The sequence below is a fragment of the Castor canadensis genome, chromosome 4 (assembly GCF_047511655.1).
Source record: "Castor canadensis chromosome 4, mCasCan1.hap1v2, whole genome shotgun sequence".
NCBI lineage: Eukaryota > Metazoa > Chordata > Mammalia > Rodentia > Castoridae > Castor > Castor canadensis.
The window spans coordinates 176,209,179-176,686,595 of record NC_133389.1 but is presented as its reverse complement, the minus strand read 5'-3'; the positions used below and the strand labels follow the sequence as shown (position 1 = coordinate 176,686,595).

The 477,417-nt window shown below is 41.8% G+C and overlaps 5 protein-coding genes, 2 non-coding genes and 2 pseudogenes across 54 annotated transcripts; 6 read left to right on the top strand and 3 right to left on the bottom strand.

Annotated features, from left to right (window-relative positions):
• Positions 1–29,021: 29,021 nt before the first annotated feature.
• On the bottom strand, positions 29,022–115,040 carry Sp140 (SP140 nuclear body protein). Of its 12 annotated transcripts, none has more exons than XM_074071947.1 (30): positions 114,853–115,040; positions 100,743–100,905; positions 99,648–99,816; positions 96,923–97,006; positions 96,093–96,164; positions 94,207–94,278; positions 91,438–91,521; positions 90,990–91,070; positions 88,852–88,935; positions 88,416–88,496; positions 77,152–77,235; positions 76,688–76,768; positions 75,670–75,753; positions 75,205–75,285; positions 73,328–73,411; positions 72,902–72,982; positions 66,253–66,330; positions 65,485–65,589; positions 64,504–64,557; positions 62,588–62,653; positions 61,036–61,116; positions 57,507–57,569; positions 54,330–54,472; positions 53,166–53,213; positions 49,199–49,243; positions 32,108–32,223; positions 31,214–31,319; positions 30,832–30,909; positions 30,486–30,629; positions 29,022–29,738 (listed from the first exon to the last, which is right to left on the bottom strand). In XM_074071947.1, the coding sequence occupies exons 1-30, from the start codon at positions 114,882–114,884 to the stop codon at positions 29,640–29,642; spliced, it is 2,643 nt and encodes an 880-aa protein (XP_073928048.1). In that variant the 5' UTR covers positions 114,885–115,040; the 3' UTR covers positions 29,022–29,639. The 12 variants fall into 12 exon arrangements, with proteins under 12 accessions (XP_073928048.1, XP_073928046.1, XP_073928047.1 ...); XM_074071945.1 differs by having other exon boundaries at positions 57,507–57,611; positions 114,853–115,038; XM_074071946.1 differs by having other exon boundaries at positions 57,507–57,611; positions 65,485–65,586; positions 114,853–115,038.
• On the top strand, positions 46,095–46,848 carry LOC109691536 (non-histone chromosomal protein HMG-17 pseudogene; annotated as a pseudogene).
• A 9-nt stretch (positions 115,041–115,049) lies between the features above and the next one.
• Positions 115,050–143,895, top strand: LOC109682200 (sp110 nuclear body protein-like). Of its 15 annotated transcripts, none has more exons than XM_074071960.1 (15): positions 115,134–115,198; positions 116,669–116,740; positions 119,906–119,987; positions 121,787–121,870; positions 122,288–122,435; positions 124,469–124,637; positions 125,857–126,102; positions 126,293–126,376; positions 128,677–128,754; positions 131,273–131,341; positions 132,852–132,935; positions 136,465–136,590; positions 141,966–142,064; positions 142,421–142,581; positions 143,624–143,895. In XM_074071960.1, exons 5-15 carry the CDS (start codon positions 122,289–122,291, stop codon positions 143,681–143,683), a joined length of 1,323 nt encoding a protein of 440 aa, XP_073928061.1. In that variant the 5' UTR covers positions 115,134–115,198; positions 116,669–116,740; positions 119,906–119,987; positions 121,787–121,870; position 122,288; the 3' UTR covers positions 143,684–143,895. The 15 variants fall into 15 exon arrangements, with proteins under 15 accessions (XP_073928059.1, XP_073928066.1, XP_073928065.1 ...); XM_074071961.1 differs by lacking the exon at positions 115,134–115,198 and adding an exon at positions 115,268–115,443; XM_074071963.1 differs by lacking the exon at positions 121,787–121,870.
• Positions 143,896–160,959: 17,064 nt separating this feature from the next.
• On the bottom strand, positions 160,960–161,871 carry LOC109691540 (uncharacterized; annotated as a pseudogene).
• A 2,456-nt stretch (positions 161,872–164,327) lies between these two features.
• Slc16a14 (solute carrier family 16 member 14) lies at positions 164,328–238,555 on the top strand. 3 transcript variants are annotated; one of them, XM_074071937.1, is made up of 7 exons: positions 164,329–164,503; positions 181,093–181,187; positions 181,997–182,054; positions 213,532–213,803; positions 220,494–220,637; positions 225,922–226,878; positions 236,101–238,555. In XM_074071937.1, the coding sequence occupies exons 3-7, from the start codon at positions 182,011–182,013 to the stop codon at positions 236,250–236,252; spliced, it is 1,569 nt and encodes a 522-aa protein (XP_073928038.1). In that variant the 5' UTR covers positions 164,329–164,503; positions 181,093–181,187; positions 181,997–182,010; the 3' UTR covers positions 236,253–238,555. The 3 variants fall into 3 exon arrangements, with proteins under 3 accessions (XP_073928039.1, XP_073928038.1, XP_020027197.2); XM_074071938.1 differs by lacking the exon at positions 220,494–220,637 and having other exon boundaries at positions 164,328–164,503; XM_020171608.2 differs by lacking the exons at positions 164,329–164,503; positions 181,093–181,187 and adding an exon at positions 181,752–181,770.
• On the top strand, positions 170,549–170,620 carry Trnaa-agc (transfer RNA alanine (anticodon AGC)). Its single transcript has one exon. It is a non-coding gene; the product is annotated as a tRNA-Ala (tRNA).
• Fbxo36 (F-box protein 36) lies at positions 213,797–327,853 on the bottom strand. 5 transcript variants are annotated; one of them, XM_074071940.1, is made up of 4 exons: positions 327,717–327,853; positions 285,225–285,465; positions 283,121–283,195; positions 276,567–280,225 (listed from the first exon to the last, which is right to left on the bottom strand). In XM_074071940.1, the coding sequence occupies exons 1-3, from the start codon at positions 327,810–327,812 to the stop codon at positions 283,143–283,145; spliced, it is 390 nt and encodes a 129-aa protein (XP_073928041.1). In that variant the 5' UTR covers positions 327,813–327,853; the 3' UTR covers positions 276,567–280,225; positions 283,121–283,142. The 5 variants fall into 5 exon arrangements, with proteins under 5 accessions (XP_073928043.1, XP_073928045.1, XP_073928044.1 ...); XM_074071942.1 differs by lacking the exons at positions 276,567–280,225; positions 283,121–283,195 and adding an exon at positions 213,797–215,301; XM_074071944.1 differs by lacking the exons at positions 276,567–280,225; positions 283,121–283,195 and adding an exon at positions 213,797–215,301 and having other exon boundaries at positions 285,312–285,465.
• LOC141422791 (U6 spliceosomal RNA) lies at positions 280,635–280,741 on the top strand. The gene has a single exon (XR_012447515.1). It is a non-coding gene; the product is annotated as a U6 spliceosomal RNA (small nuclear RNA).
• On the top strand, positions 327,430–471,481 carry Trip12 (thyroid hormone receptor interactor 12). 17 transcript variants are annotated; one of them, XM_074071931.1, is made up of 43 exons: positions 328,296–328,452; positions 365,170–365,316; positions 382,200–382,325; positions 383,117–383,772; positions 383,860–383,919; positions 403,777–403,882; positions 406,686–406,822; positions 413,175–413,258; positions 414,473–414,568; positions 425,459–425,607; positions 428,839–428,874; positions 428,959–429,054; positions 430,183–430,275; positions 430,470–430,631; positions 431,463–431,531; positions 431,618–431,783; positions 433,415–433,532; positions 433,655–433,811; positions 435,783–435,936; positions 437,484–437,712; positions 438,035–438,153; positions 439,645–439,852; positions 442,153–442,253; positions 442,425–442,599; positions 443,739–443,880; positions 444,732–444,923; positions 446,117–446,268; positions 447,984–448,141; positions 448,476–448,549; positions 449,277–449,476; positions 450,120–450,247; positions 451,376–451,527; positions 452,188–452,330; positions 453,537–453,693; positions 455,014–455,112; positions 461,868–461,982; positions 462,251–462,405; positions 463,364–463,528; positions 465,906–466,070; positions 467,407–467,520; positions 469,509–469,603; positions 470,067–470,170; positions 470,942–471,481. In XM_074071931.1, exons 2-43 carry the CDS (start codon positions 365,219–365,221, stop codon positions 471,136–471,138), a joined length of 6,102 nt encoding a protein of 2,033 aa, XP_073928032.1. In that variant the 5' UTR covers positions 328,296–328,452; positions 365,170–365,218; the 3' UTR covers positions 471,139–471,481. The 17 variants fall into 17 exon arrangements, with proteins under 17 accessions (XP_073928023.1, XP_073928024.1, XP_073928032.1 ...); XM_074071930.1 differs by having other exon boundaries at positions 433,655–433,814; positions 447,969–448,141; XM_074071922.1 differs by lacking the exon at positions 328,296–328,452 and adding an exon at positions 327,430–327,564 and having other exon boundaries at positions 383,117–383,919; positions 433,655–433,814; positions 447,969–448,141.
• The last annotated feature ends 5,936 nt before the right edge of the window (positions 471,482–477,417 follow it).

Sequence of the window (477,417 nt, the reverse complement as noted above, 5' to 3'; positions counted from 1 at the left end):
GGTCACAAAGGCAGAAGTGATAGTTGAAAGGGAAGATGTTCTCCTTGGAAAGGGGTTTAGAGATATCCCCACCTGTTCGGATTGGCTCTATCTCAGGACCTAGTGGAATGAGCCTACCCATAAACAGTTCTGCTTCAATATGTAGGTGACCTCCTTCTTTGTGGACCTTTGGAGGACACCACCTTTCAGGCCACTGAGCCCCTTTTGAACTTCCTGGCAGATCGAGGATACAAAGGTTCAATTCTGCCAGACCTAAGTTACTTACTTGGGACTAGTTTTAACAGAAGGGATAAGGGCCTTGGGGAACGATAGGATACAGCCAATTTTAGCCTTCTCTCTTCGTACAACCCTAAAACAGTTGAGATCCTTTTTGAGGTAACAGGTTATTGCAGGATTTGTATTCTGGGTATGCAGACCTGGCCCAGCTCCTATACCAGGTCCTCCAGGAGGCTCAGAAATACTCCCAGTCATTCATTGAATGGGATTGCACTGCCACTAATGCTTTCCATCAATTGAAGAAGGCTCTTATGAGGGCTTCTGCCCTGAGCCTCCCCACACAGGACATATTCCAACTATATGTCCTCTAGGAGAAAGGACTGGCCTGAGATTAAGCCCCCCCAGCCAATAGGATATCTAAGTAAAGAATTAAATCAAGTAGCTAAGGAATGACCAGAATGCTTGAGGGTGGTGGCCACTGTGAGCCTTTTGATCCTGGAGGCCCTGAAGATGATCTTGGGCAGTCCGCTGACAGTTTACAGTCCACATGATGTAGGGGGATTTTAAACTCCAAGGGAGGCTTACGCTATCTGTCAGCTGCCTCTTAAATACAAAGTTCTTCTACTGGAGGGATCTGAGATCACCTTAAAAGTCTACCAAAACCTCAACACTGTTTCCTTTCTGCCTGATGGTGAAGGGAAACCTGAACACTCATGAGAGGAAAGTCATGCTGCTAGATCTGATCTAACTGACCACCCCCTGGACAATCTTGACTGGTACTATATACAGATGGGAGTTCATTTGTCAGAGATGGGATCAGACATACAGAATTTGTGATGGTATCAGATTTGGGCATGATTCAGTCAGGTCCCCTACCCCCAAACACTAGTGCTGAACTGGTAGCTCTTACAAAGTCCTTGGAATTATCAAAAGGGAAAAGGGTCATGGTATATGGTTGATGGACATCATAAACCTCTATGAAACAGAACTAAGAGGCCTGTTGCAATTGCTTTAAGTGGCCTGGGGAGGGGATGGGGGGGAGAGAAAATGGGGGCAATGTAACTAATGTACAATTTAAGTCTAACCAGAATTGTCACTATGAATTCACCCCTGTATAATGAATATATCCTAATAAAAATTTTATTTTAAAAAGCCCAATAACTATACTGACTCCCAATATGTCCCATGCAGCTATTTGGAGGGAATGGAGAGCACTAACCACTGCAGGGTTCCCTGTTAAGTATTCACAGGAGATTCTTGCTTTTCCTGTTTTACTGCCCAAAAAAATGTCAGTGATTCCTTGCCCTGGCCATCAAAAGGGAGATGATACTATAGCCAGGAAAAACCAAGCCACTGATAAGGCTGCAAAAAAGTCAACCATGAGGGAATTCTTGGCCAGTCCTCTTCTATATGAGGAACCCTGATTCTCCTGGGGAGGCCCCATTACCAGCTGGAGGAAGCCCAACAGGCCTCAATCCAAGGTGACCACATGGATCATAGAAGATGGTAAATCTCCCCCAAGGTAGTCTATGACTTCCTAGAGCCCCTCAGTGGAAGGTTTTAAAATCACTTCATTGACTACCATCTAGGATTTGAAAATACCCTAATCTTAACAAGGAAAATGTTCAAGGGAATAGGGCTCAAAGACACGGTTCAGCAGGTCATGCAAGGATGTGAAATGTGCCAGAGAACAAATCCCAATAACAGGTGCCTCTAGGCTTTGGGGACACAGAGGCAAGGGACTTATCTTAGTGAGGACTGGCAGTTGGACTTCACTCATATGCCAGGAAGGCCTAATTCAAAATTTTTGCTAGTGTTAGTAGACACACTTACAGGATGACAGATAGAAGCCTTCCTTGCAAAGCTGAAAAGGCTAGAGATATAATTAGAATTCTAATAACTGAAATCATTCCCCAATTTGGCCTCCCTAAAAGTCTCCAGATTGATCATGGTCAAAAGTTGAAGTGACCCAGGGTCTCTCATGAGCCTTGGGGATAGACTATCATTTCCACTGTGCTTGGTGGTCACAGTCCTCTGGTAAGGTAGAAAAGGTCAGTGAGCCCTTCAAGAGACAGCTGACCAAACTCATTCAGGAAACCCAGTCCCCATGAACAAAATTTCTGCCCATTGTACTCTTCAGACTTATAAATACCCTTAAGAAGCAGTGTCTGACTCCCTTTGAGACTCTATATGGCAGACTATTTCTTACTAATGACCTCCTTCTTAATTAAGAGACAGCTCAATTGGTGTCTCATGTCACCCACCTTGCAAAGTTTCATCAAATTTTGTCTGAGATCTGACAGGGAATTCCCAGGGAACAAATCAGAGGACCACCTCTCTTTTGCCTGGGGAACACAGTCTTGATTTTTTAAATCTTCAGATCCCAGTCAAAATGTAAACACCTCCCCTTGAGAAGGCCCATTGCCAGCTATCTTATTCACTCCAACAGCAGTGCAGGTGTCAGGACTAGACTCCTGTATTCACCATTCAAGGACCAGCTGACACCAGACCTAAGAGCTCCAGATCACACTTTCTCCAGTGAACCTACCAAGGGACTCAAGGTACTCTGTAAGAAGCAGACTCCTACCTCTCCAAATAAGTGATGCCTGGACTTTTTCGGGCCTTTGTTGTCTTTGGAACAGTTGTAATAACTATTTTCAGTATGGGACTATATTCTCTAGTCCACTCCTACTGGACTACCCCAGAGAAACTCCTCCTTTCCTTCTCTTTCTACTCTATATCCGCTCTATTTTGGGGTCTCCTCTGAGTATGAAACTTCAACAAGCTCCTCTTCAAAAAAGCTGTGCCCAATTCAGCTAAGTAACTATGTTCCTTACATTCCTTCCTCTGTTCTCACTCCTTCCCACCATGGTGGGGATATCTGGGAGGAGAATTCCTTTCTCTCTCTCGAGCCTTGGCTGGAAAGAACTCCACTCTTAATAACTATTTGGGAAGATGGCAACTAGAAGGAGGAAGCAGAAAGCATGCTTCCTAAAGTAAAATCTTGGAGAGACACCGGAGATACACCTGGCAGGAAAAACCACTAAGAAGAGGCAAAACTCCGACACTTCCACACCCCCAGCCCGCGCATAGCATCCCCACTCCACCTTAAACGGAGAAACCAGGATGCTCCCGCAACGTCAGATGCCAGCACCTAACCTGCTTGGGAGATGCAGACCACCAGGTGAGCAAATAAGTGGCACGTGGTACTCCCACAGACAACCCTGGGACAAATCAGCATAGCCCCCTGGACAGACTGACTCCCACCCAGGGAAAAAAGAAAAAAACAAACTGAATAATAAACAAGCAGCTGGAAAAAAAAAGACATGTAGCAAAGAGGGTGGGGTGCCCTGAGCTCCAGAAAGTGGGGAAGGGGCATTCCCTCACGCAAACTAAATAAACAAGAGAAGGCAGGAGTGGTGCCACCTCCCCGAGTGTGCTTGGAGAGGGGAATGCTGTAACAGCAGCTGAAGTGTGGCACGCTCCACTGGAGAGCCATGCGAATTGTAAATAAAAAAGGACTGCAATTGCAACAGGCGGGTAGGGCTGTATACTGAAGAAAACAAAAAGGGCAAGCATCCAGAACTCTAAATAAACAAAGCCTGCGGGGCTTGGTAAGTGTAAAGCTCATTCCTGAGATCTGCAATGAATAAAGCCTGCAGCAGAAAATGGCTGAGCAGTAGGTGGCAGGTGAGCTGCAGCCTCAGATAGACATTCACAAAGGTCTCTCCAGACTCTTTTTTTTTTTCCTTTGATGAGACAATGACAGAACTACTACTCAAAAACCAACACCAAGACTGGATGATGAAGGACTAACACCAAAACTATTAAGACTGAAACTGTATTGCATTTGAACTTGAGGATTTTATTAATCCTTTCTCTATCTCTCTAATGCCTATTAACTCACTGTTGATTGGTACACTATCTCTCCCTGTTTATTTCTTTAGCTCTGGTTTTTTTGTTTGTTTTGTTTTTTTCCCTTTTTCTTTACCTTCTTTGCTTTCCCTCTCCTCTCACCCTTCCATTCTAGATATCATCATCATTACTATTATAAGCTAGACAATACTGAATTACACACAGTACAGGGACAGTAACAGTAGCAAGAGCAATGATGGGAAGACAGAAAAAAGCAAGGAAACTATTTTCCCCCAATAATAAATTAGTACAGGAACCAGAAGGGAATGAAGAAAACAGATGCTCAGATCCAGACTTCAACAAAACGAAGGTAAACTATGCCAAAGAACCCAATGAAGCCCAGAAGAACATCCTGAAAGAAGAAATCCTGCATGTAATCAAAGAAAATTTTATAGAGATTATACTGGATATGGTCAATCCAAATGTACAGGAGACACTCAGGAAGTTCCAAGACAACAAAAATAGAGAATTTGAGAAAGCACAAGAAGAAATAAAAGAAACTATAAAATCACTATATAAACACCAAAGTGAAACAAAGAACACGATAAATAAAGAGATAAATGAACTCAGGATGAAAATAGACAATATTAAAGAGGAAGAAACTCAGGATGAGGAAAACCTCAGAAAAAAGAACAAACAGAAATGCAAACCAAAACAGAAGGCCAATCTAGCAGACTAGAACAAGCAGAAGACAGAATCTCAAAACTCAAAGATGAAATGGTAATTAAAGGAAAAACTGAATAACTATTAGTTAAACAACTCAAGACCTATGAAAAGAAAATGCAAGAACTCACTGACTCCATCAAAAGACCAAACCTGAGAATCATGGGCATCGAAGAAGGAGAAGAGGTGCAAGCAAAAGGAATGCGTAATTTATTCAACAAAATAATAACAGAAAATTTCCTAAATCTAGAGAAAACTATGTCCATACAGGTACAGGAAGCCTACAGAACACCAAACAACCCTGACCAAAATACAACTACCCCACGACATATTATCATTAAAACAACAAGTACAGAGACTAGAAAAAGACTACTGAAGGCTGTAAGAGAGAAAAAACAAATATCATACAAAGGTAAACCCATCAAAATCACAGCAGACTTCTCAACAGAAACATTAAAAGCAAGAAGAGCGTGGGGTGAGGTCTTCCGGGCACTGAATGAAAATAACTTCAACCCCAGGATACTCTACCCAGCAAAACTATCATTCAAAATAGATGGAGCAATAAAAGTCTTCCATGATAAGCAGAAACTAAAACAATATGTGACCACAAAGCCACCACTACAAAGGATTCTTCAAGGGATTCTGCACACAGAAAATGAAACCCAACATAACCATGAAAAGACAGGCAGCACCAAACCACAGAAAAAGAAAAAGCAAGAAAGTAGAGAGTAACCTCAACTTAGATACACACAATGAAACCTTCAGACAACTAAGACAACTAAATGACAGGAATCACCACATACCTATCAGTACTAACGCTTAATGTTAGCGGACTTAATTTCCCCCTCAAAAGGTACCATTTGACAAAAAGATTAAAAAGGAAGATCCAACAATTTGTTGCTTACAGGAGACCCATCTCATTGATAGAAATAAGCATAGGCTTAGGATGAAAGCCTGGAAGATTTACCAAGCTAATGGCCCCTGAAAACAGGCAAGAGTAGCAATACTTAGCTTGGACAAAGTAGACTTCAAACCTACATTGATCAATTGAGATAAAGAAGGACATTCCATACAAATAAAAGGGGAAATAGACCAAAAGGAAATAACAATTATCAACTTATATGTACCCAATGTCAATGCACCCAATTTCATCAAACATACCCTAAAGGACCTAAAAGCACATATTAACTCCAACACAGTGGTATTGGGAGAATTTAACACCCCACTATCATCAATAGATAGGTCATCCAAACAAAAAATCAATAAAGAAATCCTAGATCTAAAACATACCATAGATCAAATGGATCTAGTTAATGTCTACAGAACATTTCATCCAACTTCTACACAATATACATTTTTCTCAGAAACCCACGGAACCTTCTCCAAAATAAATCATATCCTAGGGCACAAAGCAAGCCTCAGCAAATATAAGAAAATAGAAATTATACCATGCATACTATCTGATCACAATGCAGTAAAAGTAGAACTCAACAAAAAAAATAAAGACAAAAAACATGCAAACAGCTGGAAATTGAACAACTCATTGCTTAATGAACAATGGGTCATTGATGAAATAAAAGAGGAAATTAAAAGGTTCCTGGAAGTCAATGAAAATGAAAATGTAACATACCAGAGCCTATGGGACAAAGCAAAGACAGTCCTGAGAGGAAAGTTTATAGCTATAAATGCATATATTAAAAAGACTGAAAGATCTCAAATCAATGACCTAATGATACATGTCAAACTCCTAGATAAACAAGAACAAGCAAATCCCAAAACAAATAGAAGGAGAGAAATAATAAAAATAAGAGCTGAAATCAATGAAATAGAAACCAAAAAAGCCATATAAAGAATTAATGAAACAAAAAGTTGGTTCTTTGAAAATATAAACAAGATTAATAGACCTCTGGCAAACCTGACTAAAATGAGGAGAGAAAAAACCCAAACCAGTAAAATCAAGAATTCAAAAGGGGAGATAACAACAAACACCATGGAAGTCCAGGAAATCATCAGAGACTACTTCGAGAACCTATATTCAAATAAATTTGAAAATCTTGAAGAAATGGACAGATTTCTAGATACTTATGATCATCCAAAACTGAACCAAGAGGACATTAATCACCTAAATAGATCTATAACACAAAATGAAATTAAAGCAGCAATCAAGAGTCACCCAAAAAAGAAAAGTCCAGGACCTGATGGATTCTCTGCTGAATTCTATCAGACCTTTAAAGAAGAACTAATACCAACCCTCCTTAAACTGTTCCATGAAATAGAAAGGGAAGGAAAACTGCCTAACACATTTTCTGAAGCCAGTATTACACTTATCCCAAACCAGGCAAAGACACCTCCAAAAAGGAGAACTATAGGCCAATCTCCTTAATGAACATTGATACAAAAATCCTCAATAAAATAATGGTAAACCTAATTCAACAACACATCAAAAAGATCATTCACCATGACCAGGTAGGCTACATCCCAAGAATTCAGGGGTGGTTCAACATATGAAAATCAATAAACATAATAAACCACATTAATAGAAGCAAAGACAAAAACCACTTGATCATCTCAATAGATGCAGAAAAAGCCTTTGATAAGATCCAACATCATTTCATGATAAAAGCTCTAAGAAAACTAGGAATAGAAGGAAAGTACCTCATCGTTATAAAAGCTATATATGACAAACTTACAGCCAGCATTATACTTAACGGAGAAAAATTAAAACCATTCCCTCTAAAATCAGGAACTAGACAAGGATGCCCACTATCTCCACTCCTATTCAACATAGTACTGGAATTCCTAGCCAGAGCAATTAGGCAAGAAGTAGGAATAAAAGGAATACAAATAGGTAAAGAAACTGTCAAAATATCCCTATTTGCAGATGACATGATCCTATACCTTAAAGACCCAAAAAACTCTACTCAAAAGCTCCTAGACACCATCAATAGCTATAGCAAGGTAGCAGGATATAAAATCAACATAGAAAAATCATTAGCATTTCTGTACACTAAAAATGAACAAACTGAGAAAGAATATATGAAAACAATTCCATTTAATAGCCTCAAAAAAAATCAAATACCTAGGTGTAAACCTAATAAAGGATATGAAAGACCTCTACAAGGAAAACTATAAACTTTTGAAGAAAGAGATTGAGGAAGACTATAGAAACTGGAGAGATCTCCCATGCTCATGGATTGGTAGAATCAACATAGTAAAAATGTCTATACTCCCTAAAGTAATCTACATGTTTAATGCAATTCCCATCAAAATCCCAATGACATTCATCAAAGAGATTGAAAAATCTACCATTAAATTTATTTGGAAACTCAAGAGACCACAAATAGCCAAGGCAATACTCAGCAAAAAGAACAACACTGGAGGTATCACAATACCTGACTTCAAACTACATTACAAAGCAATAGCAATAAAAACAGCATGGTACTGGCACAAAAACAGACATGAAGACCAATGGAACAGAATAGAGGACCCAGATATGAAGCCACACAACTATAACCAACTTGTCTTTGACAAAGGCGCTAAAAATATACAATGGAGAAGTAGCAGCCTCTTCAACAAAAACTGCTGGGAAAACTGGTTAGCAGTCTGCAGAAAATTGAAACTAGATCCATATTTATCACCCTATACCAATATTAACTCAAAATGGCTCAAGGACCTTAATATCAGACCCCAAACTCTAAAGTTGGTACAGGAAAGAGTAGGAAATACTTTAGAGCTAATAGGTATAGGCAAGGACTTTCTCAATGGAACCCCAGCAGCACAGCAACTAAGAGATAGCATAGATAAATGGGACTCATAAAACTAAAAAGCTTCTGCTCAACAAAAGAAATGGTCTCTAAATTGAAGAGACCACCCACAGAGTGGGAGAAAATATTTGCCAACTATACATCAGACAAAGAACTGATAACCAGAATATATAGGGAACTTAAAAAACTAAATTCTCCCAAAATTAATGAACCAATAAAGAAATGGGCAAGTGAACTAAACAGAACTTTCTCAAAAGAAGCAATTCAAATGACCAAAAAACACATGAAAAAATGCTCACCATCTCTAGCCATAAAGGAAATGCAAATCAAAACCACACAAAGATTCCACCTCACCCCTGTTAGAATAGCCATCATCAAAAACACCACCAACAGCAGGTGTTGGCGAGGATGCAGGGAAAAAGGAACCCTCTTACACTGTTGGTTAGAATGTAAACTAGTACAACCACTCTGGAAAAAAATTTGGTGGCTTCTTAAAAATCTAAACATTGATCTACCATATGATCCAGCAATACCACTCTTAGGGATATACTCAAAGGAATGCAACACAGGTTACTCCAAAGGCACTTGGACGCCCATGTTTATTGCAGCACTATTCATAATAGCCAAGTTATGGAAATAATCAAGATGCTCCACTACTGATGAATGGATCAAGAAAATATGGTATTTATACACAATGAAATACTACTCAGCCATAATGAAGAATGAAATCTTATCATTTGCAGGTAAATGGATGGAACTGGAGAACATCACCCTGAGCAAGGTTAGCCAGGCCCAGAAGACCAAAAATCGTATGTTCTCCCTCATATGTGGACTTTAGATCAAGGACAAACACAACAAGGGGATTGGACTTTGATCACATGATGAGGTAAGAGTACACAAGGGAGGTATGAGGATAGGCAAGAAACCAAAAAAAAAAAAAAAAAAAACAAGATAGCATTTGATGTCCTTAATGCACAGGAACTAATGCAGAAACTTTAAAGCAACAAAGGCCAATAGGAGAATGGGACCAGGAACTAGAGAAAAGGTTAGTTCCAGAAGAATTAATTTAGAAGGTAACACACATGCACAGGAAATCAATGTGAGTCAACTCCCTGTATAGCTCTCCTTATCTCAACTAGCAAAAACCCTTGGTCCTTCCTATTATTGCTTATACTCTCTCTTCAACAAAATTAGAGATAAGGGCAAAATAGTTTCTGCCTGGTAGTGAGGGGGTGGGAGGAAGAGGGAGGGGGCAGGGGAAAATGGAGATGGCAGGGGGGAAGGGGGGAGAAATGACCCAAACATTGTATGCACATATGAATAAAATTAAAAAAAACCTATTGTGTTTGCTATGAATGGCCCAATGCTAGCAAAATTCCTGAGTGACTTATCATCAGTTTCACTGATCCTTGCACAGCTCGTTCACTCCCCCTAATGGGGAGGCCTTTAAATTTTACTACACCTCTGATTTCCTTAGCAGGGATCACTCCTTTCCCTACTAGTTTCCCTTTGGTTGGTAGATGTATCCGAGTACTTGTGGAGCACCAACATGGATTCTACCTTCTCTGTGTCTAGGGACCCCAATTGCTTGCACCCTAAAATAATGTATAGTCCAAATGGTGATAATGTGACAGGTGTTCCTTGTGACTACCCTGGTGACACTGTCACCTGTGAACATTGTAATGGTACAAATGAAACATATATCTGTACCAAACACTGTGACTTAAGGCTATCAATTATACCATATATGAGTGATATGTCTCCAGATCCAGCTGTACAGTTGTGTGAAGCCAGATCTGTAATTGCACTCAGACCAAAGAGGCTAGGGCCCTGTTTGATGGATATACATAAAAAACCTCACCTACTGGGTGCTGATGACTCATGCCTGTAATCCTAGCTACTCAGGAGGCAGAGATCAGAAGGATCATGGTTCGAAGCCAGCCAAGGCAAATAGTTTGCGAGACCCTATCTCAAAAATACCCGTCACAAAAAACCCCACCTGCAAGCCCTGCCTTAGGAATCTTTATAGGACAAGCGCTCAGGGCATCCTCAGAAATCTTTCAGCTGACCCTAATCTAAATCCCTCCAATTTCACCTCAACAAATCTACTCTGCCTCCTCCCGGGTTATCTATTCATTGGAATAATTTCAATGCCACCAAATTAGGAGCCTTTGGACTCCAGTGGTTACTTACACCCTTATAGGACTAAGGGCAGATGGACCATTGGACAATTGGTTCCTAATGACAAACAGGTTACCTTCTGGAATAACTCCATCCTTCAAACTATGGAGTTCTCCCAGTGAAGTGGGACTTCGATTCACAGGAATAATTGGGAACCTGTAACCTTAATGGTCTTAGGTAGCCAGCATGGCAGGACTGACCTAGGAGGTAGTGGCCAATGCCATGACTGCCACCAATTTAACTCATATGGGGCACATGTGGCAATGGAAACAGGGCTTAAGTATATGTAAAAATCTCTTAATTCCTTAGCCAAGATGGTCTTGGACCACTGTCTGACTCTGGACTTCCTATTAGCTGAGCAAGGCGGAGACTGTGCCCTAGCCAATACTTCTTGCAGCACTTACATAAATCTCTCAGGAGTAGTGGAAGAATGTGCCAAACAAATTTCAGGACAAGCAAGTGACTCTCAGGTGACTAGCCAAGTATGGGCCTAGATCCAGCCTTGGTTACCCTCTGTTACTTGATTTCTTCCTTTTTTGGGTTCCATCATCACCACATTGTTATTACTCATCTTTACGTCATGTCTCTTTAACCTACTTGTAACGTTTGTTTCTTCTTGTTCAGAATCCATCACAAACTCCAAATGATTGTACACGCACAGCCACAATTCCACTAAAGCCATCTGGATTGGCCTAAATTCCTCTCAGAGGAACCCTGGCTGGCTGACTAACTGCACCCCATCAGCAGGAAGTGGCCAGAGTCACCATTGCCCCTGATCTCTAAGAGCAGTTAGGATGCCATCTGAGAGGAGGAAATGAGGGGCAGATGGTAGGGTATAGGCAGTCAGGGAAAGATGGCAGATTCCATGTGGTGCCAGTTAACACAGGGGCTTCTTCATCCCAACATGCCCCAGGACTGGGAGGACCCCTGCACTTCTGTACTTGTGCAGCACTGGTGCACACAGATGAGGGAACCAAACACAAGGACGCTCCCCACTCCCTTCCATACACACAGGCAGGGGATCCAATCAGAGACAGGGAAAGACCATATGGACAGAGCGATGGAAGCCCAGGCAAACCAAAATGGAGAATATCTCATGCCACCTAGGAGAGGGGACAGAGCGGATCTTAAAGGGGGAAATCCCAGAGGCCATCAGTACTACCATTTTCTGGGTCCCATTCTCATTGGAGTAGGTCTTGCTTTGCTTTTACTTTCTATTTCCACAATAAATCTTTGCTGAACTCTCACAATTATCCTGCCTCTTAATTCTTTATTTGGCAGAGAAAAAGAGCCATACCCCTAGACAGTAACAGAAAGAGTGGGTGAGAATGGAACCATTACACACAACCAGGACCAGAACTGTGAGGCAGAGCAGGGAGGCAGCTGGGAGCCAGGGCACATAGATTCCAGGGTCAAAGATGAGGAGAGCAGCAGATATAAGGTGAGGAATTAGGGGCCAGAAGTGACCAGAGATCTAGAGCAGTGGTTCCTAAATCAGGTTCCACTGACTCCAACATCTTCTGGTTGTCAATTACATTTGACACTTGGGGGAAGGTGGTTTCTATCCTAGCTCCATTTCTGCTTTCTTTCCTTCATGGAATGAATACCAATCTGGTTGGGGCAGATCCCACTGAGGAGGACATCTGCAGTGGGCTGGGTCACTATGCCTACAGGTGTTGCCCACACATGGGGACCATGCTCACTTTCTCTTTTTCTGACCCTGGGGAGTAGAGGGGCTGGTGCACTGAGCCTTTGTTGGACACATCTGTCCTATGGGCCCAGCCTCCATGGGGCACAGGCCAGACAAGGCCTGGTACAGACCAGCCTCCTCTGTTGTCCTCTCTTTCTCTTCTCTGTCCCAGTAGATCCAGGCCACTGCTGAGCTGGGCACTGACATAAATGTGCCAAGCTTTCCCTGGGTCTGCCAAGATTGGCCCCGGGAATAAGAAACCAATGAGCCACAGGTTGGGTGGGGAAAAACACCCCAAAAGAAGCCTACAGCCCTTGGGCAGCAGGAGGAGGGCAGAGGTTGGCCCAAGGCCATGTCCTCGGTCCCCACCTCCAGTCTGCTTCACCACCCATAACCCTTTAGTTCAGTCTCTATTGTGGACAAGAATGATTGTCCCCTCTCCTTGTTACTGATGGGCAGCACCAGAGACCCTGTGACTCATTCTTACCACTCATGCCTCTTTCCATGGTCCCCAGACAGTGAGACTGGCTATAGACTCACTGTGTGCACATAGCAAGGAAGGAGCCCTTGACTTCCTTCTCACTTTAGTAGTTGAACGTCCTTTTCCCCATGGGCCCAGTACCCATTTTCCTCCATACTAGGCTCCAGCCAATTCTATACTACCCTCTAGTGACCATTCATGGATTATAATCTCCCTGCCCCTGAGTTCTGATGTCCATTGGAGACAAAACTGTTAAGTCTTTCTCTTTTCAAAGGCTACCAAAACACCTTGAAATCTGTTATTTCCTTCTAGGTAAAGGCAAATAAATTTAAGGATTGGGTTATAATAAATTTTAATATTTGACAGTTATGAGCATAAATGGGCTTGTGGCTTAGAGACAACTTAGTTGAAATTCTAAGGGAGATGCTGACTCTGGCCAGTTCATCCCTTCAGGAGCCCCTGTCTTTTCAGATTGCTGCATTCTGCCTGTGAGTGCCAGGGCAGCCCTGCTTTCACCTCCCTAGAGGCTGAAGCCCTACAACCTGCCCGCCTCCCTCAACGAGGCTCTGCAGGGTAATCTGGAGGCCACTTCTAGACACATAGATTTTAACTGATGGTAATTTAAAGCATCTGAAATATTTTAATATTTCAAGCTGCAATAGAGGCATAGAATGAATCTTTAAGAGAAGATATGAGTCTTCAAGGAGTGTTTCATGCTGAGAACTTCAGAAAATGACCTCAACTACTCCCACCTTGTGCACCCCAGCATTCCTCCCACCTCATGGGATGGCCTTCACCTTCCTCTACTATTCAGGGTTCTCTGCCTCCAGAAGGATTTGGAACCATACTTCTTAGCTTCACTCAACTGTTACTAGAGCCCTGCCTCCTTGACTGAAAAAAGAATGGCCTGCTACAGAAATCATTGTTTTTAACATTCTGGGGATTTCCGGTGGTATCTTGTAGTGCTAATGAGTGAGTCCCTGTTACTACTTTCTACTCTTGTGTGGAGATCCAGAGCCAGGCAGCTCCACCGTAGACATACCCCACAAGGATGGGACTAAGGTTGTAAGCATGAGACCTCCCGTCCACCTGGAGGGGTCTCCCGGCAGCCTCAGAGTGTCTATTGAACTGGGCTGGGCAACACATGGAGCAGAGAAAATTGCATGACGGGGACATACCAGAGAAGGCGGCAGCTAGAGGCTGCAATGACTTGGATGAAGTCTTTTACAGAGTGGCCATGCCTAATATCTATGCAAATAGCTTCATGTGTCCATTGCTAATTATGGTGAACTAGAATGGAGAATGGACTGTCCTGGATCTTACGGTGTGTAATGAGAGAAGATGAGCGCCTGGCATCCCATTGGATGGCCTCCACCCAGCACGTAGGAGAAGCCAACTGGGCAGTGGTCTTCCATTTCTTTTGGCTTGTAAGTGGGTGCTTCTGTCAAGTGGAGGGTCTATGGCAGGGACATCAATGATGATGAAAAGAATAAAGAAATGGAGGGGGGAAGGAAAAGGTAGCTTCTTTTTTTTATTGTTTTATTATTCATATGTGCATACAAGGCTTGGGTCATTTCTCCCCCCCTGCCCCCACCCCCTCCCTTACCACCCACTCCACCCCCTCCTTCTCCCCCACCCCCTCGATACCCAGCAGAAACTATCTTGCCCTTATCTCTAATTTTGTTGTAGAGAGAGTATAAGCAATAATAGGAAGGAACAAGGGTTTTTGCTGGTTGAGATAAGGATAGCTATACAGGGAGTTGACTCTCATTAATTACCTGTGCGTGGGTGTTACCTTCTAGGTTAATTCTTCTTGATCTCACCTTTTCTCTAGTTCCTGGTCCCCTTTTCCTATTGGCCTCAGTTGCTTTTAAGGTATCTGCTTTAGTTTCTCTGCGCTAAGGGCAACAAATGCTAGCTAATTTTTTAGGTGTCTTACCTATCCTCACCCCTCCCTTGTGTGCTCTCGCTTTTATCATGTGCTCATAGTCCAATCCCCTTGTTGTGTTTGCCCTTGATCTAATGTCCACATATGAGGGACAACATACGATTTTTGGTCTTTTGGGCCAGGCTAACCTCACTCAGAATGATGTTCTCCAATTCCATCCATTTACCAGCGAATGATAACATTTCGTTCTTCATGGCTGCATAAAATTTCATTGTGTATAGATACCACATTTTCTTAATCCATTCGTCAGTGGTGGGGCATCTTGGCTGTTTCCATAACTTGGCTATTGTGAATAGTGCTGCAATAAACATGGGTGTGCAGGTGCCTCTGGAGTAACCTATGTCACAGTTTTTTGGGTCTATCCCCAAGAGTGGTATTGCTGGATCAAATGGTAGATCAATGTTTAGCTTTTTAAGTAGCCTCCAAATTTTTTTCCAGAGTGGTTGTACTAGTCTACATTCCCACCAGCAGTGTAAGAGGGTTCCTTTTTCCCTGCATCCTTGCCAACACCTGTTGTTAGTGGTGTTGCTGATGATGGCTATTCTAACAGGGGTGAGGAGGAATCTTAGTGTGGTTTTAATTTGCATTTCCTTAATGGCTAGAGATGGTGAGCATTTTTTCATGTGTTTTTTGGTCATTTGAATTGCTTCTTTTGAGAAAGTTCTGTTTAGTTCACTTGCCCATTTCTTTATTGGTTCATTAGTTTTGGAAGAATTTAGTTTTTTGAGTTCCCTATATATTCTGGTTATCAGTCCTTTGTCTGATGTGTAGCTGGCAAATATTTTCTCCCACTCTGTGGGTGTTCTCTTCAGTTTAGAGACCATTTCTTTTGATGAACAGAAGCTTTTTAGTTTTATGAGTCCCATTTATTTATGCTATCTCTTAGTTGCTGTGCTGCTGGGGTTTCATTGAGAAAGTTCTTACCTATACCTACTAATTCCAGAGTATTTCCTACTCTTTCCTGTATCAACTTTCGAGTTTGGGGGCTGATATTAAGATCCTTGATCCATTTTGAGTTAATGTTGGTATAGGGTGATATACATGGATCTAGTTTCAGTTTTTTTTGCAGACTGCTAACCAGTTTTCCCAGCAGTTTTTGTTGAAGAGGCTGCTATTTCTCCATTGTATATTTTTAGCTCCTTTGTCAAAGACAAGTAGGTTATAGTTGTGTGGCTTCATATCTGGGTCCTCATTTCTTTCCACTGGTCTTCATGTCTGTTTTTATGCCAGTACCATGCTGTTTTTATTGTTATTGCTTTGTAATATAGTTTGAAGTCAGGTATTGTGATACCTCCTGCATTGTTCTTTTGACTGAGTATTGCCTTGGCTATTCGTGGCCTCTTGTGTTTCCATATAAATTTAATGGTAGATTTTTCAATCTCTTTAATGAATGTCATTGGAATTTTGATGGGAATTGCATTAAACATGTAGATTACTTTAGGGAGTATCGACATTTTTACTATGTTGATTCTACCAATCCATGAGCATGGGAGATCTCTCCACTTTCTATAGTCTTCCTCAATCTCTTTCTTAGAAGTGTGTAGTTTTCCTTGTAGAGGTCTTTCACATCTTTTGTTAGGTTTACACCTAGGTATTTGATTTTTTTTGAGGCTATTGTAAATGGAATTGTTTTCATTCATTCTTTCTCAGTTTGCTCATTGTTAGTGTATAGAAATGCTAATGATTTTTCTATGTTGATTTTATATCCTGCTACCTTGCTATAGCTATTGATGATTTCTAGAAGCTTCTGAGTAGAGTTTTTTGGGTCTTTAAGGTATAGGATCATGTCATCTGCAAATAGTGATATTTTGACAGTTTTTTACCTATTTGTATTCCTTTTATTCCTTCTTCTTGCCTAATTGCTCTGGCTAGGAATTCCAGTACTGTGTTGAATAGGAGTGGAGATAGTGAGCATCCTTGTCTGGTTCCTTATTTTAGAGGGAATGGTTTCAGTTTTTCTCCATTAAGTATAATGCTGGCTGTAGGTTTGTCATATATAGCTTTTATAATGTTTTCCTTCTATTCCTAGTTTTCTTAGAGCTTTTATCATGAAATGGTGTTGGATCTTATCAATGGTTTTTTCTGCATCTATTGAGATGATCAAGTGGTTTTTGTCTTTGCTTCTGTTAATGTGGTTTATTACGTTTATTGATTTTCGTATGTTGAATCACCCCTGCATTCCTGGGATGAAGCCTACTTGGTCGTGGTGAATAATCTTCTTGATGTGTTGTTGAATTTGGTTTACCATTATTTTGTTGAGGATTTTTGCATCAATGTTCATTAAGGAGATTGGCCTATAGTTCTCCTTTTGGAGGTGTCTTTGCCTGATTTTGGGATAAGTGTAATACTGGCTTCATAAAATGTGTTTGGCAGTTTTCCTTCCCTTTCTATTTCATGGAACAGTTTAAGGAGGGTTGGTATTAGTTCTTCTTTAAAGGTCTGATAGAATTCAGCAGAGAATCCATCAGGTCCTGGACTTTTCTTTTTGGGGAGACTTGATTGCTGCTTCAATTTCATTTTGTGTTATAGACCTATTCAGGTGATTAACTTCCTCTTGGTCAGTTTTGGATGCTCATATGTGTCTAGAAATCTGTCCATTTCTTCAAGATTTTCAAATTTATTTGAATATAGGTTCTCGAAGTAGTCTCTGATGATTTCCTGGACTTCCATGGTGTTTGTTGTTATCTCCCCTTTTGCATTCCTGATTCTACTAATTTGGGCCTTTTCTCTCCTCATTTTAGTCAGGTTTGCCAGGGGTCTATCGATCTTGTTTATTTTTTCAAAGAACCAACTTTTCGTTTCATTGATTCTTTGTATGGTTTTTTTGGCTTCTATTTTGTTGATTTCAGCTCTTATTTTTATTATTTCTCTTCTTCTATTTGTTTTGGGGTTTGCTTGTTCTTGTTTATCTAGGAGTTTGAGATGTATCACTAGGTCATTGATTTGGGATCTTTCAGTCTTTTTAATATATGCACTCATGGCTATAAACTTTCCTCTCATGACTGCGTTTGCTGTGTCCCATAGGTTCTGGTAGGTTGTGTTTTCATTTTCATTGACTTCCAGGAACTTTTAAATTTCCTCTTTTATTTCATCAATGACCCATTGTTCATTAAGTAATGAGTTATTTAGTTTCCAGCTGTTTTCATGTTTTTTGTCTTTACTTTTGTTGTTGAGTTCTACTTTTACTGCATTGTGATCAGATAGTATGCATGGTATAATTTCTATTTTCTTATATTTGCTGAGGCTTGCTTTGTGCCCTAGGATATGATCTATTTTGGAGAAGGTTCCATGGGCTGCTGAGAAGAATGTATATAGTGTAGAAGTTGGATGAAATGTTCTGTAGACATCAAGTAGGTCCATTTGTTCTATTCCATATTTTAGATTTTGGATTTCTTTATTGATTTTTTTGTTTGGATGACCTATCTATTGATGATAATGGGGCGTTAAAGTTTCCCACAACCACTGTGTTGGCGTTAATATATGCTTTTAGGTCTTTCAGGGTATGTTTGATGAAATTGGGTGCAGTGACATTGGGTGCATACAGGTTGATGATTATTATTTCCTTTTGGTCTATTTCCCCTTTTATTAGTATGGAATGTCCTTCTTTATCTCATTTGATCAATGGGGCCATTGGCTTGGTAAATCTTCTTCCAGCCTTTCATCCTAAGCCTATGCTTATTTCTGTCAGTGAGATGGGTCTCCTGTAAGCAACAAATTGTTGGATCTTCCTTTTTCATCCATTTCGTCAAACGGTTCCTTTTGATGGGTGAATTAAGTCCATTAACATTAAGCGTTAGTACTGATAGGTATGTGGTGATTCCTGTCATTTAGTTGTCTTAGTTGTTTGAAGGTTTGATTGTGTGTACCTAACTTGAGGTTACTCTCTACTGTCTTGCTTTTTCTTTTCCTGTAGTTTGGTGCTGCCTGTCTTTTCATGGTTAAGTTGGGTGTCACTTTCTGTGTGCAGAATCCCTTGAAGAATCTTTTGTAGTGGTGGCTTGGTGGTCACATATTGTTTTAGTTTCTGCTTATCATGGAAGACTTTTATTGCTCCATCTATTTTGAATGATAGTTTTGCTGGGTAGAGTATCCTGGGGTTGAAGTTATTTTCATTCAGTGCCCGGAAGACCTCACCCCACGCTCTTCTTGCTTTTAATGTTTCTGTTGAGAAGTCTGCTGTGATTTTGATGGGTTTACCTTTGTATGTTATTTGTTTTTTTTCTCTCTTACAGCCTTCAATATTCTTTCCCTAGTTTCTGAACTTGTTGTTTTAATGATGATATGTCATGGGGTATTTCTATTTTGATCTGGTCTGTTTGGTGTCCTGGAGACCTCTTGCATCTGTATGGGAATATCTTTCTCTAGATTTGGGAAATTTTCCGTTATTATTTTGTTGAATATATTATGTATTCCCTTCGCTTGCACCTCTTCTCCTTCTTTGATGCCCATGATTCTCAAGTTTGGTCTTTTGATGGAATCGGTGAGTTCTTGCATTTTCTTTTCACAGGTCTTGAGTTGTTTAATAGTTCTTCAGTTTTTCCTTTAATTACCATTTCATCTTCAAGTTCTGAGATTCTGTCTTCTGTTTGTTCTATTCTGCTGGATTGGCCTTCCGTTTTGTTTTGCAGTTTGTTTTGTTCTTTTTTCTGAGGTCTTCCATATCCTGGGTGGTTTCCTCTTTAATGTTGTCTATTTTTGTCCTGAGTTCATTTATCTGTTTATTAATTGTGTTCTCTGTTTCAGTTTGGTGTTTATACAGTGCTTCTATGGTTTCCTTTATTTCTCCTTTTGCTTTCTCAAATTCTCTATTTTTGTTGTCTTGGAATTTCTTGAGTGTCTCCTGTACATTTTGGTTGACCCTATCCAGTATCATCTCTATAAAATTCTCATTGAGTACCTGTAGTATGTCTTCTTTTAAATTATTCTTGTGGGCTTCATTGGGTTCTTTGGCATAGTTTATCTTTATTTTGTTGGAGTCTGGATCTGAGTATCTGTTTTCTTCATTCCCCTCTGGTTCTTGTACTAATTTTTTGCTGTGGGGAAACTGGTCTCCCTGTTTTTTCTGTCTTCCTGTCATTGTCCTTGGTATTGTTACTGTCCCTGTACTGTGTGCAATTAAGTATTTTCTAGCTTGTAATAATAGCAATGGTAATATTTAGAATAGAAGGGTGAGAGGAGATGGAAAGCAAGAAGTTAAAGAAAAGGGAAAAACAAACAGACAAGTAGGAGAAAATGAAACAAGGAATCAAACAAGAAAGTTTCAAAGGTATAAACAGGGAGTATTAGTGTACTAATCGACAGTAAGCTGAGCAGGCCTTAGAGAGACAGAGAGAGGATTGAAAATAAAAAATAAAAAGAATAAAGATAAGAATAAAAATAAAAAATAAGTAAATGAAAGTAATATATATATAAAAATAAAATAAAACAAAATGAAAAATAGATAATAAAAAAATAAATTAAAAAACCCTCCAAGTTCAAATGCAATGAAGTTTCAGTCTTAATAATTTTGGTGTCTGTCTCAGTCTCCAATCCTGGAGATGGTGCCTCAGATGTTGTTCTGTAGTTGTCTCATCAAAGGGGACGCATAAAGTAGAAAAAACTGCACAAAATAAATAAATAAATAAATAAAAACCCACAAAGTGTCCCAAGTTCAAATGCAATACAATTTCAGTAAGTTTTTTAGCATGCAGGTGTAATTCGGTTGTTTTCTCATCAGAGGTAGGGAGAGAGAGAGAAAAAAAAAGAGTCTGGAGACCGTTCTGTGAATGGCTATCTGCGGCTGTGGCTTGCCTGCCCGCTGCTGTCAGCCTGCTGTTGCTGGAGGCTTTATTTATGCAGATCTCAGGGGTGAGCTTAACACTCACCTGGCCCTGCAGGCTTTGTTTACTCAGAGTTCTCCTGTGCACGAGCCTCTGCTACAAGCTTTCCCCTTTCCAAGCACACTGGGGGAGGTGACACTGCACCCGGTTTCTCAGGCGTGCGTGTTTGTTTACAGCTCACGTGGGAAGTGGGTCTCCCCCCCTCTCCTGTGGAGTTTTCCTCCCTCTGCCACTCTCACAAGCTTTCCTGCTCCTGGTTGCTGGGCACGTGCCCTTCTCCCGCCGGAGCCTTTCCGGCCTGCCCGGCTTGTTTATTTACAGTTCCGGGAAGGATTCCCTTCCCCCAATCTTTGGCACTCAGTGCACCCCACCCTCTTTCCCACATGTCTTTATTGTTCTTATTACTTATTACTCAGTTTCTCTTTTTTCCCTGGGTGGAGGTTGGTCTGTCCAGGGGACTATGCTGCTCTGGCCCAGGGTTGTCTGTGGGAGTACCATGGTACCGCTAAGCTCACCTTGTCTGCGTCTTCCCAAGCTGTCTGGGCATGGGCGACTGGAGGCCTGGGGACCCTCCTGTTTTCTCCATTTAATGTGAATTGGAGATGCTCTGCGCCGGCTGGAGGTGTGGAAGGGTCAAAATTTTGCCTCTTCTTGGTGGTTTTGCCTGCAAGGTGTGTCTCCAGCATCTCTCCAAGATTTCACTATAGGAGGCTCGCTTTCTTCTTCCTCCCTCTAGCCACCATCTTGGAATCCCGTCTCAAAAGGTAGCTTCTTGAAGACAGTGGTTATGGGACAGGAAATAGGTTGTCTTGAAATAGCCACCATGGGAAGAGGCTTAGTCTAATGGTCCCTGCTCAGAGGATGTGGTATCCCAAAGTACATTTGTCCTAAGGGCCAATGTACACCTGCTGACCACCATTTGAAGACGTCAGAGAAAGAATGGCACTTATATTGGATTTGCGTCACTGTGACAAAATGCCTGAGAGAAAGCAACTAAAAGACAGAAAGGTTTATTTTGGCTCACAGTTTCAGGAGCTTCAGTTCATAGTTGACTGACTCCACTGCTTTAGGGCCCAAGGTGAGGCAGGAGATCATGGCACTGAAGCACGTGCAGCAGAGGAAGCCGCTCACCTCATAGCACCCAAGGAGCAAAGAGAAAGGGAATGGAAGGGAGTAGTGACAAAATATCATCCCCAAGGTTACATTCCCAAGGATCCACACTCCCTTCAACTGGGTCTCAAATCCAAAGTTTCCACCTCATCCCAATAATGCCATTAAATTATTAATCTATCAATGAAGTATTCCACTGATGAGGTCAGAGTCTTCATGATCCAATGACTTCCCCCAGACCTATCAGCTGGCACTGACATGGTCTTTGGGGGACATTTCAAATCCAAACCATAGCAAAGCCCTTGCTGGAAAGTGTGGTAGGTGGGAGATGACTGAAACAGAACACCTTGGGCTCTCCCAGGAGAATGAGTTGGGCCTTCTTAGACCATCAATCATAGCTGCTCTGGTTTAGGGGAAACTCCAAAGTCTAAGTTGCTCCCTCCACCCTATCTCCCCAAGGCCATGTGGATCTCTGAAAGTGGTGTGACAGCCCTGTGTAGTTCCTATCTGGTACATGTGTTTCTCACCGGCACAAGCACTGTGTCTGTAAAGCAGGTGGGCATCCTAATAGGCCCCAGAACACTAGAACAGGGAACCACCTGGATCTGGCATGGTCATGAAGTGACCCTGGGAACATGTGGCTTACCCCAGGGCTCCACCATGGCTTCCTGTGTCTCACCTTGCAATGAAGCTTTTCAGGTACAGGTGGCTCCAAAATTGCCAGGTCTGGGAGTTTTTCAGAAACAAGTGGCCCTTAGGGTCTCTTGTAACAATGGTTTTGGGGACAAGACACTTGGCCAGGCTATGCTGGTTCTCAAAACAATGATATCCTCTGAGATCAGATGTCATTTCTACAGCAACTAACCAGTTGAGGATAGTTAGTACACTCAGTCTAATAGTTGACACTCTCCCCTCCAGAGAGAACAGAGACCCCTCTGCTCTCTCCACATATTGTCTGTGGCATATGGTGACGCCATGAATGACTCTAGGGAGTGTTCATTCCATTGAATACAGAGCCATGGTGAATCAGGGGTCAATTTGTATCCAAGGGCTTGGATTCCAAGCCGAGCTATAGTGATGACCATGGTATCAACATGGCCCATGAGAGCCAAGTATTGGATTAAAAATTGGAACCTTAGCCACTGAGATGCTTGGGTAGATGGAGCCTAAATTTACCATTTGTCCCAGAGATAATGGCACAGTACAGGATCCCAGGGGCTATTGTTTGTATTTCCTGAATCAACATGAAGCAAAAACAACCATCCAGTTCCTAAAGACCTTCAGCCCACACAAAACTTTGCAAAACACTTTTAAGAGAAAACATACCCATGACACCAATCCCATTTTCAAAGACTCGGAAAAGTGGCCCAGACCTGGGGAGAGCCAGAAGCTGCAACCACACAAGATTGTGTGGCTGAGTATTCTTAAGGCTGGGCTCCTGTCGTCTTTCCACCCAGATTCAGGCAATGGTTGATGGGACCTATGTGGAGGGGTGAGGTGGTCAGAAGACTGAACATTGGCCCTACCTCCTGGACAGCTCTGGAAGGATACAATTAAGGGTGTGAGACAAGAATCTCTGCACAGGAGTCACCCTTTCCCTGGTGACATTGGCAGGGTTATCACTACAGCCATCTAGAACACACTGAACTTGTCTGAACCAGTGTAGACTCTTCCAGTCCCACACATCATGGGAGCTCTGGGGGAAACTTGGATGAAACTTTGGGGAGAAAAAAAAAATCTCCAGTTTCCAGGCAGTATAGGAACAGGTGGCTGGCTTCATGTCAGATGAGAAATTGCAGACCAGGGGATCTTAACAGAAGCCCTACTAACAGGTCTGGCCACAACCTGATTGATTATATTGCTCTGCAGAATCTGGGGTCCCATCCCTGTCCAGAATGGTTGGACTTGCAGATGACTGCCAACTCCCACCTGAGTCAGAACAGGAAGGCTTTGTTTTAGCAGGTGGCTTGTGAGGTTATCTGTATCTTGTCTCTGCCCTAAGTTCAGACAGATTTCAGTTTGCCCCAGGCATCAGCCAGAGACTCAAGATGGGTTTGTACACAGAATTTGGACTCATTTCTATGCCTTTCTCTTTTCTGGCATTTTTCTCTCACTCTCCAGAAAGCCTGGTTGCTCTAGACTTTTCCCCTGGCTCTACCAACCAGAATACCTTCTATTGAAGTTTTAGACCATCCTCAACAAGACTGTGACTGCTCTTGAGACCAAGCAAAAGGACACAGGAAGTTGATCCAGTACTGGCTGTTTCATCTGAGTTTTGACACCTTCCTGAAGTCTACCTGCTTTTGTTTACTTTTCAGAGGTCTCAGGCCGTTGTTTTTTGAATAGTGTGCAATGTTTCTGGCTATTACTGCAAGAAGGCCAGCTGGTTAGGAGCCTCCTGAATACTGAAGCAGGTCACCCTGGTCCTCACTGCTCAGCAGCAGACCATCCCTGGCCACTCCCACATCCAGAATGGTCCTGCAAACACTAGTAGGTCAGACAGAGTCCCCTGAACCTCGTACCACCCAAGGAACTGACTGAGGCCTGCACAGCAGCATCTGACAGAAAGCACACCTTTGTGAGAAGACACAACTCAGAGCCACACACCTTTGTGCTTTTGTGCTCACAGGAGTGGCTCTGTTTCAGTAAAGCAAATAACAATGTGACTAAACATGCCCAGGAAAAAGATGGATTATTGTAGAATTTGAGCTGGAGTTAACACACACCATCTAGATAGATAAGGCAAAAGATGCTGCTAGTGAATTGCTTTCTTTGCTAAAGGAGGAGATGAGTGGTGGTATAAGATCTGGTTCTTGGATGGGGGACTTATTTGTTTTCAGGAGATTTGTGCCATAGCCTCCCCTCTGCATGCTTTCTACCTTGCCAACCTTGGGCATCTTTTTTTTTTTCTAAGGAAATAATTCATCTGAATTTATTCTCTTTACTTTGTACAACCAGCCATCATTGCCCCAAATCTACAAATAACTTGATTTTCAACAGAAGATGAGGATAAGTGGGAGGTTATAATATCCACTTGAGGTAACTTCCCAGCATGAATTGAAATGAGAAATTATCTTGAATCTTGAATCCCTTACGGAGATGTTTTATAAGGATGAAATCAGGGAGTCTTTAACCAAGCTGTTTCATTCTTCTTCCAATGATTGTTGGAAAGGATCTAATCTTTGTCTGTTGCCTGAGTGTAATGGCCACAGACTTTTGTACATTTCTGAGTGTTGAAGTCATAGTACTGGATTTCATTGTACCAGGATGAGATGGCTGAAAACTTTTGCAATCTGAGCTAGCACTGGGTCCCAAGTCATGTGTAGCATATTTCTGGCTGCTGGATTCACCTCTGACCGTAACTTGTTATGAACTTGAACACATTCTTTGATGAAATCTTCATTCTTGATATCAGTTTCCAGGTCCTGCTTCTCAATTCTCTCAAAGAAGCCTTTGCTTTCGTTTTGCAATAAACTTTGTTGTCTCTCCAACCTTGGGCATCTAATCAGGAAAGAAACAGCACCCAGCTGAGCAGACGAGAGTTTGGCCTGATAGGAAACACAGTCAAGGTAAGTTCAGTTCCTGGGCTCGAGGCTGCTGTGGCGTCAAACAGGGCACCTCCCAGTTCTGTGACCCAGGGACAACTGGAAGGTTCTCATCTCCTCTCCCAGTAGAAAGCGGGCATCCCCAGCACAGCAGAGCAGTGGCAATGGGAAATTCAGGCAGAGGGGTCATTACCTGACCTTGCAGGTCAGGATGAGAGTGTCAGGTCCTCTAGCAGCTCCTAGGGACACCACAACACACACACACACACACACACACACACACACAGAGTATGAGTCGATGTAAATGTGACTGGCAGGTTTAGTTTCCTTCCTTGTACTTGGTTGTCCAGTAGGGTGGGGTGGACACCTTCCCTTCTAGAACAATGATCAACGAAGCCTGTGCTTCTGCAGCACAGGGCAGACAAACACAATTTACACTGCCACAGCAGACTCAAGGAACTTGGCCCCCAGCTCTGCACCCCTCTGACTGGCCTGGAGTTGTCCTATCACTCTACTGGACAGCAGTGGTCCACCCCTGCTAGTGCCACCAGGTCACTTCCACCAGTCAGCTGTGTTTTCCTTGGCTGCCAGCCTCCATTATCCTCCTTTTCTAACAGTACTCAGTTCCTTCAGGTGAACAACATCTCCACTTTGGGAGGGGAGGAGGACACATTTAAATAATCCCGGCCAGCCAGACTGTCTTGGGGGAGTTGGACTCTGAAGTGAATAGTTGTGAAAAGTTCAAATAAACAACACAACAAGTTTGCAACCATTCACTACCATGTTCAACACGGCTCAGTTGATCCTGGTGTCATGTCCTAGAGCCACTCTGATTCCTGTGCTGGGTTCTGGGCTGTTTGCAGCTCAGCACTCCAGCCTTCCAGCCTTTTCTGTGAGCAGCTGTGAGTTCCATTAGTAAAGACCCCTAGATAAATTGGGTCTCTCCTGATGGCAAAGAGCCCTGACTGACACAGGATGCTTGGGTTAGTTTTACAAGTCAGTTGTCTTGTTTATTATTTCTATATTGCATACAAAATCACACTCTTCCTACATGCATAATAAATACTAACTCATTAACCACACAATTATTGAGCCACATCCGAACCAGAAACTCTGTTATGTAGGCAAAGCCAGTGCAGGGAAGAATAGATAACTTGTTCAAGGTCACACAGCCAGCAGGTGGTTTCTAGCACAAGGGCTAACTTTATTTATTTATTTGTGCATACAAGGCTTGGTTCATTTCTCCCCCCTGCCCCCACCCCCTCCCTTACCACCCACTCCGCCCCCTCCCTCTCCCCCCACCCCCTCAATACCCAGCAGAAACTATTTTGCCCTTATTTCTATAACTTTAGAGCCTTTGCCTGTCCTGCTTCTCAGAACAAAGTCCTATTGTTTCTGACACCACAAAATAACTAAAAGATTCAAGTGTAAATGAGGTTTAATGAAAAGCAAAAGCTGGAACACTTTGACATAGCACTTTATTTACTGACATGTGACAATATCTATTATATATTATTAGATGGATACCCTCTGCTACCCCACCCCCATATAGGGTTTACAAAGCCTATGTCCTCACGTGGAGCACTGGGCTTTCTAGTAGTGAAAGGTGCAAACTGTGAAGAGCTTGGAGCTTTGGAGGGGAGATCCGAGCATGCGCCCAACCACTGGAACCCCACCACCACCACTTGCCTATATGCGGGTCTCTGAATCTTTCTAAGGTTTAACGATTACCACCTGGAATGCCCCTGACTTAACAAGTCATTCAGAATGCTCAGCACTTCTTGTGCATCAGATCCAATGAACACACTGTCATCAATACAGTGAGCAATATGAAGTACTGCAGAATCCAGACGGGCTGTCACAGAAAGCAGAATTCACTTGGCCCTAGGGCAAGACTGCACATGTACACTGTTGTCTCATCCCGCTTCCTGGTGAATATTTGAAAAGTACATTTTCCACATTAATGGTTGCACATCACTTCCCAGAGGCTGTGCCAACATGCTCTAATAAAGATAGCACATCTGGCACAGCAGCTGCAATTAGGGCTCATCCTTGGTAAGTTTCTAGCATCACCTAGTGGTCACCTGCAGAGGGCAGACCAATGGATTAAATGGAGGTATAATATGGATAACAGCCCAAGCCTCCTTCAAGTCTTTGTAGGTGGCACTAATCTTTCCCATTTCCCAGAAATGTAGGAAACACCTCTGAGGATCCAATGGACCCACTGGAGATTGGCAGTACCTGATGCCCCTCCCCCCCACCTCCCCCCCCCCCCCACCACAGCCGCTTCCACAGTCTACTCTAACAGGGGCCATGGTGACAGTGCCTTCCTTGCTGTCCCTTCCAGCTGCAGGTGTGAGGGTCTTTTCCCTTTTGTCTGGTGACTAATAGATCTAAGTCTGTCATTTACTTTTTTGATGTTGTTTAGGTATGTTTATATTTTTATAAACTTTTTTTGGGATATATTCGTTATACAGAGGGGATTCATAGTGACAATGCTGTTTAGACTTATATTGTACATCATTGCCCCCATCATCTCTCCCCGCCACTTAAAGCCTTTGGAAGTGGCTTCTTAGTTCTGTTTCATAAAGGTGTATGAAATCCATCTACCCTATACCATCATCGTAATCTTCTTCCTTTACCCCTCCCCTCTACTACCCCCCCACTGCACCTATTTTAAGGTCCTGTGTTTCATTATTAATATTTAAGTTGATGTTCCAGGGGTGTCTCAATGTATGCCCATTGTGGGTCTGTTCAGTCCCTTCCATGACTCTCCCTTACCCCTTTACCTCCCACCCCCCCATTTTTTGATAGCTTTCAATATACATTCTTGTATCCTCCACCTTCTCATCTGATGCTCTTTCATTCCCTTTTCCTTTCCTTCTTTCCCCAAATTCTATAGAGTGGTTCCATTATTATAAACACGTTCTACATCTGAGCTCGTATATGACCATGCTTGGTTTTGTGTATATGTTTATCTTTGGATCTATCTTCCATGTATGAGAGAAAACATGCTGCTTTTGTGTTTCTGATCCTGGCTGACTTCACTTAACATGATGTCCTCCAACTGCATCCATTTACCTTCAGACCACATGTCATTATTCCTTATAGCTGAGTAATACTCCATTGTGAATATATACCACAATTTCTTGATCCATTCATCAGTTTCAAGGCACCTGGATTGTTTCCAAAGCTTGGCTATTGTGAATAGTGCTGCGGTGAACATCAGTGTACAGGTGTCTGTACAGTATCCTGTCTTACGTTCCTTTGGGTAGATGCCCAGGAGTGGTGCCACTGGATCACACGGCAGTTCTACCTTTAGTTTCTGAGGAATCTCCACACTGCTTTCCAGAATGTTTGCACTAATTTCTGTCACTTACTTTTATCAGTACATTAGTAGCAGTTAGCAATGGCCACCAAACCCCACAGTTCTTACGCTTACTTTTCCTCCCTCTTTAAATGCCAGACAATTCCACTAGCTCATGTATTTGTTCCCCTATAGCTTGTCTTGGCTTTCTTACAGGTGAAAGTTTGGGCAACTGCACTCTAAGAGCTCCCCAAGGACTATTGCTATTCCATTTATCACCAATTGGCTGCACAGTGACCCAATGCCAGAATCCCATCCTTTGTCCCCTTAGGATCATTATCTTAGGGTGGGGTCCCCTAGAAGCAGAGTCTGGGAGGAAGTCTCATGAGTCCATTGTTTATTATGCACTGCTCTCAGGAGAAGGGAGACAAAGGAAGAAACAGGTAATGGTAGAAGCTGAGCCAGCTGGAGGTTAGCTCCAGCCTGGCCCCATGCGAACGGCATCCTACCATGCTATTGCTCCAATTTGAGGCAAGGGAATCAGCCCTCAGGCCAGGAAGTAGTTTTCGTTGTTGTTGTTGTGGTTCTGGGGTTTGAACTCAGAGCTTCACACTTGTTATACAGAGGCTCTACCTCTTAAGCCAAGTCCCTAGCCCCCAGGCCAGGAGGTAGAACCTCTAGCTGAAGCTGGCACCATGTGGTCCATACCAATCTTCTGGGAATGATTGAGTTGGCAGACAGCATTCACTGAGGTTGAAGGTGGGAAGATCTGCTCAGAAGAATGTGCAAGGACACTGATAACACCTGCTCCATTGCTCCGTCAATGATTTTCTTTTCTTTTTTTTTTTTGTGGACTTGAACTCAGGGCCTACACTCCCTACTTTTGGTGATTTTTTTTTCTCACAAACTATTTGCCTGGGCTGGCTTCGAACCAAAATCCTCCTGCTCTCTGCCTCCTGAGTAGCTAGGATTACAAGCGTGAGCCACTGGCACCTGACCTTCAATGATTTTCATTTGTCTCCTGAATAGCAAACACTTCTTTGAAATTTATTTCAAATTCAGCCTCCAGTCTAAGTCCCATTTGGCCAAACTCTTGGTACTGAAAAAAAAAAAATGAAGACAAAAATGAAGATGCTTGTTATCAATGTCATTAGACACCTTGCAATTGAGAATGAGCAGGACTATTGTCCTAAATTACACTAACCAGATTAAACCAAAAAGTCATGCAGCTAAGAGAAACATCTATATCCTACAAGCATGCTTATTGCTTATTAACTAGAAGGAATATGAAATCATTACCACACTAGGGATTATTACTTATTTGGCTTTGGTTGTTTATTTCAGTGAGAGTCAGAAAAGTAATCTCTGTTCTTTGTAACAATTAAAATAGAAGAAGTATATGAGATGACATTAATGTCCTCTTCCTTCTTTTCTCTTCTATCCTTCTCTGATAATCCCTGTGAACTACTTGGTCCATTCACTTGTAAAGGAACCCGGGAGTTTGGGATTTCTGAGAAGTGTGGTTGAGGGAAGATAAGAAACACAAAAATGGCTTTAAGACTAAATTCTCTTCTTTGTATGTGGGGGAGCAGGAAGGCTTGCATGTTCTGTGTGCCAGGAGGAGGGGAGAGGAATGAACTTTGGAGGTGTTGGGACCCTTCTGTTTGCTGAGTCTCCTTATGAGTCACTGTTACATAAATCTTAAACTGGAAACAAAAAGCCACTCGCTTCTAGAACACCTGCTTGTGCAACCTTGTTACAGGAAGATGCAAGAAACTGAACTTTCCAGGTACCGGAAAAGCAACCCAAGGGAAGGAAAAGGAAATGCAAGTAGAAAGCCGCTTACTTTGTATGAGGCCTTGTGGTTGTGAAAGATAAGACGCATGTCCTTCACAAACCCTTTCACTTGGTGGTAACTCTGCGTAGTCAGCTTTTTCTTGATTTTGTCCAACCACATGGGTTCCTTCAGATCTTTAGAAGTCTCCTCAAACTGATGACAAAAAAACCAATGGCAAAACTGCTCAGTATTTATCTTCTTTGGATTCCCGCAAAACCCAATAGAAACAACAAGGTGAAGACCACAGAGCTTGTACTTTGACTCCCAGGGGATTAAATATCACAAGCTTCACAGAGCCCATTTCAGAGTCATGCAACATGGCATTCTGTGATCATGGTTCACTGCTGGTACTTACATAATAATAATATGGAATCTTGGAAAAAAAGGAGCTCTCAGAACAGCAATAGACCTTCAAGAGGAGGAACTCACATTTCTGCAAGAGAGGGAGGCTGTCAATGAAAAGCAGTGAAAAAAGGAGCCCATATGCATGCCCAGGCAGAAGGCACAGCTCATGCCCATTTTCCAGAAGTTTCCCCAAATTATGTGGCTGTTGGAAACAGATGGGCAATAGCTGAACTGTTTTTTCTGAACCCAAGTTTTAGTTTGATATCAGCATGGTGGAAGTGTGGCTTCAAACAATAGGCTCTACCTAGGTATCATTCCCCTGACCCCAGGCCTGTTTGTGCTTCTCAGAACAAGTGAGGAAAGTAGAATACTTGGGGTGTTCAGTGGCTCACCAGCTGTTCCTCAGGCTGCATCAACCTCTCCAGGATCTCAGATTCTGAATGGCTCTGTTGGTTTCCTAAGGACTCTATCCTGCAGAAGATGCAGCTCCACGGGGTCCTGAGAAGTCAGACATATGGTAATCAGAGGGCAAGGCACCTGGAAACAGCCACCATCCCTATGGCTACTGTTGTCCTCTCTTCAGGACTGGACAATAGGCTCAGCTGTGCATAAGGGGAACAAATTCCCAGAGTGCCCAAGACCTTCACATGAGATCTCGGGCTGTTACCTCCCTGATCACCAATGGCAGCAGTGGGGGTCAATCCTTGGAAAGAAGTCTCATGGTGAGTAGTAGGCTCTCTTTTTCCCAGAATTACTGGGAACACAAGGACCCTACCCTGGTGGAAGGAGCTGGGTTTCAACCCCTGCAGACATTGAGCCTCCATCAGCCCAATGAGACCTGGTTAAATGTGGGAACCTGTAATGTTTCCTTCTTTCCTGAATAAGCACAGAACAAAAAAACTGGTGATTCCCATCCCCAAGTCCATGGATTGAGGTAACTGCTTCAAAACTTTGAGAAAAAGACAGTCATAGCAGTTAGGCAAAGGACTCTGGTCACTGGCCTTCACATCCCAGAAGGGATGCTTTTCCTACCATGTTATGTTGCTTCTTTGTCACTCTCCTCTGATTACACTCCATAGTAAACCACGGGATTATGAGACCTCATCTCAGACCATTCTTCTAGGTAATGGTTCTAGAAAACTAACTCTAAGGAAGTCACAAAGAACATGAATCACCGGTTCACAGCATCTTTAAACAGCTGTCTGAATCATACAGCTGGATCTCAGTGTGCATGGCAGAGGGAACTGTCCGTAGGAGAAGAGAGATGGGTACTGTATCTCACTCACATCTCAACTTCCACCGTCTGGATGTGACAGTTCTTGTGGAAGGCTCTGGAGCAAGTATCACAGCAGAACAGAGTTCCTCCATTCCGACACACCTCACATGTGTTTGAGTTCCTCAGCTAGAAAATAAAACAACATCTACATCACTGGGATCAGTGAGACCCACAAGACCACCACTATGGCAATCCAGAACACATGATCTTTGCATGAACCTGCATGGACACATGTGTTTCTTCCTAGGATATCAAGGAACAGCATGGAGTGCATATTTCAGAATAAGATATGCTGGTCTGCAGTAAAGTTCCTGAGAAAGGGGCCATGTATCAGACCAGAAAAGTTTTCCTTATAAAACCAGAGATTCTGACTCAGAGAGACTAGTAATGAAACAAGATGATGATTTTATGGGAGTCTGAATAATTTTATCTTGCAGATAAAACAAGTTCCTGAAATAAAGTGTTAAATCCATTTGCCTGAACAACAATGATGAAATTGTTGTATTTACAACAATTGATGAATTGTTATAAAACACCCATCAGGGGTGCTTTACTGAGAATTTAATTTGATGGACTATTCCATAGTCTTGGCCATAAGCTCCCTATGATTTGAAATAAGATCTTGGGGAGGAGTTCTTGGACTATGGGTCCTGTGCCTAGAGGCCCTGGGCCTGTAGCAATGCCTTTGGTATGGAGGGACCATGGGTACAGATGACCAGGCGGATACCAGGAAGTACAGAACTCAGAGTCTGCTGTGACTCAGCAAAATTGGCATCTGAGGGGAGGAGGTTCCATCTCTAAGCCCAAAGAATGGTCATGGCGAGACCCTTGCCTTATTTTCTGGGGCCATAAAAGAGTTGTAGTTTTGTTGTATAAAAAGAATGGATAAGTGCCCCTCCCCACAATCAAAAGATCATAGATTTTTCACCAGTCTGAATCCATGGGGTCTTCAGCCAAATTTAATTTTCATTTGGAGTAAATTTGACAGTATTTGCATCCCAGTATTATAGAGTATCCCCTATTCATTAAAAACCAACAGAATTTATAGAGAAAATATAGAGATCAATGAATACATATTCACTGCATGATATACAATACACGTGCATTTAAGATGAAGAACTAACTGAGCCCTCTGCTGTGAGAGAGAAAAGTGGTATAAATAGAGTAAGCCTGACATATTCATGGGTTTATCACACCTGGTTTTGACCAAGCATGGTCAAGTAAATAAATTCAAAAGAAATTTCAATAACAAAAATTTAAAATTCCCATGGATGTATCACACAGCTCAGGTGACATGAAGCTCTCTATCAGTCCTGTGTTAGCGTCAGTTGTGTTTAAATCATTGTGTGATTTGCTGAGTCTTCCCTGCCCTTCATTTTGTGAAACTATGCCTTTCAGAAAACAAATTGTGCCCCAAAAGCAAGGTGAAAGTGACTGTGCTTAACCGCAGTGATGAAGTGAGGTTTAGAGCTGTTGGAAGGCAGCTGTCTTTGGTGGAAGTTGGGTGGCGGTGTGGGAAAACGAACCACGCATGGACAGTGCATGCTGAACTCTCCATGAACCTTGAGCAGGTGTGGTTTTTTGTCAACAGCAGTGTTCTAGGAACCACATACCTGTGGACTGTAACTGGTGGTTAAAAGCTGCTTTTGTTGAGGCACACTGATTCCTTACTTGGACCCACAAATTAACTAGTGGCAGGAAATAGTTAAATGATTATGACACCTCTTTTCCATAGAAATGGAAGGAATAAATTGACAGTGGGGAAAATGTAACTGGGAAAAACTTCTGGCGTAGCAAACTTGCATGCTGGCCAGTGTACTCTGCTTATTAATCAAACTGCCATTTCCCTTCCTTTTGTCTACTTGCTTAAGAGCCCAAGATTAACACCCTTTATTCTTCAATTAAACCAGGCAGTCTTCTACCCCTTATCTCTCTCTGACTATCAAAGAAGTAAACCTGTCAGCCAAGACCTACAGCTTTGGAGAAGTGGCACCAGGGCTCCTTGAGAGCCAAGGCCAGCACCTATTCTGGGACGTGTGTTTGGTCATGTACTCCAACTGAGCTCCTGAACTCCCCTTTAAAAGGTGGATATTTCCACTCTTGGGGATATACCCAAAAGACTGTTACTCCAGAGGCACCTGCACATCCATGTTTATTGCGGCACTATTCACAATAGCCAAGTTATGGAAACAGCCAAGATGCCCCAGCACTGACGAATGGATTAAGAAAATGTGGTATCTATACACAATGGAATTTTATGCAGCCATGAAGAAGAACGAAATGTTATCATTCGCTGGTAAATGGATGGAATTGGAGAACATCATTCTGAGTGAGGTTAGCCTGGCCCAAAAGACCAAAAATCGTATGTTCTCCCTCATATGTGGACATTAGATCAAGGGCAAACACAACAAGGGGATTGGACTTTGAGCACATGATAAAAGCAAGAGCACACAAGGAGGGGGTGAGGATAGGTAAGACACCTAAAAAACTAGCTAGCATTTGTTGCCCTTAACGCAGAGAAACTAAAGCAGATACCTTAAAGCAACTGAAGCCAATAGGAAAAGGGGAACAGGTACTAGAGAAAAGGTTAGATCAAAAAGAATTAACCTAGAAGGTAACACCCACGCACAGGAAATCAATGTGAGTCAATGCCCTGTATAGCTATCCTTATCTCAACCAGCAAAACCCCTTGTTCCTTCCTATTATTGCTTATACTCTCTCTACAACAAAATTAGAGATAAGGGCAAAATAGTTTCTGCTGGGTATTGGGGGGGGGAGAGGGAGGGGGCGGAGTGGGTGGTAAGGGAGGGGGCGGGGGCAGGGGGGAGAAATGAACCAAGCCTTGTATGCACATATGAATAATAAAAGAAAAAAAAATAAAAAATAAAAAATAAAAGGTGGATATTTTCTCTCAGAAGGGGGAAGACAGTGCTTTAAGAAGTGCTATCCTCTTCTTCATCTGATGAATAATAAATCTTATTTCCTTTTCCTCAAAACCCTGCTTCTCATTATTTGTGAATTAGCATTGAGGCCAGAGGACTGGTTTCTAGTAACAAGCCTGGGCATTTGGCCAGCCCTGCTGTTTGAAACCTGGACTGCATCTATTTGTCTTGGTTGAGTAAACATTATTGTATATATGAGATAGATTTGTACATTTAAAAAGTGGGGCTATTTGGAGTCACTGGTACTGCCCCCTAACTTGTGGGAAACCTAGGGACTTGATTTTTGTCAGTATTGTACACCTGTTATCTTATCTGTCAAATGATTTAAGGTCTTACTCTGAGAGTAAAAACTAAGTTAATATATGTGTATGATATATGCAAAACTGTGATGTTAACTGTTGCTGGCTCCCTTGTATGTTAAATGTGTTTGTGGTCTCCAAGTATTTAAGTCTTCTAAAATGTAACATTTTAAAAGTGCTGTACAAACTGGTATCCTCCAGATGAAAACTGTTATTGATGGTAGTCTTTTACAGGTTTGTGTGCATGTATTCTTAATGGTAACAAGGAGAGCTTAATAGTGCTGATATAATGCTGTCAATCATGATTTTTATCCTAAAATGCTATATGCAATGAAAATAACTAAGTTATTGTCAATTGCCAAACATTTAAAAATTCTAAGAATGACTATTGTAAGTGCTTTTGTCATCTGCAGTTTGAATCTTTCTCTAAGACATTTATGATCAAACTCATGGAAAATATCTCTTGTAAGTACTTATTTTTCAAGTATGTATTCCTAAAAATATATTTTTTCATCAGTTATTTTTATATTTTCCCTGTAAAACTTTGTACCTTTGTCTTTTCTTCAAAAGTATAACTTTATCTAATAAACTAAGAGCATTTTTAAGACCTACAAAATAGACAAAATTAAACTTAATAGACTTCAGGTAAGCCTAGCCTAGGAACCACTCCTTCTATCCTCTTTGTTGCTTAAATTTGACCAAAAGGGTCTTAATGACACTGATTCTCACCTGACCTGCCTCTCCCTCCCCTCCAGTGTGGAACCAAATCAGACCAACTGGGATCTCTTATCCCAGCCAGGAGGAAAGACCTACTGCAACAGGGTTTATCCCAGAGACGAGGGGTCATTCAAAAACCGACAGTTGTGCAGAAAACAGCCTTTTCTATCAAAGTGTGTCTCCATCTTAGCTGCTCACAATTCTAGGTTCTTGTTCACTGAGCTGTTTTTGTGCCAAAATTACTATCTACCCCACCCGCAAATTCCAAGTGTCACATTAGCCAATTGCAAGCAGATTGTGCACCCAAACTTGATCAATCCGAGTAAGGGGGGTGGAACCCCACCATGTCAGGGATAAAAATGCAGACCTATGGTCTACTCCATGTGCTTGCTGTGGCTATGTGCCTGTGAACCCTTCTGCAGAAGTAAGTTTTGCCTCGCCAAGACAAGACAATTCTCTGTTTCTGTGTCTTCAATTGTGACTCTGGTGGTCTTCGGGGGTCTTATTTCTAACAATTTGGGTGCTCATCCTGGATAATTCCATCCAGGTGAGGGGCTCATTGGCAACACAGGGAGAAAAAGCTTTAGCAGGCACCGCAGCGACCAAGAAATTCTGTGCACAGATGAGGAAGGTAAGAAACGCCATTGACTGGCAAAGTGCTCCTTGGTGGTTGGGGAGGATCGCAGAGGTTGTGTGAGAGAGAATGAAACATGTCTGAGACACAGAGTGAGTGTGGAGTCACAATCCGCAGTTCTGTAGATATCCAGGCCACTACATACAGCTTAATGGCAGTCCACAGGGACCTAGTCAGGGGCTTATACTGACCTGCTTATTGTCAAGTAGCACCACCAACTGGATATTGTCCCACAAGGGAATCGGTCAGAGAGGGGTGAAGTGTGTGGGGTAGTGAGTGAGACACCTCCAGAAAGTTAGGGAGGTTGAGGCATTCTCACCAACTAGGTAGTTTGGGATGGGGAAACATCGCAAGCGAAAAGAGCTCTAAGGAAGGTGAAACTAATCTAAATGGCACATGGCTGAGGTTTGGAGCCACTCCTCTCCTGGATTGTTTCCCACTAATTCTAAGTCTCTAAATCTGTCTAATCTTTCTACCAATGGCTAACTCTTTTAAGTCTTGCTTTCAAGATGGGATACTTGTCCCCGTCACAGACATGTCAAGACCAAGAGAGGGAACGGATCATGCCCAGGTCACTGCAGGTGGCAACCATGGGCTGGCCCATTCATTCTCACAGCCAAGACATCACATGGTTGGGATTATGGACCCATGCCCTTGGCCTCATGTGGAGGGACCAGAGAGGGAATTTCAATTTCCTGTGTTTAAAATTGGGACATTAGTATTCCAGGTTGTTACATTAGCTAAAAGGCAACAAGACAGCCCCCTTCTTGGGTTCTGTTATAGACTCAATAAGGCATTTGAGGTTTTTTGTTGTTGTTTTTTTTTTATGATTATAAGGGACTCCTTCCCTGAAATTAATTCTTGTTAGGCTAATTCATTCTACCTTTTCCGTGTGAACTGAGATAGCCAGACAGCACCACTTTCATTGGAGGTGTAATCCCTTTTCCTTGCCTGACATGCAGATTCTGATTTAAAAAAAAACAAAAACAAAAAAACACCAACAACTAATTTTTGGTGTAAATTAAGAGGCTGGACAAGTGCATCCTGTATCGTTTTTCCAGAGGATATAGAATGCCAGCTTTCCACCCAAACCTAAGCTCCCTAAATTTCCTATAAAAGTTTGACTAATAACAAAGTTGCTTCAGCACAAAGTAAACTATTATTACAGGTTATTTTAAAACTCCCTCTAGGGGTAAATCTGAAGTCTTAAAAGAGGCCATTTTAAGTTAATACCCCACTCTGATCCTAGTCGTGTGTCTCAATGTGCCCAGTAGGGGACCCCTAGAGGATGGGAAAGTCCAGGGACTGAGCAATAGGACTGGGGAGGTGTAGTGATTAAAAAGGGATGCTGCCATAAAAATCATTGCAGGTGTAATTAATCATGCTCATTAAGGTGTAAGGAGCTGTTCATCCTTAAAAGTATAGATTAATTGTTCCGAATAAAGGGAACAGATGCAGATATGCATGGCTCCATTTCTATCTTTTCTTCCTTCTGTCATTCTTCTCCAGGCACAAATTGAGATGGCATAGGAGAAAACGCAGTCCTGATGATTCTCCCTTAGGGTTTCATTAGTGTTGCTTACTATACTAAGGGTACTACTAAATGGGTAAAAATTTTAAAAGGAAGGATTAAAAAATAATAATATATGGCCAAACCGAACATTAAGACACCTCAGAATTGGGCCTTAAAAGACACCAATGGCAACTTTGGTATTTTGAGCTCTTTGTGTTACTTTTAAACTGATTTTGAGTTTCTGTAGTTTGTCTAACAGCGAAATTCAGATTCTGTTTTGGTCTTTAGCAGGGAAGGGATGGTACATATTAAAACAGGAGGTTTAAAGAGATCTATTGTGATTTGCATAAAAATTAAAGGCCCTGAGCTTATCTGTTGCTACCTAAGGAAAATTCTAATTTACACATGGTCTAAAAGGTTTCTCTGTGAGTACACTCTAGTTGTTTTTATGTGTCTTTGTGTGCATGTCTATTAGTCTTGCATTTATGATTGTTCTGGAATTCCAGGTCATCTATTTGTGTTTAAATTGACATTTATGGCATAGCTAATTTAAAACTTTTTTTTGCAGATGTATGTGTTTAAACAACTTTAAAATGATTCTTATTATAGAGTTAATATTAAAGAAATTGCTGATTCTGTTCTCTTCTCTCCTCACCTCTTCTGCTACTACTCTTTAGAAAAACCAGGTTTTCACAGTTTTATTTCAACCAGGGCTAATTAAAATACAGGCATTATTTTATGGGGAATAACCTTGATCTGTTTCTTCCTGTCTTACACTCAACTCTCATAATTGGATGTGCCTTTAAGATACTTGTATAGACAAACAGTTTAAAATTGCCTTTCTTCATGGCTCTATATAGTAAAAATAAGGCTAATTGAAAAGACAATTTTATTTAAATTTGAAATTTTAGCCTGGCCCAAAAGACCAAAAATCGTATGTTCTCCCTCATATGTGGACATTAGATCAAGGGCAAACACAACAAGGGGATTGGACTTTGAGCACATGATAAAAGCGAGAGCACACAAGGGAGATAAGAGGATAGGTAAGACACCTAAAAAATTAGCTAGCATTTGTTGCCCTTAATGCAGAGAAACTAAAGCAGATACCTTAAAAGCAACTGAGGCCAATAGGAAAAGGGGACCAGGAACTAGAGAAAAGGTGAGAGCAAAAAGAATTAACCTAGAAGGTAACACCCACGCACAGGAAATCAATGTGAGTCAATGCCCTGTATAGCTATCCTTATCTCAACCAGCAAAACCCCTTGTTCCTTCCTATTATTGCTTATACTCTCTCTACAACAAAATTAGAAATAAGAGCAAAATAGTTTCTGCTGGGTATTGAGGGGGTGGGGGGGAGAAGGAGGGGGCGGAGTGGGTGGTAAGGGAGGGGGTGGGGGCAGGGGGGAGAAATGACCCAAGCCTTGTATGCACATATGAATAATAAAACAATAAAAAAAGAAAAGAAAGTTATTTTAAAATACAAGTTACAAAGTCAACAAGTAGAAAGAATATCAAAAGGTATTGAGTATGTGTTTGGAAAAAAAGTTAAAGGGAGAAAGAGTGCTTTTCAATGAGAAAGAATTTTTTAAAGAAAGGTTTGTCCTAAAGATTGTTCCAAATAAAGAGGGATAAGGACAAACCATCAGAAGGTTCAGAATGTCGTGTAAAGGTCTTGAATAAATCTTAAAAGTGTATAATAGATGGAGTTTACAAAAGTTTAATTAATTAACTAGTGTGTAATTAAGTTGACTGTAATTTAAGAGTTATCTACAGGATTTCCTAAAGTCAAAATATTGCTTGTGAAACTCATCAGGGTTTTGACTCTTTAGGAAACTGAGTCCTAACTAAGTGTCTTTTCAGTGATTTTAGTACATTTATCATGCTAAAAATGCATGGGCTGTGTGTCTAAATTTCATTTAAATGCTGTACAAAGGTTTATGGAGTTAAAGTCGTAAAAGTTTAAAGTGACCAACACTTGGTCAATTAAAAAAAAAAAGAAACCTAATTCTATCTGGGGGCACTGACACTGTCTCCTTAAGCTTGTAAGGGGTCTACAAGCTTTGCTAAATCTTACTCTAAAGGCAAAAATGCAAATTAACAGCCCCAATAAGAAAAAAAAATAATGCAGTGTATTGCTTCCTGTGGGGAAGCAAAGGTAACTAATTTCAGGGTAAAAGGCATTCAAGACTGTGCAGGCGTTCCTCTTCCTCCAAAGGCCTATTAAGTTTATCCCAGCTGTGAGAAAAAGTATTTAAAAGAGCCATAGTTCAAGAAACATCATTTGCTTATGATAAAGGTAAAAGTTTCAATATATTTGATCGTGAGGCTAGTACTGTAACTTTTTGAAATATAACCTTTGCTATGGATCAGTTTCTCTGAAATTATGAGCTCAGTCTCTCTTCAGTTCTATCATCCCTTAGGCAACAGGGACTGCTAGCCCAGATTCCACCAGATTACATCCTGATCTGAACTTGGAGTGGAGAGAAACTTGAGCCATCCTGGGAGGGACCTCCGCAGGTGTTACTCACTACCAAGATTGCAGTACATACCACTAAGAAGGGCTGGACCCACTACACCCGAATAAAATGAGCTATAAGGAGAAACAATGGACTATGCCTCCAGAGCCTGGCAATACCAAAGTAACTTTAAAAAGACTGTAGTGCAGCTATTTTTCCTTTTTCACTTAGGAAACTGTATTTACCATTGATGTCACCCAAACTTCTCCTTTGACTGCTAAGTTTGATGCATGCCTTATACTCCCCTGTGGTGATCCCCAGCGACAATGTCAACTCCAGGCTAAGACTATATATATGTTCTCATACCTGGCCCCAGAGAGGACTATCGTGATGATTTTGGTAAAAACTTAGATTGGGGGGAGAAATGACCCAAGCTTTGTATGCACATATGAATAATAAAACAATAATAAAAAAAAAAAAACTTAGACGGGCCATGTGGGGAGCTGGTCAGATGTGGGGTGGATTACACAGTGTAAGGGTTGGACCTCATCAATCTATGGGAAGGAAAAGTGGAAACAATGGCAAAGTAAGGTCCAAATTAGCAAAGCTCTCTCTTCCCAATCGCCAACTCTACCAATGCAGCCTCCTTTTGCTGGCCATAGACGAGTCACATACCAGGACCATAGAGCCTTCTAACTTGAGGCAGTATGGATTGGGAGCCAGTTTCTTCAGAAGAGACCTCATAGGTAAGTACATTCCTTTTGAGATTAATTTAAAATACTACAATTACATCATCTCCTGATGATAGGCCCCTATCTCTGACTCCACCCCTCAAACCTAATAGTAACCAAGCCAAGGTAACTGTAGTGGAGGTTAAAGATGTAAAAACAGATTGTTGCTATTAAAACTGGTTATGGAGAAACTGATGCCTCGTTGACTCCCATGTCTACATGGATGCCATTGGGGTCCTACGAGGAGTCCCTAATGAATTCAAAGCAAGGAACCAGATAGCAACAGGATTCAAATCAGCACTATTCTGGTGGTCCACTATATGTGGACTGGATTAACTATATTTATTATAACCAGCAGAGATTTGTCATCTATACTAGGGATTTAGGGAGGGCAACTACTGAACAACTAGGCCCCACCAGTAAGATGGTATGGAAAAACCAAATGACTCTAGACCTGATTCTGGCAGAAGAAGGCAGCAGGCAGAGGGGTATTTATGTGTCCTGATTGGGGATGAATGCTGTACATTCATCCTCAACAATACAGCTCCAGATGGGACCATAACCATGGCTCTCCAAGCCCTGACAGCCCTGTCCAGTGAACTGGCTAAGAACTCAGGGATAAATGACCCCCTTACTAACTGGCTAGAGCAATGGTTTGGGAAATGGAAGCGGGTGGCGACCTCAATCTTAACATCCCTCCTTGTTGTATTTGGGGTGATGACTCTATTGGGTGGTGTGCTATACATTGTATATGGGGACTAATTCTTAGACTCATAGAAACTGCCCTAACTAAACAAACTCACATATCATAACAATTATTGTTGAGTACAGCTGAAATAGAGTCAGATAATATTAAGTGAGTTTGAAGAAAAGAATGGAAAATAAGAAGGGGATGGATCTGAGAGGAAAACATTCTTTTCTATCAAAGCGTGTCACCATCTTAGCTGCTTGCAGTTCTGAGTTCTTGTTCACTGAGCTCTGTTTTCACACTGAAATTACTGCCTACCCCACCTCCAGATTCCAAGTGTAAGTTAGACAATCGAGAGCAGATTGTGCACCCAAACTTGATCAATGCGAGTAAAGGGGGAGGTCCCCACCATGTCAGGGATAAAAATGCAGACCTATGGTCTACTTCATGTGCTTGCAGTGCCCATGTGCCGGGACACCCTTGTGCAGAGGTAAATTTTGCCTTGCCAAGACAATTCTCTGTTTCTGTGTCTTCAACTGTGACCCTGGTGGTCTTCGGGGGTCTTATTTCTGACACAATTTAAAAAACTGTTTAGACAAGAGAGGAAATTGTCAAATTCCAAGTGGAGTCACTCAGGCCTTACCCATCCAAAAGCAATTAAACCTGAGATGTTAACAAAAAATAGCTCATACGCACACTCATGCCTGTCTACCTTCCAACCGGACGGAAGCCAGCACCCTTGCCTTTCTCTCCCCACTGTTTCTATAGCTGTAGGAGAAATACAGATGCTTTTTATAAGCCTTATATTAGTGTTTTAACCAAGTTTGTTTCCTCTTGTCTGCAGGCTACGAAATTACAAATGATACAACTGAAGGGCTAATTCTCCTAAACTCTGACCCTGGCTCCTTCTCCTTAAACACAACTACTGCTGGTTATAATCTTCAAAGGATGTACTCCTTCTTCAGGGCTCCCCTGGATTATCTCTGACTTGGAATTCCCCTTAACCCCATCAACAGACAGCAAGGACAAGAGACTCCTATCCTCATACCAGCAGGAAGTAACCAAAGACTGACTATGACTTCTCATTCCCTAAAAGATTTTAGGGTCCCTGGTTTGTGAGTGGGGAAGGTCAGGTAGCAGTTAGCCATAAGTTGTGAGTAAGGCAGGATAAATAGATGTTGAGACAAGGAAATAATATTATTTTAATAAATATTAAAAGGGCCAAACTCAGATATTAAAATAAGGAAGTAAAAACTAAAAAGCCAGAGCAGCTAGTTCCCCTCCTCTCTCCTTTTAGATGGTAATTTATAAGAACAGAGAGACATAAAGTGGTTCTCTGCATCTGCCTTCCTTTTTGAGATGTTAACAAGCTGCAAGGCTCCTTGGATGGGTAGAGGGACAAAAGGAATAAAAGGCATGTGTAGCAAAGGGAAGTCCTAAAGCACATCTATTGCCCTTTCGTTTTAGGTAAGACTAGATGACATCTCCCTGTGTCACACCCATCTTAGCCACCCAGATCCATTCTCTTAATGATTACAGGTTGCTATGCACCCCCAGCTCAGAAAGTATAAGACTAGAGATGAAGACCAACATTTTGAATCTTTATTCCCATTCCTTACATGGGGAGCAGGAAATATCTCTCCGTTTATCCCCCTTTTCCCCACTTTTATCCATTTACACTAAATTCCTTTCTGAATAAGCTTTGCTATCATTTTCATATCTTGCCTGAATTCTTTTCTTGCCAGATGCTAGGACCAAAGTATATACCAGTGCTAAACTGTCCCATAACAGACACCAAGGGTTTATTGTATAACAGGTACTTAGAAACTGTTTTTGCAAACAAACAAGAAAGACTGAAAAAAAACACTGATTCCTTACTTGGACCTACAAATGTCCAAAGGGTAACTAAAAACAGGATAAAAACTTGCCATTTCTTGTTTCCATTTTGTTGTATCTGCCTTTGCTCTGATCATTCCCTCTGCAATCATCTTGAAATCCAGGAAGGATAGGTTCGATAGATAAATATCCTGGAATTGAACTCAGGGCCTCACGCTTGCTAGGCAGGTACTCTACCACTTGAGCCACTCTGCCAGCCCTGTTGGGTATTTTTCCAGATAGGGTCTCAAGAACTATTTGCCCAAACTGGCTTCGAACTGCAATCGTCCTGATCTCTGCCCCAAGTAGCTAGGATGACAGATGTGAGCCATTGGTGCCTGGCTCTTTCTCTGCCCTTTACCACTACTCATTTCTTTATTTGGTACATCAGGGTGAGCAGTCATCCCTGGAGCTGGGCCTCTGGCCTAGAATGCCAGTGACATAAAGACTAAAATTGGGGCTCAATATTATTTTGCTGCCTGGATAGCTGGTAACATTGGGAGGGCCAAAGTGGCAGTGGTGATACATGCATATAATCCCAGCACTGGGAAGGATGAGGCAGGAGTTCAAGGTCAGCCTAGGCTACAAAGTAAGTCACTGTCTCAGAATTTTAAAAAAATGGGAGACCCTAGAATGACCCGCCTGCTTTGCTCCTGTGGGTAAGGTCCCCTAGCTAAAAACAGTTCTCAAGGGGACCATGTGCAACTTCTGGTTATCCTTGAATAGCTGGTTTCAGTTCCCTGCCAGCCACAGGATTATTCAAACCAGTGAGTCACAACCTCCCTTGGGAGCCAGGGGGTGGGCGGTTGGTGTTTTTCCCCTCGATATTCAGCATTAACGTGTGAGTTAGGGAGTATCTGAGTGAGTGATGTGTGTACAGGAACACATGCTTTTCTAGTTCCATTTTCTGTGACAGAATGGAGATGGCCTGAGTACACAGAGAAATGCTGTCCACTCCATGAGTTGTTGTAAAAATTCCTACCTTCTTGTGTCCATCAGAGAAGACAAATAAGAGATTGGCCTGAGGATTGGCCTGATGAGTGGTGGGTAGCTGGGAACTGGGTAGGTGGAGGCAAGGGTTACAAAAATCAACCACTCTCTACTGTGGACCGTTTCCACCTCTTCAAAAGATGCCTGACCTATGGCATCGTTCCTTTGGGTTCACTCTATCGGCCTCACTGCCACACCCCTTTCCTTTCTCGATCCTCCTCCTCCTCTGAACTTTAAGGGATAAAATTCCCTGGGCTTCCATTCTTGGCCATGGGTCTGCTCCAGATGATCAAAGTCCTCTTAAGCTGCAGTTGCCCCTTTATGTCCTCAGCTCCTAGCTGTCTCTCCTGAACTCACACACATTACTATTCTCACTAACATCTTTCTTCTGGGCTTCCTAAGCACACCTCAAACTCATCCTGTCAAACTTCCTCTAATATTCCTGTCCCAACACTTAGCCCCAACGTGCTCTTCCTCTGGTGCTTCCATTTTATAAAACATCCACCAACCAACACAAGCCCAAGAATCCATCCTGCTTCTATCTTCTCTCTCACCTCCCTAATCCAGCTCATTCCCCCATTCTATGGACACTAATTTTTTAAGCTTCTTTTGAAATTTCCTTTGTCCGTAGACATCCACTAGACACAGGAATGAAGAGAGGACACGAGTGGATGACGCTACCTTAATTGATAAAGAAAAGTGGTCTGCTTATGAGGTCCAAACTATATTGAGGTTAACGACACACAAAGATCAGAAATGGTTTTCCTGAAGTCAATGCACTAAAATAATTTCTCTAAGAATGGAAAGTAATCAAAGATGAAAAGATACAATTAATAATCATTTTGAAATTTGGGGGCTTTTGAGCAAAAACATTTGTTAGGTAAATTGGATTTTGGACATTGTTTTGTCATTTCTAAGAATGGCCAGGGCTGGGGATGTAGCTCAGAGGTAAAGTGCTTGTCTAGCATGTGCAAGGTTCTGGGTTCAATCCCCAGCACTGGCAAAAATGATAAATAAATAAAAATGGCCAGATACAAGTACTGGGTCCCAAGGAACTTCTCACCAAGGGCTCCCATTTGTGCCAATGAGGAATTTCCCATTAGAGACCAAGACTGCTCTGGCATGGAGCCTTCAAACCCACCTATCTGTCTATCTATCTATCTATGTATCACCCTTCCTTCCTTCCTTCCTTCCTGTGGTACTGGGGCTTGAACTCAGGGCCTCATGCTTTCTAGGCAGGCTCCCTATCACTTGAGCCACACCCCCAGTCTTTACACTCATTTTTCTTCTCATCAATGCAGAGATTTGTGGATAATCATCATCACTATCCAGAAAGTGATGACCCCTCTTCCCAGAAGAACAAGCAAATAGCAAAGGAAACAAATGGTTAGGAGTCTTGCCTAATCTTTCGAACAAGAGATTTGTTTTTGGAGCAGTGGAGAGAAGGGAAGAATGACCCAAACCACACGCCATGCATTTCTGCATTCAGTGCCTGTCCCACCACGACCACCATGCCCACGAGAAAGGCTGGAGGCAATGCCAGAGGAGATAAAGCCAAGGTAAAAGACAAGCCACAGAGAAGATCTGCAAGGTAGTCTCCTAAACCTGCTCCTCCATGCTGGACCCAAGCCTGAAAAGGGCCCCAAAGAAGGGAAGGAAGGTCTCCAATGGGAAAAGGGGAAAGCTGATGCTGGCAGGGATGAGAAAAAAAATGCAGAAAATGGAGATAACAAAACAGACCAGGCACAGACAGCCGAAGGTGCTGGAGATGCCAAGGGAATGTGTGCAGTTTTTGATAACTTCGTAATTCTAATGACTGTACAGTTTGAAATACTATTTTTATCGTTTTTTTAAAATGCAGAATTTTGTTTTACTTTTTTTAAGCTATTTGTCAGCACACGGAACATTTCATTGTTTTGGAGGGAAGGAGTATGTGTCACTAACAGAATGTCTCAAAGTTGGATCAGTGTGGGGGAAAACCTCTTTCCCAGCTAGTTTTCAGAGACTTTCTCTTGGTTCCCAGAACACACCCAGCCACCTTGGCACACCCAGTCACCTTGGCACAAAAGCCTTGTGGTGTGGGAAAACCCAAATTCATTTTTATGTCCTCTTCCTCTCCATCATCAACTTGGACTTAACTCCCTTATACCAGAGCCCTACTGAGCCCTGAACTCCCAAAATTGTCGTGTGTGTGTGTGTGTGTGTGTGTGTGTGTGTGTGTGTGTGTGTGTTACTGGGGTTTGAACTCAGGGCTTCATGATTGCTGGGCAATCATTCTACCACCTGACCCCAAAAATGGTTTTTCCAGTATGTTAGGCAATGCAGATGTTTCAACAACATCATTGAGATGGAGTTCCTCAAATGAGCAATGCTTCCTTTTCTACACTGTGGACCGTCACACTGATACCTCTGCCATTTTCATTTCATTTCCTGAAAGGCAGGGTTGGCCTGTGAAAAGTTGCCAAGTGACATGTTTAATGTGAGATGTCAACCCTCACTCTCAAGTTCCCCTGGTCAGAGCTTCAGATGAAGACGTCACTGGGTCTTATAGCGGCTTTCTCATTTTGACAGTCCATCTAAAAAGAGAATTTGAAAGTTGTTGCATATTATTGAAAGACTGTCCTGCCTGAAACACCATGAATGTTTATGGAAAGTATCTTTTAATAAAGCTAGATACAGTTTGGTGTGTGTGTGTGTGTGTGTGTGTGTGTGAGAGAGAGAGAGAGAGAGAGAGAGAGAGAGATTTGATTCTTTGGCTTTGTGGTCCTTAGTCTGGGTGCCTGTTAGAATTATTGGTGGAGAGTACATAAATTAGTAATGTCCTGTTTCCGTCACCTTAGATTATGAGTTGGTTGGTCTGGATGGGGCACTGGTGTTCTTCAAGTACCGAATGAGTCATTCTGCGTATCAGAATCATCATTTTTTTAGTCATAAGGTAAAAATCTAGACTGATTAGGTCGGAATTTCCTCTAGGGTGGGATCCAAGCAACAGCATTTTTCAGAACTCTGCAGGTGATTCAAGTGGGCAGTCTGAGCTGAAGTTTAGCCTGAGCAAAGTCTAAGTGTTAAGTCATAGAGTTATTAGATGTCATTGCTGTTCTGGCACAAAGATTATTAACAGGGGACTGCATATCTTTGCTGGACAGCTTCCTGTTTGTGGATTCTTGGGTATGGGCAGAGGCCCAGTCCTCTGTGTCTAAGTCATCCTCCACTAATCATGCAGACGCTGGGCCCTGGGGCTACGCTGACTGTTAAAGACTCCCTCAGTAGGACAAGGGTGTAAACGGGTGTGGGTAAGACCTAAACTGTGTTCGCGATTGCTTTGGAGGTGTGTGCAAAACTACTCAACTGTCCTTCCTCTGTTGGGGATCATGTATCAGTATTACTGTGATTATTCTATGTGACTGCCACCTCACAGTTGTGTAAAAAGCTGACCCTGTCTAAAATATCCATCTCACTGCCATGAAAGGAACCAAGGTATGATTCAGCTTAGAAAAGTGAGTCATCCATGATTTTGGCAGACCCCAAAGCAGGCAGCCATGCGGAAAGCAGAGAATGGACCAGGCATGAAGGATCGGAATGGTTTGTACATAAGCCACCAGCCAAGCAGTTTGAGAAAAAAATGTCCTCTGATTTCTAAGTGATGATGGTTTCAGTCCTCACCTAAGTGATGATGGTTTGGCCCCCACAATGGCTCCCTGAGAATGGTCACAGGGGCTCCATGAAGGATCCCTTTGCTCTGCATGCATTTCTCTGCAGCACACAGGACAGAGCTTAAGGTGTAGCCCTGCCTGTTCTTCTGGCTGATGCTCAAGACTGCCTTGAGCTCTGGCCACACCTGGGAGCTGGTGTTGGGGAGGTTCCTTTCCATCCCTTTGCCTTCCTTAAAAGGTTGTTTCTCTCTCAAGTTTGCTCCATACCTCTCTTCTCCAGGCCAGTCCTGCCCATTCCCACTTCAAACTCCATATCCAGAGGCCCCAGTGGTCTAGAGCTCTGCCTCCCACACCTGCCTTTGAGGGGAGGACAGGGGAAGGCTTCCACTGAAACACGTGGAAAGGATGCTCCCAACAGAGATTGCCCAACCCCAGATCCATCCACCTGCCTCAGGGACAGCAGCTTGTCTTTGTTCATCATGCTCAGCAAATCTCCCCAACTGGGAATGAGCCCACCTCAGGGAGAAGCAGCCTTGACCCAGGCAATGCACCTGGGGGAAAGGCCCAGGCTATTCTGGGGTCGTAGCTGGAAGCAGTACTCACGTGCCAGTCATCTGAGGTTTGGTTTTCAGGCTCCTGTGTTTTCCGCTGAAAGAGAGAAAGGTTGAACTGACGAATGGATTAAGAAAATGTGGTATCTATACACAATGGAATTTTATGCAGCCATGAAGAAGAATGAAATGTTATCATTCGCTGGTAAATGGATGGAATTGTAGAACATCATTCTGAGTGAGGTCAGCCTGGCCCAAAAGACCAAAAATCGTATGTTCTCCCTCATATGCGGACATTAGATCAAGGGCAAACACAACCAGGGGATTGGACTTTGAGCACATGATAAAAGCAAGAGCACACAAGGGAGGGGTGAGGATAGGTAAGACACCTAAAAAATTAGCCAGCATTTGTTGCCCTTAATGCAGAGAAACTAAAGCAGATACCTTAAAGCAACTGAGGCCAATAGGAAAAGGGGACCAGGAACTAGAGAAAAGGTGAGATCAAGAAGAATTAACCTAGAAGGTAACACCCACGCACAGGAAATCAATGTGAGTCAACTCCCTGCATAGCTATCCTTATCTCAACCAGCAAAAACCCTTGTTACTTGCTGTTTTACCTCAACAAAATTAGAGGTAAGGGCAAAATAGTTTCTGCTGGGTATTGAGGGGGTGTGGGGGAGAGGGAGGGGGCGGAGTAGGTGGTAAGGGAGGGGGTGGGGGCAGGGGGGAGAAATGACCCAAGCCTTGTATGCACATATGAATAATAAAACAATAAAAAAAAAGAGAAAGGTTGAGTGACAATATTGAATGTGATGTTTGAATGTATCACTTATTTAAACAGTTATCTTTTGAGAGTTTCAAGTAAAATGTTTTTAATTATTGGAGGCCATTGGGCTGGGGTACTCCAGTGCTTTGAATTTCCACATAAGCAAACTGGAATCCGATGTAAGCAGTAAAATGAAACTAGAGACTTTAGCCATAAAAAAGACATTAACTAATTTCTAACTAGGGTCTTTCCATTTTAACCAATCCAGTGTACTTTCTTGGTCTCACTTCTTACTTCTACTTGAGCCCATGAAAGTGTAGGGCTCATGTAGCTGCAGTAGTTCTCACTGGAACTCTTCCTCTCTGACTTCTGCCCCATCGACAGATCCTTTGCTCAACCATCTGCTAACTGTATTTTGTGTGAAGTGTTTCTCTTAAGTCAATTTACGTTTTTTTTAATACCTATTTTTATGGATCTATGTATCTACCGTGAAAATAAGCAGTGCCAAAGCGTGTCAGGCACCAGTGGCTCACACCTGTAATCCTAGCTGCTAGAGAGACTGAGATTGGGAGGATCACAGTACAAAACCAGCCCAGGTAATAGGTTACGAGGCCCCATCTCCAAAATAACCACACTGGAGATGTGGCTCAAGCACTAGAGTGCCTGCTTTGCAAGCATGAGGCCCCAAAGGAACCACTGCTTAGCCCAAAGGAAATTCTCCTCCCTGGTTTTTAGACTGAAGGAGGGACTTTGTGGAGCCATGCAGACTAGGAGGCTGGGACTGGTTTCCACAGGCTGAACTGGAGAAATTCTACTTATCTTCTTACTTCAAGGGCCCTCAGACATTTTCCTCAACTTTGCTACCTGCCTCCTGGGATGTGTCAGTCCACTCAGAGGAGATGCAGTGACAACCAGGTTGAGGACACATCATTCACAGTGATGAGTACGGGCCCAGACTCCTGGAGTCCGAGTGACCCCAGAAAGGAACTTCACCACCCTCTGCAGCTCTCCTAGAGTTGTGGTCCTGAAGAGCAAATGAATTCAAGATCCCCAGGGTTGCACCTACTCTGCCTGGCAGTCTCCCTCTTCTCCCCTCTATCTAAATCCCAAGAAGAGGTGAGAATGGCTGACTTTCCAGAAGTAACACTAGAGTTGTTCACATTACTTTTGGACATCCAGGAGAATGACTTGACATCCTTCCCTTGAGATACAAGCAGCCCTACTTTGTATGTTTGAGAGAGGCAACAGACAAGCATGATCCAAGAAACAGTCACTTGAGAGTGGCCATGGAACTGCCCAGCTATGAGTGGCCTATAATTTCCATCCCCCACCCTCCCAATTTGTTATTCTTCCATGTTTGCAATGAAATTGAAACAATCCTTAAGTCAGGGTACTGTTTCCATCTTCCCTCACCACCTTTGAATGTTTAGTATACGTTTTATATAATTGTGTGTTAAACAAATGAATATTATTGCACTAAGGAAGAGAGATGAATGGAGTCTCTTAGGTAAATATTAGCATACAAAAATTATTATTCTGATAAATATATCAGATTACAATACCTCAGTTGTCACAGATCGGTTAAGTGGCCCTTTTATGAGCTGTCATGTGGTGCTGACAATGGCATTGAAGTTTCCAGAAAACAAGTAGCTCTGGAAGTAAGACAGGCTCTCAAAGGCACCAAAGACCAGATTCTGTTCTTGCCAATAGGGGACCTTGTTGTACAAAGCATTGTACCACGAATAAGGGTAGATTCTGTTGGGATTTGAACTCAGGGCCTCACACTTGCCAGGCAGGCACTCTACTGCTTGAGCCATTTCCCCAGCCCTGGGTAGATGCTATCGTTTGGACATCTCAAGCTCACTTGGATAATCTATACTGAGTTACCCTTGACACCTGGGGAATGGTAGAAGCATGGGTCTTTAAAGTATTCACTGAATAAGTCAAATAATAGTTTCCAGTAGATGAAATGTCCCAGTGACTGAGAGTTAAAAACAGTTAGATAATAATGTAAATTGCCAATTACTAAGGACTGACTCTTAAATTTTCAATGGAATATGAAGCCAAGTGACCAATGATACGTGACCTGTCTTAGAAGACTGTGACTGTCTTGGGTGGATATGTCTACCTGTAGTATATAAAAATGACACTGCCCCACTCCTCATCCTCTTCTTCAGGTTACCATTCATACTCAATCTTGGAAACACTGTCACCTTGTCCTGATTCTCCACTGTACTTAACCTATTTTTTGCTTTCTTCTACAGAGGGAGAAACCACTTTCACAGATAAAACAGAAGACACAAGCTCATCCAGTAGAGCCAAATTCTCAAAGTAGAAATTTTTCCTGGTCAGTTCCTACTATAAGCTTCTTCTCCAACAGCTCTGCCCTCAATGAAGGGCAAATAGTTTTCCCTTGACAAATAATTCTATGTGTCTGTATGACCATTATATTGAAAGTAGGAGGGGCTGGTGGAGTGTCTTAAGTGACAAGAGTGCCTGCCTAGCAAGTGCAAGGCCCTGAGTTCAAACCCCAGAAAGAGAGGATGAAAGGACCAGAAAAAGAATACAACTTGAGTTGCCTATCTCATAAAGTGATATGTGGTTTTATATAGTCCAGAATCTCCTGAATGATTGTGAACATCTGTTTAATACATCAGATTCCATTAAAGTTAGCAAATAGTAAAATCAATGAGAAAAAATCTGGCTTTGAATTGAACATGATCCTATCACCTTACTATGGGATGTTTGTATGTATCTCATAATCATGTTTGCTTTCCCAACTTTGCTACCTTAAAACAACTGCATCCATTGCTAGAACACATCAGTGAGATCTATTTTGATAGCTGTTTATCATCTCTAGTTCAAATGGGTCAACATTCAAAGACCTATCTTAATACACAATAGCACAACTCTGACAATACATGCCAAAAGAAAGGATGAGAGAGAGAGAGAGAGAGAGAGAGAGAGAGAGAGAGAGAGAGAGAGAGAGAAAGGAAGGAAGGAAGGAAGGAAGGAAGGAAGGAAGGAAGGAAGGAAGGAAGGAAGGAAGGAAGGAAGGGAAAGAAAGAAAGAGGAGGGGAGGGAGTGAGAATGAGGGAGTGAGTGAAAAGGAGTGAGTGAGGGGAAAAAAGGAAGTGGGCGGAGGAAGTGGAAAATTAGTCATGATTACCCAATTCAGAGGCCATAAAATGAATGTTGTACATGTACAATCGATTATATGACCAGCATTTGTAGAAAACAATAGGATAATCACCTTTTCCTTCCTATGACGTGTTTTTGGAGGATGAGCTAGAAATCCTTTCTGAAAGATGAGAAGATTCAAGTATATGGTTAATCTGTGTTTCTGTTGTGTAAATTCAGCATTTCCCAACCTTCTCCCAAATACTTCTGCCTGGATATTCCATTGCAGTTCAAATCCAAGGTGTCTAAATGAGACTCCATCTCCCCCTCCTCATGTACCTCCTCCAGACTTTAGCCAATAGTATCTGGAAAGGCGTCTTTAGAACCCTTTCCCTTTCTATGGTGCTTCTTTCTAAGTCTTGAAAGGTTTTCCTTCACAATCTCTTAAACAACTGTTACTGCTTCTCCATTCCTACCAGTGCCGCTCAAACTTGAGTTTCTACACCAAGACTATCCAATAGACATACACTATAACATGCCTACTAGGTGTCAGATACTCTGACAATTTGGGGCACACAAAGGCAACAAACCCTAGAGAAGGCTAGAGAAGAAAACTCATGGACTCTGACAATCAGAGAGGGGTAGCATATCTGAGCTAAGTTTTGGAGGTTGAGTATAGGTTTACTAAGCAGACCCATGGCTCTCTAAAACAGTGTTTCGGGGGCTAGCATGTAGCTCAGAGGTAGAGCACATGCATAGAATGCATGAGGCTCCAAGTTCAATTCCCTCAGCCCTGCCAACAACAAAAAAATACTGTTTTAAATGTCATTTCCAACCTCAGAAGATTTCACTGATTCCTTGTTGTCTAGATTTTGAATTTGAATTGATTAGGCTGACATTAAAGCCCTCCATAAAGAACCCCAACTGGTGAATGATGCTTTATCGCACACAACACATCTACCTAAATCCACAGCTACTTTTGCCATGGTTCTGGTTTTCACGCCTTCTCTCCCCTGGAGGGTCTTCTTCCATTTGTTTGACTGTGCACTCTTCTTTTGTTTCAGTCCCTAACGTTCTCCACACACACACTCCTCCTTCAAGGACCTGCATCTATGCTTTTACAAGGCCAGTGTTCTGCACTGACCATGGTAATGACTGTAGGGCCTCTCTCTCTGAGAGGAACTCATTGGCACCAGGGTTTTCGCCGTAACTCCACAGATATTTGATGAATAAAGTGACCTTACTATTAGGGTGCAACAAACAGGCGTACCTCTCCTGCCCCCAGTCGCTAAAATACCTGCATCAGCCACAAGAGGGGCCTCCTGCCACAGCGCACACTCATCTTCCAGTGCTTTGACTTGGCATAGCCTCCTTTGACTTCAAATTCAGTGGGGGTGAGCCAATTTCCATCCTCATCCTGTATAGACTTCACTGAGCCTCCTGGAAGACAGAGTAAGTGGAGTCTTGAGCTCTCTTTGTCCACAGAACTCTAACTCATGATCAACCACTACAATGGATCTAGACCCACCCAAACTGGCTTCAAGGTCAATAGAAGATCAGACTTCCCCTCTCAGACTTCAGAGGCCTCCAACTCAACCTGACAGTCCTCTGAAAGGAAATTTCCCGAGAGATGCCATATTTCTTTGATTCTCATGTATGAAAAAAGTGACAATTACCATCAAAAGCAACCTTTTAAAAATATTTCAGAATCTTCCTTTTGGAAGAGCAATTTATTCCCAAGGATGAGAGGTTTCAATTTGCACATGGCCCTGGGGCAATGTGGGCAGAGTCCTCAAATTAAGGCTGAGCTCTCAGAAGGTGCTCTGCCACTCAGAAGGTCACCAGAAATATCTGCTCCCTCCATTACAACATTTTCATCTAGTTTAGTGGCATCATTGAGCAGAAGTTTTCTCATCCCTGCAATCATAGATAGCTAACATTTAAAAAATAACTGTGAAATGACATCTGGTGAAAAATACAAGGTATGTACAAATAATAATCATATGCTCAATATCTTTTCTTTTTGGTGGTACTGGGGTTTGAACTCGGAGCCTTGTGCATGCTAGGCAAGCACTCTACACTTGAGCCATGACCTCAGTCCTTCTGGATTTGGTTATTTTAAAGATAGGTTCTTGAATTTACAGCCAGGCCAGCTTGGGTTAAGATCTTCCTATTTCTACTTCCCATGTAGCTGGATGACAGGCATGAAACACTACACCCAGCTTTTTGTTGGTTGAGATGGGGTCTTGAGAATATTTTCTGGGGCTGGCCTTGAACCATGATCCTCCTGAGCTCTGTCTACTAGAATTATAGGCATGAACCACTGTGCTGGGCTCAACCTCTTAGTTATTAGGGAAATGCAAAGCCAAACCACAATGAGAAACCACTTCACAGTCACCAGGATGACTGTATTTTAAAAAGGCAAGAAATAACAGCTATTGATGTAGAGAAATTAGAGCCCTGAGGTGCTGGTGAGAACATGAAAGTATGGCCACTGTGGGAAACATTCTGGCGATTCCTTAACAAATTAAACATAGATTTACCATGTAATCCAGCAATTCCGCCCCTGGGTATGTAAGCCAAACAATCAAAAACATATCAAAGCAGCCCCATGCAGGTGTACATGCCTGTAATCCCAAATACCAGGAGGTGGAGATTCAAAGAAGCCCAGCTTGTGGCTAGCCAGGGCAAACAGTTAGCAAGACCTCATCTCAACCAACAAGGTGTTGTGTTGGTACCTATCTGTAATCCTAGCTACTTAGGGGACTAGGTAGGAAGGGAGTGATCTGGGGCTGACCCTGGGCAAAAAATACAACTCTATCCTGATAAGTAACTGAAGTTAAAAGGGGCCAGGAGTGTGGCTAAAGTGGTAGAGTGTTCTCCTAGGAAATGTGAGGCCCTAAATGTAATACCCCTAGTGCTGTAAAACAAAACAACAACAACAAAGAGTTATTTATAATAATCAAAAAGTAGAAACAATCCAAATTGATGAATGCAGAAACAAAATGTGACTTATGGTTCAGGTAGTAGCGTGCCTGTTTTGCAAGTGCAAAGCCCAGAGTTCAAACCCCAGTCCCACTGAAAGAAAGAAAGGAAGAAAGGAAGAAAGAAAAGAAAAGAAAATGTGATATGCCTACTGCAAGGATGAGCCATGAAAACATCATGCTAAGTAAAAGAAGCCAATTGCGAGTGTCACATGTTATAGGAAAAGTCTAGAAAAAGCAAATTTATAGAGAGAAATTAGGTCAGTGGTTGCTCAGGGCTGGGTGCTGGGATTAGTTGAAAATGAGCCTTCACTGCCATATTGGACACGGGGTTTTCTTTAGTGGGAACAAAATATCCTAACATGAAATTTTTGTGATGGTTGTGCAATCTTGTGGCCCCACTGATTTGTATTCTGTAAGTTACAAATTGTGTGTGTGAATTAGCTCAGCAAAGCTGTTTAAGAAACAGTCACAATGCAAACACTTATATTAACGGACATCCGAAGGCTCGTAAAGGCTTGTGTTAATAGAGTTCCAAGATGAGGTCTACCATAGTAGATTTTTTTGGCAAAGCTTTAGAATCTATGATCACAAAATATATTATATTATGTAAATTAATTCTCACAGATATACCGTGAGTAAGTTTAAATGATTGTCCCCTTTTCTGGATGAGAAATTTCAGGCTCAGAAAGACCCCCTTCTTTGTTGAGAATGAACAGTCACTCTTGGCAGAGTGGAGCTGGAACTCAGGTGTCCTGATTCTAAACCCTGTGATCTTGTCTCACTATGTCAAGTGCCTGCCCTGGTGACAGGGACCAGAGGGACAGAGTATGTAAAGGTAGAGGCTGAGGACCTCTTTCTCTTTATTCTGGCTCAAAGTAAAAATATGCAATATTTCCCATCTGTGGATTGAACTTCCTGTTCACCTCTTTGATTCTTTGGGTACTCACATGGGCCATGTGGGAGTGAGCATCTAATATGGAGGCTCGCCTCTCTAATATGGATTTCTCTCCTCTCTCTCTCTCTCTCTCTCTCTCTCTCTCTCTCTCTCTCTCTCTCTCTCTATCTCTGGGTTTTGAAGTCAGGGTCTTGTGCTGCTAATCAGGCACTCTACCACTTGAGTCACACCTCCAGCCCTTTTTGCTTTAGTTATCTCTTGAATAGGGTCCAGGATCCTTCTATTTATGCTTTCCACCTAACTGGGATGACAGGTGTGCACCACTATGCCCAGTTTTTTTATTGGTTGAGATGGGGTCTCATGAACTTTTTCCCCGGGCTGGCCTCTGGATTTCCACTTCCCAAATAACCAGGATTACAGGTATGGGCTACCACACTTGCTTGTACAATTTCTTAGTGTGAAAACAGCATCTTGGGGACCCCTTCTTCCTCTCATGCCAAACTGGTGCCCCAGTTCTTTAAATGATGAGTAATTTCGTCACTTTTTGTTATTCCTTCAGACAGGAGTTGCATATTAAAGACCTGAAACCCACCTTGCTTCAGTTTCTTCTTATGTAAAATTCCTTTCAGCTCACCACATGTCACAGGAAGTAAATCTGCATGAAAATCCAAAGTTTCGTATCTGTGCTTTCTTGAACCTGAAAGAGAAGATTTCTCCACAGTCTCACTTGGCAATTGCACCTGTCTCCCTTTTCCCCTGCTGAGGTAATTCCTGTAAAGTCAGAAGGGCACCAAGGAAACTGATCCACAAATCTCTAGAGTCATTCTCACAGGCGGCATTTTGGATAATAATGACAGAAAGTCTACCTGAACTTCATCTGTCACATTTCACACAAACCAGAATGCCTTTGGAGAGAAAGTAGGCTTCAATAAAACTCTTACCTCCCCCTCTAGTAAACCGCACTGATTCTTACTTGACCATGAAACACACAGCCACCGTTCTTATAGGAGCTTTCCAGCAGTGCTAGTTTGCTGCAGTCAGGAGCCAGAGACAAGGCCAGGAATGGTACTTGTACCTCTGTGTTAGAACTCTGACTGCTCAAGCAGGGAGAGGATACTGATGGAACCTAATGGAGATGGCGTCTGTCTCCTGCTGTCTGCTCGGCTTCATTTCCCCCTAGCATCAGCTGTCTCTGTAGCTGAAAGAGCTCGGGGAGCCCTAGAATAAGCTGAAAATTATGGAGGGAGTGGGGACTGGAGACCTGACTCCACAGAAGAAGCAATGGAAGGTGTCCCAGCAAACTCCTGGACGATGAGTAGTTAAGTTTGCCCTTCCAACCAACCAACATTGCAGAGGCTCTGATGGGGAGGAAGGGAGCTGTCCTTGATACTAAGACTAAGTTGGTGAGGGGTAAAACAATTAGAACTGGAGTGGACTGGATGGTTGGCTAATTATCTTACTTTACAGATGAGGACACTGAGGCAAAAGAGGTCAAGTGATGGGTTCAAACTCACAAAGTGAAAGGAAGAGAAAGCCCTAGGACACAGCTACCACCACTTTGGGCCACCTTGATGTGCAATCTGTCTAATGCATAAAGAAAAAATATTATCTCTGGATTTGAAGCTAGCAGACATGTTCAGCTCTATACTTTAAATTACCAAGAATTACATGGTCAATTTTAGTCTCATTTTATAGCTCACTTTCACATTCCCACATTAATAAAAAAACTAATTGAGGTCAGCATTTCACTTATATTTCAACATCAGTGTATTAAGTCTTAGCATAAGCCAAACACTTGTCATCTGTGAATTTATGTGATATTAGCAACGAATAAGTAAAATCAAGGTGATCATTACCGCATTCCAGAAACTAAAATATACAGAGAAAATTAAGACAAAAGTATAAAAGTACAAGATTAGGTGAAGGCATTGTAGACTTCTGTCAGCGGAGAGGTAGAAACAAATGGCAGTTCTGTGAGTTAAGTGAAGTCGTAAGTGTTCCAGTTAAGATACTTGCACTGTATCACCTCAAATGGGGATATTTGTACATTTGTGATCAAAGTGACAGTAAATGTGACCAAGGATTTTGTCCACTTGGGTTTGGACAGAGATATTAGGACCAAAGAAACTAACCAGAAGAAGGCTAGCTAAGAGAATTAAGTCTTCCAAACTTTTGTTTCAAAAAGATCATTGAGTGGGGGCAGGGAGGAGAAATGACCCAAGCCTTGTATGCACATATGAATGATAAAAGAAAAAAAAAAAAAGAAATTGAACCAAAAAAATAAGTAAGTAAATAAATAAATAAAGATCATTGAGGACTGGCTTGACAGATGTTGCAAACGAGTGTTCTCCCACTTGCAAGTTAATCCACTGTTTACTGTGATTCAAATGTGTTGATTTTCTAAAGTAACAATATAAAATTTTTCTTCTTCTTATATTCAATGCCCACCACTCAGTGGCCGCTGTCTGGTGATGCTAGCTGGAGCCAGGTAGACCCCATGGGGAAGAATTTTCCAGGCTACTCAGTCCTAAGTGCTGTGAACTCTACACATGTCAGGCCAGCAACAAAAACAGGATCATTATTCTAATCAACCCCAAAGTGGACCTGTATTCCTAGCCAGGCTTGGCACTAAAGCTCCCACCACAGCCTTGGGTAACCCAGAAAATACAGAGTTCTTTCTTGCTTTCTCTCTGTCTCTGTGTGGTTATCTTTTCTGGGACTGGTAGGTATGTGGGATTTGCCTTTCATAGCACCTGTGCAGGCCTAACATTTTTAGGCAAAAAAGGAAATGTTGAAGTCCACTTTAGTCTATGGAGCCTTGCAAAGAGAGAGATTTGTAGTTACAAATCCAGCTAATCCACAATATGGCACTGCTGTGTTTTCCTTCCAAAATAGAGTGGTGGAGCAAAGCAAGACTTAACTACTGCTGTGTCCCTGTGCTGTAATACCCATTCAAGCACTGAACCCCCATCACAACTGATAAATACTACAGTGGTTGGAATATAGAATTATTCTAAAATAAGTGTCATGATCAGTATTAACTAAACTTTAGAAGTATGACAAGGCTATCAACTTTCTACTGTCCTCTCAACATTTTTAAGGGAATCCCAACAGTTGGAAATAATTCAAAAAGTAGCCAGCTGGTCTGCTCAAGACTAAGAAGGTACCCAGGACACAGGAGTTTCAGTGGAAATGTCTCAGGCAACCAGATTGAGTTGCTCACTCAACTTCTAAGCACCGACTTCCTAAAGCAAAGCCCCAGACCTCCTAGGAGCCAAACAAAGTACTGGTGGGACTGTTTATGCCAACGTTAGTCCTTCCCTCACATCCGGGTGCAGAAGAAAGGCTTCGCTTCTTTTGAAGGAAGTCAAGCTGTGGTTCCTGACGCTTCTTATTCCCCCACAGTAGAAGTGATGGTAGAAATTCATGGAAGAAAGAGCCTCCTCACTTCCAATGTCATCTCTACCCTCTCGCCCACCTCCCCAGTCCTGGATGGGTCCAAACTAGCAGCTGTTGACTAGAGGGGAGCCCAGAGAGAGTAGAGAAAACAGACCAGGCCACCCCCACTTCACATATCCCAGACCAGGGTGAGCCCTGGTAAAGGAGGAAAATGCTTTAAGTTGGAGCAAATGTTGGAGTTTTTGTTGTTGTTTGTCCTTTTTTTTGTTGTTTTTTAAGACAGAGACTCACTATGTATCATGTGCCATACCCAGATTGAAGTTTTAATCCTAGGTCAGAAGGTATTCTCAGCTTCTGAAATGAAATGCTTATTACTGTAAAAAAGGGAACTGAAAAGCTACCAGGTCTACCCAAGATAGAATAAACTCGCTTTCTGCTTAGAGTTCACTATTTTAGTCTGGCTATTTTAATCGACCAATATAAAAGGTAAAGGAATTTCCACAAAAAGCAGATGCACCCCACAGGGGAGAAATAGGTCCTGGGCAGATAAGATCTATGATCTACACATAGTTTACCTCCTTGGCTGCAAAGGGGCTCGCTTTTAAATTTCACTACTCTCAAACTAACTAAGCTTGACTAGTAAAAAAACGGATGCTCTAGATTCCCCAGAGCCATCTGTATTGACCAGTAGGTAAGGGAAAATGCAACAGACTTGGTCTTACCTTTAGTCTTGGCAGGGCCTTGCAGATTTGCCTTTACTCTCCTTTTACTGGAGGCCCCCTGGTCATCAGCTGTGTTGTTACCTAGGGATAGACACAGGCAAAGGTAGAATTGGCCAAAACAACAGCTGACCATGGGAACAAAAGCAAAGGAGAGAATTCTGGGTTTGCTTCTGGATCCCTCCCTCCAGACAGGAAAAGGAATGGCAAGGAGTCACAAGCAGGCATCTGGCATTTCTACTGATAGGAGGGTCAACTTTTCTATTACTTGCAGGATTTAGTTGTACTGTGGAAAGAAGTCTCTTGGAATGTGTCAACATCCATACAGACTTAAGTGAAAATGTTCTGATTCAGTCCAAATAATGTTATTTTGAAAATATGCATTCATAAAATAGATGCAATCACTTTTTTCTTTCCAAATAAAAATGTATACATACCCACCAACAAGGGAGTCATGCAATTGTCAAGAACATATGATATACAGTTTGGTGAATATTAATAATTTTAATAGAACTCTAAAATCTTTCTGTAAAGATCTGCAGATTCAAAACTGACAATCATTTGGAAAATGAGCTTTGGCCTTCATTGTTTAGGAGAAAGGAATTCCTTAGGCCACTACTAAAATAAGATTTTAGGGGTCTGATTGTAAGATACATATATATGTATTCAGAAATTGAGAAAATAAAATTATATGAAATATCACCATCTAGAGATAGCCACAATTAACTTGTTATTGCTTTTTTTTTTTTTTTGGCAATACTGGGGTTTGCGTTCAGGGCCTCTAGCTTGCACAGCCCATGCGGTACACTTAAGCCACGCTCCTATCTCTTTTTGCTTTAGTTTACTTTTCAGATAGGGGTCTTGCATTTTTGCCTGGGGCCAGCTTTGGACCACAATCCTACCTATGTCTCCCAAGTAGCTGGGATTACAGACATGTACCAACATACCTGACCATACATTGCTTTCTAAATAAGACTGTTTTCATTACAAAAGTTGAACATGGTCAAAATATTTAATATACACATACATTTAAAAACCACAAATAAAAGTATAAACATCACCTCTATTCCGATAACCAAATGTAACTAATTCATGCATTTCAATGGCTGAACTGCCATCAATTTTTCTAGATCACCATAGCTAGTCTCTGTGTAATACATGTGCACAGTCTACATTTACAGATACAAATACATACTTGCACAAATACAAGTTTACACATATCTACCTTTTTACAACACACACACACACAGTTGGAACATCTTTCCAAATTAATAAAAATTATCTTTAACTAGGCAAGAAAGGCACATTTTAAGGATGACAACAACTCCCTACTAACCCTATTAACTTATCTCTGGACTATTACATGTATGAGAAAAAACCATTATTGTTTCTCATTGTATTTTCAGGCCTCTTTGTTACAGCATCATAGCCTCTGTCCTAACAGATACAGCAGCTATGGAACCATCATGGCCCATAGGAGACTGTAGGCCTCCAAGCACACAATGGATATACCATAATAAACTGCAAGGTGCCACTACTTCACTTGCCTCCTTACCTTTTTCATATATTTTTTGCTGTTTTTTCCTTCTTGAGAATGACCAGTTATGCCCTTTCTTTTTTTCTTCAAAGCAAAGAGAACAGAGTTAGTCATTCGCAGCCTTTGTAGCAGTGTGGGGGTTGATTATAGAGGTAAGTTTTAACTCTGCTGGTGCCTTAGGTTATGGGCTTCGGAAACTACAGGAAAGGATTTTCCTTTGAAATTTTTTAAAGAAAGAAAAATGACCTGTATCCTTGGACTGAATGACAATTGTTCTAGTTATCTAGAATGTCCCCCCTTCAAGTGTTTGTTACGAAAACTCAAATGTGTAATGAGAAGGCACATCCTTGAGGTTAGCTTGCACATGGCATTGAAAGTTGAGTGACATTCTCAACTTCCATATGGGAGTTTTTATTAAATAATTTCTGAGCTCTTGAAGTTATTAACACAACTCCTCTCACATGTTTAAACTAGCCCCTGCAGGACCCAGACAATCTGAACCACAGTGGGATTTTTATGTTGCTGTGTTTTTGTTCTCTTTTGAATTATACCAAAACATGTGGCTATGTGAAGACAACTGGCACTGGGTGAATGGAGAATGTGTCTGATTATTATTGACTGTGGTACTAGCCAACTACTAAAGTTCTACTGCTAAAAGTCAAGTTCTAACCCATGGAAGGAGGCCTTGTGACTCTCCCACCTGAGGTGCCCATTTGGGGGTGGGTCAACTCAGCCCCCAGGACTGGTGAGAAATGAAAGAAGGAAGGAAGGAAGGAAAGAAGGAAGGAAGGAAGGAAAGAAGGAAGGAAGGAAGGAAGGAAGGAAGGAAGGAAGGAAGGAAGGAAGGAAGGAAGGAAGGACCCCAAATGCCATGCTCTTTACGTAAAGATGGTAATCCAAGAACACAGAGACTCTACCCAGTGGTACTTCCACTTTCTTGTCTACTTCCAGTCTGAAGCAACCCTCTATCTAACTTGTTGAGATCCTCACCTCATCAAGATTCTCCTAGGCCTGGACCTGGTTCACTGAGCTCAGCTAAGCTGATGCCCTCATCCACTGGGCTGCATATCTGCTCATCCTCAGGGCTCACCAGGCAGAGCTTAGAGTGGGAGGCAGAACTCAAACATTTTTAGGAAAGTGTGATAGCTGCACCTTATTTCCCAGGATAGTCATGCATTGCTGAATGATGGGGATATACTCTGGAAAATGCATTGTTAGGTGATTTTCATCATTGTGCAAATATCAGCATGGACTTTCATAAACAAAGACAGCAATGTAATCACATTACATTTGGCAATGTAATTTTATGGGACCACCAGCATGGATGTAGTCTGTCACTGACATGAACAGCATTGTGAAGCATCTGTCTACACTAAAATCTGTATTTCTCTTAATTTTCCCAGAACAAATGAGCAAAACTTTAGTGCTTAACACAACATAAATGTATTGTCTCAGTTATGTCTGTTAGAAGTCTGATACTTGTCTCACTGGGCTAAAATCAAGGTGTTAATAGGCCTTCATCTCTTTCTGGAGATTATATGGGAGAATCAATTTCCTTCCCTTCTCCAGCTTCTTGAGGTCATCCACATCCCTTAGTCCCTTCTTCCATCCTCTGACCATTATTTCTCCATAGTTACCTCTCCCTCTCTCCATAGCCAGAAAAGCTTTTCCACACACAATTAGATTGGGCCCATCCAGATAATCCAAAATAATTTCTCTATTCCAAAGTCCCTAGCTTAATTTATCTGTAAAATCCCTTCCACCATGTGAAATGATAGCTTGCAGGGCTGAAGGATTAGGATGTAGACATTTTAGGAGACTATCACTGTTTATCACAGTATTATAAATAATAATAATAACAATAATAATAACTTCAAGATTTAAATAAAATTTTCAGTGACATCAAAAGCAAGTCAATTTTCATTTCTTCTTACTTCTTTTCCTCTTGGGTTTTCCTGAATTAGTATTGTTTCCATTATCCACAGTATCTGGAAAATAGCAAATGGTGGTAAAGAAACAAATTAATAAAAGTTACAAATCTCAAGACCATCTATACTGAAGAAAGCTTGAGTTTATAATGATGTTTGGATTTTCATTCCTTTCTTCTTTGTAGAAGAACCCCTAAGCCTACCAAACTAAGAACTAGGAGTCTGGGTTGGGCCCTGGTTCTTCCTTTTTCTCTCAATGGATTTTGAAAATCATGTTTCAAAGACTTGAAAGTGAAGGGGCATTGCATGGGGGGAAGGAGGAAAGGAAAGGGAAACAAGGGAGGGTGGTAGACATGAATATGATTGAGGTACATTGTTATGTGTATGAAAACATCATAATGAAACCCATTATTTTATGAAATTTTAATAAAGAAAGACATTTTTAATGTCTATGTACTTCTGTTTCTTCGGTCATAGAAACAGTTCTCTTACCCTGTTTTGGTGCAAAATTTTATGGAAAATACTTGCTTAATTCAGTGACATGCTGAAAGGCTTCAGATAAAAATGTTTACTGCATTAAGAATGATTGATCTGAACTCTTTCCTCCTGACAATTAAGGAGTAGGACCTGTGGTCTGTTGACAGACACCTTTCTAAGGTTGTGACAAAGTGATACTAGTATCTACCAGCAGAAGCCCAGTAACCTTTCTTGAGTTCCAGGAAAGATTAGGCATGTCTTAATACATCAATACAGTAAACAAGATAACTGCTTATTAAAGACTGCATTTCAACTACATCATCCATAAATAATCACCAGAGTCCATTCTATTAAACATGACTTTATAAAGATTTCTTACCACCCTACGTTCTCAAACGTTAATGTAAAGAGCAGGATTCTGGGATGGACTGGACCACCTGCCACTACTCTTTGTGGAGTCCGTGCTACCCACTGAGTCATTCCCAAATCAGAACTGTTGGGCAGCCTTACCCACTGTACCACATGCTTGGCCTCTCTCCATCCTGGCTTCTGGCACATATTTTGAGAAACACATAACGCAGGAACACTTCTCATTTTCATGTGCTGGTTGCTCTGCTTTTGGGCCAAAATTGTAATTTATGAAGACTTTTCATTTTCCCCAGTGACTACACCCCTGGTCCCCCTTTCTCTATTCCTTCCTCCAAAATCTCCTTTCATTGCTCCTGTTATATCAGACCCTTCCTCTCAATTTCACTATTTTTCTTTTCTTCCCATATTTTTCTCTATATCAGAACTGTATCCATATTTATTTATTCATTCATTTATCCATTTATTTGTTTATTCATTTATTTATTTGGTGGGGCTGGGATATGAACTCAGGGCTTCATGCCTGCAAAGCAAGTGCTCTACCACTTGAGTTACACCTCCAGTCTTTTTGCTCTGGTTATTTTGGAGATAGGGTCTTATAACATGGCTATCAGGTTTGGCCAATTCATGGGCTGTATTCTCCATGATTTATTTATTTATGTATGTATGTATTTATTTATTTTTGGTGGGACTGGGGTCTGAACTCAAGGCTTCATGCTTGCAAAGCAGGTGCTCTACCATTTGAACCACACCTCCAGTCCATTTTTCTGTAGTTATTTTGGAGATGAGGTCTTGCAAACTATTTGCCCAACTGTGATCCTCCCTATCTCAGTCTCCCAAGAAGCTAGGATTATGGGTGTGAGCCACCAGCACCGAGCTTGTTTTTTTTTTTTTTTTTTAAGTCATCATTACCTTGTTCATCATAGCCGGAAGCAAGCTCTTCTAATTCTTTTTCTTTATTTGTTTGATGGTCTTCTAGCTCCTTGGATACTGATGAGAAATAAGAAAATTACTATCCAAGGATCCTGAGACAGGGGTCACAGAAGAGTCCCCAGAGCCACCAGGCTGTACACCGTTATTCTGAACTAATATGAACTGCTCTTAGGGAAAAAAATACCTGCCCTAATAATCACAACCAAAGTCCAACAGAGCCATGCTCTTTCTATTTTGTATACCATTCTCCTTTTATTTTTCTACTTGTAGCTCTAAGAATTTTAAAAAAGAGTTCTTATCTTTCAGTAAAAAGCCTAAATATCTATTAAAAATTGTAAAAAATAAATACAAGAACCAGTCTTTAACTCATCCTAACTGGCCACTGACTGCTTACATCACTAACCACATTTCTCAAAACCAGCCAAACAGAGGCATCCCTACAAGCCTGAAATCCAGCTGATCAGCAATGGTCACCCTCCAAAAAGCCTGAATGATGGTTATGTGCCAACCCAGGAGCATTTGTGACTTCTGAAAGTCTGCAGTCCGTGAACTGCAAGCTTCCTAAAACTCATGTAAAAGAAATGTACTTTTTGTAGACAAAGGGCTATAAGCTCAGTGCTTTCTACCACCAGGTGTTTGGCTTAAGCAAGCTTTTAGCTTCAGATATTCAGTGGTGGCCTCTCCCTTCAAAATTTGGAGTTCCCATCAAGATCATCTCCAGACTTGCTTAGGAGTGTCCTGCGGGGCCTTTGGGCCAGAAGGTGTGAATTCCAGACTTCTTGTGCCCAACTCAGACAGTCTTCTTGATCCACCACCAAGTGAATCCATCTCAACAGCAATTTGAGTTGACTTGTTTCATTGGGCTCCTATTAATGAATTTATTCTATTTAAAGATGGATGTGTGATTGGATATAAAGTAAGTATTTTGGTTTGGAAGTACAGCATTTAGCAAATATTCTATATGCCTATTCTTCTATCATGTCATTTATTCTCACTTTTGCCTATTTTTCAAAAGTCTTCTTTCATGCATTTGTTCCTGATTTCCTGGTGCTTTCTGAATATTAGAAAATAGGGACCTAAAGCAAATAGGTGGAAAGAAAAGTATAATAATTACACCAATCCAAGCCAGACTCCAAAGCTGATGAATGTGGGTTCATTAGTAAGTAGCCAAACCGTGCAAAGCTGTTTGGTCATACTTTGTCTTGGATCTGAAACCCTCATGAGGGCACTTGGTACCTGTCAATTTGTAAAGGAAAATCATCTTGCTTCCTGGGTAATCTGGAGTCAACTACTAACATGTAGAGTTGGTCACATATCCCTTTTTCAGTCTCTGCTTGGTTGGTGAATCCAGTATTCCATGCATGGGCAACACCATCTACACTTACAAGTAGATGAAGCAGCCTGCTTGCTGATTGTCATGAGATTATCTTTGTCAAAGCCACAGTTCCCTGACAGAACTTGCACTTCCTCTGTATACTTTCACTATGATTCTAACTTTTGCTCTCATTTTAATAAATGGCATAACTTCACTAAAGATGACTCTGATTTATAATGAGGGACTTTTGACATGTCAAAACTGACACATTTGATAAGTAGCTATACAAAAGAAGGGGGGAAATCTCCAACTGTTTCCATGTCCCAATCAGTAACTGTTATTTTCAGATCATTACTGAGAAACATTCCTTTCTTCAACACTCCTTTAAATGTACTAGGTAGAGATATATCCTGCAAATGGAATTACTAGATTAAATGTCCAAAGGACTAATTTAGAAGTCCTGGAAAATTCTCCTATACATGATCTATTTCTAATTGATCTGAAATTAGTATACCTATACTCTTCATGATTTAAGATCTGTAAGCTATAAACAAAATAGGTCTACTTCCCTGCAACACCTAATCCAATTGCCATAACCTATTCAGTCTCACCTAAAAACAATTTCTTTACTTTATTGGTGTATATTAATTATACAAAGGGGTTACACTGTGGTGTTTCACACATGCATGTATTGCACATCAATCAGATTAACTCTCTCTATTGTTTTCTCTTTGCTCCATTCCCCATCCCTCCTGTTTTTTTTTAACAGCTTTCAATGGATTGACTTGTGCTTCCTTTGTACACAGTCACGATGAATTTTGGCATTGTTGCCCCCTCCCCGTCATTCTCTTCAGCCAGCTCTTTGTCATTGGATTCTGTTATTGAGTTGTTGTGAGGCTTTGCAGTTATGACATTGGCTTGTTTATTCCTTTTTGTGATTCTACACTACCATTTGTACATCTATTGGGGTGAGTTTCTCTTTTACATCCCTCAGATGAGAGACAAGTGACAAGATCAATAACTGAAGAATAAACCAAATATTTAAATGAGTTAAGAAGTGATTGGAAATCTCTGCTACCTCTCTGATAAGGTTGTAGAGGAACAGAACTAGGGTAGTTAGGGAATAAACTGGAAGCTTAATAATGGTTAAGGGTATCGGTACTAAAAATGAAGTAATATAAAGAGTCAGAGTGAGGAAAGGAAAAAAGTAGGAAGATAGGGAGGGAGGAAGGGCAGAAGGTATAGGAAATAGTAGTTTGGGGGAGCACTGTATGTTACACAGAATGGTTTAGAGATAGAGGACAGACAAGAGGAAAAATCCAAAAACCTCATGATAAAACAAACAGTCTAAAACAAACAAAACAAAACAAAGCAGTCTGAGATTCTTGGTGAGAAGTGTGGATGTAGGCTAGGTCCAAATGTCCAGCATTCTCTTCTTGTCTTTGGCCCTCAGAGCTCCATCTGTGTCTGTCTCAGGAACTTAGATACATACAGTGGCCTTCTGAATAGCCACCTCCAGCAGCTGCACTCTGGGTACAGCCTGGGACTCACAAATTCTTGTCTTTGATACCTTCATGTTTCACTTTGTTTGATGTCCCACTTGATATTAGTTGCTTGAGAAAGTCAATGACTCATCAACACAATGATTTTCTATAGGTTGTATTAAGCCCTGTTGTGATAGGCACATTTTAAAAATGGCTCCCAAGGATTTTCTCCCCTAATCCAAAGAACTATGAATACAAAGATATTATATAATTAGGTTAGTTAATATAGCATAACTGACCTTTAAAAATGAAGATTATCATCTTGGGCCTTGCCTAATTACATGAGCCCTTTAAAAGCAGAGCGTTTGTTCCAGTTGGCAGCAGAAGAAGACATCAGACAATCAGTGTGAAGAGGGACTCACATGTTATGGAAGCTTAAAGACCAGAGGGCCACATGTCAAGGAATGTGAGTAGCACCTGGGATCTGAGAGAGATCCCTGGACAACAGTCAACAATAAATCTGTGACCTCAGACCTACATCCACAAGAAACAAGATTTATCAACAACCTGTATAAGTTTGGTGGCAGGATTTTCCCCAGAACCTTGAGACACATGCTCAGCCTGGCTGACAAGGGATCTTCAGTCATGTTAAGACGGAGAAGAGGGCTGGAGGTGTGGCTCAAGTGGTGTAGTACCTACCTAACAAGCAAAAGGCTCTGAGTTCAAAACCTAGTACCACCACCACCACCAACAACAAAAATACCTGCATTTGTCCAGAATATCAGCCAGGCCAAACTAGGCTAGACAGATAACATACATATTCAAGACTGAACAGAGAAGTAAATTAAGCCTTAAAATTATGAACTGTGGAACTATGAATAGTAAATGGGTGTTGAATTAAACATTATAATTGTGGTAATTCGTTAATCAGCAATGAAAAACAAAGACAATCATCCTCTCCTAAGCCTTACTTAAGTCATAAGGGATATAAAACTCACTTGTTATCCTCTCTGACCCATACATAGGTCAACTCCTTCAGCTCTATATCTAGACTTAATCTAATTATTGAGCTGGCCAAAAAAAAAAAATGACACAAAATATGTAAGGAAAAATTCTAAGAGGACCAGGAACTAGAGAAAAGGTTAGATCAAAAAGAATTAACCTAGAAGGTAACACTCACGCACAGGAAATCAATGTGAGTCAATGCCCTGTATAGCTATCCTTATCTCAACCAGCAAAACCCCTTGTTCCTTCCTATTATTGCTTATACTCTCTCTACAACAAAATTAGAGATAAGGGCAAAATAGTTTCTGCTGGGTATTGAGGGGGTGGGGGGGAGAGGGAGGGGGCTGGAGTGGGTGGTAAGGGAGGGGGTGGGGGCAGGGGGGAGAAATGAACCAAGCCTTGTATGCACATATGAATAATAAAAGAAAAAAAAATTCTAATTTAACTTTTGAAAAAGGAAGTGGGGGTAGTACATTATATAAAGAAAAGTTAGGTAGTATCCAGAATTATCCAATGCAATGACCGTAAGACAAATAAGTGGATTTCTAGGATTGACTTGGACTTGAAGCCAACGGAGGTCAAACCTTCCTAAAATATCAGGGCCTCGCTGCATTTGACTACATTGATTATATCTGGAATTCTTTCTCCTGGGGTATAGAAAGTGAGAAGACTTTCAGGATTTTAAAAATCACCCTCAAGAACCACATACACTGAATCTCCCATATTATCATAACCTATATCTTTTGTGTGACCATAAAAACTAGGCCATGCTCTACAGATATTGGGTCAAATTATGACAAAAAAATTAAAGGCCTATTGCTAATGGCCACAGCTTAGCTAGTTGTCTCAAAGCAATAGCAGATGATTTTATCAGTCAAGGATTCTTGAGATTTTGTACTACAGTCACCTTTAAATATGATGAGACTGCAGACAGTACAATTCCTTTACAAAATCTACACTTTCAAGAGTGTTCTGCCATTCAAATAATTAATAATTAAGTATTATTGTTTCTCCTGGGTCTATCACCATCCACAGGCATAACATACTCAACATAGCACCTCTGTAACTTTTCCTCAATGAAGGGAAATCCTAAGATTCTGAATGCAGTGTCCTATTTCAGACAAGACACTTTGTATATGGATAACACTTCATGTTTCTTGCTGCTTTGGGTGAGGGGCATCTAAAGGGGTAACTGGGAATCAGAACTTCCTACACTGCTAGGAAAACAATTTTTTTCCTTGGCCATAGGAACCAGTATCAACCCAAATCCTCACAATTATTATGTGACAGCAGCAGTCCAGTGCACAGGCCCTGGAAGCACACCAGGCAAACGTTCACATTCCCATCTTCTGTCAGTCCGCTGAGCAATACCAGCCACATTCCCATAATACTTTGTTTTCTGCTAAAGGTCAACCAGTCCCCAAACAAGACCACTTCTGAAAGACCACTAATCCCTGAGACCCACACTTCCACAGACACTCTACAATATGAGTGTTTGTCAGAGAAAACATGATTCTTCTTTGATTTTAAGAGTGTGCTCCAGCTGGTGTGGAGGTACATGCCAGTAATGCCAACAGGAAGGAGGCTGAGACAGGAAGATCTTGAGTGTGAGGCTAGCCTAGGTTACACAGTGAGTTTTAGGCCAGCTAGGGCTATCTAGTGGGACCCTGACTCAAAACAGAAAAAACTGAGCCCACATTTTGTGTGATATTCAGTGGTAGTTGCTTCTCTTGATGGAGTTGCATCTGCATCACCACACACTAAAGGTCTGTGCTTCTCTGTGACTCTCTAGACTTCCTCCCCCTGACATTTCTTTTCTTGCTGATGGCATGTCTTTCCCCTGAGTGATGTACTGTATTTTTCACTTTGCTTCTGTGTTCATTTTTTCTACCTCTGTTCTTCTGGATATCATCTATCTCAAACAGTAGGTGATACTCATACATTTCTAATCCCTATGATTGTTCCTCTTCTCTCCCTTTAGCTTTCTTTATTTGCTAAGTGAAATCCTTTCCATTGACCCCTAACAGGTTTGTCTGTGTATCCAAAGGTCCTTTGGACTTGTACTTTGGACTCAGACCATGGGACCCCCTCCCCAACCAATGCTAGTCTCAAAATCAGAGCCCAAGTGGAGCCATCCAGAATTTTGATCTCTACCGTTTTGTCCCTAGTGGGTCTTATAACACACCTGTATCTTATCCAGTATTATGTTTCTAGTATCTCAAAAAAGTAAAATTTTCTGTGAATAAGGGTTTGGGGGATAAAAAGATAACACACTTACGAAAGTACTCTGAAAAAAATACTGTATGATCCAATGACATATGGACAGAATTGGTTTTAAAAAATCATTTGTTTTCATAAATACTTCATCTGAATTCTGTCAATTTAATAGTACTATACTCTTGTTGAATCTTTTGTCAAGTTTGTGAAAATAAAAATGACTAAAATGATCAACTAGCTCGGGAATGACAAGTTTTAATTTCCATAGAAAATAAGGACTGAATGAGAACAGGAATTGTTACATCAATTCAATAATAGTATAAGTAGGTGTGAAAAGACAAGGTAAAAAAACATACTCTCAACCGAACACATTTCTAATACCACGAATATAGGAACACCAAACATCAAACAAGACCCCTGATCACAGCGTTTCTCAAGACTCCTTGCCTTCCTGAATTTCCCATGTCCATGAATAAATGTAAAGAACAGAATCCATGGAGTAACTGGATCTCCTCCTTGTGAAGTGAACTAAGCCAGAATTCATTAGGAAACACCAGCCAGATTCCAGCCTCCCAATAACCTGCAGACCACACAGTCCTTCCCTTACCTTGCACGCTTCTTGGTGTTGAGCTCAAGGCATCCAGGGACTCATCTCCTTTAAATGATTGCAAACAAGTACTGTTGCCTTCTGCAAAAAGGAGTGAAATCCCTTAGAGGAGTCTGCGTATGGCCAAGGGAAACCATAGCAGGAAGCCCACCATGACAGAACCAGGAAGACCTATGGGGAATGTCCCTGTCTTCAGACCCTGACCACAAGGCTAACACAGTTCCTGTCATTATCACTGAATGCAGAGCAAGCCACCCCCCTCACTCCCTCCCTGAACAACTCATTATCTCCTATATCTGACCCTCTTCCCTAGCTCTGCCCATTCCTTCTGCCTGTGAGTGTGAAAGGAACACTATAGAATGGCTGAAGCACAGACTTTGTTTCCTACAGAAAGAAAGGCAAATTGGGAATTGAAAGCACAATTACCTCCTTCATTACAGAGTGTTTGGCTAAGCTCCTCCTCTGCTTCATCTTCAGTGACCATTTGTGAATCTTCACCACTACAGTACACTGAAAAGCACAAGACACACCAGACCATGAAGAAAGACCCAGAAACCTGCCTCAAAGTGCTCAGGAAAAGTAGGGGTACACAGGCATCAAGATCATAATATTGAATCTTTTGTTTAAATAGGCTGGAGATATGAAAAGGAAAAAAGAGTCTTTCCTTGGTTCTTACTACTTCAACATGAATAAGGAACACACATCTCCTACCAATAAGGGTCACATTGTTCCAAACGGGACTCACAGGAATTCCTCGTGTTCCACAAAAGGCCAAGGCAAATAGGAAAGCTCATATCTGAGGGTTAGTGGAGTGTGTTGGCAGTGACCAAAGTAGAAGCCTTCTGTATGCTCCTCACTGCACCCTGCCACCCAGGCAGGAACTGGAAATGCTCAGTTCCTTACCTGGCCCACATCTGGGTGGGGAGCACAAGGTGGCCTGGGGCTTTTCTCCCCCACACATTTCCAAAGATACCACAGGTCCACCAGTCTACACACAAGGCCACTTCTGAATATCCACCAATCCCTGTGACACACACTTCCCCAGACACCCTACAACATGAGTGCTTGTCAGAGGAAATGTGATTCACAAGCAAAAGAGTTCCTTGATTTTAAAACTATGAGTTCCAGCTGGGTTGGTAGTTCATGTCTCAAATGCTAGCACTCAGGAGACCAAGATAGAGGATCTTAAGTGTGAGGCTAGCCTGAGTTACATAGTAAGTTCTAGGCCAGCTAGGACTATCTAGTACCTGAGTCAAAACAGAAAAAACTGGAGTCCCACCTTTTGTGTAATATTAAGTGGTAGCTGCTTCTCTTAATAGTACACACGTCTCCATCACCACACACTGAAGCTTTGTGCTTCTCTGTGACTCTCTGGACTTCCTCCCCCTGACATTTTTTCTCTTGCAGATTGCCTGCCTTTCCTCCTAGTTATATACTATATTTTTCACTTTGCTTCTGTGTTCATTTTTTCTACCTCTGATCTTCTGGATATCTTCTAGCTCATACAGTAGATGATATTCACATATTTTCTGACCTGTGTGATGTTTTCCTCTCCTCTCCCTAAGCATTCTTTATTTGCTAAATGAAATCCCTTTCTATTGACCCCTGGAAGATTCATCTGGTCAATCAAAGGCCCTTTGGACTTCCACTTTGGACTCACACCATGGGACTCTCTCACCAACCCATGCTAGCTTCACAGAATCGAAGCCCAAGTGAAGCTATCCAGAAACTTGATTTCTGCTCTTTTTGTCCTTATTGAGTTTCATAACACAGCTGTATCTAATTCACTCTGTTTCTAGTATCTTGGAAAAAAATAACAATTTCCCTGCCTATGAATTTGTCAGTTTAACAGTACTATAGTGTTTCTTTGAAGCTTCTGTCAAGTTTGTAAAAAGATTAAAATTATCAACTAGCTCAGGAATGACAAGTTTTGATTTCCAAAGAAAATAAAGACTGAATGAGAACAGGAATTGTTACATCAATTCAATAATAGTATTAGTAGATGTGAAAAGACAAGGTAAAAGAACATACTCTCATCCCAACACATTTCTAATACCATGAATCTATGAACACCAAACATCAAACAAGACCCCTGATCACAGCGTTTCTCAAGACTCCTTGCCTTCCTGAATTTCCCCATGTCTGTGAGTAAATGGAAAGAACAAAATCCAAGGAGTAACTGGATCAAGTAACAAGGAGTAAGTCCTTGTGAAGTGAGCTAAGCCAGAATTCATCAGGAAACACCAGCCCAGATTCCAGCCTCCCAATAACCTGCAGACCACACAGTCCTTCCCTCCCCTTACCTTCCCTACTTCTTGGTGGTGTGCACAAGGTATCCAGGGACTCATCTGCATTAAATGATTGCAAACAAGTACTGTTGCCTTCTGCAGAAAAGAATGAAATCCCTTAGAGGAGTCTGTGTATGGCCAAGGGAAACCATAGCAGGAAGCCCACCATGACAGAACCAGGAAGACCAAGGTGGCTCAAATGTCTTCGATGAGGAATGTCCCTGTCTTCAGATCCTAACACAAAGGCTAACATAGCTCCTGTCATTATCACTAACTGCAGAGGACAGGCCACCCACCTCACTCCCTCCCTGAACAACTCCTTGTCTCTTATATCTGACCCTCTTCCTTAGCTCTACCCATTTCTTCTGCCTGGGTATGTGAAAAGAGCAGGAAAGAATTGCTGAAGAAAGAGGAGACTTTCCTTCCTACAGAAAGAAAAGCAAAGACTCATAAGCTGATTGGGAATTGAAGCATGATTACCTCCTCCGTTATGGAGTGCTTGGCTGGTCACCTCCTCTGCTTCATCTTCAGTAGTCATTTGTGAATCTTCATGATTATAGGACACTGAAAAGCACAAGACACAACAGACCATGAAGAGGGACCTAGAATCATGACTCAGGTGCTCAGGTGGAATCAGATTTTTTCCCCTCTCTCTCTAAGCATTACCTATTTGCTAAATGAAATCACTTTCCATTACCCGTGGTAGGTTCCTCTGGGTACACAAAGGCCCTTTGGACTTGCACTTTGGACTCACACCATGGGACCCCTTTTTAAACTCATGCCAGCTTCACAGAATCAGAGCCCAAGTGGAGCCATCCAGAAACTTGATTTCTACTTTTTTTTGTCTTTCTTGGGTCTCATAACTCAGTTGTTTCTTATCCAGTTCTATGTTTCTAATATCTTGGAAAAATAACAATTTCCCTGCCTATGGTTTTGGGAAATAAAAAGATAACATACTTATAAGAGCACTCTGAGAAAACACTTTATGATCCAATGACAAATGGAAAGAATTGATTAAAAAACAGCATTTGGTTTTATAAATATCATCTGAATTCTGTCAAGTTAATATACTGTTTCATTGAAGTTTTTGTCAATTTTGTGAAGAAGTGATAAAAATTATCAAGTAGCACAGGAATGACAAGCTTTTTGATTTCCATAGAAAATAAAGACTGAGTGAGAACAGAAATTGTTATATCAATTCAAATATTAGTGTCCTAGGTTTGAAAGACAAGACAAAAGAGCACTCTCTCATCCTAACTCACTTCTAAGACAGCTAAATATATGGAACCCAACATGAAGTAAGAGCCCTTAGTCATGGAGTTTCTCAAAATTTCTTGTTTCCCTGAATCTCCCAAGTCCATGGGTAAATATGAAGAGTGGTATTCAAGGAATAACTGGATCTCTTTCTTGTAAAGTGTGCTTATCATAAATCTACCAAGAAACACAACTCAGAGTCCATTCTCCCAACACCTTGCAGACCACACAGTCCCTCCCTTACCTTCCCTATTTCTCGGTGGTGTGCACAAGGCATCCTGGGACTCATCTGCATTAAATGATTGCAAACAAGTACTGTCGCCTTCTGCAGAGAAGAACAAAATCCATTAAAGGATACTGTTTATAGCCAAGGGAACCATAGCAGGAAGCCCACCATGAGAGAATTAGGAAGACCGAGATGGCTCAGGTATCTCTGATGGGGAGCATACCTGTCTTCAGATCCTGGCATCAAGGTTAACACAGCTTCCGTCATTATCACTGAGTGCAGAGGACAAGCCACCCCCCTCACTCCCTCCCTGAACAGCCAATTGTCTCTTATATCTGACCCTCTTCCCTAGCTCTACCCATTTCTTCTGCTTGGGTATGTGAAAAGAGCAGGATAATATGGCTGGAGAAAGAGGAGGCTTTCCTTTCTACAGAAATAAAGGCAAAGACTCATGAGTTGATTGGGAATTGAAGCATGATTACCTGCTCCATTACAGCGTGCTTGGCTGGCCACCTCCTCTGCTCCATCTTCAGTGATCATCTGTGAATCTTCACGATTACAGGACACTGTAAAATACAAGGATACAACAGATCATGAAGAGGGACCCAGAAACATAACTCAGGTGTGCAGGTGGAACCAGGAAGTTCAGAAAAAACAGGGTTCACAGGCATTGAGTTTACAATATTGAACTTTAGCTTAAATAGGCAGGAGTCATGCAAGGGAAAAAAGAGTCTTTCTTTGGTTCTTACTACTTCAACATGAATAAGGAACACACATCTCCTACCAATAAGGATCACTCTGTTCTAAACAGGACTCACAGGAATTCCAACTTGTGTTCCACAAAAGGCCAACGCAAATGGGAAGGCTCCTATCTGAGTATTAGTGGAGTGTGTTAGCCGGGACCCCAATAGCAGCCATCTGCATGCTTCCGATGCACCTGCCGCTCAAGGATGGAAATGCTCAGTTCTTCACCTGGCCCACATCTGGGTGGGAAGCACAAGGTGGCCTGGGGCTTTTCTCCTCTACACATTTCCAAAGAGGCATTGCTCTGTTCTGCAGAAATGAAATGAAATGCCTCAGGAGACAGCCAAGGTCTGAGTGTATAACCAAGGTTGAAATCATGATCAGAAAAGCAGAGTGAAGGTGTGGGAATCTCCTGTGGGTCCTGCCTGGGACCATCCCTGTCCAGACCCTGATGGTCTGTGCTTTAAATTCACTTGAATTCTTGTCACTTTCACCAAGGCTGAGGGCCATCCTCCAGCTCACTTCCTCCTGATACCTGATTCTCTCCTCCCTCCCCTTCCCCTTTCCTCTCACATATTCGATCTCTGTCCCATTTCTGGCTGCCAGGGTCTTTAGAAGGTTCTCTTTGTGTGTGTGTGTGTGTTTTGTTGGTACTGGGTTTGAACACAGGGCCTCACATAGAAGCTGCTCTTTGCATGTGTTTCTGTCTCCTTTGCTCCTTCTTCATCTCTTGCGCCCTGGTCTTTGCCCTCTTCCCCATCTCATTGGCTTCTGTCTCCCCATTTCTCTTCCTGAGCACGACACTGAGTAGGGTGATAGAACTGATCAGAAAAGGGGACAAGGGGGAGAGGAAGGTCCAAGGCAACAATTATTCAACACAGAGAAAAGTGTGTTCAAAACCCACGTATAAAGGAAAGATCTGATTGTTAGAACCTCTGGAGTCATTAACGCTCATGTTAGAGGTGAGGGAGAAGTATAGATGAGGGTCCCATGGCAGAGGGAAGCCACAGAAACGCACAGGAAGGGAAATTGTTTAATCATAGGACAATAAAGACCCCAGGCATAAAGGGGAAATAATGGGGTGTGACTTATACCTGCAAATAAGAATCATGAGAACATTTGAGTTAAAATACTATTATACGTACAAATACCACAATGAAACTCTTTGTATAACTGTCTTAAACAAATAAAAATACCTTTTTTCAAAAATGGAGAACCAAAAGGTAAAACAGTTCCCATCTGGGGCTGGCACCAGTGGAAGGGAAGAGGGCATAAGGAAAGGGTGTAGGAGGGTGAAAGTAGTGGAAATATAGGCACTCATGTATACAGATGGAGAAATGAGACCTGATGAAACTATTTCAGGAATGAGGGAGGGGAGGATAAAGGAGAGTGATGGAGGGGGTGAATTCAACTACAACATAATGTAAAACTTTTGTAAGTGTCACAATGTACCTCCAGTACAACAATTATGTGATAATAAAAAAAATAATTCTTACTCTTACAAGAAAAGAATCATGAGAACATGAGGACAGGTGCACAAGAACACAGGACATTTCTGTCTTTACAGAAAGAGGAAGCCTGGATAAGCAGAAGTTTCAAGTATTAGAAGGAAGCCAATGCTGTCCCTTGGGGAGTGTTCAGCTCCTAAGAAGCATCCCATGGAGAAGGTTCTGAAAAAAGTATCTTCAGACACATGGAAGGATGGCTTGCAGGACAGACCTGCCTGACAGACATGAGCTTGAAAACCATTCTGTTATCTGAGAGCGGGTGAAATTGCTTGATACTTCTTAGAGTTCCCTCTCCTTCAGGAGACCTTACTCTGAAAACTTACTGTGAAAGTAGGCACCTTTTCTGGAAGTTTCGCTCTTCAGTGACTATTATCTAGTTCTCTTATTTAATTCTGATTCCAGGGCTACAGGCTGCCACTTCTTTCCTCCTTTCTGTAGACAGCTTTCACTCTGTACCAAGTTTTTACCTAACTTACCTTTTCTCTACTTAGTTTCCTCTTCACTTCCTTCCCACATTACTAGTAGTAAAAATCCACTACTACTCTATACACTCTATTTTTTGTTTATGTACCTTATTTCTTTTTTCTCAAAGCATTTTTATTAGCATAAATTAGTTGCACAGGGGGATTCATTGTGACATTTCTGAATAGTCTTACATTGAACTTTGGTTAGGTCTGCCCTACCATCTCTCATCCTTTCCCCCTCCCCCCTCCTGAAAATTGCAAAAGGTTTCATTGTACTATTTCATATATGTATATAAGGTACATCAACCATACCCACCATCCTTTATCCCCTTCATTTACCCTCCCCCCTCCCACAAGTACCTACCCCTCACAGAACCTACCTTACAGTCCTGCCCTTCATTTTTAATTCCAAGGTCAGTGTTCAATGGGCTTTTCAATTTATCTCAGTTGTGAATATACTGTACTTTGGTTAGTTCAACCCCTGTACTTCTCTATTCCTCTCCCTTACTCTTTTACTCCTATCCCCTATTATTCCACAGCTTTCAGTGCATGTCATTGTCATTTACTGCAAAGATGCAATGTATTTTGCTATTGTTGACTCACTATGATGCTCCTTTCCTTTCCCTCCTCCCTTGAGTTCCATAGAATAGATCCAGTATTATAAACATGTTCTATATATAAATGTATAAACGATCTTGTTTGTTTTTGTGTACATATTTATTTTCTGGATCTATCTGCCACATATGAGAGAAAAAATGTGGCCTTTGTCTTTCTGAACCTGGCTTACTTCACTTAACATGATGTCCTCCAATTCCACCCATTTACTGGCAAACATAGTTTCATTCTTCTTTATGGCTGAGTAGTACTCCATATATATATCACATTTTCTTAATCCATTCATCAATTGTAGAGCAGCTGGGATGTTTTCATAGTTTGGCTATTGTGAATAGTGCTACAATAAACTAGGATGTGCAAGTGTGCCTATTGTATCTGGACTTACACTCCTTTGGGTATATGCTGAGGAGTGGTATCACTGAATTATATGGCAGTTCTATCTCTAGTTTTTTGAAGAATCTCCATACTGCTTCCCATAGTGGTTGTACTAATTTGCATTCTCACCAGCAGTGTATAAGGGCTCCTATTTCACAGCATCCTCGCCAGCATTTGTTGTTGTTTGTGTTCTTGAATATGGCCATTCTAACTGAAATCTTAGTGTAGCTTTGATTTGCATTTCTTTTATGGCCAGGAAAGCTGAGTACTTCTTCATGTATTTATTGGAAGTTTATACCCATTCCTTTGAAAATTGCCTGTTCAATTTATGTAGCCATTTCGTCATTGGGTTGTTGATTCTTTGGAGTCTAGTTTTTGAGCTTCCTATAGAGTCTAGCTAATAGTCCCTTATCAGATGAGTAACTGGCAAAGATTCTCTCCCATTCTGTGGGCTCTCTCTTAAGTCTAGTGACTATTTGATTTGCTATGAAGAAGGTTTTTGAGTTGGTACAGTCCCATTTGTCCATCTTTTCTCTTAATTGCTGACCCACTGGAGTTCTATTTAAGAAGTTATGGCTATGCCTGCATGTCCCATTGTATCCCCTAATCTTTCCTGTAGTAGTTTTAAAGTTTCAGGCCTCATACATTTGATCCACTTTGAGTTGATATTAGTACAGGGTAAATGACAGAGATCCAGTGTCAGTCTTCTGCCTTTGGGTATCTTGTTTTCCCAGGACCATTTGTTGAAGAGGCTGTCTTTTCTCCACCATATGTTTTGGGCTCCTCTGTCAAAAATCAGTTGGCTGTAGCTACATGGATGTATGTCTAGGTCTTCTATTTGTTTCATTGGTTCTCATGTCTGTTTTTGTGCCAATACCATGTTGCTTTTATTGCTATGGCTCTAAAGTTTGAGATCAGGTAATGTGATACCTCCAGCATTGCTCTTTTTGCTCAGAAATGCTTTGGCTATTTGAAGTCTTTCGTGCTTCCATATGAACTTTAGGGTTGATTTTTCTATCTCTGTAAAGAATGGCACTTAGCTGGTCACCGGTGGCTCATGCCTGTAATCCTAGCTACTCAGGAGGCAGAAATCAGAAAGATCACAGTTCAAAGCCAGCCCAGGAAAGCAGTTTGCAAGACCCTATCTCAAAAAAAAAAAAAAAAAAAAAAACCATCACAAAAATAAAAGGCTGGTGAAGTGACTCAAGGTGTAGACCCTGAGTTCAAGCCCCAGTATTGCAAAAAAAAAAAGTCACTGAAATTTTGATAGAGATTTATTTTATTAAACATGTAAATTGCTTTTGGTAATATAGCCATCTTCAAAATATTGATTCTGCCAATCCATGAGCACAGGAGATATTTCCATCTTCTGATGTCTTCTTTAGTTTCTATCTTCAGTGACTTATAGTTTTCATTGGTGAGGTCCTTTACTTGCTTCATTAAATTTATTCCTAAGTGTTTTACTTTTTTTTGAGACTATTATAAACGGGACTGTTTCCCTTATTTCTTTCTTAATCTGTTCATTGTTAGTATATACAAAAGCTACTGGTTTTGTGTATTGGTTTTGTATCCTGCTACTTTGCCAAAAGTGTTTATAATGATGTCTAGGAGTTTTTTGGTGGAGTTTTCAGGGTCTTTTAGGTATAAGATAATTTCACCTGCAAATAAGGATAGCTTGACTTCTTCTTTCCCTATTTGAATCCCTTTTATTTCTTGTTCCTGTCCTATTGCTCTGGCAAGGAATTCCAAACCTATATGGAATACAAGTGGGGAAAGTAGACACCCTGTCTCATTCCTGGATTTGGCAGAAATTGTTTCAGTTTCTTCTTTATTTAGTATAATGTTAGCTATAGGTTTGTTATACACAGGCTTTATTATGTTGAGGAGCATTCCTTCTATCCTAGTTTTTCAGAGCTTTTGCATGACAGGATGTTGAATTTTACCAAAGGATTTTCTGCATCTACTGAGTGGATCATGTGATTTTTGTTCTTGTTTCTGTTTATATATTCTTCTTTAAAGGTCTGGTAAAATTCAGCCAGATGCAGCAGGTCCTGTGCTCTTCTTTGTTGGGAGACTCTTTATTACTGCTTCAATCCCATTGCTTGTAATAGATCCATTAATGTGCTTTATAACCTGTTGGTCCAATTTTGGTTGTTTAAATGCATCTAGAAATTTATTCATGTCTTTTAGATTTTTCCAGTTGATTTGATATAGGTTTTCAAAGTATTCCATAATTATCCTCTGGATTTCATTGATATTTGTGGTGATGGCCCCTTTTTCATCTTTAATTTTATTAATTCGTCTTTTCTCTCCTCCATCCAGTCAGATTGGCTAAGGGCTTATCCATTTTATTAATCTTTTCAAAGAACCAACCTTTTATTTCATTGATTCTTTGAATAGTTTTTTGTCTCAATTTCATTGATCTTGGCCCTGATCTTTAGTATTTCTCTCTGCTAGCTTTGTGTTAAGCTTGTTCTTGTTTTTCTAAAAGCTTAATGTACATCATTAAGCTATTTACTTGAGATCTTCCTTTTTTGTTTGTTTGTTTGTTTGTTTGTTTATGTAGACACTCATTAAACTTTCCCCTTAGCACAGCCTTTTCTTTGTCTCACAGATTCTGGCAGGTTGTGTTTTCACTTTCATTAGATTCTGGGAACTTTTCATCTTCTCCCTTATTTCTTCAATGATACACCTGCCATTCAACAATGTGTTGTTCAGTCTCCATATATTTGAATATGTTTGTAGTTTCTTTTGTTGTCAAGTTCTAGTTATATTCCTTTGTGGTCAAATATGATATGGAGGTTATTTCAATTTTCTTAAACTTGTTAGGAGTTGCTTTGTGTTCTATAATATGATCTGTTTTGGAGAAAGTTCCATGAGCTGCTGAGAAGAATGTGTAGTTGGTGGTATTTGGATGAAATACTCTGTAGATGTCTATAAAGTCTATTTGGCCTATTTTGTCTATTAATTCTGATGTTTCTTTGTTGAGTTTTTTTGTCTGAATGAACTATCTATTTGTGACAGTGGGGATTGAAGTCTCCCACCATCACTGTGTTGGATTCTATCTGTGCTTTTATGTCTAGGTGTGTTTTTATCAATGTAGTTAGGTGCACCAATGTTATTTGGCACATATATGTTAAAAATCATTACTTCCTATTGATGAATTATTCCTTTTGTTAATATGAGGTGACCTTCTGACTTTATTGTCTGAAGTCTACTTTGTCAGATATGAGTATAGCTACTCTTGCCTGTTTTTTGGGGGGGTCCTTTGTTGGAAGATCTTTTACCACCCTTTCACTCAAAGTCAATGTTTGTTTTTGTCAGTGAAATGTGTTTCTTGTAAGCAACAAATGGTTGGCTCTTGCTTTTTAATACAACTTGCTATATTATGGCTTTTGATTGGGGCATCAAGGCCATTAACAATCAGTGTTAAAATTGAGAGGTATGTAGTATTTCCAGTGATTTTGTTGTTTTGTTTTCTGATGTTTCCTTTTTCCCTATTTCTTGCTTACAAGTTTATTTGGTAGTGGGGTTTATTCTTTCTTGCATTTTCCTGGCTGTGTCTAATTCCTTCTTCTGTTTGTAGGGTTCCTTTAAGCATTTTCTGTAGTGTTGGTTTGGTGAATATAAATTTCTTTAATTTTTGTTTGCTGTGGAAATTTTCACTTCTCCTTCAATTAAGAAGAATAGTTTTGTTGGATAGACTAGTCTAGGTTGACATTTGTTTTCTTTTAGGGTCTGAAACATATCTTTCCACAACCTTCTTGCATTTAGAGTTTGCACTGAGAAATCTGATGTTATTCTAATGGGTTTGCCTTTATATGTGACCTGTTGTTTCTCTTTTGCAGCTTTCAATATTCTTTGTTCTGTATATTGAGTCTTTGATTGTTGTATGTCTGGTCTTTCTGGTTTGATGTTCTGAAAGCCTCCTGTATCTGGATGCCCTTCTTTTTCTCCTGACTGGGGAAGTTTTCAGCTATTATGTCATTGAATAAGTTATCTCCAACTTTAGTTTGTATCTCTTGTCCTTTTTATATCCATGATTCATGAATTTGTCTTTTGATGGTGTCTCATTCATATTCTCTTCACATTTTTTAATGGTCTTGACTGACCATTTCTCTATTTTGTCTTCCATTCCAGATACTCTATTTTCAACTTGCTCCACTCTGTTAGCCAAACTTTCAACTGAGTTTTTTTGGGGGGGATATTGAACTATTCATTTCAAATTGATTATTTTTCAGGATTTCCATATCTTTATCAATTTACTCTTTATTATCTTGCATTGTCTTCCTTATTTCATTCATTTGTTTGAATTCTCTTTGGGCTCAGTTAGTTGTTTATTCATATCCTTTTTGAGTTAAATCACTAGCTTATGTGTGTCCTCTTTGAGCTCATTGATCAGTCTTACTATTTTTTTAACTCAATTTTTGATATTTCCTCCTCTTTGCTATTGCTTAAGCCCTTAGTGGTACAGTTGGCTTTTGAGGGAGAGCTGTTGCCTTGTTGCCTCATGTTTCATGTTGAGATTTATGCATTTGGACTACATTGATTATCTGGGAGTCTTTCTCCTGGAGTACAGAAATTGAAAAGACTTTGAGGATTTAAAAATACTCCATCAATGACCATGTACACTGAATCCCCTATAATATCATAATTTCCTTATTTTGTTTGTATGTAAAACAATAAACCATGTTCTATGGGTAGTGGGTCAAAATATGACAGACATTAAAGGCCCAATGATAATGGACACAGTTTAGCTAGCTGTCTCAAAGCAATAGCAGATGACTACATTAGTCAAACTTGTGGAGATTTTGTGCTGGAATCACCTTTAATATGATGATACTGTATGCAGTGTATTTCTATTACTAACTATACACATTCAAGGGTGTTCTGCCATTCAAATAATTAACTATTAAATATTTTTGCTTCTCTTTGATCTATCACTTTCCCCATGCATAACACTCTCAACCCAAAAACTCCATCACTCTTCATCAATGAAGGGAAATCCAAGTATTTTGAATCCAGTGTTCTATTTCAGAGAAGATATTTTGAGTATGGACACTATTTGAGGGTTCTACTTGCTTCCTTTAATGAGGGACACCTTTAATGAGGGGAAGCTGAGCATTAAATGTTCCTACACTGCTAGGAAAACACATGTTTCTTTGGCCACATGAACCAGTATCATCCAGAATCATTCCAATTATTCTATGGTAGTGTCAGTCCAGTACATGGGCTCTGTAAGGAATCCAAGCAAACACTCATATACTCATGCTTCTGTTAGTTAGCTGAATGGTACCAGTCATGCTCTGGTCATCTGCGTTCACTGCTAAAGGTCAACAATATGAGTGTTTGTCAGAGAAAACATGATTCACAAGCAAAACTCTTTCTTGATTTTAAAACAATGAGCTCCAGCTGGGTGTGGGAGTACATGCCTATAATGCCAGCAATAAGGAGGCTGAGACAGGAGGATCTTGAGTGCAAGGCCAGCCGGGGTTATATAGTGAGTTCTAGACTAGCCTTGGCTATGTAGTGAGACTGAGACTGTATCTCAAAATAGAACAAAAACTGAGTGCTAGCTTTTGTTTGATATTAAGAGGTAGCTGCTTCTTCTAATAGGACACACATTTGACCTATAAGTTAAGTGTACACATATAAATACATATATGTGCTTTTATATTCATGTATATAGTGAAAGAGAAAGAGAGAGAACAAGATTGTATTGGTGGGTTTGTCTACAGAAATGGGGGGAAAAGAATAAGAATGCTAGACAATAAAAAATATTGAAACTTTCCATATATATATATATACATATATATATATATATGAAGATAACATACATAATGTAATGTATTTTAAGCTGTGGAATAACAGGGGAGCAGGGTGATAGAGAAAGAGTAAGCAATGAGGAGGTTAATTTGATTAAAGTATAATTACATGTCTGAAATGCCAAGGCAAAACCCCCTTGGACTACCAATTTATACTTCAAAAAATGAAGTAAAGGGGGGTTAAATGGATCTTTTCAGGGGGTGCATAAGGAAAGGAGGAGTGAGGGTGAGTATGGTGGATATATTTTTGTATTCATATATGAAAATAGAATACTGAAACCTGTTGAAATGGTTCTAAGAAAGGGGATGAGGAGATGAGGGAAAATGATAGAAGGGGTAAATCTAACTAAGATATATGGCAAGCATATATGTAAATGTCACAATGTACCCTCCCCCTGTACAACTATTACATGCTAATAAAAAATTTAAAAAAATAGTACCCACATCTCCATCACCACACTCTGGAGGTCTGTGCTTCTCTCTAACCCTCTGGACTTCCTCCCCTTGAAATTATCTGTCTCCCTGATTGTCTGTCTTTTCCCCTGAATGATATACCATATTTTTCACACTGCTTCTATGTTCTACTTCTATTCTTCTGGATATCCTCTATCTCATATAGCACATTACACTCACATGTTTTCTAATTTTATGATTATTCCCTCTTCTTTCCTTTACCATTCTTTATTGCTAAATAAAATCCCTTTCCATTGACCCCTGATAGGTCCATCTGGGTACCCAAAGGCCCTGTGGACATGGATTTTGGACTCAGACCATGGAACCCCTTTCCCCAACCCATTCCAGCTTCAAGAATCAGAGCCGAAGTAGAGCCATCCAGAAACTTGATCTCTACTCTTTTTGTCTTTATTGGGTCTCATAACACTCTGTATTTTTTAAAATTAGGATATATTCCTTGTACAGTGGGGATTCATTGTGACAACTCCAAATAGGTTTATATTGTACATTGGTTAAATGGCCCCCACCATTTCTTCCCCTAGACCTCCTCTCGGCCCCATTTAAAGCAATTGCAGGAGGTTTCATTGCTCTATTTTGTATAAATATATGACGTCCATCAACCATATTCCCTCACCTTCATCTCCTTCATTCACTTTCCCTCCCCCCACACACACTATACCTATTTTACATTCCTGACTTTCCTTATTAACTGCTAAGTCAATGTTCAAAGGGGTTTCTTGAAATGTCCCCTTTGTGAGTGTTCTTTACATGGGTCCATTCAACCCCTTCCATTACTCTCCCTGACTCCTTTGCTCCCATGCCCCCATTTTTCAACAGCTTCCAATACATATCATTATATCCTCTACCTTTACAGATGTTATGTATTATGATATTGTTGCCCGTCTACCATTGTCTTTTCCTTTCCCTCCTCCCAGAGATTCATAGAGTAGTTCCACTGTTACAAGCATGTTCTACATATAAGTTTTTATGTGATCATGTTTGTTTTTGTGTATGTGTTTATCCTTTGGATCTATCTTCCACATATGATAGAAAACATGTGGCCTTTGTCTTTCTGAACCTTGCTTATTTCACTTAACATGATGCCCTCCACCTTCAAACCACATGAATACAGCTGTATCTTGAAAAAATAATTGTTTCACTGCCTAAGAATTTAGGGGATAAAAAGATAGCACATTTATGAAAGTACTCTGAAAAAACACCATATGATCTAATGACATATGGAGAAAATTGGTTTTAAAAAAAAATTTGGTTATTTTATTTCATAAATAGATGATCTGAATAATTCTGTCAATTTGATAATATTAGACTGTTTCTTTAAAGATTTTGTCGAGTTTGTGAAAAAAATGATAAAAATTATCAACTAGCAGAGGAATGCTAAGCCCCTTGATTTCCATAGAAAATAAAGACTAAATGAGAACAGGAATTGTTACATTGATTGAAATAATAGTATACTAGGTGTGAAAATGCAAGGCAAAAGAGCACTCTTTCTTGTCCTAACCCATTTCTAAGACAACTGAATATATGAACACCTAACAGCAAACAAGAGCCCTTAATCATACAGTTTCTTAAGACTTCTTATCTACCTGAACCTCCCCACCATCCATGGGTAAATATGAAGAACAGTGTCCAAAGAGCAATTGCACATCCTCCTTGTGAAGTGTGCTAAGAATAACTTCACCAGGAAACACCAGCCAGATTCCAGCCTCCCAATAACCTGCAGACCACACAGTCCTTCCCTTACCTTGCACACTTTTTGGTGTTGAGTTCAAGGCATCCAGGGACTCATTTCCATTAAATGATTGCAAACAAGTACTGTTGCCTTCTGCAAAAAGGATTGAAATCCCTTAGAGGAGTCTGTGTATGGCCAAGGGAAACCATAGCAGGAAGCCCACCATGACAGAACCAGGAAGACCTATGGGGAATGTCCCTGTCTTCAGACCCTGACACCAAGGCTAACACAGTTCCTGTCATTATCACTGAATGCAGAGCAAGCCACCCCCTTCACTCCCTCCCTGAACAACTCATTATCTCCTATATCTGACCCTCTTCCCTAGCTCTGCCAATTTCTTCTGCCAGGGTACAAGCAGGATAGAATGACTGGAGAAAGAGGAGACTTTCCTTCCTGCAGAAATAAAGGCAAAGACTCATGAGTTGATTGGGAATTGAAGCATGATTACCTCCTCCATTACAGCGTGCTTGGCTGGCCATCTCCTCTGCTCCATCTTCAGTGATCATTTGTGAATCTTCACGATTACAGGACACTGTAAAATACAGTGTGTGTGCCGGCGGAACCAGGAAGTTCAGAAAAAACATGGGTTCAAGGCATTGAGTTCACAATATTGAACCTTTAGCTTAAATAGGCAGGAGCCATGATAAGGAGAAAAGTCTTTCCTTAGTTCTTACTACTTCAACATGAATAGGGAACACATATCTCCTGCCAATAAGGGTCACACTGTTCCTAACAGGACTCACAGGAATTCCTCCTTGTGTTGGACAAAAAGGCCAACACAAATGGGAAGGCTCCTATCTGAGGATTAGCTGAAATGTGTTGGCTGTGACTCCAATAGTAGCCACCTGCATGCTCCCCATGCATCCTGACATTCAGAGCTGGAAATGCTCAGTTTCTTACCCAGCCCACATCTCGGTGGGGAGCACAAAGAGGCCTGGAGCTCTTCTCCCTCACACATTTCCAAAGATGCTAAAGGTCAACCAGTCCCCACACTAGGCCACTTCTGAATATCCACCAATCCCTGAGACACACATTTCCCCAGACACTCTATACTATGAGTGCTTGTCAGAGGAAATGTGATTCACAAGCAAAAGAGTTTCTTGATTTTAAAACAATGAGTTCCAGCTGGGTTGGTGGCCCATGTCTGTAATGCCAGCACTCAGGAGGCTAAGATAGGGGGATGCTGAGTTTGAGGCCAGCCTGGGTTACATAGTGAGGTCTAGTGGACTATGTAGTTTGACACTTCCTCAAAAAAGAAAAAAAATGAGCTCCACCTTTTGCATGATATTAGGTACTAGCTGCTTCTTTTAATAGTGCACATGTCTCCATCACCACACACTGAAGCTTTGTGGTTCTCTGTGACTCTCTGGATTTCCTCTCCCTGACATTTCTTCTCTCCCTGATTTTTGTCTTTCCTCCTGAGTGATGTAATGAATTATTCACAATGCTCTGTGCTCATCTTTTCTACCTCTATTTTTCTGGGTATCTTTTCTCTCATAAGTAGATGACATTCACATACTTTCTGATCTTTACGATTTTTTCTTCTTCTCTCCCTAAGCATTGCTTATTTGCTAAATGAAATCCCTTTCCATTACTCCTGGTAGGTTCTTTTGGGTAAACAAAGGACCTTTGGACTTGCACTTTGGACTCAAATCATGTGATCTCTCCCAAACTCATGCCACCTGCACAGAATCCAAGCCCAAGTGGAGAATTTGTTGTCTGCTGTTTTTGTCCCTATTGGGTTTATGATACAGCTGTATCTTATCCAATTTTATGTTTTTAGTATCTTAAAAAAGTAAAAATGTCCCTATCTAAGGGTTTAGGGGATAAAAAAAATAACACACTTCTGAAAGTACTCTGAGAAAACACTATATGATCAAATGACATATGAACAGAATTAATTTAAAAAATAGCATTTGATTTTGTAAACAGTTCATCTGAATGCTGTCATTTTGATAGTTATACTGTTTCTTTGAAAGTTTTGTCAAGTTTGTGTAAAAAATGATAAAAATTATCAACTAGCACAGGACTGCCAAGCTTTTTGGTTTCCATTAAAAAATAAACACTGTAACAGAAATTGTTACAAAATTCAAGAAACAATGTGGTAGGTGTGAAAAGACAAGGCAAAAAGAGCATGCTCTTATCATAACTCATTTCTAAGACAAATGGACAGATGAACACCTAAAATCAAACAGGATCCTTTGATCATGGAGTTCCTTGGATGAATATGGTAGAAATACTATGTACTCATGTACGAAAGTGGAAAAATGAGATCTATTGAAACTATTCCAGGAATGAGGGGAGAGAGAGTAACAGAGAATGATAGAGGGGTGAATGCAACTTCAACATATCGTATGAACTTTTGTAAATGTGACAATGAACCACCAGTAAGACAATAAAAACAACATGGAGTTTCTCAAGATTTCTTGTCTCCTGAATCTCCCCTCCATCCATGGGTGAATATGAAGAATAGTATTCAAGGAATAACTGAAACTTTTTCTTGTAAAGTGTGCTTATCATAAATCTACCAAGAAACACAACTCAGAGTCCATTCTCCCAACACCTTGCAGTAAGTTCTTCCCTTACCTCCTCCGATTCTTGGTGGTGTGCACAAGGTATCCCGGGACTCATCTCCATTAAATGATTGCAAACAAGTACTGTCACCTTCTGCCGAGAGGAACAAAATCCCTTCTAGCAAAGGGAACCAAAACAGGAAGCCCACCAAGAGAGAACCAGGAAGACCAATGTGGCTCATGTGACCCAATAGGGAACATCCCTGTCTTCAGACCCTGGCACCATGGTTAACACAGCTTCTGCCATTATCACTGAGTGCAGAGGACAGGCCACCCACCTGACTCCTTCCCTGAACAACCTGTTTTCTCTTATATCTGACCCTCTTCCCTAGCTCTGCCAATTTCTTCTGCCCGGTTACATGAAAGGAGTGGGATAGAATGGGTGGGAAATGGGAGACTTTTGTTCCTACAGAAATAAAGGCAAAGACTCATGAGTTGATTGGGAATTGAAGCATGATTACCTCCTCCATTACAGAGTGTTTGGTTGGCCACCTCCTCTGCTCCATCTTCAGTGATCATCTGTGAATCTTTATGATTACAGGACACTGTAAAACACATGGACACAACAGATTATGAAGAGGTCCCCAGAAATATAACTCAAGTGTGCAGGTGGAACCAGGAAGTTCAGAGAAAAGAGAGGTGCACAGGCATGGATATCATAATATTGAACCTTTAGCTTAGACAAGAGCCATGAAAATGAGAAAACAGTCTTTCCTTGGTTCTTACTACTTCAACATGTGAACACACATCTCCTACCAGTAAGGATCACACTGTTCCAAACAGGACTCACAGGAATTCCTCCTTGTATTACAAAAGGCTGATGCAAATGGGAAGGCTCATATCTGAGTATTAGTGGAGCGTGTTTGCCGGGACCCCAATAGCAGCCATCTGCATGCTTCCGATGCACCTGCTGCCCAGGGATGGAAATGCTCAGTTCCTCACCTGACCCACATCTGGGTGGGAAGCACAAGGTGGCCTAGGGCTTTTCTCCCTCACACATTTCCAAAGAGACATTGCTCTGTTCTGCAGAAATGAAATGAAATGAAATGCCTCAGGAGGCAGCCAAGGTCTGAGTGTATAACTAAGGGGAAATCATGATCAGAAAAGCAGAGTGAAGGTGTGGTTGTCTCCAGTGGGTCCTGCCTGGGACCATCCCTGTCCAGACCTTGATGGTCTGTGCTTTGAATTCACACTTTGGGCACACTCTTGTTACTATCACCAAGGATGAAGGCCATCCTCCAGCTCACTTTCTCCTGATCTTCTCCTCTCTCTCCTTCCCCTTTTCTCTCATGTATTCTCTCTGCCCTGTTTCTGACTGCCGAGGTCTTTAGAATCAGTTCTTTATTTTTTCTTGTTGCTTTTGTTTGCTTTGTTTTGGCGGTACTGGGGTTTGAACTCAGGCCTCACATAGAAGCTGCTCTTGAAATGTGTTTCTGTCTCTTCTCTTTGTCTCTTGCACCCTGTTCCTCTTCCCCATCTCATTTGTTTCTGTCTCCCCATTTCTCTTCCTAAGCATAATACTGGGATAAGATAACAGAATCAGATCAGAGAAGGGGACAAGGGGCAAAGGAGGGGGGCATCCAAGTCAACACCACCCAACACATATCAAGGCCACATATCAAGGAAAGATCTGAATGTTGTAACCCCTGTGTTAAGAGTGAGTTAGGAATGTAGGTGAGGCGTTCCTCCCCATGGCAAATGGAAGCTACAGAAACCCATAAGAAGGGAAACTGTTTAACCTAGGACAAAAAAGATCAGCAGGCATAAGGGAGGATGATAGGATGTGATTTACCCCTGCAAACAACAATGGTGAGAACATAAGGACAGGTGTAAGAGCAACAGGACGTGCTGAAAGAGAGAAGCCTGGGTAAACAGGAGTTTCTAGTGCTAGCAGGAAAATGATAGTGTCCCTGGGGGAGTGGTCAGTTCCTGAGAGGTATGCTATTGGAGAAAATTCTAGAAAAAATGTCCTCAGACACACAGAAGGATGTGCTTTACAAGACAGGTCTACCCTATCTTGAAAACTATTCTGTTATCTGAAAGGAGGTAAAATAGCTTGATAAGTCTGAAAGCCTCCTTTTTCCTTTGGAGACCTTATCTGAAAACATAGTGATGTCTTTTCTGGAAGGTTCTCTATCTAGTGCTACAGTCTGCACGTCTTCCCTCCTTGCCCTGGACAGCTTTCACTCTGTGCCAATTGTCTACTTAGCTTCCTCTTGACTTCCTTCCCCCATTACTAGTAGTAGTGGTTCAGTATTACTTTCTACAGTTTTCTCTAGATTTTGTCTCTGCATCTTCTGACATTATCCTTGTCTTGTTTTGTCTCCCACTTTCTCCTTTGTTTTATTTATTTACATATTTACTGGCAGTGCTATGGATTGAACTCAGGACTTTGCACTTGCTAGGCAAGCACTTGACCACTTGAGCTGCACCTCCATACTTTTTGCGGTAGCTGTTTTTCAGATAGCATCCTCACTTTTGCCTGGGTCAGTCTTGGACCATGAATCTCCTACCTATACCTCCTGTGCAGCTGGTGTTACAGCTTGAGTTACCATGCCTGGGTTGTTTATTTAGATCGGATCTCAGTAACTTTTTTGCCTGTGCTGGCCTCAAACCGCGTTCCTCCTATCTGCTTCCCAACCCTTTCTCCTTTTCTATTTCTGTTTCTTGAGGTTTTATTTTGGCCCCCTGGATGTCTGGAAATTTTCCATGATTTCTACATTTTCCTCATTCTTGAAGATCTGTTCTCCCAGGTTCACAAAGGTGTTTCCATTTTCACAGAGACCATGGAACCAGAGACCCTTCTCTGTCAGATATATCCTAACCATCTCTCAGATGACTTCCCTAAATTGTGAGATTTCAATCACTTGCAAACGTTAGGTCACATTCCTGGTGCTTCCAGAAGCAGCTGAAATAATCTTCCACCTCACCTGGCACAGCCTGCTGACATACGGGTCCACCACCACAGGCAAGCCTAACTTTGTCATTTCTTTCCCTATGTTCTGCACACAGGACACACTCTCCAGTCAGGAACTTACTCATCTTTTTTACTCTTCTCTGTCTCATGGTTTTGAAATAAAAAAACAGAAAATGAACCTAACTCCATCTGCGTGTATGCAAAAATGAAGAACAGAAAGGTGGGATAGGAGACAGGGATTTTTATACTGACTAGAAAACAGACATTTATTGAGGCAGTTGGGAATTTAACTCATCACTGCCCTCTTCCTTACCTGGTAACAGCCTGAGCACCTCCTTGGGTGCTCTTTCAGTAGTCAACTGGAGAGTCTGGGGATGACAGGTCTCTGTGGAGAACAAGACAATGATGAACTGTGGAGGAGACCTAGGGCAGATGTCAGCATGCTGGGCCTCCCTCGGTGGGAAGAACATGCATTCATTCCACACACTGAGAGCCACACAGTTGCTCTTTTAGCCTCTTTTTTCATCTTTTTGCTTCTCCGTCTCCTTCTCTCCACTTCTCACTGTTCTCCCTATGGTCCAGCCTCCATGCGTTTCTTCTTCCTAGTTGTGTGTCTCTTCAATGGTGCAGCCATCTCAGCTGCTGGTCTCTCCCTCCTCTTGCCTTTCTCTCTTTTCCTAGGGTCAGTTTAGCTCTCTTATTCTAGGTCTCTCTTATCCCAGGGGTAGGCTCCATTCCTATACTTTTTGGCTCTTTGTCATTTCCCTTTCCTCACTCCAACATTGTTTTCTTTTTTCATCACCATCTTTTATAACTTGTTTTTAATTGATACATAACAACTGCACTTGTCAATGGGGCTCCATGTAATGCCTGACACGTATATATATATATATATATATTGTATGATGTCTAAATCAAGTTAAACATCTCTCTCTCCTTGAACATTTATCGTTTCTTTATAATGAAAACTTTCAAAGTCCTTTTGAAATGTATGACATATTCTAGTTGTCTCTAGTCACTGTACTGTGCAAAGTACAGAGAGATTCTGTCACTCCGAATTAAAGTTTTGTGTTGGGTCCTGACCCACTCTTCCAGGAACCTAATTTCCTCTTCCTATTTTGACCCATGACTGGCACAATGGTCGTTTAGTGACAGCCCAGGCCGCTGGTGCCCACTCTTCCTTTTCTGCTCTTCTCTGCTTCTTTTGTTTCTACCTGTGGGTCTGGCCATTGGACTCTTGGTACTTCTCTTTGTCTTGCCTTGCCTCATTTTCCATGTCTGTCTCCCACTCCCTTTCTTTCCTTTGCCTCCTTGAAGCTGGGCTTTACATCTTACCCATTTCTCATCCTGTTACCTTCTAGAATTAAGCATCAGAAAAGGTATCTCTGGGATGGAATGTGATTTCACCAGGTTAGTGAGCAGGATGGAGAGTGGAGGAGGCTCAAAAAGGCCATTCTGTCACAAGGCTAAGCATGGGCAAAGGATCAGAGAAGGTGGAAGAATCAGAAAATTAAAGTTACTATAAAAGTTTTGCATAAGCTTTGAAGGAAGAGCAGGAGAGGCATGAAGCTGCAGCCTTGAAAAGGAAAATGGACTTAATCCTTATAACAAGAAGTTGTTTATTTAAAATAGGAAAGTAAGGCACGTTAACCTGCATCTTTCTGAGTCATCTCACCATGTTGGAGAGAATGGACGTGATGGAGCATGACTTGGGGAAAAGTGTGAGACTAAAGGCCATCTCCATAGTCTCCAGGGTAAAAGGAAGATCTGATTAGGGTGTTTGTGTTGGCAGTGGAGAGGAAAGGATGTGGGGGAGATATATGGAAGACAGAATTGACCAAACTAGATGACTAGGAGGGAGGGGACCGGTCATTAATAACTTCTAGGTTTCTGATTAAGAATGGAGAAGCAGTGTTCCATACTGACATAGAAAACACCGGGAGAGGGAAGGAAGCTCCATTTGCTCTCTAATCTACATTGTTAATACTTTGTACCCTTAAGCTCTTCACCCAGTTGCTGTTCCATTAAGGGGCTTACCTTTCCCTTGCCTCCCACACACCTGGGGACAGCAACCACAGGGTAAATGAAAATATGTGTTTGTGTTGGGAGTGGTAAGGAGAGAAGGAAGAGAAGTGGCCCTTGCAAACAGAGGAGGCAAATAATTTCAGTGAGGTAACTGGTCATTTAAAACATAGTTACCTGGTGGTAGCTTGAACACCTCTTCAGCATTTCCTTCATTCATTCTCTGGAAAGCCAAGCAATTACTGGGAACTGAAGAGAAACATAGGAGGGGTAGAGAACTTCAGGCATTCCTGCTGAATTCTTGCATATAGCACACAGCTGAGCTTCTCCTTGGGAAAAGATTCAGTTGCTCCAAGGATCTCACCTGAGACTGGCCCCCCGCCCAGCCTTGCTCTGCCTCCTTTCTGCTCCTTCCTGTGTCTTCTTTCTCCTTCTCAACTTTCCATTTGCTATTGCTTCTGCACTGCAGAGTGTTGTGCACCTCTCAGTTCTTTTTCTCCTTCATTGCTCCTCAGTGCTCCTTATCACACACCCTACCTATATCTCAGCTTTTCTTTCTGATTTTACTCCTCAAGAGCTCTGTATCCCATGTGGCAGGCTCTAATCCTACCATCTGTCTTTGCTATCCCTTGCTCTTGCTACTGAAATATTTTTGTTGAATGAGTCCTTTTGCACCAGGCTCTGATCCACTCCCCTGGGAACCAACAAGGCCCTTCGGGTCTCTCATGAGAACTCTATTGATCCTAGTCACCCTAACTCTCTGTACCCTCATACAACCACCATCACACTGAGTCATCAAGAGGCTGCTCCCTGTTCTTGCTTTACAACTCTGGCATGGTTAGCGACCTTATATACTTCTATGCTTCTACTTCATTTGTACAATGGGAATAAGCAACAGTTTTCCCCCCAAAATTTATAAGTTTGTGGAGATAAAATGACATTATTTGTCAAAATTTTTGAACAATCACTACATAAGGAGATAAAAGGTTTTAGCAAATCACAACTACCTTGTTCACAGTTTGATTGGATGCTGAATGTTGATTGTGTCTCTGCTTCCTTGTGTAATGAATAATGGAAATTGCCATGAATCACTGAGAAAAGGAAGGAAGAGATGTGAAGCAGTGACCAGGACTGCATCTCACAATTACACACCCAGGTGCATGCTTGACTCCAGTGCCTCTGTGGAAACTTCCAGACCCCCGAACACCCTGGGCTGCAGTAGGTCCCATATGGCCTATGCCTTGGTTTTGCTCCTGGAATCCTACAGGTGTTCACCATAGAGAAGCATCTCTCAAAATTAAAAAAAAAAAAAAGACTGAAAAAGTTGAGTGGCTAATGTCTCTTCAAAACAATCAAAGAAGAGTGAAGCCAATTTCAAATAAATAAATGTGAAAAATGTTTTTGAAACTACATATAACTATGAGTAGGAAGAGCAAAGGGATTTCTTAAGGAGAAGGGTGTGTGTGAGAGAGAGAGAGAGAGAGAGAGAGAGAGACAGAGAGAGAGAGAGATTTAATAGCTTTTAAGGATGGAGAAAGAAGAAAGGAAGGAACGAAAAAAGAGGTGAGAGAGGGAATAAAGGAGAGAGAGAGGGGAAGAGGTAGATAAAAAGAAATAGAAAGGATCTTTGTTTTAATTTAGTCAGAGAAGAAAATCTAGTTAAAAAGGAATATAGCAGCAAAGCCTAGTGCGGTGGTTCATGCCTGTAATCCTAGCTACTTAAGAGGCAGAGAACAGAAGAACTGAAGGTCAAGGTCAGCCCAGGCAAAAAAGAAAGTTTGGGAGACCCCATCTGAACAGAAAAAGCTGGGCATGGTGGATTGCACCTGTCATCCCAGCTATGGAGGAAGCATAAAATAGAAGGATCATGGTCCAGAACTGAGGGAAAAAGTGACACTAGCTTAAAAATAATCAGAAAAAAGGGGCTGGAGGTGTGACTCAAGCAGTAGAGCAACTGCCTAGCAAGCATGAGCCAAGAAACAAATGAAAATCTGCTGTCTGAAAGGCACAAACAGGAAGTACTATAACCACATCAGTACCAGTGACCCAAGGAGCTGCCAAAACCACTGCAGGCTCCAGAGCTGCATATCAAGGCGATCTAGCAAACATAGATGGAGAAGCAAGACCCACAAGACACGAGAGAAAAAACACTCAAGAAACATGGAAAGATACTTCCCAAGATGTTCTGATAATGGTGTGCACCCTCTGGGGGCAACCGCCCCCCAGGTGGGGGAAGCAGAGGGGGTGAAGGTGCAGAGGACCAATGGGTCAGCATCCCAGGGTGTGCTGACTTCATGTCCAGGAGAGTGCGGGGAAAGCCGTGTGGCCAAGAGGGCCATCGAACGCATGGAGAACCCTGTGCGCAGGTGCTTCTGTGAGAGATGCAGGTGCTTCTGTGAGAGATGCAGGTGCTTCTGTGAGAGGTGCAGGTGCTGGGGTCCAGGACGGAGGTCCCTGCAGTCCATGGGGAGTGTTATGATTTGGATCTTATCTATCCCCAAAGACCACCTGAGGAAGTATGGTTGCCAGGCTGTGGCGTTTTTGGGTGGTGGTAAAACTTGAGGAGGTGGAAAGAAGTCAGGTCACTGGGAATGTACCTGTGAGGTTAAGTTGGGACCCAAACCCTTGCTTTCTCTGTTTCTCAGCCACCCAAATAAACATTTCCTTGTTCATTTGTTTATCTCAGGCATTTTGTCAGAGCTATGGAAAGCTGACTAGCAGAGAGGAGCAGAGCCCCTGAGATGTGGGCGATGAAGGAAATGCATGCCCTCACACTGGTATCTAGGGACAGCATGGCCACACATAGGATATTGACTGCAAATTTGTGCCAAGGTATTTGATTTCCTTCATTCCTTTCTCTGATCTGTACATCATAGTATGGAACTAAGATAGCTCTTACGCTCTTACTCTAGTTAAGTCATAGTGACTTCTCTGCTTACAAATCCTTTATTGCCTATTTCCTAGATAACAAACTTCAAATTCCTTAGCACCAGGTGTCAGGTCCTCAATATCAGCTTCTAAAACTCCCTCCTGTCCTCTGCAATGCAGCCTGGGGTTCTGACAGCCCATGCTCAGAGCACTTCACAACTGACACACACTGCCCATCCGGGGTCTGGGCGCATGCTGGGCTTCTCTGTGACTTTTCCACGCTTCCTTTGAGAGGTAAGTTGACACAGGACTGCACTGAAATAGATTTTCTAATACAAAGAAAGTCTTTTATCATTGGACATGTCTGTCAGCATCAGAGGGGCACTTCCTCCTTTCTAAGAAAGTGCACCATTCATACCTTCCTCCAAAGAAGAGTACAGACATGGGCTGGGGGTCTGATTCAAGTGGTAGAGCACCTGAGTGCAAGGCCCTGGGTTCAAATTCAAGAACCACAAAAAAACACCAAATAAACAAAGAATAGAGATATAAACTCTATGTTTTGCAGCATCAAAATCAGGTTCCAGCTGAACAATCATTTCTGGGGTTACCTGGCACACATAAACTCCATGAGGACACAAGCCATGTCTATTTTCAGCCTGGTGCTTGCTAGGCAAGTGCTCTACCACTTAAGCCACACTCCCAACCCCCTGTATGTTTTCTTTAACACTGTATTCCCTCTGTGCTTGGCATGTCAAGGTCCCTCAGTAAGATATATAAATAAATATAATGGCATCATTAATAAATATTAATGACAAATGAAAGTAATAGACTTGAACCCCAAAAGCGGTTGAAAGCCATAGTTACCACCTGGGAAACTTCTGAGAATCTCCTTTAAGTCAGGGTAGGCTATTAGGTTGGTTCTGCTGAACAGCACTTTCAGAAGCGACAGGTCGAACTTCTTCTCCAGCTCACTGAGGACATCATACATTACTCTTGCCACTGGAATCAGGTTTCTACAACTTTCTTGAAAATACTTAAAAATATTGAATGGAGAATGGTGTCACTATGGATTTATGGGTTACAAAAGATTCCTAGGTTAGTACAAAGACCATCTGTTGTTCTCTTGTGAGATGTTAGCAATTTGCATACATTGTGATAACTTCTTAAATGTTCTCTGCCATAAGATAGACTTATTCTTGTGAACCTCACTCTCTGACATTGATATACAGTTGAAAAGAGAAAGTATTTTTGAGCAATAATTGTCCAAAGTTAAATGGCTTTAGAAGCCAGGCCAGAATAAGTGGCCCTAACAGACCATGAGAAGCTATTCAGGTAAGCACTGCCCTCCTTCCAGGATAGGCTTGGTCTAAAGGGCTCCAAGAAGCCACTCCCTACTTCTGTGATCCTGGACAAAGGGCAAAGAAGATTCATAAAGACAGAGAAGGCTTGTCCTCAATATCCCCAGAGGAACCCACTGCTAACCTGTACTACATCCTTGGCCTCCAGAAATGTCTAAACAGCAACAACAAAAAAAACATTTGGAGAAAGGGTAGCAAGCATCTGCTTCCAAATTTACCCTTACATGGCACAACCACCCTGTGAATTTCAAAACTCTCAGGCTCAAGTGTTTCAAATAAGTGGGTTTTGTAACAAAGCAATGCTTGGCCTTGTCTCCTCTCATTTTAGTTTACGTTGGGATGCTGTAAGATGAACCTAAGATGCTCTGCACCTTTGAGCCCTTCTGCTCCCATCCAGCCCTGCTCCATGCTCATGTGCCTCCACCAACAGTTACTGCAGAAAAAAAATGGTTTCTGTGATGACTGCTTCTCTTGTCACCTCTGAACTTCTCAAGGAGGTGAGGTCTCCACTCAAAGGAGGCCCTCCAGCCTGTCGACCACACCCTGAGGTTTGGCATAATACAGGCTGGTCTCCTGCTATGAAGGAATTCGCTCCACTTACTTCATACTTCTGCTCAGAGATAAAGGCGTGGTCTCGGAGGCTCATCAGGAAAGGAAATGGCATTTTTATGGCACATGCAATCTCCACTTTATTTTGTTTGAAGTGCCTGAAAATGAGCTCATGGGAAACCGGCTCCCCTAAGTTCTGGTCCACTGTAGCCACCCTAAGAAGCAAAGACACAATGTTGAAATAGATGCTGACTTGCCAAGAGGTTCCTCGTGTCCAGATAACTACAGACATGAAGGACGGTCAATGCAGAGCCAACATGTATAAAACAGGTGTTCTTGACAAGAATACATAGGATTCTCTATTTAGGGGTAAAAAGGTGCAAGAAAGAGACCAGGAATCTGGACTACACAGCAAGACCCTGTTTATAAAAAAGCAAAAGTTAAAAGTTTTATAAGCATTGGTATCCTACTGTGATGTTTAATTTTAGGTGTTAATTTGGAGAGTGTTTTGGATAAGATTAACATTTAAATCAGTGAATTTGGAATAAGGCAGATTGCCTTCCACAATGTGAGTTAAACTCATTCAATCGGCCAAAGACCCAAATAGAAAAAAAAAAGTCAGCCTCCCCAAGTAAGAGAGAATTCCCAGCATTCCGCCTTCAGACTGGAGCACGGGCTCTCTTGGGTCTGCAGCCTTGGGTTCCACTCTGCCAGCCTACATCACTGTGTGAGCCCTGAATTTGTTCTGCTTCTCTGGAGGACTGTGACTAATACAGACGGTGAAAAGAAAGTTACAGACTGTATATATATGTGTGTGTATATATATATATATATATATATATATATATATATATATATATACATTTTTTTTGGTGGAATGGGGGTTGAACTCAAGGCCTCACACTGGCTAGGCAGGAGCTCTACCACTTGAACCACACCCCCAGTCTTTCTTGCTTTAGCTGTTTTGGGGATAGGGTCTCTAGTTTTTGCCCTGGCTTGCCTGGACCTCAATCCTCCTACTAACACCTTCTGTGTAGCTGTAATGACAGGCACATGTCACCACGCCCAGATGTTGGTTAAGATGGGATCTCTCTAACTTCCTTGCCTGGACTGGCCTCTACTCATGGGCCTCTAGATCTCTGCATCCCAAGTAGCTGTGATTATAGGTGTGAGCCATTGTGCCCAGCTACTTCTCTGTATAGGCTTGTAGAATTTTTTTTTATCCCACCATAAAGGGTCATTGAGACTTCCTACTCCCCAAACATACATCAGGATACAATAAAATACCATTTCTCCATTGAATTCCTTCAAAAAGAATAAGAATTATGGTTAAAGATGATTGATTAAAGATAACTGGTTTTCTCCTGTTTTATGATAGTAGCCCCTAAAATGATAGTAAAAGAATTAAAGTCACAATGACAAAGGCAGGAAATTAGATGAGAAATTAAATGAAACTCTGAAGAAAAAAAGTGGTCAGAGAAGCTCTAACTGCCAGGCAGGTATAGAATACTCTCCTCTGGTCAGAAAAGGGTCCAGAGTGTCCTCAGAGCCCTGGAGAGGGGCTGGGATGTGGAAAGGAGACAGTGGTGTAAAAGCTGGGTTATTTGAAAGGCAAAATGCAAAACTCACTGTTCTCCAACAGGACACTTATGCCCAGACAGCAGAATGGCAGTTTCATCTTAAGAAAATGTAAATGACTCAGAAAAAGAGACCTTTGCCTCAGGCACTTGGGATTCCCCCAGCAAAGCCCACGAGTTTGCAAGCCTATCTCACTGAATGTCATCTTAAATTAGCTTTTCAGCACCTCACCCTGAAGTACGAAGAACAGTAGGCTACAGGCATCTGTAGAAACCTACAACACCAGGAAGAAGAAAAAAGATGGAGCAAACCTGCCCCAGAGAAATAGAGATGTTACATGGCATGGAACAGAGGAGAGTTTCTAAGTAAGTAAGTAAATAAATACTGTCCTACAGATACAAGAAAATATCGTGTCCAAGATACCATGTGGGAAAGAGACAATCAGAAAATAAGACCCAGAACAACAAACAAACAAAAGAAAAAAAACAAAACAACAATAAAAAAAGAGACCTGGAAATTTAAAATGACAGCTGATATTTTTTTAAGTTTGTGAGAATGGTTGCAAATAAAAAGGAGAGAATTTCCCAGAACAAAGGAATTTTAAAAAAATAAAACCTAACAGGAAAAAATAAAAAGTAAATTTGAAACCTTAAAGGTATAAAATTGCCATGCAAATCTATAAATCTGGAGGTAAAAGGAAATGGCCAAAAAATATACACCCTGTACAGCTATTTATGTATGGAGCCAAGATCGATATTTGGTGGTGCCAGGGCTGCAAAACCATTCTAGCTATGCCCTCTTTGTATTGCCCACCCAATTTTCTTTTCTTTCTTGATTTGTTTTTCTTTTTGAGATATAGCCCTTCTGTGTAGACCAGGTTGGCTTTGAATTTAAGATCCTCCTACCTCAGCCTTGCAAGTGCTAGGATTACGGGTGTGCACCACCACTCCCAGCTCATCCATTTTTCAATGTGCTTTCCTTCTAGGCAAAGGTAAGATTGAACTCATCACCTCCTTGCAGTGATGGTGTCTCTCTGGCCAGAGAGTTCAGGGTCAGCACTTGTTAAGCATGTTCTGTGGTCCTCTGCCACAGTGGCTGCCATTTCAGATGGCCATGGCTCATTAGTCAATGACAGTCCAGGGGAAGATTTTCTGGAGCAGAGAACCAGTGACCTACTGACATTAGAGAGTTGATTGCTCCTGTCATCTGCTCCATTCTTAGTGACAAATTATTTGATATGTACTGCAATAACAGAATCAAGAAGTCAATGCCACCAAACTGTTGTAAAAGAAGTGGAAGGATTACTAAAAGCAGTTAAACTACTAATGTCTAAGCATGTAAGTTTTTTTAGGATATTGATTCTCAAAGTGTGGTCTTGGGACTCCTGGGGATTGTACAAGACATTTTCAAGTGTTATCAAGGTCAAAACCATTTTCAGAATAATACTAAGATACCATTTGCTGTTCATCGCTCTCATTCTCTCACAAACATTGAGGCTGGCATAGTTGAAAGGCTAGGACGGATCCCTTCTTTTGAACCAGGAGGAGAAGGGAAAATCATCTGTCTAGTTACAGAAAATAAGAATACTTCAATGACTAACAAATCCAGGCAGCCAAAGTTTTATAATTGCACCTGTAAAAAAAAAAAAAAGTCTCAAAAGTCTGAGGTTTCTCCACTGCAAACCAGAACACACTGGATTTCCTACTGTGTGCCAGGGTGGAATATGCAGCCATTGGTAAAAAATCTGTCTGTACTCAGATGAAAGAGCTTTCAAAAATATAACTGAGATCAATTGACCAAATAAAGGCTGATGAAGAAAAATAAAAAGGCAGCTATAACGGGTTTGAAGACCTAGGATTCTGGGAGAGGATCAGTTCAATTGCTATGAGCTACTTGTTATGGTTTCCATCTTTATAATAGCTACCAGTCTACTGTGATGTTTTTGTGGATGTCAACTGTTTTTAATGCATAGAAATCCATAAACTTTACATTCTTTTAATGTCTTTAATTATTTTTCTTAAAAATTTTGGTAGCCTTATCAATACATAGAGAACACTACTTGTATCACTTCTGAGGCCAGGCATTGTGACTTGTTCCTATAATTCCAACTACTTGGGAGGTAGAGATCAGGAGGATTATGGTTTCAGGCCACCATGAATGAAAAAAAAGTAAACAAGGAAACCCCCCATCTCAATCAATAAGTTGGGTGTGGTGGCATGCACCTGTGGTCCCAACTATGCAAGCGGCTGTAGGTGGGAGGACTGTAGTCTGAAGCCAACCAGGACAAAATGCAAAACCCTATCTGAAAAACAACTAATGCAAAAAAGGGATGGGATGCTGCTCAAGTGGTAGAGCACCTGCCTAGCAAACACAAGTCCCCAAGTTCCCAGTACCACCAAATTATGATTATCACTGATTTTCCCTTGTGACGCTTTTTAAAGAATCACCAGGTACTATTGATGTCTTTTGGTCTTGATCCTGGCAGCTGCCAACTGAATTTCCTGTGTTACCTACTGACTAAGATAAAGACTTTTGATTCCTCACTAGGCAGGGTCAATACCCATTCTCAGCAGAGAGCAACAATAAGAAGACAGACTTTTGACCCTCAACAATCCCCTAAGAAGATGAGACCAAAGTCTTTCAGGGATAGAATGAGGCAAGATAGATAGGACAAGGTGACAGGGAAAATAGAAAACACTAGAAAATAAGCCAGAATCAGGAACTAAGGCTAAAATAAATCACTAGAGCAACAAGTGAAACTAGTCTTTTTTGATAGGTATATGCATGCATTCTTTCCATTATACTTCCTTCTATTAGGTGTTAAGTGAGTTACACTGTCCAAATAGAGATGTACCTGGTGAATTATGTCTTTGGTCAGAAAGGAATGTGCACAAAGGTTATACCCATGTAAGCCAGGTGCCAGTGGCTCATACCTATAATCCTAGTTACTTGGGAGGCTGAGATCAGGAGAATTTCAGGTTGAGGCCAACCCCACAAATGGTTCAAGAGTCCATCTCCAAAATAACCACTGCAAAATGGACTGGAGGTATGACTCAAGCAGTAGAGCACTTGTTTTGCAAGCACAAAACCCCAGTCCCACCAAAAAGAAAAAAAGGGAAAGGTTACATCCATATCACAAAACCCTTTGATTGTTAACCTGCCCATTATCTTCATGCTTGGGTGATAACATCAAAACAGGAACTTAACAAAATGATTGAAAGTTACCAGGTAGCATAACCAGTTGTCTCAGGAAAGTTTAAACTGGATTCCCCAGCTTATCTAGAGGTATAAATACACCTGTGATGAGTGAGTACTGGACTATATAGTAGGACCCTGTCTCAAGAAAAACAAAAAGGAAAAAAGAAAAAGGAGAGAAAGTAGAATTATAAGACACTTCATTAAAACCAAAAAAGGAACGTGTGATGTAGTTCAGTGGTACAGCACTTTTCTATCATGTGCAAGGCCCTGGATTTGATCCACTGAACAGAAAGAAAAGAAAAAAGAGAAGAGAAAAGGAAAGAAGGGAAGGAAGGAAGGAAGGAAGGAAGAAAAGAGAGATAAATCAGAAAAGGTACAAAAAGAAAGGAAGAAAATTAGAAACAGTAAGTACAATGAAAACATACAAACATGATAGGTATTAATCTAACTATATTAATAATCAGTTTCATGAATGGTCTAAACATACCAATTAAAAGACATAACATATTTTTTAAAAACCCAAATGTATATAAGAAAGTTATTTTATGTTATACTTTTTTTTATTTTTATTTTTTTGGTGGGACTGGGGTTTGAACTCAGGGTTCCATACTTGCAAAGCAGGTGCTCTACCACTTGAGCCACACCTCCAATCCAAGAAAGTCACTTTAGATATAAAAATATAGACAGGTTAGACATAAAGGGATGGAGAAAAATATACCATGCCACATTAGCTAAAGAAAAGCTATCATGGCTATAACAATTTTAGACAGACTCCAGAAAAGAAAACAGTTCCAGAACAAGAAAAATTGTCAGGGATCAAAGGAGCATTATATATTATAAAAGGAGCCAGTTCTCTAAGAAGACACACAGTCTTTAAAGTGCATGTAACTGACAAACTGCAGTGTTAAAATATCTGAGGAAGGGCTAGGGTATATAGAGGTAATAGCATAGCACTTACTAACATATGCAAGGCACATGTTAAGTTGTTATATAAGGCCTAAGTAAGTTGTTATATGGTTTTGGTTCCAGCACAAGCAAAAAGAGGAAAACAATGGTAGGACTACAATGAGAAATAGACAAATCCACTAGCAGTGTTAGAGACTTCAACATTGCTCTTTAGGAGTTGATAGACCCAACAGGCAGAAAATCAGTGAGGGTATAGTTGCCCGGAACTGCAATTGAAATCGACTTCATCTAACTGGCATTTATATAATACTCCTTTCAGCAACAAAAAATACACATTCTCCTCAGGTTCACATGGAGTATTTACTAAGGTATACCACTTTTTTGAACTATAAAACACACCTTAACAAGGAATCATTAAAATGTGCTCTCACAGCCAGGTCCTGGTGGCTCACACCTGTAATCCTAGCTACTCAGGATGTAGAGATCAGGGGGATCAGGGTTCAAAGCCAGCCCAGGCAAATAGATCATGAGATCCTATCTCAAAAATACCCACGCAAAAACAGTGGAGTGGCTCAAGTGATAGAGTGCCTGCCCAGCAAGTGTGAGGCCCTGAGTTCAAACCCTAGTACCAAAAAAAAAAAAAAAAGTGTGCTGTCATATCACAATGGAATTAAACTAGAGATCAAGTAACAGAAAGATAGTTGGAAAATCTCAAAACGTTTAGAAATTAAAAAGCCAGTTCTAGGACCAAATAAGTCTCAAAGGAAATTTAAAATATTTTGAAGTAAATGAAAATGAAAGCACAACTTCTTAAAATCTACGAGATGCAGGAAAGGTAGTGCTTACGGGGAAATGTATACCATTAAACATATATTTTAAAAAGAGAAAAGCTCTAACTCAATAATCTGTGCTTCTATCTGAGGAAATCAGGGAAAAAAGGATCAATTCAGGCCCAATCCAAACAGAAGAAAAGAAGTAATAAAAATTAAAGTAGAACCAGGTGCAATGGCTTACAGCTAATCCCAGCTACTCTGCAGGCAGAGATGGTGGTTTGAGGCCAGGTCAGGCCAAAAGTTAGCAAGCTCCATCTCAACCAATAACTGGGAATGGTGACATGCACCTGTCATCCCAACTGTATGGGAAGCATAAATAGGAGGATTGTGGTCCAGGCTCACCCAGGCATAAACACAAGATCCTACTAAAAAATAACTAAAGCAAAAAGAGTTGGCTGTGCTTCAAGTGGTAGAGTACAGACCTAGCAAACACAAGGCCCTGAGTTCTAAATGGCAGCACCACCAAAAAAAAAAAGAAAAAATTAAAGTAGCAATTAATGAAATGAAAATAGGAAAACATTAGAGGAATTCAATGAAAGCAAACGTTGACTTTTTTAAAAAGGTCAATAAATTACCAAACCTCTATCCAGGCTAACAAAGAAAACACAGAAAGAGAAGGCACAAATCACTAACACCAGATATGAAAGAAGGGGAGTTACCAAGATGGTGGGTTGCTGATGGACTCCAGAACACTGAACTCTCACAAGCCTGAAAGAAAACTTCAGGTTCATGACAGCAAGGATAGGGGAATGTGGCTACTCTGTCAAGGAAGGAATCACCAATATATAGGCAGACCAAATGTACAATGACCAACATTTAAATTAGTTTTTTATAAAAGCGCAAAACAGCCCCAGATGTCTAAGTGCTGCAGCTGCCACACTGCTGTGCTGCTGGGAGAGTGGGTTGTGGTTTCTTTTTCTGGTTTTTTTTTTTCCCCATCATTTTTTCTTTTTTCCTCCATCTCTCAGAAGAGCAAAAAATCAACACAGAAGACTGCAGACTGAGACCTGAAAGCACCCAGCTTGTCCTGGACCCTGCAGAAAAGGACCAAGAACCACAGACACAGAACCTCTGACTGCCACCTGCTACCTTAGCCCACTGACCTCTGATACAACCTTGAGTGGCCCACAACCCAATCAGGTGAGCATGCAGCATCTTCATCCCGGAGGAAACCTCATAGTCCAGCACAGCTTGCAGGAATTGATTGCTCCCCTCCTGGACAAATCTGTTAACCTAATAAATGGAGAGAAATTTTCCACCCTGTCTGATGGGGAGGGGTGACTATACAAAGTGCTGGGGCTGATGGAACCTGGGGGTGGGGGGAGGGATGGCTCAGCAAAGCCACCTAGGGAAAATAACAGTGAACACCTCAGAGAAGCTAGTAGCAAGCTGAAATTTCCTGCTTTCCCAAGCAGTTCAAATTACAGCTCCCAGGCTTGCCAGTGGGCAGGAGGGATTGACCACTGCTCATACATCAGCTCCTCCTGGGACCACTTCAGAGAACCCACCTACCCAAGCAATCTGGACCTTACTACCTCTCCAAGAGAAACCTCTGCTTCAACGTTCTGAGTGGATACCCTCCAAACTTGTCCAGTAGAGAGGAGCACCACCAATTGCCACCCAGTCCAGCATATCTATCTAAGGAGAGGCAGGGACCCAGAGAAACCCCCTATCTAAAAGGACAGCACTAAGAATGAGAGCAGCAATCTAAAACTTGAGGATTAGAAATTGAAGGGGAATACCCAGTGTACTCATTGAACTCAGAGGAAACCCACTACTATTCACAAAGAAGAAATTTGGACAAAATTTTCTAAATGCCACATTGTACCCCAAATGCAACTATAATTTTAAAAAAATTTAAAGCTACAACAGTTAAAAAAATAAATTTGGACAATAAATATATATATATCTTTATATCTATCTATATATTTATATAGATATGTATTATGTAATTTTTTTACCTTTCTCTTTTTTCCATTCTGTTGAAATTTTAATTTGCCTAGCCCTCTTTTGTTCCATTTTTTTCTCTCTCCCTTCTTTTTCTTTTTTCTTCCTTCCCTCTTCTCATTTTCCTCTCCTTCTCTCCCTTCCTTTCTCCCCACTGTCCCTATATCCTCTGCACAGTACTCGTACAATAGTCTATTTTACCAACTTTATGCATTATTCTCATCTTTTCTATTCCTCTGCAATTCCTGACAATAGCATCCTCCTCCATAATAACTGAACTACACCTTTACACATGTTAGGGCTGGCCTTGTTACCCTGTAGCTCCCACATCTCATACCTCTTCTCTCCCTCTCCCCATCCCTCTCCTTTTCATCACCCCTTCTATGCCCATAATTTTTTATTACTTAAGTTTTAATCTCTATGCAAACAACTTTTATTTCCCCAATACCCCTTTCTGCCATTTATAGATAATACTGTCAAGGGTTTTATATACCACATAAATAACTGGGCTGGCACTGAATCTGTGAATTTATTATTGCTAAATTATACCTCCAGATCAGTGAACAGAAATGATACAGCAACCTAGCTAAAAACCAAGCTAGCCATACCATAGAAATTAAATCGAAGGAAAGAAAAGAGGTGATTAAAACACTCAACAAACTCATCAACAACACATGAGCAAATCTTAAAATAGAGCATGGGGGGTAGAAGAACACAGGAGAATATGACTTCTGAAAATGTTAACATTCACAAGTAGAGGATCTGGTGGACAGTGAAGGGACTGAATCCTCAGCTTAAGGAGCTTAAAGAGGACATAAAAAAAATTCAATGAATCCTAAGAGAAAACAGATTTTTAAAAATTTGAGAAAATACAGAAAAAAACCTAAATGAACTCAGAGGATTTAAACATCAGAACAAAACCAAGGAAATCATAAAAAGAAATAAATGAAATAAAGAAGGCAATGCAAGATGTGAAAGAGGAACTTAAAAAAGATAAAGAAGTCTCAAAAAAAAACAGAATCAAGCAGAAACCTTGGGAGCACAATTTCCTTAAATCAAATAAAAAAATACAATTGAAAGCCACTCCAGCAGACTGGAGCAAATGGAAGATAGAATTTCAGGGTTTGAAGACAAAATAGATATTAAAGACAAACCAGATGAATACATAGAGAAAAGACTGAAGAGTTGTGAAAGGAATATGCAAGAACACTGTGACTCAATCAAAAGACAAAACCTACAAATCTGGGCATTGAAGGAGAAGAGGTGCAAGCCAAAGGAGACATAATAGCATAAAATATTTTCTACAAAATAATAGCAGAAAACTTCCCAAATCTTGAGAAAGAGACACCCATCTATGTACAAGAGGCCTCTAGGACACCAAACAGACATGACCAAGATAGAACCTCTCCACAGCATATTATAGTTAAAACAATTAGCACAGAGAAAGAATATTGAAGGAAAGAATATTGAAGATTCCAAGAGAGAAAAAAATCAAAGAACATATAAAGGCAAGCCCATAAAAATAACAGCAGATTTTTCAACAGAAACCTTAAAAGCAAGAAGGCCATGGAGTGAGGTATTTCAAGTATTGAAAAACAATTTCAAACCTAGCAACACTATCATTCATAACTGAAGGAGAAATAAAACCTTCCATGATAAACAGAAACTAAAACAATACAGGGCCACTAAACTGGCACTCCAGAAGATACTCAAGGGAATCCTAAACACAGAGGATGAAAATAAACATAGCCATGAAAAGAAAAGAATTATTAAATCTCAAAAGCAGATAAATAATTATAGAGTAGGATAGACTCAACTATACACACACAAACCCTTACACACCGAAAACAACTAAATGGCAGGAATCACCACATAACTCTCAATATTAACACTAAATGTTAATGGACTCAACTCCCCAATCAAAAGACATTGATTGGCAAGCTAGATTAAAAAAGGAAGACCTGAAAATTAGTTGTTTACAAGAAATCCACTTTACAGAAAGAAACAAACATTGGCTTAGGGTAAAAGGGTAGAAAAAGACTTAACAACTTAATAGCCCCCAAAACAGGCAAAGGTCGCTATGCTTACATCAGATAAAGTAGACTTCAAACCAAATTAGTCGGAAGAGACAAAGGAGGTCACTTTATACTAATAAAAGGAGCAACACATCAAGAAGAAATAACAATTGTTAACCTATATGTGCCCAATGTTGGTGCATCCAATTTCATTATACATACTTTGCTGAACTTAAAAACACACACAGACCCCAAAACAGTAATGGTGGGATACTTCAATACTCCACTATCACCAATAGATAACTCATCCATACAAAAAGATCAACAAAGAACTTTAGAATTCAATGACACCATAGATCAAATGGACCTGACAGACACCTACAGAGTATTTCATCCAGCAACAGCACAATACACATTCTTTACAGAAGCCCATGGAACTTTCTCCAAAATAGATATTTTAGGACACAAAACAAGTCTTAATAAATATAAGAAAATTGAAATAACCTCCTGCATACTGTCTGACCACAATGGAATAAAACTAGAACTCAACAACAAAAGAAACAGCAGGAAATACTACACTGGGAGACTGAATAACATGTTGCTCTATGACCAGTACAGAAAAAGTCTTCATTAAAATTCAAAATCCTTTCATGATAAAAGCTCTGATGAAAGTAGGAATAGAAGGAGTTGACCGTAACAAGACTATAGCCAATATCATATTAAGTGGGGAAAAACTAAAACCATTTCCTCTAAAGTCAGGAACAAGACAAGGGTGTCCACTCTCTTCATTCTTATTCAACATAGTCTTGGAATTCCTAATTGGAGCAATAAGACAGGAAGAAGAAATAAAAGAATTCAAATAGGAAACAAAGAAATCAGACTAATCTTATTTGCAGATGATATGATCTTATACCTAAAAAACCCAAAAAACTCCTAGATATCATAAACACTTTTAGTAAGGTAGCAGATACATAATCAACTTACAGAAATCAGTAGTTTTTCTATATACCAACAATGAACAGATTGAGAAATATAGGAAAGCAATCCCATTTACAATAGCCTTAAAAAAAATAAAATACCTAGGAATAACTTAACAAAGGAAGTCAGAGACCTCTACAATGAAAACTATAAACCACTGAAGAAAGAAATCAAAGACTTAAGAAGATGGAATGATCTCCCATGCTCATGTATTAGCAGAATCAATATTGTGAAAATGGCTGTATTACCAAAAGCAATCTAGATGTCCAAAGCATTTACCATCAAAATTCCAATGAAATTCATTACAGAGATTGAAAAAACCCTGAAGTTCATATGGAAGCACAAAAGACCACAAATAGTCAAGGTAATACTGAGTAAAAAGAGCAACGCTGGAGGTGTCACAATACCTGACTTCAAATTATGCTACATAGTTTAAAACTATGCTACATAGCAATAAAAACAGCATGATACTCGCACAAAACATACATGAAGACCAATAGAACAGAAAAGATGACCCAGATATGAATCCACACAGTTATGCCCACCTGATTTTTGACAAAGTCACCCCAAACATACGATGGAGAAAAGACAGCCTCTTCAATAAATGTTGCTGGAAAAATTAGATACCTACAAGCAGAAAACTGAAACTAGATCCATGTCTTTCACCCTGTACTAGTATCAACTCAAAGTGAATTAAGGACCTTAATATAAGACCTGAAACTTTGAAACTAGTGTGGGAAAGAGTAAGGAATACACTGGCAATAACTTTCTAAATGGTGTCCCAATAGCTCAGCAACTAAGAGAAAGGATTGACAGATGGGGCTACATGAAACCAAAAATCTTCTGCACAACAAAAGAAATGGTCAACAGATTGAAGAGGCCACCCACAGAATGGGAGAAAATCTTTGTCAGTTATATATCTGACAAGAGATTAGTAACCAGAATATACAAGGAGCTCAAAAAACTAAACTCCCAAAAAAAGCAATGACCCAATGAAGAAACTGGCAAATGAATTGAACAGAGCTTTTTCAAAGGACAAGTCCTAATGGCCAAAAAACACATGAAGAAATGCTCAACAACCCTGGCCACACAGGAAACTCAAATCAACCATGTTAAGTTTCCATCTCACTCCTCTTAGAATGGCTACTATCAGGCACACCACCAACAACAAATGTGGGCAAGGATGTGGGGAAAATGGACCCATCATACACTGTTAGTGGGGATGTTAATTAGCATAATCACTATGGAAAATAGTATGGAAGGTACTCAAAAACTAAAACTAGAACTGCCATATGATCCAGCAATACTCCTCCTAGGATATACCCAAAAGAATGTAAGTCAGGTTACAATGAAGACACCTGCACACCTATGTTTATTGCAGCATTATTCACAATAGTCAAGTTATATAGACAAAATGCCCCACAACTGATGGATACATTAAGAAATTGTGGTATTTATATACTCGTGTATGAAAATGAAACAAAGACCTGTTGAAACTATTCTAAGAATAAGGGAAGGGAAAAAGGAGAGTGGTGGAGGAGGTGAATCTAACTAAGATATATTGTAAACACTTTTGTAAATGTCACAATGTACCCCAAACACAACAATAATATGCTAGTAAAAAAGAAAAAAAGAAGAAATGGAAGAAAGTTCATCACTACGAATGCCACAGTCACCGAAGGATAAGGAGTGCCGTGGACAGCCCTTTACCTATAGGCTCGATACAGAGGAAATGGATGAGTTTCTTTTTTGACATTTTTATTAGCGTATGATAGTACAGGGAGTTTCTTTGTGACATTTCCATATATGCGTACAATATACCCCAGTTTGTTTCATCCCCTCCACAGATGAGTTTCTTAAACACAAGCAACCAAAAATCACACAAGGAGAGACAGATCACCTAAACGGGCCTCCACCCATTAAAGAGATTGAATTAGTAACTGAAAGCCCTCCAGAAGAGCAAGCACCAGGCCCAGACGGCATCACAGGTAGAAATGATGTCGCCTTGGGCCTATGGCAGCACCAGAGGTAACCTTGGCGTGGTCCCAGTTAGAGGAGTCTCCATACACTTTTACATCTTGTCTTATATTTTTAAAAGATAATTCTCATCCTTTCTAAAAAGTTATGTAACACATCACAGAACTTGAGAAAAATAAAGAGCAACACCCACTCCCACCTACTTGCACTTGTTGGGTCTCATCCACTTTCACTGCCCTAGTCAAGTATCAGAGATCCTGAATTGATTCAAGGGCTCAGATGGGCTCAGAGAAGAACTGACCTCAACTACACAGACTAGAAAATGGGTGACAGCAGACAGGCATCTGATTTGGATTTTAATTTTTCTATAAAGATTTTTTGGGGATAGAGTTGCCTTGGAGTGGAGATAAGGGAGGTCTGGGGGAGATGAGAGGGTTCAGAGAAATCACCCAGTCCTGCAGCAAACCCTCAAGGGGCCATGAAGTTCAAACAGCACCAACTCAGCTGTGCGACAGTTGTGAGGAAATAAAGTGAGGTGATCCGGGTTGGCCTTAAGTTTCCCCCCACAGCTAAACCTAGTGAAGTAAAAAATCAAGTTTTCCTCATTTCTTATTTTTTGTCATGTTGTTCTCTCAAATACCTATGGAATGAGGTTGGATAGACGTAAGTAACAGATGTAAACATTGACCTTACCAAAGACCAAGGACAAGAAAAGGAGATAACCACTTACCTGATGCTGATATCACTGCCCCCACCTGCCATCCTCTACCGTGGACCCCACAGTGGGTGAACTTGGCTTAGGATCACAGCCTACTAGATTCTCACTGCCTCTCTGCCTTCCCAGAGCTCAGAGCTCTGCCAATTGAGTGAACCCTCTAACCGTCAGGGCTTTCCTCAAAAAGAAAGTGAAACTGCCACAATCTGTGACGTGGCTGCACCAACACACTGTTCTCCCTCCTCCCAGACTGTCCCTCAGAGGAGGAATGGGACCAGAGAAAACAGTGGATCACTTGTTCATGCCAAGGGAAGAGGACAGAAAAGCCTGTTCAACTAACATGCATCAAAATTGTTTTGAGGTGAGGCGGCACGGCTTTTATGGGGAGGAAGTAAACTCCATATTTGCCCTTTGAACTTTCAAAGGCAGCTGGGGGGAAGGACGAGGAAGAGCTGGCATTTGGAAACTTCTCTCAGGTGTGTGGCCATCCAGATACCTTAGTGAACTAGGACTGGAGGAGTTAGACCTAGTACTCAGAAACTGGCCTCGAAGGAGCCAAAATGTGTGGCATCATAAAGTTCTTAGCATTTCTGGAAAGAGCCAAAGGTAAGACAGACCTCTTCCCACTCCTCCAACTACAGGCAAGTACAGAGAATTGGGGCAGAGAAGGCTGAAGTGCAATTCTGTTTTCTTGCATATGTGGGCACTTTACAACTGCAGCCAAAGTGATCCCAAAAAAAAAAAGCCCTGATTTCAGCTACCTCACTGAAATCTTAAAGAGCAACAGGCTTCTGGATGAACAGAGATTATCTAGACCTTCAAAGACAATGCAATTCAGGAGATGGGTGCGTTACGTTTATACCTGAACTTATTTTGTAAAGGATTTGAAACAACTTAGGAGAATAGCTAAATCAATATAAAGTTGAAAGATAAAGAAATAGGAGCAAAAGGCAAATAAAATAAGTAAATAAATCCAAGTGGGACAATGGATCAGAGACGGGATGAATGGGAACCAGTGTGGAGAGCAAGGCTGATACACAGCCGGCCAGGGCAGGTGAAGACAGGGAAGCAGAAGCAAGGTGGTATTTTTCTGGACCATGTGCCACCAAATCCTACTTCTGACCTATTACACATGTGCTGGGGGGTTTGCACACCTAAGTTTGCAAAAATATAGGAAGCAAAAGATTTTTATCATTTTGGGCCCTTTTGACTTTTCTCTCCCCAAGGAGCAGACCCCAGTCTGACTGGAGCCACCTCTGTTGGCACAGCTGTCCTCTGCTCATGGCCTCTATCAGGTGCAGTGACCCACCAAGCCTGGCACAGACTCCACCAGCCTGTTCTAGTGTCCCTTCTCTTTCCTGTCTCCGCTGCTGGACATCAGGCAGGTCCTGGCCACTACTGAGCTGAGCGTCTTTGTAAATGTACCAGCCTCATTTACGCAGGCCTTTGGTGTTCGTCAGCTGACTGGTAATAAGACTGGGACTTCCTGGGATGGTCCTACCAAGTTTGCAAACAAAGCCTGCTTTGGCTGTGCACTGGTGGCTCATGCCTATAATCCTAGCTACTTATTAGACAGAGATCAGGAGGATGATGGTTCAAAGCCAGCTGGGCAAATAGTTCACAAGACCCTCTCTTGGAAAAAAAACCATCACAAAAAAAGGGATGGAAGAGTGGCTCAAGGTGCAGGCCCTGAGTTCAAATCCCAGTACCACAAAAACCAAACAAAAGCCAACAACAAAGCTTGCTTTGCTACACTACTGATTATCACATCAGGAATTTCACTATGCCCTATATGTTATCCTATATCCTGCTGTCCTGTTTTTTCCTACAGAATCTCTCCTGAAGAAAGGACACCTGGGCCAAGACCATCCATGACTGTCTGCTCATCTCTGGCTCCCAACACGTGGGTAGAGCTGTTTTCTTTACTTTCATGTGACCAGAGGGTCTGGGAACCTCCAGTTTCCTCCTTGCTCTGTTCTCTTACCCAGATGCAGGCCAGTGGGTGATTAACCATAAAGGTGACCAACCTGAAAGACTCCTCTCCTCTTGGCAAGTGCACTAGAATCCACTTGGAATTGGGGGTGAATTATTCACCTCCACCACAATCTAGTGCAACCCTTTAATTTGCCAATGTACCCCAACTTGGCAAAAGTCTACCAAATCCTGGGCTGGTGGAGTGGCTCACGTGGTACAGCACCTGCCTAGCAAGCATGAATTCAAACACCAGTCCCACCAAGAAAAAAGTCTACCAAGTCCTATCTGTGAACACTAATGGAATCCTTGCTACCTTTATACGCAATTATGTCAGATCACCAACCCTCCAGACATTTCACATATCCTGGAGGACATGTTGTTTACATTCATTAGGATTCTTTTTAGCACAAATAACCCAAACTGACTCTGGCTAACGCAGGCAAAAAGTAAAAAAAAAAATCTTTTGAGACAAGATGTCACTGTTAGCCCAGCATGGCTTTGAACTCATGATCCTCCTGCCTTCACCTCCTGAATGCTGGGATTACAGGCCTTCACCACCAAACTCAGCCAGAAAAATCCATTTCTTAGAACTATACTGAGTAGAATTTATGAGGCTGCTAAAGAAGCAGGCTCAAAACATGGACATCTCAGCAGTGTGCTCCTTTCATGGGCCTAGGTACACAGAATGGGGCCCTGACTTGCCAAATGTGTTCTTCCCCTTCTCATAAAAAGAGAATCAGAAACAGTTTGCATTCACATACCACACGTAAGAATATTAATTTTTGCTGGGCACTGGTGCCTCACGCCTGTAATCCTAGATACTTGGGAGGCTGAAATTGGGAGGATATCAGTTTGAGGCCAGCCTGAGAAAATAGTTCTTGAGCAGTCACCTCCAAAACAGCTAGAGCAAAATGGACTGGAGGTGTGGCTCAAGCAGTCGAGTGCCTGCTTTGCAAGTATGAAGCCCTGAGTTCAAACCCCAGTCTCACAAAAAACAAAAAAACAAGGGAATATTAGTTTTAAGTATGTTAACTCTCCTGCCCTTTGTCATAATATAGTTAGTGCTAAGAGACCTGGATTACCTGACATCCTGTAGAACATCACGGTGGCAATTATATGGGTGACATCATACTGACCAGAGAGGATGAGCTAGAGGAGTGAATCAGAGAGCTGCAACAACAGAAGTGGATCTCAGAAGTATTATGACTAGCAAAAAAAAAAAAAAAAAAAAAAAACAGCCATACACCAAAAAGTACATGTCATTTTTCATTTGAATAAAAATTTTATTTTTATTAGCATAAGTTAATTCCAAAACAGGGTTTCATTGTGATATTTCCATACATGCATGGAATGACTTTGACCAAATTCACCCCCTTTTACCCAGCTTAATCTCCTTCCCTCCTCCCCCAGCTTTTTACACGATTTTAGTGGTTTTTGTTATGCTATTTTCACACATATATGTAATATACTTTGACCATATTCATTCCCGCCTTCAGACATAAAAGTTTAACATAGCCAAACTCACTCATAGTAAGAGAATGCAGATCTGGGCGTGTCTGGTGCTTAGGCCCAGGAAGGGATTTTCTGTGAAGAACACAGGAGAACTTTCTGGGGTGTTGGAAAGGGTCTATATCTTCATTGTGGTAGTGGTTGCATGTGCTAACACTCATCATGATGTTCTTTTATGATGAATTATACATCCATAAAATTGAGCTTAAAAGCAATAAACAAGTGTACATCATTTTAATAGGTTCTTACACTATAGATCACTTGCAGGTGATTAACAGTGAGGTTTTCCCATTATTCCTGCTCTCTCGAGCATGTGTTGCTTAGAACAAACATCTTTTATCCTCATTCATGTCTGATCTGGCATCATTTTCCTGCTTTTTCTTTTTCTTTTATTTATTTTCCTGGCATAGCTCTGAAGAGGTCTAAAGGAAAACTTGCTGCAGCTTTCTCGGATGCCCTTAGATGATTTTTTAGCTTCTTAGGTGACCATGGAGGGGCTTCAGGAAACACAGTGTGACATTTGCATAAAACACTCCTGACCCCTCTCACCACGGGTGTCCTCTGCATCTTACAGTGTGTGTCACTGAGCTGAGGCACCAACACGCCCCTCCTCAACACTTGGGCTCACATTTTTTGCTGAATTTTCATGGACTTCTAGTGGGGAGCTCTGTTGCTCCCCAACCCTCACGGTTGTGTCCTACTGGACGGGCCTGTTGCTCTGTACATGCTGGACTGGGCGATGCCAGCCAGGAGAGCATAAAGGGCTCTCCCCTGTGCAAGTTGGTTGGTTCCAAGTCTTCCAAGACTCTGTTTCCCATCTTTCTTTCTGAGGGCTTTGCGGATATCCATGAGTTAAAGAGATTTCTGAATTTTTAACACTTCTCATAGCCCTGCACGCTCATGTACGTTAGCAGTCTTTAAGGTGTGTGCAGAAGAGGGTGCTTGCTGCTTCCTTCAACTTGCTGTTCTAGAGTCTTCTACTTAGACCTGGCCCCACACTCCTGGCTCCCAGCACCTGCCCTGCTCCCACCACCATCACTTCTGCCTGGAGGTCTACCTCCTCTGCTTCCCCCCAACCCCACCCCCCACACACTGGGGTTTGAACTCAGGACCTACATCTTGAGCCACTCCGCCAGTCCTTTTGTGCGTTGTTTTGTGTTTCTTTTCAAGATAGGATCACAAACTATTTGTCCCAGCTGGCTTCGGAACCGCGATCCTCCTGATCTCTGCCTCCCAAAGTAGCTAGGATTACAGGAGTGACAATTTCTAGTAAATTTATTCAGGTGGGTAACCATCACCACAATCCAGTTTGAGAACGTTTTCATCACCCCAAAAAGTTTAGAATGAGGACAAGTGCTAAGGATATAGAGGTGGGGAGGGGACAGCCCCGCCTGCAGCCCGTCCCCCTCTCCCGGTGGATCCGATTGCCCCTCTTCACCCCGGTGCGGCTCCCTCGCTCCCTCCCGGGCGGGCGGGCGACAGTTGGCCTCGGCTTCCTGCTGCTTCTGCGCTTTCACTTTCCATTCCCCGTTGCTACAGCCTGAGCTGCTGGCGACTTCCTGATCCCGCTGTCCCCTCCCCGCAGGCTCCCGGCTCTCCTTAGCAATCCCGGGCTCAGCCCCGGGCACCTAGACCTGGGCCAGAGCAGGTGAAGGCACAGCATCCAGGTGAGTTGACCTCTGACAACTGATTCCCGGTGGCACTAGTGGCCCGGGGGGACTTCAAAGCTGAGGCTCTCTCTTTGTTAAACAGTGTTCTCCAGAGAGGCAGGGGACTTAAGAGCAGACTATGAAAAAGTGGGGAGGGGACACACAGCAGAAACTGACACACACCTCAACTCTTTCTTCCTGTCAGTTCTCATCCTGCACCTGCACTCAGCCCGCAGCTCTTTCTATCCACGGGGCAGGCGACTCCTTGGAACACGGGGCGAAACATAGAAAGGATGAGTCCATTTAATTTCTAGTGTCATGAACCTTTTTGTATGTTTTTTTAAAGCAAATTCATGATTATTTCCTTGAAATAAATCCCCCAAAGTGGAAATTCAAAGGCATACATATTTTAGAGTATTTGGCACTGGCTGGTAAGTTAGCCGGAGAACATCTGAACCTGTTTACATTTCTACCCAGGTCTGGGAGTTTTGCTAGAATTTTAGGTCTTGGTCAGTTTGACAGGCAAGTATGTTGTCCAATTGTTTTTGTTTACACTTTTCTGACTACTAGCATGTTTCTGTTTACACTTTTCTGACTACTAGAAAAGTAACATGTTTTTGTTTATACTTTTCTGACTACTAGCAAGGTAACATGTTTTCCCATACAGGTTGCACATGTGGCTTATTCTTGCATTGATTGGTCATGTCTTTTTTTGGCATCACTGGAGTTTGAACTCAGGACTTTGGACTTGCTAAGCAAGCACTCCACCACTTGAGCCATCCCCCAGCCCTTGTCTGCTTTTCCCCCTAAATTTTACCTTTTGCTTATTCTTTTGGAAGTTTCCCTGAGATAATAAAAATCAGAACAGGGTCATCTATGAAATGCAGCATCTTGCATGGGAGGGTCATACAAACTCTGCTTTGCCACTGGGCACCTTTAGCTGGTTACTTAACCTCTCTGTACCTCGCTTCATTTTTGAGAGTGATGGCAGGTGAAGAATGAGGACATGAGGACACTGGTGATGTCTGTCCTGAATGCTGTTGTCTAGGGAGTCATCCAAAACGGAACCCCAAGGCCCTTCCTCTCCCCTCCTGCACCTTGTGAATACAAGCTTTCTCTCTGCTCTCTGTTCTCCGGTTTCCAGGATTCCTTCATGATCAAAGACTGCTAGTGGCATCTCTTCTTGTTTTCAAACAGTTATGAATTCTTTACAATATTTTTCCTGCCAAATTTAAAGGATGTGGGAATGTAGAAAAAAAGACAAAAGTGCTCAATCCACCACTGGGGTTAAGTCCCTGGAAATCATCAGGAATTACAGTTTAATATTCTTTCTAACACAAAGTGAGTTGTAAAAAAAAGGTTCTTTTAAAAAAAATCTCAGGGGGGAGCTGGAGATGTGGCTCAGAGGTAGAGGGCTTACCTGGCCTGCACAAGACCCTGGGTTCAATATCCAGCACTGAGAATAAAAAAAGAAAAAGACTCCAGGTGGTTGAACTGTTTGGTAGTGCTTCCATTTTCATGACAATTTGTAGAGAATGTCATCTGTAAAGTTCCTGCCTCTTATTGGTCATTTTCTTATGGTCCATAAATGGTCCATTTTTATAAATGTCACAGAGGCATGAGAAAGACACATGACGATTCTGAGATATAAGTGGATAGGTATATCAGTGAGTCATCTTTACTAATTATACTTTGTACATTCTTCATGATTGTATTTATTTATTCCCTACTTGTGTCAAAATGTCATATGTGGATTCCTGAAGTCTGTAAATATGACCAGGTTTCCATCTGCCCATTTTTTATCTGCCCATTTTTAGGTGGTCCCTTTTCCATGACCATCACTACCGATGACTTGAGCTGCAGCCCAGGTCATCTGGTTTCACCCAGCTGCGTGATCTAAGGTGAGAATTAATAACCTCTGTATGTGTCAGGATCTTTAGCAATTAAACGGATATAATGACAATAAACATCCTATGGTTTTGTGAAGATCAAATAAATCACTTCATACGCATAGAACAAAGTCAGCTACACAGGAAATACTCAAAAAAAATTTAGCTTGTTTTTGCCTTATGTTCACTTGTAGCCCCCTTTGGGATTTCAGCCTCATGTCATTGGTCACTTTTGGCCTCCATGGTTGCTGACATCATCTTTGGTTCCTATATCTGTGAGTCTTTCAGGCAGACGTTGCTTTGCAGACTACTAAGAGATGCTTGGGGACCAAAATGTCTATCTTTGGGTGTCCATTTAATGTAGGGAGCAGTTCCCCCATGCTCTTTGGCATCTTGGCCTCTATTTTCTCAACCTCCGTCTTTCCACAGGATGTTCACCGTGACCAAGGCCTTGGAAAAGGCTCTTCATCAGCACTTCATATACCAGAAGCTAGAGATCGCTTATGCTATACACAAGCCCTTTCCCTTCTTTGAAGCCCTCCGAGACAACTCCTTCATCACCGAGAGAATGTACAGTGTGAGTCAGTGGACCCCTTTCCTTGGCACTCAGCCCTCACCAAGTTTACTCAAACCACAACCCACCAAATGTTCTGGAGCACAGAGAGCCCAGTTCAGACACGTTCATTATCGCAGAAGGAGGGGGTGATTGGGAGACAGGATGTCATAGGGGCCAGATTGATTTTAGGGTATCTAAAGGCTTCTGTGGCAAGTGACTGACTACAAAACAGATGACTTAAGACAACAGAAATTCATTGGCTCACAGTTCTGGAGCCCAGAAGGCCAAAATAAAGGTGTTGGCAAGGTTGATTCCTTTTAGAAGCTCTGAGGAGAATCCATTTCTCTCCTGTATTTAGCTTCTGGTGGCTGCTGGTGATCCTTGGTGATCCTCTTGTAGACACATCATTCCAGACTCTGTTTCCATCTCTACGTTGCCTTCTGTCTTTTGTGTCTTCTCCCCCTTTCTCCTCTTACAAGAACACTTGCATTTAGGGCCTACCCTAATCCAGGATAATTTCATCTCAAAGACCCCTTTTCCAAATAACTTCATATTCACAGGCTCTGAGTGGACACACCACTGTTTGGGGGGCAAGGGTGCCATTCAACCCATGTCAGGCATCATCCCAATTTATAAGAGCTTATTGCTCACAGTCCATTCTGATGTAAGACAGGCAGGCACTGGGAGATGTGGCTATGTAGACAAAGGTGACACTCATTATATAATCTTGGTTTTGTTTTTAAGTATTTTTAGTCCCACGTCCAGGAAAGTGGCAGAGTGGCACAGCACACATCCCCCAGTCTGGGCCTGGTTAGCTCCAGCTGTCTCTTCAGATCACAGTCAAGAAGACTCTCTTCAGAAGGGTCTCCTGGGCCCACCCATCTTATTAAGACCCCTTGTTATTCTCTCTCAAAGCAATCTCTGCTTTCCTTTCATGACACTACTCTCAGTTGTAATTGGATAGTTATTTAATTTGTTTTTATCACTGATACCCATCTTCTCCACCTGACTGTGCCCTCCAGTATGGCAGCACCATGCTGATCTTATGCACTGCTATGCACCAAGGACTAGCTCACCGAGTCTGCTAAGAGCTTAGTCAGTGTTCTACAAGCAACTCTCTTGCTGTGTCTCTCTTTTTGTCCATCTCCTCAACAGGAGAAAGTCCTTGGAACCCATTCAGGTGATTCAAGTCAGAGAAAGAGAGAGAAATAGAGATAGGGACAGGATAGGGAATGAGAGAGAGGAAGAAGTAGAGAAGGGACAGAGAGAGGGAGGGAGAGCACAGAGCTAGCAAGCAATTCACAGTGACCACCTGTTAAGTTCATTGCTGAGGCGTCCTGCCCCAAGCCTCAAAGAGTAAATGACGCAGTAACATCCGTTGACTCTACTTTTCTTCCTTAAAATTTCTCTCTTCCAGCTGAGCATGGTAATGCACACCTGTAATCACAGCACTAGGGAGGCTGAGGTAGGAAGATTGTGAGTTTGAGGCCAGCCTGACCTAAGCTACATACCAAGACCCTGTCTCAAAAATAAAATAAAAAGAGAATGACTAGAGGCATAGCTCAAGTGGTAAAGCTCTTGGTTAACGTGCCTGAGGACTTAGGTTCAATTCCCATTACAGCAAAAATAGAAAATAAAAATAAATTTAAAAAGAAAGAAAATCTCTGTCCTCCCTCAAATGTTCCTAAAAGCAAGGTCCACAAAGTAGACTTATTTTCAAGAAAACAGAATTATTTGCTCTTAAGACTAGGTACCCAAACATATGTGGGGTAAACATGTGAACTGTGACCACTGGAATTTAGATAATTTGACTCTACATTTTATGTTAAACTGCCTCTTAAAAGAGAAAGTTAGCAGGGAATGGTGGCTCACACCTATAACCCAGCATTTAGGAGACAGAGACAGAAGAATCACAAGGTGGAGCTTGCCTGGGCTATATAGGGACATAATGAGACCCCATCTAAAAAAAAACAAAACCTTAAGGAAACCACAAATTTATAACTCTTCACTCAATTCTACAATCATTCCTACTAACCCTCACTCCATTTTTAAAGGAATCTCTGGAAGCCTGTGGAAATTTGGTTCCCATATCCAGAGTGGTGTACAATATCCTTACAAAACTGGAGAAGACTTTTGACCTATCGCTCCTGGTGACACTATTCAGCCAAATTAACCTGCACGAATATCCCAGTCTGATGGCAATTTTAAGAAGCTTCAAAAGTGGTAATGTGCTTTTCATGTGAGAGGTTGCTATGCTACAGGTTGGATTTGTTCCAGCATGGGGTGTGCATGTCAATCCCTGCTTTCCTTCTGGGAAGGAATGGTCAATACTCTGATAGGCATGGCTGGAGGGACAGCCCTCCCTCACCACCTCTGACCCCAGCGCACTAAGGCGAATCTTCAAAGGACACAGATGTTTTTGCTTTACCTGTTCTGTGAATTTAGGGAAAAGTATAATATTTAGTGTAATAGAAAATGTCTAGAGAATGTGTCAGGTGACAGAAATGCCAAGCTACAGAGACCAGATCTGGCAGAAAGACAGGGAGAGCCAGAGACGCAGAGAAAGGGTAGGGAGAGGCAATAAGCATCTTTTTGTGAGTGTGTTATCCCACACACCTTATATGATTTTCTCATGTGACCTTTAAAACAACTCTGTGAAGCCATTGTTAGTAGCACCTGACAGTCAAGGAAGTTAAAGCTCAGCAGTAACTTTCCTAAGTTACTTGCCTATGTAGAAGTAGAACCAGGAGTCCTATTTGGGTCTCCCAATACCAGAGCCGAAGATGGGAACCACTGTTCTAAACAAGCCCAACAGGAAGGCAACTTGTAAAGCTGGAGGAGGGGAGAAAGATAGCTGAGGAGGAAGGAGGGAATCTTGGACCTAGACACAGAAAGAGAGGTATGAAAAAGAATGGGGCATGAAGTACACTGAGAAAGAGGAAGAGCTGGTGTTAGTTAGCTTCCATCACTGTAACAAAATACCTGAGAAAATTAACTTATAAAGAGAAGAGGTTCATTTTGTCTCACAGTTCTGTAGGTTCGAGCCCAGGATTAGTTGGCCCTGTTGCTTTGGGTCTGTGGTAAGGCAGCACATGCTGGCAGGAATTCGTGGTGAAGAAAAACTGCTCATTAGAGGGCCAGGAAGTGAAGAAAGGAGGAGAGACCAGGACCCCACACTCCCATTCAAGGAAACACCCCTAATGACCTAAACTGACAATAGATCGGGGACTAAATGTACTTGTAGCTGTGAATACCCAAATCAAATACGTAAAATAGAAAGGGACCACAAAGGACAATTACAGTGACGAATCAGTCCTGTGCACCTGAGGGAGAATGAGTAACACTGTGTCCCATCCTCCTGGAAGGCATGTAGTAAGGAATCCCCTTCCCTGGACAATTCTGAGTCTCCAGGATGCTGATGTGTGCTCCTTCACCAATCCAGTTGGTGCTTCTTATGAAGAATGGAACAAGCCCACATCAATCATGTTCAAAGCTCCAGATGACCCAGCAGAAGGGAGCTCCCACCAGACCCATCTACCTCTACCAAGTCCTCATTCGTGTTTGTCCATAGTCAGTGGGCCCAAAGCATCCTCACAGCAAATCGATGAGATCCCGGAGGAACAATCCAGCCATTCTGATCCTGCTGTGCCTCTCCTGGGAATCATCAGGGAAGGAGGAAGCACTCCAGGTGAGAAATAGACCCTGCCCAACACGTATCACCAACCTAGGGTGCCAGGATGAGGCCTACAGTTCAGAACATCTGCTTCCCACTTGAGGACATCCTAACTCTCTGCTGTGTGCCCTGGCATTTTGATTGTTCATCCTCCTTCCTGACAGCCAGTTCCTGTGACCTGTAATGATGTTTTTTCTTCCTTCAGTGACTGATGACAGCTTAATGTCCAAAACAAATGAGGAAGAAGAATCACGAGAGATGCCCATCTCTCCCTCTGACACTGTGCAAGGTAACATTGATTGGAACTGACTTAGCTCAATTCAAGGTAACAGCGAAGGGAGAATCCACACTTGCCAACTGAGAGGCTGTGACAGGAACCTTGAGGAAAAGAACTGGGCGTGACAAAAGGGATGATGCACAAATTCGCAATGCAAAGTAAACCAACCATCAAAACACTCTTCTGGGCCTGTAATCCCAGCTACTTGGGAGGCAGAGGGAGGAGGATCACAGTCTGAGGCAGATCCAGGCAAAAGCATGAGACCCTGAGTTTTATCCCCAATCCGGGGAAGGACAGGGACTCTGTCCTGGGACTGGGGATGTAGCTCAGCAGTAGAGCACTTGCCTGGCACATGTGAGGGCCCGGATCCCATCCCCAGCACCACACACACACACACACACACACACACACTCACACACACACTCTCTCACACTCACACACACACTCTCTCACACTCACACACACACTCTCTCACACACTCACATTCACTCACACACACACTCACACACTCACTCACACTCACACACACTCTCACACACTCACATTCACTCACACACACACTCACTCACACTCACACACACACTCTCACACACTCACACACTCTCTCACACACTCACACACTCACACACACTCTCTCACACTCTCTCACACACTCTCACACACTCTCTCTCACACACACTCACACACTCACACACACTCACACACTCTCTCACACACTCTCATACTCACACTCACACACACACTCACACACTCACACTCACACACACTCACACACACACACACACACACACACACACACACACACACAAGCACTGCTCTGAGTTGACAAGTAAGGGTACAAGACCAGCACTGGTGATACTTCCCTTTGAGATTTGGCTTTCCTCATTCTTTGGCATGAATGGCTCAAACGCAGGGCCTTTCCCATGTTAGGCAAACATTCTACCACTGACCTACATCCTCAGCCCCTTTATTTATTCTTGTGTTGATTGGATTCTAAGAACAAAGCTTGGAAAGGCAGAAGACCCGAGTTCTGAATGGAGGCAGAGCCCCTGGAAGGTAAGTCTGAAAAAGGTAGAGTTGGAGGAGACCACCAATTATGAAGGTCAGAAGCCCCTCTAGTTTCTGCTAGACTTGGACTCCAAATGCCATAAGGTATTGGCAAAGCAAAAATGTTCACCTGCCCCAAGGGATTATGGTGGGAACTCCAGGAGAGAGCTGAATGATCTGTTTGACTCAGTCACTCTGCTGAGGCCACTGGAGTAAGGTAATGCTCTAAATTGCACAACTGAAATGCAAAACAAACAAAAACCCGTGTGGCATGAACAGTGAATGGGCAGCAGACATGGAAGGTCTTCCTTACTACCCTCCACTTGGATTTCTTGAAGTAGATATTATTAAAATAATGTGAAAAGTAATAAATGATTTCAAAACCCCAGTTACTGCTTGCCACTTGCCTCAGTTACCTATTCCTAAGCAAGCCAGAATTTGAGAGAAGTCTCATAGCACAGAAATCTCATAGGCGGTGACCTCCTGAGATGGACCTTTGTCTGTCACGGCGACAAATCACTCTTTCTTATTGCAGCAAAAACTAGCACAGTTTCATATATGTTTGCTATTAGCAGGTGCTAACAAGTAAGGCTAGCTCCTTTTATTTTTTGCCAGTCCTATACATATAACTATACACTTAGCACTTGGTCCCCTTCTGTTTCTCAAGGTGAACTAGTCACAGAGTAGCTAGTAAGTATCTATGCAGGCACCTAAACAATAACACGTTTTTCAGTATAGCCAAGACATCCCCCTTCCCTGTGGCCAACACAATTCAGTAACCCTGCTCTCAGAGCATTCCCTGAGCATGGACTGCTGAGAGCCTTTGTTACTTTTTCTCCCTCCCTTCCTTCCTCCCTCCCTCCCTCCTTCCTTCCTTCCTCCCTCCTTCCTCCCTCCTTCCTTCCTTCCTCCCTCCCTTCCTTCCTCCCTCCCTCCCTCCTTCCTTCCTTCCTCCCTTCCTTCCTTCCTCCCTCCTTCCCTTCCTTTCTTCCTCCCTCCCTCCCTTCCTTCCTTCCTTCCAGTAAAGGACTCTGCTTAGTCAATCCTACTAAGCCTCATGGTGGGGCAACCATCCCCTGATTCTTTGTGATGCTCACACAGGTAACAATAAAACTAGTTAGTAAAATCAAGCAGACCGCTTCAGCCGCCAGAGTCCAGACGTGCACTCTCTACCGTCCTAGCTGTCCTGTGAACTTCCCTTGGCACTTTCTCTTCAGCCCATTCTGAGATCTGAGCTCTGAGATGAGTTATATTTCTTTTGCCAGAGATAAGAGAGGCGTCTCCAATACCATGTGACCCAAAAGAGCCCCCGGAAGTAACCAGCACACCTGTAAACAAGAAAGGTAAGGGTTTCTCTCCCCCTAAAGAGGTCACTGGCATGAACTTGGTTCTGCTTTCTGTTGTCCCAGTCATACCCTGTTACTAGCAGTCACTATGTGGCTGTAGTCATGATGCCCAGCCTGGTTTGTGTCTGTAATTCCTATTCATTGCGCCTTCTTCAAAGGCCTGTATGAAAAGTGTAGGAGCCAGGCGTGGTGGTGCACACCTGTCATCCCAGCACTTGGGAGGCTGAGGCAGGAGGATTTCGAATTTGAGACCAGCCTGGGCTACATAGCAAGACCCTGTCTCAAAATCCCGTAAAATTACAGGAAACAAGAAGGCATTTGGACACCTTGAAATAAGCATCTCTTGGAATCATCTGTTCTGAAATTATCAGACTCGTATATCCTCAGCTGCTAGCGTGTCAGTTACCCCGACCTCTTTAACCAAAAGGGGGACTCCTGAGAGGATGGCCAGGTCTCCTCTGCCATCCATCACTCACGTCTCAGGGTGGCAGGCAGAATGGAAGTCCACCACTTGCTATTTACTGTTCCACCCATGCTCCTGATCCCCCACCCTCTCTTTTGAGGCTGTCATTCATCAGCTTCCCCATCACTTCTGACAGACACACAGACCTCAGGGACTGTTTTTCTCCCACCTGAGGTCCTGCCATCATCCCAGATGCTGTCAAGGTCCATGTGGACAAGACAACATTTCTAGTATGCTGGCCTCTCAGTCCTTCATCTGCTCATCTCCATTTCTTGGCCTTCAATGCCCAAAGGCACTTGGTAGACTTTACCATCATTCAAACCTAGCTCACTTTCCCAGTAATTCATTTAAGAATCCCCTTTTTTGACACTTGTCCTTGAAGTTTGCTTCTTCTACAGCTACCTTTGATCTCTCCTTCTCACCCCAATCCTAAAATAAGAAAAATAATAATTTAAAAATATCCAGCAAGACACAGTGGCTCACACCTGTAATCCCAGCTACTTGGGAAGGTCATAGTTCAAGACCAGCAATGGCAAAAAGTTAACACGATGCCATCTCAACAAACAAGCCAGGAAGAGTGGCACCTACGGAGGCATAGGTAGAAGCTCATGATTGAAGGCTGGCCCTAGGCAAAAAAAAAAGTGAGACCCTATCTGAAAAATAACCTAAAGCAAAAAGGGCTTGGGGAGTGACTCATCTGGTAGAGCACTTGCCTAACAAGTGTGAGGCCCTGGGTTCAAACCCCGATACCTCCCCCAAAATACCCTCCTCTGTTTTCTTCCTTATAATTTTTTTTCTCTGCAGCTGTCCTTCTACTCGTTTGACTCTATCCACTGGCCTTTCCCTCCCCCAATCCTTCTTCTGCCTTTTTTCACACCCCTGTTTACCAGCCTGGAATCTATGTTATCATGTTGGTAACCTGTTGCCCTCCTCTTCACCTGCCTTCCCTCTCTTCTTTTCGTGAGCTGTCTGGATCTTGGAGGAATCCGCTCATCTGCTTTCTTCACAGTGCATGTGAAAGCAGGTTCTGCTAAAAATCACACAGCTGGCCACAGGGCACCTTCTGCATTTTCATAATGCCTGTGTAAAGGATCCCTTCACACTGCATGACCATTCTACTTCCTGTGATGATCCTGTCAAACCTTGAGTGCTCTCTTCCCCCTCTTCCCCTGCCATAGCTTCACAGTTTTTCTTCTTCCCCTATTGCTCCATGAAACAGGATCACCTAGGGTCACCAGTGACCTCCTGGCCACTGTGGTTTGAAGAGTGGAAGTAAAAGCTGAATATCTATGCACATGTGAATAATAAAAGAAAAATGAAAATAAATAAATAAATAAATTTTTTATTATTCATTTATTCACATGTGCATACATTGTTTGGGTCGTTTCTCCCCTCTCTCCCTGCCTCGCTTCCAGGCAGAACCTGTTCTGCCCTTATCTCTAGTTTTGTTGAAGAGAAGACATAGGCATAATATGGAAAGCAGGGCGTTTTTGCTGGTTGAGTTAGGGTTCAAATCTTATTTAAGCCAAATGGAATAAGCCTTCCTATTTGATAGAAAACACATGGAAGTACCCAGCAAGCAGTAATTAGGAAAATAAAATGCTAAGCAACACACGGAGTCACAAAGCTGGAAGAGACCCTATGAGAATATTTAGTTCTGCCCCCAACTTTCAATGGGGAAAGGGTAAACGCATCTTCTATGGGTGTTCCATTTTCGGTAGGATTTATAACTGTATATCTTTCATCTTTTGTGTCCATTCACATGATATTTCAGCTAATGGTGGAATGTCTGGAATCACAAGACACCTGTCCCTAACAAAACATGGAGCACTTAGGATATTCCATGGAACGTTCCAGAAGGAACATATACATGAAGAAGTGAACAATATGAGTTGAATAGAAAATTTATGATAGGATTTTTTTACTGGTATGATTAATAAAATGGAAACAAATTATACCCCCAAAAAAAAAAAAAAAGCTGAATATCTTTGACGCTAAGGTTGGCAGATCTATGTTTGCAACTGTAAAAGATTCCTTATCCTTTCTTCTTAGGAAAGAAAAGAAAAAGAAATATCTGGTCAACTCCAAAAAAGAGACATCAGAAAAAACGCTGTCCAAGAGGTAAGATGAGGGAACAAGAGAAGGGTGGTGGCCGGTGCAAGCTCACGCAGGCCGTATAGGCCAAGTTCATGGAGGGTGGGGTGGGGAGTGGATTTTATTGTAAATGCAGTTCCAAGTAACTGAAGAGATCTAAGCAGTAAAGCGACTTGAGCTGATTTTAAATTTAACCAGACCAACTTGGCTGCTATGTAAGAATGAACAGGAGAGGGGCAAGAATCTTTCTGTTCAAATGGCAAATCACATTTCATAGGCAAGAGACGAAGAGTGATGGATTTCCTGTTTATATACACAAGAAGAACAGACATCTCTCTTTCCTACTAAAGGGAGAATTAAAAAAAAACAAAAACAACTTTGCTACTTTAAGATAAAAATGCAAAGACCTCACCCTAACCTTTTGGTTTTCCCAAGGCTAGGGAAACTGCAGTTGTCTGGTGTTTGAAACTAAGGATGTCTCAATTGGGTGTGCTTATGTGTAGCTTCACGAAAGACAGCTAGATTTGTTATGGTTGCTTCTGCATTCAATCAGTTGTGACATGTCATGTTGCTTGGTTTGAAGAACAGGAAGAAAATCCAGCATCACACAGATGTGTGGAAAAGGGAGGAGTATTTAACAACCTTTGGGAGATGTGTGGGTGTTCATCTTTAATTCGACAGGTGGGAATTTCTTAATGGGTAGATGTAATGTAGAGTCTGAAACCACATCAGTGAAATTGTCATACTCCGTTACAATCAACATCTTGCATTTTGAATGGATTGTTTACTCGTGCAAGATTTTATGATATCATGGACATTTGGAAAATACTGCTTCACTGAGTTTTATGGTGAGCTTGCAACTCAAGTCACACACCTATTTTTCTTAAGACATGTATGGTACTTTAAGATGTAACAGTACTCACGAATTTTTCACATGGGATATTAAAAACTTGTACTAATGGGTAGAAATTTAATAAAGTTAATCACTTTTACTGATTTGTCAAGAACATTCTGACATGAACCTGGATTTCTTATGGGAATTGAAGGATAGGATGACCCCTGCTGAAGTTTGAGACACTGCTCTGATTTGCACTAAGGCACCAGCAATTTTACTTGCTGCTGCTTTTGTTATGTCTTTGCAAAGGCTGAAATAGTGAAAAGGACAAATAACATCTTAGTGTGAAGACAGTTTTGACCTCTCAGATCTCCTGGAAGGGTTTTAGGGACCATCCCTGAGGCTCACAGATCCTACTTGAGAGCCTCTGGCCCAGGGGCTCAGATGACTTCATCCCACTGGACACCATAGCTATCTCTATGAGTAGGGTAACCCCTATGACCAGACTTGCTCTGCTCCTCCCCCCAGAGACAGTTGTGGTGATGGGAGATGCACCAAGACTCATGGAGACTTGCCCTCTCAAAAGAGCAAGTCCTAGATCCTCCAGCCCTAGGTTCTGAAGTGTGCAGGGACCTCCCAGAGTCTCTGGGAGATTTCCCATGGGACTTCCCACCTGAAAGGAGCATTGGCTCTTTTTTTCAGAAATCAGCCATGAAACTTCAGAAATGAAGGAAGGAAAGAGGCCCCAGAAGACGCCCAGCACACCAAGGACCACGCATGGTAAAGGTTAGATGCTGCAGGTCCCAAGGTGCAGTCACCAGAAACCCAAAGTCAGAGCTGTTGTACTCTAAGCCAGTGTTTCCCAACCTTTTATTGTCATTGTCACTGCCCTAAGGAGCCCTTTTAGGATTTATTTCCTAGTCACGACCCCCCCCACCCGACACACACAGTAGTTCAATATCACTAATGCATTATATAACCATTTATGGACTCTGTGTGTATGTCTGTGTGTGGTGTGTGTGTGTGTGGTTGTATGACATTTTATAAGATTTTTTTCACACCTCCCCAACAACCAACTTTCACACGCCTGTGGGCAGTAGCGCTATTCCTGAGAATCTGCTCTGAGTGAGTATATCCCTCGTACTAAACATGCCCAGCCATGGATCAAGCATTTTCCCAGGATTCCGGTCTCCCTATCTGTCCTGTGACCTTTCTGGGAAGACTGGAAGAGAAACACTCATTATAAACACAACTGTAGGGCTATGACTGAGCACGGGTAACAACGTTGTGGTCACATTCCTACAGAGTGTGTGTGTGTGTGTGTGTGTTAATTTACCCTCACGTTCGCTAATTGTTCCCACTACTAGAGGAGATGGTCTAGTACCACCATCCTAAGAAGGACAAACAAAAGCCCAGTGTTCTTCTCTTTGCTGGTGATGCTGTTATTATGTTACAAATGCACAGGTCTGTAGAATAATAACCATGATTCCCAATAGAATAGTATTGCTGGGAAGAATGGGTTAGATTTTACCACTTTTGGGCTGGTGGAGTGGCTCAAGTGGAAGAATGCTTGCCTAGCAAGAGTGAGTTCAACCCCCATTACCACCAAAAAAAAAGAGAAAGAAAGAAAAGAAATTACCATCTTAAAAAGCTTAATCACCATTTTTAACAGTTTCTTCTACATTGTACTGGTTTATGTAATAACATTTCAACCTATCTTATAGGCAGTTTCATTTTTTTCTCATAACAACCCTTGGAGAAGGTTGAAGGACTTCTTCCAGTTTTACAGATCAGGAAATTGAGACATTGAAAGGACTGATGGGTTCTTCCAAGAACCTGAGGTCCATGAGTGGCAGGCACGGTACCAGCGTCCTACCACTGTCGTTCTCCATGGGAAGAAAGAAATAGAAATACTATCACCAAACCTTTGTCAATTTACCAAGACTTACATTTTTTAAACAGTGAAAATTTTCAACATAGAAAATTTTCTATACTAGAAAAGCATTATGCCATAATCATTTGCAGTAGGTCGCTCTAATGAGTGACAGCAAACCCCACCCCACTCAAAACAAAAAACAGTGCTGAAATGAGAGCCTGTGCCTCCGTCCTGTATGGAGGTAGGTGGTCAAGGGTTGGTGTTGACCTAGGCTTCTTCTTACTTGTTGCTCCACCATCCTCTGCATGTGGCGTTCCTACCACTGGGGTACAGCCAGCAATTCTGTTTTCCATCCAAAGAGAAAGAGGCAAGGACAAAGAAGGACCTGCCCTCTCCATTCAAGGATGCTGTCCAAGTTGCATTTAGTGATTCTGCTACCATTTCATTGCCAGGACCATTTGCATGGCTATACTTGACTTTGGAAAAGGCTGGAAAATGTAGTCTAGAAGAACAAGTGTCCAGTTCAGAATCAGGGGCATTGTTAGAAAGGAGAAGAGGGGACAAGAGAGGGGGAACAACTAGTAGCACTTGCTCAGCACAGTCTGTGCTGGGCACTGTGACTTCTCTCTACTTCCTGGTCCTCCTCCCCTTCTGGGACACTTGGAAACTTCCAGTGCCATTTCCCTGTGGGAGGCAGCTCCGTGATAGTGGCTCTGGTCAGTGAGCTGGAGTGATGGGTGTCACTTAGGGTCAGAGTACTTGAGAGCTATGGCTCTCCCTTACTAGGGAAGAGCATGGAATGGGGAGGCACCAAAAGGCCAAAGCGCATGGGTCACTACCAGAGAACAGCAGTCCTGGCTCTTTAGGGCACCAAAAGCATGTTATTTGCATTATAGAAAACGAACATTCACAGCACTCTGCATTTTTCTGACTATGCTCTGCATTCACTCCCTCTTCCCTTTCCCCCTTTCTTTCTTTATTCTTTTGCTTAAAACTATTTTTACCAAGGGCCCAAGTTGTGCCAGTCAATGAGGCATCTCTTGCATTGCATATGGGGCATGGGGCACTCTGGGAAGGACTTTCCCAAACGGCAGTCAGGGCCTGAACCTCCTGCTTTGGAAATTCCAGCTTCTTTGCTTGTCCCCAGCCTCCCTCCACCCCCTCCCCCACCTCCCACCCCCCCCACTCTCTGCCACACACACACACACACACACACACACACACACGTGTAAGGGTTTGGTGTGGGAGGAGACTTTCCTGCCCAGTCCACCACTCCATTACCTCCCTGGCTTGGACAAAACTTGCCTTCTGTCATTTGTTGAGTTTTCTCAAGGGAAACTTGACAATAAGACCACCAAGCATTTTTTTTTTTTTTTTAGTATGTAAGGTAATTTTTGGAATTTAGAAATCCCCTTTTGCTCTCAGCAAATACTGTTTTTCAAGATTTTGTCTAAGGATTAAAGGAGAAAAATAGAGGGGATGAATCAGTTCAGGTTATAATACATACAGACATGGAACTGTCACAATGAAACTCCTTGTATCGCTATCTTAAACAAAAATGTCTTTTTTAAAAAAACAGAGAATAGGGAGGCAAAACAGGTCCTGTCTGGGAGCTGGCACCAGTGGCAGGGTGGAGGACATAAGGAAAGGGTGTAGGAGGGTGAATATGGTGGAATAGTATGTACTCAGGTATGAAAATGAGACCTGTTTAAACTATTCCAGGAACGGGGTTTTGGTAGGGAAGAATAATGGAGGGGTGAATTCAACTATGATATATTGTAAGAACTTTGGTAAATGTCACAATGCACACAATACACAGTACAGCAATAATATGCCAAAAGAAAAAATGAATGAAGTGGAGGAAGAACGCAGAGCACTATCAAAAAAAAGATTTTATCTAAAGACTCCCAAAAGGTCTTAGCTGAGCAGTGACTTCTCAGTCCTAGGCAACATCTGCTTTACCTGGAACCCTGCTAACAGTTTCCCAGGGATCCCTGGGGCATTGTGATTTACAGGGAAGGAAAATCCATGCTCCTGACATTTTCAAAAATGCCTTACATTCAGTCATTCATCAAAGATGCATTAAGCTTAAGGTGTGTGCTGCACATGGACCAAAACAGACACAAATTCCTGCCCCTGGGTGGGGGCGGGGGGCTTGCATTCTAAATCGTGCCATGTGGTGGACAGACTGGCAAAAGGAGTTGAAGAGGAAAAGACAAAGGAAGATTGTGAGTTAGGAGACAAAAACTTGTTTTTAAAAGAAACCCAAAAAATGAAAGAAAAAAACAACCACAAAAGAAGCTATGAGTCTGGAGGAGGGTTAAAGGTGCACACAGAGCAGAGGGAAATGGGGCTGCGGGCAGGGGGTGTCGTTAATTAGGGAGGGAGGCCCCCTGAAAACTCTGACTTAAACTATTCACAAATCACTGTTTGGCTCAGAGGCAGCCTTACCTGGGCGTGGAATCCAAAAGAAGCTCCAGGTGGTGAGTCAGGGGACTCAAAGGAATGTGGTGAAAAGGGCCCGGAATATAAAGGCTGCATGTGCCAAGACATCCATGCCAAAAGGTAAGGCCAACCATGGAATCTGACATTTGGATGGCTCAGTGTGGGAGGGTGTGTCCTGGAGCAGGTATAGAGGTAGGTAGACATGTAAACTCAGTAGCAGAAGGAGGGAAAAGAACAGATGAGGGGAGCAAGGACCTGTCAGTGTGTGATGGCTGGTGGAAGAAGCAGGTGTGTTTTTTTGTCAGGGCGCAGGTGACCTGGGGTTGGCCTTGTGGGGTCACAAGACTGTTTTCTTTTTCTATTTTTATTAGTATATAATAGTTGTGCAGGGAGATATGTTGTAATATTTACATATATGTTTATAATATATCTTAGTTAGATTTACCCCCTGTCATCCCCCCTCCTTTCCCCTCCCCCTCCTCTGAGAACAATTTCAACAGGTTTCATTCTTCTGTTTTCATATATGAATACCCTCGCTCACCTTTCACTTTCCCTACCCCTGACCCACTGGTGCCCACCTCTAGAAAAGACCCGTCTCACCCTCCCGTTCTTCATTTTCTTTAAGGTGTGTATTGCTAGGCCAGGGGGCTTCAGGCCTGTATATGTCCTGCTTTAATCAGATTAACGCATTCCTTACTCTTTCTCTATCACCCTGCCCCGTTAGTCAACACTTACCGTGCATTGTTACACCATACTCATATGTAGATGATGTTTCTGTATTTTCATTCTCTAACATTCTTTCCCTCTTCCACCTTCCATAGTCCCTTCAGACAGACCCACTAAATCAGTCTTGCTCTCTCTCACTCTATACAAATGGTCATATATATATATATATATATATATATATATATATATTTAACTTATAGGTCCAGCTTTCACATATGAGGGAAAACATGCGACCTTTGACGTTTTGAGCCTGGCTTACATGATATTCTTTGGTTCCCTCCATTTACCTGCAAACAACATAATTTCATTTTTCTTTATGGCTGAATAAAACTCCATTGTGTCTGTACACCACATTTTCTTAACAGCCCTACTGTTTTCATTTGGACCAGGAGAGTCACCACTTCTCCCCAGAGTATGGGAGATTCCTTTTTGCTTCCTGTCAGCCCACTATTGCAAATGGCACCAGTCCTCTAAGTGGGCATTTTCTGGATTCTTCCTTAACGGTTCATTTCTACAGGTGAAATTGTTTGGTCAAAAAGTCTGCAGGTTTTAAACTAATACAAGTCAACATTCGAATTGCCCAAATTGTGTACATGTCTACACTAACCTGTGAACCCCTAGAACCACAGATGGTATGATAAACCACTATAAATAGTGAGGATTGAGAACTAGCACACCATTAGCTAGTCTATCTTTCGTAATTTATCTGTTTCTTACTAAATTGATCATTAGAATTTGTTTCTTTTGAGGATCATCTGTTTATACCCATTTTTATATAGAAACATTCTTTTTTGTCATTGAATCAGTTAGGAATATAACCTTAGGTTATATTATTGTAATAGTTCTTTGCTTTTGTCTTTGAACTTTTTGAGAAGCTTATGGTTGTGGAGACCTTCTCTATTGTTAAGATAGATGCTCATTGATCTCCAGCAGTATGACGTCTACAGAGTTTCTCAGCTAGCATCATTGATGTCCGGATAACATAACAGCGACCGTTCCGTATGTCCTCAGTATTTAGTGGAATCTCTGGTCTCTACCCACTAGATATCAGTACTGCCTGCCTCCCGCACCTGACAATCAAGACTTCCAACCTTTGTCACATGTCCCCTGTGGAGAACACTGTCCAGCATGCTTTATGCCACGTACTTCTTCCTTTAAAAGCCCTTTGTAGCCAGATGTGGTGTAGCATGACTGTAGTCCCAGCACAGGGGAGACTGAGGCAGGAAGACAGCAAGTTCAAGGCCAACCTAAGCTACATATTGAGACCCTATCTCAAAAAATAAAATTAGGGCTGAGGATATAGCTCAGCAATAGAGTGCTTTCCTGACATGCAGAAGGCCCTGGGTTTGATTCCCAGTACCACAAGTAATCAAAAAATGAAATAAAAGCCCTCTCTATGTAGTATTCATGTATCATACACACGCTTATTTACTTCTAGGGTTTTAACATATGTATGTGAAAATGTGGCTTCTGTAATGTTTTTACCCTTCCTATCAACACTTGCTTGTTGGTTTTTCTTAGATGATGCTGTAATTTTCCTTTCATAAGGACTTTCCAGGTTTTTCACAGTATAGGTCATTTGGTCACCAAATGCTTTCCCCTGCTTCCTCTCAGGTCTCTTCACCTGTGTCACCACACTCACACTCCTCCAAAACAAATCCCTCATCCTCCTCCCTCTCTGCCCCACATCCTCAGAACTCACCTTAAAAGGTCATGAGCACAGGGAAGCACTCTGTCCCAGCAGGCCAGGTGGGCCTCCCTGCCACACCCTCATGGAGCCCTGTAGTTTTTCTTCGTGGCACTTTTCAAAGCTGTACCTAGTTACCTGCGTGCCTCCTGTTTACTGTGTGAATGTCACATGAGGTCAGAAAATGGGTCAATCTTGCTCCTGGCTCTATGTCCAGCTCCTCTGGGCCTCACACAGTTTATGCTTAAGTAACTCGCATGTCAAAATGCTCTTCATCAACTATGAAGGCCAACGTTAGGCATCACAAAGCAGGTGTGTGAGCTCTCCCACACACCGCCTGCATCTGTCTGCTGCTCCTTGAACCAAGCCCGTTGCTGCCCTCTGCGGGAAGGCCGTTGTTCTAAGCAAGCTTACTTTCTGAATCAGAGCACCCCCTTAAGGGAGGAATCCCACAGAGGACATGTTACCATGCAGAGGCCCTGATAACAAGATAAGTAGGTACACGGGCAAAGCACTGTGTTTTACATCTTGTCATTTAATCCGCATTATCTTTACATTTTACAGATTCAATTAAAGGGTAAAAGACTTGCATAAGCTAAAATCAACCGTGGTGGTTCCTCTTCCGAGCCCTTTGTTCTTTACACTAAACAAGTAAACAAGCCTAGATGCTTCATAATTTTTTTTTCTTGAAATACCCAAGGAAGCCAGTCACTCATGTGCTGTTATCTATCATGACATGGAGTCCCAGTGAGGCATTTCTGACGGCACAGGAAGAGCTAGACTAGGAGCAGGGTATGTCTGCATTCAGTGCCAGCTCCACTTCATGTATCGTGGTGACGGCCATTAATTCCTCCAATCTGAGCCTCAGTCCCATCTATAAAAGGAGGGTGATGGTTGCCCTCTCTTCCTTACACGTGATTGTGAGGGAGAATGATACAATGTGTACCGCTGTTGCTCTTTCCTTCTCCAGCTTCTCCAGCCACCCCATCTCACCCTCACCCCATCAGACCCCTCAGTCTAGGTCACACAGCTCCCACACCATCCCTGGGCCTCTCCTCTTCCTGCACACAATTTTCACCTTGTACGTTTTCCCTGTGCTCTGTAAGATTTCTGGGAATTAGACTTCGACTTGGTAATTGTTTTTTGTTTTTGTTTTTGTTTTTTTCCATTCTGCTTCACTTTGTCTCCATCATGCTTTCTCTTAATTTCCTCCTCTGTGCTTTCACTCATGAACTCTCTTTGTTCTTTAATTGCTTACCTACAGGTTCCTGGTTGTTTACTCCCACTCACTAATGTGATCTAAGTCAATTGCTTCTGTTAATCCCCCTTAGAAAATGTTCTGGCTGGTGCTGTTGACCCCAAACTGGCGTTCCTGGGCCGCAGGGTTCCATCCTTGAAGACCTGTCTGCTGAGATGTGTAGTTGAGGCCAGGCCAAACTCATCATGGTTGGGAACAGACAAGAAAGCTGTGTTTTGGGGGCAGATTGGGCGGCTTTGGAAGTCTTTAGGCCTAAAGGCACCCACTTGGTGACCTGGCTGAGCAGATGAAGGAAGGAGTGATGCTTATGCCTCAAGTCTGCATGTTGGCTGTCACCAGAGCCACTTGCTGCTCTTTCATCTACTTGTGAGCACATCCAGGACATCTGTGCCCATTAGCATTACACTTACCATAGGAAGTTAGGGAAGATATTTCATGGAGACAGAGAACTGGAGGGTCCCCAGGGTTGTGCTAATCACCCTCAGGGCTTATAAGGTGGTCACAGGTTACTCATAGTTCTGCCTTTCATCAGAGTTAGGAACTGGCAGCAGCAAATCTCCCACATGAACTGGATGACAGTACTGCACACTGGTAATCCTTCTAGGAAGGATCCTGAAAAGCCAAGATTACAAACCCTCAGCTCTGGCTCTCAGGGCCAGGCTCTCAGCTGCTGCACTGTAAGAATTTAAGTAGATCCTAGGGACAGGTTGGGGAGCTGGATCCTCCATTGAGGGCACTGGCTCACTGTTAGAACAAAGTTCTTCCCACCCTCCACCGCATGCCTGTCCTTACTGCCAGCACCTGCTTCTCCATGGGTGGGCACCCTTTGGAGCTGTGTTGGAGAAACCATGCCCCTCTTCTCAGAGGCCCCTCCCTCATATCTTTCCAGAGTAATTAATGGCTTCTTTACCATTGACACTATTTTATTTTTACAACAACACTCTTGATTTTTGATACATTTCCCTTTGCCTTTTTTAATTAGTGTTTGAGGCAAGAGAAAAGAGTCGAACCAGATATTCTTCTTGACTCACTGTAGGTGTAACAGTCTCTCTAACTCAACATAAGACACAGACAGCCCTTTCCTCTTCTCTCTCTCCCCCAAAACAGGACACCTGCAATAATTTCACCCACAGTGAGATTGGAGGGGAAGGAAAGAGGAATTGCTGGTGTCTATTCTAAATCCTTTTGCAACTGCTTCTCCTGAGTCTAAACCCGAGATCCCTACTCTGAGGTCTGAGCACCCATATCTCTCCATTCATAATTTGCAGATTAATCTAGAACTTGCCAGAATTTTCTTTTATTACTAGAGGAAGAAATAAAGAAACAATAAAATGAAAAGTGCTAGCAATAATGAAGACTGACACCATCCCTCACTGCTTGACCTTCTCACTTCCCCGAGTCTTACTTTGAATCAGGAAATAAAATGATGACAGTGACTTTTTCTCTGGCTATAAGAACATAAATATTTGGTGTAGGCAACTTGCATCAGCATGGAAGACAAGCAGGCTGGCGTCTACTGCCAGAGAACACTAGGGGATGACCAATCAGCTTGCACATTAAATCATTCCATTGAAGCCTTGTGTGTTCCACTAGAAAGTTCTGTCTAATGTCGGGATGGAGATGGCTTGTTCACTGGACCTCTCTGCTCACATAGCTAATCTGACACTCAGAATGGAAGACTTCCTGTGGATTAACCAGAGGATCTGCTCCAGTACCACTTACGTTATATGTGTTCTGATTATTATTGGAATTCCTGGGAAGCAAGCAATTGAGAGGAAGAGCAAGTGAAGATTAAGTAACCACACTGTTTTCTTCTACTTTCAGGGAAGCCCAACAACGACACTGTGGATTTTCTCAGTCCTATACTTCCTGTGACCTGTGGTGAGGCAAAGGGGATTTTATATAAGGAGAAAATGAAACAAGGTGAGTTCCTTGGTCTTCTGCTCTGTGAATCCCTGCATAGAGGAAGGGCTAGAAGAGAAAAGAGTACCCATCTGTGTAACTGACCAGGAAATGGACCCTACTAGGCAGGCTGCAGAGAAAGAAATGCAACCCTTTCCATGTCATGGTGTGCCTGGAAACCAGGCCTCTACAGTCCCACATGAAGTCATCTGTTGATAAGTCCAGGCTGTAGAGTATCCTTCAGGCTAGGAGAAGAAGAACCCAACTCCCCTGCTGCCCCCCAGGCATCTTCCTGAGCTAGGAAGATGGAGTGCCACAATTCAGAGCTTAGAGGTGTGGGATAAATTCACAGAGAGTCAAGATGAATCTTGGAGTAGAATGTCTTTTCCTTTTAGGATTCTCAGAGAAGTGCATTCAGAATGAGGAGGGAGTTTGGCTCACAATAAATGAGTTTACCGTTGAAGGGAAGAGGGCAAGCTCAAAATGCTGGAAGCGGAGTGTACGCTGTGGAGGACAGACCTTAAGACAACTGATAGAGGTATTCTAATGACCAGGGGCACAGTGGTGACAGTTTAAATCCTGGACAGGTGAGTGGAAGGTCAGAAGTGTGTGCCCATTGTGATTCAACAGGATAATTTAGAAAGAGCTAAATGTTCAGAGAAAAAAGTTTTGGGTGATGAGTTAAGAACATAGATTGAAGACCTGAAATACAAATAAAGTAGGTGAGAATTTTAAATTCATTTTGGGGTCAGGAGATATCTAAGAAGCTTAGCTTGAGTCAGGCACCAGTGGCAACATCTATAATCCTAGTTATTTAGGAGACTGACATCTGGAGGATCGAAGTTTGAGGTCAGCCTAGACAAATAGTTCGTGAGACCCCCATCTCCAAAATAATAAGAGCAAAATGAACCGGAGATGTGGCTCGAGTGTAGAGAGCCTGCTTTGCAAGTAAGAAGCCTTGAGTTCAAACCCCAGTCTCACCAAAAAGAAAAAAAAGAAGCTTAGCCTGGTGGTTTGGGGTAGCATGGCTGGGAGGCTTGGAAAAAGGAAGGCACAGAACCTGCAACAGCTTCCCTGTGTCCTCTACCCAATAAATACCTCTTGAGGCCCAGCTCATCTGGACTCTCTGTGATGTGTTTCCAGTCCACCCTGTCTGCGGTCAGTCTCTCCTCCGTACTTCTCTGGCAGTCTGTTCCTGTCTTGTGACAACTTGGAGGGCACTAGTCCTTGTGATCCCAGGAGCCTAGCACAAAGCCTTTCAGTAATACTCAACTCTGATCACAGGGGTGAAACACTAAGAGGAGGAGATGGGAGGGAAGGAAGGCATGGGGGAAGGACTGGGAAAGCAGAGCTTGGTCTTACATTTAAGTAATGGAGACAGAAAACATTTTATCACCAAGAGAAATCCAAAAGAAGAACTGATGAGGGAAGGAGCTAGATTTTTTGTTTGTTTGTTTTGTTTTGTTTTAACACACTGGATTTGAGATCCAGTATGCTGTCCAGGAAGGGGGAACTTTGATAGTTATGTAAAAAAAAAAAAGCCAGAATAACCTCCTCTGTCAACTCCTTCTCTCTTTCAGGAGGGACTTTTGCTCTGTCCTCCAAAAATAAATCTCAAGACAAAGGTAACTAGCAGGTGAACTCCTACCATGCCCAAGGGCTTCCTGGCAGACTTTCTGGTTCTGAAGGCCTCCAGCCTCTGAGCGTCCAGCTCCAAGGTTCTTCCCTGTGGACAGAGCAACTTCTTCACAGCTGCATTCGCACATGGCTAGGTGCACACACCGCCATTGTTTTCACAGGTCATTCAAGATGGGAAAGTAAATAAGTATTTAAAATAAAAATTAGAATAAAAGCTGTTGATGGCCATGTGTTTTAGAAAAAGATCTGGATATGGGGATGAGTGCAAAGCACAGGTGTCAGAAACAGAATGCTCTAGTTTGAAAAGCAAATACAAGATTGAAAGGGACAAGAAAAGTCTGAAAGGACAGGAGGACCACCCTTGATTGAACACCAAGTACCGCTCAGTGCTGCACACTTCCGTCACTAGCAGTGCAATGGAAATGAATTTGGTCTCTGTAGAGCCTTCCTCCAGTGTGAGCATCCATTGACTTCACTTCTCTTTCTCAAGCTGCTTTATGCCTTGGACAAGCTCTCAGGCTGGGTACCACTCATGATCTGCCCATTGGGTGTGAACTTCCAGCATAGGTGTGTCTCCTACATTGCCAGGGAGAGCCACCTGACCCTCAGCTGCATGCATTCAAAGTTTAAAGCAATGGTCTCCCCCACCCCACGCCGTTTATTTCATAAACAATCTTTTCTATGCTTATATAAAATACCTTGAAATTAGGGATTCTCAGTATCGCATTATAATCACGTTCTATCTACAAAATAAAATAAGCAGATATATTAACAGAGCAACTTTTTAAAAAATACATGGATTCTTACAGACTGCTATGGTTTGAATATTCCCACCAAAAGTGATGTCCACATTTAATCTCCTGTGTGATTTAGTAAGAGAGTGGAAACTTAATCCAACTATGGCATTTGGAGGTGGGGCTTTTAGGAGGTAACTAAGGTTAAATGAGCCACAGAGGTGGGGTCCTCATCCAGGGTGACTGTGGCTCTGTGAGACGGTCTTGCCCTGTGATGCCCTCATCTGCCTTGGAACTCAGCAGATGAGGCCACCGAAAGCTGAGTTTTCAAGCCTTTAGTGCTGTGAACAGAATAAACCTTTGTTCCTTACAGGTTTCTCAGTCTATGATGTTTAAGTTGTAGCAAAGCAGATGTACTAAGACAGGCATGGCTCTTCAGTCAATGGAAAGCCACCAAAAAAAGGCTTTAGGTCAGGAGAACTTCAGGAAGCTCACATGGCAGTGATGTGTGTGGAAGGAGCTCAGCTCAGTTTACGTGACTATATAGGCCTATGACTGAAAAAATATCTAAAAGAATCAACAGTGGTTATTCTGGGATAGGATTACTTCTGTACTTAGGCGTAGTCAGAATTTTTATAATTATTACTTTTGTAGCCAGAATAAAATAAAGGTCTTTAAAATCCAGAACATTAGTTAATAGGATCAATGTCACAATATCTTCTAACCCTTACAATGCCACATGACAGTACAGGAGGACCACTTGATCCGGCCTCCTCGTCCCACCTGCTGGGGACCCCAACAGGATCAGGAGAATGAAGGCTGGTTCTGACCAGCAGTGGACTAAGGCAGGCCTTTCCCCCAGCCTTGCTGGCCAGCACATGGTGCTGTCCTGCAGTGCACCCTGTGTCAGTGGGGTCAGCTCTGAGTATGTGAATAGCAAGGAGGCCTGACCCTGCATTTCTGTGACTGTATTGTGAGGTGCTGCTCTCATGAACCAAGGAATGATGGGCACCCGGGGCCTGGGAGCCTCCATCTCCAGAAGAACCTGCGTGTGGCAGGTGCTGCTCCCAGTGGCCCATGGTGTGGAGCTGAGAACATTTGGGAGTGGGGGGAAAGGGAGAAGTACCAGAATCCATGACCAATGCAGTAGTCCAGAGACCCAGAGGGCATGACAGGAGGCTGCTACAGAGAATGAGTCCCTGGGGGCCCTGATGGAGCAGTCTGACTCAGATTCATGCTTTGTCCCTACGTGAGCCATCACCTAATGGGCCCACATATTACATGGGTTACCAGTCTTTCCCTGAGTGCTCCATACAAGAGAGACCAACCAATGGCCACAGATTAGCATTCACACCTTTGAGCCTAGGGTCACTCATGGATTATGCTATAATCCAGACACACAACTAATAATTGAGACTTGCAAATAAATCTGTACTGACACATGGCTACTATAAAGAAAGGCCCAACCCCATGCTCCTGTGCCTAAAGGAAAGTGACAACATCTGATTTGATCATTTCAGTCTACTAACAGAGGGCTAGTGGAGTGGCTCAAGTGGTAGAGCACCTGCCTAGCAAGCATGAGGCCCTGAGTTCAAATCCCAGTACCACCAAAAAATCCCAGTGAATACAAAGTATCTTATTTGGATGTGAAGGTGATCTGGGTGCAACATTTGTCACCCCATTGATCACCAGTGTTGATTCGGCTGATCTGGCTGGCTAGGTGGGTGTCTCCTTCCTCCCTCATCACTCCATGTGCGTCCCTCCTGAAGCTGCGTGCTCAGTCGAAAAGGATGACCTTCCCCGATAGAGGAGGATGGTTCTTCAGTCTTCAGTCAAGGATATACGAATAGCTGCGCTCCCCTGCTAGAACCTCCAAACAAGCTCTCAATCTACTAACAGAGGCGTGCTACAATCCAGTAAAGCAGCACAGCCAGCTAGCAAGCCAGGGCCAGGTGGGGAGGTCACTGCCTACGGTCCCTGCTTGGGCACACACTGTCTGCTGGTGGCTCACCTGGAAGGTTAGGACCAACCTCTACCGTAACCAAAAATTGAGTTCAGATATCCAAACTGAGGTTGCAACACACACACCAAAAAAAGTGTGCTAAGATATTTTACTTGGTAAAGTTTTCTGGGGAAAGTAGGACAGGCACCCAGCAAGTCAGAAAATGGCTTCAGGGTTTTATTGTGGTCAGGTTGGGGGCAAGGTAAGGCTTCCCTGGTTGGGGTTACAGCTGGCCTGGTTTGTTCTTAGCAAGGGGCCAAGGACAGACATAAGCATGCTTATTGAACTTGCCCAGATGCAGGGGAGCAGGGGAAGAGGCAAGGATGAGCCTTAAAGCTGTTGGCACTCAAACATAAAAACGCAGGCACAGTTTCTGTACAGAACAGGGTTGGGTGTCCTTTCTCTATCACGTCACTGTGTTGGAAACTGTCCCACTCCAGAGCATGGTGGGACCCAGGGCTCTGCACCTAAGCAGGGTTTCAATAGCAGGGTGTGGGTAGGTCTGGGAAAGCTGGGAAGCTGCACATGCCTCTGGGCCAGGGCAGGTGTCCAGTCAGAGGACGATGAGACACAGGGGTCAAACCCAAGGGAAAAGGGAGGCAGATTGGTGAGTCAGAAAGATCTCCATCTTTGGGGTCTGGGGAGCCCCCTTTATGAAGTCCTAGGGCCCAGTAGGAGCAGGCAGCAGTTTGGGAATTTCCCCCAGCTAAGACAGAGAAAAGCCCCATCTGGGGGGAATGTTACTGGTCTCAGTGGTTAGTTTGGGAAACAGGCAAATGCTTCCACCCTCAGGCTCTTGCCCAGGTCCTGCTGCTTATATGGTAGGCAGCTGAGGACAGTGACACTTCTCTCCTTAGGTGGAGCTGTCTCCCATCCCCTCTAATCGCTTCTGCAACTCCACAGCCTACTTCCTGCCTTTTCCCCCTGTGGAGGGCAACAGCACCACAGACACAGGAAGAGGGAATCCCTTCCTGACTGTCTTCAATGTAGGGATGCATTGCTTTGTGTGAGGGGAGCCCCCCACCATCTTGGGGAAACAAGAAAGAGCCACCTGTGGGACCGTATCTGATAGCAAAGACTTTGATTCTCATAAATATTACATGTAGAATTTACTGGATCACATTTTAAGGCCACAAGAAAAAAGCACGTGGTTTCTCAGGCCCACAAAATGGTCCTATTATACAGCAGCTTCCTGTCTTTCTGCTGTCATTACCAGGGACAATTCTGGGCATTAGGCACTGGCTAATGGGTACCCAGGCATGTGGCTCAGACACTAAGTCACTTTGACTCTGCAGAAAAAAAATAAATCATTTCATCTCTTCAGACCTATAAAAGGAGGGACTTGCTTAAAGCTGCGTTTTCTCAAATTTATGTTCTTAGAAACCAGCTAGATCCTGTGAAAAATGCAGGACCCTCACACCCCTTCAGCAGCTGCAATTTCTCAGCAGCTCCCAGTGCCTTCTGGCTGTGCAGTCTGGGTTCCGAGGGTCCATGATGACTCTTTTTTTTTTTTTTATTCATATGTGCATACAATGTTTGGGTCATTTCTCCCCCCTTCCCCAACCCCCTCCATTACCACCTCCCCGTGCCCCCTCCCGCTCCCCCCACCCCCTTGATACCTGGCAGAAACTATTTTGCCCTTATTTCTAATTTTGTTGAAGAGAGAGTATAAGCAGTAATAGGAAGGAACAAGGGTTTTTGCTGGTTGAGATAAGGATAACTATACAGGGAGTTGACTCCCATTAATTTCCTGTGCGTATATGTTACCTTCTAGGTTAATTCTTCTTAATCTCACCTTTTCTATAGTTCCTGGTCCCCTTCTCCTATTGGCCTTAGTTGCTTTTAAGGTATCTGCTTTAGTTTCTCTGTGTTAAGGGCAACAAATGCTATCTACTTTTTTAGGTGTCTTACCTATCCTCATATCTCCCTTCTGTGTTCTCATTTTTATCATGTGATCAAAGTCCAGTCCCCTTGTTGTGTTTGCCCTTGATCTAATGTACAAATATGAGGGAGAACATACAATTTTTGGTCTGCTGGGCCAGGCTAACCTAACTCACAATGATGTTCTCCAATTCCATCCATTTACCAGCGAATGATAAAATTTAGTTCTTCTTCATGGCTGCATAAAATTCCATTGTGTATAGATACCACATTTTCTTAATCTATTCATCAGTGGTGGGGCATCTTGGCTGTTTCCATAACTTGGCTATTGTGAATAGTGCCACAATAAACATGGGTGTGCAGGTGCCTCTGGAGTAACCTGTGTCCCAGTCTTTTCGGTATATCCCCAAGAGTGCTATTGCTGGATCAAATGGTAGATCAATGTCCAAATTTTTAAGTAGCCTCCAAATTTTTTTCCAGAGTGGTTGTACTAGTCTACATTCCCACCAACAGTGTAAGAGGGTTCCTTTTTCCCCGCATCCTCGCCAACACCTGTTGTTGGTGGTGTTGCTGATGATGGCTATTCTAACAGGGGTGAGGCGGAATCTTAGCGTGGTTTTAATTTGCATTTCCTTTATTGCTAGAGATGGTGAGCATTTTTTCATGTGTTTTCTGGCCATTTGAATTTCTTCTTTTGAGAAAGTTCTGTTTCGTTCACGTGCCCATTTCTTTATTGGTTCATTAGTTTTGGGAGAATTTAGTTTTTTAAGTTCCCTGTATAATCTTGGTATCAGTCCTTTGTCTGATGTATAGTTGGCAAATATTTTCTCCCACTCTGTGGGTGTTCTCTTCAGTTTAGAGACCATTTCTTTTGATGAACAGAAGCTTTTTAGTTTTATGAGGTCCCATTTATCTATGCTATCTCTTAGTTGCTGTGCTGCTGGGGTTTCATTGAGAAAGTTCTTACCTATACCTACTAACTCCAGAGTATTTCCTACTCTTTCCTGTATCAGCTTTAGAGTTTGGGGTCTGATATTAAGGTCCTTGAGCCATTTTGAGTTAATATTGGTATAGGGTGATATCCATGGATCTAGTTTCAGTTTTTTGCAGACTGCTAACCAGTTTTCCCAGCAGTTTTTGTTGAAAAGGCTGCTATTTCTCCATCGTATATTTTTAGCTCCTTTGTCAAAGATAAGTTGCTTATAGTTGTGTGGCTTCATATCTGGATCCTCTATTCTGTTCCACTGGTCTTTATGTCTGTTTTTGTGCCAGTACCATGCTGTTTTTATTGTTATTGCTTTGTAATACAGTTTGAAGTCAGGTATTGTGATACCTCCAGCATTGTTCTTTTGACTGAGTATTGCCTTGGCTATTTGTGGCCTCTTGTGTTTCCATATAAATTTCACGGTAGATTTTTCAATCTCTTTGATGAATGTCATTGGAATTTTGATGGGAATTGCATTAAACATGTAGATTACTTTAGGGAGTATCGACATTTTTACTATGTTGATTCTACCAATCCATGAGCATGGGAGATCTCTCCACTTTCTATAGTCTTCCTCAATCTCTTTCTTCAGAAGTGTATAGTTTTCCTTGTAGAGGTCGTTCACATCTTTTGTTAGGTTTACACCTAGGTATATGTTTTTGAGGCTATTGTAAATGGAATTGTTTTCATACATTCTTTCTCAGTTTGTTCATTATTAGTGTATAGAAATGCTAATGATTTTTCTATGTTGATTTTATGTCCTGCTACCTTGCTATAGCTATTGATGGTGTTTAGGAGCTTTTGAGTAGAGTTTTTTGGGTCTTTAAGGTATAGGATCATGTCATCTGCAAATAGGGATATTTTGACAGTTTCTTTACCTATTTGTATTCCTTTTATTCCTTCTTCTTGCCTAATTGCTCTGGCTAGGAATTCCAGCACTATGTTGAATAGGAGTGGAGATAGTGGGCATCCTTGTCTCGTTCCTGATTTTAGAGGGAATGGTTTCAGTTTTTCTCCATTAAGTATAATGCTGGCTGTAGGTTTGTCATATATAGCTTTTATAATGTTAAGGTACTTTCCTTCTATTCCTAGTTTTCTTAGAGCTTTTATCATAGAATGATGTTGGATCTTATCAAAGGCTTTTTCTGCACCTATTTAGATGATCAAGTGTTTTTTGTCTTTGCTTCTGTTAATGTGGTTTATTATGTTTATTGATTTTCGTATGTTGAACCACCCCTGCATTCCTGGGATGAAGCCTACTTGGTCATGGTGAATAATCTTTTTGATGTGTTGTTGAATTCGGTTTGCCATTATTTTATTGAGGATTTTGCATCAATGTTCATTAAGGAGATTGGCCTATAGTTCTCCTTTTTGGAGGTGTCTTTGCCTGGTTTTGGGATAAGTGTAATACTGGCTTCATAAAATGTGTTTGGCAGTTTTCCTTCCCTTTCTATCTCATGGAACAGTTTAAGGAGGGTTGGTATCAGTTCTTCTTTAAAGGTCTGATAGAATTCAGCAGAGAATCCATCAGGTCCTGGACTTTTCTTTTTGGGGAGACTCTTGATTGCTGCTTCAATTTCATTTTGTGATATAGATCTATTCAGGTGATTAATTTCCTCTTGGTTCAGTTTTGGATGATCATATGTATCTAGAAATCTGTCCATTTCTTTTAGATTATAGAATTTATTTGAATATAGGTTCTCGAAGTAGTCTCTGATGATTTCCTGGACTTCCATGGTGTTTGTTGTTATCTCCCCTTTTGCATTACTGATTCTACTAATTTGGGTTTTTTCTCTCCTCATTTTAGTTAGGTTTGCCAGGGTTCTGTCGATCTTGTTTGTTTTTTCAAAGAACCAACTTTTTGTTTCATTGATTCTTTGTGTGGTTTTTTTGGTTTCTATTTCATTGATTTCAGCTCTTATTTTTATTATTTCTCTCCTGTTTGTTTTGAGATTTGCTTGTTCTTGTTTTTCTAGGAGTTTGAGATGTATCATTAGGTCATTGATTTGAGATCTTTCGGTGTTTTTAATATATGCACTCATGGCTATAAACTTTCCTCTCAGGACTGCCTTTGCTGTGTCCCATAGGTTCTGGTAGGTTGTGTTTTCATTTTCATTGACTTCCAGGAACTTTTTAATTTCCTCTTTTATTTCATCAATGACTCATTGTTCATTAAGCAATGAGTTATTCAGTTTCCAGCTGTTTTCATGTTTTTTGTCTTTACTTTTGTTGTTGAGTTCTACTTTTACTGCATTGTGGTCAGATAGTATGCACGGTATTATTTCTATTTTCTTATATTTGCTGAGGCTTGCTTTGTGCCCTAGGATATGATCTATTTTGGAGAAGGTTCCATGGGCTGCTGAGAAGAATGTATATTGTGTAGAAGTTGGATGAAATGTTCTGTAGACATCAAGTAGGTCCATTTGATCTATTGCATATTTTAGATCTTGGATTTCTTTATTGATTTTCTGTTTGGATGACCTATCTATTGATGATAATGGGGTGTTAAAGTCTCCCACAACCACTGTGTTGGCATTTATATATGCTTTTAGGTCCTTCAGGGTATGTTTGATGAAGTTGGGTGTGTTGACATTGGGTGCATATAGGTTGATAATTGTTATTTCTTTTGGTCTATTTCCCCTTTTATTAGTATGGAATGTCCTTCTTTATCTCATTTGATCAATGTAAGTTTGAAGTCTACTTTGTCAGAAATACATATTGCTACTCCTGCCTGTTTTCGGGGGCCATTGGCTTGGTAAATCTTCTTCTGGCCTTTCATCCTGAGCCTATGCTTATTTCTGTCAGTGAGATGGGTCTCCTGTAAGCAACAAATTGTTGGATCTTCCTTTTTAATCCAGTTCATCAAACAGTGCCTTTTGATGGGTGAATGAATTCCGTTGACATTAAGTGTTAGTACTGATAGGTATGTGGTGATTGCTGTCATTTAGTTGTCTTAGTTGTTTGAAGGTTTGATTGTGTGTACCTCATTTGAGGTTACTTTCCACTTTCTTGCTTTTTCTTTTCCTGTAGTTTGGTGCTGCCTGCCCTTTCATGGTTATGTTGGGTTTCACTTTCTGTGTGCAGAATCCCTTGAAGAATCTTTTGTAGTGGTGGCTTTGTGGTCACATATTGTTTTAGTTTCTGCTTATCATGGAAGACTTTTATTGCTCCATCTATTTTGAATGATAGTTTTGCTGGGTAGAGTATCCTGGGTTGAAGTTATTTTCATTCAGTTCCTGGAAGATCTCATCCCAAGCTCTTCTTGCTTTTAATGTTTCTGTTGAGAAGTCTGCTGTGATTTTGATGGGTTTACCTTTGTATGTTATTTGTTTTTTCTCTCTTACAGCCTTCAATATTCTTTCCCTAGTTTCTGTACTTGTTGTTTAATGATGATATGCCATGGGGTAGTTCTATTTTGATCTGGTCTGTTTGGTGTCCTGGAGGCCTCTTGCATCTATATGGAAATAGATTTCTCTACATTTGGGAAATTTTATGTTATTATTTTGTTGAATATATTACACATTCCCTTTGCTTGTACCTCTTCTCCTTCTTCAATGCCCATGATTCTCAAGTTTGGTCTTTTGATGGAGTCGGTGAGTTCTTGCATTTTCTTTTCACAGGTCTTGAGTTGTTTAACTAATAGTTCTTTGGTTTTTCCTTTAATAACCATTTCATCTTCGAGTTCTGAGATTCTGTCTTCTGTTTGTTCTATTCAGCCGGATTGAACTTCCATTTTGTTTTGCAGTTCTGTTTTGTTCTTTTTTCTGAGGTTTTCCATATCCTGAGTCGTTTCCTCTTTAATGTTGTCTATTTTTGTCCTGATTTCATTTATCTCTTTATTAATCTTGTTCTTTGTTTCACTTTGGTGTTTATACAGTGCTTCTATGGTTTCTTTTTTTAATTCATGTGCTTTTTGAGTGTCTCCTGTACATGTTGATTGACCATATCCAGTATCATCTCTATAAAATTCTCATTGATTACCTATAGGATTTCTTCTTTTAGAGTGTTCTTGTGGGCTTCATTGGGTCCTTTCGCATAGTTTATCTTCATTTTGTTGGAGTCTGGATCTGAGTATCTGTTTTCTTCATTTCCCTCTGGTTCCTGTACTAATTTTTCACTGTGGGGAAACTGGTTTCCCTGTTTTTTCTGTCTTCCCGTCATTGCCCTTGGTGTTGTATTGTCCCTGTACTATGTAGAATTAAGTATTTTCTAGCTTGTAATAATAACAATGGTGATATTTAGAATGGAAGGATGAGAGGAGATGGAAAGCAAATAAGTTAAAGAAAAAGGAAAAAAAATAAACAAACAAGTAGAAAAAAAGAAAACAAACAAACAAAAGTTTCAAAGATATAAACAGGGAGAGATAGTGTACTAATCAACAGTAAGCTGAACAGGCATTAGAGAGACAGAAAATTTTAAATAAAAAATAAAAATAAATGAAAAAATAAATAAATATAAAAATAATAAATAAAAAATAAAAATCTCCAAGTTCAAATGCAGTAAAGTTTCAGTCTTAATAATTTTGGTGTTCATCCCTCAGCCTCCAATCCTGACGATGGTGTCTCAGAAGTAGTTCTGTCATTGTCTCATCAAAGGGGAAAGAAGTTAAACAAAAGAAAATAACACAAAATGAAAAAAACCCCACAAAGTGTCCCAAGTTGAAATGCAATACTGGTTTTCAGTAAGTTTTTCAGCATGCAGGTGTAGTTCGGTTGTCGTCTCATCAAAGGAAGAGAGAAAACAAAGAATCTGGAGACAGGTCTGAGAATGGCTATCTGAGGCTGTGGCTCACCTGCCCACTGCTGTCAGCCAGCTGTTGCTGGAGGCTTTATTTATGCAGATCTCAGGAGTGAGCTTAGCAATCACCTGGCCCTGCAGGCTTTGTTTACTTAGAGCTCTCCTGGGTCCGACCACCATTGCTACAAGCTTTCCCCTTTCCAAGCACACTGGGGGAGGTGACACTGCACCCACTTTCTCAGGACTGCGTGTTTATTTACAGTTCATGTGGGAAGTGGGTCTTCCCCTCTCTCCTGTGGAGTTTTTCTCCCACCACCACTTTTACAAGCTTACCTGCTCCTGGTTGCTGGGTGTGTGCTGCCACTCCTGTCTTTTCCAGCCGGCTTGTGAGGGATTCCCCTCCCCCCCCTTTCAGCACTCAGGGTGTCCCACCCTTTTTGCTACTTGTCTTTTTTGTTGTTATTGGTTATTATTCAGTTTTTTTTTCTTTTTTCCCTGGGTGGGGGGTCAATCTGACCAGGAGGCTATGCTGATCTGGCCCAGGGTTGTCTGTGGGAGTACCATGTACTGCTTAACTCACCTTGTGGTCTGCATCTTCCCAAGCCATCTGGGCACTGGCGTCTGGCAGCAGCACGGGAGCCCTCCTGGTTTCTCTGTTTAACATGAACTGGAGATGCTCTGCGCAGGCTGGAGGTGTGGAGGAGTTGGAGTTTTGCCTCTTCTCAGTTTTTCCTGTAAGGTGTATCTCCAGTGTCTCTCCAAGATTTTACTTTAGGAGGCATACTTTCTGCTTCCTCCCTCTAGCCGCCATCTTGGAGTCTCCCATGATGATTCTTACCACCTGCTCTTTGTAAGTGAAAGGCCAGCATTGTCCTCCATCTGTGCCTTCTCTGAAGACCATGGTCAACCACCTGCAGTCAGACACCCAGCCCTGCGGCTTCAGTGATCAGAACCAGAGCCATAGCTGTGCCCAGCTATCCAGGCCTGGAACCAGGGGGACTGACTCTGCAGGTTCCCATGATCAGGCTCAGAACTGACTCAGGGCCAATGAAAGTGTCCTGGAGGGAGGCTCAAGCCCCCATACAAGAAGTTCTGGCACCAGTGAAAGGGGCCTTTAAGCTAGTGGGTGTTTGCTGTCCTCACTAGAGCCAGAGATGCTGTAGTATGTACTAACCTCTGCACACCAAAGTATCACGCCTCCTCAGGATGCAGAGGATTGGACCAAACCAGGGTCAGCAAGTGGGGCTAGGGGAGGCAAGTCATGCCTTGGTATCCACAAGTGCCAGTTCACCTAACATTGTCCTAGATGGCACCCACAAGTCAGCTTTGGCTTTTCCATATCTGGACCATGACCCAATAATTAAGCATAAGCCAGTGCCTAATACCAAAGTCATCCCAGCTTCCAGTTTCTCAGAGTTCACCCTCAACCCTCCAGGCCTGGTCTGAGCTCTATGGAGATTTTAGGCAGAAAGGAAGCCATAGAAAAGGTTTTCCTTTTCTTCCAAGTCATCCTCCCTGATCTTCAAAAGAATTCCCCACTGCCAGAAGACAGCGTGACTGAAATGAACCAGGTATTAAAGGCCTGCAGGAAGCTGGGAACTAGGAGAAAGAACTAGTGGAGTCTTTTATAAAGAGACAAAGAAGCTGTCAATGCTCTGTCACTGAGCATCCAGAAATGGGCGAGCCAGAGGACAGCATGGAGCAGGTCCTCCCGAGATCAGGCTGGCCAAGAGCAGCAAGTGGAAGAGTCATGGTCAGGTGCATACTTGGAGGACTTCCTGACAGTGGCAAAAGCCCTTCTGCTCCCAGTTAGTGCAACAAAACAACTTTGATGTTCTCAGCTGTGGGGGCTAGAAAAAGGCCTGCACTGTACTGTTTTTCATTTAAACAAGTTGGGATCTGGTCATAGGTCCAGCCTAGAGATGGCCAACAGCTGGTGGAGGTGTACCCCAGCATGACCTCACCCTTCCCTCTTGGTGTTTCAGACAGTCAGCTTCTCCCTGTCCAGGGTTTTTAGGGGTGGGAGGGGTTGGAGTAGACACTGTTCACAAGGGATGGAGGACAAGAGGACTGTCTACAGGGGTCATGGAAGGCTTCTACTCCAGGCACCAACTTGTGTCCTAAAACATCTAAAATCAAAGTAGACCTTACCCTTAAAAAATCAGTTTCCTCAAGGATTACTAAACCTGGGCCTCTCTCTCTCTCTCTTTTTTTTTTTTTTTTTTTTTGGTTTTCAGAGCTAGGATCTTGCTGTGTAACCCTCACTGGCCTCAAACTCCTCAGCTTTTTGAGTGTTGGAGTCACAGGCAAGCACCACCATTCCTAGCTCCTGGCCTGAGTTTTATCAGACTAAAGGAATCCTTGCCTCAGCTCAGGATTATATATAGTTTTCTTTCACTGACAGGGAACAGAGAACACAACTGATCACCTGAATTTCTCAGAGAAGCAAGATATTTGATACGGCCACACAGGCACAGTGCCTGCTGTGCACGAGCCGCTCAATAAAGCTGACCTTACTGTGGCAGCAGGTAAGGGGGTAAGGCAGGGTTCCTTTCTCTCTCAACCTGCCTGGTCTGAGCTTCACAGTGGGATGCTAGATTGAGGACTCATCCTATTTGGGCTTAGCTACAGCTCAGCGCTTCTACCTTGCTTGACAAATCAAGGACCCCAGTGAAGCTCAGGTAGGGTGGTGCCCCCAAAGAAAAGCAATGCCAGCTCCAGTGTGGAGGGACTGTATCATGGCTGGTGGGAGGGGGGAGGTGGGGGGATGTAGGTAGAGGGGAACTCCTGACAGTGGATTCCTGAGGCTGGCCCTCTGTTCAGAGTGTTTTTCCCAGAGACGTTCATAGCAAGGCCCATCCTACCTCACTTCCCTTCCTTCCTAGGAGGGGAATTCTTGACTCATCCCTTGATCTAGCCCCTGGGACATTCCAGACTTGAGGCAGGAAGTCAGCCAATAGCCACAACCCACCAAGAGCTTGCACACGATTTGCTGGCCTTGTCTTTGAGAAGCTTCCTGTGGAATTGGCCACCTCCCCTGGCCTCCATCAGAACACCCACACCTGGATTTTGCAGGGGTCTCCATGGTCTCCCTGCTTCTTCTGTGTCCATCCTTCATTCCAAAGCCTCCCTGCCACCCCTGGAACGGGGACTACCTAAAAACTTTCTGTTGTAACCAGCTTGACATTTTTTTCCCCTTTCTCTCTCTCTCTCAAGCTGGGAAGCTCAAGATTAACACTCTTTCAACCCAAACAGGCAGCCCTCCCCTCCTCTGTCTCTCTCTGACTACAGAAAGAGTAAACCTCTGTCAAACAAGACACCATTTCAGAGATGTGGCGCCAGTAAGCCAGGAGATAAGAAGAGCCAAGTCCACCAGCTGGTCTTGGGGCATGCCCCTCATCACGTAGCCCGGAGCTGAGCTCATAAGCCGAACCTTAAAAGCCAGACATTTTTCTCTCAGGGGCAAGACAACAGAAAGTCCTCATTTTGCCCAGCAAAATAATAAACCTTATTTCTTTTTCCGCAAAACCCCACTCACATTATTTGTCAATTGGCATTGAGTCCAAGGATTAACTTTTGGTGACACCCCAACTCCCAACACCACAGCTCGTTCTCATCATAGCAACCAGTCCAAGCCTGTTCCAACCAGGCTGTCAGATCTACCTTCTCTGCCTGTCCTCTGCCCTCAGGTCTCACTGTTCCAGGAGCACCAGGCCACTCCTGCATCAAGGCCCTTACACCAGCTGTTCCCTATGTCCTAAAGAAACACAAGACACCCCCACGGGTCATTCTCTCATCCTTAATATCACCATCTTGGAGAGCCTCCCCTCCCTGGTCTCTGACTCCCTCTCACGTGCTTCCTGTTTTCTGACAGGGCCCGCTTACCATGTTCTGCTTCATGATGTGATCTGTATTGCTTTAGGTCTACCTCTTGTCACTGTAACGTTTGTCACTATAATGTAAGCTTCCCAAGGACAACACTTGTCTATTTTGTTTGCTGGTTTATTCCTACCATCAAGTCATAGGTGCTTCCTAAATATTTGCAGACTGAATGAATGACCACCTCTAGCTTCCCAGTTAGTCTGAGCAGGCTCAGCACTCTTGGAGCTTCCCTAGCTCCCAACCCCCATGGTTCCCATTCAGTAGTTGGAATCTCACATTGAGCACTCGGTCCCAATGCCCACTAGCTTTTGCTCTGGTCCCTGCCTGTACCCCTTTTGTCTATACCACTCCCTTCCCTGCCCAGGTCCCTGCTCTACCCTGGAGGATTCCCAAATGCAGCCAGAGCAGCTCCCCCTCTCCTCCTGCTTCTCAGGAGGTGCTGTACCACTTCTTCTGTCTGCATCAAAGCCCAACTGGAGGTTGTCCCCCATGTTAAATAAAATCAATTTTATAGGGAACTACTGCAACGGGGGAAAGAGACCTCAGCGTAGGGCGGCTCAACTCTGAACCCAGCACAACACACAGGCATTTATATCCAGGTGCAAGCTGGGGCTCGGTGCTGGAGAGCTGCTGAGAGGAGCCTCAGGGGTGAGGAAGGCTTCTGGTCAAACAACTCAACAGGACCCTTCCTGCAGACTCCTCGGGCCAGGGAGAGCAGACACCAAGGGTGGGGGTTCTTGCTGACTGACCTGGGCAATGATGCAGGCCTGATGAAAGCCCAAGGTCAAAACTGAGCTGAAAGAGGGCTTAGAGGGGCCTGACTCAAGTTTGGTCCTGCAGTCTTTGTCCTCTGAGCAGCAGAGTCTTTGCTGCATGGACAGTGTTTGCCCCAGCTTGCTCTGGCTTCCAGGGCCCAACCCTATCCTTCCGCACCATTGAGAGCATCAGGCCCAGAACAAGCTGGGGCCAGGGAATCCTGCCTCCTGAGGACCTGGCTATCCCAAGTGAACCCTGCCTGTGAACTCTGCACACGCCCTCCAGAAAGCACCATGAATAACAGGGATGGTGCAGAGCGGGACTGACCCCTAAAGAACCAGATGCCCTGCAGTTTCCTGAGGACTTGCAAAGCACCCCCTCCCAGAGAGCCCTGACAGCTCCATGTGCCCACACACAGAATCCCAAGGGCTGCCCTCAGCTCAACCCTGGCTTACAGAGCGTGGCCTGAGACTGCCCTACCCACAGATTTTGCAAGAGGAATGGAAGGCTTAAACTCAGCAAGCTTAACCACTCCCCTTTTTTACTTAAGAAAGAAATGGGTTAAGAATTCAAGACGCCCATGGGGCATGGGGGTGCATGCCTGTTTCTTTCATTTTCTTTTTTTTTTTGGTGGTACTGGGGTTTGAACTCAGAGCCTAGCACTTGCTAGGCAGGCACTCTACCACTTGAGCCCCTCCACCAGCCCTGGTGCCTGTAATCCCAGCTCTCAGTAGGCTGAGGCAGGAGGATCTCAAGTTCAAGGCCAACCTGGGCTACATAACAAAACGTTCTCTCAAAAAAAAAAACTTCAAGACTCCTCGTCTAGCTGGGCTCCAGGGGCTCACACCTATAATCTAGCTACTCTGAGGGCAGAGATCAGGAGGATCACGGTTCAAAGCCAGCCTGGGCAAATAGTTCACAAGACCATATCTTGAAAAGTATCCAACACATTAAAAAAGGTGGGGGGGGGGCGGGACTGGCAGAGTGGCTCAAGTGGTAGAGTGCCTGCCTGGCAAGCACTAATTAATTAATTTAATTAATTAATTAACTAATTGATTAAAAACCTAACTTCTTCAATAAATGGTTCAAGTACAATTCATCCAAATGCAAGAAGAAAAACAAAACTTCAACCATAATTACAGAATCTCATACCATATATAAAAATTAATTCCAAATGGATCACAGACCCAAACGTAAGAGCTAAAACTACAAACCTAGCAGAAACATGGGAGAAAATATGTGAGGTGGTGCTAGGCTGGATTTTCTAAAGACGTCCCCTCCCTAATGCCTAGAACCTGTGGATATGTTGTTACAGGACAAAAGGGAGTTTGCAGATGAAATTAAAGTTACCTCCAAATAAGGAGAGGAGCCTGGATTAGCCAGGTGAGCCCAATGAAAACAGAAAACTTTCTCCAGCTGTAGCAGACAAGAGAACGATTGTGAGTGTTTTGCTGGTGAGAGGGAGGAACCCAAGTTCAAGAATCAGAGAGGTCTTTCGGAGCCAATGCAGCCCTCAGCTGGCACCTGCAAGAACATAGGAACCTCAGTCGTGTGGCCTCAAGGAACTGGGTTCTGCCTACACCTGGGAGAGCCTGGAAGCTGTTCTTCTAGAGCCCAATAACACACATAAAACTTTCTGGGATCCTGAACAGTTAGCTCTGTATTTGCAGGCAGTACTGAAAGGCAGAGTTTGTTTGTAGCAAACATAACCCATCCATTGTCTTTCTTTACACTGAGGTTGGGAGGAAAATGGTCCTTGAAATAACTTTGCCTTCCAATATCCATTCTTCCTTCCTTTCTTAGTATTAAGAACACCAATTTTTCCAGGGATTACAGCTGATTGCTATAATCCCAGCTATTCAGGAGGCAGAGATCAGGAGGATCCTGGTTCGAAGCCAGCCAGGGCAAATAGTTCTCAAGCCCCTATCTCAAAAAAACCCATCACAAAAAAGGGCTGGCAGAGTGGCTCAAGTACTAGAGTACCTGCCTAGCAAACATGAGGCCCTGAGTTCAAATCCCAGTACCACAAAACAAAAAAAAAGGGGGGAGGAAGGGAGGAATGAATAAAGGAAAACACTAACCTGGGTTTAGAATTAAAGACACTGAAATGATTTCCCTGAGACCAGCTCAGTGTGTGCACAGTAGAAAAGTTTGGAGGCCAAACAAATAAATTTGATTCCCTCAGCGTACTTTCAAAATCCAATCCAGGCACAGTTTGGGGTGAGTAAAGGCAGGTCGTTGACCCTAGCAGGTGTGCACATTAGGACTGGAGTTACTCATTCCAAATGGCTGAGTTTTTGTTTAAACCGGCCCTCTGCTGCTCATCCTGTGACCTCTACCACGGCCGCGCATCCAGCCCTGGAATCTGTGCCGCAGCTCTCTGTTCTGGAGCCCATAGACCAATGGGTTAAAACACTGGGCAAACGCAAAAATGCTAAAAAGCACCAAATTTAGAGCAAAGAAAAACACCCCGCACATCTTTCCCAAGCCTATGATTATCAGGGTAGGCACCACATGTAAACTGATCTGCACTAAATGAATGAGGACTGTTTTCCTTGCTTTGATGTTGGAACTATTGAAGCGACCGGCATGATTCCCTTCCCAGTAGATCAGAGAGTAACTTAGCAGAATGACAGACAAAAGAAGGAAAAGGAAAAGCATCCCAATGACTCTGGCAGGAATACCGTTCAAGACCACTGGGCAAAGGGGTGTAGATTTAAACACAGCAGCCAGAGAGGGGTGAGTGCCCTCAATGAGGAACAAGCAAATGTTCTTGAGTAGGATGGTGGTCCAAGTCCCAGCCAGAATCCTATATTTAACCAAGTCTACAAAAGACAGAGACTTCAGTGGCCAGCAGATTGCCAGGTAGGTGTTGAGAGCCATCAATGCCAGAGTGAAAAGAATCCCTTCTCCAGCACTCAGCTGCACCCCAAACACCAGCCAGCACAGCAGCAGGGGGCTGTTGACCAGCAAGGCTCACATTCCTTGGAACACGACCCCCAGGCCACAGTAGAAGGAGATGCACAGGAGATGATGGCAAAGGAATATGAATCGGGCCTCTTTTCTTAGTTTCAAATTCTGGGACACTATTGTGATGACGACCACAGTGACGAATGTGGCGAAGGAGAAAATGACCACATAGACAGAGGCCTTCACTGTTGCCTCCAGCCTCAGCAGGTCTGAGATGTTGCAGTGCTCCGAAGACAAGTTCATTGCCCTTCAGGGTTGGCTTGGTTCCTGGAAGAGAAAAGGAGGAGACTGAATGAATCCTTGCTTCCTGTGTGGTTTCCAGCTCTCTGGCCTTGTGCAGTCTCGAGGAATAGACTGCATGTTCTTTGGGACAGGGAATGACAATTTTAAACAGTATTGACTGGGATCAAACAAACTAGAGACATCATCTAGGGTCTTCTCTGTATCCAGGGGAGGGCGTCTATGCAAGTGTAACAGAAGAAAGGGTGGGAAAGATGTGTTCTCTGTACTCAGCAAATCACTCAGATCCAGGTCAAGGTCTAATGCTTACACATCTTTTTCTATCCCTGGGTAGGAGAACTTTTCCCATCAAGAGCAGAAAAGCACAGCATCATAAAATCAAATGATTAACTGTGCAGCACTCGGTTAGCAGAGTGCATGCAAAGGTCTGGGAAGAAGTCAGGGCAAGAGCTTGAGGAAGGTGGGGAAGGCATTGATTCAGAGCCTTAAGTTCATCTAGGTCCAGAGGCTGAAAGGGAGTAGCAGTAATGATGGCACTCCTGGGTGACATTTACTGGATGCTTTTTATGGATAAAAACTATTCTGAGAGCATACTGCTCACTGTCCCTAGGTATGTTTTATTTCTCACCATGTCTCATCACAAATGGGAAAACCAAGACTCAGAAGGGCTAAGTGCTATAGTTTCAGTCTTGCATGTCCCCCTAAGGCCCATTTATTAAAGACTGTCCCCAGGATGGCACTATTGGAAGGTGGTAGAACCTTTAAGAGGTGAAGCCTAAGCTAGGCACTGGTGGCTCACATCTGTAATCCTAGCTACTCAGGAGGCGGGAATCAGGAAGATCACAATTTGAAGCCAGATGGGGTAAATAGCTCTCAAGACCCTATCTCAAAAAAAAAAAAAAAAAAACCATCACAAAAAGGACTGCAAGTGGTACTGCTGGAGTGGTTCCAGTGGTACCAGCTCAAGCTGGTAGGCTCAAGTAACTACCTACCAAACACAGGGCCCTGAGTTCAAACCCCAGTACTGCCCCCCTAAAAAAAAAAAGAGGTGATACCTAGTGGGAAGTTTTTAGGTCATTGGGGGCCTGCTCTTGAAAGGAATTGTGGAACCCTGGGCCACCTCCTCACTCTCTTTTGCTCCCTGGCCATGAGGCAAGTGGTTTTGCTCTGCCACACACTCTTTCCATGATATACTGCCTTGTCGCAAGCTCGAAAACAACAGGGCCAACAGTCATTGGCTAGAATCTCTAAAACTGTGAGCCAACATCAACTTTTTCTCTTGATAAGTTGGCTGGCTCAGGTATTCGTTATAGTTACAGAAAGCTGACTGACACATTAAGCCACTTCTTGCTCAAAGCTTATGATTGTTGCCTAGTGGAGCCCCATTCCAGAACCTACCCTCTCAACCATTAACAAGGAAGCCTATGTCAAATGCAAGGCCAAATGAGTGCATGCCCTCAGTCATTCCTTAACCAGTGGCATTTGAGCAGCTCACTGGACTCCACTGGCAGGAATGTGTATTGTATTGTTAAGAAGCCGGTCAGCTACAAATCTGGGAAAATTTGGGATGACAAGATCACTGCGAGAATGTGACCACCAAGATGAAAAGATGTACATGGTGGTCCCATGAGACTTCTCAAATATGCACAGACACCAGCTGTTGCCTGCCCACCTGTACCCCTGCTAAGGGACGTATCTTCTGCTGCTGTCTGCCTTGCTCATTCCCACAATCCATAGCATCACGTCCTCTCCTATCAAAGCTGATTGACATCTGCCTCATGGGAAATCATTCTGTAGACTGTGCTGGGGGTGTAGCTCAAGTGGTAGAGTGTTTGCCCAGCAGATGCAAGACCCTGGGTTCAATCCCCAGTACCACAAAAATCTGACCCAAGACACACAAAGAATGTGAGTGTGGTGTTGTGTAACTGGCCTGCCAGTAGGGTATGAGTGAGGAGAAGACAGAGACAGGGAGAGGAAGGACAGAAGCAGAGATAAAGGAGAACATGAGGTCACTGAGAGGCCAGGAAAGCTCGTGTAAGACAAAGAAAGCCAACAACCTTCACTCCTGAATTTCTGGTACCACTGAGATGCCCCCATTTTCTGCCCATTAGGAAAGGACACATCACATTGGAGGTGCCACTATTCCAACTTCCTGAGTACCTAACTGTCAGAGCTCCTTATGGAATCCCGCCATCTGGGCACAGTTCTTATTTCCTGGGTGTTGTGTTCTCACCCTTTGTGGAGAACTTTTCTTGTTCTGATGGATTTTTGGTGCCAGATCATCCTTTTGAACTCTAAGCATGTATCTTTCTCTGTTCTCCCAGTCTACAGAGATCACTGTTGTTGTCGGAATCATTAATCATTAAGCTTTCTTTTAATGACAGATTTCACAATCAAAATCTTACACAAGGAGCCTTTACTATTAAACAGAAGAATCCACATCTGCCCTTTATCAAAAGCTTTCTCTTTGGCCAGGCATAGTGGTGCACATCTGTAATCCCAGCACTCAGAGGCTGAGGCAGAACTGAGAGTTTGAGGCCAGGCTGAGGACTCTGCCTCAAAAAAAAAGCATCCTCCTAATTGCTCCCAGAGGACCCCAACAACTGTGCTTAGGGCACCACCACTGGAACTGAGGGTAAGTTATGGCAAGTACCTACCCCCGGAGTGGGGAACGCTGGGAACCAGTCCTTATGCTAGATCTTCTGCTAACTCGGACTGTGACCTTGGGTATTAAAGACACTTTGTGTCTCTGGCCTCTTCCTTACAGCACAGTGTGCAACACAGGCTCCACATTCTTTCTGTATCACAGTCACCCTCATGCTCATCCTCGAGGGCCAGCTCAGAACTTGGGTCCACCTTATTCCTGGGAACAAGACTGCCCCACCTCCACTCCAGATCCTCTTGTGTTATTTTGCTGTACCTGGGCCTTGTCTTGCTGATCTGGACAGACCCCCATCTCTCTAGGACAGAGCCAGCCTTGTCCTGCCAGACCCTCACCCAAACCTGACACACAACCTCTGAGCCCCAAACTCAGTCAGGGAGGTTGCTTCTGGTGCAGTCCACAACGGTGAAGGCCTCCCTGTCAGCTGATTCCGTGTCATCCACTGAGCAGTAAGTTGTGGTTTGTAGTGAAAGTTTTACCACCTTGTACCCTGGTTTCCAGGTTTGGTTAACTGATGAGTGACATTCTATGTTATTTATATATTTATTTTGTGTGGGCCTGGGATTTGAACTCAGGGCTTCATGCTTGTAGATCAGACAAGCACACCTTTAGTCAATTTTGCTCTGGTGTTCTTTGGTGACAGAGTCTCCACAAGCTATTTGCCTGGGGCTGGCCTTGAACAGAAATCCTTTTGATCTCAGCCTGCCAAGTAGCTAGGATTACAGGTGTGAGCCACCAGCATCCAGCTCTCTCTTCTGCTATTCTGTCTTGCTTGTTCTGTCCAGAATCCCAGTCGCTGTCTGAGGCATCCCTGCAGGACTCCTCACTCCCGCTCAGCAGGCTTCCTGCGCCCACATACATCTGCTGTGTTCCACAGATCTGCCGCCAGCCCCATCCAGACTTTTACTAGCTGTGCGCCAAGGCTCAGAATCCTACTTGCTGTGACTGTCATATGCTCCCTTTCAAATGAATTCTAAAAGCCATTTTCCCCCTGGATGACTGTAGATGAACCCCTCTGCATCTGAAACAGTTTCAGGAAACTCTTCTGAGGCCAAGCAGGTCCTAGTTTCTTTGCTTTTCTACTTCTTTAGGGGGTTGGTTTTGTTTGGTTTGGTTGGCAGTATCTGGTTTTGAACTCAGGACCTTGCATTTGCTAGGCAGGTAGCTCTACCATGCCACACCACCAAGCCCATCTCCTTATTGTTTTAATCAACATGACACCTTATTTTGGCACTGTTCTCAACCAACTTTTATCTAGCATGGAGACAAACAATGCATAACTGTACGTGAGCGGTGAGGTTATTGTCTAGTGACTTAATTAAACTATAATCACTAGGGCTGGAGGTATGTTTCAAACAGAAAGCACTTGCCTAGAAAGTGACAGGCCCTGAGTTCAAACCTCAGTACTGCCAAATAATAATAAACACTAGAAACATCATGTCTGAATGAGTGAGGAAGCCAGGTGTGCTAAGGGAGGGTTATGCAGAAGTACAAGCAATCATTGGTCAGCTGTAGTCAGAGAAGGCTTCATGGAGGAAGTGATTCTTGAAGCTGGTCTTTTAAAGAAGAAAACTAGGGCAGAGCAGGGCAGGGATGAGGTACAGAAAGAAGAAGGATGAAGATTCTAAGTAAACAAAAGCTTGTTTAGAGCATTCGGTTCCAGACTTGGAGAGCCTTCGACTATTCCAGAGTTGAAAACCATTTTGCAAGCAAGAAGGAGTCTGGCATGATGAAAATTAGGAGTAGTGCATGCACGAGATGAAGAACCAAGGAGAGATGGCGCCATCCTCCTGCCCTGTCTGCACAGCATGCAGCCTGCCAGGGGACCTGCGCCTGCCAGGCGAGGACATCACTGCCAGAGCAAGTGGCTTGGAAATGGGAAATCTCCAGGGTGGTGGTGGGAGGGGCAGGTGCGGACATGTGCAAAATCAATGAAGACTGCTTCTACTGCCTTTAATCTGTTGAAAAGACTTTGGGATGAACACCTACTCTCCCTAAATCATGCATCCAGAAAGAATCTCATCCCCAAATTCACCTTCCTTCTCAGAGGTAGATTTGCATATCAGGAGTTCCTGGCAACCAAACCCATCAAATTGCCTATCTCTACTATTTACTCCACTTATACTCAGAGCCTTGTTTGTCTTCCCAAAGTCTGAAATGAGGAACTCCTGCTTCCTTCTAGCCTAAAACACTACTCTGGCTTCAGTTTTGCAATAAGGCCCTGCAGCCAAGGGACCTCAGCAAAACCTTCCATTACAGCTACAGAGGCTCGAGAACACCAGACCCACCCTCCCACTCTGCAACAGGCCTGTGGGAGGCAGGTGAAGCCCACACGTCTCCTCCTGCAACCAGGCTCAAGGCAAACCCCTGAGAGTAACATGCTTCCCCTAGGGAAAGTCAGAAAATACACAGAGATAATAACCAGGGCATCTATAAAAGTAGAACTCTAGTAGGACATGGTGGTACACACCTGTAATCCCAGCACTCGGGAGGTGGAGGCAGAAGTTTGGAGAATTCAAAGCCAGCCTGGACTACGTAGCAAATACCCTGTGTCAAAAAAGAAGGAAAGAAATCGCTCAGGGTGTATCTTCAGCAATCTCTTTTTTATTCTCCTCAAAGGGAACAGGAGGAAGTGTTTACTAAGAACCAGGCCCTAGGCATCGAGAATAAGCACTTACTAAACGCTGGCTGTGATTGCTAACCATGAGACAGACAGAGGTGACTTGGAGGGCTGGGTGAAGTGACAAAGCCTCCTTAGGTATATCCAATAACTGCAGAAAACAAGAGTGACATCTTTCCTAATGCATGGCTTCCCAGGCAGCTAACTTTATTTTTTATGGTGGTGGTACCGGGGTTTGAACTCAAGGCCTTGTGACTACTAGGCAGGTGCTCTACCACTTGAGCCACTCCGCCAGCCCAATAGCTAACTTTTTGAGTCCTTATCTACCCCTTTTCACATAAAGGGGAATTCTACAGCTTTCTTCTCCATTTTTTTTTTCTGACCAAAATTTTGACCTACAGGCATTCTTCTAAAGTACTTGTAGCATCTATCATTCTTGAGAGTCACTACCTTGGTTTACTAGCACCTCCTTTTCTAGGATGTAATCCTAGCTACTCAGGAGGAAGAGATCAGGAGGATCACGGTTCGAAGCCAGCCTGGGCAGATAGTTCACGAGACCCTATCTTGAAAAAACCCAATACAAAAAAGGGCTGGCGGAGTGGTTCAAGATGTAGGCCCCTGAGTTCAAGCCCAAGTACCCCAAAAATATAAATAAATAAAAATAAAATAAGATAAATAAAAACAACGTGCATATGGATCTTTACTGAGTGCAATGAGATTTTGCAACACCAAGCTGACCATGGACAAGACCAGGCAGAAATAGAATAGATTCCCAAACCCAGGATATGAATAAGTATTCAGGAAGGAAGCCTCAGAAAGAAGGTAGTGATGAAGCTCTTTTTCGTTTTATAACTTAGATAATTATAAGTGTATGTAGCAGGAGGATCTGGGTTCAAGTCCAGCAGCCTGGGATAATTAACTGATTAAAAAATCAATATATGTGTTTATAAAGTCTTACAGTAACAGTGATTGCTGTATGTACAAAGAGGACACTCTGATGACATACTTCACTGTCCTTAATATGTATAAGCATATATATTAATATATACAAATAAAAATAAGGCATAGAAGTCAATCCAAGATTTTAGGAAAAGATTGTTCAAAACTAACTGTGACAGGAAATACATAGCAAAATATTTTGCATATCTTAATAGAAACTTAGAGAATAAATTTATAAGAAATGAGGGTACAGTGTCTGAAGTAAAGCAGTCATTGATTCTAGTGGGATGGAACTCTCTGCTTTACCATGGGACTAGCTAACGAGAAAACAAGATCAACAAACAGGTATTTATTCAATCCAAATTTAATTGGTGAATTCCAGCCACCTCTGTGCCCTCTCTGTGGATTTAACCACAGTGACCAAGTCTCTGACATGGTGAGAGCCACACAATCCCAAATCTGGTAAATCACCTGGAAGGCAGTAAACATGACCTTCCCTCCTTCCTCCCGTCTCTTCCATGTCAAAGGTGAATCTGATGTCAATAAACCACAAAAAGCAAACAGCTTTTTCATTGCCAGTATTATTTTCCAGAATCTGGGAGGATTCTGCCTTTGGTGTATGGTTTGTCTCTTTTGAGTTCATCCTGTAGCATTTACTTTGAAGTATATTGAAGTGATTTTAATGTTGCATTATTACGAGTATTAGTTAAAAGTTAATTTGCCTGGGTGTGGCCCTACCAGGATTAAAACTCATCACAAAGCAGGGCAGTCAGATGGTGAGTCCTGTGTTTTGCTGGTAAGCAGTCCTCGCTGCAAAGTCAGCGGTTGTCTGTTGCTACCTTTAAGAGAGTTCCCCATCCTAAAGCAAACCCTCTGTCCGGGCAGACCACACCTGGCTTTAGCCACACACCAGATGCTCTACTGGTGAAATCTTAGCAAAGCCACAATCAGGAAGATTCATGAAACTCTTCAGTTTCCCTCTCTGATTTAGCATTTGGGATTATTGTAAACTCTGGTTCCCTAAATTAACACATAATTTAATTGTAGCTATTCTTCCTTACTTTATCCTTTTTTTTTTCTTTGCAGTGATGGATTTGAATCCGGGGCCTCACTCTCTACCACTTTAGCTACGTCCTTGGCTGTTTTGTTTTGGAGACAGGACCTCCCCACTACGTTTGCCCTGGCTGGCCTCAACTCAAGATTGTCCTGCTTCTACCTCCTAAGTAACTGAGATTTCAGACCTGTGCAACAATGCCCAGCTAACCTTTTGTATGTACTGTGATTAGTTTCACAGATGAGACAGAAATTCCTTAGTTTTGAACTCTACATATAATACAAATTGCTCAGTTAAAAGCTACCATATTGCGTGGCTTTGCATGGTACGTGTTGATTGTATTTGTCGTGCAAAGTTTGCTCTTCCTCTTAAGACTACGATTTGAAAGAAATTTTGTCATTGAATCTGAAAACCCATGCATTGACTTAAGCTCTGAGAACTTTAACTTGGCACATAATTGATTATAAAATTGAACTTTTACTTACTTCCCATAGAATTGATTTCTCTGCATTGAGGAAACCTTGTACTCACAAAGTCGTTTTGGCAGGGACAGTAGCCACCTAACACAGCAAATTCCGTTGTCACATTGCGTTTTCCAGAGTAAAATCCACTCATACCAAGTTATTAAAGTTTAGGTTATTTTCATTAGCGTTTATATTTGCCTTTCAGAATTAACAGAGAATTTTGAATTATACTTATAGAGAAATGGCTCATTCAATATGTATTCTTGTGATTTTTCTTAAAATGTAAGCATCGTATTTAATCTTGTTTATTTAATAGACTTCCTAAGTAGAAAAATATATTATTGTTATTGATGCTATTTTTGCAAATATTAATTATATTTTTTTTGCTGTTTTTTATTTGTTTTTACAGTGTTGGGATTTGAACTCAGGGCCTACACCTTGAGCCACTCCACCAGCCCTTTTTTTGGATGAGTTTTTTTCAAGGTAGGGTCTCATGAGCTATTTGCTCAGTGCTGGCTTCAAACCTCGATCCTCCTGATTTCTGCTTCCTGAGTAGATAGAATTATAGGTGTGAGCTACCAGTACCCGTCTTTGAAAATATTATTTGTAACCATAGTTTTTAGCTTTCAAAAGAACTCAAGGCTCTGGGTTCAATCCCCAGCACCCCGAACAAAGCACTTATATTCTAAGAATTGATGACAGAGAATATTATGAACATTGAAATCCCAGCTATAGTATCATTAAAGTAAGCATGCACTGTGCACCTACCACGTGCACAATTTAGCTGTGCTAAATGCTGGCCCCATAGCTAGGTGTCGGTGGCTCACACCTGTAATCCTAGCTGTTTGGAAGGCAAGATCAGGAGGGTCGAAGTTCAAAGCCAGTCTGCGCAAACAGTTCTCAAGACTCTATCTCAAAAATACCTAACAAAAAAGAGGGTTGGTGGAGTGGCTCAGTGGTAGAGCACCTGCCTAGCAAGCATGAGGCCCTGAGTTCAAGTCCCAGTACTGCCAAATAAATAAATGAATTCTGTCCTCAGGAAGCTTTACTTCATTGATTTGATCTGAGGGGCAGGGGTAACACAAGGAGAGTTCCGAGGAAAGAGGCAAAAACATAGACCAATTTCACATTTCTTACTTGAAGAAAATGTATGAAAACCACAAATCTCTGGTTAGAAAAAGTGAGTTGCTTTCTCTTTTTCCCAAAAAGATCTCTTCCTTCTCTTGCATGAAAAGCTGAGGCAATGCTGAAATGGGTCCAGGTCAGTGCAGACTCTGACTAACAGAGGAAATCTGCTGAGAAAGCCAAGGCCAGGAGGCTGAGTGAGGCCACTGGAGAAAGAAGAGCAGGTGAGGAGGCCCCAGGCAAACCTACAACTGTGTGCAAAGCTGGTGCTGGGGAGAGGGGTGCCAGCAAAGGTGATGGAGGCACACTTGTAAGTGATACCTGCAGAAGGGAAATGGTCAAGAAAGTCCCTCATAATTTAAGGACACACAGTACTTGAAAGGCACAGTTAGCCATGGCCAACTTTCAGATTGGACCCAAGTGACAAAGAAGCTCAAATCCATCCAGAAGTAGGGTATGGAGAAACTACTCCATTACCAAATGAAAGATCAGTCAGTCATCACAGGGGTTCCTGGTGTGTACCATAATTGGGCAGATTTTGGTGACAACACAGGTGCAAGGTACAAGTGGACCTTAAATGAGGGAATGATGGCTGGGATACACAAATCCCAACAAATGCAGGACTATGTCATTCTGGTCTCATGAGAGCTGCTCCTGTACTTAAAAGAACCTTCCAAGCTGGGTGCCAGTGGCTCCACGGCTGTAATCCTAGCTACTCAGGGGGGCAGAGATCTGGAGGATCACAATTCAAAGCCAGCCTGGGCAAATAGTTCGTGAGACCCTATCTTAATAATACCTAACACAAAAAGGGCTGGTGGAGTGGCTCGAGGTGTAGGCCCTGAGTTCAAGCCCTAGTACCACAAAAAAAAAGAACCTTCTAGTATATTTAAAGTTCCTACCTTCTTTTTCACCACCAACTTGGCCTGTTAATCCATCCACATCTCTGGGCTCAGGCCCATATAAATTAACCTAACCTATCCTTGACTGTAGCAAACTCAGAATTAGGCTTTCATCGCTATTCTTTGCTTGTTGTTACTGATAATTTGATCTAACTTGAATATCTACCTTATTTTTCAAACTTTCAGCCTGCCTTGACTTTAAATATGTGTTTGTTGCACATTTGAATAAAAAAAAATTTTTTTAAATATGTTTGTCATTAGTCTGTGTCCTGGTTTTTGCATCGGTGGTCATAAAACACTGAATATTTTTTCTGTATGATCCAGGAGCAAAGGATGCATGAGTCATTTGGTCAGAGGGGTGCCATGCAAATCCCCACCCGGACCCCAACGAAGTATAATCTGATTAGAAGGCAAGGAACCCCATCAGAGGGAGGGCAGAGGACCATAGGCAACAAAAGAGATAGGCCAGAGTGAGTGGGGACTAGAACAGGGACTTCAGCTTGTGTGACTGTTATCCAGCTTTTCCTTGCTGTGACAAAATACCTGAAAGAAATTAACTTGAAAATTTATGGTTTAGAGGTTTCAGTCCAAGAACAACCGGCTCCATTGTTTCAACACCGAGGTGAGGCACAATATAGCGGTAGCCAGAGTGTGTGATGGAGGAGGCTGCTCTCTTCACCCGTGGCCAGAAGCACAGAACAAGAACAAGGAAGGGGTAGCGAACAAACCATACTCTTCAAAGGCACACACTCAGTGGCCTACTTCCTCCAGCTAAGGCCCACCACTGAATAGCCCATTAAGTTATGAACTCATCAATGAATCAACCCATTGGTGACATTAAAGCCTTCATGATCCAATCACTTCCCAAGGCCCCACCTCTGCACCAGAAACCAAGCCTTCAACACATGAACACTTTAGGGAGTACATTTCATATCCAGAACCATAGCAGTGACCAAAGCTGTAGGAATTCCATAACCCAAAAGTGATGTACCAATATGTTCTACCCCAAGACGTACAAATAATTTGCTATTGAGAGTAAGGTGCCTCTTTATATAAAACCAGGAGGTGACCAGTCTGATCTGAGCAATGTAATTCATTGAAATGGTTCCTGGAGAAAGGTGGAATGTCTTCCCCACCCTAATTATAGAGCAACATTCAAGCCACTGGATCTGGTGACAGTAAGCCAAGCTGGCTTTCAAAGATCTCAGGCTCTACGTGTAGAAATGACTACAGTTTCCCTAACAGAGGCAAAAGAAGGTGGTGAGAAGCTTTTGCAAGATTGGTAGCATTCTGAAAATTTATATTTCCTGTTTGCTAATGTGTCTGCTTTAAATCCGTCAAGCTGCTAATTATATTGCATGGGTTATACATAAGCTTTTCCACTCATTTATAGTCTTTGTTTCTCTCTGAGGTTGTTTACGTTACATATGTTTGTGTCCTAAAATGTAAGAGCCAGATAATCACAAAAAACAATTAAAATTTCCCATATTAACACCACTTGAAAATGACCACTGTTGTCATGTGACATAATCCTTCCAGTATTTTTTGTGTGTGTGGGACTGGGACTTGAATTCAGGGCTTTGAGCTTGCAAAGCAGTCGCTCTACCACTTGAATTACACCCTCAGTCCATTTTGCTCTGGTTATTTTGGAGATGGGGATCTCAAGATCCTGGGACTGGCTTTGAACCTCGACCCTCCTGATCTCAGCCTCCCAAGTAGCTAGGATAATAGGCGATAGGCATGAGCCACCAGTGCTCGGCCAGTATTTTTCTTTTCTTTTTTTTTTTTTTTTTTTTGAGGGGGTGGGGTTGTGAGGTGGATATTAAAGTGAGCTTCTCAGCATCTATTCCATCCTACATCACCGGGGAACTCCCAGATATTTTGTTGAAGAAATTTGCTCTGTCCCCTTCACCAGCATAGGATCTGCTCCTGAAACAGCATTGTTTCAGGGACCAGCATCTCCCAGGCCTCCACCAATCAATGCATGGTGTTAAAAGGCACATGATCAAGAAGATCCAATCAAAGGAAAGCCTGGAACCTCCTTGGTGACTGGGGAGAGACACTCCTTGGGCCTGGAGAAGGTGTACTATATGCCACCTGCCATCCCTTGCCACCACAGGAGGAACCAATTTTAGGATGAGGCATAAGTTTCAAAAGGCAAAAAGAAATATAAAAAGAAATGGGGTCCTTAAAGAACTCTCTGAGCTGCTAAATCAAGCTAACACCAAGACCTGTCACTTCTGGAGTTTCTAGTTATAGAAATAATTCATTCTTTTGCTTGTTGAAGCCAGTTTGAGTTTTCAATTTCTTGTAACTGAACACATTCTAAAAGACATATGTAAGGCCAGGCACTGGTTGCTCATGCCTGTAATTCTAGCTACTCAGGAGGCAGAACTCAGGAGGGCTGTGGTTTGAAGTCAGTCCAGGCAAATAGTTCCTCGAGACCCTATCTCAAAAAACCTTTCACAAAAATAGGGCTGGTGGAGTGGCTCAAGGTGAAGGCACTGAGTTCAAGCCCCAGTACCACAAAAAAAAAAAAAAAGCCTAAAAGACATATGTAGATATTTTTATAAAAATGCATGCCTCTGGACCTGGAGCATGGTTCAAGTGGTAGACCACCTACCTAGCAAACAGGAGGCCCTGAGTTCAAAACCCCAGTACCATCAAAAAAAAAAACTGGGTTGGGGGAATGGCTCAAGTGGTAGAGTGCCTGCCTAATAAGCATAAGGTTCTGAGTTCAAGGCCCAATACCATTAAAAAAAAATACCCAATAAAAATGCACGTCTCCAATTTACGCTCACACACGTGCACACGCACACACACACGCACACGCACACACACACAAAGATAAAGAATTACATATCGAAATGTTAACTTTAAGTAATTCAGGGATTGGAACTGTAGGGGTTTAGAGGGGGATTATGAACAACAATAAAATTTTTTAAACGTTGTGGGTAGCTCTGACTCAGTAACTCACACTTCCTCAGATGGGGCAAGGAGAAGGCACGGTTAGTCAGTCTTGGTCAGATTGTGGTCTGCCTGGTCATTATCTCAGGATTGGTGAAGCAGAGCCTTGTCGTGATAAGAAAGTCATTGCTACTTGGGGGTTAGAGTCAACTCTTGTTACAAGATGTTTATTGACTAATCCCGTTGTCCTAGAATCCAAGGTGACTGCAGGAGAGACTCAGGAGGGAAAGGTTAGAGTGAGAGAGGGACAAAATGGAGTTAGTTAGGCCAGTGGTGAATGCCTCCCTCCAAATCCCCAGTCAAGTGGTCATTCCATTTCTAGAAGTGGTTGAAGGCTAAAGGTCATTTTCTTTAGTAACTACTTCCTGCTGATGGGGGCGCTATAGGAATCTCTGAATGGAAGGCCTAGACAGAGTCAGAGAAGTTTCCTGTTCCTTCAGCCTTGAAGGGGGTGAGATAGGTCAGGTATCACCAGTTCTCAGGAGCCTGAGATAATGATCAGCCAGACCACAGTCTGACCAAGACTGATTAACCATGCCTTCTCCTTGCCCCTTCTCTTTATAATCTGCAAGCTCATGTCAGTACCGGGAGGATGGACTTGGGGTCACTGAACACACGAATCTATTCTTCCTGACACAGCCACATTGAATAAATCCTCTTTGTTCCTCACCACTACTCATCTCTTTAACTGATGTATTGGAACGGTGACCAACCTAAAGGGACTCTTGGAATCCGGGCTTTTGCCCTAAACTCCAGTAACAGTAAAACACACGATATGTATCTCAATCTAATGGTTTTGTCATGAAAATTTTCAATATACATATGATAAAATGTTCTTGTATTTAAAAAGTCCTTGAATTTCTTAAATATTTGCTCACATGACCTTACAAATGTGCAAATAAGCTGAATTTTAAAAACATACTTATGTATGTCTCTTTCATGCATAGAAAAAGATCTGAAAGGGCATACCTCAAATTGATCACAATGTTATCTTCTATCAATTGGGCTAGCTTGTTGGGTGCTGGGAGAAAACTAACTTTTTATATTCATCAGGTTTGTTTGACTTAAGTCATAGAAGACTTAAGTCATATATTGAATTTATAAATTTGAAACAACTTTAAAAAATTTTTAAAAAGAGGACTTTGAATATGGCTCAAGTGATTGAGTGCCTAGCAAGTGAAAGGGTCTGCTGAGTTCAATCCCCAGTACCTGCCACCCCCCCCCAAAAACAAAAATTAAGATAAAAATAAAATAATCACTAAAGGAAGAATGGGAAAAAATAAATCAAAAAATAATCTTAAATGAAAAATCTGTCTTGTGATTTTGCAGGGATAAGTTAGAATGGTATGATAGGGATGGATGAGTTATAAGATTATTTTTACACAGATAACAGAAATCCACAATTCAAATTGACTTAAACAGTCAGGAAAAACTGTAGGCTACTTTGGGCGCTTGGTGTGCTCATCAGGTCAAGGGTCTTTCTGCCTTTCTGCTGTGTCATCCTCTGAATGCTGACTGTTTGCTGTCATTCTGGCTCCCTCACAAGTCTCTGCAATAGTTCTTGGCACCACCTCTGGACCTCATCCAGCGAAAAAAGACAGTCTCTCTTCCTGAGACTTCTTAAGAATGAGGCAGCTGGGTGTCCTCGGAAGCTCACACCTGTAATCCTAGCTACTCAGGAGGCAGAGATCAGGAGGATAGCAGTTTGAAGCCAGCCCAGGCAAACAGTTCTCAAGGTCCTATCTTGATAAAACCCAGTCAGAAAAAAGGGCTAATGGAATGACTCAAGGTGTAGGCCCTGAGTTCAAACTCCAGTACCACACACAAAAAAAAAATTTTTTTAAAAGACTGAGGGAGCCAGGCATGGTGGCAGGTACCTGTAATCCCAGCACTCAGAGGCAGGAGGAGCATAAATCCAAGACCAGCCTGGACTACACAGGCCCTTTCTCATTGGCCCGTTTTGTCACAACCCTTTACTGAGCAATCATAGCAGGAGGAGGGAGCTGCTACCCATGACTTAACACAGAGAGAAACCGGGGGAAAACATTGAGCCTTCCTAAAAAGTGTAATTTAGGAGGGTTTTTCTTCTATGTCATCTTCATTACTGTTGTCATGTTTAAAATAATTGTCTTACTGATTGGTTTATTACTGTTATCATGTTTAAATTAATTGTCTTACTGTTTTAAAACCAGTAAATAATGGATTGTGAAAAGCACTGATAGGCACAATGTTTCCTGATAACTTTATCTTTACTATAAATGTGACTAAGAGCCTCCATCATTTTTATACCTTAAACACCGAAGTCCAAAATGAAAAAAAAAATGCCTTGGAAGCAAGTTCAAAACAACACTCAAGCAACAGCCAGTCTCTTGGGCACACAGGTCAGACGAATTTCACCTGCTGTGTCCTATTGTAATGGATCAACCTTCAAAAGACTCAATTGTGAGAGGTCTATTTTGTGTCAACTCTTTGTTTTCCTTGACTTTTACTAAAAGAACCCCAAAGAAAGAAATGGATGCCTATGTACACTTATTTATTTGTTTCAAAAATGGATACTTCCCCAATCTGAAGTTCTTGTGTAGGAATCCTGACCCCTGAGGTGAGGGGGTGGGGGTGGGAGTGTGGGCAGTGCTCCCTGCCTGGGATTAGTGCCCTTATCAACCTGTTGTCCTTTCTACCACGTGAGGTTAGAGTTTTGCAAAGGTGGCTGTCTTTGAGGAAGAGGCCTAATCTGATCTTGGACTTCCTAGCCAACAAATTTCTGCTGTTGGTAGCATCCCAGTTTATGGTATTTTGTAAAACCAGCTTGAGTGGACTAAGACAAGTTAACAGAGAGATTTGCTGTTTCCCAGCAAATCTCTTTGCCCTACTTCTCCCTAGCAGGAAAACTGATTTTTCTTCCACGAAGTATTTTGGTGACTCCACAAAGCATGGATGACTACAGGACCTCAAAGGGATGTTCCTGCTTCTCCCAGCCCCAAAGCACACCTGTCCAGTATCAATCCCTCAAACAGCTCTGCCCAATCATCCATGAGCAGAGGTGGGTTTCACACAGGTCCACTTCCCACCTCTCCACTCTCCCCATTTCTGACTCTTCTTATCTGCCCTTTCTGGCTCTGGATCCATTTTGTAATATCTCTCCAGACCTCAGAACTGCCCCTGGGGTCAGTTCATGCATTCACCTTCCTTCCCAACAATTTAGGGGTTTAGGAGAGATCCTTGGGCTTTCCATTATGTCTCAAGGGTGATTTCCTACCTGGGATAGGGGATAGGGGAATGGAAGGAATAGGAATTGGGCATTAGTCATTTAACAAACACTGAGGTATACAGCAGGCCTGACATGCCCAATGCAGTGGATTGTCAAGGTGAAGTGACCATTTAGGTTCAGGAAGGAAGTAGACGACAGCTATAATAAAACAGTGGTTTTGTTCGATACAGTAGGACAGTGCCTGAATGCACAGATGAATGCACACATTACCCTGGGGACACAGATGATGGACACTCAATTCAGGATTAGTAGGGGAGAAAATGTGGGGTCAGGGATAGGGTTATCACATTTAGTAAAAGTAGGGCATTCTGTTAAATGAACTTTCAAATAAAGAACAAATAACTGTACGACTTTGAGTCTTTACTCCCATTTCCTGTGTGGGGAGCAGGATATATTTCTCCTCTTTTTTTCCCCCACTTCTCCCTACTTTATCCTGTTAGACTAAAATAAAACCCTGGGGCTGGCAGAGTGGCTCAAGTGGTAGAGTGCCTGCCTAGCAAGTGGGGAAGCCCCAAGTTCAAGCCCCAGTACCACTAAATAAATAAATAAATCCTTGCTAAAACTTTCCAAAAAATGCATGATTGTTTTATGTAAGTTTTTCCCCATGCTATATGTGGGGGCAAACTTATCCTAAAAAAAATACTCATTGTTCATCTGAACTCCAAACCTAACAGGGCACTGTATTTATTATTTGCTTTCATCCCTACAGCTGGCTGGGAAGGATCCCCAGGAGATTGGTGCCCTGGGTCCATAAGTGCTGGAGAAGGAGCTTGGTAACCCCTCCATGGGAGCCAGTCCTCCCCTCCCTCCTCTCCCCCTGCCCCATCTCTTGGCTCCTCTAACCTCCCTTACCTGCCTCATTTCTGGGCAGTTTCTGTTCCAAAACTCATTAAATTACCCACCCAGCCTTGTCTGCAAGTTCGTTCTGGTTGTAGCTTCTGTAGAGGAGCACGGCACTCTTTTCTGAAGAGATTCTGGTGTTTAGTCACCTTCCTTATGTGGTTCAAGACCCAGCAGCATGGGAATCCCCAGCCCTGTCCATGCCCGGGGAGTCGCTCTGCCTTTGAAAGGGTCCCTTGCTATGTGTGGCACATCCAAGTCAGGAGAGCACTGAGACGTTTGTTAGGGTTATCCTCACCCCTCTTTAACTCAGAGGGTTAGAAACTTCAGCCACCTGGCTCTGGAGAAGAGAAAGCTGCGTTCTTTCACATCCCTGAAATGCCTATTTCATTGCCAGGGTGTGTCACCAGGTGCTATGAAGCCTGCTAGCAAGAGATTAAAGAGCCAAGAAAGAGAAGGGCTGCTTGATAAACTGCTTTTTTTGGCCCAGTCTCATCCCATAAAACAAGGTTTATTGGCTTTGCCCCTCAGGTCTCTCTCTCTCTCTCTGAAACAATCTGCCCAGAAAGCAGAACCTCTGAGAGGGGGGAGGATGTGGGGAGAGGGTGCAGGAGAGTAAATATGGTGGAAATACTGTGTACACATGTATGAAAATGGAAAAAGGAGACCTGTTCAAACTATTCCAGGAACGGGGGGAGGGGGATAAAGAGAATGATGGAGGGGTGAATTCAGTGTGGCAGTAGGGGTGTGTGTGGCTGGGTGTGGGGGGTGTTCAGCAGAACTGTGGCAAAGTGTGGAGAAGAACCCCTGAGCCCCTACCCCAAACTTCTAAATCTGTCTTTGGGGATGGAGCACAGAAAGCTGTGTTTTAACAACCGTCTGCAGTTTTGATGCAAGTAAAGTTTGTGTGCACCTAGCACATAAGAAAATGTCCCGAAAACTCTAGGACAGAAAAATTAGATGTTGGGCATGACAGGCTACCAAGCTGTCTCTCCCACCTGCTGCCCAGACTTCTGAACGCCAGCTAGGACTCCCATGTGACTGAGGGAAGCCATGCTTTTGGATGAAAACCAAGTAGAAGTGAAGCAACTGACACAGCAAAGACCAGCACGCAGGGGGCTCCTAGCACTGAGGGAACAGGTTATCCAAGTCACATGGCAGCTCATGGGGTGGGGGGGTGCCCATTCACACAAGTGCCCTTGCCTGATGCTGTCAGACAATACCCTGCTGCAATTTTATTTCTCTTTGGTAGCTTCTCCCTTTGATTCTGATACAGATCTGAATCATATCAAATTGCAAAATGGTTTAGTCATATACGAATGGTGAGTAAGATTCTTGTCAGTAAATAATCTACTTTTCCCCCAAACAGGGTCTTATCTGATTTTCCTAACACAGCTTGCCAAGTGCTGGAACTGCTGGTACAAGTTAGAAATATTTAAATGATTCATGGACTTGTATATTTTGCATTAATAGGTTTGTTTTTGTTTTGTTTGGGTTGGTTTTTTTTGCCAAAGCAAATACTTGAAAACTCTAACAATCAATGGAATAGCTTGAGGCCAAGGAAAAAGGGGCGAGGGGAGGAAGGGCAAGTGTGTAACACATGGCACTATAATAGGCTTTGCCAGGCAAGATTTCATGCTACCCAGAAGTCCAGAGCTGGATGGCTTTCTTAGGCTACACAGACAATTTCTTATGCAGAGTGGGGAATGGATCCTCACACACTTCTAGAAATTTTCCAAAAGACCTTCTAGAAAATGACAAATTGGCCTCTGTTGTCATCCAATCCTGACATAGACATCAGGAAAACAAAGCCATTGAGCAAAGTGCAATACAGAAAATGACTGTGCAGTTATAAATTTAGTATCAAAGTACACTGAAACCAAATTGCACTGCCAATGATGTCCAAAACTAAATTAATGTTACAGGCAGCAGCCCAGATATGCCAGATGGTCCATTCGTACATTGTTACGGGAACAGAAAGTGGTGAAAACTGCTTTGAAAGCTCCTTCCATCCCAAGCTACTTGGGGTGTGGCACAGCTCCTAAGGGGAGAAATACAATTTGCAAGACAATACCTGTGGCAGGTGGCATTTTCCAAAGGTGGTTCTAGCAATATTTCCCATCCCACCTCTGTACAATGTGACCTTGTCATTTCCGCCATTGAAAGGTGGGATCTATGTCCCCTCCCTCTTGAATCTGGATGGACTAGGAACTGCCTCAACCGGTAGGAAATGCTTCCACCATGTTCTGGAACACTTGCATTCAGAGCCTGGAGCTGCCATGTTAAGTAGTTCAGTGACCCATGCTACCATGCTAAAGAAACAACACTGGAGAGCTCCACTCAACATCCCAGCAGCTGCCAGCCATGTGATGGTGCCATCTTGCAGGTCCAGCCCAGCTGACATCTAACAGTGTCCACGGGAGAAACCCTAAACCACAACCAACCAGTTGAGCCCTTCCCAAGTTCCTGACCAACTAAACTGTGAGCAAAATCAGTTATTTTAAGCTGCTAAATTTCACCATTCCATCATCCTCTCCTTTTGCCCTCTCCCTGCTCAGGAAATGACTTCCCCACATGGTACAGCCCACCCTCTCTGTGCTTCCCACACCTTTGGTGTCCTGTCGAATTTAAACAAACCCCAGAGATTATGTAGTGATGATCTCTGACATTTCTTTTGTTTATTCATTTATTCGTATGTGTATACATTGTTTGGGCCACCTCTCCCAATCTTTGACATTTTAAATTCCCTGAGACAAACGTCAAGAGAAATGCACTTCTAATTCCCAGGGTGGAGCTCTTCCTAGACAAGTGTGGGTCTGGACTGAACCTGTGAGGAGGTGTTTTCCCACAGCAACTGTCTTGCCTTGCAGGAAGTAGAGAGGATAGGATCAGCAAACTGCACCAGGTCAACTTGGGACATTGTCCCTGGCACTCACTTTGCTGCTTGCCCCTCCCTCTGTCCTTCCCCTCCCTAGTCTTTTTGCAAGATTTCTTTCCCCTCCCTTTCGCCTAGGATACTAGATCCTAAAGAGAAGCCACACCTAAATGGTTAAGATATTAACTGGTAAATCTTTCAATTTTCTGTCCTTCCTGCTTCCCTCCCTCCCTCCCCCTCCCCTCCCTCCTCCTCTCTCCTCTTTCTTTTTTCAGTGGTACTGGGGTTTGAACTAAATTAGCTTTGTGTTTGCTAGGCAGTTGCTCTAACACTTCAGCCACACCCCAACCCTTCTTTACTTTAATTATTTTTCAGATAGGGTCTCATTTTTTGTTTGTTTTTTTTTCCCCCTCAGGGTGACTTGGGACCATGATCTTGCTCTATCTGTGCCTCCTGCATGGCTGGGATTACAGGTATGTACCTGGCTTGTTTGTCGAGATAGGGTCTCACTAACCTTTTGCCAGGGCTGGCCTCAAACCTCAATTTCCCCACCTCTTTTTATTTTCTTGAGATAGGGTCTTATTCTGTTGCCCAGGCTGGCCTAAAACTGGGTGTGTAATCTACCCAAAGGAATATAAATAGGGATACTATAGAGACACCTGCACACTGATGTTCATCACAGCACTATTCACAATAGCCAAGCTATAGAAACAACCCAGATGCCCTAAAACTGAAGAATGGATCAAGAAAATGTGGTCTATCTATCAAGAAAATGTGGTATATTTGAAATTTAACTCAGCTATAAGGAATAATGACATGTGGTCTGAAGGTAAATGGATGCAGTTGGAGGACATCATGTTAAGTGAAGTCAGCCAGGATCAGAAACACAAAAGCAGCATGTTTTCTCTCATGCATGGAAGACAGATCCAAAGATAAACATATACACAAAACCAAGCATGGTCATATACGAGCTCAGATGTAGAACGTGTTTATAATAATGGAACCACTCTAGAATTTGGGGGAAGAAGGAAAGGAAAAGGGAATGAAAGAGCATCAGATGAGAAGGTGGAGGATACAAGAATGTATATTGAAAGCTATCAAAAAATGGGGGGGGTGGGAGGTAAAGGGGTAAGGGAGAGTCATGGAAGGGACTGAACAGACCCACAATGGGCATACATTGAGACACCCCTGGAACATCAACTTAAATATTAATAATGAAAGACAAGACTATAAAAATAGATACAGCGGGTATGTGTCGGGGGGGAGGGGTACTTGTGGAAGAGTAGGGTGAATAAAGGAGATTAAGGTGAGGGTATGTAGTTGATGGACTTCAAATACTTGTGAAACAGAATATGTACTTATGAAATAGAACAAAGAAACCTCTTGCAATTGTTTTAAGTGGGGAGAGAAGGGGATTGAGGGAAAAAGGATGGGGTGATCTAGCCAATGTACAATATAAACCTACTTGGAACTGTCACTATGAATCCCCTCCCCTGTATAACGAATATATCCTAATAAAAAAAAGTAGAAGAAAAAAAAAACTGGCTATGTAGCCCAGGCTGGACTTGAACTCCTGCTCCTCCTGCCTTGGACTCCCACATGCTGGATTCACAGGCATGCACCACAATGCCACGGTTCATCTGGCAGCCTTTGTAATGCCCCTCCTTAGTCTTGAGTTCTATAAATTGCTGTGGGCTTAAGAAAAATACTAGAACTAGCCCTAGGAGGTCAAGGTCCATTGCAAAGTTCTGCCAGAGAAGAAGAAAGGAGGACGTGCCCTGAAGCCACAGACCCTGCCCAGCACAAGGCCTTCCTGCCCTGTGCCTTGCTTCCCTCCTGTGAGAGCCCTCTGCACCCCTCAGTCACCCCGTTCCCCTCAGGACGGGGCTTTGAGGGGCTAGCCCCTCCATCTTCTTCAGGGCTGCTTTTGAATAAAACTGATTGCCGTTGGGGGAGACGAGTGGCGGGGTTTGATCTCACCCAAGACAGACAAGAAGGAGTTGAGGGGCAAACACATAGAGGAGCTGTCAACAGAGCAGAATTATTTAAGCAAAAGCTGATTTTGCTGCAGTGGGAGTGAATGCAAAGCCAGAGTAGACCCTCAGAGGAAACGGGTGTGCAGCTTGACCAAGCAGTCAGGCGTACTGAGGTCTTGGGTCCTAGGCACTTTCGTGGATCAGACTGAATAACTATGCTAAGAGTATGTACACAATGTGGAGATTTCTTAGAAATGGAAGAGCAGTGGGCGCCAGTGACTCATGCCTGTAATCCTAGCTACTTAGGAGGCAGAGCTCAGAAGGATCATGGTTCAAACCCAGCCCAGGAAAATAGTTCAAGCAACCTATCTCAAAAAAACCCATCAAAAAAAAGGGTTGGTGTCATGGCTCAAGGTGTAGGCCCTGAGTAAGAACCCCAGTACCACAAAAAAAAAAAAAGAAAGAAAGAAGTGAGAGAGCATTCCCAAGAACCTAGGGAAGGGAGAACGGTTTACTAACACAGCGTCCTCAGAGCCAAGGTGGTGACTTGAGGGGAGATGTGTGCCTGAAACACAGCTCTAATGATGTGTACATGATGAGGTCTCTGGCTGACTTCTGGGGTTGGCAAAGTCCCATTGGGGTCATGGGGTCATTGCTAGGGACCAGTGGCCACTGTACCAACAAGTAGCCCCAACCATGGTCCGCCATTACTCCAGGACAACCGTGGAGCAGGAAGTTTGGCAAAATGTACCCCAATGCAGTGCTGCCTGCTCTCTGGCTCCTTCGTATTGTAATTATTCTTTTCACCTGCCTACCCCATAGCACCACCAACTCTGTCTCCCAGGTGCTGGCTTCGGAGCAGTGGGCAGCCCAGACTTATGCCAGGAATGAAACCAGAGAGGGCTGTCCCCAGCCCTACAACCATGTGAAGGTGACTCTTGCAGGCGGCCTCAGTGTTAGGCCACCTACTCTATGCCAGGGCCACCAGGGAATGCCACACCTGCCTTTGTCCCCTAGAACTCAGAACCATGAATCAGTCAAAATCTGGCCTCTCAGCTCTATTTCTCCAGTAAATAACACCCTGAGAGGTTGGGAGATGACAACTGCTTGACCAATTTTCTGATGCAATTTATCTCAACTGTGGCTAGACTATCTGGATTTTTCTAAAGCTGAAACTGAGGCAGGCTAAAATTAGGGAAAGTTCTGGACTCATACAAAAATATAGAACTCAGATTGACCATGCTCTGGCTCGGACCACCCTTACCTGGCCCAGAACTGCCATGTTGCTCCCCACCCAATGATTATTGGATGGGAATCACCTGGTTCCTCCCTTCCCCTAGGTTAGCATAAGTTTTAAAAGCACCTAGAGAAGAGAAGCATTCTCTCTCTGCCTGCAAATTCCCCTTGGGCCCATTGTCCCCGCTTTGTATTTCCCTTCCCTGACTTTTAATAAACTCCATTCACACCCACGTGTCCTGTGGTTGATTCTTTCCACAGGACACAAAGAATTTGGAAGTCTTCTGATCACAGACTACACCGGCACCGTTAACAAAACCAGGGGGTCCTAATGTGCCACCTGTACAGGCCAGCCTTAAAGCCCTGAAGGCCAAATGTCAGCTACCACATACCATCAATTACTGACTTACAATTTCTTGAAACAAAATCAGTTTTAACTTAAACGTTATTAACTTAAACTTCATAGCCAGGCACCGGTGGCTCACACCTGGAATCCTAGCTACTTAGGAGGCAGAGATTGGGAGGATCATGATTCAAAGCCAACCGGAGCAAACAATTCGTGAGAACCTATCTCAAAAATAACCAAGAGAAAAGCAGAGCTGACAAAGTGACTCAAGCTGTAGAGCACCTGCCTAGCAAGCATGAGGCCCTGAGTTCAAACCCCAGTACTACAAAAAGAAATGAAAAGAAGTTCACATCATTACTATAAACAGAAAGCAAGTCTACCACTTCGTCAAGCCCAACCTAAATGCTTACTAGGACAAAGCAAACCCTCCTTGCTCCTCCTGCCCTGCTTCCTTTTACTTTGTGACACTTATCAGCACCCGAAGTACTGCTCATTTGATTCCCCTGGGCTCCTGTTAGCCTGTCCAGGGTAGCATATACCTTCACCTGAAACTCACCTGGACACAGGTAAGTTCTCCAAAGCTAATGCTAACTATATAAATACATAAAGGAATCATCAATAAATACATGAAAGAACACGATTATTAAATTCCAACTACATAAGCCGACTTGTTGATGATGCCAAGCTGGGAGTCAGCTCTCTCCTTAGCAAATTAGAGAGGCGTGGAAGACCTTTTCCCTCCAACAGACTTTCTCCTCCATTAGTCAACAGATTGAACAAGAATTGTGCATGCACCAGTTTGTCACTGATTTGTCTGATGACTTATAGGAGTCAATAATATTTTGAATGCATGAAGGAGCCCCAGTGTTAGTCACTGCCAGTTGATGTAGGTCTAAACTCACCAATGTGCCCCATCCACTTCACCCCCTGGGAGATACTGCCTCATGTCACTCTGACACCTAGTCCTGATCACCAAGAAGCACACCCTCCTATTTCTGCAGTCAGGACAACCTCTATGAGCAAGTTGCTTCACCTTCCTCTCAAGTATATACTAATCCAGGAGGGCCAAACAATGTTTTTTCATTGGCAGACCTCTCTCCATGGAAGTTGAAAGCCACATTTGACTATGATTTTTGTGTGTGTCTTACTGGGGTTCAGGACCTCATGCTTGCTAGGCAGCTGCTATTCTATTTCAGCCACTCACCAGCCCTTTTCTGAGCTGGTTTTTTTAAAGATAGGGTCTCATAAACTATTTGTCCGGTTTGGCTTCTAACCGCAATCCTCCTGATCTCTGCCTCCTGAATAGCTGGATTACGGGCGTGAGCCACCGGCACCCAGCTCGACTGTGATTTTACTTTTTTAGCCTGAGTATCTTGAAGACCCCACTGTGGTTCAAGTGGGTGGGACCCCAGGCTAGTTATATGCCCATATAAAGGGCTGGCTTCTCTAACAATGAAGCTTGGTTACTATGTTTTATGTAGGAGCAGCCAAGCAACTGTCACAAACCTGGTGTGGCCCTTCTGCTCTATCCAGATAGAAATCCTGAGTAGTCCAGAGAAGCTCCCCCAGTTATTCCAGGCTCTTGGTGGGGGCGGGGGGTGGGGTTGCAATCCTTAGCAAGCACACCAGGCAGTAGCAGGTGGCACCCTCTCATGACAGCACCAGCCTTGGGGTGCTGGCCTCGGGGTTCGATCCAGAGTGACAAGCACCACAGCCCCACGCCTCCAGGGTCAGACCCAGATGGCTTGTCAGCACCAGCCTCAGGGTCAGGCCTGGAGCGGCTGAAGTGCCAATAGAAAGTGTTGCCACTAGAGGGTCCAAGGCCCACCGCCCCTGCTGTTGCACCTGCCATGGCGTCTTTCTTCTCTTCTTCATGTTACCAGCTCAGCTATTCTGCTAATGATGAAATCAGAAGTAAGCAAAGACGGCCACTCAAGAGAAGTCTCTGTAGGGTCTAATGTTGCAATGCCTGGGGACAGTACAGGAGGGTGAGCTGAACAGCCTGCATATATGGCAAGAAAGGGGTTGTGACAAAGATGTCAGCACTGATCGCGGCAGTCCCACCATGCAGGTGAAGGTCTGTTGGCACCAGTCATGGCGTAGTCCCTGGCACCAGTCATGGCAGTGCCTCACGCAATTAAAGGGCTGTGCTGACACCAATCATGAGTTTTCTGCGGGGCCACAAGGGGAGGCACTCCCCCTCTGACCCTGGCTGCAGGGTCATCTATAGAGCTGGCAGAGGCCTATGATGGCAAACAGTCTGGTACAAGCTGTGTGCTGAGACAGTGCCTTCAGAAGCCGGAGCTGCTGGAGTTGCACATCAGTAGCAAGCTGTGGTTGTTGTGTAACTTCCTCAAGGTGTCCATGGAGTTTAAAGCAGCTGGTGCTGCCATGGGGGGCCTTTCAGCTGACTGCTTGGCTGAAAGTCCTTCACTCAAGGCAGCCAGGGTCCCAGGGAAGGGTCTCAGGGCTGTCAATTAGAGAGTTAAATTCCCCCAGCCCCGAACATCTAAGCACATTTAAATGAAAAAATAAGGGGTGATTTCAATACAGTGCTTTGACAGTCTTTAAGAGTTGTAATAATGCTTATTCCTGCTTTAACAGCTTTTAGCAGTACTCTTACAATGCTTAACTCCTCTACCGATGCCCCAGGGAGAGGTGGGTTCCTACCATCTGGTTCATAACCAAGGTAACCATAGCTGTTCAGTCCACTCCTCCCAAGGCAAAGTCACTGAGGGGTTTCAGGATTTAGCCATCCATGGCCAACAAAGCTTTTATTTATTTATTTATTTATTTATTTATTTTGTGGTACTAAGATTTGACCTCAGGGCCTATGCCTTGAGCCACTCCATCAGCCCTTTTGTCATGGATTTTTCCAAGATAGGGTTTTGAGAACTATTTGCCTGGACTGGCTTTGATCTCTATCCTCCTGGATCTCTGCCTCCTGAGTAGCTAGGATTACAGGCGTGAGCCACAGGCCCCCAGCTTATTTTATTTTACCATTTTTATTTTTTTGACACAGTGCCTCATTGTGTAGCTCAGGCTGGCCTTGAACTTGTGGTCCTCTTGCTTCAGTCTCCCAAGTGCCGGGATTATAGGTTTATGCCACCATGACCAACTCTATGACAAGGGTTTTATTTTTGTTTGTTTGTTTGTTTTTGTTTTTGTTTTCCACAGTAGCTTCACCATTTCACACTTCAACCTACAATGCTTAACGGTTCCAATTTCTTATTCTTGCCAACACTTGTTACTTTTCATTTTAAAAAATAAGAACCAGCCTAATAGGTATGAATTGGCATATTCTCTCATCTTGCTTTTGACTTGCATTTCCCTGATATCTAGTGATGTTGAGCATCTTTGCATAAAGTTATTGGCCATTTTAATATCTTCTTTGGAGAGATGCTATTTGAGTCCTTGACCCATTTTTAAGCTGGCTTTTTTCTGTTGTTGCTAAGTTTTAGGGATTCTTTAATATTCTGGATGTTACTCCCTTTGCAAATATTTTCAACCTTTGTGGGTTGTCTTTTCACCCTGTTGATAGTGTCCTGTTGTTAGGACCCGGAATCCTATTCCCCCGAGAGACAGAGAGCCAGGCGTGAATGCAATCAACAAAGCAGAGTTTATTGGGCTGGCTAGCCAGGGTCGAGCTCCCACACGGACACGCAGGACCGGTTAGGAAAACACGACCCTGAGCCTCTTTAGGGGAAATCTTATATAGACCGCGGTGGCATGCATATTTTCGTTATCAACATTGGGCAAGCAGGCAGAGCACATCTTGCGCGTACCTCACATCTTGCACGTACTTCACATCTTGCATGTACCCCCCGCTCACATTCCCCACATTCTATATGCCCTAACTGAGCCCTGCCACATTGCTTATCTTATCTACATGGGATGTTTGGTACTGGTTTTTCCAACAAGGGGGTTGGGGCCCGCTGAGACCTCCTATTCCTTTCATTCCCCCCTTTTCTTACGGCCTAAATTGAGGAATCATTCTCAAGGGGATGAAGAGCCTGATATTGTTGGCGGAGGACCAGAAGTTGGATAGTATTAATTCGACTTTTGACAAAAGTCATAAGTCGGTTTAGAATCCAGGGTCCTATGGTAACAAGTAATAGGATGATTATTATTGGCCCTGCCAATGCAGATAAAAGGGTAGCCAACCATGGGGACTGGTTAAACCAAGACTCGAACCAGCTTTCCCCGGCCTCTCTTTCTCGTTTTCTTTGTTCCAGGCTCTTTCGAAGTTTAGACATGGAGTCACAAACAACTCCAGTATGGTCAGCGTAAAAACAACATTCTTCCCCTAGAGCAACACATAGTCCCCCCTTTTGGAGGAACAACAAGTCCAGACCTCGTCGGTTTTGAAGTACTACCTCAGACAGGGAAGTGAGGGATTTTTCTAGGTGGCTAATGGAGGTTTCTATTCTCTCTATATCTTCGTCTATGGCTGCACGCAGCGAAGACATCCCTTTCTGCTGGGTGGCCAAAGAAGCTATGCCGGTTCCTGCTCCCGCTAACCCTAGGCTGAGTAGGGTAGCAATAGTTACTGTGGAAATAGGTTCTCTCTTTTTCCTTTTTTCAACCATTTTTGTATTCCAGTATGAATATAGACTCTCTTCCGAATGATAGAGGATGCGGGGCAGCACAGTCACTATAACACAGAATTCTTTAGAGCTGTTAAACACCTTAGTTGATAGGCACGGGGTGAGTCCAGACCGCGAGCATAGCCACCACCCATTGTCCTTTGGAATTACCCATTTAATAGCATTTTCCCAGGTAGAACTGGCGTTAATAACAGTACATAAGTCCCGTCTGTTCTTTGGCACTTTTCCTAAGCAGGTTTCTTGGCCGCTTACCTGCTGTATGGTCAGACCTCTCTTACGGTCTCCCCAGGAACATTGAGTAGGGTTTTCCTCAGATGAGGTATCGTGAGTGGTGTTTAGCCCTATTGCCTCATAGAATGGGGGCCTCACATCATAACATAACCAACAGGAGTTAGTCATGTTAGGGTTGGTGTGGTTTAACGTCAGGAAGGCAGCACCCACTAGCTCCCAGAGGGGGTCTTTAGATCCGGTCATGAGACTGGGCCTCACCAGGGGAGGGCTGGTTTCTGATGGTCTTGGAGTTGTAACATTAGCCAGGGCTATGGTTGAGGGAAGGTGATGAGCTGTGGAAGGTCGGGGAGGTGGCTTTACATAGGGTGGCCTAAGTACCTTATTAGGGCCTATTGTTAGAGTAGAGACTGGTTGTTGCACATGCCGCAAAGTAAAAAGGGCTCCTGGATGATTTGTTTTGTAGAGTCTGACTCCCCAGGATTTACCCAATTCCCAATTCGTTGCCTTTTTTCCTAAATCAGTGAAATTTATCATAATGGGATTACAATTGGGGGGAGTTGGGCATCCCTTATTTATAGGTCTAGGTTGGTGGTATGTAATGCCAGATTGAGAGACTCTACTTAATTGAATAAGGTCCCCCTGTTCGGGGGGTGGCCACCATATATCCCCTGAGCTCTCACAACCCCATGACTTACAATAATAGTCTGCGATTCCTCCACATTTTTTTCTGTGGTTGGGTTGGGGAGCGGGGCAGACATAGAAGTAACTTTGGCGCAAATCCCATTGTCCCCTGCCAGTGAATAAGGCCCTTAAGTCAAAGTATAATTCTGGGAACCAGGTGCTGGGAGGGGTCACCTTGGAGGTCTGGTTAAGAATGTCTCCTGTGGATACATCTACAATCATCCAGGTCAGGTTAAAAGGTTGATGTGGATTTGTATGCCCCCAGCAAGTGGTGGACAGGGTTAGAAAAAGGAATAAAGTTACCGAGGTCCAGTATGAAGTTTGAGTTTGAAAAAATTTTCCTTGTGGTGGGACACCCTTCTTGTTGGCAGGAAGCCTTTCTTCATAGCTACCGGATCTGCCGGTCTGATGTGGGTGTAGTGGACCCAGGTGATAATCCCATTCTAGGAGGGCTGCGGAGCATCTGGAGTGTTCTCGTTTTTCGGAGCATCCCGTATCAGCCGGAGCTTGAGTGGGTTTGTTGGATGCTTCCGTGCGGACCAATTTTCCTGTTTTTTCTCCGGAGGGTGAGCCCGTCTTACATGGGAATGGTGTACCCATGCTGCAATCCCGTCGACCTTGAGGGCGGTAGGGGTAGTAAACAGTACAACATAAGGTCCTTTCCATCTAGGCTCTAGGGTTTTGGACTGATGCCTTTTAACCCATACCATGTCACCCGGGACTATGCCATGTTCCGGAGCCGGGTCCCTCTTAACAGCGTGGTATGCTTGAATTAAGGGCCAAATCCGTTGTTGCACTTTAGCTAAAGCCTGCAACATGGTCAGGTAATTTGGGGCCAGATCACCTAGTTCTGGGCTTAAGGTCCTCTGAATGATGGGGGGTGGAGCCCCATACAGGATCTCAAAGGGAGTTAGCCCATGGACATAGGGGGAGTTCCGGACTCGGAAGATGGCCAAGGAAGGAGCGTCACCCAATCACCGCCAGTCTCCAGGGCCAATTTGGCTAAAGTCTCCTTTAGTGTCCTATTCATCCTTTCTACTTGCCCTGAGCTCTGGGGGTTATATTCACAATGTAGCTTCCAATTGGCCCCCATAGTCTGGGCTAGTCCCTGCAGGACTTTACTAACAAAAGCCGGACCGTTATCTGACCCAATTGCCTCGGGCACCCCATATCTGGGTATGATTTCCTCTAGCAAAGCCTTTGCCACTACCTGACTTGTCTCCTTCTTTGTAGGAAAAGCCTCCACCCAGCCTGAAAAGGTATCTATGAATACCAGCAAATATTTGTACCCAAACTTTCCCGGTTTTACCTCAGTGAAATCCACTTCCCAACTTCTTCCCGGAGCCCTCCCCCGTTCCCGAGTACCTGTATGGTGCCCCTCCCTTCGTCCTGGTTTCATGATTGTGCAGCTGGCACAATCTTCCACAATTTGGCGGACTGCTATGGTCTGGTTCGGAAATCGGAGCTGCGCAGATGTCAACAAGTCTAGTAATTTTCTCCGCCCCAAATGGGTGGACTTATGTAAGTTAGCCAACAGGAATCGTCCGAGTATTTCAGGCAGAATTAACTTGCCTTCCAAGTCGCTTTTCCATCCGTCTTCCCCTTCTCTAAAGGGGGAGTGGGCTCTCATCCAAGTGAAATCCTCTGTGGAGTATTCTGGTCAGGGGGATAGCGGAGGGAGCTCTGGGACCGGCACGTCTATCGCCGCAACCGTGGAAGGTTGCCCTGTCTCCATGGGAGGACTCACCATTGCTACTCTCTTTGCTTCTTGATCTGCTCTGTTGTTACCGACAGCTTCCGGCGTCTTGGCAGACTGGTGGCCTGGGACATACATCACTGCCACTGCCTTCGGTTTTTCCACTGCCATTAATAGACGCTGGACTTCGGCTAGGTTCTTTAGATGTTTTCCTTCTGCTGTGCGGAATCCTCTTTCGCGATAGATGGCCCCGTGGACATGGATGGTACCGAAAGCATAGCGGCTATCGGTGTAGATATTGACTCGCTTTCCTTTTGCCCTCTCCAGGGCCTCTGCCAAGGCAATTAATTCCGCTTTTTGGGCTGATGTTCCGGGTGGGAGGGCGCTGCTCCATACCGTATTTCCTTCTTGGTCGACTACAGCTGCCCCTGCCCTTCGGGCTCCATCTTGGAAAAAACTGCTTCCATCTGTGTACCAGTTTAATTTGCAGCCGGACAGGGGGGTATCCTTTAGGTCAGCCCGTACCTGTGTAACTTCGGAGAGGAATTCTTTGTAGTTATGGACAGGTGTCTGCAGTTCCGGGTTAGGCAACAAGGTGGCAGGGTTCAGGATTACGGGATCTGTGAATGTGATCCGAGGGGAATCCAACAAGAGCCCCTGGTAGTGGGTGAGCCTGGCATTCGTCATCCATTTCCCAGGGGGTTGTTTAAGGATTCCCTCCACCGGGTGAGGGGCCGTTACCCAGAGGGCCTGTCCAAAGGTTAGTTTATCGGCTTCTCTCACCAGCACGGCAATGGCCGCTATGATGCGGAGGCAGGGGGGCCATCCTGCCGCTACTGCGTCTAATTTCTTGGAAAAGTATGCCACTGGTCTCTTCCAGGGACCTAGCTGTTGGGTCAAGACTCCTTTGGCTACCCCCTTTTTCTCATCTACAAACAGAGTGAATGGTCTTGTAGGATCTGGTAAGGCTAAGGCAGGGGCCTGCAAAAGAGCGTCTTTTAGCTGATCAAAGGCCTGTTGTTCTCTCTCTCCCCAACTCCAATCTGGAGCTTCTTTGGTGGCCTCATATAGGGGTCTGGCTATTTCCGCAAATCCTGGAATCCAGAGTCTACAGAACCCCGCGGAGCCCAGGAATTCTCTCACCCCCCTAGTGGATGTCGGGGATGGGATAGCCAGAATAGTCTGTTTCATGGCATCAGTCAGCCATCTTGCCCCATCTGCAATCCGATAACCCAAATATGTCACTGACCTTTTACAGATGTGAGTTTTCTTGGCACTTGCCCGATACCCCAGCTCACCTAATTCCGTTAGCAGGTGTTCAGTAGCCTTGATACACTCCTCTCGGGTTTCTGCTGCTAACAGTAAGTCATCAACATACTGTAATAGAGTGACTCGTGGGTGGCTCCGACGAAAAGGTTCCAGGTCCTGGCTCAGGGCCTCATTAAACAGGGTGGGAGAGTTTTTAAATCCTTGCGGCAGTCTGGTCCAAGTGAGCTGTCCGGATTGGCCCCCATCTTCTTGCCATTCGAAAGCAAATAGCGGCTGACTAATTTCTGACAATGGAATGCTGAAGAAAGCATCTTTCAAATCAAGGGTTGTATACCATACTTGCGAGGGGGGTAGGTGGCTGAGCAAGGTATAGGGATTCGGAACGGTGGGATGAATGTCCTCCGTCCGCTCGTTTACCTTTCGTAGGTCTTGCACAGGCCTATAGTCCCCGCTTCCCGGCTTTCGGACGGGGAGCAGAGGAGTATTCCAGGCAGACTGACAAGGCCGCAGTACTCCTTCCTTTATTAGCCTGTGGATATGAGGGGCTATGCCTCTTCGGGCCTCCTCAGGCATAGGATACTGTTTCACCTGAATGGGGAGAGCAGAAGCCTTCAATTGTATAACTACGGGCGGGAGGTGTTTGGCGAGGCCGGTTCCCGCAGTCTCTGCCCAGGCCGTGAGAAATCTTTTTACCCAATGAGTCATGTCCCCTCCTGGTTCCTGTTGACTCTCAAACAGATGATGCTCATCAGCCAATGATAGGGACAAGACATGAATCGGGCTCCCTTCTCGATCAGTCACAATTATTCCATCTGGTTCAAAATGGATATGGGCCCCTATTTTGGTGAGTAGGTCCCGTCCGAGCAGGGGAGCGGGGCTCTCAGGGACGACCAAGAAGGAGTGTGTGACCTGGTGTTTTCCTAAGTTCACCTTTCTTTTGGTAGTCCATGTACATAACTGCGTACCGGTGGCCCCCTGAACAACACTTGTTCGTGCCTTGTTCAAAGGTCCATGTGCCTTGTTTAAAACCGAATATTGGGCGCCGGTATCCACCATGAACCCCATCGGCTTCCCCTCCACATGCATTGTTACCCAGGACTCGGGGAGGGGGTCTGAGCCCCGTCTCCTTCAGTCCTCTTCTCCGGCTAGGAGGACTCTGGCCTGCTCTACTGCTCATTCCCTTTCCCTGTTTTCCCCCGGTCTCCTTCCAAACCCTCTTCTTCCCTTTAACTTAGGACATTCTCTCTTCCAATGCCCCGTTTCCTTACGGTAAAAACAGTGTTCCTTATCCGGGGTCCTGGCGTGGCCCCCTCCCCTGGGTTGGTCCCGGACACCCGCTAGGAAAATACGAGCCATTTCTCTCTGTTGCTTTCGGTTTTCCTTAGCCTGGAACTCCCGGTCCTCCTTTCTCAATTTCTCCTGGGCCTCCCTGTCTTCCTTTCTCTGTCTTTCCTCCCTTTCTTCTGGAGTTTCCCTAGCGGTAAAGACCTTTTCCGCTACCTGCAGCATTTCCCTTATAGTCATCTCCCCTAAGTTTTCCTGTTTATTGAGTTTTCTCCTAATGTCTGGAGCTGCCTGATTAATGAATGAGAGTACCACAGCAGACCGGTGGAGGTCCGCCTCAGGGTCAATAGGTGTGTACTGATGGTATACCTCATAGAGGCGCTCTAAGAAACCGGCTGGGCTTTCGTTTTCCCTTTGAACGACTGCTTTCACTTTTGCAAAATTGGTGGGCCTTCTGGCGGCCGCTCGGAGACCGGCCATAAGAGTCTGGCGGTAGATCCGAAGACGCTCCCTACCTTCTGCGGTCCCGAAATCCCAATCAGGGCGGCGTAGGGGAAAAGCTTCGTCTATGGCCGGTTGGAGAGTTGTGGGTCTCCCATTATCCCCCAAGACGTTCTTCCTCGCTTCGTTGAGGATGCGCTCTCATTCCTCCATCGTAAAAAGAGTATTGAGCAGCTGATGACAGTCATCCCAAGTGGGACGGTGTGTATGCATGATGGACTCCAAGAGATCTATGAGACACTTGGGGTCTTCAGAAAAGGGCGGGTTCTGCGTCCTCCAGTTATATAGATCACTGGAGGAGAAGGGCCAGTACTGAAACTGTTGCCCTCCTCCTGGTCCCCCTTGGCCCACCATCCGGACTGGAAGTGTAGGGACAGTTTCCTCCCCCTGTGTTGATGAGGGGGGCCCATCTTCCCCCTCCCTTTCCCGGATCCCTCGGAGGCGAAGTCTTCGACCCATTCCTCCTCCTGCTGCCAGTCCTGTTGAGGAGGATGAGGAAATTTCCTCCTCCGGGGCACTGGCTTGGCCAGGGGGAGTCACGTATGGAGGCGGCCGATCTTCCTCTGCCCCTGCGAGGGATGGGTAAAGGGGGGAACTCTCTGGTAAGACCGGAGATGGTGAAGGAGATGCCCTAATTTGAGGACCGGTCAAGGTGGGAAGAGGAAGTTTTTCCTCCTCCTTTATGACCAAGGCGGGCGTGACTGGGGTTTTAGCCCCGGGGGCCGAACTGGAGGGGTGGGTCAGAAAAACTGTTAACCAAGGGAGAGGGTTCCTCACCAGATCCTCCCCAACCAAAATGTAAGGAACTTGGTCTGGATGGCCTCGATTGTCTGGCTGAAAAATGACTGCTTTAACCTTAGTGATCAGGTCTACGGAGAGGGAACCTTGAATGGGCCACCCGACTCCAAAGGTGGGCCACTCTGCAGAACAAAAGGTGTCGAACTTACCTTTCTTGATGACCAGACCCGCATTTAAGGCCCTTTCTTTAACTTCTGGAAAGTGAGAAAGGATCAGAGACTTTGGGGTTGTTTGTCCCTGTCCCATTGTGGAAGGAGACTCAAACACCAAGAGAGATAGAACAAAAAGGGTAAAGGCAACAATAATTCCACACACACACTACACTCTCCAGCACTCGCTTGGACCGGTCCTTCTCTCACACTGGTGCGCACCCCATTCAACCTCCTCACCGTCCAACTGGGATATCAGGCCGAAAGGCGTCCACTTGACGGGTGGTCAGTCTACTAGCTCAATTAGTTCTTCACCTGGCGCCAGGGTTCCTAAAATGCTCGAGCCCAAATGAGAGGAAAGCCTCTCCCAATAGGACCCTGTGGTCCTCCTTGCGAGATTCCCAGAATGAATCTCCCTGGGGATTGGCCGAATCCCCGCCGCGGCCCAAATGGAACACTCAAGTTCCTCCAAATGAGGTCTGGGATCCCCTCCCAACGCCTAGGACTTGGGATCGCCCCTGCTTTCTCGCAGGCAGGTTCTGTCTCTCGAGAAAATGAAATCTCGCTGGGGCCTCCAAATGTTAGGACCCGGAATCCTATTCCCCCGAGAGACAGAGAGCCAGGCGTGAATGCAATCAACAAAGCAGAGTTTATTGGGCTGGCTAGCCAGGGTCGAGCTCCCACACGGACACGCAGGACCGGTTAGGAAAACACGACCCTGAGCCTCTTTAGGGGAAATCTTATATAGACCGTGGTGGCATGCATATTTTCGTTATCAACATTGGGCAAGCAGGCAGAGCACATCTTGCGCGTACCTCACATCTTGCACGTACTTCACATCTTGCATGTACCCCCCGCTCACATTCCCCACATTCTATATGCCCTAACTGAGCCCTGCCACATTGCTTATCTTATCTACATGGGATGTTTGGTACTGGTTTCTCCAACAAGGGGGTTGGGGCCCGCTGAGACCTCCTATTCCTTTCACTGTGACACATAAAAGTTTTAAATTTTTATGCGGTCCAAACCTATCTATTTTTTGTTGCCTGTGTTTTTGGTGTTATATGCAGGAAGATGCTGCCAAAACCACTGTATGACAAGGGTTTTTGTTTGGTTTTTTTTTTATTGTTTTATTATTCTTATGTGCATACAAGGCTTGGGTCATTTCTCCCCCCTGCCCCCACCCCCTCCCTTACCACCCACTCCGCCCCCTCCCTCTCCCCACCACCCCCTCAATACCCGGCAGAAACTATTTTGCCCTTATTTCTAATTTTGTTGTAGAGAGAGTATAAGCAATAATAGGAAGGAACAAGGATTTTTGCTGCTTGAGATAAGGATAGCTATACAGTGAGTTGACTCACATTGATTTCCTGAGTGTGTGTGTTACCTTCTAGGTTAATTCTTTTTGCTCTCACCTTTTCTCTAGTTCCTGGTCCCCTTTTCCTATTGGCCTCAGTTGCTTTTAAGGTATCTGCTTTAGGTTCTCTGCGTTAGGGGCAACAAATGCTAATTTTTTAGGTGTCTTACGTATCCTCACCCCTCCCTTGTGTGCTCTCGCTTTTATCATGTGCTCAAAGTCCAATCCCCTTGTTGTGTTTGCCCTTGATCTAATGTCCACATGTGAGGGAGAACATACGATTTTTGGTCTTTTGGGCCAGGCTAACCTCACTCAGAATGATGTTCTCCAATTCCATCCATTTACCAGCGAATGATAACATTTCGTTCTTCTTCATGGCTGCATAAAATTCCACATTTTCTTAATCCATTCACCAGTAATGGGGCATCTTGGCTGTTTCCATAACTTGGCTATTGTGAATAGTGCCACAATAAACATGGATGTGCAGGTGCCTCTGGAGTAACCTGTGTCACAGTCTTTTGGGTATATCCCCAAGAGTGCTATTGCTGGATCAAATGGTAGATCGATGTCTAGCTTTTTAAGTAGCCTCCAAAGTTTTTCCAGAGTGGTTGTACTAGTTTACATTCCCACCAACAGTGTAAGAGGGTTCCTTTTTCCCCGCATCCTTGCCAACACCTGTTGTTAGTGGTGTTGCTGATGATGGCTGTTCTAACAGGGGTGAGGTGGAATCTTAGTGTGGTTTTAATTTGCATTTCCTTTATTGCTAGAGATGGTGAGCATTTTTTCATGTGTTTTTTGGCCATTTGAATTTCTTCTTTTGAGAAAGTTCTGTTTAGTTCACTTGCCCATTTCTTTACTGGTTCATTAGTTTTGGGAGAATTTAGTTTTTTAAGTTCCCTATATATTCTGGTTATCAGTCCTTTGTCTGATGTGTAGCTGGCAAATATTTTCTCCCACTCTGTGGGTGTTCTCTTCAGTTTAGAGACCATTTCTTTTGATGAACAGAAGCTTTTTAGTTTTATGAGGTCCCATTTATCTATGCTATCTCTTAGTTGCTGTGCTGCTGGGGTTTCATTGAGAAAGTTCTTACCTATACCTACTAATTCCAGAGTATTTCCTACTCTTTCCTGTACCAACTTTAGAGTTTGTGGTCTGATATTAAGATCCTTGATCCATTTTGAGTTAATATTGGTATAGGGTGATATACATGGATCTAGTTTCAGTTTTTTGCAGACTGCTAACCAGTTTTCCCAGCAGTTTTTGTTGAAGAGGCTGCTATTTCTCCATCGTATATTTTTAGCTCCTTTGTCAAAGATAAGTTGCTTATAGTTGTGTGGCTTCATATCTGGGTCCTCTCTTCTGTTCCACTGGTCTTCATGTCTGTTTTTGTGCCAGTACCATGCTGTTTTTATTGCTATTGCTTTGTAATATAGTTTGAAGTCAGGTATTGTGATACCTCCAGCGTTGTTCTTTTGAGTGAGTACTGCCTTTGCTATTTGTGGCCTCTTGTGTTTCCATATAAATTTCACGGTAGATTTTTCAATCTCTTTAATGAATGCCATTGGAATTTTGATGGGAATTGCACTAAACATGTAGATTACTTTTGGAAGTATAGACATTTTTACTATGTTGATTCTACCAATCCATGAGCATGGGAGATCTCTCCACTTTCTATAGTCTTCCTCAATCTCTTTCTTCAGAAGTTTATAGTTTTCCTTGTAGAGGTCGTTCACATCTTTTGACAAGGGTTTTAAAAGACAAGCTCTCTTGCTCTTGTCTGGCCACCTGGGTCCCTAGGGAGCTTTTCACACAATGCCTTGGGAATCAGCCCATGGCATCGGTAGGCACATTTTTATTTAGCATCCTTCCCATATCTCACCTGCTTATCCCATCCCACAAGAAAGGACCACAGTAAACCACATGAATGGCATCTCTGGGGCTACCTCTTTCTGTACTCCAGGACAGCTCCACCAGGTCTGAGGCGTCCCAATCACTCAGTCTGCCACAGGCGGGCTCCTCTCTGTAATCTCAGCCCCTTAGAGGGGTGGAGTCCAATTCCAGACAGGACAGAGAGGGCGGAAATTCTTGTAGCTTTCCTGTGTTTTCTGGGACAACATAAAATCTAAAACCTAATGCTGGAAAACAGGAACAGAAAATCAGCCTCCAGTTTCCTGCAATACTGTTTAAAAAAAAAGAAAAAGGCCACAATAGCAATGTTTGATACTACATGGAATTCAGCTGTGCAAAAACCTCAAAAGACAAGGAGCAGTCATGTAGAGTGACTGCCAGGCATTGTTCTAAGAACTTAATGCGCTTTTTAAGTTGTCCTTTACTTCTGAGTATATCAGTGGGCATTTCCTAAAAGATAAAAAGGACATTGTCTTCCACAGCACAGATCTCTAGCTGTATGCTTTAAAAGCTCCAAAACTTAACAAAGTTATAACGCTCTTACCCAATCTCCAAACCTGAATCAGAGTTAACCAGTGGTCTCACTGTAATTGGTAAAGGCAAGTCAAGGTCACACATTGCACTTAGATGCCACATCTTTCTCACCTCTTTTCATGTGGACCCTTCCTGAATCTTACATGCCCTTCCCGCATGTAAGGCAAGCGTTCTACCACTGGAGCTACGTCTCCGGCCCATTGGGCAGCTGTTTTGGACCATGTCCCTTAATTCAGGTTTTTCTGATGCTGTTTCATTCTTAGATTTATGTTATATAATTTTTGTCAAGAGTCCTACAGAAAGAATCTGCCTCTCTCAGTGTGTTACGTCAGGAAGCGTGTGTCAACTGACTTCACAATCTGTACCTCACCACAACAGGCAGGTATCATCACTATTCTTTACTGTGGAGTAGTCTCAACATGGTAGACGATGAGATGAATAAACATGTCCTCCCCAAATTCATCCATTGTAACTCCCAAAGTGATGGGGCCTCTGGGAAGTGCTAAGTCACAAAAGCAGAGCCCTCGTCAATGGCACTAGTGCCCTCATCAAGAGGCCTCAGAGAACTACTCTGACCCTATCACAGGACACAGCTAGAAGACCTCATCTATGAACCAGAAAACAGGCCGTCACTGGACACTGAATCTGTCACCACCCTGACCTCAGACTTTCTAGGCTCCAGAACAGTGAAAAACAAATTTTTGTTATTTATCAGCCACCCAGTCTGTGGTGTCCTGTTGTAGGAACCCGAGCACACTGAGACATTCCCAGTTTACAGTAGGCGACACTGAAGGTAGAGGTGCTAAGGAACCACGTTAAGAGGTGAAGTGAGTGTGAACATTGAGATTTCAATCCAACCAATGAGGTTCCAGGGTTTTGTTTTATTTTGTTTTGTGATACTGGGGTTTGAACTGAGGGCCTCATGCTTACGAGGCAGGCGCTCTACCACTTGAGTCATTCTACCAGCCCTGTTTTATGTTGGGTATCTTTCAAATAGGGTCTCACAAACTCTTTGCCTGGAGCTGGTTTCAAACTGCGATCCTCCTGATCTCTCCCTCCTGAGTAGCTAGGAGTACAGGTGTGAGCCACCAGCACCCGGCAAAGCTCCAGGTTTTATGCTCTTAGGCACTAATTTATGCAGCCTCTCAAAAGGACACTGGTGGCCAGGGATGGTGCCACATGTCCCCAATCCCAGTTCACAAGAGACAGGCAGGAGGAAAGTGAGTTCGAGGCCAGCCTGGGCCGCATAGCTGTGAGGTGGAATGGGTTTGGCTGACACTGTTATCCCTACTTTGGAAACATAAACCTAATAATATGCCAGTCATGACATCTTATGCACATTACCATTTAACCCTTACAATAACTCCGTGACACCAGTGCTGTTATTAGACCCCCTTGAGAGCTGATGGCTCGGCCACATGGATGGACCAAGGAGGAGCTGGCCTTCCAGCTCAGGTCTGGCCAACATTGGAGCCTAACACCTAAGCACTGTGTGCTCCTGGCTGCCACCACACAGGGTCCATTGCAGAGAAGCCAGAGGAGGCCAGCGGAGAACCCAGCCTGGGCCCAGAATGTGGGCTCAGGTCTTCAGTTACGCTCTCTAATTTTCAGAGAGCAAGTGTGGCACTCCCTTTAACTCTAGTGCGTGTTTTTCAAGTTCTTTTTGATGCTTTTGTAAATGGAATTGTTAGCATATGGAAATACCACTGACTTTTGCACATTGCTCTTGGATGCTGAAACTTCATTGTTCATAGGTTAATGCTAGTGGTTTTAGTGGTTCCTTAGAATTTTCTACAGGTACTCATTCACCTGGGAACAGAGATCATGTTGCTTCTGGCTTCCCATCTAGTCCTGTATTTCCTTTCCCAAGATTTTAAACTTTTAATGTTAATTAACTTTAAATGTTGACCAGCTGCCATGTTTTCAACTTCTAGTACAGCCCCAAGTAGAAGTGGTAGAGGGGCTGTCCAGGTGAGGCTTCTGGCTCTCACCCCTAAGTGCCATGTGAGCTGCGGGTTTTCACTGATGCACTTTGGCAGTTCGCTTCTGTTGTGACTCTGTTGTTTCATGTTTGTTTGTTTGTTTGGGGTTTTGTTTTGCGGTAGTAGGGATTGAAGCCAGGGCCTTGAGCAGCTAGGTAAGCACTCTACTGCGTGAGCTGTCCCCCAGCTTCTGGTGACCCTCTGTTGAGTGGGTTTGTCAGGAAATGTAGTAGAGTTCATCAAATGCTTTCTCCATGTCTATTGAGACAATTGGACAGCTTTTGTCCTTTTTTTTTCTACCAACATAGTATATTACATCAATTGCATTCCTGGAATCAGTCCCAGTTGATCATAGAGAGTCAGTTTTGTTTTAGTTATGTTGTGTGTGTGTGTGTGCGTGCATGCGTGTGCGAGCTGGACATTGAGCCCAAACCTTTGTGCATGCTTGGAAGTGCATGCACTGAACTATATCTCCAGCCCTTGGTGTTTGAGACAGGGAATTGCTGTGTAGTCCAGGCTGGCCTCAAACTTGCAATCCTCCTGTCTCAGCCTCCAGAGTGCTGGGAGTACAGGTATGTGCCACCAAACCTGGCCTTCAGTAATTTGTAATACTGAAGTATCCATGAATCCAACACCCAGACAAAAGCCAGAAGTGTGACAACAAAGAACATCTGACACACCCACTCCATTTCCCTGCCCCTGTCACCAGATAAGCCATCATCTGACACCTGATGTTTGTCATTCTCTGGCTCCCTTTATATAGAGTTTTGTTGTATCTAGAGATATTCCTAAAAATATTTGGTTTAAGTCTCTTAAAATTCACACAAAGAGCATTTCACCTTTTTCCCACTTAGTATTTGATTGCTAAGATTCAAAAATATTATGGTGTGTTGATATGATTGATCCTTTTGACAGCTGTATACTATTTGATTGTCTTCCTATCCTGGGAGCCACGTTACAGCAAAGCATTAACGGGCCCAAATCTGAACTCCTATCTACCCCCCAACCCGCAGCTCCTGTAGTCTTCCCACTTGGTTAGGAGCAGCTCCATTCTTCCAGGCACTTTGTTCAAAACCTCAGAGTCATCCTTTACTCTTCTTTCTCTCTCAGCCCAGGCCTGAAAGTCCTTTGACTCTGCCTCCAGAATATATTACAAATCCAATCTCTCCTCACTGTTATGGCTCAAGCAGCCAGCATCTCAGCTGGATCACTGCAGTCATCTCCTCGTGGGTGTTTTGCCTCTGCCCATTCCCCTGGGCAGTTAGGGGGATCTTGGCAAATGTCGATTTGCGCATGTCACCATCTGCTCAACACTCTCCAGAGGTTTCCCGTCTCTGAATAAAAGCCAATTTTCTTTCTGTGATTTAAAAGCCTCAGGATAACCCACAGCACTTCCTGTGCCTCAGGGCCTTTGTACCTGCTACTTCCTCTGCTAGGATGACTTCCTTCTGGCATGCATATGGCCTATTCCTGTACTTCCTGCAGATGTCAGATTTTTTAAATTTTTTTTTTTCAGTACTGGAGCTTGAACTCAGGGCCTACACTTTGAGCCACTCTACCAGCCTTTTTTGTGAGGGATTTTTTCATAATAAGGTCTCTCAAACTATTTGCCTGGGCTGACTTCAGACTGCTATCCTCCTGATCTCTACTTCCTCAGTAGCTAGGATTACAGGTGTGAGCCACCAGTGCTGGGCAGACATCATATTTTTGTTGAACCTTTACCTCCCATCTAAAACTTCTCACTACACAGTTCCCCAAATCGCGTGTCCTTGCTTAGTTTTTCCTTTCTTGTCTTGCTTATTATTTTTGTCCCATTCATTGGAGCATAAGATCAATGTGGAAAAACATTTTTGTTGGTTTTGTTTATTGCTACATCCCCAGAATGTCATAAAGCCCATACTAGACCCTGAGCAAATATTTGTTTGATGAGAGAATAAACAAACAGCTGAAAACTAACCTCGAGTACATGTGGTTCATGAATAAAGCATGACGATAGGCCTTACTGAAATTTCTTTTTTTTTTTTTTTTTTTTGGTGGTACTGGGGTTTGAACTCAGGGCCTTGCCCTTGCTAGGCAGGCGCTCTACCACTTGAGCCATGTCTCCAGCTCTACTATGTTAAAATGTAAAAACTTACCCATGGGAGATCTGGAAGCCATGACCCATGTCATGCTGACACGGCAGGTGTCATGTCATGAGTCTCCAACCTGCTGAAGGCCATTCTCTCCCTGTCCCTGCAAGCCTTGCTGATGTCTGAAACTGGAGGCCCGTTAGCAGGACAAGACAGAGGATGGCTGCCAGGACGGATGAAGCCAGGGCCTCACCTGGTAAAATACCTGCTCTTAGGGAAGGAGAGGCCAGGTAGGCTTAGACTGACCTGACAAACCAAGAGATGGCAAGCGAGGGTGGCTCAAGGCTGTGTTTCTTTCTGGCCTTGTGTAAGGCAAAGCATTCCTTCCTCCTTCCGAAAGCCTCCCTGTACACCGGGGCTCCGAACATGGCTGCTTTTCAGAACAGGTGATCTGAACCACAGTCCTTGGTCCCCCTGCATTAAACACAGAGGAGTGGGAAGTGGAAAGGTGGAAGGGGGCAGGGAAGCAGCTGCCTTCTGTCTGACAGATGGACATGGGATGTCCCTGGATAACCAGGAGGTTTCAGGTCATCTGTACCTCTGGGCTGAGTACCAACTCGGGACAACCAAGGTGACACTTCAGGACATTTCTCCAAAACTTCAATGTTCTTTGCTGACTACTTCCTCAAAAGCTGATTTCAGGCCAGGGCGCCAGTGGCTCACACCTGTAATCCTAGTTATTCAGGAGGCAGAGATTAAGAGGATCGGTGTTCGAAGTCAACCCAGGGCAAATAGTTCACAAGACCCTAGCTCAGAAATGCTCAACATAAAAAGGGGCTGCAGAGTGGCTCAAGGGGTAGCACACCTTCCTAGCAAGCTTGAGGCCTGATTTCAAATCCCAGAACCGCCTAAAGCAAAAAGCTGATTTTATTCCACTGTCTGTCTAATCCATGCCGATTAAAGCCCAGATCGCATGGCTTATCCAGATTCCTGGTTCCACACCACCTCCAATGTGGAGTCATGAAGTCAGTTGAGTGCACGGCTAAAACCGAGAAGAAGGTGTTAGAGGCAGCTCCTGGATAATTTTTTGGCAGTGCTGGGATTTGAACTCAGGGTCTTGTTCTCGCTAGGCAGGTGCTGTACCACTTGAGCTACTCCCCAAGTCCTTTCTTGCTTTAGTTATTTTTCAGATAGGAACTCCAATTTTTGCCTGGCCAGTCTGGACCACAATCCTCCTACCGATGGCCTCCATTGTAACTGGAATCACAAGCAAACGCCACCATGCCCAGTTTATTGATTGAGATGGGGTTCTCAATAACTTTTTGCCTGGGCTGGCCTCGAACAGTGATCCTCACAATCTCCACCTCCTGATTACAGACATGAGCCACCATACCTGGTCCTTCATTTTACCTGTTATGGGACAAGGTTGTTACCCACCACAATTCAGTTAAGGGGAAGATTGCTATTGTGGGATAATAGGTCACCCATCTAAAATTCAAGGGCTCCTCTACTTCAGACTCATGGGCAGAGCTCAGGGCTGTCTTTTACATTGTCATTGGAAGTGACTTTCTGTCCATTTAAGCCAGACATTCTAGCCATGAATCCCAATAACGCCTTTGCTTGGGGCCGGGGAGGACACTGCTCTCAACCCACCTGTGCCAGTGAGAGGCCGCTAGGCAGGTAGAGCGCTGCTACCTGTGCAGGTAGATAATGGATGGAAACAGCCTTTGGTGGCATTCTAGAGCAGAAACAGAGCGGGTAAAGGGCTGCCTGGGGGTGTCAGGGTACAGTCAGGAATTTTTACCCTACAAAGGAAGTTTCTGAGTTACTTGATTGAGGTGATGGTTCCCTGGACTTATGCTAAAGCTCCTAAGCATAGAAATGTCCGTTTATACCACCTCAGCCTAGTGACTCACCAAAATGCCCTCATCTAGCTGTGGTTTCTTACAATGGAGCTGATGTAGCTAGGTGTGGTAGTGCGTGCCTGTAATCCCAACATTCGGGAGGCTGAAGTAGGATCCAAAGTTTGAGACCAGCCTGGGCTGTGCAGTGAGACCCTGTCTCCAAAAACAAAGGAAGAAAGGGCAAGAATTGAGGGAAGAAACAACAAAGTAAAATAGATGTGAAGTTTTTTGGGGTTTTGTTGTTGTTTGTTTGCCAAAAAGAAAGAGTGAAGGGGGGCAGGGAGAGAGGAGAGAGAGAGGAGGGAAGGAAGAAAATCGATGGTAAGCAGAAAGATGTCCACATTTTAATCCCTGGAACCTGTGATATGTTACCTTACTTGGCAAAAGGAGAATCAAGGCGACAGAGGGAATTAAGGTTGGAAATCAGCTGACTTTAAACCAGGGAGTTGGTCTGGATCATCTAAGTAGGCCCAGCATAATCCCCGAGGGTCCTTAAAAGTGGAAGACAGACACAGAAGAGAGGAGACAGAGGAAGACCGACAAGGATGATGCAACACTGCTGGCTTTGAAGATGAGTCAGTGGCCAGGAGCCAAGGAGCGTGGGAGCTCCCAGAACCTGGTGGCTGTCATCTAGAGCTGCCAGGAGAAACACAGCTCTCCGGTGCCAACACTCGAGTTTAGCCCAGTAAGACCCATTTCAGATTTCTGCCCTCCAGAACTGTAAAATCATGGATCTGTGTTGCTTTCAGCCACCAAGCTTCTAATAATTTGTAACAACAGCAGTAGAAAAACCTACAGATCTCATCGGATGAGACAGAAGCTTTCCTTTATTCACACATTTACTGAACAAAAATTGAGATCTTTCCAAGGCAAAGCATTGTGTGGTGTGGTGCCCTGGGAACAGGGCAAGATCAGAGGTGACATTTGTGCTTCGTGCCCATGCACTGCAGAAAGATAGGAAGAGGTGTACCCAGAGTAGAACAAAGATGAGGGATTTTCAGTCCTCGCCGGCTGAGTTTTGGCTCCACTCTACAAACACGCTCAGGTGAGGGTCTGGAGCCCCTCCGTATTCCCACCTGCACCTTGGGTTGGGTGTCTGGTCAGTTCCACTCGTTACAAACGTGCAGAGCATTAAATCTGAACCGAGGCGATAAACTTCAACTGGCCACAAGAGTGTGCCTGTGAGGTGCCTGCAATTTTTTTTTTTTTTTTTCTGCCAAACCAGAATTAGCCGGTATGGGAATGAACGAGCGTGGAGATCTGAAATTGCACCGATTGGAAGAAAGCCCAGGGTAGGCTCGGACACCTCCAAACGCACCCTTTTTAAAGCCACCTGGACCGAGGCATCGAGCTTGAAGCTCCACAAAACGTGCACCTGGCCGGGCAGCGAGCAGCGGGACAAACCCGGGAGACCCCGCACGGAGCGCGCGGAGCCGGGCGGAGACTCGAGCCGCAGGCAGCCGCATCTCCAGGATGCTGGGCGACATTGCAACAAATCTGTACGCCCAGCGGCACTGGGGGCTCAGAGCCGAGCAGCACGTTCGGGGTTCGGGGCCGGGAGCGGAGTGAGGCCGCAGCTTCGCGGGCTGCAGGCGGTGAGTACCCCAAGGCTGCTCTGCTGGCCGAGGGATGGGGCGGCGCGGGGACATCTCGGAGCCGGGAGTACGAGTGGCCGCAGCACCCCAGGGACCCTGGAGAGGGATCGGTGCAAGCGGCCCGGGCAGGGGGGGCAGGGCTACGCTGCGGTCAGTGGCCATGCAATACCGAAGCCATCGGAGCGTGAGGACGCGAGCCTCGCTCCCCGCCGCGGCCTTGGCCCCGGCCCCGGCCCCGCGCGCGCCACCCAGGGTGCCCCGCCCGGCTGGAGAGCGCGCACTGCTTCCAGCCCGGCCTCACTCCCGCGCCGCTCTGGGGACCCCAATTAGGGTCTCGAACTGGGCAGTGATGGGGCGGAGAGGAGAGCGGGGGCTGTGGCAATGGGGACACATGGGGGGGCGATGTCTCTTCGCGAAAGCTGCCGGGACTGCCACTGGCACCGCTTTCCCGCCGGGTGTTCGGGGTCCGAGCGCGCCAGGGACGCGGGTGCCGAGGTGGGGATGCGCGGCGGGCGCCGAGGCGGGTCCCGCGGGGTCAAGGTCAAGATCTGGGTTGCGGATGCTGTCCCGGCTTAGTGGTTCCCAGCAAGGATCCTCCAGGGAGGAAAAGAGGGACCAAAATGGGGCTCAGGACCCGGACGGCCATTTCGGGGCTCATCGCTGGCAAGGTCTGACATTGTGTTAGGCGCTCAACTCTGCTGACCTGAGGAAAAGTTGGTTCAGGTTCATTAACAGGGATGACTGAGGTATTACTAGAAATTAGGATTCCCTTCGCCTTGTCCGCCGTGTGTGTGTGTGTGTGTGTGTGTGTGTGTGTGTGTGTGTGTGTATGTGAGAGAGAGAGAGAGAGAGAGAATAGCTAGCGTTGGAATCCAAAGGTTCCACCGCCTGGTACTTTGATCTAAGCCTCGATGCCCCCTTTCAACAACTGGCAGTGTCAGATCTGGGAATGGAGACGTTGGAAGCAATCGGACACGGTGGTGGTGGAGAAGCCACCCAGCACAGTCGTGGCCCGCAGGAGGCACATACACGTTTATCTCCCGCTAATCCAGAGCGAAGCCGGCTGGGACTCCCCGGTCCCCTGCGCTGCCCACGCCAGCTCAGCCCAGCTCCCCAGCTTTGTCTGCGCCAAGCTCTCCAGCCGCTTGGCCTCAGGCGCGCCCCCTACTGGCCAAAAACAACTGTGTGCAGATACACAGCCGGTTTGGAGCGCGAAAGTACCCACCGAGAGCCAAATTAAAGGCGAGACCCTATCTGCAATAAAAAACTAGAAGGACTGCAGGCATGGATCATGGTTCAGGTGGTAGAGCGTTTGCCTGGCATGCACGAGACCCTGAATTCAATCCTCAGTATTGGGGGGTGGGGAGGTGAACCCACTACACCCTAGCATCTGATAGAGAGAAGTGCAAATGGCTCTTGCAAGACCTGAAGAGGTATCCTGAGGACACAAAAGACCCCCATCCTTCTTGAGCATTCTGCATCTGACACCGTCTTCTAGGCACCGTATGCCTAGAATAAAACTTGTCCATTAAGTGCTATTCAATGTCGTTGATTTATGAAGAAATAAACTGGAAGTGCCCAGAGTGGTTTGCTGGCAACTGTATCTCTTAACCTATAAAATAAATAATTCAGTAAGAATAGAAAGTTCTCAACATGGCCTCAGAAAAGTGCTTAATATTTCAAGCACTTGTCTGTGGGTTGAAAACTGTAACTATTATTATTATTTCAAAGACATTTTTAGTTGTAAATGGGCTTTAGGAAATGCCAAGTTCTGGGATCTTTTATTTTATTTATTAAACACAGCTGACCCTTCTCTCACCTATTGTAAAATGACATTATTGATAAGAGCCATTCAGACCTAGTGTCAAGCTGCAGGGGTTTTGTTTTTTGTTTTATTTTTCCTGGGTCCTTGGGCTTCTGCACAGGACTCAAAGGAGAGTCCTCACAGAAGAAGTCTTCTTCCAACCAGCCTTTCTAGCTTCTCTTGGGGGCCCTCTGACAGTGCACTGTGCCCCTTTCTAGCCCAGGCAGGCTCCCATCCACAAAGGCACGCACACACACACGTACCCCAGCCTGGAGCCCAAGATAGACTGGAAGACTTCCCAAGACTCTTGAATTAATCTATTTTTTCCTCTGTTTTATAATTTTTTTCTTTGGGGGGGGCAGCACTGGAATTTGAACTTAGGAACTCACTCTTGCTAAGCAGGTGCTCTTACCACTTCAGCCACTCTGCCAGCTCTTTTTTGTGTTGGTTTTTTATTTTTATTTATTTATTTTTTGAGATAGGTTCTGGAGAACTATTTTCCCAGGCTGGCTTTGAACCGTGGTCCTCTGATCTCTGCCTCCTGAGTAGATGGGATTACAAGCATGAACCACCAGTGCCTGGCTCTCTTGTATAATTTAACCACTCATTTATTTGGAGGCAGATAGTTAAAAGATGGAAAGGAACCTTTATTTTTCTACTTCCTTATAATGTAAATTTACTTAGAAATTTTTTACCAGTAAGATAAGTAAAAAGAAGAAATTCCTTTTAAAACCATCATCCAAAGAATAATCTCCATGAACATTCACTCCAGTCTTTTTCCTACAGATAACAGGGACAACAAAGGGATTAGTGCCTTTGTCCATCTTGTAACCACCTTCTTTCCATATCTTCAAAGAGCCTTGGGCACTTGTATTTTTAATGGTAGCTGTACCATGATTGGTTGTTTTAACAGGCACGGTAATCCAGTGTTGGATGTTGGAGATGTTTTCAGTTTGGTCAGTTTGGTTTTCACTATTTCAAGTTTCACTCGTATAATTGAGTTGAATACTGAAGGATAACCAAGCTTAGAAGGAGGGGAGCATGGGCTTGATCCTTGTGACAGCTTAGGGGGTGGGGAAGTGCATGGTAGGCTCAGCTGGCATCCTGCAGTCTGGATGATGGAGTGGTGGAGGTGGGAAAGGCCCCAGGCAGGGAGCAGCACTGTGCATGGGCAGTGAAGTAGAGGACTGGGCAGCCTTTAGGACATAGAATCATATAAGAGATAAAAAATTTAAAAAACCTCAGGACCTCACACTTGCTGGGCAGGCGCTCTTCCACTTGAGCCACTCTACCAGCTGTAGATTTTTTTTTTTTTTTTAAATAACTCAGCATGGGCCTGGGACAGACCCACTCAGTTACTCCTCCCCTGGCATCCTTGGTTTCCTGGCACCATTTCTTCCCAATAAGCCCACCCAATGAGTCCTCAATCAGAATGAACGCTACAGTCCAAGGCTCAACAAGCTTTTCCTGTAAAGAATCAGAGAATAAGTATTTTAGGTTTCATAGGCCATGGAGCCTTTTCAAAAGTTAACGTCATTCTTAGCTCAGGCATGTACAGACACAGGCTGTAGGCACTGTGCAATTTGATGCAATCTGCTTCTCTCTTGTCAGTCTAAACCAAAACAACAGTCAGAGTCTCCAAAACAAAATTTATTTGAGAAAAGCAGAGCATTCAGTGGGAGTATCATGCACGCTACGGTGAACCACCGTTGTATTTAGAGGTTGAGTAGATTCCATCAGATGTTTTAAAACTACAATCCTTCCTTGTAGTTTTGAGTGATAACAAGAGTGGTGTCAGGCTGTGGTTGGACAGACAGAAGTTCTTTTTGTGTAAAGTTGCAGTGGCCACTGTACAAGCTTGGCAACTGGCTGTGTATTGTGACAGCTGCTCTCAGGTGACTATGTGTTAGGAGCCCTGCTTTCGTAAGCTCCAGCTTTGTTCACTTTTTCTGGGGGCTTGACACAAGCGACTCCATTTTGAGTCTGACAACTTTCCCATTTTTTCACACCTTGCACATCAGGTCACTGCTGAGAAAAGACCCATGGTTGGAGACTTCCTAGTATATTTGATACCAGAGTGGATTGCTTTATATATCCACCTCCTTCAGGGCAGCAAAATGATTTTCAGTAGCAGTTGTGTGATTGTCAGTAAAAATCACTATTTTCTTACTTGTTATTCTGGTTTTTTTTTAATTTGTGTATTTTTTTTTTATTTTGAGGTACTATTGCTTTAACTTAGGGCCTGACGCTTACTAGGCAGGTACTCTACTACTTGAGCCACTCCACCACACCTTTTTTGTTTTTTTTTTTTGAGATAGGGTCTGGAGAACTACTTTCCTGCTCTGGTTTCAAACTGTGATTCTCCTGATCTCTGCCCCCTGAGTAGCTAGGATTACAGGTGTGAGCCAGCAGTGCCTGGCTCTGGTTTTTATTTTTGGTTTGGGGTGTGGTACCAGGCAAACCCAGTGATTCACTCATGTGTCGCTCTACCACAGAGCGACAGCCTTGGCCTTGTTCTTCTGTTTTAAAATAATTAAAAGGAATGTGGCAGAGTACCTGCCTAGAAAGTGCAAGGCCCTGAGTTCAAATCCCAGGACTGTGAAAAAGAAAAACTAAAATAAAACAATTTAAAGGAAAGTCATTTAAAAAAAATTTTTTTAATTTACTATTTATTTATTTATTTTTGCAGTACTGGGGTTTTGAACTCAGGGCTTCACACTTACTAGGCAGGTGCTCTACCACTTGAGCCACTCCACGAGCCCAGATTTTGATTTTTTTTATATTATTAAAAATTTTGATTTTTAATATTATTCGAATTGAGTGAAACATTTAATTTCACAGCATCAACTAAAAATGTCACTTTCCAAACTGGTTTCACACCTCAGAGCCTTGCATTGGGATTCACTATTTTAATCTTTAAAAAGAAGTGAAATCTCCAATGCACATAGAGAGGCAGCAGTGAAGTCACTGCTTCTTTGTCCCAACCACAGACGTGCTGTGCTGGCTCAGAGTGTCCTGTTGAGGGCAGCAAGCTGTCACACCACAGGGTCTGCAGGTGGGGATCCAGTGAGGGGGGCTCCCTCCAACACTTCTCCAAACTAGTGTGTGTAGCGAGACCACATCTGTATGGGTTCAACTGTAAAGCTAGAAGCTCTCAGAATCACTTCCATAAAGAATGCAAGTTTACCAAAAGATGCAAAATAAAAACAGCCTAATTTGAAGTGTATTCAATTGTATGCTATTAAAACCCAACATAATTGTTTGAAATGTAGACCAGCAAAACACTGTTTAGAGAAGAGTGTTTTTCAGTGTCTCTGTCTAGACTAGCTGGCACATAGTGATAATAAAATAAAGCAGACCAACTTTTAGTTGTCTGTTGTGGTTTTAAGCTCCCTGTGTACCGTGCTCCACCAATTATGGGCTGGGGGGCAGGGAGCTCCCCAGTTCTGGCCTTCAGGTTCGGCCACCCCCACATGCAGTAGGGTCTGAGGGCTCGGCTCAGCCTTTGGAACTGTCCCATCATGTCCATCACTTCTGTTATCCTGAACACCCAGGCCTCTACCTGATCTCTACCCTCCTCATTCTCAGCCAGTGAGCTAACTTCCTAGTTCACCAAAGAAGTCAACCCATCTGATGTGACTTTCCTTCCTACCGCTTACCCCCTCTTTCCTCAGAGTCAGAGAGCCACAGAGGATGGGTCTTTCCTCCTGCTCAAAATGAGCCCATTCCAGCAGCTCCAGGGGAGCTCCCCTCCCCTGCCCTCCCCTCCCCTCTCCTCCCCTCCTCTCCCATGGTTATAATACTTACATATGAGATGACTGTAAAGAAAAAACAGATTTCATAAAAGCACTTGATCCAGTGAAAAACTAATCAGTGCCCCTAAATCCATATGACAAAGGTTAAGCTGAATGTCATGTGACACTGGAGCCACTTTTATCATGATGGGACCTAGGGCTATTCAAAGAGTTAAAGGTATGTTTTTGTTTTGATCTTCAATAAAATTATTTGCTGTCTGTATTTCAGGAAATCTTGGAACATGTATACAAGTCACGAAGACATTGGGTATGACTTTGAAGATGATCCCAAGGATAAGAAGACACTTAAGTCACACCCAAACATTGATGGCGGATGGGCTTGGATGATGGTCCTGTCCTCCTTCTTTGTGCACGTCCTCATCATGGGCTCCCAGATGGCCCTGGGTGTCCTCAACGTGGAGTGGCTGGAAGAATTCCACCAGAGCCGCGGCCTCACCGCGTGGGTCAGCTCTCTGAGCATGGGTATCACCCTGATTGTGGGTATGTCACGTGCCACCCTCTGTGAATGATTATAAAGTGACAATTCCCTGCTGAAAGAAAGGCCTTATATTGTTGAGATGCTAAATGTTAGTGGTGCTACTGTTCTTTTAATTGTGCAGAAATATACAGAGCATGACATTTAACATCTTAACCATTTCTTAGGTGAACCGTTTAGTGCCATTATCTGCTTGCATTGCTGTGCGGCTGTCACCACCATCCAGCTCCTGACTTTTTGTTTTCATCGTCCCCAGTTGAAACTCCAGACTCTTCAAAACACTTACTTCCCCATTCCTACCTCCCCTGATCTCTGGCCACCACCATTCTATTTTTTGTTTATGAATTTGGCCATTCTGGGCAACTCTTGTAATTGGAGTCATAAAATATTGGTCCTTTTGTGTGATGTGGCTATTTGAATGTTCTAAATATTTGCAGTGGGCTGGTGGAGTGGCTCAAGTGGTAAAGCGCCTGCCTAGCAAGTGTGAGGCCGTGAGTTCAAACCCCAGTGCTGCCCCCTGAAACAATGTTAATAGATAGATAGATAGATATTTGGAGTATTTTAAAAAATTGATCATTTAAAAAACTCTCTTGTCTCTGACTCTGATTTATTTCTTTTTTTTGTGGTACTGGGGTTTGAACTCAGGGCCTACACCTTGAGCCACTCCATCAGCCCTTTTTTGGTTGAGTATTTTCGAGATAGGGTCTCATAAACTATTTGTCCAGGCTGGCTTTGAACCACAATCCTCCTGATCTCTGCCACCCAAGTAGCTAGGATGACAGGTGTGAGCCACCAGCGCCCGGATGAATCTGATTTCTTAAGTGTTATGATTCATTATCTATCATTTACCTCTGCTTATTTAACTTTGCTTTGTTTTGTTTTTGTTTGAGCCCAGGCTGGCCTCAAGTTCATGATCCTCCTGCCTCAGCCTCCCAAGTGCTGGGATTATAGGTTTGTGTCCCCGAGCCCTGGCTTTATTTAACATTTATGAATATTTATTAATATAATATATATTATGCTTATATACATATAAAAGTTGCAGCTATTTCAGATTTTATTACAGTTGCTTCTAAATATTACATTCTGTCCTTAGTTTTCCTTATTGGATTTTGCTTTAGCATTTATTTATTTATTTACTTGTTTGGCCATACTGGGGTTTGAACTCAGGGCCTCGTGCTTACTAGGCAGGTGCTCTACCACTTGAGCCATGCTTCCAGCCCCTTTGCTTTGGCATTTTAAAACCTTCTTCATGTATCAGATGCTTTGTGGTGAATATGAGCACCAAGTAACTTATGTCAACATCAAACCGACAGGACTCTTACGGCAGTGAGGAAGTCAGTGAAAGGTGTGTGAGCTCCAAGCACCAACACAGCAAACTCCTTCTTGAAGTGAGCCAAGGCTTCCTGTCTGACATCTTCAGGCCAAGGTCTTTTCACTTTACCATCAAGGTGAAAATAACATGAACGAAGTCTTCTTGCTTCTTCAGTCAAAACTGTGGATTTCCTGGAGTACGGTTAATAAAAACAAAAACGGGAAAGAAAATAGGTGTTTTAATAATCACTTACCCAGTCTTCCCCTTTCTCAAGACTTTAGGCAATTATAAAAATGCAGGAAGGAACTGGAAGTGTGGCTCAGTAGTCGAGTACTTGCTTTGCAAGCACAAAGCCCTTGAGTTCAAACCCCAGGCCCTCAAACACCAGTACCACCAAAAAAAACCTAAGCAAACCCCAAATCCCACCCCCCAAAAAAAATTACAGGAAAAACTAGTACATAATTAAAAATAGAAATACGAGGGCCTTCTGTACCGTAGGAGGCAATTTACCCATTTCATTTAAACCTCACCACAGCATGAGAGAATCCTACTCATTTTCTAAACAGGCTTAGAGGCATGAAATGGTTGGTGGCCAGACTCACACAGTGACGGTGACAGAGCTGAGACAGACGTAATACTCAAGTTGACACTAGCGAGCCTGTGTTATCTGTTTTGCTGCTCTGCCTCATGAATATTTTTTTTTTTTTCCTTCTGGAGTAGCTGGGATTACAGATATACAACATCACATCTGGCATATTTTTTTTTTCTTTTGGTGTTTTGTTTTTTTTTTCATTTTTCTTTTATTATTCATATGTGCATACAAGGCTTGGTTCATTTCTCCCCCCTGCCCCCACCCCCTCCCTTACCACCCACTCCACCCCTTCCCTCTCCCTCCCACCCCCTCAATACCCAGCAGAAACTATTTTGCCCTTATCTCTAATTTTGTTGTAGAGAGAGTATAAGCAATAATAGGAAGGAACAAGGGGTTTTGCTGGTTGAGATAAGGATAGCTATACAGGGCATTGACTCACATTGATTTCCTGTGCGTGGGTGTTACCTTCTAGGTTAATTCTTTTTGATCTCACCTTTTCTCTAGTACCTGTTCCCCTTTTCCTATTGGCCTCACTTGCTTTTAAGGTATCTGCTTTAGTTTTTCTTCGTTAAGGGCAACAAATGCTAGCTAGTTTTTTAGGTGTCTTACCTATCCTCACCCCTCCCTTGTGTGCTCTCGCTTTTATCATGTGCTCATAGTCTAATCCCATTGTTGTGTTTGCCCTTGATCTAATGTCCACATATGAGGGAAAAACAGTTTTTAATGAGTAGAACAAAACACTTTATACATGCACTCTGGAAAGTATGTACATGCAACAACAAAAAAAGGCTCAGCTTTGGGTGCAGTGATTGATGCCTGTAATCCCAGCTACTTAAGAGGTAGAGATGAGGAGGTTCAATCCCAGCCCAGGCAAAAATCACAATCAATGGCTGGGCGTCATGGTAGCGTGTACCTGTCATCTCAGTTATTTGGGAGCCTCAAGCATGAGACTCTTCTTCCATACCCTCCTGGAGATAAATCAAGACCCCATCAATCAATCAGTCAGTCAATCAATAAGCAAAGCAAAACAGGCTAGGGAGTGCCTCAAGCGGTAGAGCATCTTCCTAGCAAGTACGAGGCCCTGAGTTTAAATTCCAGTACAGTCAGAAAACAGCCAAAATTCAAACCATCCCATAAGGTAGTCTTAGACTTATTTTGTGTTTCACGAGTTCCACAAAAATAACCAGTGGAAACTAGTTCTGAAATGGTTGGACTTGGTCTTGGACGAGCTCCCCCAGCTCAGTGACGGTCGGCTGTAAGTTAGTTGGAGGATGAGTGTGAGGGTCCTGGAGTTCCAGCCTGCAAACTTCCAGACTGCAGCCTCATCCCCACCCCCAAAGATGCCTGCCGGGTGAACATGTTTTGCCCTGGATCTCGCTACGGAAATGAAGGACCTTTTATCTCCATGACCTTCACTCACTGTGTCCCAGCACAGGGTGGCTGCACGTGTGTTGAACAACCCAGAAACCAGCCTGGCAACTGGTGTGCTGCCCACCAGGTACGCACGACCTCATTTGATCCTACAACACCGGGGCCACACTACCGCCTTACAGAGGAAGAACTTGGGACGCTCAGAGACCTTAGGTGACTTAGCAAAGGCTGAACAGCCAGTAGAGGACAGGCTTACATCGGGGTCTGTTGGACCCCTGAATTGTGTCCACTGTTACCTTCTGCCTAACACTGCATCAAGTGAGAACTGAAAAAAATATTTGGCCAGGCTTCGGTGGCTCACACCTGTAATCCTAGCTACTCGGGAGGCAGAGATCAGGAGGATTGAGGTTGAAAGCCAGCCCAGGCAAATAGTTTGTGAGACCCTATCTCGAAAAAACCTATCACAAAAAAGGGCTGGTGGAGTGACTCAAGGTGTAGGCCCTGAGTTCAAACCCCAGTACTGAAAAAAATAAAAAAGTGTGAGTCGGGGTCAAAGGACTGTGTCATGGTTTTATTTTTCCCCTTGTCCTCAGAATGTGTGAGGAGTTCTTTTTGTTTTCTTGAAGTAGCAATTGGATTTTGGCACTGCTGGCTGACCATCAGTGAGCAAAGGTTAGAAAATGAATAGGAACTGAAAAGCTTGGGTTTGAATTCCTTTTTTTTTGTTTTTAATGTCTCTGGTTCATAACTCTGGAGGATTCACAGCATTTCTGGTCTGGCTTTGCCAATTTGTGAATCTTTAATAAATGATTGAAGCTCCGGCATGCAAGAATTAATCAGAAAGCCAGACTGATGGGCCAAGCACAGGAGCACACACCTGTAATCCCAGCTACTCCAGAGGTGAAAGGTAGGAGGATTCCAGTCTGAGGCTAGCTTGGGTAAAAGCAGACGAGAGACTATCTGAAAAACAAACAAAGCAAAATGATGGAGCATGGCTCAAGTGGCAGAGCTCTTGCTTTGGAAGCCCTGAGTTCAATCCCCAGTGCCTCAAAAAGGAAAAAAAAAGTCAGACTGTTGTCAGTTTACTGTTGTCCACTGTTACCAAGCTGATGTACTTATCAGTGAAGCAGTTAACTCTTCCTATCTGGTTAACAAACTCCTCCAGATGTAAAGAGGTGACTGACTTGAGGATTTCCTTTTTCCCCTCTCCTGTGCCCTCCCACTAGAACATTTCACAAACATACAGTTCCAGGAAGCACTTGCTTCTTGGTCTTTCTGTAATGTGAAAAATGTGACCTTCTGAATCTTGAAAGAGCTATAGACAGCAAACCGATGAGTCATGTATTTTTCTTTTTGGACACTTAGTCACCCAAGTTTGGCATGGTCAAGTAACAATGGGTTTAGAAAAATAAAAACGTGTGTAGAGAAGTGACAGCAATATCTTCACCTTCTGGACCTGAATTTCAGTTTCCCCCATGGTTCCCTCAGATGTTTATTTATTTACTTTTAGTGAGACCAGAGTTTGAACTCAGGGCTTCACCCTTAGAAAGCAGGAGCTCTACACTTGAGCCACACCTCCAGTCCATTTTGCTCTTCTTATTTTGGAGATGGGGTGTCTTGAACTATTTTCCTGGGTTGGCCTTGAACTTTGATCCTCCTGGTTTCTGTCTCCCAAATAGCTGGGATTACAGGTGTGAGCCATTGGCACCTGGCTCCAATGGGCTTTTTATATACTAAGTCTTAACAGTCATAGTGTTTAAGATTAAACACTCCCGAAAACATAGATAGGGCTGGTGTATAACTCAGTGGTAGAGCACTTGCCTAGTGTGTGTGAAGCCCTAAATTCAATCCCCAGTGCCACAAAATAAATAAATAGAATTTTAAAAACTAGACAAAATAAACTCATTGAGAATTTACCCAAATATGACATGAATATAGTTAGAACTTTGAAGGAAATTTTTATTTACGTTTGGGCTAAAAGGGAAAACTCCTGCTGGGCACCAGTGGCTCACCCCTGTAATCCCAGTTACTCAAGAGGCAGGGATCAGGAGAATCATGGTTCAAAGCTAGCCTTGGGCAAATAGTCTATGAGACCCTATCTCAAAAAATCCTACCACAAAACAGGACTGGTGGAGTGGTTCAAGTTGTGGGCCCTGAGTTCAAACCCCAGGACCTCAAAAAAAGGCAGGGGAACTCCTTAGAACTCAATTAGTTTTAACTTGAAATAGTGGAGTTTCATGGTTATATGAAGTAATAAGAATCGGGCCTTGGGCATATTGGTGCATGCCTTTAATCCCAGCTACTCTGGAGGCAGAGCTAGATTGAGGTTGGAGGCCAGCTGAAGAAAAATAGTTATTGAGATCATTATCTCAAAAACAAGCCAGGTGTGGTGGCATACATCTGTAATCCCAGTGGCTTGAGAGACAAGGTAGGAGGATCATGGCAGCTCAGGTAAAAGCACAAGACCCAATCTGAAAAAAAAAAAAAGTAAAAGGGCTCAGGACTTGCCTAGCAAGCACCAGGTCCTGAGTTCGATCCCCAGCACTGCCCTGGAAAAAAAAAAAAAAAAGGTAGTAACAATTTTTAAAAGAGCTAAAGTGAGCTATCACTCTGAAAATTGAGTACTGTCGCATTGTATTGGTAAAATCTGGGCTGCTGGAACATGGGATCATTGAAAACAGAGTGACAGAGTTCAGGAGGCCATCAGAATGTGTATGACGTCACACTGTGAGGTGTCACATCTCTGTACCTCAAAGTGTGTTCCTGAGCGTCCACTCCGTGGTCCAGTCAGAGCATGGGACAGTCAGTGGACACAGAGTGTGCCCTTTTCAGTTTGGCTTGCATTTGGGTGTCCTGGTGACAACAGGTTCCCCATGTGGAGCACAGGACTTCTGAGAACTGTTTTTCATGTTCCCTTTAGATGTGGAGTCAAAAGCTCTGTTGTGTAAAGAGGTCAATCAAATAACACAAATGTGGCCGGGAGGCGGGGAGGCCGGGAGGCCGGGAGGCCGGGAGGCCAGGCATGAGAGCCAGGGCAAGGCAGAGGCTGTGATGTGTGGAGCGGGTCCTGACTGACTTGGCTCTGGACAGGTGTGTGTGTGACTTCTCTTAAATTTTCAATGGTGGCGACTCATCCCAAACATTTTTCAAACGGTAATTGAGGTGCGTAAAATGCACCGCAGGCTGACATGGCCCAGCGACCACAAGGGCAGGACTTGGCTTTCGGGTGGAACCATGGTCCCTTTTGTCAAGTGCTGCAGGCCTGGGACCCGGGTGTTCTCGGGCGGGTCATTTGCACCTGTCTTTGCGTGCTGGAAGGTTTCTGGACTTCCGATGCTTGACTTGGCTCGGGTCTCGTTCATCGGGCATTGTTCCTGGTGTCACTGAGTCGTCAATCCCCTGTCTGGTGCTCTGTCGCAGGCCCCTTCATCGGCTTGTTCATCAGCACCTGCGGGTGTCGCAGGACCACGATCCTCGGGGGACTGCTGTACTCCCTGGGCTGGGTGCTCAGCGCCTACGCGGAGAGCGTGCGTGACCTCTTTGTCACTTTTGGAGTCACAGCTGGTAAGCATGTTGGGTTTTGAAAGTCTGACCTCAGTGTTTCGTTGGGCATTTTGGCAATGAATTCTGCTCTGTCCTCTGTGTCCTACCCCACCCCCGGCTCCAGGAAATACTTTCTTAAGTTTTTATTTTATTTTTTTTTGGTGGTACTGGGGTTTGAACTCAGGGCCTCACACTTGCTAGGCAAGTGCTTTACCACTTGAGCCACTCTGCCAGCCCCAAGGAAATACTGTCTTAATGGGAGATGTTAGATGTCTTTCTGGGAGAGTGACCCAGCAGTTGAACATGGCCTTCCTCACAGCATCCAATGAAATTTCCAGATGCCAGGCTTTCTCCCATCAGGAACAGGAAGGAGGACAAGCACCCAGAGGTGCGCAGATAAGCGTTGAGGGACTTCATAGCTCTCCCACTTAGGAACCACAGAATCGAGGCTGTCCCAGAGTAATCGCGCACTCTCTCCGCCCTGCTGAAATTAATGAGGTGACGCACAGCCCACATCAGGGGGCCTCCTCAGGAGCAAAGTGCAGTGTCCCTGCCCAGGGACAGTTCCAAATTGACCGCCCCGCAGTGTGGCTTGCATATCCGTTCTGCAAAACGGATTCCCGGCTGCAATTTCCTTTATCAACAGGTACCAAGGTCACACGGATAAATAGTCACTTCCTGTACAGTCGGTTTCAATGAACCCGACTCAGCCTGATGCTGTTTTGAGAATTCAGCCACAGTGTCCCTCTTAAGTGACACACTGAATGGGAGTTAAAAGTTAGTTTGGAATTCTGGCTTGTTTTTTTTTTAACCACTTATCCATGTGACTTTAGTCAAGTTACTTTAATTATCTCTCTCTTTTTTTTTTTTCTTTCTTCTGGTGGGACTGGGGTTTGAACTTAGGGCCTCAAGCTTGCTCGGCAGGTGCTCTACCGCTTGAGCCATGCCCACAGTCCACTTTTTAAATTTTATTTTGAGACAGGGTCTCACTAAGATGCTCAGGCTGGACTCAAAGTTAAGATTCTCCTGCCTCAGCCTCGCAAGTAGCTGAGATTACAGGCATGTGACACCACTCCTGGCCTCCACTAACTTTGAAGAAATACCAACTGTGAGTTGGGTGTGGTTCCAGAAGTATATTTGTATTTGCAGAAGCAAGTATAAGAATCTGCCTGTTTTCTATTCCCACTCACAAAGCAAGTGCTCTATGGGTTGATCCACACCTCCAGTTCATTTCTCTCTGGTTGTTTTAGAGATGGGGGGGGGGTCTCACAAACTATTTGCCCAAGCTGGCCTCAAACTGTGATCTTCCTGACTTCAGCCTCTCAAGTAACTAGGATTACAGGTGTGAGCCACCAGCATCCAGCTACAGTCAGTTTTCTTATCTGCAAAATGGAAGGATTTAAGTGTGACTGGATCAAATTACATGAGATCATTTGTGTAGAGCACTTACTATGATGCTTGGCACACACAAAGCCACTCATCAATGCTAGCTAATACACAAATATGTTTTAAATATAAAATAAATATTTTGCTATATTATAAGCTTAAGTATATGCCTTATGCTAGCAGGAGGTCAACTCAAAAACCTACCGTCTATGTAAGTTGATGGATGGCCTCTCTGTGACATACCTCTGTACACACACACACACACACACACACACACACGTAAGGTCCCTTGGCATCTTTTGAAGCACAGTTTAAGACCTTTGCTCTGAAGGACCTGGTAACAGTTCCTAAAGAACGGCTTAAGAAGGGAACAACTTTCCCCAGATAAGTTTGATTGCAATGTTTTATTGGGCATTTATGGGCAATGACCGGAGCTCTGGGTGCTGAGATTTTCATATTACAGATGAGACAAACACTCCTTTTACTGAGATGAGGGAGCCACACTGGGGTCTGAGGGGCCCCGAGCACCCGTGTGGGCTAGGTGTGTGGGTGCTTGGTAAATAGGCCATGGTGTGACCCTCAAAATGAAGACTGGAGACTTGTCCTCCCCACTGAGAGATCTCATGGCCAGACTGTGTTTAGATGGAATTTGATTTATCAGTATTCAGTGCTTACTGAGCTTCAAGTAGCATCATCTCTGTATTCGTTCATTAATTCATCCACTTAGCCACACACACACTTACCGAGCCAGGAAAGTGAGAGGAAAGGCAGGAGGCTGGTGAATGGAAATGTGTTTTTTTCTTTCTTTCTTTTGTGTAAGAAACATGTTTCTTGAGACACTTTACTGCTTGTTAAGCAGGAAAAATCCAAAGGATGCCTCAGAAAATAAACTTATTCTCCACCATATGGAAAACTCAGCCAGTTCTGTTAAGTCCTGTATGCAAATGCTGTCAGGCTGTCATTAGTGACGAATGTCGAGTCTAACTGGCCATCCATCCTATATTTACAGACAAGGAAAATGTCAGCTGCAAAAGTCACTGTGTACTTTGCAATGACAAGAGACTTTGCTGATGTCTTTTCTTCATTCCAAAAGCATTTGAAGCAGGCGTGTGTCGTGTGTGTCCGTGTGTATGTGCAAGTCCCTATGTGTGTGTTAAATACTTACACACAGTTGAAACTACATGCAACGTCCTCCTGTACAGCAGAAGCCAAAGGTCTGAGCCAAAGGTCGCCAACGGCATCTGGGCCAGTTTCTCCAGCCTTGCCAGCTCCATTCTCTTAGGCCTGGCTCTGGAGGCACCTGTTCTCCATTCACACTGACCCAGGACCGTGGGATTCTCTGTCCCCATCTGGGCCATCTCCTCCCCAAACCTGTCTTCACACCTCCTCTAACCTGGATGTGGAGGACTATTGTTCCAGGACCCTGCCCTAGGTTGGACATTACTGGGACTTGGCCTAAGTGCACACATCCCCCCAAGGCTTGCCCTACAAGCTCTTGTGACATTCATGCTGATTATAAACAGCAAAGTCACATTAGGACGGGGTGAATGCTGGTAAGGATGGCCGCACAGACTTCTTTTCTCATACATGGAAGCACTTACCTTATACTAGCTTAGAATTAGTGTCGTTCTGATGCTTACGTCTCTCAGTTCCATTGCGATTTGCCATTTTATACCACAGCTGTCTAGAAATTTGTAGCCTTATTAAATGCAGGATGATGCCAGGTGTTGTGGTACACAGCTATAATCCCAGTACTCATGAGGCTGAGGTGGGAGGATTACAAATTCGAGGTAGGCCTGGGCTACATAGCAAGATCCTGTCCCCCAAATAAAAACAAAAACAAAGCAAACAAAATGTAGGATGTTAGTTGTCAGTGACAAATCAATTTTTCTTAATCAAAACATATTTTAATGATATCAAGGAATTGTTTATTTTTATTCAAATGAGGTGATGTGACTATGCTGCTTAACTAATTCTTACATTTGGAGATTTCTTTTTTTTTTTTTTTGATCTGGCCAAGAGTTGGAGATTTCTACTAAAACAGTCACACATGAAATAATTTATTCAGGATTTGCTTCAAAATTATATAGAGGGGGTGGTTACAGAATTGGCCATGAGTTGATAACTGTCAAAGCTAAGTGGTGGGCACCTGAGGATTCATTAAATCATTCCATTTTTTCAAAGCTTACTTGGAATTTGATTTAAGCTGTTTCATTAGACTAATTGTTTAATTGACTTGCTATAACATAGGCATATTACATTTGCATATATTGTATATATGTAAATATATCCAAAATATCCATATATTGTACATTCGTAAATGACATGTGTCTCAGGACAACACAATTCAGCAGGTGGTGTCTCCGATTTAGCAGTGAGAAAGCTGAGCTCAGAGTGTTTAACTGACTTGGTCAAAGTCATGTGCTGTTTTCAGGGACAGAATAGGGCTTATAGCCACAGTCCTGAGGGTGACAGTGCTGTGCCACCATATTTATTATCAGAGGATCTGTTGATTCCCTAATAAATAGAGACAGGGTCCACACAATGACGTTTTGGTCAATGATGGACTTTACACATCACAGAGGTCCCATAAGATCATATCATCTTCTGATGTCATCGCCATTGTAGTTTTGTCAGTACACTGTATGATTTTGCACAGTGACAAAACCGCCTAGTGACGTATTTCTCAAACATGTTTCTGAGATGTATTTCTCTGTCGTTAATCAACATATGACTATAATTTGGTTTTCAGAATAACCATAGATGTGCCCATTTTACAGCCAAATTTTTTTGTGCTTCACCTTAGAAGTGCAAAATTTAGTCTTGTTTGAAAAATGTTGCTATTATTTCAAAATTTAATTGTAGTATCTTGACATAAAACTTCCTGGTATTCATCGTGCCAGGCACTGATCAGATCATGGGATCAGTGGTGGGACTGGAGTTTGAACTCAGGGCTTTGCACTTGCAAAGCCCTTTCCTGTCTGAGCCACACCTCCAGTACCAGTCGCTGTCTGAGCACTCGGAAACCACATCAGAGGACAGAAGGGAAGAACCCTGTGCTGCAGTGCTTTATAGTCTGGCAGAGGCGAGAGCTCAGGAGAGACCATAGGCAGCACCTTGTAAGTGAGCAAACCTCATGCCTGTGTGCCACAGGAAGAGGAAAAGGGAACAGGGTAGGGGAGACGAATGGAGGTGGTAGGCAGGGAAAGGAGTTATGTTCTCAAACAGAACGATCAGGGCCAGCCTGCCTGAGGAGCCAGCAATGAGCAGGGGTGGGCATGTGCCCTGGGTCTGCCCGAGGGCAAGACCTTGCAGCAGAGACAGTAGCCAGCTTAGGAAGGGACAAGAAATCTATGACATTCTCCTGTCTCAGAGGAACTTCCCTTGTCCAGTTAGGTTTTTGTATGAGTAGCACATCACTCAGTAGATATTATATAATTTCTGTATTTTCACTTCAAAATTCTATTAATTTTCTAATTTTCTCAAACAGCACGCAGATATTCCAAATCATTGAAAGCCAAGCAACCTGTCAGGATGGCCTGTATGATCGGCAGTGGAATATTTCCTTCTGTTTCTGCCCTTTCTGTTTTTTCGGTACTGGAGTTCAAACTCAGGGCCTCACACTTGCTAGGCAGGTGCTCTACCACGTGAGCCACTCTGCCAGCCCTGTTTTTTGTGTTGTGCATTTTAAAGATAGGGTTTTGCGATCTATTTTCTGGGGCTGCCTCTAACCACAATCCTCCTGATCTCTGCCTTCCACGTAGCTAGGATTACAGTGGTGAGCCACTAGTGCGGGCACCTTTCCTCTCTTGATGAGCTTGGGTATCCCAGCCTGGAGAGCAGACGGGCCAGCAGGTGATCGTTCCTTCCACGCCGTGCTCACCTGTTGTCCTTGTGCTTTCCTCTATGTCCCCTGCAGGTCTGGGCAGCGGGATGGCCTACCTCCCGGCTGTGGTCATGGTGGGGAGGTATTTCCAGAAGAGGCGAGCCCTGGCCCAGGGCCTCAGCACCACGGGGACGGGATTTGGCACCTTCCTCATGACTGCGCTGCTGAAGTACCTGTGCGCAGAGTACGGGTGGCGCTACGCCATGCTGATCCAAGGCGCGGTGTCCTTGAACCTGTGTGTCTGTGGGGCGCTCATGAGGCCCCTGTCCCCTGGGAAGGATGGAAACGCCCCTGCTCCCTCCCCTGAGTCTGTGAAGTCAGGTGGACAGCTGGCCAGGCCAGCGGAGGCGGACGACGACGGCAGGCCCGGGAAGGAGGATGCTCGCTGTGACCTTCAGGCCGCGGAGCGTCAAGGTCAGGCACGGCCCGGGGAGAACGCGTGCGCCCTTCGGGTTCTGAAGACCGTGAGCCGCCTCTCCGTGAGGGTCCGGACCGGCTTCAGGGACTGGTACTCGGGTTACTTCGGGACGGCGTCGCTTTTTAGCAATCGCATGTTCGTAGCTTTCATCTTCTGGGCTCTGTTCGCATACAGCAGCTTCGTCATCCCCTTCATCCACCTCCCAGAAATTGTCAACTTGTACAACCTGGCGGAGCAGAACGACGTCTTCCCCCTGACTTCGATCATAGCAATAGTTCATATCTTTGGGAAGGTGGTCCTGGGCGTGGTGGCCGACCTGCCCTGCATCAGCGTCTGGAACGTCTTCCTCACCGCCAACCTCACACTGGTCCTCAGCATTTTGATCCTGCCCTTGATGCAAACCTACGCCGGCCTGGCCGCCATCTGCGCCCTGATTGGCTTCTCCAGCGGGTACTTCTCCCTCATGCCGGTGGTGACCGAGGACCTGGTGGGCATCGAACACCTGGCCAACGCCTACGGCATCATCATCTGTGCTAACGGCATCTCCGCCTTACTGGGCCCTCCATTTGCAGGTAAGCGCCCCAAGTTGCTGAGAGCAACTTGGTGAGTGGGGTGGGGGGAGGAGGTGGACAGGACGTGAAGGCCCTGGTCCAAGGTCCAATAAGAAAGGAGCCCCCATTTGTGTCTGCTGTCCTTTCTCTTCCCATTCTTGCTCCCAATTTCTCTTAAGCTTCATCAGTTTGCTGAGCTTCAGTGGCTCACACCTGTAATCCTGGCTACTTGGGAGGCTGAGATCAGGAGGATCATGGTTTGAGGCCAGCCTGGGCAAATAGTTCATGAGACTCCATCTCCAAAAATAACCAGAGCAAAATGGACTGGAGGTGTGGCTCCAGCAGTGGAGTGCCTGTTTTGGAAGGATGAAACACCTTGAATTCAAAGCCCAGTCCCACCAAAAATAAAATAAAGAAAGCAGGTGCGAATGACTTCTGTAGCCAAGAAGTACTGAGAATAGGGCTGGGGTTGTAGCTTGGGGGCCGACAGCACTCAAGGCCCAAGTCCCCAGGACTACAAAAAGTACATAAATAAGCAATTTTTAAAATATAATAATACCAAGAATCTTTGTAGATCTTCTGTTGTTTTTCCCTGAAAGAGGCATCTGGACTCTTAGGTGGCATTTTGATTTCCTGAGCACCATGTGTCGTCGGTGCAGCAGAACAGCCGCAGGCTGAATCTGGCCTGATGCTGCTGCAATTGAATGTCATAGAGTGGCTTAAAATGATTCGGACCATCATCTTGCCGTTCTGGGGACCAGATGTCAAATGGGTTCCACTGGGCAAAAATCAAGGTGTCTGCAGAGCTGTGTGTCTCCTGGGAGCTCTGGTTCCTATCCCTTCCAGCTTCTACAGGCCACCTGTGCTCTTTGCCTCGTGGCCTTGCTCCCCTGGGCCCACCTGGGTCATCAGGACCATCACCCCATCTTAACTTAATCCTGTCTGCAAAGTCCCTCTTGCCATAGGAGCTTACACAGTCCCACCATCAGGAAATAACACGTGGACATCTTTGGAGTCAGGGACATTCTGCCCACCTCAGGCCTAGAGGCCACCAGTTGGCTGTACTCACTTCTGTCTGCTATGCTGGTGACCAATAGCAGAGTCATGATGGGAGCTGTGTAGGAACTGGCACGTCTCCCAACCTGTGGCCTGAGCAGGGTGTAGGCAAGTGAAGGCCAGACAGACGACTCACGCCTCAAAAAACCAGGTTCTTTGTCCAAGAATGGAGACAGGCGCCCACAGAGGTGACAGGCACTGGGGTCAAATATCAGCACAAAAGATTCAGGAGGTGGCTGGGTGAGCCTGGCTCTCCAAACATCTTCTGACCCCCACCTCTCTGCCCCCACTCACTTTGTTCTCACCCCTCTGGCAGGAATTTCTCTTCCCAGTGGGTGGAGGAACCCATGGGTACAGGACAAAACCCCTGCCCCTTCCTTGCCAGGCTGCCTTAATCTTAAAGTCATCTCCTGTCTTAGAAGGTCACTTGTGTCATCAAACCCATTTTTAAGTACCCTTTGGAATTTGAAGTTGAATAGATCATGGATTTTTACCTATATAGGTTTCAATACTGACAGCTAGCAGAATAAAGGACTTGGGGGTTTTTTGTTGTTGTTTTGGGTTTTTTGTTTTGTCTGGTGGGACTAGGATTTGAACTCAGGGCTTCACTCTTGCAAAACAGGCGCTCTGTTGCTTGAGCCACACCTCTGGTCTGGTTGCTCTTTGTGATTTTGGAAATGGGGGTCTTTCAAACTATTTGCCTAGACTGGCCTCAAACTGTGATCCTCCTGATCTCAGCCTCCCAAGTAGCTTGCATTACAACTATGAGACACTGGGTGCCAGCTTGAAATAAAGGTTTAAGGCCCAACATTCACCTGAGAGAACCACAGGGGCCTCCTCTGAGCTCAGGCCACTCCTGGTCTCTGTCCGTGCACAGAAATTCAGATGCAGCATTTTCACGTGATAGTAAATAACTATAGCAGTGCAACAAAGTATTTTGGCAGCCACTCATCTTGCTGTGCAGAATGGTTAGAGTTAGGAATATATGTGCTACCGCCTTAATAGTGATAGATTAAACAGAGATTTAATGGTGTCACAAAACCAGAAAAATACAGTCCAGGGCCTAGATGATTTTGAAATTCTCTTTGCCTTTTCCTCATGATCACATAATAATTGCTGTACCTCTAGCCACTAAATCATCACCCATAACAAGGGGGAAGAAGGAGGAAAAGGCTTGGTCCTAGCAGAATTTCACTTATATCCGATTGGCTAGAACCTTGGGGCACTGAGAATTGGAGTATTTTACTTTGCAGACTCAGCACGAGAGGCCCTGCTTCCTTCCTTGCATTTGTTGTAAGGAATGGTGAGTGACATTCGGTCTCTGCCTGCATTATGTTTAATTCACTGACTTTTCAGGCCAAGAAGCTAACACTGTTTTGAGATGTAAGCCCAGTATTTATGCACTGTAGAATCAGGGTGGCTGGCGATCTGAGTAACTAAATAGCCAAATTACATTCTTGCTGGAAATTCAGAGTGGGACAGAAATTATTACTTGGCTTGGTGTGCTGCACAGAAAACCACTGCTCATGTTGCCTTTTTTAGAAGCATTCAGAAGAACGTGTGTTTCCTGTTTTTTCAGAGCAGTTTCTACCGGCTCTTAGACGTCCAGTACAGTTTACAGCCAAGGTAGACAATCACGTATTTCCATTTAGGAAAAAAACATACAGTTCAAGATCCTGCACAAACATTTCAACCATGTCATTTAGCTATACGAAACTTCTCGATGTGGTTTATTTCATAGTCTTACTGGGCACTCACTTCTCCTTTAAAGATGTAATAATGGTAGTACTTTTCTTATGTATATATATTTTTTGACAGTACTGGGGTTTGAATTTAGGGTCTCACGCTTGCTAGGCAGGTGCTCTACCACTTGAACCACTCTACGTTTCTTTTTTTTTTTTTTTCATTTTTCTTTTATTATTCACATGTGCACACAAGGCTTGGTTCATTTCTCCCCCCTGCCCCCACCCCCCCTTACCACCCACTCCGCCCCCTCCCTCCCCCCCCAATACCCAGCAGAAACTATTTTGCCCTTATCTCTAATTTTGTTGTAGAGAGAGTATAAGCAATAATAGGAAGGAACAAGGGGTTTTGCTGGTTGAGATAAGGATAGCTATACAGGGCATTGACTCACATTGATTTCCTGTGCGTGTGTTACCTTCTAGGTTAATTCTTTTTGATCTAACCTTTTCTCTAGTTCCTGGTCTCCTTTTCCTATTGGCCTCAGTTGTTTAGATATGTTTCTAGACATTTCCAAAGTACAGTCTAGCAAAACTCAGCCACTAGATTGGGCTGAAGGAGAATCTACACCAATCGCCTTCATTTCCATAAAACCTAACACCTTATTAATTTGCAACGGGTTTCCATGAGGAGCTGGAAGCTCTTATCTGATAAGAACAAGAGCCCCCGCTTCTCGTTTACAGCTCAGATGAAGGAGGAGTGCGGTTTCTTTATTTTTGGCAGTAGTAGTTGGGTATTTCAAAACTGTAACTCAAACAGGGCTAGCAGAGTAGCTCATGTAGCAAAGCACCTGCCTAGCAAGCGTGAGACCCTGAGTTCAAATCCCAGTATTGCCAGACACCAGTGGCTAACACCTGTAATCCTAGCTACTCAGGAGGCAGAGATCAGGAGGATTGTAATTTGAAGCCAGCCTGGGCAAATAGTTCTCAAGACCTTATCTCAAAAAATCCAACACAAAATAGGGCTGGTGGAGTGGCTCAAGTGGCAGAGCATCTGCCTAGCAAGCATGAGGTCCTGAGTTCAAGCCTCAGTACCACTAAAAACCTGGGGATATAGCTCAGCATTGGTGAGGTTCTAGGTTCAATCCCCAGTACCAAAACAACAACAAAAGACATATGAGTTATTTTGAAGCTTGGGCGTGCAGTGATATTTTCACAACTGTTTATACCTTTAGGGGAAAAATACAAGATTTTTCATTTTCATTTTTATATTAAATTGTGCACAGTGGAGGGTTCCAGCAGAACACTTCCACACTTGCATGTAACATACTTTGATCATATGCACCCCCATTACTCTTTCAGATGTAAGATTTTTAAAAATTCAGTAAGGCTGTAATGCCATGTCATTTACTTAACAGACACTGTCTGTATTCTGCAGAGAAAAGACGAGGGGAGGGTGGAGAGAATGAGGTGGCAGGGCATCCTGAGAGCAGTGGTGTTCATCGCCAGGGGGAACAGGACGTGTGCACACAAAGGAGCCATGGGAAATTCTGTTGAAACTTCGTTCAGTTCAGCATGGCTTGGGAGCCAGAGGTGGGGCCGTGACAGAGCCCACCGCTTCAAGTAACATGTCAATGAGTCATCTGAACTAAATGCAAATTAATTTTCCAGTCAGGTGGGGTTTTGTCTAATTTCCGAAGCTCATGTCAAGCAGCAGTCATAGTTCAGCTGTCTCAGTCATCAGTGTGGTGACTTCAAGCTTCCACTCCCAATTACTTGATCATAGGAAGAGTGAGGATGTAACAATTAAAGTGACAAAGCCACCCTCCATTGGGGATTAGCAGAATATGAGACTCTTACCTATATTTAGTGATTTGGGTGTGTGGGGGAATTGAACCCAGGTCCTTGTGCAGGCACAGTGCACACTCCACACCAAGCTTCTCTCCAGCCTGATTATCTCTTTTTCCCCCTTTATTGTTGTGCTGGGTGGGGTACATTGTGGCATTTACGCTGCTTCTTACAATGTATCAAATATATGCTTGAGTTTACCCCCTCCACTGCTCTTCTTCATCCCCCTCCCCCATTCCTGGAGTAGTTTCAACAGCTCTCATTTTTGCATTCACATACATATGTGCTCATTCTTTCACGCTCCCCCGTTTCCTATCACCTCCCCTCTCCCCCTAGTCCCAGCCCTGCCCCCTGGGCAGGATCTGTTCTGCCCTCCTGTTCTCCGATTTTGTAGAAGAAAAAAAGAGCAAAGATAAAAAGAAAAACATGACATTTTAGCTTATTTGAGATAAAGGCAGCTACACTGGGAGTTGTGATATTTCCATGGATCTGTGTAGTATAAGCCAACTTGCTTTATCTGCTCTCATTTTCTTCATTCTACCTTAGTCCCTTTCTTATAGTGGTTTCAGCTGGTTTAAGATTTCTATATTCATTCTTGTATAGAGAGTATATTGACCATATTCAAGTTCTTACTTTCCTTCTTTTACCCTACGCCTCCCGGGTGTGACCTCCCCTCGGTGTGACTAGTGTTTCATGACATTGCTGCATTTGTGTTGGGTCTCCATTCCACATATGAGAGGAACATGCAGCATTTGGCCTTCTGAGCCTGGCTAACGTCACTTAAGCTGATGTCCTTCAGTTCCATCCATTCACCTGCAAAAGACAAAATTCCATTCTCCTTCATGGCTGCAGAAAATTCCATTGTGTGTAGATACCACATTTTCTTAATCCATTCGTCAGTGGAGGGGCATCTTGGCTGTTTCCATAACTTGGCTATTGTGAATAGTGCCGCAATAAACATGGGTGTGCAGGCACCTCCGGAGTAACCTGAGTCACAGTCTTTTAGGTATATCCCTAGGAGTGGGATTTCTGGATCATATGGCAGATCTATGTTTAGTTTGTTAAGAAGCCTCCATATTGTTTTCCAGAGTGGTTGCACCGGCTTGCTGTCCTGCCAGCAGTATATAAAGGTTCCTTTTCCCCCCTGCATCCTTGCCAGCACCTGTTGGTGGTGGTGTTTTTGATGATGGCTATTCTAACGGGGGTGAGGTGGAATCTTAGTGTGGTTTTAATTTGCATTTCCTTTATTGCTGGAGATGGTGAGCATTTTTCATGTGTTTTTTGGCCATTTCAATTTCTTCTTTTAAGAAAGTTCTGTTTAGTTCAGTTGCCCATTTCTTTATTGGTTCATTAATTTGGGGGGAGTTTAGTTTTGAGCTCCCTGTATATTCTGGCTATCAGTCCTTTGATGTATAGCTGGAAAATATTTTCTCCCACTCTGTGAGTGGTCTCTTCAATTTAGAGACCATTTCTTTTGTTGTGCAGAAGCTTTTCAGTTACATGAAGTCCCATTTGTCCATCCTCTTAGTTGCTGGGCTGCTTGAGTTCTACTGAGGAAGTCATTGTCTATGCCCATTCCTTCCAGTGTGTCCCCTGCTCTTTCCTGTACTAAGTTCAAGGTTGCAGGTCTGATATTAAGTTCCTTAATCCACTTTGAGTTGATTCTAGTACAGGGTGATAGACATGGATCTGGTTTCAGTTTTCTGCACAGCCTCATTTTCTTGATTGTAGATTACAGACAGTCCCATCATGCACTCTGCTTGCAGGTCCAGACTGCTGTATGTGACCTGCAAGTGATTTCCTCACTTTGGGGAATTCACTGAGGTCCACTGTTGGCAACTGATGAATACGTGTTGGGTACATTTTTGTTCAGCTAGCTTTCCCTGTGACTTTTGGATTCATTTCTGAAGCTGAATCATTATTTTTGGCTTCTATGTTTAATATTTTCTACCCTTCTTATCTCAGATTGTAGATTAAGAAAAGATAGAGCCAGGTACTAGTGGCTCACACATGTAATCTTAACTATTTGGGAGGCTGGGATTGGGAGGATCATAGTTCGAGGCCAGCCAGGGCAAATAGTTCATAAGACCCCATCTCCAAAAATAACCAGAGCAAAATGGACTGGAGGCATGGCTCAAGTGGTAGAGCACCTGCTTTGCAAGCATGAAGTCCTGAATTCAAATCCCACCAAAACCAAAAAAAGAGCATTTTACTAGGCTACATCTAAAGAATGTGGCATTTTCCCCCATTTTGATATCAAATAGAAAATTTTAAAACTTAGTTCACTTTCAAGGTATTCCCAGACCATAAGAAAATTAAGATCAGCTGGGCATAGTGGTTCATGCCTGTAATCCCAGCAACTTGGGAGATAAAGGCAGGAAGATCTCAAATTTAAGCCCAGCCAGGCAAAAGTTGCAGCAAGACCCTGTCTCAAAAAAAACAAACAAAAAGGGTAGAGAGCTTGCCTAGGAAGCCTGAGGCTATGGGTTTAATCCCAAGTACCACAAAGAAAAAAAAAAGCTTTTAACTTTTTATACTATTGTTTGTTATTCCTTAAGAATCCCTCACTGACACACTACATAGATAATGAAGGCACACTAGTTATTTGCTTGGTAACTACTTCAGGCAACTATGGGAAGTCAGGGCTGGTTTGCACCCACCCGTCACAGTGGCCACATGTGACTGATTGTTGGTGGGAGAAGATTATATTGCCAGTTGATACTTTTTTAAGATACTTGGGAAAAGCAGCCAAGAATACTGTGTTTACTCATTAACGAACTGTTTTTTCCCATCTTTGTTATAATTACAGAAATGGGATACAATACAGAATGAAAATGAGAAATTAATCTAAATTTATTTTACCAGTAAGTGAAATTCCTTTCTGAAAAATTTGTGGTGGCACTGGGGTTTGAACTCCGGGCTTCAGGCTTTCAAGGCTGTGCTGTACCACTTGAACCACTACCCCAGCCCCCATAAATGAAATTCTTGCATTTAGCTCAAAGCTCTCAGTTCATATAGTTGACTATGTGGGAACCGAGACATGAGGCTGACTCAAGCTGGATGCCGGTGGGTGCCGGTGGCTCACGGCTAAAATCCCAGCTACTCAGGAGGCAGAGATCAGGAGGATCATAGCTCCAAGCCAGCCCGGTCAAACAGTTTGAGAGACCCTATCTTGAAAATACCCAACACAAAAAAAGGACTGGTGAAGTGGCTCAAGTGGTAAGAGTGCCTGAAAGTGAGGTCCTAGTTCAAGCCTTTTAAAGCTTACTACAAAAAGGATAACAGAGCAGGTTTTATTATTATTATTATTATTATTATTATTAGATATTGAAGATTGAACTCAGGGTCTTTTGCACTTTACCACTTGAGCCACAGCCTCAGTCCTTTGTTACCTTTAGTTTGGTTTTCAGACAGAGTCTCGTGTTTTTGCCTGGGCTAGCTTCAAACCAAAATTCTCCTGTCTCTGCCTCCTGAGTGTCTGGGATTACAGGCATGAGCCACCACACCCAACTTAAAATTTCAAATATTAAAGACTGATAGTTGCGGAGAAGATGATGAATGGGTTCTAAATTACAGTTAGGTTGGTGCAAGAAGTCCAGGTGTGTTATCACACAAGAGAGTGACTATGGATAAGAACAATGTAGCCTGGCACTGGTGGCTCACACCTGTAATTCTAGCTACTCAGAAGGATTGCGGGAAGTCAGCCCCTACAAATAGATCACAAGGCCCCATCTCAAGAAACCCAATGCAAAACAGGGCTGGTGGAGTGGCTCAACTGGTAGAGAATCTGCCTAGCAAGTGCGAGGCCCTGAGTTCAAGCCTCCAAAATAATAAATAAATAAATAAACAAACAATGTAGTGTACATTTCAAAATGCCAGAAGAAAAAAATGTTGAAAGTTTTCCTCATAAAGAAATGATAAGTGGCCTGGCAGAGTGACCCAACTAGTACAGCAACTGCCTAGCAAGCACGGGGCCCTGAGTTCAAACCCCAGTACCACAAGAAAAATAAATGATAAGAATATGAAGGCACAGATACATTGTGATTTAAACATTACGGAATATGACATGTATCGAAATGTTACCTGCTATCCATTGGCTTATGCATTTTAAATGTTTTTACGTGTCAGATAAAATAAATTTTAAAATGTAAAGTTTATAGCTATAAATAGGAATTTTACAAGACCTAGAACTTGTGTTTCCTTGGAGAAGAGGTATTTAAGCTCAAATGCTCCAGAATGAACAAAGCTAAGTGTCTTTTGTTCAGCCTCTTTGATACACACTAGAAACTCTGGAAGAGTTTGGAAGGCTTTGGTGTTTGCCCTTGACCACTTTTCACTTTTTGTCCGGCATGCAAGTTAACCCGAGGGCATCAAGCCAGGTCACTACCTCCCTAGGGACCTTCAGAAGTGCAACAGTGTCTTGACAGATGGCCTCAATCACCAAGGGCCCTGGGAACTCCGCTGATACAGCAGGCCCTAACAGCAGTGACCTAGGGCTGGGAGCGTCTGTCTGGCCTGCACGAGGCCCTGCGTTCCATCCCCAGCACAGGAAAAAAAATAGTAATTATAAATTCTTATAAAAATATTTGTAGTAGAATGAAAGTCTGCTTTGTGTTCTTGAGTTTTGTTTACACGGAATATATTCCTTTTTGTTTTGTAGGGTGGATCTACGACATCACACAAAAATACGATTTTTCCTTCTACATATGTGGTTTGCTTTACATGGTCGGAATCTTCTTTTTACTCCTCCATCCTTGCATTCGAATTATAGAACAATCCAGAAGAAAGCACACAGACGGGGCACATGTTTAGTGTCACATCAGCGTCTTGGATTTCATTGTGGTTCTCATGTCTACCTCGTGTGGTTGCTGTGGGGAGCCTATGTGGAGAAGTGCTCTGTGCTGTGACAGCCGGTGTCACAATGTCACTGGACATTGTAAATACCAATGTCATTGCTTCGTTTGTAAGCAGCCCTGCCTCTGTGTCTAGAGCAGGCAGTGCTGGAAGGTTTAAGGCTACATGTGACCATTTACAGCCTATTAAACGATTGGTACAAATGCCCTTAAAAAGCCACTCTCTCTCATCATCCGCTGGGATTAGGTTTTCAATACAAATGACGACAGGGATAAAAGCTTTTCAACTCAACTACTTCTTTGTAAGATGAAACTCAAGTATCTGTGTGTTCCCACAAAGTGTACACGTAAATGGGTTTTAAGCACAAGAATATGACTGGGTTTCAGAAATTAATTTTTATGGCGGTACCAGGATTTGAACTCAGGGTCTCACGTTTGCTAACAGGTACGCTACCACTTGAGCCACTCTGCCAGTCCCCCAGAAATTACTTATTGCAGGGATCTACCAGGATAATGCAAAGGCAGCCTCTGATGTCAAAGGTTAAAGAAACACAGTTGCTGTTTTTACAAAAGAATACAATTTATAAGTCCTCTAAGAGATAGCATGAGCCATCCATTCAGATTCAATTCTCCAGTCATAAAAGATGAATTCAGACAGGAAGTGACTCTCAAGAGAAAAACCTTACTGAGTCAACCAGAACGGCTTGCTTAGCAGAAGCTGTGCTGGCACACGTGACCATTGAGTAGGGCTGCGATCCCAGCATTCCGTGCTAGGCTGCAAGTGTGAACCTGAACAACTTGCTCCTGCCTTTTCCTTCCCAATAAATGCAATAGGGAACTCTGAAGTCGGTGGTTAAGTCACTCGTTGCTAATCCAAAACCTAGAGGTTTGTGCACCTGATATTTGGGTAGTGGTGACAAGCAGCCCATCTCTGCTGCCTGTTATTGTATAGACTCAGTCACGCTCAGCAGTTTTCAAAACACTTCGTCACTGATCCCATACACAAGATGTCTGTAACACTGAATGACACCGTCTTTATCCGAGATGTCTGTTTTTCTAAGGCAAACATTTTTTCAGACAGCAGAATGTTCTTCCCAGAATCATTTTGAAATTTCTGGCTGCCTTACTTGTTTACACATATCTTAAAACTATTTAAATTTCTACTCAAGGGGCTGGGGTGTAGCTCAGTGGTAGAGCACCTGCCTGGCAGGTGCAAGACCCCGGGTTCGATGCCCAGTGCCACAGAACAGTAAATTTCTACTCGCAGTTTACTCATCACATAAAATAAATCCCTTGCTATCATTGGCAGGGTCTTGCGTCACATTTATCTAAAATGAGTACAGCCCATTTTCAGTCATCCCTGGCAGCTAGAGGCAGGAATGCTACCAGGAGCTGGAGTCCCAGAATGTCACCACAAGCCTGCAGTGCTATCTAGAGGGATCCCTTCCTGTTAGGTGATTAAATGACAGGTTTCCTTTCGCTTCATCTCTGTTGTGCCCTGCTCTGTCTATGGCAGGGTTGTGTAACGCTAATAACGGGCAGCTACTGGAAAGATGGCTCCTACACACACTTGACCTTACCTCCAATGGCTCGAGAATCACAAGTTATTATAGCTAAGAAACTGCACGCAATGACCTGTCTGCTATCATCACAACCTCGGCTGCTGTAAGAAGCCAGCTCTCTACTTTGACAAAGGTAATCTTAAGAGCTATGGCAATAATATATAACATATGTACACATACATGTGTACATGCATATGTATATGTAGGCAAATATGTATTTCTATGTATTCATTTACACATAGGATGATTCGACTGAAAACGTGTTGTGTTTTGAAACCGTATTGCTGCATCTTTTCTTGTCTGACATCACCTTGGCGGGGGGCAGCGTGAACTGTTTTGAGGGGGGCTAGAGCCAGTGCCACCCAGGGACCCAGCTTTTATTCTGTCTTTCTGAGACGCACCCTTGTCCACTTTGTACAGTGGCCCGCTGACTTGCTGTGTTGGTGGAAGTGGTGACTTCTACCGACTCAATGTCCCCATGGCACAAAAGCAGAGCGAGGACCTGCTCGCAGTATTCGTGTCGACGTCAGAATGCTCTGATGAAGGGGACAGCAAACATCTCCTGGTTACGTTCATGTCCACAGAGCCCTGAAGATGCTGAAAGGGTTAATTGTAGATTATGTCATGTGCATTGACGCTTTCCCCTCGTACACCGTGATTTTTATTTAACTATAACTAAATAAATTTTGGCCTCTTTAAAGGTGATCAGTGTGTTTTTGCGTAAAAAAGTCTTTTCTTTCTTACTTTCTTTTCCCTTCCTTCCGTCCTCCTTTCCTCTCTCCTCCCTCCTTTCCTTCCTTTCCTTTTCTTTCTTTTTTGGCTGTATATGGGGTTTGAACTCAAGACCTTGTTCTTGCTAGGCAGATGCTCCATCACTTGAACCACATCCCCAGCCCTTTTCTTGTTGTAGTTATTTTTCAGGTATGGTCTAGTGTTTGTGCCTGGGGCCAGCCTCAGACTGCAGTCCTCCTACCTATGGCCTCCCATATCTTCCACATAGCTGGTATCACGGATATGCACCACCATTCCTGGCTTATTGGTTGAGATGGAATCTCGCTAACTTTTTGCCCAGGCTGTCCTCAAACCTCTATCCTTCCAATCTCTGGTGGGATTACAGGTTTGAGCCACCATGTCTGGCCTGGTTTTTCCTTTATGTATGTATGTATGTATTTAATTTATTTATTTTGAGACAGTATTGGAGTGTCACTATGTAGCCCAGGTTGGCTCCTGCCTCTGCCTTGTGAGGACTGGGATTAGAGGCATGGATCACCATGCCCGGCTGGGACAGTATTTCTTTAGGCTTAGTCACACCATCTGGACAGAATCACTTAACATAATTGTTAAGTGAGTATTGAATCCGTTTAACATGAGTGTGTATGTTTAAAATTTTCATTTATTTATTTTTGCAGTACTGGGGCTTGAACTCAGGGCCTACACCTTGAACCACTCTGCCAGTCCTTTTTTTGTGAAGGGTTTTTTCAAGATAGGGTCTTGTGAACTATTTGCCTGGGATTGCCTCAAACTGCAATCCTCCTGATCTCTGCCTCCTGAGTAGCTAGGATTATAGGTGTAGGCCCCTGGCGCCTGGCTAAAACATAAATTTAATTTTAAAAAATAATAAATGGGTTGGCTAGAGGTATAAATCCAGTGGTGGAAAACTTGCCTAGCAAGCAAAAGGTCGAGTTCAAACCCCAGAAGCTCATTACCTGTTATATGAAAGACAGGTAACAATCTACACGTATAGTGTGGCATAGACACACTGTGCAGTTTTTGCAATTTTTTGAAAATAAACAAGACCAATCAATATGCAGAGTGAGGAAAGTCTTCAGGAGGTTCTTGGTAAAAGGAAAGCTCGAGATAGGTTTGATGTGACCCAGTGATGTTTTCTTTACAATCAGTTCAGCCATACACATAGGTCTATGTGTGTATAAAACATTTCTGGGAAGAAACACAAGAAAACTGGGGCTGGGGAAGGGAAATTTGGAGACGGGACAGGTCTTTTTCTAATGTCTTTATGCACATAATTGTTTTTTCATTGAAAATCTATATCCACATTATTTTAAATGCAGATGTTTAGAGATTTAGAATCTTGTAGGGGGTGGGGCTAATAAATCTAAATCTGCCTTCTACATAAGCTTATTGCAGACATACTTACACTATGCAGCCATCCTCCTGAATCAAGCCTCCCAAGTGCTGGAATTACAGGCATGCACCTCCTTGCCCGACTCCACTGATTCTTGTGCACACTAAAATTAGAGACCTACTCTCAACATATTCCAGAGCAAAACATTCTGATCGATTTCAAATATTTTCCCTGACTCCCACATTACTTCCTTTCATTCAGCATTCTGGACAATTACTACCTAGGGAGCACTCAGAATGCACAATTCTTTTATGCTTCTGAGTTATTCAATCCTTTTCCAACCAACAGATGTACACTGGGCTTCTATGGGCACAGGGCAGGCTGATGCAAAGGTCCTGGCCTTGTGTAGCCCTCCTGCAAAGGAAGACAGTGACAGTGACAACGGAGCCAAGGGAAGTTTGAATTGTAACCTCTTTAAATGAAGCGGTACTGGATAATATCAACAATGCAGAAAACCATGGAGAACTGTCACTAGGAGTGATTGTCATTAGGAATGACTACTTGTCACATGAAACACGCAGGCTTCACTTTCTAGATTTGCAGTTTTCAAGCCCTTGGGACACAAGTCTACATTCTCAAACACCAAAGGAGACTGGGCACAGGGGCGAATGCCCAGCACTTAGGAGGATTAGACAGGAGGATCCTGAGTTCAAAGCCACCCTGGGCTACATGGTGAGAACCTGTCTCAAAAACAAAAACAAAAATTGGTGGGGGCAAAGACAGGAGTGTAGCAAGTACAAGATCCTGGGTTCATTTCCTAGCAACCCCCACCCCCCAAAAAATGAGGATCCAAGCAGGTGCTGGTGGCTCACACTTATAATCCTAGCTACTCAGGAGGCAGAGATCAGGAAGATCACAGTTCAAGGCCAGGCCAGGCAAATAGTTTGCAAAACCCTGTCTCAAAAATACTCGACACAAAACAGGGCTGGTGGAGTGGCTCAAGAGGTAGAGCAACTGCCTAGCAAGTGTGAAGCCCTGAGTTCAAAGGTGAGGCCTTGAGTGCCACCAAAAACAAAAAGCAAGAAACCCCCTGGGGCTCCAGAGACGTTTTGTTTTGCAGGCTAAATTAGCAATATTTACCACACTAGAAATCAAAATAAAGTAAAAATGTTTATGTATCATTTCATTTAAAAATAATAATGAGCTTACTATTTTTAAAAGTATTTTTATGAAAAGTCTGTTTTTCAAAAATTTAGTAAGAATTGTGGCATTGTTTTACCTTTTTAAAAACATTTCATTAATGTCTGGTTTAATAGAAAATAGGTGGGTTTTCATATTTGCTTCTGCAAATACGAATATACTTCTGGAACCACACCCAACTCACAGTTGGTATTTCTTCAAAGTTAGTGGAGGCCAGGAGTGGTGTCACATGCCTGTAATCTCAGCTACTTAAGAAACTGAGACAGGAGGATTGCAAGTTTGAGGCCAGCCTGGGCATCTTAGTGAGACCCTGTCTCAAAATAAAATGAAAAGTGGACTGTGGGCGTGGCTCAAGCAGTAGAGCACCTGCCTAGTAAGTGTGAGACTCTGAGTTAAAACCCAGTACTGCCAAATAAATTAATTAAATAAAAATAATAATAAATAAAAAATAAAATAAAATAAAAAAGGATTTGGAATGTAGCCCAGTGGTAGAGTACTTGCCTAGCTGGGGGAGTCTGAAAACACATCAATGAATTTTTTATACAATGTTGTATTAAAACCCATTGGCCTAGCTTATATGTTGAATGGGTCATTGGTCCATTTGTGATTTTGTAACATAATATTTTGTCATGTCAAACCCTAGTACTGCCAAAACAAAACAAAATTATGCTTTGGTCATTTGGAAAGTATTTGAGTTTTAAAGATTTTACAAGTGTTTTGATATTTCATACAAATTTTTGTAGGGTCCTGGGGCTTGAACTCAGGGCCTTCACATTGAGCCACTCCACCAGCCCTTTTTTGTGAAGGGTTGTTTTCAGATAGGGTCTTGTGGACTATTTGCGCAGGCTGGCTTCTAACCATGACCCTCCTGATCTCTGCTTCCTGAGTAGCTGGGATTACAGGCGTGAGCCACCAGTGCCGGCACATACAAATTTCTTGAACCATGCAGTTATTATGTATGTAAAAATCAGTTATCCCACTTACATGAAATGCCCAGGGCCAACAAATCCACAGAGACAAAAGCAGGTCAGTGACTACCAGAGGCTGGGAGAACAGGAAACGGGGAGGAGTAACTGCCCATGGGGACAGGATCTATTTTGGGGTTGCTAAAAAGACTTTGCAAAGGTAGCATAACTTTGTAAATATGTAAAAACCACTGAGTTATTCTTTTTTGTGGTACTGAGGATTGAACTTAGAGCCTCCCACCTGCTAGGCAAGCACTCTACAACTTGAGCCACTCCCAGCCCTTTTTTGCTTTTAGGTTTTTTATTCAGGTAGGATCGCTCACTTTTGCCCAGGGCTGGCCTCAGCTGCAGTTCTTCTACTTCTCCCTCCAGAGTAGCTGGGGTTACAGGTGCAAGTCATACTTTCAAAGGATGAATTCTATGGCATATGAGTTATACTTCAATTTTTCAAATCACCTGTGTGACTATTACCACCAATCTCATTAGAAAACTATTCAAAGTGTTCACTTAAAAATAACTAGAGCCAGCGCTGGTGACTTACACCTGCAATCCTAGCTACTCAGGAGGATCACAGTTCGAAGCCAACCCTGGGTAAATAGTTCACAAGACCCTATCTCAAAAAAAAAAAAAACCCTTCACAAAAAAGGGCTGGTGGAGTGGCTCAAGGTGAAGGCCCTGAGTTCAAACCCCAGTACTGCAAAAAAAAAAAAAAAAGTAGAGGAAAGTGGACAAGCTCATGGAGGTTGATGCAATTCTCCAAAATTCTAACTTTCTTTTAAAAGCTCGAATATCACCATCCTGCAGCTGCTTTCCTTAAAGAGACCACCTCATTTCCAATGTGTCTGCCACATAGCATTTTTTGTGAAAAAAGCAGGTCAGCTTGGGACTTGGGAGTGGCAACTGCTCTTCCCCAAGGGTACCGTTGCGTGTTGGTTCACGAGGCAGGTTTGGGCTTACGGCCATTTTGCCCATTTTGCCACACTGAGTACTGGAAAGCTGTGTGCGAGCCGTAGCGTGAAGCCTTGTACAGCTTCATCACGGCCATCCGTCAGTGAACCTGTCATTGGACTGGCGCTGCAGGTCCGGGCAGAATGGCACAATGCAAGCACTTTGGGTGTCCCTGCTCTGATGGAGGCAGGGACAGTTTTCCAAGCATGAAAATGGCCTTTGCACCATCAGACAACCCTGAGAGTGAGGTAAGTTATTCAGCATTTGCTTCAGCCTCACTGTGTTTTTTTGCAAGGACTGGCAGAAAATAACGGCTGACTTGGAGTGAGGCCAAGTCAGCCGTATCTGTTGACCTGGCCGTCTGTAAGACAGCAGGACAGTGCTGCAGAGCAGACACTAACTCATTCTTCCTGTTTACACCTAACTCTTCCATTTGACAAGCTGCTGGATCAGAGGAACGTGGTCCTGCTGTAGTCTCACTGCCTTTGCATCCAGCAGGCCTTCGGCTGTGGCAACTGCTCACAGACATGCCTCAGACAGCAATCCTCTTACCTATGCCTCCAGTGTAGCTAGGATTACAGGTACACACCACCACACCTGGCTTATTGAGATGGGAGTCTCGATAATGTTTTGCCCTGGCTGGCCTCAAACTTCGATCCTCTTGATCTCTGCCTCCCGAAGAGTTGGATTTATGGGTGTATACCACCCAGGGAAGCCTGGAGAGGCTTCTTTCAAGAAGGAAGGGAGTGACAGCAGAACTCTCAGATGTGAATGTGGGGCCATCCTGAAACAGAAGATCTGAGACCAACGTTCTTGTACCACAAAGCCAAAGAATGAACTTCACAGACAAGAAAAGTGTAAAGTGGGAGAGTGGAGCGTACAGAGTTGGAAGGGGGTCCCACGAGAGGGTGTCCAAGAAATGACATGATCTGAAGTTTTTATCTGTTCTCTCCAGGGCTTGCTCAAGCCCTGTGTTAATCAGATGTACAGAAAGCAGCATTTTGGTTGACTGTGCCTATAATGTTTTGGTCCGTCCTGATCCTCACCCACCTGTCCTGCCTTTCCTCCTTTCCACCCTCCAAGGTCACAGGGAGGTCACAATGGAGGTTTCCAGGGGCCCTTCTGTCTCAATATTGGCTGTGTTTGACTTACCAGGACTGGAGGTCCCCACTCAAAATCTTCAGACAACAGTGAGTGGGGAGGGAACGCTGATGTCAAACTGCAAAGACTGGGAAAGGAAGCATTTGTCATCTAGGAAAGGGGACCAGAGTCGCTGGAAAGCAGGGGTCACTGGTGAGGTTCCTTACGTATCACTGTTGGGACCCCAACAATGAAAGGTGGAAGCAGTGGGCCGAGGATCTGCAGTTGGCATTGGGGACTGAGGTGAAGGCCAGCCCCACTTCCTCCTCTGTCGCCAGGTGACAGAGAGAGGTGAATTCCTGGGGAGGAGCAGGTTTCCAAGTGGCCAAGGCAGGAAGGGGAGAGGAACAGGTTTGGAAAGTGCTAGTGAACCATATTCAACCCCTTTACTCCATCCGAAAGTTCTCCGTAAGAGTGTGTGAGCTTCGTAAGCATTTACTTCTTACTATAATTTAAATGGTCTCAGGCCACTTTGTAGAAAAATAACTTCCTTCATCAAAAGCTTGGAATAGGCCAGGTGCAGTGACTCAAGCCTTTAATTCCAGCTACTCTGGAGGCAGATATTAGAAGAATTGATGTTTGAAGCCAGCCCAAGAAAAAAGTTATCCAGATGCCCATCTCAATCAATACCAGGGCATAGTGACACACGCCTGCCATCCCAGCTACACTGGAGGTTTAAATAGCAGTTTCTAGGCTTGCTTGGGCAGAGCTGCAAGACCCTATCTGAAAAATGACTAGAGCAAAAAGGGCCGGGGCTGTGCCTCTGCTGGTAGAGCGCCTGCCCTAAGTTAAACCTGCTACCGCCAGTACTTTCTTTTCTTTTCTTTTTTTTAAGTGAGGAGTAGGGACAACTTCCCCTGCTTGATAATTTATTTCAAATTATCTTCTGAATTTTGTAGTTTCTGTGCTCCGATCTCCTGTTACACTCTTCTCAGCATTATTGATGGCCTCTACATATCATCTGTGTGTGTGTGTGTGTGGTATGTGTGTGTGTGGTACTGGGGTTTGAACTCCAGGCCTTGTGCTTGCTCGGCAGTGCTCTTACCGCTGAGCCACTCTGCCAGCTCCCCAGAACTTTCAAGTTCCATTGTCAAACAAGGCGTTGGCCCTAAAAGGAGAGATGGGGTGCTTTATGCTCACTGTCTGGGAGCACTTGATCATCACGGAAGGGCAGAGGGACAATAATTTTCAAACACTCCTTCCCAGAGATGTAGCACTTCACCCTCAAAACTGTATTACTGGACTCGGGGAATAGCTCAAAGGGTAGAGTGCTCGCCTTGCAAGCCCAAAGCACTGGACTCAATCCTCAGTACCGCAAAACAGTAAACTGTTAGCCAGGCATTGTGGTGCATGCCTGCAATCCCGGCAGTTAGGAGGCTAAGACAGCCTGGGCTATATAGCTAAAGGAGCATGCAAAAAACAAAACAGAAAACTGTCCTTTTTACCCCTGTGCCACGTTAACAAAGTGCAAAGCATACTGTTTTCATTTGGCTATGCACCACTCACGTTCTTCAAACTCCCTGTTATTCAGTGGTGGTCGTAGCATTCCCTTGGGAAAGCAGCATCCCTTTAAGCAGTACTGGGAGGTGTACTCTGGGTGAGGGCTGTGAGCACAATGGCTGCACTTTTCTGGCTGGGCCCCCGTGCTGGTCACAGGCTGTCACATGAGGGGATGGTGCCTGGCATCACAGGGCCACAAGCCAGGGGCCTGAATATGAACTTAGAGGAACGAAGAGGGGAAGACAGCTGAGCTCACCCAGAGCCCTCGCCCATGGCACCTGCCCCTGCAGCTCCCTGTGTGGACACTCAGTCACCTACTCCCTGGAATACCAGGAAAAAACTCAAAGGCCCACTGAGCCTTTTGAATGCCTAGCTAAAACAGGTATCTGAGAACAAGCTGCTAACAACCCTTTATTGCTCATTTACACAGCAGAACCTCCTTTGTCTTGAAGGGGCTTGCTGAGCCGCAAACCTTTCTGTCTTGCAGCTCTTGTTCTCAGGCCACCAAGTGACCCTCTGTACCACAGGGATGGTGGCTTAAGCACAGGCTTGGGTGCCACAATCTGCTGCATCCATGTGCAAATCTCCTATGCTCCTCAAATGGCTCCTGGAACCACAAACCTGTTTGTTTTAAGAAAATGAGATTGGGGCCTGCAGAGCAGGTCTTGCTGCCAGGAAAGGTGCCTCTACAGCTGTGCCTCCCTCTGGTCTCCCAGTCTCTGCCTCCTCTTGCGGAGTTGCCACTGGAGCTAGAGTTTGTTGGTGAAGAACATCTGTCTCCAACCCAGGACCCTGGCCAGGGCCCTCATGTCAGGAGTGACGGTGTCACAGGCTGACTTAACTATCTGCTCCCACAGCCTGTTGGACGAGCACAGCTGCAGGTGGAAAGAGCCAGAGGTGGGGCAGGGCATGCACAGGTGAAGGAAGACACTCAGTTACTATCAAACTCCTGCTTTCCGTGAGATACTGTACACAGCATGTCATGTGCAGGACAGTGTGACAGACATGGGTTCTGCCTCAAGCCACTCCTCTTTAGGAAAGAGGCAAGGACACAAACATCTACAGGCAACCTGACTGAGGGAACAAACCAAGTCTTTTCTTTTTTTTAGTGTCACTGGGGTTTGAACTCAAGACCTCATGCTTGCTACACAGGTGCTCTTACCGCTTGAGCCACTCCGCCAGCCCACAAAACAAGTCTTGACCTCACTTAAGATGTGAAAGACAAAACTCTTATAATACATAGTATAACCACAACTATAGGACATCATTAATTTATTGCCCACACAACAGAAGGTGCCAATGTCATGACCAGCCTATCTTCCCCAGCACGGCACTAGCTTCTCCAGGCAAGACCACCACTGAGTCATGTCATTTGCACTAATTCGATTTTGGTTTGTTTTATTGTATTTGCGGTGCTGGGGATGGAAGCCTGGCTCCACTCTGGCTAGGCAGCACCGTGGCACTGAGCCACACCCCAGTCCTGGGGTCTCACGGAGGAGCAGCTCTCCCCCACCTGGGCTTGCGCAGTTGACAGCTCCGTCCACTGGGCAATGCTCGTGGTAAATTGCCTTCAGCTCTGGGGGTTTTCACCAGGGCCACAAGGTTAAGGACTGGTAAGGCCTGTCTGGCCTAAGGTAATTTTGTAGTGCAAGGTGATTTTGAAAGTTCAAAGCTGCCAAAATTCAGCTTTACCCAAGATATCTTCACGTTACCTTTTCAGTTGGCCAAGTACTCTTTTATTTTTTATTTTTGGTGGGACTGGAGTTTGAACTTAGGGTTTTAAACTCTCAAAGCAGGCAGTTTACCGCTTGAGCCACACCTTCAGTCCACTTCGCTCTGGCTATTTTGGAGATGGGGGTCTCACAAATTACTTGCCTGAGCTGGCCTTAAACCTTGATCCTTCTGACGTCAGCCTCCCAAGTAGCTAGGATTACAGGCATGAGCCACCACGCCTGGCAGGCAACTACTCTTTAGTATCCTTTGACTAAATACTATCAGGATGGAGACATCTGGGGCTAGGGGTGTAACTCAGTGGTAGAGTACTTGCCAGATATGTGTGAAGTCCTGGGTTCAGTCCCCACTACTACAAGAGAAAAAAACAACAGAATCTCCGACCCCCTCCCTCACCTGCTCCCAGGTCCTTCCTGAAACTAAAGCATTGCTTAATTCCCAACCTTAACGATCACCATGGACTTTGGTGAAGGCAAGCATGTGATTATCAATAGATGCTAGAACATTCAGCATCACGTCAGCAGATGTGCCTCCACACGGGCTCAGGGATGGATACCTCCTAGCTCCAGCCTCCCTGTGCCAAGGCGCCTTCAAGGAAGTTAATTGCCAGCCTTGTTCTCCTGAGTCTCTTCTAGTCAATTGTCACATGTGAAGATCCAGAAGCAGAGAGATCAAGGCACAGTTGGGGGACATTAAGAAACCCACAGTTGCTCTGCACTAGTGATTTCAGGGCATGAGGCCTCTCCCACAGGCGGAGAGGCCACACGGGAAGCAAGATTAGCTCTAGGTAGGGATCCGTGCAGGTCACCAGCCTGGGAGGAACAGAGGGAATTGACTTTACTATGGGTGTAATGAAAATTAGGTTGAACTTATTATTTTATTCACTTAAAGTTCCTTTTTAGGTACAACACTACCACCTAAATAGAAGTGGATGGCCTGGTAAAAATGTCTCAAATTCTACAACATTGAATCCATTTGTGCTCCATTCAGAGAGAGGTCAGGATTTTGGAAATCTAAGTCTCTACAGAAAAAGGAACTGAATGGCTCAAACAGTTGTCAAGAGCCAAGGCAAGAACTGGAAGTGTGGCTCAAGCAGTAGAGCACCTGCTTTGCAAGTGCCTAGGGTCCTGAGTTCAAACCCTAGTCCCACCAATGTGAGGCTGGGGGTGGCACACGCCTCTCATCCCAGCACTAGGAGGCTGAAGCAAGAAAAGAGCTTGCCTGGGCTGCAGAGAAAGAGATCCTTGCTTTTTTTTTTTTTTTAAAGAACCAATGTGAGTATTAGGATTGTGGCAAGCGAGGCAGTGAGAGACAGTTGGATTACAGATGGATTTCTGAAGGTTTTGAAGGTAGAGCTCTTAATGTACTAGAACCAGTGATATTCCAGGGAGGTCTGCAAAAGCAAAGAGGCCTCTGCCTGGCCCTTGGGTTTGGAGGTCATGATGTTGTCATAAAGGAGAATTTTAGGATGCATCAAGGTAGAGACCAAGAAAGTTTAGTAGTAAAGCAAAGCAAAGAAAGGACACTACACAGACACACGTGCAGGCACATCTTGTAGCAGGTACAGTATGCTCTAACATCAGGGCATTTATGGTGAAAAAGTAGGTTGGGGTTTTGGTTCAAATTCACCTTAGGACAAGTGCTCCCCTTTGTCCTGGACACCTGGTGCATTTAATTATTCTTGCTGTTAACACTGTTTCATCAATTGGGCCCAAAGATTTCAAGATGGGCCCTTTTATTAAATTTGGGTCACTATGACAATAGGTGTCTGAGCATCCCTTGAAACAAACGTGGGTCCTGCCAGATGCTCCTTTTAAGACAGGAGTCCATCCTCGAGATACGTGTTTTCCTTTGTAAACACTTTTTGTGCCCAGAGGAGTCATTTTCCCAGGTGGCTTTTCCCAAGATAAGTGTCTTTAAGCTATCTTTGTTCGGTTCCCAGGGTGCACTGATTGTTTGAGGGAGCAGGCAAGGTCAGAGGGAGAGAGCTGCTCTTTTCCCTTTTGACTAAATGTTGCAGCTGAGGGGGTGTAAATATGCAAGCAAAGAACACAGTACCTGTGTGCTTTGAATCGAGTTATTCATTAATACAGTGTTTATTTGAGTCCCTGGCTGCTGCTTTCCATGTCTCATTTCCCCTGATCTATCCTGCCTCAATAAGACTAGCTAACAAGTTAAGTTAAAAACAAAAATTAAGACTGGGTGCCAGCAGCTCATGCCTGTAGTCCTAGTCACTTGGGAGGCTGAGATCAGGAGGATTGCTGGTCAAGGCCAGCTGAGGCAAATAGTTGAATGACTACATATCCAAAATAACCAGAGCAAAGTGGACAGGAAGGGTGGCTTAAGTGGTGGAGCGCCTGCCTAATAAGTGCAAGACCCTGAGTACATGGGAAAAAAAACCAAAAAAGTCTACAGTACCAAATTATCTGTGTATCCTTCATCCGTCCAAGCAGACATTTCTTCAGAACCTGTATTTGCTAGGCATGGGGAATTCTGAGAATACTGAAGAGGGCAGATTCACAATTAAAGAATTATAATTTAATCTGTGCTAATAATAGAATGAAACTAAAAAGCCCAAACATAAACTGACTTCAAACAAAGCCTCATTTCACCGTAACTCTGACTCTCCTTTTAGAGAGTTCTAGAATATTCTATCCCTCCAGATCACAGGGTAGACTAAAGACAATTGGACTCACCCACTCTGTCCTAGGGCACAGAACTGCCAGTGTAGCCCATGCAAGATGTGCCACAGAGAGCCGTGGCCAGGGGAGGGAAGGAGAGAAGGATCTTTGATGTGACCTGTGGGCTTGGAGCAGTGCTGTAGCTAAGTATGGGGAAGGCCCATTGTGCCTGGGTGCCCTGTGGGAAGCCTCGCTGTCATAGGCTCTGGGACAGAAGCCTGAGCTGTCACCGTGTCAGCCCTCACACACACAAACACATACCTGTCACAGGAACTGCTCTCTTCTGTCCTGGACAGTCCTCCTCTTGTCCTGCCATCACTACCTGCCCTATGCTATAACCCCACTTGAGCACAGGGAATCAGATGTCCCCCTCTGCTGTCAGAGTATGTGCCCCATCCTGGACGTTCATCTCACAACCTTTGTGCTTGCCAACCCCAAACAGCCAAGCTCTGTCTGGCTTTGCTCCCAGGCATCCTCACTTCTTGGAAGGAAGAAATCTCTTTCCTTACACGGTGACCCTCACCTCAACAGAAAGCATCCAGCATTCTACCTTCATACCCTACTCATTCTAAAAAAAGGCAGGAGAGGCATACCATCTGAAGAGAAACCAAAGCACACTGTATTCTAAAAATACTCTACCCAAGAAGGGACAAGAATGAATTACAAATGAAAATGAGTAGTATAATTAAACATAGTTGCTTAAGATCCTTTCTGCAGAAAGATCTAGCCACAGCCTTTCCGGTCACAGAATGAAGGTCACTGTTGAAACACAGACACTGAGTCACGTATTCAGAGTTCCTGAAACATGTGGATGTTAGACCATTCATTAACTTCTCCTACCTTCAGCAGCCCTTCAAGGCTTGATTTCTCAATTCAGATTACATATGGTAAATATAGACAACAAAGGAAAACTTAAGAATTTTTTTCAGTACTGGGAATTCAATTTAGGGCCTTGAGATTACCAGGCAGGGTCTCTGTCACTTGACCCAGCCAAGTCCTTTAGGTTTGTTTGTTGTTGTGGTGGTGGTGGTGCTGCTGAGGTTTGAACTCAGGACCTACACCTTGAGCCACTCCACCAGGTCTTTTTTGTGAAGGCATTTTTCAAGATAGGGTCTCACGAACTATTTGCCCAGGCTGGCTTCAAACCTTAATCCTCCTGAGTAGGTAAGGTTACAGGCGTGAGCCACCAGCATTCACTGTCCTGTAGCTTTTAAGTTTGGTTTTCATTTTTTTTTTCTTTATAATTTTGCCCCTGCTAGTCCCAAACTGCCATTCTCCTCCTCTGCCTCCTCAGTAGCTGGGTTTACAGGTATTCACCACTACACCTGGCCCATGAAATGTCTTTTTTTTTTGTCTTATATTTTTATTGACTTTTGATTTTTGTCTTTACAATGGTGCAAAAGTGTACCCACACAACAATTCCATTTTGTACAAAACTCAATAGATATTCAACTGGGCATTATATAATAGGATTTTTTTTTTTCTGTGTGGTACTGGGGTTTGAACTCAGTGCCTCACGCTTGCTAGGCAGGTGATCTACCACTTGAGCCACTCCGCCAGCCCATGAAATGTCTTAATATTAAAAAAGCAACACAGAAGCTGGGTACCTGTAATCTTAGCTACTTGGGAGGCTGAGATTCAGAGGATCATAGTTTGAGACTAGCCCAGGCAAACAGTTCATGAGACCCTATCTGCAAAATAACCAGAGGAAAATGGACTGGCAGTGCGGGTCAGCAGTAGAGCACCTGCTTTGCACGCACAAAGCTCTGAGTTCAAATCCCAGTACTGGTTTTATTGCTTTGCTTTTTGGTAGTACAGGGGTTTGAATGCAGAGATTCTCACTTTCTAGGCAGGTGCTCTACCACATGCCCCACATCCCAGTCCCAAACCCCAGTGCTGGGGGAAGGAAAAAAATCATAGTGCTGGATGTAAAAATCTTATCAGGTCATATCGGGTCCACTGGTACCTACCTGTAGTCCAGTGGATCTCTTGAGCAGATGAGTTCAAAGTCAACCTGGGCAATATAGTGAGACCCCCCATCCCAAGAAAAACAAAACAAAATAAAAAACAAATCAGTCAGGCATTGGTGGCTCATGCCTGCAATTCCAGCCACTTAGGAGGCTGAGATCAGGAAGATGGAGGTTGGAGGCCAACTCGGACAAATAGTTTGTGAGGCCTCCATCTCCAAAATAAGCAGAGCAAAATGGATTGGAGGTGTTGCTCAGCAGTAGAGTGCCTGCTTTTGCAAGTGCAAAGTGGTGAGCTCAAACCCCAGTCCCACCAAAAACAAAACAAAAAATCGGATCATCTGAATCCCCTGTGAAAGATCTGAGCTCTGATTGGGACATGGCTCAAGCAGTAGAGCACCTGTATGAAGCCCTGAGTTCAAACCCCCAAAATACTGCCAAATATAAAGAAAGAAAGAAAGAAAGAAAGAAAGAAAGAAAGAAAGAAAGAAAGAAAGAAAGAAAGAAAGGAAAGCTCTGAACTCTAACATGAATGTGGTTTGGTATCTTATTACTAATACAACACATTTCAGCACATCAGTGTACCTTGTAGAATGGAGATCATGGGAGAAAACTGCAAGGCTGGGGGACAAAGGAAACACTTCAAAACAGCTAAAATTTCAACTAGTGTATGTTTATTTATGAGTCATCACACTTTGGATTGAAAGTATTTCATTTTATTTTGTAAATTGGTCTACAAAATACTTTCGCCCCCACCCCCAAACAAAAAGACCAAAAACCAACCAAACAAAAACCCAAAGAGACAAAATATCCCTGCCTGAAATCCCTAAGGCCTGGACCTCTTTTGCCTGGTAGTTTCCAGGGATCCATCCTGGTACACTACCCACTTTGAGCCACAGCACAGCTAATCGTGTGTTTAGTGCCCCCGTGTGGTGGTGCACGAAGTAAACATACATGAACCATCAAGGATCAAAGGAGGCCTAGGTGAAACCTCTCCTTTTACAAATGGAGAAACTAAGGCTCAAAGAGGGTGAGGGTGCTTCCCAAGGCTCTGGTGGAGAGGAGCTAGGAACACAACCCAGCTCTCTGACCTCGTGCTGGTTTAAATGCACCACACTGGCTGGGCATGGTAGCTCAGATCTATAATCACAGCTACTTGGGAGGTGGCGATCAAGAGCATTGTGGATCAGGGCCAGCCCAGGCAAGAAGTTAGTGAGACTCCATCTCAACCAGCAAGCTGGGCATGGTGGTGCACACATGACATCCTAGAATTGTGGTCCAGGATAGTACTGGTAAAAATGCAAGAACCTATCCAAAAAATAACTGAAGCCTTTTAAGGGCTGGAGAGTGGCTCAAGAGGTAGAGCACTTGCCTAGCAAGTGCAAGGCCTTGAGTTCAAACCCCGGTACTACAATAAATCAATAAATAAACAACACTGCACTGCTGTGCGCAGTGAAGACAAGAAAAACCAACTTAACAAGCCTTTCTTGAGCTAGTCAGGGGGTGGGGCCGGGAGGGAGGGCATGCTGCAGCGGAGCCCAGGACTCCACACATGCTAAGTACAAGTTCTGTCACTGAGCTACAGCCCCATCTGGCACATTAACCTGAGTATCATCTGGAGACATTCTTAGAATTGGGTTGCCATAAATAGCAACACACTAAAAGCACAGATAGTGGGTCCATCTCGGGCCTCCCAAAGCAGATGCTACCAGGATGGAGCATCTGTTTGTTCACCTGTTCCCTGGGGGCTACACCTACTTGGCTACACCTGAGAATCACCTTCTCAAGGAGTTCCTGGACACAAAGAAATCTGTCTCCATAGCCAAGGATCAGCAGTGGAGAGATTTCTTCTCAGTGGCCTCTGCTGTTTCTGAGCCACAAGCATGATGATTGCAATGATATTCTGTCTAGCTGTGACTGTCCTTTCTTGTCTGGGCCCCATCTTCTCACCTAGCTATACTGGGCTTGGCAGCAGTTTGCAAAAGAAGGCCAGCATTGAGACCTGGTGCCACCTTGGGCCAGCCAGCAGGTGCCCCCCAAGCCAGGGTCTATGTGGTCTCACACCTTGGCAAACTTGCCTCAATCCAAGGCAGGCCATGGGAACAGAGTTCACCTTTCAGGGTGTACAGGTTAACCGAGCTGTGAGGGAAAGAAGGCCTCTGTTTAAGCTGAAAACAAACTCATCAAGCCTGTGAGATCTTCAGTAGCTCATCCCTGAGGTGTCCACGGGGCTTGATTAATACGGAATCAGAGAAAGGGGAGGTGGCCTCATGATCCTGATTGCCGGTGGTATTGATTGTGCTAAGTGGACACTTCATCCTTCACCATGGTTACCACTATGGACTCTCCAGCGCCAGGACCTCTGATCCCAGAGACCACACACAGTCTGGGTCTGCATATGACCTTAGGCTTCCAAATTACTATGGAGTCAGGTCTGGTCTTGGGACCCTTTTTGTAGTCACAAATCTCATACACATTTGCTTAGTGTGCACAAAATGTCTCTAGACGGACATACTGATCAGTGGTCACGTGGCTGCCACTGGAGCTAAGACTAAGGAATGAGGGTCAGAAATGGAAGGAAGACTGGTTTTTTACTGTACACACAAGGACACGTGATTTTTGAACATCTTCAATCTTTTTTGTTTGTTTTTTATTTCTTTTATTCATATGTGCATACAATGTTTGGGTCATTTCTACCCTCTTCCCCCCCGCCCCGCCCCCTCCCTTTTCCCCACCCTCTTCCTCTCCCCACTTACCCCCTCAATACCCGGCAGAAACCATTTTGCCCTTATTTCTAATTTTGTTGTAGAGAGAGTATAAGCAATAATAGGAAGGAACAAGGATTTTTGCTAGTTGAGATAAGGATAGCTATACAGGGAGTTGCTTTCCTGTGCGTGGGTGTTACCTTCTAAATTAATTCTTCTTGAACTAACCTTTTCTCTAGTTCCTGGTCCCCTTCTCCTATTGGCCTCTGTCACTTTAAAGTTTCTGTATTATGAACATGTACAATCTTGTCATGATATTGCAACTCAATTGTTTTCAAGAATATAAACAAAATTTTGATAGCCTGTCCTTTACTGACGCCTTCAATCATCACGTATATTCTAGCAGTCCAGACGCTCTGTTAAGGTGGGCACACAAGCCTAAGTAACATTACCCTGGAGCTTGGTGGGGATCGAAGTCTAGGGAGAGGGGCAGGTTAGTGAAAATACCACATGATTTGCATAAGAGGCCAAGGTGGAGGGTTATTCCTACAAACTATGGTTCACACCTGTAATCCCAATTACCTAGGAGGTGGAAATCGGAGGGCCTCAGTTCTATGCTAACCCAGGCAAAAAGTTAGTGAGATACCCATTTCACCAATAAATTGGGCATGGTGGCAAGCACCTGTCATCCAGCTACAGAGAAGGCATAGGGAGGCAAGGCCAGCCCTGGGGCAAAGACACGTGATCTTATTGGAAAAAGAATAAGTAACGCAAAAAAGGGCTGGTGGTGTGTGGCACCTGAATTCAAAACTCAGTCCTGCCAAAAAACACCAGGGAGGCAACATAGGTGCTACAGTTTGGGTAAGAACTGAGATGGTCCCAAGGGTTCATATGTGGGAAATTTAATCCCCACTGTGAGGTATTAGGAAGGTAGAAACTTAATCCTCCCATAGTGTTTAGAGTGAAGTCTTTGGGATATGACGTGATAAATGTACCATGTATGATGTTAATGTTGGGAAAGCTGGGCGGAAATCTAAAAATCATTCATAAATAAAAAGTTTAAAATCACCACAGAACAACCAGCAGAAGAGAAAGGAGATGCAGAGGACCTTAGGGTTAGGTCCTGAAGCCAGGTGGAGCTAGGGACAGAGAGCACTCACCTTGAACGGGAAAGGACCCCCTGCCTCCCTTGGATCAGAGAAGGAGTTACCCACAGACACAAATGATCTGGCAGTCTGAAATATAAGTACTTAAATGAAAATAATTTATACAAAGAGAGACATAGCAGGTGAATGGAGTACATATAAAACTTGGCTTGATGATAGAAATTAATGGTTAAATATTACACAAAAATGAAAATAGCTGCTGCTTGTGTGCCTAAAACAGATTCTGTCAAAGTAGTCAACCAATGATTGCTGAAATAGTTGCAAATAATAAGAGTCATCCAGCACCAGTGACTCATGCCTGTAATCCCAGCTACTCAGGAGGCAGAGATTAGGAAGATCATAGTTGGAGACCAGCCTGGGCAAATAGTTTTTGAGACCCTATCTCGAAAAATACCCAATACAGAAAAGGGCTGGCAGAACGGCTCAAGTGGTACAGCACCAGCCTAGCAAGTGTGAGGCCTTGAGTTCAAACCCCAGTACTGCCAAAAATAATAAGGGTCTGTAGGTTCAGCTCAGTGATAAGGGTGCTTTCCCGGCAGAGCTCAGCAAAACAAAATAAAACCTTTGTTTTTGTTTTTGAGAACACACACAGAAGATTCTATAGACAGAAAAGACCTGATGACTGTTACCTTTGCAAATCTGTGTGATGTTTGAGAAAGCCTGACAATGTCTTCAAGATCCAGGTAAGAAATGATACCGAGGAGCATATTGTCTGAGAGCCATTCGAGGAAGTCAAATTTACCTCTGAATAAATTGAAGACATACTCAATATTCTTGCACCAAATATTAAGGCAATTTGAACTGTAAGTCAAAGAAATCAATAAATCAATATGGTTATCATTTATAGTCATGTCAAAACTGTAAGCTCACCATCCAACTTAGATCTGGTGGAGTGGCTCAAGTGGTAGAGCGCCTGTTCAACCCCTAGTACAAGTCAGGTGCTGGTGGCTCACGCCTGTAATACACCTAGCTACTCAGGAGGCAGAGATCAGGTGGTTCTAAGCCAGCTCCAGGCAAATAGTTCTGGAGACCCTATCTCAAAAAAACCCATCACAAAAAAGGGCTAGTAGGGTGGCTCAAGGTGTAGGCTCTGAGTTCAAACTCCTCTGCAAACAAAAGAGTACACCATAAAAAGAAATAAAAAACACCCCACTTTATGAAAGCAACTCCATTTTGCAGGCTGTCTCTGGTTTGTCTCAGGGGCAAATTGCCCTTTCCTGTGCTCTTCTAGATCAGAGGACAAGTTTGCTATAACTACTTGACAGAACATCACATCTTGAGTTTGCAGCCCAGATGTCCCAACCTGAGTTTGCAAATCAACCAAAACCGAAAAAAAAAACAGCCTTAAGTATGCCCTTAAAAACTACTTATAGCCAGGTGCCTGCGCTCACACCTGTAATCCTAGTTACTCAGGAGACAGAGGTCAGGAGGATCTTGGCTCAAAGCCAGCTTAGGCAAATAGTTCACAAGATCCTATCTTGAAAGGGCTGCCGGTGTAGCTCAAGTGTGCCTGCCTAGCAAGCATGAGACCCTGAGTTCAAACCCCAGAAACACCCCTTAAAAAAAGAAAAAATTGCTTTTAAGTCCTAACACCCCACCATCCACACCATCTAGGGCCATACAGCCTTTAGCAGTCGTCCCTTTCCTACCTTGGAAAGGGAATAAACCTTCGCAGCTGTTTGGACTTCTGTGAATTCTTCCACACGAAGGAATGCCTTTTACCTAACATAAATTTAACAGTCAGTGAGACGGAAGCTTGGTGACACTTCTTTCTCAGGAGTGCCACAGGCTTGTGCCCAAGTCATTCTTACTTTCATCCGGCTGCCTCTGGTATTAGGCGCACACATTTGAGACATTTGTTTCCAACTTGCTCGATCCAAATTTGGCATGGAGTCACTCCATGGCCAGTGACTCCAGAGACAAGGCTTGCAAGGCAACAGGTTTTATTAGAAAGCTGGAGGACCAAGGGACAAAAACCATCTGCTCCCACCATCCCTCAGGCAGTTTGTAAAGCCAGGTGGAGGTGGGTATCACATGCCAAGATAGATCACTCTTGCTCAGGCTTTCACATGCTTGCATGCATGTTCAGGAAATAGAATTCAGGACTGCCTCATGATGCAGACTTTGCACTAAAATGAGCAAAAGGTCACTCTGGGTCAAGAAAACAGCCGTCTAGGGGTTTGGCTGACAGCGTAGGACTCTTGAAATCTTAAAACTTAAACAAAGGTTAGTTCACATTTTGTTGCATCTTTAACAGGTACCTTGCATGCAAGGGGAAAGGCAGGGTGTGACACCACCAAGTTGTGGCTTACAACCTGTGCTAAAAGAAAAGGAACAAAGAACATTAAAAAAAATTGTTATAACCCCCCCCTCCCAGTTTCTTCCACCATGAAATCCTATGTGGTGAGAGTTCTCTCCATCATCCTGCCTTGTGTCCCAGAAGGTAACATTAGTCCTGTGCAAGTGATGCCTGCTAAGGACACTGAGCTTTTTCCAGAGACCTTCCCCCACACCATCACCTGGAGTTTAGCAATTTCCAGAGCTTGAGCTAGTCTAATTGAAGTTTTTTCCACTTCCAGGCTGATCCAACTCATTCATGAGCCAGTGGGTAACATCAGTGTGAGGTCTCTTTGCATGTGTTGTATTAACTGAACCTTCATCCAGTCACTTCTCTATAAGGGGGACACTCTCCACGGTATCCTCAAGGAGGGAAAGAATGGGGATAACCTACATGTCCTGCTAACAGCCTTTTGCAACTGTCAGCATACACTTCAGCCCAACCTTCCTTCCCTTATAATAAAAAGCCACCTTAGGTAACCCTGCCAGTATGCATCTACGGTAATGCTTTATCTTAGGCATATCCCCACCACTGTAGGCCCAGTCAGGGTTTTTTCCCACAGATGGCTACCTCTGGCACTGGGCTCCTTGCTGGATTTTCCTAATGGAAGTATTTCGATTCCTTGAGAGCCTTAAAATTCACTAATAGCTTTTCACCTGCAGTTAAGGTGAAAACCAGCACATTGGGCCAGGATGGCTGCTAGCAGACAGTCCCTCAAACAGTTGTGTTATCTGCTTGGGATCATCCTTGCATGCAGGCCAGTGATCTTTAAAATATGCTAATTCTGGGATGGAAAAGGGTTTATGAAACCAGATGTATCTAACTTGTTCTTGCTGATGTACATACACTGAATATTGTATGAGAGGGAAAATCCCCTGGATAAACTGGAAGGAGAGACCATTCCAGCAGCAGGCTCAGGTTGATACTGAGATGGTCTGGGTTTGGCAAGGGTGTGTGTGTGTGGGTTCAGTCTATTTTGATGAGGGGGGTTGGTGCCAGTTGAGACCAAGAAAGCATAACCTTGTCCTGATCAGCTTTCAGTATAGTGGGGCTACTGCAGTGGGGTAGGGAGTGGGGGATAAATGGTAACCATTCTGAGAGGACATCACCTTGTGATCAGGTTTCAATGTGGTGGGCCCCTGGTTCCCTTCGAACTCCATCAAGTTCCCTTGCTTTTTTCTTCCTCATGAAGGCACACAAATGCCAGCACATAAGGGATTTCATCTGCCTTGCCAGCCTGCTGACAATATAGTTCCACATGGTGCATGGTATCATAATTCAAATACCCATCTTTTGGTCACCTTTTCTCAGTCTCCAAAATGTATGTACAACAGCCAGTGTTCCAATAATAAACGAAGCTCTTTCTGATCACTGGTGGTGGTGGTGGGGGCTATCAGCAGGAGCTGTACTGGTGTGACCCATATTTTTAAGGAGCAAGAGAGAAGAGAGAAAAAGACTCCAGTGAGAAAATTAGGACCCACCCCAATATCTAGCAACAAATCGGCCAGACACACAACCAAGACTTTGCAACAATCGGTGCGCCTTCCAAACATGCACTTGGGTGTACAGCCCATCAACTGTTTAAACAGTCCAGCGGCACCAGTTCAAGGGTACCAAAGCCCCCATCGCCACCCGGGGGACTTTCCCCGGCCCACCGCACTTCAGCCGCAGAGAAGCCCAAATCCAGATGTGGGAGGCAATGGTGACGCGCGCTGAGGCCACAGCTTCACGCGGAGGCTGCGGCAGGAGGGCCGAGGACCGCTGGGGCTCACGCGCTCCTCACCAGCCTGGGAAAGACAGCGAGACCCCGTCTGAAAACGAAGGAAAGCAAGCGAATCCCCGTCGGCGGTGCCGATTCGATTCGAACGGGCAGGGAGGGAGTGGAGCCCCGCGATCGGCTGGCGCCGGCCTGGGAGAAAAAAGACCAAAGGTGTCCAGAAAGGGGTCCGCGCCTGATCTCCCGCTGCGGGGCCTCCAAGCCGGAACCTCAAATTTGTGGCCGGGACGCAAGTTTGGCTACTTGCTTGTCAATTGCTGGTGCCAGGTAGCAGGTTTTATTGGAAAGCCGGCGGACCTACGGACAGGACAAGCCAGATGCTTGCGCCGCCCCGCCCCGTGTGGAAATTTTAAAGTCATCATTTTGGGCGGGTTGAGGTCGCTGTCACTCTTAGAGTCGGCTCAGATTTGACGCAGGCGCAGTTCGTGCTGGCAGGAACTGCTGGTAGGACGCTTGGTCTCTGGGTTGGCCTTACCTTAGCAGTAAACCCAGCAAAGGGCTGGTGTCAGTTCTGAAAACCCAGAGGCTGGGGATGTGCTAACTGCCACACTCTAGTGAGTGCTGAAGCCCAGGGCTGTCCCCTTCTCCTTCCCCATGGCAGAAAGCAAATGGGAGCCTCACCTAGTAGAATTCTTGGAATTCCTACAACTCATACAAGGGCTAGCTTATCGCTATTTTAATAGGCACTTTATTCCCAAAGCAAACGGAAATCAAGATGTGAGTTACAACTGTGTCTACACTACAAAAGCAAGCTGTGAATTGTAACCTTGTGAAAGCACAGTTGAAAGCAGTAAATTTTGTTTTCCTGTTACACCTCCAGAGATCAGAATCTTGAGGACAGTCATGGTTTAACCACACGGCTTTTGATCTCAGCAGCACCAAAGCAGCCTATTTTACAAATTTAAGAGTCCCCAGCAAGACCCTCATCCTCACAGCCCCTCTCTTGGGCAGCTGTGAGATTTTTCTACCACCCCTCTCCAGCCCCCAAATTGGTCTCAAAGATGTTGTCTCTTACTTAAGTTGACTTTTGTTTTTATATGTTGCTTTTCCATTAAAATTCCTTTCTAGGTCTGTTGGGGTGGCTCAAGTGGTAGAGCACCTGCCTAGCAAGCACGAGGCCCTGAGTTCAAACCCCAGTACCACAAAAAAAAAATTTATTTGCCAGGCGCCAGTCTCTCATGCCTGTAATCCTAGCTACTCAGGAGGCAGAGATCAGGAAGACTGTAGTTTGAATTCAGCCCTGGCAAATAGTTTGTGAGATCCTTTCTTGACAAAACACTTCCCCCTAAAAAAATGACTGGTGGAGAGGTGTGGTTCAAGGTATAGGCCCATTCAAACCCCAACACTGAAAAAAAAAAAAAAAAAAGGTGAGACTCTGGACATTGGAAGGAGGAAGTAAAAACTGAAAAAACGGAGCAGTTAGCTCTCTTTGCATCTCCTTTCAGATGTTAAGTTATAAGAGCAGAGAGATAGAAAGTGATTATCTGTATCTGCCTTCCCTCTATGAGATGTTAACAAGCATTCTACCCTAGATTGGGTAGAAAAGGTGTGTCTGACAAGGAAAGCCCTAAAGCACATCTATTGTCCTGGTGTTTTGGGTGGGCCTAGATGACATCTCCCTGTTTTAACATCTTGATCCATTATCTTAATGATTAGAGGTTGCTAGACACTGTATTTCCCCTGCTGGAATGTGGAGAAACCCTGAAACAATGCAAACATGGCTACCTCCAATAAGAGAGCCAGAGAAAACAACACACATAGCTGCCCAACCCCAATGACCTTCCCGCTAATGTCCAGCACCTCCCCCATCCTCCTTCTCAACCACCTTACCTAATGCCCATCCCCTCCAACCTCCCTTTTCCCTCCACAGGATGTTTAAAACACCCAGCCCGTAGGAGAGGCGTGCTCGCGCCCCTCTGACAGTGTTACTCTGATGGCTGAGGGGCCCTCTCAGATCTCCTCTCCCTAATAAAGACCTGCTGCTTGTGAAGGTTGCACATTCTCTCTTGGTGTGTCTCTCTTTTCAGCTTCTTCACTTTCATTTGGTGCTGAAACCCAGAAGAAGAGTTTTGAGCAGGGACACCCTTCTTGGGTTACCACGACTCTGTGGCGATCCTTATATGGTCAGTGGTGCACCCCATGGGGTCTCTGGTCCAGACTTGATATGGATGCACTATGGCTAAGAGATGACTAAGGTCCCGTGAGGGATGCAGCCAGTGCCTCTATCCCCAAACCACCCAACCTCCCTCTGAACTTCTCTCTTTCTCTCTTCTTTCCCTACTTGCTAACCTCGATATGACTCTAAAACTACTATATTTTCTCCTGAGCCTCCCCATCTTACTGACAGTTGTTTTGGGCCTAGGACTAGGTGCAACTGCTCCAATGGACTCGAGCCCAAAAAATATTGTTGGTTGCTTTTTTCTCCCTAATAGTCACATTGCTCTAGGGCCTGACCTTTTGGTCATATATATGCCCCTAACTTCCTGTTCCTCTGTGACCTCCTGCAGGGCCCTTCACTGATTCCACTCCACACACTCAAAACCAGCTCCAGTTTCTACAGCATTATGACCTGGCTTCTTAGTCCAGCACTCTGTGTGCGGCACCTCAGTGTGTTGGTCTCTGGCCATTCTTGCATTCCTGTTTCTCCCTCTCCCTCTCACCTTCCGCCCATTTGCCCCCTCCCCCTGCCCTGCCCCGTGAGTTTGGCCCCTGGCCACATAGGTTAGAGATGTCTACCTACTGCCCCAGGTTCATTTTCCAGATTTGTAATCTTTCTCCGGGCACCCTAAAGAAAACTTCCTAACCTCAGCCATGCGTAATCCTCACTCAAAGATTCCCTCTAACTCACCCCTGGGGTGTCTTCTACACAATCTTACAAAATTAGGCCTGAAGGGCAATCTAAAACCAAAAAACCTCATTCATTTTTCTATGGAAATTTGGCCACAATACAGATTACATGACTCTTCAAAATGGCCCAAATCTGGAAATTTTGATCCCAATATTCTCCAAGATCTTGTCAACTTTATTATGACAAATGGCAAATGGCAAGAGATCTTTTATCTTCAGGCTTTCTTTTATCTCAAGTCCTGACCCTCCCTTTGTTCAAACTGTAGCCCCCTTCAAGTTCTTCTTTTCGACTCTCATCCCTCCCCTCAGCACCCTTTCTTCAACCGTTGAGCCAGATGCTGTGATCCCCCCACAAGTTCTCCCCCTTCTCTCAACCCAACTTCTCAAACTCCCCTCCTCTCTGGAAGACCCCTCCCACCCTCTCTCCCTAGAAAATCCTCCCTCAGGCCCAATCCCTTCCCTTCCTTTGTCCCGTCCTCACACCTGATCCCGAGGACATGCTCCCACACCCTTACAACTACCCACATCTACACACCCCCACCAGGTCACCGTTCTCCCTCTACAAGAGGTGGCAGAAATGGAAGGGACAGTCAGTGTCCATATCCCTTTTTCTATGATAGATATCTCCCAAGTCGAACAAAGATTGGGCTGCTTTTCCGACAGTCCAACAAGATACCATAAGGAATTCTTCTGTCTTACTTGGGCCTATGTCCTCACATGGGGTGACATTTACAATATTGACACCCCCATGGAGGATGAAAAGGAGAGAATATGGAAGGCAGCAGAACACGCTGACCAACTACTCCATGAACACCCCCCCAATAGACACCCCCCTACCCCCGCTGCTGAGGCAGTACCTAACACTGAGTCTCAGTGGAGTTATCAAGATGGGGACCCAGGATCATATAATAATCTCCTGCCTGTTAGCAGGTACGGACACAAATATCAATAAACAAGTCAACTATGACAAGATTAAGGAAATCACACAAGATCCAGATGAAAACCCCACCCTCTTTCTCAATCGCCTTATGGAGGAAATGATCAAATACACTAATTTAAACCCAGCCTCTCAAGAGGGTCGTATTTTCTTACACCTCCACTTCATCAGTCAGCTCCAGATATCCAAAAAAAAGCTGTAAAAATTTGCAAAAAGAGGGCCCCCAGATCTCCCAACAAACCTTAGTCAATAAGCCTTTAAGGTTTTTAACAATAGGGATGAGAAGGCCAAACAATTAAGGGATAAAAATACCTGCACAAAATATCAGATGCTCGACTCTATTCTCCAAAATCAAATGCTTCATACTGGCCTAAAGGACCTAGCAAACAGCCCCCCAAAGGCCTGCTTCTGATGTGGAAACCCAGGGCATTGGGCACAATCTTGCCTTTATCCACACCCACTGACAAAGCCTTGCCCACAGTGTGAACAATGGGGACATTGGAAGATTGGCTGTCCACAGGGAAAACAGTCTTTTCCTCAAGAACGGCCTCAACTTCCCAGTAGTGCCCGAGTTGAAGATCTAATACCAATGTTTCTGCTTGGGAATGACAAGACCTGGATCATTCTTGGTGAGTCTGCTGATCTATGGGTAACTGGGACGGTATTGGGAAAACATATTTCTTTCTTCCTTGATACTGGGGCATCCAGATCAAGTTTTAACTGAATATGCAGGTCCCCTTAAAAAGGCCTCCTTCCCTAATGTAGGGGTAAATGGCATATCAAACATGCCTGACATGACACACCCTCTCTACTGCATCTTTGGATCTAAATCCTTCACTCACACTTTCCTAGTTATTCTGGCTTGTCCTTTTCTAGTACTAGGATGAGACATAGTCCATATATTTGGAACCACTGTTTTTATCCTGTCTATTAATCTCAGCCAGCCCATACAATTTATCCTCCCTCTGCAGGACCTTCCACAGCCCGAAACCTCTCCCCACCTCCTACAGGAAATCATTTTCCGAGTTTAAAACACATTGCATCCCTCCACAGCTTCACATCACACTCCTGTTAGGATCACGCTAAAGGACCCCTCTGTTCCCATCATCGTCCCACAATATCCCCTGGGCAGGGAGGAACACGTGGAACTAAAATTAATTATAGATCAACTCAAAACCTCTCAACTCTTAAGCCCTGTTAACTTCACTTACAACACTCCCATTCTTCCAGTTAAAAACCCCAACAGCTCCTTTACACTAGTCTAAGACCTCAGAAAAATCAATGCTACTGTTAACTATATTCAACCTTTAGTTTCTAACCCATATACTCTTCTCTCCCAGATTCCTCCCCAAACCTCTTTCTTTTCAGTCCTGGATCTCAAGGATGCCTTCTTTATGGTCCCCTTACATTCCTCCTCCCCACCCTTATTTGCCTCCACGTGGACAGATCCCATTACCTACCGCACCAACAGTTAACTTGGACAGTCCTCTCCCAGGGATTCAGAGACTCACCCTACTTTTTGGCAAGCCCTGCAGAGCAGGATCTCAATTCTCTCAATCTTTTCCCAAGCAAGCTCATCCAGTATGTAGATGACCTCCTTCTATGTAGCCCCTCAAAATCCTTATGCAAGACCCCCACCATTATTCTCCTTAACTCATTAGCACACTGTGGTATTGGGTATCAAGGAATAAGACCCAACTTATTTCAACCTCAGTCTCTTTCATGGGACTCTTATTAACTCCGGGATATTGTCAAATACCTCAAAACAGAAAAGTCACTTAAGGCCCAACTTATTTCAACCTCAGTCTCTTTCATGGGTCGAGGGGCCCTCTCAGGTCTCCTCTCCCTAATAAAGACCTGCTGCTTGTGAAGGTTGCACATTCTTTCTCGTGATTCTTTTTGGCTTCCTTACTTTCCTTTCATCCCCAGCTCAGGAAAGTATAAGACTAGAGATGAGGATTGATTCTCTATTCCCACTTCCTGCATGGGGAGCAGGAAATGTTCTCCCTTCTCCCCACTTTCATCTTGTCATACTAAATTCCTTTCCTAATAAACTTTACTATTACTTTTACTTAAAATCCTGAGGTTCCACTCCAGGTCCAACCACCTGCCCCTAAATGCCAAATAAAGAGGCACGGTAAAAACAGAGAAAGGAGTTTATTACCTGACTCAGTACATGCCATGGGAAGAGGCAGAGTAAGCACTCAGCTCATCTTCAGCCATCTTTGGGGTACAGACATGAGCTACAGGTTTTTTGTTTTTGTTTTTTACAGTACTAGGCCTTGAACTCAGGGCCTACACCTTGAGCCACTCCACCAATCCTTTTTTGTGAAGGGTTTTTTCGAGATAGGGTCTCATGGAACTATTTGCCTGGGCTGGCTTCAAACCACGATCTTCCTGATCGCTGCCTCCTGAGTAGCTAGGATTATAGACGTGAGCCACTGGCGCCCAGTGAGCTATAGGTTTAAATAGACAAAGGAACTGGGGGCAAGGGACAAAGGTATGTATAGTTAAATAGTCCCAGTCACAGGTGTGTTCTGGTTGACCAATATCTCAGTCCAAGGGTTCCCAGAGGGGTTCCAGAGAAGATGTCATCACTGTCATCACTTGGTGGGAGCAACCTGGTTCCTATGAGATGACTACTCCTGCTCCAGGGTGCAGCCTCATCATTATAGGTAACTGTCCTCATTTGGAGGGGTGGTCTGTCCTACAAGTCTCCACTGTTCCTTATGGGAAGTTTCAGTCCCTTGTCATAAAGATGTTATCAGTTCTGTCCTTTCTGGAATCCAAGGTGATTGTAAAGTGACTGCAGAGAGAATGGCTCAGTGCAAAGACATACAAAATGGGGGCAGGGATGCCAAGCTTTTCCTGTTTTTAGTTAATGAAGCAATTTGAGCACCCTGCTTACATTATTACTACATTTTGCATCTTGCCTGAAATCTCTCAATGGATTCAGAAACAAGGTAGGTATAGACCATTGCTAAACTTGCTGGTAACACCACTATACTGAGCCTTCCCAGGAAACTGCTCTCTCCTAGACTACTGTCCACGATTTGGAGCCCCCTCCCCTCTTCAAACTTACTTTTTTTTAAATGGTGCTGGGGATTGAAAGGAATATGAGGTCTCAGCGGGCCCCAACCCCCTTGTTGGAGAAACCAGTACCAAACATCCCATGTAGATAAGATAAGCAATGAGGCAGGGCTCAGTTAGGGCATATAGAATGTGAGGAATGCAAGATGTGAGATACGAGCAAGATGTGAGATACGAGCAAGATGTGAGGTACGAGCAAGATGTGAAGTACGTGCAGGATGTGCTCTGCCTGCTTGTCTAATGTTGATAACAAAAATATGCACGCCACTGCAGTCTATATAAGATTTCCCCCTAAGAGGCTCAGGGTCTTGCTTTCCTAACCGGTCCTGCGTGTCCATGTGGGAGCTCGACCCTGGCTAGCCAGCCCAATAAACTCTGCTTTGTTGATTGCATTCACGCCTGGCTCTCTGTCTCTCGGGGGAATAGGATTCCGGGTCCTAACATTTGGAGGTCCCACCGAGATTTCATTTTCTCGAGAGACAGAACCTGCCTGCGAGAAAGCAGGGGCGATCCCAAGTCCTAGGCGTTGGGAGGGGATCCCAGACCCTCATTTGGAGGAACTTGAGTGTTCCATTTGGGCCGCGGCGGGGATTCGGCCAATCCCCAGGGAGATTCATTCTGGGAATCTCGCAAGGAGGACCACAGGGTCCTATTGGGAGAGGCTTTCCTCTCATTTGGGCTCGAGCATTTTAGGAACCCTGGTGCCAGGTGAAGAACTAATTGAGCTAGTCGACCGACCACCCGTCAAGTGGACGCCTTTCGGCCTGATATCCCAGTTGGACGGTGAGGAGGTTGAATGGGGTGCGCACCAGTGTGAGAGAAGGACCGGTCTGAGCGAGTGCTGGAGAGTGTTGTGTGTGTGTGGAATTATTGTTGCCTTTACCCTTTTTGTCCTATCTCTCTTGGTGTTTGAGTCTCCTTCCACAATGGGACAGGGACAAACAACCCCAAAGTCTCTGATCCTTTCTCACTTTCCAGAAGTTAAAGAAAGGGCCTTAAATGCGGGTCTGGTCATCAAGAAAGGTAAGTTCGACACCTTTTGTTCTGCAGAGTGGCCCACCTTTGGAGTCGGGTGGCCCATTCAAGTTTCCCTCTCCCTAGACCTGATCACTAAGGTTAAAGCAGTCATTTTTCAGCCAGACAATTGAGGCCATCCAGACCAAGTTCCTTACATTTTGGTTTGGGAGGATCTGGTGAGGAACCCTCCCCCTTGGTTAACAGTTTTTCTGACCCACCCCTCCAGTTCGGCCCCCGGGGCTAAAACCCCAGTCACGCCTGCCTTGGTCATAAAGGAGGAGGAAAAACTTCCTCTTCCCACCTTGACCGGTCCTCAAATTAGGGCATCTCCTTCACCATCTCCGGTCTTACCAGAGAGTTCCCCCCTTTACCCATCCCTTGCAGGGGCAGAGGAAGATCGGCCGCCTCCATACGTGACTCCCCCTGGCCAAGCCAGTGCCCCGGAGGAGGAAATTTCCTCATCCTCCTCAACAGGACTGGCAGCAGGAGGAGGAATGGGTCGAAGACTTCGCCCCCGAGGGATCCGGGAAAGGGAGGGGGAAGACGGGCCCCCCTCATCAACACAGGGGGAGGAAACTGTCCCTACACTTCCAGTCCGGATGGTGGGCCAAGGGGGACCGGGAGGAGGGCAACAGTTTCAGTACTGGCCCTTCTCCTCCAGTGATCTATATAACTGGAGGACGCAGAACCCGCCCTTTTCTGAAGACCCCAAGTGTCTCATAGATCTCCTGGAGTCCATCATGCATACACACCGTCCCACTTGGGATGACTGTCATCAGCTGCTCAATACTCTTTTTACGACGGAGGAACGAGAGCGCATCCTCAACGAAGCGAGGAAGAACGTCTTGGGGGATAATGGGAGACCCACAACTCTCCAACCGGCCATAGACGAGGCTTTTCCCCTACGCCGCCCTAATTGGGATTTCGGGACCGCAGAAGGTAGGGAGCGTCTTCGGATCTACCGCCAGACTCTTATGGCCGGTCTCCGAGCGGCCGCTAGAAGGCCCACCAATTTTGCAAAAGTAAAAGCAGTCATTCAAGGGGAAAACGAAAGCCCAGCCGGTTTCTTAGAGCACCTCCATGAGGCATACCGTCAGTACACCCCGATTGACCCTGAGGCGGACCTCCACCGGTCTGCTGTGGTACTCTCATTCATTAATCAGGCAGCCCCAGACATTAGGAGAAAACTCAATAAACAGGAAAACTTAGGGGAGATGACTATAAGGGAAATGCTACAGGTAGCAGAAAAGGTCTTTACCGCTAGGGAAACTCCAGAAGAAAGGGAGGAAAGACAGAGAAAGGAAGACAGGGAAGCCCAGGAGAAATTGAGAAAGGAGGACCGGGAGTTCCAGGCTAAGGAAAACCGAAAGCAACAGAGAGAAATGGCTCGTATTTTCCTAGCGGGTGTCCGGGACCAACCCAGAGGAGGGGGCCACGCCAGGACCCCGGATAAGGAACACTGTTTTTACTGTAAGGAAACGGGGCATTGGAAGAGAGAATGTCCTAAGTTAAAGGGAAGAAGAGGGTTTGGAAGGAGACCGGGGGAAAACAGGGAAAGGGAACGAGCAGTAGAGCAGGCCAGAGTCCTACTAGCCGGAGAAGAGGACTGAAGGAGACGGGGCTCAGACCCCCTCCCCGAGTCCTGGGTAACAATGCATGTGGAGGGGAAGCCGATGGGGTTCATGGTGGATACCGGCGCCCAATATTCGGTTTTAAACAAGGCACATGGACCTTTGAACAAGGCACGAACAAGTGTTGTTCAGGGGGCCACCGGTACGCAGTTATGTACATGGACTACCAAAAGAAAGGTGAACTTAGGAAAACACCAGGTCACACACTCCTTCTTGGTCGTCCCTGAGAGCCCCGCTCCCCTGCTCGGACGGGACCTACTCACCAAAATAGGGGCCCATATCCATTTTGAACCAGATGGAATAATTGTGACTGATCGAGAAGGGAGCCCGATTCATGTCTTGTCCCTATCATTGGCTGATGAGCATCGTCTGTTTGAGAGTCAACAGGAACCAGGAGGGGACATGACTCATTGGGTAAAAAGATTTCCCACGGCCTGGGCGGAGACTGCGGGAACCGGCCTCCCCAAACACCTCCCGCCCGTAGTTATACAATTGAAGGCTTCTGCTCTCCCCATTCGGGTGAAACAGTATCCTATGCCTGAGGAGGCCCGAAGAGGCATAGCCCCTCATATCCACAGGCTAATAAAGGAAGGAGTACTGCGACCTTGTCAGTCTGCCTGGAATACTCCTCTGCTCCCCGTCCGAAAGCCGGGAAGCGGGGACTATAGGCCTGTGCAAGACCTACGAAAGGTAAACGAGCGGACGGAGGACATTCATCCCACCGTTCCGAATCCCTATACCTTGCTCAGCCACCTACCCCCCTCGCAAGTATGGTATACAACCCTTGATTTGAAAGATGCTTTCTTCAGCATTCCATTGTCAGAAATTAGTCAGCCGCTATTTGCTTTCGAATGGCAAGAAGATGGGGGCCAATCCGGACAGCTCACTTGGACCAGACTGCCGCAAGGATTTAAAAACTCTCCCACCCTGTTTAATGAGGCCCTGAGCCAGGACCTGGAACCTTTTCGTCGGAGCCACCCACGAGTCACTCTATTACAGTATGTTGATGACTTACTGTTAGCGGCAGAAACCCGAGAGGAGTGCATCAAGGCTACTGAACACCTGCTAACGGAATTAGGTGAGCTGGGGTATCGGGCAAGTGCCAAGAAAACTCACATCTGTAAAAGGTCAGTGACATATTTGGGTTATCGGATTGCAGATGGGGCAAGATGGCTGACTGATGCCATGAAACAGACTATTCTGGCTATCCCATCCCCGACATCCACTAGGGGGGTGAGAGAATTCCTGGGCTCCGCGGGGTTCTGTAGACTCTGGATTCCAGGATTTGCGGAAATAGCCAGACCCCTATATGAGGCCACCAAAGAAGCTCCAGATTGGAGTTGGGGAGAGAGAGAACAACAGGCCTTTGATCAGCTAAAAGACGCTCTTTTGCAGGCCCCTGCCTTAGCCTTACCAGATCCTACAAGACCATTCACTCTGTTTGTAGATGAGAAAAAGGGGGTAGCCAAAGGAGTCTTGACCCAACAGCTAGGTCCCTGGAAGAGACCAGTGGCATACTTTTCCAAGAAATTAGACGCAGTAGCGGCAGGATGGCCCCCCTGTCTCCGTCCGCATCATAGCGGCCATTGCCGTGCTGGTGAGAGAAGCCGATAAACTAACCTTTGGACAGGCCCTCTGGGTAACGGCCCCTCACCCGGTGGAGGGAATCCTTAAACAACCCCCTGGGAAATGGATGACGAATGCCAGGCTCACCCACTACCAGGGGCTCTTGTTGGATTCCCCTCGGATCACATTCACAGATCCCGTAATCCTGAACCCTGCCACCTTGTTGCCTAACCCGGAACTGCAGACACCTGTCCATAACTGCAAAGAATTCCTCTCCGAAGTTACACAGGTACGGGCTGACCTAAAGGATACCCCCCTGTCCGGCTGCAAATTAAACTGGTACACGGATGGAAGCAGTTTTTTCCAAGATGGAGCCCGAAGGGCAGGGGCAGCTGTAGTCGACCAAGAAGGAAATACGGTATGGAGCAGCGCCCTCCCACCCGGAACATCAGCCCAAAAAGCGGAATTAATTGCCTTGGCAGAGGCCCTGGAGAGGGCAAAAGGAAAGCGAGTCAATATCTACACCGATAGCCGCTATGCTTTCGGTACCATCCATGTCCACGGGGCCATCTATCGCGAAAGAGGATTCCGCACAGCAGAAGGAAAACATCTAAAGAACCTAGCCGAAGTCCAGCGTCTATTAATGGCAGTGGAAAAACCGAAGGCAGTGGCAGTGATGTATGTCCCAGGCCACCAGTCTGCCAAGACGCCGGAAGCTGTCGGTAACAACAGAGCAGATCAAGAAGCAAAGAGAGTAGCAATGGTGAGTCCTCCCATGGAGACAGGGCAACCTTCCACGGTTGCGGCGATAGACGTGCCGGTCCCAGAGCTCCCTCCGCTACCCCCCCGACCAGAATACTCCACAGAGGATTTCACTTGGATGAGAGCCCACTCCCCCTTTAGAGAAGGGGAAGACGGATGGAAAAGCGACTTGGAAGGCAAGTTAATTCTGCCTGAAAAACTTGGACGATTCCTGTTGGCTAACTTACATAAGTCCACCCATTTGGGGCGGAGAAAATTACTAGACTTGTTGACATCTGCGCAGCTCCGATTTCCGAACCAGACCATAGCAGTCCGCCAAATTGTGGAAGATTGTGCCAGCTGCACAATCATGAAACCAGGACGAAGGGAGGGGCACCATACAGGTACTCGGGAACGGGGGAGGGCTCCGGGAAGAAGTTGGGAAGTGGATTTTACTGAGGTAAAACCGGGAAAGTTTGGGTACAAATATTTGCTGGTATTCATAGATACCTTTTCAGGCTGGGTGGAGGCTTTTCCTACAAAGAAGGAGACGAGTCAGGTAGTGGCAAAGGCTTTGCTAGAGGAAATCATACCCAGATATGGGGTGCCCGAGGCAATTGGGTCAGGTAACGGTCCGGCTTTTGTTAGTAAGGTCCTGCAGGGACTAGCCCAGACTATGGGGGCCAATTGGAAGCTACATTGTGAATATAACCCCCAGAGCTCAGGGCAAGTAGAAAGGATGAATAGGACACTAAAGGAGACTTTAGCCAAATTGGCCCTGGAGACTGGCGGTGATTGGGTGACGCTCCTTCCCTTGGCCATCTTCCGAGTCCGGAACTCCCCCTATGTCCATGGGCTAACTCCCTTTGAGATCCTGTATGGGGCTCCACCCCCCATCATTCAGAGGACCTTAAGCCCAGAACTAGGTGATCTGGCCCCAAATTACCTGACCATGTTGCAGGCTTTAGCTAAAGTGCAACAACGGATTTGGCCCTTAATTCAAGCATACCACGCTGTTAAGAGGGACCCGGCTCCGGAACATGGCATAGTCCCGGGTGACATGGTATGGGTTAAAAGGCATCAGTCCAAAACCCTAGAGCCTAGATGGAAAGGACCTTATGTTGTACTGTTTACTACCCCTACCGCCCTCAAGGTTGATGGCATCGGACCTTGGATCCACCACTCCCACGTGCGTCGAGCCAATCATCAAAAACAAGAAGGGGTCAAGGAGTGGACTGTACGGCGGCACCCAGACAACCCATTAAAGCTAAAGCTTTTGTGGCCCCGGGAACATGCAGAGCCTTCAGGAGCAGCCACGGATGGGGTGGCTGATCGCTCTGATCTTGCTCAATGCCCAGAGCGGGAGCCTCGCAGAAACCAACCCTCACCAGCCCTATAAGCAAACCTGGATACTCACCGATGGGGAGACTCATACCACCCTCAACGAGACTACTCGCACTGCCCCCATAGGAACTTGGTGGCCGGAGCTTCAGTTCTGCTTCAGAGACATCAATCCTGCCTACAAGTCTACTGCCCCGGAGTCAGCCCGATGTTATGGGTTTTATGCCTGCCCCGGCCACAAAAAGAACCAGGAATGTGGGGGGATACAATACTCCTTCTGTAGGTCATGGGCATGTGTCACATCCAATGATAGTGAATGGAAATGGGGGATATCAAAATCAGACCTAGTCAAATTTGCCTTTGTAAATGGGATATTAAGGGGGCACAGAATTCCAATACCCACCCATAAATGCCAGCCCACGGATCTAGATAGAATCAAGGTCACTTTCACTGAAACTGGCAAGAAGGACACCCCTGGGTGGATACAAGGTAAGGTATGGGGACTTGTATTTTATAAATATGGTGGACATGCTGGCTCGACCATAGTGGTCAGATTAAAAATTGAGCCCATAGGGCCACCGTCCACAGCAGTAGGCCCCAATAAGGTACTTAGGCCGCCCAATGTAAAGCCATCTCCCCAACCTTCCACAACTCACCACCTTCCCTCAACCATAGCTCGGGCTAATGTTACAACTCCAAGACCATCAGAAACCAGCCCTCCCCTGGTGAGGCCCAGTCTCATGACCGCATCTAAAGACCCCCTCTGGGAGCTAGTGGGTGCTGCCTTCCTGACGTTAAACCACACCAACCCTAACATGACTAACTCCTGTTGGTTATGTTATGATGTGAGGCCCCCATTCTATGAGGCAATAGGGCTAAACACCACTCACGATACCTCATCTGAGGAAAACCCTACTCAATGTTCCTGGGGAGACCGTAAGAGAGGTCTGACCATACAGCAGGTAAACGGCCAAGGAACCTGCTTAGGAAAAGTGCCAAAGAACAGACGGGACTTATGTACTGTTATTAACGCCAGTTCTACCTGGGGAAATGCTATTAAATGGGTAATTCCAAAGGACAATGGGTGGTGGCTATGCTCGCGGTCCGGACTCACCCCATGCCTATCAACTAAGGTGTTTAACAGCTCTAAAGAATTCTGTGTTATAGTGGTTGTGCTGCCCCGCATCCTCTATCATTCGGAGGAAAGTCTATATTCATACTGGAATATAGGAACAGGTGAGAGAAAGAAGAGAGAGCCTATTTCTACACTAACCATTGCTATCCTACTTAGCCTAGGGGTGGCTGGGGCAGGGACCGGCATAGCCTCCCTGGCTACTCAACATAAAGGGATGTCTTCGCTGCGCGCAGCCATAGACGAAGATATAGAGAGAATAGAAACCTCCATTAGCCACCTAGAAAAATCCCTCACTTCTCTGTCTGAGGTAGTACTTCAAAACCGACGAGGTCTGGACTTGTTGTTCCTCCAAAAAGGGGGACTATGCGTTGCTCTAGGGGAAGAATGTTGTTTTTACGCTGACCATACCGGAGTTGTTCGTGACTCCATGTCTAAACTCCGAAAGAGCCTGGAACAAAGAAAACGAGAAAAAGAGGCAGGGGAAAGCTGGTTCGAGTCTTGGTTTAACCAGTCCCCATGGTTGGCTACCCTTTTATCTGCACTGGCAGGGCCAATAATAATCATCCTACTGCTTGTTACCATAGGACCCTGGATTCTAAACCGACTTATGACTTTTGTCAAAAGTCGAATTAATACTATCCAACTTCTGGTCCTCCGCCAACAATATCAGGCTCTTCATCCTCTCGAGGATGATTCCTCAATTTAGGCCATAAGAAAGGGGGGAATGAAAGGAATATGAGGTCTCAGCGGGCCCCAACCCCCTTGTTGGAGAAACCAGTACCAAACATCCCATGTAGATAAGATAAGCAATGAGGCAGGGCTCAGTTAGGGCATATAGAATGTGAGGAATGCAAGATGTGAGATACGAGCAAGATGTGAGATACGAGCAAGATGTGAGGTACGAGCAAGATGTGAAGTACATGCAGGATGTGCTCTGCCTGCTTGTCTAATGTTGATAACAAAAATATGCACGCCACTGCAGTCTATATAAGATTTCCCCCTAAGAGGCTCAGGGTCTTGCTTTCCTAACCGGTCCTGCGTGTCCGTGTGGGAGCTCGACCCTGGCTAGCCAGTCCAATAAACTCTGCTTTGTTGATTGCATTCACGCCTGGCTCTCTGTCTCTCGGGGGAATAGGATTCCGGGTCCTAACAGGATGAACCTGAGGCAGGGGTGATGGCAAATCCAGGGTCTGGCACATAATAGGACGGAGCTCTGAAGCATTGTTCTGGGGTAAGCAGGTGCCAATGTAGTGTGTGTGTGTTGGGGGGAGGGGGGCAAAGAGGGGGAGCTTAAAAGCTGCTTTTGCTGAGGAGCAAGTGACTCCTTGCTTGGGCCCAGGAATTAACTAAAGGCAGGAAGCAGATGATTGCAACGCCTCTTTTCCATAGAAACGAGGAAGGAATAAATTGACAGTGGGGAAAATGTAACCAGGACTACAAAAGCGAAGGGAAGAACTTGGTGTAGCCAGCCTGCATGCTGGCAAGGTTACTCTGGTTGTTAATCAAACTGACATCTTTCCCCTCTTTGTCTACATGCTGAAGAATCCAAGGTTGACTCCTTTTGCTCTTCAATTAAACCAGGCAGTCTGCTACCCCTTAACTCTCTCTGACCACCAGATCAGTAAGCCTATCAGCCAAGATACAGCTTCTGAGAAGTGGTGCTGGACACCTGGAGAATCAAGGTGAACAGTCATGGTGGACATGTATCTTGTCGATCTTGTCAAGTTGAGCCCCTGACCTTCCCTTTATTTTTTTATTATTTTTTTTATTATTTTATTTTATTATTATTTTTTCTTTTTTCATTTTTCTTTTATTATTCATATGTGCATACAAGGCTTGGTTCATTTCTCCCCCCTGCCCCCACCCCCTCCCTTACCACCCACTCCGCCCCCTCCCTCTCCCCCCCCCCCAACACCCAGCAGAAACTATTTTGCCCTTATTTCTAATTTTGTTGTAGAGAGAGTATAAGCAATAATAGGAAGGAACAAGGGTTTTTGCTGGTTGAGATAAGGATAGCTATACAGGGCATTGACTCACATTGATTTCCTGTGCGTGGGTGTTACCTTCTAGGTTAATTCTTTTTGATCTAACCTTTTCTCTAGTACCTGGTCCCCTTTTCCTATTGGCCTCAGTTGCTTTAAGGTATCTGCTTTAGTTTCTCTGCATTAAGGGCAACAAATGCTAGCTAGTTTTTTAGGTGTCTTACCTATCCTCACCCCTCCCTTGTGTGCTCTCGCTTTTATCATGTGCTCATAGTCCAATCCCCTTGTTGTGTTTGCCCTTGATCTAATGCCTGACCTTCCCTTTAAAAGGAGGACATTTTCTCTCAGTGGGACTGAGGCAGGTTAGCAGGCAGGGATAACAACTTGCCAGGGGTGCTCTTCTCTTAAGCAAACAAAGCTAACAGGTGCCCCAGCAGGGTCTTGAGCTATCTCTACAGCAGTAAACCCCCTCTAACTTGTAAATAACCAGGTGGTCCTAAACATCACTGCAAGATAGCATTCAGAAGAGGCGCCTTTGAGTCTGCTTGTAAAAAAAAAAAAAGGCCAAGCCTCTTACTTAGGACCTCATGAATATTGGTTGCATCTCATACATGCAATTAAAGGGCAAACATTAGCATAAGCTCATGTGCAGGACACCCCTTGTTATGGGATAAGGCTGTTAAATAAACCCGCTAGCCACCCTAGCCCCACCCTAAGAATGGCCCAGATTTTTCCCACCTTTGTTTAAGCTTTTAGAAATTGAGTTTAAACAAAGAAATCAACACTTCTGTGTCACCTGGCAGGGGCCCACTGCTTCCCTTGGGGTGCCTCTTTTTCTTTCAATAACATTTTGCTAGTTAATGTCTCCTTGCCATCAGGCAAGGGCACACTGCTTTTCCGGCAGTGCTTTTCTTTTTCCTTACTATTTCTTTTTCTTCCAGTAAAGATTTGTTACCATTTTGCAATTTGTGTCTCTGTTCATCTCTCTATTCAGGTGATGCAAGAACTCAGGGTCTTCTGGATTAGTGTCTTCTTAGACTACTCAGCCAGGTGACAGGATGACAGAGCTTTGAGAGGCTGACTTTCTCAGTCCTCCTCTTCTGATGAATAATAAACCTTATTTCCTGAACACCCGGCTCACATTATTTGTAAATTGTGAACTGACGTTGAGGCCGGAGGACGGGTTTTCCAGTAATATCAAGAGTACAGCGGTCTCTCTATAAGAGGCCTAACTTTGATCACAGAGGCTGGGCACTGATACGGACATGGACAATATTGACTCACTCATGTTAAGACATAGTAACGTCACCACGTGCTGGCACACGAAGAGAGAGCTTGAGGACTCACCCATCCAAACTGGGAACACCCATACACACCCAGGGGTGTAACCAATCCATTACACTGCAGGACAGCCTACACCCAAGGGGCACATGGGGCTGTCACTATTAAAAACTGACCAGCTGGACTGACCACCTGAGGCACTTCTCTGCATCCTCTACACTCAAGCAGCCAACACCAGCACCAGGGGACCATTCCTGTGTGCCTCTCCTTGCCAGAATCCTCCCCACTCTAGCAGGTGACCTCCCTCGGTCGTTCTAGATCTCCTGGGTCACATCACTGGCCCTCCACGACCAGTACCTTCTAGATCTGGCTTCCCCACACAATTATCGTGGTCGCCTTTTCCCTGATAGCCTTACCATGGAGCCGAGTGCTCCCAGGAGGCCACCATCAGTGAGCTCTCCTCCTCGCTTTCACTAGAACCTGTTTTTGGTCGGTGACGCTGCCGGGGACCCCTTGTTCCTTTGGTGAGCCCTTACGCAGGTAACAATTCCCTCAAATGTGTGAGCTGAACGTGTGGCTCTGGGTCCTCCTTCATGAGTCTCCGGCCAAGTGTGGTTGGAGGGACCACTGTGATTGAGTGCATGCTTTCATGGGTCTGTTCACTCCAGGTGGGGGGTTGAGAATGGATGCAGGTGTGAGCTGTGAGAAGGAAAAGCCCCAGTCATGCTAGCTTGGAAGAGCCAGCCTTTGGAGTTATCTCCCAAACCTGTCAGCCAAGCTTTCTGTAGGTGTTGAGGGTTTGAGTTGCTTCTAGATTTCAAGTGCTTTCAATTCAAAGCACTTCTAGAACTGCAGGTGAAGAATACCCTGATCAAAAAGTCAGCCTTGAAGAACAGGTGTGTGGAGAAGGCCTGGTGCACCAGAAGAATCAGAAGAAAAAGGGTTTTTATTGGGAAGAAGAAAAGCCCCTGAAATAATTGGAGATAACATGTTTTGAACACTTTAAAATTCAGGAAAACACGCTCAGCTGTACTTTAGGGAGTCTCTACCATAAAGTATTATAGGAAAGTGTTAAAATTACACTTTCCCCCTGAACTCTCGGTTTTAGTCTAGGAAATAAACTGCCAGTAAACAGATACAAGAACGTATGGATTCATTATGTGCCTAATAAACACAGGAGAGTGAGGGTAAAGGGGATAAGGCTGAGCCTCCTGCAGAGTTTAACAAAGGACTAGCTGAGGCTGCGGCTTCTGGGAGAGGGGTGACCCAGGATACTGTAGGATGGTATGCAAAACAAGCAAGGGTTGCTTGCTATCTTTCTCTGCCAGATGTCAGAGGCACAGTCTCTTCCTATGGAAAGACGTTTCTGAGGCACAAAGGGGGTGGTGTTAGCTGGAAAATCCCATGTTGCTATCAGCCATTTGCTGATATAGAGATGTCTATTCTTTTACAAAAAGCTTCTTGCCAGGCGGGTGTGGAAGGCATAGATAGGATGATTGTGGTCTGAGGCCAGTCCAAGGCAAAAACTCTATCTGGAAAAAATAACTAAAGCAAAAAAGGGCTGGAGGTGTGGCTCAAGTGGTAGAGCACCTGCATAACAAGTGAAAGACCCTGAGTTCAAATTCCAGTTACCACCCCCTGCAAAAAAAAAAGTGTGCAAAAAGCTGTCTATAGAAAGCATACAAGCTGTCACCCGTGGCTCACACCTGTAATCCTAGCTACTTGGGAAGCTGAGATCCTGAGATCTTCAAGGCCAATCCAGGCAAATAGTTCACAAGACCCCATCTCCAAAATAATCAGAGCAAGAGCCAGCAGCCAGTGGCCACATCTGTAATCCTAACTACTCAGGAGACAGAGTTTACTCCAAGTGCGGGTTGAGAATGGATGCAGGTGTGAGCTGTGAGATGGAAAAGCTCCAATCATGCTAGTTCCAAGCCAGCCTGGGGCAAATAGTTTGTGAAACCTCATCTTGAAAAATACCCAACCAGAAAAGGGCTGGTAGAGTGGCTCAAGTGATAGAGCGCCAGCCTAGCAAGCATGTGGCCCTGAGTTCAAACCCTAGTACTGCCAAAATAAAATAAATAACCAAAGGAAAATGGTACTCTCACTTGGAAGAAAAAAACTGGGCATGGTGGTACTGAAAGTGGAGTTTTGGACCCAAGGCCCAAACTCCTGAGATTCCGTATGACAGGTCCAGCCACCTGCCCCTAAACGCCAAGTAAAGAGGTATGGTGGAGGCAGAGAAAGGAGTTTATTACATGGCTGGGGACATGCGTGGGACAAGGCAGAGTAAGCACTCAGCTCATCTTCAGCCATCTTTGGGTTACAGACAGGAACTATAGGTTTAAGTAGACAAAAGAGCTGCCCACAGGGGACAAAGATATGCATATTAAACAGTCCCAGACACAGGAGAGTTCTGGTTGACCATTATCCCAGTCTGAAAGTTCCCAGAGGGGATCCAGAGAAGATGTTATCGCTGTCATCACTTGGGAACAATCTGGTTCCCACGAGATGATTGTTCCTGCTCCAGGGTGCAGCCTCTTCATTGTAGGTAACTGTCCTCATTTGGAGGGGTGGTCTGTCCTGCAGGCCTCCACGTTCCTAATGGGAAGTTTCAGTCCTTTGTCATAAAGATGTTATCAGTTCTGTCCTTTCTAGAATCCAAGGTGATTGCAAAGAGAATGCCTTAGGGCAAAGACAGATATAAAATAGAGGCAGGGAAGCCAAGCTTCTCCTGTTTTTAGTTAATTTGTGGGCCCCAGTAAGGACTCAGTGCTTTTCAGCAAAAGCAATTTGAGAGTCTCTTACAATACATGTCTGTCATTCCAGCTACAACAAAATAGGAGGGTCTTGATCCATGCCAGCCTGGGCAAAAACCAGGACCCTATCTCCAAAATTAACAGAGCAAAAAGGGCTGGAGGCATGGCTCAAGATGTAGAATGTCTGCCTAGCAAGCATGAAGCTGAGTTCAAACCCCAGTGCCACCAAAAATTTTAAAAAGAAAATGCAAGTGCTCGCTTCGGCAGCACATATACTAAAATTGGAACGCTACAGAGAAGATTAGCATGGCCCCTGCGCAAGGATGACACGCAAATTCGTGAAGCATTCCATATTAAATAAATAAAGAAAAAGAAAAAGAAAATGCAAGTTCTTCCTGAGATCTGCCTTCTCTGCTCTGCAGTTCAGAGCCTGGCTCTCATGGTGCCTCCCAACATCCAAGGCCTGTCCCCTCTTCTGTCCCACCCCTGTCTGTAGGACATGGTCTGCAGAAACTACAGAGCCAGACTGAAGATTCAGAACAGTGGGTGAGAGAGTTCAGACAGGGAGGGAGGAGTGAAGTAGAAAGTAGTGTCTAGGAGGGAGAAAATGGATTATGAAGGCCTGGCCTGGGGCTGGGCCAGCTTTGGGGAAAGGGTGAGGACTATTCTTTCCCATTTTCTGATTTTTTTTTTTTGTGGGACTGGGATTTGAACTTAGGACCTGACACTTGCAAAGCAGGCACTCTACCACTTGAGCCATACCTCCAGTCTATTTTTGGAGATTATTTAATAGATTATTTATAATCTCCAGATTATTTTGGAGATGGGGTCTTGCAAACTATTTGCCTGGGCTGGCCTCAAACCTCAATCCTCCCAATCTCAGCCTCCCAATTAACTAGATTACAGGCGTGAGGCACTGGTGCGGGTGTCTGATTCTTGACATGCCAAGACCATGTGCCCTCTGTATCTGTAGGTTCTGCAGAGTCAACTAACCAGGGTGAGAAAATATTTGGGCAAAAAAAAGAAATGAAATTGTATCTGTACTGAACATGTATAGACTTTTTTTTTGGTCATTATTCCTATCAGTACAGCATAATAGGATTTACCCAGCATTTAATTCATATGTGGCATTTTAAGTAATGTAGAGATGACTTAAGGCATGTGGACACCAGTTATATGGGCAGACCTGGGTGTGCATGAGGGTCCTGGAAGCATCCCCTGCAGGATGACTGTAGTCCTAGGACCAGAAATCAGGCTGGCCAGCACTGGTGGCTCACACCTGTAATCCTAGCTACTCAGGAGCCAGAGATCAGGAGGATCAGGGTTCAAAGCCAGCCCCAGGCAAATAGTTGTAGGGACCCTATTTCAAAAGAGCCCATCCCCAAAAAAGGGCTGGTGGAGTGGCTCAAGCGATAAGAGTGCCTGCCTAGCAAGTGTGAGGCCCTGAGTTCAAACCCCAATGATGCCAAGAAAAAAAAGAAAGAAAGAAAAAGAAATTGGGCTGTATTTCAGGATGCTTAGTACTTATTAGTATTATCAATTTTCCATGATAGACCTTATTTCAAACACTCAGTCTTATTTTCCCCAAAAAAATCACCTAAATGTCCAATGAATTTTAATATTTTGACATACAAATTATATCTACTACATTTCCTTTTACATGCAATAGCAGGAACAAACAAAACCCAGGCGCTGTGGCTCACACCTGTAATCCTAGCTACTCAGGAGGCAGGGATCAGAAGGATCATGGTTTGAAGCCAGCCCCAGGCAAATGGTTCATGAGACCCTATCTTGAAAAAAAAACCCCTCACAAAAAGGGCTGGTGGAGTGGCTCAAGGTGTAGGCCCTGAGTTCAAGCCCCAATACCACAAAAAAAAAAAAAAAAAAAAGAAAAGAAAAGAAAGAAAAAAGAGCCTTCATTAATTGGTTCAGAAACAATGGGCATTGCCTAATTTGGTTTTATCATGAAGGTCTTTGTGGGTTGGCCTAAAAACCATTTTTAAGAAGCCAACTTAAAAATAGACATAGCAATTATGAGTCAGTGCTTCCTATTGGATATATGCAGGCATGTTTTTGCTTTAAAGTAAATTTAAAAAAAATATTTACAATAGCTAATTTTGAAGGGTTTTCCCCTATTTTATTTAACTTGGGGGGGCAAAAATCATACCTGTTTCCCCATTTTTTTTTGCCTGAATGTGTGTTTGCATGCTTGTATGCATGTGTGTGCTTCTGTACACGTGTGTGTACGTGTGCACTGGGGATGGAACCCAGGGCCTTGCCCAGGGCAGGCAACTGTTCTACCACTGAGCTATATCCTGAACCCTTGTCTTAGATCTTTAAAGGTATCTGACAAAAGATTCAAACTTGAAAGAACAGACAAAGGCTGCAAGCAGGAAATTATGAAACAGAAATGGCACTTAAACATAGCAGGATATCCAACTTCGAAGTTATCCAGAAAGTGCTCATTGAACACAGCACTATTTTAACCATCTGACTAGCTAATCAATGATGGCAGAGGTGTAAGAAAGAGTGATGTCCTGTTGTGTGCTGTGCAATGTGTATCGAGGTTTTTGTAGGAAAATTTGTGAGGATTGTGCAGTTTATGCTGGCATTATGTAACCTTGAGATTACTCAAAATTGAAATATTGTAACACCAAAATATTAATGAAGTCTTGCTTCAGGCACAAATCATTGAAATATGTTCCATTTTAAATTCCTTCACTGACAACATAATTACCAAGCTGGTGCTGTTGCACAGGTCAAGGTACTGCAGGTGGCATCCGTGCTGCATCCCGTGCCAGTGCCAGTGGAGCTGGTGAACAGAAAACCATCCTGTCGGGCTAGTCGAGGGGCTCAAGTGGTAGAGTACATGAGTGAATGATTCCTTTGAGATTAGGGTTAATAAGTAATAGTGGAGCGGGAGGCATGGCTTAAGTGGTAGAGTGCCTGTCTAGCATGCACAAAGCCCTGAGTTCAAGCCCCAGTGCTGGAAGGAGTCTTAAAAGTCTATCAGATCATATTGGGCATAGTGGTTCATGCCTATAGTCCCAGTTACTGGGAAGGAGGAGGCAGAGGGATCTCTTGAGCTCAGGAGTTCAAAACCAGCATGGGCAACATAGCAAAACCCCCACCTCAAAAAAAAAAAAAAATCAACCGGGCACCAGTGACTCATGCCTGTAATTCTAGCTACGTGGGAGGCTGAGATCAGGAGGATCGAGTTTTGAGGCCAGACCAGGCAAACAGTTTGTGGAGACCCCATCTCCAAAATAACCAGAGCAAAATGGGCTAGAGATGTGGCTCAAGCAGTAGAGCACCTGCTTTGCAAGTGTAAAACCCTGAGTTCAAACCCCAGACCCATCAAAAAACTAACAGTAGCAACAACAACAAATCAATCAGGTCATTTGATAAAACCACCAGGTATTCCAAATGGTTATCTGTTTTTTTCCTGCAGATCTGTGAGAATAAGGATCCTCTATTTTGGGGAGCCAGTTCCAAAGTCATTGCTTGGCTCTCCCCTTCCTTCCTGGTCACAGGGCAGACATGAGGAAGGATGACTCTCACAGAGGGCGCCAGTTACATGGACAAGGCCAGGGAGAGCACCTTCGTGCTTTGTTTGGTGCATGGAAATGTGTCATTCGCAGGACCCTTCCTGGGAATGGACCAGCAGACAGTGCGTTTGCCTGCTTTGGGTTTCGTTTCTGAAGCAAACCTCATTTCTGTGGTATGCCCTGCATCTGAGTTCTGTGTTGATGTCATGCTGCTGTCAACTACTGGACCTTTTGTCACATGTGGAAACCTGTCATGGAGGTTGGTAGTTGAGAATGCAAAACTTCCACCAATGGGAGAAACAGAACAAACCCCTTCTGCACTTAAGAGGATGACTACAAGGGGGAAAAAGGGAAATGGGTCCCACTGGGGTTAGGGCAGCTGCATTAAGAATTTGGGAAGTGGGCAGAGTTCTCAGTTCATAACAGGGAGGGAGGTATCAGGTACAACAGCAGAAATGGCATATGCACTTTGGAGCTGTGTAGTCCTGTGCCATTTAATCTCCCTTCACTTCAATTTCCCCTTCTATTCAATAGTATTTAATATTAAATAATTATAAATAGTATTTCCTTTCTATTGAATGAAGACACCAGGCAGTCTGAATCTAATTCTTTTTTTAAATAGGTAAATTTGAGTATTTTTGTCTAGTTATTTATTCATTATTGCACTAGTGGGATTCGAACTCAGGGTCTCAGGCTTGCTAGGCAGGTGCTCTACCACTTGAGCCACTCCCCCAGGTAGGAAGCCAAAAATAATTTAGTCCAGGCTGGGAACAGAACTCAGGGTTACAGCACTTGCCTAGCATGTTCAAGGACCTGGGTTCGATTTCCACCACTGCAAAATGATAGGAATAATTTAGTAATCTCCTGTGACCATCCTGTAAGATGATAAAAATGTTTCGAAGAGGTTGGGTTAGAACTGACCTGGCTGCCCATCAACAGAATGAATAAAGAAATTGCCTTGTATGTGCACTATGGAGTGAAATTCAGCCATAAGGAAGAGTGAATTATGTCATTTGCAGGAAGATGGATGGAACTGGAGATCACCATGTTAAGCAAAATAAGCCAGACCCAGAAAGGCAAATACCCCCATGTTTTCTGCCATATGCGAAATGCAGAGCTCAAGAAAAACAAAGGGCATGAACTTGAGGGCACTACTTGCAGGGCAGAACCCTTGGGAGGTGGGAGAGGGAAAAGAGAAGATATGTGTGGGGAGAATCTGGTCGAAATAGTTTGTATGCACGTATGAAGAAGTCATAACGAAATCCATTTTATAAAATTTGCCCCCAAGCTTACCCGTAGGTGTTACACGATAATGACAGTGAGTCCCAGATTGAATTCTGCGACAAGAAGGACTATCACGGAGGTACAGGAGCCCCAAACCTGTTCTTGGCGGTGCAGTGGAGACCTGCCGTCTTGGCCACCTGGGTCTCTCTCCAGGCAAGTGCTCCACATTCCAGGGACATGACAGCGCGGGTTCTGAAGACCATTCAGGAGTGCGTGCTCCAGGATCATCAGGCGGCCGCCCTTCCTCGCTCTGTGCAAAACCGGCAGAGACACTCGTAAGCATGGCGTCTTGCGTGCTGTCCACTCCACTCACACGCAAAAATGATTTCCCGCATCCTTTACACAGTCACTTAGTGCTCTGTGCAGATTTAGAAGGCTATTATCTGCAGTGTGCCTGTCAGAATGGTCTCTGGAGGGCGATCCCAGGGCATGGGTTCAAGTTAACTTGCACATGGGTAAGCTTCCTATAGGCTCCTCTGAGGTATTCACAGTAAATTACTGAGAGTGGGACCAGAGTCCTCTGCACTCCTAACTCACTGGGCTCCTTCTGAGGCACCTTCATTCTACAACCCATCACACCACCTCTATTCAGAATTCTAGCTTAATCTTGCCAAGACCCACCCAGTTATGTTCCATACACTGGTACTTATTAAAACAGAAAAATAGATATTTTCTACCACTTATTTTTGCTCAGATTGGTAAAAATATCTTTGTAAGTGCTAAAATGCTACTTTGCTGTGGACAGGGGAGAATAGAAGCCCTTAAAAATCATTGAGAAAGAGCAGGGAGTGGTGGTACAAGCCTGTAATCCCAGCACTTGGGAGGCAGAGGAGTAGGATCATGAGTTTGAGGCCAGCCTGGGCTACTGAGCAAGACCCTGTCTCAAAAAAATTCATTGAGAGGGGTGTAAATTGGTTTGCAACACACTATCAAACATCTTAAAAGAGATCCTTGGACCTAGACATTCTACTTGTAAGAATTTATCCTGGCCGAGGTGGGTACTTGGTAGCTGTCCCCTCATTTGGACTTGGTTCAGGCTGGTTTGAGTGTCCCTGGCTACTTGGGATGCGCACCTCCTTTCCTGCAGGGCCGTGGGCGTCCAGATGCGCCCTTCAACCGAGGTCGCGCAGGTTTGGGGAGCCCAGACCCCATGTGTGCTTGGGCCTCGTGACCCCCGTCTGGGAGGACTCTTGAGTTCGGCGGATGTTAGGCAGGCCTATCGTGGGAAGGCCAGCAGGACCCAGTCCCACCCGGTGCAGTGGGCTGGGTTGAGCGCTGCCCAGGTTCCAGCGCTGCAGTTGCAGCTGCTCGCTGCTCACGTTCCAAGCAAATGCGGAGGAGCCCTGCCTCCTCGCCCCGCTCACCTGGGTCTCAAAACCCGCTCTGTCTTCCATCATTGTCGTGATAGTTACATGCTTGTACGCACTGAGTAGACTTCACAGGACTATTTCCACATCTTATTAGACCTTTATGAAATTTTCTCTTCACTTACCAGAGCCTTGCTTTTGACATTTGTTTATTTGGCAGTACTGGGCTTTGAACACGGTGCTCTACCACTTGAGCCATACCTCAGCCATTACCCTCCTTTTAAAAAATAGGGATTCTCATCTTTTCTGTAGTACTAAAGTACTTGCCTGTGCATGTAGACTTCATAAATACTACCCCCCAAAAAACTGGAAGGTGGGGTAGCCATTTTATTGGTATAAAAACTTATTCACAGACTCGGACCTTTATACTACCCTAACTAGTTGAGACCAGACAGAACTACATTAGAAAAGTGTACAAAGAGATAAAGCAGGTTTTGTGCTAATGTTATCTATCTGTATAACGAGTAAATGGGTGTGATGGGTGTGTATGTGTAAATACATTATTTTCTGTGAATTACCCCAGTTTACTAGCCCTTCTGGGGTTTTTTTGGCCTTTCCATCCAAGACCTCTAAAAAAAAAAAAAAAGAATTTATCCTAAGACCAGGCACAGTGGCTCATGCCTGTAATCCCAGCTACTCAGGAGGCAGAGATCAGGAGGATCGAGGTTTGAAGCCAGTCCAGGCAAATAGTTCATGAGACCCTACCTCGAAAAAACCCATCACAAAAAAGGTTGATGGAATGGCTCAAGGTGTAGGCCCTGAGTTCAAACCCCAGTACTGCAAAAAAAAAAAGTAATTATCCTAAGGAATTTATCAGATGTGTACAACATTTTTTATTAAAGGATGGCTATCACAGGTCACCTATGATAATGAAATGTCAGAGTCTATTCAAGGTTGATGGTTGAAACTATGAACAAGCATGACACACGAGATGTTACAGGGACAACTGCAGACAATACAATAACCCGGAGAGGAAGAACAGAGCAACGTTAACGATCGTTTGGTAGAGAAAGTGCATGCTGACTGATCCAAATACAGAAAGGAAAACATTTATCTATGCAGGAGGATGGCAATCCCAGTGGCAGCAAATGCAACTGTTCACAGGACAGGTGACAGATGCAGCTTGAAGTATTTGTAAACAAAGTGGGTTTCTAGCATGGTGTTAGCTTGTCTTATTTACATATAAAATTATCTTTGTATGTATATATATATATATATATATATATATATATATATATATATATAAATACACACACTTTGTCTTGATTTTTAAATACCTTGAAATCTACAAATTCTGCTTTACAATTTTTATTTATTTATTTTGGCAGTACTGGGGTTTGAACTCAGGGCTCCATGCTTGCTAGGCAAGTGTTCTATTGCTTGAGCCACACCTCCAGCCCAAAAAAGTTTAAACCATTTACTTTTTTTTTGTGGTACTGGGGTTTGAACTCAGGGCCTCATGCTTGCTAGGCAGGCGCTCTACCACTTGAATCTTGAGCTTACTTTTGAGAGAGGTCTATCTGGGGGTGTAGTTCAGTGGTGGAGCTCTTAACTAGCATGAGCAAGACCCTGGGGTCGATCCCTAGCACCACCCTTCTCTCCCCAAAGAAAAGAGAGAGGGAGAGAGAGGTCTAAGATTTCTCATACATGCCCCAATACTGTTCAGTGCAAATTCTATTCCAGCAGGATGATGATGTACGGCATTCACCCAGGGAAGGCCCCTATCATGCAAGTCCCTTTCTCCACAAGGATAGCCACTCTTTAAGGGGGACTGGAAAAAGGTTGGGCCAGCTGGGCCTCTCAGCACATGGATACATTTGGAAAACACAGAGCCCTACCCTTACCTCCACAGCTAGGCCTGAGGCTGTGATACTCCACCATCTGTCCAGTGAAAAATTGTGTTACTGAGACGAGGAGTAGCGACTGGAGTTACACAGGTCTGGCTTTGAATGCAGTCTCTGTCATGTGTTGTGGGCAAACTGCTGCCTCTTTTCTGGCCTTAGTTTCCTCATCCCCACACTGGAAAGAAGGATGGATGATGCCTACTGCACAGGATTTTGGAGGGAAGACACGACACAGCATCCAAAGCGCTCAGCATGACACCAGACACGTACGTGCTTCTGAGGTATGTGCATCCTTCATGTCTTCCTTCCCTCCCCTTCACCTCTCGCTGGTCCTTCAGACTTACGATGACAAATTCAGTCCCCAGTACTAGGAGACAAGAACCCTAGCTTTTTCCTCATGAAGTATCTAACAAGATTCAATCATGCTTATACTTCATCAGGGTCTACTTTTCTAGTCACAGTCTTTTTTTTTGCAGTACTGGGGCTTGAACTCAGGGCCTACACCTTGAGCCACTCCACCAGCCCTTTTCTGTGATGGGTTTTTTGAGATAGGGTCTCATGAACTGTTTGTCTGGGCTGGCTTCGAACCGTGTGATCCTCCCGATCTCTGCCTTCTGAGTAGCCAGGATTATAGATGTGAGCCACTGGTGCCCAGCTCTAATCATATTCTTGAAGATAAGTATTTCAGCTTTACACTCAGAACTGGGAATTGAGTTTTCCAACCATCTGTAATTATGAAGCCTGCTCTAAATGTTTTTCAAACTGCATAATTGAGAACAGTCATCCAGTTAATAAAGAAAATTACTCACGAAGGAAGAGTGACTGGCCAGGTACTACATACGAAACGGAGCATCCTCATCTAAGCATCTGCCTAGGAAATCGCTTGTAACCTAGCACACAGTGGTGCTTTGTACCGTCTCTGCGTTCCCTCACATACTACCGATGTTCTACAGATCAGATTTCTCCCTGGAAATCACATACAAGGAGGGGATTTCACAGAGTAGAGATGAGATATGTCACAGAGATATTAAGAAATTACATCTTTTATTAGATGAAGAAGGATCTTATTATCAGGACAGGCCACTGATAATTAGAGAAGCAAAGACTGAGAGCGAACTGCGAACAGCTCACTCAAAAGCTCACACAGCACTGACGTTCCAAAAGGTAAAAAGGTATTATTTTCTTAAAATGAATTATGAACATCATTTATTTAATGGCATACTTAAACTATAAACAATTATGTTATGATTTTAGTGCAAATCTACAGTATCAAATATGATAGGCTGGGGGACTAGAGGTATGGTTAGAATGGTAAAGTGCCTGCTTTGAAAGTATGTGAGCCCTGAGTTCAAACCCCAGTCCCACCAAATAAATAAATAAATAAATAAAAGATAGGTTGGGGTAACTCAGTGACAGAGCAACTGCCTCGCATGTGCAAAGCCCTGGGCTTAGTCCTCAGCACCACAAAGACAAAACAGAAGATATATACAGTATCACCTGGGCAAGATGGTACATACCTATAATGCCCCCACTTGGGACACTGAGGCAGGATTGAGAGTTTGAGACCAGCCTGGGCTACATAAAAATTTCCAGGCTAGCTGGGGACTTGGCTCAAGTGGTAGAGTGCCTGCCTAGCAAGCACAAAGTTCTGATTCAAACCCCAGTACTGCTGAGACAGAGAGAGTGAGGGAGAGAGACAGAGAGAGAGAGAGAGAAAGAGAGAGAGAGAGGGAGAGAGAGAGAGAGGTTGGAGGGAGGAGGAAGAGGGAGAATAATGGAAACGATGAACCCAACCGGGGTACACTGTACTCACACATGGAAATGTCACGATGAACCCCCCTGTACAATTGTTATATACTAATAAAAACATTAAAAGGGGGTCACCATGGGTTTGATCCTCAGCACTGCAATGAAAAAAGACCTGAGGATTTTTTTTTTTTTTGGTGGAACTGGGGTTTGAACTTATCTGCAAAGTGGACGCTCTACTGCTTGAGCCACACCTCCAGTCCACTTTGCTCTGATTATTTTGGAGATGGGGTCCAAGGCCAGCTATTTGCCCAGGCTGGCCTTTGACCTCAATCCCCCTGATCTCCGCTGCCAAGAAGCAAGGATTACAGGTGTGAAACACTGACATCCACTCTGCACATATATTTTTGGCACTACTGGGGTTTGAACTCAGGGCCTTACATTTGCTAGACAGGTGCTCTATTGTGAGAATTTAAGTCCGTAATCCTTTCTGAAGTGGTGTGTTGTGTGTGTGTGTGTGTGTGTGTGTGTGGTGTGCTGGGGATCAAACTCAGACCGCTGAGCATACTAGGCAAGTGCTGACCACTGAGCTTACACACTGACCTCGTTTTGAGTTAATTTTTGTGTTAGGTTTATAGATATGCAATAGCTCTAACACCATTTGTCAAACAGGTTATCTTCCTTCACTTTACTGCTACTGCAGCTTTGTCGAACACAGGTTGGGAGTATTTGTGTGATTCTGTTTCTAGGTTTTCTCTCCTATTCCATTGCTGTTTTTTTTTTTTTTTTCTGACAGTACTGGAGTTTGAACTCAGGACCTCATGCTTGCTAGGCAGGTGCTCTATCTCTTGAGCCATTCCACCAGCCCTCCATTGCACTCTGTGTCTATCCCTTCACCAACCACAGTCTTTATGACTAGCCATATAATGAGTTTAGGAATTAGCTGGTACAATTCTTCCCCTTTTTGCAAAATTTTCAGAGCTGAGGTGTATTAGGCTCAGTGGTAGAGAACTTCTTGGGATGCCCAAGTCTGTGAGTTCCATCCACAGCACCACAAAAAAACAAAAAGAAAAAGAAAATTGTTTTAACAGCCTGGTGACTTCAGAGAGAGACTTTTTGACATTAGCAAGCTTTCCTTGTTTTTTGTTCCATGACATCTTCAGATGACCTGGCTTGCCATGGAGCTCACCAGCAGAGAAGCTTGGGGTGGGTACACATCCAGCCTGCGTGTCCTTGTCACTGTAAACTAGGTTGGCATCTGGTTCACACATTTCTGCATGTGTTCTGCTGAGTGCAGCCCACAGCGGAAGCGATGCTGTCAATTAAACTCACACGAAACGGGGCAGTAGTGGCACATGCTTGTAACCCAGAAGACTTAAGCAGGAGGATTTCAAGTTCCAGGTCAGCCTGGCTACATACCAAGACCATGTCTCAAAAGACCAAACAACAAGACACACACAAATACATTTCAACTGTGATAAAACATGAGTTGTGATTCAGGAGTTGTGGCTTCAGGAAGATAAACTTAATAACCTGATAGGCTTAGCTGTATCAAGAGGGGCACACGTAGATGGTAGCAGAATCACAGGGAAAAACAAGAAGGTGACGCTAGATAAAAGACCTATTGTCCTACGCCATCCTGTCTGAGCCTGAGGACCCCCGCCATCCAGTGATCCTTTCCCGTACTTGAATTTCTTCTTTTGTGGTTTACTCCCTTGTTTTGATTGCTTTTTTTTTTTTCTTGTTTTGAGATAGGGTCACACTTAGGTAGCACAAGCTGGCCTCAAACTCTGACATTCCTGCCTCAGCCTAGCAAGGGAGTACAGTCATATGCCTCTAAGTGCATGCCTGGCTTACTTCTGAATTTTGGTAGAGCAAATTCTTCGACAGTTCTGAGAAAAGGCCTACAGGAGGTAAAATTTTTGTCTGAAAATATCTACCTTCCCCTCTAGGTTCTGGCCACATGTCACTGTTGCTCAGTGTGGTTGCCCAGTGGCCAGGGCGATGAGCAATAGCTCTGCCCTGAGGCAGCTGTTTCTATAGATCAGCCCTGACCTTGCTGTCAGGTCTAAGTTTCTTGCATTTGGAGTGCTGCACATTCCTGGTTCCGAACGCACAGGACTCTGAATCTTAGCCTCGTGGGAGAAAAAGGCAAAGGACCTCAGTTATTTTAATTTTCCCCCAGTTTGCGAGTAATAGCTGTTTTTTGCTGCTGTAACTTGTGGACTCCGAGAGCCCTCTTTTACTTCTTTTAACTTTCTGTCTTCTCTTAGTTAACAGTGTTTTGTAATACATTTTCTCTGGTAAAGTAACCAGTATAGTTCCTGTCTCTCTCTCTCTTTTTTTTTTTTTTTTTGTGAGTGACCTGGAGTTTGAACTCAGGGCCTAAACCTTGAGCCACTCCACCAATCCTTTTTTGTGGCTTTTTTTTTTTTTTTGAGATATGGTCTTGCAAACTATTTGCCTTGACTGGCCTCCAACTGTGATCCTCCTGATCTCTGCCTCCTGAGTAGCTAGGATGACAGGCGTGAGCCGCCAGCATCAGGCCCTGTCTCCCGAATAGATTTTGTTTGAGGTGCTACTGTGAATCTTTCATTATGAGGGTATTTGGTGTGATAAGAATTTGGGGCTGTCCTAAATTAAGAGTCAGAGGATGGAGAAATCAGAGTAATTCGGTTCAATTTGACAGCTTCTCTGTTGAAGACAAACCACCAACCCCACCCTGTGAGCCTACTGTAGAACCTCCCAAGCAAGGAGACCATCGAGCACTTCTTTGTGAGATCTGATCCCAGGATGCCACCTGCTTTGCCTTATCCTGCCCATCCAGGTTCGAGGTAGGCAAATTATGTGTTCTTCTCCCCAAATTTTCATCATAAAATACCCTGGGTCCTTAGATCTGATGGACATTTTTCCAGCTGCTACCTGGCCATGCTGCTGGTGGCATAGGGAATCTGCCCCAGCATTGATCCCTTTATCTTCAGCTAGCTAGCATCAATAGGATGCTTTGTTTCAGAGAACTCTTGGTCTGTATGATTTTTACTCTGGGAACACCTACTTCATGTGTAGGACTTGTTTTTTGATTTTTGTATGACTGTCTTCTGGAACTCTGTTTTCTCTTTTTTATCCCCAAAGAGTAGACCTTTTGGTCTAATTCTCTATTTTTTGTTTTTAATCTTTTTACCCTTATTGTCCCTCTCTTATTTTTGGTTCTTTTTTCCTCAGGAATTTTATCAGTTTTTCCTTCAAATTCTTCTATTGAGTTTTTTTTTTTTTTATAATGGCATGGGTTTTGAACTCAGGGCCTCACATTTGCTAGGCAGGCATTCTGCCACTTGAGCCACTTCACCAGCCCTGAGTTGTTCATTTTTTTCCTATCACATTTTAATTTTCTAGAAGCTTTTTTTTTTGTCACTTTTTTATTATTTACTGTTCTTGTTTCATGGATTCAGTATCTCTTATCTTTCTAAGGACACTGCTAGTGAATATTTTATTTTGTCTGAGTGCATTATCTTTGTCTTCTTCAAGATTACATTTACTGTGTTTGCTGCTCTTTTTCTTGGCAGCACTGGGATTTGAACTCAAGGCCTTATACTTGCTAGGAGGCACTCTACCATTTGAGCCATACCCTCATCCCTTGTAGTAAGTCTTTTCTCTCTCTCTTTTTTTTTTTTGATGGACCTGGGCTTTGTTTTTTTATTTTATTTTATTTTTATTTTATTATTCATATGTGCATACAAGGCTTGGTTCACTTCTCCCCCCTGCCCCCACCCCCTCCCTTACCACCCACTTCGCCCCCTCCCTCTCCCCCACCCTCAATACCCAGCAGAAACTATTTTGCCCTTATTTCTAATTTTGTTGTAGAGAGAGTATAAGCAATAATAGGAAGGAACAAGGGTTTTTGCTGGTTGAGATAAGGATAGCTATACAGGGCATTGACTCACATTGATTTCCTGTGCGTGGGTGTTACCTTCTAGGTTAATTCTTTTTGATCTAACCTTTTCTCTAGTTCCTGTTCCCCTTTTCTTATTGGCCTCAGTTGCTTTAAGGTATCTGCTTTAGTTTCTCTGCGTTAAGGGCAACAAATGCTAGCTAGTTTTTTAGGTGTCTTACCTATCCTCACCCCTCCCTTGTGTGCTCTCGCTTTTATCATGTGCTCATAGTCCAATCCCCTTGTTGAGTTTGCCCTTGATCTAATGTCCACATATGAGGGAGAACATACGATTTTTGGTTTTTTGAGCCAGGCTAACTTCACTCAGAATGATGTTCTCCAATTCCAACCATTTACCAGCGAATGATAACATTTCGTTCTTCTTCATGGCTGCATAAAATTCCATTGTGTATAGATACCACATTTTCTTAATCCATTTGTCAGTGGTGGGGCATCTTGGCTGTTTCCATAACTTGGCTATTGTGAATAGTGCCGCAATAAACATGGATGTGCAGGTGCCTCTGGAGTAAGAGTCTTTTGGGTATATCCCCAAGAGTGGTATTGCTGGATCAAATGGTAGATCGATTGGACCTTGGCTTTGAATTCAGGACTTCTCACTTGCAAAGCAGGCACTCTACCACTTGAGCCCCCCACACAATCCATTTTGCTCTCATTCTTTTGGAAATGGGGGTCTTATGAACTATTTGCCTGGGCTGGCCTCGAACCTTGATCCTCTAGATTGCAGCCTCCCAAGTAGCTAGAATTACAGGCGTGAGCTACTGGTGCCTGGCTGTAGTAGTTATTCTTAATTTGTTTGTCTTGCCTCAAAAAAGGGCATGATTCATGCCAGGTGCTGGTGCCTCATGCCTGTAATCCTAGCTCCTCAGGAGGCAGAGATCAGGAGGATCACAGTTTGAAGCCAGCCTTGGCAAATAGGTCTCGAGATTCTTTCTCGAAAAAACCCATCACTAAAAAGGGATGGTGGAGTGGTTCAAGATGTAGGCCCTGAGTTCAAGTTCCACTACTGAAAAAAAAAAGTCCTGTTTCTTAGAAGTTCACTGTTATTCAGGTTTGGGGGACCATAATGCTAAATGGATACTCTGGTCATTTGACCATGACTTTCCCAGAGGATGACCCCACTATAGGGTGCTCTGGTAGGGCTCTTTAGTGGGAGGATCTTGATCATTAATACCTTGAGATCTCTTCTCTTGGGCTGGTCTGTTTCTTCAGAGGAGAATCTTCCAGTTTTCTGCCTGGTGGGTATGAGCTTGGGGGCCTAAAGTTTTCCGGAAGCACCTGGAAGTCAGAACGAGTCTCTGAATTCTTTAATTAGAAGCTGTACTTTGTATATTTTGAAAATGCTATCAAGCCAGGTGCTGGTGGCTCATGCCTGTAATCCTAGCTACTCAGGAGGATGGCGGTTCAAAGCCAGCCCGGGGAAAATAGTTTGTGTGACCTTATCTAAAAAAAAAACCTTCAGAAAAAAAGGCTGGTGGACTGACTCAAGGTGTAGGCAAACCCCAGGTGCTGGTAGTTCACAGCCATAAACCTGGTTACTCAGCAGGCAGAGATCAAGAAGATCACACACAGTTGGAAGCCAGCCCAGGCACACAGTTCCAGAGACCATATATATATATATATATATATAAATTTTGATTTTGTTTGATTTTCAATTATGCCTCTTTGATTCTGGACATGCTTAAGAAAGGCATATATATCAAATTCATGATTACAGATTGAAATTTGGGAAGGGGTTGCCAGACACTGAACTCAGGGCCTAGAATGAACTTAGTGTGTCATGTTTTACCACTGAGTACACCCCTGTGTGAGACAATTGAACGAAGTTTGTAAATGGAATTTAAATTTAAGGTAATTTAATTTATATTTTGTTTTTGCCATTTTGATTCCTGTACCCAGTAATAATAACTTTTGCACAACACACCAGTCCTAAAGGCAGCTATTAAATGTGTACAGTTTCTGTATTGTAAGAACCCTCTGGGTTAGTGTATGCCAAACTTCCACGAACTGTACTGAAGTATACATTTATACTATCGTTTTGTGGGGGAGCTTGATGTGCTTTCCATCGATTCTCTCAAGTTAAAGGTGAGGGAGGGCTGGCGCCTTGTCGGTGCACAGCAAATCAGGGTGGTGTGCTGATGCACGTCCATGCATTCACTGTATGAGAGGAGAGTACTTGAGGTTTCAATGTAGACAAGGTGCCAAAGGCAGAAGTTTCTTGAATCTGGTTTTCCTGTTATGTTTTATTGCATTAATAAAACTTGTATAGCTTAAAGAATAACGAAACACGATAATTTAATTTGCTGGATTTTTTAGTTTTGTGGTATTAGCTAATAATGCTTAAGAGTGATTAAACTGTGAACAGTGTTGAAATGTTGAAAGGATTTCAATCTGTCAAATGCATAAATGAATTAAATATTAATGAAAGTACACTGAAAATGAGTATTTTTAATTTTAATACAAAATTACTTTTTTTTTATTGTGGAGGTACTGGGGTTTTATTTAATTAATTAATTTATTTATTTGTGGTACTGGGGTTTGAACTAGGGTCTACACCTTGAGCCACTCCACCAGCCCTCTTACATGTTGGGTATTTTTTTGAGATAGGGTCTCGAAAACTACTTGCCTGGGCTGGCTTTGAACCATGATCCTCCTGATCTCTGCCTCCTGAGTATCTGGGATTATAGAATTATAGGTGTGAGCCACCTGCACCCAGCTGGATTGACTTTCAATTGAATTCACTAGATTTATAGGTTGTGGGTGGAAAGTTTAGAGATTAATAGGTTTTAATTTATAACTTTAACTGCATTTAGTTAAAATTTACAAATAATTATAGACATTTCAAATCAGAGGGGTTTTTATGGTTTTGTTTTTTTAGGCAGGATTTTGCCATGTAGCCCAGGCTGGCCTCAAATTCAGAATCCTCCTGTCTCAGCCTCTCCAGTGCTGGGATTACAGGTGAGTAGTACCATACCCAGCTCAGACCTTGCTTTTTAATTTTTTGCAGTGCAAGCAATTGAACCTGATTCAAGTCCTCTATGACTGAGCTCCACCCAAACCCTCAAATCTGACTAAAAATACTGATTTAGGAATAAATGAGAAAAAAAAAAGGAAAAATGATTGGGGAACTCCTGGGTGAGCATTTGGGGAAATAAACATGGATTCATGACTCACTCACACCAGGATAAACCCAAAATATAAGTACTAGAAGGAAACAAGGTAGGCTTTTTTTGTTGGTGGCAGTGAGATTTGAACTCAGGGCCTCATGCTTGCTAGGTGTGTGCTCTTACTGCTTGAGCCACTCCACCAGCCAACCAGAAGGAAAAAATGATGAATTTCTTTGTTACTTTTCCAATCTCAAAACCCACAAGCTATAAAAGAGTAGGTTGACAAATTTAACTGTATAAATATAAAAAATTCACACATCAAAATCCCCAAAGATCCATATAGAAAAATGTTCATAATAGCACTGAATCAGAAAGAACCAAGATACCCGTCACTGGTAAATGGAGGTCATCCATATAATGACATATTTTTCAACAATCCTTGCAATAGTGTGACTGAATTGCAAAAGCATTCGCTAAGTGAAAGGAGCCAGATATAAAAAGCTACGGCCTGCAGGATTCCACTGAGGACACGCTGGGAAAGACGAACAGAAATCAGGTCAATGGTCAGGGGCTGGGGAGGGGGCATGAGGGAGCTTTGTGGGTTCGTGGAAATAGTCTATATTTTCATTGTGACGATGGCTACACCTTTGTCAAATTCATGGAACCTGAAAAGGATTATTTTTTTCTTGTAGTAAAGGCATACCTCAATAAATCTGATTTTATCTTTTGATTTTTTTGTAGTACTGGGGATCAAACCCATGACCGCATGCATAGTAGGCAAGCACTCTATTACTGAGGTAGGTACATCCCCAAGCCAAACAAAATCTGATTTAAATACACACACATCCAAAGAAAGTCAAAAGAAAATGATAAACTATGGAAAACATCTAATCTCCCTAAAGAGTTTGTAGTCTTTGGTAGAGAAAAGACTACCAAACTAATAGAAAAAAATGAGCAAAACATGAAAACAGACCTTGTAGGAAAAAAATTCACCAGCCACAGAGAGATGTGAAAAAATATTTAATTTCAGTCCTAACAGTGAAAAAGCAGGGCTGGGAGCATGGTTCAAGTGGTAGAGTGTGTACCTAGCAAATGCAAGGCCCAGAGTTCCACAAACAAAAACCAAGAAGCAAGCATACTAAAATCACACCGAGGTGCTATTTCTCATCTATCCAGACTGGCAAAACTCCAAAGGAGTGAAAACCCAGTGCCAACAAGAACGTGAGGAAGAGCACTATGGTACCATCACCCCTGCGGTATAAAGCCTATGGAAGGGCAGGAATGTAGTTTGGTGGTAGAGCATGTGCCTGGCATGCATGAATCCTGGGTTTGATCCCCTTCTGGGAGGGGGCATGGAGGCCTGGGACAATAAAAAACCTTTGGAAGAACTTTAGCAGCCTGAGCTAGTGGCTCATGCCTGTAACCCTAGCTACTTGGGAGGCAGAGATCAGGAGGATCATGGTTTGAGGCCAGCCCAGGCAAACAGTTCATGAGACCTATCTCGAAAGCAGTCCGCATATAAAAGGGCTGGTGGAGTGGCTCAACTGGAAAAGTGCCTACGTGGCAAGCATGAGGCCCTGAGTTCAAACCTCAGTACGGCCAATGACTGTCACCCATAGGTTCATGCTGGTGGTGCTATTTAGGGAGGTTCTAGAAACTTCAAGAGGGATCTCCTAAATGGAGAAAGCAGGTCCCTGGGGTGTACCTTTGAAGGTTCTAGCTGGTCCCAGCCCCTTCCCCTCACTCTGCTTCCTTTAAGCCATGAGGGAACAGCCTCCTCCTCCATACGCTCTGCTGCCACAATGCTTGGGGATGGGCCACCATGGACTGAATCCTCCCAGCTGTGAGCAAAATAAATCTTCTCTCCTTTTAGGTTGTTCTCTCAGGTATTTTGGTCACACCTACGCAAAAATAACTAACACAAAAAGTCTCTGTTAGTCGGGTGCTGGTGGCTCATGCCTGTAACCCTCGCTTCTCAGGAGGCAGAGATTAGGAGGATCTCGGTTAGAAGCCAGTCAAGGCAAAGTTTGCGATATCCTATCTCAAAAAAAATCCATCACAAAAAAGGGCCAGTGGAGTGGCTCAAGGTGTTGGCCCTGAGTTTAAACCCCAATACCGAAAAAAAAAAAAAAGAAATCCCTATGTAGCCCAGGCTGGCCTCAAACTCACAGTCCTCCTGCTTTAGTCTCTCAAGTGCTGGGATTATAGTGGTGAACCACCATGCCTGGCAAAAGAGCCTTCATTTGTAAGATTTTTTTTTCTTTTTTTGGCAGTACTGGGGTTTGAACTCAGGTCTTGCTCCAGGCAGGCACTCTACCACTTAAGCCATGTCCCCAGACCTTTTTGCTTTAGGTTTTTAAAAACAGATTTTGCACTTTTGCCTACCTGTGCTTCTTGTGTACTTGGAGTGGCAGGCGTGCACCCATCATGCCCAGCCTGTTGATTTAGATGGGGGTCTCACTTTTCCCAAGCTGGTCTTGAACCTTGGTCCTCCTGACCTTCACCTCCTGAGCACCTGGAGTTACAGGAAACCACTGCGTCTGGCTGTAAGCTAAGAATTCATGTCATATTGATAATCCCAGCAGCTAGAAAACGATAGGCTAGGAAATACACAGTGGATGTCAATACCCTTGGCATCCACAGGTCCATCGTTCCAAGGAGGCCACCACTGAGGAACAACCATGCATGCTCAAGAGCTCAGTGTGCGCCGTGGGCGCTCGGTTCATTTTCCCACATTGTCACCCAACATCCACTAAAGACAGCTGCCTTCCAACAGCTCTAAACCTCACTTCATCACTGCGGTTAAGCACAGTCACTTTCACCTTGCTTTTGGGGCACAATTTGTTTTCTGAAAGGCATAGTTTCACAAAACGAAGGGCAGGGAAGACTCAGCAGATCACACAATGATTTAAACACAACTGACGCTAACACGGGACTGAGCCGCGCGATGTGCACGCAGGAAGTTCAAGTTCTTGTTTTTGACATTTGAGTTTTTATTTGTCTTTTTTTTGACTGTGCTTGGTCAAAACTGTGTGTAATAAATCTGAGAATGAGGCAGGCTTACTGTATCCAGATGCAATAGTTCAAAAGTATTAAAATTTCTTTAGTACTCTAGTTCATCTTGAATTTTTAAAAAATAATGTAAAGGTTATAAAACCTAATAAAAATAGTGGGGTGCAGGTGGCTCAGTCCTGCAATCCTAGTTCCTGAGAAGGCAGGGATCAGGAGGATCGACATTTGAAGCCAACCCGGGCAACCAGTTCACAAAACCCTATCTCAAAAAACCCCTCAGAAAAAAAAGGGGCTAGTGGAGTGGCTCAAGTGGTAGAGTGCCTGCTTAGCAAGTGTGAGGCCCTGAGTTCAAGCCTCTGTGCCACCAAAAGAAAAAAAAATAACATGTTACTTTTATAATTAACAAATAATAATATCTCCAGTTTAGGAAAGGGTACAGGAGCTAGGTATTACCACAGTCAGAAGGATTGATTAAAGCTTTAATGCTCTTTATTTTCTTTTTTTTTTTTAATGCTCTTTATTTTATTTAAGGCTATTATTTGAACTTGAGAATTCACCATAGAGATCGTGACCTCTCATAGGCCTTCACATTCCAGAAAGTTAACTATATATGTATATACATGTATAGGTGGTACTGGGGTTTGAACTCAGGGCCTCACGCCACAATCCTCCTACCTAAGCTGGGATTGCAGATGCATGCCAAGATGTCTGGCTTATCTGTTGAGGTGGGGTTTCCCTAACTTTTTGCCCAGAGTGGCCTTGAACTACGATCCTATTGTCTCTGCCTTAGTAGCTGGCATTACAGACATGCATCACCACATCTGGCCCCTTGCATGCTCTTGTCTGGAGCATCCTTGTTGTGCAGCCCAGGGTGTCTTCTAGGTAGAAACTGCCCATAAGCACAATTGAAATGGGAATTTTGGACCCAAGACTCAAAACTCCTGGGATCCCACAAGCCCCACAAGCCAGGTCTGGCCATCTACTCTAAATGTCAAATAGAGAGTCTTGTTCACCAAGGAGACTTATGTGGCTCTCAGCACCTCTTAACACAATGAAGAATGGAGTAAGACCCAGCCCTTGTTTTTGCTAACTCCATTTTGTTCCTCTGACATGTTTTGTCTGAGTAAATTTCTCCTTCCCAACTTATCTTAAATTCTAGGAACAGAAAGCCCTGCACATTTATACAAACTAACAGAACCTAAGCTGCCCGAGCCACCCCCAAGTATGAGCCATCATCTCCTGTGAAGGTCAGAATACTCCCTCAGTCCTCCCCGAGTCCCTGGCCCCAGGAGGACCTTGAGAGCCAGACCTGGGATAATGAATACCCTGGCCAGGCTGACAGGAAGGCCCGGGCCTGGGACGCCAGGAACATTCTGCCTCTGTCTATTTCATCCCTCATCACAACCTGGCCAGCTGTCTGGAAGCATGGGGTTCTGGTTACACTGCCATGCACTTGCACAAGCATTTCCAATGCCTAGGACACCCCCCAACCTTGCCTTGTAAAACTCCTGCTTCAAGACAGCTTGAGTTACTTTATCTTATCATGAGCCAGTAAAAGCTCTATTTATCTAGCACTGAGATGTCACCCTGGTTAACACATGTTCCCTATTCTTTCTCAACATTTCCAAAAGGATTTGGATCCAGTCCTCAATGCTCACATCATCCACTTACTAAGTCAACGTATTTTTCAATCAAATAAATAACTTACTGGGTTTCTACCAGTGAGCCACGCAATCGTTTGTGCATAGGAAGAAGGTGTCGTTAGAAAGTGAACAGTCCTGGGCTGAGGGTGGGGCTCCCCAGTATGAGGGTTGGCGATGTGTGTGAAAAATGAATAGGTGCATTGTTACCCAATTTTTGCCCAGCCAAATCTTGGTTCTTTAACTGTGTGTAGTAGAGCCAATAGCTACACCAGAGGTCATTTCAGCAGACAGGATTATCCAGTGGCCAAGGAAGGTCAGGAACCTACAGCCAGTCCCCAACCCCAGCAGGTAAAAGAATCAGGTTGTTTTCTTAGGAGGGGAAGGTCAAGTGTATTACTTAGTGGGTAGCAGAATAGTTATGTTTTTTTCCAGGAAGGTATTACTATTTCTCAGAAAATTCTGTTTCCCCTTTCCTCTTGATGCTATTTGGCCGGTCCCAGAGACTGTCATGGAAACTGTAAACTGTCATAGCACTGGTAGGCATGCAATTTACTACAGAGGTGATTACAAAGAGATGGTAATGAAATGGTAAGGGCCAAGTCTGTTTGAGGTGGCCTGACTCTGCTGGGTCTAACAGCCTTCGAACTCACCACCCTGACAGAAACTGGGCATTCTAAGATCCTGACCTCTGACTGAGGTGTGCTTGGCTCTGGAAAGTGAATGGAGAGAGTTGTAGGCCAGGGCAGGGTAACAGTCCTGTTCAAAAAGATCAGCTTACATTTGTGGAGCCGAAGATAAGCACAAAGTGACCAAAGCACACTGTGCTGCTCGAGTGGCACCTGTGGCTCACATCTGTAATCCTAGCCACTAGGGAGTCAGAGATCAGGAGGATCAAGGTTCAAAGCCAGCCAAGGCAATAGTTCTTGAGACCCTATCTCGAAAAGACCCTTCACAAAAAAGAGCTGGTGGAATGACTCAAGGTGTAGGCTGTGAGTTCAAACCCTAATACCACCACCAAAAAAAAAAAAAAAAATTAACTAATGTGCCCTATGGCTCCCAGAGTCCTGCAGATGGCTGTGGGGCTGGGAGGCTCAGGTGGCTCCAGTCACCTCCTCCTTCCGCACCTTGCTAAGAGCAGGAGGCACCCAAGGCCTTTCAGGTGTCTCTCCTATGCACACGGCCTTGGCGGAGGCTAAGTGTGCTCAGTTCCTGGCGTGTCAGTCCACCTCAAGAGTCTACTGGCTTGTTTAACTTCACAACCAAAGTAGCTCAGAAGGAAATGGCAGAGGGCTCCCCAAGGGGACCAGCAGAATGTAAATTCTCCTTGCCTCCTCTTGGAATCTCAGCTCTTTCCTGCCACCTCCAGCTTTGCTCTGCCCGAAGTTTGGCCTTTTGAAATTTAACATTCCTAGGCCTTTGTACATCAAAGGTTGTCTGGGGGAAATGGCTCTATGGCTATGCAAGGAAGGAGTAGATGTAAGAGAGAGAAGTGACTCAAGCCTGTAATCTCAGCTACTCAGGAGGCAGAGATCAGAGGGATGTGGGTCCAAGCCAGCCTGGGCAAATAGTTCAAGAGACCCTATCTGAAAAAAAAATCCACCTCAAAAAAAAAGGCCTGGTGGAGTGGCTCAAGTGGTAAAGTGCCTTCCTAGCAAGTGTGTTCAAACCCCAGTACTTCGGGGAGACGGGGTGGAGGGGAGGGGGAGGGGAGAGAGAGAGAGAGAGACAGAGAGAGCAAGAGAAACAGAGACAGAGACAGACAGAGCGAGCGAGAGAGACAGAGCGAGCGAGAGAGACAGAGACAGAGAGAGACACACAGAGAAAGCTATGCTGGAGGGAAAAAAGAAGATCGTGTTTTGAGGTCAGCCCAGACAACAAAAGCAGGATCCTATCTCAAAAATCCCCCCACACAAAAAAGGGCTGGCAGAGTGGCTCAAGTGGTTGAGTACCTGCCCAGCAAGGATGAGGCCCTAAGTTCAAGCCCCAGTACCACAAAAATAAATAAAATGTAGAAATGCCTAAAGATATTTATATTAAAAAATACTTGAATAAAGCATTTTATTTGAAAAGTGTTTTTTCCCTAAGTTACATCAGCGACCACAAATGCAAGATTTGGCAAGAGTTTTATGTCAATATTTACGAGGCTCCATTCTCAGGCCCGGCCAGCCAAAACATCCCATGGTCCTTTCTGCTTAGGAAATTGGTATTGAGCAAAATCAAATGTAAACATTTGACAAGTCATGCAACCTAAATCTTTCCTAGTTTCCACTTCCTGACTTCTACAGGAGTCACCTCCTCTCTACACCTCACCTCCCTTTGCCTGCACGTTCACTAGCTTCTCATTTCTGGACTGATTTTTCTGTGAGCTCCTTGTCCTTTTGCTCGTCAGCTCCCCCAAGTGGCTCCTGGAGGCACTGAAGCGTCATTTCTCCAGCGGCAAAAGGATGTAAAATTTCCTCCAGTTGGCTGCTGTCCAATGTGTGTCCCGTTATTCAGAGACAAGTGTTTCAGGGTAATCTATGAAAAGCGTTATCGGAAATTCCTCACCACAGTGCTTTTCGACCCACCACGCCTGGCTCCACACAGCTTCACGGACACTGGTACTGCTTCTGTCAACAATGATCTCTTCAATAGTTTTGTGGAGAAACAGACATTCATTCAGAAAACATTTAGGAGGTGGGCATGGTGGCCCGGCCTGCAATCCCAGCACTCGGGAGGATCTCAGTTTGAGGCCAGCCTGGACTACATAGCGACATACTGTTTCAAAAAAACAAGAACAAGCTGGGCACTGGTGGCTCACATCTATAATCCCAGCTACTTGGGAGGCTGAGATCCGGAGGATCAAGGTTCGAGACCTGCCTGGGCAAATAATTCGAGAGACCCTATGTCCAAAATAACCAGAGCAAAATGGACTGGAGGTGTGGCTCAAGCTGTAGGGTCCCCGCTTTGCAAGTGCAAAGCCCTGAGTTCCAACTACAGTCCTACCAAAAAACAAAAAACAAGAACAAAAATTGCCAAGTGTCAACAGCGTGCCACAGGCAGTTTTTGGTACAGGAATACAATGGAGCACAAAATGACTAAAAGTCACTGTGGCATTGGGCTTACACTCCAGTAGGGGGACAAAGGCCATATTTTTTGGCAGTACTGGAGCTTGAACTCAGGGTCTCACGCTTGCTAGGCAGGCAGTCTACCACTTGAGTCACTTGGCCAGCTCTACTTACATCTTTATTATCCTTGTTTGGGTGATATCCCAATCCCCATCATCCAAGGCAAAAATCTGAAAGACCTTGTAGTCAATCAGTCATGAAGATGCAATTGAGTTCCCAGATGCATGTCTAATCCCCCCTTCTCCATGTACCCACTTCTTTCTAAGAAAGGAGCAATTGCTACACACCAGGTTCCCTTGGAGAGCCCAGTCATAAAACACTTCCCAGCACAACACTGATTAAGGACCTTAAATGTCTTCCTCTTGGACAGCTATGAAGGTTTTCTGTTCTCCCCATTCCGTTTCACCCTTCTGGAAGTCTTCCTTCATGCAACTGCTGCCAGAGGACTCCTAAAACATTCACAGAGCTCGGGAGTGTAGCTCAGAGGCAGAGCGCTTGGCCCCGAGGTTCTATCCCTGGCACTGGGGGGTGTGAGTGGGGGTGTCAACATGAGCTTGTCAGTCCTGTGTCTTCAACTCAGTCCCCACCCTTTCCAAGGCATTAGCATTGCCTGTAAGATACCCCTGGAGCTGGCTCTTACCCACCAGCCCAGCCTGTGTCTTACCTTACCTGTCAGCCAGTCCACTTGACCTGTCCGCCACCTCTCTGTATCTCTGCAGAGGCTGTTCCTTCTGCTAGAATGCTTGGCTACTTCCCAGTCATCTCTCTCGGGATTAAGGCATGGCAGGTTGAGCTCCCGTTTAAGCTCAGGCTGGTTAGAAACCTTTCCTATGTGCTCTCTGAGGACTCCGTACATCAGTCTGTCATAATTCTGAAGCTTCTGCACCCAAACCACTCCCTTCTTGTCACATTCCCAGGTAACCTGCTTGGTACTGTGACCTTCACTCCTCTCCTGGTGAAGGACAAGGCTCTTGTACTTCTAGCTGTGGCTCTTCCTCATCACCCTGGTTAGACCCTTTGCAGTCTTCCAGGGTGATCTAACCCATTCCTGACCCTCCTGCCTTGGCTTCCTACTGCCTGGGTGCTGATGACACCATTTGGAGCCAACACAGGTCTCTTGGCCTAATGAACACATCTACCTGGATGTGCTACCCTAATACGTACATGCCAGATTTAATCTTCTGCAAGCCTTGTCTTCTGAGGTTTGTATGTCAGTACATGACCAGGGGCCCTCAGACTCCACCCAGGAGGCCACATATGCCCATACTTAGAGCAAAGAATGGTTTCTACAGTTTTAAAAAGGAAAAATACCAAACAAAACAAAACAAAGAAAAAAGCCTGTAATTGGGGCTGGCAGAATGGCTCAAACAATAAGAGTGCCTACCTAGCAAAGTGTGAGGCCCTGAGTTCAAGACCCAGTGCCGCTCCTCCCCCATCCATGTCCCCTGGAAAAAAAAGCCTATAATCTTAGCTATACACAAGGCAGAAATCAGGAGGATCACAGTTGGCAACCACCCTGGGCAAATACTTCGAGACACCCTATCTTGAAAATACCCAACACAGCTGGTACAGAGGTGCACACCTGTAATCCTAGCTACTCAGGACACAGAGATGAGGAGGATCGACACCAACCTGAGGCAAATAGTTCTTGAGACCCTATCTTGACCCATTACAAAAAAGTGCTGGCAGAGTGGCTCAAGTGGTAATAATGCTTTCCTAGCAAGGGTGAGGCCCTGAGTTCAAAACCCAGTACTGCAAATAAGACAAACCCAAGGAAAACTACGTAACAGAGAGTATATGTGGCCTACAAAACCTAAAATATTTCCTCTCTGGTCCATTATAGAAAAAGTCTGCAAACCTTTGGACATTACTGCTTGCTGAAAAACCTGGGAATCAGTGATTGTATGATTCAAGAGCAAACACTGAGTTGACCTCATTCACACATGGGTGCTCCACACATCTAATCTCATTTAAATCTCCTGTCAACCCTGGCAAACCTGACTAAAATGAGGAGAGAAAAAACCCAAATTAGTAGAATCAGGAATGCAAAAGGGGATATAAAAACAAACACCATCGAAGTCCAGGAAATCATCAGAGACTACTTCGAGAACCTATATTCAAATAAATTTGAAAATCTTAAAGAAATGGACAGATTTCTAGATACATATGATCATCCAAAACTGAACCAAGAGGATATTAATCACCTGAATAGATCTATAACACAAAATGAAATTGAAGCAGCAATCAAGAATCTCCCTAAAAAGAAAAGTCCAGGACCTGATGGATTCACTGCTGAATTCTATCAGACCTTTAAAGAAGAACTGATACCAACCCTCCTTAAACTGTTCCATGAAATAGAAAGGGAAGGAAAACTGCCAAACACATTTTATGAAGCCAGTATTACACTTAACCCAAAACCAGGCAAAGACACCTCCAAAAAGGAGAACTATAGGACAATCTCCTTAATGAACACTGATGCAAAATCCTCAATAAAATAATGGCAAGCCGAATTCAGCAACACATCAAAAAGATTATTCACCACGACCAAGTAGGCTTCATCCCAGGAATGCAGGGGTGGTTCAACATATGAAAATCAATAAACGTAATAAACCACATTAACAGAAGCAAAGACAAAAACCACTTGATCATCTCAATAGATGCAGAAAAAGCCTTTGATAAGATGCAACACCATTTCATGATAAAAGCTCTAAGAAAACTAGGAATAGAAGGAAAGTTCCTCAACATTATAAAAGTTATATATGACAAACCTACAGCCAGCATTATACTTAACGGAGAAAAACTGAAACCATTCCCTCTAAAATCAGGAACGAGACAAGGATGCCCACTATCTCCACTCCTATTCAACATAGTACTGGAATTCCTAGCCAGAGCAATTAGGCAAGAAGAAGGAATAAAAGGAATACAAATAGGTAAAGAAACTGTCAAAATATCTCCATTTGCAGATGATATGATCCTATACCTTAAAGACCCAAAAAACTCTACTCAAAAGCTTCTAGACATCATCAATAGCTATAGCAAGGTAGCAGGATATAAAATCAACATAGAAATATCATTAGCATTTCTATACACTAATAATGAACAAACTGAGAAAGAATGTATAAAAACAATTCCATTTACAATAGCCTCCAAACCAATCAAATACCTAGGTGTAAACCTAACAAAAGATGTGAGCAACCTCTACAAGGAAAACTATACACTTCTGAAGAAAGAGATTGAGGAAGACTATAGAAAGTGGAGAGATCTCCCATGCTCATGGATTGGTAGAATCAACATAGTAAAAATGTCGATACTCCCTAAAGTAATCTACATGTTTAATGCAATTCCCATTAAAATTCCAATGACATTCATTAAAGACATTGAAAAATCTACTGTGAAATTTATATGGAAACACAGGAAGCCACGAATAGCCAAGGTAATACTCAGTCAAAAGAACAATGCTGGAGGTATCACAATACCTGACTTCAAACTATATTACAAAGCAATAACGATAAAAACAGCATGGTACTGGCACAAAAACAGACATGAAGACCAGTGGAACAGAAGAGAGGACCCAGATATGAAGCCACACAACTATAACCAACTTGTCTTTGACAAAGGAGCTAAAAATATACAATGGAGAAATAGCAGCCTCTTCAACAAAAACTGCTGGGAAAACTGGTTAGCAGTCTGCAAAAAACTGAAACTAGATCCATGTATATCACCCTATACCAATATTAACTCAAAATGGATCAAAGATCTTAATATCAGACCCCAAACTCTAAAGTTGATACAGGAAAGAGTAGGTAATACTCTGGAGTTAGTAGGTATAGGTAAGAACTTTCTCAATGGAACCCCAGCAGCACAGCAACTAAGAGATAGCATAGATAAATGGGACCTCATAAAACTAAAAAGCTTCTGCTCAACAAAAGAAATGGTCTCTAAACTGTAGAGAATACCCACAGAGTAGGAGAAAATATTTACCAGCTACACATCAGACAAAGGACTGATAACCAGAATATATAGGGAACTGAAAATACTAAATTCTCCCAAAATTAATGAACCAATAAAGAAATGGGCAAGTGAACTAAACAGAACTTTCTCAAAAGAAGAACTTCAAATGGCCAAAAAACACATGAAAAAATGCTCACCATTTCTAGCAATAAAGGAAATGCAAATTAAAACCACACTAGAATAGCCATTATTAGCAACACCACCAACAACAGGTGTTGGCGAGGATGCGGGGAAAAAGGAACCCTCTTACACTGTTGGTGGGAATGTAAACTAGTACAACCACTCTGGAAAAAAATTTGGAGGCTACTTAAAAAGCTAGACATTGATCTACCATTTGATCCAGCAATATCACTCTTGGGGATATACCCAAAAGACTGTGACACAGGTTACTCCGGAGGCACCTGCACACCCATGTTTATTGCGGCACTATTCACAATAGCCAAGTTATGGAAACAGCCAAGATGCCCCACCACTGACGAATGGATTAAGAAAATGTGGAATTTTATGCAGCCATGAAGAAGAACGAAATGTTATCATTCGCTGGTAAATGGATGGAATTGGAGAACATCATTGTGAGTTAGGTTAGCCTGGCCCAAAAGACCAAAAATCGTATGTTCTCCCTCATATGCGGACATTAGATCAAGGGCAAACACAACAAGGGGATTGGATTTTGAGCACATGATAAAAGCGAGAGCACACAAGGGAGGGGTGAGGATAGGTAAGACACCTAAAAAACAAGCTAGCATTTGTTGCCCTTAACGCAGAGAAACTAAAGCAGATACCTTAAAGCAACTGAGGCCAATAGGAAAAGGAGACCAGGAACTAGAGAAAAGGTTAGATCAAAAAGAATTAACCTAGAAGGTAACACCCACGCACAGGAAATCAATGTGAGTCAATGCCCTGTATAGCTATCCTTATCTCAACCAGCAAAAACCCTTGGTCCTTCCTATTATGGTTTATACTCTCTCTACAACAAAATTAGAGATAAGGGCAAAATAGTTTCTGCCGGGTAGCGAGGGGTGAGGCGGGGTAAGGGAGGGTTCGGGGTGGGGGAGGGGCAAGGGAAGGGGTGGGGGGAAGGGGGAGAAATGACCCAAACATTGTATGCACATATGAATAAAATGAAAATTAAAAAAAAAATCTCCTGTCAACCTGTAGCTGTGAGTGTGCTTTTGACTACAGAGAGCCCTGACTGCTGGCTGCCATGGGGCCTGGAGCAGGGAAGGCTCAGGCACACAGGGCTGTCATGAGGGACTTGGGTTTTCCCCCTGGCTCAGACAGTAAATATGGGTTTCAAGTAAAGGAAGGCTCCTGCATGGTCACAAGCTGGCTGGCGGTGGCAATTGTGGTTGCCTGAATTCTCATTAACATGTCAGAGAAAGGAAATCTCTTCCTACCAGTGGAAGGAGCAAGGAACTCCTGCCTTATGCGAATTGACCCCCTCTGCTTTATGTGGCTACCATTTTTTGTATTAGGACTCAGTCTGGCCTTCCCTACCATGTCCCCAACTCCTGTCCCAGTTAAAAGGCAATTAATGGTCTAATAGGAAGTCAAAAAAAAAAAAAAGTCAAGGGTCAGAGGCTTGGCTCAAGCTGAAGACCACACAGCGAGCATGAAGCCCAGATTTCATAGCCCAGCACCTCCAAAGGAAAAAAATAAAAGGCAGAAGAATCAGGATCTTTTCACCAAGCTGATTCTGAGGATATATGTTGGTCCTTAAGATCCTAAAAGCAGGGCAAGTGTCTTATCCTATGCATTATGTGCAGTACCTGCCATCTAAGTTAACTATGAATGAATGAAGAAACATCAAACATTTTCATAACTGAGAAAAGTGAGAGTCAGTGAGTTTCACTAGTCAAGAGCCAACATGTAACAAGATGAGTTTTGTGTTTGATGCAGGGTCTTTCTGTATAGCTCAAGCTCAAGATTCTCCTGCCTCAGCCTCCCAAGTACCGAGACTACAGATATGCACAACCAGGCCCAGCACAAGTTTCTGATTTAGGACTAACACCAGTGCTCATGTGACTTCAATTATACTCCATCATTCTTTCCTCCTGTTTTGCCTTTTTTTTTTTTCCATTGACTCTTTCCTCTCAGCCTTTAGATATCCTCAAATGTCTCCTTTTTAACAATAACTCTATCAGTTTTTTTATTGTGTTTCCCCTACAACTTTGAGATTTCTCTTTCACAAAGAAGTTTCTTGGAAATGTATTTCTTTGCTGTTGCCTTTCCCTCAGTTTTCATTCACACTCATTGTTATGGAAATCATCTTAAGATGGTCTACAGTTCCTCTTCCACCTCCCAGTAGGGCCTTCTCAGACCGGACTCCACCTGCTCCTTGGTGCCTATGGAGTTCTACTCCGTGGCTCTGTCACCTGCCGAACTTAACTTTTTCTCTTTCTGTGACCATCGGCGGCCTCCAAAGCCATCTTTAGGTCTTAGTTTGAGGTTCCTTTTTTTCTTTTGGTGGTATTGAGGTTTGAACTCAGGGCTTCACACTTGCTACGCAGGTGCTGTACCACTTGAACCACTCCACTAGCCCTTTTTTTGTGTTGGGGATTTTCAGGATAGGGTCTCGGAAGCTATTGCTGACTTTGAGCCGCAATCCTCCTGATCTCTGCCTCCTGAATAGCTGGGATTACAGACATGAGCCACCAGTGCCCAGCTGTCTCTTCATTCTTGATCTCTAGAGTCCTACTAAACCACCTGCTATTTACTCAGCGGTGTAATTCACAGGCATCTTACACTGAACTTTAAGGAACTTATCTTGTCACCTCCCCTTATAAATCTACCAATTCCCCTTCCTGCATTCCTTATTTTGGTGGCACTAGCCAAGTCATTCTAGGCTTTTTCACTCTCTGTCATCACAAAACATGACTCCATGACCAATGCCATCAGTTTCACTTCCTTTCACATCAGTTGACGTCCCCCTCATCTCCATGGTACCCTAGAGGATGGGCACAAAATCTGCTAAGAAGGCTTTCTGCCCCATGCTCGACTGAGCCAGCCTATGCAATACCATAGCCAGTGCCTCTTCCTGAGATGCGAATGAGAACGTGAGCCTTCTTTTTCCTCCCATGACCCAATCCTCACGTGTTCTGCGAGACCCAGGCAGTGACTGCTGTCCACCACTTCTTTAGTCTCATAGTAGCCCCTGACTCTGTCCCACTTTTCGGAACATAATCTGCAGGGCTGCAACCACAGTATCACAATTAAGTGACTACTAAAACGGATCCCTCCTGCCTAGAACTGTTCCTGCTTTCCCTGGAAAATATCTAGCTTTTCCACTTTTTAAAGATTCAGATCCTATCATCACATCCTGCATAAAACCCTTCCGGACCCACTTCTTGCTTTGTGCCAATTCTTTAAAAATATTACAGCAGAGCTGGGCACTGGTGGTTCATGGGTGTAATCATAGCAAGTATGAGGCCCTTAATTCAAACCCAGTACTGCAAAAAAAAAAAAAAACAAAAAAAACCGGAAAACAAAAAAAAAAGAAAAAGAAAAAAATTATAGCAGAGAAAAAAAAATAAAACAATACTATAGCAATTCAGACTAATATTCATTAACTCAGTGAGAATTCACTTAATTCACACTGTACTCAGCACTGTACTAATAGCTAGATTCATGACGATATGTGAGCTAAGCAGAAACCTTAGTAGGCTTCTACGGCCTTTAACCTGTACAAGTATATAAAACTATATACAAGGCTAAATTCCACTCATCATCTCGTTTAATAGGAAAAAATTCTCTCTCCTATCAGTCTCAGTGAGATGCTGAGAAATTGACGTTGCCTACTGCGAGTATGTCAAGAGGTATTTTCTTGGGCCAGTGGAGTGACTCAAGTAGTAGGGTGCCTGCCTAGCAAGCATGTGGCCCTGAGTTCAAACCCCAGTGCCAACAAAAAACAAGAGGTATTTTCTTCAGGGTGTCACTTACTCAAATGTTCATTCATTTAGTTTTGCTTTTATGACCCCAGGTTGTTGGCTGCCACAATTCAGAGTCATTTGGTTGTTTAAGATGGAATTATTTTATCTGGGATAACCTTTATTTGTCCCATTAGTTCTTAAGCTTTCTCCTCAAACTCACCCCAGAAAAAGGTCAGGTTAAGGGGCTTCCTTGGGAAAGAAAAAGGCAGATCTGAGAACAGGATGAATAACAAAGCAAAAATTGGGAAAGGTTCTTCCAAGTGGAGGAGTGGCATAAGTGAAGGCTGAGCAAAGAACAGAGGTGACACTGGGTGAGTTCAAGAGATGACATTTCTATGGGGATCCTCAAGGCAGAAGGGAGATCTGGCTGTGTCCAGATATAGGTCCCAAGGCCTTGGTTATCTGCTTCCACTTCCCTTCCCCATTCTAGGGCTGCCATGCAAACAGTTTAACTGCTGTTTTACTTCACTTTCATCCTCCCATTCCCAGTTTCTTTTATTATCTCAAAGAAGAATGATCCTGAACTGAAAAATCTTAAAGATGGAGAAGATATATAGGAGGCAATCCAAGTACATTAAAATTTGCACAATATAGAAAGAAACTCAGGATTTCCAGCAGTTATAGGGCATTCCAGAACAGATCAAAAAGGTCAGGGTGTGTTATTCAGGACTGCTGCCATGGAGAGACAGAAACTCAATCCGAGTTTTAGGAAAGCAATCTTGTGGGCTTTTAGAATTTGGGAGGTCAGTGGTGTGGCTGGCTTCAGACACAACAGGAGCCAGAGGTACAAATGACAGCATCAGACCATCAGTCCTTTCTCTTTCCCTCCCCTCCGTTGTTGGACTCCTATCTCAGATTGCAGAAGTACGTTGCTCATAAATGGGAAGCCTGGCAAGAGCCAAGCCTTGAGGAATCCCAAAGAAAATTTAATTGAGGGGGTTGGAGGATGTAGCTCAGTGGTGGAGTCCTTGCTCATCTACCAGGTCCTGGGTTGCACCCCTAGCCCTATAAGATAATAGGGAAATAAATAATTAACTGGGGTCAAAAGATTCCAGGAGTGATTATATGGCTCAGTCTGAATTAACTACCCACATTTGTTTAGGAAGCAGGCATATTAATGATTGGTCAGGCCTGGGTCACATGCCATCAGTGTGGCAGCACCTCAGCAGATCCCTCAAAAGTGGGGAAGTGGAGATGGAAAGAGTGGGGAGGGGCAGGGAATGAAATGAATTCTGGGCAGAAAAAGTCAGTCTAGTTGGCTCAGACTTTGTTGCAGAGGGAAGTGGGACCAAAATACACAGGTTAAATAGCTCACAGGTAAATGGCTCACTAACTATCCTGGAAGGTCTGTGCGTGTTTCAGCTGATTCTTACTATCTTGGTATTGTGTATTAAGTCACTGCAAACACCGAATTAGCAAATTGTGAGCCACTGCCCTAGAGGAAATAAGAGGTTCAGATCCTGCAAGCCTCCAGCCACATTTTCATTAGCTTAGCAGTACGTCAGTGCTCTTGTTCACACACCTTGTTAAGTACGTATTTTTGAGTAACACCAGACCCACAGCCAGCATCCTATAGTTCATGCCCCAAGGAAGCTTTATCTAACATTATTTTTCTGCCACTACTGTCTTCATGTGCTCAGGACTGCTTTGGGGGCCTTGTTAAACAAAAAGGTACCCAACAGGCGCTGGGGGCTGGACCTGTTTTGTTTTTTTTTTGGTGGTACTGGGGCTTGAACTCAGGGCCTACACCTTGAGCCACTCCACCAGCCCTTTATTGTGATGGGTTTTTTGAGATAGAGTCTCCAGAACTATTTGCCTGGGGCTGGCTTAGAACCACCTGATCTCTGCTTCCTGAGTAGCTAGGATTACAGGTGTGAGCCACTGTCACCCAGTTAAGTCTCTTGATTTTTAAGCAAAATTTAAAAGAGACCAGCTTGAGGGAAGAGGACAAAGGCAAAATCAAGGAGGCAAGAGCCAGCTTCTTGAGCACAGGACAAGAAGGGACCAAGTATGACTTTTTTTTTTCTTTTTTTGTACTGAGGCTTGAACTCAGGGCATACACCTTGAGCCACTCCACCAACTCAATTTTTGATGATAAGGTTTTTTGAGATAGGGTCTCATAATCTCATAAAATATTTGCCCAGGCTGGCCTCAAACTGCAGTCTCCTGATCTCTGCCTCCTGAGTAGCTAGGATTATAGGCTCAGTAAGCCACTGAGGCTTGGTAGAATCTGACTTCTTAAGGGGCAAGATGAAGAATTCCAAAATGAGTCTTTGGTCATGTCCAACTATGTGTTCTTTTCAGGCTGAGTCTTTCTATTCTAGGTGTTCATTTATTAAGTTAAATAAATCTCTCCGCTTCCAAACAAAACCTCATTAGTAGTAAGAATAATAACAAACACATCAGCACTGACTACCTGCCAGGTGTTATTCCAAGTTTCTTTACAGTTAAGAGCTCACTTCTTCTCAAACAGGTCACCCACTATGAGGTATTACTGGACCATTTTTCAGATGAAGACACAGAAGAAAACAGCGCCTTGCTTGTGGTTCAACTAGTAGATGCCTGTCGAACCACCATGCCACATAGAGGCTGGTCATGACTGACTTCCAAACCCTCCTTTACCTCATATAGCTGCCTCCCTTCTTCACTCCCACTCTGTAGCCTTGCCAATATGGCTGACCGCTTTTCAACTAAAATAGAGCAACAATAAACCACATTCACCTTAATTTTTGTCTTCAGTTTTTTTCCTGAAGAGAAAAAAATCAAGGATTTTAGCTGTCTAAACCTTTTTCAGACTGTAGCTCACAAATCCCTCAATTCTTAAAGTTTCTTTTCTGAATAAATCCAGCTGAATCCTTCTTTCTTCATTTATTTATTTGACAGCACTGAGGCTTGAACTCAGGGACTCACGCTTGCTAGGCAGGCGCTCTACCACTTGAGCCATGCTGCAGGGCCCGTTGCTTACTTTTTTTGCAGTGTTGGAGAGCAGACCCAGGACCTCATAAGCTAGGCAAGCTCTGACCTATACCCCCGGGCCACTACCTTCTTCATCATTTTATACTGAGGTGCCAGTTTTGCTAGCTTCAACTGTCAGAAGATTATTTTTCTGTATTTAAAATAGTACCATGGGGCTTTTTGCCTGAGGCTACTGCTTTGGGTTCCTCAAGTTGAAAGGGGTGATTCGATCTACACGGTGGTATCTATAAAACCACTGTAAAGTCATAAATAAATAAATGCAAATATTTTAATGCAGAACGTAAACTTGCCTAGACCACATACACAAATGTCTTCTGTTTGCTAGCTTTATTTTAGATTTCTTTCACTTCAGTTCTCAAGAACAGTTTCTTTTTTTTTTTTCTTTTTCTTTTTTGGTGCTGGGATCGAACCCAGGGCCTCGTGCATGCTAGGCAAGCACTGTACCACCAAGCTACATCCCAGCCCCTTCAACAACAGTTTCTAAAATGGAGAAGACAGGAGAGGAAAGCGGGAAGAATGTCACTCAGCAAATACAATAAAGAACCCACAACAAAACAACACTGAGAATGCCGTGTGGCTTCCTGGACCTTAGGGAATGAGGTTTTGGAAAGCATAACTTCCTTGGGAAAATCAGGCCTCTGTTACCACAGAAGGCAGAGGTCGGTAGAACACCAGCTCCTACATAGGAGGCAGACAGGCGATATGTGGGCTTGACTGTGCGCAGTGACCAGGTCAGCTGTGAAAGCTCCCTCGCAGAGAGTGGTGACTGAAGGCCAACATCAGCTTCTCTCTCAGGAGGAAATGGGTCTTGAGGTCCAGAACTGAACCACTGGTAGGGGTGGCAGACATGGAAGAAGATGGAAGTGGCCTCGTCCTATGGAGGAGCAGCAAGCAGGCCTGAGATACCTCTGCTGCTGAGCAGACCTGGAACCTCCAGGACCTCCCTACCTGGCTGGTCCTGTGTCTTCTGCGAGCTACTAGGCCTACAGCTGATCTGTGAAGCTTGATCAGCTGCCAAGCCTCCTCATCATGGTGATCCCATCAATGCACCAGGAACTTTAGGGAAGACAAAGAGAAACAACGACAAAACAAAATTGAGGACTGGAGGCATGGCTCACGTGGTGGAGTGCCTGCCTGAGGTCCTGAGCTCCACAGCAGAGTTGCAGATGCTCTGGAGGGGTCCACGCTGGGCCTGGGGTCGGCAATGTGGCACTGCCTTCCACTATCCATTCCACTCCTCAGTCCCGATTCTATTTCTGAGTAACCAGAAGAGATCTACACCCACACTTCCCCACTTTTTTTTTTTTGGTGTGTCGAGGATTGAACTCAGATTCTGGCACATGGCAAGTAGGCACATTTTTTCTTCTTTTGAGACAGGATCTTGCTACATTGCCAGGCTGGTCTTGAACTTGCTATATAGCTTACTAACTCTGGATCCTCCTGCTTCCTGAGTGTTGGAATCACAGGCATGCCTTACTATACCTAGCAAAGTTAGAATTTTTTTTTTTTTTTCAGTACTGGGGCTTGAACGCAGGGCCCACACCTTGAGCCACTCCATCAGCCCTTTTTTGTGATAGTTTTTTTTTTGAGATAGGGTCTCACAAACCATTTGTCTGGGCTGGCTTTGAACCACAAAGCTCCTGATCTTTGCCTCCTGAGTAGTTAGGATTACAGGCGTGAGCCACCAGCGCCCAGTCAAAGTTAGATTTTTTTATAATAGTATCTGCTCACTATGAAGTTAAAAATAACAAGAAAATTAGCCTCATTTTAAAAAAGCTCTGAAATTAGGCAATGAAATATAGATGAAAATTGGTAATAGTGTTACTCAGCATTAGCAGTCAGTTTACACATTTTATTATAAAATAACACTCTGGCTGGGCCCCGGTGGCTCACACCTGTAATCCTAGCTACTTGGGAGGCTGAGATCATAGTTCAAGGCCACCCCAGGCATAAAAGTTCGAGAGACCCTCTTCTCCAAAATAACCACAGCAAAAAATGGACTGGTGGCATGGCTCAAGCAATAGAGCATCTGCTTTGGCAAAGCCTGAAGCCCTGACATCAAATCCTGTCTATCAAAAAAAAAAAAAAAAAATCTTTGCCCTAATAGAGCTCATCCTTTACAGGATGGAAGATGGGCAATAAACAAAACAAACAACACAACAACAAAAACTCTGATCCATATGCATAATCATGAATGTTTTCCACAATATATCAAATGTGGTCTTTTAAAAATGGTAACCTGATCACATTTTACCAACTAAAATGGTATCAGCTGTAAGTTGCATCATTGTTTTACATATAACCCAGAAAGAAAAAAAATGCCAAAGTTTAATTTCAGAGATACTAAAAAGTAAAAAAAAAAGTGTGTCTCACAATCGTTAGGTTATGATATTCAAAGCCAGCCATGGTGGCATATACCTGTAATCCCGGAACTCTAGAGGCTGAGGTAGGAGGATTGTGAGTTCTAGGCCGCTCTGTGCTGCACAGGGAGATCCTGTCCCAACACAACACACACACATACTCACTCAAGCTGGGTACAAGCGGCTCACACCTGTAATCCTAGCTACTTGGGAGGCTGACATTAGGAGGATCACTGTTGGAGGCCAGCCTGGGAAAATAGTTCTCGAGACCCTCATCTCCAAAATAACAGAGCAAAATGAACTGAAGGTGTAGCTCAAGTGTGAAGCCCAAGTTCCACTAAAACAAAATAAAAAACAAATACACAAACAAAACCCACTCCCACAAACCAAATACCTGGGGGTCTAGGTATTTGAAAACTATTACATTGAAAATTCCTTATTACATACAAATACACGCTCTAGCTCGCTATTATCACAAGGGGGTCAATTTGTTTCTGTGAACTGTGTTCCCAGATTTTGTGCTAAGCTGGTACATCTGAGACTTCCATGATTTTCAGGTTTACCCTCTGCTCCAATTATACTTGTTTTGTATAGACATGAATCCAATAGAGCTGGTCAGAACTCAGCTTTCCCAATGAGACTCTTGTAAGAAATTCTACCATACTCAACAGTGATGTCACAGGCTTTTCTCTGTGGCCTGCACCAAAACATGTTCATCTAGAACTTGGAAGAACCAGTTGAGGTGTTAAAATGTGGCATGCAACATTTCTGAGGATGTAGGTATTCCTATTGCATTGCAATATTTACTAATTTCAGTATTGGCGTTTGAACTCAGAGCTTCACACTTGCTAGGAAGGTGCTCTTGAGCCATTCTGCCTGCCCTTTTTTTGTGTTGGGTATTTCCAAGATAGGGTCTTGAGAAGACCAGCCTGGGCTGGCTTTGAATTGTGATCCTCCTCCTCTGTGCCTCCTGAGTATCTAGGATTACAAGAGTGAGCCAGCAGTGTCTGGCTGTATTATTAATTTTAAGTGAGTTAAAAATATTTCCAGGAAAAAAAAATATTTCCAGGAGGTGTAGCTCAAGAGGTAGAGTGCCTATTTTGCAAGTGTGAAGCCCTGAATTCAAACCCAGTCCCACTAAAAAAACAAAACAAAACAAAAAACCCCAAAAAGCCAGGTGATGGTGTCTCACACCTGTAATCCTAGCAACTCAGGAGGCAGAGATCAGCAGGATCAAAGTCCAAAGCCAGTCTGGACAAATAGTTTCACGAGACCCTGCCTCAAAAAAAAAAAAAAAAAACAAAAAAACAAAAAAACAAACACACATCACAAGAAAAGGGCTGGTGGAGTGGCTCAAGATGTAGACCCTGAGTTCAAGCCCCACTACCGAAAAAAAAATTTCCAAAGAGAAGGTTTGGATAAAGGCCCTGGATTCAATCCCCAGCTGCAGCAGTACAAGCAGGCAGCTCAAGTAATCTCACAAGCACATTTATTTGCAAAACTAAAGAATGATTTGTAAACTGCTCACTACTCAGTTTGTTTTGTTTCTTTTCAGATGGGGGTCTTGAGAACTACCTTCCTGGCTGGCTTCCAACAGTGATCCTCCCGATCTTAGCCTCCCAAGTAGCTAGGATTGCAGATTGGAGCCTCCAATGCCCAGCTTAGTTCTTGATTTGCCAGACACCTCTTGACCTTTGCTCTGTGGCCCCAGGCCCCACTTTACATCCTGTAATAGCACATTATCTTTCACCAGTGCCAGGACAAGAGCTGCCCCATCGTTTAGCTTGTCTTATTTCTCTGCCCAGAGTGCCACCCCTTTGTCTTCTTAGCACACATCCGGTCCTAGTGAGGTCCCTCTCTGACCACTGCTGCCAACTCACCATTCTCTCCTATGCTCTCACAGACTTGGCTTCCTCTGTTCTACTGTGTCTGTTTTCGAGCTAGACTACGAGATTCCTGAAGGAGGCAGCTGCACTTTGGACTTCTAGTACAGTCTGAGACTCAGTGTGCAGCAAGTACACCAAGAGGATCAGGGTTCTAGGTTCCAGATCAGTGAGACATAGCTAGACCCCATCCCAGCCAATAAAAAGCTGGGTGTGGTGGCACATACCTCTCATCCCACCTACTTGGGAAGCATGGTTTAGGTCAGCCAGGACATAAATTCGAGACTCTATTAAAAAAATAGCTAAAGGGCTGGGGGAGTGGCTCATGTGGTATTGAACCTCAAACGCCAATACTGCCAAAAAAAAAAAAAAAGCAAAAATACAAGACCAGCCTGGGTCTTGTCCCACAGAGTCCCTGTCTCAAACAAACAAAAGCAAAACAATATCCCACCCAAGAAAAACCCAAAACATATAGCAAACATATTTTATGATCAAATATGGAAAGCCCTAAAAATCTAACAAAAAACTTAAGATTTCTACATTGCAACTACAAGAGATCACTGAGCAAAATTAAATACTTAAAGATTTCTAAAAGAAGGGTTATGTCTGTGGCTTGGAAACAATATTAAAAGATGTAGGGATGGCAGAGTAGCTCAAGAGGTAAGAGTGCCTGCCTAGCAAGCGTGAGGCCCTGAGTTCAAACCCCAGTAAGGCCAAAATAAACAAACAAAATTACAAATGATCATTTAAAATAAAATAAAATAAACGCTGTCAATTCACCACAAAGTCACCTATACATTCATTGCAGTCCCAACCCCAATCTCATTATGTGCTTTTGTGGAAAGTAAGCTGATTGTAAAAAGTAAGTGAAAATAAAATACTTGGGAGATGACTAAAGGGTCACCAGAATCAATCATTTTCATGGGAAAGGTGATGTTTGGCTAGTTTGGTATTGGTATTTCCTTGGTATTTGCTGTTATAGGCCAGGTATCCTGTTGTTTTCCAAGGAGCATTTCAGTGTCAGTTCCTGAAGTGCCTCAGGGAACAGAGGATTCCATGTCACGTGCCTCAGGAAAAGTTCCCAGCTGCAGTCTCCTCTTGGAAATTCACGGTGCACAGTAGGACTTTATTAACATATAGTAATGTAGAAAGTACATCATCGTGACATCTTCAGACATGTATCAAACATCTTTGATCATATTTACTCCCTCTCCCCTCTCTCTTGCCACGTCAAAGTCCCCCTTTCCATAGTAGAATTTTAAAGATGAGAGATTCCTGAGAAAAGCAAAAACAATTCTGCTTCCTCCAGGAGTTTCCAATCTTACTTTCTCATGAAACTGCTCTCTGAAAAACATTGGCCTGGAGTGCTTTTTGCATACATTTGGTTCTCTGTTTGCAAAGCAGCCGGGGTGGTTCATTTTACAGATGAAGCAGGTGAAGATTCCCACCAGGTCATCTAGGTGCCAACACAGTGGCTTTGATGCAAACTCAACTATTCTAAAGAAAAACCTCCTAGTGCTTTTTCCTGTATCAAACACCACTTTCATGTGAAAGAGCATTTGGGGATCTCTTAGACTAGTAACCTTATTATTTAATGAGGCAGCTGGGGCCCAATGAAGTGCCTTGCCTCAGGGTCAAGCACTGGCACACTGGCAGGAGGAATGAAAGGCCCGTGACTCAGTGACTCCCAATTAAGTGCTCTTCTGCCCCACACAGTCATGCAGCAAACCTGTGGCAAGACCAAATGAACTGCTCATCCACCTGGAAGGAGTTCCTACCTGGGCGGGGTGAGGGGGAGTGTCTGACCAGGTGTCACCTACTTCTGAAATGAGGATTCAGGAGTCTCTTGATGACTAGTTACTCTACGGAAAAGCAGTGACTATTGTTATTTTCAAGAGTTTAATCACCTTATGTGTATCACCTCATCCCTCTTGTCCCCAGAGTGCCACATGCCACTTAAAAGGAATTTAAATTTTCTGATTAACACCGATTTCGCAACTCTAATTAGGCACATCCTGGAGTGTTACGGGGCTGGGAATCATTTTTCCAAAGCGTGTCAGACGTGAGGAATTGAAGAATAACGCAGTTTATCATACACACCTGGCCCAGCCTGTGGGTTAGGGAAGGGTGTGTTTACTGCAGTTGCTGCTGTTAGGAGCAGCAGGTGAAGATGTGGAGGACAGTAGGAGGGAAAAGCAAAACACACCTGATGTGGGCGGAGCGGAGCAGGGCAAGGTTCTCAGGTGCAGTGAAGAAGGGGGAAAAGCTGCCTTTGGAGGGCAGGCGGCGAGGAATAAGGGCCAGGGAGAGGCAGACAAAAGATAGCAGGAAGAGAAATGAACATGCCTGGCCATCGAAAGGAGTGGCAGCACGTCTCTCTGCGTGAAACATTTGGGCTGTGGCTGGTGGCAAGTGGGCAAAATGGACACCTTAGCTTAGAAGTCTGCACACTTCCTTCAGTGGGCAACGAATGCTCCCGTAGGGACAAGGAACCAACAGGCAGAAGCAAAAAAAGGACTTACACTCCTTCCTCTCCTGTCCCTCCTTTATGACCATGGCTCTTAGGGACCTGATATGTGTGTAGAGTGGAGCTCCAGGGAGGAGAAAGCATGACTAAATCCTGGGTCCTCTTGGGAAGTACCATCCTGATGTCAAGTTGACTGCACCCAAATGTACAATCAAGTGTTTATTCAGTATGACTTCATTTGCTTGAGAAACTTTTACTTGGGGGTCAAATCAAGCTATTTAGTGAGCCACCTTTGTCTTCATTTATTTTCCACATCTGTTGTATTTTTTCCTCCTCACTAGGACTATTTCACACTCAACAAGGCAAGATAGAGCAACCCTTCATTTCTTAAAGTACTGCCTGTATTTTAAAAAGTTATAGACAGGTGTGGTGGTAAACACCTGTAATCCCAGTACTTGGGAGGCAGAGGTAAGAGGATCACAAGTTTGAGGCCACCCTGGGCTACACAGACCCTGTTTTCACACTTCCCCCCGCCCCCCAGGTAAAATAAAAAGTCAAGTCAGGAGTTTCTAGACTCTAAAACGGCCTTAAACTTTTAAAGTAATCATTAACCCATTTGCACTGTCTCTAAATTTCCAGAATTAGAATTGTTTCCCTCCTACAAAATCAGCAGTTTTGGTGTCCAGCAATCAATGCTGCCCTAACATTCACACTTTGGCTAGAAAAATAAATGCCTCCCGGGGAGAATTCAGATCGCGAACATAGAAAGTAAAAGCAGTTCATTACTCTGTCCCTCTACCATTTACCTGACGATTCACGAACGCGCATTTAAAACGACTTCTGTTTTCCTTTCTTATTTGGGACCACACTATGTTTAACCCAGCATCTTGCTAAAGATTTTGCTCGGTCTATTGAGTAAACAGAAGCCCACCACATGGTTTCCGCTGTTGCATATTTTCTATGGCATGGATGAACTGCCACACGTCCACTAATGGCAAGATGTTTCTACACTTATTACTTTGGTGAGCACCCTTGCTCACATATCCTTGTGCGTATTTGAAAGCGTTTTGGACATAAAATCTCTGAAGTGGATTTTCTGGGTGTCAGGGTACAGGCATAAACATTTTTATTAGACTATTGAAATTTTAAATGTTCAAAATTGGTCTGCAGTTGAAATGGCACTAGCACAATTCTTTGTTGTCTCTCAAGCAGCCTCCACGCCAAGCCTTGTTTTCTTTAATTCCTTTTTCAGAAGTCACTGAGGTGAGCTTCATGTCACACACTGTCCTGTGACCTGAGGTGGTTTCAGTGGGTACTTCAAAAATATTTCCTTTTTTTTGTTTGTTTGTTTTGTTTTTTCTGTGGGGCTGAGCAGGATTCAGTAAAATACACAAAGCAAGACTGGTATGTAGGCCTGGCCCTTCTTCCCTTCATCCACTGGAGTGGCCACTGCGTATCCATGCTCTTGGGACAGTCACCTGTGTTATTAGCTGCAGGAGGCCATGTCTGTCTGTTCTCACCTCCTTAGCATATGGTTACGGTGCCTACCAGTATTTGTCATATTAAACCTAAGTCACCAGTTTTGGACAACTTAAGCAATACTTCCATTCGGGGAGGACAGAGAAGACAGAATTTCTTTTTTTGTAGTGCTGGGGATCGAGCCCAGCACACAAGTAAGATAGGCAAAGTGCCTCAGTTAGCTCCCCAGTCCTAGAACAAAGAACCATAACAGCAAAGTAATGACAACAGCTAAAAAGCTAAACTCACTCAAAAGCTAAAGTGAGTTTTGCTTCCTCTAGACACACAGATTTTAAAGTGTCTGTACTATCCATTAACTTTGGATTTTAAAATGCCTACATTATTCATTAACTTGGCAATTGCATATTAGTATCCTTTGGTACTCCTCTGGAGGCTGAGGCAGGAGGATGGTGAGTTCAAAGCCAGCCTGGGCTACACAGAATTCCCTGACTCAAACAAAACAAAAAAAGAAAACAAACAAAACCCCACTCATACAAAAGTTAAATCATTTAAGGGTTTACACAAATCAAATACTAACTATATTCCTTCCCCTAGATTATATACTTTATGGGAAGAAGGGCTTGGTTTGGTTCACTTATGTTTGCCCAGCTTTTAGAATAGTATCTACCATATAAAAGGTGTGCAGAATACATTTTTTTAATTCATTTAGTCACAGGTGCATACATTGTTTTGGTCATTTCTCCTCCCTGCCCCCCCCCCGCCCCGCCCCTCTCCAATCCCCTTGCTTCCAGGCAGGACCTGGTCTGCCCTTATCTCTAATTTTGTTGAAGAGAAGACATAAGCAATAATAAGAAAGACAAAGCGTTTTTGCCAGTTAAGGACAGAATAATTTTTTTGATGAATGATAAATTCTTTGAAGGCAGGAAACTTAAATTTTGTATCCCTTGTAGTAAATGCCAAGTTGTTGAATAAAATTAAGGAAAAGAGCTTCATTCACAATTCGAGATTTTTTTTTTAGAAGCCATGTGTGAAATATCCTTGGATTAAGTAATACTGAAGATTCTTTCCAGCTCTATTATACTATGAATCTACAAGTTTTCAAAAATTAGAATCGAATGTAAGAAAATACATACGTACTATTAAAGCTAGCGTGAGAATAAGTGGGTGAATGTTTGATTTAGAAAGTAGTGCACTGTTTTAAAGATCAGATTTGAAAACTGTTGTATTGGCAAATGATATGCTCAGTTACTTCTTTGAAGAAAGTAAAAAAAAAGAAAGCTTTAAAAAAAAAGTGGCATCCAGTTATTTTCAACCAATGCTTCTATTAGCATAAGAGTATATTTTTAATGTTCCTTGCATAAACAAAAAGGCAAAGGAAATATTTACAATATTTATATTCTGGACTATGTCAAGGGTGGTAGGACATGAAATACTTGCCTTCAAAATTCATGTCAAATGTGAAGTTATTTGGATTTAAAGCCAACAACAACAAAAATGCAGTGAAAAAGATAAAAATGGAACTGGGAAGAAGGCAGGACCCAGCTGAGGATGGACAGTATGCAATGTTGTTTGGAACAAGGGGGAGGGGAGAAATTTACAAGCAGCAATTTTCTGAAGTCACTCTGGAAAAATGTCCATTTTATAAAACACATTTTAATTCCAGTTCTCTAGTACGCATTTTTGCGGGCCACCTCTTACTGGATGTTTGGTTTCCTCTACTGAGACTGAAGAGAAATTATCCTGTGGTTAAAAAATAGCATAGTCTCAAGACAGTTGACTGAGAAGTATATTTTTTGGCTTGCTATTATTTTTTTTACAACAAATTTTACTTTAAAATGAGGGTGAATTGGTCAGATTTTAGATTAACTGTCACCAGTAGAACTGTAGTGGATCATAAACACCTCGAAAAAAATTTTACATATAGGTAATGCCAAAAAAAGAGTTTTTGATCTGTTAATTAAAAAAAGAAAAAGATTAAGAATATTGGGAGGATGAGGGGAAGCTTTCATAAAATTAGATTAGCAAGTGTTCGAGTTAGACTCAGGAACCAAATCTGAAGCACCCCAACAGAAGTGTTCTGGAGGTAAAGCAATCCCAGGAGCTCTCCTAAAATTAATTTAGTAAAATAAAAAGGCAAGCAGTCAGTCAATTTGTTGGGGTTTATATCAGAGTGGGTGTGTCACACTTGGGATACCAGACCCTCAGAGAAAATGCTCAAAAGAACAGTTTTAAAGACAGAGTACGAAAAAGGCTGAATAGTAAAAATGAGAACATTCTAACATTCCAATCTTAATTGCAATAGACGAAAATAGTGACAGGATTAGAGGATACCACCATGCTTTTGATCACTCATGTCAGAAAGGCAAGAGCTATTATGCTCATAGATCTTAATAGAAAAGTCAAATGATTCTTCTAAAGATGTTCAAAAAAGGGTGCACTTCAACATTTAAGAAATCTCAAAGGCCTGGGGGTGTAGCATGCCCAAGGCCCTGGGTTCTATCCCAATGTAGAAACAAAACAAACCAACCAAAAACCCAGAATTTGTAAAAATTCCTTAAAAATTAAAAAAAAAAAAAAACCCTTGCAAGGCTGATACTACGCTTGTACTATTTCTACATTTTAGAATTCAAAAGTAAAATATGCACGGTACTACTTCTATTTCGAAAGACACTTTTTTAAAGATGTAAGAAAATGTCACTGCTCTTTTGTCTGCGAGCGCCTAGGGAGACAGAGGGGCTCGTCAGTCTCCACACCCGAATCTTACACGGTTGTGAATCTCGCCTTACAGGAATTCCATCCGTGAAAAGTGCAAGGTGCACGAATGGCTTAGTGACCGGCGTCAGAAACGTGTTCCCGGCTCAACTCCATCATGTCCCGGGCACAGTAAATCACCCCAAACCCACCCTTACAACCAAAATAGTCACAAAAACAGGCCAACAGTTGCTTTACTCCTGCGATAACACGACCCGCTCTTACTGTAGTGGAGCAGATGTCATTACGGGTGGGGCTGACGCGCAGAGCAGCTGGAACGTGTTTGTGCCACCCCCCCGCCGCACACTTTCAACGGGACAGAAGGGGCTCCACCAAGGTAAGGGGCCGCGCCCTAACGACCCGCTCCTGCCAGAAATAAGGAAGTTTACAAGGGGCCGCGGGCACGCCCGCAGGCCACCGCGAGGTTTGTAAACAACTCCGACGGATTAGGTCCTACCCTGGAAAAGAGACCGTGCCTCCCCCTCCCCTGCCGGCTCCTCCTCGGGACACTTGGCTGAGCCTTTCTTTCCCTCCTTCCGACGCGGAGGCGAGGCGGCGCGCTAGCGGAGACGCCCGTTTCTCCCGACGCGCGGAGGGCACGCTGCGGGCAGGAAGCCGGGGAGGCACCAAGGCGCGGGCAGCACGGTGGCGAGGCAAGGAAGGCCCACCCGGGACGCGCCGGCCTCGGGGGGAGAACGAGCACGGGGTCCGCCGGGCCGAGGTGACGAGGGAGAGCTCTTGCTCAGATCCGGGACAACACAGGGCGCTTCCGTCCGGGCACGGTTGCTCTCGGCCTAACGCGGCTCGCCTTACGGGGCCCAGCCGGGAGGGGCAGGGAGTTAGGAAGGAGGGTAAACCGAGCCTCGCACTTGCCTGAGAGCGGGTGACCAACAACTGGTAATAGTTCTTGCTCGGCGCCTGGCCTTGTCTTACAATTTCGAAAAGAGTCTCCGGCAGCCACGACGCCATCTTGGGACGCCACAGCCGTCGCTAGGACAACCAGGAAGAGGCGGGGCTTGACGGGGTCAGGGGGCCAGAGCCTTCGTTTAAACCGAACCCCGCTTTTGAGCCGGTAGGAGGTGTTTCGAACTCGGGGTGATCGTTCCCTTTTCAGAGGTCACAAGGAACCTTGAACCGTGCAATTTCCATATCCAGGTCCCGGGTGACCCGAAGGGGAATTAGTTCCTGCTGCCACGGAGGGGAGGGGGTGACCCCGGCGGAGGGATACCGAGCGGAGTCCCACAGTCTCCTTCCTGGTCCCTCGAAGAGATCGTGAGGCGATCGGAGGCCCCTGGGAGACTTGAGCAGGGCGCTAGGGAGGGAGGGGCGAAGTGATGGGACGTGAGTAGGCAGCGGGGCCGGTCCCACGGCCCAGGCCGACAGCCGGAGCCGGGGGATAAAGTAGTTCCCACAGGGTGTTGGAGCGGGCGGGGAGGGAGGCGGCGCGGGCGGAGGCGCACGCCGGGCGCGGTGCTGCGGCTCAGCTGATAATTGAAGGGACCCGAGGAGCCGCAGCCGCCGCCGCCGCCGCTGGGGGGGGGTGGGGGGAACGAGTGGAAGTTGCTGCCGTGCCACCGAGTCCGGACCGGAGACTTTGGGGCCTAACTAGGTAATTGGGGCGCAGTTGCGAGCGGCGGGGACAGGCCTGGGGGGAGGGGGCCGTGCTGCGGGGTGGGGGGGGTGACGGTGTGTGTGAGGGGGGAGGAGCTGGAACAGAAAAGTCCCAGGAAGCCCGGTTGTGTCATCGCCGCGATTCGGCTCCCGCTTGGCCTGTCCCCAGCGGCGGTGGCGGCGGCGGCGGCTGCGGAAGGACCGGTCGGGGGGGTGACGGGCGAGGCGCTCGAGGAAGACCGCCGCCTGAGGGACCCGGGCCGGCGGGAGCAAGGGGGTCGCTGGGTCCCCCCTCTGGTCCCCCGCAATGAGGTGGGCCCTTCACGGAACCAGGGCAGGGCGTGCGGGTCTTGGGGTGCCCAGTGAGGAGCCTGGGGGGGCCGGAAGTGGGCTTTGAAGCTTTGGAGGGCGTCTAGGAAGAGAGAAAGTGGGGGGCCGGAAGTGCAGGTGGGGGGTGTGAAGACAGCCAGGGTTCCCCGGAAATGGGACGGGGGGCCCGGAAACCGGGAGAGGGAGGCTCCGGGCCGGGGACGGCCCGGAAATGGAAACTAGGGAGCCGCTGGAGTGACAACAGTTGTGGGAAGCGAGGGTCAGAGGAGCGACAGGCCGAGTGACTGGGGACCGCGGTAAAGGGTTTGCTGGCCGCGGGGACGGTTGGGGCGGCGGGCGGCGGCGCGGGGCGGCGGGCGAGCCGGGGAAGTTGAGGCTGAGGGAGGGCGGCGGCGGCGCCGCCTGTCGGGGGACGCGGAGGCCCCGAAACTTGCCCGGGAGGAGCGGCGCATCCGCTGAAGTGGACGCGAGGGGAGGCTGGTGGGCTGGGGAGGGGTGGGCCGAGTGTCACCTCAGCCGATCGCATCCAGGCGAGTCAGGCGATTAACTTGTTTGTCCTGGGTTACATAAAACCTGTTCCGGCGCGTGGCGGGCCGAGGCGGGTGGGTTTCCAGCGCGGAAACAAGTTAGAGGGTGTGAAATCCCCAGCCTGCTGCCCCGCGTCTCTCCCGCCTCTGATGGAGAGGAGGAATCCTTACTTAGCCAGAAGGGAGAAAATTCCCTGGAAATGAAAAATGATGGGGTGTGGGGCGGGGAGGAGGGCTCGCTTGGGGTGCGGGGGTCGGTTGGTTCCGCTGTCCGGGCCGCCGCCGCGAGGCCTGGGCGACGGCCTGGCTTCGGTTCCCCTCGAGAATCTCGCCAGATGATTTTGACGTTTCAATCCGCAAAGACCGGGCAAGTTGAGGCTAAGAACCTCTTCTCTGAAAACAAAACAAAAATACGTGGTAGAAAGTTGAAAGCGCTATTGAGTGGGGTAAAAAACCGACGCCGGGAACAAAGGTCCTAGTTGTGTTAGGAAAAAGCCAAGGGGCCTGTATTTGAGGCCTTGTGTGTCGCATTTACAAGGGGGGGTGGAGAGGGAAATTAGGAATGAGGAGTGGAGTTATCACAGGGTTACAGAAAATAAATTGTAGGGGGCTTTATTGAGGTTTATTTTCACATGTAGAGCCCTCGATCTCTACTAGGTTAAACAGTTACTAAATTCTCTAGAAGTACTGACCTGGTGTGGATTTCTGTCATCTTTGTGAAATTGGGAAGGTTTTATTTTAAAGAGAGCACATCAACCTGCTTAAAGTTTGTGGACTTTGTGTATGTCTGCCTTTCTATGAATGTACTGATACCCATAAGAGTTGCAGAACTGTGATTAAGATTATCATTGTTTACATCTGTTAAAGAGTTTTTCAGGAGCTTGAGTACTTTTTAAATCTTCTCAGCTGACATTTACTATTTAGTTTGGTCAGGCATTTTGGTTTAATTTTTTTCATTTACTTTCTAAAACTTTGATTTCTTGGCATTAAGAGTTCCAGGAGGTACTCTTTGTTGGTTTTTTTTTTTTTACTTTGTTTTGATGGTACTGAGGTTTGAATTCTACCACTTGAGCCACATCCCCCCCAACCCTCTTAGAAGGCATATAGTAAAACTATCAGATGGGATGCTACATAGACTAGAGTAAAATCAGTCTTTCACTCAACAATGTAAATTTGGAGTAATGTTTGCTTTGCTATTCTGACTTTTAAGATTATTGATTTTATGTTATCCAGATAAGGTTTTATGATCCTACATCATTTTAGCAAAGACAACACTTCACTGGCTTGAAAATTCACACACTTGCCAGTTAATAACTGTGTGATCTTGAGCTGGTTACTTAACCTCTCTGGCCTCCATTTACTTTATCTTTAAAATGGGGATGGGTGATCTATTTTATCACCGGGTTGTTTTGGTGAGACACAGCAAATGCATTGACAGTGGAAAAAAAACCAGAAGTGCTAAGTAAATATATTATTGTTAACTTGAGAAAATTGCAGTAGTATTTTTTAAGTCATTATAAAAAGGTACAGCTTTTCACCAGTGGGATGGTAGTCATCTTTGTTTTGTTTTTGGTGGTGCTGGGGTTTGAACTCAGGGCCTCATCCTTTCTAGGCAGATGCTGTAACACTTGAGCCACTCTACCTACCAGCCTTGTAGTCCTCATCTGTAAGGGATGGGTGTTGAAATTATGCAGCATAGCATTTTATAATTAGATATTGCTGCTTAATTGGTAATGAAACTTGGGCCCAAATTTTGTCTGGTAAGTAAATTTTTTTTTTTTTAAACTCTGCATCAGCAGGCCAGATACTTTTTTTTTTTAACATATGTCCTACTGACCAAACCCTATTTAGAAAAACTTGAGACATAGTTCTGTGTGTTTTTATTATTAACAAAATTTGTACGTATTCTGGGTTTGTGGCTCTTATCAAATTAACTTTCTAATGTCAGAAATTACAATTAAGGAAAATTGTTTCTGAATGTTGGTCTCTGTTTTTTTTACAGAATCTAGGGAGCTTTTTTCTTCCCCTTTGAAGTGGATGAGTGGGGATTTTTTTTTTTTCTTTTAGCTGATACGGTACCAGTTGCTCCTTTATCCCCTGTTTGAGAAGGTAATGTAATGGACTCTAGTCAAGATAGCAACCTACTGTTGCTTTTCATCTTCACTCAAGTCATTTCTTGCTGTTGCCAACCTGAAATGCACTTTTCCCTCATTTAAATCAAACAAGCATCTACTATGTCCAGAGTAATCTGGTAGGCAGAAACTGCAAAGAACAATTTAACCTCATCCCTTCAGCTCACTTCAAACTGCTTTCTACCCTGTGATTTTTCTCCCTTGTGTTTCTAGGTTATCTGTATGTGCTTTGTTTCTGGATTACAGTGCTGCATCTGTTGATTTGTTGCTTTTGTTTCCTCCATCTGTGATGGTTACAGGCTACCTGAAGGCAAGGATTATCTCAAATCATGGTGGTATGCTGATGGTGTCCTGGATCAGTAACATTAGCCTGGTCTTGTCAAATATGCAACCAGTCTCCTGCTTGGGTGGGTTCTTGGCCCCAACAGATTCTTCAGACGCTTTCTGTGGCCTCTTCGCATCTCCTCTTGCTAATGTGCCATAAGAGTGCTTGTCACTGTTACATTAAGCCAGTGGATTATTCTGTCCTTTTTTTGCTTTTTTTTTTGTTTTTGTTTTTTTTTTAAATGAGACAGGATCTCACTATGTATCCCTATAGCCCAGGATCACCTCAGGTTCGGAATCCTACTGCCTCAGCCTCCTGAGTGCTCAAATTACAGTCGTGAGCCACTGTGGCCCGCTCTATGCCTCTTTTTCTGTAGGCCAAGCTGCAAGTGACAGGGCCAAGCCTGAAGGGAGTCCAGGCCAGACAGTTAGTTAGCGTAAGAGTCTGGTGAATGTTACATAAGTGTAATATGTAGATTATTGTGCAGTTTGATGCTTGTAGTTAAGATGTAAGCTTTACATTCGTTTACTAGCAGTTCTTCATGTTCTCTACCTGTCTGCTAGGTTACTTTGTACATCATGGGTACTTGCTGCTGTTAGTGGTAAAAAGAGAAGTAGTATACTGATGCTGGACCAGTCTCTTGATTTTTAGGTAAAATTTAATTTGTCAATGTGTTATATTTGAAAAAAATGCAGTTCTTTAATTAAACCTATCTTACTGATAAGTTCAGATTATTAGCAAAGAAAGTTATTTCCTAGACCAAAATGTCTTTTCAGTAGTTTTTCCTCAAGCCAGATGCGGGTGGCTCACAGCTGTAATCCTAGCTACTCAGGAGGCAGAGATAAGGAGGATTGAGGTTCAGAGCCAGCCCCAGGCACATAGTTCTTGAGACACTATCTCAAAAAAGCCCATCCCAGAAAAAGGGCTGGTGGAGTGGCTCAAATGGCAGAGTGCCTGCCTAGCAAGCATGAGGCCCTGAGTTCAAACCCATATCACCAAAAAAAAAAAAAGTTTTATTTTGGTTGTTTCTGGTTTCTTTAAATTGGATTGAAAAAGGAAGTCATTTACTTTTATTTATTTATTGTTAGGCAGGTGCTCTACTGCCTTAGTCATTCCACCAGCTCTTTTTTGCTCTTAGGAATTTATTCAGGCTTACCTTCTTTGTGTTGAGTGTGCGGAAGCTGTTGGTAATAGTTTTGTGGTTGTGGTTGATTTAAAATGTCATTCTAGTGGCAGAGAGCAAAAAAGCAGCCTGCTGCTCTTGTATTTTTAAACAGCACTGTATCTGATTTGAAGGGAAAAGGCTTGGGTTCTAGTCTTGTCTATGCCATTCTTTGACTTTGGGCAAAAGTCTGTGTGTTTCAAGTGCCTTCAAAAAATGTGGTTATTACCACTGAACCTGGAGTTGATTCTCATTTGTATAGTCAACACTAGGAGAATAGACTACACAGATGCATTGAACACAAGACCCTGGACTTCTTCATTGTAGCCTTGGCCATTGCCTCTTAACACTCTTGCACCTCGATTGTCCTCTGTTACATATGTAAATACCCTACTTGAAAGTATCGGAGTGGGTAGTGGTAGTCCTTAGTTGATTATGAATTCTTTGGAGGCAGGGTTCTTGCCTTTACTCCTAGAATCTGGCATTACAGGCCCATAATGGGAATTTTAAAAATGTTTTTGAGAATAAAATCAGATATTGTTAAGTAAAGTGTTTTTATTAATGCTTTTAATGCTTTTTTTAATGCTTTGATTGATGTTCTCATCCACATTCTACATCACTGTTAATACCAAAATGATTTTAGGAGGTATTTATTTATTTATTTATTTATTTATTTGATGGTACTTGGCCTTTAACTCCAGGCCTACACCTTGAACCACTCCACCAGCCTTTGTGTGTGTGTGTGTGTATGTGTGTTGTGTGATGGGTTTTTTGAGATAGGGTCTCATGAACTATTTGCCTGGGCTGGCTTCGAACTATGATCCTCCTGATCTCTGCCTCCTAAGTAGCTAGGATTTACAGGGGTGAGAGCCACTAGTGCCTGGCAGGTTTTTTTTTTTGTTTTTTTTTTTTTATCTTTTTATTGAGACAGTCTCATTATGTCCAGGCAGGCCTTGAAGTCTCCATCCTCCTGTCTGTGCCTCCCAAGTGCTGGGATTACAGATGTGTAGCACTATGCCTGGCTGATTTTGGGAGCTTTTAATTTTTGATATATACTCTAGAGATTGTAAGTTGCTTTTAAAAATGTTTAAAAAATATCAGGGTAAGCCATTTCATATTATTATTATCCATTGTGTACATATAATGGATTTTTTTTCCATTTGTTTTTGTGACAAGGTCTCACCATGTTGTCCAGACTAGTCTCCAACTTGTGGGTTTAGGCGATCCTCTCACCTCAGCCTTCCATATAGCTGGAACTACAGACGTGTACTACCATACCTGACTTAATACTTGATTGTTTAAAAGCTACATAAGAGACCTAAATATGTTTGGGTACAATCTGAAATGATTGGTATTTCCAACCAATTTATAGTGTTTTGCATCATTTTAGTTTTTGTTTCTTTTTAGAGAAGATGCATTTATATTTATAAATATGGTGCTATTGCCCATCCATGGGTTTTGAAGGCTATTTATAACCTGAAGTGTCTGTCTACAAGCTTTCAAGACTTGAAGTTACAGCATTTCGGTTGTGTATTTTAATCAAGTTGTTGGCTATCTTAACCAACGAGTTCTACCCTGACTTTGAGACTCCTACTTATTCTACCCGTGGGCGGCACTCTGAATAGATAGATATGTCTTGTGCTGTCTTCATGAGGCCGATTAACTCTAGTTGAAGTCCTTGCGCTGGTAAACATTTGATGCTGTGGAAACCCAAAGTAAGTTTTTACTGAGAGCCCATCTGAAATTCACTATTGAGTTGTAATTTAAGCTGCTTTGTGTCCTTACAGAGCAGGTTCAGGGTGATCATATGGAAGGCCTCCCTCTCTTTTCCCTTCAAAAACCAACTCTTGTAGTTGCCTTGTAAATAGCGAATATATGAAAATGCTTTTAACTTTTATGGCCTCCATGTTTGTAATTTTGTTGTTTGCATCCTTGGCTATAGTTAGATTGAACTGCTCTTTCTCTGAACACACTCAGGAACTTCTCAGTGCTCTTGATCTTGGTTTTATTTTGTCTACCGGAATTGATACCCCACCCCCATTTTGTACTTTTTATCGCTGTGTATGCACACTTAACTTTCTGGTAGTAGCCTCTGTAAGATTTTTACTTTTCACTTTCTTCTGTCTCTATAATATTTACTTAACTTAGGACAAACAATTTAAAGGCTTATTTTATTTTATTTTTTCCCTGAGACATGGTCTCATCATGTAATCCAGGCTTGCTGCCTCAGCCACCTGAGGCCTGAATCACAGGTGAGCACCATCAAGCTCGACTAGATCTTTGGCTTTTTGAGGATGCCGATCCCATTCTTCTGTCCTTACAGTGCCTAAACAGGCTCTTAACATAATTGTACATGATGTCAGCGATAGTTTTCTTTGGTGTGATATTTATTATATTGTGAAATAATACTAGCAGTGGCCATAGTTTACTGTTAACCTTGCTTGTTTTCATTTTCAGGGGCTGGTAGCTAAGTGTAGCCCATAAGTTTTCCAGAATTAGGCTTATTAAAATCAGCTACTTTTAAGTACCAGAATATTTTGGTAACTTGGTTCACACACACATTTTTTTTTTTTTTTTTGCGGTACTGGGGTTTGAACTCGGCCTCATGCTTGCTAGGCAAGTGCTCTACCACTTGAGCTACTCTGCCAACCCTGTTTTGTGTTGGGTATTTTCCGGATGGGTCTCATGAACTATATGCTTTGAACTGCAATTCTCCTGATCTCTGCCTCAGTAGCTAGGATTACAAACGTAAGCACTGTGCCTGGTTGGAAGCATCTTCACTATACAAATATTTCAGCAGCAGCTAATGATTACATATAAGGGCTATCCTCTTGGGTTGGGGGTACAGCTCAGTGGGTGAGCACTTGCCTACTATTTGTGAAGCACTGGTTCTGCCGCCAGCACTGAAAAAAAAATTTGAGGAGAGATGAGGTTTATTACGAGATCCCTTATCTTGAAATGAACTTTAGAGGAGTTCAAAGTTATGAAAATAGAATACATTTAATATGGTGCATATTTGTTATTCAGTATGAAGTTGAATTTTGTGCAGTGGGCATTCGGAAGTTAGAGATTCAAACTGAGGTTGAAGTTATTGAAGACTTGAAGAGAGAAGAGGGACTTGTGCTGGCCCTGATAGGTGTTAGTATAGAAGAATGGGAAGCTTAATTGTGACCACAGTCCAGTGGTAAGGCTAATGGGGCCTCTGCAGTAGAGGGTTCATACTTAATAACAGAAAATGTTGGTTGTGATTATTGTAATTTTTAAGTGGGAGATTAAGAAATGAATAATTCCAGCTACTCCAGAGGTTGAGGAAGGAGGACTGTAGTTCGAGGCCAGTCTGTCTCAGAAACAAGCCGGGCATGATGGTACACGCCCATGGACCTAAGTATAACTCTCTGGTTGGTGAAAGTTGGATGATCACGGTTCCAGGCCACCCTGAGCAAAGGTGGCACTGGGATAAAGTTAGCATGAGGCCCCTATCTGAAAAACAAACTAAAAATAAAAAGGACTGGGGGCACAGCTCAAGTGATGGAGCACTTGCCTAGCAAGCTTGAAGCAGTGAAACTACAGAAACACAAAAAATTTAAGAGCTAGGTGGGGTGACACACAATCTGTAGAAGATTGCATGTTCAAGCAGCCTGCACTACGTAGTGAGACCCTGTCTCAAAAAACCAAAGAGAAAAAAATTAGACAATATGAAAAAATTAAACTTATAAATGAAAAAGTAAAATAAAGGTACTTTTAGATTTTTAAAAATATTTTGTAAAGTTGCTTCCTCTTTCTAAGATTTTATATTTTGTGGTAAGTTTTATGATAAGCAGTGAAAAATATATTGGGCCAGGTGAAACTACAGAGGGTAACGAGCCCACAAGTTCAAGATCCATCTCAAACACCCCCACACATACCCGATGTGCATGCTGCAGACACCCCCACCACTACCCAAAGACAAAACTTACTACTCTGTTTTCTTGTTTAAAATATTTTGTTGAATAAGCAGGTACTTGTTAATTTTCTAAGTGACTCCCACCGGTCCTTTGTTCAGGCATAGAAGTTTTCTGTTAGGGGAACCTTGCAACCATTTTGTCTCAGCACATTCAATTATTGCTTATTCAAGTTTTTGTTTTTGTTTTTTTAATTTAGAGTCCTGCTTGAGACCTTATGCATATGTTTTTGAGTTGCCCACTCAGTAATTTGTTAACACAGGAAAAAAGTTTAAAAGAAAGGTCAATTATAGCTTAGAATTTTACATACTTTTGAAAAGTACAAATTTTACCCAATTTAATCAAATTAAGTACTTTAATAAAATACTTGCTTAGCACTCTAGTTGATGTCCTAGCAGACTGGTACTCTTTTACTATTCCCACCCCCTCCCCCTTTTTTTCTTTTGGCAGCACTGGGGTTTGAACTCTGGGCCTCACACATGTTAGGCAGGTGCTCTTACCATTTGAGCTACTTTGCCAGCCCTCTGTGATGGGTTTTTTGAGATAGGGTTTGCCCTGGGCTGGTTTTGAACCTCAGGCCTCCTGATCTCTGCCTCTTGAGTAGCTAGGATTATAGACGTGAGCTACTGGTGCTTGGTCTTTTTTTCTCCTTCTATTCTAGGCATCGAACCCAGCTCTTTGAGTATACTAGGTAAGCATTCTACCACTGAGCCACACATCCTGCCTACCTTTGTTACTTTTATAAAAGTATGCGCAACAGGATTTTGAGACAAATGAGGTTGGATCATAACTAAGAGAAAACGTAAAAAAAAAAAAATTAGCTTTTTTTAGTAGCTTTCATTTCCTTACATGTAAATATGTATGTTTTTCTTTTTTCTCTGAGACAGAGTCTCAGTATTTATCTCTGGTACCCTTGAACTGCCTCAGCCTCCTGAGTTACAGTTTTCTTTGGTTTTTCGTGATAGGGCTTACTATGTAGCTGAGACTAGCCTCTAACTCAGAGTTCTCCTACCTCAGCCTCCTGAGTGCTGTGAGGATTACAGGCGCATCCGCTACCATGTCCAGCCCTGGTCTATTTATTTTTGAGGCTTTGCTGATTGCAGTTTGAATTAATTTGATTCTCCATGTGGAAATAGGAAAGATGCTAGCTAGTAGTGTAATTTCATGACTCAATTACACCTACTTGTGAAATTAGGAAGACTGTGTAGTCTAACATTCATAGGATTTTATGGCCTTTAGAATAAAAGCACATGTGAAGTCTATATTTTTTACTCCTACAATAGCTAATAATCTTATTTTTCAGCTTCATGTTTTCACTTACCAAGCATTTTTCTCATTTCTTGTACCTGTATAAAGTGGCGTAGTTTCAAGAAGGAATTCCACCCTGACCCTTTCTCCCTCCATCCCAGATCCAAATGCATTTGTACCTTTCAGGAAGTGGAAACAATTAAGCTGATTTTTGAGAAGGTTTAGTAGTCTAAACTTTGTGATCAAATCTGCTGGCTAATTATTTCAGTTGTTACTAGGAACACATTTTAGCTTCAGAATACTTTTTTTAGAAAATTAAAAGAGTTCTAGAGTTCATCTCCTTTTTTTACTCCATTCTTTACCCTGCCTTTTGAAAAGTTTTGCCTTCCAGTTGCTTCTGTGAGGTAAGACTTGGGGAATTTCAACCTTTGGTGTGCACTGTAAGATAATCTGCTCCTGCCTCATCTAACCTTCTAGTATTACCTTTCAGCTGCCTGTATACAAGGCTATGCAATTCTCCCTCCCCCTCCCCCAGGCATCTTCTCCCTTAGAAATTTAAGGACTGAAAGGAATTAACAAGAGATGATAGCCCATCATTTGGATCTCTGTGGCACCTGTTTCAATTGCTACTCAGTATATTTCTTGAATTGGCAAAGTAATTGGTAAATTTATGTCTGGTAGAAGAACAGAATTCTTTGTCTACTTTAGGAAGACTTGTGTTTACTTATATTGACCTATGTGATTAATGCTTTGTTTCTTGTTATTGAGAAAGAAAATTAAGATCATCCAGAATTGCACGACTAACTTTGAAGATTTTACTATATTTTGAGAAACTTAGAATTTTTTTTCATGATACCTGCTGAGTTTTAAAATTTTAATGGGACAGTAAAAGATACGGAAAGTTTTCTAAGTGTTGTGAAGTTGGGACTGGCTTAATCTAGTTATTTTAAGGAATGTAAGAGGCAGGATTTAGTAAAAGAGCATTCTTAAAAATTCAGGATTTTGTTTTTTTCTGTTTTTAAGAACTAGTATTAGAATCATGACATAAGGAAAGAAATCTTGCTTTCAGCAACTGCTGCATTTGTTTTTTAAAGATGTGGCTTGAATTGCTTTTAGTAATACTCTGAAACCTGGAAAAGTGATCATTTAAGATCTGCTCTCAGTGAAGTTAGTCTAGCAGTGGAGATAGAATTAATGTATATGATAAACCAAATGATACATATTATTATACATACACATATTGGGGGGGTCTGGCAGTGGCTCAAATGGTAGAGTGCATTGTAGCAAGCCTGAGGCCCTGAGCTCAAATGCCAGCACCCAGCCCCCTTCCCCCCCAAAAAAATTACACATGTATGTTTTATTTTTTTGGTGTGATTGGGGTTTGCACTTAGGGTTTCCTGCTTGCAAAGCAGGTGCTCTACTGCTTAAGCCACACCTCCAGTCCATATTACTCTGGTTATTTTGGAGGGGGGTATCTCATTAACTATTTGCCTGGGCTGTTCTCGAACCATGATCCTTCTAATCCCAGCCTTCCAAGTAGCTGGGTTTATAGGCATGAGTCACTGGCGCCTGGCTTTAATTATACATATTTTTGAACACTTATTTCAAGCCCTAGGTCAAGATAGAAAGATACATAAAATACTGTCTTTGGCCTTGAGCTTATCACAGGGAGCATGATAACGTTGGGGTCAAAATTAATCATAAAAACTACTAAAGTGAATTCTGAGACGTTACTTAACATGCCTCATGAAGTGACCAACTCCTTGGTATAGAGGATATGGTGAGATTGGGGGCATGGCTCAAGTGTTAAAGTGCTTTCCCAGCAAACACTGACCCTGGGTTCAATCCCCAGGACTACTAAGTAAATAAGTATATATAGCATAAAACAATACAGTAACAATACTACCAATCTGCAAGTGTACTTGCCCCCATTGAATTCCAAATGGCTTATTATCTTTCTGATGTGTTGTACTGTAAAATATGTGTAATATAATACATCTAATCATGCTCTAGGTAAATCCAGCTGGGTGGGAGATTAGTGGAATAAGAATGAGATCGTCAGCATTACACATATACACAAGTAATGAGAGGTTTCAAATAATAATCGTTAAAAACAACTGACTTTTCAGTTCTTCCCTTGGCTCCCTGTCTTGGTGCACGGTACTTTACACATAGGTTAGCTGAGACACTGGGAGGTGGGTGGATGGGGGATAACATGGTACCTAAGTGATAAGGGAGGTCTTATAAGTGGTTAAGAGCAAAGGCTGGTGGTCACTTGAAGTCTTTGCTCCAGCACTACTAGCTGCGTGAGCTTGGGTGAATCATTTTTCCTTTGGCTTCAGGTTCCTCATCTGTAAAATGGGGATAATAATAGTGCCTGTATCCTAGGATTATTATGAGGGTTAAATTAATTTATATATGCAGAGCAATTAGAACAGTGGTTAGCTATTATTGCTAATAACCATTCTTTTCTTTTTCTTTTTTCTTTTTTTTTTTTTTTGGTGAGACATGTTTGAACTTAGGGCTTTGGACTTGCAAAACAGGTGCTCTACCATTTGAACCACACCTGTAATCATAGCTACTTGTGAGGCTGAGATTTGGAGGCTTGTGATTTAAGGCCAACCTGGGCAAGTAGTTTGAAAGACCCCCATCTCCAAATTAACCAGAGCAAAATGGATTGGAGGTGTGGCTCAAGCAGTATAGCACTAAAGGCCTGAGTTTAGACCTCTGTCCCAATCTGTTAATGTTTCGTGCTTAGAAAAGTTTCTTGGTCAGTTTCTAAATTTGATCCAAGTTGATCAGATCAACTAAATCAAATACTAATTATAGTATCCTGGAGTACTTATGGTTTCAAGTAAGTTCAAGGTGAGTGTGATATGGCTGATGTTTTGTGATATCTTTATTTTGATAGACTCTCAGACCTATAAAAATGTTGCACAAATAATATAAAGAACATCCCATATTTCCCTTTACTTAGTTTCAAGATCGGAGTTTTCATTAAAAGGATAAATTCATTTTTCTCCTAAAACTTTTTTTGGGGGGGTGGGAGAGAGAAGGCTGTGTTTGAGCCATGCTCCCAGCTCGTTTTGCTTAGTTCTTTTTCATATAGGGTCTCTTGCTTTTTGCCTGGACTAGCCTTGGACTGTGATCCTCCTACCTATTCCTCTCACATAACTGAGATTACAGATATACAATACCATGGCCAGCCTGTAGATTGGGGATGTTTCATGAACTTTTTCCCTTGGCTGGTCTGGAACCAAGATTCTCCTGATTCCTTCCTTTATGGTAGCTGGGATTACAGGAGTGTGCCACCATGCCTGATAAACTTTATTTAGCAGTACTTGGGTTTGAACTTAAGGCCTTGTGTTTGCCAGTCAGGTGCTCTACCACTTGACCCATGTGCCCAGCCCTCCCAGCCTAAAACTTTTTTTTTTTCTTTTGGTGGTACTGAGGTTTGAACTCAGGACCTCACTCTTGCTAGGCAGGCACTCTACCACTTGAACCACTCTGCCAGCACTTTATTAAAATATTTTTTTTGGGGGGATGTGTTTTCGGCAATAGTCTTGAACTATTTCCTCTGGCTGGCTTCAAACTGTGATCTCCTGTTCTCTGCCTCCTGAGTAGCTAAGATTACAGGTGTGAGTGACCAGCACCTGGCTAAAACATTGCTTTTAAGCAATATAAAGTTATTTTTTAATTTTTTTGCTGCACTGGAGTTTGAGCTCAGGGCCTCACACTTGCTAGGAAGGCTTTACACTGCTTAAGCCACACCCTCAGCCTCAGGTGGCTCTTGTAACTTCAGTCTTCTTTTTTTTTTTTGTGGTATAGGGTTTGAACTCAGGGCCTACACTGTGAGCCACTCCATCAGCCAGTGAAGGGTTTTTTGGAGAGAGAATCTCCCGAACAATTTGCCCTTATCTCTGCCTCCTGAGTAGCTAAGATTACAGGTGTGAGCCACCGGTACCTGGCTAGCTTCAGTCATTTTGATTTTTCATTTATCAGAGTGGTCCTGATTTTTTGGCGATTATTACTGAATATTGGTTTATTATAGTGAACTTTAAGGCCCTCATATGCAGTTGCACTCTCTTCATGGATTTTTGCCATAGTGAATGTGCCCTCCTTTCCCTTCCTGGACTGTGGATTGGATATAGTTAGGCCCTGTGTGGCATACCTTTCTCCCTGAGGGCCTCTGACTCATGATAGTGGAGCTGACATCCCCAGCCTTTTTAAAAATTTTGCCACAGGGTCTCATTACCTAGGCTGGCCTCCAGTTTGTGATCCTTCTCCTTCAACCTCCCAAGTGGCTGTAGTAGCTGGTATCACGGATATATACCACCTTGCCTGGCTCCCCTTCACTCCCCCAGCGTTTATTTTATTTTTTTTGATGGGACTGCTTTGAACTCAGGGCTTCAGGCCTGTAAAGCAGGCACTCTACTGCTTAACCCACACCTCCAGCCTTGTGATACTCGGTTTTGAACTCAGGGCTTCATGGATGCAGGGCGGGTGCTCTACCGCTTGAACCAGGTCTTCAGTCCTTTTTTCTCTAGTTCCTTTGGAGATAGGGTCTGCTGGTTTGGACCTGGATCACAGGTGTACACCACCATGCCCAGCTTTTTTTCCACGGCTCTCTCAAACTCTTCTTTTTCCAAGGCTGGTTTGGAACTGTGATCCTTCTGATCTCAGCCTCTAGCATAACTGGAATGGGAGGCCTGCACCATCTCTCCCAGTTAGTGGTTGAGATGGGATCTCATGAACTTTTTGCGCATGCTGGCCCAGAACTGCAGTCCTCCCAAGCAGCTAGGATTATAGGTGTGAGCCACCAGTCCCCAACTCCCCCCAGCTTTTAATATATATTAAATTGCAAAATAGTTTTAAGTTCAGAGTGAAGACTTGCACCAAAGGCCTTAAGGCATAAGATAGTGGTGAGTTTAGTAGCTAAAGGCACTTTAAAGAGAATATTAGCTGGGTGTATGGCCCATGCCTGTAGTCCTAGCACTGAGAAGGCTGAGGCAGGAGGCTCTTGAGTTGGAGGCCAGCTTGGTCTACATAGTGAAACCCTGTCTCAAACACACATGCACACACATTAGTTCTCAGTGCTCTTCTTGTTGAGGCTACCAATAGTTTTTGCCTTTTTTTTTTTTTTTTGTGGTACTGGGATTTGAAGTCAGGGCTTTATGTTTGCTATGGGCACTCTACCACTTAAGCCACTCTGCCAGCTCTTTTTTGTGTTGGGGATTTTTGAGATAGGGTCTTGTGAACTTTTTGTCCTGGTGGCTTTGAACCTTGATCCTCCTGATGTCTGACTCCTGAGTAACTAGGATTACAGATGTGAGCCACTGGCACCTTGTAAGTTTTTTTTCTTTTTTTTAAGTTGCTTTAAACTTTGTTTCTGGAAATTGGGCTTTTAAAAGATTTGAGATAAAAATAACATACATGAGGGCCTTACTCTACAGAGTGGAGGCCTATTGTCTTCCGTTCATATATTATTGTATCTATCCTCTACCTTTAATTTTTTCAACATGCGTCTCTTCACTGTCCCCCTTTTTGGTGGCACTGGCGTTTGAACTAGGGAACTTATGTTTGATAGGGAGGTGCTACCTACCAGTTGAGTTATGCCCCAGCCCAACGTGTATCTTCTCCCTTCTTAAATGACTCTTTGCTCTTACTTCGTACTGACCCCTGATATACATACTTGCCCACTTGCAGAGTCTCAGGTAAGAGACTTAACATTTTTGTAATATTTTTATTTTAAAATGGTTTTAGATTTACAGTTAAGAGTTCCCTTGTTCTCAGTTTCCATTGCTAACATCTTGTACTGGTATAATATATTGACACAGCTAATGAACCAGTATTGTAAAAGTACCTGTGCTTTGACTGTCCTCAGTTTTTGCCTAATGTTTTTTCTGTTCCAGAATCCTATCCAGGTTGTCACATAACATTTAGGGAATGATTTTTAATACCTTAGTTTTTTTGGCTGCGGAGTGGCTCAAGTGGTAGAGCACCTGCCTAGCAAGCACGAGTTCCTGAGTTCAAACCCCAGAACTGCCAGGAAAAAAAAAAAGTTTTTGAGGTATTTATTTCTAGTTCTATACATCAGTAGTTCAAATTTGAATAAAGAAAGACATAAAAAAGCAAATAAAGAACCACCTGTGATTTTACCACTTGATGTAAACCACTACAGACATTTTTGTATATATTTTCTTCTGGGCTTTATTTTAATAAAAGCAGTTCCATGATGTTTGTTTTATATTTATTTGATAGAACTATAATTTATCCAGTTCTTGTCCTTTTATTAGATACAACATTTTTACTAATGCTTCAAAGAACAGGTGTGTACCCAAGTCCATGAAGCCAAGTTTTTCTATTTTTATTTTTTGGACAGAGCTATCTAGCCTAGGTTGGCCTCTAACCTGAGATCCTCCTCCCTCAGTGTCCCAAGTGGTAGGATTGCAGGTGTGTGTCACCATGTCCAGATGAAGCCAAGTTTTTTGTTTTTGGTGGCACTGGGGCTTTAACTTAGGGTCTCACACTTGCTAGACAGGTGCTGTACCACTTGAGCCATTTTACCAGCTGAAGTCAAGTTTTTGGATTTTTTTGGTGGTACTGGGGTTTGAAATCGGCCTTACGCTTACAAGGTAGGCGCTCTGCCATTTGAACCACTCCACCAGCCCCGAGGCCAAGTTTTTAAACTAAGTCTTCCTTAACTTTGGTTTTAACTTGGGAAATGTTCTCATATACATATGAAGAATATGCATGTGTGCTTGTGGTCATCTAGTGGAAAGAGCACCTGAGCCTTATAAGGTCCTACATTGTCTTGGCTCTTGCCCACTTATCTGACATATCTTTTTGTGTGTGTGGTACTGGGGTGTTGAACTAGGGATCTCATGCTTGCTGGGTAGGTGCTCTACCACTTGAACCACTCTGCCAACCCTGTTTGCGTTTTTTTGAAGATAGGGTCTTCCAAACTGTTTGCCTGGGACTGGCTTCGAACCACCATCCTCCTGATCTTTGCCTCCTGAGTAGCTAGGATTATAGGCGTGAGCCATCAACTCTGACCTTGTCTTTTGTATCTTTTTGTCTTCTACTTTCTCTTCTTTCTGCCTGGAATGTCTTCTAGGTTTCACATGTCTGCTTCCTCATGCATAAGGTTTTAGCTCAAAGAGGCCTTAGGTAGTTAACCCTATCCATACTAATTTCTTTTGTGGGGATAGGGAGTACTGGGATTTGTACTCAGGGCCTTGTGTTTGCTAAGGGCAAGCGCTTTATCACTTGAGCCATGCCCCCAGCCCTTCTTCATTTTTTAAGTAGTGTCAAATTTTTTGCGTAGGCCAGCTATGGGCCTCAGTCTTCCTTTGTAGGCCTCCTATACAGCTGAGATTACGGGTGTGTGCCATCACACTCGGATTGTTTGTTGAGAATAGGGAGTCTCATTTAGCCAAGGCTGGCCTCCAACCCTGATCCTCCTGATCTCCACCTTGAGTACCTAGTATTACAGGTGTGCACCACCACACCTAGCTCTCATAGTAATTTATTTGATAGAAATTCTTTTACCTGTAGGTAATAGAGAACTTGACTAACATGGCCTTAAACATGTCTATTTTTCCTCACACAACATGGTTCAGCTGCACAGTGATTCTAACAGAGACCAGGCTTTGTGTGTGTCTACTAAATGTTTATTGGTTATAGTCATTGTGTCTTCTGCATTTGAGACAGGAAGGGAGGGATAGATGTTTTTTAATCCAGAAAACAGAAGTGTTCTTAGAGCTGTATCTCCTCATACAGTTTATTGCTGAGTGTAAAAAAAAAAAAAGAAAAAGTATATATATATATATGTATCTATAATATATATAAAGAGTAATATATAAGAGTAAATTGTGTGTGTGTGTATGTATGTGTAGAGTTCTATCACCAGTTCTGGTTGGTTGTGTGTGTGTGTGTGTGTGTCTGTTTGTCTGTCTGTCTATTGTTGGGTGCTGGGCCTTCCTATGCTAAGGCAGTAAGCAGGTACTCCACCTACCACTGAGCTATACATCTACATCTCTGTCGCTTAAGTTCTTTTTAATGTGCAATAAGTGATAAAAAACAAATACCTGCTATGCATCATTGAGCTAGGTATGTAGCAAGTAAATTTCACAATTGATTATTAATCATTCTGCATGCTTTCTGTTTTGCATGCAATAGAAAGCTTTGGTTAGGACGTTTTAAGCCCTAACCTTTTCAGCTTTTTTTTTTTTTTTTTTTTAAATTTGGGAGTGTGGACCCTTTAGCAGTCTGTACCTCAAAATATTTTTAAACTCACAAAATGAATGCTTAAGATTTGAAAAACAAAGTAAATCAAAATATTGACATCTAGATCCCCAATTCAAGCTTGTCAGTTTCAATGCAGCGCTTTTAGTAACATGGCTAACAGCTGTTGAAAGTAATGAAGCACATAAATGTTATTTTGGGGATCTGTAAGAATTGTAACGTACTATTACAATGTCTGTGATTTCTCTTGGTGCAAAGTTGAAGGTCCTGTTAGTAATGCTGTAGTTTGTTGCGTATTCATACCAGAAGAAATGTTAAATTTCAGTTAGGGATTAGGGAAATTATTTCTTTGAATCCAAGTGCATGAGCTCCAGGTTATGAACCAGTGGTCTAAACTGATTTCAATACTAATCCTGCAGTTTGAAAAAAAAAAAATACTGGCTTATCTCAATTATTCTAGGGTTTCTGGAGTAGTGTGCTTCCTAAGAGGTGAAGGGATTTTATTTCCCCTTGTAGGGCAGGGTTATTATTTACTTAGGTATTTTAACAGAAAGCTTCCCCAAGTTACCAGGCTATGCTCAAGCAATCTTTTTGCCTTAGCCTTCCAAGTGGCTTGGACTGTAGTTTTACTGGCTTGCACCATATTCCTTCAGCAGGGGGAAATGTAAGGTAGATGGAACTTGGGTAGCAAACACTGCTCTTCCTTATTTCTGTCCTCAGACTGCTTAATTTTCCTGATGATGCTATCTGGTATTGCTTTTAGTCTTGTGCTCCTAGTTGAGTGCTCCTAGTAGTTCGCTGTAGGGGAACGTCTGTTTTGTTTATCCCTTTATCCCAGTGCCTAAAGTCTGTCAAGTAGGGTAACCAATAAATATTAGCAAATAGGGGTACAGTCAGCTGTAGAGCTTTTGAGCTGCCATGAACAAGACCCTGGCCTGGTTAAATGAGACACCAGCTAATAGACTGGGCCTTGATGTCACCCTGTGTTAGTTAGCTTTTTGTTGCTATAATAAACACTTGAGAACAATTTAAAAGGAAGAAAGATTTATTTTGGCTCATGGTTTCAGAGGTTTCAATCCAAGGTCTGCTGGATCCATTGCTTTGTGCCTGGGGCAAGGTAGAATATCCTGGTGGGAGCTTGTGGCAGAGGCTGCTCAGATCACAGCAGCCAGGAAGCAGGGCAGGAGACAAAATACATCCTTGCAGAGTACACTGCCAGTAACCTAATTCCTCCAGTTAGGCTCCACCTCTTTTTACCACCTCCTAATAATGCCATCCTGTTATGAATCTTACCAAGTTATTCATTGTTGGTTAGGTCAGAGCCTTGTGGATCCAGTCACTTCCCAAAAGCTCATTAGCTGGCAACCAAGCCTCCAAAACAAGGGCCTAAGGGGGGACATGTCATATTCAAACCATAACCTTCCCTTCCCCAAACAGACAAGTAAAACTCCTGTGAAGACTTATATGGGAAAATTTATGTGAAGTTATTGCTCCGAAGTGCTATACAAATCAGGTGCTTTTCCCTTAGTGGCTAGGTATAAGTTAGATTGTGTACAGGTGGTTCTCCCTTTCATAAGTATGAGTATACTTCAAATAGTTTATAAAACAAGACCAGAGGTTTCCCCTCCCCTAATTTATATATACGAAGAATGAAATGAAAACGTCCCTGCACATTAATCTAAATCTCTGTAGTTAACATTTTTGCTTCCTCTTCCCCTTTTAACTCCAAGGTAGTCTACTTTCCATTCACTGAACATTCTTTTTAAAGTAACTTGACTTTAAAATTGCAGCAAACTTGATTAATGAAAATGCAAAAGAATTGTTTGCTATCATTAGTTGGAATTTTGTTTCAACTTTGGTTAATCACATTTCATTTTAAAGTTTTTTTTTTTTTTTTTTTTTTTGTTTAAGACAGGGCCTCACTATACTGCTGGTCTCAAATTTAACACCCTCCTGTCTCACCTCCCATGTGTTAGGATTACAGACGTGAACTGTCATAACTGTCATGGCCCGATTTTTTTCTTTTCTTTTTTTGGTGGTACTGGGATTTGAACTCAGCCTTATACTTGCTAAGCAGGCACTCTACCACTTGACCATTCCACCAGCCTGCATTTAGTTTTCTTAAAGCAGTATTTCTGCTTATCAGAAATGAAGGTACATCAATGCCTTTTGCACAGTTGGACTACAAACATTTGTTGATTTGAACACTTTGTTTTTTTTTCAGGTTCACACTCCTCAGATTTGAGTCAAGCTTTTTAGTTTTTGTTACAAGGTAAACTAGTACTTACTTTTGGATCACAGGGTTTATGGAGTCCTAGAAGAACTTCTTTGGAAATACATAATTATAAATATTCATGGATTATTATTGTTCGTTTTGTCTTAGAAAAGCTTAAACATTACAGTGTTTTAGTGCTTCTAACGTTAGTTATTATGGAACCCAATAGTAAAATGTTTCTGTGAATGATTTTCTGTTTAGTGGCAGTGCTAAAACAAAAAGCTACTGACTTATAACTAGTGGAAGGACTGTAAAGGGAGCAAATGTGTGAAGGTTTGATACGACTCTCATGACATAAATTGACAGTGGAAACTGATAAAAGACACACAAACTTAATACACATACATACAGACAGGCACAGGAACCATACAAAATGTGAGACTCAGGTGGTTGAATTTATATAGTGCTCTAAAGTTTAGAAAGGAGTAAGTTTAGTGTTTCTGGGAGGAGATGGCTACAGATTATCTTGGAGGGTGAGGGGGAAAACCATGGCTAACAAGGGTTGTCTTAGGCAAATAAAGTTCCACAGAAGAATAGGTGATAGGCTGGGCCAGAGTCTATCTGGGCAAAGAGGTGACCTTTTAATCTCCTTTCTTACCATGTGAGTTAATTCTTGTTTGATGGAATTCCAAGAGGGAAATTCATGACAGTTTGCATTCCACTGTAAAAATTGCTTTTAATCTGATACGGGAAATTCAGAGAACTCTCTCTCCCAAACCCCTGCTTTGGAAGAGAAAGAGGGATGAGAGACTGGAAGGTGGAGTAGAGACCTTGGTGGTTCTTTTCAGAACACTTAGGTTGCCATACTTTGGGATATTATTTTCTGGGCTTTAACAAAGGCATCGTTACTTTAGTAGCAAATAGGAAGTTGTGATATAGGTAATAGGGAAATCAGATGATAAGATTTAATAATGGCATTAACAAATGTACTTTAGTATATTTAGTAGTGTTTTCATTTTTAGCAGATGATAAATTTAAAATGGTAGTTGGAAAGCTGCCTGTGATTCCAGAGTGGCTAGCATGAAACTAGCCTGGATTACATGGGGAGAGCCTGTCTTTAAAAAACATTTGAAAAAGTAAAATTGAAAATAAATGAAATGTGTGGTAGAGTGCTTGCCTAGAATGTCTAAAGCCCTGGGCTGGAACCCCAGCTCTGCAAAATAAATGTCATTTTGTTTATGGTACCTCCTAGTACTAGTTGAGGAATGCCTTGGCATATCACATAACTTGTGGGCACAATTGAAGATTTAAAACCCACAGATTTAAGATTGTCTTTTTATGTAATACTTTTTGGAGGCTGAAACATTTTCAGAGAGAGAACTGTTACTTTTTAAAACAACTTCATTGGGCTGGGATGTAGCTCGGTGGTACAGAGCTTGCCTAGCATGCCTGAGGCCCTGGGTTCGATCCCAGCACCAAAAAAAAAAAAAAAAAAAAAAAGAAAAAGATAAAACAACTTCATTAAGATAATTCATGTGCCAAACAGGTTATCCATTTGAGAGTAGTGTTTTTAATATATTCACAGTTGCATAACCGCATCACCACTAATTTCAGAACATTTTTATCATTCCAGAAAGAAACCCCTGTACTCATTAGCTTGTATTACCTTTTAGTTAAGTTGTACAGTTGACAGTTTTGTTGTGATGTATTATCTTAGTTAATACAAGATTGGTAAGATCTTAACTAAGATCTTAAAAAAAAAAAAATCTCTGGAGGCCAAGAGGCAAGAGGATGTGGAGTTTGAGGCCACTTGGGCTACATAGACCCTGTCTCAAAAAATAAAAATACTGTTAATGCATCGTATGCTACTTACTACAAATGGGAACTGCCTGTTTGAACTGCCTATGAAGAGTTTAGAGTTTATCCCTTTTGACTGTTTTGATTTACTATTTCTATTTAAATTATTCTTTGAATTTAAACATGTTGCTAACTGGAAAATGGGCTTTTTTTTTGGCTGTCATTTATTTCAACAGGGCTACATAGGACTCTCTTCATGGAAGATAACAAGTTCTCTGGGGAGCAGTTTACCAAATCTTTTTTTTTTTTTTTTTTTGCTATTCCAGGCTGTAGAAGACCAACTCAATTAAAATTAAATTTAGGATTGACTCTTTTTTTGGTGTTGAAGATTGAACGCAGGATCTTGTGTATGCTAAGCACTTGTGTTATGACTGAGCTGTACCCTCAGTTGGCTCTTAAGGACATCCGTCCACTGTATTTCCAGTTTTGATAGAACATAGCATTTTAAAAGGCCTTTCAGCAGTTCTGTATGCAATTACTTTGGAAGAGTGTAGGTGTGAATTACATTATTTGGATTGTCTTTTTTTATCCTTTGACTTGTTAAGAAGGTTTTAGGCTTTCCTGAGTCTAATCTCCAGCTATTTTCTGTTTATTTATCAGGCCTTTTTGAAATTGTTTCTGTCTAGAACACCCTCTTTACCTCCCATTCTGTCTAGACCATCTACCTTTACTGTTGGAAAAACACCTTTTTATGCTTAAGAGTCTGTATTTCCTCACATAAAGGTGTATTGCCTTCTCCAGGACTTGCATAGATCTTTCGTAATAGTACTCAAGAGTAGTCATCCATCATCTTTTACTCTGGGTTTTTGGTCTTCCATTGGTCTGAGCCTTCAGGAGTTGTCCACCCACCTCACCCTCCCTTTCTCTCCCAAGAATTCTTTTTAACCTTTACACACCTATCAAAGATTCTAATATCACCACTATGTGACTTTCAGTTGTCTTTTAAAGAAGGACTACAGGCCAGTGCTGGTGGCTCACGCCTGTAATCCTAGCTACACAGGAGGCAGAGATAAGGAGGATCACAGTTCGAAGCCAGCTTGGGCAGATAGTTCGTGAGATTCTATCTCGAAACCCATCACCAAAAAAGGGTTGATGGAGTGGCTTGAGGTGTAGGTCTTGAGTTCAAGCCCCAGTGCCACGCGCACACACACAGGGACTATAGTTAGTTGATACCTCTGTAAGCACAGGGCAGAATCTTTGTCACTTCATTTGTTTTCCTTCCCACAACAGGAGAAAACTGAATTATGGCAGTACCTTCTGTCTCTGCATGTCCCAGTTTGGCTTAGCTATTTTTCTATTCGCTGTGGATGAGAAATGATTGGTTCTACTCAGTCCTCTTTCCTACTTCACTTGTTTCACAATATTTTTATTTCAACAAAGAATGGGAAAAGAGGATACTAACATGTTAGGATGATGTGTGGGGGCGGGGGAGGGGCGGGGCGGGACTGGGGTATGGACTTAGGGCTTACCTGCTTTTAAAGCAGGTGCTTTACCACTTGGGTCATGCCTCCAAGGCCATTTTGCTGTAGTTATTTGGAGGTGGGATTTCCCAAACTATTTGCCCAGGCTGGCCTCAAACTGTTATCCTCCCAATCTTAGCCTCCCAGGTAGTAGTGAGCCACTGATGTCCCTCTAATCAATGCTGTTGGATACAACTTTTAGAGAAGAACTTTACTGTCACAATGCCATATGTGTTATCACTTAAAAATATTTTTCACAAATGGCTATACAAATAGAAAGTTATAAACTGTTTGATAGTTTATCTTTTTAAAGGTTAGCACATAAGAAAATTGGACAGAGAGTCAGGATAACAGTTTTAATTTAGGCCTAGATGTTTGAGCATGGATGACTTTTCTTTGAATTTTTCTTCTGTTAAATAAGAAATGCTTGCTCTTACTATAATTCTGGGATTGTTAGGGTTAAAGTGAGACAAATGTCAGAAGTCTTTGTATACTAATGTTATTTTCTACTCTGACTGAATAGTGTTGTCTGTTCTTTGGAGAAACACTAGACTACTAGTGAGTCAGGTCTACAAGAGCGTCCATCTCACTTTGCAGGCATAAAAAATAAAGTAGGACTTAGAAATTCAAACATTAATTGTACAAGGAGTTACCTGGAGTTAGTTCTGATTATCTCTGTGTAACAAAATCTTAAAGATGGAATCAGGCAGCTGGGTTTTAGGAAAAATTAACTGAAATCCACAATTCAGATGTTTCCAACCTATGGCCTTCATTTATTTCTTTCCTTAAATGTTCCTAGTATGTCTGTACTAAATATACAGTCATTTAGCATTATATGCCAAACTTTATGCCTTACAGTCAAGTTACCCAAGAAGTCTTGTGCAAAGACTTTAACCATTGTAAGTCATTTATTGAACTCTGAACCCTAGTCAGTCTGTGGTTAGTTTATGGATATATAGAGTACTGTCATGTATGTGTCAACTTCCATGGTGGTCTGTGAGAGTGCAGTGGGGAGAGAGATGTGAAATATAGTTGTGTATTGTAAGTACTGACTTGAATGAAATGTCTAAGTTTGCAAAAAACTGTTCAGAATTTTAATATACAGGAATATTAAATGTAAGGCAAGAAGATTTTGTAAAACTTGACAGCTGTGTCCTTATTTATTTTTTCATTATATTGTTACATTATAAACTTCCAGAGAAGTTTTAAATTCTACTTTGTGTGTGTGTGTGTTTGGGGAGGTGCAGGGAATTGAACCCAGGACCTTGTACATGCTTTACCATTGATCTTTATCCCCAGTTTCCTGGGTGTGTGTATTTTCCAACTTTGAAAAAATATTTTGCCTGGTGTGATGGTACATACCTGTAATTTAGCCCTAGGAAAGCTAAGCAGGAAGATCTGGGAGTTCAAGGCCAGCCTGGGCTGCATACTGGTGAGACCCTATCTGGAGAAATAGGCCAGGCCTAGTGGCTCTTCCTTATAATTCCAGCTCCTTGGGAGGCAGAGATTGGGAGGCCAGCCTAGGTAAAAAGTTAGTGAGATCTTTTCTCAACTAATAATCTGGGTGTGATGGTGGGCACCTGTTATCCCAGCTGTGATTGAGGTGTAAAAAGGGAGAGAATTGCAGTCTGAGGCTGGCCATGGAGCAAAAATGTGAGACTCTTTTTGAAAAATAATTAAGGCAAAATGTCTGGGGCATGGCTTAAATGGTAGAGCACCAGTCTAACAAACAGGAGGCTCTGAGTTCAAACCCCAGTCCCACCAAAAAAACAAAAACCCAGTCAGGCACCAGTGGCTTATGCCTGTACTCCTAGCTGCTTGGGAGGCTGAGATTGGGAGGATGGCAGTTCAAGGCCAGTACTGGCAAATAGTTTTTGACATCCCCATCTTCAAAATCACCAGAGCATAGTGGATTGGAGGTGTGGCTCAAGTGGAGTGCTTGCTTTTGCAAGCTCAAAACTTTGAGTTCAAACTTCGCTTCCAGTCAATAAATAACATACCAACAATTTACTAGGTACTTTTACAGAGGTGATGGCCATCTGTATTTATCTTTTTCGCCTTCCTTGCATCTCAACACTGTTCAGGGTTGATGGACACTGTCCAGGATTCCTTCTGCCAATGGAAAAACCAGCAGTTTTTTTTTTTTTTTTTTCTCCAGTGGTTCTATGGTTTGAACTCAGTGCCTACACCTTGAGCCACTCCATCAGGACTTTTTTGTGATGGGTTACTTCAAGATAGGGTCTTCTGAACTATTTGCCTGGGCTGTCTTTGTACCGCGATCCTCCTGATCTCTGCCTCCTGAGTAGCTAGGACTGGTGCCTGGCACCACCAGTTTTAATCTGACAGAACCCGTCATTCGTAAAAGGTGATTTCATTTGATGTAAAATTCTTTATTGACATTTGTCTTTGCCCTGATGAAGAAAATATAATTCTAATAATCTTTTTGTCTTCATTGTTTCTATTGAAGTCACCTGTATCTAAAAAAAAAAAAAAAAAAAGACCCACTGCATTCCCCTGTGCTTTAAAATTTTGTCTTTGGTGTTTTGTAGTTACATATGACATGTCTAAGTGGAAATGTCTTTTTATCCTGTTTGGGTTCACATGGGCCACTTGAATCTATGGATTGGTATCTTACATCAGTACTAAAACAAGTCTCAGCAACCAGGGACCACAGGCCCACACCTGTAGACCTAGCTACTCAGGAGACAGAGATCAAAAGGATCGAAGTTCGAAGCCAGCCTGGGCAAATAGTTCTTGAGACCCTATCTTGAAAATACCAAACACAAAAAGAGGACTGGTGGAGTGGCTCAAGAGTGCTAGGCTCTGCCTAGTAAGAGTGAGGCCCTGAGTTCAAACTCTAGTACCACACACACAACAAAGTCACAGCCACTAAATATTTAGTCATGTATGGATTGGTATCTTCAGTACTGAAGAACAGTCACAGCGACTACACATTTAAATGTGCCTCCGATATATGTTCACTCTGAAAACATACATTTGATCTCATATTATTGTGTGCCTATCTTGTGCTTTTTAATCTTCTGTCCGTTTGGTGCTGTGTTTTGCATAATCTTTTTACTTTGCTAACTTTTGTCTAAAATGCTGCCAGACCTATATACTAACCTTGGACTTCAATCCTCCTACCTGTATATATCCTCCAGTATAGCTCTTGTGACAGGTGTGTGTCACCATGCCTGGCCAGTACTCTTACAGTTCCAGTGCCTGAAATGTGTGTCTGTTTCTGTGTTTGTGTTTACTGGCTTGCCTTGTTTACTAGTGTGTTGTTTAAGTTCTGTTCATTGAATTTTATTTATTTTCGTGGTTCTGGGGATTGAAGTCAGGGCCTCATTCTTCCAGATGCCCTATCTCTTGAGCCAGTCTACCAGCCATTTTTGCATTGGTTGTTTTGAGATGGGGTCTACCTTTATGCCCAGGCTGACCTAAACCATGATTTCCTACTTGTGCTTCCCTGCAAAGCTAGGATGACAGGTATGGGCCACTGCACCCAGCCATTTGTTGAGATGGGGTCTCATGAGCCTTTCGCTTGGGCTGGCCTGGAATTATGATCTTCTGATCTTTGCATCTCAAGCAGCTAGAATAATAGGTTTGAGACACCATGCCAGGCCTAAGATTCTTACAAGGCCTGAGGTCTTTCTTCTGAGATGGTTTACTCTGATTCTGTCAGGTATTTAAATCCTTTCTACCCCACTGTGATCCTCAGATTAACTGGGGAGCTGGTTAGGAGGAAGAGTACCTATGTCTCATCTCTGTGCTTTAACCCAAATCTGAATCTTAATGAGATCTCCAGGTGATTCTGAGGCATATAAAGTATTGAGCACAACTGCGTTGAGATCAGTAAGATGTGAAGTTCTTTGGCTTGAAGTTTTTTGGCTCATCCAGTTTATTCAAATTGTCTGCAGTTCTTGGCCAGGCTTGTACACGTTCTCAAGTATAGGTTTTTCTTTTGTGTCTCCTTTGCTGTTTAGGAACAAGGCAGTTTTCCTACAGGTTGGTAGTGTTAGGGCCATGAATGTTTTCAGTCGTCTTATTCCTGAAGGTGTATTCCATAGTTTTTTCCCCTGTGTGTTTGAAGTTGGGTGTTTGAGTACTTGGGGTTTGGAAAGTAGGATGGTGGGAACTTCAAAAGTAGTCAGCATCATTAGTCATTAGGGAAATGTGTATTAGAATAATGAGATAGTCCTACAGTCACATCAGAATGTTGAAATTTTAAGACTGACACAACAGGAACTGTTGGTGAAGATACGAAGCAACTGACGCTTCTGTACTTGTTGGTAGGAGTGTAAAATGGTATTGGTGCTTTGGGAAAAGCTCTGGTAGTTTCTTTAAAAGTTAATTAGAATACTTCCCTATGGTCTATTTTTGGTTCCGTTCTTAGTATTTACTTGAGAAATGAAAGCAAGTATCTATAGAAGACTTGTAAAAGAATGTTTCAGCTTTAAACTGAAACATTAATGACCAAAACTTGGAAAGAGTGCATGTGTCCAGCAACAACAAAATGGAGAAATAAAATGTGATATATTCATACAGCGGAATACTTGTTCAACAGAAGAAGGTGTAAATACTGATACACTCAGCTGCATGGATGAATGTCGGGATGTTATGTTGAGTTAAAGAAGCTAGATTCTAAGTCGCAGTTTTAAATTCTGGTATGTGAGAGTCATGTAATAATTGCAAAGGAATAGAAAATAGGTACATGAAAGAGCACATGTGTGTGGCTCCATTTATATAAAATAGAATAGACAATTAGTATAAAATGAAAAAAATGAACAGTGGCTGCAGAGTTGAGGAGGGAGTGTAGGGACTGATTGGGAAGGAACATGAGGAAACCTTGGGTGATAGACTCTATAAGGATTTGGGTTATACAGGTGTTAATTTGTCACAACTCATGATTTATGGATTTTATTGAATGTAAATTTCACGGGAAATGAAACAAATTTTTAACACTTTTTGTGATAACAAAGTTTAGTAATGATGCTTGCAGCTTACTTTGAAGTGCATCAAGAAATAGGAAGTATGGGACTGGGGTCATAGGTCAAGTGGTAGAGCACTAGCAAGCTCTAGGCCTTGGGTTTATTCCCCAGTACAGCTAAATATATAGGGAATGTTGGACAGAGGACAGCTAGAGAGACAGGGTTGCATAGGATGAGTAGACATGAATTAAGTGTATGAGAAAGTGTGCGTAGCGAACTTTTTTTTTTTTCCCTTGGGCCCTCACAATTGCTAGGCAGGTGCTCTACTGCTTGAGCCATATCTCTGGCCTTGTAGCAAACTTTAAAAAAGAATTTTTGTCGTTTTTACATTTACTTACACGTGTATACATTATTTAGATCACCTCCCCGCACCCTGTGACCCGTGTAGCAAACTTTTACTTGCAGAAGCTAGGTGATTAGGTTATAGATATTAGACAGTTCTCAGCTTTATGAAAATTTCATCATAGATTTTGTGAGGAAAAATGAGAAGTGAAAGAGGAATTACAGTGAAGCATTCAGGAAGGAAATTGGATTTGTACACTAGTCTGTTTTACAAAATTTTTTCAATTTATGTTTGTGTCCATTTGAAGACTGCTTATTTACTGTACTCTACTGATGTGAATGTGCACATGGCTTTCCCTACTCTCCTCTGTGCTGCTGGGGGTTGAATCCAGGCCTCACACATGGCTGAGTTACACCCCCTGAACATGGCTTCTGATGTTCTGAATGGGCTTACTAGTCACCTGAGGAAATGTTCAAGGTTAGAAAGCTTGAGAATTTTGATTCTTCTCTAAATCTGTCAGAAATCCTTCATAGCTCATCATCATTTGCCATGTGGATATACTTATGTGCACAGGAGGAAGAGAACCAGTGTTTGGTTTATGAGAAGACCTTTGTTAATATAGTTTATCTTCACCACATAGATTTTCAGTGTTTTTCCTCTGTATGTCTTCATCAACCCAGAATAAGATGTTTAAGGTATGGCTAGTTAATACTTAAGACTTAGAAAGTACCCGAACTGTAAGTGGAGATGTTTTGATGGATAGTATAATAGCTGTCAGCTCCACTGCAAAGAGTTGGATGAAGTGTTTATTAATTCTGCATCCTCAGAACAGGTTCTGCCAGGAAGCCTGGGGCGGGGTGAGAGGGTGGGGGGCAAGGGGAAGAGGTGGCCCAAACATTGTAGACACATAGGAATAAATGTATAAACAATAAAAAAAATTCTGCATCCTCTGAACTTCACTGTTAGGTGGTTATATGTCATATCAGAAGAATTGTGCCTAAAATCTTTTTAACCTATGAGGAAGGGATTTTTTTGTACCGGGGGACTAAAGAGAGCCAGTGGATGATGCAGTGTCACTGTGGATAGGATTTGTTTTCTTTTATGTCTTTACCTTTGAAAGGCATATGTTTTTTGAACTTATACCATGTTAGAATTAGGAGACAAGGATTTAAAGAATGAGTGAACAAAATGTAGATTGACACATTTAGGTCAAGAAAGATTTGCTTTATATCCAGAACCTTTGTTTACTTCTGATAAAAGCAAAATCTCTATTGACATATTTTTAATAAAGCAGTGGTTTATGACTTTGAAAACAAAGCAAGTTTTCCTTTCTCCTTCAACAATAACAACTTATTAAATTTAGTGCTTTTTCTTTTTCTTTCTGGAAGATCAGATCTCAGCCCAGGGTGGTCTTGAACTCTCGATCCTCTAGCCTCAGTCCCCTGAATGCTGGGATTACAAGTATGTGTTACCACACCTGGCTATTCTTTCTTTAAATAAGGCTTTTATTATGGAAGATTTCAAGCATAATAAAAGTGTAATTTATATGAGTTTCTGCGTAAGTTAGGCTCAGCTAAGGTACCACCTTATAACCATACTTTTTCCCCACTCACACTCACTCCTGCCCTCACCCCAATTACTTTAAAGTGAATTTCAGTCATTATTTGATCTGTAAGTATATCAGACTGCTTTTCTAAAAAGAGCACCCTTTAAAGACAAAAGCTACTACCATGATCACTTAATCAAAAATAGACAATTCCTTAATAGGTATAATTACTTGGTTAGTATTCACATTCCCTCGGTGTTCATACTTGAATTTTGTTGATATGTCTCTTAAAATGTTATATTCAGGTGGTTCTCTCCCCCCCCCCCTTTCAATTAGTTTCTTCTCTGCGACTGATTTTTTTTTTTCCCCCTGTGCTGGTGATTGAACCTAGGACTACGCACCTGTTAGACAAGCCCTCTGCCACTGAGCTATATCCCCAGCTCTAGCTTTTTTGTTTTAGTGGTACTGGGGTTTAAACTCAGGGCCTCACACTTGGTACCTAGGCAGGCGCTCTTACCGCTTGAGCCTCTGCCAGCTAACTCACTGTTTTCTGAGTGTTTTACTTTTTATAGCTTAATGAGATATGGCTTATTATCTCCATTTTACATATGAGGGAACTATAGCTTAGTTAATAATTTTTTCCAAGGTAACATGGTTTAAAATGGTTGAGCATTGTTGGCATATAATAGTTTTCCAGACTTTGTTCTATACATAATACCCACAATATACTGCCCTACTTATCCTTTTGGCTGAAGCTTTAGAATATCCCTTAAGAGAGTCTGAACCCAAAGTAGCTTTTCTTCCCCTCTTCTCATTTCCTACTCCATCCTGTTTTTCTCTTGTTCCATTTTTCCTGGCATGCACTCCAATGTGTGGTTTGATTATTGCTATCTTTGAAATTATATGAAAGCTCTATCATGGCAAAGGTTATTAACAACTGTCAAATAGGCCTCCAAATATTTGTTGAAGAAATTAGCATTGTTCTGCCCTTGGATGTCATTGCCCTGTAGATACAGATCTACTTTTTTTAAGTTTCTCTCAATACGCCATAACATTGATATAATGTCCTTACTTACTGATAATCTTCTTCCTGAGTTCATTTGGATCCTCTCCATTTTTGTACCTATGGGATGTTGCAGGGAGTGTCTTAATTACATAATCCTTGTGCCCTTGTGTAAATATTACTTTAGGTAATACATTACTAGACAATCCTTAGAATTTAAATTGCTGGATTCTGAGGATATGAGTGGCAGTTTTGAATTGTGGGAAGGTGGAGAATCATGTAAAAATTGCAAGGAATAGAAGATGATATGTAATGATAACCAGAACAGTAGAATAAACCTGTGTCAGTTTTCACAGCTATTTGATAGAGATGAATACCTTGATTATTCTGATTTTTAAAAAGTTTGATTTCCCCTGTCTCTTACATTCTGACAGGCTTAGGAATGTGTGTTGAAAAGCCCCAGCACCTTAGGTTTGGGCACAATAGTTTTGATATTTTTTCTTGGCTATTCGTTAGAACATGTTCTAGCTCATTAGAGAAATGGAGTAGGATATTCTTGAATATGTTTAACTTTTTTTTTTTTTTTTTTTTTTGGTAGTACTGGGTATTGAACTCAAGGCCTTGTGTTTGCTGCAAAGGTGCTCTTACTTGAGCTATGCCTCCAGCCCTGAGTTTTTTTTAACTCTTAAAAAATGGTTTAACACTTTGTTAATTTAGGTGTAATTTCTACCCTGTACATGATTTTTTTTTTCAAATACATTAAACAAAAATTTGGCACTGTATTATGCACCTTGTGTTATAGTCTGTGTCTTTTCTTAACTTTGAATTATACTAGCTCCCCCATCCCCCAGCCTAACCATAAACTCAATAATACAGGTTCCTGAGAACTGAAGGTTGTAACATTGATGACAGGTTGCATGCTTGTTGTTTGGAAAACATTGTAGCAATCCATGATTGTCACAGTGTTGAATTTTTCAGTGTTGTGTCTTGAATCCAAGACCTTGCATATAGTAGGTAAGTTCTCTGCCATTAAGCTACACTCCCAGTCCTGAAATTTTTTGTTACAGAGCAGTCATAGACTTTCTAATACTACATTAAAGACATTTAAAGAGATTAACCCATGATCTCATTATTATGATAGAGTTCACATAGTGACAAGAACATGTGTCGAGAGGAGAATATTCTGAAAATAATTGCCTTATTTTGTGTCTGTATGCTATAAAGGTCATTTACCAAACATAAAATTGTTCTGTCCATATGGAACATCATGGTGTAATCTACAAGATACATGATATTTTACTTTGAATAATTGTGATGCTTTCCAGGAGCCCTCTCTGCCTCATGGATATTTATTCTCCTTTCCTCAGTATGTCTTTCTTTCTCATAATCATTATTAGATCTTTATAAGGAAGAATTTTTTAAAAGTATTCCATTTGAGAAAAGCTGAAATAGCTGGGCACTGGTGTCTCACCAATGTAATCCTAGCTACTCAGGAGGCAGAGATGGAGGATTGAGATTTGAAGCAAGCCCAGGCAAATAGTTCATGAGACCCTTTCTTGAAAAAAACATTCTCAAAAAAGGATTGGTAGAGTGGCTCAAGTGATAGAATGCCTCCTAGCAAGTGTGAGGCCCTGAGTTCAAACCCCAGGACCTCCCCTCCCCCCACAAAGGGTGAAATAAATTGAGTTGTATAAAATGTGAATCCAAATTGAATTTTAGAGACTTTTCCCTTTGTTTCTGCATTCCTGGGTAGACATATATCTTTTAAGATGATGTATAAAAAATGCTAGTGATAAGCTGACCTACCTACTGCTACTGACTGGCTAATTAGGGAGGATTGCAGACTTGTTAAAACTAGTTGTAAGGCATTTTTTGGAAGGAAATATTAAGTGCTATTAGTATTCTGAAGATAATACAAGCTATATGAGCTAAGAAAGTATTTATATTAGGGAATGAGTTGTTTGATGTTTTAGAAATACTTTGATAGTATCTGTTTTTGAGAAAGTGATTGACTTTTTTTTTTTTTTTTTTGGTGGGACTGGGGTTTTAACTTGGCTTCATGCTTGCAAAGCAGGTGTTCTACTGCTTGAGGCACACCTTCAGTTCATTTTGCTCTGGTTATTTTAGAGATGGGGGGTCTTAGGAACTATTTCCCCCAGGGTGGCTTGGAACCAGAATTCTCCCAATCTCAGCCTCCCAAGTAGCTAGAATTGCAGGTGTGAGCCACCAGTGCCCAGCTGTTTTGTTTGGAGATTGGGTATAACTGTGTATTCCAGGCTGTCCTCAAAATTTGCCATCTTCCTGCTTCAGCCTCCTAAGTGCTGGGTATTATAGACCTGTGATATCCAGCTTGTTTTTTTGTAGTGTTCTACAAAATAGACTTTTGGTTAGTTTTGGACCTACTTGTCAAAGGGTGCCTTTTTACCTTGTTCTCATACCTGTTAACCATAGGATAATAAGCTTCCACATGTCATCTTCTTGTGCCATGGAGAGTGATGCAGTTTTCTTTTCATTTAAAGCTTATGCTTTTAATTCTCTCACCGCCCCCATGGGATCCTGTTAGTGAATTATGCCTTATGTCTAGCCCCTTTCTTTGAAATTTGACTTCTGAATATACAATATAAATCTGTTTTTTGTATCTTCCTAAATCAAAGTGAAATAATAGTGTCTCAAATGGTTTTATAGATAGGTCTCCCCTCCAATTTCTTTCTCATTGATCATGATGAATCTCATGTCCTCTCCTCCCCTCTCTCCTTTCAGATTCAGTCATTTAATTGTACTTAGTAGACACAGGTAATATGGTTCAGTGGTAGAATGCATGCTTAGTATGTTTAATGCTCTAGGTTCCACCCACTAGCACCACAAAAACTAAAAAAAAAAAAAAAAAAAGACATTTATTAAATGGCAGCTATCATGTTCAGGTAAGAATCTAAGATATAGACAGACAGACAGACATCTATATAGATATGTAGTTTTTAATACATACCTTAAGGTGGATGTTCCACAGTTTAATGGAGAAATAAACTTAATGAAGGTTGAAGGTATTTTAAATTTTGTTTTACGTATTATTTTTGTGAATATAAGGTATTTGCAGGTCTCACTGTGATTAAGTAGGAAAGCCAGAATTATATTCAGTAGATTGATACAAAGAATTGTCTTTTTGTCTTATTTTCTTTTGGTTTGGTTTTGTAGTGTTTGTGTTTGCTAGGCAAGCACTGCTCTGCTTGAGCCAGGGCTCCAGCCCTGTAAGAATTTTGTTCATATCTCGGCAGCTTTTAATCACTTACTTGTAGCAGAAGCTTAAAGGTTATGCTTTCCCATTTCAAAGATAGGCTTCTTTTAAGTCCTTGGCATTCTTAACTAAGTAATGATTTACATTTCAAGCAAGGGTGACTTCTGTTCCATTTTATTGTATAGTTTAACTTATGCTGTCTTTTTTGTTACTTAACTCACTACAGTTTCTTGTAGGACCTAGTCATTTTTGTCTTGATTTAGTGTGTGTAATTCAGATCCGCTGTATCCAATATCGTTTATGTCTTTTAACCTGAAGGTCTGGATGCAATTACTTGCTGTGTGCAGGCTTATAATTTGCTAACACTTTATTTTCCTTATTTGTAAAATAGGAATAATGCAATGGCTTATAGGTTTCACTGGCACAAATTATGCTACTATAATAAACAAATAAGCAAAGTGCTGTATAAATTCTGTTTAATTATTGCTGTTTAACACAATAACAGCATACACATCTAATGCCACATCTAAAGGCATAAGAAATTGGAGGGAGCAGCACACTGAACAAGTAAGATTCATTTAGGATGTTAGTTCCAAAAGTTGAAAGCTTTTTTCAGACACTGGAGGGGATGTATTAGCTTATTTTCCTCTCAAAAGACTCAATATAAAAATTGTGGAGTTTTTCAGTCCATCAAGTATCAAGGTGGTATGGTGCTCTTTCAGACATTCGAAACTTGAAAAACAGATGTGGTGATGCGTGCCTGTAATAGCAGTACCCAGGAGGATTGAGAGTTGGCAGCTAGCCTGGGCTACATAGTGAATTTGAAGCCAGCCTGGGCTATGTAACAAAGACCTGGTCTTAAATTAATTTTTTAGCTTATGTCTCAGCTATTTGGGAGGCTGAGATGGAGCAGATTGCAGTTCAAGGCCACCTTAGGCAAAAAGTTAGTGAGACCCCATTTTAGTGAAAACCAGGTGTGCTGGCTCAGACCTGTAACTCCAGCTATGTGGTAGGTGTAAGTAGGCGTGTTCTGGCTTAGGCCAGTGTGGGCAAAACACTTAAGACCTTATCTAAAAAATAAAGCAAAATGGGTCTGGGACTGTGGTTTAAGTGGAGGCCCTGAGCTCAAACTCCAGTACCATCCCAATTTTTTTTTTCCTAAAAGAAAGTTTCTAAAATGTTTGTGCTTGAAGGAATATTAATAGAATGAATATGTGTGTGCGTGTGTGTGTGTGTGTGTGTGTGTGTGTGTGTGTGTGTGTGTAATGTATTTCAGCAATACTGGAGGTTGAATTTAGGACCTTGTACTTGCTAAGCCAGCCACTCTGACGGCCCTTTTTCATTGGCTTTTATTTTTGAGAGGTCTCCCTTTATGCCCAGGCCTGCTTGGACTGCAGTCCTTCTATTTGTGCTTCCTTGTGAAGCTGGGGAATGACAGGCACACACTACCTGTCCAGCCATTGGGTGAGATGGGATCCCAAAAACATTTTGCCTGGACTGGCCTTGAACCTTAATCCTATCGATCTCTGCCTTCTATGTAGCTAGAATTACAGGTTTGAGCCACTGTGCCCAACAGTTGAAGGAATATTCTCGTTCTAATTTTATGTGTTTGTTTGTGGTGTTGGGTATTAAAATACAGAATATGTGGAACCATTGCTTCGTTTAACCCTCCTTGAGTTGTTTTCATTTTTCCAGTAAGATACTACAGTTTTAAAGTTTCCTGTGTATTTATTATTTCATTTATTCCCAACATACAAGCATGACTTTTTTAACTCTGGCAGAGAAATCTGAGTCATATTGGGTGTGGTTTTTACAGAGGCAAGCTCTTTAATACTTGTTGATCCTGTGATTTGTCTAATACCTGTTTGTGTGCCATTAGTAGAGATTGGGGTTTTCTTCCATTACTGTAAATGTGGAAAAAGACATTTCTGTAAGTGCTCCATTTTCTCCATTGTCTTTGAGAATTTCTTGGCTATTCAAAAGAAATGTTAGTAATAGTATGTGCTCAGTTCTGTGTCACATGATATGAATGTGCTGTGTTCCTGACATTTCATAACACAGTAACCAGTCAGATATCACAATATAAGATAGCACAGCATTGGTGAAACCTATAATGTCAAATTGTTTGCATAAAATGTCCTCAGTTTTGGTACCTCTCATTTCTGTGTGTTGTATCATAGATACCTAATCAGTCTGATTTTTGTCATTTCTTTCAGTGAATGGTAGTGTCTAGAAAGGGTATGTCCCTTCAAGAGAGAGGTGCCAATGTCCAACCGGCCTAATAACAATCCAGGGGGGTCACTGCGACGTTCACAGAGGAACACTGCCGGGGCCCAACCGCAAGACGACGCAATAGGAGGAAGGTATGTATGTTGTAGAGTAATGTGAAAAGGAGTTGGGAATTAAAGAAAGTATTTTTTTAAAGTATTTTTTAATAATCCTGCTGAGGGCCAAAACTTGAATGATGATTCCAAATGGGTGTAATTTCTCCTACTTTTTGAGCTAAGTAACCTAAAGCTAGAATTCAAATGATTTCCTAAAAATCATTCCTTAAATATGTTATGTTCAAAAAATAGTTCTCAGTCATTGACATTATCAGAAACCTAATCCCTGACACATGCTAAAATACTTTTTTTTTTTGGGAGGGGGTACTAGGGTTTGAACTGAGGGCCTCATGCTTACTAGTCAGGTGTTGTAACACTTGAACCACTTCTGGGTATTTTGAGATAGGTCTCTTGAACTATTTGTCTGAGCTGGCTTTGAAGCACGCTCCTCCTGATCTCTGCCTCCTGAGTAGCTAGGATGACAAGTGTGAGCCACTGGGGCCTGTCCTGCAAGACATGTTTAAACCATTTGTGGTCCTTTTTCTTATGTATGTTTTAACTTAGTGACTATTGAAATTAAGCCTCAATTTGTGTTAAGTACTTGAATTTTAATACTCAGCTTTTGGGGGTTTTCTCATCATACCTTTAGACTATATATGGATATTGTCTGAATTTTGAGGCAGTTTGACTTTGTTAGCTAAGGTCTAGTGTTAGGCCTTGAACTCAGGGCCTCTTGCTTGCTAGGCAACCACTTGAGCCACTCCAGCAGCTTTGTTTCGTGTTGGGTATTTTCAGGATAGAAACTGTCTGCCCAGGGTGGCCTCACTCTGCGATCCTTCTGATCTCTGCTTCCCACAGAGCCAAGATTACAGGCATGAGCCACTGCCACTTGGCTGGTGTTAGTTTTTTTAGTTTCTTGTTAGCTAATATGAGCAGTATTCTCTTGAATGTAAAGTTTTGAGTCTGTTTTAGCCAAGTACTGTCATTCTGTGTTTAAATTACTCGGAACTCTGCTAGTAAGGCCTAGTTCTCTAATCCCAGGACTTATCAGTGACCATGTTTAGCTTGATGTAGATAGAAATAAATTGTAGTAGGATTACCTGATGCAATAATTTGAAGCACAGTTATGTATGTATTTGGTAAATTGTTAAAAATTAATGTTAAATGTAAAATAAGTTGGCACACTTTCTGTTGAATCAGACTCAGTTGTTAAGCATGTGGACTTTAGACCAGGAGGTCTTGTATCAGAGGTTTTTCTGCCTCTGATATTGTTTAGTTACATGTGTGTGTTTTTTGTTTCTGGAAACCTCAGTTCCTTAGCCCACATAGTGGAGATAATTTATTTCCTAGGGTTATTGGTTAACTTAAGTGTTAAAGTGTGCAAGTGCTTAGCACTGTGCTTAGTTTTGTTTTCCTTTGTTTCTTTTTTTGGTGGGACTGGAGTTTGAACTCAGGGCTTTGAGCTTGCAAAGCAGGCATTCTTCCACTTGAGCCACAGCTCCAGTCTTGCACTGTGCTTAGTAGAGTTATGTTCTGAAATTTTTTTGTTTTTGCTTTTTTACATTCAGGTTCAGCATTGAAGCAGCCCCACTTATTTTTATGCTGTTGATTTAAAAAATCATTCCTCCCATTTATTTTGAATAGTATTACACAGTTTAGAGAACTTGGAAAATACAGAAAAGTAAAAAAAAAGTTACAATGCCACTGTCCACTTAAAGTGATTCTTTTTCTGCTCAGTCTTTTGTTTTTTATTTACATGTATATGTATTTGTATGAGCATGTATGTGCTCATGAGTAACTCGTGTCTTTCAAACAGGTTTGTTTTTTTTTCCCCACAGTACTGGGGTTTGAACTCAGGGCCTATACCTTGAGCCACTACACTAGCCCCTTTCTGTGGTAGGGTTTTTCAAGATAGGGTCTTGCGGAACTATTTGCCTGGGATGGCATCAAACCTCGATCCTTCTGCTCTCTGTCTCCTGAGTAGTTAGGATTATAGGTGGAGCCTGGTTTACATTCTTTTATACATAATAATGTTCAGCATATGAATTGACAATATTTTGGGCTTAGTGTGTTGCTTCTAAAATCCACATCAATGTTTTGACACTGTTACCTTTAGTTGCACATCAGTGTTATGTACAATTTTAAAAGTTTGTGTTTTGTTTTTTTTTAATTGTATCGTGTTACAAATAAGTTGAGGTAGATGTAGTGGCATGCTCCCTGAAATCCCAGTACTTGTGTGACAGAATTTGAGGCCAGCCTGGGATACATAGGGAAAGACCCTGTCTCACAAAAAAAAAAACAAAAGCAAAAAGGCTTTTTTTCCTGCAAAAAAACTAATACAGAAAAGAGGGCAGTTTTCCTTTTTTTAAATCTAGCATCATTGTGTCATTTCCTACATCACTAGAAATTGTTTTACAGTCTTTGTGCTCAGCTGTGTAGCTATATATATTACAACTTAATAGTAACTATGAGTTTGTAGATTTTTTTTCCCAGATTTTCATGTGGATAAGTATAATTATGATGAGGACAAAGAAACTTAGACCAAAAATTCCTGTCAGTTTATCAGTTTAGTGCAAATTAGTAGACAGTGGCTGTTTGGATATAATTTGCCTTCTTTGATGCTTTTGGGTGGAAATAGAATCTCAGGGTGGGAAAGAAACTTTAAAGGCCTTCTACAAACCCCTAATAACTTGAGCAACTCCTGCAGAGTGTGCTGTTATCAGCACATACCTCATCTCTTTGAGTTTTGGGAATGAGAGGATTGGGATTAATTGTGAGAGAGCAGTTATGACTTTTTATTCTCTTCATTGACTCATGTTGCTTAGCTTTTCTAAATAAAATGCTGGAACTGTGGCTTTGTCCTGGGAACGGTGGGTGTGGCATTCATAGAGACACAGTGATTAAAATGGTAGTAACAGCAGCTACAATATAGAGCACTGGTGGAGTGCCTTACATTTTTCCATTATGCCAACCTGTTTCTTTGGAGGGTGGAACCGGTGCTTTGAGCTCAGGACTTTGTGCATGCAAAGCAGGCACTCGATTGCTTTAGTCACACCTCCATGCCACCCTATTTTTACTGTACAAACGACTTGATCCATATGATGAAGGACCTAGAGGAGGGTATAAAGTGCTTATAATTCTTCTGTTTTCTTCCAAGCCTGCATAAGTTGCTGCCTTTGTGTAGTCTTCCAGTGACCATTCTGCCCTTCTTCCAAATCAATGACACTTACCTTTTTTTTTTCTTTTTGAGACAGGATCTTTCCCAGTTGGCCTTCTAATTGAGATCCTTCTGCTTTAGCCTCCTGAGTTCTGGGATTGTAGGTATGCACCAGTAGGTTCTGCTTGGTCCCTTAATTTTTTTTTAGAAGAATAATTTTTATTCATCCCTAAGATAAGAGTAGAGTCTTCTGATTATTCCCTCTGCTCTTTGTCATTCATTCATCGTTCATTATTGCCCATAAATGAACCATAAACATCTTCTATGGTTTTTCTCTTTTCCTTTTTTCTGTGAAGGTTTTTTTGTATGGCTTTTGTTTTGTTTTGGAGTGATCCTGGGGTTTAACTCAGGGCTCTGTGCTTGTGAGGCGAGTGGTCTACCCACCATCTGAGCCTCTTGAGTTTTTGAATGACTGCTGATCTGTTCCTTTCTTGTCTAGTCTCTCTTAGTTAGGAAATCACTCCCTTCCATTTTTTCTCTTTTGGCTTGCTTTCAGGGGTACTTCTGCCTTTTCTACTTGTAGCTCAGGTATTTGTAGGCTACCCCTTCCCTCTTGGCCATGTAGTAGCAATTTCATTAATACTGTGTGCTTTCACCCAGTGGCAGTGGTGGGATTGAATTCAGTTTTATTCCTACTTTGCTCTTTTTTTCTCTTCAGTACTGTCTCTACTATTAAAAATAGTGCATAGGGACATAGAAAATTGGGAAGCTTTAGGAAAATTAAAGAAATTAAGATAATTTTAGTTCTACCAGTCAGATAACTATGTTCATATTTTTACTCCATGTTCTTACAGTCTTTTTCAAGATGAAAATAATAGGGAAGAATAATACAGTGTAGTTACCAGTTGCAACTAGATTTTATTCTCTGTGACTCTGGAATGTTATTCCATGAGGAAATTTATTTATTTATGCATTTATTTAATTTTTGGCAGTATTAGAATTTGAACTTGGGGCTTGGCACTTACTAGGCCTGCACCCTAGTGCCTGAGCCACATCTTCAAGCTCTCACGAAAAAATTTTAATTTGTTCCTTTTTTTTTTTTTTTTTTTTTTCCTTGACCTGAGCCCATAATCCAAATTTGGGCTTCTAGTCCCTCCCTCTCCCAACCCCCCAGTTGTTGAATGCTATGACTTATTACATTTAGTGAGATGGTTTTATCAAGTTAAACTCCTGAAAATGGATTCATAGGCTCTTTAAGCCTATAAAGTGTGACTGTTTGGATAATATCTATCAGAGTGTTAAAATGTCTTTCTGAAAGATGGCTCTAGTTAATACTCCTGATACTTTGTGTGAGTGCCCATTTCTGCAAATATTAGTCAATAGAGCATACCATTAAAGAAAAGTTTGCAGAGAAGAATTTCCTTTGGCTAAAGTTAGATTTATTTGATTATTATAGAGTTGGAAATCTTGCCACATGTTGGCCAGTTTTATATTTTTTGTTAGTGCTCTTTATTTTAATTTCAGAGATGCTTATTTTCATGTTTTTTAATTTATAGAAGTTTACAAAATTGGCAATGAAGTCTATTATCCCTATTTTCTGCCTTTCTCTATATTAAGAGTAATTTTTTCTTTTTGGTTCTGATACAGCATTTTTACATTTGACTAATTTGTTAATTTTTTTTGAGAACAAATGCTTAAATTCAATCTACTACCTCATTTAAAATTTTGTCTACAAACCTGTGATGATTTTTAATGTGTAGTAAATATACTTGTGATAACTATAGGGTTTTTTTTAATCTCATTATGGAATTGAATTTATAATCCTCTGGTCTCCCCCTCCCATTGCTATAGTTTAGCATTTCAAAGCAGAGATTCTTTAAAAGCAGCACTAATTATACAGAAAGAAATAGACTTTTTTTTTTTTTTTTTTGCTTAAAAAACTCTTATACGGATGAGACATGAAAAAGTACAAAAAACCAGATTTTTGTCTTTGAAATATAGCTTGGCATATAGCTAATTACATTGTATATATAATATGGTATCGTACTGTTTTTTACCCCAGTATGCTAACATAAACATTTGCCCATGTCATTATACTCTTTTGGTAATTGTTTACAAATGACCAAATGTTTCACTGAATGAATATGCACTTTTACATTTTCAGGTAGATGTAGTAGAAAAACTTTTGCTTGTGTTTTAATGTTCGTATTTCAGATAGTTCTTCCTGGAAGTGAAATTGCTTTTTCAAAGGGAGTTTTTTATGATTAACTTGTTTCACATTTTTTTTCTTTGATTTATATTATCACCATCAAGAAAAATAGTGCCTTTTCTCATTGTTTGATTGCTAGGCAGGTGCTCTACCACCTGAGCCACACCCCCAGTCTTTTTTGTTGTAGGTATTTTTCTGATAGGGTTTTGCATTTATGCAAGCTGGTCTGGACCTCGAACCTCCTATTCCCTTGGAGCTGGGATGACAGGCTTGTACTGCCAAGCTTAGTTTTTTTCTTATTGGTCTCACTAGCTTTTTCTCCAGGCTATGCTGGAAACTTGTCCCTTCCTCTTGATTTCAGCCTCCTGAGAAGCTAGTATTACAGGTGTGCACCATCCAGGCCCAGCTGAGAATACTTTCTGATGCAGATGTACTAATGCTTTTGGATTATCTCTGTATCCAAGAGCAGATTTTTTTTTTCAGTGCTAGGATTTGAACTCGGGGCTTTTCATGCTTGCTAGGCAGGTGCTCTACCATTTGAACCACAACATCAGCCCTCTTTGTGTTGGTCCGGTTTGAGCTTTTATTTACCTAGCTGATATTTACTGGATTATTGCATAAAAACAGCAGTCTTAGTCCTTAAAGGTTGGCCCAGAGACGTATACAAGGATCTCATTTAAATTCTTGGCAAGGTAGGAATTACAGTAGAAAGTAAGTGACATACACCTGGTAGGAAATGTAGACTTAATCACTGTAAATTTATGGAGATAGTTTAAGAAGAGTTTAGAGGATGCAGACATACTGAGTCTATAAAAAGAGAAAGATTTGAATAAGAGGATATTCAGGATGGCTTTGTATTTTGGTTCTTTAAATTTTTAGGATAGGATTATGTTTCATTAAACTGTGACTTGCTATTTTTCACTAGCTCTATCATAAACTTTAGGCATTTATTTATTTATTTATTTATGTTTTGTGATTCTGGGGACTTAATTCAGGGCCATAAGCACTGTACCACTAAGCTACACCCCAGCCTTACCTTAAGCATGTTTTATATGTCAGAACTTACTAGTAGTACTACTTCTTTAATATCAGTATAACTTTCCATTATGTGGTTGTATCAGTGTAATTACTTCCCCCCCCCCCCCCATTCTTTTGAGATAGTCTTGCTTTGCAGCCCAGGCTGGCCCCGAAGTTGTGATCATCCTGCCTCTGCTTTTAGAGTACTAGGGTTACAGGCCTGGGTCATCAGCACACCTGGTCTAACCAGTTAATTCCTCTTGATGAAAGCTTGGCTTCAGAAACCAAATTAAGACCTTTTTGGTTTCAGAGACAACAAAATGTAATAAATTTTACCCTACTTTGTCACTGCTGTTTTTTTTGGAGGGGGAGGGGGAGATAAAGTATTGGGGTTGAATTCAGGGACTTTGCACTTGCTAGGCAGGTAGTTTTTTTGCCCTGTTCTTAATAAATTGAAATGATTACTGTTTACATTTTAAAATGCTTTTCTGTTTTCCAGACCTCTTGTTACCAAAGATAACAATACTATTTTTTCAAGACAAAACTTTCCACTTTAATGAGCCTATACTCTATTCCAGTCTGAGAAATCGTATAGAAATCCCACACAAAGCTTTGAACTGCTTTTGGTAAATTTGTTAGGGTAGCATGTTAGGGATCTGCAGGAAGTACAGACACACTTGGTATTTCACTGTCTTTACTTTGTTCGTCCGTCATTATCGCAGCCCTGCTTTTTCCTACTGTCTCTTTCCATGCAGATCTCATGTTCTTTATACATGACTCATTTCTTTGTTCCTTGTTTTTTGGTTTAACTTCAGGCCTCAGGTCTTAACATATATAAGTCACTTTGTTTTTGAAGTTTTAAAAACATAACCACCAGTGTGGAAGTTTGAGGTAGACTGGGCTAAAATATCAAGACCGTAGCCCACCCCAAATCTAAAAAAACCCAAAATAAAACAAAAACCAACCAGTGGAACAAACAAAACTCCCATTTTCATGGAGGAATGGATAATCGCTGATTGTTTTTCTTCTTTAGCAGTAGTTCTCTTTTCTTCTGTGGAATGGTGTCCCATACATTTCAGATTGTAGTTACTTCTCTTCTAATGTAGTGTTTCTTTGATCCTCACTAGCCATTGTGTCTTCTTTGGCCAAAGTCAGGAAGAAGTACAGTGCCCCATCTTTCTGAGCACACTACGGCACTGATGGGGTCACATGAACTAAGATGGTAAAAATTGGATGCTTTAGTTTTTTCCTTTCTGGTGGCAAAAATGGGAAGACGTGAATCTGAACTTGTTAACTGTCACGTCTCCTGCTTCATGGAAGAAGATGGGCAGACAGAGATACAAGATACTAGAGAATATATATATTAAAGTTCTGACAGGTTTTATTTCCATAGGACTTCTTTTAGAATAGTGGCAACTCTTCCTTTTTCCATGCTTGCTTTTCCACTGTTGTTTTGGTTCTGGAGATACTTTGTGTTTTTTTAATAAACCTCTTGGCATTTAGAGTCCTGCCCTATTGTACTTGGAATATCATGTCAACATAAAATTGTATTCACTTATAGAACATCATGCTACTAAGCACTGTACTGGATAGAAGCCATATAGCTAAGAGTAGAGCACCATTAGATATAAGCAGTTCGAGGACTGGGGCATGGCTTAAGTGATAGGCAGCCTGCCTAGCAAGTATGAGGCCCTGAATTCAAATCCTAGTGTCTCTCTCTCTCTCTCTCTCTCTCTCTCTCTCTCTCTCTCTCACACACACACACACGCACACGCATGCATGTATGCACGCGCGCGCGAGCGCAAAAAAAAAAAGAGGCGGTTCAAACCTGTTAGGGGAAATGGGCATGCAGTCTGTTACTAGAAAAGTTTTCCAGTGATGACCTCACTGAACTGGGATCTGAAGGCTAAAGCAGCAGTTGCAAAACAGATGGTGCAAAGCTATATTTGTCTTTTCATGTTCTATGGACTCATTAATTAGTTACTTCCAGATTTTATTTTTACATTTTCTCTGTTACTTGTTGCTTTGCTAGGATGGTAGGTGTTTGCCATACCCTAAATCAGAAGGGATAAATTTTTGGGTGGAGAAATACGATTGGAGCAGAGTTCTAATAAGACAGAAAGCTTAAATGTGCTGTTTAATGGTGGGCTATTTTATGCACAGAAGTAAATGGCTCCTAAGTGTTAGTAGTTTATAAGCTAGCCGCTGAACTCTTGTCCATTCCGTGTCAGCTGCAGGCTTCATTCCATGTCTGAGCGTTCAGATATCTTGGTGTGTTGCCAAAGCAAGAGAATATATGGTAAATGACCCTCTCATTTTTCAAAATGTCCTTCTTTCTAGATTCTGGGGGAGAACCAAAGCAAGGCACATGGCCACACATAACCTCTAAGTAGTTTGACAATAGCATCCTAACAAATTTATGGAATCACAGACTGTTCAAGCATTATTTTGGAAGGCAGCTATGCTCACCACTGTACCACCAATGCATTAAGCATTATTTTGCATTGTCTTTTTCTTTCTGCTTTCTCTTTGTCTCTTTATCCCCCAATCTTTGTTTTTGTTTGCTTTGCAACAGGATCTAGCTATGTAGCCAAGGCTAGCCTTAAACTCGTCAATCCTGTTGGGATTACAAGCATTTATCACCATGCCTGGCTTATTTTTCATTATTTGCATATCTGGTAGTTTGTGTCCCTAAATTCTGCTAGTGAAACCGCTCACAGGTCTTGTGTGTTCTCTTTATTCTCTTACTTGACCAGTATGGATGCTGCCTTCTAAATTTTTGCTTTGCTTTTTTATTGGTGGTACTGGGGTTTGAACTCAGGGCTTCATGCTTGCTGGGCAGGTACTCTACCACTTGAGCCACTGCACCAGCCTGTTTGTTTGTTTCTTATGTCACTTTTGTCCTGTCCTTTGCTCAGTTTAGCAGAAATTCTAGCTTCATTGTGTTTGTGAGAAAGAAGATTATGGGGAAGCAGGATGTGATATGAAAATGACTTCAGTACCTCGTCACTGAATTTGAACCATTAAAAAAAATTTATACTAGAATTGGCTGAGTAACTTGTAGCTTACTCTTCTCAGGAGTACTACATTTGACTGCTATAGTTACACATCCTGGAGTTTTAGCTCTAGACCCACGTGTCCTCAAATTGCTGCTCTTTGACCACTGTGTTGCTAATGATAAAGACTAGGGTGTCCATTGGGAGACAAGATGTACAGTGTTGTGTTAAAAACTGGTCTGCTTGCCTTGTCCTGTGGAAGGACAGAGGGCACTTTTCTGTAGTTGGAAGTTGTAAATAGGTTTTTTTGTTTTTGTTTTTGTTTTTGCAGTACTGGGGCTTGAACTCAGGGAATTCACCTTGAGCCATTCCACCAGCCATATTTTTGTGAAGGGTTTTTCAAGATAGGGTCTCGAGAACTATTTGCCCTGGCTGGCTTCAAATCACAATCCTCCTGATCTGTGCCTCCTGAGTAGCTAGGGTTACAGGCATGAGCCCTCAGTGCCCGGTAGTAGTCGATTCTTAGTAGTGCCCATTTAAGGTCTTTCTTGGGCTTAGAAAGTAATAACATGTTTTAACAATTTTCTTGGCAGTATATATTTTTTGTTTTAATCATCAAGTGTGGAATTGAGTCCAAAAGTTAAATTATAAACATATTAGGAAACTGTAAAATGTGGGCTCTTGTACATTATTTTGTATTGTTTACTGAGAATTAGCTTTCATTCTGATAATGATCCATATGTATAGAATGCCTTCTTAAAAAGGTTCTGATTTAAAAAATGAACATACACAAATGCCTCTTGCCCTAACTAAACAGCAAGCTTTGTGTTAGAGGACTATTTTCATGTAATACAGAAAGCAAAACAAAAACGTTCCTTTCTTAGAAGATTAAAGAAAAAGTTGTGTTTTCTTCTGTCTTTCTCATGTAGCATCTCCAAACCCTTAAGACATTTGTTTTGATCTGTATATAATTAGGGACAGGAATATCAGAATGGATAGGAAAATTTTAATAACTGTAGAAGCATACCTTTTACTTTGATCACTGAGTCTGTAGTTCGAGCTATATTTTGTCAATTTAGGTACTCCAATATCTGTGCTCAGTCTTCCCACATCCTTAAAAGGAAAATAAGGGGGTCATTTGACAATTGGGGTAGATAATGTTTAATGCAAAGTTTAATATAATGTTTATAACATGAGCACCTTAATAAATATGTATCTTGTGTTTCTCAGGAATTTATAGAAGTCATTATAGCTCATACGATACCAAGTCCCACATCTCTAATGGATCACCAGTCACTTTCTTAGTTAATTTCTTTGGTGGGACTAGAGTTTGAACTCACGGTTTCATGCTTGCAAAGCAGGCACTCTACTGCTTGAGCCACACTCCAGCTGTGCCACCATTCACCTTTTGATTATTCTGCTGTTTCTTGCCTAAACCCAATACTTCATAAGGTGTGTAGGGGTGAAGGAAAGTTGAGCTGTAAGAGTTGAACCTTTTTAGGGACACTTTTCCCCGTGGCTCTCATTCCCTTTAAACCCTCTACATTTTTTTCCACAATAATGCAAACATTTCAGTTTATTTATCCACACCCCTTAAAATCCAGATCATTGAAAATATAATTTGTTGCTTTTCCTCATTGTGTCTGATCCTGCCAATCTCTTACTATAATTTTCTTTTTTTTTGGCAGCACTGGTGTTTGAATTCAGGGTCTCATGCTTGCTAGACAGGTGCTTTTACCACTTGAGCCCATTTGCCAGCCTTTTTTTTGTGATGGGTTTTTTTCAAGATAGGGTCTCAAGAACTATTTGCCTGGGGCTAGCTTTGAACTGCAGTCCTCCTGATCTCTGCCTCATGAGTAGCTAAAATTACAGTCATGAGCCACTAGCACCTTGCTCTTAAAATAAATTATTATTAAGGACAAACCTATAGTCCTGTTCTTTCAACCTTGTTTTCTAATGGGTCTCTACGTTTGAACAGTTCATATCATTTGCTAGATTGTATGTAATTTTCATAGGTTCCTGCTTTCTACTTTTGCTTATATTCTGCTTTTGACTCAAATGCTCTTTTTTTGTAGCTTTTCATTCTTCACGGTCAGGCTTAAAAGCTGTGTGTTCTGTAAAGCCTATATTCTATTTCTCTTCCTGGTTAGGAACTTGAGTAGCGTACCTAGCAGATAGATGACTTCATTTTATGAGACTCTGATCTCTTTGAGGCCAGGAACTAGACTGTATGTTACTGTATTTCTATGCCTTTCACAAATTGCACATATTTCATAATATACCTAACATAACTGTCAAATCCAGTGTTCCCTGTCTATAATGTATGGATAGAGTATAAATGTCTTCATTATTATGCTCCTGTACTGAGATGAATTAACAAATAAATAAAATCCCTGCCTACATACTGTTTAGAAATATCAGCATCATGTACCAGCATTTCACAAAGATAATATAAATAAAAGGAAAACAATTGACAGCCAAATAACACTTCTTATGCCTGGCTACAGGGATCTGTCAGTGTATTCAGTGCTTGCATCTGCAATTGAGTTTACTGAATGTGACAGGGTCAACAACAGACTTAATGCCATAAGTGGCATTTTGTGTAGACTTTGAAAGTGATGCATGACTATTAATAGAACTGCAATATATATATATATAAAAAGTCATATATATGACTTTATTATAAAGTCATTGTTTATTTACATGCATTTTTGGAAAATTTAACATGTAAAAAATTATTCAAAATGAATGTAAGCCAATAAATTACAAACATATTTCATCCTATGTCACTGCTACATTTTTAGGTTTTCTCATAAGATGACATGTCACATATTACCAAGGCTATTGGAAAAATATTGCTGAGGGAACAGTTTTTTATTGTCTTCTTTTTTGCAGTGCTGGAAATTGAACCTAGGGCCTTGCAGCACTAGGCAAGCGGTCTACCAGTGAGCTATACACTCAGCCCTGTGTTAACTGTTCTGTATGTTGTGTAATTGCTTCTTTGCTAGCTACACTTGTGAAATGCCTTATTCCTTACCATATGTTCCTGGGGACAGTACTACTGCTGTTTAGAAATACTGCTTTATTATAAATGATGGAGTCATTTGGGCTAGGCTAGTGTTCTGTAACTAAACATAGAAATATGATTGCATAACCATTTTGTTGTCAGAGTAGAGTAACGGTACCTTTTATAGTGAGTTTTTTTAGCGATTGAAAATGAACTTTCTTCCTTGATTACTGAAAATCAACATGTGTCTTGCAGGGTTTTATTTATATAAAAACTTTTGGAAGATGAAATTATAATTGTATAAATATGTAAATATGAAAATGCACGTCTTTATATTTTTATGCACAGACAGTCCACTGATGCTTGGCAGTATATACTTTGTTGTTGTTTTTGGAGACAGGTCTCTCTGTAGCCTGGGCTGGTCTTAAACTCAAGATCTTCCTGTTTCAGTCTCAAGTGCTGGGATTACACCAGCCATGTCTGCTACAAATTGAAACATTTTAAAATGCATAATGTAAGGAATTACATAACTAATTGTAATTCTTTCTTAATTTTTAATATTAAGGAAAAATAACCCTTGATACAAGATAGGTATCTTTTCAGTCTCCTGAGAGAGATTTTTTTTTTTAATTTTTATTTTTTTATTATTCATATGTGCATACAATGCTTGGGTCATTTCTCCCCCCTGCCCCCACCCCCTCCCTTACAACACACCCTACCCTCTCCCTCTCCCCCCCCACCCCCTCGCTACGCAGCGAAACTATTTTGCCCTTATCTCTAATTTTGTTGAAGAGAGAGTATAAGCAATAATAGGAAGGAACAAGGGTTTTTTCTAGTTGAGCTAAGGATAGCTATACAGGGAGTTGACTCACACTGATTTCTTGTGCATGTGTGTTACCTTCTAGGTTAATTCTTTTTGATCTAACCTTTTGAGAGAGATTTTTTGGTTGTTTTATTTTGTTTTGGTGCTGGGAATTGACCCCAAGGCCTCATATATGCTAAGCACATGCTCTAAAGCTGACCACCCCCAGTCCCTAGAGATGGTTCTTAATCCTTTGGACTACCAAAGATTTGTTAACTAGCAGAAAAAGTGAATTAGAGTTTCTAGAAGGGTATAGTCAATACTGTGTGTCTAAAAGTCAACCAGAGGCATTGGAGGCTTGATTTCAAGATAATCTTGAAAGCACATACCCTAGAATTGATTATACCTTGTTTTGTTGCAACTATATACTTAGTAAATAAGGAAATGATGTCAGTTTAATGTGGAAGTAGTGTTGGTTCATAGGCAGTTTTCTCAACAGTGTTAATATGTAAACTAAAATGAGGAAAGACGTTTCAATTACAGAGGTAGATTCAGTAATATATGAAGACTTTACAAAAGCTCTGCAAATCTTGCAGGAATGATATAGTTTAGTGTATGTCTTAGCTATTCTGGGAGCTCCCAGAACCACTGTGCTTTACACTGTCAAAAACCCTGTCTAGAATCTCAAAGCCATGTGCTCCATGTTTATAAAGAAGATGGCCCAAAAAAAAAAAAATTCTCTACCTGAGAATTGTATTTTTAATTTTGTTGAAACTTGTCTTAAAATGTCTGCAAACATGTACACTTAAAAGAGAAGTACGTTGATAAAACTCCAAAGGGAGTATTGACTGGTAACTGTTCTAAATCTTAGTGGAGATTTCATCCTAAGAAGGATAAGTAAAAACTTATTTTGCAGTGTTAGAGATAAAACCCAGGGCCTTGAGCGTACGAGGTAACTGCTCTTCCCCTGAGCTATGCCCCCCCCCCGCCCCCCGCCCCGCATCTACCCCCCCAGCCAGAGATTTAATTTTATTTTAAAGTCAATGATGTTTTTGTTTGGAATCTCATTACAAAATAACAGGTTTGATGGCTCTATGTCCAGTCTTATTTCTACCATTAGTCCTGTTGCTATTTTTTTGGGGTGATTTTATGGAGCATGAGGTTTTTTTCTAGCAGCAATCATATGTTGCAGAAGTTTCTGATCTCTCTCTATCTTCCCCCCCCCCCCACCAACACACACACACTCACTCACTCACTTGAATCCCTGTGCTTGACTTAACAGATGGCCTTATTCTAGTGCTCACGTTTGTAGTGAATATGATGCTTTCTAATAAACATTAATGTTGAGCAATCCAGGTTTGATAAATGAGGGAGATGGTGAAATGACATACGGAGGCTTCTTTAGCTCAAGTACTTGGATATTTTACTTGGCTATTCTGCATTGGACATCATTATTTTATGGCCATTTACTTTGCAATATTCTGAGCATTAATAATTTATAAATGGATATGATAAAATAGAGCCCAACTTTGAGAGGCCCCATATTGTCACTTCATGGTACCATCTGGTTGTCTGTTCCTTGTGCTAAGACAGGATTGGAAAACTACAGCCCATGGGTCGAGTCTGGCTTACTGCCTGGTTTTGTAAATAAAAATTTGATTGCTTCATAGCTATGCTCATTTGTTTATATATTGTCTACATCTGTTTTTATGACATAGTATTGTCCTTTGTTAAACAAGTAGGCAGGCAGAAGGATAGTAATAGTGATCAATGCTTTGATACAACTAAACAATAATAAGTATATTTTTATAATATCAATCTTCAGTGAGTACATCATATTATAAGTCATTTTGGGTATGACCATTGTGAGTGAGCATTGTTGGATTTAAGCCTGTTTCATAAACTTCATTTTTCTGAGATGACTGAATACTATTTGCTTTTTTGTGACCTGATACTGAGAGCTTACCTGCTAAATTCTTTACTTGTGGGTGTCAGTAAAGTCATTATAAATGCAGTAGATTTAGGTAGATATGAATTTAGATGTGGCCCTGAGTTCATTTTCCAACACTTCAACAAACAAGAGATAGATGTGTTTTAAAACAAAGAATAATCTGAGTTAAAAAAAAAAAATAACTGCTGCTTCTATAGTAGGAGCGACAGGTAGATGTGGATTAGTTTCTGATGAAAATCAAGAGTAATCTTGTGATATAGTGGGGATATGTAACAATATTTTTTAAAGATTGACCTTGGAGTGTTTTAAATATTATTTGAATTGATAATTTTTCTTCAACAGGATTTTTAAAATTGTAATTCCTTGTAAAAACGAGAATGTAAAGAACCTGAATATACTCATTATTCCTTGGTTATTAAATGTGGTTCCCTGGAAACAGAACATCATACCTCTCTGTTTAAATAACTGGAGTAATTTTAAAAGTTAAAATTTGATGCTGAAGATCAAACCCAGGGCTTCGCTCACGCAAAAAGCACAGGCTATTCCACTGTGTGACACTCTCAGTCAGAATTTAAAACATTTTTAAATTTAATGTTTAAATTTTTAAGTGACATTAAATAAAAAGTCTTGGGTATTAATAAAGTTTTGTTCTCAGTTCTCATTAATATTTTTTAATGTCTCATGGACAACATCAGCTTTTCTGAATATATATTAATACATGCTTCCTTTTTCTCATGTATACCTTATTTAGCCCTTCCTTGAGGCTTAAAACAAAAAAAGTTGAAAAAACAATTTCAACAATTGTTGAAAAACGTCTTTCAAACTAATTTTTAGAACAGTCCTGGCATAAAGTTTTGACTTATTATAAATGTAGCCATATCAATGATGGATGCTTTGAATGTGTTCTGAATATTCTGTGGTAATTCTATAAGTATCGTTGTAGGACTGTGTGTGTGTGTGTGTGTGTGTGTGTGTGTGTGTGTTTTGTGTTTGGCACTTTAAGATCTTAACACACAACTATCTTGATTTTGTGTATGCTTATTATTTGTGCTTCTGATGATTTTCTTTGTGAAATCAGTTTGAAAATTGGTTCATTTGCCTCTTCATTTATGTTCTTAACCTAAATTATCATCATGTGAATTACAAATTGCCTTTTCTATAAACTTTTAAAAGCCATCACAGTCACATTGCCTATTAAAATTTTTTTAGATTATAAGTTTAAATTTATTTTAACTGGTAAGAATTGCACAAGTTTATGAGGTACTATGTGATATTTTGATACATGTACACATTGTATAATATTCAAATCAGGTTAACATATCATTACTTATCCTTTATAGTAAAAATATTTAAACTATATTTTTGAAAAATACAGTACATTATTATCTATAGCCTTCCCTCTGGGCAGTAGCATTTATTGTCTATTAAAAGTAATGTTCAGCTCTAAAGTCTGGATTTTTAAAAATGAAAATGTCGTATATTTGATGTCCGTAGCAAAATTGCTGAAAAGTTCGTTATTTCTTAAGTAGCCAAAATATAACATGTAGCGATGACAACTGATAATACTAAGAAATATTAACCATCATTTGTGGAGGGGGTTGCTTCGAAGAAGCAGTTTCTTTGGTCAGATTGTTTGGTAGAATACTTTTACGAATATTTGGAAGAAGAGTAGGTCAATGAAGAATTGGGAGGCTTTTTTAAAATGTAAAAATATTTCATTTTCAATATTGTATTTTGCAACTCAGTGTCCTGATAGATTTCTGTTTTGATTTTCTGCTGACAGGTCACATTTAGGGCAGGCAAAACATAAGGGATATAGCCCTCCTGAGAATAGAAAATCTAATTCTAAGGCACCCAAATTGCAGTCTAATACTACTTCTGAACTGACAAGGGGACACCTTTCTAAAAGGTAAATTTTCACATTGCTTATACATTTTCAAGACACTTGCTTTCCAGTCATTGCATAATACTAAAGCTTACCAGGTTATCCCAAAACATTATGACACATTTTCATTATTTTCTGAGTATACCTTTCAGGGTTAATAATTTATCACCTTGGCAGTGATATCAGTGCAGTATGCTCTCTAGACAACCATTATAGGTGGCATCTAAAAATGCCACTAACCATTTTCTTCAATTACTGTTGTTAGAGCCATGGTTCAGGTCAGTGATTAATAAGATCTAATTGGTAGGCGTTTTTGGAAAGTAATGTTACTGTGAAGAATTTCGTAGTGTCACAGGATAATTTCTTATCTTTTTAAAAGTACATATATTAATGCTCATTTCTTCTAAGCTTTGACAAAGCAGTTTGTCAAATTCATTGTGAACAGACTATCAGTATTCTAGTTTTTACTGGTTGTGAGCCACTAAGCATTCTTTTTCTTATAATCTTAACTCTTTGTTTTGCGGTTAAGAGTGTTAGAGTCAGTAATCTCGTGCTAAAGAATACTCTTACGTACCAATCAATTATTTACCATGCAAACAAAATAACACTTTCATTTTTTTTCCTTCCACATTTGAGCTATTTGAAACCTCTGTTTTTTAAATAATGGACTTACCAGGAAAATTTTTGCCTTCCCCTCCTTTTTTTTTTCTCCAAGTGCTTATTTGCAGACATTTAAGAAGTTAGGAAATGAGTATTACATGCCAGGTTTACTTATGACAGGCTGCTGCTAACTGTTTTCTTATCTAACCTCTTAGAAGCTGCAGTTCGTCATCTGCTGTCACAGTTCCACAATCAGAGGATCCAGACAGAGCCAATACTTCAGGAAGGCAAAAAACGGGGCAGGTGCCTAAGAAAGACAATTCTCGAGGAGTGAAACGCAGTGCTAGTCCAGACTATAACAGGACCAGTTCTCCTAGCTCTGCAAAAAAACCCAAAGCACTTCAGCATATTGAGTCTCCCTCAGAAACAAATAAGCCACATAGTAAGTCAAAGAAGAGACACTTAGACCAGGAGCAACAACTGAAATCTGCACAATCACCATCAACAAGCAAGGTTTATACCAGAAAGAGTGGGGCCACTGGTAGTTCACGGAGTCAGAAAAGAAAGAGGACAGAGAGTTCTTGTGTAAAGAGTGGTTCTGGGTCCGAATCAACTGGTGCTGAAGAGAGATCTGCAAAACCTACCAAGCTGGCTTCAAAATCTGCCACCTCAGCCAAAGCTGGGTGTAGCACCATCACTGATTCTTCCTCTGCTGCCTCAACTTCTTCCTCATCTTCTGCTGTTGCCTCGGCCTCTTCCACTGTACCACCAGGTGCCAGGGTGAAACAAGGAAAAGACCAGAACAAGGCCAGGCGTTCCCGTTCGGCATCCAGTCCCAGTCCCAGAAGAAGTAGCAGGGAAAAGGAACAGAGTAAAACTGGTGGCTCTTCAAAATTTGATTGGGCTGCTCGTTTCAGCCCTAAAGTTAGCCTTCCTAAAACAAAACTGTCTCTTCCAGGGTCTTCTAAGTCAGAGACATCAAAACCTGGACCTTCTGGATTACAGGCCAAATTAGCAAGTAAGTTTCTGGAAAGACCTTTTTCTGTAGTTAAAGAAAATCTCTTGGTTGGTCAAAGTAAATTATGCTTTCGAGTTTTATTTTTTTAGTCTTGACTCGGTCTTAGATTTATTACTGAATTTGTATATAACAATATATGGAAATTGATAATACCGTTAGCTGAAGTATTCTGTTTTAAGAAATCCAAAAATGAGGAAATAGAATAAGGAAGCTTTGTTTGTTTGTTTGTTTGGTCTTTTGAGACAGGGTCTTGCTATATAGCCCCAAGCAGCTGGCCTCAAACTCTGGATCCTCCTGCCTTGGCCTCCTGAGTGCTGGGATTAAGGGAGTATGCCACCATGCCTGGCACAGGAAGTTTTTTATTTTACCTTGGCAGTATTGGGGTTTGAACTCAGGGCCTCACATTTGCTAGGCAGGTGCTCTACCCCTTGAGGCACTCCATCAGCCCAGGAAAATTTTTTTTTTGACTGTCTTTCCTTTGGAGTGGTTTTAGATGGACATTTTGATAAAGCTAGAACATTTTATTATTACAGGATTTTTAAATAGTGTCTACTAGCATTCTTGTCAAAATACTGAATCAGATTTAAGCTCTGTTTAATTTAACACTACCATCTATAACTACTTTGGTTGATTCAACGGTAGTTAACTGTTGAGAAGAATACAAATGGACATTATATAAAAATCTTTTAACACATATCTTAGGGTTGTTACCAAAGTAACATCTTTTAGTTTGAACTTGTAGAACTTTGTCCCATTTGTTACATTGAATATGTAGCACATGTGTATTAAAACGTTTCAGTTTAAAGGTACTGGAAATGGGTTACTACTTTCTACATTGGTATTTTGAAGTTAAAAGAAAATAAAAGGCCAGAGTAAAAAAAGTACAACCCTCTGTCCCGCAAAGGTTTCTTGACAATTGAAGTTATTTTTGTCAGCTCTTAAACACTTTCTCCCCTCTTTGCTTTTAAGTGCAGTAGAAGCATGTGTGTATCTCCATGTGGGTGTATCTATTTAGTTGGGATGTAAACCCCTTTGCTAGTGGATTGCATTGAGTTTACATTGAATTCTAGGGGATTCACTCCTTCACTTAAAGCGCTCATGCCATTCAGGTCTTATTTCTAGGATAGTTCTGGGACCAGGGGACAGCAGATGGTACTTGAGTGTTATGGCCTTAACTCATCTTTGGAGATCAGCTTTTCTGATAGGCTGACTTTTAAAAGAATACCTGGTCCTACCAGTGGCTGATTAATGTGGCTTCCTTGGTTGTGAGGGAACTCTCACTCAGGAGACATCAAGATTTCTGGCAGTATCGCTGAACCATGAACAAACCAGTCCAGATGATTTTATTAAACCTACTCTACACATGGTCACAAATTCATTTAGTATTTTATAACTCATTTCATGGGCTGGAAGTGTGGCTTAATTGGTAGAGTGCCCGAGTTTAACTCTCAGTACTGTCAAAAAGAAAAAAAGTCCCAAAACACAAAATCAAAAAGTCATTTCATAGTTTTCTTCACTTCACAGAATCTGTGTATTCTGCTGTTACTATATCGCATTTCCAGTCTCATTGCCACTGTAATTCTAATCTCTTAATTATAGCCTAGCTGCTGGAATAAGAGAAGGAACCAGCATTTGCTTAGCAGCTAGAAAGTGCCATGTGTTTTGCATACATAGTCAGTGTTCTTTTCAAAATGGTAGTGCTTTAGTATAGCTATTTGGAAAAATGTATTCTAAACAGGTGAAATAACTCCCCGGAGTAACATTTTGTAAGTGGAAGAAACAGGAATGTATTGTGACTTTGAACCCCTTGCTTTCTCATGCACTTACTTTTTAACTTTTTTTTTTTTTTTCTTAATCTATGTTAGAGCTTGTGTTTTACTGTTAGAAAATGATTGGGTCATTTGAATCTACAGAGGAAAGGGGATTTTGATTCTTTGCTGGTGTTGATTAATTTTAGGAGGCAGCTGTGTTCACCACTGTACCTGTAGTGCCACATGGCCTGGTCTTTAGGGATGAGTACTTTGCATGTCCCAGGATTCCTATTACACCACTCACCATAGATTCGCTTCTTTACAAATAAGTGAAAAATCTCACAAAAAATAACAGCAAATGTTCATTGCACTTGAACGTCCTTGACAGTTGTTCTGAATACGTTATGTGGATCACCATCATTAGCTTTGTATGGCAAGTATTACTACTCCCAGCTTATAGATCTGAAAAGGACAGTTGGTCAAGTTGATAGAGCCCGGAGTCAAACTCAGGCCATTTAGAAGTTGGTCACGAGTATAAAATGCACAGGAGTGAGCAGATGGGGAGAGCTAAGTCTGAAAAGGATTCTTGGAGTCAGATAGGGTGCATCTTAGGCATGATAAAATGTGTACCTTCGGGAAAATGATTGTGTAAGACACCAGAGGCTTGCCAGATAATTTTATTTAAGGATATAAAGGCAAACTGAGTTTTTATAGTGATGTCTGGATTTAAAAATAATTGTAAAGGTAGAGAATTCTTAACCTAGAGCCCATCTTTTGGATTTAAAACCTATGTCTGCCATCTTACCAGGTGTGGTGATCACGGGAATGTTTGTAACATTTTTATTGTAAAATGCACATAATAGCTATTTGAAGAATGTGCAGCGACTTAACATGTACTTAGTACATGGGCATCACAAAATTTAGAATACACAACTGAAGTTGAATGTCTTTAAGGCAGAAAACATACTGATCACAAAGTTGAGAATGAAGGACCCATGAATCCTAACTGTTGATCAGTTTAAGGTAGTTAATTTTAGATTAAGAAGACTTAGATTTAAAGTTCTGTTATCTTGTGCTAGTTTTGTGAAGTTGAACAAATAATTCAACTATACTTACAATGCTAAATTTATCCCAAATCTTACTTACAAAATAAGTCATTGTCAACCAAAAAATAAGAGAATAAATGTATGAACAACTTTGTAAAATTAAAGTACCATGTAATACATCAATTTATAGTGGTGTATTCAGAGTTAGAGTCATATATTTGAAGCCTTTTGTATACATCCAGGTTTTTTTTGCTTGTTAACATTAAAGGGCAAATTTAGGTTAACTAGGGGATAGGTTGACAAGCAGATTTCTGATTAGGATAAATTTGGAAAAATGTTAGTTTAAAAAAATGGAGTAGGCTACTTTTGTGAGATTACAAAAATATTTCGAATTGGGTAGATTATTTTTTTCTGGGTGTTTGTTTTCTTCCAACTTTAAGATTCAGTGAATCTGTTAATCAAATGTCATATGTTTCCTCAGGTAAAGGCTTATTCTAAGACATGGTTGGTGAATAGAAGATGTTCATAGTAAAGGGAAAAAAAATTTTGTTGAAATTGTAGAAATACTGGTATCTTCAAGATGCTTTATGGAAAACTGTTGTTCTTGGTGAAATATTATTCAAGGAGATTGAGGTTGTGCATTGACATACTTCATGACTTTCCAACAGTTTTCTGTAACTTTTGCTTAATCCAGTGTTTTGCAGACTTATTTGACTATCTGTTACTATCTAGGGAAGCCAGTACTGCTTCAGCAACTGTCCAACAGCAATGACCAAGTTCCCGATGAGGAACCAGGGTAGCAAGAGCACTAGTGAAACAACTGCTTTAGTGATAGGATTCCTGAATCATTGCTGCTCACCAGCTGCAGAGTGACTAAAAGAGCTCTAGGAGAGGTCATCCTGTATCACTTGGTAGAAAGGTGAAAAAAGAGAGGGTTATGTGGTCATTTTTCGTATGCACTAGGAAGTTATTAGAGCTGTCTGTGAGCCATATCAGTAAAAGAAAATTCTGAAAATTTGTTTGACATCAATGTAAAACTGGTAAGACAGTATAATGATTAGGATGGTTTTAAGCTATTTTATTTCTTGACATACTGCGTTAAATAATTTCATAATTTGGCTTGCCAGTGTATTTTGCTAATCCTCTTTTGGCTAGCTTGCTTCTTTATTGACCCGTTTACCTGTTTGTTTATTTATTAACACTGGGCTGAACTCAGGGCCTGGCACTTCTTAGGTAGACCCTCTACTGCTTGAGCCACTCTACTGGTGCCTTTCGCGTTGGTTACTTTTGTGAAAGGATCTTGTATTTTTCTGGGGCCGGCCTGGACCATGATCTCCTGTTTGTGCTTCCCCATGTAGTAGCTGGGATGATAGTCATGTCTAGCCATTTGTCCTGAAGCCTCCCTGCTTCCCCACCTGCTGTCCACCCCCCCTCCAGTCTTTACCCCCTGAGTAGCTGGGATTACAGGCTTGAGCCACTATACCCAACCTAAAATAAGCTAATTAAAAGAAAAATTTAGTAATTTAAAAGTGAAAAGTACATGATAGAATAAAAAATAGTTAATCAAAATCTGCATAATTAGAAACAGAAAAATTTAAAGGTATTACATTTACAGTTTGATGTGACTATTTATAGTTCTAGTCTAATCTCCATTATCTAAAGTGGACTTCATGTACACAGTATGAATTAACATTTTAGTAGCTAGCAGCTTATTCCCATCTCAGGTTTCATACTCTCTTGGTGACATGCATATAGCCTGTGACCATTATTAGAAGTAGATAAGAAATCAGGCAGATTCCAAATTCTGGGAAGATAATTCAGCTTGGATTAGGACTCTTTCTTTCAGTCTTAAATATGTTACTTTGCAACTTTATCTTTAGCATTGAGGGACCAAATAAGAATGAGTTGAGCAAGAGAGAAATTTAGATATTAGGTTCTTGGTTTTCTTTTGCCTGGAAGCGAGGGGGTGGGGGAGTAGGGGGGAGAAATGGCCAAACATTGTATGCACATACGAATAAACAAAAAAAGGGGGGAAAAAGAGATTCTTGGTTTTCATCAAGGATCATCCATATCGAGTTGAAAAAGTTTTGTCTTTGAACTTTAGGAGGTGTTTATTTGGCAGGTAGCTTAAAAGGAAAGGTTTGAGTGTCAAGAGTTCTCTATATTACAAGGCAACTGTTAAAATAAGTTAGCACTTTAATAGTTTAATTATATGTAACCACTTTGAAAAATTACTAGCAAAGAAAAATTTTGAAGCTTTAACAAATTCATTAAATTAAGAGTGAATTATAAATGAGAACACATATTTGTGTATATTAAGTCAGAATCAGAATTAACCTCGCCAAATTTTTTTCTTCTTAATTTTTTTGGTAGTTCTGGTATAACTCAGAGCCTTGTTATTGCCAGGCAGGTGCTCTATTGCTTTAGCCACACCCCCAGCCCACCAAATTTCATTTTATTAAACTTACATGTTATTTAAAATTGCTCTTACATGTTCTTGCCTTTGTATTCAGTAATAGTCTTGATACTTCTGATCCTAAAATGGTTGTTACTAAAAAATAAAAAAAACCACAAAATCATATTTTATTATGCATATGGTAGTAGGGACTGAATCTGGGGTCTTAAACTTCCTAGGCAACAGTATCATTATAGACACCAAAGGCTGCTTCTTTATAATATAGAACACTTTTATTTGGTGTGTCTCTTGTCCAGATTTTTCTCTTTATATTTATCCGTACTTAAGATCAGTTTATAGTCAGTTATATAAGTTTTTTAAATGGAAGTTAAGAGCCTGGTGGCTCTTTAGCACTTGGAAGGCTAAAGCAGGATTGCAGGTTTGAGACAGTCTAGGCTATCTATCTTGAAACAAAGTACACACATACACAATGGCAAAAAGCCCAACATCATGTCTTGTCACATTGCCCTTTCCCATAGTTTTGTATTTACTTCGACCTCTAATTTATGTGCTTTTTATGCCCATTGTCGATGTGTGTAATTTTTTTTCCAGCTTGATTGTTCTATTTCATTCTCCTTATGGAAAATGAGAATTTTGCATTCTAACCTAACCTGACCCTTGTGCTCACTGAACACATCACTTCCCATTTCCTAGTCATAAGCAGTACATACCATTTATATTACCATGAATACATAAAATAAATGTTATCTACGCTGAGCCATGTAGGAATATTTTCTTTTTTTAATCACACTTTTTTCCCGTAATGATTTTTTGTTTTTTTTTCTATGAATACAGCATTTCCTCAATTCCATAGTCTTACTAATTGTCTAAATAATTTTTCAAGCTATCTACATGCGTCTATTTTATCTTCTAAAGACATGCAGCTTCTGGATGGTTATGCTACTTTTTTTCTTTTTTCTTTTTTCTTTTAACCTTTAGTAGTTTCTTTTCAGTTTCCTCTCTGTCCACTCCTTACCCGCCCCCCAATCTTTTTTTTTTTTTTTTTTTGAGACAGAGTCTTGCTGTGTTTCCCAGGCTGGGTTTAAATCTGAGCTCTTTCTGTCTTAGCCTCCCAAGTGCTGGGTTACAGGCATGTGTCACCACCCCTAGCTATTTTTAAAAGTTCTGAATGTCTGATTATACCATCTTGGTACATGTTTGACAGATTGGTTGAATACAGAGTTCTGGATTGGGAATTACTATTTTCCTTCAGGGTTTTTTTTGGGGGGGAAGGGGTTGTACTGGGGTTTGAACTCAGGGCCTCATGCTTGCTAGGCAGGCACTGTACTTGAGTCACCCCTCCAGCCCTGTTTTGTGTTGGTATTTATTTTGGAAATTATTTGCCTGGGTTGAGTTTGATCCTCCTGAGCTCTGCCTCCTGAGTAGCTAGGTAGGATTACAGGCATGAGTCTCTGGCACTCAGCTTTTCCATTAGAATTTTGAAGAACTACAATATCTTCTAGTTTTCAGTATTGGAACCTATTTCAATTCATTTGAATTCATTTCAATTCAATGAATTCATCAATTCATTCCTATTTCTGACTTGTGTAACTTGTTTTTATGGAAGCTTGAGGTTTTACCCTTTAATATTTAGAAATATGATGTTACACATTGTTGTGGGGTTGTTTCCATTTCTTGTAGGGGAACCAACTGTTCTGGTTTCCCTGGGTCTGGGGCATTCCCCAAGTTTAAGGACTTTCAGACCTAAAACCAGGACATTCCCAGGCAAACCAGGACTGTAATTCAGTCACCCAACCCTTGTTTCTTTTTTATTTCTGGATTTCCTGCTATTTGGGTGATTGTTTTCCTGGATACTCCTAATCTTCTCTCTTTCCCTTGCTTTCCTTTTTTATTTCTAGTGTTTCTTCAGCTTCATCTTCCAACCTTTCTATTGATTTTTTTCCTTTTCCCCCAATCTTGTTTAATTTTCAAAGGGTTATTTTGTTTGTCCTTCTTTCTAAAAAGAGAATCCTGTATTTGATTTTTAGATGCTTTTTTTTTTTTTTTGAGGACATTGTTTTCTTTGTTTGCATAGTCTCTATCACATAATTTGGGAAGGGGGTCATTTAATATGTTTCATGTTTCAAACTAGGAATTTTTCTAAGGAGATCAAAAATCTAATTTGTATGTTCTGAGCACATAAGTGAGATTTGGCTGAGATTCACTGTCTAGTGACATGGTTGGGCTGTTTTGTTGTGAAACCACCTTTATTATTAATTTTAGATAGTTTTCCTTTGGTAAAATTCCCCATGCAAGATTCCTTCAAACTCCTATGTCAAAGTGAAGGCCTTGTTGCGGGGGGCGGTGGGAGGGGGCAGACGCTGAGCTGAAAAGAGTCCTGGGAAGGAGGTTTAGTATATGTCATCCAGTAAGTCTATTGGCATTTAATTCCCTTCCCTTCCTCTGCATTTTTGGTATGGTCCACCTGTTTGCAACTATGTACTTGAGAATTTCTGTATTTTACATTTTGTAAGGAATAATGGTCCTGTGTTTTGCTGGGTCAAGAGAGGAACAGTTGCCCAGCTGTGTAAGTGGGGGAGGGTATCTGGGTGTGTGATTGCTTCATAAACACCCTATCAATTAATCCCTAGTTTTAACCCCAAAATTGCACAAGAGGTACCTGGTACCATCAGCTCCTGAGCCCTTTAGGGTCTCTGGAGCTTCAGTCTAATTGGTACTTACCTCAGTTTTCTACATTCAGCATTCTGGTGTTTTTCACCTTGTAAAGTTGTGTTGTGATTATAGTCTTTTCCATTCTTCCCATCCTTCTGGATTTATGTCTCAGATTCTTTTTAAAAATTTATTTTATCGCTTTTACATTTACTCATGTGTATACATTGTTTGGGCCACCTCGCCCCCCTGCCCTCAGATTCTTTTAAAGCTATTTTAGTGGTATTTCATGAGGGCATAGGAGTAAATGGAATCTTTTCAAAGGTACATTATTGGCTATATGTGGCAGTAGGCATTGTTTTTTCAGTGCTTGTTCTGTGCCTCATTCTATAATACACACTTTTAGTTGCATCTTCATCAAATTAAAACATTAAAATTCACCTTCACAATTGTAGAATGAGGTAGTATCTGGTGTTTTAGGTGTGAAGAAATTATTTGCTAAAACACAGACTTTTTCCCTCTCTGCGTGTGTGTTGTATTGCGGATTGAACCTAGGGTCCTGCACAGGCTGGGCTAGTGTTCTACCAGTGAGCTACGTCTCCATGCCTATAACCTGTGTGATTTTTAGTGGTTACATATAGTCTAGGCCATTCCCTACTAATTGGAATTTTCATGTTCTTTTAAACCATTAAATTAGTTATAGCATTACAGTTTGCATCGTACGTTTTCTTTGTTCACTGATGGTATTCCTTTGAAATAATGAAACTTGAAATTGTCCACAGAAATGTATACATTTACCTTCTCATTGGTGGTGCAGTAGTCCAGTTTATTTAGTCTCATTAACAGTCATGTTCCTACAGTTTGTCTTTCTGTACTGTTTATTTAATCATTCTCTGTTTTGGACATTTAGCTTCTTTCCAGTTTCTCCTTATAGAAATTCTTAGAGCAGTATTTTTGCACATTTGTGATATTCTTAATTCATGTTGTGAATTTATATCATGAAATGGCTCTGCATTGACTAAGAAATGCAAAGTTGGTTTAGAAAATTGCATTTGGGATATTAGTTTGTTATTCACAAAATCTGTCTTTTATTATTGAGAGATTTTAAAATAAAAATTTGTGATCCCTTTGTATGTAATAGATTGCTTTCCAGTCTGTGAATTTATTTTACCCAAAGTTTAACCACTAATAAAGATGTATAAACTTGAAGGTAATCACACAATATTCAGGTTATGCCACACTCCTATGATTCCATTGCCTAGTGTCCTATGTGTGCATGCCCAATGACTGAAGAAACGAAGTGCTACTTACTGAAAATGTACCTAGAATAAAGAATTTTCTTTATTGAGCTCAGTTTTTCAGAGTCAAAATTCTCTATTATATAGAGGCTTAAGCAAGATTCCTGCTGTGCTCTAATATTCTAAGGAAGTGAATGATCTCTAGGATTAAAACTGTAAAGCATAGATTAGACACACTAATATTGTTAATGTCCATACAATCCAAAGCAATTTATAGGTTCAGTTCAGTCCCCATGAGAATACCAATGGCATTCTTTATTTAATTCTTCCAAAAGATGAAACATTTTCAGAAGATCAGAAATGGCATACTGTTCTTCCCTCTCTATTTTCAAAGTTTAGCTCAAGGAATGTTTTCTGCAAAGGACCATATAGTAAATATTTTAGGCTTTGCTGACCATACAGTCTTTGTCATATATTCTTCTTTTATTACAGCTTTCTAAAAGTCTACAAACCATTCTTAGCTTATGATTACATAAAAACAGACTGCCAGCTGAATTTGGCCCACAGGTTGCTATTTATTGTCACCTGTTCTAGGCACAGAATTTCAATATAGTAATGATTTATAATCAAAGTTTTTGGGATATAGATGATGGACATTCAACACATTTGGAAAAGGAATTCAGCTCACATCACTGACTGTTAAAATGAGGAGATTGGATAGCTTCAGGTTTGGATGGTTCCAAGAGCTCAGGCTTAGATGGACTTAGGGGTCAAATGAAGATGGCCTGAGCAGTCGTAGACTTTGTGACTTTTGCCCACTTTTCCTGTATCTCTCATTCCAGCTCACCAGATCGACTATCCAGTCATTCATCTGTCAGCCTGTAAGGAAGTCTGGGTCATATACCTGTTCTTGAATGAATACTGTGGTGGAGGGGATGGTGGTGGAGTGGTGGTAATTGGAGAGTATGGGAATAGTTTATTCAGTCTGAGTTCCACCCATAAATGGATGTTCCCTGACTTACATAGTTCACGTTACAGTTTTTCAACTTTATGGTGGTATGAAAGTGCCCCTGTACGTTAATTCTGTTTTTAATTTTCAGCCCAGTATCTAATAAACTACATGAGATACTCAAATACTTTAAAAATTTAATATACTTTGCATAAAATTATTTTGAACTGTGGGCCAATACAAGTGACCATGTTTAAGGTAGTCTAGACTAAGCTATTTTGTTTGGTTGACTAAATGTATTAAATATATTATTAACTTATGATGAGTTTTCAACATACAAATTTATCAGGACATAATCCCATCATAAGTTAAGGAGCATCTGTAGCAGGAGTACTCTCTAATAGCTTTTCATCAGTAACACATGGCTCCATGGAAAACTACAAAAACAAAAAGATATTCAGAAAAAGGATTGCTAGGCGTTTCAACAGTACGTGTCTACTTAATTGTCTTTCATTGACATATTAAAATGAATATATTACGTTGAAAATAAAAACACATTTGAATGAAGTAATTATTGACTGAAAAAGATCTTAAATCAGCCTCTCTCACTCCTGTCCCTAATTGATTTTTCAAACAGCCTTATCAAATAGATTTACATAGATGTCTGCTCAAGAAACTGGAAAGTACTTCTTGTATTCCTAATGTAATTTCCATTGTAGAACTGTGATAGGTCTGATGAGTGTGTATATTACACAGAAGATTAACATGGCTTTAACAAACATGGTATAACAATAGAAAGCAGAAAGAAACATAGCTGTGAAAATTGTATATTGCATTTTGGGGGTAGGCGCTTGAGTTTGAATTCAGGGCCTCACTCTATTGCTATTTTTTAAGTAGCTTAAAATTCAGAGTATAAATCTTAACATTGCAGTCGTAGTGTTCTGTATCAGACATTTTTGCTTAAGTAGGCACACACATTACTAGTGCTGGCTTTTCCTGCAAAATTACAAAAAGGGGAACCGTTTCACAATTGTTTAAAAAATACTTTTTAAAATTTCAAGTAGAAAAGAAAGATCAACCATAAAGTTATAACGCACCCAAAAGCATGTTAGTTATTTTTATACAAGTAAGCATCTAGCAAGTAAATCTAAGGTTGTTGTTAACTTAGTCTGATGATTTAAAATGTCAAACCAGAAAAATTCAGGCCTACATTTTATGTTTGAATACTTAAAGTTTCAAAAGCTACCCTTGCAAAAGGACTAATTTTTTAAAAAGATGAAGCCATGACCTTTTAAATAGTGTTTGTTAATAAAACATGTTATTAAAATACATGTCTGTGTTATAGAACAAATGAGAACTTTTACTCAGCGCTCTCTTACCTTTATTCAAAAGAATAAGGATCATAGGGGGAAGTGCTTGTACCAATATAGTAAGGTCAAGAGCTTTGAGAAAAGTAGTCTGTCACTGTTTATTCCTGATTTGACTACATGAAGACTTTGTGGGTAAGAATGTGTGGATCTGACCAGTGATACTCTGTTGCTTTTCATAGTGGCATCATAAAAATAAGAAATGTGGTTTTGCTGCATTACAGAGCCTGGGAAAGAAGCTTGTGTGTGCACACCCTTGCACATGGGTTTCAGTAGGTTGTAGGTTGACACTTACTCTGTTACCTCTTGCATTGAAAGACATATTGCTTGACCAGTAGAGTGCAAGGAAGCACATCTCTAAAAAATACTGTATTTGTTTATGGATAGTTGTAAAATATTTGTTTGAACCAGTAAGGCAAAAGTTTTAGCACATCATTAGAAGTATATTAAAGGTGTTAGTTTCTGTTCTGCTTCAAAATAAACTTTGGAATTACACAGTTAGTTGGATTGTGTACCTTAAGCAATTCAGTTAATATTTTTACATCTAAAAACTAGGAATTGTCATCACCTTATATATAAAAATTGTTTTGAAAAACTCCAGTCATCTAGTGTACAGTTGTGAGGATGGTATTTGAAAAGCATCATCAGCATAGATGAAGGTTATCTTCATCTTCTAGAAAAGTGATCTACCAAGCTGCTTCATCTCAGACTTTTCCAAGAGTGTATGCCGTTTCTGATCTGAAAATGTTCCAGACTTTTGCAGTAAGTATTCATCAAAAGAATTTGACTTTGTTAAAATATGCTAAGAACTTACAAATAATCAATTTTTACCACATGCATGGTGTTCTCATGCTCAGGAGCAGCTATGTAAAGCTAGGGTGTGTGTGACTTGGGTTTGAACTGGGAGCATCATGCTTGGTAGACACACACTGTAAGACTCGAGTCACTCTACCAGCCCTCAAAGGTGTGTTTTCCATCTTGGGTTCGGTGATGTTGTAAATAGTGTTCTCTGTTTTCTGCTGCAGGGCATTATGCATAGCAGCTCTTACTGTGTGAATAGTCTTTTGGAAAACAAAGTGTTTGAGTTGGAGTTACGGCAATTAATTTAACATTTGTTTTACAATATGGTATGATTATGATATCAGTTGAAAATACTTTGCATCTGGGCTCGCGCCTGTAATCCTAGTTACTCAGGAGGCAGAGATCAGGAGGATTACAGTTTGAAGCCACCCTGGGCAAAGAGCTGGGGAGGCCCTATCTCAAAAAACCCAACATAAAACAGGGCTGGTAGAATGGCTTCAGTGGTAGAACACCTGCCTAGCAAGCATGAGGCCTTGTTCAAACCCCAGTGCTATGCCCCTCCACAACTCCTCCCACCTGTCCAAAAAAGAAAGAAACAGAACAAAACTTTGTGTTCTGCTCTTTTGTTTGTTCCCTGGCCCACTTCTTTAGGTCCTCTTTAAGTTTTAACAGCAAGAATGAGTAAAAAAGATAGTAGCATGTCCACATAGGAATACCAGTCAGCAATAGGAATGAATGGACTACAAATATGTGCAACAAAACAAATTCATTCTCAAAACACTGCATGACTGTTTATGTGAAATTCTGGAATAGCAAAATCTCAACAGGAAGCAGATTTGTGGTTGTCAGGCTTGAAATGAGGTAGAGGAAATTATTCCAAGGAGCATGAAGGAACTTTTTATTCTTGACAGGTAATAGCATATATTTCCGGGGTACAATGTGATATTTCAGTATGTGTACATTGTGGAGCGATAAAATCAAGCTAATTAACATATCTGTCACCTTAAATATTTACTGTTTCTTTGTGTTGAGAACATTTTAAATCCTCTTTTAGTTGTTTTGAAATATACACTGTGTTATTAACTAGTACCATGCTATGTAATAGAACACTACGACTTACTGTTTATGTGCCCAGAACTTTGAACATACTGGCTAACATCCCCCCTTTTTTTCATCTCTTACCCTTCACACCCCACTGCTGGTAATCACTGTTTTGTTTTGTTTTTTTAAAGACCATGTTTCCTCTGCAGCCTAGACTAGCCTGGAACTTGCTATTGCCTCAGTTTCCTGCGTGATGTTATTAAAGACATGTGCCACCATGCCTATCTGTAACCACCATTTTCATCTCAACTTTCTTTTTCTTTTTCTTTTTTTTTTGGGGGGGGGGGCAGTACTGGGGTTTGAATTCAGGGCGCATGTGCTTGCTAGGCAGGCACTGTACCAGTTGAGCCATGCTTCCAGCTCAACTTTTATGACAGTGACTTTTTTTTGGGGGGTGGGGGGGGTATGGGATTGGGGTTTGAAGTCAGGGCTTCATGCTTGCAAAGCAGGTACCACTTGAGCTACGCCTACAGGCCATTTTGCTCTGATTATTTTGGAGATGGGATTTCATGAACTATTTGTCCATACTGGCCTCAAACTGCAGTCCTCCCGGTTTTCATCCTCCCAAGTAGCCAGGATTTACCTGAGTGCGCCACCAGTGCCCAGCTTGAGTGTGGCTTTTTAAAAGATTCCACATATAAGTAAGATCATAAGATATTTTTCTCTGTGTCTGATTTATTTCACTTAATAAAATGCCCTTTTAGGTTTACCCTTGTTGCAAATGAAAGAATTTCTTTTTCGGGGTAGTTTCGGACTAAATAGCATTCTGTTTTGTGTATCTACCACATTTTAAAAGTCCATCTGTTCATGAATGCTTCAGGTGGTTTCTACATTGTGGTTATTTTGAATACTGTAATGGACATGTGTGTGCCAACAGCTGATGTCAATTTTTCTGACTGTATAGCAATTTTGATATGGTAATTCTATTTTTAGTTTTTTGAGGGATCTCCATAACTGGTTTCCAAAGTGACTGTACTAATTTATAATCCCACCAGCAGTCTTATAAGGGTTTCCTTTTCTCCCCATCCTTACTAATACTTAAATATTTCACTTTTTTGGGAAACTAGCAAATCTAAAAATAGGTATGAGGTTGGTTTTAATTTGTATTTCCTGATTAGAGATGGTGAATGCTTTTTCTCATATACTTAGCCAGTTGTATGTCTTTTGAGAAATGTTTAAGTTTTGCCCATTTAAAAAATAGTTTTCTTTTTATACAGTCGTTCTTACAAGCTTCTTCGATATTAACCCTTAAACTGATGCATGAATTGCAAATATTTTTTTCTCCCAATGCCTAGATCTTCTCTTAACTCTTACTGCTTTCTTTGATGTGCAGAAACATTTTAGCTTGATTCAGTCATGTTTGTTTATTGGTATTGGCATCCATGTTTTGGATTGTGGTGGCATATCATCTCTAAGAAGTCACTGTCCAGAACAGTGTCGTGGAACATTTCCCATATGTTTTCTTAGAGTAATTTTATAATTTTATGCATTTAGGTTGTTGATCCACTTTGAGTTGATTTTTGATTATAGCACAAGATTGTCTAGTTTTGTTATTTTGTGTATGGGATTTCCAGTTTTCCCAGCACCACTTATTGAAGAAACTGTCCTTTTCTTGGCATCTGTGTTGAGAATCAGTTGACTGTAGATGCGTCGTGTTGTTTTTGGGGTTTCTGTCCTGTACCTTTTGTTTATGTATACTTTTATGCCAGTACCATCCTGTTTTAATTACTGTAGCTTTGTGATAAAATTGGATATTCAGGTATGTCGTAATTCCAGTTTGTTTGGTTGACATTTCTTTGGCTCCTCAAGGTCTTTTCTGGTTCCACACACACTTTAGTATTTTGTTTTTTCTGTCAAGATGGCATTGGAATTTTTATAGGATTGCATAGGATCTTTAGATCACTTTGAGTAGTGTGGACATTTTTTTGACACTATTCTATTAATCCAAGAACACATAGGATATCATCTTTTGTTCCTTCTATTAATATTTTCAGTATATGGAGCTTTCTTCTTGATTGTATTTATTCCCAAGTTTTTGTTTTGTTTTGTTTTTGATATTTAAGTGATGTTGTGTTCCTGATTTTCTTTTCAGACATTTCCTTTTTAGGATATAGAAATGCTGTGATTTTTGAAGATGATTTTGCCTCTTAAAACTCAGCTGAATTTGTTTCAATTCTAATGGATTTTTAAAGTAATCTTTAGCATTTCCTATGTTTAAGATCCTGTCATCAGTAGATAGAGACTTTCACTATTTTGTTGACTTTCTTGCCTTACTGCTCTGGACAGAAGTGGTGATTGTGGACATCCCTACCTTTCCAGTTCCTAACTGTAGGGGGAACCTTCGATATTTTCGCATTGAGTATGTGTTAGCTGTATTTTGGTCGGATTTAGCCTTTGTTGTGTTGGGGAACATCTTTTTTTTTTAATGGCACTGGGGTTTGAACTCAGGGCCTCATGCTTGCTAGGCAGGGGCTCTTACCTCTTGAGTCATTCCACTAGTCCTTTTTTGTGATGGGTTTATTCGAGATAGGGTCTCAGGAATTGTTTGCCTGGCTTCATTTGAAAACATGATCCTCCTGATCTCTGCCTTCTGAGTACCTAGGAAACATTCTTTCTATTCAAAATTTGTTGAAAGGTTTTTTTTTGTTTGTTTGTTTTTTAATCATAAAAGGATGTCGACTTTTGTTAAGTTCTTTTTCATTTGATCATATGATTTTTGTCCTGTGGTGAGTCAGATTTACTGATTTGTGTATGTTCAGTTAACCTTGGATCCTAGCGATAAATCCCTCTTGATCATATACTGTTGAATATGGCTTACAGGTATTTTGTGTGAGGATTTTTGTATGTGTGTTCCTTAGTGATACTATTTTGTAGGTGTTTTGTTTGTTTATTGTAGTGCCTGTGTCTGGCTTTGGTATGAGGGCAATGTTGGCTTTAAAAAGGGTCTTGTGTTTTTTGTCTATGGCTAGCCTGGACCTTGATTCACCAACCTAAAGCCTCCCATGTAGCTGCTAGGTGCACTACCATTCCCAGCCTGTTGTTTAAGATGGGTCTTGCTAACTCTCCTCCCCTTTCCCCAGCTGGTTTCAAATTACAGTCCTCTGGATCTCTGCCTCCTGAATGGCCACGTACAGGTGTGAGCCACCGTGTCGGACCAAGAGTGTATTACTTAATTTCCACTTTTTTTGTTGTTGTTAATTTTATATAACTCCTTTTGTGTTTTGGGTTTTTATGTTTGTTTGTTTTTTCAAAGACCGAGTCCCATTGTGGCCCAGGCTGGCCTCAAACTCCTGATCCTCTTTTCCTTGGCCTCTCAGAGGTGGAATTGTAGTCATGTGCCACCATGTCTGACAGTTCCTCCTGTTTTTCATTTCTAATTTTGTACCATTACTATCAGAAGACATAACTGATAGGATATCAATCTTAAATTTCCTAAGACTTGTTTTGTGGCCTTATGATCTATCCTGGAGAATTTTCTTTGTGCACTCAAGAAGACTGTGTAGTTTACTTCTGTTGGGCAGTTTTCCTGTATCTGTCTCTTGTGTCTGTTATGTTCATTTGGTCATACTTGTCCAGTACTTGTCCAGTATTTTCTGAAATCCACTACTGTTACATTGCTGTTTCCCTTCAGATCTCCTGGTGTTTACTTTATAAATTTAGGTTATCTGATACATACTTACAATTGCTATATATTCTTGATGAGTTGAACCCTTCATCACTATATCTCTTGTTACAGTGTTGACCCTAATGTCTATCTTTCTGTAATAAGAATAGCAATCCCCCTCTTTTTGTTTCCATTTGTATGTCATATCACTTGAGATCTTAGGAAGAATGGGGAAAATGCTCTTAATTCTAGATTACGTCCTTCTCCTCACTTTTTTTTTGGTGGTTCTAGGGCTAGAACTCAGGGCTTCATGCTTGCTAGGCAGGTGCTCTACACTTGAGTCACTCAACCAGCTCCTAAAAATTGTTGTGTTTTTTTTCCCCACCCCAAGTCTTGATTGTGATGCTTGTTAGTTATATGGGTGAATACATTTGTCTTACTCATTAAACAATGTACTTAAAATGAGTACATATTAGGAGTCGGGTGCCAGTGGCTCAGACCTGTAATTCTAGCTACTCAGGAGGAAAAGATCAGGAGGATCATGGTTTGAAGCTAGCTAGGACAAGTAGTTCCTGAGACCCTATCTTGGAAAAACACTCATCATGTACAAAGGACTGGTGGAGTGGCTTAAGCTGTAAGAGTACCTGTCTAGCAAGCGTGAGGCCCTGAACTCAAACCCCAGTGCTGCCAAGAAAAGGAGTACATGTTATCATATGTAAATTATTCTTGAGTAAAGTTTACATGAAATTTAAATACTATGGTCTGTCTTAGGGCACAAATAGTGATAGTGTAAAAAAGCTTGATTTAAAAGTATACCATCACTATTGGGTGTGGTAGTACCTGACTGTAATCCCAGCTACTCAGGAGGCATTGGTGTGAGGTAGGACGATCTCAGTCCAAGGCCAGCCCAGCAAAAAAGACTGGAGGTGTGGCTCAAGTGGTAAAGTACCTGCCTAGTGAGCCTGAGGCCCTGAGTTCAAAACCTTGGTAATGCCAAAACAAAAGTTTACCTTACAACACATTGATTTTGGATATGTCACTAAATAGATACACATATGTGTGGTATTGTCTATTACTGAATCGTGGCCTGTATAAAGATACTAGAGTTTCATGCACTAAAGTGGGATTGACAATAATACTAGAGTTTTTAAAATGACTTATATGTGAAAGAATTTGTTTTCCTATAACGTGTGCCTATAAACTACATTTTTAATCTACTTAATCATACATTTGAGATAGACAAGCATAATTTAATATTTTTTGAAATCTTATTTTTTTTAAGTTTTTGTGCTTTTAAGTGTTAAAAATAGTGATTCCAGTTAGCTGAGCATGGTAAGGTAGCCCTGTTGATTTGTCTACCTGTTTGTCTCTGTTGACCATGTTGTATACTGAGTCAAGGATTCAATAGAATAGGATATCAGGCAGAGGTGTGTGATCGCATTGAGTAATTCCAGTGAAATTAGGGTGAAAGTCAACCCAAACATCAAAAATTTTTTATACTGTGTTTTCATTGTCAAAAATTTATTATTTATTTTTCATTTATTCATATCCAAAAATAAAATTAGAGAAACTTTAAGCCATTTTTATTTCCCAAACAAACCATAATTCTTTAATCCTTTCATGCTGGTTTTACATGTATAGCTAATCTTCCACAGAAGTTATTTTGCGGAAAGGTCCCAGAAGGTTTGGTTTAGAATTCTAAATGATAATGATCATAGACTTTTGCTTTTATATTTTCTGTTTTGTGTTTGAAAATTCTTATATACTTGCTTTTCACACAGCAGCTTTCCTTTTGTGTAGTATAAAGACCATCTTAAGTTGAATGAACTGTAGTTTTAAAATTAAGCCTCCAAAAGGTCAAGAAAGTACTGAGAAGAATCCTTTTTACCACTTATCTCCCAGACTGTTTACTGGTACCTCTAACAAAATCAGAAGACTATCTTACCTCTGTACCTTACAGCAGTGACATAGCCAAAAATTAAAACTTCATGAAAAAATTCACTGCTCCTAAACAAAGTGTATAATTGATCTCTGAAAAAGTTTACATCCATTTTTTAAGATTTAAGAAATTGATTGCTGACTTTTGAAGACTTTTCCCTATTAGAGTTCTTTGTTTAGATACAGCCCATGGAGTGGAAGGCATGGCTCAAGTGGTAGAGTGCCTGCCTAGATACAGTCCACCATCCATTATGCCATCTGTATTGTAACATTGTTCATGGGGTGAGGTTGCTGCGGGGGGTGGGGATAATGACGAACGCTGTCATGGGTTCTCTGTTGTTCATAAAATAATAATACTGCCTAGTTGCTGTACTTTTTTGGAATCTGTTAACACTATAAAGGTGTTAGAAAGCTTCCAAAATAACATGTGGTGTGTTTGACTGACTTTCTTCCTAATTAAACAATAGTCTAAAAATTGGACATTTCAGTATCCTTTGGTTTAAGTATGTGTTTCTTGTTCCTAGGGTACAAAGAAAACATTGTTTTGTTCTTTCAATATCCTTATTGATCAGTGTTATAAACTAACTGAAATGGAGCAAAGTAAAAAACAGTATAATGAATTAGTAAATTTAATGAAATTAAATTCTTAAAATATAGCATCTATACAAAAAACATTATCTGTTGGTCTTTGTGGAGAAGAGATAGGGACTTTGAGGGAAGATTGTTTCGGAGAGTCAGGACTGTCGTGCATTGTGTGTGGTGGCTTGGTGAGGTAGGGCCAAAGTGAGAAGACTGACTACTGGAATGTTGAGTGCCATGAGCTTAGCAGTCAGGAGTAGGCTAAGTTCAAAGTCTGTGGAAGTAAACTCGGCATACTGCTGAAAAGTAAGGATAGAGTCTGCGAACTTTTAAACAGTAATTACCTGAAGACTTAGGAATTTTAATTCATGATAACTTCTTTTTATAAAGGTTTACTTCTCATATTTTCCGTGAATAGGTTTAAGAAAATCTACCAAGAAGCGCAGTGAGTCCCCACCTGCTGAGCTCCCCAGTTTGAGGAGGAGCACACGCCAAAAGACCACGGGCTCCTGTGCTAGTACCAGGTAATTTTCAGCTTATGTTTTCATTTACCTTCTGTTCAAGTATTTTCAGTTTTCTTCTTAATCCTTCTGCGTATTTGTTAAGTTATTTAAGGTGTTTTTTAAAGACGGGGTCTCTCTGTATAGCCTAGGCTGGCCTTGAGCACACTATCCTCCTGCCTCAGCCTCTCTGTACTGGGATTACAGGTGTGTATCACCATGCCTGGCGTAGTGTAGAATTGTCCACTGCACTATTGAGTAAAGACATATATCCTAAATCACTATCACTAGTAGTAGTATTTTTGTGAATTGTTACGAATGTTTACTTACGTTTTTTTACTAAGCTTTAATCATGTTATATATGTTTGTGTTGGTGATACAGGCATTTAAATTCAGGTTTTCACGCTTCCTAGGCAGTCAGATGTTCTACCACTTGAGCCACATCTTCAGCCCCAATTGTGTTGTTTTCTCCTCTTTTCCCACAGTATTTTCTAGAGTTATTGGCAGTACCATAGTTGGATATTTGGTTTTGTGGAATTCTAATCTACCAAGTGTATGTCTAATAAGCATCTTTGTCCAGATTTGAGTTTTTTTAAAGGTAGCTAAATTTCCCAGTGGTGTGATTTAAAGAATCAAAAGGGATGCCGTTATAGTGACTGTAATATTGGCTAATTAGTTTCCAAAAGTGTTGGCACCGTTTAGTAAGTTTAATGGGTAAGTAGAAGAAAGACACTTCCTTTTTATTACAACACCTGCCCATCAAGAAAAAAATGTGGGCATTGTGTTTTCATATTAATAATGTGCATTTCATCTTATTTTTAGAACATCTGTAACATTGATGAGTGGTACTGGATGTTATTTCACATCCTTTTATTAACCGATTGAAATTTTTAGGTTAAATGTAAAAATCTTTTTCCTGCAATCTCCTGTCAGATTTTCAGGCTAAATCAGTTGGCAAAGTGCAGCTTGTGCTATTAATTATTCAATAACCAGATGTGGATTTTGCCTCTTTTCTTATGTAGTTTGTTTGCTCTACTAAATGCATCAAAACCAGGGATTGGGTCATGATTTTAGCCTGCCTTTTTCGTGTTCTAACTGAGATAAGCAGTAAGATTTTAGCACTTTATTTTGTTCTTCATTAGGTTGTTCTTAGCAGTGATACAATAATGATTTATGGAAAACAGTATCACTTATCTATAAATCATAGGAAATGCCACTTTACCACTGTTCTCCCCCTCTCCCTCTTCTGAGGTGGCTGTGATTGAACCTAGGGCCTGACTAATCCATGCTTCACCACTGAGATACATTCCTGGTCTGTGTACCTATCTTCTAATTCTTCAGATTGTTTAAAATATCTGGAGTTAGCACATCTGTTTGCTTTTGAGGTTTCTTAGCAGTACTTTAAGGACTTCTGAGAAAATTTCCTCATTCTTCAGAGTTTTAGTCTTACTTTGGGTTGGATTTTTAATCTTACTGACCAAAGTTTATAATGTGAGATATAAACTGAATTCACTGTGCTTGAAAACTAATTTAAGGTGTATGTGACATCAGGTAATTTTAGTGTTATAATTGTCCTCTTCGTCCTTTCTCTGCATTCTTCTACAGACTACCACTTAATCAGCACATTGAAATTACCCATTATACAAAGCATGCTATGCACAAGCCATCTAAGCCTACCTGCTTGGATACTCTTCACATCCTCTTCTGATTTGAGTTTCCACTTAAATTCAGTGTCCTAGTATCTTAGGGAGATGCGTCTTTGTCTTTTAGACTAACAGTCCTTTAGGTCACCAGCCCTGTGCATCCACCATTCAGCCCAGTTTGTTAATGCAAATTAGTTGTTAAATGAATTTGAATTCCCCCAAGTTGTGTTTTGAGTGAGCTGTTTTCTTGCGAATGATTAGTTAAACCCACTCCAGTTTAGGGAGGAATTTTCACTAATCAGGAAAATAAACTCTTCCAGTACTCTGGTAATTCAGAGCCTTCCTTACATGTCCATTTTAGCCCACTAACTTGTTCTTCGTGAGGCAGCATCTAATTTTATTGCAGTTATTCTTAGTTTAAAACGTTTTAGTAGTAGGTGCTTGTATCTCCTAAGATAATCAGGTGATTTCCTGTTTAAATAGTATCAGGTTATAATATTGGGGTCGAGGAACTTTTTCTATCCAGTTTGCCTGCTGATATTGAAAGTAGGAAAAAGGTCATCATGAATAAAATGCAGTTTGCCTCCTGTAAAAGCAGTGGTCATTCTTCTTCCAAACTTATTCTTTCTCTCTGTCCTGAACATGTCTTCCCAAATGTTTATTTATAAATATTACAGTCCTTAATTGTTTATTTTACATGATAGACTTACTGTTCATTGTCAGTATAGTTGGTTTTGGATGTGTTTGGTAGTCCAGAACATGGCGAATGGACAGGATATTTCTGTCCTCATCTTTTCCTTTGCCCACTGTCAATGCCCTCTGCAAGTCTGTGTATATTGATCCACTTTGTAGCCTGGAAATGGGGCTCTACTTTAAATGAGTTGAATTTTTCTCCTTAGGAGTCGTTTTTCCATTTAGTTGAAAGTGTTTAAAAAGTCATTTCTGCCCGTAAGAATGACAGCAGCTCTCAGTAACACAAGTGTGTATTGTGAATGTAGTATATCTTGGAAGAATTTTAAATATACGAAGTCTTAGTTGTTATACATAGTGATTTTCTGCAACAATTTTTATTTAAAAAGGAGAAGAAACTGGCTTTGTGCTTTATGAATTTGAGCTTTGTGTAGTCTATACATTGCTCCTGGTGTCCTGATGAGGCTGCCTATGATGACATTTTTCTGTTGCAGTCGGCGAGGCTCTGGCCTGGGCAAGAGAGGAGCAGCTGAGGCTCGTCGGCAGGAGAAGATGGCAGACCCCGAGAGCAACCAGGAGACACTAAATTCTTCAGCTGCCCGGACAGATGAAGCTCCCCAAGGAGCTGCAGGTAGATTGGCACTTGGTAGCCCTAAAACACATTTTTATATGATACAGATTTTCTAGAGGTTACTTTCTGCATCCTGAAGATAGTGAGAAAGAAGGGGACAGAAATCTTCTAGATGTTACCATCAAATAAGTTTTTTTGTTCTGTTTTGGTTTTATCATTTCATTATTTTGATTAGTGAATTCAGTTTTTCAAATTATTGTCTAATCCATATCTGCACTAATTACATGAAAGCGGCTTTTAGGAAGGGGTAGATTCTTTTCCACTTAAACTTTTTACATATTAAAGAATTTAAATTCACAATAAATGTAAGCATATGGTTTTGAATTGCTTAATAAATATATGAATTTTAATTGAGAGTTTCTAAGGCCTAAATAAGTGTTCGGTTTGCACCTGACCTATTTTAATAATGGTGTACACGTTTTTGTTGGCTTATTTTATTACTTGTTCTCTTAGAATGGCAAGAATTAAAGTGTTTCCCCTTCCTTTAGTTTAAAAAAAAAAAGTATCCAATCCATTAACAAAACAAAGCAGTATTTTAGCTGTTAATTGTGGCTAATGAGTTTTAAATTATAATTTGACTTTTTATAACAGATACAAAGTATTATAGTTTGTCAGTATGGACATTTGATTCCCTTAAATCAGGATGATACACACAGGACTAGATGTAGGCATATGTTTATTTCTGAACAGTAGGTATTTTTTTCATGTACTGTGGTTTAAAATTAGAATATATGCTAGTTTTCCTGCATGCTTCTGGTTTGTCATGTCATAGCTTGCTGGAAAGTTTCTGATACCCAGTGTGAGAATCAACTAAATTGAGTCTTTTCTGTCAAAGAGCTAGCTAGGTGGGTAGAACATGAGACTCTTAATCTCCGGTTGTGGGTTTGACCCTAACTCACCCCCTTCCCCAAATACCACACTATGGAATATGTCTGTCATTATGTGGCTATTAGCTAATTTCCCAGGTGTCTGTGAGCTCAGTGGCATGTTGCCTAACTGAAGTTTCTGCCTTTAATCAGAGATATGTTTGTCATAGGATGTCCTAAAACTCAAATTGCTAATTTTAGGATAATCATTGTCCAAAGGAATCAAGGTCCCCTTGGCCCATGAGTTAATTATGTACTTAGTGCTGCCATTTCAGGTCACACAGTCATTTCAGGCCTCAGTTTCCCAGAATCCTAAAATTCCCACCTTTATGGGTCACCTCTTTGTCTTTGAGAGTATACCAGCCAAATTAAGTTTTGTGTCCACGCTCTCCAATCATGTCTGCTCTTCCCCTCTGCCCTCCCCTAAACCTTAACTGTAGCCACTTGTAAAGACTGAACCCGAGCTTCCTTGGTCAGAGCAAAGGGGCAGTCCTGTGTTAGGGATAAAAAATGAGGTGGTTCTTTGCCCAGTGTGCTGGCTTGCTTGCCTGATGCCAGTTGGAGGCACACACACACCCTTCTGCAGAAGTAAATTTTGCCTTGTCCATCAACTTTCGAACATATGTCTTATTTGTAATGGCAACAGCACCCTGATATTTCCAACACCACTAATGTATTCTTGCTGTGTAGCCTAGCTTTTTTTCTTTTTAAATCTGTTCTGTTTCCTGCTTTGTATGATAAATTGCATTTTGAGTTTACAGCATTTCTTCTGATGGGAAAGGACTTTATCCCCTTTTCTTTTTCCTAGAATAGTTCTTCTGAAGAGTGAATTGGTAAATATTTGGAAAAATATAGACCACTTCATGTGCAACTCATCAAAGCTGTTTATGACCCACAACCTATCCTTTCAGTGTTATACTTTACTTTCCAGGCTCTTAGTGGTTATTTCAAGCCTGAATATGGAAGTCAGTCCAGTTCCCAAATGGATGAAAGAAATGGAGCTGTTGAATGTGTTATTATAGGAGACTCATTATAGTAATTACAATAGCTAACATTTATAGAGCATACATTCTAATGCAGATAGAGTATTAACACTTTATATATATTTTCCTTTAATAATCAAAACAACCTGTTAAGAGAAAAAACCAAGACATATTTTTTAAATTTGCAAAGATTTCCAAGATAGTATATATGTGTGACTCTCAAATCCATGTCTTAGAAATCAAAAGAACATTTATAATTGTGTTGTTTCCTTAGGGTTACAAGAGTTGGCTAGAATGAAGGGGTGGGTATAAAATCTTATTCTTTGGTACATTTCCTAAGAAGATAAAAGTTTGAAGGAAATCAGACTATTCAGACTGTCTTCCTAAATACTGTAATGTGTTTCATTGCCATTTGAAATCATAGTACTATACAAATATTTTGCAAATTTGTATGTTGTAGCCGGTGATAAAAAGATACATGTAGTATATTTACTGGTATGAGAAGAGCTTTGGGTTTAGTACATTTTGAAGGATGGATCTGTTTTGGATTGCAAGAATTCTCTGTTGGCTCGCTAAAATAGTGACATGGAAAGGAAAAATAGGCATCAACCTAGCACTCAAACAATCAGGGTCAGACCATTAAAAAAAAAAAAAACCAGTTTTGTAAATTTTTCTCTCCCCAATTACCTTTGTTTAGAACCACCGTAAGTTGTGTTGTGACCATATTACCTGATGCTGGACCCCATAGTGAGGAATAAGCACATCCTAGCAGCCATGCTGCTGGACTTAACTGAACAGTTTTGTGACATTTCCAACTCACTGCTCCCACCTCCAACTCCCCCCAAAAAGGAGAGAAAATCTTCTGTTGCCTCCTTGTATTTTGTATATCTGAAACTCTTAGTACATCTTGGCAAGTAAAATCTAATTCTACAAACTTCCTAACATTTTATCTTTACTTTCTATGTAAAGGATTGCATTGCTTAAATTATAAAAAATACTGGTTGCTCTATGATAGAAATCTTGTGTTCTGATTTAAGTAACATTTTGTCCATTATTTTCAGGTAGGTATTTATTGTAAACTATTATACATAGTACTGCAAAGATAAGTATTGAGTTAGACTAGAGAAATACCTGGTTTAAGGAAAAAGAAAGATTGAGACTGCTGGAAATCTCTGCTGATGCTCATATTTTTATTTTTGACTAGGGATAAATACGGTTCACGTGCTCAAGGAAGTAGGCAGCCTTGACTAAAGAATTTTGTAATTGACTCCTATTGATTGATTATATTTTCTTATCTGCAGGACTTTGCAAAGTAGCCATGTCTCTTCTCTTTGTTAAATGAGCCTAAAGACTAGACCAATTTGGGTTTTTGTAAAACATGCTAAAGGGAACTACAATGGACAAATGTTACTCACTTGTCATCAGAGGACTGGCTAAAAAAGATCCCTTTCCTTGCTCTGTTAGCTGGTTTCTGTCAAAAGTGGCACTCTACTCCATTGAAAAGCAGAGTAACTGACCTTTTTGGTAGTGATTCTGTGACTCCCTATAAGTTGGGACTTCACTGTGATAGAACTGTAGCAGCTCTTTTAATTATATATTTTACAAATTTTATATCTTTGTGGCATTGTAACTTGAGATATTCATTATGAAATTCATTAGAACAGTAAAGTAAAAAAATCTTTAAAAGTAAACTCAAATTCAAAAGCCAGCATTACCTGAAGTAAAGTTATGATAGTTTTTTTAATGTGTGGGTTCCATAGAATGCTTTTAAATACTACTATTTCATGTTAAAATTTTGTGTTTGTTTTCCATATACCTGGACAAGCCAACTTAACAAACCCAGCCATAATTGCCACCTAATGTACAGTATTTATTCACAGGTTTCTGTGTAAAATGTAAAGAAATGGGTATAATTGAATTAAAAATTGTTGACTTTTATGTTTAAGGAGTTGACATACAGTTCTTACGAGTATAGTCAATGAAGTCAGACTATATGGGTTTCAAATCTCTGATCCTTTACTAGCAATCTGACTTGTGCAAGAATACTCGGTTTCTTCACATGCATAAGCTTATACCTCTTTGTATCGTTGTGGAGAAGCATTTAGACACTTCCTTCATGTGATGAGCATTAATGACTTATAACCAGCACCATACAGTATCATTTACTGCTTAATCTTCATCAATAGCAGTGTGGATCTTGTTAAACCTTGATACCCTTTAATATCAGTATCTCTGGTTAACCTATATCTCTAAGCCATGGAGGTGTTAATAGTTTTAATAAAAGGACAGTAAATGTTTTACTCTTTTTATCGTCTCTGTTGCAGTTACTGAATTCTGTGATTGTAGTTTAAACCAGCAGCCACAGACAATGTGTAAATGAATAAGTCCAGCGATGTTTTAATAAACCTGTAATTACAAAACCATGTGGTGGACTAGATTTGAGCTTTGGGCCGTAGTCTGACCTTTGTTCTAACCCATACATTCTTCTTTTTTTTTTTTTTTTTTTTTTTTTTTTTTTTGCGTGGGTGTTACCTTCTAGGTTAATTCTTTTTTTTTTTTTTTTTCATTTTTCTTTTATTATTCATATGTGCATACAAGGCTTGGTTTATTTCTCCCCCCTGCCCCCACCCCCTCCCTTACCACCCACTCCACCCCCTCCCGCTCCCCCCCTCAATACCCAGCAGAAACTATTTTGCCCTTATCTCTAATTTTGTTGTAGAGAGAGTATAAGCAATAATAGGAAGGAACAAGGGGTTTTGCTGGTTGAGATAAGGATAGCTATACAGGGCATTGACTCACATTGATTTCCTGTGCATGGGTGTTACCTTCTAGGTTAATTCTTTTTAATCTAACCTTTTCTCTAGTTCCTGGTCCCCTTTTCCTATTGGCCTCAGTTGCTTTAAGGTATCTGCTTTAGTTTCTCTGCATTAAGGGCAACAAATGCTAGCTAGTTTTTTAGGTGTCTTACCTATCCTCACCCCTCCCTTGTGTGCTCTCGCTTTTATCATGTGCTCATAGTCCAATCCCCTTGTTGTGTTTGCCCTTGATCTAATGTCCACATATGAGGGAGAACATACGATTTTTGGTCTTTTGAGCCAGGCTAACCTCACTCAGAATGATGTTCTCCAATTCCATCCATTTACCAGCGAATGATAACATTTCGTTCTTCTTCATGGCTGCATAAAATTCCATTGTGTATAGATACCACATTTTCTTAATCCATTCGTCAGTGGTGGGGCATCTTGGCTGTTTCCATAACTTGGCTATTGTGAATAGTGCCGCAATAAACATGGATGTGCAGGTGCCTCTGGAGTAAGAGTCTTTTGGGTATATCCCCAAGAGTGGTATTGCTGGATCAAATGGTAGATCGATGTCCAGCTTTTTAAGTAGCCTCCAAATTTTTTTACTTAAAAAAACTTAAAAAAATTTAACAGCCCCACTGAAGTTATACAAAATATTCAGTGGTGTGTGTGTGAAGGAAGGTATTATAAAACATACACTTGGTGGCTTGTGCATCGACAGCTTTTACTTAAGGAAAGCTAGAGGTTTCTTGTTTGGTTTTATTTTTAATTTTTTTGAGACATGGGTTTGTGTAGCCCAGGACGGTCTTGAACTCAAAATCCTACTTTCAGATTCCCAAATACTGGAATTTGAGATCTGCACAACCACAGCAGGCCCAGAAAAGGTTTTTACGTTCACATGTTGTTACTCGTGTACCTCTTCAGTTTTCCTGACTCAGATTCTGTCATTATCTGTCTAGTAAATAGTGTTTAAGATGGTATGACTCTCTAATCATATTTTGATGAATCTTATTTATTTAAAACAATGCTTAGCACTCAATAAGATACTTACAAGAAGTATGGCAGATTCCTAGTTTTGCAGGAATAGTTTCTCCTCTGGCCAGATTCATAATAGATCTACCTAAATGACCATACTCTGGTTTTGGTTCAGGCTAGTATTTTGTGTAGTAGTATACTTCTGAATCTTAATTCTTCATTCTATACTAGTTTTGGCATCTTAGTTTCCTCTCTTTCATATTTGGTTTCAGTGCTTTGAAGTTATCTATTACTTGTAATGTGTATTTTCAGTGTTGTTTGTTTTTTTTTTTTTTTACTCTTGATATTGGAGAAAACAGATCATGATTGTTGACTATTAAATGCATGATGGTTTCAGCAGTTCAGCAGTACTGCCTTCACTTACATCTGGTGAAGGGTTCCAGGACAAGACTTAATTCACTGTTTCAAAGGGATGAGGAGTCTGTCAAAAGCCATTTATGAATGAAACATGAAGGTTATAGTTTTATACTTAATATTAAGGTGGTTGAGCTCTCATTTTCTAATGGCTACAGAATGAAGTTTTGAACAGTTGAATGTGCAACTGTTCATTTATTTATTGTAGTGTGTAAAACATTATATATTGTAGTGTGTAAAACATTGGTTTTTCTTTTTTTAAGATAAGCCAAATGTTCCTCTCCTAACCTTCATCTTCCCCCTTCCCCCCAAGCCTCTAGTTCTGTTGCAGGGGCTGTTGGCATGACCACTTCTGGGGAGAGTGAATCTGATGATTCTGAGATGGGACGATTACAAGGTAAAGGCAGTCAATGGGCTTCAAGAAATGATCACCATGGGCAACCAGCTACTCCTGTTCTGTGTTGAAATTAATTCAGATGTGTTCATTTAAACTTCATCTAGTGGTGCCTGCACTGCCAAAAACGGCTTAAGCAGTGGCCATATGATGCTTTGGGTTTAGAAGATGAGATGTTTATATCTTCCATGTTTACAGTTTAACTAGATAAAGCCTTGCATATTTTTTTATATTCTAAAAATTTCTTCTTTGTGGTTATATGTGTATCTGGTTCCAATAGTAAATTATAAACATCCTGAGGCTGGCAGAGTGGCTTAAGCCTTAAGAACCCCTGCCTAGCAAGCATGAAGCCCTGAGTTCAAATCTCAGTGCCAGGAAAAAAAAAAAAACCCACCTCAGAACATCTTGAATGGGTTAGCTTAGCATGTTGTTCTCTGGTACACAATAACATTGTGAATGAATCTAGTAATAATGGCTTTTTTTTTCAACTCATGTTCTTTTTGGTTTATTTTTTTGGTCACCTACCTCAAAGTGAATTGTATAGTGTATACATAAATTCCAGATTTTTTAAGTATTGTGAGAGCCTTTACAAAAAAAAAAAAAAACCCAAATAAACCTTGTATTATGTATATATCCTTTACAAACACGAGTATATATTTTCTATTTCAGATGGTAGATACATAATAGATCCCCAATGTGAAGCTTACAAGTCAATTTCAGATTGCTTTTTGATTCCTGAGGGAAATGACTCTTTTTGACTAGAACTCCCATGAACACACAGTTTTTCTTATTTTTGAAACTGTTAAAAAATACTATAATGATTTTCATAATGTTTTTGGAGGGTCTCATGACTGGGAAATAATGTCCAGAGGGAAAGTGGGACTGGGGTGCTTAATATTATATAATTTCTTTAAAACAGATATTTATCTTAGGTTCTTGGACTATTTATGCCATTCCTGCTGGCAGTGGGTTTTAAGTTCTCCAAAAACTTTGTGCTGCTTGAAGCTGGTACCTGTGTATTTTGATTTTTATTAATTGTATTAATACATGTAGGTGGTTTTAGAAGTTTAATATGGCTTCTCTTAAAATTTAGAATGGAAAGTAAAATTAGCTAGCTCAGTTATGTGAGATGAATCCAGTTCCTTGACATTTTTAGGTAAGATCTGTTGCATTAAATCAATTCAACCACTCCCCCTGTCCTTCTTGTTTTTCTTTAGCTCTGTTAGAGGCCAGGGGTCTTCCTCCTCACCTGTTTGGTCCTCTTGGTCCTCGGATGTCACAACTTTTCCATAGAACAATTGGAAGTGGAGCTAGTAAGTGAAGACTTAAATTTTTCTCTCTTGAAAACCCCATAATAATTCATATTGCATACTTATTAATAATAAGTATTTGGAAATTTTGTGAAGTTTTAATCATTTTTTAAAAACAGAAATTATGTACATTCTTGCCTTAAATTCAGCATCTATTTGATTTTCTTTTGTACTTTTATTACTGATTACTGAATTGAAATCACTAAAAGCCATCCAGATTTTATAGCAAGATTGACTCTGTTCGAACTGTAGTATAGTAATTAACACTGACAATGATGTTATGATTCTGTTTTCATAGATTTAAATCTTGAGTTTTTATGATATAATAAAAATTTCCTATAAAACAATCAGTCTTAATATGAACCTGAGAGGAAAGATTTTTCAGAATTACTAGTCCAGAGATCTTATATAATTGATATAATGATGATGTTTCCAGTCTCAGTTTGTAACTAAAAGTGTGTCTCGTATATTTATAAATCCAGTTAAATTCTTTCAGGTATCGAGTTAATTTTTAGCTTCCTTAAAATTTACATTTAAACTTTTTAATAACTTCATTGGTAATGTTTTCATAGAATCAGTAGGTAATTTGTAGCCTTGCTTTTTCAGAATTTCTGAAATGTTTTTGAAGCCTGTTAGCTCTGACTTCTAATGTGTGTTTATATAATTTGACATCAATTATTTCAAGGTTCCCCTCACCCCCTAAAGTCAATTCATTGGGTGTACTTGTGCTTACATAAGTATACTTGAAGTTTTTTTTCAGTTTCTGGCCTTAATATTTGGCAAGTAAATCTATGAAGCAGCTGGTATTTTTTGTTTGTTTTTGTTTTGGCTTTGCTGCTTTGACCAATCTCAGATAACATACCCTGCTGTGAATCTTTTTTTTTTTTTTTTTTTTGAGACAGTATCTTGCTATGTATCCAAGACTCATCTCAAACCCTTGATCCTTCTGCCTCAGCCCCATGTGTTGGGATTACAGGTTTATGCCACCATACCCAGCTTCTTGTGAACTCTTGAATTGGGTATTTATTTAGCACTGTTTACTAAATGCTGGGATTGTACCGAATTATAAATAGGATAAGCATAGTTATGTTTGCCAGTACAGTTAAGGAAACAAAGCAGAGTAAGGATGTTGGTTTGTTGGAGGAGGGAGATAGGTAGGCTGGTTAGAGAAACCTTACCCAAAGACTCAAGATTTTGTAGAAAACTTAAGTGAGAAAAGCAGCCACTCATAGGTCCCAAGGAAAGAACATGTGCAGCATCAAAGGTGGGAATGAATTTGCATCTTTGAGCCAAAGGGAACTATGGAGATAGTGATGAAAGGAAAGTCAAAGAAGACAAAGGGAAGGGGATGTGTAGGCATCTACCAAGCCATGGAGGGCATTGGCAGGCTACCCACAAGTATAGGTTGAAAAAGATTAAACATAGACTAAAGTTGCAAATGTGTGATCATCCCCATGAATTCACCAACTTATTATCAATCCACATAGCTATTTACTTCCTTTATATCTTCAACCATTTTTCCCATGCATAAAGATTCTGTTTTGAGACAGGATCTCCCTACATATAAGTGCATTTTGGTCTGTAACTGGCAATTCTTACCTCAGTCTTCTAAGTGCTGTGATTGCTCATGTGTACCACCATGCCTGGCTCAAAAGGTGTTCTATTTGTTTAAAGTTTTCTTCTTTTTAAAAAATTACGTTTTTCTTGTACTGGGGATACATTGTGTCATTTATAAAAGTTCTTACAATATATCATAGATTAATTCATCCCCTCCATCATTCTCCTTTATCCCCCACCTCCATTTCTGGAACAGTTTCAACAGGTCTCATTTTTATACATGAGTACCTAATATTTCCACCACATTCACCCTTTCCTTATATCCTCCCCCCTCACTGTTACCAACCCCTCAGACAGGACCTGTTTTACCTTCCTGTTCTCTGTTTTTGAAAAAAAAGATGTACATGGTGTTTCATTGTGACATTTCCATGTATATATGTATTGTAACCTGAATTGGTTCATCCCTTTTATTTTTCTCCTTTCTTGTGGTGATTTCAACAGGTTTAAGTATTCTATATTCATTCTTGTATAGGAAGTACATCCACCATATTCACCATCTTAACTTCCTTCGTTTACCCTCCCTCTCCCATTAATGGTCTTCTCTTAGCATGACTGTTTTTCAAAATATTGCTTGTATTTGTATTAGGTCTGTATTACACAAATGAGAGAAAACATCCAGTCGTTGGGTTTCTGAGCCTGGCTAACTTCACTTAAGATGATGATCTCCAGTTCCATCCATTTATGTGCAAATGACAAAATTTCATTCTTCTTTATGGCTGAATAAAATTCCATTGTATTTTCTTGATCCATTTATCAGTTGTGGAGCATCTTGGCTGTTTCCATAGCTTAGCTATTGTGAATAATACTGCAATAAACATGGGTGTGCAGGTGTCTTTATTGTAACTTGATATATCTTCGGATATATTCATAGGAGTGGTATTGCTGGATCATATGGAAGTTGTATTTTTTAGTTTTTTTGAGGAGCCTCCATGCTGTTTTCATAGTGGTTTTACTAGTTTACATTCCTACCAGCAGAGTATGAGGATTCCTTTTCCCCACAACCTTGCCATTGTCTGTCATTGTGTTCTTGATGATAGCCATTCTAACTGGTGAGGTGGAATTGTAACGTGGTTTTAATTTGCATTTTCTTTGGATGTTGAGCATTTCTTCATGTATTTTTTTGGCCATTTGGACTTCTTCCTTTGAGAAAGCTCTGTTCATTTCATTTGCCCATTTCTTCATTGAGTCATTGATTTTTTTGGGGAGTTTAGTTTTTTGAGCTCCTTGTATATTCTGGTGGTTAATCCCTTCAGATGTATAGCTAGCAATGATTTTCTCATTCTGTGGGCTTCCTCTTCATTCTGGTGACCATTTTTGTTGTACAGAAATTATTTAGTTCAATGTATTGCCATTTGTCGATCCTATCTCTCTGTTGCTGAGTCATTTGAGTTCTATTTAGGAAGTCATTGCCTATGCCTATTAATACCAGTGTATTCCGTATTCTTTCCTGCACTAGCTTCAAAGTTTCAGGTCTTATATGAAGGTCTTTAATCTGCTTTGAGTTGATACTCGTACAGGGTGGAAAACATGGATCTAGTTTCAGTTTTCAAGAGTATTGTAAAGTCAATCCTAGGAGTCATTTCATCTCTATGTGTTTGAATTATTAACTATGAAAGTAATCGTATACTTAAGTTTAAGACAATATTGTGATAATATTAAGAAGAAAATGTTTCCTAAGTTCAAAGTTTAAATACTCCTGTACTTTTATAAATCCCTTTTAAAATTTTCTTTAGCTCAGAATAAGATTTATATATTGTGATCCATTAATATGTTTCTCAAGTTATTTTTATTTTTTATTTCTTTGATACTTTTGAACTCAGGGATTCTTCATGCTTGCTAGACAGACACTCTTACCACTTGAGCCACTCTGCCAGCCCTTCAAGTTATTTTTATTTATTTATTTATTTTTTATTATTCATATGTGCATACAAGGCTTGGTTCACTTCTCCCCCCTGCCCCCACCCCCTCCCTTACCACCCACTCTGCCCCCTCCCTCTCTCCCCCACCCCCTCAATACCCAGCAGAAACTATTTTGCCCTTATTTCTAATTTTGTGGTAGAGAGAGTATAAGCAATAATAGGAAGGAACAAGGGTTTTTGCTGGTTGAGATAAGGATAGCTATACAGGGCATTGACTCACATTGATTTCCTGTGTGTGGGTGTTACCTTCTAGGTTAATTCTTTTTGATCTAACCTTTTCTCTAGTTCCTGGTCCCCTTTTCCTATTGGCCTCAGTTGCTTTAAGGTATCTGCTTTAGTTTCTCTGCGTTAAGGGCAACAAATGCTAGCTAGTTTTTTAGGTGTCTTACCTATCCTCACCCCTCCCTTGTGTGCTCTCGCTTTTATCATGTGCTCATAGTCCAATCCCCTTCAAGTTATTTTTAATGAGAAATGAATTCATGTATTTCAGCACTTCATATATTTCTGGGGAAAGGATTGAGAAATAAAGTCATTATAGGGCCTCTGTAATGACTAAACTGATAAACATTTTAATAGTTAAAATTTTAAAATATTAAGACTATTGACATTAAACATCCAAATTAATTTAAGCCATGGACTAGAAGTAGGGTAGAAAACAGTGTCACTCTTTCTTATGCCCATGACCCAGCTTTAACAATGTCCATTTCATGTAATACTTATCTTTATTCTCACCTATATTCCTCTTTCCTGTATTTTTATGAAAAATCCCAGACATTATTTGTTTCCTCATGTAGCTCAGGATGATGCTCCTCAGAACACACGCATGCATACACAGACTACTGTCATCAGACTGAGTAATTCCTTACTGCTGCCAAAATTCCTTCTTTAAAATATCATTCTACTTCTCCTAATTTGGTACTTCTAGGAACTTTTTTTCTTTTCAGGCTGAGTTTGATTCTTTTTTCCCTAATGAGGAAAGATGATTTAAAAGTGGCAGTATGTTCCTATATTAAGAATTGCATGATGTCCAATTATCTCTTAAGCTATTGAAACTCAGTATCAAGGTAACAAGGGCTGTAAAAACGGTATCACTTTAGGTGTAGTAATTTTCATTTATGTGAAATAAAGCAATTTATTAGAAATATATAAAGAATATCTTTATAATTGGTTACTTAGGATAGTTGATATAAGAAAAGTTATTTTTCTCCCTTTATTTGCCAGTTTTCAAAATAGTGGTTTTATATGTGCTAAAGGGTTGTTTATGTTCTGTTCTGTTCTGGTTTGGTTTTTGGGGGGGCGGGTATATCTAAGCAGTATTGAGAGGAGATACGTTTTGAACATTTCATTGATTTTCATTGATGCTTACATTTCCCATCATTGGAAGATGGGATCTCTTTACATGACCTTAATGGTCTTTTATAGTCTCCTTGCTTTCTGGTACGACAAATGTGCCAAGCTCAACCAACTTGTATTTCCCCCTTCTCTGTAATGTACATCTTGGCACAGACCCCTGGTTTCTTCTATATGAAATGATAGAGACCATTGTCTGGGCATGCTCATTGCTATAAGTTTGATTGCTATTACTAGACCCTTTTAATGAATCATTCTAGGAAATGATTATATTTTATCTTTTTTATAAAGTTTATTCTGCCAATTCTTATTGAATGGCTTATATTTAACTTTGTTGATGCTATATCTCCATTTTCCAATGCCAGAAGTTTTTATTTCTCAGTGATAACATATTGAGTCATCCACTGTATTCCAGAGTCTAATATTCCAATTCATCAAAAGTATTGTAAAGAAAGTTATTATTATTATTTTAAGCGATAGGGGCTTGCTACATAGCCCAGGCTGGCCTCAAACTTGAGATTCTCTTGCCTTCCCCTCCCAAGTCCTGGGATTATGGGCAGATACCACTATGCCATGCCTGGCTTTTTTTTAAAACAATGTTTTAACAGTTTCTTTTATTCTTGGAATATATGATTTTTTTTAATCAACTTTCTATCATTTAAAGTCATTTGTAATAAGTCCTCTTTTTGTTCATGCCTCCAGGTTGATTTGATTCATTTGTTTTTGATCTTTAGTGATTTTTAAAATTTTATTTTGCTTTCATATTAATTATATAGCATTTACATTGTTCTAAAAGTCAGATCTGCAAATAAGGTACATCCAGAAATTTCTTTCACTATCTCTTTTCCATGTTTCCTCCTCCTCCCACTTAAATAACCTTTCAAATATATGGGTTTTCCTTCTGGTACTTGCTTATAAAATAAAAACAAAATCTTTATTATCCACTGCTCACACAGTGCCTTTCCTAGATGAGTATAGAGGGTAGGGAGGACTTCTTTATTGTTTTTGTAAAGAAGTTGTCATATTATTCCATTGTTGATATACACATAGTTTATTTGACCACTCCCCACTTGGACATTTGGGTTCTTTCTTTTTTTTTTTCCCATTAGTACTTCTGCAATGAAATACACATTTTATATTTCTCCTGCATTATCTTTAGAATAAATTTCTACAAACAGTGTTGCTGCATAAAATGGTAAATGCATACAAAAGTCTTGGAAGATGTTACAAATCTCTGACTTTTGGAGTTATACTATCTCATATTTCTATCAGTCATGTATAGCACTAGTATAGTGTCACACTTTTCGGGCTTTACCAAATTTATAGATGAGAAATAGTGACTTGGGATTGTCAGGTGTTATCTATTATTTTTTTCTCTTCTGTTAGCTTGTATATCCTTGTATGTTTATTTTAGTGGTTAACCTAGAGATTATAGTATATATAGTTGTCTTATTGTAATTATTAAATTCTTTATCATATAGGTTGCCTCCTCCCATCCTCTACACTGTTTTTTTATTAGACTTATACATTTGTTAGAAACGTGATATAGTTGTTTTAGACATCCATATTGTTTCATTTTTGCTCATTTCTTTATACTTTCTTTGCTCTTAATTCCTTCCTTCTATCAAGGATTGTATCCCTCAACCCTGAAGAACTTTTTCATATAATACAGGACTGCTGATAGTTGTCTGCTTTTGTTTGAGAAAATCTTTGATTTGCTTTAATGTTTAAAGGATGTTCCCCCAGTGTAAAATTTTCTTTCAGCACTTTCATAATGTCTTCTAAATTTCATAATTTTTTTCTTATTCTTATTACTCATACCTTTTAAAGGCAGTGTCTTATTTTCTTCTGACTTTATAAAAGATTTTCAAATTATTACTATTTTTTAATTGTTTGACTGTTGGACTTGATCTTCATGTGATGTTTACTTTGATAGTTTGCTTGGATTTCACAGCCTTCAAATGTGAGAATTGGTCTTATCTGAATTGGAAAGTTCTTGGCTGTTATTATGTCACGTATTTGTCTTATCTCTTTAAGTATTGTACTTCTAGGAGTATCATGTCCATACATGCTGAAATTTTGGCTGAACCCAGCCTGTGTTTCTGCCTTAAAGAACCTGCCTTCTCTGTCCAGTTTTAAATTCACTAATTCTTTTCTCTACTGTCTTCCTTCAGTCTTTTGTTAACCCCCTCTATCAGTGAGTTAATTTAAAATACTGTGTTTTTCAGTTCTAGATATTTTAATCTTTTTTAAAAAATTAGATTCCAGTTTTATGTTGAAATTCTGTATGTTATTCCTTTTGTGCATCTTACGTCTCTTTCTCTTTCTTTCCCTTTCTTTCCCTTTTGTTCTTTTTCTCTTTCTCTCTTTGTTTTTCTCCCTCTCTTTCTTTCTCCCTTCCTCCCTCTCTCCCTTCTGTCTTTCTCCCTTATCTCCCACCTTCTTTCCCTCCCTCCCTCCTGCCTTTTCTCTTTCCCCTTCTCTCCCCTCTCTTTTTTATTTTGTTGTGCCTAGAATTAAATCCAGTAATTCCTGTATACTAGGCAAGCTCTCTGCCACTAAGCCACCCCACCTCCTTCTTGATTTTCTGTCCCATATTAGTAGCTCTTCATGTGTAGTGATTTTTTCGAGTATTACACCAAACGTGTAAATGAACTGAAGAGGTTCCATGTGATACCTCTGCCCGTGGTGGTTTCCTCTTTTTCTCTCTTTAAGCATAAAGCTCAGAAGTGGATTGGATTACTTTTCCTCCAGTTAGGACTTGAATTTCTTTTGACCAGCATTGCAATTTTGGTGTGACTGATTTCACCTCTGTTGCATTCCTGTTTCTCTTTGTGGCCCTCTTAAGGGTTTTGATTGAAAACCTGTCTCCTCAGCCATAGGTAATGGAGCAGCTTCAAAACGTCACAGGTGTGTTGGGAGGATTGGGTACTGGCTATGTGTGCTTGAGGCAGTCTCTCTCAACTGAGATTGCAAGAAACTTTATTCTATTTATCAAAACATTGTACACAGCCCCTGTTGTTTTTATCAGTTCCAAAGTCAGCAAATTTCTGATGGGGCCAGTTGAGTTTGACATAGTAGTCTCCTGTGACTGGAGTCAAAACTTAGAGTCCAAATCCAGCTTTCTTTTATATAGCCTGTGAATGAAGAATGACTTTGATGTTTTTAAGTGACTGGGAAAATTTGAAGAGTAGTATTTTGTGGCATGAAAATTAAATGAAGGTTACAATTCGGTGTCTATACAGTTTTACTGGATCATAGCTGTGTTCCTTTGTTTGCATGTTGTCTATGGATGCTTTTGAAAACTGCACTTGTACAGACTATATGGTCTGCAAAGTCCAAAATAATTATTGTCTGGTTCTTGATAGAAAAATGTTTTGCCTGCCAGCCCCTGATCTACAGTAGTGTTTCTTGATGTGTGGTCGTGACTATGGGTGAGGTTCCCAAGATTCTTACATGGAAATTGTAAGGTCAAGCTAGTAATAGTACTTATTGAAGATTTTCCTTCTCTCTTTGTTGATGTTTGAACTGGTGGGTAAAATTGGTGTGGTACCTGAAAAGGAATCAAAGCAGGGGCACCAAACTGTATTTAGTCATTGTATTCTTCAGTTTCAGATTGGAGTACCTTCCTTCAGCATCTCTCCTGGTGAAATCCGTTCTTGCTTTAGGATGTCCTTGAAGGCAAATTTATTAACTGAAGTTGGTCTTTTCTCTTAAGTCCATGTTTTTTTTTTTTTAATAATCTATGTATCAAAATGGGGGCCATTTTTTCATATTTTTTTTCCAATAATGTATCACTACAGATTGAGGATAGAAGTAGAGTATCTAGCTGTCTTGTCTTGTTTTTCATTTTCTTGCAATGCTAAGGGTCAGACCCAGGTCCTTGAACATGAGAGGCAAGAGCTCTACCTCTGTGCTATATCACCACCCCTTCCAGATGTCTTAAACCTTGACATTAAGATTTGCCACAGACAGATGGTGATGCTGTTCTTCTTACAATGTTTTATTTTAGAAAATAGGGTCATTTTTTTCAACAAAAATTTAGCGTATTAATATGCATTGAATTAATTGACAGATAATAAGACATTTTCTGCTTTAATTCCATACATATTTTAAAAATATCAATGGATTTAGCCCACATAAACAAGTCATTTGGGGTTCTTTTTTTGGGGAGGAGAGTGGCAATCCTGTGGATTAAATCAGGGTCACATACATGCCAGGCTGATCGACACCCATACCCTGCCCTACTGTACCTAATTTTAAATGTACAAAATGGTTATAAATGCAAAATCTATTGATGTGCAATTTATATTTCACCACACAGAAGGATTTATTATGGTTTTGGCTTTGTTATTTTTAGTTTGGTAAATGTTCTTTGGGTTTTTTTGTGTTGTCCTCTGCCACCCTCTACTCAGCTATATCTTTAAATGGTAAAAGTTCTTAGCAACACCCTAAATGTTCGGGTGTATTTATAATCTTGATCTTATTAAAGACTTCACAATTCTTAACAATTCCCAGCCTCAATGTTTATGAGACACCCATTGCATGGCATATGCGTCCATTTTTCTTCTTGTAGGTGCTATTAAGATGAATGATATAAACTGTTTCATCCTTCTAAAATGAAGTTAGAAACTATTTTGTTTTGTTTTCACTACTTTTTCCTCCATTTTTTCCCTTCTGTGTTATTTAAGCATAAAAATGACACATCTGCTCTTAAATCTGAATTGATAGTACTTAGTTTAAAATTTAAGACTGGCATTCTTCTGAACTTGACTGCAATGTGTTTTGGCATAGACTTTTAATTATGATAAAGGTAGATAGGCAGCAGAGTACATGGCTCAAGTGGTTGAGCACCTGTCTAGCAAGCACAAGGCCTTGAGTTCAAATCCTGGTACCATCAAAAAATATTTTTTTATAAAGGCATGTTGGCAGCAATAATTTTGAAATTCATTACTTACGGTCTGAAATAATAGAGAGTACAAATCTTCCAAGGCTCACCATGTGTCCTTTTGATGTTTATCCTCCCAGGAAGATCACTGAATCTTAATTACAATAAGAAACTTTGGTTTTGATATAAATTTTATTTTGTTTGGTTGTTTTCAAACATACATCAGCTTTTATGCCATTCAATACTTAATTATATGGGAATAGGTAGACCCAGTATGGAAAGAGTAACTGAAAAGATGTACGATAAAAAAGGCTTGAAAGTGACATTAAGTAGATATCACTTGCATTAATCATTTCAAGTGGGGAAGTATACATGAAAAACGAAAACCAGTTGTAGCGGTTGTTTGTGGACCTTGGAATTGAACCTAGCATCTCACATGTTAGGCAAGCGCTTTACTATGGAGCTGCACCTGTAATCCTAGACTTTATTTTTCAGTGTTGTCTTCACCTTAATAACAACTTAGATCTCTAAGGCAGTGGGGGTCTCAGTGTTCCACTGTTTGGGTAATGGAATTGAATGCTAAAAGTCTTAATGGAATTGAGTCAGTAGCCAGCATCTGTAGACATATGAAATGAGAGGAAATGTAAAGGCTGTTTCACTGTTTTTTGCAGGAATTCTTTCTTTACATACTTTTTTGTTAGATACATCTTTCTGATTGTCTTTTATTTCTTTATCCTTTCTCTGTTATTTGGATTCCATTTATTCTGCTGCATATTTTTAGAAGAACGTAACATTTTCTTTGATGTTTGGGCATCATTGTTCAATACTTTTTTATTGTTGCAGAAAAGCTTTACTTTTTTCTATGTCTTTAAAAGCAGTTCTTATTAGTCTGGTATTGTTTTTTGTTTTTGCTGTTAAAAATAGATCAACTTCTCAATTAAAAACTCAGAAGTATATTAATAACTCAGATCATGTTAAGACAATGCAGATCCATCTACTTTAGTTCTACCTTGAATACAGCAATAGTGTTGGGTTCTAAGGATGAGAAGCAGCCAGTTATTTAGAACTAAGCAATAATTTTCTTAAGTTTTAAAAAATATCGATGTCTTTCTTCTGAAGGTTCTAAGGCCCAGCAGCTTCTGCAAGGACTACAAGCCAGTGATGAGAGTCAGCAGCTTCAGGCAGTCATTGAAATGTGTCAGCTATTGGTCATGGGAAATGAGGAAACGCTAGGAGGGTTTCCTGTCAAGAGTGTCGTTCCAGCTTTGGTATGGATACAGTATCCTCACTTTAACTTCACTTGTCTTTTGAAGTTGTTGAGTTTTTACAAAATGCACTATTACTGTCATTATTAATTTTAAAACATTATAGAACTAAGAGATGAGTTTATGACTTAGTGGCTTAGTATTTTCATTTATTTATATCAAACATGATAGAATAAAGAGATGAGTATATGGCTTATTGTATTTCATGCTTACATATATTGCAAATGAATGCTAATGATGAATAGTCACTTTTTCTTTGATACTTTTAAATTTTAAGTTGTTTGGCCCATTTGTATTACCTTGATTCTTTTTAAGTGGGATTGGGGTTTGAACTCAGGACTTCATGCTTGCAAAGCAGGTGCTCCATCCCTTGAGTCACACCTCCAGTCCATTTTGCTCTGGTCATTTTGGAGATGGGGTCTTACGAACTATTTGCCCAGGCTGGCCTGGAACCTTGATCCTCTTGATCTCAGCCTCCCAAGTAGTTGGGATTATAGGCATGAGCCACTGGCCATGTAAATTGTTTAAGACAGGACTTTTCACTTCTTCGTTCTTGGGGCAATAACAAAAGTTCACTTTGGTTATATTTGTGGCTGAGAAAGTTTTCATATTTGGTTAAGTATGTGCATGGGAACAGTGGTCATGCCAATATCCTATGTGAATTCTTTGTTTCAAAGGTTTAATGTTAAGTGAAAAACAGGAACAAAGAAACCTCCCTTCTCACTGCCTACCCCCCAAAAATAAAAAACCACCAAAATCTTTTAAATGATTTTTGCACAGTTGTTTGGTAATATTTTTGGTATTTGAGACTTAACATCTTAAGACTTAAGCTTTCTAATGTAAAAACCACAGGAAGAAAAATTGTCATTACCAGATGTAGCTTTTAAATTGTGACTTGATGATTTTCTTAGTTCAAAATAAAAGAAATTAGGTATGATTTAAGATTAAAATTTAAGCTTCAATTGAATAGTAACATCATACTGAATAGTAACATAAACATCATTACATTTACAGCATGTTTTAGCTTCGAAATTAAATATGTATTTTTACATGCCCTTTGAAGCTGGTAAAAATGAAATTATGCTTAACACATAAGATCATCTCATTTGATCATCAAATTCTGTAGAGCTGACTTTTAAGGAGAGTGCTGAGCAAAGGCCTATCAGATACAAGGAGATGGGGCTGGTGGAGTGCCTCTTGTGGTAGAGCTCCTGCCTAGTAAGATGAGGCCCTGTGCTCAAACCCCAGTACCACCACAAGAATAATAATAATAATAATAATAATAATAACAACAACAACAACAACAACAATAATAATAGCCCAAGGAGACTTAATCATGTTTTTGCCTATTACTTTTTGGATGGCTTAGCTCTGGCTTGAGTTGATGAATGTTAAAATAGCTTCTTCCCTTTCTACCACTCAGATTTCTGGGAAATAAAAGCTAGTTCTCGAATCTTATCCACTCTATTCTACCGAAAAAAGTTTGTATGTCGCTTTCTAGATGTTTCATGTTAGCCTTTGTATTTTTTTATTTTGTCTGTTAATACTCATTCTCACATTGCTGATGACTTCCCTGACCTGAGTTGAATTTTTCTCTCTTTGGTTTTTGTTCACTAAAAAGTAAATGGCAACAAGGCTATTAATGTAAGACTTTATACAATTTCTACAGTTAAAATGAAGTTTTTATTAGTCAATAAATTAATCATTAAGTATAAGCAGAAACGTTGACACATAATTTACTTATTTTTCTGGTTGATTAAATTTAGGTACTTAGTAGGCTTGAATTAATCAAATCAAGTGATTAATTCTGGCTATTAATCAGTTATCTGGGTATCTTTTATCACACATATTGTTAATCTATCCATTACCATATACTTGTATGACCGTAAACCAATCATTTTTTGGTGTAAGGGAATCTACAGCAGTTCTTCACATATATGGCCTTAATGGGCTCATTCCATCCTTGAAAGGTTGAAGTTTTTCTCCTCTTCTCTCCTTCCCTCACCCCCCAAATCTCTCTTCTCTTTGGCAGTACTGGAATTGGAACTTAGGGCCTCACATTTGCTAGGCAGGAGCCCTTCCTAACTTAAGCCACCCCACCAGCCCTATTCCATCTTGTGTTTTTGGAACTTGCTACTTTTCTGTTAGTATGGTAACCCCTTTCAATTTAGACTAAGGGTTTTAAATGGTTCATAATAGTGATTTGAAACAAAGAGTGCTGCTTGATCCTGAGTTGGGTGTGTGTGTGTGTATTTTTTGTTGTTGTTGTTTTAAACAAAAATTGTTTGCAAGACCTCTGCGGTATAGGTAATTATACTTTACTTTACTTGGCATAATTAAGAGCCGAGAAGACTCATACTAAGTAAATACTGTATTAGAGTACTGTAATCAGACATTTAATTGGAGGGTACTTAACAGCCTAAACTCAGTGCATTGAAAAGTTTCGATGAACTAGAAGACAGTGAGCGATTGTTGTCTTCGTCCTTGTCCCCATCTCCATCCCATCATCCCCCACCCCCACTGCCCAATGGAAAATTTAGCTCCTTCAGGAAGATGCAGTATGCACCACTAGAAGTTTTGCACCTCATATGGATGCAATCTCAGGTCTTTTTCACAAGAAAAAAGTAGAATGAAATCAGATATTTAGATTCAGTTATTCATATGTGGAATAATTACATATATTTGACTTTTAATTAGTTCATAGTTTGTTTCTGATGTCATTGATCTTATGTTTAATTCACATGTTACTATATACTTTAAAATTTAGTTAAGTGGTACTTATCTCTTTTAGAGATGCTTTTTCACAGGAGTTTCAGCTGTCGTCCTGTGTCTGTGCTGACAATTGTTAATTCAGGAAATGTCAGTGCATTACTGGTCTTGAGCACTTATATATCAGTATTTATTGCCACTGAGAAGTGGTTAGTGATATGTTGGTGGGCTTCTGAACAGGATTAGAACCACCAAAAAGGCTGATTGAAAACAAGAGGCAGTGTTTGACCTGGGTCATGAGGTGGTGGTTAATCTAGCAGCATTGCCAGGTCAGAGCTATAGCGTGTAATGAATGCCATCTTAAGTATCACCATTCTTGTATATGCCTGCTAGATTTTATCTTGATTATCATTTTTGTGTTACAAGTCTTGAGTAATACTTTTGCATTTCATTTGAATTGGAAGAAGAAATATTTCTAGAATTTCTCAGAGTATGCCTTCTAATACCTTGTTATGTTTTTAACAGATAACATTACTGCAGATGGAACATAACTTTGATATTGTAAGTGTGCACCATATTTTATAAAGCTGCTGTACATTTTAATTTGAGTTTTTATTGAGGGAAAAAACCCTTGTTGTTTTCTAGATGAACCATGCTTGTCGAGCCTTAACATACATGATGGAAGCACTTCCTCGATCATCTGCTGTGGTGGTAGATGCTATTCCTGTCTTTTTAGAAAAGGTAGTTCTCCTTTTGTTTTGCTCAGCTTGTTCTGAAGTAGCTATGGGGAATCAAGTTTTTGAACTCTAGAATTTCAGCTTCCATCATCTATCCATGATGTATTTTTTAACCAGAATTCTAGAGAGAAATACTTCATCAGTCCAGTAGTTTAAAGTTGAAGCTAACAAATCACTTACAAAATCAGCCCATTTTCATAATTTTTAATGGTAGCAATTACCACATTAATACAGTAATTTTCAGGGAACAACTTAAAGCACTTAATTAAAAGTAATCAAATTTCTGGAAAACATCAGTGAAGTCAGTAACTGTTCATAGAGATAGTTGAGACAAGGATTATAAAATTGAGTCAGTGGACAAAGGAATTTTTTTCATATGGCTTGTGGTAGGTTGTGGTTTTGGTCTATCTTATGAACCTTTTGCTTTTCTTAATGCACAGCAAATTTTGCTTTATCTAATAAATAGGAAATATGATGTAAAGTGTAAAACCTGATTTAATTTCTTTCTTTTTCTTTTTTCCTTTTTCCTTTTTTGTAGTACTGGAATTGAACCCAGGTCCGCCTTCCACATGCTAGGCCAGTGCCCTACCACTTGAGCCACATCCCAAGCACCACTGGCTCTCTCTCTCCCCCTTCCTTTTTATTTTTGCACTAATTTACACTTTGTACCACAGCTGGCATGAATGGTGTATACCATTACACCCAGACTTTTTTGTTGAATGGGTCTTGTGAACTTTTTGCCAGGCCATTTGTATTTTAGTTCCTTGAGATAGGGTCTTGCTAACTTTGTCCAGAGTGGCTTCCAACCCATAGTACTCTTGCCTCCTTTTCCCAAGTAGCTGAGATTATGGATAACCATATGGGGCATTTCCACCCCCAGCGTAAAAATTTCCCATCTGTTTTAAATTAAGTTTTATTCTCTATATAAAACATGTTCAGTAATTGGGAGGAAACTGTATCAGCTATACCTAATGGCTTAAGCTCATAAATGATTTGCTTCCTATGGTGGTTTTATGTTACAAGCACTGTAAAGTGGTAGAAATTAGGGAAAATACTCTTATTCATGTAGAAAATAAAGTACTAGAAAAGAACTTAAGTGATAACTTTAGGTTACCTATTTATATGTTCTTAGCTGCAAGTTATTCAGTGTATTGATGTGGCAGAGCAGGCCTTGACTGCGTTGGAGATGTTGTCACGGAGACACAGTAAAGCCATTCTACAGGCAGTAAGTGTTGTTTAATGAAAGTCTTACTTCATTTATTGGTGGACTGCAGATCCACATTTGTACTAGTTCCTTGATTACAGTATCTTTAAGATGCATGGTTCCAAACTGATGTGCTAGACTTTTTAATAGCTCATTTTGATTTTATATTGCCAATAAAGAATTTTTCTTCACCGTAACAGTTTTCTATATTTTAGGGTGGTTTGGCAGACTGCTTGCTGTATCTAGAGTTCTTCAGCATAAATGCTCAAAGAAATGCACTAGCAATTGCAGCCAATTGCTGCCAGAGTATTACACCAGATGAATTTCATTTTGTGGCAGATTCTCTCCCATTGCTTACCCAAAGGCTAACACATCAGGTAAAATATGAACCTATTTTACACATCATGAAATAGTTTTATTATGGTAATTTTAGCTAATGTCTTAAAATCCTCTGAACAGAATATATATTACCCAAATGAACAGTAGTTTATATGTTTCATATTATTATTTTGACATTAAGGGATTAATTTGTTATTGCAGCAAACATTGAGTTTTTTTACTGTGTTATATGATCAGATTTTTCCTTTTGGAGAGATCATTTTTCCTTGAATGGCATCAAAGAAGGCAGACGGGAACAGGAAAATACGGGTTTTTTTCTCCCTTCTTCTAATCAGAAGGGAGATAATATTATGTCCAAATAGAAATGAAAAATGTAGACTGCTCTTGGTAGATCAGTCCTTGTATTTGTGGGGGATTGGTTCTAGGATCCCCTGAGAATTCCAAGTTTTGTGGGCACTCAAGTGCCTGAGCACCTCTGACTCAAATGCTTATACTTAACTATTTCTACCTTTTAAAGTATGTATGTATTTAAATATTTCTACTTGAAATACTTCTAAAGGAAAGTAGGATATTTTTCTTCAGTATAACTTTAGGTATAGAGATTACATAAACATGGTATTTGTTCCTTCTTTTCTGTGTTGTTTTTATCTATTGGGTAGTTAATAGAGGAAAGCATTTATGTAAGAATGATTCTTTTTGCCATGAAATCTTTATTACTGACTATGCCGTGCCTAGTTTCATTTTTTCAAAGCTCACATCTACTAATTGAGGTTGCTTTGAAGAACCTGGGGTTAAGAGTGTAAGATAGTGCTGTATGATAATGCAAATATTTTATATTAATTAGCTTCATTTTCCTTCTTAAATAATAGGACAAGAAGTCAGTAGAAAGCACTTGCCTTTGTTTTGCACGTCTAGTGGATAACTTTCAACATGAGGAGGTAAGTGTTTAGTCTTTGGTGTTTTATAAAAGTTGTTGAGTTGCTAAATCACAAAATAACAATTTATTCTTCTTGTATTCTTGGAGAATTTACTGCAGCAGGTTGCCTCCAAAGATCTGCTTACAAATGTTCAACAGCTTTTGGTAGTGACTCCACCAATTTTAAGTTCTGGGATGTTTATAATGGTGGTTCGCATGTTTTCTCTGATGTGTTCCAACTGTCCAACATTAGCTGTTCAGCTTATGAAGCAGAGTAAGTGCTATTTTATTTTATTTTAATCAAGAAAAGTGGCTTGTTCTTCACTACAAAATTAAGTCAACATAAGCAAAGCATCTGGAAAAGATAACTAATACACTACTGTAGGGTATTGAAGATGAAAAGTGTTGGGTTAGCAATGTAGCTCAGTGGTAGAGGTTTGCCTAACATGCACGAGGGCCCAGTGTTTGATTCCCAGCACTACCAGTGACAAAAAGTCGCTGTATCATAATTCATGTTGGGATAGTATATTAATGTTTCTAACATGCAATTTTAATATTATGTATGATATTTTAAAAACTTAATCCATACTAGTTACAGAGCTCATGACCCTAGATCAGTGATTTCTGTACACTATTAGTCACACTATAATTCTTTCTTAGAATCCCAGGTTCTATGTTAACAATAGGTAACTTACATGTGCTGTAGTCCTTTCAGCCTCTGTTAAATCTTCTAGCAGTTTTTCTGATTCTAGAATGTTTCCTTTCCTCAAAAAGCTGGAACTTACCACATACTGACAAATGTCTCTGATGTTTGAAGTAGCAAAATGGTCCCACAGTTTCAGACAGTGTATTTAACAATATTAATATTTTTTGTTTCAAGAAGTTAAGTTTTATTTTTAGTTGCAAATTTTGTGAATTAATGCACTGGCACAGAACTTGGTAGGGTCACAGTGGTGTTCAGATGTGATTAGTTGAAAAGATCAGTGGTTCCCAAAGATGGTACTTCAGAGAATGCTGGTTTGCCCATACTGTGACCAAAGTGCTCTCTACTTGAATAAGCTTGAAGAAGGTTTAATTCCTTCCTAGGTAGTCTTAATTCACTTTACTTACTTCACTGTCCCTGGGAGCTTTTTGAACCTTGCCCAGCTTTTCCCTTTTTTCTTTTGGTTTTGGGCTTCCTGTATGGTAGGCAAATGTTCTACCACTGAATTAAATTTCCCAGCCCATTAAAACACTTTTGTAAAGTACTATTCGTTGTATTCATATTTCTTGATAAAGTTAGCAGAACTGTGCCTATTCCAGGGGTTTTAAAAAATTTTAATCACCTTGTGAACTTGTGCATTTTTTATTTTTGTGTAATATTTATACAAACACACATACACCACAACCAAACAAAGACATATGAGTGATTGTCATTCAGAATCCTCTAGAAACTTATGTCTTCTGGTAATGGCAACCTGTGTAAAGAATATTTTAATGATTGTATCAAGTTGATAATGTAAGCAATTTTACATAAGGCAGGAAAGATAAGTTCCACGTGCTTTTAAGTATTACATTGTATATTTTTGTCCACATATTTTCAGTATATTTGAATGGAGACACTTATATATCTGAACAGCAATGTGTTGAATACAGTTTTGCACAAAGTGCAAGATTCTTTAGGTCTAGTGCATGAGATGAAAGGAATTTTGATTAGGTGCTAGAAGGTTCAACTAAGACTGAAGAGCCTAGAACGAAATTGTTAAAATCTACATGAATTTCTTCTTAGGTTTTTATTGCACTTTCCATGTTTTGTTGATTTATAAGAAAATAATTCTAATTGTTTCTCTAGTAAATAATTGCCTCCTAAATTAGGTAGTACAACTAGTTTAATAGGCTTTTTGTTTTTTGTTGCTGGCTTTACAGACATTGCAGAAACACTTCACTTCCTCTTATGTGGTGCCTCCAATGGAAGTTGTCAGGAGCAGATTGATCTTGTTCCACGAAGTCCTCAAGAGCTATATGAACTGACATCTCTAATTTGGTAAGTATGGGGCTAGTAGTGACTCTGGTTTATATGAAGTTATTTTACTTTAGACATCTAACGTTTACTGATGGTTTGGGAAACTTCTTTATATATAAAATAATTGCATTTTTTGTTTTCAGTGAACTTATGCCATGTTTACCAAAAGAAGGCATTTTTGCAGTTGATACCATGCTGAAGAAGGGAAATGCGCAGAACACAGATGGTGCGATATGGCAGTGGCGGGACGATCGGGGTCTCTGGCATCCCTATAACCGGATTGACAGCCGGATCATTGAGGTAGTAGTTTCATCGTACCGTTTAAATATGTCTATTTTGGAGGAGAGTGGGTGTAGGGGTGGAGTGGGGAGGTGGATGTGTGTGCTTCTGTGTGCTCAAGTTTGAATTAACTGAAGATTCTCTCATTTTGTCTCCTGAGAACAAGGTCCTCATTTCTGTTCAGGTCAGAAAACATGATGTTCTAGTCCTGCTTCTGCTGCTAACTACCTGATTGACTTGGAGCAAGTAATTTAAGTTCTTTGTTCCATTATTTCCTCATTTCTGAGGAAACATTGGAGGAATTAGGCTTTATGTTTCTAAAACATATTTTGTCTTCTATCTCAATCCAAAAGAAATCTCCCAAAAGTAGAGATTTATATACGTCACTATTTTCTTGAGAGAAAAAGCGTATGAGCAAACATAAAGCCCTGATGAATGATAAAGAAATTGTGACACATAATCTCATGATTCTGTTATTAATGGAATAAATTCTGAAACCACAATACACAAAAATATGTAGTCTTTTGGGAAATTGTTAAAGAGAAAAGATGAATAATACAAAATGGAAATATATCAATGTTAAAAGTGAATTTTTGCGACAGTTTGATTTTTATTTGTATCTCCATAGTCAATGTTTGTACTAAACATTTTAAAAAATTCTCAAATAAGCATAATATTTGCCCTTAAGACAGTGTTGCATTTAAGATACTGTTCATCAGTTTACTAATTTTTAATATATAAGACACTTAACAAATCTTAATATTTTCTAATTTCAGTCTTTGTTTTGTAAGCTTTCTTTTTAGTCTATATTAATTGTACTCAACAATGGGTTTTATTGTGACATTTTCATACTCAACCTTTGATGTTTGAATTATTTTACATCATATCTCCCATGTATAGCCATGTTTCTTTAAAATGTGTTCCATCAGTTCCTAAAAATGAATCTTTGAAAAAAACTTTCAACAGGGCTTAAATTTTTAATTCAAGAGTTCTTATAAAGAAAATTCTGAGCCAGCTTACTTTTATGAGGAAGTTAACTTTCCACTGGTCTTTTGTGCATTGCTAGCCTAAGTATATAAACAGAGCTGATGGTCTTAATCACTAACACTAAGTGTTTTTCTTTTTAGAATTTTCCTGATGACTGCATCTTCACTATTAGCTTACTCTATTTTGTGTTTCTCTAGAGTCTTCCACTCAGCCTAGATTGGCCACTATAATAAGAACGAACATTCTCTAAAAAGCACAAGACCCTGAGACCACTTTAAAAATGAATGAACATTCTATTACCCCTGTACCTCCCTCCACCTTTTTTCCTGTCTTTATTTTTTTATTTTTTGTGAGAGAGTATCTCACTGTGAAGCTTAGGCTGACTTGGAACTAGAGATCCTTCTGCCTCAGCCTCCCAAGTGCCACCATACCTGCCATATTCTGTGACTTCTCTAAGTTGTCTGAAATCTACCAAACAGTGTTCTGTGTAATGGCTGCCCAAAGCCTGGTGATTAATCTTAGCTCTAGTTATGTTTCCTGCAGTCTTAGAGTACCACTTAAGTGTAAGACCGTCCTTGTTTACCTAAGGCCAGGTCTGTAGGATCATTTTGTTTGAAGGAGGATCTTCGAGGGTTGCTAATCTAATCTAAGAATTAGAATACTAAAATTATGGATAACACTTTTTCTCTCCCCAGTGTCTTACAAGTTTTCATAAAATAAATGGTATCTTCATGACAGTCATGCTGTGTGAATGGATAGTCCATCAGAATTTTACTTGTTTACCTCTAAAAGTGCCTGATAGGGCCTGAGATGTACATCTTTATTTACTTGAAAATAATCTGTTGGATGAATTCGTTGTGTCACATCTTAAGTTTTCCATACTCTTATTTCACCAACCATGTGGAATAAATATGTAAGATAGCATGCATGGAGGGTCCTCACTGCATCTTAAGGTGATGAATTTCTCCATGTTTATATTCAAAGTTTCTCTCTCTTTGCTCTCAGGCAGCCCATCAGGTCGGTGAGGATGAGATAAGCTTGTCCACTCTGGGACGAGTTTATACTATTGATTTTAATTCTATGCAGCAAATCAATGAGGATACGGGAACAGCACGTGCCATTCAGAGAAAACCTAACCCCTTAGCCAATACTAACACTAGTAAGTACCTTTTGAGTTAAAATAGTGGTATTCTGATGTGAAACTAAATAATAATTTCTGTTTGCATAACTGATTGATTATCCTTAGTAAGCTTAAGATAGTTGCATAAGAGTCTTTTTTTTTTTTTTTGATAACCATACATACATCTTAATTGATGAATAAGCCAGTATTACTTAACTGGTATCTTTCCCACAGTTTTTCTACTTAAATGATATCTCAGGACTCCAGTTAGAACTAGCCAGTGCAGGTGTTCATGTGATCCTGTTATTCCTGCTCTACCTTTAGATCCAGCCACCCATCAGATTAGTTCTTTCCAACAATGTTAAATTTTTGCCTTCCTGCCAAAATTCTCTTCTTAATGAGTGAAGAACAGTTGATGATGACAGCTCTTTTTTCCCCTTTAGGTTTCTAACATTTTCACTTCCCCCAGGGACTCAACATTTTGCTTTTGCATCTCTAGTCTTCAGCTTTAGTGGTCAGTAATTTTTTTTTTTTTTAAAAGGGCCAGATAGTAAATGTTTCAGGTTTTGTAGATCATGCAGTCTCTGTGTTCACCATGGTTATTATAGTTTCAAAACAATATATAGCATATGTAAACAAATGTACATGGCTGTGTTCCAATAAGAACCAAGTTCTAGACTAGTTTGGGCTTACATGCCATATGCCAACCCCTGGTTTATAGCTTTCTTCAGTTACCTTTTCTCTACACCTACTCCCTCTGAGCAAAAGAGCCAAATCTGTTTGTTTATCCATTTAACATAGCTTTTATTAAATATTCACCGTCCATTTCCTAAAATCTGTTTATTTGTAGGGAAGTGGGCAGTGCTGGGGTTTGAACTCAGGGACTTGTGCTTGCTGGCAGGTACTCTACTGCTTGAGCCATGCTCCCAACCCCTTTTGTCCTGATTTTTTTTCAGACAGGGTCTTGCTTTTTGCCTGGGCTGGTCTGAACTGCAGTCTTCTATTTTAAGTTGCCTTAGTTGGGCCTTTTCTGTTTAGATGGGGTCTTGTGATGAACTTTTATTTTGGCCTGGGCTAATCTGAGATCCTCTGGATCTCAGCCTCTCAAGTACCTAGAATTACACACATGAGCCACCACACCCAGACCCAACCCTTAGATTAGCTTGTTCTTTGAAATGGGGTCCCACTTTTTTTGTTGTTTTGTTTTGTTTACCCAAGCTTGTCTTGATCTACACTCCCTCAATCTCAGCTCCTAAGTATCTTGGATTATAGATGTAAGCCACCACACCTGGCTGAGCTCTGCTTATTTCTTAGTTGTTTAGTCTTGAAATTTCTTCAGTACTTCACAGAATATGTACTAGTAAAATGTCAGTGTGGTGATGCCTTCTTCTCTTTAGTGGATAAATTTTGTCTTACTGGCTTCTCTTAGTTTGTAGACTCTAGTTGCTCATATTAAATAAATTTGTTCCATAATGAAAAAATTTATTTAATAGCGTTTCAAATAATCACATTGGCTTGGATAATTTATTAGGTTTCTGAAGTTGTCACTTAAGGATTGTACTTTTTTTTTTTTTAAATTGTAACAGGTGGATATTCAGAGTGTAAGAAGGATGATGCTCGAGCACAGCTTATGAAAGAGGATCCAGAACTGGCTAAGTCTTTCATTAAGACGTTATTTGGTGTTCTTTATGAAGTGTATAGTTCCTCAGCAGGACCTGCGGTCAGACATAAGTGCCTTAGAGCAATTCTTAGGATAATTTATTTTGCGGATGCCGAACTTCTGAAGGATGTTCTGAAAAATCATGCTGTTTCAAGGTGTGTTTATGAAAATAATAAAAAACATTTTAGTAATTCAAATCTCTGAAGTAATTTCAGAAAGTTCCAAAGTCATACTACAGAAAAAAAAAAAAAAAACACATAAATTCATTTGGAGTATCTTGGGCTCTTTTTGCCGTCGTTATATTAATGATCTTTAATGAAAAAAGATAAAATGGAGAAGTTGAAAATTTAAGATGAAATTTTTTACAGTGGAATGGTTCCACAATGAAATGTATCTGCTCCCAAATTTAAAGTAGTATGGTCTAAAATAATTATCAAATTCAGGCAAAGTTTTATATAGAAATACTTTGTTTTTCAGTCACATTGCATCCATGCTATCTAGTCAAGACCTGAAGATAGTAGTCGGAGCACTTCAGATGGCAGAAATCTTAATGCAGAAGCTACCTGGTATTTTTAGTGTTTACTTCAGAAGAGAAGGTAATGCCATTGTGATAGTAAGTTCATGGTCCTCACGTGATCCAGTTTACAATGCATGTAGAGTGTGCGTTTATATATATATACACATACACACTTATATAAATGTCTGCATAAATACAGCCTGTAGGAGATCCAGTGTCAGCTGAGGAACACTTCATGATTTTCAGTGACGATGAATGTTTCAATATATACTCAACTCTAGAATCATAGACTTTTTAAATACAGGTACTACATGGCCATCCATAAAGATTCCTCCAAAAAAGTCAGGTATTGCTTTCTTCCCTAGTAAATTCTATCAGCAGATAAGAATAAGAATACCTCTAATGTTAGAGGATTTACTTTATTCTTCATTGTGTTATTAATAGAATATTTTAAGGCTTGGAACAATCCTCCAGAAAGCAGTTTGTTTAGTTCTTCAGTTTGAGAAATTTGAATGTCTATTTTCTACCCTCAAATATTTATATAGTTCATATATAATGAGGTTTATGTGGGAGTGTTGATTAGTACTGCTGCTTTCCATCTGGCCAGGTCTGGCTGCTCTTCAAAGATTTTAGTTTAAAGATTACTTCTTCCTGAAGATCCTGCTTTCATTCCTGTTTGAGTTCTGTCCTCCTAACTGTATGCTCCAGCAGCATTGTATTTTATCTTTCATAAGCATATCACTCTTGATTGTAATTTCTTGAAAAGTCTGTCTCCCTAGTCAGGAAGTACCCTAAGTGCATCTGTCATGTTTATTGCCAAGTCATTAGTGTCTTGCACAACCTGGCATAAAATTACTTCAAACTATTTGTGGAATAAGTATTCAAAGTTTAAAGTCAGTCTTTTTTTTTTTTTTTTTCTTTTTTTTAAATGAATATGATGAAGCTCTGGCCTCCTTCCCAGAAAAATGTGAATATGTGCACATTTCACATCAATTCATCCTCAGATTTATATGCAGTGGACACAGCCATTCTGAGACACACACCATCACATATGTACCCTGCCACAATCCTGATCCTAGCCCAGATAAGCACCCCTGTCTCACAAGTTACAACTTTTCTTTCCTTATACTCCTTCAAGTATATAATATCACCACCCTTCAGTACCTCTTTTTGGTAGCTGTGTTACTGTGGTCTTGTCTCCTGTCTCCTGTTGCTCTTGGAAGTTAGCTGCAAGTTTGGGTCTTTTCCTCTTGGTCTGGCTATCATATCACAAGGTGCACTGTATTTCTAAAATTCATTGTTTATATAAGGGATATTTTGAACTTTGAGTAGTGCTTTTTTAAAATATATGGTTTTGAAACTTAGAATGCATTCATTGTCTTATGTTTTTGTTATATTTTTCTGATTGGTGTCTAAATGAAAACTCTGGCTTCTAAACTGTTCCCATCCCTGCTTACCAGTTATTTTTCAAGCAGTTCCCTGCATATCAGTGTTAGCTTTTAGGGATTTTTGTAATGGTGGAGATGCTCCTGATTAAAATTGCCTCCTTTTCATCCCTGTTATAATAAAGGTGTAATGCATCAAGTAAAGCATTTAGCAGAGTCAGAATCTTTGTTGACGAGTCCACCAAAGGCTTGTACAAATGGGTCAGGATCCTTGGGCTCCACAACGTCAGTTAGCAGTGGAACAGCTACAGCCGCCACCAATGCTACAGCTGATCTGGGATCACCCAGCTTGCAGCATAGCAGAGATGATTCTCTGGATCTGAGCCCTCAAGGGTGAGTGGGAGTTCTGCTGTGATTCTTGTGTTCTTTGCCTTTAGCTCTGCTTTGGTACCCGAGTCTCATAGAGTAAAATGATAAAATCCCAGAGAGAGTGGACATTTTCTGTGTGGAATTTTTTTGGGGGTGGTGTATGGCTGAGCATAGGACCTCAACACATGCTAGCAGGCGCTTCTACTGCTGAACTGTATCCCAGCCCTTTGTCTTTTATTATATGCTTAATGGAATGGAAAGAAAACATTTTTGGAAACCTTAGGAAGTATAAGAGACACATGCTATTCCTGTTGTTATACAAGGGAACTAAGTCTGAAGAGACATTAGCAACTTTCACAGTGTTATAGAGCTAGTATTTCAGCCATGTGTTTCTGGTTACATAACTGTGATTATTTAATGTACTGCTACGTACTGCATACCTGCTCTTGTGATGTCTAAGTGTTGATACAGTGGAGAATACTAAATATTAAAAATCTAATTTCCCATTTATAATAAGTTGGCAAATAGGAGTAAATACTTTGCTCTTAATAAGGGAAAATGGCACTTCTTAAAAATTGCTACTTCCATCTGTTTCTTGACTTCTCATCTTTGTTACACTGTGCCATTAAGAATATTGCAAAACTCATATTGGTTTTAATTTTGTTAGAAACTTCAGTATTGCTATGTGAATAGTACATGATAAGCTAGATTCAGTTCTGAAATTTAGAATCTAATTGGGATTTTACATGTTGCTTCTTCAGATATTGATAAAACGTAGTAATACTGAATAAGTAGAGTCTTAAAAACTAAAGTGAACAAACTAAACTTTGCAGGGAGGGGATGAAAAGAACTGCTTTTGGTGCCACCTGGTGGTAGTTGTCCACTCTAGCTTAAGTAGGCGTTTTGGCATTTCTACGACTTGTAACAACAAACTGCGCCTTCTAGTCCAGTGACTTAAATTATTTTAGGAAAACAGGTGGTATCTATATTACCAAACCAAGTTTGAGGAGAGAGGGCCTAGGGAATATTTGGGTCTCTGTACCCTCCCTATTCTGAGGTTTCGCTTGTCTGCTGTGTTCCCTTTCCACGCAGCTCCACTCTCACACCATGGTTGCTACAGTAACCCTGAACGATTGCAGGGTTTTGCTTTTTAATGCTATCATGGTGACCAAGATATTGTAGGTCCTCAGAAAATTTCAGGGTGCTGTGATACAGCTCAGACAAATGCAGTATTTCTGAGCCACTTTAAATTAGAGTTGGAGTTGATTCTAGAGTCTTAACAGTTGATGATTCCAAATACTGGAAAGTATCTTTTTCTCAAAATATTTTCAGTCTTATGTGGTTCTATATTCCAAGTAAAAAGTACTCAGCAACTTTATTTTTAAAACAAATTATTCGATCATATTTAAATTCATCTTTTGAAAGTCTGTTTTTCCTGACTATCAAGCACATTTGAAAACACATTAAGTGTATTTCATAAAAGTGTTACATATTGGAAGATGGCTCCCAAATTCTCTAATTTCATTGGAGCTACAGACTGGCTGAACCAGAACATTTTTCATCTGTTCATCTTACATAACTTTGTTAGTCTAATAATCTATTGTTTTCAAATTGTTGGCAGTGTTTTTAAGAACAAAGTCTCTAGTTAGGGAGTGAGCACTGATGAGGCTGAGACAGGAGAGAAGGATCATGAGTTCAAGGCCAGCCTGATCTACATAGTAAGACCCTGTCTCAACAAAATAGGACACATGTGTCGTTCTAATTGAAAAAAGGTTACTTATAGTCTAAACCTACTAGATTTGCACATACATTAAAAGTCTAAAGTGTGTATAAATGCATTCATTTATAGTGTTCTTCCATTGTCACTCCAGGAAATTTACTTTGGGTAGTATATAAGCGGGGAAGTATTTTGATGGTATGGACATTAAGTGCTATGTGTATTTTGTTGCCGTTTAGGTTAGGGAAGAAATACGGCATTCACATTTAATGTACTCCTTTTCTAGTTGGTGATTACACAGTTCTCACTGTTTTGACTCTTTGTATTGTGTATTTGTTTTTAATACAGTTCATGCATTGCATTTTATAATAAAGTTGAACACAGATGATTAATCAAATGTTCTATTTGGCTTAATTTTAGTAGTTTTTAATAATTTTCTATATCCATACACCTCTAGAATTTGAATGGCCCAGTCTTAGCTTTAAATAATCACTAAGTGAAAAAATACCCTGTTATGACAATATTTTGTAACTTACTGTTTCTGCCATTTTAGCTTGCTTTTTCAGTGGCAATTACTAAACTTATCTCATATTTTCTCATGTGATAGTCGATTAAGTGATGTTCTAAAGAGAAAACGACTGCCCAAACGAGGGCCAAGAAGGCCAAAGTACTCACCTCCAAGAGACGATGACAAAGTAGACAATCAAGGTAAGTTTTTTTTTTTTTGAAACTGTAGGGAGGTAGAAGGGAAGGTGGTAGCAGTAAGTTTCCTGAAGACCCACTGTTCTTAGTTCGTTCAGTTAATCTATTAAAATTGTGAGTATTAAATTCAGTTGGTTTTCATACAATTTAACTGTAGGTTCTCTTTTCTTTTCATAGCTAAAAGCCCCACTACCACTCAGTCACCTAAATCTTCCTTCCTGGCAAGCTTGAATCCAAAAACGTGGGGAAGGTTAAGTGCACAGTCCAACAGCAACAACATTGAGCCAGCACGAACTGCAGGAGTTAGTGGTCTTGCCAGGGCTGCCTCAAAGGACACTCTATCCAATAATAGGTGAAGTGGTGGGACTTCTGTATTGCTTCTATTCCTGTATCAGAAAACCTTAACATTATTGCATTCAGGGAATCGTTGTTTGGAGGGGACACAGGGAAACAGAACTTTAGGTTGTTAAGAAGAGGCATAGCTCAAGGATAGAGATAGATTCTCAGTTCATGAACTCTGCATCTGGCTTTATTTTAAGTTCTTGTCTAATATTTTAAAGCACCATTTGAGTGCTAGGTGCATGGTTCAAGTGGGAGGTGCCTAGCAAGCATGAGGCCCTGAGTTCAAAACCCCTGTATAGGCAAAAAAAACAAACAAAAATGCCATTTGATAACTCTTAACTGGAAGGTCATATATGTTCAAAAGGAAACAAATTTTTTTCTCTGAAGTCTTTTCCTCAGTTGTGTCTTAGACAAGGAAAAGCTTGCATTTTCTGTCTACACTCACATTTTTGACGTCTTTTTTCGTTTTAACAAAAAGAGCTTAGAACTCTACCATTAACTAAGCTATTTCACACCGATTTATGGCTTTAAAATTCATGAGAATTGTTTTATATTGTGGATTCTGAATGTAGAATACTAATGGATTATCACTTCTGCAAATATGAACTTAAAACAAATACCATTGTGAAAATTTATTTTTGTTTGTTTTGGATACTAGTTTTCTGAATTTCCATTGAAAATGATTAGGCAAATATATTTTTGAAAGCCATCATTGCTTGTAATTTAAATAGCTAGGTCTCATTCTTCATAGCTTATTATGCACCTAGGAGGTAGATGTTTCTGTTGTACAGCTTCAACTCTCCAGGGAACAGGAGTCTATGTTTTAGGAAACAAGCGCATATAATTTGCACTTGGGTGTGAACACTTTAAAATTTTACATTGTATGATTCCCCCAAAATAAGAACATCTTGTTAACTGCTCAGGTAATGACTTGTAATGTATTTAAAGTACCTGAATAATTCTCTAGGTACATCTTGGCTCATTTTCAAAATGAAACTTAATTTGGTTAATATGGAATCTGAATTTATTAATCTATAAACATGACTCAGAAAGGTTTTTAATCTAGTAGTTATTTGCCTGTGATCAACAGTTTTAATCGAGAGCCTTTGTATGTACATTGAGACTTTAATTCCTCCTTTTTCCTTATAGAGAAAAAATTAAAGGTTGGATTAAGGAGCAGGCTCATAAATTCGTGGAGCGTTATTTCAGTTCTGAGAATATGGATGGAAGCAACCCTGCACTGAATGTCCTTCAGAGACTTTGTGCTGCAACTGAACAACTCAACCTCCAGGTGCTGTGTCCAGTGCGCCTTCCTAGTCCTTTTCAGTCTCATGGCATCTCCACATTCTTGCTCTTCTTTCCTTGACAACTTTCTAGCTTTCCATGGGTTTAACTAACACAAATGAACTTTTTTTTTAAGCCAATCATTTATCTTTGCCACTAATAATTTCTTTTACTTGTCGACTGTCATATTTCATCATCTTATTAAATGTGTAAGAAATCTCATCTCTGACTTTCTTTTACATCCCATGTATTTTACATCTGCATTTCTTTACAAATGCAGAGATTGCAGAAAAGTCATTGAAGCACATATCTTCTAAATCCTCTTCAACTATAGGGATTAGAGTTGATTGGCCTCTTCACCTCCTTCACCTGTGATCTCAGAGTAATTAACTGGAGAGTGTAGAGGATTTATCCTTTTACATTTCACCTGATTCTTCACGATTGTGTTTTTTTGATATACCTTGAGTAATACTGATTACTGTTTTCTAAGAAATTACCCATCTCATTAAGATTTAAAATGTATTAACTTAAAGCTATGTGTTGTATTCTTGTTTGATCTTTTCATTCTGGTGTTACAGCTCTTTATTCAATTTAAGTTTGCATCCTTTTTCCCTCCAAAAAGAAAGGTACACATATTATTTTTTGTACTATTTTTCATCATGAAATATTTAACACTCTTTGTGTAAGACCCTATTTTCCAAGGATTTATTAAGAATGCACACCTCCCTCACCCTCCTTTTAAAAAATGCACTAATAAAATGTACTAATAAAATGTGACTCCTTCTGAGGAAATGTGAATTGTTTGTTTACAAAATGCTATTTAAATCAGTATAGAAATTGTATTCCCATCTCTTGTAGGTGGATGGTGGAGCTGAGTGCCTTGTAGAAATCCGTAGCATAGTCTCGGAATCAGATGTTTCATCATTTGAAATCCAGCATAGTGGATTTGTGAAGCAGCTGTTGCTGTATTTGACATCTAAAAGTGAAAAGGATGCCGTGAGCAGAGAGATCAGATTAAAGCGATTCCTTCATGTATTTTTTTCTTCTCCAGTAAGTTAACTAATAATGCTTGCATAGCTTAATCTGAGAATCAGTGTTCACAAATGCATGCATTTTCTTTCCAGTCATCATTTCCAGTAGGTAATGGTTATTCCTTTGACAAGTATCTTGAGAGGATTTTTTTTCCCCTGCCCTGCCAGATAGGTCATGAATAGTAGTCTCTCTCCCATGACTATATTTTATTCTGTTTTTTAAACATTTAGCAATTTACATTATCTTCCTTTAGGAAAATAGGTAGATATGATGTATAAGACTATAGACGTAAGATGGAGTAGACCTTTATTTCCATTTTGTACATAAAATACAGTCCTAATAGTTCCACTCACTGCTTTGTCATTGTTTATAATGTTTATAATGTGGATTACAAGGCCAGGATCCAAAGACTCTGACTCCCCTTCCTTCATTCTCAGTGGTGAGCAAGAGACACTTACTCTTAAATAATGCTGATTTAACATTGTTCCGTTACAACTACTTTAGAGAAGGCAGCCCTTAGGAAATTCTCTGGATTATCCGTGTAATAGGTCTACTCTCCCATGGATTAGCAAAACTTTTCAACCTTTCAGTAGTGTTCACAGGCATTTTTAAGCACTGCTAATAATATTTTTACTTATGAGGGTACTTAGAACAGAGTTGATAACTTATTGCAGCTTCAATAAATGTGTCACAGTGTTGGGTGAAGTCTTAAACCACGCCTAAGATTATGTTCAGGTCTGTAATCTCGTATCTGAAACTGCTTAGAGGGTGGGGATGTGGCTTAATGGTATAGCCCTTGTCTAGCTAGCCCGTGTACTGGGTTCAGTTCCTCTTGCTGTAAAAGAAAAAAGAAAAACGGTGGATTCTGAACAGTTGTCTGTATCATACGAGTTAAAATACTTCAGCAGCAACACCTGACTGTCCTTACTAAAATCAAGTGAAAAAGAGCTGTAAGTAGTTTTGTATCTGTCTGGTCAAGTGGTGCCACCAAATGACTTGTATTTTCAGAGCTGTTTGGATTCATGAATTATGAATAAAGGATTTAGGGCTATAAAAATAGAGTGGTTTTTAAAAAAAATTTGGAAATGTCCCACCAAATCTGTCATAAAAAATAAAAATGAGTAGTTCTCTTTTGTAAAAACACCTTATTTTTGAAGAGTGTGTTATTTTTAAGATGGCATGTTTAACCTGTTGCTTTATTTATAACTTAGCTTCCTGGAGAAGAGCCCATTGGAAGAGTAGAACCAATGGGTAATGCACCTTTGTTGGCATTAGTTCACAAGATGAACAACTGCCTCAGCCAGATGGAGCAATTTCCAGTCAAAGTGCATGATTTCCCTAGTGGAAATGGCACTGGAGGAAGGTAAGGACCATTGCCTGGGTGTTCCCTTGCCACTAGAATTTTGTGGTTACTTTTATTGAGATAAAAAGTGTCAAGAGATCTGGAGAAGTCTTGGTCTACCTAAAGAACATTTTTCTATAATTACTAAAGAAATTGAGTATCTAAAGAATGAATCAAATATTTTTATCTTTTAGATCATACCATGTGTCTTAAATCTGATGTTTTAAACGTATATAAACCAGTGACTATGTTGACAACTTTTCTATTAGGCTTGTGTAATTTTCCTTAACTTGATATGTTTTAATATAAAAACTTCTCCTAAGAATTCTATGAATATGGGTAATAAAATCTTTACATTCTACAATGGTTCTGTATGTGATAAGTGCTTATAACCTTATACTTTGATAGATTTTAATATGTAAGTATTTCTAATTTTTTCCCTAACATACAGTAGTGTTAAGGAGTCATGAGGCACTACAGAAAGAATTAATTATAAAATTTAATTGTTGTGAGTTATAGAGTGTTACAAGCTTCGTAGAATGTATTAATTGGAAGCCTAGAAAATAAAAACTAGTGTGATTTTAAAATCCACATTCTGATGTTTTTTAAGAAGCCCTAAAATTTGGAACCTGTATCTATTTTTAAATAAATCCACCATAGGGTGAACTATAGGCTTGTTTTCCACTTTGAAACTTGATGTACACTTTGTATTCAATTTTGTTTAATTTCCCAGTACTGGGGATTGAACTCAGGGCTTTGCTCTTACTGGCAAGCCCGCTATCACTTGAGCCACACCCCAGTTGTTTTGCTTTTAGTTTGTTTTTCAGGTAGAGTCTCACATTTTGCCCAGGTAGGCATTGGAACACAAATCTTCCTACCTCAGCCTTCTGAGTACCTGGGATTTCTGGCATGAGCAACCATGCCCAGACTCAATTTTGATTATTATTCAGTCCTGGAATAGTTGTTGACTTAAAGGGACATTTTAAATTAAACTTGAGGAAGCCATGAAGTTTTTCATTTTTTTCAGATTTGCATGAAATATGTGTGTTTATATATGTACATATATACATAAAATATTACATAGAAATGTAGATGTACATTTTGAATATTTGTAATACTCTTTTCCATACTCCTGTTGGCATGCTTTATGAAATCTTTTAGGTAACTGAATTTTAAGTTTTGTGTGAGCTTTTCAGAAATGAGGTATTTATAATACATCATTACCAAATATTAATGGATGTAGCTATTAAACTGCTTCATTCAAAAGTATGTTGCAAATTGAATTTGAAGGTTAGTTCTTAATTTCAAAGCTGAAATCTTTAAAGGCAGAAAAGAGGGGTTTTCTTTGTTTTTAAGTAGAATATAATAGAAAAGGATAAAATACTGCAGAAATACAAATAGTTGAAGAATTTTTATGCCAGAGAAATCACTTAATATCCGTGGCATTTTATGGCTATCAGTATTCATGATTTTTCTGCTTACCTGGGTATTTTTGCTTCATGTGGTAGAGGCCAAATGTTATTTTTTTTAACCTTTTATATGCACGAATACAGTGGTCTTTTCTTAGTTATAATAACTTGTAGTAAATAACTTGAATTGCTGGCATTAATCATATTCATAACTGATAAGTGCTTATGTTTGTATTATCTTGCTTTTATTTAAGTTCATGAATATTGATTGTGAAAATAATAGAATAACTTTTTTTCACAAATTATTTTGAGCTTTTCTCTTAACAGAGGATCACAGGCTTTAAAATTTTTCAATACTCATCAGTTAAAATGCCAGTTACAAAGACATCCAGATTGTGCAAATGTGAAGCAGTGGAAGGGTGGACCTGTGAAGATCGATCCCTTGGCATTGGTACAAGCTATCGAGAGATACCTTGTAGTTAGAGGTACTTTCATATATTCTTTGTTACACAGGTATTTGGGATGAAATTAGTGTTAAAAGATACATAAGCTATTTCCTTGTTCAGTGCTATTTCTGATAAAACATAGACAAGTAGGAACTTGTGCTTTTACTGTTAATATGTAGGCATTGTTGAATTTACTAGGGATTAACTAATCTGAGTGAGCTAATTTATCATGTTGGAATGTAATAGAACATTCTGTGAGAATTCTTTTTAGATCTTTCTGCTTTATAGATCAGTGTAATGTTTTTCCTAATGGTTAAAACAATTTAACCATTTATCTGCTAGGCATTTAACAGTCTTTTTTGGGGGTATTTAGGTTATGGAAGAGTAAGAGAAGATGATGAAGACAGTGATGATGATGGATCAGATGAGGAAATAGATGAGTCTCTGGTAAGATACTCTTCCTGCCATGTTGTAATATACAGTAGTCACCCTTTATTTGAGGTTTAGCTTTCCATGATTTAAGTTACCATCATTGACCACTGTCAGAAAATATTATGTGGAAAATTCTAGAAGGGACTAATTTGTAAGTTTTAAATAAGTCCTGTATAAATTTCATTATATTATTAGTTATTATCATTAATCTCTTCCTATATCTAATTTTAAATTAAGCTTGAGCATAGTTGTGTATGTACAGGGCAAAAGAGTGTAATAGGCTGAGCATCCCTAGTGTGATGAAAACCCAAAATGTTTCAAGCTCCTAAATTTCTTGAGTGCTTATATGATATCACAAGAGGAAAATTCTACATTTGGGGTTGTGTGACAATTTGCAGTAAAAATTCAGGTAAACTAAAAATCCTGTAAATGATTACCTTCAAGTCTGTGTTTATAAGGTGTATATGAATCATAAATTAAAATTTCATGTTTGGAGTTGGGTCCCCATCTCTAAGATATCTCAATATGTATATGTAAGTATCCTAAAATTTTTTAAAAATTAAGAAATCGGAAATGCTTTGGGACCAAAGCATTTCAGAAAAGAGATATTTGACCTATGTGTACTATCTGTATTTCAAACATCTAGGAAGGTTTTGGGACTATATCCCTAGCAGGTAAGGATGGATTACTTTAGAAACATCAGTACCTGTAGCTTAAGTGAATTTTGCTTTGCTTTATTCAGGCTGCTCAGTTCTTAAATTCAGGAAATGTAAGACACAGGCTACAATTTTACATTGGAGAACATTTGCTGCCCTATAACATGACTGTGTATCAGGCAGTGCGGCAGTTCAGTATACAGGCTGAAGACGAAAGAGAATCCACGGATGATGAGAGCAATCCTTTAGGGAGAGCTGGTATTTGGACAAAGACTCATACAATATGGCAAGTTTGAAAATTATTTCTTTTGGTGTTTATGAACTTCAAAACTATTTGTGTGTTTTTGAATTTATATTAAATTCATGGCTGACTTGTTAAGAGAGGGAGCTCTAAATCCTATACTTTAATTACTAAAATCTCCAAATATTTAATTGTGCATATATGTATACATGTAGCTTCTTCATTCAGTCTACTAGAAAACACAGTCATGGGCAATACTAGTAGTTTACATTGGTCTTTTTTAAGATGCATAATATCTTTAATTGGACAAAAATTGTCTCCACAGCTTGATGTTCCATTATATAGTAAGTTTCCCATCTCTATAGAGTTCTTAAAGTGTTTGGATACAGATTCATGCATTACCATGCATTAGTGTCTGTTTCTTACAAAGAGAGTCATTCTTCCAAAACCACTCATGGAGTTTCTCAGATGGTCCCTCCTAAGAAGATGTAGGCTAGGTGGTCTCTTCTAGGAAGCTGTGCTGTTGGTAATTCTCTGAATCCAAAATGAGGAGCGTGACAGAGGGTAGACTTCAGAGAATTTTTCTGGGAACTCCAAGTGTTCACTCTGTGGTTTGGACTTGGGAATTGTAGACAGAATTGCAGGTTTAAAATTTACATCTGGCTTACATTCTGTCTCACCACCTTAGGTACAAACCTGTGAGAGAGGATGAAGAAAGTAATAAAGATTGTGTTGGTGGAAAAAGAGGAAGAGCCCAAACGGCTCCAACAAAAACTTCCCCCAGAAATGCAAAAAAGCATGATGAGTTATGGCACGGTAAGATAATGTATCAGGTGGTAGTCTTCTTGTGTTCATGGTTTTAAAGTTGTGATTTATATCTAGTAAATTCTTTGAATATAATTATGAAATTACTACAATTTGAATTCTTTCAATCAGATGCCTGGCTTTTTAAGGTCTAGAAAACAAAAAGTTAAGAATCTACAAAATTAAATTTGAAAAGAAAGTGGCCACAAACTTACATTCTCAGTTTTTAGAGAATTCATGTTTTCATGTAGAGTGAAACAAATTTCATCAGTAGAAAACATTTAGTAAAGAAGATACTTCTATTATTTATTATAATCTTGGAATCAGTTTCAGATAACATAAGGACTGCATAATGTACATTGTTTTCTGAGGAACTTTTCTTTGCAGTACTTACTTCTTTTCTAATTGGGCATACCTCCTCTTCCCCATCTTTTTTTATTATGGTAATAACTCCTGAGCAGTTAGGCTATTTTTACCATACCATAGGGACCACCTCTTATAGTAATTTTTAAACACCAGTTTCCTTGGTTCCACAGAAATAAAGACATTGTAACAATTTTTCTCATAAATCTAAGTTCGTTCTATTTTAAATGCTCTTAATTTTGAGATGTTCAATCTTAAGAATGCTCTTAAAGTGATGGTGTTGTGATTATTTTATTCTTTTACTTGGTAAAATAAATGACAGCTGTTTCAGTCCATCTGCTTTTTAAAAAAATCTAAAATTAAAGGAATCACAGGTCCTGTTTAAAAGTTGTTGTAATTTGTTAAGTCCTAAGCCTTTGATTAAATAAGATGGTTTTTTTACTACATTTATAATTATGTCCTATACTAATATATGATATTTAAAAGTTGTATATGAAAAAATTTAGGAAATTTCTCTAACAGTTATCCTAAATTTCAGTGGTTTGATTTTACTCTTCTCTGACCATTTTATTATTAACTGTTGTTTCTGATACAGGGGAGAGGTGCAAATAAGTCACTTGTATAAGATAAAAAGGGGGAAATGTCTCCAGTTAATACCCTACCAAGAATTAAATACAATAGCTTTCAGTTAAAACTTCATGGATAAGATGACTAGCTCTGCTGGCTTAGCCATAATAACTTTGATCGAAACTTAAACTTTGAATCTTTTGCCCCTAGATGGAGTGTGCCCATCAGTATCAAATCCTTTAGAAGTTTACCTCATTCCCACACCACCTGAAAATATCACCTTTGAAGACCCATCGTTAGATGTGATCCTTCTTTTAAGAGTTTTACATGCCATCAGTCGGTACTGGTACTACTTGTATGATGTGAGTAATGTTGTGTACTTAAGAAATTCTTATGGTCTGTTATTCGTGACATGTTGACTCATCCTTTCTCTTTAGTGATTTGTGACTGTTCTTGTCACTGAAAATGGAAATAGAGATTCAGCTAAATGCTGAGATCCTAGCCCACTGAAAAACAAATACTCATGTATACACATGTGTCCCCTACATTGTTTTTTTTTCCTGGCACACATTCCTAGATTCTCTTGGCAGATTTGTTAAGTATTCTCCAGTTGTAAATTAACGAAATTAAGATATACCACGGAAGTTGGGCATGGATTTATTATAGTTAATTTTCTTTAGATACATTTAACAAAATGTAAACTCGTTGTAAGTCAAGTAAAAAGTTGGTAAAAGTTGCATGCTCCCTTTAATAGTTACATCAGGAAGAGAAAAGGGAAGGAGTTGGTTTTACATGAAACATTAGCTGCCACATCAGTAGCTGGGCCAGGACCAGTGTCTTGTGAGGGTGGGGGAGTTTGAACAATATATTATGAGATTTGGGATATAGTAGCAAGAAGCTGTGTATTGTATATTGGATACCAGCAGGTGAAATGTAGGTACCCTGCATATATTTGGAAATAGAGAGATTGTGAATTTATAATCCTAATGTTTTCCTACATGCATTTTTTTTATGTTTTACAGAATGCAATGTGCAAGGAGATTATTCCAACTAGTGAATTTATTAACAGTAAGTTGACAGCAAAAGCAAATAGGCAACTTCAAGATCCTTTAGTAATCATGACAGGAAACATCCCAACATGGCTTACTGAGTTAGGAAAAACCTGGTAAGACAATCACTTTGATGGTTTTGTGAATGTTGGTCTTTACATATTTTATTATAGAAACACTTGTGAGCACCACAAAACCTGTGGTGTACTTGTTCAAATATTAACATTGTCATTTAATCACAACTTCCTTAAATAGTATTCTTTCAGCATATAGACAGACAGTCAAGTTGGGACTGGCAGCAGTTTTCCTTGTTTGTACATGTTTTTCTATATGAAATGGGAACATAACAAGTACATTTGATTGTGGGGAGTCAAATCCTCTGCCATCCTAAAATTGGACTTCCAGTGGCATATTTCTTTGCTTCTTTGGGCCTTTTGAACCAGAGAGACTCTGTCCTGGATTTAAAAAAAAGAAAAAGTGACCACTGGGTAGGTGAGGCTATTTACGTTTAAATTATTAATTACAATGAAATGAAGTTAGAAATTCAGATTTTTCACTTGCCACTCCTTACATGGCTGCCATATTTGACACAACCGATTAGAAAACTCAGGTCGTTGTAAGAAGTGCATCTGGCACTGGTGTCAAGAACCATCACAACATGCACCAAGAGGCAGGAAAACCTTAATACAGTAAGACTGCAGGGTTGGTTCTTTGAACTCAGTGGCTGATTTTTTTCAGTTTTGGGTGCTTAAAATAGCCAGAAGCTGGAAGGAAAACTGAGGTTGTAAAGCCATTGCTTCTGTATGTATGGTTGGGGGCAGGAGTGGGGCAGCAACCTCTTGAGGGGTAGTCATTTAAAATTTAGCTTCCACTAGTCATGGTATGCTTCCTAAAAGCTTTGGAGTAGACTGCAGATGATTTTGGATAGACTTTGAAGTGTAGGATTTTAAAGGTTAACACTTCAGATTTTTACGTGGAGAGGCTACTTAACACATTATTACCTGGCACTTTGAAATTTCAGTCAGAGTCAGGTTTGGTGGTGCTCATCTCAAGTCCATCTGATTAAGAGTCTTGGAAGAACCGCTTGAGTCAAGGAATCCGAAGCCATCTTGGGCAACACACTGAGACCCTGTCTCAGCAAAGTGCTCTAAAATTAAAACCCAACAAGAATTATGAAAAAAATTTCAACTCAATTTCCCTTGACTACTTTATTGGTTATAATTATTCTGTATCACATTAGTTGTTTCTAATACAGGTTTTGATTTTTTAAATGGCTTCTGATTCTTATCCAGATAATCAATTTATATTGCATCTTTTTACAGCCCATTTTTCTTTCCTTTTGATACCCGGCAAATGCTTTTTTATGTAACTGCATTTGATCGGGACCGGGCAATGCAAAGATTACTTGATACCAACCCAGAAATCAACCAGTCTGATTCTCAAGATAGCAGAGTTGCACCTAGATTGGATAGAAAAAAAGTAAGTCTCTCTCCCAAGTATACTTAAGCTAAGCTTTTCAAAATAAAGGGAAAACTAGAAATGTTATGTTACTAATTATGCCTGTTGGTTTTGGAGGCCCAAAATAGACACAGTAATCATTTTATCTCTCTTAATCACCTCTGTATTAGCTTTCAATCTCTTGGAACTAGCTGTATGATTATTTTTTAGTGTATATTAAAAGTGTTTTCCCTTAGTTTCTGAAATCGTTTCTACAATTCCTTTTTTTTTCCTTTTGTCCTTTTAGTTACCATACTCTTGTACAAAGGAAGGATCTTATCTTTTCTGATACTTTCTTTTCATTCTACACTAGGAGCTCAACTATAGCATCCCTCTTTAAAATACCGTTTATGTGATATTTAGACCTAACCAGATCTATTTTTCTCCCTTAACAAATCACTCCAATTATAAGAGACTGAAACAAAGTCCTGAATATGTTTTGAGTCTCCCTCGCCGGCAGCTTCAGTGTTGCTAATCTCATCTCTGTGCTTCTAATCACGGTCCACACTTGGACTGTTAACCACAGTGTCCTGAGCCATTCTCATGTGAGATCAACCCCACACTTCTGGCCCACACTGTTTTTCTCTGATGATGTTTCTGTACATCTGCCTGTAAGGATATAATCTGTCTTCCAAAAGTTTTTACGTCCTAAAGTCTCATAAAAGTCATTAACAGTTACAAAAAAAAAAAAAAAAAAGAGTGGAAGGGGTTTGTAGCAAGAAACAAAACAGCACATATTGTACTTAAAAACAAATCATGTTATTTGTCTTCATTTGTCTCATGAGGATTCCATAAATAGCAGTCTTGCCATGCTTTAGAAATGGCAAGACCTTTGTCATCTTCATGAATCTCATTAGGATGCATCTATAGTAGTGCTTGTAGGATATGGCAGGTCAAAGCCAGTAGGTTTCCAGCTCACCTTTCTCCTCTCTCATCTCATACTTATTTCTCCATCATAAAGGTATACATGTGCCCAGGGAGATGTCATGCAGCTGCAGCCCCGAACTGTATTGATGTTTGACAGAGATCCTTTTCTTCTCCAAATTCAATTTTCTGAAATTGGCATGGGTTTCCACAATTCTTGGTAACCACATGGCATCTAGCTTTCCTTCATCTATGCCAGGGTACTATTGGTGTTTGTAGCAATGTAGCTACTTTTTACCCTTTTCTGAGATATACATTTAAGGCAATGATTTTTTACCAATTAAATTGATTGCCTTGCACTTACAGAAATGGCACCTGTTGATGAAAAAGCACAGTGTAAGCAGAGCATACTTTCCTCATATCTGTACTTCTTTGTAGCGCACCGTGAACAGAGAGGAGCTGCTGAAACAAGCTGAGTCTGTGATGCAGGACCTGGGCAGCTCCCGGGCCATGTTAGAAATCCAATATGAAAATGAGGTGAGCATATGAATCCAATGATGTTGTTTATAGCTTGATTTGTGCTTTCAATAAATGTCACTTGAATTTCTTGGGATTATTCTGAAAGGCAGTTGGAAAATATAGCTAAAAACTAAACTTCTGTCTATTTTCTCTTGGATTATTCTTAAATTCTCCATTTTTCAGAGGTTCAAGTATAAAATAGCTTTTTTTGGCATAAGAGCACATTTGTGTAACCTTTGAAGTTGATAAACTGGAAGATTATTTTAAACATCTAACAACTTTTTAGAAATTTTTGAACTGCTTTTTTTAAAAAGTCACATTTACTGAGATATAGTAATAAACTGCACAGTATAAAAATGTGCAGTCCTGAGTTGACAGATGTACAGTTTTTGACCACTACCATGTCAGGATGAAGACCATCCACCACTATAAAAGGGAATCTCAGACCACTTGGCAATTTGTCCTCTCTTATGTCCCCAGCTCCAGCAACCATTCATCTATTTTCTGACCTCATAATGCTTTGCCTCTTTTTTTTTTTTAACCTCCTCATAAATGTAATCCTGTAGTGATGTAGTCATCATAATATTCATTCGTGTTGCTGCATGTATTGATTTGTTTTGGCAGGGGTTGAGTAGTCCTATGTCGTGTGGATGTTCTGTAATATGTTTACCAGTCATCACACTGGATTCTTTTTAGTTTTTGCTACTTTGAGTAACGCTGCCAAGAACATTTGTGCCGAAGTCTTTTTGTAGACACTTTTTTTTTGTTTTCTTGGGTAAATACCTCGTAATTGAATTGCTTTTGGGTGTTTTTGTTTTTGTTTTTTGAGGTGTTGGGAATCAAATCCCTGCTCTACCACTTAACTACATTTCAAGCCCTGAATATGTTCTAATTTTATAAGTAATATCAAACTTTTCCCAAATGGGCTGCACAGTTTACATTCCCATCAGAATGTATGTATATGAGTTCTACTTGTTTGATGTATTTAGTCACACTTGGTATTATCAGACTTTTAAATTTAGTTCTTCTAGTGAATTTGTAGAGGTATCTGACTATGGTTTTCATTTGTATTTCCCTTACAGTTAATGACATTGGCCATCTTTGTGCTGCATATTAATTATTATTATGTATTCTTTGGCAAAGTCCCCAAGAGTTTTCCTTAATTTTTTATTGGGTTTTTGTTTTATTGAGTTAAAGGATCTATTTTCTGGATTCAAAACTTGCATTAATGTTTTGCTATTATTTTCTTCTAGTTTATGATTGATCTTTTTCTGTTGCAGAAGTTTTTAATTTTTATGAAATCTAGTTTATCATTTTTTTGCTTTGTACTTTTACATTCTAAAAAAAATTCCCACAAACCATAATCTCAAAAATTTTCTCGTGTGTATGTCTTTTAATAGAAACTGCGGTTTTAGCCCTTAGTCTATGATCCATTTTAAATTAATTTTTATATATGGTATCGAATAGGAATTTCAGATTTTTGTATCTGGTTTTTCTTTTTCTTTACTTTTCCTTTTTGAGACAGGGTGTCTCCAGGTAGCCCAGACTTGCCTAGAACATGCTGTCTTCCTGCTTCAGTTTCCCAAATGCTGAGGTTATAGGTGTATGACACAATGCCTCACTCTTCTTTTATTTTTTTCCAGCATTATTTGTTGAGAAGAGCATTTTTTTCCCCTATTGAATTATCTTGGCACTTTGATTGGAATCACACAACTGAATTTTGATTCTCTTTTTAGACGTAGGTTCTGTTAACCTACAATCTTGGTTACTATAGTTCCATAGTAAATCTTAATCTGGTAGTGTGAGAATTTTTTAGAGTTGTTAGGTTGGTCTTAACTAATACGTCATGTAAATTTTATAATCAGTCTGTTAGTGACTACTCAAAGATTAACGGATTTTGGTTGGAATTTTGTCAAATTGTGTTGTTTGGAGAGAATTGACATGTTTACATTTCTGTTCCCAATCCAAGAAAATGATGTAGCTCTCTACTTTGTCTTTAATTTTTTTCAGAATTGCTTCATAATTTAAGACTTAGAAGTCTTTCTGCATATATTTTGTTAAAATTTCTTCTCGGACATATTTTTTTTGATAGTGTTAAAAGTTCTTTCATTTCACTTTTCAGTTGCTGGTTTGTAGACATTTGAGTTTTGTAGATAATGATCTTGTTTTCTGTGACAATTATAAACTTAACTGTTTGTTCTAATAGTTTTTTAATAGATCATTTAGGATTATTATAGACCTAGGGCCTGGGTAATTTTTCTGTAAAGGGCCAGATGAGAAGCATTTTAAACTTAGTGGATCCCATGATCTCCTTCACAACTAATCCATTCTGCCTTTGTAGCATGGAAGTGGTTATAGACACAAATAAATTAGCATGCCTGAGTTTCAATAAAACATGACTTTATTATCACTAAAACTTGAAGCTCACTATCATTTTCAAGATTTTTTTTTCAACTATTTAAAAATACAGATCATTCTTAGTGTAGACATTACAAAAGTAGGTAGTAGGCTAGGGCTATTGTAGTTTGGACCATCAGCTGTAGCTTGCTAGCGATTATTGTAGATGACCCTGTCATTTGTGAAGAAAGAGATTTTATTTCTTCCTTTCCAGTCTTTGTCTTTTACTTCTTTTAAGTTGCTTTTCAACAGGCAGGATAGTATACCAAAAGACTCAAGCAGTGATTTTCTGTATTTTTGAACTCCAAATTTTGAAGACAAAACTTGGAGATTTTGACTACTTCTTAAGGATATAAAATTTACAAACCTTCCACTATACCAGTTATTTATTTACAAAAGCAAATGGCCTTGCCTCTTTTCTAAATTTCTTTTTTTTTTTAATTTAAATGTTTTTTACTTTACAATGCTGGGGATTGAAACTGTGGCTTCATACAATTTAGACATGTGCTCTACCACCGACTTGCCCCCTGTTGTGTAAAATATGGTGACAATAATACACCACCAAAGATACCTGAGCTCGTGTGTTAAGAACAGTGCCTGCTCATGGGAAGTACTTTATAGATTTAACAGTTTAAGCTACGGGATTATCTATAGCTATCCAAGAAGTCTTTATCATGACTTTGATTTTTCATTGATTTTTAAAAGCATTTTCTTCTTATTAAAACTTCTGAGAATCAGGGTAGGGAGTGGAAAAAAATTTTTGAAGAGTTAACCTAAGAGTATTCAGTCACCAAAATTAAAATTTAAAGGTGTTGTGTACTGTAAAGTATATTTATATGCTAGTGATCCAGGTTCTGGCAGAATTTCTACATTCAAAAGGTTACATTGTTAGGCTGGCAGAGTGGCTCAAGTGGTGGAGCGCATGGCTAGCAAGCGTGAGGTCTTGAGTTTAACCCCAGTATTCCGCGGGGGGCCCCCCCTCCCCCGCAAAAAAAATTACTGTGTAGTTGGAGAGACACAGGACAAAGGATTGATGCCAGAACTAAGTGAATGAAGCTTTCAGACAAGGAGTTCTGTCTCAGGTGTCTGAGGAAAGTCTTGTGGAGAAGTGACCTTAGTGGATAATGGGGGAGGGAAGAAATTGGGATGGATGACTTCATTCATTCACTTATTTATGGTGGTTCTGGGTCTGCTTGCTAGGCAGGCACTCTACTACTTGAGCCACTCCACCAGCCCAGAAATTCGGACTTTTTGAATCCACGCTAATCCTGGCTGTTGCTCAGATTATGTAGTTCTTATGTGTATACCTGTTCAAATTTCTTCTTTATAAGACTGCAAGACCTGGCTGGGCACCATGGTTCTCACCTGTAATTCTAGCTACTCAGGAGGCAGAGATTGGTAGATCACAATTTTGAGTTGGGCCCTGGAGAACAAAAGTTAACTGAGACTTCATCTCAATAAACAAACTGGGTATGATGCTGTTTGTCTGTAATCCCAACTATGTGGGAGGACTGTAGGTAGGAGAATCACAGTCTGAGCCTGCCCTGGGCAAAAATTCGAGACCGTGTTCGAAAATTAATGGAAGCCAAAAGGGCTGGTCATGGCTCCAGTAGTGGGAGAGCCCTTGCCTAGCTAGCGTAAGACTCTTCAGTTAAAACCTCTGCAAGAACTCTGCTCTAACCTGCTAACCCATTTTTGTGCTTACTTTGTTTAAACTTCCCTTCCCTCCCTTCTGTTCCCCAGAACTGGGGTTTAAACTCAGGCTCTTATGCTTGACAGGCAGATGCTTTACCACTTGAGCTATGACCCCATCCTCCTTTGTACTTTTTTGCTCCAATATACTTTCTGGGATTATCTTTCTCTCTCATCCTTCGTGGTTCTGTTCGAATTGCATCTTAAATGTAACCTAAACCAGGTCAGAATAACTTCACACTGACCCTTTTAAGAACCAGGATTGAACTGCTGGTGCAGAAATGAAGACTGTCATCTTCTCTCATGGGTCTTACCTATTGACTGTAAAAGATTCCAAGCTCTGGCTTCATTGTGCCCCAACTGTCTCTGGATATGAATGGAGCTTCAGGCAACCACGTAAATCAGCCACAAAGAATTTCTAACTAGCCCTGAAAGATTCCTGGTCTACATTGTCAGATCAAAGTTGGCTCTATCTTGAAATTTCTGTGCTCGTTAACCAGGGCTTCAAATCCACCCTGATGATTGATGCCACACATGGTCCAGTCTCCGGGGGATGATAAGTTCGCAGTGGAGACTATGGAGTTTACTGTCTGCCCTTAAGTGGCCATGTAAAGTTCAGAAAATTTAGGTCATGTTGTTGGAGCAGTGTGTCTACGGCCTTCCGCCTCCCATGGAGACTCAGGAAAAGTGCTTTAGTCACACCCATGGGATTTAATGTTTTAAGCTAAATTTGTTTAGCTCTTAGGAATAACAATGCTTGGAAGGAGGAAATAAGATTGATTTATCTGTGACTTTCTCCAGGGATAATTTATGTCACAGGGAGAGAACCAACTGGTTTAAAACACCATCTTGTGGACATTAAGTGTTACTGCAGTTTTTTTCTTTGCTTCTCTCTTCTTCCCTGTCCTCTGTTACATGGAATTCAAAGTCCCTACCATGATGGAGCTGTCTTTTAGTTTGGGGAAGCACACACACACACATATTCATGAACACATGTTAAACTGTGTGTGGTCAAGAAAAGTAAAAATAAAGAGGATGGAGCATGATAGTGAGGATGCTGGGTGAACTCAGGTAATATTTGAGCAGGATAAGTTGTTGCTGTTTGGAGAATAGCTCTAGCAGAAGAACAGACAGTATGCCTGGATCGTTGGAGGATGAATGTGCCAGAGCACAGCAAGCAAGTATAGAGTAATTGGGCTCAAGGTCAGAGGCACTGGGGGAAGGAAGAGGGATCACAGGATTCCAGGTCACCGTAAGAATTTGTGCTTTGCTCTGGGTGAGATGAGAAAGCTTTTTCTAAGGACCATTGTTGCCACCATGAGAACAGAATGTAAGATGTTGGAAATGCTCATATACAAACCATTGAACAGTCTTGAGCAGCAGGCCAGATAGAAAGAGGGTGGCTGGGTAAAGTGGGCCATCAGTTTCGAATAGGTTTTGAAGGCAGAGCTTATAGTGTTGTTTTATGATTTGGATTAGGGAGAAAGAAAGACAAGTGCCAAGAATGGCTGCAAGGTCTCAGTTGGAGCACTAATTTTGGGATGAATCTGGAATTCTAACAAAGGCATGTGAACCATTCAAGATGGTGTCACCAGGTCCAAGCTGATCACTGTTTTGAAAGAGTTAAACATCTGGTGGGCTATATCTAATCTTGAAAGCTAGTGTGGGTCGTTTTTTAAAAGTGACTATAATAATGGTAAAGTAGTGTCCTTTATTTAGAAGTAATTTGTAAATGAAATGTGCCCTCTTGGCAGATGACAGATTACAAACTAGGATACACAGTTGTCATTAGCACCCTATCTTCATTTATGGTCCAAATTTCACATCTTGCTGTCTTGAAGGAATGATAAGGCTATGGACATTTGCTCCAGGCTTGTTCATATCATTGCATGTCATGGAGTTGTGCTTTTATTCAAGGCTACACAATCACCTTTACAGCTTGTTTAAAAAACAGCAGGCCTGAGGCTCTAAGGTAGGCATTAGAAGATCAGAATCTTCATGACATGGCCTTTTCCTTGTACGTGTGTGGGATTCCATTGCACCATGGGGCTTAAGAAGTACTGGTGTGTCTGGTGTGAGGCTAAGTTTGTCCTTAGGAGCTGGCATGGATTCAGACCTTCTCTCTTATATTCTGTTCATGAAAACTATTAAAATGGCTTTTGTATGCCTGGAGATACAAGGCAGCTAAAACAACTGTTAAATGAAAGCATGTAACGAATTTGTGGTAAAGTCTAAGTGTAATAAGTACTAAGTTACTGAAATCTAAGTCCTAAAAAAGAGGACAAACTTTGGGTCAGATGTAGAAGTTTCTCCTGAAAAGATGACATTTGAGTTCATTTTAAAATAACAGTTTCCCAAAGGCTGAAAAGGGAAAGAGATCCACATATAGTCAGTGCACTGCACATTGATCCCTGATACTTTATCAGTATATGAAGTTGAACCAATTAAAATGTTGGGGTGAGAGGGAGTGGAAAAAAATTAAAGGGCTGCTAGTTCTTGTTCCAGTTGCCCAAGACTAAAGGAATGTCCAATCAGGATGTTTTGGAAAATAATGTCTTATGCCTCCTAGTAAATACTTGTTGGTATAAACCTCACTAAGAGGTTTACAGGGTTAAAAAAAAAAAAAAAAGAGCACTACAATTTCTAAAATTTGAAATTATTCTACTTTTCGTTCTTTTTTGTAGGTCGGTACAGGTCTTGGGCCTACACTGGAGTTTTATGCACTTGTATCTCAGGAACTGCAGAGAGCTGACTTGGGTCTCTGGAGAGGTGAAGAAGTAACTCTTAGCAATCCCAAAGGTAATTTTAGTGTGTGAGTCACATTCAGTTTGTGTTATTCACATCAGTTAAAGGAGCCTTATGTTACTTGGTTAAATATAATTAATTTCTATTGGAGAACCATATTCTCTGCCCTTAATTTCTTTTAATCTGTTTTCTTATCAAATAAGGAAGCACCTTCCAGTATTTTTAGAATACCCAGTTTGTTAAATGTTCTTAGTTACCAAGTTTTGTTTGGTTTTGGTTTTGGAAATATCATCTGAAGTTTGGTGAATTGCTCGTTTTACAGGAAGCCAAGAAGGGACCAAGTATATTCAAAACCTCCAGGGCCTGTTTGCGCTTCCCTTTGGTAGGACAGCTAAGCCAGCTCATATCGCAAAGGTTAAGATGAAGTTTCGCTTCTTAGGAAAATTAATGGCTAAGGCTATCATGGATTTCAGATTGGTAAGTTTAGGATTGTTTGCTTCTCTACAATTTTGGTGTACAATGTTCTGTGAAGGTACCTGGCCCTATGCACTCAATGCTGTATTTTAGAGCACTGCTTTTCAGTCTTGAAAGTGCACATGAGTTACTTGGGGATTTTGTTTAAAATGCCAGTAGGACAGGGGTGAGGCTGTCCAACTACCCAAGACTCCTAATTTTCATAGCAACTCCTGGGGGATGCCCATTTGCCGGTCCCTAGACCACTTCTTGAATAACCAAGGTTCAAAGAATCAAGCAACATTAAGGGGTGCCATTAATTATATTTTTGGAAGTATTTGATGTATTTTTAATTCAATAGGAAAGCCATGAGGATGTAGTTGAACCTCATTAAATTTCCATTCGAGTGCTTTTGTGAAAATAGCCTAAGTAATCAGTATTCACGGAGGTTTGAATATTTCTGGACTTTTCTTCCTTTCCTCGACCCACATTTTTGAGATACTTTATCAATATGTATAAGACATTTTTGTCTGATGTCAAATTCACAAGCTTGTATTTTTTTACTTTAACTGTAATGAATTGTTTATCAGGTATTTTAGAAGTTCCATTTACTTTATTTTTCTGTTTTAAATATAGTAAGTTCTTCATTTTAACTTGTTTCAAAATAGTAATACTGCCTATTGTAGAAGTGAAATTGAGTTTACTCAACTCAGTAGAGTAGAATCCCTCTAAGCACATCTTAGTATTTCAGAGGCCCTCTTGTAATAGGTATTATAAATATATGTCCAACATTGATAATCTTTGTGTTCTAAATTTTTCCCCATATTAGGACCCCAAATTGAGGCAATTAATTCACGTTTTAGGAGAAACAGTTCCTAAATGATTTTCTTTCTTGGGGATTAACCTTTCCAAAGTGTCTATTTGAGATTTGAAGTAGTTCTAGAAGTTCAGTATAACAAAGTATTTGCTTGGTTTTTTTCAGGTGGACCTTCCCCTTGGCTTACCCTTTTATAAGTGGATGCTGCGGCAAGAAACTTCACTGACATCACACGATTTATTTGATATCGACCCTGTTGTAGCCAGATCAGTGTATCACCTAGAAGACATTGTCAGGCAGAAAAAAAGACTGGAACAGGATAAATCCCAGGTAGGCCTACGAGAGGTGGTCCAGGAACAGTGAGGCTTTGTTAAGTTGGCGTGTATATTTTATTTTTAAAAAGATTGTTTTTATTATACTAACTGAAATGTGTGATTTCACAGTAAGATGATCTGTAATAATGGCAAGTGATGAATCAACAGCTTTGATTTCTCACATGAAATATATTTCTAGTTGAAATCATAGATAAAACTTATTTATTGAATTCTTTTGTGAGCCACTTAGATTAGAAAAACTTGTCAGGACAGCTTATTTTTAGGAAAGATGGCTTAATTTAGGAGTAGCCCATTTTTTTCTACAGAGATACCAAAAGATACTTTTCAAGGTCATTGTCATGATGGGTGTCCAGTCTTCCTCCTCCCTCCACACTCTCCCCCACTGTAACATTCTCTGTTTTATCTCATGGATAATTTTGAGCTTTATATCATTACTATATATTTTTAAAATATATTTATTTGCTCAGTTTGGCTCAGTCTGAGTAAATAGTGGTTCTGTATCTGATACTAGGAAAAAAACAAGGTTGTATTTTTAAAAATTGGCACAGTTGGAAATAGCTTCTATTTGTGTTGGTAACATAGACCAGTGTTGGGTTAAATCAAGTCTCAGCTTACGAATTAAATAATATAAGAGTAGCAAATTGAGATTTTATGTTGAGAAACAATACAAAATATACATATATATATAAAAACATAAAAAAAATAAATGCCACAGGTCTTCACAGCAGTTCCTCTTTAATGTTTGTTATTCTGTCCTTATTCCTGATGCTATCAGTCCAAAAGTATAAAATGCATAGCACAAAATTTTATACTCCAGGAATTAATTTACTATATTAAATGACTGAGCCAGAGTATATAAGAGACAATGGCATTCTGAATTACCCTATCCTGTTATTTTTTAAAGTAACAGATGGAACAAGTTCTTCTGGCTCAGATTCTGCCTGGTAGTTAGAGTCTCAAAAAGAAAAAAACCAACAACAACATAGAACATGTGCTAAAGCTTAGCCTTTGATGTAATACATAAGGTCCAGAGAAACTAAAAGTAAATTCCTTTTAAACATGACCAGGATATATTGCATATTATAGATCCTGTCTATAAAGAGACTTTGATTAGCATAGTAGTAATCACCTTGGTCTGTGACAGAAAGTGTAGTAATACTTCTGAGGGCTTCCAGTGGGTCAATATTAAGATGAAGAGTTTTGTTTTTTTGTTTTTTTTTTTTAATCTTTCTGCTGAAGAATATTCAATGTGAAACGAAATGCCTCCCTTTGAAGACCCTCAGTGATGTACCTCAAATGGAGAGAGGGCTTAAAAATGGAGGGGTTTTTTTGTTTGTTTGTTTTTGTTTTTAACAGGGAAATAGATACATATATAATCCTCAACAACTCCCTTTTGCCATGATCCTAAGTCATTTGCCACCTCCTTCGTATTCTGAATTGTCTGGAAATCTAAACAGCTTTTAGTTAACCTCTTTTTTTTTTTTTTTTTTTTTTAAAGAACTAATTTGTTAATCAGAGTTTATAGCCTTTTCTAATTTCAATGACTAATTTTCTTCATCTTAACTACTTGGCTATAGAAATTTCATACACACAGCCATCCCAATTTGGGAAGCCATTTTTTACTTCTCTACAGGATGCCTTCATTTTTAGATAGATAGAAATTTACGTTTTTGTATGTTGGTCTTTGAGTCTCAGTCTAAAGCAAATCAGCATTTTATATAGGCTTATAAGTTTTAGGCATTTTAAAAAGTGAGTAGTAAAGACCGCTTTTAACATTTATCTTCAGAGTTTGGCCTGACTTTTCTTAGGACTTTCTTGGTAGTTTTTTTTTTCTCTTTCATTATAGCATTCCTGTATGAATACAAATTTGTTATACCTCAGAGGCCTAGCATCTCCAGGGTATTCTGGAGACATGAATTTTGTTGGGAAAAGTTAATTACTAGATAGTACATTATCTATATTTACAATTTCCAAACTATACTACTCTGTTTGAATCTATCTTAGGCTCAGTAAGATTGGCCTAGAATTAATGAAAACTTTGTCTGGCTCTAGGGGCCACATCTTCAAGTTAACAGTTGTAGACTTTTTGTGGAGTTTGATTTGAGTATGCTCAGAACAGCAGCTTCTCAGTATGCAAGACACTTCAGTGATCTTGCTTTCTCACACAAAAATAGTTGGATCCAGGGACACTTCACATTATTTCCTTTGTGATCCCGATGACTTGTTCATATGTGGATTATAGCCAAAAACCAGTAAGAAACAAGCCAAGAGCCAAAGTAGCTCATTAACTGTTCTGGGATTATCTTTTATTTTTATAAATAAAAATAGTTGTGAGTGAATTCTTATGCTTAATGTCTTCCTTCTTTTTAAAGACCAAAGAGAGTCTACAATATGCATTAGAAGCCCTTACTATGAATGGCTGCTCAGTTGAAGATCTAGGATTGGATTTCACGCTGCCAGGGTTTCCCAACATCGAACTGAAGAAAGGAGGGAAAGACATACCAGTCACGATCCACAATTTAGAGGAGTACTTAAGAGTATGTAATTGCGTATTTTGGGGGGGGCAGGTTGGCTGTGGGGATGTAGATCTTTGCCTGTTGCACTCCTCTGAAACACAGGCGGGATCACTTAGCTTCTGCCTGTACAGACCTTGAGTCCTTCTATATCCCTAGGACCACTTGTGAAGGCTGCTTTTTCAGGGCTTAGTTTCTATTTGCTTTTTATAGAACGTATCAGATTCTTCTTTTTTCCCCCCAGATATTTCTTGGATAACCTTAAATTATCTATCCTCAAGCTTAAATGCAATATAATAACACCACATTTTCTTACTTTTAGGGAAAAAAAAAATCAGTGAAAAGGAGCCTTTACTTGTGTTCTTACTATGAGCTGCATTTCTGCCGTTCTTTCAGATCAGCTGGTGTGACAGAATTGCCTTCAAAATAGACACATACACAAATGCACCACATGCACTTAAGTGTTTAGTAGGCCTGTCAAATTATTACTTGTAGGGTTCTTGACCATATTTGCTAAATCAAGGAGAAAGGAAAACTAATTTTAAAAATAGTGAATTAAAATTACATTTTAAATTATAAACTGCATAAGTTTTTAACATCAAAACATAGTCAGTAATATCCTAGATACCCTGTTGGTGTTACCCAGCAATTCTGTGATTTGAGGCAATTTCTTTTAATGTTTAATTGGAGTGCCTTTCCATACTATCCATTTCTTGTGCTAATTTTGTGAAAGTTACTTTTCCACCTTACTGGTAAATGAGTTAACATTGACATTCATTGTTTTTCTAAAAATAATTTGAAGCAGTTTTGTTCCCTATCAACAAAAGATTGTTTTCATTTTTATTTGAATATGGTCTGTTTCTGTACCTAATTGATTAGCCAAGGTTATGGATGACAAGATAATGTTGGACCAATTAAGAGCTGCTCTTTTGTGAAAAAGAGAAGTTTCACTGTGCTTTCATGTCCAGGCTTTGTCTGTTTCTTAGAGGAGGCACACAAGCAGAAAGCTCAGGCTCTCAGAACAGAACAGGATTTAGAACTCAGCATGCTCCATTAAAAACCCTTAACACTTGCTAATTGTGTATCTTGAAACCTTGCCACTAATTCTCAGTAATACTTTACCCTTTGGGGAAAATCTCCTTTCCTTCTTACCGGACTCTGTGCTGGGAGGATTTTATGTGATTGAAAATTGCAAACACACTGAACATAATGCATGTGGAATTTTTTTAAACATTATTTTCATGTTGCCAGGACCTGCATTAGTAGTTGTTTGTTTAAAGTGATCCAGAATGATGTTTCACTGGACTTTCCTATGTATTAGATTTGAAGTCTATTTTTAAAAATATTTTTCTTTCTGCAGTTGGTTATATTCTGGGCACTAAATGAAGGTGTTTCTAGGCAATTTGATTCCTTTCGAGATGGATTTGAATCAGTTTTCCCACTCAGTCATCTTCAGTACTTCTACCCAGAGGAAGTAAGTAGCTGTGCTTTTGTTTTTAAAAAAGGTCATTTCTAGTTCTGTACTTGTAATTATCTTAGTGGAACAGTTTTGAACTATCTTGTTAAAGACTCTTTTTGTTCCAAAAACCACAAAACCATGGGGATTTGGTAACAAGGGATGGAATTTTGGGAATGACAAGGAAATTTTCTGAGCAAGAAATAATATTAAAATAGGTGGCTGGCTGGGGGCATTCCTCAAGTGATAGAGCAAGTACAAGGCTCTTGAGTTCAAACCTCAGTACTGCTTTAAAAAATTTTAAAAAGGTGTCTCTGGTTGGGGAGGATGTGTTTGGAGAGTAAAGCGTAGCAGCATCTTTTATCACCCAAGATCTCGAGGCTGCTCAGTGAATAATGGGACTTATAGTATGTACTATCCTCTGCATGTGTCTGTACTGCTGTGGCTGCAGGGACAGCCACAAATCCCCAGCAGTAAAGTGATACCAAGGAGGTTTATTTATTTTTTTAACTAAACTTTTTGAATTGGGCGAAACACTTCCTTGCAGTGTGGTAGTAGAGTTTGAACTCAGGGTTTCTTGCTTGCTAGGCAGGCGCTTTACCACTTGAGCACACCTCCAGCCCTTTTTGCTCTGGTTATTTTGGAGATGAGGGTCTTGCTTTATGCCTAGGCTGCTCTGGACTGTGATCCGGTTTGTGCTTCTCTACACAGCTGGGATGACAGGCATGCCCCATTGCATCCAGCTGTTAGTTTTACAAAGTATTTCAAACTTTTTGTGAAATAGTCCATAAATAGTCTTTTGAACTATTTGCCTGGGCTGTGGGCTGGCCTGAACCTAAATCCTCCTCACTTTAGCCTTTGAGTAGCTAGGATTATAGGTGTGAGCCACTGGTGCCTGGCTTTACTATTTTAACTTATCCCTTCCCATCCCCTCCCTCCCCCCTTGACATAGCAAGATGTCATGGAAAGGCCCAAAGATGTTGTTATAGAAATCTTTATTTTTTTTTAATACTAGTTTTATAATATACATTGATTCCTGACTGACACTGGAAATCTTTAAATGACTTAGCATTTTAGTCTCAATTATTTTTATGTCCATTTTGATCTGCTGTTCATTTAAGCATGTAGCATGTGCTGAAAGCAGCACATGAGGCCACTTTATCATTCAGCTGCGTGTATTTCTGATACAAAATTGGGATAGCAACTATATTGTATAGGTCAGTGGCATGTTAGTAGATACTAAACTTCATTTTTTCTGAATTGGATTTTCTTAATGCATGCAGTTTTCCTCAAATGAGTTGTTAAATAGAGGGAAAAAGTCTCAATTTGAAACCGTTATTAGGACACATGAACATTTCTTGCCGTTTTGTTTTGTGAGAGGGTCTTGGTAGGTAGCCCAGGCTGCCCTCAAACTTGCAATCCTCTTGACTCAGCCTCCTGAGTGCTGGGATTTACAGACATGTACCACCATTCCCTGCAGCATTTCTTGCTTTCTAATGTTTATTCTGTAATGTCTGGGTTTATCCCCATACAAACAACCATGTGGCATAGATGTGCCCCACCTTGTAAAATACAAAACCCTACCCACTTGCCATTTCCAAGTTCAGCTTTCTTGTCATCTTTCTCTTGGCTCAATTGTTTATCTTTTGGTTCTGTCATTGTATACCCTGTGTTTCTGAAGGCCAGGATTTATGAAATCTTCCTAGTTGGAAGCAAATTAGCAATTGAAAGCGTGCAAAGTTAACACGAAGGACTAGGAAAAACCAGAAGTCAGAGTCTGCTTCAGAGCCTTCTGTTTTGTTTGAAGTTAAAGACTTTTGTAAAAGCCAGTCTCTGCAAGTGGGCAGAGTACCTGATAATGTGCAGCTGAAAAGGCAATGGACTCCTAAGCATGGCAGGAGAATGAGGAGGCCTAGCAGAATCTTTGGCACTTGGTACGTGTGTCTTTATTGTCATTCGGGCATGCAGGCATTTTAGTAATTCTTTGCTCTTACCTCATCTCAAAGCTGGATCAGCTCCTGTGTGGCAGTAAAGCAGACACTTGGGATGCTAAGACGTTGATGGAGTGCTGTAGACCTGACCATGGCTACACTCATGACAGGTGAACACTGGCTCTATTGGCCTTTCAATTCATAGGCAAAAACAGGGGCATGTGTATAAAGAACAGAAGTTTATGAGGGCTGTTTAAAAACTTGTCTGCCTGTTCAAGAACGTTCAGCCATATTTTATCCTTATTTCTCTCAAAACTACAATTTAAGACCTAAGGGTTTCTTTTTCAAGTATTTCTGTGAAATTATGAGGGAAGTGGGGAATTACCCATTACTGCATGTAGCTAGTAAAGCAGAAGTTAGTACACTCCTAGATCAGGACTTATTTATTAAAGTCATTCCATTTGGGCTTCAGTTGTAACAAAACAAACATTCCAGGGAGCACTGTAATGGGAGTTCACATGTAACTGTATTTAAAATTGACGTGATTGTCGATTGCAAGTCAGAGATTTGAAATGATTAAAGACAGTATTTTACATAATAAAATAATTTCGCTGTCTTTCTTTTTCTCTGTAGCCGGGCAGTGAAGTTCTTGTTTGAGATTCTCAGTGGTTTTGATAATGAGCAGCAGAGGTTATTTCTCCAATTCGTGACTGGTAGCCCACGGTTGCCTGTTGGAGGTGGGTACAGTACTGCAGCTTAGCGTTTGTTCTGAGCTCGGTCACGCATGTTTGTGAAACTGCAGTACCGATATAGAGGATTCTTTACTTACTTACAATGCCTGTTAGTTACTCCACTATGCTAATGTTTCGAAGCTTTTAATTTGTTTAGGAGTACATTTGGAGACCACTGGCAGGAAAATTCATAGAGATTGTTTCAAACATGTCAAAGTAAGGTTTCTAATATACATGTAATTCTGCTTAGACAAAAGGCTAGGGTATCAGAACATTGTATTATAAACTTTTTGTTGACTTAAGTGAGAATGGATTCTAAAAATGAAGTTGAATTAGTACATTTAAAAAAATTAGCCAGGCAAAGAACTGTTGCCGATTTATACAAAAATTGGTTTTTTTTAAATATTAAAATGGTAGGTTCCATCAGGTTCTGATCATCCTGCTCTGCCTCCTTTAGAAGCTGTCTTCTGTATGGCCAGGCGAGGACTGCAAGGAAAGGGACATTCAAATCGCTTTGGTAAATGAGAATAGGGAAAGGCAATAAACATAGACAGTTTATTCTGTATTTTGTTTAAATAAATACAATTTACATTAAAGGAAAAAACAAAACATAAGCAGGTTCCATTTATTGAACACATACTGAATGTGTTGTCAGCAAGAAGGAATAATATTGTGTGTGTTTGTGAATACTGTACAGCAAAACAGTGTATTATTTCCTGAGTAGCATTTTAAAAAAGGAAAAAGTTCCTTGAACTTTGTTCTTGTTCTCTTTGTCAGGATTCCGGAGTCTGAATCCACCATTAACAATTGTCCGGAAGACGTTTGAATCAACAGAAAACCCAGATGACTTCTTACCCTCTGTAATGACGTGTGTGAACTATCTTAAGTTGCCGGACTACTCAAGCATTGAAATAATGCGTGACAAACTGTTGATAGCAGCAAGAGAAGGGCAGCAGTCGTTCCATCTTTCCTGATCACAGCAAGAAATCAGTGTCTGCCTGTTACAACAAAAGAAAAAAAAAATCATGATTTCTTTTCTAAATGTATCACCTGAGTCAAGGAAACATGTTACGCCTTCTTGTTGTAGGAAAAACGACTTGCAGATTATAAAAGAGACACTTGGTTGATATTCATTAATGGCCCCATGGACTTAAAGTGATCAGGCCCTAAAATGTTGTTGTGATGAGGTTTCTTTAGCAAGTTCTTGTTTAAATTATCATTTATTTGATGAGTGAAGTTTTTAACTTGCTTTGCTGTGTGAAATTTAAAAAGGGATGTTTTTCCAGGCTGAACAATAAATGTCGCTGTGCAGTTTAATTCTGGGCTGTGTGTATCCATCTAGCTAAGTCTGCAGTTTTGTTTCCTCCAAAGACAACTCTTGTACATAAGTACAGAAATGAAAGCTCACATGTATTTGACAACTATAGTTTATTAGCTGGGCTCTGTGCTTTTCACTTCCCTCTCATTTTCTCTCCCAGACTCATTAATTGTGCAGGTTTTTTGTATACAACACCCACAGTTGTGACGTTTTCATTAGCCATGGGCTTTTTTTGTTGTTGTTGTTGTCCTATGTTTTCTCAAATTAAGATATAATTTAAAATTCATTGAATTGAAATATAGTGTCAATATAAGTCAGCCTTTGTAACTAGGTAGACTTTTCTTATAGGTTAGTTTTAATATAGGGTATTACTGGCTTTTTGCCAGGTCACACACTAGGACTGTTTACATGGTGGTTCTGGCAGCAACAGCCTCTGGAATGAGGCAGGAAAGTTAATTTCTTTTGTGTAGGTTTAAAAAGTCTGTGGCTTGGGCTGGCCAGTATTTATTCTATGGCCAGAGCATTTTAAATTGATGTAAAGTTTTAAACAAATTAGTAATTTTCATTCCCTGTTGGAGTAAAATTTTTTCTTTTTGTTTTAAGTTGTTTTCAGTTTTCTTTTATTTCACTCTTGTCTTGCCCTTCTCCCAGTGCTGATTTGGGACAGTTAAACCTGTGTCTCCACACAGATAAAAGCACCTGTAAGCAATGCTGTCCATTTGTTTTGTGTGCTGATTTCTCAAATCTGCAATAATCCATCAGGTCAATGTTTTTACCTGAAAATAAAGAAAGTTTGCTTCACCTTTTTGTTTATAGTTCTGTGCTGTACTCATAACATTCAACTGTACAGATGAATAGCTATACTGCAGTAGAAATCAGTCATCACATCTCCGTGATTTGGGTCATGGTTGATTTTGGTATTTAAACAATTTGTCAGAACAACTTGAAGAACATAAAATGTGGAAAGAAAATGGGAGATTCCTTACTTCCTCCCTCCCTTCCCTCTCCCCTTCCTTCTTCCCCTTATTCCTTCCCCTTCCTCCTTCCCTCCGTTTCTTCTTCCTTCCCACCCTTTGAAAATGAGAGGTGAGTCAATTTTTTTAACTGAATTTTGAGAAATCAATTTTACTGACTCTTCCAAAGTCTACTTAAATGGCATAGAAGCCCTTCACTGCATACCATCATTCATAAGAAGTTGTAGTGGCTTGTTTTGTTTAGGTTGCATTGTCATTTTACACCTCAAGGGCCTTACATGGAAACATTCCCTGCTGACAGCTAACTTGGACAGTTATCCCAGTAAGTGGGAAGGAGCTATTGGAGGAACTGGGGACATGAGATTCTCTCTGTCCTTGCAGAGGCCGATGAATGAGCAGCTTCACTGTTGAAATCCAGCAAGGGAGCTGGGTTTCTGCTGTTCCGCCACTGACAGGCAGAGGAGCTCAACAGCTCCCTCAAGTAAACTAATAACTGAACCACTTTGTTTTCAGTTTGTTCTGATACCTTTTTACAAACTCAAGCACAAAGACTTGTATGTGAAATTTCATTCCTCGTTTTTTCAAGAGTTGTGCTAAAATGTTGGTATCTGTATAAGCAAGGTAATACTTCATGTTAGAATATGTTTGCGTTTCACACATGCTCTGGTGCTGGCAGATTTGACCTCGTTGGTTCCAGCAGCTCATGAGTCCACATGACGGTTCTAACTCAGATTCTGAAGTCTTGAGTGTTTGAGTAATTAATTACTTGTTTAGAAACTTTCAGTCTTCAACTTACTCCTTCAATATGGGGGACCTTTGCTTAGTTTAGGGCAGGAAGACTTCCCATTTTAAAACACTCTTGGCAGAGGCCTTAATATACTGCATTGTAGGAGGACATGCATACTTCATTTTGCTGTTATTCCACTTATGCCTTAAATTTATTTGCTTCATAGACATACTAAGTGTTTTCAACACGGACACTTGGGTAGTGACTGAGATTTTATTCTTTAATTCTTGCTGAGCTATAGTCAGGTAGGAGTTAGTCATAGCTAACACCAAATGTGTGTTGTTTGATCTGCTTAACACAAAAAGCATTGGCTACTGCACTTAGAGAAGGAAGAGGGGGTTGTGTGTAATCTCCCCCTTGTGCCAGAAGAAAGTGAGCTAAGTTTTAGGAAGCAGAGTTGGCAGCAGACACGGGTGAGCCCTAGATGTTTTGGCCCACCCCAGCAGAAATCACTCATGAGAAATGCCGATTCCTCTTCCTGTGCTTTGGCTCTCAGTCCCTGTGTTCACAGTCAGAAGTTTGTTCCGCCTGTGAAGAGGTTCGCTGGAAGCTCTCTTCCTGGGTCTGGCTGTTCTCTCGAGCTAAGTACGTAGGTGGAAAAGAGTGGTATGGCTGGCATGGGGCTTTTTACACCTATTTGCCAGTGACTTCCTTTGGGCGTCTTGGGTGTGAAGGCCAAGGGACAATATCCGCTCCTGCAACCAGGGAATTGCGTCCACCTCTTCATCTTCCACAGCAAGAGTGGTCATGAGCAAGTTGTGGTTTTCACTCTGCTCCATCTTTATTGAGCCTGTACTCTTAATTCCTACCAGTAGGTATAAGCTCAGGAAATGGGAATGTCACCTCTATTTCAAAAAAACAAAAAGGTGGTTAGGAAATGACTTTTGGGGGGGCGGGGCGGTGTAAAAGTACACTCATAAGCCGAACCTCTAGGGAGTTCTGGGTGTTTAGTCATTCTCCATTAACAAAATGACCACCTTTCAGTTCATTTATCGCAAGGTTTTTGTTTTTTCTTTTTGACCCATTTTGTTTTTCTTGTTATGAGAACATTGTTTCAAAACATGTAATTCTCCGAGATAGTTTGTGTGAGTCTTCTGCTTGACACTGCGGTAAGTTGGCATATGCAGTAAAGTACAACCTAGTGACAGATCACCGAAAATTCTTCCTTCATTACCTTTAAAAAGAAAACAAAATCCAGACAAAACATAGCATTTTATACAGACAAAAACCAGAAAATTGGCTATTTTCCAAGAACTTCAAGTTAATAATTCTTAGGCAAGAAAAAAATCTTCAGTCTTCGAGATTTGTTTTGTATTAAGAAGGCATTATTTAATGGAAAAGGTTTTATTTTTACTACAAGCCTAATCATATTACCAAACGTATAACCGATTGCTGATCTCCTCTGTAAAGCGCTTTTATCTAAAACAGTGGTTTATATGAACTGTTGGAATAATGGAACTTCAGATTACAAATGTGTATGTAAAATTGCATAAATGCACTGACTTCCTTCCCCTGACTATATTTTTAATAAACAGCATTATCCTTCATGGTCAGTTTTATTAAATTATGTAAAGCTAGAGGGTTCTTCTGAGAAGTGGTGTTTGCTTGTTTGGGTGTGTTTTGGTAAGTAATACAGGGATTTTACTTGGGGTTTTTTGGAGGCAGATAGTGGAGGAACTATAGGAGACATTCATAGATGGCCTTGTTACTGATTGGAAGCACTTGAAAACCGTCAGACAATGGGGACTTCTGGTTGGAATACTGTGAAGTCACTGTTTTTGACTTTTGTGGCTGTGTTTTCTGCCCTTGACAAATGTATGAACTAGTCTATTTCTTAAAGAATTGATTTAGGAAAGCAAAACAGAGGTGGTTTTTTAAGAGTGATGATTGATTCAGGTTTTTGGAGTATGCATTTTTTTTTTTTTTGCTGTTTTTAAGAAAACAAGTAAATTGAATATAGTTTCAAAAATACAACACGTGTGTATATATTAATATATAGTAAGTAAATATTGCTCTTGACTAAGTGGTGGGGAGAGCATTTTTTCTTTGTTGAAACACTTGGTTTGTAAAGTGACAAGTCACAGCTGAGAAGATACTACTAAATACAAGCCTACCACAGGCAGGTATTGAGGAAAAGTTTATAATACAGTGCTATCTGTATTACCAATTCTGTTTGGGGGCTGGTTAACGGTACCCTTTGGGGTGATGTAATTATATGAATTGATGTAGGCATGTTAATGTAGATGAAGTTTTATTTATGGTTTGTTTTTTGAGACCGGGTCTTGCTGTATAGCCCAGGCTGGTCTAGAACACAAGACCTTCCTGCCTCAGTTTCCTGGGTAGTGGGATTGCATGTGTGTACCATAACGACAGTTGTTGGACCACTTCAGTGGGAAGGGCCAACATACAGAAAGCCACCAGGCATTAGGGTGGGAGAGCAGGAGCAGCCACTGCAGTACAGTTCTTACAATTCATCTCTACTGAAGCCTAGGCTCTTCCCTTCTCTGGTCTTGGCCAGGTGTGTAGCCTCAATGTTACCCAATCCCCTATGTTGTTTTTTTCCCCACTTCATTTGAGAAAGACTGGAGGGAGGTCAATACTGATGCCTGGAGAAATGTAAGAACCTAGAGGGAACCCCCAAATGCATATTTGGTCCTTAAAAATTTGTCTTGGTACTTAAGGCAACCTTGATAGACCACTGAGGTCTGTGCACACAAATGCTCCAGCACACATGTTGGATGGGCTGCACCTTCCTGGGAATTAAGGTTTCAAAAGAGACTGTAGTATCCTCTGTGGCTAAAGTATATCAAAATACTCTGGGGACACTATGTTAGGAATTTACATTATTAGCAAGAGAATTTTACTAAGGAATATTAGAGCAGAAAATCCAAGTCCAGGTGGAAGGGACAAGTCTAGACACTAAAGTTACGCGGGCAGCTGATGTTTGCTAAAATGGACATCATAAAGTTATCACAAGCAAAGCTCAATGGATGCAGTTGCTATTCCTGTCTCTGTGTGTGTGCACGCGTGTGGGTGGGTGGGTGTGGTACCGGGATTTGAACTTGACCCCACACTTGCCAGGCAAGCGCTTACCCCGTGAGTCACACCCCAATCCCACTAATTCCTGTCTGAGGGAATCTGGGCTTTTTGTGAAGACTTGTTCATCTGTTCCGAGTGTCCTAATGTCACTGAGAATAGGACACAGTTCCTGGAGTCCAGGTAGAGCGTCTGGTAGCACGGTGCTGCCCAGACCTGCATAAAGGGGTTCGTGAGAATGTTTGGTCAGAGTCAGGAGGTTTGACTCAATTCCGATTCCACCTCTCCTAGCTAGCAGGGTAACTCTTAAGCTCACTGGACCTTATCCTCTGTGCTTGTCAAGCTGGTACAGTGATCTATCTGCAGGGTCATATTTAGCCTTGGGTGTGAGCCTTCAAAAATGTCTTCTAGCATTTCTCAGCAAAGTACAGGTATTTTCATTGGCACAATTCTTCCTGGTAGAGGTGACTTCCTCAGTTCTTGCAAGGTGCTACAGAGCACCTTGCAGTTAGTTATGACATCCCAAAATGCCCTCTTATTTCCAAATAGGGTGTTAGCCCCTGGCTGAGAAATGGTGACCATGTGTTGTAGTTTGGGGAACACACTCAGATGTCATAGTCAGCCCCAAAGTGTAGTTAGTAACAAATCAAGCCTTTGCAGAATTTTTTGAGCAAGCAATGGCGGGGAGGACCACGAAGGAAGGTAAATTCCCTTCTTCTGCCAAAAAAATCCCAAATCCTGCCCTCCCCCACTCCTTACACGCCATTGTCCTCCCCACCTTCTGTCTAGTAGCGGGGCACCAGGTGGTACTGCAAATGAAGTGGGAGTTTTCACCTGCTTAAAATATAACCAATTTTAAGAGAATTTTTAAAACATCATCACAATTGTCCCTTTTCCTCCAATTTAAGAACAGCCTTAAAAGTCATTGAGGAAAGAATTCCAATAGTTCTAATAAGGATATTAAGTAAATATTTAGGTCGGGGCTTTCAGCATTGTACAAGTAGATCGAAAAAATCTGTGCTCTAATCATTGTACGCTAATAGCCAGGCAAGAATAGGTTTTCTTTCCTGAATGGACAATGTAGCACCGTAGTCACTTCGTTTGCTCCTGTCTTATTGTTAGGGGTTTTTGCTGTTTT

What these genes read in the sequence shown, in the direction of transcription:
- Sp140 (XM_074071945.1), bottom strand. Translation starts at nt 114,884, where the DNA reads ATGGCAGGTGGGGGCAGTGATATCAGCATCAG. An exon ending in TCTCAGAAGTTTCCCAGGTG is followed by an intron (nt 97,007 to 99,647) that starts GTAACTATGGCT and finishes TCCTTTTCTCAG; the next exon opens with TGATTCATGGCAATTTCCAT. An exon ending in AACACCAAGAAGCGTGCAAG is followed by an intron (nt 66,331 to 72,901) that starts GTAAGGGAAGGA and finishes ATTTCTCATCAG; the next exon opens with TATCCAAGGAGCTAGAAGAC.
- LOC109682200 (XM_074071957.1), top strand. Translation starts at nt 116,709, where the DNA reads ATGACTGTCTGCTCATCTCTGGCTCCCAACAC. An exon ending in GAAAAAACGCTGTCCAAGAG is followed by an intron (nt 131,342 to 132,851) that starts GTAAGATGAGGG and finishes TCTTTTTTTCAG; the next exon opens with AAATCAGCCATGAAACTTCA. An exon ending in CAAGACATCCATGCCAAAAG is followed by an intron (nt 136,591 to 141,965) that starts GTAAGGCCAACC and finishes TTCTACTTTCAG; the next exon opens with GGAAGCCCAACAACGACACT.
- Slc16a14 (XM_074071937.1), top strand. Translation starts at nt 182,011, where the DNA reads ATGATCTTGCTCTATCTGTGCCTCCTGCATGGCTGGGATTACAG. An exon ending in CTGCATGGCTGGGATTACAG is followed by an intron (nt 182,055 to 213,531) that starts GTATGTACCTGG and finishes TCTGTATTTCAG; the next exon opens with GAAATCTTGGAACATGTATA. An exon ending in ACTGGGCCCTCCATTTGCAG is followed by an intron (nt 226,879 to 236,100) that starts GTAAGCGCCCCA and finishes TTTGTTTTGTAG; the next exon opens with GGTGGATCTACGACATCACA.
- Fbxo36 (XM_074071939.1), bottom strand. Translation starts at nt 327,812, where the DNA reads ATGGCGTCGTGGCTGCCGGAGACTCTTTTCGAAATTGTAAGACAAGGC. An exon ending in TGTTGGTCACCCGCTCTCAG is followed by an intron (nt 285,466 to 327,716) that starts GCAAGTGCGAGG and finishes GGTTTTGCACAG; the next exon opens with AGCGAGGAAGGGCGGCCGCC. An exon ending in TTATCGTGTAACACCTACGG is followed by an intron (nt 280,226 to 285,224) that starts GTAAGCTTGGGG and finishes ACTTCCCATTAG; the next exon opens with GAACGTGGAGGCCTGCAGGA.
- Trip12 (XM_074071922.1), top strand. Translation starts at nt 365,219, where the DNA reads ATGTCCAACCGGCCTAATAACAATCCAGGGGGGTCACTGCGACGTTCA. An exon ending in ACTGAGTTAGGAAAAACCTG is followed by an intron (nt 452,331 to 453,536) that starts GTAAGACAATCA and finishes ATCTTTTTACAG; the next exon opens with CCCATTTTTCTTTCCTTTTG. An exon ending in CTAGATTGGATAGAAAAAAA is followed by an intron (nt 453,694 to 455,013) that starts GTAAGTCTCTCT and finishes ACTTCTTTGTAG; the next exon opens with CGCACCGTGAACAGAGAGGA.